The 545,971-nt window shown below is 44.2% G+C and overlaps 6 protein-coding genes, 3 long non-coding RNA genes, 1 other non-coding gene and 3 pseudogenes across 30 annotated transcripts; 6 read left to right on the forward strand and 7 right to left on the reverse strand.

The window, feature by feature from the left end:
- Window positions 1-13,891: 13,891 nt before the first annotated feature.
- On the reverse strand, window positions 13,892-153,105 carry COL4A1 (collagen type IV alpha 1 chain). Its single transcript, XM_036459284.2, has 52 exons — window positions 152,969-153,105; window positions 96,589-96,651; window positions 71,497-71,586; window positions 70,860-70,904; window positions 69,755-69,799; window positions 69,583-69,645; window positions 69,066-69,119; window positions 68,907-68,933; window positions 67,805-67,888; window positions 67,624-67,686; window positions 66,318-66,353; window positions 65,751-65,792; window positions 64,122-64,208; window positions 63,636-63,662; window positions 63,457-63,507; window positions 62,556-62,600; window positions 62,418-62,471; window positions 58,785-58,826; window positions 56,647-56,731; window positions 56,241-56,276; window positions 55,613-55,777; window positions 54,680-54,775; window positions 51,731-51,814; window positions 50,873-50,943; window positions 46,061-46,252; window positions 45,334-45,502; window positions 42,239-42,331; window positions 42,047-42,151; window positions 39,634-39,731; window positions 37,735-37,885; window positions 37,397-37,510; window positions 36,534-36,701; window positions 36,334-36,423; window positions 35,339-35,491; window positions 35,082-35,180; window positions 34,880-34,969; window positions 33,814-33,953; window positions 33,227-33,353; window positions 33,049-33,129; window positions 32,435-32,533; window positions 31,306-31,356; window positions 29,993-30,178; window positions 29,199-29,332; window positions 27,204-27,276; window positions 26,352-26,423; window positions 25,142-25,270; window positions 24,037-24,135; window positions 22,683-22,895; window positions 21,606-21,783; window positions 18,706-18,820; window positions 17,344-17,516; window positions 13,892-15,339 (listed from the first exon to the last, which is right to left on the reverse strand). Exons 1-52 carry the CDS (start codon window positions 153,050-153,052, stop codon window positions 15,258-15,260), a joined length of 5,013 nt encoding a protein of 1,670 aa, XP_036315177.1. The 5' UTR covers window positions 153,053-153,105; the 3' UTR covers window positions 13,892-15,257.
- On the forward strand, window positions 152,534-334,222 carry COL4A2 (collagen type IV alpha 2 chain). 3 transcript variants are annotated; one of them, XM_045588783.1, is made up of 48 exons: window positions 152,534-152,649; window positions 153,782-153,864; window positions 153,965-154,019; window positions 199,976-200,056; window positions 268,308-268,442; window positions 268,528-268,572; window positions 271,895-272,011; window positions 273,622-273,693; window positions 274,476-274,511; window positions 274,619-274,681; window positions 276,426-276,461; window positions 278,676-278,717; window positions 280,454-280,543; window positions 282,255-282,290; window positions 282,904-282,954; window positions 283,894-283,938; window positions 287,493-287,546; window positions 288,378-288,444; window positions 289,551-289,661; window positions 290,168-290,317; window positions 295,300-295,392; window positions 296,670-296,833; window positions 300,300-300,372; window positions 300,468-300,574; window positions 301,120-301,321; window positions 301,702-301,761; window positions 303,178-303,234; window positions 303,560-303,667; window positions 306,268-306,489; window positions 309,093-309,254; window positions 311,064-311,234; window positions 312,042-312,185; window positions 313,735-313,857; window positions 314,249-314,430; window positions 317,002-317,065; window positions 317,237-317,311; window positions 319,850-319,957; window positions 320,742-320,849; window positions 322,276-322,347; window positions 323,250-323,375; window positions 326,065-326,181; window positions 326,869-327,030; window positions 327,130-327,228; window positions 327,937-328,083; window positions 328,221-328,337; window positions 329,675-329,866; window positions 330,965-331,251; window positions 333,826-334,222. In XM_045588783.1, the coding sequence occupies exons 2-48, from the start codon at window positions 153,821-153,823 to the stop codon at window positions 334,081-334,083; spliced, it is 5,130 nt and encodes a 1,709-aa protein (XP_045444739.1). In that variant the 5' UTR covers window positions 152,534-152,649; window positions 153,782-153,820; the 3' UTR covers window positions 334,084-334,222. The 3 variants fall into 3 exon arrangements, with proteins under 3 accessions (XP_045444739.1, XP_045444738.1, XP_036315178.1); XM_045588782.1 differs by lacking the exon at window positions 152,534-152,649 and adding an exon at window positions 153,151-153,285; XM_036459285.2 differs by lacking the exon at window positions 152,534-152,649 and adding an exon at window positions 153,285-153,478.
- On the forward strand, window positions 332,993-333,821 carry LOC123653269. The gene is made up of 2 exons (XR_006742977.1): window positions 332,993-333,553; window positions 333,754-333,821. It is a non-coding gene; the product is annotated as an uncharacterized LOC123653269 (long non-coding RNA).
- Window positions 334,223-340,928: 6,706 nt separating the features above from the next.
- RAB20 (RAB20, member RAS oncogene family) lies at window positions 340,929-371,401 on the reverse strand. Its single transcript, XM_036457550.2, has 2 exons — window positions 370,997-371,401; window positions 340,929-341,936 (listed from the first exon to the last, which is right to left on the reverse strand). Exons 1-2 carry the CDS (start codon window positions 371,166-371,168, stop codon window positions 341,431-341,433), a joined length of 678 nt encoding a protein of 225 aa, XP_036313443.1. The 5' UTR covers window positions 371,169-371,401; the 3' UTR covers window positions 340,929-341,430.
- Window positions 360,856-361,309, reverse strand: LOC118729961 (annotated as a pseudogene).
- Window positions 371,402-408,849: 37,448 nt separating the features above from the next.
- Window positions 408,850-432,353, forward strand: NAXD (NAD(P)HX dehydratase). 11 transcript variants are annotated; one of them, XM_036455868.2, is made up of 11 exons: window positions 408,851-408,998; window positions 413,920-414,070; window positions 418,050-418,095; window positions 418,757-418,845; window positions 421,845-421,898; window positions 422,463-422,571; window positions 428,646-428,696; window positions 428,780-428,884; window positions 429,637-429,757; window positions 431,034-431,154; window positions 432,185-432,353. In XM_036455868.2, the coding sequence occupies exons 1-11, from the start codon at window positions 408,953-408,955 to the stop codon at window positions 432,333-432,335; spliced, it is 1,044 nt and encodes a 347-aa protein (XP_036311761.1). In that variant the 5' UTR covers window positions 408,851-408,952; the 3' UTR covers window positions 432,336-432,353. The 11 variants fall into 11 exon arrangements, with proteins under 11 accessions (XP_045444745.1, XP_045444743.1, XP_036311761.1 ...); XM_036455865.2 differs by having other exon boundaries at window positions 408,976-409,114; XM_036455872.1 differs by lacking the exon at window positions 408,851-408,998 and adding an exon at window positions 412,183-412,202.
- LOC118731113 lies at window positions 417,360-417,493 on the forward strand. The gene has a single exon (XR_004991805.1). It is a non-coding gene; the product is annotated as a small nucleolar RNA U109 (small nucleolar RNA).
- Window positions 431,522-433,822, reverse strand: LOC123653270. The gene is made up of 2 exons (XR_006742978.1): window positions 433,227-433,822; window positions 431,522-432,986 (listed from the first exon to the last, which is right to left on the reverse strand). It is a non-coding gene; the product is annotated as an uncharacterized LOC123653270 (long non-coding RNA).
- Window positions 433,823-435,447: 1,625 nt separating this feature from the next.
- Window positions 435,448-467,185, reverse strand: CARS2 (cysteinyl-tRNA synthetase 2, mitochondrial). Of its 4 annotated transcripts, XM_036455862.2 has the most exons (15): window positions 466,921-467,184; window positions 466,489-466,539; window positions 460,104-460,221; window positions 453,969-454,040; window positions 453,743-453,848; window positions 450,653-450,736; window positions 449,087-449,216; window positions 445,070-445,203; window positions 442,944-443,011; window positions 441,756-441,822; window positions 440,253-440,391; window positions 439,411-439,534; window positions 438,581-438,679; window positions 436,135-436,341; window positions 435,448-435,650 (listed from the first exon to the last, which is right to left on the reverse strand). In XM_036455862.2, exons 1-15 carry the CDS (start codon window positions 467,130-467,132, stop codon window positions 435,582-435,584), a joined length of 1,680 nt encoding a protein of 559 aa, XP_036311755.1. In that variant the 5' UTR covers window positions 467,133-467,184; the 3' UTR covers window positions 435,448-435,581. The 4 variants fall into 4 exon arrangements, with proteins under 4 accessions (XP_036311755.1, XP_045444740.1, XP_045444741.1 ...); XM_045588784.1 differs by lacking the exon at window positions 450,653-450,736 and having other exon boundaries at window positions 466,921-467,185; XM_045588785.1 differs by lacking the exons at window positions 460,104-460,221; window positions 466,921-467,184 and having other exon boundaries at window positions 466,489-466,511.
- A 186-nt stretch (window positions 467,186-467,371) lies between these two features.
- On the forward strand, window positions 467,372-469,699 carry LOC118730500. Its single transcript, XR_006742979.1, has 2 exons — window positions 467,372-467,755; window positions 469,566-469,699. It is a non-coding gene; the product is annotated as an uncharacterized LOC118730500 (long non-coding RNA).
- A 2,805-nt stretch (window positions 469,700-472,504) lies between these two features.
- ING1 (inhibitor of growth family member 1) lies at window positions 472,505-479,345 on the forward strand. Of its 6 annotated transcripts, none has more exons than XM_036456751.2 (3): window positions 472,848-472,981; window positions 475,413-475,625; window positions 478,391-479,345. In XM_036456751.2, exons 2-3 carry the CDS (start codon window positions 475,499-475,501, stop codon window positions 479,092-479,094), a joined length of 831 nt encoding a protein of 276 aa, XP_036312644.1. In that variant the 5' UTR covers window positions 472,848-472,981; window positions 475,413-475,498; the 3' UTR covers window positions 479,095-479,345. The 6 variants fall into 6 exon arrangements, with proteins under 6 accessions (XP_036312639.1, XP_036312644.1, XP_036312642.1 ...); XM_036456749.2 differs by having other exon boundaries at window positions 472,871-472,981; window positions 475,401-475,625; XM_036456747.2 differs by lacking the exon at window positions 472,848-472,981 and adding an exon at window positions 473,513-474,645 and having other exon boundaries at window positions 475,401-475,625.
- An 18,472-nt stretch (window positions 479,346-497,817) lies between these two features.
- LOC118730052 lies at window positions 497,818-498,733 on the reverse strand (annotated as a pseudogene).
- Window positions 498,734-499,708: 975 nt separating this feature from the next.
- Window positions 499,709-501,381, reverse strand: LOC118729696 (annotated as a pseudogene).
- Between the last annotated feature and the right edge of the window lie 44,590 nt (window positions 501,382-545,971).

The raw sequence follows: 545,971 nt of genomic DNA on the forward strand, positions 1-545,971 counted from the left end.
ATCAATTTCTGAAATATTATCTCAACAGACAGTTAAAGTTCTGGTTTGGGAAATAAGAATGATAGCTTTGTTAATGCAGGTAGCTCTTAAGGAAGAGGATTGGGTAACAGACCTCACTCAATAAAATGTTTCTCAAGGGCAAGCTAACTAGTAGGGCCACGGAGCTTCCCCGAGATGGCTGTCCTTCAGAGAATGGACAATTACCACTTGTCCAACCAGTTAGCCAAACTGGCAGTTATTTCCCAGGCAGAGTCCCAGTTTCCTGGACCTCACTCCCACCCTCATCGGGCAGTTAAGGTGGAATCACTTAACTGAAACGTTGGCCCTCCCTGACACCAACTATAAATAGAAGCAGTTTGTTTGAAATATGGGTTCTCTCCTTAGGAACTAAACTATTCCATATCATAGACCCATTTTCTAAAACAATAAAAAATGTAACCCAGGTCTTCATTGAACTATTTTCCTTCTACTGAAATAACGAGATGTTTAGCTTTGACAAACAAGAATAGCCCTGGTATAATGTAGCCACAACATAGAACTTTTATATATTTTCCAATTTATATCTCACATATGTGGACCTGGTACCTTCAATTCAACCCTAGGTTAAGTCAAAGCCTCTTAACCTTTCAATTAAAGACAGATCAAAGCAACTGCTAGGCTGTCAAATTGTGAATAATAAAAGGAACCATTACTGGGAAGGTTTCAGAATCTGATGAGCAGAAAGATTGTTTTTGGAAAATCTATAGCAGAGCATAGTATAATAATAACAAAGACTTGTGTGGTTTTCCATCCAAACTTATCTCCAACCCTAATGTGATTTTCTAACAATAGTACTCCTCCAATAACAGACAGCCCACAAATAAATGCAAGTTTAGATTCGTTTCCTGTCCAGTTAAAAATAAACTTGCCAACATTTGAAAGCAGCATAGAGTCCTTCCTAACAATAAAAACAAACTCACCCATGCTGTTGGGCCAAAGCTTTGACATTTTAAAAATCATTATAGTAAAAAATAAACTCAACCTGTAACATGAGCTATTGTTAGAAATCCTTTGAGAAAGATGCCTCAAACAGAGAGCTCACTTGCTAAAATTAAGTCATTCTACTTGGGCATCACGATGGTTTGAATTGTGTCCTGCAAAAATATGTTGAAGTTCTAACCCCCAGAACAGCAGAAGGAGAACTTATTTGGAAATAGGGTCATTACAGATGTAACTAGTTAAGGTGAGGACATACTGCAGTTGATTAGGGCCCTGATGGGCCCTAATCCCATATGACTGCTGGTTTTATAAGAAAAGGAGAATTTCATGTGATGACGATGAATGCAGAGATTGGAGTCATGCATCTAGGAGCTAAGGAATGCCAATCACTCAGAGCCCCAAAGGGTGTCTCCCCCATCCCACTGCTGAAGTGACCTCATTAACATGGCCGATTTGCCTTTTCCAAACATCCCTTTCCTCAATCAGTTTCTTCATTTAGAAAAAAGGAACCCAGTGTGCAGACTCATCTCTAAGGAGAGTCAGAGAGCCTGGAGGAAAGTGCACAGTGACTTCATGGAGCATGCAGACTTCACAGATCCTGTGGGGTGCATCCCGGACAGGACCACAGGCTCAGCGCACTGCACAGTGTGCTCTTGGCTGGACTGCCAGGGTGGCTCTTGGGGAGAGAGCCTGCCAGGCAGAAGAGAGATGGTGACCTATTTCACACTGGCAAGAACTGAAATGCTGGTTGCTACAATGGCTCCTGACGTCACTCACTTAGAAACACTGGAGCATTTGGCCAATATAACATTAATGTCTAGACTGCGCCATGCGAATGAGCCAATGATGAGCCTCCACCCCAGCCAATGACACTGGCCATTGGGTGACTGCGGATGTGTGACTGAACCCAAACAGCAACACAGAGAGCCATCCTGAGGAGCCCAACCCAAATTGCCCACCCATAGAACTGTCAGCAAATAAATGGTCTTAGTTCATGTTTGGGTGGTTTGTTATTCAGATATCTATCATCATGTTTTCCCTGGTGATGAACTTGAACATAAAAGCCCAAATGATTGACACAAAGGCTAAAAAGAAGAATGAGACACCAAATATAGAATTCAGCCCTTGAGGGTTCAAAGTGCAGGGACAACCTGGGGTATGTCAAAATTGTAATTTAGGAGATCTATAAGGATGGGTCTTGTTTTGAAATTAAGTTTCAATGTGATTAAAAAACAGATTATTTGAAATTGCCTAATTTTCGATCTGTTAGAACCAATAAACTCCTTTGCCTATACAATTGTATTCCATTAAATGGAATTTTCCCATCTGGAAAGGACAGTGGGAAACACAAGAGTGGGATGAGAACATCTATCATTATATAATAAACTAAAAATAATAATAATAATAACAAGACAAATATAAAGCAAGGGTTCTGTATTTGGCTTTTGTAATTACTATGCTCCTGCATGAACACCTTAGAGAGTGTGAACAGAACAGCAAATGAGGGGTCTGTCTTTGTGTTTTAAGAGAAGCTTTCCTTTGTATAATTCATCTAAGACAACTGGGAGAATTGAAAGGCTATGAAGGTTTATTGTCATTTTCCCATAAATCTGAGATTATTAAGTAGGACACCCATGGGATTTAAAATGGATGGTTGCTGTGTTGGTTATGTTTGAATTATATTACGCATAGCTCCCAGAGACAGCCTGATAAGGCATGACTTAATCTACGGAATTTACTAGAGCACTCACAGTGTCCGCTGGCCTACTTAAGAAATAATCTTGTGGTGACGAAGGTTGAGTTTCCTGGGACACTGTGTCATATGAGCCATCAGGGATCACACAGCGTCAAGAGGACGTGGATTGCAATACAGCCTTCTATTTATAACCGGTTTGCTAGCAACGGCTGAATGATGAGAAACGGATCATCAAATGTGCTGGGAAGTTGCAAGGGCCCTTTTGATTCTTCCTTAAACCCACAGATGTGTGGGAAATGAGGTTCATGTGTGCCTTAGGGAACACATGGGGGGAAAACCCAGGTGGTGTCTGCTGGGTCAGACTCCCTTGTCTACCACACATCCATTCTGTTCTAGGCATTTCACACAACCCTACGAGGTTCTACAGATGAGGAAACTGAGGCATGGTTAAATAAGTAGTTGTCTAAGGTCATTCAGAATTCAAACACAGTTCGTCTAGTTTCAAAACCTGTACACTGCTGTTGAACACAATGTTCCATAATAATTTGTACAATGAAATAAAAAGCCAATGTTGGAAAGTGAGCTTAGTAGAGTAGTAGAAGCTTTCCATTTCCTCCAATTGCTCCAAAGTGTGCTTGAGTGAAATCACCTGTCCTATCCCTTAATAGTGACTTGGGCAGATATGGACCTTCCAGGCTCCCACCAGTAAGCCCTGTCCTACACTGATAAATGCTTTCCTCTCTCACAGTAGGATGTCCACCTGACTCCTGATTCCTGCTCCAGCCGTCCTTCAATCTGGCTCTGTGGAATTCAGAATCCCTGAAGTTAGATGAGGAAAAAAGAAAAAGAAAAAAAAAAGCAGTGTTATGTTCACCAACCTCTGCAGCATTTCTTTCAATTATGACTGTAATCCACAACCATCATAGTAGTAGCAATATTTGCAACTTGGTCACCAACAGAAAAAAAACAAAACAAAACACAGATATGATCATGTTATATATTGATAACAAGAATTTCAAATAATATGAAACATTATATATGCTCATTAGTGCTTTTAAGATGTGCTTATTTCTGCTTCTAGAGCATTTATTTAATGAAAAAGTATCCAACATAAATACCTTGTCAAAAATTTTAATAGTTTGATAAATGAATTCATTAAAATAGCTTTCTTTATAATACTCCATATGTATGTTACTATATGCACTTTTTTTTTTTTCTGAGAAGAGTTCCACAGGCTTCACTGGCCCAAAGCTGTCCTTAGCACACAAGACAGGCAAACAAATAAGACGTCCTTGACTGGGAAGACTTTCTCCTTTTTTTTTGGTCCTGGCCCTCCAGGGCTGAGTCCAGGTGAGGGGAAGGAGGGGCCTTCAGCTGAGCTGTGAACGTTAAGGCTCCTCTGAGAAGTCACCTGCCATCTGGTAACCTTCTTCTCACAAAATCACCAGCTTCTGTTAAGACCCTAGGCTGGCTCTCAAGGGCACCGGGGATGAGTTTCTGTAACACCCTCTTGTCAGTCCTCAGCCTGAAGAGCCAACTCTGGCTTGTTCTCTTCCCATTCTAACCTCAGCTCTTGTATAAGGTGACCAGACGTCCCGCTTAATCGGGACTGCCCTGCCAAAAGCGGGACGTCTGGTCACCTTACTCTTGCACCACAAGCATCTCACAGCTTCTTAGGGCTGGGGTCCCCTTCCCCAAAGCCAGCGCACCTTGGAGAAGGATGGCTCAAGCCAACTTCTCTCCTCAGGCTCCTAGACAAAGCTCGCAACTCCAGGCACAAGAAGCTGTGGGCATGCAGATTGTGTCCTCTCACCCCTGTCCCTCTCTGCCTCTTTCCCCAACTACATAGGGTGCTGGGAGCATGAGCCAAATTCTAACCGGGCATCAGATACCGGGCATCAGAGGCATCCACCAAGTCAGAAAGCTGCCCTTGGTCTCCAGGTGTGGGGACGGGGCCTTGGCAAGCACCTTCTCCTCTCCAAGAAGAAAGAAAAGCACCAGGCCCACCTCAGGACTGCTGGCTCATGCTCCTCGTTCTCCCGTCCTCCTCCTGGAAGGGGCGCTGGGGGAAACGGGTGATGGGGGGAGCCATGATCTTTCACCTGGTGGGAACCTGCCCCCCAGTTGTTGGCAGTTGTCTTCAGAACGTGCGACACTGGATGCCTTCGTTTTCCGTTTGGGGTTGTAGTTCCTAATGGGGGCAGCAGGAAATGGCCCACTCACCGGGATTCTTGCTGCAGCACCAGGAGCTAAGGAGGGCTCCTCTGAGAAGCCACCAGCCAGTGGGTAACCTCCTCACCAAATCACCAAACTCTGTTAAGGTTCCAAGACCCTTTCCCCCTGCAGAGCAGGGCTCAGCCCCCATATTCCTATACTTGACAGGAGCATGGAGACAGCCCCCCGCAAGGACAGGATGGAAGGCACAGCCATCAGGGACAGGGTTTCTTTCCGTTCAGAGGCAGTTTTTTGTTTTGTTTTTTGGGTTTGTTTTGTTTTTTTTAGCAGAAAACCTTCCAACAACAGACGCCTATCTTGCCAATGATGGCTATTAGTATTTTTTTAACAATGTGTTCTCACTGTGTTTTTGCCGTTGTAACTCATGTTCACAAGTTCTGGTGAAAGAGTTCACTTGTATATTTGAAATAGTTCGCCATCCACTCTCTCCTCCCTACTCCATCTCATTAAAAAGAAGAAGAAAAAAAATGCCTGGCCCCCACGGCCATGAATCCTAATTAGTACCTAGTGATTTGATTCCGGGTACTCTCCTTCAACCCTGACTGAAAAGGGGCAGAGCGGCTGCCAATCTTAGCCAGCTTTCTGCTGAGGTGGAACCCTGCAATCAGAAGATAGGGGCGCCATCTGCAGTTTGTCCTGGGAATTGCTCCTAGATTCCAAGGGATCTGATGTGCAAATACAGGCTGCCTCGCTGAAAAGGCTAGCCAAGGCTGCTTCAGTGAACAGCCTACAGAATTCGCTCATTTGCATCAGAAAAAAAAAAAAAAAAAAAAAAAGTAAATATCCCTTAAGGCAGAGTGCCTGGGTACCTTCCGTGTGACACTTGCCCCAAAAAGCAGCGAATCAAGAAGCACACAAGGATGGTTCCTGGGGAAAAGGTGGAAAACCATGGAACCGAATTTGCGAAGTCACCTGAGCTCTGCTTAAAACTGGAAGTCTATAAAAGGCACTTCCTGAGCGTGGCTGAACGATCCCGTTTCCCGGTGACTCAGCGGGGCTGGGGATGGCTCAGGCGGTGGGAGAGGGAACACAGCTGCCGCGCTGTGGGGACGCAAAGCCCTGCGAACGCCCGCAGCTATTTCAAGGGATTCAATCAGAACGGGGGAGCGCAGGCCACGCGCGCTCTCAGGAAGTACAAATAGGGCGTTAATGAGAGGAAAACACTCCCCACGCAGAGGCTGTGCGCAATGATTCAGAGCTGCTAGAACCATCCTCTCCTGGCCAGGCGCTCCCACTCGCGGGGGGAAAGGGAGGGAGGGGCGCCCAGCCCGCCTGCGGGTGGGTGCAGGAGAGACTCAAGCTACAAGCAAACTTGAAAAGAGCTTTGCGTCCTGGGGTGACCTCGTTCCCCAGCCCGCAGGCGCTGCTGGGCAGGCTGCACCCCAGACACCTGGTCACCGGGAGGACAAGGCTTGCTCCAATATTTACATAAAGCAAACTCAACTGCAAAACGTCTTCGCTAGGGTGTTGCTTCCTTAATCCAGGGTCTGTGGTCAGGGAAGGGGGCCGGGGTGAGCGAGTCTGAGTGCCAGGAGCATGTGCGGGGAGAAACCCGGATGGCTCTCTTCTCCATCCCACCTCTGCGGGGCCCCATGTCCACTCAGGCAGAGGTGTGAGGACAACCCAGAGAGAGGCACATAGCATAGAGGTGAATCAGTCAACTCACCAGGAAGACATAATAATACTAGATGTATGTTTACCTAATAACGGAGAGCTGAAAGTACATAACTGAAAGAATAAATTGAAATTTCTACTAACAGAAAACTCAGTACTGATCTCTCAGTAATTGACCGGAACTTTAAATGTATATAAACTTACTAAAGAATAGCACCAACCCAATGGGTTCTAAATCACATTTATATAACCATCTATCTAACATCAATTGAATGCCTGTGATACACAGAACATTTGCCAAGAAAGATCATACCTGGTCACAAAAGAAATCTTAACCAATGTAAGATTATTGAAATCATGCATAGTATGTTCTATGATCATATTGAAACTAAACCAGAAATCAAAAACAGAAATATAACAGGAAAATCTGCAAATACTTGGTAATTAAACAACAACTTTCAAATAAACCATGGATCAAATGAAGTATCCAATTATTTTGAAGTGAATGTAAGCAAAACTACAACTTAACAAAATTTGTGAGGTGCAGGTAAATTAGTGCATGGGGGGGGGGGGAGGCAAAAATAAACCCAAAATAAGAAATAAAAGAATATTATAAGGTTATGAGTAAAAAAATCAATGAAACTGAAAGTTGAAAAAAAATCAGTGAAATCAAAGATGATTCTTTGAAAGATCAAGGATACTGATAAATTTCTAACAAGTTTTACAAAGAAAAAGGATGCAAATTATTCAAATCAGGAAAGAAATAAAGGATGTTACTATAGGTTCCATAGACATAAAGATAATAAGGGAATACTATGAAAACTCTACACACAAATTCAATAACTCAGAATAGACTAATTCCTTGAAGGGAAAAGCTATTCAATTTATCCAAGGTAAAATAGAATCTGAACAGTCCTATAACTATCAAACATTGAATGTATAGTTAAAACCTCCCCAAAAAGGAATTTGAAGGCCCATAGAATTTCACTGTCAAATGTTCCTAAATATTTAAAGGAGAAATAATACTAACTCTGCATAATCTCTTCCAGAAAATGGAAGAGGGCATATTCACAAACAGCATGATTGTTATATAGAAAATCTAATGGGGGGGTGGGGAGGGGGAAAGTCCCCCTAGATCCTAGAACTATAAAAGAGAATTTAGGAAAGTCAGAGGATCCAAGGTTAACACAGAACAAAATTAATCATATTGCTTTAGATTAAATATGTATAATTTAAAATAATTTTTAAAAATTTGAACATGTTTGGTAATTTAAAATTTATAATGACTCCAAAAAATTAAACATTTAGGTATAAATCTAACCTAACATGCATACAACCTATATGCTGAAAACAATAAAATAATAATTTTTTAAAAATCAAAGGAGCCTTTAAAAATGGAAAGACATACTATGTTTACAGACTATAAGATTTAGTGTAGTAAAGATGATAATTCTTGTCAAACTAATTGATGGGTTTAAAGTAACCCCAACCCAAATCTCAGGATGTTCTGTAGCTGAATCTCAAATTTATATAGAAAAACAAAAAGAACTAGAATAGCTAAAAACAATTTTGAAAAGGAAGTACAAAATAGGAGGACAGAATCACACTGATTTTAATATTTAATTAAAGCTAAATTAATCGAGAGAATAATGTGGATAAGACAGTCACATAGATCAATGAAGCAGAATAGAGTTCAAAAACAGACCCAGACAAAGTATGGTAAATTGATTTTAACAAAAATGTAAAATCAATTCAATAAAATGATAGCTAACTAAATTTTGACAAATGTCAAGATCATCCAATGGGGCCCAGCCAGTGTTGCTCAGTGGCTGAGCATCGATCTATGAACCAGGAGCTCATGGTTCAATTCCCAGCCTGAAATCCCAGGGTTTCAGGCTTGATCCTGGGTGGGAAGCATGCAGGAGGCAGCCAATCGATGATTCTCTTTCATCGTTGATGTTTCTATCTCTCCCTCTTCCTTCCTCTCTGAAATAAAAAAAAAAAAATAAAAATAAAAAAAAATTAAAAAGATCATCCAATGGGGAAAAGATAGTCTCTTTAATAAATGGAACTGCAACAATTGAATATCTATGTACAAAAGAATGAAGTTAGCCTTCTTTGTCATGCCATATATGAAAAATAACTCAAAATGAATCAATGGCCTAAATATAACAGCCAAAGTTATAAAATTCTTGGCAAAAATCATAGGAGTCGATGTTCATGACCTTGGATTTGGCAATGGATTCTTTTTTTAAAAAGTTTTTTATTTCTTTATTTTTTATTATCTAAAGTTTTTCATATGTCTCCTTTTTCCCTGATTAACCCCCCACCCCCAGCCATTCCCACCCAGGGCAAGCCCCCACTGCCTCAGTGTCTGAGTTCATTGGTTATGCTAATATGCATGCAGATAAATCCTTTGGTTGCTTTCTAACCACCCACCCGACCACCACCTCCCATGCCATTTGTCTCTGGATCTATTCTTTTTCATCAGTTTATGGTGATCATTATATCCCACATATGAGTGAGATCATGTGATATTTATCTTTCTCTGATTGGCTTATTTTGCTTAGCATAATGCTCTCAGTTCCATCATGCTGTTGCAAATGGTAAAAGTTCCTTATTTTTTATAGTGGTGTAGTATTCCATTGGGTAGATGGACACTTAGGCCATTTCCACATTTTAGCTATGGTAAATTGTGCTGCTATGGACCTAGGAGTGTGTATATCCTTTCTGATCTGTGTTTCTGATTTCTTGGGATATAATCCTAGAAGTGGGATCACAGACAGGGTCAAATGGGAGTTCCATTTTTAACTATTTGAGGAAACTCCAGACTGTTCTCCACAGTGGCTGCACCATTCTGCATTCCCTGCAGGGGTGCACGAGGGTTCCTTTTTTCCCACATCCTCACCAGCACTCGTCATTTGTTAATTTGTTGATGTTAGCCATTCTGACAGGTATGAGATGGTATCTATCTCTCAGATGATTAGTGACTTTAAGCATATTTTCATATGTCTCTGGGCCTTCTAGATGTCCTTCTTAAAAAGTGTTTATTTAGGTCTTTTGCCCATTTGTTTTTATTGGATTGTTTATCTTCCTTTTGTTAAGTTTTATAAGTTCTCTGTACATTTTGGAGATTAAAACCTTATCTGAAATAGCACTGGCAAATATGTTCTCCCATGCAGTGGGCTTTCTTATTGTTTTGTTGATGGTTTCTTTTGCTGTGCAGAAGTTTTTTATTTTGATGTAGTCCCATCTGTTTATTTTCTCCCTAGTCTCCAGGCAATGGATTCTTTGATATATCAAAAGTATGAGCAACAACAAAAATAGTGGATAAACTGTACTTAATCAAATTTTTAAAATTTTGTGCATCAAAGAACAATATAAAAAATAAGGACAATACACAGAATTAAAGAATATATTTACAAACCATATATCTGATAAGGGTCTGTATCCTGAATAGATTAAAGAATGCTTACAACTAAACAACAAAAAGACAAGCCACCTAATTTTAAATGGGCAAAGGAGTTAAATAAATACTTCTTCAAAGATACACAAAAGATCAATAAGACCACAAAAAGATGTTCAATGTTAGGGAAATGAACATCATAACCATAATGAGAGACCACTTCACACCCAGTAGGGTGGGTATAATCAAAGAGTGGAAAATAAAAAGTGTTGGTCAGGATGCATTGTTGGTGGGGATGAAAGTGGTTCAGCCTCTGTGGAAAATAATTGGGCAGTTCCTCAAAAAGTTAAACACAGTAACCACAGGATTCAACAATTCCACTCCTGGGCATAACACCCCTTCCCCCACCCCCGCCCCCCAAGAATTGAAAACAAAACTCAAACAAATAAATGTACAAACCTTTGTATAGGAACATCATAAAAAGTAGCCAAAAGCTCAAAACAGTCCAAAAATCCACCAAAAAGATAAATGGATAAAAATCTGTCTCATATATATTCAATGGAAACTGTTCTGCCATAAGAATTAATGAAGTCATGATACATGTTACCACTTGAAAATATTATGCTAGGTGAAAGAAGCCAGACACAAAAGTCACAAGTCCCATTGTATGAAATCCAGAATAGGTAAATCCAGAGTCAAAAAGCAGATTGGTAGTTGCTGGGGGTTAGGGGTGGAGGGAAGGGTCATTGCTGAATGGGCATTGGATTTGGGTGGTGAAAATGTTTTAGAACAAGATGTAGGGGAGGGATGCACAACATTGTGAATGTACAAAATGCTACTGAATTGTTCACTTTAAAATGGTGAACTTTAAGTTATGTAAATTTCATTAATTAAAAAACAATTAATGGATTGCAATATAAATATAGTATGTAAAATAACAAAGCTTTTATTTTTTTATTTTTTTAAATATATTTTATTGATTTTTTTTACAGAGAGGAAGGGAGAGGGATAGAGAGATAGAAACATCAATGAGAGAGAAACATCTATCAGCTGCCTCTTGCACACCCCTTATTGGAGATGTGCCGGCAACCAAGGATCAGAATCGAACCCAAGACCTTTCAATCCGCAAGCCAACACTATATCCACTGAGCCAAACCGGTTTCAGTATAACAAAGCTTTTAAAAGAAAACAGGAGAAAATCTAAGTGACCTAGGACTAATCAGAGAGTCAAACTTGATATCAATAGCATGTCCCATAAAAAAATATTGGTAAATTGGACATCATCAAAATGAAAAACTTTGGTTCTGTGAAAGATACTGTTAAGAGGATGAATTTGCAAACCACAGATCCAACAAATAACTTATAACCAGAATATCCAAAGAGCTTTCAAAACTCAAGAGGATGAAAAGAAACATCTTTTTTTAAATGATCAAAGAGCCTGGCCAGGTAGCTCAATTGGTTGGAATGTTATCCCATACACTAAAAAGATTTCGGGTTTGATTCTCAGTCAGGATGCAAATGGGTGTTAATGGGTTGGTTTATCTCTCACACTTATCTCTCCCTTCCTCTCTCTCTCTCTCTCTCTCTCTCTCTCTCTCTCTCTCTCTCTCTCTCACACACACACACACACACACACACACACACACTCACACAAACTCTAAAATTAATAAACACATCCTGGGTGAGGATTTAAAAATTGAGCAAAGACTTAATAAATATTCAAAAAAGAGGATGGCTAAAAAATGCACGGAAAGATGTTCACATCATTGACCATTAGAGAAATCCAAATTAAAGCCATGGTTAAATGTCACTGCATATTAAATAGAATGACTAAGAAAAAATACTGGGAATGCCAAACCCTGCGGAGCAAGCAGGGTTTCACAATTGCTGGTGGAAACCCAAAATGGTGCAGACACTCTGGAAACCAGTTTGATAACTTATTTTTGTCTTAAATATGTGCTTATATATGATCCAGCCATTATAGTGCCGAGTATTTACCCTAGAGGGGGGGAAAAACACTATGTTCACGCAAAAACCTGCACATGAATGTTTATTCTCTATTCATAATCACCCAGACTGAAAATAGCCCAAATGTGCTTCAAAAGTGATAGGTAAATGAGTGTGGTGCATCTACACAATGTAATCCCACTCAGCAATAAAAAGAATAAACTGTTGATGCACACAGCTCAGATGAATGTCAAATGCATTATGCTGAGTGAGAGAAGAGTGTCTGCAAAGGTTGCACGCTGTTATGTCATTCTTGAAGAGACAAATCTGTAGTGATGGGGAGAAGTTTAGTGGTTGGTTGCCAGGGTTGAAGTAGGCATGTGTGTGTCTACATAGCGAGAACTTGAGGGGGTTTTTTTTGGTGTGATGTAACTCTTCTGTGTACTGATTTTGATTATGGTTAATGAACTTATACATATGTTATGATTCATAGAACTGTACATCAAAACGAGTCCATTGTACTCTAGGATAATTTAGAAATGAAACATATAAACTGCTTTCAGAAACAGAGGTATAAAATACACAGGATCTGAATGTTGAGAGTCAAGGTATGATGTGATCTTTTTACTTTCCTATATCGACCAAACTGTATATAATAAATTATAATTTATAATAAATCGGTTTTACATGTAGAAATAAAATATTCTAAAATGGCTACAATATGGAGGTGATTAATATTTCTCAGTAACTTTAGCAGACACCAAGCCAAATGATTTTAGTTTAGTTTAGGTTTTTTTAATATGTATTTTTAACTGATTTCAGAGAGGAAGGGAGAGGGAGAGATAGAAACATCAACAATGAGAATCATTACTCAACTGCATCCTATATGCTCCCTACAGGGGATTGAGCCCGCAATCCAGGCATGTGCCCTTGACTAAAATTGAACCTGGGACCCTTAATCCCCAGCCCAATGCTCTATCCACTGAGCCAAACCAGCTAGGGCTGATTTTCGTTTTCTTCTTTCCTATCCACTGTATATTAAGGAAACCTAACTGCCCCTTTCCTCCCTTTTATCAATGAATGATGGGAAGGAGGTGACCGAAATGAGACCCTGACTGATATCTCCTGATCAAGCAGTGAGGGGTCATGCTTGTAACTTATCCCATTTCATCCTCAGTCTGTGGGTATGAAAATCAAGAATATAACAATATTTAGAGCTTTTTCTTGAGCACACAGTATTGCACTACATGGATCATATTTAGATCAAGTTGAAACTGAAACTTAGATCACCAGGGAAAAAGAAATTTTCTTTCTTTCCTACTTTAAGGGAGACTTGCAATCCAACCCCCTGCCTCACACTATCCGTTGCATAACTATGACCTCAGGTCTCACCCCTAATGGATCCGCTTTCAATGGTTGGATATTTGTGTTATTCATCTCTAATTATCTTGCAACTATCCACTTGTGTGTTTTTTTTAAATATATTTTATTATTTTATTTTTTTTACAAAGAGGGAGAGAGATAGTTAGAAACATGGATGAGAGAGAAGCATCGATCAGCCGCCTCCTACACACCCCCTCCTGGGGATGTGCCCACAACCAAAGTACATGCCCTTGACTGGAATCAAACCTGGGACCCTTTAGTCCACAAGCTGACGCTCTATCCACTGAGCCAAACGGTTAGGGCATATCCACTACTTTAAAAGTGGCAACCATTGGTATTCCTACAATGAATGGAGAGGTGGATGGGTGGACATTGGCTGCCTGGATGGATAGATGAAAGGGATTGGGTAAGGGGAGGGAGAGAAAGGCAGGGTAGAAGGGGGAGTGGGAGAAGACCATTCTTTTATTCTTTGTAGTCATTCCTGTAAATGATGCCCAGTCTATGACTCTTATTTGGAAGAACTGCAAACTAAATATGATCTAAGATATGCAAAGCTTATAAATTTATTAGTGCAGAAACATTCCTTTTCATGCTTCTGTGGCAATACTGGCGACAAATTAATAACAGCTTAATTTTTATACAAATAGTTTTATTACAAATTTGAATTTTTAAAGAAATACACATTTAAAGAAATTACATCAAAGGCCTTAGTAGTCTTAAAAATGTTTTTGGAGACTTTTAGAGAAATGTCATTTCGGGCATAGTGGCCCGGTTATGCTCTCCTGCAATCCAGCCGCTCCCCTACTGAAGTCTGAACACAGCTTGGAAAATAAACATGGAAGCCGCCTGAACATGCTGACAGGTAAAAACACTGATACTTTGATTTGATGGAGCTGTTTTTCACACTGGGCTGCAGAATGAGGAATACTCATCAAATGAAGGCCTTTTAAGGTTGTTGCTTTTGAAGTCAAGTCATTCAGTTTGTGATTAGTGTTTCAACCCTGAATATATTTAATACAGAATAAAAACAATAAGCTCAAAGTACATATTTCACCATAATAGACACCATATCCATGAACCTGGGTTTGGTTTTGGCAATACACAAATTTTTTTTTTGGTTTGGAGTTGAACAATCAAAATTGGTGTTTCACATTCAATACCCTTGTGTTTAAAAAAAATCTGTTAAAGGACAACACAGTCTTTTAAAGGAAGAATCTATGTCATAAGCTTTATTTTAACAGTGGGAACTGACACTAAAAACTTGATCTGCCTAACTGCTGACATCTATATAAATTACTAAAATATATATATATATATTTCATTTCTGCCTACTCTTGGACCATCTTTATTCCACAGGATACTGGTGATTTCTGCAAAAGCAGCTGCGTAGTACCACACATAGCAGAAAGACCTAAATTTATATTTGGGGATCAAAAGATGTGGCCGCCGAGGCCGTAATTCCACTTGGAGGTTCGAAACATCGTTTTTCACGGGACTCTTCTTTGTACAGACCAAGGGACCTGAATTTTGAAACAGCTAGACAGTGACATCAACAAACACTTCATTCCGGGGGTGGTGAAAAATGACTCTATTATACAACTGGAAACGGGCGTTCACACGGTATGGAAGGCCCCGCACACCTCCTAGCACCCTTTGGTTTTTCTGATGGAGTTCTCATGTCACACATCAGTGCACCGGATTGTAGAACAGACTTATATATTTTTTATTTCGTCAAAAGTGCCATTTGGCGTGTCACTAACGGACAGCTTATCGATGTCTCTGTTTTCTCCTTCAGCAAGTAGAGGCCAATGAAGCAGGGTGTGTTAGTTACGCGGATTCCTATAAGGCACTTTACGGTTTTCATACTGGACAGTGAGGTACACAGGATATATTTCTAGGGTTCGTTGCTGTTAAAAAAAAAAAAAAAAAAAAAAGAGGAAGAAGGGGAAGAGGAGGGAGTAGCACCATGTTGTGACGTTAGCTGAGCGCTGGGCTTCATTATGTTCTTCTCATACAGACTTGGCAGCGGCTGACGTGCGTGCGCAGCTCCCCAGCCTTCAAGGTGGACGGCGTGGGCTTCCTACGATGCAGCAAAAAACAACAACAACAAAAAAAAAAAACGACCAGCTGTCACGTCAAGGCTTATCAAAACCGCAGGCATGTCCGTCAGCCCTCCCACCTGCCCGGAGACCTCCAAGGGGTCAGATGAGGATGGGCTCCGGTCCCATGACCAACAGCCACCGTTACTTAGCTTGACTTTGAGCAGGCACCTTGCTGGGGCATCCATCGCCTGGCCTTCGTAACTCATGAAGGTTATAATCTGCATTCCCCATCCCCTGGCCCTGAGGTTAGTGACGCTCCCAGGAGCACAGAGAGAGTGAAGGGACCCCATGTCTGCTTGGTTCCAAAGTCTCAAACACTCCTCCCCATCCCCCACCCTCCACCTGCACCACTGCCTCCTTGTACTATAGTTTAGCTTTGTCTTCTCAACCCGATTATAAACTCCCCCAGGGGAAGAAGATACTGGTCTTCTCTGCAATACTTCACAAGTTCTCATCAAATGTTGACGGAATGCTACAATGAGCAACAAACCTGGGAAAATTAACTAGCCTTCAAAATACTTTTATACCGTTTGAAGGATTTATTGTATATGCAGGTGGTCTGATGGATAGTCAAAGAGAAAGGAAGACGTAGTGCCCCAAATGCTTCCTTGATCTTAAAAGTCCTACCTTGTTTTGGCTACCAGAAAGGTAGAGACTGAACTAAATTGACAGATAAAATTCTATTAAAGCCAAAGGAATCATATAAGCAGAGTACTTTGCCCTCAAATGAAGGCTGCTTAATGTTAGTAACCTTTGGTGAAAATCCTAGTGCCCTCAAACTATTTCTTAAGGTAATAATATTAGGATAGGTCCTAATTTTGTTAAGAAAGCACTATAGTTCATTGTATCAGGATATGGTTCAAAAATGCCCCCATTTTTACCTATTTACCCTATAACACAAAGTCCAGGAGCTGATGGATACATGCATTGAGTGCCCATTTCGGGAGCTCATGGTTAAATTCTACCTGTAAAGGTGACATCAAGTTTCCAGTTGCCTAAAAAGTCTCATGCAAGCTACCAGTTAGGCTCCTAGTGATGTTCTTCTGATGCTTAAAGAATTACGAGTGGCAAGTGTGTAGCTTCACCTTTTACGATCTAAGCTACAAAGAGACGGGGTCAGAGCAGAGTTCTACAAAAATTCTCTCCCAAAAAGGCAAAGACAGGAGGGCTTATCTCCAGGAGTGAGAAGCAGTTATTCTGGGAATGAACAGTAAGTAACCGCTCAGACTCCATCGGCCTCCTACATTAAGGTGACCAGACGTCCTGTTTTTGGCGGGACAGTACCGATTTTTAAGTCCCGGGACGCGGGACTAATTGTTAAAAATCAGGACTGTCCCGCCAAAAGCGGGACGTCTAGTCACCTTATCTTACATCTACTCCAGCAGGGGCTCCAAACTAACTTCAACAAGGTCAGCAGCCTCCTGGGATAGGCATTTGAAAGGTGAAATTTTGGCAATGGAAAAGAAAGGAAAAGAAGGCCTTCCCTTTCTATTTCAGCTTCATTTGTACTGGAATTTATTTTTTTTGCACGTGTCTAAAAAACCAAGTCATGTGAAGCCACCCAGAACTACGTACGCAGCACATTAAACGCAGCCTTATAAAGGCAACGGAATGACCGCTGCTTACTTTCCTCTCTCACTGAGTGTTCAAGATACGGTATTTTTAAGTGCTCTTTGAAGATTTTAATTACTTTAATTACATTCTAGTGGATTCACCTAGGAAAAATGAAAAATGACCTTTGTTCTTTCACGGTTCTTCAGTCAATGAGAGAATTAAGCCCATCGCCTTTGAAAACTGTCTCGACTCTCTGCCCATGTAGAACAGAATCAGATATTCGCGGCTACACGTGGAGGAGCACTCCTAATTACTGCTTCCTAACGATCTTTGGGACTTTGTGCTGCAAGGTGTATGGATCGGGGATGGTGAAAAATAAAGATCACAACTGGGTGAGGGAGCTACAAGAGAAGGTCATGCCGACTTACTTGAACATCTCATTTCTCTCTATAGTGGCAAGCCAGAAGCTGTAAGCATTTGCATAGTAATTACAAGTCCCACGGCCGTGGCACTCGATGAATGGCGCACTTCTAAACTCTTCCAGACAGGACCCAGGGGATGCGAGGGCTTGGCCGGAACCTTCTGCACCAGCGCTGGTGTGCTGCAGGACAGAGGGGGCATGTGTCAGCAATTCCCACTCACCGACAGCAGAGGGCGGCACTGTCTCCAGGGAGGAGCCAGAGCACTCCCTGCCAGGAAGCCAGCTCTCTGCCTCATGCAATCAACCAGGGAACACACTCATGCCCACTCTGCTCACACACTGGGCACGGCACTACTCCACACAGTGCCAGAAACCAGTCAGCCCCTCCTCCCAAGGGAGGAGACGCCAGTCCAGCTTCATTAGAATTTAAAGAAATGCTTTTCTCACTCTGTCTTATGTTTGAAACAGTGAAACCTCTTCCAACTGGGGAATGCAACCAGAGCCAAGATGTGCCAAGTGATGCTATAACCAACTGAAGTGACATCAGACTTTCTGAATTAAATTACATCCTATATTTGCTAGATTAGATGCTATATATCCTTTTTAAAGGAAAGAAAAATCATCGATTTTTCTTTAAAGAGGGAATTGAACAAGGAAGAGAGAAACGAATAACTACTGTTGTAACTGTTAAATTGCATTTTGGTCTAATGGCTTACAATGGTGATGTGGAAAGTATGTGTGCAGGGTCACTTATTGGGCGTTAGTCTAGTAGAGCCTGATCTTACAAGGTCCAAGCTTTCATAGACTCAAGCAATACTTTACATCGAGGCAATAAAATAAAGTAAGAAACTACAATGGGACCTCAACGAGGCACCATGTTTCCTGTTGTACAATATTTAGTTTTTTTCAGGAGAAGGGCACATCCAGGGGTGTTCGTCAAGGTGACAGGGGGGCAGTCTCACTCCACATGAAGGGCGTGGACACTCACGCTCCCAGATACAGTGCGGTGGAGGCTCACACTGTTAGCCAACACTCTGCTGCTCTCCTCCTGACTCGAGTTTCTGCCTTCGGGCTTGCGTGCTTTAGTAAACGTGTACCTCCCCCCTCTTCCATCTGACTAGGAAATGGTGCCCTGTTCTCCCAGCTACCTAGTCCCAGAGCAGCCCCTCCCAAGGCAAGAGGAGGGCCCTGGCTGGGCACTGGACCCATGTGGTTCCCAGCAGAGCAGGCCAGACCCTGGGGATCCGATGGGAGCTGGGCCTGAGCAGGAGGAGCCACAGAACGGAGAAGGTGGCTGCAGCAGAGAGTATAGGTGGGGGTGTGGGTAGGGGGCTCCCCCAGGGAAACACAGAGTCTCCCAAATACTTACCATCACAAAGGAATAGCCAATCCAGAGTGAGGACCACCCGTTGGGGCACTGCGGGATCTGAATGGTCTGGCTGTGCACAGCCATCACCATGGCTGGCGCCTCACACACCGCACATCTGGAAGGAACCAGAACAGAGATACTCAGCACGGCTGAAGGGATGGCCCAAGGTGAAGCCTTTACTTGTTCATGCCTTTTCCCATTATGTGCAACCAATCTCTTCACTAGATCTGATTCAATTACATGCTTATCAAATGAATAATGTGCCCAATGCTTGCACTCTCCTTGGTGTCATAAGCCTGTCTCAGTATTAAAATATTAAATTAAAAAATGCATCCCACACATGTGATTTAGCTATCGGCTTTGTCGAAGGAGGACGCTGTAACAGGACGGCCATCTCCCAGAGGGGCTGGGGCTACGGTATCTTTCGCTTTCTCTTTTGTGCTTCCAGTTGTTTTTTTTTAACAATGAGCTTGTATTTCAGCAAACACAACTAATGCTTGGTGAAGTCCAAGTGCTTCCAGCCATTGGTTTTAAGCTAGGAATCATCTTAATATGTAAGAAATGCATTTAGTGACTTAGAATCGCCAAGGCACACAATGCACCTTTTTGAGGCTGGGTGTCCACGTGAGCCTCCTTCAGGAGACCTGTTCCAGACCCTGTCCGGGCCAAGGCTGTCACCGGAGTCAGTGAAGCTGGAGTCAGTCCCAAAGAACCCTCCCCAGGCCCGACACCTCCTAACCAGGCTGCCTGGCACACAGCTGTCCAGGAATAAATTAAAACAACCCACACTGCTCTGACTCAGACCCCCTCAATGAAGGGAACCCTTTGATGATGAGATAATGTTTTGTTAAAAAAAAAAAAAAAAGAAAGAAAAGAAAAGAAACACCAGCAGGAAAATAATTATATTCAAGTCACAAAATGAACAGTGTTAGCAACGCTGATAAATGACTGTAGATGGTGTTAATAATTACACCTAGTTATGCTGGAACATTTGCATGAAAATGGATGAGGAGTGGGAAGAGGACCTAAATTAGTCATTCGATTTTTCACGGACTTGGGGGGGAGGGTGTGTGTGTGTGTGTGTGTGGTGTGTGCAATTTTCTATTTTCTTCACACAAATGCAGATGAATTAAAAGGCTCGGTTAAGCGACAGTTACTGAAATTGGCCTTATACATCTGCCACCATCTGCCTGCCAGACACAGAATCCAGAAATACAGCACGAAGGAAAGGCTCACTCTGGGCTAGGGGGACACAAGGGGCTGTGAGGGAGGTGGTCAGATGGCTGATTAGGAAACACAGAACCACAGTTAATGAGCTCTTCAGTCCCTTCAAATTCAGTCTAATTCCCCAGATCATTTGTGAAGAAACTAGGGTCACAGTTAGATATGTCGAAGCCAGAAGCAGAATTCAGTTCTTGCTGCTCTCAAACCAGGGGTCTTACTAATACAACAATGAAACAACCCACAGTTTTATGATGATTCCTGCCTTTAGAAAGCCAGAAAGTTCTTAGAAGCCCTCAGAAGAAATATGTTAAATCCTGAGAGTTATTGGGAACCTAAGTTAAGTAACCATGGAAACTGCTTCTGAAGAGGCCAGGAGGAATGGGCAGCATTATTTTCAAAAGGAAATGTGAAAGAAAAAAAAATACATATATATATATATATATATATATATATATATATATATATATATATGGCTGAAGGAGCAGCAGGCTTAAAGGATGCAAGTTTCCTTCACACTGTGTTTCTATGGGTCAGTTAACAGAAAGATGTAAAAAGCCTGAAATGTACAGTACTGGGCCATTTAAACGACTCATGCTTACAGAACTATGGGTCTCTTACTGAAATTAATGGGACCACAGAGAAAAGCAAACTAAGCCGCAGTCTTCTAAAGCCCTGCTTTTGGAATATTCCACATACATGTCAGAGCCCAGGTGTTCTCCACCAAACCAAGGTCAAATGTCAGTTTTATCAAAAAGGTAAATAGAAAACAAAAATGAAAAGTCATTTTCTACCTGTTGTCCGAGGGAAGCTAAACAGAAACACAAAGGCGGTTAGTTTTCCCTTCTCACACACTCAGCAGGGTTCTGAGCAAGAAAAGTCTTATCCCACCACAGTCCACAGCCCCCCACACGGACACTTAGAAAGTATTGTCTGGGTTTTGAAAAATGCCACTCGGGAAGGGTAATGCATGATTTTCCCCATTTCAGACTCATATGTTTTCTTAAAGCTGACAAGAAACATCAAATGAAGATGTCTGGAGATATTTTAATGTAAGGTAATTAAAAAAAACATATGATTTGCCTATTTATTAGGCATCTCTCAGCCTTTCTGGTTCCAGGGTCCTACATGGAACAGTTCTCTTAATATGACTGTGATCTCACCCAGCCAGATCAGTGGTTGAGCCTCGACCTAGGAACCAGGAGATCACAGTTCAATTCCCAGATTGGGGGCTGGATCCTTAGTAGGGGGCATGCAGGAGGCAGCCAATCGATGATTCCCTCTCATCATTGATGTTTCTATTTCTCTCTCCCTTTCCCTTCCTCTCTGAAATCAATAAAAATACTTTTAAATGGTTATGGTAAATATGTGTGTTTTACTATAGTTAAAAATAATTATTTTGATAATTTCACAAGAGCATGAGCAATTCATAAAAAAGAATGTCTTAAAAGGATCACAATTTAAGGGGTTAAATTAAAAACACTTTTCTAATGCTTGCTGAGGACTCCGGTGACGTTGCTTTGCTCATGGGAGGAAAAACAACCAACTCATGAGTGAGTTACATGAGGTATGAATTCTGTTCCAGAGTTGGGCATTTGGGAAAGAAAAAAAAAAAAACAACCTCCATCTAGACTATATAAGCAATTTTTCTTCTTCAATTTCACATCTGCTCAACTCACCTGCTAATAAACGGTCTAATGTTGTCCCCAGCGATGGGTGCCATGGACATGGGCATGGGCTCGGGGGTGGACAGCCAGTAGGAATAATCATTCCGGGAGGCGAAGTTGCAGACGTTGTTGATGTTGCAGAACAGGAAGGGCATGGTGCTGAACTTTCGCAAGCAGCTTCCAGCCGTGCCTGGAGGCGCAGGGAGAGAAGGCAGGTGAGGGATTTGCTTTCAAATTCACTGTCTATCTCTGTGTCACATAGTTCTGAGCTGGCCAATAATGAAAGACATATATTCAACCTCATCATTAAAATGGGAATAAAATTCTTTAAGAATTATAAACAGAAGGTAGTAAATATACCAAAAACTAGTATGAGTGTAAATGAGCATTACATTAAATGTAATCAAGCAAAGAGAAGTACTAAAAAGCATTATGCGTGACATTTAAATTGAATTCTAAAATATATTTAACACAGAGTCCCTTCTACAATGGATATGAACATAGTGGACACTGCCTTTAATGGCAGTCTTGCCAAAAATGCAGAGATGCTCTTTATATAGCCCCTTGTTGTCTGATGTTAAAACCTAGCCTGGATTTTTGTAGTGGAAGGTATCTGAGGGGAAATGACTACAAATATGAACTTTCTGCTGATCTAAACTAATGTCAGGGACACAGTTTAGAACATGCAGAAAAAGATTTGGATAGAATAACATGGACTTAAAAAAAAAAAAAAAAAAGAGCCACAGTAAAGCTGCTCTATTTTAAACATATCAATGCAAACTTTCAAGTGTGTATTTCAAAAATCTTGGTCCTACTTGATAAGCTGAAGAAGAGATCGAAAGCTTTATTGATTTAAAATTTTTTAAAGATTCATCTTTTACGTTTTCTGGGCTTCCCATTTAGTAATATAGTAGCCAATTGATGGCTCATTTGGCAAGGATGGAGGGAAACAGGGCTAAGCCTACTCTTTTCATTAATGAGGTCTCCATGGCACCCTGAACTACAGGACCAGAGCTGAATACAGCTCTCCACCCCCGAGGCCCTCCACAGATCCATGTTGGAGGAGTCATACATTTGTAGATGTCTCACCTAAGTCCTGTCCGTGGGCCCTTTCATTGCCTTGCACGTAGAGCAAAGAGAACCCATTGTAAAGGATTTTGGTCCCGGGAGGACACTGCGGGTCATCCGTTGTTTGACTGTGCCTGGTCACGAGGAAGCCGTGATCGACGGATGGGGTGCCTGGGGGGCCCATGGATCCTGGCAGCCCGTCAGGGCCGGGTGGTCCTGGAAACCCTCTTGGACCTGGAAGAGAGAAGAGAAAATGGTTTCCCTCGTCACAGACATGTTCCTCTGAAAGGCTCCAAGCAAGACCAGTCAAATACAACTACCCACCTCCTTCTTGCTACCTTAGCTTTTCTTTTTTTTTACATACTACAATCTGATGTCTTATAAGCAAAGCAGATGCTCAAAACAATTTAGTCCAATGAGCAAATAAAATATGTGAAAAGGAATATGTGAATAAATCATGTGATTCCATGCATGGGATGCATATAGCACTTGGAGGCTTCTCTAGGAAAGAATTATTATAGAATTATTAAAACGACCTCCTTTTAAAGTGGCTTCTCTTCCATATCGACCCAAAGCCTGCGCATGGAAACAGGGCAGTAAGAAAGCATCCATGCAATTGGTCCTTCCATCCCCTGGGGCAGTGGTTGGCAAACTCATTAGGCAGCAAAGCCAGAATCAACAGTGCGACAATTGAAATTTCTTTTGAGAGCCACATTTTTTAAACGTAAACATCTTTTAACACCACTTCTTCAAAATAGACTTGCCCAGGCCATGGTATTTTGTGGAAGAGCCACATTCAAGGGGCCAAAGAGCAGCATGTGGCCCAAGAGCCGCAATTTGCCAACCACGGCCCTAGGGTAACTATGCTGCCTGGGAAACTGTTCACACACCTTCTGCTGGGCTGAGCCCTTTGTTCAGTCACCTGATGCCCCGAACCTTCAGCATCTCAGTCATTTATGGGATATTGGAGTTCCTGCTTCCTAGGGAAGCAGGCCAACTTCACCTCAGGCAGACAAGGCCCTCTGGCCAGCACTGGCATTGTCATCTCCTTTCCCTTGTCCTTTGCTGAAACAGAATTTCTGAGGCTGCAGCCCGCTTCCCTCATAGAAAACCGCACGGGGCCATCAAAATTGGCCTCCTTTCAGCAACATCTGGGAAACATTGCGCTTTGATCAGCGTCTGCCTCCCTACACAGAAAAGGCGATGACAACCCTTTAACTCTTCTACAGGATCCAATTTCTTCTAAGAAACAGACTTCTCTGGAAACCTTTCAAATAACATCTTCAACTCCATTTTGCAGTTTTCCGCACACCGGGGCCCACTGCTTCTAACCCAGAGACACAGGAATAAGGCTGGGAGACAGCGGCAAACCTACCGGGAGGTCCAGAGGGCCCCCTCTCTCCTTTCTGGCCAGGGGCACCATCAAAGCCGGGACTGCCTGGTGGTCCAGGTATGCCCGCTGATCCCGTCACACCTAAAGGAAGACAAAGAGAGGTTAGGCTCCAGTCCCAGAGAGCAGAAGGCTGTTATCTTTCACTTCCCCATTGAAATGTGCTCTCCAGCCTTCTGGAAGGCAAGCAGCAGGCCTCTGACTGCAGCTAAACGTCTTCCCAGAGAAGCACGGCTGCTTCCTGCAAAGCCCTGTACCCAGTTCACCCAAGCAGCTGCTAAACGGACATGTGAATGGGTGAACGTTACATCATCCCACTCAGAGCTCTCCCTAGTTCCTTGCTGTTATGATTGCTATTGTTTGGCAGGCCGTTTTTGGAAAAGGCAGGCTGTGTGGGCTGGGAGGAGCTATCTGACACATTTTTACCTTCTCCAGTGTGTCCCCCTTGACCATACTCCAGCATCTCAAACAATTTTTAGGCAACAGATATACTGACAATGGATAATATTTCTTTTCATGTGTGCAGTTTTATCTGAGGTAGTTTAAACTTACATTTTCCTATATGCTAGCTTTCAATTCTAAATGTTTTCATTCTCCTTTATTTTTCACCCACCCCTTTCCAATAGCTCTTAAAATGGGAAGTATTTAGCCCAAATAAGAGAGAGAGTATAGGTTAGGATGTCTGGGAACAACAGAAATTAACATATGTCTTGACAGTTGGGTAGAGCTTTAGAACCAACTTTGGAGAGCTCCAGTTCTTACTGTTTTATGTGGCTGCTCCTACTCACCCCCCCCCCCCCCCCCGTATGTCCTAGCTGGGAACAATTATGTGGTTCCTTTCACCCATGTTTTTCTAAGTGATGTGCTAGGTTGTATGTTCTTCTAGCTATTCCTATATTTCATTCTGGCTGTTTTAGGTCCACTCAGAAACTTTGTTTGGTTTGGATATGCATCAAAGAAAGGTTAAGAGAATCATATTCAAATAGGCGATGATGTAGTCACTACCCAGAGGCACATGTGTGAAGAGGAAAGCCTGTCCTCCTCCCTCCTGACCCTCATTTCCTTCCCCACACAGCCCGGTTAATCTTACCTTGCTGCCCTTTGGGGCCTGGAGGTCCCGGATACCCTTTCATTCCGGCGGGACCCTCAGGACCAGGGATCCCTGGCTCCCCCTTGACAATTTGGTAGGGACCCGGGGGTCCAGGGGGACCGGGAAGACCTGCGGGAAACAGGGATATCAACTGATCAATTTCACAGTCAGCATATGGTGCCCGAAAGAGCTTCCAAAGAAAAGTCCACTATGAAACCCAATCCAAACAGAATGTTTCTCAGATGGAAAATCGTCATCAAAAACACAAGTAATCATATCCTCATAAGTCACACATGTTGCCTGCACACATTTATTATTTCACCTAAAATCCTGAGTCCTGGGGACTAGAACACACATGGGGGTCATCGATGTGAACTGCCGGATGCCCTGACGACCACCATCCGGCCCTCACTTGAACACTGCCAGGAAGTGATGCTCATTCTCTCCAGGCGTCTCTCTTGGGACTTGGATGGCGCCCATATTTGCAATGAGGAAGTTTTTCTCACACTTATCCGAAATCTGCCTCACCATACGTTATAACCACTGGTCTTACTTTTTTAATGGTGAATACACTTAATCCTTCTGCGTGACAGATCTTGAAATACGTGCAATGATAAGAGTTTGCAGAGGAATCTGAGGTCTGCCTCAATCTCCCTTCTTCAACCAAGCGCTCCCTAAGTCTCTCACTCCTCCCACACACATTCCCCCTTTTATTTTCTTTCCTGAAAAGCCACTACTCACTGCATTTCAGTTGCTTATTCTCTCCCTTGGAACGAGGTTTAAAAAACAAAAACAAAAAAACTAAACACAGCTCCACAAATAAGGTCTGCCCTGCAAAGATTACAACGGGATGCACTGTACTTAATTAAACTACTTCTAAAATCATCCTGTGCTTTGCGGAGCCACTACACGCTGTTGACTCCTGGTGCGGGGGAGAGGAAGACCTCTTTCTGTGAAGAACTCCTTGCTGTCCAACCAGAATTCATTCATCCTACTTGTGCGAGATTGATGTTATTCCTATTATGACTTCAAGGTAAGTCACTGGTAAACATGTCTACCAGATTAGTCAAATACAGCAACCAAAGAACTTGGTTGATTAACTGTTTTCTAATGACCTTCAAGCCTTTTCACATTGGTAAAACCAAATATCCTAATGCTGTGAGTTCAATCAAATCCGTAAGGCACCCTCCAATGAAGCGCATCATCCTACCTTTAGATCCAGGGAAGCCTTGGTCTCCTTGGTCTCCTTTAATTCCCTGAAGGCCAGGGAAACCTTTCTGACCTGGAAGAAAGCACAACGTGGTCTTTGTTCAGAATCACAAAAGATACACAAGTATGTATCTGCATAGACATGTGTAAACACACACACATGTGCGAACACATATACATGTGTGGCAACACACATGTACGTGTGTACACACACATGTGCGCATGCATATACATACACACAGTGAAATTTTTCCATTTAGGCTTATGGAAGAAAAGAGTATTACTTCTGGTCCACTCTGTAAAATGTTTGATGAAAGAACCCCAAAACCACATTTTTAAACATGCAACAAACTGCAAAATGGTCACAAACAGTGGAGGGGCACGTGGTACTGTTTTTGGTCACATTCTGATTCACATATGTCCCCAAATAGAGCACAAAATATCTGCAGGCTGAGGACTTGTTTTATGTACCTTTCATTCATATGTATCTGTTTCAGCAGTAAGAATCAGTGTCTGAACGCTGGTAGGCACCCCTACATAGTTGCTCAATATATTAATAAGTTAATGAATGGCCAAAATCCATGATTTCTTAATGATATTCAAATAATTGAGATGCAAATGATCCACTGATTCTTAGTAAAAAAAATAAAAAAAAAATAAAAACGTCTTTATGCGGCCATTCATATAGCATTATACAAATTGGGCTGTCACATAGAAATAGCATATTTAATTTGAAGAGAACAAGACTTGTTCTATAATTATACTGGTTCTATCAATATGAAAGTGCCAGTCGTTAGGAAGTTCTAGGGATAGGTAAATGTGTCTTTAAGCAGCATCACCTTTACTGTCTTACCTTGAAAACCTGGAACTCCTGGAGGTCCCATATCACCCTTAGCACCTGTGATTCCTGGAGTACCACCAATCCCCTAGACACACAAAGAGGACATCAGTTGGGGATCATTCAAGAGACGAACAGCAAGTCTCTCAAGTAACTGGTCATCAGGAAGCTGGGACAACCCCTCCATGTTCTGCAGATACCTTTGTGGATAAATGGTGTCTTGTGGGTCTTGAATGATGTAAAAAGAATGCCAAAAACTCTCTGTATGTCAAAACAAGGTAACTGAATCAGCCTGCTTCATTCCCTGGGTCCCCTCTTCTTGTCCATCTATGTGGTGAGCTCTCAGAGCAGGTGCAAGTCTTACATTCTGCTGTCCCACCCCAGATCACAATGCTATGAACAGAGTCCCTAAACATTTATCATGGCAACAATCAATCTACCAACACCAACTACATTTCTGGAAATTTCTCTTCTAAACACTCAAGCATAGTGATTTTTCTTTAGAATTAGCTTTATATCTTATCTGAAAAGTGATTTTAAATATGTAAATAAGATAAAATAGACTAAAGAAGGATTGTTTTTCTTTATAGCAATACTAGTGGCTTGGTGCACAAAAATTCATGTGCTCAGGGGGCTCCTTCGGCCCAGCCTGAGCCCTCTCACAGTCCAGAACCCCTCGGAAGATGTCCACCTGCTCCCCGGGGGATTGGGCCTAAGTTGGCAGTCAGACATTCCTCTGGCAGTCTGGGAGCCCTCAGGGGATGTCCACCTGCTGGCTTAGGTTCACTCCCCATGGACATCCTTAGTGCTGCTGCAAAGGTGGGAAAGGCTCCCACCACCACCGCCGCTGCACTGGCCTGCCATGAGCTGGCTTCTGGCTGAGGGGGCAACTCCTGCATTGAGCATCTGCCCTCTGGTGGTCAGTGCGCATCACAGCTAATAGTCATTTCCAGGTCAGTCTGCCATTAGGGCCAATTTGCACATTACCTTTTTATTATATAGGATTCATGTATTTTAAAAATATTATCTCATGTTCTAGCTGATAACTCAATAGAGTTGTTTTTTTTCTTCTAGTTCCTTTCTCAATACATAAAAAAATGTATTGTTTCCTACATATATTTGTTTCTTTGCTTTACTTTATTTTAAAAGGTGCCATAACGAAAATAAGATGCACAAATATATACAGGGATTAGGGAGTGCCAACTTCCTGAGCAGTGAAACATTTTAATATAACTTTTGACTCCCCCCAAACTTAACTACAGTTGTCCTCAGTATCCATGGGGAATTGGTTCCACAACCTTCTCCGGATACCAAAATCGGAGGATACTCCAGTTCCTTATATTAAATGGCATAGTGGAACAAGGCACATTATCAGCTCTCCACATCTATGAATCCCTAACTATAGAATAAAAATATTGTTTTCAATCTATAATTGGTTAAATCTGAGGATGCAAAACCTGGGGACACAGGAGTTGACTGTATATTTATTTTTTTACATCCACATATAAGTCATTCAAATCCATGTTGTTTAGGGTTAACTATATATAGGCGCGCGTGTGTGTGTGTGTGTATGTGTGTGTGTGTGTGTTTATTTCAAGATATATATGTCATATGAGTGCATACACACACACACACACACACACACACACACACACACCTATATATATATATGTACATAGACTAGAAATGAGGAGTATATTTTTATGTTACTGAGGCTTGCTTTTTGTAAGTAGATTTTTAAACCCATGCATTGAACTGTGTTTTCAAGTGATATAACATTTCCCTTTAATGGTCACTATAACACTAGACTGTAAAAAAATGTTTAATAGTTGCCTACTGTGGTGCCAATAAAGATGGCTGATGACTGGCAAGAGAGAAGGAACTGATTCAGAGAGGATTTCAGAGTGTGATACATATATGCGTGCATGCACCCCCACACACAGAGGCATATTATATTGATATTATTTTATGATTCTTTTCAAAAACCACACCTATAAATGGACAACTTACAGGCATGCCTTGGAATCCTGGGTCTCCCTTGGGTCCCGGAGCACCAGGAGTCCCTGGCCAGCCTGGGTTTCCTCTTTCACCTTTCAGTCCATCAATCCCAGGGAGCCCTGGAGGCCCCATTGGTCCCGGAGGCCCTAATGGGAGGCACAAAAGTTACACGTGTCAGGCGAGGGGGGTTTTATGTATGGGTGTCATTGTCTCATGGTTGTCATCACTGCCACCCAACTGTCGCCAATTGCATATGCAACCACACTATACCTATGGTCACTCAACTGTCCCCAACTATATGTAGCAACACAGCATCAATCTGAGTGAGCCCCAAAGAAACTAAGGTGCCCCAGAAGGAAGAATCTGATCTGTTCAATGGGCAGAAAAGGTGGATATACACACTGCCCTCTCAGTGTCCACAGGCCCTGTGTTGCTGGGGTCAAGGGCAGCGGTGCTGCAGCAGTCCCCGTGGCCGTGAGGGGCAGGCCTGCCAGATGTCATCTGGCCGAAACAACCAGCTCAGGTGCCATTTGTGCTCCAGCCCTTTCCCACAATCCTCTCTCCCCTCTCCCTTAATCACGTGTCATATATACTGAATCCCTCGACAGAAAGGACACAGAAAAGCACTGGCCCAGACCAGAATACAAAGGCCTGATGCCTGAAGCAGTTTCAAGTTGAAATAAATGCTATCAACTTCTAAATAAAACCTCAATCGAGACCGTACATATTTAAATCTCTTTTACACTTGTGTGTATATTTGTACATTCTGACTCAGCCCCAGTTCTGCCCCTGGTCGGACACCTTACCTGGCAGGCCCGGCTGTCCCTGTGGGCCGCGGTCTCCCTTAGGCCCCTCCATGGGGCGGCCCGGAGCTCCCGGCAATCCTGGCTGTCCTTGCGGTCCCGGAGGACCCGAGAATCCTTTCTCTCCTTTGGATCCAGGAATTCCTGGGCTCCCAGCTAATCCTGGGAAGCCCACTTCACCCTTTGAGCCTAAAGAATAAAAACAGGTTGAGATCATGAGAAAGGCAGGAAGAAGAGAAACCCCAGAATATAGGAGAGAGGGGCTTCCAGAGGCTCCAGGAGGAAAACTGGAGCTGGGTGCCCTTTCCTCTCCTTGTGATTAATTACCACCCCTCCCACAGCCAACCTAACGAGGAGTCAGCTTAGGATACCAGAGCCTGGCCTTCATTCTTAGCTATCATTGTATATTGTACTTTTTAAAGGAAGTGCTCTATGCCAAAGGCATGTGAGTATTTGCTCAGATAAGCCTATGGTCATAGCACTGCTAACGTTAAAGGCTTGTTCCACCAATAGGTGAATGGGTAAACAAAATACATTATGTCCGCACCACAGAACATCACTCAGCAAGGGAAAAAAATGATCTATTGACAACAACACAGGTGAATCTCAAACGATTATTCCTTATGAAAAAAGACAGACTAAAAGTAAAATATTGCAAGATTCCACTTTTATAAAATTCTAGAAAATGCAAGCTAATCTATAGTGCCGAAAAACAGGTCAATGTTTGGGGGCAGGAAGAGGCAGGATGGCAAAGCAGCACAGAAACCTTTTGGGGTGATGGGTTTGTTAACTATCTTGAATGTGGTGATATTTTCATGGGTACATACATTTATCAAGACATTAAATCACACACTTTAAGTAAGTGCAATTTATTGTATGTCCATAGTAATGAAACTTTTAAAAGTTGTGTGTGTGTGTGTGTGTGTGTTTCAAGAGCTTTTAGAGGGGGGGGGAAGAACTACATGTATAGTTTAAAACATATTATCCCAAACCTTCCAATAAAATACAAAAATTCTAGTATTATTTCAAGGTGATTAGGAAAAACTAAAAAGGGAATGAGAGAGGGCCATCACCTGACATGATTACAGAGCCCCCCTCCTGCCTCTCCCTCTGCTGACTCACAAGACCATGAATCCAAAACACAGCGCCCTATGTCATGTTTTGTCACGGGCCAGAAAACATGTCAATTAGACTATACCAAGCCCAGTATCAACTGTCTATGTCCAACTGCCTCACTGAAATGTTCACCCTGTTCTGCAGGCACCGTGTGCATCCTTGGTGAGTGGAAAAGGAAGAACACATTCAGCGTACGTTACCTTTCTCTCCTTTGGACCCTGGGAACCCTGGGGAGCCTCTTCCGGGTATACCTGTGAGAGGGGGGGAGAAGCAGTGTTCATCTTTCCTAAAAGAGCTAATCTGCAGGTACCACACAAAACAGTGCCAATACCCTGTACCGTTTGCAGTCCACAGAAATTAGTTAATCTCACCATGGGAGGGAAATTATGTTCCTAGAGTCGTCCTAGGATACCCTTCATCAGATAGATATCATTTAGTACGTCTTCCTAAGTACCTTTCAGCTCAGAACCATTATGACACTTAGCAGAAATAATCGGTACAAATGAGTACTCATTTCCTATGACTGTCTGGAGACTCACAAATGGGCTTTTCTCAGACAACCATCCAACTGACAGCTAATTCTCCAGAGAGGAGGGGAGAGCTGGAGGCACTTGGGGAAGCAGCCACCGGGGATCCCACAAGTGTGAGAAAGTGCTTCGGGGAAGATTAAAATTGGGGGAAGAAGGTGTGGACGCATTTTTTAAGAATTTTTTTTTATAGGAAAATGAGTGTAGATAATATACACGTGAGGTGCACAGAATGAAAAAAAAAAAAAAAAGAACTTAAAAAAGAGGCTGACACTAATAGCACTAAAAGCCCCTGGATGCTTCTTCCCAGTGGCATTTTCCTCCTCCCATGTCCCTGACCCGGGGTAACCTCCAGCTACCTACAAGCATGCATGCAACTGTCACCCTCCAAAGGAGCAGCCAGCACAACTACCCAAGTTGCACCCCTCACCCAATCAGAGACAGAGCAGGTTTGGGAAACAGTAAATATCCCTGGGACCATTTCTCTAAAGAGGGAGATGCCAAGCAAAGAAGGTAATGGTCTGGGCTTTTGATGTCTGCTCGTTCACTCACCACCTAGAGCTGGAGCAGTTTCAAGAACAGATCTCCATAAGTATTCGAGAGAGAAAGAAATAAACAACCCCTGCCTGCCTTCTCTATTTCCCATCCAGACCTGCTGCCCTGCTCCACGCTGCAGTTTTCAGGGCTATAAGAAGGAATGGCCTCGGTGCCACTTTGTACCCAGCCCCGGTCTGTAAGTTTTGGGGAGATGTTTACTGCAGAGAATCATCCCATTCTGAACGGGAACAGCAGCTGGACGTACCTGGTTCGCCCTTCTCTCCCGCGGACCCTGGAAATCCGTCATTGCCGGGTTCCCCTTTCGGTCCGGGTGGGCCCGTAGCGCCAGGCTGTCCAGGAAGACCTTGAAGAGAAAGGTCATGTCAGTCAGGCATGGAACCTCTCACCGCTCGCTGTGCCTGTGAAAAATGGTGCATTCCCAGGCATATCCCAAGTTCACTCCTCACACCCCTCCACACTGCCAGCAACCCCACTGCTCCCGATGCCGAAATGATGGCGAGAGTGGACAGAACGTACATCAACCTCTCTTGCCAATCCAGGGAAAACTCCTTCTAGAACCAATTGGAGTGGAAATAGCTATAAAACCCAGTTCAGAGACTTTGGTTCTAATTCCCAACGGGCGGCCAGACCTTGAAAAAGGCCCTGTCCGGCCCCTGAGGCTCAGTTTGCTCATCTGAAAAGTGAAGTGATGGTTTTGACTTGACTCTGATCATCCATAGGTTACGCAGGGATAACCTGGGCCCACACTTGCTGTCTGGGAGGATAAATCCCTGGGAGCTTGATGCCCCACCTCCCTGGCCATCCCCTTGGCCTCTCTTCCAGGAGCCCCAGTCCGTGTTCTAAGAAGCAGGTCTCTACCTGGTTCTCCTTTGACGCCAGGGATGCCATCCAATCCCGGGAAGCCTTTGTCACCTTTTTCCCCAGGCAGCCCAGGGCTTCCTAAAAGAAAAGACAAAGTACCAGCATGCCCATGACTTTGAGTTTTTCTTCGTCATCTCAGAAGCCCAAGCTCAGGAGAAGGCTCCAGCCCACCTACCTGGATAGCCAACACTTCCTGGTGATCCTTTGGGGCCTGGAGGCCCGGGCATGCCGGGGAGCCCGAGGCTTCCTTTTTCTCCCTTCTCTCCAGGACTGCCCGGAAAACCTGATATCCCTTGATCTCCCTGTGAGTAAAAATCGGGGCCATTAAAATCCTACCTACCCCTGAACATGTGTCTGTAGATGCTTTCTGGATAATCCTATACATTTTGGTGCAATAAAGATTGCAATGTGGGGTTCATTTCCAGCTTTCTACCCAAAGAGACCAAGTCCACACCTGGAAACAGGAAAAACCAACAACCCAGAGCAAAGGAGCCAACTCTCGGCCTATTTCTCACATTACTTCACGCTCCCCCGCTCTCTTTCCCTCTCCGGTGACAGCTTGCTGCCACCCTTGCTTCTCAACAAGTTTCCAGATTTTTCCTTGGGACAGGGTCACGAATGAAAGTAGAGAAGAGAGGCAACTGATAATAAGCTGAGGGACATGGTTCTGTTATGGTTCATTTAATGTACCAAGATGCTTCCTGAAAATTCCTAAGGAAGGATTTCCACTTGGATGGTGGTTTCCGTGCAGGCTGCGGTTACCTTTTCCCCAGGCAGTCCGGGAATTCCAATGCCAGGCAGACCGGCCTGCCCCTTCTCCCCTTTTGCTCCTTTCTCTCCAGGTAAGCCAGGGACCCCCTGTGAGCCGGGGATTCCAGGCACACCTTTCTCTCCAGGTGATCCTACAAACACAAACAATGGGAACTTAAATATGTGAGGAGCAGGTGCTAATAGTTAAAAATTTAATAGCACCTTGACAACCAACCCTGACTAGAATAAAGGGAGATGTGTCCCTTCATTTATTCATCTGTAAGTCATCCTGGCAGAAGCCAGTCCCCCAACCCAGGAAAAGCCACACAAGAAAACATTTCTCCTATGTTTTAGAGACAATAGTTTCATAAAAAGACAAGAAATACATGAACTGCTTAGCATATTTACTTCTACAACAATGTGAGAAATGGTTTTTATGTTCCACATTCTACAATCAACTCTCATCAGCTGAACGAATCAGAGAGGTGTGAGACAGGCCTTGAAGAGTTACACGTGTACTTGGTTTCGTAATGTATGTGAGTAGCCAAACCTACTTATAAGTAAGTGCAACCAGAAACCTAGATGTTTCCCGCCTGGTCGGTAGCAAATTGTCTGCATTAGCACCCCAACCTGAGTCCTGAGCTCTCTGCCTTCTCTCACATGCCTCCTCTCTGGCTGCTGTCACCAGAACAAATGCTGGCAGCAAAGTGCTGAAGCCAGTTCAGAACTGGGGCAGAGGGGCCCAGAGAATTCTGCTGAGCTAACGTCAAAGGGCTTTAGCAGCATGAGATCATCAAAAGTTGATGGTGTACAGCCCACGTTTTGTTATTAAATTGTGACTTTTGTTTTTTAGCCATGGTCATAGTCTCAGCCAAATCCCATTCACCTCCAGGTAGGAGACCATAAAAAAAATAAAGATGTGTGTTTGTGTAAAAGACACATCTGCCTAGATCAGTGGTCGGCAAACTATGGCTCTGTTAACTGAGTTTGCTGACCACAGGCCTAGATTATGTCCTCAGCCTGCAGCAATGCTTGTGCATTGACCAGAAAGAAGACTCCTCTTCCAAACCCAACATACCTGGCAGGCCCATTCCACCAACTGATCCTTTGGGTCCAGGAAGTCCTGGAGAACCTGGGGTTCCGCTAATGCCTGGATCACCTTTAGGTCCTAAAATAATGAAGAGGAAAACCAAACAGGTTAATACCCGCGAAATGTGCCCATCAGCATTTTCTCAGCATGAGGGCCTGTCTTGCTGGTGAAGTTGAACTCCACTTCATACCTGGCTGCCCAGGATGCCCTGCTTGGCCATCCTTTCCAGGCACTCCTGGGGTCCCAGGGTCTCCTCGAGATCCTTTGTCACCAATTGGGCCAATTTGTCCTACAGAACACACATGAGAGAATAGTGAGGAGCCATGCCTACTTGAAATAGGGCAGTGCTGCAGAAACATGGGTTGGTTTGATATTACAGGTGGAGAACCAAACCACTGGTTAGGCAAGTTGTTCTATCACCATTGTTAAAAGCTCCTGCCAGGTTACCTTTTTCTCCTGGATCGCCCTTGTCACCCTTCATCATTTCCGTGTCAAGTTTATCCATGGTCCCAGGTTTGCCAGGGAGACCGACAGCTCCTTTTTCACCCTTGACACCCGGGTCTCCCCTGGGTCCTACAGAGCCCGGAAAGCCATGGTCCCCTATAGAGGGAAGAGAAGGCAACCAGTGAGATGTGACCAAGTATCTCAGAGGCAGTGACGAAGTGTGGCATTCTTTCTGGCTAGTGGAAACAACTGAGAAAGAAAGTGTAAAGAACTAATGGACTACCCAGAAATGGCATTAAATGGTAAGTGTTATCTTTGGTTTCGAGTTATCTAGAAGAATCTGACCCAGGTCAATGAACAATAAAGCCATTTTCTAGAATTCATTCTTTGCTAACAATTCTAATATTTGCAACTTTACTTATTAGTTTAAATAATGTCGACTTCCTCTGCTCTCTAAATATCTTTATCACTCCTGTTCATGGTGCCACTCAATTCTATACAAACTAATAAAAGAGGAATTTTCCTATTCTACTAAACAAATCAACCAAATCACCATTTTTATGTCTCACATGCAAAGTCATTTTTTAAATGTTATTTGGGACCAAATTAAAATAGCAAGATAAGAAATAAAAATTAAGACATAAATTTGCCCAGTTTGTTCATCTGAGTCTAAGAATTCAGCTTCTGTGACCTTACATGACTGAAGATTCCACCATTTCTCAAAAAAAAAAAAAGAGAGAGAGAGAGAGAGAGAGAGAAAGAAAATGAATTAACTGTGCCAATAAGAAACACCCGAAACTTGTCTCCTCTCTGATTTGTTGGCAGAGCACACAACCTGTGCAGCATGAATTCCTACTGTAAAAGGAATCTTTCAGATCCCTTGCTTGATCTTCTTAACTTCTTTCTTTTGCCTCTTGAAATGAAGCATCATCTATAACCATTGCAGAATTTCCCAAGAAGCATTGAGACAGGCTTTTCTGAAGTTATCAGATCCCCACCTTTTTCACCCGGAAATCCTGGCGTGCCCGCTGGTCCTGGAGAGCCAGGCTGTCCCGGGGTCCCCATGACGCCCATCTCTCCCTTGAGACCTGTAGCCAGAAGGAAGGACTGTGAATGCTGAGGACATGTGGTAAGGGTCACGATGAGGTAAGGTGCTGCCTCAGCATCACTTTGGGGCAGGAGTTCACAGATCATTTACCTTGAAACCCAGGCAGTCCTGGTGTCCCCTGCTGTCCAGGAGGACCAGGAAGTCCCGAATGTCCAGTCAGGCCAGGGAGGCCCTGAGTGCCTTTATCTCCTTTGGGTCCTGGCATGTCCAGGCCTGGAAATCCGGGGAAACCCTTCTCTCCTTTCACTCCAGGAGGGCCTGAAGGTAGGTGAAGAGCAAATAACCTTTAGCAGAACTTACAGTGTGGTCAGGCAATGCACATGACTGAGCTTAGTGGCTACTTTCTGCAGAAAGTAAGTGAACCTGCCCATGCTGGAGGTTGGGCTGGTTGTCACCTTCCCAGAGAGAGGTGTTTGGGGTTACTGAGGTAGCCAATGGATAAACAAATGTCCCAAGAAAAAGTCCCTCCTTTCTGCCATCAGTAGTCAGTAATTAGCACTCAAAACACCATCCCATCTCTCCGCAGTGTTTAGACCTAATATTAGCTTCTCTTCAACCGCTTGTCACTGATTGTCTTGCCATTGTCCACCATCACTGGCTTAGCTCTACAATTATTATCAAAGGCAAAGGAAGCTTCTAGACGTAGACTCAGATTATATACAACTTACTAACCCTTCCATGGACAGAGAAGATATACATCTCCTCATTTTGAATTTGAAAAAGTTACTGACTGCACAATAAAGGGGAAGTCTTGTAAACTAAGCCCAGCAGGAGAAGAGAGACACCTGTGACTACATTGAAGCAAACAACCAAACTCATTTCCACAAACAGAATTCACTTTTCACCTCTTTATTCACAGATTCTGCTAACTTTGTGGAAACTCCAGCATCAGCTCCTATCCCGTTATGAATATGATTTAGGGAAGAAATCGTTCTGGAAGAATGTCACGTCACCTGAGGATCCTGGCGGTCCCGGTCTCCCGGGGGGGCCCATCAATCCAGGGGGACCAACTCCAGGAACTCCGGGAGCTCCTTTGGGACCTTGTGATCCAGGAGGTCCCGGGTCACCTGGATGGGGAAGAAACTGTGAGTAAACTGCATGGGGACCACAGCATGTTTCATAGCACACACTACCTACCTGTACAATGAGCCACAACAACAGAAAGCCATATGCTCTAGGCCTTTCATCATTCATTCACCAAATACACACTAAGAGCCTAATAGGTGCTCTGAGGACACAAAATAAGTAGACCCAGTCTATGCACAGCCCAGATTTACTTGTAAGAAGTTACCTCTCATCCCCTGAAGGCCGGGGGGCCCGATGGCTCCATGCTCTCCAGGAATGCCTGGTCCCCCGATGTTCCCCTTCTCCCCAGGTGTGCCAGGAGTGCCTGGAAGACCTGGAGCTCCTTTGAGTCCTGGCAGGCCAATCCCGGGCTCTCCCTGGAAAGCCCCAAAGCACAGAGAAGCAAGTTCACCAGCAGCAAAGCCCATGATTTTATCAGCCAAGAGCAAAAGTGCAGACTGCTAACTGATTCCATGGTGCTCTCAATAACACCTGCCCAATCCGCTTCTGTTTGCAAAGCTTCCTCACATCTACTATTTCCTTTCGATCTCACTACGGCCCAAAAAGGTAGACAATTTTTGTCGTTTTCATTTTACAAAGAAAGAGAGGAAACCCCTCACCCCCACCCCCAATGACTTGTCTGAGTGTGATTGGTGACCCAGCTAATAGATATTTTCGTAAAAGAGGAAAAGTTCCAGCACAGGAACAGGACACCCTTTGTGTAGTTTTTGCTTTAACGAAGGCTTTCACATCAAATAAACATTTAAATCTATTTCATGAGTCAAAGGGCTTTAACAAATAAAAATAAAGGAAGTATCTTGAGAGCCCGAGAGTGCTTTCCAAACAGTCCCAATGTAGGCGCTGTGTGAAGCAGTCGGTGGCCATTGTGTCCGTCACAGTGCCCTCTGGTGTCCACTGTTGGTGACAACTTTCAGATGAGGACTGGACAAGAGGGGGCATTGGTGACTTCTCTACACATCCCAGCAGGAAATTTGCAAAGTGCCAGGAACTCAATCCAAGGGATATTTGAAAAAGCACAGTGTTTTAAGTCATGAACCAAATCCCTAATTCCATGTGCATTTGGCCTTTACTAACCACAGAGTTAAGATGATCCACCTGCCACCATCGCTGACTAATGTTCAAATCAAGTGCAGGTTAGGAGTGTTCTATAAAGATAAGAATTCCGGAGTCCCCTCTTGTGCTTAGCCACATGGAGCAGGGACACCAGGAAGTTAGATGTTTCTCAGGAAAGAGGTACCAGGAGTCACTGAGGCGCAGCTGCCTCCCTGCACCTCTGCCCGATCCCCGCAGCTTTCCCTGAACTCCTCAGAGCAAAGGAAACAGCCAGCCGAGTTCTACATTGACAAGGGACTGTTCTTGGCCCTTTCTCCCTTTTAGGACTGTTGCCTTCGGGGAATTTCACTTCCCTTCCTCATCATCAGAACAGAAATGGATCTAACCGAGAGTCAGTTACACCTACTGAGCAGAATTTCAACAGTCAGCAAGTGGGCAGAGGGGATGTTTGAGGGCAAGGAAAGACCTAAAGTCACACTAGCCCAGGGGTTCCCAACCAGGGCCATTTTGCCCTCGGATGACATTTGGCAATATCCGGAGATATTTTTGGTGGTCACAACTAGGGTGGGTATGGCATGCTCCTTAAGTATCACGGAGGAGGCTACTAAAGATCCCAAATGTTTAGGGCAGCCCTCACCACACACTAAACAAACAAACAAACAAACAAATAAATAAATAATCACTGGACCAAAAAGTCAATAATGCAGAGGCTGAGGAACATTAGACCTTCCTGAGGGGCTAGTACAGCTTGTAGGACAGTGGCTTTCAAACAGCTTTCTTCTGCCACCCACAATAAGACAGACATTGTATGTTGAGATGCAGTACACACACACAAGCAAGAGCATACTCATAAAGTGGAAACAGATGGTTTTCCCCAAAACATTTACTACTATGTGCTGTGTACTTTGGTATTTTCTACTCTATGCTATTTTATTAAAAAACCAACACATGCTGATCCCACAAAGCCCGTGAGATTACTAGCCACATTGTATGTGCCCACCTAATCACAACGCTGGAGGACACAGCCATCCAGAGAACACTCAGTACCCACCTTCTGGCCGGGCGGACCTGGGTTGCCAGGGAAACCATTAATTCCTGGGCGACCTGGATTCCCAGGAAGTCCCAGATCTCCAGGCAAGCCATCAACACCTATTTTAAAGAAACAAAATAATATTGAACACAATATTTCCCACTTTCTTCACTTCTTTTACACTTGCTCAGGGGCAACTGATTGGAGGTGGCCAACAAAAAGGAAGACCCATCAAGGTGGTTCTAAGAAGAAGATGAGACCATCTGGTCATGGCAATGCCACCGGTGCCACCTCAGGGGCCATAACCCACTCAGAGCAATCCTCCCCTTTCTTCTACTCACTGACATTTTCTTGCTCCTGTCTGACTCCCCCAAACAAACAACAAACAACAAACACCTTGGTGTTTGCAGACTGAGAAAGGCACTTTAAACTCTTACTACCCAAGTGTGGCCATGCTTGAAGAACAGTGCTGTTGCCCTGCTAGAGAGGTATGGAAGCTGGTCCACATTTTCACCAGACCTCTTGTGATCCCTGGATGTGTTCAAGTTTGAGAAGCACTGGTTCGCAAATGAGGCTGCAGCACACTGAAGGCACGTGGTGACATTTAGAGGCTGGGTCCCACCCAACCCGAAGGTTCTCATAGACTTTCGCACAGCTGGCCACATGGCTCCTGTGTGCAGTGAAGTCTAAGACACAATGGTTTACACCCCTCCTGTGGGATGCGGCGGTCCATGACCTGCAGCCATTTATAAGTTTGCAAAAGCACACACCTCAATGGCACCTGCTATGGGGCTGTTGTGTTGAGGGGCCCCAACAGAGAGTGGACCTAACCGCCCACCAGCATCTGCATCCAAGCAGCTTCTCGAGATGTGGGCAAAGGGCTTCTAATAAAGACCTTTACCAGTTAAACTTTACCTGTCATGATGGCAATGGTATGGCTCTCATATGAAATATAGTGGGGTCCATGAACATAGAGAAGGCCTATGCCTTCCTCCATGAACTTGGAGGGTCATCAAGGGCCTTCTGCTCTTTACACCTGACAGACGTAGCCACGCACATAGATGGTTATTATGTGGCTCCAGGAGGAAGCAGGCTGCTATATCTGGTCTGCCAAATGTCTAGGCTGTTACCATGACAGCAGGTGTGATGCATGCCTCTAGACACAAAGCCAGAAGGCTGACAAGTCTTTTTTTTTTTTTTTTTTTTGTGAGCTATTTTTATTTATTTTTATTTTTATTTTTTTACTTTTTATTTTTATTGATTATGGTCTCACATAATTGTCCTTATTCCCCCATTCCCATCCCAAACCCCTTCCTAGATATGCCCTACCCCACTGCCCCGTTGTCCATGGCCACTGGCTAGGCCCATATGTATGCACACAAGTCCTTTGGTTGATCTCTTCCCCTTACCCCCATCCTCCCTTACTTTTCCTCTGAGGTTTGAGAGTCTGATCACTGGTTCTCTTTCTCTGGGTCTGTTTGTGTTGTTCATTATTTCCTCTAGATGTGTGAGATCATGTGATCCAAGAAATACCCTTGTAAGAACCTAAACTGCAACAAGCCATAATGGTTATGCTGAGAGGCAATGAATCAGTCTGTAGTGAGTTCCTTTCTGGGCCAACAGTTCTTTTGCGGGAAGATATCAGCAGACAGCAGCTGCGGGTTGCTGAAGGATGCCCAGGCTGACAAGTCTTTAAACTCAGTTTGGGCCAAATGGCCAGTGAAACTGGGGCCATGATGCCCATCCAAATGGGAAAGACACACTCCCTATTGCTCATAACACCTTTGCAGCTCTGACCATGTTGGTTATGGCATATCTATATGCCAGGGTCTACCCGAAGGACTAGTTGAGTAAGAAAGCAACCAAAACGGCGAAACTGTCCTCTTTACTTCCTTACAACTTTCAGAAAGAAGTACTGGTTCTAAAATGACAGCACCCTGTGGGGATACTAGCCCCATGTGCAGAGGCCTTGCCCCCCAAGACTGAAGCCTCCTCATACCCCCCACCTGCCCCATTACCTTCCTTCTGACTTCCTACCCCAGTCAGGTGGAGTTCCCACTGGCTGTGCATTTCCTTCACTGATGACAGAGAATTCCCTCTGGGTGAGTTTAAATGCATGTATCATCTGCCAGCTTCCTGGGCAACTTCCAGTCCCCTAATGTTCCAAATCCACCAACCAAGCAACTCTGTTGCAGGCACCATTTCACTCATGGCTTTAGTGACTGACATCCATGTACTGTGAGGTCATTGGCAAGCCTTCCCCTATCTGCACAGTCACTACGCGCATAGTGTCTTCATGACCATGGCCTGGTACTATCGTAAGTTCAAGTGAAGGTGACCAGAGAGAGCACAGCCCTGGGTGCTGACCAGCCAGGGGATGAACACTATGGGAGCTATGGTCCCACTCATGGTTGGGCTCGTCCTGCAGGCTCACCTTTGGGGCCTGGAGGCCCTGGAAATCCAATTCCCGCCTGGCCAACAGCACCCTTCTCTCCTGGAAGGCCAGGCCTCCCTGGGGTTCCAGGGAAACCTCGGTCACCTGTTGTGGGCAAGACCAATGATCAGCATGAGGAAAACCTGAGAATGTTCCAATTCCACCTCCAGGGGAAGTAGAACTTAAAAGTACCTTGGGGCCCTTGGAAACCTGGGGAACCTGGAAGTCCATCTGCCCCAGGGGGGCCAGGTAGAGGCATGACTCGTCCTGCTTCACCCCTGAGACCTGAGGAGAAAAAAGAGCAAGGACATCGTGTTAGCCCAGCATTGCGTCCTCTGAGTGTCCTTTGTGTGCCTGGACAGACGCCTCCATCTGCACACCTCCATTTCTTCCCTCTATTTTTCTAGAATCTTTCACAGAGTGTTGTTCCTCCTCACCCTAAAATGTATGTCCAGAGTGACCTAGATTTGTCTGACTAAAGAATACCTTCATGATCCAAAGTAAGAATCAAGAAAATCTGAAAGGCCTGCCATGACAAAAGGTGAGACGGGCCTGGAGAATTTCTTCTTTAGTCTGTCTCAAGAAGTCAAAACACTTCTACTGTTTTCTGTCAAATTCTCAAGTAATTCTGAGTTGCATTGAGAACAACCTAACCTATGTTCATCTGGTAGTAAGTTATCTTCACAGTGTCCTGCATGGATGGTTATGCATTACTGGTAACAGTGCAGCTGGACAGATGTGTGCTGTTGAGACCAACACAAGTTAGGAGGTACCAGCCCAGCCCCCAGGGCATTCGTGCCTAGTAGATCCGAGGGGCGTCAGGATTTAGCTATTAAGAAAGGACCAGCCAAAACCGGTTTGGCTCAGTGGTAGAGCGTCGGTCTTCAGACTGAGGGGTCCCAGGTTCAATTCCGGTCAGGGGCATGTACTTTAGTTGCGGGCACATCCCTGGTAGGGGGTGTGCAGGAGGCAGCTGGTCGATGTTTCTCTCTCATCGACATTTCTAGCTCTCTATCTCTCTCCCTTCCTCTCTATAAAAAAATCAATAAAATATATATATATATAAAAAAGGACCAAAGGGATCATCTCCAGGAATCTGTGCAGCAACTCTTCACAGGCCTTACGACAATTCAAGATATGTAGGATCTCCCAGTGACAGCCAACACATTCTTGAGCTATAGAGTATGGGAAATGCCTCCCAACTGATTCCAACATGTATTTGCTATCAGCTCTACCTCTGAGATGGAGACTTTTATGGTCACAGAGTAAACAGTTCTGGCAGATCAAAGAAGGTCAGATTTCTAATCCAAAAGCTGACTGGGTCTGGGTGGCTAAGAAACGCTACAGAATACGGGGAAAGACCAACAGCACTGTCAACAATGCCTTTTTTCCCATCCTACCAGAATATATCTAGATGTACCCCAGTTTTGGTTTTTCTGATAGTAGTTTCTGGCCTTCAGAAAAAGGTCTGATTCAATTTTGTAGCTCTATAAGTTTTCAAATCCCAGAAGTACAAAGAACACTTAATATGTAGATTTTGGGATAAGGAGCTGAAGGGAAGTGATCAAAGGTGTCTTTTCTAAGACTGGGGATTTTTCTAAGTCAAACTCAGTGACTGCCCTAAAGGAGTCACAAAGAGATATATTTTATTAAACAGAAAACAATTATCAGTGAGTCATAATTTGGTGCTAAGCAATCAATGTTCTTACAAACAATGACAATGATAATAATAACAGATATATTAGGATGCTAAACTTGGACTTCCATCAAAGACTGGCTAATACTTTCTGGGTCAGAATGCTTATAAACTTTATACTATGTTTTAATAAGGAAACAGTTCCCCATGGGCACAGGAATTGATAAAACTTGGGCTAGATGTATGACTGACGACAGAATTGGCAAATCTATAAGCAAGAAGGCCATAATGTAATCACTGCTACAGAGTTCTTGTTGGATAGTTTGGTTATCCAGCTACTTAGTTATTATATTTTTCAATGTTTACTATCTAGTCACACAGTTTTAACCACCCAAAGTCCTTTCATTCATTGTTTACAGCTTTGAAAACATGTCTTAGTGAAGCACACTTCACTAAGCCTATTCCCAGCCTCTCTATACCCAAGCCATTCCCAGCCTCTCCTCTTCTCATTCCAGATGATTTTCTAGGGAAAGATGTGAGTGTTCATTTCTACCCTGAATCATATTCTACTGATAACTTATTAGGAGCCTATTGTGTGCAAGACCCGGGGCTTCCCCTTGTGCACCTGTCCCTGATAATAAAGCTGAAATACAGCATGCCTGTGTGAAGCCCGCACTTAGTCCTTTCTCCACGTGCTCTGCCAAACCCTGGACAGTGAGCTCCAGGGGGGCAGGGCCATGTCTGTCTCCCTTATCACTCTGATCACCACTAAGCACAGTGCCTCGCACAAACAGTCACAGAAAAAAACAGTCAGCAAGTGACTAAAACCAACATGAAATTAAATATCAATAATGAAGTTGACACTGCTATAGAATTAATCAACAGTCAGAGTACACTGCATGGGATATCCAGAAGCCAAAATGGACTGACTGTGCATGGGAAACACTGAAAACAGATGAGAAAAAAAAAAAAAAAAAAAAAAAAAAAAAAAAAAAAAAAAAAAAAAGGCTTATGTTGAAATCACTCCCACATAAAAAAAGGTTGACTTTAGCTGGTATAGGCTATATATTTATTATAAGGAAAATCATCTATATATTCAAATGCTTTTCAGCCCTATCCTACATACTATCTGGCCCATCCTATATCATAAAAGCCTAATATGCTAAGTGTCTGGTCATTCAGTCAGCCATTCAACCAATCAAAGCATAATATGCTAATTAAATACTAAGGCCACTCAACTGCTCACTATGAAGTGCACTGACCACCAGGGGGCAGACAGTCTGACCAGTAGGTTAGTTTGCTGCTGAGTCTGACTGATCGGGACTGAACAAGATAGGCTGAATATGCCCACAGGTCCACCCCAGCAGGCCAACCTCCCATGTCCCTCCCTGGCCCCAATCCTGCACCAGTGGGGGTCCATTGGGCTGGCCTGCACCCTCTCGCAATCCAGGCTGAGTGATTCTCCACCCCAAGTGCACGCATTTCATGCCTTGGGCCTCTAATCTTATATACAAATGAATGTACAAAAAGGCCAAAGAAGGACTTGCCAGGGCCGCTTCTGGAAGAACTGAAACCAAACCCACATGCCCACATCACTAAGCCCAGGACCCCTGTGCATCTTTGTGCTGCACCTGAGGTCCTCAGGCCTCACCTGGCTGGCCGGGGGGTCCGGGATTTCCCGGAAAGCCCGCTTGTCCTTTGTCACCAGCGGGGCCACTTGGGCCAAACCCTGGAGGCCCAGGAGGGCCGATGTCACCACGACTGCCGGGAAATCCAACTCCTCCAGGGGGGCCACGGTCTCCTTTTAATCCCGCTGAGCCCTGAGATGAAACAAGAAAAAGAAATCTTGTTATTAGACATTCCAACACTTCTGCCCATGTCACATTTTTACACACACAGTGGTAAATAAGTACCAGGGTTTAACTGGCTTATGCTACTTATTTACTGTAACCCTTCTACAAAGATCAACTTGTGGTTAATAAGTGAAACCAGCATTCTTTTCTCGAAGTTGAGCAATCATCCTTTCTCCCTTATCCTACATAAGGAGACACTTCAAAGAGTGAGGCATTTATATCTGGAATCTTCTTATAAAAGATGACTTGAACACCATTCACTTGAAACTTCACCACCCTTCTGACATGAGAAAATCTTTTCAGTTCCCCCCCCAATACATCAGAAAACAATGATCCGTTATTATTTAATTATCAAGTCACACCATCAGCGTAGGTTTACAGACAAGTTTTTCCATGAACCATGAAACAAGTTCATTTATGAGAATTAGCATTTAAGTGAGAATATATAAATACGATACCAGTTATTCTTCATTATTTGCATAGCCATTTGTACAATGAATGTTAAGAGTCTGGAAATAAACATACCGGGGAGCCTTTGGGGCCGGGCAGACCTGGATGGCCATCTCTTCCAGGAGTCCCTGATCGGCCTGGCATGCCGGGCTGTCCTGGGAAACCTGGGTCTCCTTTGTCGCCTTTGAGTCGCATGTCGAAGTAAATCTCACCGGGCTCTCCCTTGGCTCCTGGCTGGCCCATCAGCCCTGGCGAACCTTGAGGGCCCTACAAGGACAAAGCTTTATGACACCCCTGGAGACATTCATCCATACAAGAGACCAGCATGGCTGGTGACACAGTCAACACAAAATCAACAAGCCACCTCCATGTAATTTGACTTTTTGTTTACAGCGGGAAGGTTAAGGAGAGGTGGGGGAGATAAGAGATCAACCGAAAGACTTGTATGCATGCATATAAGCATAACCAATGGACACAAAACTCTGGTGGGTGAGGGCATGTATGGGAGTGGGGTGGAGGGGACAATGGTAAGATATGTACACATATAATACCGTAATAAAAAATGGGGGGGGGGGGGATTTTTAAAGCCACCTCCTTGAAAATGGTGATGTGTTTAGATGTCCTCATTCATTTACTAGAAGCCATCCAATAGCTGTGACAAAGCCTTGATCTGACCTCACTTCTTGTAAACACACTTGAAAAATATTCCTTTTAGGGATCTGAAACAGAGACTGGAATACAAGTGGGAGCATAATGGTGTGGCACTGGGTACCCAGCTCGTGGAATGGTCCTTAGGTAGCTTTCTTGCCCCTTATAACGGTTCAACATTCACCAGAACATTTTAGCAACTGTTGGAAGGCAGTGAATGTGTAAGATTCTGGGCCCAGGAACTGCAGAAATGGCTCCTAGGTGTAGATGGTGGTTAAGAATCAATGAGGGCTAGCAAGACCCTTGTTTCTTTAAGTCTAGTCACTGTTGAAATTGTCCAGGTTTAAGCCTACACTCCAAATTCCGGAAGAGAGGTTTTCGGGGCACCAGAGAGACAGGAAACTCGGGGAAAGGAGTGCAACAGAATCGACTTTCCCAGGAGACAAACAGAACACTTTTCAGTTCCTGGAAAGTTAAATCTGCCAGGGATGCCCACACTCCTGGAGGTTTTTCCACCAGCAACTCTGAGAGTTGGGGTTCACAAGGAAAATAGCCAAGGTTTCAAATAATTGTCTCCCTAGCTTGTTCTCTTAGGCCTGTGAGAGCTATCTCTTTAGCCTCCCTGCTGACTTGGCAGAATTTAAAACTTCACAATTCATTTAATTTGAATTCCTTTTCATAAATTCCTTCTCAAGTGGTTTTTGGCTATCTGTGAATCACACATATGTGTGTCTATGTGTAATATATATGTCTCAAAGGAAGGAACTGGAAAACAAAAGACTTACCAAAATGCATACAATCTTTAGATTTAAGAAGTGGCTACCATTTATTAAGTGCCTACCATGTGTCCCAATCATTGGGGTGTGTGTGTGTGTATGTGTGTGTGTGTGTGTGTGTGTGTGTGTGATCTCTGATCATCTCTGATTCTTATCCCAACTCTGCAGGAAAAATATTCAAAGCACCTTTTAGCAGATGAGGGAGCTAATACTCAAGATAATAGTCAGGAAGTCATATTTCTGATTGTACTTTATCCCCACACCACATAAGCACTGAAGAGTCAGGTATTATCTCATGAAAGCTGCCTCTACACAAATGTGGAGATGAGGCTGGCAGAGGTCCTGAGGCCTGCTCAGGTCACACAAGTTGTAAATTTGGGACTAACCTAAGTAGGGCTGAATCATTTTCCTGCTCATATTGCTTCCTCTGAGCTGAAACAATGCCAGCTAAGGAATGAGCAGCTGCCCTTTCTCTACCAAACATGGCACAGCTCTACCTTCTTAGGTGCACAACCAGCACCATCCATTGTGCTTCCTGAAGCCTGGAGAGTCTGCAACAAGTCTGCACCGTCCAATACCAGTTAAATATTTAAATTAAATAACATTCAAACTTCAGCTCCTTAGTCACACTAGCCACATTTCATGGACTCAATAGCAACCACGGACCAGTGGCTACCAAACTGGACAGCCCAGGCATAGACATCTCTGTCATGGCAGAAAGTTCTCCTGGACAGAAAGAGCTGATTGAAACTGGTAGATGTGCCCTTTACAACAGAGGAAACTTCATTCAGATGTAACTGGGGAAGGTAGAAAATGCCCAACCTATTTGCTCTTGTCCCAAGAATGGCAACTCTTTAGCTCTACCAGCCACCTGCTAGAAAGGTTAGCAGAGGGTCAAGGAAATTTCATTATTGAGTTGAAAGGTATAGTGGTGTTTTGTAGCTTTTTCGCTTGGGTTAATATTAGCTCCTATGCATCCTTAAATCTCAGCTTAAGCTAGAGTCCTCTGTGAAACCTTTCCTGATAGGTAGAGCTGCTTTCTCCTGTATCACCATGGTGTAACGCATGGTTCTCGTTATAAAATTTGCTTTGCTTATTAGGACCTTTTGCTTGCACATCTGTCTTTATACTAGTTTTTCGAGACTTTGAAGGCAGGACCAAGGCTTTCTATCTTTGTATCCTTACTGTCTGCAACTAAGGAGATATTGGGGGAAGTATATGTTGAACTGGCAATATTCACCTATAGAAAATAAATACCAATGTAAGAAATTATTATACTATACATGTTTCTCAACCCAGAAGAATCATTATGTTATTTTATAGTTATTATACAGAAATATAGTTTTCTAATATTGTGAGCCTAGGGTGAGAAAATATAATTTTTTAAAAATAAGAATGACCTTATTCACTATCATTCAAGGGAGAAATCTAGATTTTTTTTTTTTTTAAAGAAACATCTATGACCCTATGCAATCTCATGGGGTTACTTTGCCACAGAACTTGTTAATCTAAGCAATTCAAAGGTCTTTTGATCTAATCCCTTTAGATAAATATGGAGGAAATCAAGTAGCACCTTGAAAATTTAGCACTGGCTGCACAAATCAGAGAAGGTCCCCTTGTCTATGTGGTCTGCTTCTAAAAAGTGGTGCCACTGTGGGGGAAACCAGGAGGAGTTCATTTCAATTATCCACTCCCAGCAATCAGAGCCTGCTCTGCAGCATGGGCTTCCACATCTGTCAGGAGCCAGACTCTTGTGATCTGTCCTTCTTTTCCAAAATCAAACACTTGGATTTCAAAAGAACATGTCACCAAAGTGCCATCCGCACCAAATGAAAACTGTGAGCACTTCATCACTTTCTCATTTTAATTCACATCTCAGTATACTCCATGGGTTCCTGAGTACCTCTTTTAGCCTCCAGCTAAATTTGACATAAGAACCACACTTTTGAGCTAGTTAAACCATATAGCCTCAAATAAAAGGAAAATTACTCTCTTCTCAATTAAATTATTTATCCATAAGACAATTTTTAGGCATTTTTTCTCCCCATCTGAAGAAAGCAGCTCTTGATAAGGAAGGTACAGGATTAAAATTTTTGTGGCACGTTTTCTTTACTTTCTTCTTTATCATAACTTCTACTCAACCATCCTTCTCTCTCATCTCCTTCCCCTTTATCCCTTTTTATTAGATTTGAGGCTGGAGAAAAGGATGTCTGGACTTGGTTTTGGGCACAGTGGAGGCAGAAATAATTCCAGAAAGGCCAAGTAGATAAAGACTATGTCCAGAGGTTAAAAGCATCCTTTACTGCTGCCTTCAAAGTTTTTCCGCCTTTGATCGCCACCACAGCCAGGGCTTCCCAGCAATGAAAACTTCTAATGGATTTAGAAATATTTTAAACAATTGCAACTTCTAACTTATCTCCCCAGACTCTGGGAAGCAGCATTTCAGGACCTAACTTCAAAAGGAGAAAACTATTGCTGAATCCCAGCTGTTCCGTTTCCATTTCAACTCCTTTTCACCCTGACCCGCCATTATAGAAGCATCCAGCAATGTTTTTTTTAAATCTGAGTGTTAAAGTGCTACAACAAAAAAGAATAATGCTAACGACTTGAGATTCAATCTATGACAAAAGGAAAGGGAAAATGGAAATGAATTTGTAGGAAGTAGTTAATGTTTACAGAACTTATAAGAACCAAGAAAACATGAAGAGAACAATGTCTTAAGGTTTAAAAGCTTTAGATATAAAGCTGATTACATGAAATAAAATAATGTCCTTCAATGTTAAGGTTACTGCTATTTTTTTTCCCAATGGCTTCTTTTAAAACAAACTAAAAGAGCTAAGAAGATGTTGTTTTGATTAACTGAAAGGGTTCACATCCATATGACTGATGTATTTCATTTATAGATATTAAAAAGCATCTTTAAAATAGAGTACGGTGTTAGAAATTTTCAAAAAGATGTATCTGTTAGAAGAAGAAACAATATTTCAAATTCCTAGAAGGACACAGGTCAGTTTTCCTCCCTCTCTCCTTAGAAACTATTGGTGCTAAACCTATCCATGAATATAAGTTTGTAGGTGATTTGGTATGATAAGCAGTAATTGTGCAGAAGGACAATTCAGCTCAACAGTGTCGCTGCTAAGAGGTAATCCTTGGTGGCATCGTTTGTTTCAAGAACACTAGAGACCCTGTGGGACAGGGGCACACCAGCACTCGGCTGCACCTGGACACAAAGTAAGTGGCAACTGAATTCAGACCGGGGAGAAGGTCAGCTGAGATGCTGGTTCTGGATTCCCAGAGTCCTGCTCATTCTCAGGGGAATGAGCAAAGAGGGACACAGGAAGTAATTCCAGACTGCTGGATCAGGAGATACTTTCACAGGCTCCCAAATACGGCAGACACTGTATTGCAAATGCAAAAATGTGCACCTTCTAATACGGACATGAACTCAGACAGGCTTACTCACAGGCATTCCTTCCAAACCGTCCCTGCCAGGTAGACCTTTCTCGCCCTTGGCCCCTGGCTGCCCTGGGTAACCTTTCATAAGAGAGAGAGAAAAAAATTACAGCATGTTATTGATGAGATACTTTCTAATAACTTAAAAGCTTTTAAAAATTTTTTGAGACTCAAAAGTACAAAAAAAAAAAAAAGATTCAAAGTACAAAGGTCTTTACACAAAATGAATAATGTTTTAAGAATATCGAAAAGTAATAATGAGCCAGGCCACGGTGGCTCAGTGGTCAACCTATGAACCAGGAGGTTCATAGTTCGATTCCTGGTCAGGCCACATGCCTGGGTTATGAGCTCAATCCTAAGGAGGCAGTTGATCAATGATTCTCTTTCATCATTGATTTTCCTATCTTTTTCTCCCTCTACCTTTCTCTCTGAAATCAATAAAAATATTTTTTAAAAGAAAATAAGAATGAAAATGCTCCAGGTGAGCTCAGAAAGGGAAAAGTGACTCAAATGCATAAAGATAATATTGAAGTGGGATGGCTCCAAATCGCCTCACCCCACCCCAGACCACTTCCCATAAAGACATTCAGTTAACTTCTTTCAAGATAATTACATTTGCAGAGCTGAGTAAGCCATATGTTGCTATCCTTTTATCTGGACATTTTAATGACAATGAATTTATAGGCCATCTTGATAATTTTCAACAAAGTGGACACATCCTGGAAGTTGAGTATAACAGTCTCATTATTATGCTTTAGTCTGAATTCAGAAAATCAGGTCTCTCGTGGAGTAAGATATGTTCCACTGTGAAGGTTCCAGCGCATTGAAGCAAATTCTGACCTAGTCCCTTTCACATTTGGGGTCTTACCTGCATCTCCAGGGGGTCCCTGTGGCCCAGGAGGTCCACGAAGTCCTTCTATGTCACAGACAAGGCAACCCTCTCCTTTTTGGCCTAAAAAGGGAAGCACAGGGTACTTTTATGTAACACGTGAACAGAAGTCTCTGCAGTGTGGTGACAGAATAAAAGGGCAAAGAAAGCCGTCATTTTAAAAGTAACGCATTCACTCTTAAAAGTGTGCTTTTAAAAAAGTGTGCTTTCTCAGTGATCTAACCCCTGCTCCAGACGCCTTTGCTAACCTGCCGCGTGTCCCTGTCACTGGGCACACTTCACGGGTAACCATTTTCAACAAATCACTGAAAAGTGATCCAGAACTCAATTTTGCCTATCATCCTGAAGTTCTGACTGCTACAATTTTGTCTCCCACTCTATAATGTCCCATTATTTTTTTTAGTATTTGTTAGCAAACTGTACATATTGCTCCTGTTCTTAAAGCCAGGTAACATGCTGACAGATGATCACTGAGAAGAAGAAGCCCCCCCAAGCAAGAACAAATATCTGACCTGTCATTGAGGTGGAAAAGTAGAGAGATGGCAGCACAAAAAAAAAGAAGAAAAAAAAAAAAAAAAAAAAAAAAGGAATGCCTTTCTTTGGAAATTTTAACACCTTTGGTCCTGACTTTCAAACTAAGCTAAAAGGCCTTAGGGTATCCTAAATCTTAAAATGTCTGGTTTCTTTCAAACAGACCAACATCAGAATTACGGGGGTCCCAGAAGAAGAAAGAGAGCAAGATAGCAAAAGCATATTGGAAAAAATAGTGACAGAAAACTTCCCCCACCTGGTGAAAGAAATAGACTTACAAGTCCAGGAAGCACACAGAACCCCAAACAAAAGGAATCCAAAGAGGACCACACCAAGACACATCATAATTAAAATTCCAAGAGCAAAAGACAAAGAGAGAATATTAAAAGCAAAATGAGAAAAGCAGGTAGTTACCTATAAAGGAGCACCGATACAATTGTCAGCTGATTTCTCAACAGAAACCATGCAGGCCAGATGGGAATGGCAAGAAATATTCAAGGTGATGAATAGCAAGAACCTACAGCCAAAAATACTCTACCCAGCAAAGCCATCACTCAGAATCAAAGGCCAGATAAAGAGCTTCACAAATAAAAAAAAGCTAAAGGAGTTCATCACCACCAAACCAGAATTATATGAATTGCTGAAGGACATTCTTTAGAAAGAGGAAGAAGATAAAGATAAAAATTATGATCAACAAATACGTAACTATCAAGTGAAACTGAAAACCAAGGGAATTAAAAAACCTGATGAACAATATTAACTGGTGAATATAATAGAACCAGAGGTATGGAAGGGGAGTGAACTGATGATTCTCGGGGAAAAGGGGAATGGGGGTGCGGGAAGAGATTGAACAAAAACTGTGCACCTATGGATGAGGACAATGGGGGTATGGGGAAAAAGCAGAGGGTGGGTTGGGAACCTGGTGGAGGGGAGCTATTGGCGGGGGGAGGAACTTTTGTAATAATCTGAACAATAAAGATTTTTTTTTTTTTAAATGTCTGGTTTCTAGGTGCAAATCAGGTTTAATGTAGAGCAGAGTGCATGTGGAGATGCCCATGTTTGGAAGTCAGAGAGGCTGGTCTGCATCACTCCCAGCCCCTGGCACGGCTACTGCCCACTCCTCTCCAATAGGCCCCCTATGGTCTGGGACAGAAAAAGATCAGTGCAGACAGCCTTGTGTCCCTGAGCTCTGGGCACAGTGCACTGCTTCATTCTGTGTTCTTCCCAGAGGCAAAACAGCAGCCCAGCCCTGGGACAGACACAAAATGCTAGTCTGCTAACAACCCAGCTATGTTCTGGGGTTCTGTGGATGAGTGCTATGAGTGCAGGAGTGGGCGGAGAGAGGCACCAGTCTGGGTGGGCTGACGGTTCTCCAGCAGGAGCGTGAAGACACGGAAAAAAGACTCTTCTCTTAGGATTCAGGAGACGGATAAACAAAACCACAGTACAGAGAACCTTCTGAACACTGGCTCTGTTGTAAAATGTAGCAGCCCATCTCAGAAAGGACTCTCTACCTGGTAACTAGAGCCATTCCTTGAAAGACAATGACAGTGCCTGGGGAACTCCCACCCCAGCTCCAATGGCTTCTGAGATCACTTCCATCTAAGGTTCTGCAACTTGCCAAAATTCTAAGATTTAGCTGAAACTGTTCTCCATGAAGCATTTGTGTTTTAGACTTTGGAAGAGTCAAAATTCTTAGCAATCTAAAGCCAGAAAAGGTACACAATGGGGTAGGCTCAGGGAGCAGCCTCCTATTTGTTCCACCCTTGGGTACTGAGAGGCGTCTTGGAATATCCTTTGTTTATTACACTCTAAAATAGGACTGTCGGTGCGGTGATTATCCACTCTGTTTCCAATGGAAAAATGGAAAATCCCATGGTAAAAGGATTATGCTGTATCCTGGGTTGCTGTTATAGCAAAAAATTGGGAAGAATAAGATAAAACTGAGAGCACTGGGTAGAGTCAGCTGGTCCGTGAGCAGATTTGCTCACACTGATTATGGCTTAGAAGGGTGGTGAGCATCCCAGGTGTACATTTGTGGTTTGGCTTAGAAGACATGCCTCCTTTGAGAAGGGAACTCTCACTCAAACTTCGAACTGAAAGGTCACAGTAAGACATCAGTGGGCATTCACCTGCCGGCCGTGGAGAAGGTAAAGGGCAGCAACTCTGACATCAACGCCCTGACTCCTCATTGTCTCCCAGGTGAGAGCTGCCTCTCAAAATCCAACAGGAAAAATTCCAGCACAGACACATCCTAGAATGGACTTTGCAGGGAGTTCCAATAAAGGGAGACTACATCCATATCAATTCCAAGACAGTGAGTTTGCAGACATATTAGTATATTATAGGCCCTAGCATGAGCATCATTAAAAAAAAAAAAAAAAAGTAATCTCTTACCTTTCTCTCCAACTTCACCCAACAATCCTGGTTGCCCTGGAATTCCAGGAGGACCCGGATCACCAACTGGTCCAGGCCGGCATTCCACTTGTCCATCTGAAATGGATTTTTAAAGTTATAGGATCATTCCTACCTAACTGAAGCTAGGTATTTGCACACTCTGTAACTCAATCTCTCATAAAACCAAACTGTTTGGGGGATATTTGGTAAGTATTAGAAATCCAGTTTTAGTTTGCTCACAAATAGGACCAGCACACATAGCATCCATCCTCCTACTCAGCATCACACGCCATCTCTTCTGAAATGTCTACTAGTATTTCAGAATTCTAAAACATGTCACATACTTTATTTCATTTTTATCTTGCCAAGTACACACCATCATCCTTATCATACAGATTAAGAAACGGGGGCTTAAAAAAGTTAAGTGGTTTCTTCACCATCATACATCTGTGGCATCACAAAGAAGACTTGAGCCACTTTATTCCTTACTTTTCCTAAGCAAACTTTCAGCAAAGCAAAAATTATGCAGAGTTGCAGACTGGAGAAGTGTCTCTAACTGACAGTTCCTAGTCAATTCTGAGCATCATTTATGTGACTCCAGATGAGCTAAAATACATTTTATTTTCAGTACAAACTGCACAACTCAACTGGTTCACTTTTCAGCTTTAGAAGCCAAGAGACTCAGAGCTGGTTAACGTATTTCTTATTCCTTTAAACCAGTTTTATGGTTTTATTTTTTACTATTCCTTTCTGTAGCAAGGCTAATTTTGCAAAGCACCTAAGGGGGACGTAAAGAATTCATCCGTCACGGGACACACCAGCCCTCTGCGCTGCATGTGAACTTGGGAGCCCCCTCAAAGACCTGGGCCAGCTCTGCCCCTGCAGCCTGTCCTCCAGGGAACTCCACGTGAAATGGTCCCTGAGGAAGCTTACCTGCGTAGCCTGGAGGTCCAGGAGGTCCAGGGAACCCAGGAGGGCCCGGGAGTCCATCTCTTCCACTTGGTCCTGGCAAAGATGACCCTGGATGTCCTTTGTCACCTTTTTCTCCTCTTTCACCGGGGAAGCCTGGAGCACCTGGCTGCCCAGGTATGGGGAGGCCTGAAAGCAGAACAAAACCTCCCCTCAATGACCACAAGTTGAATGTCAACCATACAGACTCATTTTTTTAACTGTTGAAGGAAGAATGAGCAGTGACCATTGCTAAAAGGGGGACTGCTGAAACACACTGACAGGCCTTCCTCACCATGTCCATGTAAATGCTGACAGTCAGATGCTTCCTACACATGAACTTGAAGGAAAAGGTCAGAGCCAGGCAGAGTAGGCGTGCCTCCACAAGAGACGTGAACAGTCCCACTGGCTAAATACATGAGTCTAGCTAGCCTTTGTCCCTTACAAAATGAACACCTTCCCCATGAACACGTCTCGTTTTCATTACTAGAAAAAGGTGCTACAGAACTGTGAAACATTTTATGCAAATATCTGATGTACATGATACAATGTTCATAATGCAACCACAGAGGAGATGGACAGTATCCTTTAAAAATCAGTCCGAGATGCTCACCTGGGGGGCCTGGCAGGCCTTGTTGTCCTGGGAAACCTACAAAGAGAAAGAGTTGGACAGGCTGAGGCTGGTGCACTCGTGATAGACAGTTTGTATCTCTGAGCCCAGGGGTACCCATGGCCAAGGGGAACAGGAGGTCTGAACATGTGGACATGCAGTTGGCCCAGAAGCTACAGAGCTGCCAGGAGAGGGGCCCTGGGATGGACAGTGTGACAATGAAACATGAGCTCGAGGGAGACTCGGTCACCACGTGGTCCTGCGAGGCATGCAGATGTTTTCAAGGTGCAAATGAGTGCAGGTCAAAAATGGAAGAAAGAGAAGAAAGGGTGAGAGAGAGAGACAAGGGGAGGAGAGGAGGGAAGAGAAAGAGAAGGAAAAACAAAAACAAAGGAAAGGAACAACTTACCTTTGGGGCCTGGCTCTCCTTTCAACCCAGGAGCCCCGGGGGAGCCCCGCTCGCCTTTTTCTCCCAAGGGTCCTGTGCCAATCACCTGGATTACAGAACATGAGGTCACGGCGGAGCAGGGAGGGGCTGGTGCCATAAGTGAAGAAGCTAGCGCCTTTTCTGTCATTGCATGACATGTGAGTAGTCATACGGCAAGGGGAGGTCAACACATACAAAATAAATATTCCATCATGTCCTCCTTGCAGAGAAGTCCACCAGGCAGCTCCGCCTCCTTCTGTAATAAGTTGCCTGGCAGGAGCTTTACCCACGAGGTAAAGTTAGAAAAACATGAATTCCAAGGTTTAGGTTTGGAATTTCTAAATGTCCATACGAGCCATACCATGGATGGTCTCCTGTAAAGGGCGCTAGCAAAAGAACACCCTCACATTTCCTCTCACTGTTTGCAACAGAACACTCCAACGTTTTTACTGGAAGAGTTTCCTCCTTTCTTTTTTATTAAATGGTCCAAAATACGGACCTCCTTAAGGCCCTAGGCAAAAAGAAGGCACTTTTGCCTCCTTAAAAAGGAGTGAACTTGCCCACTCCATTCTAAATTACTAAAATTCAAAGAAAATGGCCAGATTACCACATTATTACCCTTAAAATGTAATTCCTCTGTTGAAATCAAGTTACTGCACATTATTAAAATCTGCTGATGAGGTAAAGCTAAAAACAGGTTACGAATGCTGCTGCAGGATCACAAAAATGGAAAATGAATCATAAGTATATATGGAGAATTAAAAGCATTAAGAAGGCTTGATAAGTTGATCCTATTTCTAGAAATGTAGCTTGAGGAAAAATGACTCACCACCACCGCCTACTCCCCCCTCCCCCACCACCACCACACACACACATCCCTGCCCAACACACACACTCTCACACACAATGGTTTGTACACCCATTCATCAACACAGTGCAATGGCAGCAAACAAGAGAATGGCAACATTTTCAACATTTTAAAAAAGCTTTGGGGATGCCTAGTTTGTGTGGCTCAGTGACTGAGAATCAACTGATGAACCAGAAGGTCATGATTCGATTCCTGGTCAGGGCACATGCCCAGGTTGCAGGCTCAATCCCCAGTGGAGGGGGCTTATAGGAAGCAACTGATCAATGATTCTCTCTCATTCATTGATGTTTCTCTCTCCCTTTCCTTCTTCTCTGAAATCATTAAAAATATATTTTTTTAAATAAAAAAGCTTTTGGGCAAAATGGTTAAAATAATTACAGCACAACACTGAGAAGATACTGAAAATGATTACTTGAAGATAACTTGAAAACATGAAGAATGTACTTTTTTTAAAAAGAACTGGTGGCCCAGAAAGAAGCTCACTACAGACTGATTCATATGCCTTTTAGCATAACGATTATTGCTTGTCTCATTTTTTATTCTGATAAGTATATTTCCAGTAGGACATGATCTCACTCATCTAGGGGAAATGGTGAACATAGACTGATGGACAAGAACAGATCCAGAGATAAGAAGCCATGGGTCAGACTGTTGGACCTCAAAGGGAGGGTGGGGATAAAAGGGAGAGATCAACCAAAGGACTTATGTGCACTAATGAGTTTAATCAGTGTTCAAGAACAATATGGGGGGCGGGGACATGAGTGGGGGGGGATGGGAATGGGGGGTTGAGGACAAATATGTGATATCTTAATTAATAAAGAAATTAATTTTTAAAAAGTTACATACAGTGATTATAAGTATGTATAACTATGCCTATGACAAGGAGTAAAATGTTATTTGCAAAAATGAAAACTGTTTTGCTTAGGTGCAGTCAAATTGTGGACTTGTGGACGATCCATCCCCTTTGGTAACGCTTTCCTCAATGGACCATTTAAAACAAAAAAGTCTCAGCGTGTGGCATCTCTTCTTACCCACATACGGAAATGATCAAAATTTAATAAAAAGTAAGACCCAAACTCCACACCATCAAATATATAAAATTATTAGTTCAGATTATTCACAGCCCCTTTACTTAACAATGTCAGTCTATGAATGCCACGGAGCCTGAGGCCTAAGCAACTGCATGGTCTCAACTCTTTCCTTCCTTCATTTCAAAGGCTCTCCCAGCCCAGCAAGCGTTAGTCTTACTCACAGTTCCAGGTGGGCCTGGACGACCTGCTTCACCTTTGTCTCCCTACAAAAGAAAAAATATATAACTTCAGCATTTTTTAACTCTAAAGAGTAATGCTCTTTCAGAAAGCAATTAAACTTAGCAAGAAATATTTCCCTCTCAATACCTCCCATCCTGATTAGCTTAAAGCGCTCTGTAACAACTATAACAAAAGCAAACACATTTCATTTTGCTTTGCATAAGGGTGATACATGAGGATGAAAGTGTCTAAAAGATACAAATGGGAAGCCAATTAGTCACATGACAAACAAGCTCGCCATTTTTTGTTCTGTTGACTGTACGCTCCCTCAGAGAACTTTACTTGAAGATAACTTGAAAACATGAAGAATGTACTTAAAAAAAAAAAAAGTTACATACAGTGATTATAAGTATGTATAACTACACATATGGACAAGGAGTAAAATATTATTTGCAAAAATGAAAACTGTTTTGCTTAGAGGAGTGAAATTGTGTACTCATTTATAAGCTGAATTCATACACAGTGGTTTAAAATAAAATGATATGAAAGATTCTGATTTCTTAGTATAGTTTTCTTAAAGAAATCATTTAAGGGTCTAGTAATAATTAATGTCGTTTTTAAACATTCGTTTAAAATCTTGCTTGGCGTTGACTTATATTGACATAACCTTCAAACACGTGGTATCTACAGAATGTGTGAAGTGCAATTAACAAGTTTTGCTTGAAAAAGTTTGTGTTTGGTTTGGTTTTTGTTGCAAAACTAGGGCTAAGAAGATGGCGGATGAAGAGCATATTCGGCACTGCATGCTTTACGAGTTCCAATTAGGAAGAAAAGCAAGTGAGGCTGCAAAAAACATCTGTAGTGCTCTTGGTCAAGATGCAGTTAGCGCCAGAAAATGCCAGCGTTGGTTTGAGAAATTTCGCGAGGGAAATTTTTCGTTAGATGACAAGAGTGGTCGAGGCCGTGTGTCCAATTTTGATCAAGAAGCTCTTCAAGCTCTTTTGGTGCAAAATCCTCAAATTACCCAACAAGAGCTTGCGACAACTTTAAATTGTTCACAAAAAACAATTTCCAATCAATTGCGTGCACTTGGCAAAGTCCAAAAGTTTGGAAAATGGGTTCCTCATGAGTTGACCGACAACAACCGTAATCAAAGAGTCACAATTTGCAGTTCGCTCCTCTCTCGTCAAAACCGTTTGCCGTTTTTAGAGCAAATTGTTACTGGAGATGAAAAATGGGTGCTATATGTTAATTTGAAAAGGCAGCCTCAATGGTTGGACAAAAATGAGACTCCGCAGCCCATGCCAAAACCTGACTTGCATGCGAAAAAAGTGATGTTGTGTGTTTGGTAGAATTTTAAAGGAATTGTTCATTATGAACTTTTACCATCTAACCAAACCATTACAAGTGCAGTGTATAGTGCCCAATTGGAAAGGTTAGCCCAAGCTTTAAGAGAAAAAGAACCCGCGCTGATTAATCGGAAGGGCGTAATTCTTCACCACGATAACGCACGACCGCATACTGCAAGAATCACTGCTGAAAAACTGCGCCAGTTGGAATGGGAAGTTCTCCCTCAACCTGCATATTCTCCTGATATTGCCCCTTCCAATTACCATTTGTTTCGTTCTTTGCAAAACTTTCTTCTTGGAAAAAAATTTAATAATGAAGAATGCCTCAAAAATGCATTGACCGAATTTTTTGCATCAAAATCACAAGAATTTTACAACAGAGGGATTAAAATGCTTCCTGAGCATTGGGCACAAGTAGTAGAAAACAACGGCAACTATATTGTTGATTAAATTTTGTTGTATTGTTTAAATAAATTTGATTTTAAAAAGTATTAGAAAACGACATTAATTATTACTAGACCTAATAGCAACTATATTGTTGATTAAATTTTGTTGTATTGTTTAAATAGATTTGATTTTAAAAAGTATTAGAAAACGACATTAATTATTACTAGACCTAATATTTGAGGTTTTTAGGTGTAAGAATGTCCAAATTTGCATTGGAAATCATAATAAAGGATACTTATGTTTTTTTTTCTTTCCCCTTAAAATCCAACATTATTTATAAACATTAAGTGAATAAGTTCTAGTCACTTTGAGGCTTAATTTAATCCATATTAGATGAAAAAAATTGTAATCATGTTATATATACTGTTTTTATATAAACATCAAAATACTTTAAAAGTCTTAAGATAGGCCATTATTTCATGAATGTATCTCCCCCCCCCCCCTTTTTTAAACAATGAATTAAACTTAGGCATTAAATCAAAATTGGCTGTTTTGGTTTTTCATAAATATGAGAAGAATTTTAGAAATATTTGTGAAACTTAAAAAATACCTTAGCTAATATATTCCAAACATATTTACCTTTAAATTCTATAAGATTGTACTTTCTTAAAAAATTATAGCCTTTGTACAGGATTTCTCCTTTTGTCCCTGGCTTTGATAAGCAAACTTTGAAGTCCTTTCACTAGTTTATCACTCATTGTTAGAGATAAACATTCCCAAATTATAGCTGACCTTTGACCAATGCAGGGGCTAAGGGCACTGACCCCCCACACCCCCATGTGTAAAAACCCATGTCTAACTTTTCACTCCCTGAAAACTTCCCTACTACTAGCCTACTGTTGAACCTAAATCTTACTAATGACATGAACAGGGGGTTTATCACATATTTTGTATGTTACATGTATTATATGCTTTATTCTTACAATAAAATAAGTTAGAGAGAAGAAAGTGTTATTAAGAAAATCATAAGGGACACAGAATACATTTACTGTTCTGTATGCACTTATTGGGGGGGTAAAATCTACTTGTAAGTACAGCTATGCTTTTCAAATCCATGTTGTTGAAGTTTCAATTGTATTTCTATTTTAGTAGACATGTCTATTATTTAGTCTCATGATTAAAAGAAAACAATAAAGCAAAGAGTTTTTTCTGTTAATCAGAATAACAAATATTTTTTGAAGTTTGATAACCAGCAGTGAGGTGCCTTTCTGGGGACAATTTGGGGGTACATGGCAAAAGCTTCCAAAGGAGTCTAAATGTTGACCCTAAACATTACATTTTTAGGAACTTATAACAGGGAAATGATAAGACCAGTGGACAAAAATAATCATAAAAATGCGGAAGGGGCTTAAATACAGTAAAAAAGTGTGGACATTAACAGTATAAATGAATAACTACATTTATGGACATAGAAATATGTCCACTTCATATTATTATGCAACAATGCAGGACATATGATGCAATATCATCTTTTCAAAGCACATGTACATATGTGCACATAGAACAATTACTAACTCTGACTATTTCTTGGTGGGTAATGGAAAGATCCCATGAGCTTTTTATCGTCACAATATTTTTCTGCATTTTCTGGTGGTGGTTTACAATCAGGAAAAATTAATCTAGTACAAAAAAATAAAAAAAACCTTAAAAATGTGAATGCAACATCTCATACTTTTAAAATTTTGGGCATACAAATAAAACCATTGCGTTGAGTTTTTGCTCACATGGAGCATAAATGACTTTAACTCTTTGTGAGTCCATAGGCCACTATTCTAGTAAAAGATTCTGAATTGACCTACAAAATGAAGGTTAAAAACTCAAAATAGCGCCCCCATTTACCTTAAAACCCGGTTGTCCTGGTTGTCCTGGGAACCCTCGGTCGCCGGGAAAACCCTAAAGGAAACAGGACAGGCAACAACAATTGTCAGCTAGTGAAGGCCAACAGCTTCCTTTTGAAAATGATAGAGAAATACTTACTGGAGTCCCCTTTTCTCCCTTTTCACCATCTTTTCCAGGCTTTCCCTGTGTGATAAAAATTTAAATATTAGTATTTTCATCAACAACATAGCAAGTACACTGGAACAACAAGGCTCTGATTCAAATGCAAAAGATATGTCATCTTTCCTAGGAAGCCTCTGCGTAAGCTGATGCCACCACAACAACAAGGAATAGCGTAACACTGAATACCTATGAAAGTGTTACATCAGAAGAGGACTTTTCCATTAAAAAAAAAAAAAAAAAAATGGAGCCTGATTAGTTCCAAATCTTCGAAAGGTACCTTTACATTTGGCAGCATAGCTACTACCCCCGGAGAAGGTTTCCTATTGGCCAGTGAGCCTTGCGTAGCTGCTATGCAGAGCATTGATTTTAGTGGAGGTTTTCCTGCCTTATTTCAGGGGAGAAAATGAAAACTCTCAGGCTACTGGAAACGGGGAGGGTGTCCTTCCACCAGGACTCTGGGGGTTGAGAAGCATGTCAGCATCTCCACTCCGGGGTGTGCATCCCGGATCTGGGTGGAGGTCCGAGCTGGCCTGGGAAGGCGGCAGCAAAGGGCACCACAGGCTCTGAGCAAGCAGATAGGCAATCAGTGGGGAGCCAGCAGGTGGGCAGCTCTTCAGAGAGGCCCCCACCCAATGCCAGGCTGTCTTGAGATATGAATAACAAAGAACCTCAACCTTCTGGGACTCCTTTCAAGTGATGACAGCTCTCCTTATGTCTACTCCCAAGAGCTTCAGAAAAGCCCTTCAGGAGAGGAAAGAGAGAAACCAGAAAACCCCTCCCAGCCTCTTCCATTCTTCGGTGTGCCTGACCCTGTGATTCTAGGAATGCAAGGAAAACTATTTACAATGGGAATAAAAAGACTCTTGAAAGAACTTACTCGAGGTCCTGGTTTTCCAGGTTCCCCTTTCTCTCCAAACCCTGGCATTCCCTTGGAGGGGGGGGGGAAGAGAGTTAGATTCATTCATACATTTAAGTATAATATTAAATTAAGTAAATATTACACTTAAAGTAAAATAAGCTTCACAAAATAATAATGATCAAGAATTTAGTACTTACATAAGGTCCAGGGTCACCTTTTTCACCCTAAAAGAATTTTAAAGAGAGAGAGAGATAGATTAGTACTATCTAATGACTGTGTCATTTTTATATGCGACATTGAACATGTGAAAGGAAAAAAGGAACCTTTTCCTGATATTAGTAACAAAGAAATTTACATTGGTCTCCAGCATGTACGTCCTCGCATTGACTGGATTACAGATTTAAGAAGGGCACTTAAGTATGCTTGATCCATAGCTGGTACCCCGTCCTCCGCTGGGGTGCACTGAAAAAGCCCTCACTGGGGCGAGCCAGCTTCAAACCAGGCTTGCGCCTACCTAGGACCAACTGCCTCTGCTCTCCATCTTTTATATGATGGATAATCTATACATCTGTCCTCCAGGTCAGGGGTGAACAAAGCTGAAGAAACTGAATTTTTGACACAGTTTCTCTTGACCCCTTGGAATTTGCGCAAAATTTGCAAGGTGGCATTCCGTCGTTTCATACCTTATCTCCTTTAGTGGCATATTCTACTTTTTGTTGAACTTGAGCCTTTCCTGGCATTCCTGGAGGGCCAGTGACCCCTGGTTCACCCTGTTGATGCAAACATTGGGAACTAGTTAGGAAAAAATGATGATATATTGGGGAAAAAATGCAGAGGGGGCCTAAAATAAAACATCTATCTTAAAAGTGTTCTTGTACTTTGTTTTTTAATATCTTTTATTGATTTTTTACAGAGAGGAAGAGAGAGAGATAGAGAGTTAGAAACATTGATAAGAGAGAATCATCGATCAGCTGCCTCTTGCACCATCCCTACTGGGGATGTGCCCGCAACCAAGGTACATGCCCTTGACTGGGATCAAACCCAGGACCTTTCAGTCCACAGGCCGATGCTCTATCCACTGAGCCAAACCTGTTTCAACTCTTGTACTCTTTTCTGATCTATCCTTGCCTTAGCAGAAATGAAGTTTCAGTAGGAAGAGGGCATGACTAGTATCTAAAGTCAGGAGGAGACTTTCATCTCTCTGGGGTCAGGAAAGCCACTGTCTTGAGTAATAGCAATGGTCATCTATAGGACACATGTATGAATGCATGTACGTATAGACCATGCATACATATACTAACAGTATATATGTATATATATTTATACACATACATACTTGGACACATATATACAAGCATATGCATATACACTGTCCAATTGCATTTTGATGTCCTGAAAAAGACACAAATTGCCAAGAAGAGCCTGGAAAGAAGAGAGGTATCTTTAGGCAAAGTACAAGAACCATCAAGAATTGTCTTTCTCAGACATCCTAATTGCTGGGTACAACTGGAAGTACAATGAGTCCCCAAATGAGTGAGGTCCAAAAATATTCAACTGTATAAATTCCAGGGTTACTTTGTTGTGTGTGAGGTTTATGAAAAAACTGGGCAAAATTTGTGGTAGAAAGCAGAGGCCACCTGCCCAGGACACATTTGCCCATGCCTCGGTTGACCTGGGGCCCCCTGGTGGCCATTGTCTACAATAGCTTGACCATTCACAGAAAAGAACCTTGGTCGGGCGGGTGCTGCTGCCATAATTCCAATAATCCCCACTTGGTCAGTACCCACTTCATTGGTGTGATCCATCGGAACTGATGGAGAGATCACCAGAGAATCAGGGACCCACTGATGTTCTTCCTTCTTCCCACGATGAGGTTGCCTGCTCCGGTCCATGGCTCCCTGCTTCCCTGGCTCGTTTCCTCCCAAATTTGGTATGATGACTTTTGCTTTTGCATGGTTCAATATAGTTACACTATTAACAGTCAAGTCTTAATTGGAGTCGATTATAATAAAGTCTAGGTCTGGTCTTATCAATGCCTGAGAACATTTTGATTGAACTGTATATTGAACATTTTGATTGAAATGTTCAATTGAGAGATTAATGGCCTCATATTCTTTGTGGGTGAGATCACACTTGAGTTCAGTGACATTTAGCTGTGTATTTTAAGGAAGACACTAACAAACTCATGAATGTGCAGAGAAGAATATCTATGGGATAAGAGCCCAAGAGTAGGTTCAGAGGCAGAAGCTCTATCATGCTTGGAACCATAATTTTAAACATGAAAACTCATGTTAAAAGCAATATGTACTCACTTTATCACCTTTTGGTCCTTGAAAACTTAAGCCCATTTGTCCCTGTTGATTGAAAATTAGGCTTCCATTAGTAGAGTGGTCTACTTTGCTCAAAAGAGTCTAACAAATATCATATAACATACAGTATGATAGCAGATTTAAGGCAATAGCTTCATCCCTCAACCATCCTAAGATTTTCAGTGAAGTTGTGATCATGCTGTATTCAATGTTTATAAAAAGTTTCTAAACATATTATTGAAAAATAAGTCTATAACAGCCTTTTTTTCTTAACTTAAGGTTTTTAAACTCTGGCTTTATTAAAACAATCAATGATTCCAAAATAATGACTGAGGGGTTGGTAGATGGAAAAAGATCAATGGATATAGAGATCAATCAAATAACCAATTGATAGGTTAGCTAGATGGATGAATAGATGGATAGGTAGCTAGACAGATGTTAACTATAGAGAAAGGTAAAGAAGTTAGATTTTTCCAAAAATTTTTAACAGAGACTTAAAGAATGAGCTATGATAATTTCATGACAGTCATATACTAATGCCAACAAAAAACAAATGACACAAATCTTTACCTTTTCACCTGGAGGGCCAGGAGGGCCTGGGGGACCCTAAAAGATAAAGCATTTTAGTTAAATACAGTTCACAACCCTGGTAAGCTCTGTACAGAAATTATGTTATGATCCTACCGTTAACATAATTTATTTGTTATTTTTTTCTGGTGTTCTAGAACTGTAAAACTTTGAAAGTAACCAGAAACTAGTTTTGTATGATTATTAACAGGAATGTAAATACTTAAAAAATCTTTGGCACTGTCCTGTGGAACCCATTGATCTAAGAACAGGCCAGGCTCACAGACAATGAATGAAATCACCAGCCAAACTCTCTATGATTCTACACTTTCCAGTTTGGAAATGATGTTTGTCTAATTTGGATATAATTTTTTATCTCAAAAAAACTGAATTATTTCTTCCAGCAAGTAGACGATAGTGAAGTAAAAAAAACCTTGTGTTTGTAACAAAATTTCAGAATGCTTTAAAAAGTAAAAACTGGTCATTCTTTGTGTACATAAAGAATGCCATCACCACAGTAAGTCTAGTAACCATATATTACTAGTCATTCTTTACTTATAAATATGCTGTCATACATTACAAGAACATATAAGAGGTTTCATGTGCAGAAATGAATATAAGAAGAGTTGTTAAATTTTATTCACCCTCAAAAAAGAATAAATTAAAAGCTAAGCCTGGAAATCTTAGGACTCTCAGGCAGGCCAGTGTGAGGATAATAAAATAAGTGCATTATTCATTCCTAGTAAACATAAGTCTTATTCATATTAACTCTCTAGTATTCCCAAATATGTATGTGTGAGCAGATGACATTCTCCTTCTATTGAGAATTATCAGCTGTGAGGGAGGCCAATGACAGTGCAGAGCATCCTTGGATGTTATCTCTGGATGCTCAGTTGGCACAGTCTTTGAAATACTGTGTTAGCTTCTAGCCGCCACCTGGTCTGTGCCCTTAGCCCCCAACAGAGCAGACCCTCAAGTCTACCTCCAGGGGCTGAACCTCCTTGTCCACCTTGAACTCAGCCTCTTCAGGCCATGGATCACTGGCATCCACTCTGCCCCTCACATAATGAAGGTGTTTTCTATTTGAGGGCTGTCTTGGCATGCAGTGCTATTATTATCCTGTTCCCACAGCTCTGGGAATGCATGCACCATAGATGCAGCCAAATATTTTCATGAGAAATTCATTCGCCCAACCCAAGTCAAGGAGATCGCCACTGTGTAAAGTTTTCGTTCAATTGTATTTGTTTTCACACTTCAACATAGTTGTTCTTTGAATGACTGCCTCAGGGAAACATCCCCCCAAACTTACCGGTGGTCCGGTATATCCTGGAGGGCCTATGGGACCTTGCATCCCTGGGAATCCTGGTGAACCCTACAATGTATTGAGAAAGAAAAGAATCAAAATGCAAACCAGGAGGAAAGAAAAGAATCAAAATGCAAACCAGGAGGAAAACTCAGCATGGGATTATAGTTACTCAGCAAATGCTTACTGGTATTCCTGGGGGTCCGGGAAATCCTCTTTCACCTTTCAGCAGCGTCCCGGGCACGTGGCCAAGTATTTCACCAGGATCCCCCTAAGTGATGAAAAATAAGACAAAATCTCCAATACTGATACTTGTGTAAAGAAACTTAAAACTTATCAAACAGTAGGCTAGCATTACTGGTGTGGAACTAGCCCATGTCTGGGGTTTAGACTCTCTTTAAGCTTGAAATATATTCAGTAGATTGGCCATCTCTCCATTGATGCTACTCTCTTAATAATCAGCATTCAGTGCTGCACAGTCAGCTCAGCTGCAACCAGGACTGAATGTCGAGACAACAAAGTGAAAAGATCGATGACACTTCCATGGGAGCACACAGACACGAGAAATACTAGACCAGGACCCAGTCTCTGGTTGAGAGACTGTGTGACCACAGGTTGTTCTGATAAAACAAGAACTGGACTTCTAGGAAAGTATTTCAAGATGAGCATTTTTATCAAAGCAGGGTATGATGTCATGTGCTCAGTTAGGCCACAATACAGAGGGGCCTATGCCCCACCAGGACATATAGGAAAATCAAGCTGAGAGGGACCATGGATTGGCTCTGAATAAAGAGGTCATGACACCAGGATCGAACCTAAGTCAGCCGGGGGTCTTCCTGCCACAATTATGGAATGTATAGTAGTGACTCCAGAGTACAGGCAACATGAAAAAGGGTGTATATAAGTCAAACTAGATAGACTAAATATGATACCAACTTGAGTTCTTTTTGGTGGTCCTGTACTTATGTCCTATTGTTCTGGAAAAGGAGCATCCAAATTAAGATGTCTATGCAGGTAATTAATCTGAACTAGACTCACATCTGTTAATATTTACACAGTCTGCCTATTCCTGCTTATTTCCTATTAAGACAGTGTACCTATGTCTAAACTTTAGTTTCTAAAATTTAAGTGTGTGTAAATGACTTATATACCCTTTTAATGTAACAGAGTTCAGACAAATGTGTCCATAGGCAATTGGCCCACCAACGTGATTTAAAGCAAATTTACTTTCATACCGCCTGTTTTAAAAAGACTGCTGTAATGAATCAAAAAAAAAAAAAATAATGTACCTTCATTCCGGGTGACCCTGGTGGTCCCTGAAAATAAAAAGGTTGGTATTAGTTTCATTTTTCTCAAAACATCACTAGGATTAAGATATAAAAGGGAAAAAGGCGGGGGAAGGAAAGGAAATGAAAAGAGAGAAATTCTGAGTTGAACTTCATACTCACAGGATTTCCAGTGAATCCAGGCAAACCAGGAGGTCCCAGGGGCCCTCGTTCACCCTGAGGGGACATCAGATAGTCACTCACAAGTACCGACAAGGCAGGTGGGACCTCAGTCCAGACACCCTCATCAGTTTCTATGTCCTACCTCATGGGTTAATTAAAATGATTTCTTAAAAATTATGACTGAGTGGTACTTCACAACAGCAGAGATATACTTGAAAATATAATTAATAGGGACAGAATTAAGAGCAGCATTTTTTTGTTTTATTTAGTCATAGATGATAGGTAAGAAGTACAGCATTTAAAGCAATTTTAGAGTAAAATTGTCCAAAAGAGAAAGTGATAGTTACATCATTCTTAAACATTCAACATGGGGAAACTGCATTTCTTAATCACATAAAGAAAGCGTTTAGACAAGCAGCTTTGCAGTGATGGCAACTGAACAACTTGGTCTGACTTCTCAAGATGCAAAGTCAGGTGAACAGGCAGCAAGGAAGAAAGGGCTTGGTTCTGAATTTACCTTTGTCCCATTGCATCCTGGGATACCACGGGGACCTGGGGGACCGTCTTGCCCAGGAATACCCTGCAATTAATCAAGTGAAGAAGCAGCCAAAATTAAAAAACCACCTCATGATGCCCATCACTCACATCAAATGTCTCATAAAGGAAGGAGGTGCATTTTATATACATACAGGAAGTCCTGGGTTTCCAGGGTAACCGGATACTCCTGGGGATCCCTGTAAGGATAGAAGTGAAAAGGTTTCCATGAGCATTGGAGAGCCTCTTTTCCTCCCACTGCATCCACCGGAGGGTGTCTCCCCTAACTGATGGCATTCAGAACATTACACTGAGCAGACAGGGGCATCCTCCAGGGGAGGCAGCTGAGGGCCCAGCCCAGGCAGGCAGGTCCCCCAGGCTCTCAGAAGCAGTTCTACATGGAAAGCTGACTATGACTTCCTTCTAAAATCAAGGCTGCCCATGACCAATATAACTCTGCCCCCATTTCCTTCTTTGTAATTTCTAGGTGAATAAATAAATATACATCTACAAAATTCAAATTAAAAGCTCAAACAAAACTCTGGGGAGGGAGGGCATGTATGCGAGGGAGAGGAGTTGGTAAGGTATGTACACATATAATACCTTATTAAAAAATTAGAGAAAAAAAACAGTTGGGAAGAAGGATGCATGGGATAAATCAGCTCTTTAGGGGGAAGAGACAAGTTCCTTCTAGTTAAAATTGGATCTTCTCCATCCCAGAGAGGTCCAAGGACAAAATGCATCACCTGGTCACTTTCACACTCCCCTTCCAGCAAGTATCAATAGCAGAATGAAAACTTTCCATTTTACAGTGCAATTCTGTTTTTCTAATTTTGGGATTCCTGTCGGAGATCTTCATTTTTGCATCTCTCAGGTATGGGAGTAGCAAAGAAAGTAAAAGAGTGTGAAGAAGGAAGAGGACTTTTAACTCTGGAAATAGTATCACTTTTCACATTAAATGAAGACATCTTTCTTCCATGACTCCTCCAAATTCAAATGTGTCTACAAGAATCCTTGAGGAAGGAAACAAGTGTGAAAAAGAATGAACAGCAGTTCCGCTTATGCACAGCAGGAGTAGCAAGGACTGGAGGTAAAAAAATGATAAACTATGGGCTTATTTTAACTTCTGACACCCACCACACATGCTATCTGAGCCCTTAGGAGGACAGGCAGAGGGAAAGGGAGAGGAACAAAGAGAACAGGGAGGAAAAGAAGGAAGTCTCCACAGTCATTACCAACCTAAGTGACAATTATACTCACTCTTGTCCCTTTTGTTCCTGGCAGTCCTGGCTCTCCAGCATCACCCTAGAGCAAAACAGACAGAGAAGCAGCAATCAGACTGTCAATCCTGAGAGGGAAGGTAGGAGTGGACTGGGGTAAAGGGGAGGATCAACCAAAGGACTTGTGTGCATGCATATCAGCCTAACCAGTGGTCATGGACAGCAGGGGGTGAGCATACGTGGGAAGGGTTTGGGATGAGGACAATTATGTGATACCATAATCTATAAAGAAATTTTAAAAAAAGAAAAAAAAGACACAGAATGACAAAACAATAGAAGAAAAAACATAAAAGAAGTTTTTAAAATCCCTTTAAGGAATGTGGAGAATTACAAGTGGTTAAGTGCATATTTGTATTTATGTTTATTAAATTCAATAAAAATTTTACTTCTGAAAAAAAAAGAAAGAAAGAAAAAGAAAAGAAAAGAAGAGAAAAAAAAAACATTATGATCACTTGTTATAAGAAGAATACAGATCAGCGAGAGAGGTCAATGGGGGGAGAGGGGAGGGAGAGGAAGGAGAAATATGTAATACTTTCAACAATAAAAAATAAAAAATAAAAAAGACTGGATTTTTTCAATTCTACACATCACAGTCCCCATCACCCAGGCAAGTCTACCTTCTGTCCAGGTGGTCCCTGTGGCCCTTCAGGTCCTTGCATTCCTGGAAATCCAATGACACCTTGTAATCCTGGGAGGCCTCTTTCGCCCTGCGGAGGAGGAAGGAGTGAATATTGGCGGTTATTATTATGAGACCCAATGCAGGTAAGATTTTGTTACAATAGGCAGGTGAAAAGAAATTGAAGAAACAAATTAGTAATCAGCTTCTGAGCATCATCCAACAGAGCACAAGTTTACAGGTGGCTCTTCTCTCCTCTTTTTTAAAGGCTGTTTGAGGACAGGAATGCGATACTGGGCACGATGCTTTCTATATACTATATTCTAAGTGCTAAATAAATTGTTGGATAAATAGAAAGCTGAGGATTACTTTTCACTGAAGTGATTATAATCTCATTCAGTTAGTGCCATGGTAGGCAAACTGCGGCTCGCGAGCCACATTGGCTCTTTGGCCCCTTGAGTATGGCTCTTCCACAAAAATACCACGGCCTGGGCGAGTCTATTTTGAAGAAGTGGCGTTAGAAGTTTAAGTTTAAAAAACTTGGCTCTCAAAAGAAATTTCAATTGTTGTACTGATGATATTTGGCTCTGTTGACTAATGAGTTTGCCAACCGCTGGGTTAGTGGAATCTTTTTGGGACAAGTAGACCTAGCACTGAGATTTTGTGACTAGACCATCAGTCAATTTTTCCCATAGGTGCCTGCAGGAGCTGGGCAGGCAGAGCTCATTGTGTGAGTTCCAGCATGATGCTGAGCTTTCCCTGTGCAATCAATGGTCTGAAGATGGGCTTCCCTCAGTGTCTTTAAAATGTGGGTTTGGGTTTCCTGTTCCCCCCCCCACCCCAAAGATTGGATCAAAGTTCAATTATGGTCTCTGTTCTTGTGGAGCGAAAATAATAGGAAACATTATTTTAAAAATAATAATGAATTCGGACTTTAATGCAACCTTACAATACAAAGTAGGCAGATTAAGTATCAATGGTTAGCTGAGTTTTAAAAGCAGAGATTCCAAGGCAGGATTTCAAACTGACAAGCTATGCATTGCATAACACAAATATTTACCAGGAGTTACTTAAAACTTTTTCATGGTTACAAAAGGAGACAGAGCAAGAACTTTCAAAATCATCCTTCTTTCCAAACCACTCGGCCAGTCCTGGCACTTGCTGATGAATTAAAGGCCTGTTGCACTTTTAGAAGTGCGGAAATGTGGATGTGAACTTAGGACTGCAGTCACTGGGCGTCCATGGGTTGTAGGTTTAATGAGAAGGTAGTTCGGGAGTCCAGGAACAGCGAGTAGAGATAATAGATGATATAATAGTAGATGGATTCAAGAAAACCAAGCCCTACACTTTGGCACACCCCTTTGCACCATCAGCATCCAGAGAATCTACCAGAAAAAAAAAAAAAAAGAGGCTGATATCATCAGAACTCTCAACATAGGATTTGACCAGAATGCTGGCTCCTTCTCCCCAGGCCTGTGACAGCTAAGAAAGAAAAACATTCTCAGGCCAAGACTTGATCAAAGGTGAAACTACTTAAATAAATTCCTTATTCACCTAAAAGAAAAACAAGATACAGCTGCAGAAAATACGGATGGCAGCAATATATGGCACCTCTTATCATATCAACCTCTTCCCTTTTATTCAGATGTGGGAAAACTCCACCCAGAATAGAATTGAACTGAACTGCAAAGAGCTGGCTTAAAAAAATAATAATAAATAAAATAAAATAAAATAAAATAATAAAATAATGAACCTTGGATTGCATACCCGAAATAACCTAACATGAGATAGGAAGGAAATGTCAGAGCCAGGTCAACATAAAAGCATTCTAACGCATCTGGTGGAGTATTTTTAGGAGTTGGTTAATATTGGCAGTATCATTATGAGACCCAGTGCAGATAAGGTTTTATAGTTCCTATTTTAATCATGGAATACATGGAGGCCCAGAGTCAGACTGGCTGATTTCTACAAGTTTCTCATTGAGTCAGCTCTAGAGCCAAAAATAGAAATGAGGTCAGCCTAAACCAGAGTCTATGTTTTTTTCTAGGTCACTGGAGCAAGCTGGTTCCCAGCAAAATATGAAACAATTCACCAACATTAAGTTAGTCCCTTTTCTGTCCATTCCACAGATAGGGATATTAGCATCCGGTGCTGAGCTGACCTGTCACATGTCACTGGGTGACCCCTGCAATGCTCCTGGGAACTGAATACAGAAGTTTCAATTCCCAGTCCTTGCTTTCACCACAAGAGAACATTCTTTCCCAAGTGTCACCAGAATGCTTAAGCAACCCGTTTATCCCAAGAGTTTTGAAATTAAGTCGCTAAAAAGGAAGTGACGCCTTCATGGACATGGTTCTTGCCATTTCCCACATGGGTTTGTTGGCGTGTGTTTAATTTTTTTTTTTTTTTTTTGGTGTTTTTTAACTTTCCTAATCTTTCATTTGGACATAAGTGCACATGAATAATCTAAGGTCCCATTCCCTGTCAAGGTTACTGTGGGCACCAGAGCAGGGCACACAGACAGGAAAAGCATTCAAACAGCTATACAATTAGCTGCCAAATATCACACGCTGTCTGCGGGCCAACTTATTCCTCCGAGCTTTTAGCAAATCTCCGCTGGGGTTAGAGGAAGAGCAAAAAGCTGGACCAGTGTGCAAAGGTTACTAGTGCCAGTAGTTTCTAAGCCAGACTTTGCGGCTGCAACAAGCAATACTGCGCCTGCCAACCCCCTTATGTTGAAGTTCAAGGCAAAAATGTGCACAGTTAGAAAAAGTGGAGAAGTAGGACCCCTTAGTCATCTGTTTCCCCTGATGCCCTAAAGGCAAGGTCCCAAGGACATGGCGGGCACATAATTCATGCCAGACAGAAATGAAACCCACAAGCATTGTTATCACAGCAATGAAAACTTAAAATGGAGAAGGGGAGGGGAGCGAAGCTTGTAAAATATTGCACAGCTTTGATGCAGTGGCATTTCATGGTTTTATTCTTGAATGTCAGTGTCATGTATTGCACTGATAAAAAAAAAAAAAGAAATTTTATAGACCAACAGAGGTGATTACTGCTATAATTTCAAATGGTGCAATGCAGATTTGAGGAGGAAGGACAAAATGCCACCATCTATAAAGATGAAAGAATACAGCCACAGAGAATAATCTTAGTATCAAATTAGCTATTCTAAATTAGGCATGAAATAGTTTCACGCATGGAACAACTTAAAAAAAATTTGCCTGATATATTATCCAAAGCAAGGACATACTTTCTAAAAAGTCCATAAAATAGGGGAAAGACTGGTTCTGTTATAATATCTGATTACTTGCCTCCTCGTAAAATGCTTAGGAAAACAACTTCATGATGGAAATCAAATGCTAGAACATAACCTCACCCCTATTTAAATCAGAAATAGAAATACAAAATAAGCTCCAAGGATGGCGGAAGTTGAAATATTGTGAAACTCCTAACTTTGGAGGACAATATAAATACCAATACAAACACTGAAGTTAAAAATATAACTGGAAATAAGCAGTTAATAAACATCTCATAATCAGTGATCACCATGGGATCACAATCTTGTATTTAAATATTTTAATTTTTCATATTTAAAATATCATGATCATGGATGTTTACAATGGACAGAAGCAGAAACAGAAATGCCTCCAGACACTGGACTTCCTCCCCAAGGCGGAATGGCTACATGGGTAGAGCCTTGTATTGTACCTATGCTTGAAAGCAGAACAAATTCAACAAATTAGACAGATTTTTTCTGTTGGGTTTCCTCTTTTAGATGTAAATACTTTAAAGGCAGGGTATTGTTTTATTCATTCACAGCATAAGGCACAAACTTTAAATTCAGTAAAAGTTGGTGAATGAGCCTAGCAGGAATGGCTCAGTGGTTGAGCATCATCCTATGAACCAGGAGGTCATGGCTCAATTCTTGGTCAGGGCATATGCCTAAGTTACAGGCTCCAGCTCCAGTTTGGGGCATGTAGGAGGCAGCTGATCAATGATTTTTCTCTCATTGTTGATGAACATAGATCTCTCCCCGTCTCCCTTCCTATCTGAAATCAATAATATATATATATAATATATATTATATATATATCAATAATTATATATATATATATATATAATTCATTCACTAACTTAAATATATATATATCGATATATATATTATTGATGAAGTTGGTTCATCATTCACTAACTTAAAAAAAAAATATATATATATATATATTTAAGTTAGTGAATGAATGATGAACCAACCAATAATATAACATGATTCTACCTACGTGTCCTAAAGACTTTAAAACATACTAAAATATGGTTACTGGGCAGGATGGGATCCCCGAGCTCTCTTCCCCAGTCTCCAGGCAAAGCCCTGTGTGCACCACTTGAGACAGACTAATGTATGCCAAAGAAGTGGCAGGAGAGAAAACCATGGTTGGGACATGACACCGGATCAGCTGTTTCTTTCTGTCATCTGGTGCCTTGAGATTTCTTTCTCCAAACAAGGCTGCAAATAATGGAGGGAATGGAAGTGTTTACATTTGGAGCCAGAGCTCACCAAGCATCCAGCGATGAGGAAACGATTTCAAATGACGGGTCACAGTCAATGGGTGACTGCAGAACTCGGCCAAAAATTCCACAAGTCCAATTCCTTGAGCCCAACACTAATCAGACATCTGCACAACCATTTCCTGAATACCAATACTGCTGGGAAAGTGGTGGGAAGGCTACGGTCAGTGTCAGGAGGTCATGGAAAATCTCTGTGACGAGTCCCCGTGGGGAGCTCCATCCAAGCCAGGAAGCTTGACATTATGGCAGAAATATCGCCATGGATGCAGAGGAGAAGCAGCGAGAGGAAATACGCAGCTAGGACCCCAAAAGGTCCACGTTTCCTCAGGGGAAAACATGAATCCCAATTCTTCTTTGTGCTGTGAACTGAATAACCGGATTCTTAAAAGGATGTGTGTACGTTCACATACACTACATTTCTTTAATGAGTGAGATATAATACTGAAGACTGTTTCATGTAACCACTCTATCATTACTAATGTTTCCTGCATTTAACATTTTAATAATAGAGCAGGACAGAGTAATATAGTCATGCACAAAAAGCATGGCTACAAATCTTTATCTTATTCCCAAACTCTTCATTTTCTCTCTCAAGCCCTGGTGATGTTTAGCTTGAGATAGTCCGTGTTAGGGATCTTTATGCACTGGCTCTCCACCAAATATGTGGGAATATGTTCGGAGTTTTGGCCATTGTATACAAGGGGAGGAGCATTTAAGAGATTGTTCCTAGAAATGAGGGCATTCCTCATCTTTACAAATGTAAAAGGTGAGAAGAATCAGAAAATGTTGAAAATGAAGGGGAGGAAGAGCAACTAATTTTCACATTCTATGAGACCCATTCTCTCTCTAGGAGCCTTCTGGATCCACTCTGCCTCTTCTGAACCGCAGTCCCTGCCTGGCCTCTTACCACATGCACCTCATTTTCCTCCCTCTGACCATCCTCAGGATTGCTGTACTGCTGAAGCTATAGATGGCCAGCTTTGTATGAAGAACGGGACAGATGTAAGAGCTGAGATTTGGGAACAGGAGCTGAGCTGGGTATGTAGGAAGGAAAGCCTTTATGTGACCAAGCCTGGACTTCCGTTTTTGTGCTGGACTTCCTGCCTCAGGGTTGAGTGGAAAAATCCCAACCCCTGTGGGTAAGATCCATCTCCTGGGTAAGTCCACCTATGCCCAATGGATGGGTCACCAGCTTCAGACTGCCCAGGGACACAGCACAGTTCTGCATCTCTAAGCGCCCAAGTTCAAGGATAGATTTCTATTGGATAAATGCTGATATCAGAACATTATTTGAGCCCTGGATAAATTCTGACACAATTCTAGGAATGTCAACATTGCTATGAAGTTGGTTGGTAAACCTAAGTGCTCAAATCCTACATAATACAAAACTAGCAGAGTAATGGGTACAAAATAAACATTCTTTGATTAACAACACTGACAAAAAAATAAAATTCTGGTCTACAAAAATTCGCTTTGCACACCAGCTGGAAGAAAAAATGAATTGTAAAGAGTTCCTCACAAAACAGTTTCTGAAGAACTATCATTCAACATCAGAATAACTCGAAAGAGCCCTAAGTGCTGTCTTAATATAAACAATTTAAAACTCTTCCCCTAAAGTCATCTAAAAGCAAACAAACTGCCTAACTTCATTAATCCAGTAAAAAGTTTCTAAAATGATAAGCAAACAAGTGCTGACAAATTGTTGGCAGCAACAAAATTAAAGATTTTCTAAAAGTCCCTCGGAACGATGAAAGTTCCAGACATTTCTCACTCATTAACGCTGAGTATCACTGATGGAGGACACACTTTAAAGCTATACGCAGTAGCAAGGATCTGTAACAGCAAATATTTTCTTTAATAATTCGCCTTAATGCTCTTTCTGGAAAAAAAAAATAATTTAAAGTACTTTCATTCTTACGCCAAAACAGTAATCTGTTTAAAATATTTAAAGTATAAATATTGTAAGTCACGCCCCTGAAGTGGTCAGCTTCCCAAATTAGAAAGAAGAAAAGTATTAGGATACTGTTTTTCCAAAGGCTTGTGGGTGTATTCCATCAAATCCTGTGTGTACAACTAATATTTAATAATCATTTTCCCAACAAACTGCAACCCAATGCACTGTGTTCTCTGGGAAACGTGTGTATTCTTTGGCCTCATTCTCCATTAACACATTCAAATGTCAATGTGAAGGTTCAAATTTGGTTTTCCTGTTGACAACCCCCCACCCCCGGGTCCTTTCATCCCCATTCATTTTCTTCTCTGCTTCAGCCTAAGTGCTGGCTTTCAACCATCTCCCCAGCCCAAGCAGTGTCTCCAACCTCCAGCTTCCAGCCCACCTAGAGATGGCAGCTTCTACCCAGAAAACGGGGATTCATACCCCACCCCTTCCATCTCCTAGCACTTTGAGCACATCCATAGGAACTATCGGACAAACATGCCTTCCTTGCGAAGGAACTCCTACACCCGAAATGACTTGAAGAAAATTATTACCCCTAATTGAGCCTATTAAATTAAAAGGCAATAAAGGTTAAATGAGCTTTGAGAGTAGCTTCTGTAGGGAAAGCCCCCATGGGGCTCTGGCTCCCTGTCACTAGAGGGCGCTATAGGACTACACATTTTTTTTCAAATTAAAACTCCCAGTGGAATGGGAAGTACTATTGTCTTTTTCCTAAATATTCATTGTGTTATTAATATTAAATATTCAGTGCCATTGAAGATATTGGCGTGGGCACAGTTGAGAGAAGTCAGTTTGATAATGCGTAAAAGACAAAAAAGGAAAAGGGAAATTTTTAATTAGAAATTAAAATGTAATTAAAGTGAAAATAGTAACCTGAATGTTAAGGCTATTAAGGGACAGGTAAATGTTGTCGCCCTAGAAATAATGTGAATTGTAGATATTTTTCATATTGTTTTTCCATCCATTTTATAAAATGAGAATACTTAAATCTAACAATATGGGAGCGGGAGTGGGTAGTAAATTCAGTGTTCTAAATAACTGCGTGGAAATAGTATAAGCTGAAAAAGTAAACCTTATAAAACAGATACAAATACGATAGCAGGGAGGTCTCTAAGAAACTATTACTAAACGTCCAACTGCCAGTAAATTTTATTTAAGAGCTTTTCTTTGGTCCCTCTATTGCAAATTTATAAGAAACATATACTTAAGGTAATTTAATCCAGTTTCCTGGTTTTTCCATTTGTAAAGTGAAAAAAATCTGTTCAATCCAAAAAAAGGTGATAACAACCTTTCTTGCTAAAAACTCCATTTATTGACATGGAAATCAAAATCATAAATGCTTCTGCCTAAACCTATTACCTTACATCCTGCTTCACATATATATAGACTTAAAATCGTCTTTTAAAGCAGAAAAATAATCCAGATATAAAAGGTGCTTCACTGCAACTGGGAATCTTACTGTGGCTCTGGAAGGTGGTCCCTAGTAGGGGGCAAAAGTCAGCTGCAGCTCCACGTTGGCCCAGCAGGGGGAGCCTTATCTAACATGCACAGAGCTAAACAAAACTCAGTGGTAGCAAAACCACTCAGCTAGAAATAGACCCTACAAGGACTGAATGCTTACAAAGTCTCAGTCCAGCACTGAACGCGATGGTGCCTGCCTCAGAGTTTCTGGGAACCTGCCTGTAAAACTGTACTTTTCCTCACTAGCTCATGTGCCTTCTCTCTTTTCCATGAAAGTTTTCAAAATTCTATGTCACGACTTAAAGATTTGGGGAAAGGAGAGGAATTGCAATGAAATAAATGCTGGACAACAAAATAACAAGAAGTTTACTGCTTTAAGGGTTGGACAAGAAAAAAATATATATTTTTTAAAAATACAAACAAAACAAAAAAAAACACCCTCCTTTGTTTTATTTTCACTATCTCCACAATAACCCCGAGGTTTTAAAGAGACGTGTTCTATCTTATCAGAAAAATTGAGAAACACTAATGAGTGCACAATACCTAAATAAGACTTGGAGGGTTTTCATGTTGCCATAGTTGAGGATGTTATTAACTTGAACTTGGAAACGTATCTGGGCTTATGACAGGGTTCTGGATGTGTGCGCATCCTGAACAAAATTGGGACACAAAGTCAGGAAGTGGTCTCGATGTTTTGGGGTCTGTGCTCACAGTAAAAATAAAAAGTGCAGAAAGCATATCCTGACCACAATAATTATAATAATACAAAAAAGTATGCAAGATATTTTTCAGGTTTAAACTTAAGAGAAATTATCAATTGACAATAAATAATTTTTTTTCTTAAAAAAAAATGTGTTAAACACAATTATCTACCAGAATTGAGTTTTATGGGTGCCCTGCCAGAGGGCATTCCTCGGTGCCCAGCACCTGGCACAGATGGCATACAGTAGGTGATCACTAAATATTTTAATGAGTGAATCAGAAAACACAAAATATCAAAGATTCCAAGGAAATAATATAAATCTACCAAGTGGGTGCAGGTTTAGAAATCCTACTTTCAAACTTGACTGCAAAAATAGATATCTGTGCTCAGGGTTTGTGTAGAGCTTTTGGGAATTTTACTTTCTATGTTCTCACCATAGTGGCTGCATTGATAATGCCAAGTGGTGGGGAAGGAACCTTGTCCTACGAACCCAAATATTTTGGTCCTAGCCCCAGCATTCAGCACTTACATTCTCTGAAAATCAGGTCTGCCATCTGTAAGACAGGAAGCTGCACCTGCCTCCCGTCCTGGCAGGAGTCCCTGAATGGCCAAATTTGACCCAGTTCTCAGTTACTTTGCATTGCACGAAACAAAGCAAATATGATGAACTAAACTGTTCTAACTCTAGTTTATTTAAACATAGAGGGCCGGTGCACGAAATTCATGCACGGGGGAGGGGGGAGGGATGCGGGATCCCTCAATCCATCAGCCCCGCCTGCACCCTCTCCAATCCGGGACATCCCTCTCACAATCCGGGACAGCTGGCTCCTAACCATTCACCTGCCAGCCTGATCACCCCTAACCACTCTGCCTGCCTGCCTGATTGCCCCAACCACTCTGCCTCCCTATCTGATCACCCTTAACCACCTCTGTCTGCCTGCCTAATTGCCCCTAACCGCCTCTGCCTTGGCCCCCTGCCATCATGACTTTGTCCAGAAGGAGGACTGGACAACTAGAAGATGTCCAGTCTACCAGGTCTAATTAGCATATTGCCCTTTTATTAGTATAGATAGATAGTATGCATTTATTTTCAAGACTTCTATGTCCATCAACTCAACTGCATTTCCTATAAAGTGACAGAATATTTTTAAAGAGAATGAGAATGCAGTGTTGTGGGGTTTTTCCCCCCTTCTCTTTGGTCATGATCCATGAGTTATTTCCTTCTGGTTTTTGTGCTACATTTGACATTTGAAAATAAGAATTCTTGGGTATTTAAAAAAACCTGACAGTTTTATGAAATTCCTCCTTTATCTTATGCACAAAATTTTCTCAGTGTGTTTTTCCTTAATGAGTACTTCCGATATTAATTCTTTTCAAGAACAGGATGTTCTGTGCATTCTCCCGTAAGTCTACCACATCACCAACGTGCACGAGGCTCCGGGACCTTCTCTTCTTTTTAGACTATAAGTGTCTGATAACATACACATGTTCTTGTATCTCCAATTACTTCCTCACCCTCCAACCAAGTTACTTGGCCCTCGCCCACTACTAATAACATTTCCCCCAGCATGCTGCAATAATTTCAAGAGTTCATTTATCAGGCTCAGAATCTCAAAGATAAGAACAGGGTCAAGGAGTGAAAACATGAGCAACCAAAGTGGCACATATAATACAATGCAGCACTAGTGGAGCTTGAGGCTTTTCAAAACCCACTATTAGCTTAGCCTCATTGATTTGAGAAGATCATGGCCAGACCATTCTGTATTAATAACGGAATTTAGCTATTTCCAGGAAATGCCATTAATTCTTTTAAAACCTATACAGACATACAAGGAAAGAAATTCTGCAAAATGCTGAAGGTTGTTTTTTGTTTGTTTGCTTTTTGCCAAGATTTTTGTTTTAAAACTGAATAGATAAGAAAGCATATAATTGCAAAATCAATACAAAATGATGGCAAATAATATAATAAATAGCTACTTCTTTAATACTTATAAGTAGTTTTCATTTATCAGGTATATTCCTTGCACCTCAATGTTACTAACAAAATTCGCAGGCCGGTTTTCAAAGGATACTGTGAAGAATATCTCCTGGTTATGGCCAAATTATAAAAAAACAAAAAAACAAACGAACAAAAAAAAAACACACACACAACTTAATTAGTAGGATCTTATTTAATGCCACATTTACTATATGTATTTTATAGAGGTTTCACAGTTCAATTACAATGTAGTTTCTTGATTTTTATTCTTACTTACTTAATGCCAGTTAACTAAAATATTATGCTCTTTGACAAGAAGCCAAGATGAAGACACAGACAAATGGCATTACAGTGTGTAAATTCAGGATATAATAACATTCCCATTAAAAAATAGCTTAGATTTATAGAGTTTTAAAATGTGTGACATTTTCCCACATATCCTGTATTTAAACTTTTAAAATCAGTTAGAGGAGAGATGGCCCAGTGTGTCGATGTCATTTACAAAGAGAGAGACAAAGAGAGGGGGGGGGGGGCAAGATACCTTGAGAGAAAGGTCAGGCCACACCTGTTGTCAATGCCCTTCCTCTCCCCACTCTGGGGCCCGTGGCATCTGACACAATGACCACAATGACGGAGGCAAATTCACTTTGGCAAGAAAAGGCTCATCAGTCAAATGTCCTAAAAAGTGACCTTCCCTGCCTCTCCTCCCCCTTCACCACCCCCCAGATACAAAATCCCTAATTTTGTTAAGTTCCTGAGCTCCCACAAGAATTCCAAATCAACCGGAGCCCACTTGGCACGCTTAAAAGAATAAACAAGTTCCCAGGTCAGTGCCTCTCTACAGGAAGCAGCAGCCCCTTCTGTGAAGACATAGATGGAGAGCAACCACACCCCGGCAGGTTGACACTCTGCGTAAAAATGCTGCCATTGATTGTTTGGGTCCAGAATTTTGGAATAACAATATTGGAGTGAGAGGGAGTCGGCTCTCTATGTCAGGGCTCGAGAGAGCAGAGTCCTGCTCCGTGCATGGTTGGAGCCAGAGCTCCCTCTGTCCTCCCAGGTTCCCTAAATACACCCCAAGGGCAAAGCCTGGCCACCGTGCCCTTCTGGGACACAGCCACCCACTGTGTACGGGGCATCCGATGCCAGGAAAACGTGACGTGCCATCAATAAGGAAATGGGCGCTGCTCCTTATAGCAAAGGACTCACAACGTAATAGCTGCTGAGCGAATGACAAATGATTTGCTTCTGAGCTATGGTTACCTACACTCGCCTAAAACCCACACTTAATTACATGATGGGACACAGGAAACACCTCAGGAGAGAGGTGCCTGTGTGAGGAACGAAATACTTGACAGCACAGAAAATGACGTGTGTATTCTTATCTGTCACTGGGTGAAGCAAATCACTTTTTAAAATATAAAATTTTAAACTAGACTCATTGAGTAGATTACTTTTTTTGAAGCCTGACTGACATGCAGAATATGTTATATTCATCCCGTGTGGACACTTGCTTTACTCCTCTCAGCCCTTCGTGTCTTCCCACCATGAGGCATAAAGAGCCTTGAAGGGAATGCGTCCCCTGAGTATGAACAGTCCTCAGATTGGGGGATTTAATTTTAAATATTGGAAAGGTAGACACTTTGGGCTAAGAATATAACCTCACAGAGGCAAGTAAGTGAAACATGAAAGGAAATGAATGGTGACTCCCGTGAATATTTTCATAATTAAAATCTATTTCTGCCTCCTGTTCCATTCTTGGTACTAACCCAAAAGTGGGATGAAAGAAATGACACCTAACCAATTGTCACCAGGCCAGGGGCAACCATCAGGGCAATTGTTTCAGAAAGTCGGGCACCATTCCAGTGAAGTTATTTAATACCAGCTCTGCCCTCCCAGTCCCACAGAAAATTTCAGAAATAAAACATGAAGATCTGAATAGATTTGTAGATGGGGCGGGGGAGTGGGGGGGGAGACAGTGAGGCAAGAATCACAAAAAGTTCTCAGCCGTAATTGTCTTAACTCCAGGGAGAGAGACCAGATGGCAATTGGGACTCAAGAAACTTAAATTTTCACATCCGCAGGCTTGGAAAACGAGTGATAAAGGAACCTGGGAGAATGCTGCTGACTCACAGTTCCTCTTTTTCTCAGCATACATCATTGAGAAAGTATTCAAGACTGAGGAAATGTCTACTTGTAAAGCAATAGCACATTATGGGCCTGACCTTCCTCCACTCCAGATTAATGGAGCGCTCTGGCATTTACTGCATACCACAGCTCCTCTTGGAAAAATAACATTTTACTCTAGAAAGGTCGGCGAAGCACAGCACTGAAGTCCCCCTTGCATTTACAGGAAGACCCGAAATTAGCAGGCATTTAGTTCGGAAGTCCAAGTCATTCCTGATTCGGGCCTTCAAGTTGAAATTGGAATGTCTAGATTCTTTTCCAGATGGAGAAACAGACACCCAATCACGAGGACACGAATTATCGCAACTGTCATGCATCTTCATCTTTACAAGACAAGTCGTTTAAGGCGTGTCCTATGCACAGAGCAGTACAAAATAAATTCCATCTTCACGTCAGCTCCCAAGCTCTCTGTTCCCTCCCCCACCCAGACCGCTGCCTCTGTGAAAGTCACGAGAGTTCCTCACCTTCAAGTGGCTGCTGGCTCTGATTCTACCCTCTCCACTCGGTCTTCCCATTCTCCCTGCCCACGCCCCACAGCAGCTACCTCCGAAACTGCTGATCCAGAAAATAAATAAATAAAAAAGCTTGAAGCCAGAGGGCAGGGAGTGATCCCACCAAACAGCAGGGTAAGGGATGTGGGAGGGCCCAGGAAAAGAAGTGTGTATGCACGTGTGTGCATGTGGGTGCATGCCTATGTGCATGAGTCTGCAGGCATGCAAGTGAGAGACAAAGAATGTGTGTCACAAGAGATGTGCCAGGAGGCATTGGAAAGTAAAATAGGTTTACCCGTGCAGGTGAGCAGAGAGGAAGGCAAGCCAGATAACTAATGGGAAAGGATGAGGAATCTGCAGTGGGAGGAGGATAAAGAGCCGAATTTTTTAAAAGAAAAAGGGGTGCAGCATGAATAGTGCAGCCAAGAGTGCTGTCCCCCCAGCTCGGTCAACACTTAGGGTGCTGGCTGTCAGATCTTCAGAATACCCTGCGGAAGCCAGACTGAGGCAGTGGGGCATCCGCCCTGAAATCTGGCTTCAGCTCACGTCCTCCTGGCCCTGGACCCACAAGGGATTAAGGACCGAGTTCTCAGCAGAGACCAGCAATCGAATGTCCACAAAAAAAGAAAAACATTGCCCTACTTTATGACTCCCCAGTCATATTTCAGAATGCTATTATTAGCCTTTGCTGGACGTTTGCCCCAGCCATAGATTACTTCTGCCCTGGCAGGCTAGGCATGCAATGAGCTGTCAGGTCACCATCTCATGCAAAGAACTGTGTGTCTCACATCCAGACAGAATGCAGCAGCACCCGGGAAATTAGGATGCCCCCACTGGGCCCTTCTGAGATGGCAGGGTCACCGCCTGTGTGGTCTAGAGTTTAATAAGGTGATACTTGCTCTTCACCAAGCGCCTCTGTGTAGCCGAGACACCAAAGCTCTGGTCCTCCAGCTCCTTATGGGGAGAGGTGGAACCGGACACTCACCGCCCACCTCAGCCAGGGCAGGAGGGTAGCCTCAGCAATGTTAACAAAATCCCATGGACCAGGAGAAAAGGTGCCACTTCTGATGCAGAATACATAATTCCCTGGCTACCAGGGCCAGCAGTCTAAGAACAAGACTTTTCGAGGCCTCGACCATAAAATTCTGGTAAGATGGGCGAGAAGAGGCCCTTCCTGGGGGCTCAGAAAGACACACCTCCTGCTTTTTGCCAACCAACTTCATTTTCATGAAAATATGCCCTTTAATGATTTGGGGGGTCTCTGGTGTAGAAGTGAGAAGATAAGTTTGGGGCAAAGGGACAGAATTGTCCGTGGCATTTTCCCATCCCCAATCAGGTTAACGGTGATGAAAATCAGAGAAACAGAATTGGGGGGCCTAACTCGCGTGCCCTTAGTGCGCTGAATTTTAGCTCTCCGATCCACAACCCCAGCTCAACTCTGATCCCTACGGGGCTCACTCTCATGACACTGCCTTTTCATCCCTCGGGGCTCAGTGATCAAATGGGGGTTTAATTATGCTGTTCCTGGTTTAATGTTGCGCTCTGCCATGGGGTTGTCTACTTGTCTAGCTAACCACTGCCTGAATCCAAAAGGAAGAATGGGATGGAGTGAGATGGTGGACATAATCAGCTCACTGGATCTATTACAAATACATTTAATTCTTTTGCCAGTCTTCTAGGGTAAACCATTTTAAAAACCAAGCATTGAGCCAGATGCTGAGACCTCAGAACCCACATCAACTGAAAGCCTGGGATTTCATACCTAGGTTCTGTTGACTAACATATGGCCCTTGCATGTTACCATGAGGCATCCATAAAAGCTTACTTAGACAAATCCTGGGATCTAACCAGACAGGGATAAGAGATTCATCTCTCATTCATTACCAAATGCATCTTTCACTTCTGTAGGTTGGCCTGGAAGCATTCTGGATGGCACAACCTCACACTGATAAAGGAAAACTCCCATTGAAGGACTTTACACCAGGAATCATTTCATGACAGCATTGTAGAGATTAGCCAAGAACCGTTATTAGCTCCTCATGTTGGATTTCACGTGAAGAGATCCAGAGTCAACTAATTTGGGGCCAGATGAGCATTAGACCTTCATGAAACTCTGTGGTTCAGCAATGGAGGCAGGCTAAACCTCATGGACGAGGGTGTTGGGTATACCTTTAACACATCTAATGGGTTTGCCAAAGGGGAAAGAAAACAAAGGGGCACCACTTCCCCAGGCATCTGGTTTGCTCCTTACCTCTGACTAATTCTTCCTTTGTTTAATTGCACATTGTGCTGAACCACTTCACAAGCATGCGGGTTCTGGCAATACCATTTTTACGGGTGCAGCTCTCCACGCCCACACTACATCATTATCACCATCATTACGTGCCGTCTGGAAACCAAATCTGAAAGCGTCATGATGTGGCACCAACACACAGGAGGGAGAGCCAACGGCCCAGGTTTCATTTGTTAGCGTTGATTTTAAGTCTTCCATCTTGAATTAAAACATATAGGCTCGCAGAGACCAGTTTGGCTCAATGGATAGAGTGTCGGCTTGGGGACTGAAGGGTCCCGGGTTCGATTCCGGTCAAGGGCATGTACCTTGGTTGCCGGCATATCCCCAGTAAGGGGTGTGCAAGAGGTAGCTGATCGATGACTCTCTCTCATCCATGTTTTTAACTCTCTATCTCTCTCCCTTCTCTCTGTACAAAATCAATAAAATATATTAAATAATAACTTAAAAAAAACATATAGTCTCGTTTGGCTCCTTCTATTCCTGCCAGCCAATGTTTTAAAATCAGATTTTAAAAAAATGATTTTTTTTCCTGGGAATAGTCAAGATGAGGACTGTCTGGGCCCAGCATCACTGATGACAGCATGCACTCATGTGAGGTGTTCTGGGCTTGAAAAGTCACAGGACACAATATTCCATCCAAGACATTTAATTTTTCTACTCCTCCTTCTAAACATGGGGGGAAAAACCAACTCACTATTTTTAAAGCTGCTCTTGAGGAGGTATGTTCCAAATATAGTTGCAAATAAAAAAATGTAGATTTTTATCATTGTAATCTATCTATGTTTTACGGGTCTCAGAAGCACAGGGTAGAGGAGCAGGTTTTGTGTGGTGGAGAGAAATAAGAAGATGAGATGGAAACTGGGAGAACTACAGCTCACTGTTGCCCTGTGGTGTGAGAGAGTGTATATTTCGGTGACATCCAATGGTGACCCTTATGTGCATAGCAAGATAAACCCACTTTGCATAAATACATGTCTAGTGGCTGCCCACTGATGTTGATATTTTGTCCTTGAATTCAGGCATAGATTTTTAAATTCTTTGTTTTCAGAGAACTACCAAGAAGACAAAAGTAGGTGAATGTGGAAACCCATATTAATTCTCATGACGAGACTCTGCCAGATGGTGATTCATGCCCAATATGTGGAAATAGGAAATAGGAGACATCTGGAAAGTATCTTGGCACTACAAGACACCACACACACAAAAAAAAAAACATGGATTAACCCAAATAACCAGCTCCCATGCCCCTGGGTCCTGGGGCCCCCAAAGCGGTTTAAGGCAGAAAGGTAGTGATGAAAAGGTTTTCTTTTAAATAATATCTGGAACAAGAAAAGTTGGCTGGGGGAGGAGATGCGTTTGGACAACACTTATAACTATATGTATGTCAGGTAAAGCCGATAACAAGAGAAGCCTGCAGAGGTATTTGGGATGTTAGGGAAGTGAATAAAAGGAGAGGTGGTTTCCCTTATAGGTTATGGGACAATGATTCTGGAAATGGAAGATAAAAATCACGTTGACTAGAAATTGGATGATCTTTTCAAACAGACCTCCCAAGTGAGTACATTGCATTTTCCCTCCACCAAAAGCTTCCAAAAGCTACAAACACACTTCATAATAGTGGTGCTGTGAGTCTCAAAACATCCTAACATCTCTTTAACTCAGGTCCCAGGAGAGCCTCTGTCCCAGGTGGACCAAGCTCATTTCCCTGGTCTTCTAGTCTTCCTTTGTGCATCGAGAGTCAGCCCATCCGTGCCTATGTCTTTACATCTAGGCATCCGTCCAGGACTGGACCAGCAAGCAAACTCTTTCCTCCTATTTATCACAGCTTTTCAATTCAACTACTGCTAAAATGACAGGTACGCACAGGTGATAATTAAAATGTACTAAGTTCTTTTATGTTTAATACCTTTCAGTTGATCCTATGGGCAACACTAGAAATTTTGAAGATCAGAGGTCATTTCCCTTTTTATATAGGTTAAGTTGATCAGAATGATTTTATGTAACCCCTTTCAGCTACCAGATACTGGGACTCACACTGGAATCAAGGTTTTTACTCAACAAAACATTTTTTTTTTCCTGAAAGCTGTTCCTGGTTTAAGAAATAGGTGATATCTGTGATCAACTAAGTTGGGGGAACTGTACCCCAGAAGGTTCAGAAGCTTCTCAAAGGTCCTAGAGTGGAAGCAACAAACACCCACTTAACCATCACTCAGTGTTGCCCAAACTTATTTGTCCTTGGAACGCTCTTCCATATTCCGTCCCAAAAGAAACATCGACTAACAACCCCAAAGTGTCTGAGGATCACAGCGTGGGAAGGGCTGATCTAGACCCATCTGACTTTTGTGAATGCTCAAAATACATAAAAATAAAGATATCCAACCAGTCTCACAAATATTAAAAGTAATTTCAAATATACTTGATGCACTAACTAAACAAATCTTAATTTTATTAAATAAGCTTCCTAGTATTTTATACTAAGTAGCCACTTTTATTACATTTTTACTTTATATATTTTATTCCTTGGAAGTAAGGAAATGGGATTTCTTTTGAAATAGACTAGGTTTTGACATTTTCACTAATTTAAATGTACTATGGTGCCTCTCACAGAGTAAGTGCTTTTTACATAAATGATTGTTCATAGTAGGAATTCATTATTAGTCCAAATCAGCTCATTGAGCCAAAGTGTCAAAGTCTACACAAAAATATTTACTTTCAGGGGAAAAAATTAAATAACCAGGAACAAATATGACATTTAGAACAATTGTTAATATAATTTAATATATGGGGAAATTTTTTCAGTATCCTGATAAAAGATAATAGAAAAATACTCTTGTTCTTTAATAACCATTGAGGACCCTAATCTATAATACACAGATACTAAGAATAATTTGAAATGAAAAAAGAATAACTACTTGATAAATAAAGTATAACATATAAAGTACTATTCCTGTTAATGATATAGTCTTTGACTATGTCCAGAATGGATCAACTGTGTAGCTATACTCACCCCTTGGGAAATCAAGGAAACATGCCCCTGAAGTAACAAAGATTACCTCCTTGTAACCAGAGTGAGAAATTCCCTACAGGATAGAGTATATGCCAGGATTTCCTGAAGGAAGGGAGTGGAGGGGCCGATCCTCACTATGTACGTGCTCTTGCATCTCTTGAAGCAAGCCTAAGAAATCTTCACTTCCGCATGCCCTCCACTCAGGGTTTTGTTCTGAATGTTGTACAGAATAAACATGCACTGAATGGCACGAAATAAAAGCTGGTTGCTCTGGGCTGGGCTTCCCCTGACCTCCCTCAGCTGGAGATGGGGCTCAGACTTAGTAGATGACCTCTGACCTGCTTCATATTAAAGACAAGGTGGCTCCCTATGACTATTTGTTTCACGGGGTGGAGGACCTAGTGGATACTCCCATAGAACAGGAACTGGGAGTTCTTCCCATGGTCCCAAAGGAACAGGGTCATTTCTTTGTGGTCCTCCAGCAACCCTCCATCCCTACCCATTCAGAGAAAGGCCTTCAGAAGGTCTGTGAGCCTTGGCAGGTGGGCAGGGGATCAGCATATACACCATAGATTCCGTATTGTTTTAGAGCAGCAGGAGCTTGCTCAAGACTTGAGGATACTCTGAACAACATGTTCATCGTGTTGATTCTCTCAGATCTGGATCTTCTCATCTTGAAGAATGGAGATTGATTAGAGCTATGATAGGACTTAAATCCCATTACTCACATCTCATTTGCTATAAGAGATTGGGCTAGTGCAGTGGCTTTTGATCCAGGCTGACTTCATTCCCTCCTCTCCCTAGGTCCCAGGAGGCATTGGCCACATCTAGAGATACTTGTGATGGCGGAGGGAGAGTGCTCCTGGCATCCAGTGAGTAGAGGCCAGGGATGCTGCTAAAAATCCTGCAATGCACGGGGCACTGCCCACAACAAAAACATTTTTTCTATCCAAAGTGTAACATTTTTTCTATCCAAAGCTGAGAAACCCTGGACTAGTAAAATGGATATAAACTTAATAAGCATAAAAAGCATTCAGTACCATGCCTGACCTTAGGTAGAAGTCCAAAGTACATCAGTCCCCTAGTCTTTCTTGCTCTGACACTCCAAAGCCAGGATTTTTCTCTTCTGGCTAAAATCTGTTGTTTATAAGCAGGGGCTATAGTTTAATGTTAACACACAGACAGACAGGTGTATATAGGAATGATGTCGAATATCTGTTGACTGTGTCAATATATAGGAGCTAAATAGCTGGTAAAGCTACAAATCAATTACCATAATAAGAGAGAAGAGTATCAAACTTTGTGCTAAAGCAACATTAACTTTTTTCTACATCTCCAGGGCCAGAAACAGAATTACTTCCAGATTGACCAGATTTCTCCAGCCCTTTCAGATCAGATAAGGTACACATTTTAGGCAGAAAGACAGAAATTCCATTTCTGAAGTTCTCTGCCTTGAATACAATATTGGACTATACTCTCTGATGACTATATCACTGCTGTGAAGACCCAGCATGTAGAGAGGGACTGCAATTTATAAACCGTCTAATTAGTAATAACAGAATAATGTGCTTCTTTCCCACGTTGTTGGCAAGGATCTGGATATCAGCTGGTTAAAATATTCTGAGAAGATATCACATACCCACACAGTTCCCACTATTCATTAGAATCACTATAATTTTGGTTAATTAAGACTCTGTGCTTCCAAGACTATGTGGCTTGGGAATGTCCCTTTCAAGAGTCAGGAACTATCAAACTTTTTCTATGATAGCATCTATCAACTTGCCAGAGGTGCTTTCTCTGATTAGTGTAGTTCAGTTCAGCATGTGTCTTTAGGCATATGTGTGAGAGGTGACTCTATTCTATATCCAAGCAAGTCGGGTGAATTAGTGAACACAGAATTTGCCTGGATCCTACTTGTCTAAGAACCTGTCCCTTTATTTATGGTTCTACGACCTAGAACCTAGGTGACAGGGATCACTCCCTCCTCAGAACAACTTTAGTATTTGTTTGATAATTATCAGAACTTGATAATTCACTCTTGTTATTGATTTAATGTGCATATGTCCTGCCTCTCTAGTTTAACCTGAAGTGCCTTTTTTTTTTTTTTTTTTGGACACTCCAGGGTCATAGAATATAATGACAGCTTAACACAAACATGGACTCCCATGGTTAAAATACTTGAAAGACTTCTTATGCAAGTTCTATTTTAGCAAAATATAAATAGTTCATTTCCAAATATTTAGCAGTAACTTCTGGGAAAGTGTAGCCTTTCCAATCATCTCAAACAATTGAGAAAATCAGGTTATCAAGCAAAAGAGGAGCTTAAACTTTTGGCTATTTCTGAGTAGACAAGCATTCAAAACCCTAATCAGTTTAAGTAGATAACATTCCTACATTGCTGAGGCCTCAGGAAGAACTCAAAGCCATTGTGTACAAACCCAAATTAATTACCTAAGAGAAAACATCTGAAGAGATGAGCGGCCAGCCAGGGAAGTAGGAAAATAAACAGTTCAGCAAAGACACTAAAATCCAGTGAAAGACTCATGAATCTAACTGTTGAACTCAGAATAAGATACCTGATATTATACTGATGACTGTGAGATTATAAATTGACCAAGGATCTGCCACATTAATGTTTACTTACCTCTCTAGAGGATATAAGTCATTCTGTCAATTAATCACATCTCCATGGAAAGCAGGGCTTAGCCAAAAGAGATTTGGCAATTTGTACTGGAGATATTCCAATTTCCACTGGTGGATTCTAAACAGCCAATGTATCAAAGTGTTTTTCAAGGAGATGTGGAAAAGACATGTCTCAGAAACAATGATTTCCAAATTTTTAAGGCAGTAACACTCTGTCCCACTTAAGTAACTTTACTTCTCTTGGGGTTATATGACTCTTATTATCCTATGTTTTAATACAAGTCAAAATTATTTAATTTGTGGATATTTGAGAACACAAGAAAACTTCCATGAGAATTAAAGACATTTGTTAGTAGCTCAAAAGTACATCTGCAACTTGAACCACTAGATTTAAATTGTGATTCTAAACCCTTTATTCCTTTTGCATTTATACCCAATTAGCATGTCTAGGACTTGCTTTGAGAATGGGTTGGAGTTGGTGGCAGTTGCAAAAAACCAATTTCTCTCACTGACCTGCCAGCCAAGAACAAATTTCTTTGTTGTCTGACCTTGGGAAGAGAGAAATGGAAGCAGATCTGAAAGTTCAGTCAAGCTCTAGGTGTATCACATCATTAAACTAATTATTTTAACATCACTTCCAAGACAATTAGTGGAAGTTTAAAATTTCCTCTTTCCGTGGGAGGAAGGGCTGCTTCCTTGCTCATGTTATGTGAACCACAGGACCTGAAATCTTTATGCTCAAGAAGACAAAAGATAGGTCTCTGATTTTGTTTAAAGGATATAATTCTAGATTTCAAGAGGCCTTCTGAATCCATTCAATAACTAGCTTTTGAAATGGATTAATTTATAGCTTCCCCTGAAGTTAAATATTCTTTATTTAGTAATAATGGGGGGGTTTTGAAAATGTGCAATGAAGGAGACTGTTGAGGGAACAAGGTCAGGCCAGGAAAGATCCAGTCGGCCCAAGATACTGGATGTCTGATTGATTTTCTAGGAAGCACAGAAGTCTACATTTTTTCTTTTTTAATATATATTTTATTGATTTTTTTCAGAGAGGAAGGGAGAGGGATAGAAAGTTAGAAACCACAATGAGAGAAACATGGATCAGCTGTCTTCCTGCACACTCCTTACTGGGTATGTGCTCGCAACCAAGCTACATGCCCTTGACCAAATCAAACCTGGAATCCTTGAGTCCACAGGCCGACACTCTATATCCACTGAACCAAACATGTTAGGGACAGAGGTCTACATCTTCTATCCAGTCCCAACAAGAGCTCTATGGTTCCCCAATTTAAAGGCTTAGGCAGTTGCAGCAGCAGGTTGATCTGAGCCCTCCTCAGGAGAAAGTATCACCATTGAAGGGCACGTCTTCTCCCTCAACACTCTCCTGCCCTTGAACTTTGCAAGCACACATGGAAGCAGGGCCTGCTGTATGTCTCCATGTCCCAATCCACATGGACCTGGGCCGGAGGAAAGGAAAGGCCACAGCAAGGGTTTCATCAAGGCTTAGTTTTCGGGGGGGAAATGTTTCAAGACTCTTTTCTTGTGAGGTTGGGTGCTGGGTGCTGTCTATGATTCAGATGTGACCCTGTCTTCTCTAAAAATGTTGGGATAACTCTGCACTGAATTGGGCCAAGTCCCCAACTAGCTGTCATCAAGTTATGAAAAAGTCAGCTAAAAATATGTGGAAAGCTATTCATGGATAAATCTACTCTGTTATATATCAATGGGTGTTTTTTTGGTAAAAATTAAAATAAAACTGGCTAGAAAAGGTATGGACAGAATAGGAAGTCTGAAAATCACCAGAGCCATGCGGGCCTGCAGCTGCTAGACTGGAGTGGAAACCCAGGTCGGTGGAATGGGACCCTGTGCCTTTCAAGAGAGAAATGTTAGCTCTGCGGGCTCTCTCCAAACCCTGATGCTGTACCTTGCAAGAAAAACGTAGTGCTGATCTGGGCTTTCATTTCCTATTGTTGACATCTGAAAGTTCTACTTTTCATACTTTGAAGGATTTTTTGTTAGTTCTGTGTGCTTGTGTAATTGAAGGTAGACCATTTTTTAAAAAGAGCGGGGGAAGTCATTATGGTATGAGCATACTTGCCTCTACTTTAAAATAACTCCTGAGAATGCACGCTGGACTCAGCTAGAAAAACTCCCCAAGAAGAGAATGGAGAGCCCCTGAAGATGAATTAGAGGTGATAAAGTTGATAATAAAAGACATAAAAATGTTTCCATATCCTCCATTTATTCAAAAACTATCCGGTAGTGCTAGTGTCAACAACTGTCAGTATATTTTTTAAAAGAATAATGTTGGGCTGGGACCGATTTGGCTCAGTGGATAGAGCGTTGGCCTGCGGACTGAAAGGTCCCGGGTTTGATTCCGGACAAGGGCATGTACCTTGGTTGTGTGGGGTGTGCAAGAGGCAGTTGATCGATGTTTCTAATTCTATCCCTCTCTCTTCCTCTCTGTGAAAAATCAATAAAATATATTTTTTTAAAAAAGAATAATGTTGGCAATTCAGCGAGTAGTTAAAAAAAGAAATAACACCATTTTCTGTAAAACAGAATTTGTTCAATTTCAAAAGTGTGAGTCTGGGACCCCATGCACCTTCAGCAGGCCATGAATGAGAGAAAAACACTCGTGTGGCCTGGCTGACACCTTCAATTCCCCGAAAGCAGGCAGTGGTCGACTGGGGCTCACTCCCTTCCACACGACCCCAACCGTTGAGTGCTCCCACATGGGAGGCGGACTGGTTTATTGGCCATATTTTCCCACTGCCAGGCCTGGTTTCCATGGTGTCTCCCAGACAGGTTTAGGATGCTGCAATATCCCTGGATAAAAACCAGATAGGCAACTTCTCTCATGTCTGAAAAGCACAGATATGATTTGCCTTACAAAGAAAATGATCCTTGATGCTTAAATGAGGGAGAAAAAAATGCTTGTTTAGAAAAAAAATATTTTCATTTTACATTTGGGAAACAATAAATATTTACTGTTTTGTAAATGAATCTAGACAAGTATGTTATAAACTAAAATCTAGAAGTCAAAATAAACAAACAAGCAGAACAGAAACAGACTCATAGATATAGAGAACATTTGGATGGTTACAAGATGGGAGGAGAACAGGGGAGATTGGTGAAAAAGGTAAGGGATTTAGAGGTAGAAATTGATAGTTATAGTGTAGTCATGGGGTTATAAGCACAGCATAGGGAATATAGTCAGTAATATTTTAACAACTATGGTGTCAGATGGGTAGGAGATTTCCGAGATGATCACTTAGTAAGTTTTATAATGTCTAATCACTGGGATGTACACCTGAAACTAACATAATATTGTATTTCAACTGTAATTGAAAAATAAAAATGATCTTTAAAAATGTTTAAAAATACTAATTTGAATAGAAATCCCACATGTTCAATAAAATTTTCTTCTTTTTGTATAAGAAGAATGTATAAGGCTAAGTTCTTATACATTCATTCCAAAGAATACTGTTGACTCAACCGACTTTCTTGCAATGTACTTGTTCCCTCTAGAATCAAAAGAGGAAAATGAACCAAATCCCTTTTCCTATATTAATTGCCACTAATTACTACAATCTTTGGAGAATAACTGTTAAGATTCACAGCAATAATATTAAACCTGATTTTGTTTCATTTGTATTGCTCTGGGGAAATTATTAAAATAGTAATAAGGCTTTACCATGAAACGATGATTATTTGGTGGCTGAAAAGTAATTGCTAGCTACATTCCACACTAATGGCAATTCAAAAGGAATTGTAGTTACTTAAGTTTTGGCTACTTACCTTCTGTCCCTTCACTCCCTGGCAGTCACATTTCCCACAGCCAGAGCCAGCACATCCACCACCCTGGAAGGAAGAGAAAAAAAGTCTTTCAATAGAAGAACTCTTGCACATTGAGGTCCACCCCTGAAATGAAATGATTTTGGCATCTTCACCTATTAACGGGGAAAGCCCTATCCTGTTATTATGAGCACAGTCTTAAAGTATGTGACACCTAGATTTGCCCTAATGGGGCTGTCACATATTTGTCCTATGGTTCATCTCTCTTGACCTAATACAGTGGTTGGCAAACCACGGCTCACAAGCCGAGCAGCGGTTTGCCACTCTGTTGACCAATGAGTTTGCCGACCACTGACCTAATAGACAGAAGAACAATCCTGGGGAGAGTAGGACACCTCAAAGCATAACTTAGTCCAAAAAGTGAAGACTGTCACTTACACTTTTGAAGTGGACCTTCTAAGAGATCATGTTAATAGGACACAAGGCAATGAAAATGTCACACTTCTGATTTAGGAGTTTTAAGAGGTGAGTCCAGGGATGGTGGCTTAGGTGGGCACAGCCCACGCTTCGAACCTCCCATTCCCAGGGAAACACAGGCATGCAAAACGGCATTTGGGCAAAGAGGAAATAAATGAAGGGGCTCATTTTTAATCCCAAACCCTAAAGAACTGATTTTGAATCCAATTAAAGCTTGAATATTCAACTAAAGAACACTCAACAACAAAATGTCCCTTGTAGTTCATTTCTAGCACGTAAATCAATGTTAAAACTGCACAGAAAAGAATTCAAGCATGTAATAAAAACTAGATAAGAAGGTAACTAATGTGCTCAAGTGTTAGTCAGCTATCATCCCCATTTTACAGATGTGAAAACTGAATTAGGAGGCTTAATATAACATGCAAGAATGAGGCTGAAATTAGAACCCAACTTCCATTATGTAAAACTTCCAACACAATAAAAGGTAAACATATGATAGTACCTACATAAAGTTGCAATTTCCATAGAAGAACCCAAATTTTAAACCAAAACAGGCCGAGGTTTGTGGACAGAATATAAGAGGGTATGACAGAAATAATTTTAAGGAGCCTATAAGTCTGAGATAAAATGTGTAGCTGAATTTTGTTTCAGGTGATAAGTGTCTTGAAAAGAAAACCATACTGTTAACCATATTGTGATCAGGTGAAGTCTATTTTTTAAAACAATATACTCATCTTGGTTCCATTGCCATGAAGAGCTGCATAGAACAACTGCATCTGAAGTTATTTACTTTATTCATGAAACCTAAACAAGCTGCTCTTAATTTTATATTTGGAAATGGGGACAATTGACAGCAATCCAGACTCCTGAAATTATGGTTCTGTTTCTTTCCCTGGCTCACATTTTGGGCAATGTTTCAATCAATCCATGTTCGTTTGCAGTTTGCTTCACATTCTGGGTTTTGGTGACCAAACACATGAGGCTGAAATCTTATACCTGTGCTCCGGAAGGTTCCTCCAAAATACACGAACGCAAGTACTGAGAGACTCAAGAAGTGTGCCTCCCTCACATCACCATCTCTTGAGCACTGGCTATTCGCTAGGTGGGTTCCCATAAAAGATTGACTACATGCCTCTACTGCGACATGTATCATGTTCCTTATAGCCCTTTACGTGTATGTTTCCCCAGAATCCCATGGAGGCTGGACCAGACGCTCTCTCTGAGACTACACGGGTTGTAAAACTGACATTAGGAAGTGAAGAACACCACTAACTGAACAATGGCACATCAATTATTAGATCTACCCAATTTTAGAATTGTTAAAACACCAATGATTGGGCATCTTAGAATTGATTAAATAGAGTAGTAGGTACCCGACTACTGTTGTTTTGGTGGTGGTGGTGATGGTGTGGTGTCCATGTAATCAACCTTAAATAACAACCAATAATAGACAATAATCCACTGGCATGTCAACCCACAGTGCATTACTGCATAGCATCACTGGGGGAAAACTACAAAAAGGGAACTCAGCAATGACTGTGAAACCATTCCAGATTCCCAGGCTAGACAGAGAAGAGTGGATGTCCCAGTGGATGTCTGGGTCCCGGAGCTGCCCAGAGCGGCTAGGCGAGTCCTCAAACCAAGAAAGCCCACAGGTGAGGCAGCTCCAAGTCACAGGCTCCAGGTTGGCCTCCCCTCTCTTACTACCTCACCCCCCACAACCTTCCTGCTTCTGAGCCAGGTTCAGAAACACCTCTGCACTTTAAACTCAGCTAAACTCCATTCCACTCCCACAGGTACAGGAAGGAAATAGCAACTAGGTGAAGGCTCATTTATTTGCACAGTCCGCAGAGGAACTGTCTACCTACCACGCACACTCAGCTGGCAGAAACCCATCAACAGCCTGAAGCAATGCGGCTTTTCTGCTGAATTCAATAACAGTTCTTCAAAACTTCCAATTAGGGAATCCAATGGCTTAAACTGAAAAGGACTTTCTGGTAATTTGGGTTTTTCTCTAGTAATTCTGGGTTTTTCTCTAGTAATGCTGAGTTTTTCCTCTACTAATTCTGGGTTTTTCTCTGTTGATAAAATCTCAGAGGCTTATCTTAATTTAATTTGAGGGAAGTTATAAAAATGAATTTCCTGGAACTGTTCCCTTAAGCTATCAGTAATGCCTTAATGACAGGGGACCCCAGATAAGAGGTTACTGGGGCACAATTGTGGATGTTGGAGTCAAGTTGCTTCATGAGCCTTTGCTACAGAAACGTACCCAGTCTTGGAGTAACAAATAATCAGTTTTACTTTCGACAGCACTTCAGGCCATGACAAACATTGGGGAAAATCTAAAGCGAAAAATAAAGGACTGCCCTGGTAGGATGGCTCAGCTGGTTAGAGCGTTGTTCAGATACGTCAAGGTTGCAGATTTGATCTCCAATCAGGGCACATACAAGAAACAACCAGTGAATGTATACATACGTGGAATAACAAATCGATGTTTCTCTCTCTCCCCCCCTCACCCCTTGCCCTTCTCTCTCTCTTTCTCTCTCAAGTCAATCGATAAATAAAAATTTAAAAATAAAGGACTACAGCCTTTTTTATAGACTCTAATATAGAAATAAATGACCCTCATCCTGCCCCCACCAGTTTATATCAAGCAAGATTTTCTCAATTCTCAGACCAAAGACATTCATGGCTTCTTATCTGCTTTATTCACTTGGGAAATTTTAGTACCAATTCAGGCCCTAGAAGGCAATTCCAAAGACTCAATAATTCTAAAAACATTTAGATAACAGTCAGCTTTTCAGAACAAAGGGCAATTTTTTTAGACAAGGATGTTCGCTTTACGTTCTGGGTGGCCTAGTATGTAAATACCTATGTAAAAAACAAAACCCAATTTTTAGAGTAGAAAAATTTTTAGAAAGCAAACAAAAATCTTAAGCTGCACATTTACTTCGCTATATAAAGCCTATCTTGAAATATCCCTGTTCTGGTCCTTTGTAATCGCTGTCACATCATGGCTCATGCTGGCTATCATCTTAGCACAGATAGGTATTTTGTGATTCAAGAACACACTGCTAAAAAGAACACAAACGACACTCTAAACTTCCCCTTTTAATCGGGTGTCATGCACAATTTTGAAATAGTTAATTAAAATAAAAGCCTTGAGTAATGCAAACTTTAATCTTCCGAGTGAATTACTAGAATGATTATATTGAAAGGGCAAATAAACTATATGTGTTACTCAGATTCACAATTCCTTTGGTGACCTACATGTTAAAGGCTATGTCATAAATTTCTTAACTTCCTGAGGAATTACATTTTGCACCTGGACCTCTCCGTAGTAGTAAAAGATATACGCAGTCCCACAGACTCAACAGCTCCCTACTGGCTGCACATCTGAGGGAATTACAAGGCTGCTCATTTTTCCCAACATCTGAAATATATTGGGCCCCATCAACTCGTTCCCATCTCATCTGTTTCAGATTCTAGAATGGGAAGAACTTGTACAATTTGTGAAGTACACACACTCTTTCTTTCTGCCTTTCCCCTCATTGGAGTGCTAGCATCAAGTAAATTAAGCTCCAAGTCCCTACAGCAATGCCAGTGCTTTCTTCCCATAAGGCCATTGCTTAACCCAAATTGTCATGGCAGATGAAATCAGTCATGAGGAATGTGGCTGAAGATCCCAAAGGTCAAAGCGTTGTTAAGTCTGAGTCTCTCTTATAGAAGTAGACCAACCATGTCAAACTCAAAGGCTGACATGGGCCAAACAAACAAGGCATGCTTGCAGTAGACCACTGATGGCCATAAGCTACAAGGGTCACCCAGACCAAATGGGAAAAGAGAACCCTAGAAAGCGCTTGGGAAAACATTGTCATTCATACCCTTAAAACTGTAGAAAAACGTAAAGAAAACCAGCCAATAATTCACCATGGGAGAAGAATAAATGACCTCCAGATGGAAGCTGAACTCAATTAGTTGTACTTGAAACAGAAAAAACGCATCATTCTCAGTGACCTCTGTCAGATATACATGCAACACACACCTCTTCAATAGCAGGGACCAAGTTGAAACACAAACAAATAATACAATCCAAAAGGACTGTGAAAGGCGCAACAAAATAACGCTTAAAGTAAATAAATTTTAAAATATATGTGAGTTTCTTTATATTTTTCAGTGAGTACTTTTATATATGATAAGGCAATTCGTATTATTCAAACTTTCTTTCATGCCCCGATTAAAGATTTTCAAAGAGTCAAACCATCAGCATTAATCTAATAAGTATGTAAAGTTCTAAAAATTCCGAAAGATTTACGATATAGAACATTCATGCCAAAGAAGGAAGGGAAATGATGGAGGTCAATGACTTTAATTTGAAATGATGCCTATTTCCGGTCTTTCTCTGATCCACAGACCAACAGGGAGTTCTTCTCAACATTAAAGTGAGCTCCACGTGGTGCAGATGCAGGAAGGAGAAGGTTGGCCAATTCTGTTTGGAGAGTACCTTTTTACTTAACAAAGGGACACCAACTGGGGTGTGTGTGTGTGTGTGTGTGTGTGTGTGTGTGAGAGAGAGAGAGAGAGAGAGAGAGAGAGAGAGAGAGAGAGAGAGAGCACTGCCATGCCAATTTGTATCTGTGAGACATCTACTGTAGAAATGAATGAAGCAGAGTGAAATCCTGAGTTTTCTGGTATTTTTTCCTGCTTCTGATGGGAGATAGGTCTTTAAATCACAGCGTTTAACAATTTTTATGTGTTTCATATCCCACCAAATAGGGACATGTGGAGATCTGCCAAGTTTAAACAGCTTATCTTTCAAATTCCTTTTCACATTCCAGATGCTGTACAAAATGTCAAAATAGTTTTGTGGTGATATTACTGCCCCAATTTTCTCTCTGGTGGTAGCACTTCTTCAGGGAATCTTTTTGAATAAGTATCTATCCAACTAAAGAACTATATACTAGGGCTACTTGAGCAGAAATTAAAAGCATGCAGAAACCAAAGTGAAACTTTCAAACCCCCCTGGGGGGATTTTTCAAGAGGGCTGACCACTCTGGAACACTGTTTGGCAGCTCACCACGCACACACGGCTTTCCTAGCAATTCCACTCCTGGTGGATGCCCCACAGTGACGCCTGCTGGCGTGCATCAGAAGACATACTTATTTTTATTACTTAAACTATCTTAATTAAACTATATTTGTCCTTATCACATACTGCTGGAGTTTGAGCTTTTCAATTCTATCATTTTAAATTATATTTCAATACAAAAACACGTTGGTGTGGTATATAAAAGATGACCGTCAAAAACAAACAAACAAATAAAAACAGGCAACACTCTTTTTTGGATAAGAAAACATCATAAAAATATAAAGTACATGTAGAGGATTCAAGTATTTATTTCCTAACTTCCACCTTGATTGTGATTTTAACTAGCATATGTTGTTTTTGGTCATTCTTGTTTTAAAATTTTGTTTACTACCATGAGGTTCAGGAAAATGACTCGCTACACCTCCATGCATACCACCCCAAGAGGATTGCCCTGAAAAAAAAAATCTTAAAACTTTTTCAGCAGGCCGAAACCTCTTTGGCTCAGTGGATAGAGCGTCGGCCTGTGGACTGAAAGGTTCCAGGTTCGATTCCGGTCAAGGGCATGTACCTTGGTAGCGAGCACATCCCCAGTAGGAGGTGTACAGGAGGCAGATGATCCATATTTCTCTCTCATGGATGTTTCTAACTCTCTATCCCTCTCCCTTCCTCTCTCTGTAAAAAATCAATGAAATAAATTTAAAAAAAAACTTTTTCAGCAGAAGAGCACACCACATGGTGCCACTATAGTCAGTCCAAGGACAACTGAAACTATCTTTGGTGAAAGAAGTCAGAAGAGTGGTGACTTTGGTGAAGCTGACTAAAGGGGTACGAGGGACGTTTCTGGAAACATTCTGTGCTTCATCAGGGTGGTCATTACATGGGTGAATGGTTTCCACTGTAAAACCATGGAGCTGTGAACTTACAATCCTGTTCTTTTTGTTGTACTTCAATTATTTAAAAAGGCATACTCGAGAGTGTTCATAGCAGCACTCTACACAGCAGCCCCAATTTGAAACAGTTGAATGGATTCATGCACAGTGGTATGCATTCACTCACTGGAGCCGTCCACACACTGTGCATACCCTGGCGACAACATGGACGGATCTCACCGATGTAATACCGAGCAAACAGCAGCCAGGCACAAAAGAGCACACTGGGTGAGTCCATTTATGGTGACATAAATTTCAAAACTAAAAAAAAAAAATAAAACGAAGTTGGATGGTGGCGACTCTTGGGGGCTATTAGTGATGGGAGGAGACCCAAGGGGTTTCTTGGCTTCTGGAAACATTCTGGCTCACGATCTGGCTTCTGTTTCATGGGTGGAGCTCCCTTTGCGCTAGATGCATTGAGCTGTGTATTTCTTTAATAAGGCGAGTCTCCCAAAAAGTGTGCGTAGAATGTTAAAATTATTTTAAAAAATAGAAAGCAAAATAATGGCCAAGTGTTAAAGAGCTTACATTTGCACATTTTTAAACTTCCCAAAATAGACTTGGCATTGCAGATTTAAGGGTGCTTGCGAGTCCATGTGCTAGTTCATTATTACATTATCTTCATCTTGTTGTGGGAAATGTAAAATAGATGTGATTCAAAGGATGTGAAAATAACTCTTCATCATTAATTCAACAGAAAGGAGGATTTAATTAGATTAAATAACCTTTCTGTTTCATCCAATCATTAAAAACATGAAAACAGAACATCCTTACTACTTTTTAAACTTATTTCTGCCCTAATTTGAAAATAACTATGAGTGTTGATACATTCTTGGCAAAAAAAAAAAAAAAAAAAAAAAAACAACCAAACACACTAACAAGTTCACATGAAACATTGGAGAAACAAACTGAGCCTCTGATGAGCGCGCGCGCGCGCTCGCTCTCTCTCTCTCTCTCTCTCTCTCTCTCTCTCTCTCTCTCTCTCTCTCTCTCATACTGTGACTAAGGGTTGTGCATGTGAAATGCATGCTGGGCTGTTTCTCATTAGAGACTGACTCTGCAGGGCCAGTGTGGGGCTCCCAGCAAACAACTTGGGTTGATGAAATGAGGGTGTTTGCTTGGCTCCTCTGACCATCAACATGTGATCTCAGTTCTGTTCTTGCTTTCCCCCATCGGACCTTTTTTGTTGGCTCGCTTTCATTTCTTTTCTTCCCTTTCCTTCATTCAGTGGGGGTGGACATTAAATGTCCCTGCCTAGGAATAGGCTGGGCTGTAGGAAATGACAAGGAGGCCCAGCATTTCACCTCCTGGTCGCTGGTCTAGTCCAGCTGCAAATAGATGTGACTAGAAGTAGTTGCCATGTGACCACAATTTCGTTGGCTGTGTGTGAAACGAGTTGGTGGGCTGAGTGTGTCCACTGGGACCCACGGGTGGAAACGCTGCCTGGAGGTTTGAACTGGGGGAGTCACGGGGTCTCTCCTGGTGGTTGCTGACTCACCGACCTGATGTACAAATGCAGAGGAGTTGATCTGGGCAAGTTTCCAGTCCAGGGGTCCTCCTACGCTCCCTGGAAAAGTTCTCCCAGAGCAAGTGACTGTCCAGGGCAAAGGAGTGGATGTGGAGATTTTTTGGCCCTAGGTGAAACTCAACTTTGCTAGTTTCAGAGGGGAAATATTTCATCAGTAAATTTCTCACCTTAGCTATTCTCTCCAGGTTCCCTGACCTCTTTTCTCACCAGCTCCCCCTTCCTCCCCATACAGTCTTCACCTTTCCTTTCTTCCCTCCAGTGTCCCCACCTTCCACACTGACTCATCCCATCAAAGATGCTTTAACGAGAACCACAAATAAACATTTTCCAGCCTCTCTGAAGAACAGAAAATTTTACCCAGGCAGGCATGAAAAAAAAAAAAAAAGTTGGACTATTTCCTCCAACTCTGGAAAAATGTGCAACTCCTCTTTTGGGTTAGAGTACATGGAGCTCTACTAGCTATTTTTACTTCTCATCTTTCCCTTCTCTGTGGCTTCAAAATACAAACCAGTCTTTGCTCCTTCCCCACTCGAGTTTGGCCACTGCCATTCAGATATCCACCTTTATTTTAATCCCAAGTCCAGCTCTCACAGGGTACATCAGCAGGAATAGAAGCTATTCCAGGTCAGACTGGGCCATCCATCTGACCTTACACTTAGTCTCAGTGCTCAGTTTGACCATGAGAATGATGGGATTTTAATATCTACATCTGGCATAGGCTCCCTTATTGCAGAGAATGCAGAGATGAACATGGTACAGAGTAAGATGAGGAAGTGAGAAATTACAATAACCATGTGCTCACAGAGAGGTGAGCTGTCCCACAGACACACCAAGGAGGGAGTCTTGGGCCCTGTTTAAGGGACATAGATCCTATTGGAATAGTGAGAGAAGGTAAGCATGGGGAGGAGGCATTACTATAAGAGGCAAAGGTGAGATAAAGCTAAGACCAAGCCCACAACACCTGGCATGTGGAACAGATGGTGGGCACAAAAGGGACACTGCCAGTAGTCAGGACAGAGCCAAAAACATTTTTCAAAGGGAAGTAACAGGGGAGGTTAGTGAAGTTGCTAATCTTGGAAGAAAGTACTGATTTAAAATATTGTTTCAGCCTTACCCAGTTTGGCTCAGTGGATAGAGCATTGGCCTGCGGACTGAAGGGTCCCAGGTCCGATTCCGGTCAAGGGCACATGCCCGGGTTGTGGGCTTAATCCCCAGTGGGGTCGTGCAGGAGGCAGCCAATCAATGACGCTCTCTCATCACTGATGTTTCTATCTCTCTCTCCTTCTTCCTTCTTCTCTAAAATCAATAAAAATATATTTTTTAAATAATTAAAATATTGTTTCAGGGGAAAAAAGTGGTAATCTTGTTACCACTGGTTTAATTAAACTGTTTTTGGGTTATGTGAAAATTTTTATTCCAATGTCTCGCTGTGTTTCATATTCTTCAAACTTTACTTAACTCATGATTACATTCATGGATGCAAGAAAAAATGTAAATCCTTATGCAAGAAATATTGTTGATCCAGCAGACAATCCCCAAACTTCATTTCAGCCAATCATTTCAACCTCCTCCCTCAGGAAATGTCCAACTCGAGCTATTGACCTGAACATAAACTTGGTTGATGTTCGTGTACTGTCCTAAGTGATGGGAGGGGCCATGAATAAGACATGGTATCTTCCTGCAGGCACATTCTAGTCTAGGAGAAGAAAAATAGCTATAAAACTGAATAACTTGGGAGGATGATTATTACTGCTGCTATAAAAATACAAGGTGCTGAAGAGGGGGAAAAAATATTTTGGTCTGGGATAATACACTGAGAGAAAGGGATAAAGATGGAAGAAGAGAATGAACATTTGTTTAGTAACCACACCATGTGAGAGACGGGCCAGACACTTCATAGACTTCATAGAGATGGCAGGTGCACGGAACGCTGAACTCTGGGCGAGATGTCAGAGCCTGGGATGGCAAACATAAGCATCTCAGAGTTAGGAAGCAGAGTGAACTAATATGGAGATGGGAGGTACAGAGGATTGAGAAATACTAAGAAATCTCCAGAGGACTGAACCACAGGAGCATATACTGGTGCAGAGGAAAATGCAGATTTCAGCCATATGACGGAGGGTTTGCATGCCATTCTAACACAGCTAGACACCATGCTCCAAGATGGGGAAGACATACAATATTTTCAGTACCAAGGAGAGTAAAATGGATATTCTTTCTTGTTGGATAGAATCTAATCATGCACTATGCATCAAACAAGTACACTATAATATTGGTTAATTTGCTGCTACTTGCTTTGCAAAGAGACTATACACTATCCTGTTATGATAGCAATCACAGCTGTTCACCTTTCTTGTTAGATATGGGGCATGTTTCAGAAAAAAAATATGCATGTTTAGGCCAATCCTAGCCAGTCAAAATGAAGCTAAAGTGTAATTTTCATACCTGCACTGCGTCTCAAATACCAGACTCATTTGTAAAGACATTTTTCAAAAATAAGTGGCAGGATCTGCCCTCTTTATAAATGACAGATTCTAAAATGCTGCAGTACAGCTCCTCAAACTCAGCGGAATCACTTTTGGTAAACATCAGACACCCACTACCCTTCCCCACCAAGGATAACATTACTTGCTTTAATCTTTAAAACCAAGTTTGAAAATTCAATCAAAAAATGTAAACACATTTCGTGGAATGAAACTTCACGTAGTAAACTCTGTGGAGTAACGAATACTCCGAAAGGCAGTGTGGCAATGCCGCTCTGCATTCAACAGGAGGTCAAAGACCCTGTGGGATATGTCTATGTGACCTCCTCCAGCAAGGCCACAGCTAAAACCTTCAACAAGTCCATCGGGCCTTTATGGAAGATAACGATGGTGGACCCAAAATGCTACTTTGCAAGCCATAAGTGGTGCTTTCAAATAACCTACCTAAAAACACAAGTACTACACTTATGGTTAAAGGAGAAAAAAAGTGGGGTAAACCACAGAGGGAAGTTGAACTTTTGCTGGTCAAAGCCGTGGTTTCCCAATGACATGCTGTGGTATTCACACTGTGGGTGTGAGACGGGGCCACGAGATACCTCTGAGGTTCTTGTGAAAGTCATCATTTTCAAACCACACTTCCCCACTATATTCCCGAGCAGAGAGAGCCCAACTCTTAAAACTTAAAAAAAAAAAAAAAAAATCAAGCCTTAAATTGTTGAAACCAAATGGTCTAATCCAGTGATTTTTAATAAGTATGCTACAAGAAATTTTAAAACATGCAATACCTGACTAGGGGCACTGTCCTCTTTTCCCTTAGATTATCAAATTTAAAAATGACAACTATCAGCATAACAACAGTTGCATGGTGTGAATGAATCAAAATTATACTTTTTTTTGTCAGATCAGCAAAAATATATTTTTTTGGTGTGCCACAAAATTTTAGTAATTAGTTTATGTGTGCCATGAGATGAAAAAGGTTGAAAATTGCTGGTCTAATCCCTTGACCAATGTATATCAACATGTCTTACAGCTTTTGGGAAACATCAGACACACACTATCCTTCCCCGAAATAAGAAGGTAAAAACCTTCTTATGTTTTCCAAGATAATTAAAAAATATATATTTAGCAAACTTAAGCCATTCATAATGTACTGTATTAGAAAAATAAATATAAAGTAAATAAAATATGGACAATATAACCCATTCCATTTCCCTGATCCTTTGATTTGAATGGCATATTAACAGCCCTACTTTATTTTCTCACTTACATTCATTAGATACTTATTTCCCCATTACATAGTGCATATACAACAGTTTTACGAGATTTGTGGAAATAAAATTTTGTTTCCAATGACAAAGCACTTATATTAAGCATGTGAACATCTAAAAAGCTTTAGAAAGCCTTTTGCTACCACTTATGGTGAATTTTTAATTAAACACAATCCATGTGATTTCATTTTAGATTTAACTAGAGCTTTTGATAATCTTACCATGCCAAAAAATAATAATAATAGATACTATTTTTAATATGTATATTATATATGTTCTTTAAAAATGTAAAAATTGGGTTATTTTCAGTATAGTTTTAGCGGTAGATGCATTTCATAGCGTTAAAAATGAAAAATACACGTAGGGAATATGCAGCCTTGATCTACTGGTTCACACGTGAACTAACAGTTCACTTTAACTGGCAATACTGAGCAGCCCAGAGCACACTGCACTGTGTCTAAGTCCTCAGCATGACATCTGGGTGCCAGGGCCCACTGCGGGTTCTGTCATTTCCCTTCTGGCCCTGGGGTGGTTTCTGCTGTGTGCCCTTTACTGAGCTTTCAGAACTACACATAATTGGGGGTTTTCCATATCGTTAGTTTGTGTATTTTACCTTTTTAAGGCAATACTCTCTCCAGCCTTTATTTTTCTTTGACAAACCACATTTCCTCCTCCTCCATCCACCCAATCTTAATTAATTTTTATTGTTTTTTAGCTCATTGGCCCTAATTAGGTGGTTCCATTGGTGACTAACCCCATGATTCACTCTGTAGTCTGGCACATGAGTGAGTTATGTTTATTCTAAACTTTGTGCAAATCTAAAACAAGTTGTTTGACAGTATTCCATCAACAATAATGCTCTTCTAAAAGGGCTTGTCCACAAAATCTAGGTGGAGCAAAACACATGAAGGGAAATCTTATTTTAGCCTAAGGAGTTGAAGGAATCAAGCGGTCCATCTCTCCTCTTTTGTTTTACTCTGTTGACTAGACAGGAAACTGACATAACACAGGCCGTCCTCCTTTGAAAGCCAGAGCAAATCTATACTGAAACAGTTCATTGCACTAAAAAGAGGAAAAGCTCACTGTCCAGTCATCTGTGAATGGTTTTCAAATGCTTTGGTCCATAAAAAAAAATTAAAAAAAGTAGAAGTAAAAGTTTCTTGTTAAGAATGTGTTAAGAATGTGAGAAAATGTTATAATTTTACATTAAAGAGAGTCAAGCATTCTTCTTGAATTCTTTTTATGTCATGACCACAGAAATTACAGGTCGACTACTGTCAACTGACACATTGCCCAGGTAGGACCATTGACCACAATATCACACTCCCAGGCAGCTCCTTTTTCTCTGAGTGTGCAATGTGCAGCTGTTGCCATTTCCTCTGAGTGTTGCTGCCCTTGAGTCTATGTCATCATAGAACCCAATCTTAAATCTCTATCCTGATCTCTGAAGCTGGGCACTACCCTTCTGTTTCATGCCACCCCCAGCTCTGCACCCCTTCCTTCTTGTTACCACTACAAGTATCCTCTCCACAAAGGATGGGTCCATCACTTACCAAGCTCCTACATCCTTAGTGTTAACATTTAACAAAGACCAGGTATCACCACAAAGACTACAAGACTATATACTCTTTCCTAGTCCCCTAGAGCTAAGTGTGGAGTTCATTGGTCTCATACTGCCGTTTAGTGTTATCATTATTCTGTTTAATAAGCACAGTTTCAGTGGGAGAAAATGAAGAGTTCTGGAGATGGATGGTGGTGATGGCTATGAACGTGCTTCAAAGTGCTGAACTACGCATTTAAAAACTATGGCAAGTTGTAAATTATGTATATTTTACCACAATAAGAAAGACGTTAAAAACAAAGTTTTCTCCCAAAATTCTGCTAACTCTCTTTAAAGCCTCAATGTTCTCCAAATAGCATTCTTGCTGGAGACTCATGCCAATCAAAAGAGGCAGCCTGTCATCCTTGGGAGGGAAAAAGGAACCCACCACAGATATCTCTGCTCACATAAGCTTTCCTCACATTCCTACAGAAGGGCTGCCTTCTCTAGAACTGGCAACCAAGTGCTTTGCTGTTTAGTTCTAATTTTGGATTCTCTGAAAAAATTGTTGATGGTTGCTCCCTTTTCACCTAGCAGATTTGGGACCCTCCTTACTTACTGTGGGCTACATTCCCCTGGAGCCCTACCATTTGTGTGTGTGTGTGTGTGTGTGTGTGTGTGTGTGTGACGAAGAGAGCGAGAGCGAGAGCGAGAGCGAGAGCGAGAGAGAGAGAGAGAGAGAGAGAGAGAGAGAGAGAGATAATTGACATAAATCAATCACTGCATAAAGTTAAGGTGTACAGCATGACTTCTTATATTTAGGAAAAGAAAGCCTAAGCAATTCTTTGACTCTCCAGCAGCCCAAGAATGCCCTAGCCTTTGAATCAAGTATCTCCTCAAATTCCTCAAAATGTATTTTAAGGCTCAATTTTCATAAACCACCAAGGAAGACACAACATGTGGAGAGATGGCTCTATTTAAATCACTCCTAGAAAGCACTGATATCCACTGTCCCCAAGGGAGTCCACCCAAAGGGGATACTTAGACATTTAGGCACACATCAGGGATTTGCGTCAGCGGGACCTGACCCTGGCATCTGGCTGGAGTGTCATCACTGTGAGAAAGTTTGTTTGGAAACTGCGTTACCACTCCCTGTGAGATCCGCCACACAAAGACGGCGGCGTGAGGGAAATCAGTGCAGAGACATTGGGCCCTTGGCCAGACATTGTCTCCTAACAATACACACATTTCTTCCTATGTTCATGCCTAGTGCCCTGTCCAGTGCCTGTCACGTAGCAGGAACTTCAGCACGCATCTGAACAAGACATCTAAGGAAGCCAGAGCCACACGTGGACATACTGACTATCTCAAGGGTAACAGTGAGATGACTCATTCAAGACCACCACACAGTGAGTCCACAGGGCAGAACAGGCTCCAGATTCCAGCTGTGAACAAGTGAGAAGCCAGAACACACGGAATCCTGGTGAAGAATTTCAAAAACACACAAGGATCCCATGGCTTCCCCCGCCATTCCGCCTGCATGTGGTCCTACCACAAATTTCAATGACATGGAGTGTGTTGTTTTTGAAGCCATATGGGAGGAGGAAGGGAAAGGAGGCAATGTTTTTTTGAGCACCTAACAGTCTCCACCAAACCATGAAAAGTGCTCCAGGTGCACAGATCTGGAGAGCTCAGTAGCACCAGCCACGAAGTGTACGAGATGAGAACTGCACAACTGCACAGCTGCACGGTGGCCTGATCCCAAAGCCCTGGCTCTTTCCCCAATAAGCTGCCTCTACGAAGGTCTTGAACCATCAACCCTCCCAATGGATGATAGCATGAAGCTGACTTCAAAACATGCTTGCCCCCCTTCAGGTTAGTGATAGCTAAACTATCCAATGTACAAGCCGATGTATATTTATAGTACATCCAAAAATGTGTGCATAACTTGGGTATGGGATTTTAAAATCTTCTTATTCATCTCTCCTCCTCGCTCTGAATTCTAGCCTTTATTTGGGCAAAATTACACAGAGATCAACAACCTCTGAGGCGCTTTCCATCTCACAATCATGCCACTGTACTAAGAGGAAATATGGTGCACAAGGGTTTGGAGTCCAGACAATGGGAAGGAAGTATAAACAAAATATTTTCAGGGGAAACACATGTCTCCTGATTCAGCTGCACTGATGAATAGCACCTACCTGGAATTTCCAGGTTAAGGGTCTATATTTCCAAGCTGTCTTGATCTTCTGCCTTACTAAATTTTCCACTCAATCCTAATGATTTTCCCTTCTCAAGGAATAGGATATAAAATCTTTACTTCATTTCAAGTGTTGCAAAGAACCAATCAACATGTTCTGCTCCACAGACTTCATGAGCACCAGGAGCTCCTCAGAGTGGAGAGTGGCGGGCCAGAGTTCTGCACTCAAAATTATGAACCTGAATTTCAATTAAATGACTCAAACTTCTTCCCAGCAGGTATTTCTAGCTGGCCGACCCCTACCAGCTCTTCAACCTTTTAGGAGAAAGATATATCCTTTATGGATATAAAATGGGAAGGATTCAATGAAAATTGACTCAAAAAATACATGATATATCCTTCTCTACTCCAAACCAGAGAGAAAACCATCTGGACACTTTATGAAATGATATTGTACTTCATCTAGCACTTTGCAATTGGGAACTTAAGTTCCAATGAGAAACTAGAGAGTACTATGTAACCAGTAAGGACTGGGAAGTCACCCAATCATTCCCAATAACAAGTACAAAGCAGATCATTAAGGGAAATTGTACATCACCCCCTTACAAACCTTTGAAACCTGCATTAAAAATGAGCAAGTTTTGTATTATCATCAAAATGGAGTTTGTTATTTTTTTAATGAATGAAAAGCTAATTTTACCTCATGTGTGGGATAATAAAAACTTCACCAATTGCATAATTAATGAAAATGTAAACAGTTGAAATGATATTACTTTGAAGGTCATTTCTTCAAACATTTATTAGGGTTATTTTGTGAATTGTAAAAAAATGTAAGCTTGGGCTAGGTACATTAGAGCCAAGTGAAAATAAATGTCTAACTATGAATCTAAAAAAAAAAATCCAAAATTAAATTTAAATGTTTACTATTCTCCAACAAAGAAATAAGTAGGCCAGATTTTTTTTTTTCCAGAGCCCAAACATCTGTAAAAGTTGTATCAAAAGACAAAGTTCAGAACATCCTCATCCCGAGAGCTGTTTGGCAGTAATGCAGTGCAGCAGCTGTATTCCCAGCATGCACTTTAAATAAGACAACTTTCCTAACAGATGCCCCAGGCTGTGTCCCCCACCCTCTTCCAAATCAGGAATTCAGTACAAGGGCTGAGTTGGCATTCAATCCACACTTCTCACGAGTCTGGGTTAATTAGTTTCTGAGGTCGAAGGCCCCCAGACTGTAGTCCTTATTCATGGGAAGAACATAGACTAAACTTTGAAGGAGTTGCAAACCATAAATGTAAGCTCTCAGCTCTCAGGAACATGTTTGCTGTCCCCGGGAGAATCATTAATTCTATCCTCTGGAATTAACTCCGTCAACTGCCCAGGCTGCATAGGCCCCCGCTGAAAACTGAAAACTTAGCAACTATCCCTCTTTATCCCCTGGAAGCCCTGATCCAAATACATGTTTCTGATAATTCCTCAGAGGGACAGAGGGAGGAGAAAGCAGTAAAAGGTTAAAATAATGTATTTTGACAGATGCACTGCCATGCCTCCCTTTTGTGAATAAATCAAGGAATGGCAATTCTAGTCCCATAAATTAATTCTTTAAATCCCAAAATAATTCATTTTTTAGAAAGTAAACTGTCTTCACATATTACTTTGGTCCACTGACTCAAACTTATTAAATAAATCTCTCCCTCCCTTTCCCCTCTTTCCCCCCTGTCCCATTACTCAGGCATTTGGGGGATTGGGGGGGGGAGGGCACGTCATATCCTCTATGAGCTAACAGGGCCACTGGCACCAGACCAGATAAGCTCAGGGAGCAAGGCCTCTTAAGTTCTCGAATGTTCTTTTGACACTTTTTTCTATTGTATCCTACTTTGTTTTAACAGATTTTTCTTCACCTTCTAATCTGACACTAAGAACTAAGGTGTGTTACAATGCGAGGTACTCTGTAGAGGCACTGGGTTTGACAGGATGGTCTCACCCTCAACCTTGAGGATTCAGATAACTTTGCCTGTCCTTCTCAGGTCTCCGCTAAGCTCCAAATGCAAGTTCAAATGTAAGCAATCTGGGAGTCAAGTGAAGCATGACCTCATTTCCTTTCAGTGAGATGAAGGGCGGGATAAAGAAAGAAAGGTAGGAAGGTAGGAAATCAGAAAAAGATGAAAGAGTGAAGAGTCAACTGCAATAAAAATTTGATTTTCCCCCTTGTGCCAATTGCATAATTCTCCTACACTTTGTTGAGTACACCAACAAAGCCAGAAAGGCCTGGGATGTGTTCTAAATAACTAAGAATATCAAAGAAGTCCAAAACAAAAGGATCAAGGAGGTAAGCCACAGTTCCCATAGTAAGAGAGTGCCCCGTCCTTAGCTAACATTGTATTCAGTTACAGCTCATATTGTTAGCTCAGAAATGACCCACATCAATACTTTCACAAAAGATCATAGAAACCAAGAAGTGAGCACCACACACAATCAGATTAGAGAGAGTTTGACATTGAAAGAAAGTGCAAAAATAATATTAGAAAACTATGTGTTGATCTTGCAAACATTACATTTTGGAGCAAATTGCCAAATGCATGTATATGGTGGATGTCCATTGACTCACTAATGCTCCTTTTATGAATTCTAAGAAAGTTACCCATAACAATGACAAGTAATAATGATTTAAAAAAATAAAAAATAAAAAAAGGACTAGAGTCATCCCAAATGTCTCATAAAAATGAAATGGACTTATTGAGAAAAATTTCCAAATCTGATAACACACTCAAGACATATTGTTAGGTGAATAAAGAAGGCTAAAAAGTTGTTTATATGGTTTGATTTCAATTTTATTTTAAAGCGTTTTAGCATAAAAACCACAAGAAAGCAAAAATGAATAAATAAAGTGCAGCCTATTCTGATCAGGGCACAGCTCAGCCAATGGGCCTAACAAAGCTGAGCACAGGCTACAATGGTGACATGGCACCATCGCTAGCTTTCAGAAACGTGGAATCAGGTAGAGACCTCTCAGTAGCCTCTACCTTCCTGCACATTCTGTGAAAAAATATGGTGAACAAGTAGATTTTTCTGAATTACTGTTTGCATTCCTGCAGTCCTGTAGGCAGTCTAGGATTCTGGCAGCCTCGCAAAGACAACACTTGAGGCAGTCATTTTAATTCGATTTCAGTCAGGAACAGATTTAGACTGAACACCAGGCTCAGCAGTCTTTATAGGAATTCCTGAGGATCAACCCAGAAATCCACATGCCCATCAGGGTTACCCCTGAGGTGCAGGAAGAGCGTTATGCACACCCATCTGCTGGTGTTGTCCCTGCGTTAGTCACGGATGCCCAGCACATGACAGTTCCCAGCAGTTACACAGCAAGCACGGACGGAGCTGGCAGCCAGAGTGGGGATGCCTGCATACCCTGAAGAATGAAGTCATGCGCTGGCCTGCACCCGGGAAATCCTACACAGCAAAAGATCGCCACCGAGATAAAGGGCTGAAAGCTGTTCCCCAATTCAGCGATTTTAGCAGCAAAGTCTGGCACCGAGCTGACAGAACGCAGCATCCACACAGCATCAAGCTCCGGGCAACCGCTCAAGCACTTAGAGAGATGACAGTCAACTTCCTCTCCACAGTGAGATGGACATGTCACGACCAGCTTCCTGAGCGGGGCCGTCATTGTCGGCTTGAATCATGCTGCGTGGGAAGCAAGACAAGGCCTCCCACCCCAGGATCCTCTGCCCCAGCCTTGGCGTCATGCTGGTGGAAATGTGGCCCCCAAGCTGGATGTGGATAAGAAAGCATCTGGTGGCCTCCAGGAAGACTGGACAGTGTAGCAAGGAAATGCACGCACCATCCTGGACTGGACACTGGCACTGGCACTGGGAAATACACTATAAAGGATTTTGGCTAATCAACAAAATTTTAAAATAAACAGTATTTCGGATATAGAATCATAACAATGTTACATCTCCTGACTTTCATAAATATATTACATTTAGTGAAAAGATATCCTTATTTTTGGATATAATGCTGACATGGTTAGCGCTTAGGGGGATAACTTCAACAACTTACGCTCAAACTGCTTGGGAAAATGTAATTAATTATAACAATGCTGGAGAGAGAAAATGCATGGGGGGGGGATGTAAGCAAGCAATGAATCTAGTTGGAAAGTATTCACTTTACTTTTACAATTCTTACAACTTTCCTATAAGGTTAACTTAAAAAGCAAATTAAAAGCAAGATAAAGAAACATTAGAAAATTGGGACGGAAAGCAACATTTTTAATTGGGTGTGAGGCAGGAGAGCTGCATTCCCCTGGGGACAGCAGCCTGGACTTTAAACGTACAGCAAGCCATGTGGAGCAGCTAAGGATTAGTCACAAAGAAAACCTCAGTGAGAGCCATGGCTGCTGACGAGGGCATAGATGAAACAGTGTGCTGGTAAGACAAAGGATTTCCAGTCACGCAGCAGGTACGCTGGCTTCCCTGCCATCCCCACTGGCAATGTCAAGGGCAGGCTGCCTCCTCTGCCCTGGCTTGTCGCCCCTAAAGGTGGGTGCAGGGTACAAGGAAGGAGGCAGCCCTGCTTGGTGGCACTTGCTGTGGCCCAGCAAATGGGCCACGCACACTTCAGCACCTCGAAAGAGGACAGAGGAAAGAGTTTGGAAAAAGGGTTACTCGGGGCATTAATCTAAAAGGCGTATCCCGCCTTCAGTGACACCCACAACATAAAGACGGATGTGGTTTTCTTGGACACACCCTGAATCACACAGCTGTAATCTGAGGGCTGCCCTGGGCACAGATGCCATGTGCATGATTGGGAAGCAGAAGTGCCTGAGGAATCTTGCCAAAGCATCTCCGTGCTCCCAGGGCCAGCCACCTGCAGCCAGCTTTCCCTCCAGCAGTCCTTATCACTCTTCAAGCTCTCCCACACATCCGGGCCAAGGGAGGGGGTGGCGGGGGTTGGGCTGTCTCCTTGCTATCCAGGTTTGCAGTGACAGACATTGAAAAAGCACTTAGATAAAGAAAACTACAGGGTTGGAAATAAATGGAACTTCAGCAAGGCGTGAATAATGACAATGATGTCCTTTGCAATATTTTAAGATTCCAAGGGTTCCCCAAGGCATAGCACTGGAATTGCTTCAGAATAAGGAACCTACTAGCCGTTTCATGGGTAAACACATAGTCCTAGAAAACATCTAGGCTGATGCATAGTAGGTCAGAGATCCAAGCTCCTTAGAGATCTTTTATAGAACAATGCAGTCACGCCTTAAACTTGACACTTGATCAGCACCTGGAACACAGATGCCAAAACCAAGAGAATAAAACAACTCACTCCAGTTGTCACAATGTCATGCATCTGCTTCCAGGGGAAAGTTCAATAGGCTATTACTAAATGCCCACTTCATAAGACACGGTGGCCGCCGCTATGAACGTACAGACGTTTGCACGGAGAGCATAAGGCAGATGCCCACTGTGCCCCCATTCCAGGCACAGGCACTGCCACACCTGCACAGGACAGGAAGGATGAACTACAGATGTCTCTCTCCAGTGCTTCTATGAGCCTTTGAGAGCCTCAAGGCCAGGCTTAGGAACTTGGACTTGACACAGGATGCAAAGATGGCAGGAACTGTTTGGATGAGGAGAGGAAGGACAGAGAGATAAGACAGAGAAAGACTTGGCATAACCAGGTCTCTTTAGAAAGGAAAAGGCCATCTCTGCCTAGTCAGGTGAGTGCTTAACAAAAACTTGTTGAGTTAAAGAACGATAGTCATTTGACTTCCACAAAGAATTTTTAGTGTGATATGGCAAGCAAAATAAATAAAAGGTTTTGAATTTCACACTTTGTTAAATATTGGCTGTGCACAACTGGCCGAGTAACTTAACCTCTCTGAACTTCAGCACTCTTGTCTGTGGATGTGGGAATAATCCCAACCTCTTAAGATAACTGTGAAATGACTTACTGAAAATGCAGCTGGCACGCAGTAGGCCCAACAAATCTTCCTTTTTCTTTTCTTTTTTTCTATTTTAATTTTATTGATTTCCACAGAGAGGAAGGGAGAGGGATAGAGAACTAAAAATGTCGATGAGAGAGAAACATCGACCAGCTGCTTCCTGCACAGCCCCTACCGGGGATGTGCCTGCAACCAAGGTACATGCCCTCGACCAGAATCAAACTTGGGACCTTTCAGTCCACAGACCGATGCTCTATCCACTGTGCCAAACCAGTTTCGGCATCTTCCTTTTTCTTTCACTTACCTTCCAACAGGGAGCAGGTTAAAGCAAGGAGGATGGAACTTGTTTGAAGCAGTGTGGAATGGAAAGTGACCTCAAAGGGGGAGAAACAGAGCCAGGGCCTTGGGGGGGGCGGGGGGGGGGGGAGACCAGCAGTGGGAAGTCACTGGGTGTAGAGGCCACACATTCCCACACCTCGATGCCCCTCTGGCCATCACCGAACACCTCCCAGAGCACAGTAATGGCGAGGCTTAGCCAGACGGCCCTGAGTCATTTAGTAAAGGTTCAATTATACAGATGCTGGGCTCCCTTAAGAAAGGGCTGTGCATAACCTATTTTACAAAGTATACTGATGGCTAAAATTTTAAAAATTATTGTAGCACTTTAAGAAAGCATCAGAACATTAGCTCATAGCCAGGGAAAGAACTCATTTCCTGATGCCAGAAAAAAATAGTACTTTTCTATCCTACAGTGCACAAATCACATGCTTTAAAAAACAAACAAACAAACAAAAAAAAAACATGTTTATGGGATAATTTATTAATATAGGAAACTAGGATAACCAAACTAAACACATTTATAAAATCAGAGGTGGTTTTACAGGCATCAAATGAATACAGAAACTAGGAAATGAAGGACACCTGGGATTACGATCAGATCAGTTAGTTACCTTATTTCATATATTTATAACAACTAGTGTCAGAAACAATTAAGAAAGCATAAAGGTAAAGCCAGCTTCCGGACCTCACTAGACATCAGCCATGTCTCCTTGAACTGAACTCACGAGGGTGGGCCACCACTATCATCACGGGTCATCATCGCGACAGCTGGTGGGCCAGGCGTGCAGTGGCCGCCCTGAGCCCTTCAATTCGGGTCCTCGCGCACCACACGCCACAGCGAGTCCCAGTCCACTTCACCAGACGACGCCAACCTGAGGGCCCTTTGTGGGAGTTTCTGGAGTGAGTGATTACACCGTGAAGATCATATTTCAAGGTCCAAACCAAACAGAAAAACTGGATCGCCCTAGGGCTGCTCAGCTGAGGGAATGGGTCTTTACACCTCACAAGAGTGGTAAATAGCTAAAATGGCAGCAGGACAGGACACTGGGCCCTGTGAAGCCAGAAGCATGTAAATGCTCCGACAGCTGCAGTGGTGGTGACCTAATTCCAGGAGATGCCAAAATGAAACCAGACCTGGGAAAGGACAATAGCATTCCTCTTCCCACCCTCCCCACGCAGCTGCTGGCTGGCTCAGGTTTGAAATATTTGACTCAGATCAGTCAGATGTGGCCGCAGTTCACCTGGATGATGAGAGAGACTTTGAAGCTACAACAAAGGCAGGTAAGAGCAGCTTGGGAGCTGAAGTTGGTGCCTCCTCTTTACAGAGAGAGCACAGACAGAGAAGTAATAGGAGCGTTAATGTGCCAGAAACTGATCTGAGATCGTCAGGCCATCCACTCAAAGCACATTAGGAATTCCTCTTTAAAGCTCTTTTTTTTTAATCAATAACTACAATTTTCCTCATCAGTCAACAGGAAAAAAAAAAAAAGTGAAATAACATGGAATAACTAAGAAGAGAAAATCAAAACTGACAAACAGTGATAGAAGAATCAACTTTGCCAGAAATCATCCAAGGCTACCATACAAATAGGTCAGGAAAGGAGAATTGTATGATCTCATACAGCTTTTTTTAAATTTTATTTGATTTGATTGATTGGCTTTTAGAAAGATAGAGGAAGGAAGATAGAAACATCAGTTTATTATTCTACTTATTTATGCATTCATTGGTTGCTTCTTTTATGCACCCTGACCGGGGATAGAACCCACAACCTTGGCATAGCTGGTCGATGTGCTAACCAACTGAGCTACTCAGCCAGCTTTCAATACAACTGAGGTAGGGTCATTTCACGGCTCCGTTCTATACAGGAAGAAACTGAGGCACAGAGTGGGTAAGATGCGAGTCCAGGTTCCTCGGACATCCAAGCTCTGTTGTTTCTACCCCTCCACAGAGCCTGCCTCGGAGCCACGTGACATGGCAGGTGACATTGCTAAAATTTTGCCCTTTTTTGGAGACATCCCTTTCACTAACAGTGACAATGAACTGCACCATTAGAAAGTCTAGAGGCAATGACATCACAGTAGCAACATGCACACCTAGGTCCCGTAACTTGGTTTCTAAACACTGTCCTCCCATGAAAGAGGCCAGAACACCTAGAAGGAAAGCTGATTCGGGGTTGGGGCAGGGGAAAACCAGCATGAGCCTGGAAGAGGTAGCCTGTGTGAAACACACGAGGAAAGTAAAATGCTAACTCTGCCTTTTCTGAAAAGGCAACTCACAAAAACACACTGGACTTCGCATTTTCTTGCAACAAAAACACTCTTCAGACTCAGAATGTCAGTCACGTGCTTCTTTCTAAGACATGCCTCGACTTCCAGGAAGATCCCTGGACATGCTGAGCACGTGTGTGGCTGCTCATCCCAGCTGTGGGAGGGGCAGGTGCTGCACCTGTCTCCCCCTGTTCTCACCTCTTCCAACCTCCCCTGCATGCTCCCTCTCACCCATGCCAACGGCCCTCAGCACCGTGCACACAGATGTTCGACCGTGGTGAAACTTCCCTACAAACAAAGGAGGAAGAATCCAGGGGAGGCTGGTACCTGGCACCAAGCATTACTGACCTAAGCCCCCTTTATTGCCAATACAAACATGACCGGCAACATTGGGACAAGGTGGAAGTTGACTTTACACCCTGCACAGTTTAAAGGGAAACCACATAATAATGTAGCCCTTGCTGTGCAAATGTGTCATAGGTGATGTCAGAATTGTGTGCCCTTGCCTCCCTCCGTCCATAGGCCAGCCCACAAGAACTGATGGGGGGTACAGGACTATGTACTGGTACATTATTTCTCTGTGCTGACAATGCATAACCCTAAAGCAAACTGAAGCTTCTCTTTTACATTTCTCTTTTCTGCGGGGGGGGATATTATGAGTGCAAAATTTGAAATAAGCATAGTTAAAATTCTCAAAATCTTACATAAAATATTATAAAGTAACTGAATGGCTGAATTTGTCCCAGAGAATAAGCATTTTGAGATCCAGACTACCTTTTAGGTCTCTTTGGCACAATTGGTTTGGTTAATCACTCATTTATGAACACAGCAAATATGTACTTAACCCCTATTATTGCCAATCACTATTCTAACTCCTAGAAGCTGACAAGGTCTCAGCTATCTGGAAATGAATATTTAGAAGAACCTGAAGGTCTATTATGGGTTTGCCCTGATAATCAATGAAATAATACATGTTTCTAAAAATGTGTCATTAATTGCTAAGAACCGCTTAGAGCGCCATCCACAGCACTTTGCAGACATCAACCTTTTTCACCTCCATGAAATCCCTGACGCATGCTCAATAAACTGCAGTTGAATAAACTCATAGAACCAGCAAGCAAAATATGTTTTAAGGCCACCTCCCTTCCCTTACATCAAGGGCTCAGTTTAAAGACTAGATCTTAAACTCTGAAAGCTCCAAAGAATACTTTTTATAGACGTCCACACCTTCTCCAAAACATGTAGCCCCAACTTAAATCATGGAAACTTGCAGGTTAGGTGGGGAAATACGCATAAGGACGTATGCAATGGTTCCACCTTAAGAAGCCTTTCCTCTGTCCCGTTAGTTATTAGAAGTTCTGCTCTGAAGAACATACAATTCCCCGAGAGAGCAGCGTGATCAGGGGAAAGAAAGCAGGAGGCCTCCAGGGGAGACAGATCTGGATCTGGATCCCGCTGCATTCCTTCCCTGCTGAGTGGCTTTGAGCAAGACACTGACCCCCTCCCCCACCCCCACCCCCAGGACTCTGAGTTTCCTCCCAATAAAGTGGGAACACTAACCTGTTGAATTAAAAAGATATATGTATCCATGTGAGAGAATGTGATGGGCACTCTAGATGCCAGAGCTACCTCCAACATCATCACGGCTGTCAAACTGAAACGCAGTGAGCGGAACCAAGAACCATCTGGCTGTGGCACTGATAACCACAGCATCTGCTCATTAAATCATGACATGTTAGAGGAGGAGGAAGCCGTGGGGATCCGCTGGTTCACTGCCCTAGGACTGACATCCAACATGTGCCTGGGCCCAAGTCATGAGCATGCGAAGAAGTAGGGACAGGGCTGTAAACCACGGTGGCAAATGGTGAAACGGTCCAGCAGAGCTCAGTAAAACATCTGCATGATGGCTCTATGGTTGACCCAAATATTTTGTCATTTTGTTTCCAGAGCCCTAATTCAATAAATTACGACAGATGTGCAATGAGCCTCCCGTTGGGCCCCTGAGGAACCCCGCCTGACCTTTAGGACAGAGCCTCAGTGTTCAGCCAAACGCCTCCCCTCTGCCAAAGCACACCGCACCCTGGACGCTGCATCCGGGTCATTTGGGAATTTTGTGTATGATACAGGATAACGCTAAATGTCATAAGCAGTAATTATTTAATATATGAAACATAACTCTAATACAGGGTGTCCCAAAAAAAATGTATACACACACTCTGAATAAGTATAAAGGCAGTGCTCATTAAAATACATTTTATTTTCCAAACTGAGCTATCAGCTGTTAAAGTGTTAAGTGGAGCATCCTGTATATTAATAATCAACGGCTCCATTTTAATTAGTATGCATCCTATTAGACATATCAATGTGCTAATTATATGGAAAATAATATTTAAAAATATCAGACTGCTGCTACGGTATTCCATACCGACCAATCGGAACAGACATTGGCCCTAAAGATCGAGTTCTGCATGGTGTGCTAGCTCACATTGTAAGTACTTACATGTGATCAATGCGACACAGCATAAAACCCTATGAGATGAAGGTCCCCAGTGCTTTCAGCTTGGAACGAAGATGCCAAACTGGTGGTGGGACTCAGATTGTAGATGTCTCTTTTCACTTGTACCACATTCTAGAACCTTTTAAATGAACACTTTAAATGTGAGACTCTGTGATTAGGGATGTCCTTCTGGAGTCCATTCCAGGGCAAAAAATAATCTCTGAGGTATTTCCATACTGATCTCCCTGTCTTATCAACACTAACGTGTTTCATTTTCAACTAATTAGTCATCTCTGAAATATCACATAACAATCACATCATTAAAAAAACTAGCTGCTGACATCAAATTTGCTAATCTACATAATTCTTTATTTCTCTCTGAAAGCTCAGATATAATGACTCATCTTTTCTGAACATCTTTTTATTCAGGATTGCGGAGCACTTTATACAATAATCCCTCCTTAGAGTTACCATGACAACTTGGTGGCCAGGGTACCAGCAACACATGTACAATCTTCTTTCTTCCTCAACTATGTAGGGACCACACCGGCTTCCTAGGGTCTGTGATCTCTTCTCAGATTTCTTGGAAATGGAGCCTTTCAGCTCCGTGTTAGCTCTTCATGATGACTCATTCCATCCTTTACACAGTTGGCTCTTGCCAGATTTTATCCTTTCCTCCCTCATATCTTCCTTGACCTAAGTCTTACATGTTGACTAAGTTAAAGTTCACCAGCATTTTTAGTTTCTTGAAATTTCCACAAATATTCATTAGGTTTCATTTTCCTTTAATTCCCAATCACCTTTTAAAATTGTTAGAACTTTCTCTCTCTAATATTTTTCAAACTTTAAACATTATTACCTTTTTATCAAAATGGTAACACATCCTAACATGATTGCATTTGATGGAAATTATTTAAGATTATTTCATGCTTACCTAACCCTGCCTAGTTTTTAAAACTATCACAAATAGAATTCTAGTTTTCTCATTTCCAGCTCCCTTCACTAAGAAGTACGTGTATCAGCAAATTTTAAACAATGTTTTTCTCCTTAAAATTCAGAAGATCTCAAAAGTAAGTTTCAAGAGTCATTTACAGTTGTGGTAGATGGGTATAAATTATGGTGCAATAAAGACTTATAGATAGAGACAACTTTTTGTTGATTGCCAGATGGCAGAGAGGTTGGGGAAGTGAGCAAGAAAGAGAGATTAAGAAGTGCAAATTGGCTGTTACAGAATAGTCACAGGAAAGTAAAGTACAGCATAGGGAATATAGTCAATATTCTAATAACTAGGTGTGCTGCTATAAGGGTGTGGGATTTATTGGAATGATCATGGATTAAGTTATATAATGTTTGGTCACTGGGGAGTAAAAAAATAATAAAATATTTTTTAAAGTTAAAATATTTTCCAATAAAACAGTGCCTACATTGTCATGATTTTACCTTCTCCTCATCTTCTTCCAAGCCTATTTTCCACTAACTTAGCTTTTTCCAGAATTTATTCACAGAATATGTATGAGTCCACCTGAAATTTTCATTCCCTTTTCAGTCTCTCCTTCCTTTCCCTATTATTTTATTAACTCTTTTTCTGAATTCTGAAAAGATTTGTTTATTTGAAAGAATTATAATTCATATTTTGCCCTGGATTCATTGAACTACTTTATGAAACCACTTTGAAGATTTTATTTTCCCCTTTGTGTATGTTCTCACTTAATTCATTCATTATTTTATTCACCCGATGTAAACCTACAGAGTACAGTCCTGACTGCAAAGTTGTTGTTTTTAAGTTTTCCTCCTAAAGCTTATCTGTTTTCTAAACGTCGTAAATGTTCAATAAGTATGCTTCTGATTTGTTTCAAGGCCAAGTCCTCTTCTTTATTTTCCCTATGTTTTTCTGCATTCTCCAGAACTTACATAGGCTGGAATGGGGTTGCAGTTCAGGGAAACTTTTCCCAGACAGAAGTTTTGATGCTATCACTTAATCTGCCTATCTACCATCAGAATGTTGCTTACACATTTGCTGCGTCACGTTTCAGCAACTCAAAGGCATCCTGCTACTTTTTCCTTTCCTTTTATAACTAAAAATCATGTCTTGTCCTGCAAGACATGATTTTTAGGACTACACTGAAACCCATGTCCCCCACCCCCTTCACCCACAATTATTGTCCCACAGTCTTCAACTCTCTTTTTAAGCCAAAAGCTTTGAGCTCACATATTCCTCTATCACTTTCTGCAATCATGTTGTCAGAAATATATTATCTGGCTTCAATGATGACAATTTCCCAATAAAATTTATTTTCAATTTCTGGTTTGTTTGTTTTGTGCTTAGGTGAACAGGTGTTTTTAATGAACAAAAAGAATCTATATTAGTTTCCTGGCCACTGGAACTTCTATGCTTCTATGTCTCTGGATTTATTTTGTTCATCAGTTTATTTTGTTCATTAGATTCCACATATGAGTGAAATCATGTGATACTTTTCTTTCTCTGACTGGCTTATTTCTCTTAGCATGATACCCTCCAGGTTCCTCCAGGCTGTTTCAAAGGGTAATGTTTTCAAGTCTTAAAACCATAAATTACTTAATAAAATTGCCATAGACTGAGTGCTCATGCCCCGCCAAAAAAAAAATGTACATGCTGCAACCCTAGCCCCCATCTATAAACTAGGAAGCGGGTCTCACCAGACACAAAGCACAAGGGCACTTTGATCTTTGATGTCCCAGCTTCCAAGACCATGAGAAATAAATTTCAGTTGTTTACAAGTTACCCTGTCTATTGTTGTGTTGTTGTTGTTGTTTTTCATACAGTCCAAACTGAGACAAAAAAACAAACAAACACTAGCCAATGCTTTTTGTACCAAGATGAGAAATTTTTCTTCTTTCACTAAGATATATATTACACTTTCTACCTCTCCTATGGATATTCTGGTTTCTAAATTCAATTTCTTTTTATTTCTTTTACGCACTGTATAGGAAGTTCATTCCCTCCATTTTTACTTGCTTCCCTTTCCTTTTCCCACTCCTTTACAGGTCTCCCTTCTGCGAGCGTGGTCAGTCTGTACTCATCACACCTTGTGCCTGATTTCCTGCTCCTTTCGCATTAGTCTGAACTGACTAGCACTTTGGTTTTTGCCATCCCTGTCAGTGAGATGACCAACATGCAGCTTTTCCTCCTTCCATGGTTTCCCCAAATAGTAGTTTCTCCATGAGATGTGAAACGAAGTGCTTTTCATTACCCGTGTGGTTCTGATTCTTTGTGAAGTGTTTCAAGTAAGGCCATAGCTTACTTGAATCACCCAACTGTTTTTAATGTTTCTAAATATTTTGTTTTGTATGTACTTTTTCGCATTTTCCCAACCAGTATTTTCTCATATATACTGGACACCCTCTCTCTCCCCTTTCTTATAAAACCATGCCTCCCTGAAGGATTTATGTATTATTTCTTTTTATGATAACACATGTCAATAATGACTGTTCTATATCCGAGGTCTTCTAGAGTTTACTTCCACACCTTTCACCCTTCACCACAGTGATGCATCCCAGTGTTGCTCCTCTCCACAAGATGGGCACTTTTTCTGAACTCACAGAACCCTCAGGTTAGTGTTCTGTGACATCATTTCAATAACTCAGCTTTCCAGGCAGTTCCTTGAGTGCACAAGCCATGCAAATATTACTTAATTTACTTCCTCATCTCCTGAACTTGTGCTAAACACAGTCAACCAGTTCTTTCTAGGACCACATACACACCTCTAGGTTACAGGAGAAAACCAAATATTCTAATATAAATTGTAGGTGAATTTCCTTTCTTTTTAAAGGAAATTCCTTTTATATTCTTTGTTTTAATAAACATACTTTATAAAATCCAAATATCACTATGTGTGTCTTTTCTTGCAGGGGAAAACTTCCTAGCATCAGAAACTTGACCCTTAGAAGGATTTAACAGGGTTTTCTTGATAGCTTTTTATTCTCCCCAAGACTTGATGTATTTAATTTTGCTACTGCTGTTCAGTTTCTAGCTAGTGCCCATCTCATACTACCCTTTCATCCTCAACGCCTAACTTCCTTTGCATTATTTCTCAATGAATCTCCCTTTAGTATCTTTTGCTTGACTTCCATTGGCTGTCATCAAGAAGGCTGACCTCCCTCCCTCACTGGTTGTGCCCACTGTCTTTGCCTGAGCCTTGCCATCATCAGCCGGGTACCCCAGAAAGCTCCCACCTTATACTTGCTTTAACAAATGCTAGTATCTGCACATTACTTATTTCTCTGTGGCTCTCCCTTCTTGAGACCCCCTTTCCTGACTTCCTCTTCTATATTAATAGTTTGTTTCTATTGGCAATGTCTCTTTTAATTCGGAGCTCATTTTTATTTATAAATACATTTTTTAAATGATTACATTTGCCAGTTATAAACAGTTCAGTGTTTGTAGGGCTAGATTTTAAAAGAACCAAAATACTACATGTTCATCTGTCCAATGAACAAGAGAAGGCAACTGACTGTTCTCAGTCTGCTACGTGTTTACGGCATGCCTCGCTGTGCAGCACATCCAAATTTTCATACACAGCAAAAATGCATCCTTGGTGCTCCTTACCCAGCAATGGCCAAGCACAAATTTCATATAAAGGTCAAAAATGTATCTCGAAATCTTAAAATAAAAGTCACATTCCAAACTTTAGAATTCTCATGAAAGCACCACAAAGTCACCATTATGCTATTGAAAATGAAAACAATTATGTGCTTGTATTACAAGGGAAATATTCTAAAAATGAATTATATAGTAAAACCAAGAATCTTCAAGTTCTCGCTCACAAATCATTAGTTTGCTTTGGCTTAATTATTTTACATGGCATGATTTTTACACATCACACCTCTGTAGCCAGAGACCTATGCCACCCCTATATTGCAGAACCAAATTTGGTGTGTTGGCTTTAAAAGTTGCCTCTAAAAATGCCATTTCCAATTATCCTGGTAAGCCTCTCTCAGACCTATTCCATTAGGGAAACTTGTAATCTTTTGATAATATTCTAATATAAATTGTAGGTGAATTTCCTTTCTTTTTAAAGGAATTTTTTTATATTCTTTGTTTTAATAAGTATACTTTATAAAATCTAAAATATCTGGCTGATGGTTTCTCTCTTATTCTCTCTCCTCTTCTCTCTCTCTCTCTCTCTCTCTCTCTCCCTCTCTCTCTCTCTCTCTCTCTCTCCCATTGTGTGTGTGTGTGTGTGTGTATGTGTGCCTAATACATTTAGTTATCTATTTAGATTGACAGATTGACATATTGAACTTTCTTTGCTTCAGGAGTAAGCAAATTCTTCTTCTTTTTTTGTGTCCAGTGCTTTTAAATCAGTTAAAAAGAGTGCTTTTTCTCCCACTCCAACCATGTGGCACATTTTTTTAGCCAGTTGGACCTATAATAAAATCAACACTACAGTGCTAAACTTTCTCAGTAAACAGAATATTATTTGGCTGGGGACCTCAACATCTTTGAAACCATCATTTGGTTTGTGTAGTTACCAAACATGGAAGATGCTCTCTCCAATTTTCTCCTCTTGGGATAACAGCTGTAAGAAGCAACATTGCTATGTGATGACAAGACTTAGGAAGGGTTACCCTCAACAGCTGGAATTACTATTTTTTTAAACAAAACGTGAGAAAAAGAAATATTGGACATTTTTCAACATTCCAGAACGTACTCTACAGTCCTTAAAGCATATTTTATGACATTATTTAAAAATATTTTATTAATATTAGTTAATCCTAGAATTAACTAATAAGAATGACCAAAGGAAAAACCAGGTTTGCAGTAGGCTGAAATTACCAGATTGTTTAGTAATTACAAATAAAGATAAAGAGAAAAGTATTTACCTGCTATAATAGTGACAGAGCAAAGTAAAAAAATAAATAAATAAATTAAAAAATAAATAAATAAATAAAGGAGGGAGCTTAGATTTCTAGCATATGGGTTCATACAGAAATTCAATTTTATCTAAAATCTATAAATTAAGTAGTGAAGAAGACTAAGAAATCAAAATCCAAATCATGGCATTCTCCATCAGAAAGTGAAATGTTGCCCAGCTGGCATGGATCAGTGGTTGAGCATTGACCTATGAACCAGGAGATCATGGTTTGATTCCTAGTCAGGGTACGTGAATGGGTTGTGGGCTCAATCCCCAATGGGAGGCATGAAGGAGGCAGCTGGTCAATGATTCTCTTTCATCATTGATGTTTTGATCTCTCTCTTTCTCTCCCTCTCCCTTCCTTTATAAACTCAATAAAATATATTTTTTAAAAAGTAAGTGAAGTAATGCATACAAAACCTCTATTTTATGGAACATGTAGTTACTTTCAAGCAAAAAAAAATTTACAAAATATGAACTTTTCTTCTTTCATGCTAAGTTTACCAGTCTGTCAAGATGTCATTTCCCACGCTCACATGCTAGCAGACATCTTCAACCCATCCGTTTCCTTCACTCATCACACAGTCAACCAATGAATCCTGTGGATGCTTTCTTTACTCTTTATTATCACTTTCTAATTATGTCATGTATTCTAAGCTGATCACCTGGGCTCTTAATATCATCTTCATTCCTGCTTTTGGGCCATCCCTACAGTGGCTGCTCCTGTCCACATCACCCTGTCTTCTTTTCTAACGTAAATCCATTAGATTAGCAATAGCAAGTAGCTTCTTCTCAAGTGTCGGTTCCTACCAGTCAAGTGTGGCTAATTGGGACGATTTTGAGGCCTTGTCCAAGGTCATCAAGAAAGAATGCTGTACATAACTGCAGGTCCCACCTACAGGGCAAGGCTCACCAAGCAGCCCAGACTCCCCTTAGGGTATGCACCATGACATCATGAGTCATGCATGATATGCCTGACAAAACCAAGACCCGTTATGTCTGCAGACTAGAGGGCATCTCTGTGCTAGCTTCCAGCAACCATGAGCTCTTTGTCTAAGGACTCTCAAACTTTCTGCTGAAAAATCCATCTGGGAATGTAATCCTCTGTGTGAAGTTCACTGGTCTGTGATTTGGAATTCAAGATTGTTCTTTTTTTTTTTTTTTTTTTAAATCAGGGCATTGTCCATCTCCAGTCCCCCAGCATCTCTCCACATTTCAAATACCAAAAAGAGAGACAGTGATTCTGATCTCTTCTGGGAGCCCTCCAGGATCTTGGACCATCACTCACCTCAGGACATAAAGATATGAATCAACTTAAAGTAGTTAAGTGGCATATTTCTCTCTCCTTGTTTGTGAGTCAAATGGCTTTAATCTATTGTTCTCAGTTTGAAGGATATTTTTCTTCATAAGAAAAACAGAGGCTTACATGACTCTGTGTGTCATCAAGTAATAGAATCTGTTCAGAAAAGATGAGTCATCAAATCAGATTTCAAGGCAAAAGAGATTGGAGAAAATAAAGAATGATATAGACTAGCAAATTTTATGTCAGCAGCCAGTTGTGTGTGTGTGTGTGTGTGTGTGTGTGTATGTTAATATATTTCTATTTATTTCAGAGAGGAAAGGAGAGGTAGAGAGAGATAGAAACATCAATGATGAGAGAGAATCATTGATCGGCTGCCTCCTGCACATGCCCCGCTGGGGATCGAGCCCACAACCAGGGCATGTGCCCTTGTCCGGGAATTAAACCTGGGACCCTTCAGTCCAAAGCCCAATGCTCTATCCACTGAGCAAAACCAGCTAGGAGCAGCCGCAAGCTTTTAAATCATACATATGTTTCTGCTATTTAATAGAAATAACTAATTGCCAAAAGTGAATTATATTTATGTTGACAATATAAGGATATGGGACTGTGGTCTGTGTCCAAGGCATGGTACAGAACCAGCAAGGAGGATGCAAAGGGAAGGGCCAGGTGTCTGGGCCCTCCACATGTGCACACACATACACACACACAAAGTACACGTAGATGCGTACATGCAACACACATAGAAGCTCCCCTCAAAGATATCCTACCATCTGGGAGCTTACGGGGTGATACCAGGCACATGTCCCAGGGTGAAACACTGAGCAGTGATCCAGGAGGGACTGGGAGAGCAGCCTGGGACAGCAGCACTAGGCACCAGAGAACAGCACCCTTGAGGAATAGATGGTTGCAGTCAGCAGCCAGGAGCAGGGGAATCACCACTTCAGAGCAGGGTCCACCACCTGGGGGCAGCCTCCACAGGACACAGTCCATCTGGGGCCCAGGGTGGAAGGGCCTGCAATTCACCTGCTGGGCTGCATCTGCCCAGGAAGGGGGACTGGCAATTTCCTCATTCTTCAAAGCATCTTTTTTTAGGATTCGGTTGTCCTGCCAGGGTAGAAAGAAGAGTTCTGGAAACCTCTTCTAGACTACCCAATCCCACCCTCCTGTGATGAGCAAAAACCATTCCTGTCCAAGGGGCCAGGATGAGGCATGACCCAAGCCTGTCCCAGTGCCTGGGGGTGGGGAGGAGATAGCTTCAGATTTAACTCAGACACACTATGTTCACTGCCTGGAAGAATGTTACCTGTCATCTCTTAGAGTCTCTTTCTTAGTGTCTCTCTGCTTTAAACATCTGCCACGTGTAAATTCAACATGGGAAAAAGCCAATGTCCTGGAATTCAGGAGCCCAAAGCCACTACTCTGCCTCTAACATCTGAGGAATGTGATGATCCAAATCTGCGTGACCTACATAAACTATGCCCTTGCCCCAAATCAACAAGTATGACCTGAAAGCTGCTGGGACCTCCTGGTTTAACCTTTGGGAAAGTCTGCATGATAGCCTCGTCTTAGCCTCCAAGCTCTTAAAGAGCAGAAAAATCTAATTCTCTCTCCTCGAGAATGTGGAGGTTGAAGCCCAGCTTTCAAACCAATTTTTGTATAAAAAAATAATTTAAAAAAAAACACATTATCAAATACAGATTCCTAACACAGAGCCTGACTGATCTAATTCCATAAGACGAGCTTCAAAGACACAAAACATGCCCTGTAGCGCTTTTCTCTCTATAAAAGGCTTTTTAAATGAACAGAACTATAGTTCAGACCTCCTCCTGTTGGTATGAAAAAGAGTGCCTTGCGTGATTCTCTGGGGGCTTCTCAATGTATTCACTTAAGCAGGGCAATGGGGCCAATGCTGATTGAGGATGACCATGACCTGACAGCTGATGAGAAAATACAACCCTAGGCTGGAATTACCATGTTCTGCCTATTTCTTCTTGTCCAAGTGAACTGAGCAGCTTCAATCGCCAGGCAGTGAGCTGTGGCTAGGAGACAAACCTAGAGATGGCACAGCCTATGCCCCAGAGAAAGGCCATGTCAGCATAATCCCATTAGCCCAGAGACAGCCATTTCACATAGGACAGCCACTTGCTGAGGCACAGCTATGGGGAAGGGCATTCCCGAGTGTGTTTGGATCTTTGTGTTTAACATGTATGAGAAAACAGATCAACTTTCTGAAATGAGTTATTTTTAAAATTAAAGACTAAGGCCCTGGCTATAATTGTTTTCCTTAAAATGTTAAAGCCAATAGGCATAGATTTTGAATAAAATGTGTATTCTGAAAACATAAATAGGATGAGTTCTTCCATGTGCCCACAAAACCCTATCCAGAGAGTACAGTCACCAAGACTGTCAGCTAGAAGGTAGAGCTTGGGCCTTACTGCCTTCCCAGTGCCCTGAACACATTTACAACACAGAGACACTCAGTGAGCACTGCTGGGTGATGCTGGGTAAAGATGATGGGCCTGTGAAGTGCACCCAGTGAGAAGGGATAAGGGAACAAAGGAGGCCATCTATGAAAATACGACTGCTAATGATAATAATACATCTCTACTAATACCAATGCTGCTTCAGTTGTTACTACCACTACAACCGTTAACACTGCTGCTGCTAATACTTCTACTAATACATCTGCTAATACTAGTACTGCTACTAATGATAACACATCTGCTAATCCTTCGAGTAGTAATGCATCTACTAATACTCCTGCTAAGACAACTGTTAATACTGCTGCTACTACTACTGCTAATAAAAGAGCACTTGAGCTAAGCTACCATTTAATAGTCATGTCCTCTGCCCCAGGCCTTGTGCTAGACTAGGGTTGTCGAACTCAATCAGAGAAGGGGCCAAAATCTAAAATCCAGCCTAAATCGCGGGCCGAATGGTTTACTGAACAGTCATAAACTGTCATTGTGATGGAAACGCAGCGGAGTGCAGTGATGACAGCGCGGTGCAGGCCACATTGCAAGGCCTGGCGGGACGGATTTGGCCCGCGGGCCTTGTGTTTGACACATGTGTGCTAGACCCTCTGTGAATTGGGACCGTAAACTCTCACAGCATAGAAGGCAAAGGTGCCAACATCAACCCAGTATGTGTGAGAGATGAGTCTAGAGAGGCTTTAAAAGGAGGGAAAGACCTGGATATAGGAATGATCCAATGAGAAATACTCATAGCAAAAGAAGGTTAACAAAGCAAGAATGACATTGACTCAAAAGCCCTGCATGCACACTCAGGGTAAGGTCACTTAACGCTGCAGGCAAGATTGGGTCATGGCCCCCAAGACCTGGCAGACAACTGTCTGATTTAATCACAGGAGAGTGTTTAATACTCAACAGCTCCTGGGTGGAGTCGGAGGGCTATAAAGCTGACTAGGGCTTCTGGGAGGACAAAGAAGAAATGACTGCACATAGAAGGGTTGACCATCTGTGGTCGGGCCAGACAAGGGACATAGTAAGTCCAGGGCCTCTGCAGCAGGGGTCCTGCACTGGGGATGAAGATGGTAAGACACAGGAAGTTCAAGGTTGAGGTGGTAGGATGGAGAGGAGTCATTCCAAACATCTATCCTCAGGTGGGTAGGCAGGGGTAGTCCCCAGAAAAATGGGCTGTGGCAGTAAGACAAAAAAGTAGGTCACGGCCAGCTAGCTGGAGTACATAGCAGATACCTACAGGGAAAGGAATGTCTCAGGTACCCAAGAGGCCCAGATTAGCAGCCTAACGACCTTCCTGGGCACTGAGGTTGGCTGAATCGCTACTCCCAAACCCCGAAGATGAATGGGCCACAGCTGCAGCTCTTTGGACCTGCTGGCCTCCCTATGTTGCCGGGCAAGAACAGAGCAGGCCACAGGAAACTAATCTTGCATGGGCGCAGCTGGAGTCCAGCCTGGCCTGAAGCCAGGCCAACAGTAATATCTTGAATGTTCGCTCTTTCCAAGTCCACATGGTAAAGAGTGAGTGTGTACTTCCTACAGGGCACCTGACCTCCATTCCATCACAAAGGAGTTCAGCAGAGTTTGTTTTCGGGAAGAATTCCACTTTGCATTCTACATCAGCTCAAAGCTCTCCTTCGCAACAAGTTTGGAAACAACACAAAACTCCAGAAAATTCAGGAGTGGCATTTGGAAAAATTAAGGCTGAGGGTGGGGAAAGGCTTGCTAAAGTGCTGTTTATCTGGCATTTCTCTTCACTGCAGAGGCCACCCACCAAGAGAGGGGCAAGCGGGGCATCTGGCACCCCCGGATGCAACCGTAAGGATTGTGAGGCAATGGGGCAATGGACATAAAGAGTTGTTCTTTTTCCTACTGCATATCTAGAGGGAAAGAATACCCTCATTTGTTTTTATTCCAACAATGGTAACAGAATTCCTTTAGGCTCCTGCAACACCTCCGTGGAGAGCCAGACACCACGTGGTCACCACCCCAGAGCCCAAGGCTAGCCAGGTTGGGTATCTCGTCTAAATTGTTACATGCAACTGCAAATCTAAATATTCCCCAACTTCACATCTACAAAGGATCCAGCCCTGCAAAAACCTTATCTGCATGAAGTTTCCAGCTTTCTGTCCAAAAGAGAAAATGCCACTGCAGACAAGGGCTGGGATTCTCTGTTTGAACATGGAACAAATGGAGTGAATATACACTTGGGCTCTTGCTGTACTTTTCTCTGGAGGCCAGAGGCTAGAAACCCTGAACTGTCACTTGTGCAGAAAGCTTGCCTTGCTTCCATATCCAGAATGAAGTCAGCGTGTCCTTGGGTGCCTTACACCAAGATGGCCTTGCACAGGAGCGGCTGGCTGGAGCTCAAGGGCGTGATGCTGAAAATCAAACACACTTCCGCAACAGGGGGCTTCCGTGCTATTTACAAGTAGGAAATGCACATAGAACTCCACACAGCTGCTCTCCACAGAAGTTTCCTTTGAGGGACTAAAGAGCTGCTAAGGGCTAAGGAAGGCTACTTGTAGCCTTGAATACTTACAAGACCTTAATCTCATGCTTGATTATGTGGTGAAACAGGAAAACGTGCCTAAGAGAGTGGCCTGTTACCATTTTTGGAAAGAAATAATGGTTTGAGAGATAAGCAAAATTTGATCTCTTGCAACCAAATCTTTTTAAGGATTATCTAACCACTGGGTGAAGCAAGTGACAGAATTGGTCCCACTTCTCTATGTCTATCTGCACTCTGTAGTGTGTATATTTCCTTTACATAAATTTTAAAATCACAACCATATGAGTTAGCTTGATGTAGTTTGAAAACAAGAATGATCGATCTAAAATCCATAATTTCACAGAGAATATGCACTGCTATTTTTCAGGGGATAAATATGAATGTCTCAGACTTCTTCTGTGTGGAAAACTCAAAAAGTAAAGGAGCATGACAGATGGCAACGACTACATGTAGCCACATGTCTGAAGTCACCCTAAATAGTCTCTAAGCAACATGATGATGGTGTGGAAAGCCTTCCAGGTCTTAAATTAATTGAGCTTATTCATCTGTAAAACAATACGAGGGAGAAAATTGACTACTGGATCCAATTATATGATTTTATTATTTTACAAAGAACTAAAAGCAAAACTAAAGCAAAATTCCAGTTAATGTTTATGAGTTCTTCCATATTGAGGAGATCCACACTTGGTCTATTAAATTTGTGTCAAATCCTTTAAAAAAAAAAAAAAAAAAAAAAAAAGGAGGAGGAGGAGGAGGAGAAGAAGAAGGAGGAGGAGGAGAAGAAGTAGTAGTAGTCAAGGAATATCACGGGCAACCTCTTCTTTACAAATCTTCCACAGACCATTTGTTATGCAGATATCAGGGTAGTGACTATTAATACTCTGTTTCCACATCCTCATGAAAGATGAGCAGTTTGGTTTTAAGGCCTCTGGGAAGTAATGAGTCTAATTTTGAACAAAGATGTGCAGAACGAAGGGGTTAAAGGGGCTGGCTTGACAGAAGCCACGGCTGGGTACAAACACGTGTGCAGCAATCTGGCTCCTTTCGAAGGTGATTTGATGTATTTCTAAATGAAAGAGTCCATTTCCATTCATAATGTTTACCTGCTACTCTGCAGATTCTACAATTTCCCCTTTTAATTTAATTTAAATTCTTTATTCTTTAAAGTATTACATGTTTCCTTTTTCTCCCATTGACCTCTCTCTTACCGCTCCCCCCCGCCCCCCCCCACCACCAGCACATACCCTTACCCTCCTACTGTCTGTGTCCATTGGTTTTGCTTATATGCATGCACACAAGTCCTTTGGTTGATCTCTTAACCCCCCTGTTTTCCCTCTGAGGTTTAACGGTCTGTTTGATGTTTCTATGTCTCTTGATCTATTTTTGTTCATCAGTTTATGATGTTCATGCAATTTTTCCCTCTTAAAGTCTAGTAAAAGTTTATTTTTACCATGCAATATATGCAAATACACTTCTCCACACATGCACCATATGAGCATATGGCAAGCTCGAATAGCTTTAGAGTTTGAATGTCCAGGTTCCCTAGAGGAAACCCAATCTGCATAGCTTTCGTTTTATTATGAAAATGTCATTGGACTACTTAAATTTTATGTCCCAAACATAATGCCTTTTTTTTAAAATATATATATTTTTTTATTTCAAAGAGGACGGGAGAGGGAGAGAGATATAGAAACATCAATGATGAGAGAGAATCATTGATTGGCTACCTCCTGCACACCCCACACTGGGGATCAAGCCAGCAACCCAGGTGTGTGCCCTTGACCAGAAATTGAACCTGGGACCATTCAGTCCACAGGCCAACGCTCTATCCACTGAGCCAAGCCAGGTAGGGCCAAACATAATGTCTTTTATAATTTACTCACTTAATCAGTACATCTAATGACCCACGACATGTTTATATTACACTCAAGTTTTCCTTACAGGGAAACATAACCCCTAACTTTCCTTTCCATGCTCCTCAGTCTTACTTGCTCCTTTTTTCTCTTTGGACTCTAGCTTCACTCCCTAACTGCTCCCCACAAGGACTCTGTGGTCACTTCCCTGAGAGCAGCTGGAGTTGCTGGCCCTGCTGTGGTTTCCCTTCTGGAGTGTTTTGCCCTCCCACGATGCCCCCTCCTGGAGTTACCTCCAGCCCAGTAATCCCACCCACCTCTCCAAACCCTTATCGCCCCGGCTGCATTCCACCCGTTCCCCCCTCCCCACTCTACTTGTTTTTGGCATCCCTTCAACTTCATTCTGCCCATGACCTTGGACACTTTGCTTGTCTCCATCAGGACTGTTAGTGAGCAAAGGAAGCAGGGGCACTGTGCAGAGGGAGAAGCTAACGGTAACAGCTTTCCCCAGAATAGGGTCTTTATGGTCTTGAACAAACACAGAGGTGGGTAAACGGTTGGAAAGGGAGACCCATCTCTGCCTGCAGCAAGTACACAGAGACGTAAATGGCCCTGCTTGTCTTTCTCCCAGGACAATGAGCAACCCAGACCTGGCCAAGAATAGTAGTGGCATCCCTCTCCTCCATCTCCTCCTGACCTTGAAATAGTGTATCTAAACCCCTGCCTTCATGCTCTTCCTCTAGAAAAAGCTTCCTGGACTCCAAAGACCTCCAACAATTAAAATCCACTTGTGACTTTGACCATCTTTACATTTTATATCAAATTCTTCCAAGCTTTTGATTTTATCTTTAAATTCCTTCAGCACCTCTCAGCACCAAAGTACCTGCTTTATTCTCAAAACTAACTGGAAAGCTTTAGCCATGTAACCTCATAATCAGGCAGCCCACATGGTTTATCTTCCAGATCTGGACGTTGCTGGGAGAGAATGGGAGCATTATAAATCATTAACGATTATACCAAAGGCACAGGCATGGACCGGGCTGGCCCAGGCAAGCCAGACCCTGGGGCTGGCCTTTCTCTGCCTCTGTGGCTGATGGGAGGGAAGAGCCTTTAAAAATCTCTGTATTCCCCCACCCCTGAAGCAGGTGCATAGAGTATAATGACCTTCCATAAATGTGCACTCCCTCATGGTGTCATGCAGTCCATTGCACCGCTTCTTAGAAACATTTCCCTGTGGCTTAGACAACTTCTTCAATGGTCCTTTCTTTTCTCCCACTTCACAAGCTCAGCGCTGACTTCTTTATATTTACTGCAGCTGCTGTCATCTGCATATGAAGGGATTCTAGATTCCTCTCCAAATTTCAGTTTCTCTAGCATGGTCCTGGCAAGCAGTTAACCAATCAACAGACACTGGTCAGACATCTCTCCTATATAGGGATGCTCGTGTACACTGCTAGATGCTGAAGGAGCACAAAGAAATAGAGAAAAAAAAAAAAAAAACTGAGAAGACAGGGCTTGCACACTGTTCCAGGAAATAAGAGATAAACACCAAACATCTGACAGAGACAATAAGATTAATGCTTGCCAAAATTGTCTTCCTTGGCCAACTTTCCCATCACCCTTAGAAGTGCCTGCATCCTGCCTGCCTCTAAGAGCCAATTCTTTGGAGGCAATGTCAAATTTAGCTCTATTCTTATCCACTGCCAAATTCAAAGGCTTTTTCCTTGATACATCTTTTTCAACATACCTTACTATAAAAATCTGTTACACAGCCCCTCTAGACCAACAGTCTGCTTCATATATCTCTTTGATCAATGCTCTAGGCTAGGGGTGTCGAACTCAATCAGAGAAGGGGCCAAAATCTAAAATCCAGCCTAAATCGCGGGCCAAAAGGTTTACTGAACAGTCATAAACTGTCATTGTGATGGAAACGCAGCGGAGTGCAGTGATGACAGTGCGGTGCGGGCCACATTGCAAGGCCTGGCAGGACGGATTTGGCCCGCGGGCCTTGTGTTTGACACATGTGCTCTAGGCACTACCTCCTTAAAAATGTGGCACGCACAGACTCATTAAATATACATATGAGTTCAAGGGCTTCACAGAACCCTCCCAACTAAATTGGTCATGTTATGATCTAGACTAGGCTTTTTTTTTCCTCTTATAAGTTAAATTTTTTTAAAGTTTGATTACAATTTTCTGGCTTTATTGAGATATAATAATTGATATACAACATTGTGTAAGTTTAAAGTATATGATGGGTTGCCCTAGCCCTTTGGTTGGCAAACTGCATCTCATGAGCCACATATGGCTCTTTGGCCCCTTGAGTGTGGCTCTTCCATGAAATACCATGGCCTGAGTGAGTCTATTTTGAAGAAGTGGCATTAGAAGAAGTTTAAGTTTTTAAAAATTGGCTCTCAAAAGAAATTTCAATCACTGGTACTGTTGATATTTGGCTCTGTTGACTAACGAGTTTGCCGACCACTGCCCTAACCAGTTTGGCTCAATGGACTGAACATCGGCCTGTGGACTGAAGTGTCCCAGGTTCAATTCTGGTCGCTCTCAGTGGGGTGCATGCAGGAGGCAGCCAATCAATGATTCTCTCTCATCATTGATGTTTCTATCTCTCTCTCCCTCTCCCTTCCTCTCTGAAATCAATAAAAACATATTAAAAATAAATAAAGTGTACGATGTGTTTATTTGATACATATATGTAATGCTAAATGATTGCTAAAACTGTTATTTTTCATGTAATCTCTCCCATCACTCTAAATTGGGGGTGGGTACCCCAAACTACCTTTTATCCTTAATTTATTTTAACTAGAAAGAAAAACAGAGACCAAATGTTAAGTTGACCTCTCTTGGAAGACCTCTGTGCAGCTTTCTCACCTAAGATTCCTACCCCCACCCACCTACATAGCCCAAAGTATGGGAGAGGGACAGGAACTCAGTGGTAATTTCTAATAGGTGGGCAATTAGAATGAGCAGGCCATCAAGGAGAGTTATCTCCATGGGGAGGGATCAGGGAAACACAACTGTCCCAGGCATCACCAGCACACAGAGGTAACAGCCTCTCACTCAGTAGCTGACGATGACATACCTCATACTCGCAGGTAGACCCTGCAATTGTGAGAAAAGAAATTAGTAGTTGTTACACAAGTCTCAACTCCCACCTACACCTCTTCTCCAGTCACTCTCCTCTCACTGGTGATAAATGCTGGATTCCATCTGAAGTCTCCCTGTGTGAATACTTCATTCAGCACAGGACACACACAGGAGCACCAACCAGACAGGTGGGCACAGAGTCCAAGCCTGCTCCTCGGCTACATTCGCCACCCGTGCCACAGTGGGGGCTTGGCTCAGCCACGAAAATTCGAAAAGTTTATACAAATAAAACCAAAGATGTGCAAAATTGTTACATATACAATAAAGTAATGTCTGCTTTGTATGTCTTTAGGCCACCAAAGGGGATGGTTCTCACGTGTCATGGCCCTCACTCTGGGAAGAACAGATAAAACACTATACACAATCTAGTGGTTGTCACTTCCACCTGCAAGGCTATAAATAATTAGAAACTCAACCTAATTATTTTGCCTTGCTGCACACAGCTTTCAAGTTAATACTACATTCTCTCAAATTACACAGCTGCATACCATCCAGGACTAGAATAAGTTACATTAAAGTTTGGAGTTGTCTCTTAGTACTTATTATCCGTCATCTGTCATTCTGATGAGGTCACAAGCAATTCCACTCCAATATGGTAGGCAATGGCTCCGATACCACCACCCAAACACAGGGCTGCATTTTTAATATGATGTTTAGACATATTGGAAGCATCAACTGATCTTATTTCCTCTTGGTCCTCTGACACTATTTAAGAAAAGAATTGCTAATTAAGGAATTAAGTTTATTAAGGATCATTTCTATAATTATTCCCCATCAAAAAGGCTCTGTCGCTCCATACATTTCATCAGAGATTTTTCCATTATCTTTTGCCACCCCTCTTTTTGTAGCTTTCACTGTTGCAAGATAATATGGGGCGTGTACTGTCAATTGTCTAGGACAGATGGCCAGCGCATTCTGCCAAGAACTTTGACCTATATTGTCTTATTAAGCCACTCAATTTTTTCACAGAAACAGTCTTTATGCTTTTGATTAATTTATTCCTACTCACAATTAGGTTGGTCCAGGAAAACCTGGTAAACCTTCGTCCTTAGAACAAGACTTTAATTTTGCCCGATAGCATTACTCACAGAAAAAGGGCTCCAGTATTAATGGTGACCAGAACTTCTCCAGGTTCAAGTCAGTGTGGAGTCGGTGGATGCCAGCTCTGCATTCCTTGGTGCTATTACACACTGCCGCCACGTGTCCCACAGGAATTGCAGATACAGTGGGAACGGCGTGACCACATGTGCCCTTTGGAACTAAAGGTCCTCGGGGTGTATCCCTGCTGATTACAAAAGCATCCCTCCTTCTGACTGTTTGCCTCAAGCCTCTTCACAGGGGGCCTTGCTGACTTGACTAGACAGCAATGCAATTTTAAGGCAAAGGACAATATTCTTGCACCATGACTGTTGTGACATATGCCATTCTGGTCAAGATGCCTGAGAGTCGTGAACACTGTGGGAACGAATTTGCTTTTGAAGTCTCCATCCTTCCATCTGGTATTTCCACATTGATGCTTTCATCCACCCTAAATTTAACTCGTTTTCCCATAGCTAGCTTTTTTTTTTTTTTTTTATCATTCACAGGGCAGGAGAATCAAGCTAGCTCATTTCCTAGAGATATTTCAAAATTTTTAATTTCTAAATAAATAAAATGACCCTGAATGTCTGTTAGTCTCATGAACTTACTTTAGAGATAAAAAAGTAGATAATATTTCCTGTAGAGGAAAATTCAGTGTTTTTCCTTATATTTAGAACTCTTTTGATAGAGTTGAATTTCTGAGACTGGGCCATTCCTAATACAGCAAAGAAGGACATTTTAAAAAATAATTTCTAGCTCAGCATGAAGGAAAACCAAACAGTTTATGTTAATTTCATAAACTATTTTTGAAGGAGGCAAGTCTTGTCTGTTTTGCTCCACAGCCTAGTGACTTGCACATAATGGGTGCTCAATAAATATTTGTCATACAAATAAATGAATGAATGGATACCATTATCTATATCAATATATAATATATTCATGGTATACACATACTAATATATATGTATATATACATGCATGTACATACACATATATATCAACTGAATGGACTTAATATACAAAAACCCTAACATTCTATGAATGCTCATGTTAATGTAAAAATGTACAAATAAGACTCATTTCCCTAAAACATGTAGAGATTGTAGAAAGACTCTTTATCAAGATATATGGGGCTATCCCATTTTAAAGCTTTTTGATTGATAAGCACCTTCAATGTGTCAGCATGCTTGGATTGTCCTCTTACCTTCTCCCATTCTATGGGTTTCTGACCATGACCTAAGGTGAATTCTATTTCCATAGGCAGCATCTATCACAGAGAATGGCCCAAGGCAGACAGAGGCACAGGACCTCCCAAGTAGGATCAAACTGGGCAGCAGGCGAGGTTTTTTAGCGCTGGAGTGAGCCACCACTTGGATCTGTCCCCACTTCGGCCCTCTCACCAAAGCAGCTCATAATCTCTGTGACTGGCCAATTTACGAGGGATTAATTGGGAGCGATAAATCAATCACTAAAGATGAAGGAGTTGTTGTCTTCAGTCAAACCCACCAATTCTGAACTTAGTTGATGCGTTGGTGAGAAGTTACTAGAGTCAGTGATCAGACTCCCAGAAACCACATGCATTTGGGAAGCTGAGGAAACAGCCCTGGAGGGTCCTCCAACTCTCATGCTAAGGAAGAGATGCCCTTTTCCATTCTACCAAACTTCTCCAACAGGATTCACTCTGTATAACTTCCCATTAAGCCATGTTCTTTTCACACATTAGTCACTCTCACAAAGAAATCCATGGAAGACTTCTTCTGAGTGGTTATAAAGTACCAGCTGCCAGAGTATCTCACAAAACTTTGAAACTGAGGAAATGCTGCCACTTCCTATACAAATCCTTACAATATTTCACTTCAACTTGATTCTGTTCCTTTTATTTTTGTCATGCTTCAAAGCCCAGTCTTCCATCTTGGAATACTTTGGGGGTAGAATTATACCCTTAAAAATATGCAATAAAAACATATTTGGTTAATTTTGGTGCCTGTATCTCATTATAATTCTAACATTTTACTAGTATAAATTGTCCAAGAAGTTTATTTAATTTAAAGGAATGAAATAGAGGTAGAAGAAAGATATTTTTAGTAAGTGTACTTTTAGTTACAGATGAATATCAATAATGGAACAGTGAAATCAACAATAAGAGCTCACATTTTTTGGACTCATGATATGGCAGTCACTCATGTATGTGCTTTATTCGTATCAGCACATGTACTATCTTCGCAACAATCTTCTAAAGGAATATTATCATTATTTCTATTTTACAAATGAGAAAACTAAGTCATAGAGAGGTTGAATAGGTTGCCAAAGGTCCAATAGCTAGTCACTGGTAACTTAAGAATTCAAACACATGTGATGTGGCTCCAGAGTCTGTGATTGTGTGATGTTCTTTCTGAAAAAGCAGAACTTCAGTGAAAATTTGAGGGCAAAAAGAGAACAGTGACAGTTCTAATGTTTCCGTGTAAAAGTTATTATGCCATTATTAGAATTATCCTTCTCTTAACTTGGGCATATATTAGAATACAAAGTATAAAAACAATTTTAATCACTTGCATATTTTCTGACCCTGCATGAGTGCTCAACATACATTCGTTGAACAGATTTTGAATGCCAGAATCAAAACACTGACTTTTCAGCCTATTAATTTGTGCTATGTGCTTAAGTGAATTCTTAACCTTACTTGGTTTATTTTCACTACATAAAAAAAAACATTGGGAGTTTGGTTATAAATGTGGCTTATAACCTAAAACAATGCCCAAACTTATGTATGTTTTAAATGAATTATTTAGTCAAGAGGAAAAAAACACACATATGTATATCTATTAACATACTGATGAATGATGACTCCAAAGAAGGGAAAATATCTGAGGTCAAGAAGAAATAAAAATATGATTAATTATAGAATTAAAAAGTTTAAAAAAAAAAACTAATTCCAGAATAAAGAAATACAATCTTATTATTTGAAGTATTTGGGAAAACAAAATCTAATTATTACTAAGGCGTCCAAAAGCTATTTATTAAGAGTTGCTTTAATAAACTGATAAAAAGCATTTGTTGTTAGTGTGTTTCCATGCAAAAGTGCCTACTAAAGATAAGGTATGAATGAGGGATGGACCAAGCAGACTGCCTGCTGCACATCCTATGTAATAAAGAGTGTGCCCTTCCCAGTGTATCAGTGAATGGCATTGATTCTGGACCAAGGCTATGTACTTATCCAAAATACATCTGACCCAGAGGTCAAACTACCCACACAGCAGTATTTTTTTTTCCCATCACTGACCCATTTTTCTGTTTTGGCAAGACCATCTTAATTTTATAGGTCATTTCCTGACCAAAATTTAGGAGTTATTTTAAACCAATAACCCCAAAGGGTCTTTAATCTTCAGGAAATGGGTTTGGCCATACTAAGATATAAAACAGAAATTCCTCATTTGGGGGGCCAAGTAGCCAAGGCACAGAAGAAGTGGATGGGGGCAGACTCTGCAGGAAGTTGAAGTCACATGATGGGCTTCTGGCCTCACAAAGTTCTGACTGAATTCTGCCCTGGGCCAGCCTCTAAGCGTACAGTCCAAGCCCATTCTCAGCAAGTGCCTGGGAATGAATGTAGTCACTAAAGTTGGCCAAACTCTGACAAAGTACAAAATCATGAGAAACCTCATGTGCCATGTTCCGAGGAGGACCACAGTGGACCAGAATCTTCTCTAGATATCAGCTACTCTAAGCTTCTGCCATCAAAGCCCTCTCCAAATTAATTCTTTTAAAAAATATTTTTATTGATTTTTTTTTTTTTTAACAGAGAGGAAGGGAAAGGGATAGAGAGCTAGAAACATCGATGAGAGAGAAACATTGATCAGCTGCCTCCTGCACACCCTCTACTGGGGATGTGCTCGCAACCAAGGTACATGCCCTTGACCAGGATGGAACTTGGGACCCTTCAGTCTGCAGATCGACACTCTATCCACTGAGCAAAACTGGTAAGGGAACCAATATGGACGTACTATCCTCAGAAATGCCCATACTCTAAAAGACCAGTGTGAGGTAAGATTTTTCTTTGTGAAATGAAGACATGAGCTGCCATGTATCACTATCCCCAAACCTTCCTCATCAGCAGGTGTATCAGTGGCTGCTGGGAGCAATTTGTGCAAAACATTTGAGGAACACTGAATTACAATGAGAAAACACTGGGTTTTGTTCTTCATAAAGGAATATATTTATCTTCTAACAGAAACTCAATAATTTTTTTAAACAATTTTCATTACATGTCAAATACAGGAATACTCTCTCTCCAAATATTCCACTGAGTTGGACGGAATTTATTTAATCAGCTAAACTCTCTGAGTGGATATACAAATGGCTTCTTCAATTGTTGGTATATTTGATGAAATGAGACTAGGAACTAACATCAACTTGGCTTCTTCCAATTCACATCCAGTATTATTTCTCTTGTTGTCATCTGAATAAGAAAGAAATGCCACCAGTACACTCATTTATTTGGTAATAAACAAAGTACGATTGCTTCCAAGAGCGATAAAAGATGAGGAGACTAGATAATTAATTCTCCTTTGTCAGGAAGAGATCAACAAAAACCCACATGGTAGTAATATATTGCTTTAATGTCTGATTCAGACACTTTATATTTGTCTTTTACTTTACCACAAATCAAGCAAGCTTTAAAACTCATACGACATAAAATGTTCTTATAACATTCAGATTAGAAACCCCAAGTAGCAAAGCCAGGAATATTACTAAACCACGGAATAAACTATTTACATAAAGAGTTCAGCATCGTATATGTTTCCAAGTTGTGTTTAGTCTGTGGTGGAATATCTACTCTAAATTTCAAATTGAGAGGAAACACCTTCCTTTGGCATTCCTTATCTTGTGTTCCTTCAAACTGCCACAGGGGTCAGCAATGTAATAGAATAGACTTGAGCCAGCACATAGCTCCACAGGGCTCTGCCCGGGTCCTGGCTGAATGGCAGCCAGAAACATTAGAACCAATGACAAGTAATTACTGATTCCCCTCCATTGTCAGGCACTCCCCCAGACAGTGAGGGCCTTTAAAAAAGAAGCTATGCCCTCCAGCATCTCATAGTTGTCAGAGGTGTCAAACCAGCAGGCATGTGATCCCAGCCATGTCCCCAACATTTCTTGAATGTTTAACTTGCTTCTTGTGCACTGAGCAACTGGAAGGTATCCACAGACCCTATATTATCTTCATGTAATAGGTTAGAGACTGAGACTCAGGAAGATTATTGGAACACAGAGATAAGTCCTTCTTGACAATTACCCGGGTTGCATGTTGGGGAGAAGCGAAGAATAAGGCCAGGTAAATTCCATGAGTCTGTATTGGGAAATGGATGCACCAAGCCAAATTAAAACAATGAGAGATACCACTACACACCTATTAGAATGGTCAAAATCCAACACATAGACAACATTAAATGCTGGGTAGGAATTGGAGCAACAGGCACTCTCACTCATTGCTGGTGGGAATGCAAATAGTACAGCCACTTTGAAAGACAGTTTGGCCGTTTCTTGCAAAACTAAATAAACTCTTTACCCTACAAGCCAACCATTATATGCTTTGGTATTTACCCAAAAGAGTTGAAAACTTATATCCACACAAAAACCTACACAGGGATGTTTATAGCAGCCTTATTCAAAATCGCCAAAACTAGTAAGCAATTAAGATGCCCTACAGTAGGTGAATGGATAGATAAAATGTGGAACACCAGATAATGATGTTACTCGGGGCTGAAAAGAAAGGAGCTATCAAGCCATAGAAAGACATGGGGGAACCTTAAATGCATATTACTGTGTGAAAGAAGTCAATCTAAAAAGACTACATACTGAATGATTCCAACTATAGGACATACTCTGGAAAAGGCAAATCTACGGAGATAGTAAAAAGATCAGTAGTTGTGAGAAGTTCAGGGTGGAGAAGAATGAACAGGCAGAGCACAGAGAGAGGAGTTTGAGAGTAGTGAAAACACTCTGTGATTCTGTAATGATGGGTACAGGTCATTATACACTTGTCCATGCCCATAAAATATTGGACATCGAGTGAACTCTAACGTAAACTTTGGACTTTGGGCGATGATGATGTGTCAATATAAGTTCATCAATTGTGACAAATGTACCACTCTGGTGGGGGATGTTGATAATGGGAGAGGCTATGCTTGTGCAGACATAGCTTTCTCTCAATTTTGCTTTCAACCTAAAACTGCTCTAAAAAATAGATTTTATTAAAAAAAAAAAAAAAAAAAAAAAAAAAAAAAAACACCCATCCAAAGGGATGGAAACCTATGGTCAGATAGTAGGCAGCCACTGTCGGATCCTGAGCAGTGGAATCATGTGATCATCAACAGGAATGGGCTGGAGCAAACTCAAGGCTGAAAGAAGGGGCAGGAGTCAGGAGTGTTGTGGCAATCCTAGCACAAGGTGAGTAGACAACCATGGGTCAAACAGGGTCACAGCATGGAAAGAGAAAGGGGTTGGGAGGACTCTAAGAAGCATGTCCTAAGAAGGGTTGACCTGGTAATTGAGTGACATGGAGGATAAAAAAGAAGGAAGGATGAGGTCTCCAGATTTATTCATGATCTGGAGGCCAAGCACCAGGAAATGTCAGTGGTGCCAATGACCAAAATGAAAGAGTCAGGAAGCACAGTTGATCTATGTATAAGGTAAGTTCAGTTCTGGACATATCTGCTAAGTCTGCGATCAAATCAGGACAGCTCAGGTGAGATGTTCCATGGGAATGGGAATATACTAGACTGGAATTTTTTTTTAAAGGTTTGGAGTCAACCTCACAGAAGGTACCGAATTAAGCAAGTAGATTTCCCCCAGGTAGTGAGTGTAGAGAAAAGAGAGAAGCCAGCTAGGCCTACCTTCATAATATACCTACACTGAAGGTTTGGGAAGAAGAATGAGAGAAAAGAACAGAGAAATAGAAAGGAAACTAGAATAGACTTGTGCTACAGAAGTAAGACCAGGAGAACAATGGAGAAGGAACACAGGATGGACCTAGCTCACTGTGTATCAGACTATAAAAATATTAACCCAGAGTGATTCTTACAGTGTAAAACTCCTCAGAAGAAACTGACAATTGAAACATGTTTTGGTTTACATCCCCTTTCATTGTATGAGTAAGAATGGTAGGAATATGTCTTTTGCATTGTTCTATAGCTGATATTTTTTTTACTGGTTGTTCAATAATAGCAGGAAAAACAATGCTCTAGTGATATTATTTTAGGCATTCTATTGTTGCTCTTGCTTACTCTAGCCCAAGAACTCCAAATACCAAATCTGCTTGAGAGACATTTTAATGAGGTTAATTATTTTTCAATTTCTGGAGCAATTGTTGTAGCAAACATTGTGTATACTTCATCAAAACAAGAATTTTCATTTATGCCTTTCTTGAGGCCCTCCTTATGTCTAGAAGAATTTGTTTTAGAAAGTCACTTGTGGGTTCAATTTGTCTGGAAAATCTTTACCAGCTCTTAACTAGATAACCGAACTTGTCAAGTTATGGCCATCTTTACCAGTCCCAAGGAATTTGCCAACAGTCTTGTTAATGAATAATATAGGGCTTTGTAAATTCCCTCATGTCCTTGCTCAAGTGAGGGTAGGTTTTCTGGGTCAGTTCCTAAAGGCGCTCCCACCTAGAATCAGTCACCCAGCCTGCACCTCTGCAAACATCCCAGAGGGCCTGCAGCCTCCAGAAAGGAAACACCACCAGTGCCAGGGCCCTCGCTGGCTGGGAGGTAGGAGCTTCTTATCACTGTTCTCCCTCCTGACCTAGACCAAGCCCTCATCGCCTCTCTACCCCACTGAGACAAAAGTTCAGCTATTGGGGTTGCTGATAACAGAAACAATAACATCTTGGTATCTCAAAGGAGGGAACTTGAGGGTCATCTTTAAAGGCAAGGACCCTTAGACTGGTGAAAGGACAAAGCAGAATTGCCACACCCATGTAGGAAGCCCTGTAATAGTGCATATGAAAGAAAATATGACAAGAACAGACCCAGAGATAAGGAGCCATGGGTCAGACTGCTGGATCTCAAAGGGAGGATGGGGATAAAAGGGAGAGATCAACCAAAGGACTTATGTGCACACATATGAGCCTAACCAGCGGTCAAGGACAATAGGGGGGTGAGGGCATGAGTGGGGAGTGTAGGGGATTGGAATGGGGGGTTGATGACAAATATGTGATACCTTAATCAATAAAGAAATTAATTAAAAAATATATATGCTGGGTTTATTGTTACTGGTTCTTTCTGACTTAGAAATGGAATGTCCTTCAGAAGTTTCCCGGAAGTCCCCTACGCTGGGTTAGGTGCTTCTGCAGCCCTTGGAACAGCTTGATTGTGGCAATTACCAGCATGGGTTGTACTTGCCCGTTTCTTTCTCAGTATTTCTCTCTAGACTGAGACCCTTCTGGAGGCAGACAGGGGGTCCTAGTCACTGTTGTATGCACAGCTCCTGGTAGAGAGCATGGCATGAAGAATTGCTCAGGGAGCATGTACAGAATGAAGGAAGGGATGCATCCCTGGAAGCAGAGACAGGTCAGCTAGGGAAACTGAGGCACGGGGAGCCCTCCAAAATCATTTGCTTAATCAAAGCAGACCCAAAAGGTGGGATCCTTCTGTTCCTAAACCACACTCTTTTGTGTGATGTGACTAACATACACCATTAATAATTGTGGAAGAGTACCACTCTTACGCACTCATAATTTATGCACATTATTTCTTCTGGTTCGAATTGAGATGCTTCTCTTTACCCTGATCCAATTCTCTATGGAAAGAGCATGATGGTTTGGATTATATCTTCACCAATCTTACTCCCAAGATATTGGGTTCATGTCATTGGGACTAAGTCAGAAATCAGTGTTCTCAGTTAGATTACATTTCCCTGCAGAATTAAACCTCACCTCCTTTGAGCTCTAAGTCATTCGGTCACAGGTGTGGTGACTCATGGTCCGGAGATGCCAATACTGATAAGCAGGGCAGACATCACCAACTTTGGGCAAAGTTCACATTTCTGACCGCAAGAAATAATTTGTTAAGGAACATCACACAGACCCATTGGAGGGGGTACTTTGGAGGCTGTGGATGGAACAATCCATTCAGTTTGGTCTGTGCATGGCTGCAAACACATGGCATTTGCCATCAAAATACTATAAGCACATTTTCATCTCAGGCTTGTACCCTGTTGCTCCTTTCTTGCCTAAGAAAGAAAAGTTGGGGAAGGGATCTAGGATAGGTATGACATAAAATACCAGCCTAGAAAATCCATCCACTAGTAAATGGACACAATATAATCACAGCAGATATGGTCAAATGTACAATCAAATAGACTTTCATGTGAAAAATAAATAAGTACAATTTGTGCCCTGCACATAGTAGGTGGTGTTTTGACATACAAATGCAGGTAAAGTGTGATTCAGATTCTCCAAGAAGTGGAGAATCAAAGAATAATTTGTGTTAGCTTTTAAATTAGGGTTTGATTGACTTGTAACATCTTATCACTCAAAAATATATTTTTAAGTGATACTTTGCTTGGATTAATACTGAGCTTATTTCAACTTTTTTAATACCTAACAGCTGATTTTGTTAGGAGTTAAGAAAAAAAAAAGTTATTGCTGGCATGAAAAGTGAGACAATTTTCAAATTAACCAGTTATTATTTTTAAATGGATTTTCTTATATACCCATAAGTCATATGCATCTCTCTGTAATGAAGCCAGGAAAAAAATATAGTGTAATGATAATATCTGTTAAGTCAATTAATGATCAGAGGTTGTCCACATGCTAGATCTCTTAAAACACTATGTGATACCTTGAGGGATAGAGCAAACTAGTGGACAGGGATGTACTTGGGCTTTAGAGAATAAATGGAAGTGAAAAAAAAATCCCCAACTCCACAGTAATGAGTTTTATTCCCCAGGTAGGAACAGGAGTTTCTATGAGTGAGTGGCTCATTCCTTAAAGTCCTGGCTATTTGAACAGCTGGCTCTTACAATTAGCTTCACTTTGTTAATATTATAAGTCAGAAACTCTAAAATCTGAGTCCAAACATGGGTTCATATTTCTAAATAGAGAACTTTCTCTCATTGCCATCAGGTTTAGCAAACTCTCCTTGGGAGTGTTACATCTTTTGGTCAATATTTCTACACCCAAATAGAGTGTTCTGGAGCCTCCTCTTTGGAAAGTAGTTTGTCATCATCACCGGAGAGTGTTTAACTAACTGACTTCAGTGCGAGAGACTGGACACTAGGCTAGGAGCAGCAATCTGAAGTTAACTGCCAGCAAGAAGTCAGACTCTCGATGATGATGAGGCATGTGTGCATATTCCCAGTTTATTCTGGCATGTAACAGTTAATAATTTATATACAGTGAAGCGGAGTTAGTGAGTATTCTTCCAGAAGAAAAGTAAAAAAAAAAAAAAAAAAAAAAAAAAAAAAAGGCAAACAAAAAAATATCTAAGAGCAAGAGCAGGATTTGAAACAGTAAAAGGATCAGTGGGCAATGTAGCAAGTAGCAAAATCCTTTTAAATATTTAGCGGGGGATGCTGCAAACTGTGTCCAGAAACACCACCTTCCCGCGGCGGTTTTGTCTACATGGCTTTGCAGCGCGGAAAAGCTGAGATCTCTATTCTGTCCGAAGGAAAGGAAAAAAAAAAAGGAAAGAACAACAGAACATCAAGGACAGTCCAGAGCTGGAAGCCTTTTCCCCAGCAAACTGAACTCCCAGCTCCTTTCCGGGCAAGCACATAGCCAGAGGAAATGAAAAGTAGGAAAACAATTTGTACACAGAACAATGAGATGGAGTTTCATTTTGCTTTCACACTCAAATAGAAATGTGGTTATACTTTTTTAAAGTAAATATGAATAAAAGGCAACGAGTTGAGTGTAAAAACTTTCTAAAGCGGCATTGCAGAAGAGCCCCACTTAACTTCTGTTCTTGAGCGTTGTTGCTTCAGCAACATAAAAGTCGTGGGAAAGCAAAGATACAGCTGTTTCCAGGCAAACAGCCCAGACTGGTCAACATCAACTCTCCTAGAGTCTCCCAAAAACCGAGAGAAACAAGCCCAAAGAGACGCCTGGGCACATGCGAGGGGGCTCGGAGCGGCGTGGGGAGCGCGTGTCCGCCCCTCCCGCCTCCGACTCACCCGGAGCACCCACTGCAGGTGAAGGCGGCGAGCCGCTGAGCGCCCGGAGGTACGAGTTCAAATCCCGCTCACTCCCGGGCACCCTCACCCCATCCAGGGCGCACCAAGTTTTCTACTCGCTTGCCCCCTTGGCCCTGAGTCAGTCCCCTCACTCTCCCCCTACCCAGGCCACAACAAAGGAGGCTCCCTAATGGAAGTGCGATCGCAGCCCGCAGGGATCCCCGGCGGAGACAGGGGAGAGTGCACCTGGCCGTGCCACGAACGGCCCCCCGAGGAGCGGGCGGGCGGGAGGCTCGCGCCGGGGACAAAGGGGTAGCGCGGGGCGCAGGGCGGGGCGCACGGGGGAGTCGGGTCGGCCGGGGACTCACCTTCGCAGCGGCTCGGCTGCGCTCCTCGTGGAGCAGGAGGGCTGCGGGCAGCAGCAGCAGCCAGACGCCGAGCCGGGGCCCCATGGTGGCGCGCCCGGGGCGGCGGCGGCTCCCGGCGGCGGGCGGCGGGCGGCGGAGGGCGGCTGCTCGCTCTCGGAGGCCGGCGGCGCGCGAGCGCGGAGCACCACCGTCCGGGGCGCGGCGGCGGGCGGCGGAGACCTGAGCGGGGCCGGGCGAGCTCCTCAATTTGTTGGCGCTGCCCCCTCCCCTCGGCGGCGCGCGGGCGGCGTCTCAAAGGGGAGGACCCTGCGGCGCGGGTAAGAGGCGGCGGGAGCGCGCGGCCCCGGGAGTGTGGCTGCCGGCGCCCCGGGACGCCAGGGCTCTGCGCTCCGGCTCCGCGGCGCGACCCCGCGTCCCCGAGTCCCCAAACCCGTCTGCGCGGAGGGCCGAGGCCGGCGGCCGGGGAGCCCGAGAAGCTGACGCTTCTGAGGGGCGGAAGCCGAGCCGGAGGTGAGAGCAACCCCCGGGACGGGGAGGGAGCCCCAGGCCGAAAAGCCACACGGACTTGGGGCGCCCTGTGCGGGCTGTTAGCAATGGAAGGGGAGGAGGATGGCGATCGGGAGGCCGCCGCGGCTTAGCAGCACCATCCAGGGCCTAAGTGGGACGGCCCCTCTTTCTTCCATCTCCGTCACCCCAGCCCAGAGGTGGGGGGCGCACCCCACTCTCGGACGGAGGAGGAGGCGGCGGCGGCGGCTTAGGATGCTCCCCTCCCCGGCCCCTGCTCAGCCCGCTTTGTCTCTCCTTGCACGCTAGGACGGACCGACCCGCGCCCAGTGCGGCTGGACCGGGAGCATGGACAGAGACCGGTGCAAGGCGGCGGGCCCTGCCCTGCGGCGGTAAGAGACTTTATTTCTGCCTCCTCCCTGGGTAACTTTCAGGGCTTGCCAAGTCGGGGCGCACGCTCACGGCGCTGTTTTTCCTCCCTCTCCCTTCCAGGTGGCTGCTGCTGGGGGCCGTGACAGCTGGGCTCCTGGCCCAGAGCGTCCTGGCGGTAAGTCCTGGCTCCCGGGTACACGGGCTTGGATTCGCGCGCCGAGCGGGAGTGTGTGGTTGGGAAGCCCACTGCGTGCTCACCTGGGCGTGTGTGTGTGTGTGTGTGTGTGTGTGTATGTGTGTATGTGTGTGTGTGTCCGGGTGTCTCCGACAGCCCCTGCCCACCCCAGCTTATGAGAAAGCTCGCTATCCCTAAGGAACTTCTCCGCTTTGCCTTCCCACCATCCATTTGTGCTTTCTTTTCAAGTGTTGGCCCTGCCACGGGAACCAGTCATTTAAAACGTGCAGCCTTGGCATCCTTTTCCTACGTTTAGGCAAAGCCTTAGAAGCCAGGGGAGGCTGTCAGGCACGTGGCAATGGGGCGCCAGGGTACCGGGAGAAGCGTGTTTGTGGATCTCAGAAGCTGGTGTCTAAGTGCTGTCCTGTCCTAGGCAGAGTTTGCTTCTTCCTCTAATGTACGCCTTTTGGGGGCGGGGGCGGGGAGGGGGAGGAATGGGCGGGGCGAGGAGGACCATTAGCAACTTTGTGTTTCGCTTTAACCTTGGTGATGGAGGAAACGCTGGCTGGACATTTGGTCTGGCCCTGGCAGAGGCACCCCCGGTGCAGCTCAGGTCCCTCCAGGTGACCCGTTTATTGTGTGCCCCCACCCCAGCAGCCCTGCCCTTCCGAGCAGCTCGATCCATGTTGTCATAGCACTGGTGAGGGTCCTGCGGGATTTTATAATTGTGGTTAAGTAATGGGCACCACTTCTACTGAGCCTGATGGAGCTTGGCCATACTCCCACAGGTGTGGTGGGTCTCTTCAGCTGAGGACATGAATGTTTAAACTGGAGGGGACTTCCTAGATGTTCATCCTCTCTGTACGCTGTTGGAGCATGACTTCTGTCACGCCTGACTTTCTCAGAGGACTCCGGCCGGGAATGCCTCCCCCCTTCCAGGGTCCCTACTCTGGGTCCAGTGCCCATAAAGGACAGTGGGAAGCTGTATTTGCAGTTTGATTTAAAATCTGTTATTTTCACCTTGATCTGTCCTTACATAAAACAGGAATATTAAAGGCTGTGAGAGAGGAAGAACTACCCTAACTGGGAAAGAACCTTTAGCCTTACTTTCCTGCAGCCTTCTGCTCCAGTTCAGGGATTGGGAAGTCAGAAAGGAAGTCGGAGACTTTGACTGGAACATTCCAGGCCAAAGTTTTCTTAGACCTCAGGTCTGTTTCTTCCTTTCTACATGTCCTTATGTAAGAAGATCAAATATCCTGGACATTTGACCCTTAGGGGTCCTTATGCACATATGACCTCATGGGACTCGGTTCCTTCTCATAAGGCAGAGCAAAACGCATGCATTGAAAAGAAGTACGGGACTTCTAGAAAGGAAAGCACTGAGTCCTGTTGACTCCCACACCCTCTGGTCCCCTAGAATCACTGCTGGTGATATCAGTGTTTTCCTTCCTGAGGATGATGAGAGTCCCGGGAATCTTATGTAGGACTGATCCTAAAATTGGTGGACGCAGCTTCATGTCAGAATAGATTTATGAGCTCTGCGTAGTCTCATAAATCTAGAGCCCTGTTTCCACACTTTGAGCAGGAAGAGAATATTCCTAGCTTCTTACAAAGGCCAGTGAGTGCCCTGCCACATGTAGTACACCTCTCTGCCTTCCTCTGACAACTTAGATGCTGCACACTCACCTGAGTCTCTTTGCTCTCTGATCCCTGGATGGGACCAAGCGCATTTATTGCCTAGCAGTGCTTCTCAGAGTGCAATCCGTGGACCCCTGCGCTCACCTGAGAAGGCTGGTTAAAAATGCAGACTTCTGTTCCACAGACATTCTGATCAGACTTGCCAGGGTGGAGCCTCAGAGCCTGGAATCTGACTTGATGACAGAGTTTTGGAACCACTGAGCTAGAGTATTGTGTTGGGAGACAATGGGACTCACTTGTCAATTTGTTTCATGTCCCTGGGCTGTAGATTCTAAATCTAAACAGACAAAATGCTTCTGAGTTGTTTTATTAGAAAGCTATTAATAGTGTTATCCAACAGGCATGCAATTGGCGATGTTGAACAATAGATCTTCTACTTATTAACTTCTTACTGCCCACTGGCTTTAATAGCTATTCCTTGTAAAATAATTCCTTGGTCCTTAACTGTATGCATTCAAGTGTCTTTCTTAACTGTGGCAAGTTCAGCTCCTCCCCTATTGGTGCGCCATACTCAAGAATCCTGTCTCGTTGCCCATGTGTATCCATTCTTCCCAGGGAGAGGTCAGTTCAGTAAAAGGGGCGGCTCATTGTCGCAGTGTGCAGGTGCTCCTAAGTGTCAGTATTTGACTTCTGGTTGTGATTTCTCCTTGCTCTTAATGGTGACTCACAGTGTTGTATTGGGAGCCTGGTTCCTAGAAAGGAGAACCACCTCTCACCCCTCATCCCTCACACTGCTGCTTTGCTCTGAATAGCGGGAGCCCAGTGCAAGGGAGAAGCAATATGATCCGTTGTCCAAAGGAGAAAAGGAAGCACAAATCCCACTGGGCAGCCTGGGCTCAGGACCCAACGTAAATACGTGTGCTTGGCCTGTGCCACCATGGGCAGCGCTCGCTGTTTGTTGTTCAGGTTGCCTTTCCTAAAGGTGCCCTCCCTTGGATGCAGAGCCAAGGTGCTGAGTGTGTATGCAGAGGCCCCTTCCCAACAGCAAGGCTGCATAATGGTTACCGCCCACACTCCGGAGGCAGGCTGCCTGGGCAGAGGCCCATTCCCAACTTCACAGCTGATGAGCTGCTGCCTCCCCAGGCACTCACCAAACCCCTATTGTCCTGCAATATGGTACCCACCTCTAGGGTTGGGGATGTCAGAGGATTGGATGGATATGTGTGACGTGCGCTGGAGGGTGGCCTCGGAGCAAGTCAGGGAAGGTTTCCACAGCAGCATGTTCTAAGGTTCAGGAGACTTAAAAGCAAAAGCACGCACTGCAGCCTGTGCTGAGCGTGGTTAGTTATCTTCAGAGATGGGGCAGCAGCCTTGGAGATCTAAGGGACCAGTTCTTAGATCTTGATTCTGGAAGGAAGAGAATTCCAGAGAACAAAGGCCTTCTTCCCCTTAGGTTAAACATGCAGGGGGCCTGAGCTGACCTCATGACCAGCTGGAGAAACAGGCCCCAGACTCTAGATTCTCAGAGGTATCAGGGTGTAGCCCTGTGCACCCCAGGATGTGCTGGCTCCAGGCTGCCTTCAGCACTAGCTTCAGGCTCCAGGGTGCTTTCTAGGAATCCAGTCCCTGGAAAATTCACTTGAAAAATTACCCTCCTGCATGCTGCCATACTTTTCCCTTCCCCGAACCAAAAAAGCAAGAAAAGAAAAAGCAGCAGCAGCAGCCATATGTCCTAAAGATTTTCTCGTCTCCTTTCAATCAGTTTATTGAAAAGTTATTTTTAAAAATGTATAGTGTCCAGAGAACATCCATCCTGATTTAAAGGGATTGTAGAGTATGTGAAAAACTCTCTAGATGTCTGTTTCCATGTGCTCTTAGAACTGATATGTGTTTATGAAAATTTCAAAGAGTCTTCAGAATATGACGGCAGCATCTTATGGGTTAATAAATTGATCTGTTTCGTTGTTTTACTGGAAAAAGAAGGGGGGAAATGTATAGTGCTAAGATGCTCCCCAGGCTCTATTTAAGAATCATGGAGAACAGTTCTTTCCCAGAATTCCCCAGCATAGTCCTATTGTTTTAAAACCTGGACCCCTAAGAAAAAGGGAAATATCACAAGGCTCCTTCTTAATGGAAAAACAAACATGTCTCAGGAGGAAATTAAAGCAATCCTCCCTGGCGGCTTGTCGGGCTTGGCCACAGTACCCAATGCCAGCGGCTCATCCCAGCACCTCAGAACTAGACGCGGGTATGGAGGAAGGACAGGGAACATGGCTCTAGCACTGTAGGTGGGTGTATTTGGAACCAGAGAGAGAGGGGTGAAAAGAAATTCAAATAAGAAGTTCTAGACTAGAAAGCAAAACTTGACTAAAATAAAAATCAAAGGATTGTCTGTTTTTCTAAAGAGAGGGCAAAAAAAAAAAAAAAAAAAAAAAAAAAAAAAAGGATGACATGCTCCAATTAAATAACAGAGAAAATTCTAAGGAAAATGAAAGGGCAGTGAACGTATAACTTTTCAACATTATGTCTGATAATAATTGTGTCACTCTGTAAAAGATGGTTTTGAATGTCATGTTCTTTTAATCTGGGAAAGAATATTTATCTTTGACTAGAGGACTTCAGAGAAAGCTCTGAAATTGGCCCCTGCTGTATCCGCTGGTATCTGCTGGTATCCGCTGGTAGGTGGAGTCTGGAACCCCAGATTTAGGGGAGTCAGTTTGTAAATGGCGATCTGTGCAGTAGCCGGTGGCCTCTGGAGCCAAGGACTGCACAGTAGTCTTGGGGAGCAACAAAGCCTCATACCCACCTGGCCACTCACTGGCTGTTTGACCCGGAGCAAGTCACGCAATGCTTTGGTTCTGCTGTTGGTGTCAGTGCTGGGGGCTCCAGGTTATGGTGTCAGTGATGGGGGGTCTCCAGCTTTTGGTGTCAGTGCTGGGGGGGTTCCAGGTTATGGTGTCAGTGTTGGGGGCTCCAGGTTATGGTGTCAGTGCTGGGGGGGGGGGGAGGCTCCAGGTTATGGTGTCAGTGCTGGGGCTCCAGGTGTCAGTGCTGGGGGGGGGGGGGGCTCCAGGTTATGGTGTCAGTGCTGGGGGGGCTCCAGGTTATGGTGTCAGTGCTGGGGGCTCCAGGTGAGCTGGGGAGCCAGAAGTGAGCACACACAGCGCCCACACCTGCTGCAGGCCCTTCCCTGAGCTGCAACCACGGAGATGAGCTGGTTCTCGCCCCTCCACCCCCACCCCGGAGATGAGCTGGCTTCCCACTCCCGCGCGCCCCCCCACCCCCCCTGGGCTGGAATAGGAATATAACATTGGGAATACGAAGGCTTTTCCAGGAAAGCATTTGGGCTGCTCCAGGATATGACTTAAAAGTAAATATGCTGCATCAGGCTTTTTATCTTTTTGTCTTTGTGAGGAGCTTCTGGAATTCAGTGAATGGAACTTAATCATCTAAGATGAGAGAATGGGCAGGGCATTTGGTGTCTACCTACTGCCTCCCCTCTCATATCTGCTTGCTCCGTTAATGAGCCTGTCCTGGGACAGATGAAGGTCTGAATGACTCACTAACTTTGATTTCATGGGCTTCCCTGTGGTGTGACTTTTCCTTTGATTATTCATGAAAGGAAAAGGGGATATCTAATCTTAGGGAGAAACAAGGCACGTAGTCCAATTCCAGCCATGTGGTCAGGGAGTGAATTTCAAAGGAAGTACAAGACTCCAGCAGCTACCCCTGCAAGCTCTGCCCCACCCACCAGACACTAAGCCCCTGAGTGCCTGGATCTGGTCTCCTCATGTTGGTACCTCCCTATCTCCCGCTGCTTGAGGCAGACTGCTGATGTGCACTGGGCGTTCTGTTCGCTTGTGGTCTGCTGCCTTGACTGAAGCTGCCTTTTGAAGCAACAAGTTATTTTGTTTTAAAAAATAATAATAATAAAGGAAGGAAGGAAGGAAGGAAGGAAGGAAGAAAGGAAGGAAGGACGGAAGGAAGGAAGGAAGGAAGGAAGGAAGGAAGGAAGGAAGGAAGGAAGGAAAAAAAGAAAGAAGGAAGGAAGACAGGAAGGAAGGAAGAAAAGGGGGGGGGGAGTATAGTACAGCATTCTGGAAGAAAGAAAATAACATTAGTGGAAAAGCTGGCAAAATTCTTTGCAATTAATGTACTCATGTGAATGTCTAGTTCTGATGAAATGTGCCAAGACAATGTAAGATGTTGGCACAGCATCATCTTGTCTGGCCAAAGGGTACAGGGGACTCCTTACACTGTCTTTGCAACTGTTCTGCAAACCTACTCTTGGAAGCCAGAGACAGTCACATATGATGCACATAAGCCAGACAGACAAGTGCAAAGGAAAAAGCTGAGAAGCAGCAAGTCTGGGGCCAGTGGGCAGCAGATGTGGCAGGCAAGAGGAAAATATGGCTCCCATTCTCTTCTCTAGTAGGCGAAGTAAACAAAAAGCACTCCTGTGTGCTAGGAAATATGGCAGAAGTGGCCCCATCGTGGGGAGAGGACTTTTGTCCCCCTCACTTGGGGGGAGTGCTGTGTGAAGAGAGAGGAGGAAGGGCACCCCAAGGGAGTTTCCACAGCTCAGCATCCAATAGGAGGTCTGCAGGGAGCTGCAGCAGCCTCCCTCTTATTGACCGACTGACCAGGCAGGGAAAATGGCTGCACAGTTGTTTCCTGAGTTTGCCATGGCACAGCGGGATTGCATGATGGTGTCCCTTCCAAGGAGACAGTAAATGTGAATGCTCACACCTCTAGCCCTTGCTAATTTGTCAGGCCAGAGTTGGTAGGTGCTGTATGGAAAGAGGGAGACCTCCCCCACTTTCTTGCATGCCTGGAATACCGGGTGGGGAGCATGAAAGTGGCTCGGCTGGGATGTCCAGTGTCCCTGTGCCCTACTTCCGCAAGTACTCCCTACAAGCCATTGTGTTGGAATTTGGAGTTAGCAATCTCCATGTTGCCACAGCTTCTTTTTCAGTTATGGGCTGGGGGGAAAGGGCCAGAACCAGGATGGCCAATGGCCAGTGGCTGTTGCCTCACACGTTTGCCTCTGTCACCACCCTGCAGGAACAGAGCAGCCTCTGTCCCCTGGCCTTTCCAGTTCTGTTTTGTAGCTGGCTCCATACACACCCTATCTCCTCTGTGGAGCCTGTGGCCCCTGTGACATGAAGGACACCCTGCCCTCTCACCTATTAGAGTGCCCATGTGGCAGATGGCAGAATGCCTGTCCCTGGCTGGGCCCTCTGCCCTTAGAATTGAGACCCACTTAAGAATCTAATTAGAGTGTGCCCTCTCAAACTCCTAGGACTTTTTAATTATCATCAGAGATCAATGACTTCAAGTCATCATTCATAACTTACATAGACATTAAACATCTGTCTCGCTCTTCCTCAAGGGCAATTACTGCTCCCACAATCCAAAGATGAGGACGTGTCACATTGTTCCCCCAGGATTTGTTCGGTACATTGCATGCTCCGGGGCCTGAAACACAGGGAGCATTCAGTGAAGTGTCTGTCCCATAAATGAGTGAAGATGTCAGTTGAAAATGAGATAGTTGAAAGTGTTCAAACAAATCTTCTGGATGAGGAATGCAGTCATGGAACAACTAATAAAAGATGAGATAAAAATGTAATTTTTCTCACTGCAGGGTGGGTTTTTTTTGTTGTTTTTGGGGGGGTTTTTTCCAAATTAAGTGCTTCCCCCTCTGGGTAAAGCTAGTTGTATATGATGATAAAAGGAGCATTGATCGTCTGTGAAAGATTTGCATTTTTTCCTAGGGATTGTTTCAACCCCACCCATAAAATTCCTCCGTTGCTGCTTTGCCCAGGTCCATGATCTCCATGAGGGAATTAAAGAAGAATTTGGGTTATTGAGTTACATGCACTGATTTTCTGGTACCTGGTAGAAATTACGTAACTTTTTCTGCATGTGGAGCGCTTTGGGCTCTGTGACTCTGTGGAGTGATGTGGGCCCGTGAGAACAGAGCAAAGGGCTTCTGCTGGCGAGTGGGATCAAAGACACATGCTCCCTGGGAGGCCTCAAGGCTCTGGTTTGTCCATTAAAGAAAAGAGAGGCTGATTAGCAAGGACTGTACAATAATTGCAAACTGGTGTCAGGAAGGAGGTACGCAGGAAACAGACCAGGCCATGGGACCTGCTCCCTCCTGTGCCCTTACCTCCCTGACTCTGGCTCCAGATTGGAGACAAGGAAGGGGACCTCCAAGAGGGTCTTTGTGAGCTCCCTGGGGATCGACATAAGAAATACTAACACTTGAAGGTGTATTCTAGAGCTCCAGGTCCCCCAGGGACAGCTAAAATATCCCACAGGAGCAACAGCAACTCTCTTTAGTGAGCACACTGGTACCAGGAACTAACCTCAGCTACTGATACACATTACCTGCTAAAGGCCCACAACTCCGCAGTGATCCCACTTTAGAGATGTGCGGAGTGAGGCACACACAGGTTAGGGCACGTGTTATGAGGTCAATAAGGAATAAAGTTGGGAATGAAGCCCAAGACTCGCTGACTCCAAAGCCTCTGCTCTTAACCACTGTGCAGGCTGACAAATCCCTAGCTGTCGAATACGTATGCCTGTGTGCATATTTAAAACCCACAAGGTGTTGAGCATACAAAATGTATCTACTTACATCTAAATCTAATGTATACTACATGTAAAATATGTGTGTGTTATGTAGCTACATGGAATTTATAGAGTTAGATATTAGATATATGTAAATGATAGAGGGCAGGTAGATGTAGATAATAGACAATGATAGTTGGAAGAAAGAGAGAAACAGAGAACACAGAGCACACATATGCACCCACATGCACTCAGGGCCTTTGGGTGCTCCTGGCTCCTTTTTCTACAAGGCTGCCCAGGCAGAGGACAGAAGAATGACTGTCTCTAGGGAGCATGAGAGTCCCATTAGGGTCTGTAAAGAGGCTGCCCTGTGCATGTAGGTGGCTAAGGAGCTTGAGAAACAAAGACTAGCGAGGCTGCACTCAGGAGAAGCCCACACGGATGACCACGGAAGGCATGAGAGTGGGCAAGGGGGACTCCGAGAGGCAGAACTGGGTTCCTATGGAGCTCTCCTTCTCTGGTCCTTTTCGAAATGCCAGGCCTTGAAGGTGTATGTACTAACTACAGCTTCGAAAAGGGGAGAGGGACCCGTGAGCACAGCATGATTATCGCAGAGCGCATGGAGAGGCTCTTGGAAGATTGTCAGTCCAAACTTGGAGAAAAATGTACTGAAACCCCCTGGGGAAAAAGGGACCTTCCCACAATTATCTAGCTCGGCAGGAGACCTCCATGGTCAGCAGTGGAATGATGTCAGAATCCATTTTTTTTCCTGGGACAGAGCCAATTTCTTTATATTGGGGCTGCTCTGACTGTTGTGTGTTTATTTTAATGGTTTTCATTGGCATTTCCCACGTGCCAGCAGGTAGACGGGTGTGGCCTGTTAAAGAGTTGGAGCATCTACAATAGGTTTGAGTCCAAAGTCTGGGGAAAGCCACTTCCTGTCTGAGCCTCCTTTCCTTCATGTGTAAAACAGGGATGCTGATAATCATGTCACAGGTTCATGGTGAGATCATTCATGTGAAATTCGATGGCCAAATGAATGTGCCCAGTTCTACTAGGAATAATACTCACAAGTTATGTACATCAATTCTATCATGTGCTCAGGTCTGGGTCCCAGAGCGAGGACAGGCCATGAGCAGCAGGGTTAGAGTGTGTGAGGGGTGGGAAGTAGGAGTTGTCCAATTGTGTGACCAACATTTTTAAGTTAAATACGTCATCTAGGATTGTCCATGTGTAGAAGTAAAGAGCAACCAGCAGGGGCTCACTGTCAGAGACCTAGTGTCTCTCTCCTTTGACTAGATCAGACTTGGAGTACCTCGGATTTCACATGTGATTGTACTCATCAGTAACTCATCAAGAGTTAGACCCTGCTGTTCAGAGGAGAGGAGCAGGACCATGGCATGGGGTTCACGAGGAATAAGGCCAGCTTAGGTCTTGAGTTGGAAATTGTTTTTGCTACTTCAGCTGTGTAACTTTGGACAAGTTACTTGGCTTTTAAGCTTTCATTGCATTTCTAAAACTGGACTAAAAATAATTCTACCTCCTAAATGTGCTCTGAGGAGAAAAGAAGAAATTGCATGTAAAGATCTTAGTGATCTCAGCATTGTAGTGCTTGCTAAATGTTAGCTAGTGCCTACGTGGTTTTAGGTTTTGTGTGTGTGTGTGTGTGTGTGTGTGTGTGTGTGTTAATTAAATATGGATCTTCTTGCTCAAATTTTAAAAAGCAAAAATCCTTGAAGCTACAGAGAGAAAAGTTCAAGTGTTACTAGAGTTTGGGGAAAAATTATTCGGGCCTCACTGCCATGACCGGGTGTTCTCTGTGTGTGGCCTTCAGGCAGAGCAAGGCACAGCAGGGCAGAGGAGGATGTGGCATGGGTGCACCAGCCAGCAAGCCTGAAGGGATGCAGGAGGAAGTTGGGATAAGATCCTGCCATCTTCACAGTGCAGGTGGTGCCCCAACGCTGAGCTGTGGACAAGCTCACCAGTGCACACACAGTTCACATGGCGAGATGGGTGCAGGGGCATCTTCCCACTGCCTTTGGACAGTTGTTTTCTTTTTCATGCATTTGAGAAATGCCAGCAAAACCTTTTAGTTTTAATCAAAGTTAGGTTAAGGTGCGACTAAATTATTTCCAGAACAAGTGGAAAGACTTAACAACAAAGAACATCTTGTTCAAATAATTCTGAGACCCAAGGATGATTTAACAAAGCAAGATAATTCAAAGAGGTTTTGGTCTGGCAACATGGCATAGAAAACACCCAGTTGAATCTTAGGAGAGAACTTCTTTCTTGAAAGAGCAGAAGGACATCTTCCTTTCCCCCTCCCCTGCCCTTCCCATTTCCTGGCAGGGCATTAGCAATACACAGTGTCTGCTGTGGTTCCAGAAGTCAGGATAAGCTGGACACACACACACATACCTGTTTCCTTCTGAGCACCCAGGAGAGCAAGGCCAGTGGGTGGATTCTAACAGGAAGATCCCAGGCCAGAAATTCCAAGGAGGAAAACCACCTCCTTCCCTTTCTTCCTTACTTAGTCATTGTCCTCATTGTAACAGCTGTCCAAGTACAATCAAGGGCCAAGTAGGGGCCTGAAATAGTTTCTTTTCCTATCTCAACACCACCTTCTTTCTCTGCCAGCTCTCACCAGGGTTCCTTGCCCACCACCCCCAACTCTCAAGGCAATGTTAGCTCAGACAGGATTTCCTTCATCACAGCCATCCGCTTTTCTGGTCCAGTCTCCCCCTCTTCTTGCAAAACAAGGATAGTAACAGCAAGTCGTCCAAAAGGATTTGTAAACCTTATGCCAAAACATGTAGACACCAGTTTCTGTGTGTGCTTACCAACATCAAGATGCCCAAGTTTGGAAAAATAAAATGTGTCTCTTGCTAGATCACCTGATAACAGTGTGTTGTCAGCTATCTACCTTGGCTTTTGTGAAATTGCAGAAGTTGCAAGCACATTCATTTTAATCGCGTATCTAAAAAGCTGCAAAGTTAAAACAAAAATGTCGATTTTAGCAAAAGTCATTCATTTAGGTGAAGGATGGTTGAAGGATGGGTCAGATTAGTCACATTTCCTGCTGTTACCGGGTCTGGTTCCCAACCTCACATGAGAACAGACCTTCAAGGCATGACATGAAACATTCTTTCAAAGCCTTAACAGATTTCCTGGGCTCTGGAAGGAGAATGCAGCCTTTAAATTCTCCCAAATGATTCTAGGGGAAACCAGAGCAACCCAATTATAGAAACGATGCAGATAATCAGTTCTGTTCTTGATTAAAATGGAAACTCAAATCACTCAGGGAGGGAAGTGTGCCCAGGACCAGTTAGGTGAGCGCAATTCATCCCTTCACTCCTGTTCGTATTCTCTCTCTCTCTCTCTCTCTCTCTCTCTCTCTCTCTCTCTCTCTCTCTCTCTCTCTCTCTCTCTCTCTCTCTCTCTCTCTCTCTCTCTCTCTCTCCTCTTGCCAGGAGATACAGAAGACAAAGATTATTTTCTGCCTATTCATGTCAATAGAGTCACAGCAAAGAAGTTGGGCGGGCGGGGGGGGGGAGTAGTCAAATATCTCTTTACAGATCCTAATTTCCTCTTTTCATCCCTGTGCCAGAATTTCTTTGCCGAGACCCTGTGCTCTTCTAGATCTAAAACTTTGTTCAAACATTGATCTGAAATTATTTACGCACAGAATTTGCCTCTGGTTTTCTATGAAACCAGTGGACCTTGGACCGGCAGGATTTTCGGATCACCTGGGAAGCTTTGTAGGAGGGTGATGCCCCCGATAGGAGTGGTTTGTTATCTGCTTCTCACCTGATTGGAATTTAATGTTCTAGAAATAAATGACTTATGACTTACTCTAGAAGGGGAAGAAAGTAAGATTAGTCATGCTCATTCTTCATTGTTCGTTTGTTTTTAATCCAAACATTCTTAAAAAGTAAAAGCAGGTAAGAGTAGTGTTGACTTATGTCTAGAGATTCTAGAACAAGTAATGATTGGGCAGCACTGATACTTCAAATAACTGAGAAGGTCGGTTCCCCTAGAACCGTAGTCGGCAAACTGAGGCTTACAAGCCACATGAGGCTCTCTGGCCCCTTGAGTGTGGCTCTTCCACAAAATACCACGGCCTGGGCAAATCTATTTCGAAGAAGTGGCATTAGAAGAAGTGTAAGTTTAAAAATCTTGGCTCTCAAAAGAAATTTCAATCGTTGTACTGTTGATCTTTGGCTCTGTTGACTAATGAGTTTGCCGACCACTGCCCTAGAACAAAATCTAACCCCAGCACCATCGGCTTCTATTTGGTATAAAAACAAGAAAGCAAAGCCACATCAGTGTCTCATAGAAAAATAAATGTCTTTTTCTAATGTACCATTTACAGAATCTTTATTCTTCTTATTCTTGAGTTAAGGAAAGAAGACAAAGGCTACTGAGTCAGTGAACAATTTTGCCTTCTTGTTGGCTTGTCCTCTTCATTGGGTTAATTAGCCAGAGCCTAAGAATCAACAGAAAGAAAGACAGACTTCATGAGGTTTTTCTTAGTTCCTTACATTAAAAAAAAAATTATTTCAGACCTTCTTTCTAAGCATTTTATGTGTTAAAAAATAGATAAATTTCCTGAAGTAAAAAATAAAATCTTGATACATGATTCACACACCACATATACAACAAATACAGTGCTTGTAAACTAATCATTTGGAAACAATCTTATTAATGTCACTTCAGGTTGTTGATTCTTTTATACTTGTTTTTTTAACTGTGGTTAAATACACGTAACACAAAATTTACTATCTTCATCCGTTTTAAGTGTAGAGTTCATAGCATTAAGAACATTTTCATTGTTATGCAACCAGCCTTCCCATTCATCTCCAGAACTTCAGAACTTTTTTTGTATCATCCCAAACTGAAACTCTGTCCCCATTAAAAACAGACTCCCCGTTTCCCTTTCCCAAGCCCCTGACAATGTCTATCCTACTTTCTGTTTCTTGGACTGAACCTATTTTAGGGACTTCATGTAAGTGGAATCACACAATATTAAGTAACCGGCTTATTTTACTTAGCGTTATGTCTTCAAGCTTCATCTGTGTGATAGCATGTGTGGTAGTTTCCTTCCAATTTGAGGCTGAGTAATATCCGTCCTTTTTAAGTTATTATTTTAAAGCTCAGTTTTATTTTCTTGATTGGTGGGTTTTAATGGCTAATGTCAGGTTTAGAAGTGAGTCACAGTTCAAACCAGAGGGACACCTGGGCCAGGTGCCCATGGGCCCTCCTGTACTTCTCTCCCTCAGACTCAGTCTCCCTACTTCTGCATGTCTCCTCTTGATGCTTTCTGGCAAATGTTGACCACTCCCTGATAGAGTGGACTCTGCGTGTACTGGTGTGAGTATCCTCTGGGTCAAGCACCAACATGCAGAGTGAAGCTTAGGAGCAAGGCCTGGGTTGGAGCTACAGATGAGGTCAGTGCCTCTCCTGAGGCCATGGGACTACACAAGGTTTCTGGAGAAGAAAATAGGGAATGGAAGCCTCAAGAAGCAGAAGGGGTAGGAGAAGCTGTAACTTGGAAGCCTAGCTGGGGAGACTGTCTCCAGGAAGGTCCTGAGATCAAGCCCTCAGATGCCACCAAGGCTAAGTGTTGCCCACGAGCTTATCAAATTAGAGATCCCTAAGCCCCTCTCTTCTCATAGTGCTGGGGTCACAGATTGAGTGAGTTGGGGAGACTCCAGGGCATGGAGAAGTGGAGACGGGGATTCTAAACTACTCTGATGAGGGTCCATCTCCAGCCACTGCTCTTCCTCCGACTCCTGGAAGGTTCAGAACATGTCTCGTGCATCATTGTGTCCTCCCCTGGCACAGTGGCCTGCCTAGCGGTGCTTAAAGAATTTTATTAAATCATGTGCTGTGTAACCATTCCATGGAAAGGCTAAGCATATTTCAGGTTTCTAAACCAACGAGAATGGTGGCATGATCAGAAGGCTGCCAGGGCCGCCTGGGCAAGGTCAGCTGCTCAGGAGGGAGGACACCCAGAGGCAGGCTCAAAGAAAGGGACCCCTTTATAATATTTCAGTCTGACACGTTGAGCCCAAGCTCTCATTTTGCACCAGCCCTCTTCCTGTACCCCCTCCAGCTGCTGAACTATCTCTCAGTCTTAGAAAAGCAAATAGACAAAGATACTAATTCTGGGGAAACCTAGAATTCTATGATGGGCGTGGAGGTGACATTTCTCAAAGAGGTTGAGAGCCTGTAGCCACATCACTGGTTTAGATCCCAAAGATAGGATGGGTTGAGGCCAGCTAGTTATTCTGCCTTTTCTCTTCTGCAAACTCAGTTTGGGGAACTGTCAGCAGGCTGTTGAATCAAAGCCCAGGAGGAGGAGAACATCTGTGTGAGAGGAGGCTGCCTGACTGGAGATGTTGGGATGCTGTGTGGATAGCTGGCACCGGTCTTGCTGTGGGCTTTTCCTTTGCTAAGTCAGTTGTGTTGAATGGGTCTCTTTAATAAATACTCGTCCCCCTGCAGTTGTGAAACCCAGGGTTTAAATGAGTGATTTGTCATAGGAGCTGTGGGCCAATTGGAGGGTCTTTTTCCCAAGCAGAGAAACCCAGCTGACAATGGCTCAGAGGTGTCCTCTCTTCCCACCCTTCTGTGCTCATCATGGGAGGACTCGCAGGGATACAGTAAGAAACTCCCAAAGGAAAAAGGGCTTCTTCTTCCCCAAACCTGAGCATGGCCCCCTGAGTCCTGTGAGGGCAGGGACCAGGGGATGGGCATGCTGACTCTCCAGTACCCAGTGCAAGGTTGAACTGGGATCTAACTCATAGGACAGAAAGATACCAGCAGAGGGAAGAAAGAACAAAGTCAGAAGTCCTGGTCAGAACCAACACTAAGTGTTTGGGGCCTCCCCCCCCCCCGCCCCCCCCAGAATCACAGCACAAATCATTATGCTCAGTGCCATCCCTCAGAAATATGCACCTGAGGTCAACCGATGAGTTCTTTCATTGTTTTCACTCAGTTTAAATTGCTAGATTAAAAACTACTGGGGTAGACAGACGTTGGCTTATCTACAAAATCAAACTAAGGCAAAATATGCTTCCACTGCAAGACAGAGTGCCAAACTATTTCATAGCCTGCGTTTTCTTTTTCTCTTGAGCTTCAGCCCCAAAGGGAAGTCAGGCATTTGGCCAATGAGCAGTCTATGGACTGAGTTGAACTTTTTCTGGAGGGCAGGAGCAGTCGGTCAGTGACCTCCTTTGTGCTTCCGGAAACTTAGCCTGGTCTGACAAGAGTAAGAATATGGAAAGCGAACCAGTGACCAAAATCACACAATCTGTGGGAATGGGCGGTGGCCATCCATCAAAACCCCCCAGTTAGCAAGCAAAGTGATAACTGGACTTATTCTTTCAAGAGTCTCGCCCTACTGGGCCCGTGATAGTAAGATTTTAGGGAAAGGGTGCTGGCCTGAGAAGTTACAGTTTCCTGTGAACTCTGATCCCTGACAAGTAGTGAGACCTATACGTAGGTGATAACTTCTCACCTGGATGCCTGAGAAACCAAATCAGGCAAAACTCCCCATTCCTGGCTGAATCTGCAGAGCCGGGCCAGAGCAGTGCTGTGCAGACACCAGATCTGATTCAGCAGATGCAGGTTCAGCAGATCTGGGCAGGATCTGACACTCTGCATTTCCAATCCACTCTCCAGGGATGGGATGCCACTGGTTCAGGGCCCACAATTTGGGGAGAAGCCCTAGACACCGTTTCTAGAGCCTTTGGATTCTGTTTTTCCTTAGAATAGTCGCTTCCTAGAAATTGATAGAATGTGTAACCAGGGCTCGCTTGACCCTGGAATGACTTGCCGATCTCTAAAATGCTGCAGGAATCACACCACACTTGCTTGTACAGGCAAGTTTTGAAAAGCCCTAGGAGGGAAAGAGCATTTTCATCTGCTGGTCTCTAGACGTGTTAGGAATTTCTCCTTTACAAAGCAGTTTATCTTTTGACAAGTGGGGCCAAGACTTTGGGGACATATCCTACCTGAGAGCAAGTTTGCCCCTTGCAAAAACAGCCTGTTACAGGAGCAAGGAGAAGGAATAGAAGAAGGGGCATCATGGTCTATTTCACAAAAACCCACTTACTCCCATAAAAATGGGTCTCTTCACACCATCAACCGTAGCTCTTCATCTGAACAAAGTTTAAAACAAAAGTGTATCTAGTGATCAGAAGTCAACACATTTCTGAATAACTGTTTAGAACCAATTATTAGAAACTGACAAAATAGAACAGGTGAGGAAAAAAAATCCTGCTTCATGGACAGTCTCCTTGAAGCCTGATTCCTTTTGAAATGAGGTTGAAAGCACAGCTACCTCACCCCCACACCCAGTTATCTTTCTCCGTTGTTAGAGGCAGTTCTGTATCTCATGGAGTGATACTGGTTTTCCCTAGTGATGGTCAATTATGTATTTGGTAGTCGCCAGTGAAAGCATTTATGAAACAGAATCCTCTGGAAAATTCTATATCAGACAATCAAGTAGTAGAAAGAAAGCCAAGATTAAGAAGACGGGCGTATTACCTAAATGTCTACAAGGGAAATCATCTTGGAAGATTAGTGGCGGTAGAGAATTCTTGAGTGGAACAATGACTGTGGGGGTGTGGTAACGGGAGAGTCCTCTGTGGACTTTAATCCATTTGTCCCTTTGTTGTCTCTGCACTTCTTCAGGCTCCTTCTTCCCGTAAGTTCTCCCCTTTCCTTCAAGGGACAGACTTTGTACTTTGCACGTGGTAGAGCAGCAAGACCCGGTGTCTCCCACATTATAGCTGTGTCCTGTCCCAGGACTTTCAGTCCTTAGCTTCTAACTCAGGTTGTTACCTGCCCATTGCCCAAGATGAGGAGCTATGACCTCAGAGTCCAGCTCACGTGGCTTCAAATCGGGCTCCATCAGTCACAAACTATATAACCTTGGGCTAGATCTCTCATTTTGGGTGGCCCTTGTTTTCCTCTTCTATAAAGTGAGGTTATAGTCTTTCCTCAGCTAGTTGCTAAGAGGAATACATTTCATAACGTATGGAAGGCACTGAACACAGTGCCTATTAGGAATAAACATCCCAGCAGGTTCTGTGATTACTGCTTTTTCCTCTGAACTCAGTGACCACTTGAATTTGAGCATGTCCTCTCCTTGCCACTCTCTCCAGTGACAGCACACTCCTCCAACCTCTCTGCATCCCTCAGTCATGAAGCCTTGGCAGGTAATTCTACATTTTCCAATGTAGAGACAGCTCCTTCAGTCTCTTTTCTCATCAGCATATTTTGGGCTACAGGAAGTGTCTTAAATAGGCTGTTTCTGGATATCAGTCATCTGAGTTTTCATTTTCCCCAATTTGCATGGGCCTCCTTCTCCGGAGACTGCAGCCTCAACAACATAGATTCCACAAAAAGGGGCTGCATGCCTGACTCTTCCTCAATCCCCACACCATGTCCAGCTGCCTCCTTAATGACTCTCACTCTGCTGAGTCATGCCCACTGGGATCCATTCACATCTAGCACCTTGATTCCTAATCTGTTCCTGATTGTCAGCCTGTTCATCTGCATGGCACCGTGAGAATAATACTGTATTAACATGAGAAACCAATGAAACTCCATCTCAGATGGCAGCTCATAAAGCCAACTGAAAAAAACACGACCAATTTATAACCAAAAAGTCTTAACCATGGATAGATAATAAGTTTGAATTCAAGCCAAAACCTGGTAATATTTGCCACCCTACCCCCCCCCCCCCCCCAGAAATTTGAAGCTGAACTCGTAGTCACAAGTAGTCTCAGCTTCAGACACCTCTGCCCTGTTCCCTTGTATGACATCTGCTGGTCTGCTAACTTCAGCTACCCTGTTCCCAGGACCCCCATTTCAGCTGCTTCTGTGGCTTGCGATCAGGAGGGCTCCTGACCATCCACATCTTGGCTTCACCAGCTACTCTGCTTAAGTTAGTTCACTTCCCTCCATTGGCTTCCTTCCATTTGCTCAGTGCCTCACCCACCCCACGGCTCAGCACATTCAGTCACCCACACTAAACACTGAAGACAAGTGTCTCCCCACATCATTGATCACAGTGGGTTCATCACCACTGCCACCCAGCCATCCTTCCTGGCTCATCCATCTCAGGGTCAAAATGACCCTACCTCTAACAATTCTTGTCATTAGAAGGCAAGAGATTGAAGAGTGCTGTCAGAGTGATCTTCTTAAATAGTCCCAGATGATTTGTAATTGTATGTCTTTTTATAGTGAAGAGCCAGACATAGGAAATTAAGAGGAAAAACGAATAAATGCCACTTGAAGTAGTTGGTTCATGTTTATTCAAGAGTGGAATTTATTCTGTGGGTGTCACTGAAGCATTAAAATTCCCCCCGAACAGTTCTGGAGAAATAGACCCACACCCCACTAATTTTGTTTTCATAATTCGTTAAGGCACTTGTTCCAAGTGAAGTTTTAGTACTTAGCCATCACTTCTTAAAAGTCACCCTTTAAAACAAAATTGTGAACATAAAAACAGCTTTCATTGGTCACATACACAGGATGATTAAATTCCTCTCAACTTAGTTAAGTCTCAATAGATTTTTATATTTTCCTGAAATGTTGTTATGAAACAGAGTCAATATTTTTTATTTTATTTTTTAATCTTTACCCAAGAAAAGATTTTTATTGATTTCATTTTATTTAATTGTTGACAGTGTTACAGATGTCTCCCATTTTCTCCCCTTTGTCCCCCTCTGCCCAGCTCCTACCCACGCCCACCCCCAGGTCTTCACCACCCTATTTTCCATGTCCATGGGCTATGCATATAAGTATATAATTTCTTTGGTTTATCTTTCCTTGTCTCCCTACCCCCACATCAAGGTATGTCAGTCTGTTCCATGCCTCCATGCTTCGGGCCTTATTGATTTTTAGAGAAAGAGGAAAGGGGAGATAGGGAGAAATAGTGACGTGAGGAACACCAACTGGTTGCCTTGAACCCCAACCTTTTGGTATATGGAAAGATGTTCCAACCAACTGAGCTATTCAGCCAGGGCAACAAGGGGTCGATATTTTAAATGATCATTAGGTGGTGGTAGAACTATAAATTGTGTGCCATAAGCCTCATTAATCTATACTAATAATTATGACTTTGTCTTCAGTAAACAACAGCGAGAACTCTTCAGTTAATACTGAAAAAGTTAATTAGATGTAAAAGCTCAAAGGCAGGACTTCAGGGATAAACTTGTCCAAATTTCTTCTAAACATGAGGGGGCTGGGGTCCAGAGAGGTACAGAGACCTGCTGGTAAATGAACAGCTAGTTCCTCTTAGAATTAACACCCGAGCCCTAGCCCAGAGTCAGCCTTGATAAACGAATGTTGTCATCTAACCTCACTAAATTAAGTAATTTTATAGATTAGATCATTTTTTAGTAAATTACATGATTCGCTGTTTTTAAAAGTTTGTTTTGGAAATGGTGAACAGAGCATTCTATCAAGAAGCCAGAACCCTTTGATCTTCATAGAACTGCATCAGAGACAAAGCTCAGACTTCTTTGAGGACCCATAGTATAGCAAAAAATAAATGTTTCATCTATTTTAGCACAATGTGTTTTAAGTTCCTAACCAGGTAAAGAGGGCTGCATGCAGGAATAAATCAAATGGAGAGTTTAGACCTTTAAACAAGTTACTTATTACTTCAACCCCTGCGGTACCACATTTTTTTAATGTTAGTGTTTTAAAAGATATACTAAATTTAAAACAATGTGAGGCACCACCGCATTTATTCTTCCATTGTCCTGTGCATGTCTAAGGACAATTCCGTTCCCGCCTCCCTCATATCACCTTGAGTCAACCTGAGTTTTGATTTTTTTGAAGTTGAAAAGCCCAAATTCCTGAATACCTAACTTAGAGATCCCAGAAAGCTGAGATGTGACTCAAAGGCTTTCTTAAAAGACTTAGACAATAGTGAGGAAGGGGCAAGGTTGGGAGTGGGGTGGTTCTGAAGAGAGAATGAAAGAAGATAGGGTCAGCCACACAGAGTTATAAAATGTGGTATTCAGAGGGTTAAGCTATCTCAGTGCCTCTAGATAGGATAGAAAACTGCTGCCTCTCCTCCTTGTTACTGATACTTTATATTTGTCCTAGTTCTTTGTACTTTTCAAAGAAAAGTTGCTTAGCCTTTCTCTCATGTAATCCTCATAGCTGCCTTGTCAATATAAAGGCGGGCAGGTACAGTCATCCCTGTTTACGGCTGAAGAAAAGGAAAGTCGGAGGAATTCAATAACATGATAACGGCGCTAGATTGTGACAGAGCTGGTGCCGGGCCCTTCTTTATCTTGAAATGTTTGTTCCAAGCAAATTATTTCAGACTCACATAGTTCCACAGACATGAACATTTAGTATTATCAAGCACCCCAAGAAAGAATTATAACTGCCATGACATTGGTAAGAAAAGAGAAACTCCTGCCCAGCCAGTGTGCCTCTGTGATTGAGCATAAACCTATGAATCAGGAGGTCAAGGTTCAATTCCTGGTTAGGGCACATGTCTGGGTTGTGGGCTCGATCCCCAGTGTCGGGTGGGCAGAAGGCAGCCAATCAATGATTCTCTCTCCTCATTGATTTTTTTTTTCTGTCTCTCTACCTCTCCCTTCCTCTCTGAAATCAATAAAAATATATATATTTTTTTAAAAGAGAAGCTCTCATTGATTCCCCCAAGTAAAATCAGCAAAGTGTATACTTCCATGGTGAGTAGAGGAGGAGTTTAAAAATAAGTGAAGCAGTCTACAGTATGATGAAGCCAGCTTTGCATCACTGTTAATGGCAAAACTAAATATGACAGATTCAGCAAGTGTATTATTACTTCAGCTGCCAGACCAACACTGTGTGTTTTGTTTTTCTGTAAATATGAATTGCTTTTTTATAATCTGAGAGCACTATCACAGTTTTCCAATGAAATGTGATGGATCAGAAGCTCTCCCATGAAAGATGTGAAGACTTTCCACGTCCCCTTTAACTGAGAATGGAACTTGATTTTGTTTTGCAAGTCACTCTTATAGCTGCATGACTTCATCGCAAGCAAGCTAAATAAAGGAATTTTCAGTATTATAACGGTCACTAAGCAGGCAACTGACACGTCAGCATTTGGAAGGGGGGTAAGGTTTCAGGGCCATCGTGGAAAGATACTGCTCTAACACCGTGTTTTACTTGAGTGCCTCATTGTGTAGGTGGGTGGTGAGTTGGAATGAAGCTGGGAGATGGTGGGCAGTGCGGGAGGAGTAATAACATGCCAGAGTCCTTCCCAGCCAGGATGTCAGCTTGTTTGGGGCAAGTCCCTTGAAATCTATTGTGACTCCCCATCTGCTTGTTCACAAGTCATCCGAGCAACTCTGAAAATGGGCTAACACCTCCTCAGGCCAATGATTTTGGGATTCTCTTTGTTTTTCCGGGTTTCCAGTATTGGCCATCCCCCCTGAAATGCTTCTCGGGGGCATGGGGCACTATTTGCCTTATTTAGAGTGCCTCCCAAGGCGGTGCCATATAGGTCCCATGCATGGCTTACATGTCGCAAGATAATTCACCCTGCTCCTTTGAATCAAAGAGCTCCTGTTAGATGCTTTTCCTGAGAGCAATTAGTTTCCAAAACAGCAATTAAGAAGCATATTCTACCAGCAGCTGGGAGTAGGGTTCCCTTTCTTGGCAACTGACCTATTTTGGCTGACTGATTCCTCCCGACATAGTTTGGTAATCAGGCTATTAGACCGTCTTGGAATCTTCATTGCCTACATTCCTCTATGGTGTGTCTTACATCCTAAATTCTACATAAAATAGCCACTTTTCAAATGCTATTTAAATAATCCCTGGGTGTTCAGATTCTTTTGGAGTCCATAAGATTGTTTTCTTCTCATAGATGTTTTCACAAAAGGAAATGTGGTGATGCCCCTTTTTTGTTTTTCTAGAAAGATCCCAACGCTCTTAACATATCTTCCAAAGATCAGCTTGAACATTTTATACTGGGCTTAAAATATACCAGTAAAACTGCATGATAATGCCAGGCCATAACAAAGTACAAGTTGCTGGCCCAGGGCAATTGGTACTATATAGCTCCAATTCTATAGACTCATCCTCGAAGTTGTAGAACAAGATTACTTGAGAGATAGAAAACCTGCCTCAAACCTCCATAATATTTTTGCTGCAGCCTATTTTTCATTTTAGTCTTCTCAGAGGTTTTACTGCAGCAATTTTCCATTTTAGCCTTCCCAGAGGTTTTCATGTTGTTGAAAAGAAGAGGAAGTCATAATTTTCTCTGCCTGTCAATAGCGGTCAAGTCCACCACAGAACTGACGCCATTAGGCAATCTGCCTGGGCTCAGCTGCCTTGACCCACGAAAACTCATGCCTGACCCTCATTCCCCAGACCCTGGCTGCTATGATAATGAGAGAGAGGGCAGGAAAATGGGCCAACAAACCCCAACAGCTCCATGAGAGGGAAGGCAGGGAGGTGTGCTAACACACCCTAACAGGCCTCAGATTTCAATCATTTAGAGTCACAGAGCCAAGTTTCTGAGACCAAGGGCAGTAGGAGGGATGTAGCAATATTCCAAAAACTAACTCAAAACAACCAACAGAAAATTTTGGTATCTTATATTTACTCTCACAATATTTGTATATCCCTGATTACTAATGAGGTCTGTATATACTTATTTGGCCATTTGGATATCCTCTCCTTTGATAAGCTGGTTTGAGTCTTGTGTCCATTTTTCTTGTTAGTGACTGTGTTTGTACTGACTTAAAGTTCTTTTTTTCTATATACAAGCCCTTGTTTGGTTTCGTGTTAAAAATATTTTTTTCTACTCTGTGGCTTACTTTTTCTTGCTCTTAATGATGTCCTGTGATTTTTAATGTAGTCCAATTTAATCAGTCTTTTTTAGGGTTAGTGCTTTCCCAAACTCACTCATTAATTTTAGAAGTTTACTATAGATTTGTTCATATTTTCTACATATGCAATGTTACCTGCAAGTGGGAGCTTTACATCTCCCTTTTTAGTCCTTATACCTTTTTTTTCTTGCTTTACATAAGCAATATTAAACCAGGAAATGCTTATTCACCCCATACTTAGTATGTACACTTCACCTATAGACTGTGAAATGGATTTTAGAACTTGCACAAGCTATTTTCAAAACCCAACCTCACTTTTCAACTTATGTGACCCCCAACATAGTTTCCCGGACTGTCCTCTGATGGAAAGTCCCATGGGAAACAGTTTTCCAAGCCCTCCTCATCTTTACTTAGGTTTACATCAGAGATTCAAATACAGAGAGAAGTAAACAAGGGATAAATTGATAGTGCCAGCAACACAACCTAATGTTTTTACTGTTGTAGAAAAATCAGTGTAACAACTCCCATTACAGGGCACTTTCTCATACAGCACATTTCCCCCTCTCCTTCTGTCATCCTGCAGTTGAATATTGATTGTGGAAATGTGGATGACATTCCTAAGAAGGCAAGCACACAATGAGGTTCCTAAGAAGGGAGATAGAAGGCGAGATAGGGATCTTTCAAAATGGTCACTTTTAATAGATGATCTAGGTTCTGAGTTTGTACCATATTTTGCCGTCCTTGAAAGTTATGTTTTGAAAGGTGAGCAGTGACTCCATCCAGCATTCCCTTGTGTTCTGTGTAACTGGCCTGTAACATGTGTCTAATGTTAGCAGTATTCTCAAATGTATGCTTCCAACAACCATGAAGTTTGTTACTGAGCTCAGTTGAAGTTCTTCACAGTGTAAGCACTGTGTCATTTCCAGAAGCCCAAATTCCAGGGGTAGCTATGTAAGTCTTATCTCTGAGCCAGCAAAAAGGTGGGTGTGAGAGATGTCACAGCCTGCCAGGAGCTAACCAGGCTCACTTCTGGAAAGGATGCGTTCCATCAGCAGAAAGAGGGGGAGAGAATACAGCTATGCCAGTGGCCTAAGAACTATTCTTGAGAGTCAAAGAAAATCCCTGCTCCGGACCAGCTGAGCCCCACGTTCCACTTATGATTCATGAGCACTCCAGGAGTGTGGCTGCCATTTGATGCATTTGATGCATCTCTATGATGACCTTTGATGTCATTCTGCCTCAGGCCCTTCTCCAGGCAAAAACGTACTCCACGTCATCACTTTTTGTTCATAAAGTCCTCTTTGTACTTGGAAAACATTCCAGTTCCTCACTTGCCTTTATAACCCTGATGACCTGGGACCTAAGGTGCATCACACATCCAGTCTGCTTAACTGAGCCCGGGGCCTCCTGATCTCATGTGGTGAGATTGGGAGCAGCTAAGCCTAGTTTCCTAGTACAGGCTATGGGTTCTTGTACCTGCACAATTGTTGGGTACGCTCTCTCCTCACCTATCTCCTCTCAACAGAGGGAACAGTGTTAGGAAATACTTAGTTCTTCTCCAGACATTTTCTAACTTTGCAAGGGGGAGGGGAGGCTATCACCGAGGTGTCCCAGGCAAAAAATGTCCCCTCTAGTCACAGCACAATGAGCCAGGGCAGAGGGAGGATGGCCCGCATCCTCTCACATTCCTGCAATGCCCTGCCTTTGCCCTGTACACCTTGTCACCTGCTCCCCAGTGACCGCCAACACGTCACTTCTCATTTTTTCAGTCTTTCTCCTTAGAGGTGCAACTCATCATCATATTTGCGAATCTAGATCACTCAACCCATGGAATAAAACTCTTGGCTTGTTAGTCTCAACAAGTCCCAGCTCCCGAGCACCCCTGCTCCCTGGTAGCCTTGCACACTCCAGCAAACTGGGATGAGCTGCTCCCCGGTTCTTGGTGCTTTCTCAGTTCCTGCCAACTGTTGATGACGCCTTCTGTGTCTGATCGTCGCCTGCCTGTAGGATTCCTCCCTGCCAGGGAAGCCTTACTCATGTGGCACCATCCTCGATGCCTTGCTGTTTTTCCCACTGGGACAATGTCTGAATTCCCTTGTCAGTTTTCTTTCCTTTCACCAAGGCCCTTAAGCAGTCACATCTGCTCTGCTGTATAGTTATAGTTACAAAGAGTTGATAAGACATAATGCCATGGAGGTCTTATGAGAGCTAGACCCTCTGCTAAGTACCTTACACACATTACTTCAAGTTATCTCCATGGTGAGTCTTTGAGGTAAGAACTAATGTTACCCTCATTTTACAAATGAGGAAACTAAGGTCGAAGAGTTAAGTGAGCGGGTGGGGCCAGACACAGCCTGAGCAGCCTGACACCCACGCTTACTCCACCTCTCCGCTCTCTTGCGTCTGAACTTGAAATTACAGGCTAGCTTTCAGAGTGTGGCCATGTGGCTTATTGAGTATGTACCCCCAATGTGCCTAGTCCACCGCCTGAAATAGAGGAGGACCAGGTTAATCAGTGCTTCGGACATAAATGCATGGTTACTGTCTCTTTTGGGAGCTGAGTAATATATGCAATTAGGTTGGCCTGTAAATCAAGCCTTCTTGGGAGTCAGTCAAGAACCATACTCCTGAGTTGGATATTCAGCAAGAGTGACCTAGCTTTCGAAGCAAGTCTTTGTCAGGCACATCAAGCATGGTATACACTGAACCCTTTGAGTATCATTGCCTTGTGCATGACTGAACATGCTTGCATTGTGTCCTTTCTGTAGACCACAAATAACCACCTGTGTAGGTAAGTAGGTTCATGGCTGCATCCTGTAGAGTGTGTTCATACACCTTTTCAGTTTGGGTGAAATCCAGGTTTCCTACTTGGGAGCAGGCTTCCATTCTCAAGCTAGGGAGCATTTCATTTCCATACCCATCACAGTCACAGCACACTCTCTTGAGATGTTTATTAGCTAAACAGATTTATTCCTTGCAGTGTAGATTTGTAATCTGGGAAACTTTGAGGAGGGCAGGGGCGGGGGGGGGGGGGGGGGGTGACGTCCATGGAGAATATTGTGACAATGAAGATTACAGTGCATCTCTTTAGAAGTATTATTCAGTCAGCTCTGTGATATATGTTTTGTTTATGAAGAGGTTTTATTAGTATGGGGAAATGTTTCATGTTAAGAAAAATGAGGATGCAGAATGTAACATCAAATGTAATATCAATGATGTAGAAAGAAGCACAAGAGAGAAGACCAGAGGAAAGATGCTAAAGTGCCCTCTGCCCAGAGCTGGGCCTCTTCACCTTCCTCAGGCAGGTTCAACCTATTCATCAGACCAGTCCTCCCTGAGGGGGGAGGAGGCTAATGAGCCCAGGACCAATGAGACTATCCATCTGTCTGTCCCTTTCCTTGTGCCCACTTACATTGTGCCTTGAAAAAAGTTAACTGTTCACAATGCATTTCATCCCAATCTGACACTCAGATGCTGTCTGGATGCTTCTTAACTACCCTTCTACTTAGAGTGGATATATGTGAAAATAAAAATTGGAAAAGTCTGCATCTTTGTGTATTCCAAGAGTTCAAAAACAAAACATAAAAAAAAATTTTTTGGTCTCCAGTTATCAAATTATTTTCTCCACTACTCTGGCACGTTGATATAAGAGAATTGAAAGTTGGCTGTTTCCTCTTTTCCTGGAAAATATTCTAATGACTCTCTTTGATAATATGTCTGATTGTATGTCTCAGGCATAACCAATCTTTTATGAACACGCAGGGAATTATAATGGCACTTCACTTGCAAAGTTGAATATAATGCTACTATTCATGAACAGATGGATTCAGAAAAAAATGGGGAGTGAACACTAGGTTTTTATAGGATCCTTAAGACAAAATGCATGTTGTAGGACCGCGGGGGAAGCTGGGCTGACAGTAGCCGCCACTGGTTGAAGGCCTTCTGAGTTCAGCCCAGGGCTGTGCCTGGGCTTGATTTCTGAGCCCTACAACTAACTGGCTGATTGGCCCTCATTTTGTCTACAAAACACTGTGGTGGAGAAAAGGATTAACCAGATCCTTGGTCCTTTTACTGGCGAAATGAGTCCCTTTTTATCTGTCAGGTTTTGCTGGGGGAATATGCGAGGCAGGGTCTGGATGTCACTGGGAGCACTGCATCTGCAAGCAGCTTGTCTGGGAGCTTCCTTCCAGAGGATGTTTGAATATTTTATACACAGAGCCTCGACCCCGAGCACTGCCTTCCTGAAACTTCTGAGTGTCTCGGCACGCAAAGCTATTTGGAAGCCTCACTCGAGGGCAGTCCGTCTTATACTCCCTGGGAGCAGTTACGGGCAAGTGGCTGCCCCGGGCCACGGGCTGGCATATCGCAGAAGCGTTCACTCCCTGGGGGCACAGTTATGTGCCTGTGTGTGTTCATGAGGCATACACACTGGTTCCCCTGCGGGTTACAACACAGGTCCCAGATGCTGCTCTGAGGACTGGCCCTGGTCAGCAGTGACATTTCAATGGGCCAAGGAGAAATGAGAGGAAAAAATGAGAAAGCAGACCCTATTTACACTGAGTGGCCAGATTATTATGACCTCTGAACACATAATAATCTGGCCATTCAGTGTATACCCTATATAATAAAAGGCTAATATGCAAATTGCCCCCTCAATCAGAAGTTCAACCAGCAGGGAGGCCTGCCAACTGCCCATGTCCCCTCCCCCTGGCTAGCTGGCCAGACCCCACCCATGCACAAATTCATGCATCAGGCCTCTAATACACACACACACACACACACACACACACACACACACACACATACACACACTCTCAAACTGAGTAGCCAGATTATTACGCATTCAGAGATCAGGCCACTCAGTGTATGTGTATGACGTACATTCAATGCTTATAATATTTTGTATACATAGGACATATAATATACACTCTCGCCATGCACATACTTAGGTTTCTAGTGTGAATGTAGCCCTGTAGTCCTGGGGTGAAGCATGGGAACTGGTATTTTCAGAAGCGCCTAAGATGATGCTAATAATCAAAAGCCACTGATCTGATGGAAAGAGTGTGCTCTGCTATTTGGAATCATAAACATAAGATTTAAAACAGGTTGTCCCAGACAAAAAGAGCCAGTGAGGGCCCACAGCTGGTGGGCAGTAAGCCCAGAGTGCCAGACAGGCCCAAATCCCAGTCCAGCTGCATCTGCCCAGGGCCAGGAGCTGATTACCAGCTCCAAGCCAAGAGAACAGCTGGTTGGAGGGCCAGGACCAGAAGCAGAAGAGGAATTGGGAGCTCAGAAGGGAAACCCATGTACAGCAGGTCCGGGAGGGTTGCCTTAGAATTCTCTCAGCATGGCCCCGAGTCAAGTTCCTGTGTTTTTGAAGGCTTGGGCATCCACATTCCCCATTAGCCTCACCCTAGTGGTCTTAAAGCTCCTACTTTGTGTGGCTGACCACAGAGCCCCTCCAGCACCAATGCTGGTGTTTATGAGAACCGGAAATGGTTGTGTTCCAGAAAGCTTTTTGCTGGGTGCTTTGTTGTGTGTGCCTGTGTCCCCAAGACATTTTTCAGGACAGCCAACACTTTAACTGTTAAAAATACAGCATTGGTCCTTGTGAAGGTTAAACGTAGCCCACTCAGTGAAAATGCTGTGATTGTAAGCAGCATGATACCAACAGCTTGGAATTAGCATTCTGGTTAATGAGGCTGGCAGCATGATTTTATAGTGCTCTAGAACCACCAGCAGACACTTCCTCAACAGGCCCTCTGCTACTCCAGGGGCTGTTTACTACTAGATTATATCCCAAGATGGTTTTTAAGTTAGACCTTTTCATGAATGCTTACTGAGTCAACTTTATGTGCATTTTATAGTCTATAAACATTTCACTAGTTGATTCTAATAATTAGAGAAAAAGTATCTTCTGTCATGTATGGGAGGAAAGACTATTCAGACGTGAAGGCAAGAAGGTTACATAGTCCTTTGGAAGAGCTGAAGCTGAGAGTCAGAGGAAGGGGCAATGGGGACCTGTTACCAAGAGCTGGTAAAAGGGGCAAACTCCAGAAATGGAAAACAAATGTTAGCAGGAGGGAGGGAGGAAGGGACAGAAAATGGGTTACTAAGGGCACAGTTACTGAGACATGAGGCCGATATTCTTGCATTCCGGGGGTGGATACGGAAAAGGTGGCCTGATTTGGTGACACGCTTCCCCTGAAGAGGACCCATGGAGCCTTCCAGAAGCAGGAGGAAACACAAGGGCAGCAGATCCCTGCGAAGAAGCTGAATCTGGGCCCAGGGGCTGGGATGGGGGGAATGCAGAGTAGCCAAGGAAAGCCATGCACTTTTCTAGCTCGGAGAGGAGTGATTTGTTTTTTTCTGAATCTCCAGCCTGACTTTTGCACGGGGAAGAAAGCCGTGTGTTTGCTGTCCCCTGAAGACAACAGCTAATAAGCGCCTGGTGGCCCTCCCTGGCCCGGCCCCGTGTTTGGGCCGGCTGGCGCAGTGCTCCTGGCCGCCGCGCTCTAGCTGGGAGGTCATGGCATGTGTTTAATAAGAAGCTGAGGTTTTTTTTGTTTTGTTCTCTTAAATGTCTTCAGGATAATTTGGGGGAGAGTGTGTGCCCCATAAAAGGAAGAAAATGGTGCTTTTGGAGGCTCATCAGTGGCCTGTGGTTGGCAGCGTCGGGACTCTGCCAGTTTCACCGCAGGCCAGGGGCGGCCGCTCTGCTCCAGCATCACTTGGAGAGGCCATGGGGCTAATTGTTTTACACCTGTTTTCATGTTGCTATCGTGTCAGAGCAGAGATGGAGCTCACTGGATGTTCAGTTACTTGTTTTGCAGTGGGTCAGAGGATTGGTAATTTTTTTTTCCTACTGTGATGGAGAAGATCGCTGTTTATGGAAAAGAGGACCCAATTCAGTCCTGACAGAGGGTGTGGGCATGGCAGCCTGTTCTCACCACCATGTGTGGAATGAACTCCCAGAGAGACTAGGGAATCAAAATGTATTCCAGTGCTCTGGGTCTTGGCATATCAGTATTTAATTTGGGGGGAGTTATCTGGAGTCTCCAAAGCACCCAATGTTCTCATGAGAAATGGGGATAGAGATGGGATTCTCATGCATCTGAAGCCTGGCTAGGTCTGTCTTAACAACTTCCAGACCTTACTTAGGTTTGCTTGTCAACCTTCAGCCTTAACCAATACCACATGCTCTTCATCTATAATATAAGACTTAATAAATAAATAAATAAATAAATAAATAAATAAATAAATAAATAAAATCAAAAGTAAATCCTCATTAAGAAAAAGCAGAGTCTTGTGCATAAATCTCATGTTTTAGCTTGGCATGTGCAGTGCATTGGTGCTACAACAGATAGTCAACAGGCTTGAAGGAAACAACGTGGACTTCAATTTTAGCTTCTCAGCATTGTTTAGCTGGACTAGCCCCTGGAGTGATAATCTGTAGCATTTCTAAAGCACCCCATATATTGAACATGATGAAGCTGTAGAAGCTAAGAGAACATCAGATCTCTTTGCTTTTGTGGGAAATCTACAGAGTCGGTGTACAACCCTAATGCTATTTATTGCTGAATGGGAGAAGGTTCATCTGGCTGTTTATGATGCCATAGCATGGCTTGCATCCTTGAGGCTAGGTGAAAAGGGGGAGCAGAGAATAAATGGGCTCTGAGGTTTAAGGTCTGAGAGCCTCTGGTCCAGTGGTAACCCAATGCCGTGAGTAGCCCAGCCTAAAGATATAATTATGTACAGCCACACATCAATCAGCAAGCCTCATATAAGTTGACTTCTAAATCCAGCAAGTCAACCCTTTCCAAACACTTTTTATTCTAAAGTTGTAAAAGAAAAGGATAAAGGGGAGAGGACTAGAATACTTAGAGATAGCAGCATGCAAAAAAGAAAATATTGGATGCTATGACTCTATTCGCAAAAGCTCAGGTTTGGCTCCTCCCACTGACCCTAATGTCTGAGTTCCTTGGGCAGCATCTTCTGAAGGGTGGTCCACCTAGTCCAGAAGCCCCAAAGTCCAGCCTGACAAGCCAATTCTAGGAGAAAGCAAAGCATATAATTCATGGAAACATTTTGAAGTGCAAAGAATTGTAAATGGACAGAGAATATTTCAAAGGTCCTCCAAGTGATGGTGAAGTGGTCTTAAAGCAAACTCCAGCTTCTGGGTTGCTCCAGCGTGGCAGGTATCTGCACAACCCTTTATTGTCTGCAGGCTCTCTTCCTGCTGTTTTCTGCCGAGTGACCTTAAGGGCACCCCTGGCTGGGACTACAAAGGACTGCATCCCTTTCTGACTCTGTTGGGGAATTCATGGGTTGCTACCAAGGAGAGGAGTATTGTCTATTAAAGGCAAATACTTCAGTGGACTGGTAGGAAGCAATGCTGACCTCCGCGTCAGGGCTTGACTATTTACGGTATAGCTGTAGTTCCTGACAGGAGTTTCCTCCCAAGGGTGGTGCTCTGGGAAGCTCTGAATCATGAGGACTTCAGGAAAGGAGTATGACTGCTCTACTTTCCACGTGTCTGTCAAGAGGGAAACAATGGCAAGCATTGCCTTAGACACAGACTCCTATTTAAGGACATTTCTAAGCCACCAAATCATGGAGGGCTCTTGTTCACAGGCTGCTCAACCTTAGACCGTCAAACCAGCACCTCTCCACGCCCCTGCTTTCTCCTCGCTCACTCCCCAAAGAGCTGCATTTGTTTCTTCCTCCTCCTTTTCCATCGTAGTCGGGAAAGCTGTCCGCTCAAGTTCCTAGCTACATGAGGGTGAGCATGACACTAACCCCAAAGAACATCAGATTAGATGCACAGTCCAAAGTGGCATACAGAAAGGACTGGAAGTATGTTTTAAATCAGCAAGGCAAGTTCACTTAACCAATGCAGATAAGCTATCAAAACTCAAGTCAAAACATAGCAATTCATGTAAGAATTACTTTCCGATTTGTGCCCACATACTCCTTTGCACATAATCTTATGCATTGTGTTGTTAAGTATTTATTGTAAGGACTGATGAACTTATAACCTCCCAAGGGCAAGGAGCTGGACTATGTGCCTCTAGATCCTGGTTCTTGGCATTTGTGACTCAAAGTATGTTTTCTAGAAGACATTTAGGGGAGGAGTGTCTATCTGTTGATGCAAATAGCGTAATTCACTTGCCAAGGAACAAAGCAAGAGTTTTTCATTTGGGTGATGGATTACAGGTTTAACCACACCAGACCAGATTGCAATGTCAGTCCAGATTTCTTCCTCCTCCATCTGGAAAGATTTGTGCATTATCAGTCTTCTCATTTCCAGGTCCGTCTTATTGCCATAGCACCGACATTTCCTGGCTTTTGTTGTTCTGTGGCACAAGCTCTGTTTTGAAAGGACAGGAGCATAATAAAAAACGGATATGAAAGAAGGGCCAGATGACATCACTGAAAATATTTAAGGAAGTCCACTCTTTTGCGTGTTTATAATCTCAGCATGTTAGTTGTTTGTAATATGATAAGAGCACTTTTGATACATAAGGGGAGTTACAAGCCTTGTTGCTCAGACAGCATTCAGGAATTTTTATCTTAGGCCCAGAGTGACGGAAAGAGAATAGGAGGTCTTTGGTTTGTGACCCAAGTGACCTTAACTTATTGGTTGACTGTGGGTACAACATTCAGTGTCGATGAACTGCTTAAATTGTGCCAACGCCAGCTATTCTCTGACTTAAAAGGAAAGAAACAATTCTTTCCTTTTAAGTCAGAGAGGTGAATTAGCAGACTAAATTTTCCCTCTCAAAATCTTAAGTCTGAGAAATTGATAATACATGGAACTTAAAAGTGCCAAGGTTAATTCCATAAGCTATAGATTCAGCCTTATATATCTGCTCCATGATCAAATGTTAAAACATTCAGATGTGTCCATAAGCAACGATCTTGCTAAAGAGAGAAAATGTTGACACTTGCTGTGTCACTGAATCGGAACTCTGAGTGTGGAAATAGATGGGCATCTGCCCTTAGTGGGTGAAACAAAGCAAAAGTTAAGAACATGAACAGCAAACCCATTCGGCCATGGGCCAAGCTCATCCCATGAGTGTATTTCACTTCCTCCTAACAACCACCCCACAAGGTAAGAGTGGCAGATTCTACCCAATGTGCAGATAAGGATGATTTGCAAGGCCACGGCACTGGAACTCATGCACCCTTCTCCAAATATGGCACCATGGAGAGCAAACCATGCCCGTCACAGTGGAGAAGTGCACACCTGCCTAAAGCCCTGGGCAAAGCATTATGACAACCTGGAGGCTGATCCTCCTGCAAACTCCCCAGATCCAGCATAAAAACTGAATGTATATGAGAATATGACAGCTTTGGCTCCTAATCCAAAAAAAAATAAAAAAAATAAAAAAAATGCATATGCTAATTTTGAATTAGCCTTATCAATGGAAGTCAGCTCCAACACTTGATCTGAACCTTGTCCAGAAAGAAATGTAGAATTTGGTATGTTAATATTGCAGTTACTGCTGCCTGTAGTTCCTGGGTGTGCAGCACAAAACCATGAGAATTAAAAGCCAACAGCCTGCTGGGGGGCAAAGAGATGCTTGGAATTGAAAATTCACTTGTGGAATATCCAAGTGGATAATCTAGACATAAGTCATTGAGAGCTGCCCACACTGATCAGGACTCTGAGATGGAGCCCCTGGCCCCAGAAATATGCTTCTGCTGTGACTTAGAGTAGATTTTATTCAGACACCTTTCTTTCTATACAAAGAGAAAACTGGTCCACTGCCAGCAGAGGAATCCTCAGTCACCGCTTATATGCAAAGGCATGCATAGATACCGTCTAAAAGCTGCCAGGTATGACAAACTTGGCTAGGTATGTATCAGAGAAGGAGCGAGGCAGAAATTCAGAAATTCTACCCCAGAAGCCAGGCCAACAGCTATGTAAAGTGGCTGTGGTTTTAGTGTGGACTCCCTCTGGCCTCAGAGCCCCACTTTGATTCAGGTTACCATCAAATTTGCAGAGATGAAGCTATTTGTATCTAGACCTGAGCCTGCCCAGGCAACTGCTGGTATCCTTGCATGCCAACACAAACCAATACCTGCCTTGCCTGGACCAGTCCCTACCAAACCAGAACAGAAACCTTATTGTATTATGAAAAAGTATTGCTAAGTCTCTTTCATTTCATTCTTTTGGGATTTCCCCCTCTCCCCCCAAAAAAATTAGCATAGGGGAAGGGTTTGGGACAAAGCTCTTAAACTGGATGTGCATCTCTGGAATAAATAGCTTCAAGGGAACATACTCCTACTTTGTTTCTTACAATGAACAATGTTAAATATTCACTCAGGCTCACATGCCAACACTAACAACATGCACATTTTTATTCATTGCCAGAGAATCCCAAAAAACTGACATGCTGCATAAATAAATAAAATTCAGTGTAGGTAATGTGTGAGGTAATGCCTATACTAACGGATGTCTTGGTAGACTGTATCTCACTGGCTGAACAGGGCATAAACAGAATGGCTCATAAGTATTTAAGGGCATTTATTCTAAATATAACATGGAGCTCTTTGCCGTCTGTGCACTGTAAGACAGAATGTTATAATTATAGGGGTGGCCTCTTGAACAAAAGTTGAAGGCTCCTGATGGATTGTTTTTCACGACACTGAGACGGAACAAGGTCCCTCAGGCTATAAAAATGACTGAGTGACAATAACCTCCACCAAAAATAATGTGGCCAATCTTATTATTTATTTGGTGAAACATTGACACGACTGTATAGCGGGTAAGAGAGTAATGAAGTGGAGTTTGCTTTGCCAAGGTGCATTTTCTCTAACTCAGGTATGCTGATAAATCGTTACTGATCAACAGAAGGATGATGTCAGTATGCAGTGGAAGTCATGTTAGCTCATGCATGATATTTTCCCCAGTGTGTTGTTTGCACACCAGGTAACAGGGCAGCTGAAAGCTAATAGATTAGCACAGTGAACACAGCACACTGTTGAAGAATTTAACTCTGATCCAGATACCCAAGTCCTCAACCTCTTTCTCTTGACTCAGTTGGTCCACATGTCTCCCTAGAAGTGCTGATTGCACGACTGTTCCCAATGTTTGGCCATATGTCCCTTGTTCTCTGCAACTTAGCAGTCTTAATACTTCTCTAAATACCTTTCTATTTAATTGCTTCCTTCACTGTTTTTTAAAAGAAAACACTATATTTACTGTAGTGTTTTTTACTTATTGGAAATTTTACGTATCTATTCAACTGTGCCATGATTTTTACTGGTGCTTTGACTAATTTTATTAGTACCTTGATTACCAAGTTGCTAGGCATTGAGTGGTCTGCCTATAACACGGTTTTCCCCATAAACCTTGTTGGTTTCTACCAGTTTCTACCAGATTCCTGGTTGGACCTACCAGTATCTCGATCCTGGACTTCCAAGCATCCAGAACTGTGAGAAATAAAACTGTGCTGTAAGCCACTGTGTAAGCCACCCAATCTATGCCAGTTTGATATAACAGCCTGAACAGACTAAAGTACCAGGCATCAGTAATTAATAAAAATATGATCAATGGCAGTCTATATTGAGGATGGAGAAGGATGATTCAGAAAGTTGATCTGTTGACAAACCCACTAAAGAAGTGCAAGACAGTATTAAAATGATTTCAAATAGAAGCATCCAGTATCTAACCTCATCCTCTGTGTGTGTGCACGTGTGAGTGCATGTGTGAATGCACATGCACATTTGGTTACACCAATTCCTACAGGGTAGCTGATGGGCATATTGGCTTCAAATTGTGCATGCTTTGTGGCAACTGCATCATGACATCAAGAAGAGAGGCTTTACACCAAGACCAGTTTAGCTCAATGGATAGAGCGTCAGCTTGGGGACTGAAAGGTTCCGGGTTTGATTCCGGTCAAGGGTATGTACCTTGGTTGCGGGCACATCCCCAGTAGGGGGTGTGCAAGAGGCAGCTGGTTGATGTCTATCTCTCATTGATGTTTCTAACTCTCTATCTCTCTCCCTTCCTCTCTGTACAAAATCAATAAAATATATTTTTTTTAAAAAAAAGAAGAAGAAGAAGAGAGGCTTTAGCAATCATAGCACCTCCCCTGGGAGGACCCTGACACGTCAGGGAACCCCAGCCAGGATCTTGCATCAGGACATTGGTCAAACAGGCAGAACACAGGCCAACATGAGCTATATCATCCGTGACCAAGAAGCCATGACAGGAAAAGGGGAGTCAGATTGGTAACGGGGGTCTTTCGTGGAGAGCTGAACAAGCTGTTTCAAAATGTTTGAAAAGGAAAGGAACTCATTCTCACTTAAGACTGGTGGCTGTGTTTCATTTGTAATTCAAGACTTTGGAAATCCCAGGGAGGAAGTGGTTTAAGATCAACCTTTGGAATCAAGTGGGTAATACCCAATTCTAAATAAAACTCAGCCTTAGATGCATAAGCATATCTAAATTGCAAGGGAAATAAATCTTCAGATGTCTGAGGAGCTGACACTGTGGCTGCCATGAATGTTATCAGAGGCAATGGACGTGTGGGGGTAATGAATATATTTCTGGAGTTAAACAGGAATTAGAAATAGGAGGATATCAGAACTCAAATGAGCTAGCCATTTGATGACAAAGAAGAAATACCTTAAAATGGAGGCAGTTCAGATAGGATATTTCATACTCCCACACAAAATTATCTGCATTTCAAGGCATGCTCACTTGGCTGTATGCCTACTCTGTCGATTTACTATCTAGTTGTCCCCCACCCAGTCTATACAATCACTGATTTGTGCCTTGCCTGATTCCTGCCTACAGCTATACGCTCCTATGTATCTGGGTCTTCACTGTATAGATTCCAAATTTCTAGACTAGATGACTCAAGATGAGGCAATTTTAAATCTCCACCCAGCACCTAATGAAGGAATGGAACAATGAGACCTCAACCTATCTCAGGTGAAAGATCACTACACTGAACAGGCACTGTGGAAGGAGGGAGGGATGCTCAGGGTAGAGCCCATATCACCTGTACTATGTCACCTGTCACACAGAGATGTGACAGAAAATGCCAAGCCCCCTTTTCCTAACCCGATGGACCACGTGTCTTCACCTGGAGGACCAGACCCACCCACACTCTGAGATCAGTTCTAGCCCTGGGCAAGGAATTTCTCAGGAAGCATTGGCTCATACATCCTTGGCTGGGTTTCAGCCCTCATTGCTGTGACTGGGGGTCCATGCCAGAGAGTGAAGCCTGCACCTGATACTAATGACCATTAAGATGTGGATGGTGCAGGAGACTTGATGAAGCACATCGTTGAGTCTTCTCATCAGACCTAGGAGAGGGCTACTATCCTCATTTTGTGCAGAGGGCACTGCTGTTCAGAAAAAAAATGAGGTCATTTCTCTGTCAAGACTGCCCTTTGCCCTATCAGGACACCTGATCTACCTCATTCCTACCTTCCAGCCTCACAGACTAAACAGTCCCTGCTAGGGGCCTTCCTTATCCTGGAGTTTAGCAACTTGAATGTAGTCTGTCATTTAGCCTACTTTATATGTCATAAGCATAAATGATGTAATTTGAGAAAGTGTTCTGGCTCGGCCTTTAGCCTACTGGCACTCTCTGTGCCTGCCAACAGCCTTCCCCATCTGTTTAGATTCCTGAACTGGGGGGGGGGGGGGGGGGGGGCGGTTAATCAGTCCTACCTGTCAATGCCCAAGCCCTGGCAGTAAAGGATGGCTGTCATAGGTACTCTTGTCAATAGCAAAATCCATTCAGAAAACACAAGACTTAGAGCCGCCTGAGAAGAGAGGGTGGAGAACTGTTGGCTAGTCATTGCTCGTAAAAACGTGTAAGCCTTCGAGTATAAAAACCATGTAGCTTATTTCATTTGATGACTCAAATGAAAGCACCCAATGCCATGCCTTCTGGTTATGTCTGCTGCAAAGGTGAGCCAGAAGGAAGAGTGATATTATCCCTCAGGTATTCACCTGGGCAAAAGCAAAAGAACTCCTGGAGGACGTGAAGACCGTCATCCTAGAAAGACCTGCTGTAGGTCATTATATCTCTTGTGAACCACTGTCATCCTTTCTAACACAACATCCCCCTTTCCCCCTGCCTTCTCCTAGCCCCATGATAACAGGCAGCAACTCAAGATGTAACTGCACTAGAACGAGTTGGTACTCGGTAACAGTCCATTGGAGTAGGTCATTTTAAATGGGTGAGCACTCCTGTCCATCTGTTATTTCACTGCCTACAATGTGGCAATTTCAGGACCATCTAGAGTGAGCACATTTACTTTGGATGTCCTTGAAATGCTATTACACAAAGGAAACTGAGTTGGCTGGATTTCCCACCCCGTGTATTGGGAAGAAGGGTTTTGTTCTGTGTGGAGTGGCTGTGATCTGCATTTCCTCTGCCATATACCCTGTCTTGCTAATACTATGTTGGAATTATTTCCTTAATTTCTAAAGCTGCATGTGCGGAAATGGCTTATATTTCCTGTTTTGATAAACTAATAGAATTTTACTGGGAAACTTGTTCTCAAGCTGGCTTTCTTCTTTGTTGAACCCTTTTTGGACTAAAAGGATAATTCTAAAAAGTCTTGCTTGACTGGACTTGTGACAAAGACAAAGACTTGTACAGATACTTTTTTTTTTTTACCTTAAATATGAAAGATTACTTTTTTGCAATAAGAAATGTTTGTCTTTTATGTCCGTTAGAATGGATTATTCAATATCCTTCTGTGCAGGAAGCTGGGGTTGGATGCTGGGGGCAATCCAATGGTAAAATATCTGTAAATTCCCTACAGAGACTTGCTCTTTTTGGCTGGAGGTATATTGGCTTGAAAAGACTTTTTTGGACAAGAAGTTTCTTGGAACATGTGGAGGACAAAATATTCTTTGTTATAGGACAAATGAGTTTTGTTCTTGCATGTTCATATAAATTTGATTAATACTCATTTCTTATGTGCAAGTTGAAAACAATGGCAAGCATTTTTTCATATATATATATATATATATATATACATACATATATATATATATATATATGCATATATATATAGTATCAACTTTAAATGATATTTATATCTGCAGAAAGCTAGGTACATGTCCATGGATTTGTTCTTTTAATATACATGGATGGTTCACACTGGTAGTTATAGAAATAGCAAGTCTTAGAGTCTAAATGTTTTATGGATTTTGTTTTCTGGCATTCCACTTGCTATTTAAACTTATTTTTAAATGTCCTAAATATGAGGACAAATCTGCCATTGGGAGAAGTGACAATGAGCTGTTTTCTCGGTGTTTGTAAATAGGGCCACTCCCCAGAGGCCTGCAGAGGAGTACCCCTTTTCACCAGGCAGCAGAGAAAATGATCCCTAACGAAAGCAGCATGACACTCACTTCTCCTGGTGCCAATGGATTGCACAAATAGGAGACAGGGCCAGCAGCATGTGGGACCGGATGCTCCCTTAATCTCGCAGCTGTTACTATTGATCTCTCTACTCTTAAATCCTCACTGAATTCCATTTATAGATGGCAGAGCAAAGTCTCATCTGGCAGTCAGAAAGCCAGCGGCTCAAGGCAAGAAATTCTCTACATGACTCGGATAGGTTCCTGATTCAGGAAGCTAGAACTCAACTTTCCTTAAAAGATTCCATCACTTCTGTTCTACCAGAGACAAAAGACTGACCGAGGAATCTAGATCATGCATCTAGGACAGTGGTCGACAAACTCATTAGTCAACAGAGCGGCAAACTGCAGCTCACAGATTGTCAACCACTGATTTAGGATGATTAGGATGCCTCTAGGACAAACTGAATGCACATGCTAACAGATGTCTTTTTAAATCTTTCTAAATGTAATGATGCCAAGATTCAGATAAGGCTCCAAAGCAAAGAATTTCCTTATAAAACACTAACCAAGAAATCTCTTGTTCAGAGCTCTCTGCGTTGCCCCTGGAAACCATGTGCATTCCATTTGAGTAGAATATGATCCAAGGTTTCTAGAAAATGTATCTTATGCCTTAACATTGCCAAATGGCTCTTTAGGGATCTAAGTCATTTCCAATTCCTAGACTTTCTAATAGCATAGCAGTGCTGGCTACCAGCTCGGGGCAGGGAGAGTCTTCAAAGGCTGTTTTGAATAAGGACAAGAGGATAAAAATGTTTTGGCACTCTGGTTGATTAGAAGCTCAGCAACTGAGTCCTGAGTGCTCAGAGCTTCTCTAAACATGCCACAGGTGCCAGGGGTCAAGGAGAGCCTGAGGGCTGACATTTGTCTAGGACAGACATGTCTGAGTCCGTTTTAGGCATGGAACACACTGAATTCTTACAAACTACTGCTTTCTATTCCACTAAAGGGAATGGCTCAGTGATTGGCTGCTCTCCCATTGTCTCTGAACAACTTCTCTTCACAATGCCAGTCTATTAATCTAGTGCAGTGCTCTACACACTTCAAGGGGCTTACCTGGACATTCTGTTAGAAAGCTGGTTCTTATTCAATCAATCTGAGGTGGGGTCTGCAATTCTAACGAGTGCCAAGGTAATACTGATGTTGCATCCACACACCACACTGGGAGTAGAAATGGTCTAGATGCAGAACAGCAGCCTTTTAAGCATGGATTGATTGGTTACCTCTTTGCTGTTGTATCTGGTCAATCAACCTTCCTTCTCTCCTTCTCCCTTCTCCCATTTCAGTGGTGACACTATTTTCAGGCAAATATTCCTCAGACTCTTTATTCATTGTCTTCACCATGCACTCTCACTCCTTCTCATTTCTTTAGTGTCCACGGCTCTCTCCACTCCACTCTCCCTTGCCAATATTAATTGTTTCAGGGACTACCCATTCTTCATCTTTACAGGTATAGCCCAGAGATATTCCCAGTCTACTATGCTGCGTATGTCTAAGCTGCTCTCTATCTTATTTTCCAAACCTTATGATTCACACTTATTTTTCAAAACTACTAGCAGTCCCATAGTACTTTCTGAGATGCTTACAATGATATCAAAATGAACATCCCTTTCACTAAGGCTGCAAGTTTCTTAATTCCTCTACTTTTTCTGGAAGGAGCAGGTGATTCCAGTGGGGCCTAGTCTCTAGGTTGGTGGGTGACCAGACAGCTGCCCAGATGGGAGCACTTACAGGTCCTCAGTGAATGTTCATTCATTTGCTGAAGAAATTAATGATTAATCCCCCCAGTCAAACTCCTTCCATAGTTTGGGAATTAGAGCCACAGTTTGAAATGGTCAAGTATCTTGGCTTCCATTGAGCAAGAAGAACTGAGGATGTCCCATACCTATAGATTGTCTTTTTCCTGGATTATGAAGTGGCAGTGGATTGAAGTTGAGTCCTGAAACAGGAGTTGAGGGATAGGGCTATGTAAGGCCATCCTGAGGATTATAAGAAGAATGGGTTCAAATTCACTCCAGTCCAAGAGGTTCCTGGTTTCCTAATGATAATAGTCCAGAGGTCTTGCTTTCCTGAGCCTAGAGGGGAGTGGTTCTCTGTCTCTCCCCTTGGTAGCAGTAGCGAGGGCCTCAGGTCAGGCAGCAGGGAGGTTCTTCCTTGTGAATAGGCCCATAAGAAGGGAGTACAGTGGAGCCCAAGTGAAAGAATCCTGGCTAAGGTAGTCCTGTCGGTCGGTTATTTGGTATGATTTTAATGGCACTCACCACAATTTAAATTATGTAGGTTTCATTGTTCATTTACATAATTTTCTTGTCAGTTTGTTTACATGATCTATTCCCTACTTAATATCCATGGCCCAACACAGCATATCACCCTGAGTGAAAATTCAGTGAAGAATGAATGAATAAATGAATGAATGAATTTGCAAAGTGGAAGAGTGGATGAGTTATTCTCAAGACCCTTCCAGCTGTCGTATTAGTTTGGAATTGGGTGAGTCAAGTGATCTCTCCCTGATGGAGCTGAAGGAAAGTGTGCCCCTAAATACTCAGAGCTGGGGAGCATGTGGCATAGGCTCCTTTGTGGTCCCAGAGGCCGCATGGGAGCAGTTTCTGTGTGAATATGAGGCCATAGGACTTGTGCATGTTAGAGTCCAGCGTACTCCAGGGAGTTGGAGCCTTTACCAGTTTTCACAGATCTTCAGCATAATTGGTCTCATTGGGCCATGGCCCCTTTTCTGCCCCATGATGAAGAACCTCAAAACAAGGGGGAGAGTTTGGGCCAGCTCAGTTGAAAGGCTGGGGCATGGTCCATGACAGTGGACACTCTTCACACCTTAAGCAGCGTCCATGGGAGCCTCCTGCCCTGGGAACTGTACCTCCTTAGATGCCTAGACGGTGACCTCACTGATCTATAGGAGGCCTTGGGAAAGCATGGTTTTGGAATGTTGCTCTACACCGTGCTCCAATGGGAATCCAGATTTGAAGTGAGAAACTAGGGGTGTCGAACTCAATCAGAGAAGGGGCCAAAATCTAAAATCTAACCTAAATCGCGGGCCAAATGGTTTACTGAACAGTCATAAACTGTCATTGTGATGGAAATGAAGCGGAGTGCAGTGATGACAGCGCGGTGCGGGCCACATTGCAAGGCCTGGCGGGACGGATTTGGCCCGCGGGCCTTGTGTTTGACACATGTGCTCTACACCGTGCTCCAATGGGAATCCAGATTTGAAGTGAGAAACTATGGGAGGATTTAATTGATGTTTCTGAGAGAGCCTAACCATACAGGTGAGAGCATGCCTTCCTGGAGTTAAAGATCTGGACCAGGGCCAGCTTGTCACCTTTGAGGGTAGTAGGCAGACCCTTGAGGTGGATGTAGGATAGGAGGAAACCAGTCATCTTTATTAAGGAATTGACAAGAAGGATCACGCTTTGTCTGTGAGTTGTGCTGAGTAATAAAAGCAAGGGTAGATGAAAGGGCCTAGAACGTGAGCAGTGGTTGCTGTGAGCTTTTAATATTCTTCTGTTGGGAGTGGGGTGGGGGCTGGGACACAGACATAGGATGCCAAAGAGCAATTCACACACTCCTCATCCAAGGTCCTCAGAAGATAATTCATATCCTGAGACTGTTCCAGAGCCCAGGTCCCAACAGGGGAATGCAGAGGCTCAGGTCTGAAACTTGTTCAGTCTTTAAGAGACGTCTGGAACACATGCCCTGCCCTAGTAAAGTAAATAATTCTGTTCATCCGGAGATCTGGCATTCCAATACTTAGGGCTCTTGTACATTTGGAATTCATAAGAGTCCCTCAGTAGTATATGTAAGATGCTGATGAGAAAACACACACACCCCACATTACATCACACAGAGACACGTACACATACACACAAACAACACACACACATGGGGCTAGAATTTTATGATAGGAATTGTCTGTGGCTTGTAAGGTGGAGGGCTATCTCTTGACAATTTATTCCTTACCTCCTGAGACAGGGTATCTGAGCCATGGACACACAGTTGGAAAAGTGTTGAGACTAAGAGTTAGCCACCCTTCAAGTCTTAGTTCCAAAAGCAAAGAAGCACTATTAAATTTCAAGCAGGTTATGAAGAACTCATTTCTATAACTAAATCCAGCACATAGCCTAAGCCTAGAATAGAAAGTCTGTTGGATCAATTTGAAACCATTAAAATTATTTTAACCATTGATTTATACACAAGAACTTGGCAAGTGGCTTTAAAATCAAAACTAAAAATAGCAGATGGAGAATATGAGTTTATGCTTCACCCATTGGAGTGAGGAGTCCCTCTACCCTTTCTAAAATCTGCTAAGTGAATTATTGCATGAACCAGGGATACCTGCCAACATACCTATTCATGTCACAATCATATGTAATACAAAGTGTAAATAGGGCAGTCCATATAGACTTCTCTCTTTGGTGCTAAGGGTAGTTCATAAAACCAGGGCTTATCATGGAGCTTGACTTACCTAATATAAAAGCCAAATATTCAAAATCATGGAATTTCAAAATGAACCCCCCAATAGATAAACATTGAAGTCATAAAAATTGGAAAATACCTAGAACCCTATTTTGAGGGTGTGAAAGGATTCTCTGTGTGTTTACTCTTACGCTGTGGAACTCATGCTGTTTCATTGCCTCACTCAGGCCAGATAACCAAAAGGATATTCAGAAGGCTTTCCAGGTATTGGTTTCTTTTCAGGATCTGATATTTTCAGATTATTTTTAAATTCTTTAAAGTAATGACTGATATTAGATTAGGTTAGGAATTACAATTAAAACACACAAAAAATGAAACTTTCAATGAGACCTCTCTACAAAAAGAACATTGAGTAGTTATTGAGGTGTAAGGTAAACTCTGGCCAGATGGCTTTGAGTCTGAGTTTGCTTGTGTACCCATCTGAGGTTGAACATTCAGGAGGGCCGTGCTAGCAGGAGTCACAGAGGCAGCCAGGTAAAAGATCAGCATTTCCATGTGAACATTCAGTACCATGCCAGGAACGAGGAAGATGCTAGCATGAAAAACAGAAAAACTTACAGAGGGCGTTCCTACGTGACCATCCTGTTTAGTCATTGAGACTTAATTCAAAAGAGAATGGAAGATCTGGGGTAAAATGCAGTTCTGTTTAAAGTTGGAGTGGGTTCTGTTGTCTGGGGAGTGTTACTTGCATAGTAGCATTTGGCTCATGCACACCAGAAGCTAACGGTGCCCAGGGTCCCTTGAGTATAAATGCCTGCTGATAGGCAGTCTAGATGAAGGATGAGAAGCCAGACAGCAGATTCTCCTGTGAACAGCTGCACTAACTCACCTTGGGGAATGGGGAGAAAGGGAGAGGTATAGGAGGAGGAGGGCAGGGATTGGCTGATCAGAGAGGAGAGAGAGAAAAGCCAACCCAATTGTCATTTCCTGCTCAAAATATGTAGTACTGTGAACACAGTCTGAAATAGCTCAGATATAGTCCAGTCTCCAAGTCCATATTTTACCTGAAAAACCTAGATCAAGGGCAAGAAACAGTTCTTTCCCCTAATTCTGGTTGGCATTGTCTAGCCAGAGAACTCTCTAAAATTATCCACTCAGCTCATTAAAAACTTATAGCTCAGTATATGATTTAAAAGTTCCATTATGCCACCCAACCTGACTAAATAAATACTTTCCCAACCCCCCTGCTCTCTTACTGCCCTTGGGTCTTGCTCACAGAGTGAAGGGAAGAAAATGGCCTTTTCCTCTGCAGAGGGATCACCATGGATGTCAGGGTACCTATGTGATCGAAGTGAGGGTTTGTCATCCTATCAGGTGTATTTCCAAGTCCTGCCTCCACATCAGAACCCCCCTGCCTTTAGTCCACCAGGCTCTGTGTTGTGGGATGGGGGCCCAGGGTTGCCCTGCCATATTTAACTTTAACCTTGAACATCTCCGGGATGAATCCCCCACATTTCCAGGCAAAACGAAGGGCGCTTTCTATAGGCCTGGAGTTTCTCCGTCACACTGAAGCTCTTAACACAAAGCGTCCTTTTGGGTTTACTTCATGTCAAATCCCTGGATTCAGGGGATGTTCTACTTGACTTTCCAGCCCCGGGATCAAGCTTGACATCTGGCACTTAGTAGGCACTGAAAAAAAAGCTTATTGATCATGGAGTGGGCATTACTAAGAGTGCCCTTAATGTAAACTGTGACTTTGGATGATAATGACAAGCCATTGTAGGTTCATAGATTTTAACAAATGTCTCACTCTGGTGGGAGGAATGTTGATAATGGTTGGAAAACTGTGCATGTGAGGGCAGGGGTTATATGGGAAATCTCTGTATACCTTTTGCTGTGGACCTGAAACTGCTCTGAAAACTAAAGTCTGTTTGTTGTGAATGAATAGATAGTTGTTCAAATCAGAAGTACTCTCAACAGGTAGCATTAGGATGTGTATCATCGTTGAGTATTTTACGTAACGTTCCCTTTGTGTTTTCTGTCTGCAGGGGGTGAAGAAGTTTGATGAGCCCTGCGGAGGGAGAGACTGCAGTGGGGGCTGCCAGTGCTACCCTGAGAAAGGAGGGCGGGTAAGTCGTTGCAAGAAACGTTATTATCTTCCTTACACTCCCATTGTCAATCAGAGTGCCTTACGTTGCCTGGTGAAGTCCACTGCATACTTTCCTAAGAAATTATTATATTCTTCTCCACTGGAACAAACAATATAATGCAAATTGGGATCAACTTGTACTACTCTCTCAATAAATCGAGAATAATGCTAACTTTCTTAAGCATCTTTTCCTCTTACTCATTGCTATGAACACATATGTCTGTGTATGTATATGTATAATGCGACTATTTTTATTCTTACTATGTGGTACACAAATATATGTTTTATAACAATACATAGAGAAAACAGGGTTGCATTCATACTGCAGAACAGATATTCCAACTTGAGAGCACCAGCCTCATACCAATTCTGTTTAAATTATTCTACTCATTTTCTGAATGTTCTTTATGTAGCTATGTCATAGGTAGTAAGAGGGGGGAAAAAGTCACCCCAAATTATTATCATAACACCTGGTAGAGTTCAAACTAATATGGTCAAGCAAAGTGATTGGTCTCTCGTTCCGTTTCCATTAAAGCTGGTGTTTGGGTCTTCGCATCGCTGATTTTAAAAAGACACTGTTTATATTTATATGAGTAAGCCCAGGTTGGTGTGTGGTGGAGTGGGCAGCAGCATTTTGTTTTAGGACACAGAGCCTTTGAGTCTTTATGCCTTGGGATCTGCATTTTCCTCTCGAACCCACGCTTGTCCAATGCCAGGTTGTGAGAGACGATTAGGAATTCTTGCCAGCATTGCCCTGTCATTGGAAACAGAAATGATTGCAGCCCTTAGGTGTCCCCAGTGAGTTTCACCAACGAGAATCTTGCAGTCAGTTTCCAAAGTAGCCTTCCCCATCCCCATCCCCCAGACCTCGGGCTCTGTGGCTGGGTGTTCTCATACATCCTATCCTACCTGAATCCTCTCCAAAAATCAAATAAGTAAGACTTGTAATAGGGAACCCCTTTATAAATGTGGTGGTTGTATTGAATACCATGTGACTCATCACTTTTGAATGGCAAAGGTCACCATTGAGGAGCGTCTTGCCGCTGCATCCAAGCTTGCATTTCCATGCACTGTGTTCCCATGAGCTGCAGTCCTCAAAACAGCTCGTCGTTGTTGTTGTTGTTTTCCTCCTGGGTTCCTATGTATGGAGCGGGGGACTTCACACTGTAGGAATTTCTAGTTGAAGATCCTTTGTCAGCATTTCACAGGAATAGGTTTGTTTGTTTTTTAAATATGAAAGCCATTTCATGAGATTTTAAATGCCCCTGGGGTCCCTTGCTATAGATTTTCCCAGCGATGCTCTGGAGCAGTGATGGAAATGTCTAACTGCAGATTCTCCCCTCCCTCAGCTCTTGGCTGGCCCAGCCTTATATGGGCACAGGGAAAATTAATGAGTGGTATACAAATATCTGTGAGACTCGCCTGTGTGGGAGTTCGCTCCACTCTAGAGGGACTGCGCATTCTTCTCCATGTGATCAGCCAAACAGAACCCAGACAAACGGAGGAGAAAGTCATACTGGCTCTATTATTTTCACTTTGTGCAATTATTTACTGCAGAACCAATACATTAACCTTTCCCTTGATGCTTTTACAAGAACTTTGTTCTTCAGTAAAGCTAGCTTTTTCTGATTATTTCCATAGATAATGCCATCTGCGCAGCAATATACTTTCATAAAATGCCAAAGTTCTTTTCAAAAGAGTTATTAAAAGGAAGATTTCTAAGAGCCCCTGTGTCTTTCTAATGTAGTGAGTGCCCAGTACAGGCATTGAAACCTTTTTCACTTCCCATCATCCCTAATCAAGAAAATGCCTTGAGTCTGTTCCTATATATTGTTGCCAAGTAATGTAGAAACTTGAAACCTTCTGGTTTAATTTGATTAACGAGAGTATCCCAGAACCCACTGTGGACCTGACTCTCCTATATTCAGACAGGTTGTTAATACTGACCGAATTCAGTGGAGATTTGGCAGTTGTCTGAGTAGTTTGTTCAAGAGACAGAGCCAATGGTACCCCACTTTGGGGCCTGCCCTGCAGGACCCACTGTCCACAGTGTTCAGATGGCTCTTCTCTTCACACTGCGTAATGGTTCACACTGTCACTGGTGTTGGACCTAGACTCACCCTGTGATTGGACCATACAGATCCAAGTTGGGTTGTGTTATCAGCCAGTACCCAAGGCTGCCCAGCTGATTGAGGTGTGCCATTGAGTATTAACCAATAAGATGATGGAAATTACTCATGGTAAAAGGTTAAGAAAGAAACCTTCCGAGGCAAGGTAAATGATGTCATTTATAATTTTCTATGGGGCAAACCACGTATATTACTGAAGATATTTATTGTTAGGACAGTTGCATATGCTTCATTAAATCATTTATTAAGATGCAGTGTCTATTGCAGTTCTACAGACCTGGCATCGTATGTGTATTAAATATTTGTGGATTAACAAATTTACCTAAATGCATTCCTATAGAAAGCAGGGCTATTTCTGCCCTACATGTGGCTTGATGGTAATTTTTTTAAGTAATGTAATGCATAAAAATAGCAGTTGGACGGATTTTGCTGTTCGGGGAGCTATGTGCAGAGTTTGTTCTTTCCCACAGCTTCCCCTGGGGTCCCTCGCTATATATTTTCCCCACGGTGCTACTGTAGCAGCGATGACAATGCCTGGCTGCAGAGCTCTCCACTCCCCACGCACTTGGCCAGCTCTGCCTTATTTGGGCATGGGGTAGAGTTCATTTGTTCCTCGCCATGGTGACAGCCAACATCAGAAACTGTATGTTACTGGATAACTTTTGGACTCTAAGCAAAAATCACAAATGTGCTATGGATTCCCATTCCAAATGAAGTCTCACATTACTGAATGAATAAGCTCTGTGTAAAATGCATCGAGCCTGATTCTCCACCCCTGCGTAAGCTGATGGGGTATTGTCCTAGGGAGAGAATTGTTTCTCACAGGCAGAGCTGCACATGGATAATCCCAGGAAGCCAGAAGCTGGAGTAGGAAGAGGCAGGCACTACGGCCCAGCTGTCTGTGCAGTCTTCACTCCCTGCTCAGAACTGGGTGATCTAACCTGAATCCTCTAATGCACACAGGATGGTAGGAGGACATGAACATTGGTGGGAGGAAGTGATTTGTCCTAATCTGGATTCACAACAAAACTCTCGGGGTTTTTTGGACTTGTTGATGAGTTCTTTTTCCAATACAGTAATCTTTTGTGTCTATATATCCTCTTGCCAGATGTTAACCTATAGGAAGGGGATTCTCAGGGTGGTGGGAGGGATACAGGCAGAGATGAAAAGAGCTTTGTCTCTGTTCTCAGGAGTTATGAATCCCTAGCCAATTCTCTAATCACCCATTCAGTTGCTTAGTGAATTAAAAAAAAGAAAAAACTTCAAAAAATGATTTCAGGCTTTATTGTTGTTGGAGGGTCAGTATCTCAAATCATTTCTATTACCACCTACAGGAGGTAATGGATTGATGTTTTTCACATTGGTTTCTCTCTCCCCTCACCTTCCTCTCTCTCTAAAAATCAATAACCATATCCTTGAATGAGTTAATTGGCATGTTTCCCATCCCTCAGTAGTCATGCAACCCACATTCACCCTCCATGGGCTTGACAACATGATCCATAAAACTTGAGACTGACTCCCAGAAGGTTGCAATTGATAAACTCAGTCTCTTAAGCAATGACTGAGTGCTTGGTACAAGTTATCTTTAGCTGTTGCTTGAGTTTCCCACAGTCTGTGGGTCCCTGGACTCTGTACAAAGTGTGAGGGAATAATTCTTAACCTCACAAGAGTTCTTAAATTCAACAATATAAAGTGAAAGAAATAGAGAAACTGAGTGAAAGGGGAAACAAAGGGAAGAGTGAGCAGAAAGCTCTTGGAGGTGGGTGGAGATGAGTGAATGGGGACCCAAGAAAATTGCCTTTGGCCCTCCCTGTCAGCTCAGATGGGTAACAACCAAGAGATGACAGAAGCAGCCCCTGGCCTCAGGGAAAGGACTAGGGGGGACTAGAGCAGCTATGGACAGCAAGTGATTGGCAAGCTCTTCTCTCTAATGTGAGATCTAGTCTTGCTAATAATCGTATCTTCTCTTGTGTATTACTAACCATAACCAAGATTTTAAAATAAAATCGAATTTTTATTTGAAAAGGTTCAATATAAATCTGAAAACTGATAGACCATTGTGAGGCCATGGAGAGATATTCAGTTCAGAATGTAGGTACTGTGTGCCGTCTGGAATTCCCATAGGTTTCCATACGCAGTGTGGCCCTCTATCTTCGTTATTTGAAGATACTTGCAAGCGTCAAATAAAAACTTCAGTGCTACTGGGGCAGGCCTTTTTTCAAACCAGCAGCTTTGTTCCAGCCACACCCTTTTTTCATGCTCAGCATACTTAAGGGAAGTCCTCTCCAATATTTTATGCACTATCACAGCCCTGAAAAGGCAAAGAATTATTCAGAAATAGTAGAAAGTCCGCCTGGTTTTCGGGCTATTATAACCCTTGTCTACACATAGTTCCCAATCACTTTCAAAATTGTGTGGTTATTTTTAGTGTGCCTTGGGAACCACAATGGATCTGGTTGGTCCAATGCCACAGTAGCTGCAGCAACTCGGTGACTTGGTTATTTTCTACAGGGAAAATAGTATGTCAGCAGATTTGGACAGTGCCCACCTAATTTGTGCATCACATCTGATATGTTTTTAAAGTGATATTTTTCTTTTATGTCTGCCATTGTAGGAAGAACCTAGCTTCCTGCTAGCAATGGAATTCCACATTTCTTCAACATTCACATATGTATTTTTTTTTATCATCGGGTGCATGGCACTTGTCTGAGGACTCTCTGAACAGCAGAGGCCCTGAGATAAGGGTGTGCCTGGAGTGTTTAAGGGACAGTGAAGAAGTAAGTGTGGCTTTAATAGAGCAAGGAAGGAGACACTCAGGGAAGGTGAGGTTCTGCTAGAGAGAAGGTCAGAACAGCAAGAATATTGGGTAAGAGCCTTAGAGACCGTCTGACTGAGTGAGATCAGAAGCCACTCAGGAGACTTCTTTAGAAAAGTTATGTGATTTATAATATCCTTATGCCATGAGCTCTCCAGGCAGGGAAGGCCCCTTGTAAAGGCTAAGTAGTTGGCTATTAAGATTTAAAAACAAATGTATTCATTCAGCAGATATTGATTGCAAGTGGCTCATAAGGTAGACCCCCCATCTAAGCACCAGGAATCCATAATAAGAAAATCAGTCACTATCCCTAATTTTTTTTTAACTAGTGACCCAGTGCATGACATTCGTGCACATTAAAAGGGAGTTAATTAAAGGAAATATTTTAATATTGCTATTTCCCCTATCTCCATAATAGAAGTGTCAGAGATTAAAGAAAATTGATAAAATGTATATGAAAATCTTCCTCCTGTCAGAGTTTGGGGTGCACCACAGGAACCAGAGTCAAGTCCTCGCCCACCCATATGCCCCTCAAAATCGCATGAGACCCAGACCCAGCCGGCCCCACCCCCATCAAGCCCTGCAAGGCGGGGAGAAGGAGGCCACAGCCTCAGGTCGCCTGGCACAGGGTGGAAGGCACACCTTGAGCTCCCCTGGTCTGGCCAGGGGGCATGGCCTGAGGTCCCCCATCAAGCCCTGCCAGGTGGGGGGTGCAGTCTCAGGTTCCCCAGCTCGGCACCAGGGTGAAGTGCAAGGCCAGAGGTCTCCACACCCAGGCCAGGGTAGAAGGGAATACCATGAGGTCCCCATCAAGCCCGTTGGCTGTGGGGAGAGTGCAGCCTCAGGTCTCCCAGCCTGGCACTGGGGCAGGGGGTGTGGCTTCAGGTCCCCCCTCAAGCCCAGCCAAGCGGGGAGCACAGCCTCAGGTCCCCTGCCCTGGCCCAGCACCAGCCTCAGGTCCCTGCTGATTGCTTGCTACGGTACTTGGCCTCTGCTATGAGCACAGCCATCTTATTACATTTTGATGATATATTTGCATATTTCCTCTTTATTAGATAGGATTTTCTTTAATAAAAAGGGAGGAAGGGAGAGGGAGAGATAGAAACATTGATCTGATGCCTCCTGTATGCCCTCTATTGGGTACTGAGCTTGTAATCCAGGCATGTGTCCTGACCTGGAATCGAACCTTGACCTCTTGGTCCAACCATGGAGCCACACTGGGCCAGGCTAATCTTTTTGAACTGGTATTCCAGCACTGTGCTCTGCAATGGAATTTTCTGTAAAGATGGAAATGTTCTCTATCTAGACTCTTCACCAAGGCTAGTTGAGCCTTTGAAGTATGGCTAGAGAAATGGACGACTGAATTCTTAAATATTATTTACTCTTAGTTAATTCAAATTCAAATTAAATACCCCACATGGCCAGTGGCTCCCATATGAAGATTCCAGTTCTACTGAGTGTAGAGTGGGAGAAAGAGACAAAAACTTATAGTGAATAGGTAAGAATGTTCTGGATCTCACATCCTAGACAAAAGTAAAATACAATAAAAAGTAAAGATTTCATGAAAATAAACCAAGATTTGGTACCTACTGGGCTTATGTCTTTACAAAAAGGATGTTATTTAAGATATTATATATATATATATATATATATATATATATATATATAGAGAGAGAGAGAGAGAGAGAGAGAGAGAGAGAGAGAGAGAGAGAGAGAGAATGAATACTGGAAGTGGTGTATATGCAGATGTGTCAATCAGCCAGACAGGAAATTTTTCTTAACTGGTTTGTCACCTCATCCTCCACTCATTGCATAGCCTCTTGGGGAAGTTGTGTTTTTTTGCTTTTCCAACTTGAGCCCTGATCAGAGCACTTCCCTTCTGAAAACTTCTTGTCTGGTTTCTCCAGGCCTTTGGTAATCCACTCCAAAGCTTCAGAATGTAACGTCTCTCTTGCTTTCTTTTCTGCTAGATTAAGTAATCATTTTCTTAAAGTTGTTTTTTTTAATAAACTGTTGTAGAAATGAGTTCATTATGCAGCTGGGGAAATAGAGGCAATTACAAATGTTTAATTTCAAAAGGACCATTATGACATTCCCCAGATTTGATGGAAAATGGGCCAGTTTGGCGCTCATACAAAAGGATGGAATTTCATTACTGCCTCAGTGAATGAATTTAAAGGGCATCATTAAAGACAAAGTCAGTGGTTAGGGGGAAACTGATTCCCATGACTATTGAAATCATCATTTCCTTCATCTGAAGCATGACAGACTTCACCCTGGATTCTGTCGTTTCCTACCAGCAAAATACATTGTTAAATAACAGGAATCCTGAAAGTCATTGGTGAAGATCAGTCACCATGGCTGTGGCCTAGTGTTTGTCAACCTGAACAGAAATTGCCCTGGCACAGCAGTGAAGCAGATATTTGATAGGTAAGGTATGATCAATAAGGAAGCATCGGCATATTGATGTCTTAGCTCCTGGGTGCAGAGGATGAATTTTCAGTGTTTTCACATTTTATTTATTCATTTCTCCCTCTTCTGATGGACACTAGACACACACATACACACACACACACATACACACACACACACACACACAAATTTCGTGGCATATTTCTTCATAATGAAAAATTGTACCACATTCTTTACTCCAGATGTTGTTCATGGAAGATAATTACCTCAATGTCTCAAACACAACAAGACTTTAGTGAGGTGTCTATTACCCCGGAAATGCACCTATGAACCAGGAGGTCATGGTTTGATTCCTGGTCAGAGCACATGGCTAGATTCCCAGTGTGGTAGGAGGCAGCCTATCGATGAGTCTCTCTCATCATTGCTGTTTCTTTTCCTTCATCTCTGAAATACAAAATTCTGGGGAAAGGGCCTTGTGTGGCTTCAAGGAAAACATAACCAGGATAATGATTATTATTTCTGAATAGTGTCTTAACTGGAAAACCTCACACAGACACCAACCAACAGACAGTTGATAAACTCAGGTAGAGAAATGAACATTTCTATTGTTCTTCTAAACCAAACTAAAGCTCTGCTTTTAAAAATCCTTCATTTTCCCTCTGCATTTAGGAAACCTCTTGATGGAATGTTTTGACAAGTAGAGCATTAAAGCATTTCCCCCTTTCGGGTAGACAAGGAACACCAGTCTTCAAAGACCTTTGTTTCGTTTCATTCACTTCCAATTCATTCTTAGTAAACAATTGCAGGATTTCTAAAGAGACCAGTGCAAAATTCTCACCAACCATGTTACACTTTCTAAAAGCTACGCTGAAAATAGAAAATTTCTTTTTCTGAATTTGTCTTCCCTCTCCCAATAGGAAAAGAGTGTCTAAGATGGTTGAGTCTTCATGTGGAAAAATGTACGACCTTCCCTGTCCAGTATAAGTCCAGTGACCTTTAGAGTTGGACAGTCTGTACTGGAGGCTAAATGCTCTTGCGTCTAAGTACTCTTACATCAGCTTGCTACTCTAATACAGAAAAAACTAATAGATCATTTTGCAAAGTTTTGAATTACTTTTTGTTTTCTTCCAGAAATAGTAAAATAATAACCAGAGGGGAAATGGCAGAAATAACCAAACCAAATAACATAGGCACATTTTCTTCAATGAGGGGCCTCTTGAACTTGGCACCTAAATGCACACATTCTGGGGTACCTTCAGAAGAAGGAAACTGGGGTCATCTCATTTCTGCCCTCTTTTTACTTTCTTTAGTCAGAGGGAACCACTCATGTCCTTCATAGCCAATAGCAAAGATGCTGTAAGCATCACTGGCAATAGGGTGAACATAAATTTATTTTTAACTGCTTTAGGCATTCCAAAATTTTCTTAAGAAACTGCACAGCCTGAGACCCTGAACAGCCTGCAATTCTGAAACCTTTGGCAACCCACCCAACCTCATTGTTGTGGTGTAGACAACCAAATCATTCAAATTGTCAGATGTCTGACTCATACGGGAAGTACAAAGAGGCCATCAAAAGGACCTGTGTCCCCACTGATTAGAAAAGTCAAAATACGCCTCTGTGTGCAGCCCAGAAGTTCGGATTCTCAAAGAACTGAATCAGGAATTGACTCCAATAACCCAATACAAGCCCTATATTGATTGTTTCCTTCTAGCCACCAGAGGACATTAAGTATCCTGCCATAGGAACAAAAGTTTTTACATCCAAAAACACTGTTAGGGTAGACAAGTCTTAAGGCTTTGGAACCAGAAAGAAAAAGAAAAAATGAAACGGAAATAATTAATGCTGGGTAAATAATATCTTTGGCCTCATACGTTTTTGGCTGCATTGTCAGCATCAATGTTTTTTATTAAATTGTTGTCTTTATAAGGCACTGCAACTGGTTTAAGTCTGTTTTAAATAAAGCAATAGAAGGATGAATGAACTCTACGGTAAGGTTGGTGTCTCTGTAATAAAAATTAAAGGGCTGGTATGTGTAAGCTCTGGATGGTAGTAATTATTTTTAAGAAAATACACTAAGTAATGAGAATGGCATCTTTAAAGCCTTGGGAAGATACCTAGTATGTTTTAAGAGAATCCTAATACCAAGATTACTTTTATGTGTTGCACACATTTAACCTCTGTCAAAACTAGCCTTTCTTAGATTTGGTAGAAGACATATTGCCATGGCCTTTCAGAGTGAATAAATTTGCAAAGATTTGGAACAACAACAACAAAACAAAAACAAAAAAACATAATCCTGTGATTCTGTAGGAAGCGGTTTTCTTTTGTTTATGTTGCTTATTGCATCCTACTCTTTTCAACCCCGTTTAGAGAAGTGGCAGATTTTATACCCAAGCAACTAGGATGCACACTGCACTGAGGGTGAGACTCACAAATCTTTTGACTTATTTATTTTTATTGACTTAAAGAGGAAGGGAGAGAGGAAGAGAGAAACATCAATAATGAGAAAGAATCACTGATTGGCTGCCTCCTGCATTCCCCCTCCTGGGGATTCAAGCCCGAAACCTGGGCATGTGCCCTGACCAGGAATCAAACCCAGACCTCCTGATTCATAGATAGAAGCTCAACCACTGAACCACACCAGCCAGGTGAGACTCACCAATCTTTAACAAGAATGTACTTTATGTGCCAACCGCCCCAAGCAACACCATTGCAGCCTAAAAGAGAAGGATTGAATATGCAACCCTAGGTAATTCAAGTACTACTCTGAGACAGGAAAGCAGGCTTCGTCATGCAAAGGCCTCAGGGTGTATTCAACACCTGATATTTTACAAAGTATTTGCATCCCTCTTCATAGAATGGTACATTACAAATCTCCTCCCCAACATCATACCCAGGAAGGATGGAAGAATCCACCTGAGAGCGATGACTATTCCTTCCATTCTTAGAGGGCTCTAGGGAAGGAAGTTGGACAGACTTTCCTGGTAATTTAATGGGAGGGGGGGGGGGGGAACAGCATGGAAATATATATGTCTAGAGTAAAATTTATTTTTTTTAATCAATTAATGAAAATTATAGTATAAGATTGCAAACGAAAATAATCTAACTCCTAAAAGTAGAACTATAAATTTTCAACTCTTCAAAAACAGAATTTTAGTTTGAGGCTTTCATATAACGTTGCATCCCGCTTAAAATTTCAAGATAATAAGATTCATTGCACAACTGCACTTACAAGAAACTCAGTGGTAGACACGCCATTGACAAGAAATAAAAGCAAGCATATTTGAGCTACTAGAATATTTCTTACCATTCCTTATCAGCTTTCTTAGAAGTTATTTGTCCTCTACCCAGTACTTTTTATGAACTAGTTTTTCCTTTAAAGGGTTTATTTTGAAAGCACGAGATGCCAGGGGAGTGACATTAGCGGGCTTCTTCTCCAGCTGTGTAGAAGATGAACTAAAGAGCACCCCGAAAACATGGGGTTAACCTCTCCAGGGTGTTTAATAAAGTTATATTAGTGCCATAATTGTATTCTATTTAAAGACACTTTTTGAACTCTCAGTCCACTAGAGGCAAGGAAAAGGGGGTTGAACTAAATAGTAGCATTAGGATGCTTAATTTGAAATCCAAGAAGGCTACAATGCATTTAGCTACAATATAGCTACCGTGTAATATGCATACCTTCAGGTGATACTGTTGACAAATGGTTCATCAGACCACTATACCCTGCAGGAGGTGGCACCCACCATGGCATTTCCTGTGGCTGTTGCCACCAATGCTCTGGAGAAAGTTGCAGCGTAGAACAAGTTAGCTTTGACCCACACATACCTCCTCACCGGGATCCCCACCCTCTCCATTGTACCCCACAAATACAGACTTAGGTGCCTGGCCTCCAGCATTTCACTCCAACCTGAGCCCCTCACACCCCTATGAGCTTTCTCTCCCATCATTTCTTTACCAGCCCCCAAGCAAAACCACATTTCCTCCAAATGTACTGGCCTCAGCCAAACTTAGGAAAGAACGTGATCTCCTAACCTTTTTCATAGTAAAGTGTAGATTGTTGCTTTCATTGCACCCCCGACTCCCTGACCAACGGCTCATGTGAAAACCGCCCCTTCTTCTAATCATTTTTCTCTGCGTTTCTCACTTCCCTTCTTTGGTCTGCCCTTCAGAATTGAACTCCAACTTCTAGCAGCTGCAGAACAATGAGGAGTAAAGTGGAACTATTTCCTCCCCGGATCTAGATGCTACGCTTCTAAAACACTGTCTTTAAAATCATGTCACCCTTTTGTAGCTAACATGTGACTGCATCGGCTCACCATCATGTTTCTATCAAACATCTTCCCCCCCTCCCCACCTCCCAATAAGTTTTTTGTGGTAGTCCTCTTTGTTTTTGCTTCTTGACTGTTGGTCTGTCATTTGTGCAGTTAATTTTTGAAACTCGATCCAGGAGTTTACTGTGGTTCCTGTGAAATTATTGAAAGGTGCAGCTCAAGTTTCTGATGTGGAGATGGGAGGAATGAGGCCTTGATATTTTATCTCTCTGTTTTACTTGTCTAAGACGGATCTAATTCAAACACAGACTCTCCATGAGGATGGCTAGTAACCAAAAATGAGATTTCTAAATGTTAATTGCCACTGGTATTTTTAGGACTTTATTTTGAGGATAGCATTGATGCAAAGGGATATGTAGCCATCTGCATACCCTCGAGTAGAATAATCAGACTAAGGAAGTAAACAAAAAGAACTTTGTGGATGAAAACGAACTCTTAATTCCAGAAGATTAAAAAGACTTCTTTAGTAGAAGGAAATAAACTTTAACAAAAAGGGTTCCCTTCAAAAATGTCAGTTATCTTGGAAGGAAAGATGAGTAATGGAAATCCCATGTTGATCAGAAGGATGAATAGCTTAGTCCTTTGACACTGGCATTTTCAGAGGCTGAGGGGCTCTGCTCTGCCCCCTGCAGCTTTTCCCAGCAGTCACTGAAGGAGCAAGAGAAAGCTCCTAGAATAAGACGATTCTCCTTAGAATTAAGATATTTATAATACAGTAAGAAGCTTGAGATTTTGAAATGTTCTTACTATATATGTGTGTATACATATACATGTGTATATTTATGTATTTTAATTTTTATATATTTTGTACTTACTAAATATTTCTATCGTGTGTGTGTGTGTGTGTATGTGTGTGTGTGTGTGTGTTTCCAGAAGAATAGCAATTAACTATCATAAAAAACACTTTATCATGTGTTCAACATGAGGTTTTATTTATTTTTAGTATTTAATGTTTTTTTAGAATTTAAAATAAAGACCAGTGTGTATTTTTTTTTAATCATAGTTGACATTCAGTATTATTTTATACTAGAGGCCTAGTGCATGGAAATTCATGCACTGGAGGGGGTGTTTCCCTAGCCCAGCCTGCTCCCTCTCACAGTCCAGGAGCTCTCAGGGGCAGGAGGCAACCCAGAGATCAGGGGAAGGCGATGCCCCATCACACCTCTGCTGCTGTCACTGCCGACAGCATCAGCCTTGGCCAGCCCTAGCTACCTGAGTCTAAGTCATGGGCAGCTGGGCAGTTGCCATCCAAGGCTTGCCTTTGTCTCAGGCTGACCCTGGGAGACTGAGGGAACTAAGGGACTCTGGAGGCAGGCCTGTCCGCCAGGCTGAGAGGACTGGGTGCTGCCATTTTGTGGCTGTGGGCACCGCCATCTTTTGGGGGTGGGGGGTAGTCAATTAGCATATTCCTTCTTTATTGAGTGTTGGCGATGCCATCTTTGTGATGGTATGAGGGTCAATTAGCATATTCCCTCTTTATAGATAGGATTTGTTTCAGTCGTACAACATGGTGGTTAGACAATTATGTACCCACCTAGCATCATACATAGTTAGTACAAAGTTATTTATTGACTGTCTGTACATCCCTGTGACTTCGTAATCCCTTCACCTTTTCCACCCAGCCTCACCTGCCCAGCTTCCCATCTAGCAACAGTCTGTTCTCCACAGCTCAGATATCCCTCCAGATTTTCAATTGTCACACATGGTTTGGGGATGACTCATTTGGGGACTCTGCCTCTCCTACCAGCCTCAATGTGGCCTCTTCTTTATATAGAACTTCTGTTCAGCTAGTCTTATATGGTTATCCAGGATGCTTGTTCTGTAATTTAATTATAATTTTTGGTGAAGTGGAGGGAAGAGGTGAGTACATCATCCAGGTACTTTGTCATCTTGACCAGAACGACTCCAGTGTGTTATTGTTTTTTAATATCAACTTATTCAAGTTTATTATGGAGAATACATTAAGTTTTACTTTTCAAAAATAGCATCTTTTCCTTTTTACAAGCCAATGCCAGCCTACCTTTACAACTTCATTCTCCCCATCCTGTGCTGGTCTCCAACACAACTTCCTGGCCCCTGTGTCTTCAGCGAAGCTGCTCCCTCCACTTGCTTTGTCTTCCATCTTTGCCCTGGAATCCCCTCTGTCCTTTGCTGGCCACTTTCCTGAAGTGCTTCTGGATCTCTTTTGTCAAATATTGTCAGGGGAGAGGTGAGCATATGTTGTTTTGGATTGCCAGCTCATCATGATAGCAAAATAGACACACAGACGGTGTCTATTTTTAATGTCCTGAAACTTTTCTAGAGTACACTATTGTCCTTTTACATTTACCAAGTTTTTACTTGGTCCAGATGTTCCTAAGCACTTTGAACCAGGATTGATAAATATTTTCAAAAGCATAAATGTACTTCTACTTTGGGCATAAATATTCCCCATTCTTTGGAAATATTTTGGGAGGTGGCATCGTATATAATAAAAGCCCAGCAACTGAAATGGCAAAAACAATCAGAGACCAGAACAACCACAGCCCCTCACCCCAGGTGGCAGCCCCCCTACAGGCAGTTAGGGGCAATCAGGCAGGCAGGCAGAGTGGCTAGGGGTGATAAGGCAGGCAAAGGTAGTTAAGGGTGATCAGACAGGCAGAGACAGTTAAGAGCAATTAGACAGGCAGAGGTGGTTAGGGGCGATCAGGCAGGCAGAGGCAGTTAGGGGCAATCAAGCAGGCAGAGGGTGTTAGGAGTAATCAGGCAGGGCAAGTGATTAGGGGCCAGTGGTCCCGGATTGTGAGAAGGATGTCCATCTGCAGATTTAGGCCCAAACTGCAGGAATCCCTGCAGGATTGGGCCTAAACTGGCAGTCAGACAATCCTCAAGGGGTCCAGGATTTCGAGAGAGTGCAGGCCTCCATGCACAAATGTCGTGCACTGGGCCTCTAGTTATCCTATAAGATAACTCTAGAATTAAACTTTTCTGCCTCTGGTCTCACAATGGCTATTCCAGGAATTTGCTGTCATTCCCATTTCCACCATGTATTGCCCCATTGATCTCTATGTTCGGTTGGCTTTGTGTCAACAGGAACTCCCAGAATAAACCGACAGGGAGTTGGCTCACATATGGGAAAGGAGGCAGAGCCTGTGGGCATGACCAGGACCACATTCCCACTCTGAGCAGCTGGGGGATTCTCTCACTTTTTGTTGTTGTTTTTTTAAATAAGGATGCTGTAGCTCACCCGGAGCTTTTCCAGGTATTCTTACTATTTTTCACAGAAACTTTAAATATAAAAGTAGCATGTACAATTGGATACTTCAAGAAGTTATTGACAACAGTGCCATTGATTTCCCTAAGCCAGACATCCCGGGGCCCTGGGGACCACCATTGAGGTGGATCCTTTCAAAGGCCAGGCCCAGTCCCTTGCACAAGGGTGGAGTCAAGCACAAGGAGAAATACTTTTTCAAAACAACATACTTTTTTGTTTAAAAACAAAACAAAACACACACACACACAATGTTTCTGTCTCTAAAGACCAAACCAGATTGACCCATTTTTCCTTCATGTTATTTGTGAGCTATTTCAGAATGTCATATATCTTCTTTTGACATGTCAGGAATGTGGAAATGAAAAGTGTCATCCTGTGTAGTTTTACTTCTCTGCAAATAATCAGTGTTGTGCTATTGTTTCACAGTTAGAGACACTTCACAGTTTGTATATAATAATGATCCTTTTTAACATGTTATTTCTGGAAGACAAGTAAGCTTTTTTTTTTTTTTTCTATAAAGATATTTTCTTCTATTTCCACTAGACATAACCCTGAAAATTTTCCCACTTAAGCTATAGATATTGCACTGATATTTTTCTACAGTGCTTTAAATCTTGATTTGTGGTCACTACAGTGAAGCATATATTATTTTAAAACCTTCATATGAAATAATCATTAGTATCTTTTTCCATTTTTTAAAAAAATAGCAGGTGTTTCCTATGACTTTTGGCAGGTTTTGTTGTTTGTCTTTTGTTTGTGTGTCTAAATTTCCCATTGTCTGGAGCATGCACAATGCCTGTTATTGAAGGTCATTGTTCTGGTTCACATGGTTTTATTTCCAAAATTCGGTATGGATTCTGGTGTATGTTAGCCACTATGGAACAATCCATCCCATTTTTTGATAACCATATGGTTTAGTGACTAAACTATTTATTTTTGTACACATAGTATTTCTAAGAGGTGGGATGTCCGTTGTTTTTGTAATTAATAAAGAATCATGATTTTGTTGTAAGTTTTTCCTGCCACTGCTCTTTCTCATTTGGGGTATCTGCTTCACTTTATTGGCACTCTTGGATTGCAGAACACCCCTATTAGAATCTCAAACTTCAGAGTTTCCTTTACACTTGATTTCCAACCACTACCAATTGTGTCGCAAAAATATCTTGTAGGTAGAAAGATGTTCTAAAAATGTTAGCCTTCTTCACCTTGTTGATATGTGATTGGACTTTTAGTAGATAATACATTTTCAAGAACAATTTTTTAAAAATATATCTTATTGATTTTGTTACAGAAGGGAAGGGAGAGAGATAGTTAGAAACATCGATGAGAGAGAAACATCGATCAGCTGCCTCCTGCACACTCCTACTGGGGATGTGCCTGCAACTAAGGTACATGCCCTTGACCAGAATCGAACCTGGGACCCTTCAGTCTGCAGGCTGATGCTCTATCCACTGAGCCAAACCAGTTTCAGAAAGAACATATTTCTTGCTTTCCTTCATAGAGTGTCCATTGTAAAGGGGTTTTAGTAGTGAAATACTGAACTCTGCTTCAAAAAGTAAAAATCAAAATATCTCATAAAATAGTCCTTCCAATGGGGTCGGTTAATAACAAATTTGAATCAGCCATTATACTCAAAGCATTTGCTGAGAAATTCAATAACACTTAGGATTTAAACAAGAGGCTGCCCTCTCTCCTGTGCTTACATGTGGCATGGTTCCACCACAGAGGGAACTTCCTGTGTTGAGTAACACGGCCTTCAGGTCTGGCCATTGCTCACAGTTGTGCACAATGTGATAGAAAGAGCCAAGTAACAGAGCTTGAGGACTCGGAATCCAAGGTACCCCTGAAATTATGTCTTTTTAACACGCTGCCAAACTTTGAGAAATATCACATCCTCATACCTCCTTCTTCCAACATCTGTTAAATTGACTACCTCTTATCTCTGTGTTTTTCTTAGCCTTCTGAGCCGTAGATTAATAGGGTATGTGCCAAGGAGAAGTATCAGTTTCATTTTTACCCTGTTTTTTTTATTCTATGGTTCTCCAAGGAGATACCACAGTACTCTATAGCCATGGTCAGTGTTTTCATGTCTGAAGCATAGACTAAGAACCCTGGATTCCACAAATTATCCATCTCAAGAATTTTCAGCTGAACTGGACTTTTAATAAGACAATGGTAATTGTATACTGTTCAATTTTAGCATTTTATATGAATTTATAGGGGGAGAAACACAGAAATTGCTGTCCAGTTGGGTCACTATTAATTGTAATGATATTCAGTTCTATTGAGTGAGGTACTAGGTAAAGGTTTTGCATTCATGAACTCTCAACCTTATGAGTTCTGTAATGTGGCCCCCATTTTATGTTGAGGAAATCAAATCAAGAACAACTTGACTTTGCTTGAAGGTCACCCTTCAAAATCTGGGTATGATAGTGCACATTTGAAACTCAATTGTTTCTAATTAATTTATTCATCCTCAACCTATCATTTCTGCTTCAATTATTTCTTTTCCTGAGCAAAACCACTAAGCCAGAGCAGAAACAATGATATATAAAGCCACAATGCTGTAAATTAAAAATCCATTTTTTCTTTCATCTACTTGTATTTATCCTACTCTTCCCTCTTCCAGAGGCATCTCTGTTCCAAGAATTGGCCCATGAGCTTGGCTCTTCTCATTTTCCCCTTTTTCCAATCAACACCCATTCCTCTCCTCCCACTCAGCACCAGCTTCCCACTCTTCCCTGACCACGCTCCCCACCTTGTAACCTTATCCTGATGGTACTACCAGAGTTCATTAAATAAGTGGTTTTCCCTCCTCAGAAGCATTCCTGAGGTGAAAGAACACCCTGAGTGGGCTGGAAGTTTTTCAAGTCTTCTCCTCACCATATTAAGGGGTGATGTGGTATAGCCCTGCCAGTTAACCTCTGTAGGGGGTGTTCAATCCTGAGATTAATTTTTATAAACCCTGGTTTTGAGCCCTCTTCTTTCTGGAGCCCTTTTACTTTAGCACTTACCTACTCAAATGGGGCATATGGAGGATATCTTATGATATCGATACAAGGAAATGTGATTTAAATATGTTGTAAAATTGGACTTTTAAGATGCAACATGATCTTGGTGTTCAGACATGAGAACATTGAGTAAAAATCTTGACTTTAGAGTCAAATTTCAATTTGTCTCTAGACTGTGGGTGACTTACATATAACCCTTTTTATCTTCAACTCTTTCCTCCTTAAAATGGGATAGCTCCAATGAGGTAATGAATTTGAACGACACTGGTTAGGGCAATTTACCTAGCATATTCTAAATGCTCAACGAATAGTGGATATTACCGTGAGTGTTTTACCTTTCCCTGGAATTTCCACAGCTGACATCCTCATAATAAGGTGTAAGCTAGTGAACATTTTAAAGGTGGGTGTGTTTACAGGTGAGCATCCCTACAATTAAGATCACATTTGAGAGTGCATATGTGAGACTATTTTGGACTTTGAGGTCTTTTCTAAAAATTGAACAGAGAAAAACAGATTGTGTTATGCCTGAATATGTAAATAGCATTTGCAATTTTTATTAAGTCATTTTCTGTGTTTCTGCTCCGCAGAAGCACATCTTTTTCCTCACAGTGCCCTGCATAAGTATAGACTTTGTCAGCTTCTATCCTAGTTTTGATAATTTTCATATTGTTACCCTGAGCAAGTGCCTCTAGTATCACATTGTTCATTCTGGTTAAATAATGTTTTATAAAGAAAAATATTTTACGTCTACTGGCTTAGGGATTCTTTAGCATAGAAGGGAGCTCGCCCTCAGAGCAGCTCCTGCTTGTTCGTGGCAGTGAGAGACGTGTTGCTGAATTGCCTGCCCGCCACCTCTGTTCATTTTAAAACCAAGTGAAGGATAAATAAATAAGTAGCAGATCTGAGACTCTGGCGCACCTGTGTCAGGAGTAGAGCCCTCTTTTCTCTGTTCTGCCTGTTCAGATGGTTATGCCTTTCTACTTACTACTAGATACTATATTAGCCTCCACCCTCCTTAAGTATATTTTAATCAAGTTGATTTGATTCATATGTTTGGTATCTGGATTCCAATTCATTACACAACATAGGTAGTCACTTGCCCAAAAAAATAATGTCTGTGTTTCTTCAACTAACAATATCACTGTTTTTCTGATAGTTTTTCAGAGAGTTTTACCAAAAATTCAAATTAATCTTGGAAATTGTACTTAAAAAAAAAATCGCTTTTTTTGCACTACTGATTTATCCCGCCCTGCAAATTGCACAAACCCGTGTAATTCAAAAGTTAACATTTGTACAAGCAGCCCGGGATCTTGTTAAAATGCAGATGCTAACTAAATAGGTCCAGGATGGGGCCTGAGCACCTGCATTGCTACTGGCTCCCAGGTGCTGCCAGTGCTGCCGGCCCAGGGACCCCTGGAGGCCTTCCTGAGGAGGCTGCTCCCAGGTGCTCTCCCAGCACCCACATCCACCAGATTATCAGCAGATGCTCATCGTACACCTAGAAAACACGCCCTCCCGGTGACTTTCCTTACTGTGATATAGAGTAAGACCTGCCTTCCATCCGTGGTCATTGATCTTCAGAATGACCAGTGTGGCTTCTCCTGTGACAGGAAATGTTTGTTTTACTTATTAAATTCGGAGTTCATCAATGGCGACCCTCTGACCGGCCGAGGTCTGAGCAGGGTCTTTCTTCCCCACCTGAAAGAGCTCCTCGGGCGCAGCACCTCTCTCTCCCACCCCTGGCATCCTCGGCCGCTCTGATTATGTTCATCACCAAAGTCGAGGATGGAGTGGGCAGGACATTTCTGTTCTCCATGCAGTGAACACCATCTACATCCTTGCTTGGCGACACTCTGCTTTTATTCAGATAGAGCATTTGTGACATCTGTTTTTTGGCTCCTCCCGGGCAGGAGCTTCTGCCTCCTCATGGATTAGATGGGATTTTGCTCCTGTGAGTGTTTTCTGGCTAATTTACTCTCCATTCCTCCAGCTTGTATACGTCCCTGGAGATGCACTGGGCCAGTGGTCAGCAAACTCATTAGTCAACAGAGCTAAACATCAACAGTACAACGATTGAAATTGCTTTTGAGAGCCAAATTTTTTAAACTTAAACTTCTTCTAACATCACCTCTTCAAAATAGACTCGCCCAGGCGGTGGTATTTTGTGGAAGAGCAACACTCAAGGGGCCGAAGAGCCACATGTGGCTCGCGAGCCGCAGTTTGCTGACCACATCACTGGGCCAGCACGCACTTCAGTATGCGAAAAAATCGCCTGGCGCTAATCATCCTCCTCCAGCTCTTCCTGGATGTGCTACCCCTAATGTGAGACCCTGAACTGACTGTGCAGCCAGGAGGAGTGGGGACGGTAGTGCCACTGAGACTGACTGGCCATTAGGAAACGCTTTCCAAAATAGCCCCAAGAGCCATCTCTTTAAAAGATCACTTCCCTCACCCAACTTTCTTTCTTTCTTTTTTTTCTTTTTTTTTTTTGCTTTTGCCTTGATTATGGAGAGATTCATGAAATTGAGCTAAACATGGTGAAATAATACTTAAAATCGAAGTAGTAGAAACACATGCTAAAAAAGTAAAAATGATTTGTTAGCAATCAGAACCCAGTTTGGAAGAGAGTAGTTTGCTCTTAAAAAAAACAACAACAAATGGACCTAGTGAGAACTCAGCAGAGGTGTAAAGCACATCTTGTAAGAATGTTAAAACCACGATAACATTTTACATGACTTTGGCAAAGAATAGACCCCAGGTGTCTTGAATCAAACTATAATGTGAAACAAAAGAATTTCAACAGGCTTCATTGGGCCTTTGTTCTTTTTGAGGAATGTTTTCAGTTTTCTCTGCGAAAAATGAGATGTATACATCTTTAATTCTATCCCTGTTTATACAGGGTCTTTTCCCTCATAAGGTTAAGTATCCAGGATTTGCTCATCACACGGTTTGTAAGTAAAACACAGATGCAAGGAAGCATAGACAAGGAGAAAAGTTTTGTTCAAAAAAAAAGTAGGTGGAACAAATTCAGAGAATTTTGGGGCTAGGCAGGGCCTGATACCACCAGGAAATCTCATTTTGCAAATGAGGAAACGGAGGCCCATCATAATCAAAGGATTTGTCCACAGGCACACGTGACAGATGAGCCCCCTTCTCTGGGGTCTCCCACACCCCAGGAGGTTCCCTAGGAAAGAACGAGATACAGAATGACAGCAAAGCAGGCAGCCTTTTAACGTTGATTTAAAGAGCTGAGTGAAAATAACAATAACTGAAGTGAATTGATTCAGAGAAACAAAAATAATCAGTAAAATCTGTTTTACAAGGAAATCATTGAAGCAAATTCCATCTGTGTGGAAATTCATGTTAAACTCGGCCCCACTGGGCACTTCCTGAGTGCAGCATTCTCTACAGACTGCGCCCCGCATGATACGTAGGAGGGGAAATTCTTTGAAAGACTTAGAAAAATATTTCCAATCTGATCTAGACTGTCCTTAGGCGAGTAATTTAATTCCTCGGTGCATTTTCTTATCCATACCCTGATAATAAGACTACCTGTCTGACGGAATCGTAGTAGGGAGCCCTGCGTGGGTATCAGCCCACAAAATCATGAATGAAAGCTGCCGCTGAGGGACTGAACCGCCAGTGTGCCAGCGAGGACGTCCTCCTCCGCTCTCCGGAGCGCGCGAATGGGAGATAATGGCCTTGGCAGCTCCCCATTAGTAATTACACTTGGCAGTGGCTCAGCAGAGCGTACCTGCTCCATAGGTACGGCCGGCCGAGCTTCCGCTCTGGTCTTATGTGGCTACAGCAGGGCTCTCAGCAGGGGCGGTTTTGCCTCGCAGAGACCGTGGACGATGTCAGGAGACATGTTTGCGTGTCACTCCCGGTGGAAGAGGGTTCCTGGCATTGGGTCAGTAGATGCCAGGGATGATGATAACGATCCTGCAAAACACGGGGCGCCCCCGCCACCGAGAAGTACCTGGCCCCCCTGCAGCAGTGCTGAGGCTGAGAGCCCTGTGCATATGAGAGCAGCGGAGGAGTGGCTGTCATTTTCGTGACATAGCAAAATCCCTGGCCTTCCTCCATCTTGCTGCCCATCTCTTTTATGTATTTGGCAAATGGTTTGAGTTTCTACTATGTGCCAGGCTCTGGGCCACAGGGGCAGCCGCCTGACTCCTCCTCCTTCCTGATGCATCCTCACATTTGGTTGGGCACACAGACTCTGGAGCCAGGAGCCATGGGGTCAAAGCTGACTCCTCCCATCCATGCATGCATGACACTGGACACGTGGTTTCTTCTCTTTGCATGAGTCTTGTCATCTCCAGAATGCTGGTGCCGGTGCCACCTGTGAGGTGACAAGGATGCTGTGTGTAAGAAACAGCTAACACGTGCGGGGGCTGTGAGTGTGGTGCCCAGCGTGCAGGGAGCTCCAATCACTATGTTAGAGGTGTAGAATGAAGGGGCTACATGTTAACCTCATCCTGCCTGCGGGCATCTCACGTCCACCTGTTCCCCTCCTCCTCCTCTGCTCCTTTGTTCCTTTGTCACCACAGCTTTCCTCGGTGCCACCAACTAACCCTTAGCGTGCCAGCCTTCCCTAGCCCAGGCCCGTTCTGATCCTATTAGTCTCCCCAGCCCCTCCAGCTCAGGATGGCCTGGCTCCATGTCACACCCTCTGTGTTTAAGGAAAGTGTCTGTGGGTCACTGAGGAAGCTAAATCTCACTAAAGAACAAGTTATTGATGGCCTTAACCCTGTATTAAATAAGAGTTTGTCAACTCAAACAGGCTTCTTAAAAGATGGATTCAGAAAAAAATCTTTAGGGAGTGCTTTTGTGTTAAGGGTTGGGTGGAACAGGTAATTTTTAATATTTAGGTCTTTTGGCCTTAGCCAGTTTGGCTCAGTGGATAGAGCATCAGCTGGTGGACTGATGGGTCCTGGTTTCAATCCCAGTCAAGGGCACATACCTGGGCCCTAGCCTGGGCATGTGTGGGAAGCAACCAATCGTATTTCTCTGTCTCTGCCTCTCCCTTCCACTCTCTCTAAATATCCATAGGAAAATATCCTCAGGTGAGGATTAACAAAAAGTTAAAAATATTTAGGTTTTTTGTTTCTCCAACAGCTTGGGCATCATATACTAGTATTGTTTCTTATTTTATAGAGATCTTTTTTAAAGGAAAATTTTCCTGTGACATTGCCTAATTCACAGTAATGATAGTCATTTTCTATACAGTTTTAATATTTGTGATTAAAGATTTAAATTTTACATATAATAGTTTAAGTATATTTCTATTTGTACATGGTGCCAACTCATGGATATTCACATTATATTGTAGGTAATATAGTTACCTACACACATGTGTGTGTTCTTAAGTAAAGAATGTAGTCGGGATTTTTACCACCAATTCTAAATAATAAAAGACTAATATCGCCAGGACCGGTTTGGCTCAGTGGATAGAGCGTCGGCCTGCGGACTGAAAGGTCCCGGGTTTGATTCCCCTCAAGGGCATGTACCTTGGTTGCAGGCACATCCCCAGTAGGGGGTGTGCAAGAGGCAGCTGGTCAGTGTTTCTCTCTCATCGACGTTTCTAACTCTCTGTCCCTCTCAATTCCTCTCTGTGTAAAATCAATAAAATATATTTTAATAAATAAATAAATAAATAAATAAATAAATAAATAAATAAAATAAAGGGCTAATATGCAAATCGAACAGTGGAATGACCGGTCACTATGACAGGCACTGACCACCAGGGGGCAGACACTCAAGGCATGAGCTGTGCTTTCATGGGAGAGCACCGCTTAGCCAGAAGCCAGGCTCACGGCTGGCAAGCCCAGTAGCAGTGGCAGGAGCCTCTCCCACCTCTGAGGCAGCACTAAGGACCCGGCTGACGGACCTCCCCCCTCCAGTGCAGGAATGTTGTGCACCAGGCCTCTAGTACTCAGATAAAAGAGAGGCTCAAAGACTTGCTAAAGAGCTCAGAGCTTCATTGTAAGTGAACCCCAGCTTTACTGGTGTAAACATCTGAATAACCATAGATTTTTTTTTAATTGAATACTTTTTAAAATTAAAATACTGTAATTCCTGTAGGGAAATAAACAATTGTTAGGCCAATTCATCAAGAAACAGGAGCTATCAACTTGTGCTTTCCCACATGTCTTACTACCAAGTGAGTCTTTGGCATTAGATATTCCTACCCAAAAAGGAACACTGGAGCTCAATGAATACTTGATAGATTCGGCTTCAAGGACAGCTCAGAAAATGAGACTCAGATCATCAACTTCTTAATCTGCTTGCAATTTGCATCCAAAAATCTTACTCGTCTAAAGGTCAGCCTGGGTTGGAATCTGCCTCACCCCTCATCAGCTGTGTGATGTAGGCAAGTGCAAACCTCTCAGGACCTCAGTGTGCCCATTTGTAAAACAGAGAGAATAGTAAACACCTGGAAGAGATGTGTGGGATAAATGAGATGTCTGTAATGCCCATAGCCAAGGGCGACACATATCATCCTCTTATTATTATTATTATTATTATTATCCCCATACTAAGATTTTATAATATCACTGCTCCTGTTAAATTATTTGGGGGTTTTTTTTCTTATAGGAGTTTGATGTCATGCTTATTAATTATTTCAGTGGGACAAATTTGCACTAGAATTGCAGTGTTTATTATTCCTAAATTCTTCATGGCTGCTTTGTACAATACCGGCCTCATTAGTGTTCTGCTGTTGGAGAACTATGTTAAACTCAGACCATAAAAGCAGTTTATCTGGTGTAAAAGGGTTTGCATACATCAAGTCCTATATAGAGGGGAGGAACCCTTTCATCCATCACTAAATCTTCTCTTCATTCCAAATGCTTTCAAACAAAGCAGTAATGGTGTTATTTGAGGACATTTGTCCTCAAAAACAGCTGCATAGTGCTATAGCATCCTTGCTGAGTAGCCAAATTGAATAACTTCTTTCCACAGCATATTTCAAAAGACTTAAGGGGGAAAAGAAGGAAACTTGGAGGTTTTGTAGAACAATGTGCACCAACCCATCTTCCACCCACTTCCCCTGAGAGAAAATATATGAATCACAACACTGCAAATGAATCAGCATCCAAACAGGTGCTGTAAACTAAAGAGCATGAGTCATCTTTTTCCTTAGATACTTCACAAATAAAGCAGCATTTATTTGTGGTAACTCTGTACATAAGCGTTGTTTACAAAGACGTACAAAGTATAAATTTATTGTTACACAAAGTAAGTAAAATTGAAGCATCTACTAAATATCACTTCAGTGAGTTAATATTGTAACATTAAATTTTAACAATTTAACATTTAAGGAGCCCTTTAACAAATAAATGATTTTCTAAAAATGATCCAATTGTAAGAGAAGGCATATTAATAGAAGAAATCGAAAAACATTCCCCTCCATTCTGCCTTGCCTATTGTAATGGGTAAATATTTTATTATTATATTTCCCAAGCAATTTTTTCAAGGTCGAAAATAGTTTCACATTTTTCCTGTTTAAAATGTACACCTTAAATAACAGAAAAAATGACCTACAGATATTTCTTAAAGATTCGTGGTATTAAGGGGTAATAGATTCCTGCTTATGTTATTAACCTCTATAAACAGGATTGGCTCAGAATGAAGGTTGAATGGCTATTTCATTGTGAGTTATGAATATTCTTGTTTAAAATATGTACAAAAAATTCCACCAATGATTTTTATCTAATTTCAACCATAAGATTCTGGCATGAAATAGTAGAATCAATTCAACTAAGGTCTTGTAAACATCACTCTTGGTGCTTCACATTAAAAAAGAAAGGGGGAAAAAAGACTTGTTTATTTTTTAAAAATATTTACTCAAACATGGAGGAATAATGCTGTGTTCTCAGCGCCCATGCTAGCAGGCTGGCCTTTTCCAGCTATGGAAGATAGTGTCAGAACATGATCCAGAATAAACAAATATGAAACTCATTATTTTCTTATTGCTTGATTTTATTAGCCATACATACTATTTATAATACTCATGGGGGACAACAAGAAAAGAGTGGGAAAATAGCCATTGTCTCTAAATTCTGGAAGTTAATATTTTATAAAATTTACCCATTAAGAGTGTATGGGTTCAGAAATTAGTTATATTTTTGAATTCATCATATCTATATATATAAAAGCCAAGCAGCCAGAATGACAGAATGACTGGAACAACCAGTCGCTATGACGTGCACTGTGAAGGCCAACTGGCCGATCAGAGCCCCAATCAGCTCCACCCACCTGCCTGTAGCCCCTGCCCCCAGCCGGCCTGGCACTGATTAGCCCCAATGGGGGCAGGCTGACTGGACCCCACCTGTGCACAAATTCGTGCACCTGGCCTCTAGTATATTAATAAATGCTAGTATGCTGTATTCTGAGGACTACATTTATAGGTCTATATAGGTCAAGAATAGATGGGTTGGTGTGTGGAGTTTTTTGTTGTTGTTTTTTTGGGGGGTAGCTTTTTATATTGTGCAAGATTTTATAAAGATAATAAACCAAGACGTTAGAGAGTAAAGCAATCTGTGATTTTTTTACTTTAGCACTTTTCAAATTACACCACCATTTAAACTGATACACACAGTCACCAAGAAAGGTGAGCCCATTTAGCCTGATGGGGAAAGGACTGCTGGGAAAGCCAGGAATTGCATCTGCTCCAGACTCCAAAAATGAAGAATTCCCTTTTTTTATTCCTGCACACAGTTATTACGATCCCGAGGCAATCCTGTGGCCCACTGTGTGAGAAGCAAACAAAAAAATCACAGGATCCTGTACAAAAGGGCTGAAGGGCCCTGCAAGCATACAAACCACGCATTAATTTTATAGATTACAGAGGAGTGCATAGAAGACAGGCCAGAGAGAAGATTCCGGGATGGCTACACCTTGACAGTTCGTTCATTTTTAATCTCCTCAGGGAATGTTTGGCATCATATTAAAACAAGGAAAAGGCCGAAGTGAACTCTAAAATACATTCTCAGGAATGCCACTCCCAGCCATTTCTCCTCCCATGTCCCCTCGGTGCCCCCAGCAGCCTTTGCAGTCTGTGACTGACTTCTCCATCCCTCCTCGGTTCTCAGCTCCTGGGGGGAGCCCTTCCCCACCACACAGGAGATGTTTAGCAATAGTCTGTGAGGAAGGCAAGAAGCCAGAATGGCCAAGGCAGGAGTGGCTATTCATTTTCCCAGGAAAGGAGATTAGAAGAAATTAAGGGAAAAAAGGAGATAAGAATACTGCTGGAGGGAAGCAGGAAGTGGGCCTACAACTTGACAACAAAGGACAAAAAAAGATAAATATGTTTAAAAACAAAGAACTAGAAGGGCTTTGAAATCTGGGGCCATCTCCAAAGGGAGCTTCATGCTGTCAACCTCCTCAGAATTCTCTGAGTAAATGCACAGCAATGCTAGTCATCGATGGTCCGGATAAGGGGAGTGTTGAGAAAATGCTGAGTCACAATCAGCATTATGGAATTCCTCAAGTGAGACCTATTGAGCCTGAAACCTATTGAGCCTGAAACTCTACAATCCATAGAGGATAAGCACCCCACCACCACCACCATCCTAAATCAGATGTGTGCTTAAGTAAGAAAAAAATGACTTCAGTATTCTTGTATTAAGGGGATGGGGGGGGGGGGGGGCAGAATGAGTATGTTTTCTTGTATGCAGCATGACACAGCAAATTCTAGAAACAAACAGCACTCAAATCTCAACTCAGTCATTTCTGTGTGGTTAAGGCATGTTCCTTAATATCTTTGAGCTCTGCTTCTTTATCTGTAAAAATGGAAATTTCGATACTTACCTCTAAGCTTAGAAATTATGTTTATAGGGCAACTCACACAGCATATGGAAAGGCTAAGTGTTACTACAGTATTCTCCCACTTACTAACCAATGTCACAAACCTAAACGGAGCATCTTCTATGTAAAGAGGACTCCAGTAAAAACAATGAGTAAGGTTCTTACGTTCAAGGTCACAATCTGGGGCAGAGATGGAGGAGAGAGAGCATCAAGCAAACACACCTAAATACTAATCACAAAAGAGTGTGATTGTGTTATAAAATTTACCCATTAAGAGTATATGGGTTCAGGAATTAATTATATTTCTGAATTTATCATGTATAAATGCCACTCATGTTGGCCTTCTGAATCAAGGGCCTTTAGAAAAGTGTCCATTAACAGTGGCCCAAGGTTGGATGTTAGTTAGGTAAATACACCATGCCAGTACCCAAAAATACAGGAGCAGTCCCATAACCAATACTTTTTTTAATTACTTTATTGATTAAGGTATCACATATTTGTCCTTATTCCCCTCCCCCATTCCCATTCCAAACACCTCCCCACGCATGCCCCCACGTCCCTGTTGTCTGTGACCACTGGTTAGGCTCCTATGCATGCACACAAGTCCTTTAGTTGATCTCTCTCCCTTATCCCCACCCTCCCCTACCTTCCCTCTGAGGTCCAGAAATCAGCCTTCTTGGTGGCGAGAAGTTGAACTGCTTTAGGCCTTGAGAATTGCACCCCAGTCGATCTGCTAAGACAGATTGCCAAGCGGTGGCAATTTCTTTGGTACTGTCCGTAGGGCTGTTCCTCGATTTCAAGAGAGCTTCTGAAATGGGTGGGGTGGGGTGGGGGGTGAGGGGGGTTGTACCCTTCTAGGGAAGCCAATTATTGGCCAAACCAACTCACCACCTGTCCACAGCAGTCCCACACTGAACTCCCAGGGAGTGGCCTGGCTCTGGGTGGCACGGAGCTGGGAAGGAACTCAGGCCAACTGCAGCCCAGACAGATTCCTGTGCCTGTTTCTAAGTATAGATGGCTTCCGGGATTTCGATTTTGTTTTTTCTAAACACACGGCAACCCATGAGACTCAGAAGCAAGTAATGGAGCCAAATAAGTAGCCTCATGGCAGTGACTTCACCCTCTCCTTTAAGGCCTGGTTCTGAGTCTCGGGCCCCACCTTTGAAGGGAGGACCAGGTGCCATGTGCAGCTGTGCCCTGAGCCACCATGCCCCTCCCTGAGCCAGCTCCCTGCTTTGCTCTGGACTCAGTTCAGGATAATTTGACATTAATTTAAGAAGCAGTGCTTGCCCTGATGGGTTTGGCTCAGTGGATAGAGCATATGCCCGTGGACTAAAGGGTCCCAGGTTCAATTCAGGTCAAGGGCGCATACCTCAGTTGCAGGTTCCATCTCCACCCCAGTCTGGGAGTGTGCCAGAGGCAACCAATTGATCTTACATCAATGTTTCTCCCTCTCTTTCTCTCTCCCTTTCACTCTCTCAAAAAACCAATGGAAAAATGTCCTCAACTGAGGATTAAAATAACAATATTTTTTTAAAAAAAGAAACAATGCTTATAACAACAGTTTTCAACCTATGTGCCCCAAGAAATTTTAAAACATGCAATCCTTTACTGTTTTAATCAGGAGCACTGGCCTCTTTTCCCTGGATTGCCAAATAAAAAATGTCAACAGCCACCACAACAGTAGCCATCTGGTGTGAATGAATCAAAATTATATATATATATATTTTTTTTTTTATTTTTTTTTTTTCGGATCAGCAAAGATACATTTTTGGTGTGCTGAAGAATTTTAGTAATCCATTTATGTGCCACGAGTTGAAAAATCTCTGCTTTATAGTGTTGAGAGTCTATTTTCCCTTTTGCTGGCCCTCACCTGCAGTTATATTTATGTTTGCCTCGGGGATGTTTTTAAGACTTCCATGTTGGTTGCCTGGCCAAAAATAGACTTTTTTGGTAGCCCTAAATGATTATTATGTGAAGAAAACCAGGGAGTACAACCATTTTTAGAACAAAACACCAAAAATGGTCAAGGAGACGCTCGGGGGCTGGACCTGTCGAAGCTCGATTCGAAGAGAGTTCCCTGGGCCGTGCCCCGGTGGCCACACCTAAGCTCAGGAAAGATTTATTGGCAACCTGAAGCCTCAGGACAGGACTTAATAATAGATGGGTCACCAGCGCCAGCCTCCACCGAAGCCGGAGCCTCCACCGCCTGCGCCTCCTGTGGACGTTCTGGCCTTGGCCTCTGCGCCTGCAGGAGGAGGCAGGGGTGACGCCGTGGAACTTTTCCTGGCATCTGGAGTGCCAGGCGTGTCTCAGTGCTCCAGACACTACTTGAAAAGGGAAGGTTTCTGGAACTCCTGGCACCGTGGCCTTTTCTCTGCCCCAAACTCAGAGTTTATTTTTACTCGTTGAATGAGAAAGAGAATGAGCCCTGTGCTCTGTCAGGCTCTGCACGGCTGCCACCACTTCAGACCACGGAGCAAGATGAATGCCGTCGGAAGGAATGTGTTTATGGAAGGGGCAGTTTTTATCCATTCGAGAGCAATGGTTTTTTACTTTAAACATGGCATAAAGCTTCTATGTGGTGAGTCAGCAAAAAGAAAGAAATTGTTGTCCATCCCATAAATGAGGGTTTGATTGGCTCACGTAGTGTATGTTTGCTCGTCTCAGGCACAGGCTCGGCTCTCCCTTCAGCATTTGTGCATTACAAACTGTGTTGCTCCAACTTCAAAGGTCTGGTCTCCATGGTTCCGGGACCTCCCCTGCGGGTCCGTCAGGCCAGCTGCTTGAAGCTTCCGCCTCCTCGGTCCCTGCATTCTGCTTGCTCTCTCCTCCTCACATGCTCACGTGCTCCCCTCGCCCCTCCTGATGGATGAGGTTATAGCCTTCTAACCAGGAAGCTCTCTCCCAGTCTCCTGTCCAGAGTTTCTCATCTCACCCAGTGTTTGAACAGTGGAATAGCAGGTCCATCCTCCTGTGTCTGACACCTCTAGTTGAGTTTACATAGGCAAGACACCTCCCAGTTCAGTCACGCCATCCCTGCCGATCAGCTTCTTCAAGGAGACCTAGCCCTGGAGTGAGAGGAGATGCCAGTGGCCAGGATGAGAGGCGGAATTGAAACCTGAGTGCAGAAGAGGGCAAAGGAACTGACCACCATCACCTCTTAGCATTCAAGTTGGAAGATCGTCTCACTCTGTTTCCTATAAACCAGTGCATCCTTTGGGGGACATTTCACATCTTTAAAACACTAACCATCTTTTAGCAGGCCTTGTGCCACAGCATTTGCACACATGTGCAAGCACACGCACACAGATGAGCACCTACGCCATTTACGGTGCATCCACCCCTTATTTGAACCCACACAGCAACGAGCAAGAGCAGCAAAGATGAAACATCAGAGTCACATAGCAGGCCATTGATGTGGTCAGCATCACCTCCGGCAGGACTCAGGGAAACAGACCTTCTCGGTCCTCACTGTTGTCCTCTGCTCTCCTTGCTCAAGGGCAGGTGACGAGAGCAGTATGCCCCACAGATTCCTCTTTGTGTGCCAACATCTTGCAGGGCATGATAAGAGATTCTCCGAGATTTGAGTTCCAGGAGCAAAGTCTGACCAAGGAAACAGGCTCTTGCCTTGGGGTTCTCCTTTGGGGTACAGTACTTTTCATTCAGCTTATGGAGATAAGGATTAGCTGCATTTGGCTTATGCAGCCACCCTTATTTTTTGTGGTAAACACTGTTTACCCTAAACATCTCTAAAGCAAAAAAAAAACAAATAAATATAAAACTCACTTCCTATTGACTCTTTAATCCCCTTCCCCAAAAAAATCAATGTTTAATAAGTGCTTGGTAGTTAATTGTACAATGTACTTGGTTGAACCAACTCAATTTCATTAAATGCCTATTTTACCTAATTTTGAAAGAAAAAAAAAGTTTCGAAGACTTTGTCAGTGTGACAGTCTCCATTTATTCACAAAGTACACACTGAGCCTGTCCTAGGTGCCAGGTTGTACTAGGAGCCAGGATGCCAGTATTCATTAGACACACTGCTCACCTCAGGATTTGTACACTGTGCTTGAGCTTTGTGGGAATCCCAGGAAGACTCATGGAAAGTGGGTGGCATCCCTATCTCCACAGATACCCCTACGACTGGGGGTAATAATCTCCAAATCTTTGACATTAGAGTCAGAAGGGACCCAGACACCTTCTAGTCCTACACTCGGATTCCATGAGCGAGAATGGAGGTGACACATTGAATTTAACCTTATGCCGTAGACGAGGGACAGAACTTGGTCCAGGCTCCAGTCCACCAGTTGATACCCCACTAACTCACATTTCAAAACCTCTGTGTTAGGATTTCCAGTTTTGCTCTTTCTAAGTTCATATTTAAGCTCAACAGTAGTTATTCCATAGGGCAGTTGAAAGCCATTCTTTAGGGATCGGAGAGTCCATTCTCATGCCCTTTGACTTCACTGATGTGAATTCCAAATGACACATTCCCAGGACGCTTTCACCAGAGGAATCCTATAGGGCAGGGCTTTGTGGTGTGTGGGCCTGAGAAACAACAGAGCAGCCTGTTATTAAACTTGAGTGAGTGACCCCATTGCCGAAGTACTCCCTTCCCATGTTATCCTGAACATGTTACCAAATTCTAATTAAACTCTCGTTTTTTTAATACTGAGATATATTTTCTAAACAGCTATCTATCAAGTGGTAGATACTTCATTTTTATCTAACAGTATCTTTTCAAATTGTTTATTCAATATTTGGAGTCACAAATAAATTATAAATTCACCAATTTGGAAAAGAAATTGTGAGGTCAAGACCTTCTATGATCCTGCCTCACTCATAAAAAAGTAATTGTTTTATTAGTGCTATGGGGGGTTTCTTTAGTTTAGTTTTCATTTTGAAGAGTCTTGCTGGAGACTGTGCTTTCAGAATACTGGCTTGGCTACACGGAGCTCATAGTCCACTGTACACATTAAACTCATACATTAAGTTTGAGCTAGGGTTCATCATTGCAGTCCTAGCCAGTTTGGCTTAGTGGACTGAATGGTCCCAGGTTCAATTCCAGTCAAGGGCATGTACCTCAGTTGCAGACTTCTCTCCTGCCTATGTCTGGTCAGGGAGCGTGCAAGAGGTAGTCAATCAATGTGTTTCTCTCACATCAATATTTCTCTCTATCTTTCCCTCTCTCTTCACTCTCTCTAAAAAAATCAATGAGAAAATGTCCTTGAGTGAGGATTAAAAAAGGAAGGAAGGAAGGAAGGAAGGAAGGGAGGAAGGGAGGGAGGGAGGAAGGAAGGAAGAAAGAAAGAAAATCATTACAATATCTATAGGGTCTCTGAGCTCTGCCACTCAGCAGGGGTGTGACTTTGAGTAGCAAAAGAACTGGAAGCATCTATTTCCAAATTAGCAAAATGGGGATAATCAGAAAACCTTACCAGATAGGAGTTGCCAGGTACCTGCAGCTGGTACCTGTTGCTGCCCAGCTGTTAACAGTGCAAAATGTTTAATACTGCTAATATGCTAATGACCACGAGGTTAAAAGAATTTCCAGAGAACTGACCGTGTAGTGTATCTCTTGTCCGAGTCACTCAGAATGTTTACTAGGTGTTCCGGTAAATAATGGTGGATTTTGTAATAAAAAAAATAAATAAATAAAATAAAAAAATAATAATTTCAAGAGAAACATTAAAAGTGCTTTATTCAAAGTAATGTCTATCGCTAGCTACACATTTCTCCCATCTTTCAGATAATTTGTGGATACGGGTCCAATAGAACTTTTCTTGTTTTGAGGCAAACCATTCAGAAACCCAATTTTTCACTTCTTCGTATGTTTTGAAGTGCTGCTCAGAAAATGTGTGTGCCATCTATCAGAACAAGTGGTAATCTGAAGGAGCAAGGTCTGGTGAATATGGCGGGTGGATTAATAATTCCCAGGCAAGATCTTTTAATGTGTCTTTAACTGGTTTTGAAGTGTGTGATGGTGAGTCAGCATGAAGCAAAATTACTTTGCCTTTGTCTTCTGAAACATTCTGGTCTTTTCACGATCAAAGCATGGTTCAAATTTATTACTTGTTGTTACTAGGGATCAGTATTAATGGTTTTACCTGGTTTTAGAAGCTCATGATACACGGCACCTTTCTGATCCCACCAAACACGGAGCATTGTCTTCTTTCCAAAATGATTTGGCCTTGCATTCGAAGTTGATGGTTGACCTGGATCGACCCGTGATTTTGTGCATCTGGGATTCTCAAAATAAATCTACTTTTCATCGCCAGTCACAATTTGATGCAAAAAAGACTTTCTTTTGTGCTATTGAAGCAACATTTTACTGATAAGTTTTCAGTTTTCCATGTCTTTTGTTCAGTTGATGTGGCACCCATTTTCTTTCCTTTAAAATATTTCCTATTGCTTGTAAACAATGGGAAATTGTTTGCTGAGCAATGTTTAATTTTTCTGCATTTTGTTTTTGAGACGCATCTTCATCCAATAATGCTTGTAATTATTGGTCCTCAAACTTTTTCAGTTGACCTAGACATTCTTTGTCTTCCATCGAAATTATCACTTTTAAAGCATTTAAACCAGCGTTCACAAGTATTTTCAGATGGAGCATGTTCACCATAAGCTTCCTAAAGTACACAATACAATCACTTTCAGCAGCACTTTTCTTCAAAATAATGAGTTAAAACTTCCCGCAAATGCTCTTTTTTTTGGGGGGGGGGGGGCACAAAATTCAACATTTTTTAGGTGTAAAAATATCTATGATGTTAACACCTTCAGCAAATTTGACATATGAAGTTTTGACTTTTGCTCTCAATACAACAAAATAGCATACATGTCATATCGAAAATATATCAACATATGTGTAACTCCATCTATTGAAAAAATCCACAATCTTAACTGGTACACCTAGTATAAAGGAATTGGCTTTACTACTTACTAGCTCATGACCTTGAGGAAATCCCTCACCTCTTGTAATGCTTAGGTTTTAATTCTACAAACGTAATGGTAATAGTGTAATTTATCAAGGAAGATAAAGTAATCTCCAATATCTAGTAAGTAATGGTTGTGACCAGGCTCCTGTAGGTATTCAATAAAGTGTGGCTTCAACATCCTGAGAGTGGCCCATTTCACTCTCAGTAGGCTGTGTTTGCAAGCATGGTTTGGTGGTTCTCTTCAGCTTGCTAGGGAAAGTCTCATTTTGCTGTACTTCAGTATTTACCTTGAATTTCTTAGTCCTCCTTATACTTCCTTGTGTATTGACCATCTTTGTATGCATTTCTTCTGGAAACTTTTCTCTTCTTGCCTTCATAAATATTGTGGAAACAAACATCTGAGTTTTCAACAATAAATGGCAGGAGGTGAAGTACTTCAGATTTGAGATTCTATACAAAAGAAGGGTGGAGTTGAACGTTGTGAGAATTGAAGAGTAAATAATAATCAGTGAGCCCTGGCTGGTGTGGTTCAGTTGGTTGAGCATTGTCCCATACACCAAGAGGTCACTGGTTCAATTCCCACTCTCATATTAGTATTTCTCTATTTCTCCCTTTGACTTCCTTTCACTCTCCTAAAAAATCTATAAAATTATGCCTTTAAAAAATCAGCAAGAAAGTAAATCAGTCAACAAATCATGAAAAAAAAAAAAAGAGCATCTAAAGAAACCAATTTGAATTTATGTTCAGTCTCTTCCCACACTGTGCACCTATGGATGAGGACAATGGGGGGTGGAGAAAGGGTAGAGGGTGGGGTAGGAACCTGGTGGAGGAGAGCAATGGGGGGGGGGGGAGAAGAACATTTGTAATAATATGAACAATAAAGATTTATTTTAAAAAAATAAAGAAACCAATTTGAGGAACCCAACCCATATGCCAAAGGAATCTGAGTCAATTCAAAGAATGATTCTGTGGTTGAAAGATCACTATGTTCAGGCCATTTATTTATCTCTCAGGAGTAGGGGAAAGCTTGGTTCAGTATGGAGTGAACCAGGACAAATGAGTCCAATTCTGAAGGAACAAGAGAAGATGGGATTAATAAGAACAAACAGGAAAGGAGAAGGTCAAAGGCAAAGTCATAGTCCAGAGGGCTTTTGAGACCTTCTGCATATTCATGTACCTAGTATGCAAAAAATGCTTGTGCTCTAGCCTAGCCAGTTTGTCTCGATGGTTAGAGCATTGACCCACAGACTGAAGGGTCACAGGTTCAGTTTTGATCAAAGGCATGTATCTCAGTTGTAGGCTTGATCCCTGATTCCAGATGGAGTTTGGGAGGCAACCAATCAATGTGTCTCTCTCTGATTCTCCCGTCCTTTCCACTCTCTCTAAAAAAATTAAAAAATAAATCAATGGAAAAATACCCTCGAGTGAGGATAAACAAAACAAAAAAAATGCTTGTGAATTTTCCACCCAAACATGTATTATGCAGCAGATGGCCCCCACCCCATGCAGTAAAAAGACCATATTAGCACAACGCCGTCTCATTCCTATTTCCTCATGGGATGACTGAAAATCCCCCATTAGAGTTTCTTCTCTTCTTCCTGCCTCTATTCTAATTGCGGTCAAGAATAATTATTGAATTATTTCCTGCCCTAGAAGCCGTCTGGTCTTCTGTGGTCTTCTCCACACTCCCTCTTTCTTTAACTATAAATGAAGTCCTGGAATAAAAAGGAGAGGAACTGAGACAGTTTAGTAACCAAGAGAAAGAGAGTAACACTAAAGAACAGTTGCGTAAGTCAGTAAGTGCGGGAGGACTGATAAACAAGGAATCCGAAGGTGATTTCCATCCCAAACATGTAGAGAATTTCCAGGAAAGACTTACAGCCAAGAGAATTCCCAGTCATGAATCACAGAGGTGACCCCCACCCTGATGGTACCTACCTGGGAAGTTTCACCATGGCTGTTGCTACCAACAGCTTCAAAATCCCTTCTAACCTTATAAATTCATGAACAATAATGAATCAAGTTAACCTCATGTGATTCTTTTTTGTACTGTAAAATTAAGCCTTCTTATTCTTCTAAAGAGCTCATTTTGAAGACTCTTCAAGCAAAAAATAAAATTAAAATATCAAACTAAATCTTTCACTGGCTTAGTTTTTTAATGTAATTTATTCTCCCACCCAAGAATATTTTCAAACACATAGAGTTTTTAAATGGTAATATTTGGATGTGGAAATTATGTTAGGATTACTATTTTATGACCACAATCTAGAATGATGTAAACCTTATGTAAAAATGAAATGACATTTGTTTTGAAATACATTTCAGTTCTCTAGGTAATAAGGATTTCAATATTGGATTTTAATTACTCAATTGTCAGCTATACTTTCTGCTATAATTCTAGACAATTTCAGGAGGATCTCACAGTAAAAAATCTTAAATAAGCCTTTATTGCATGATTAGGGATATTCAAAATATCTTTTCCCAAAACATGAGTGTGGGACCCCCTAGGTCAGTGGTCGGCAAACTGCGGCTCATGAGCCACATACGGCTCTTTGGCCCCTTGAGTGTGGCTCTTCCACAAAATACCACAGCCTGGGAGAGTCTATTTTGAAGAAGTGGTGTTAGAAGAAGTTTAAGTTTAAAAAAATTTGGCTCTCAAAAGAAATTTCAATCGTTGTACTGTTGATATTTGACTCAGTTGACTAATGAGTTTGCCAACCACTGCCCTAAGTGGTAAAAACCTTCATGTAAAATGGAGTATTGATGCCTTCACACTCACCATATCTAGGGCTGCCTTTACTTCTTCACGCCGAAAATTTAGGTAACAAAAAACAAAATAAGAATTGATATTGGAATTACCTGTGACATTTATTTTTTGGTCTTTTTGGCTTGGTTTTCTTGTAGACCTCTAGGTTAGGAATCTTATTACCCCCTTGACATCTTGGTAAATAGCCATTATTGAACAACAGCAAATACACTTTACATGCATTAACTCTTACAACAAGCCAGTGAAGCGGGTTGCTATTTTCCCCTTAAGATGAGGAAACTGAAGCAAGAGAGGTCTTTCAGTAATTTGCCCAATGTCAACTGGTTCTAACCCAACCATTCCAACTTAAAAGAGTCCATGCTCTGAACCACTGCCTTTTGCTGCCACTAAGTTAATTTAATATTAAGTATTTACCCACTGTTTTCTCACCACTCCATCCCCAGCAGTATTAGGCCCCATAGAGAAATACAAATGTGAGAAATTGGTTCCTGCTCCTCAAGAAATTAAACACAGAATTACCATATCATCAGCAAAGAATTACCATATCATCAGCAATTCTACTCCTAGGAATGTACTCCAAAGAACTGAAAAAAGGAACTCAAACAGATATTTGTAAAATCTTATTCCTAACAGCATTTTTCACAATCAACAAAAGGTGGAAACAATGCAAGTGTCCATCAGTGAATGAATAAATAAGCAAAACATGGTATATCCACATAGTGGAATATTATTCAACCGTAAAAGGGAATAAAGTGCTGATACATGCTTGCACGCATTATACTAAGTGAAGTAAATCAGACAGAAAAGAATACGATTATACTGATATGAAATATCTAGAACAGGCAAAATCTAAATTAGAGGTTACCGGAGCTCTAAGAAGGGAGAATTGGGGATTGTTGCTTAATGGATATAGAGGTTCAGTGTAGTTTGAAAATAGCTATGGTGATGGTTGGACAAAATGAATGTGCTTGATGCCACCAAATTGTACACGTTAAAACGGTTAGAAAGGTAAATTTTGTTATATATATTTTACTATAATAAAAATAAAGTTTAAAAAGACTTGAGAAATACGATTTCTGTCCTAAGGAGCTTACAGTCTGCTCAGAGACATAAAATTAGCACATAGGAAATGACCTAGAGCCCAGTTAACTGTGAAGCTGAGTAACATACACCAGAATAGCAGAAATTGTTTTTAAAAGCAAACATCTGGGCTAATCAGTGCAGAACACTGGGCCTGAGACCCTAGATGACACCAGAGTACATTCCAGGTGAGGATGTGCCATGAGTGAAGGAGTAGTGGCAAGAATGAGATGAGCTGACTTTGAATCGAGGGGCTTTAAATGCTAAAGAGTGAGCTCCGTGCTGGGCATAGTCAAGGGCCATTGCAGGTCCTTGAGCAGTGGCCTGACGTGGTAGAAACGGTGTTTTAAAAGAAGCTCATATAATGATACCTGGTTCGGAGTTCATTAGAGGATGGTGATAAAGGGCAAAATCGGACAAAGAAGAGTAAAAATTGGGCAAAATCCAGGCGTGGTGAGCTCAGACCTGCACAACATAGGGCCCTTGGGTAAAGAGGAAAAGGGAGGGAGGAGAAATACTTAAGAAGGAATAAAGAAAGCTTAATGGCAGATTAGCTGGAGAAATTGGGGTGGAGCATCAGAGAAATAAGAAGAATGTTCTATGAGCTGCAGAAATCGAAAGAGAAACAAAATGTCTGAATGAGGGAGGTGGTAACTGATGACCTGGTTAGGAACGGGTTGGAGCAGGCTGAAGAGGGACAGGGTCCTATGCTGCAGCCTTGAGGATGGATACGAAAGGGTGGGTGAGGGAGAGGCCAGCCTCAGCCAGCTGGATGCAGCCCTCTGTCTTCATTTGCAGGTGTTTATTAAGAGCTTGCTGCTGTGTGCTAGGCGGGCAAATAGACATGGCCACTGGCCTCTGGGCACGTGTTCCACTGTGCAGCGAGGAATTAGGCGAATGCGCTATGAATTGCTAAACTGACATTCTGGGAGGGTGCTAAATGATGCTGAGTTTGAGAGATCTGCCTGGGACAGGAAGATTAAATTGAGAATGAAAGGTAGAGGAGTGCTTACCGGAGCCAATGGAAGAGAGTACTGTCTGACAGCATGCACCTCTACAGAATGGAAGGCAGATGGGCATAGCTGGAGGGCAGAGCCTGATCCAGAGGAGCTGATGTGGATCATGCCAGGGTCAAAGGCTGGGTCTTTCTCCAAAGAGTGCAGGGAAGCCATTACGTATTTTAGGCACAGAGTTTACATGAACAGACTTGTTAAAAGGATCACTTTAACAGTGTAGAGAGACTGAATGGACTGGTCGGTGCTTTGATAGATTGCCACATGCTCATGCTCACAAAAGACAGAGAAAAACATTTCACTTCCCGGTCAGAGGTCTTTCCCTGATCCCTGCCATTGTGTCCTGGATTGTGGATGTTTTCTGATACTCATCACAGACTAAGTGACCCACATCCGAGTCAAGCTGACACATATCCACTTCTTCACATGCTCAGTAACACAAGAACATCCTTTGATGCATAACTCAGTTCTCTGGCCAACATTCAGTTCCTTGTCCTCTCCGTGCTGCTTGCCACATTTCTCTTAGCCTTTTTCTAGCACTGCTGCTGATGAGGCATTCTCTCTCTTCGATCAGATGGTGAATTACTTGACATAGGCTTTGCTAGCATAAGATGCAGCCCAGCCTGGCTAGTATGACTCAGCAGTTGAGCATCGACCCAGGAACCAACCAGTCACCTGTTCGATTCCGGTCAGGGCACATGCCAGGGTCGCAGGCTCAATCCCCAGTAGGCATGCAGAAGGCAACCAATTGATGATGTTTCCCTCTCATTGATGTTTCTATCTTTCTATCCCTCTCCCTTCCTTTTCTCTAAAAATCAATAAAAACATACTATTTAAAAAAAAAAAAAAAGCAGCCCATCACCTAATAGAAACATCCACATTAAGAGTTCTGGCTCATCTGATACTCTCTACTTGGACCAGCTGGCAACACCTATCCTCTCTCAACTGCCACAACTTACAAAGGTTTGGTTTTCAATTCATAACTGATTCCAAGTAAGAGAGGACTCGGGGAAATGGAGGACATGTGTTGAGTTATCCACAGCTTATTCTGGAAACAAGCTGCTCAGTGTTGGCAAAGGAGCCAGGAGCTGGAGAGCTCCTTGTGGTAAAAAAAAATCTCTACAAGCTGCTAGTTCTCCACAGGCTCAGTTCTGGTCCTGGGGAAGTGGACAGTGGAGACATGTCCCTTCGGGGGGGGGGGGGGGGGGGGATCTCAAGTCAATGAGTAAGATGACAGTTAGGTATAGTCAACCTTCCCCTTGAAAATCCACCAGGAGCCTAGTGATTATCTGAGTAAGTGAAGCCAAACCAGCCCTTCCTTCAGTGTTGGGACAGCTCATTTTTCCTTCGGTTGAGCACTTTCTATAAGTAACTGCAACTGTCATGTAGGAAAGAGAAGTTTTAAAGAAGATAGTTTCATACATTGTAGAGAGATGCTCACTGTATGAAAAGCATGCAGGATATTTGTGGCTTGGGCAGAATGATAGGAAAAAGTATCCACACAATTTCAATAGATGATATCTTATCTCTATATCTCTTTCTCTCTTTTTTTCTCTCTCTCTCTCTCTCTCTCTCTCTCTCTCTCTCTCTCTCTCTCTCTCTCTCTCTCTCTCTCTCCCTCTCTCTCTCTCACACACACACACACACACACACACACACACACCCCTCATCCTCCTGCCCTTTACTTTACAAAGTTAAATAAGACTGTAACACAGTTTTTCCTGTAATGTTTATTTCACCTTTTTGAATGTAGTTATTATATCAACTGAATATAATGCTTAGTTTATAATACTAAGAATTTCCCCCCAACAAAATATGTCACTATTGATGCTTTTGATCCAAATCTTTAATTCCACATGAGGGATATGGAATCAAATAGATAATAAGAACCCAAAGGAAGTAAAAATCCTAGTGGAAATTATGCTCAAATAAATGGAATGTACTCTTATTTCCCTTCTATTATTTTTAACTAAAGGCCTGGTGCACAAAATTTGTGCATGGAGGAGGAGGGATCCCTCAGCTCGGCCTGCACCCTCTCTAATCCAGGACCTCTTGGGGGATGTCCAACTGCCAGTTTAGTCCCAATCCCACGAGATCAGGCCTAAAGTGGCAGTCAGACATCACTCACAATGCAGGACCGCTTGGCTCCTAATCGCTCCCCTGTCAGCCTGATCGCCCCTAACCACTCTCCCCTGCTTGCCTGATTTCCCCTAACTGTCTGTGCCTCAGCCCCTACCACTGTGGCTTTGTCCAGAAGGATTTCTGGGAGATGTCTGGTCTATCTGGTCTAATTAGCATATTACCCTTTTATTAGTATAGATAGGCTTTAGTTTTTAGAGCAGTTTTATAGTTATTGAAACATTGTGCAGAAATTAAGAGTTCCCACATACCCTCTTCCTACCTCCCACCCCCCAGTTTCTCCTATTGTTAACATCTTTCATTAGGGTGGTCCATGTGTTACAACTGATGAACCAGTATTGACCTTCATTGGGTTTTTAAATGGGAATCTGTCTTTAGGGTTGTTTGTGATTGAATAGTGCAGATTGAATGGGGTTTTTAACAGCCAACCTCGTGCTGGTTCAAACAGCGGACATTTCCCTCACTCTGTAGCTAGAGGGTCGTGGTGGCCCCCAAACAAGCACATTTGCTCCCAGAGTAGCTCTCACTGTGGAATTGCCCGGACTTCAGTGAGGGGCTCTGTGTGTGCTTGGACAAGCTCCAATAGCAATGGGATTGGCCAGCAGGAAGTCTATGAAATAGAATTGTTTTCTTTTCTGGAGAACATGTGCTCATGACTCTGGTTTGAATTAGTAAAGCATCAGACATACTAACCCACCCTTCTTCTTTTTAAATTACTAGTGATCTCCTAAAAATAAGGACTGAACATCTTGTCCTTAAGTACCATGAGTATCTAAAATTAAGCCATTTAAAGTTTTTTTAAATGTATTTTTATTGATTTCAGAGGTGAAGAGAGAGATAGATAAAAACATCAATGATGAGAGAGAATCATTGATTGGCAGCCTTCTACATGGCCCACACTGGGAATCGAGCCTGTAACCCAGGCTTGAGCCCTGACTGGGAATCAAGCTGGGTGACCTCCTGATTCATAGGTCAATGCCAACCACTGAGCAACACCTGCCATTTAAATGGCAAGCCATTTAAAGTTTTAATAGAAATAACTAGGCTGACCCTTTTCTCTTAGGAGGTTTCCAATTTCTAATGATAAGATACATACAATGTTGATATTTCAACAGTTGCTATTTCTTTATGATGAAGAGCAAATATTTGTCTTCCACCGTATTTTTAAACTGTTAAACATGTCAAATTGCGTGCTCAGAGAGATTTTAGGAAAAGGTCTAGGAAGTATGCAAATATTCTGGGACTTGATTTTGTTTCAAGCCCAAGCATAGAATTCCACAAGTCCCGAGACTGCGATCCTTCGGAGAGCCTGGGTTTCACGAACATGACTAATACGGGGTTCTTCACAGCCTTACCATCCTTGGTCATAAGGCTGCTCAGGGCCCGGGCAGGGCTGCCAAGACGCCAGCGTAGCCCTGTTAATATTGCATGACAGTCAGAGATGTTTTTTTGGAAAACCCTCCTCTTCCCACTGTTTATACACCCCCTTTGATATTTGTCTGAAGATAATTTTGCAGTCAGTGTACTTACAAATGCATCAGAAGAGTCTCGGGCATCTTCTTACATAGTTTCTGCCAGATGCAACTTTGACAGGGAATTGGCTCCTGCCGACCCGGAACTAAAGAACCCCTCGTGGTGTTAGAAGCCACCGCTTTGTCTCCCTGGCTCCGTGTCCCTGTCATGTAAATGGAGTTTCAGATCATTAATATTTATGGACTTGATTCAGGGAGGAAACATAAAAGAAAACTTTATAAAATGAATTTCTGAGTTCTCATTTTTCCCTTTGTGGGCGCCCCACACGCAGGTTCCGATTGTGATGCGAGAAGGAGGCCGGGGCCTGGCTTCGGGCGGGTGGCAGGCGGGCATCCCAATCCCCAGGTAAATGCTGGGAAACCCCACTTCCTGGGGACCAGCGAGGTCAGAGCACAGCCAGCCGGCACTGAGGACACTGCCCGTCTGGGCCGCCCGTTCACCAATGGACCGTGCTGGGGTGACTTCTGGAGGAGGATGCTGTGGAGGGAGGAAGGGACCCCAAAGGAAATAGAGCCGCCTGTTTTAGGGTGAAGGGCTTGCAAGAGGCATACACATTCTTTGAGACTTAGATGAATATTTTTTTCCTTAGTCAATAGTTGAGCTTCCCCCCCCCCCCCCCACTTTTTAAGAACATTGTAGGAGGCATATTTCACAGCCATGGGAAAGCAGGAATTTTTTGGAGTAAATGAAAACTGGAAGCCGGAAGTTTCGGCTCAAAACGGAACTGTCACTTGCAAAATAATGTTGCGGAAGGAATGATGGGTCACGTGAACTGTGGTGGAAAGTGATCTACAATAGTTATACCAGCTCCAAGTGGATAAATAGTCCTTTGTGGGCATAAAGGAGAGTGAGTGGGTTGGTATGGGGTAGGAGAAAGAGTCAACGGAGAGAGAGCATTTAGAAATAAGGCTTTCACACCATGTTTTATATTCTCTCGTTTATTTCTTGTTTTGACTCCCATAAAAAGATTCTCTCATGTTAAATTTTAACAGCCCTCTAATTTGAAAAAATAGGCCAATATTTGCTGGAAGCAGCTGTGTCAAACCTAAGAAAGAAGCTATCCAGCCTGGGAAAATACACAAACTGCAGCCTCCAACAGAAGATAACCTCCCCATTAAGTATTTTAAAGGCTTTGATGTTATTTTTAGAAAAGCACAAAAATCTGAATAAAATATTGGATTTTCTTTCTTTTTTTTTTTTTCTTTTTTTGCTTCTGCTTTCCTTTCCTTTTCTTGTCCCTTCTCCTTCTTGGTTGTTCCATTGCTATTTTTATACAGAGTACTTTGAGAGCAGGGGAACACAGTATGAGGTATGTTTATTTAAGTGCAACTCAAAATAATTAAAATGCATATCTGTTATGAGGAAAGCTCAACCAGGCTATTGAAATGGTAGTAAATATAAATCAGCTAAAGACCAGAGATAACAGTTCAGAGTCATCACTGGCTTAAGGAATAGAAAACAAAAATCACAGTCGACGAGATATATACCAGCTATATCCAGCCCAGAGGCAAGTCAGAGTAAGTCACCTAGTGAGTAGTTGCGAGACCACCAGCCAAATTAATTTAGGTTAACCATGCTAAAATAAAATTTTTCCTTAATTGTCTAACTGGCTTGCTTGAGCATTTTATAAAAAAGATCAACCACAAATTCCTGCCTGTTTTTAGCTGTAGGAACTTTCTTCCTTGACAGTAAGATAGAATATATTCTGGTAGCTATTGTTAAGGACATTTAAGAGGTAGTCGAAGGAAAAATTAAAAAGACAGATAATCAAAGGAAGGAAAGAGCAGGAGAAGAGAAAGGCAAGAATACTTATTGTACTCCCTGTCTTAGCCCCTCAACTCCTGGACTCCTCACATAAACACTCACTTTATAGATAGCGAGCCTGCAGTTAAAGCACTTGACCAAAGTAACACAGGGAGGAAACATCTGAATAAGATAAAAAGTGTCCTTCCCGTAACACCCTTAAAGCATGAGTTTGAAAATATAATTGTGAGCTTATGCTCATAAAACAACCAGAGAGCCCTACCAGGTGTTAAATAATAATGACAAGTTAATGCTGGCACTGGGGGCAAAAGGGAACCATCCCATCTTGACTTGGTCAGGAAATAAAGAAAAAGCCTAGCTTTACCCATAATGAGTTTTTAGATGACTATTTGAGTTTGGTTGGCCCTAGGCCTAAGTCCTGCCTATCTGACCCATTCTACCTATTTTCGTTCCCACGCGTGACAAATAACTAGTGTGTAGGGTCCAGGCTAGGCCTTGTGAAACCTTTCCTTCCTCAGATTCATTTCATTCCCTGGGTGATGCAATTCACTTTTGTGAAACTTTAAAATATTAGAACTTTTCAAAAATATTTTAAATTTGGGAGGATTTGCCAAGAAAATGTTTTGAAATGTAAATTCCCACACAACTATTCTAATTCATTTTCATCAGACTATGGGTATCCATCCTCCCAAAAAATATATATACACACTTTACTAGCTGATAATTCAATTTTGAAAATTAAATGTATTTTTTTATATATTTAATTGATTTTTTTACAGAGAGGAAGGGAGAGGGATAGAGAGTTAGAAACATCGATAAGAGACAAACATCAGCTGAGATTGGTTTGGCTCAATGGATAGAGCATCCGCTTGGGAACTGAAGGGACCCGGGTTCGATTCTGGTCAAGGGCATGTACCTTGGTTGCGGGCATACACCCAGTAGGGGGTGTGCAGGAGGCAGCTGATCAATGACTCTCTCTCATCGATGTTTCTAGCTCTCTATCTCTCTCCCTTCCTCTCTGTAGAAAATCAATAAAATATATTTTTTAAAAAAAAAGAGAGAGAGAGAGAGAGAGACAAACATCAATCAGCTGCCTCCTGCACACTCCTACTGGGGATGTGCCTGCAACCAAGGTACATGCCCTTGACCGGAATCGAACCTGGGACCCTTCAGTCCTCAGACTGATGCTCTACCCACTGAGCCACACTGAGCCAAACTGGTTAGGGCGAAAATGAAATTTATTTTAATAAACATTGTCTTTGTAACTATTCAAAGTTGCGTGTATGCATTTGGGGGGGAGGGTGAAACACCCTATATTTGCAACCTGCGGTTTTCCTGGCAGGAATGTGAGACACTACCTGCTTCTTTCAGAAGGATAAAGCATTTTGTTTGAAGGCGGGGGGGGGGGGGGGGGGGGGGGGGGGTTGGGGGGGGCGCGCCAGGGGGGGATGTGAGTGAGGTTTGCTTTGGTCACAGCTTTTGTAGCTCAATAATTGCACAAGTTCCCTCTGTGAGATGCTCGATTAAAATTCTTGATGTCTTTAGTCATCACCATGAGGCTAAGAGAATCTAATGTTCTTGAATTTGTTCCATACTCATAATATATTCAGTAACCATGTGTAATAATCAGACAAATCCTCCAAAACATGCCGCCAGCTGTGTTTCTAAACTTTAATAAGGTTTGTGTGTTGGCTATTCCTGCAGCCTCATTAAACAGCCAGCCAGCTAGGATAGTAACTTCCATTTTAATTCATTCAGATAATATTGTGTTTTGTTCTGTAAACCTAATCTTTTTTAGGCCTTTTGGGGAACAGTTTGTCTAAGTTACAAAAGTGGGAGAGTTCCTGAGGAGATGAGAAATTTAAATAAGACTTTAGACATTTACTCAACATTAATTCCACTTTATGACTTTTGAAACTTTAGTCCCTCTCCCCCCTAATATCATAACAAAATGGAGCTAAGAGAAGAATTGCAGATCAACTTTCATGGCTCTAAAGTTGACTAACAAAACAATGACAGTAAGGAAAGTACGGTTCCATAGGTATTTCAACATAACAAATTCGAAATTATAATTACAGAGCAGAAAATCCCAATATTTTAAATATTATTCACTGACTTGTTCTCTGGGTTCTTGCATGTAACCTTTATTCATCAATGTTTGTATCAAACACACACACATTAAAAAAAAAAAAAAAAAAAACAGGATTATTATCATTATGACTATGACATCATTTTCCAAAGGAGGACAATCTAGTTACTGAAACCTGGATTATACTGTTTATAATCAATTAAATTAAAGAAAAAGTTCTAATTCTGCTTCAGTAAATAGGAAAAAAGAGTAATTCATAAAACGAACTGTTTGCAATGATTGACCCAGATTTCCACTTCTATATGGGTTTTCCTGTTCAGATGCACGGATTCTGAGTTACGCATGGAGTTCTTGGGAGTTCAAAACTTTCGTTTTGGGAGTTTCAGCAGAGAACTATTTAAGAGGAGGAAAATAATCTCACAAATAAACATATTTATTAAAAAAAAAAAAAAACAGATGTAGCTCTTGGGGCTTCCAACGCCTCTTAACAGAAAACATCTGCTGGACTTCCTGAATTTTTCTAAGACCTTGAGAACACACCCACACATTTCCAGTCCTCTTCCTAACTTTTGCAACTGCTCACTTTTGTAGCTGACCGTTGTTCCATCCAAATGGTTGTTCACTTTTGATTTTATTAAAAGTTCATTATTCATTTGTTTATTCCACAGATACGCACTCATTACCTACTGGTTAGTTGGGGAGCAAGGGAGAAAATGAGCATTGTCAACACTAAAACCTCACTTGTCCATTGAGTGGTTTTGCTGTTTTTTAGTGTTCGCCTTGGCTTTGCTCAAGAAAATAAAACCAATTCATTTTAGTGTGATCAGAGTCCTTTGAAATGAAGAATACAGTACTTACAGTAAAATGAAATCCAGCATATGTCATACTCATTTCAATGAACTGTTCGTCATGTCAGATAAACTCAAGGGAACCTAGTTTTATGTGTTTGAAGAAACAATAGAGTTTTGTCTTTGTGTTTGCCTGCACACAGAAACTAAAATAAACAAAACTTATTTTTTAAAAAGCGTCTGCAAAGTTTGAATTTTGGTTTAAGAAAACGTTCAGCTCTGTGACTTCCTAAGGAACTCAGTTTCATTACAAACTGAACTTATGCTAATCTCAGTCTACTCAAGGTAGTTCACTCAGTTGATATTACTTATTTTTTAAGGAGTTCTTTTGGTCTAAAAGACCTTAAATTATAACTGCTATTCGAAGCAAAAAGTATAAAGTATCAAAACATATAATGATGTCTTTTTATTTCTCTTATTTAAGCTAGTTGTCTTTTTGTTATATATATTTTAGTTATAATGTTGGCATACAATACTATATTAGTTTCAGGTATAAGCATAGTGATTGGACATTTACATACCATACAAAGTGATCATCCAGTAAGTCTAGTAACCATCTTTAGTGTGTGGTTTTGGGGTTTTTTTTGTTTTGTTTTTTAATATATTTTATTGATTTTTTTTTTACAGAGAGAAAGGGAGAGGGATAGAGAGTTAGAAACATCCATGAGAGAGAAACATCGATCAGCTGCCTCCTGCACACTCCCTACTGGGTATGTGCCTGCAACCAAGGTACATGCCCTTGACTGAATCAAACCTGGGACCCTTGAGTTTGAAGGCTGACGCCCTATCCACTGAGCCAAACCGGCCAGGGCTAGTAACCATCTTTCACCATACAAACTTGTTACACTATTATTAGCTGTAAGCTAATTTCTTTTTTAAGGTAAACTTTGAGTCAATGGAGCTCTTTATATCTAAACACCTATTTGAAGGTTCTGCTCTTCCTGCAGAATGCAAGGCTTATGAAAACTAATATATTTTAATTTTTTATTTAATCAATACATGCAGCAACCCACTGTGTACAAGATTGTGGTATGGGTGAGAGATGCTCATTTGAATAAGGCCTGTCGGCCACACCCTCAGTAGACACCGCCTAGCGGAGGACAGAGCCAGAGCTCTCCTAGCAAAGACAGAAGGGGTGTGGCAGGGTGTGAGTGTCCCGGTTGTGGGGACAGAGAGAAGCAGCTGGTCACCAGGGAGGGCCCTTGGATGGGCTCACCATTGGGAAGTGTGTGCTATGGGAAGAGCAGGGGTGTGGAGCCGAAAAAGAAACCCCTGAAAAGAACCTGGAGAACGAGCAGTGGAGAGGCAGGGGACAGCAATAGCAGTTACTCCCACAAAAGAAAGGTCTGCAGCATCAGATGCCTCGGGGACACTTGTGGAGTCAAGACCCTTTTAAATAAAGGGTTGATAAGAGAAAGCAGGAAGAGGTGGGAGCTGGGGGAGATGTGGGTTGCAGAAACTATAAAATTCACATCAAATCCAAATGCAGCAGATTTCATCAGAGATCAAAAAGATTAATTGTGATAGGAAAAATGGTCCTTGTTCAGAGGACCAGCGGGGAGTAAACAAATGGTGGAAGATGCTCTAAGATGCTGGGGAAGGATGGGACTCATGATGTGGAATCTCTGCAAGACCCGCCAGTGCAGATGCCTGGGGTTTCATGTATGTGTCCCGGGAACATCCACTGGATGGTGCCAGGTGGGAATCCCAGCAGAAAGTTTTAGGTTAAGACTGCCACCTTCACACCCCTTCCTACTTCCTCACCACCCAACGTTTTCCTCAAAAGGCAAAGAACTTAGACGAGGGAAGAGGAGGGGCTAGAGGACTTGATGACTTCTTAAAACAACAGGTATGAGCCAACCTAGGACCTCTTCCTGTAGTCCAGGCTCATCACCTGCCTCTCTGCCCTCTGCAAGTGAACATGGGACACACTTTCTGTTCAGAAAGATAGCACCTGTGGCTGTGGAAATGAACAAGTTCTAGTTGAATAATTTATAGACCATTTGAAATCACCTCATTTTCCACTCCCTGGGTTTCTGGGGTTTTCTAAGGGGAGGGAGACTGATGGCTCTTCCCACCAGTTAGTGGCCTTTAGGCTTTCTACCAATCAGTGTGCTCCTAATGCTAGCTCAGTACTTTCATGTGGTTTCGGGGTAAGAGCTAGGGAGGGTGAGCTAACAGCAGCTAAGGAAATCAAAGTCCATGCATAGTTGGAGGTCATTTTCTGATGAATCACTCTGAGAAGGAAAAACCATGTCAGCCTTTTAGTGGTCACATCCCTGCCTCCTGAATTGATTCCTGGCTTCTAAGAACGTGCTACTGTTTTACAAGACAAAAAGGAATATTTGGCTCAAAGAAAACCAACAGCTAATAAATCTATGACAGCATTAACCATAAATCCCAGATGGAAATCAGATAGCAAATAGTCATGTATAACCAGCAGTGTGTCTGAAATCAGAGAGCTGTGCAAGCGGCTGCAAGAGCAGATATCACTCCTATAGACATTCATGCCTCCTTCGATCTCCCTAGAAGTAGGAAGAAAGGGGGTGCATTCACCAAGCATTCCCTGGATGCAAGACACCCCAAAATCCTGGAGATATGCCTCCAAGATTTGCATGCTGTGTGAGCTCAAAGAAGTTACAGTGGAACCAGCAACATGCCAGTACATTAGCAGGGATATACTGCACACAGTGCCATTTGCATGACCTACTCTAATGTGAATAAAGCCTGGGCTTGGGGTATCCAGGTAGGGTTAAATTACTGTCCATGAGCATGTTAGGTTATTGTAATCTAGTTCGAAATTTAGAAGTGAATGCTTTGTTGTTTTAATTTATCAATAAGTCAGGATGCTTTTCCTACCGTTTTGCTAGATGTTAACTTCTAGTGGAGTCTTCAGTTTTTAGTCTCTCTCATATATCTTTCCACTCTCCATATTCTTCACACTTTCTCAGTGTATGAAGAAATATGTGGATGTTTTTCCTACTCAGCAGTAGTTCTAATTCCATTTATAATCAGTAAACACTTGAGGATCAGTGAACTGCTTAACTAGGTCTTATCTGCTGAAAGGTGAAGAAGGACTAAAGTCAGCAGTTGCTTCTGTTGATCAGAAGCTCATAGAGGCCCCTGGTGCTGGCACTTGGTGGAGACGAGAGGGCCGATCTCCTAAAGTTACTGCTGTCCAGACAGGCTTCCAGATAGCCTCCCTCTTCCCAATCAGGTGAAGTCGGGAAGAGGGCAGAGCGTCTCCATGGAGATGGATAGGGACAAGATTGATTTAAAATTATTAGTGTCTAGTTTCACATCCCAGCCATCCAGGAACACCCTCTCTGTTCCAGGTATAGCAATGAGGTTCGTGGATAGTCTAGACACGCATGGAAGTGACAACATGCTAGAGAAGGGCTTGGAGAGGGCCCTGTCTTGGAGACTGAATCAAAGTGGAGTGGCATTTATTTTCCCATAATCAGGAGACTGGAGCAAAGGCAGCTGTAGAGAGAGGGATGGCATTCGCAAGTGAATGAGGAAGGGGGCAATCCTGTAACCCAAGTGGAGGGTGGGAAGAAGGTGAAACTGGAAGGCAGCCTGAGCCCCACATTAGTTGTGGGTGGAGGGTTGCAGTATGAGGAGCCAACAGTGTACCTCCCATTGTAGGTTTGGCATCTAGATAGATGCTTTGCTATGAACTGAGGGGCTGAGAAGGGCTGATCGATATTCTTTGGTTTTTGCTGGGAGCGAAGCTGGAGGAAATGAGATAAGTTCACTGTCAGGTGTGCTGAGTCTAAAGCGTCTGAGGAACATCTAGGTAGAGATTTCAGGCAGGGAGATAAGAATCACCTTCCTCAAAGTGCTCCCTGATGCATTTACCATGAACTAGAGGGTGCATCTGAAGAGTGCCTGGGGAAAGAAGAGCTAATAGCTAAACCCCCAAGGAAAACCAGCCTTTTACAGAATGGGAGTCAAGGAAGGAGGCCAAGCAGGATAGGTCAGAGGTGTACAAAGAAACTCCAAAGAGAACCAAAGTCCAAGAGAGGAGACTATTTGAAGAAGCGAGGAGAGATCACCATGGTGGGTGCTGTTTAAGGATCTGGAAGCTGAGAAAGGCCCTCATGGTGGAAATTACATCATTGCTGATGGTTGAGGGGAGAGTTTGTCCAAGTGCCCAGGCTTAAATTTGGAGGGATTTTAAACCTTGCTCTGGTTTGAGTATGAATGGGAGATAGGGAGTAGCTTTGGAATATGTTCAAGTTCTGTCAGAATACAGGGGGAAAATGCTCCCAGTCGAGATACTTCCCCAAAACCACACTCAGAGGTGATGCCAGGATGGCTGGAAGCTTCCCCGGGTGCTGCCATTTCTCCCCTCCCTGTCAGGGAGGGCGGGGGGCTGTCATTAATACTGGTTCATAAAGCACCACCAGCCCCACAAAGTACTCTGTTTGGACCATCATTAGGTCAGGGATCTTTTGGAGTGAGAAATAGGAATGTTTTAATGTGAAAAGCCTTTGGTGTGTTGCTCCTGCCTGACTGCCCACCACGTTCAAAGAAGGATCACCCAGAAGGCCATGATGATGATGGAGAACAAGACACACACACACACACACACACACACACGGGAGCATCTTACAAAGGCTTCATGGGTGAGGCCTTCTGGAGGTAATCCCATGAGGAAGCTGAACTCCTGATTTGTAATGGATAAACGACAAGGTAGTTAATCTAGTCCCCAAGGAAAGCAAGAATTTGCCATGCTTATCACAACCCTACTCGAGGTCAATCCTTCAACTCTCTCCATGATTGCTCCCCCCTTGATGAAATGCACCGTGTGCATCTTCGCTTGTCATATGCGCTGTCCCCATAAGATCTTTGTGGAACCTCAAATGCACAAGAAGCCTATCAGGAATAAATGCATGCCTTGGAAGGGCAGCTGTACACAGTTGTTGCTGCTCATTGGGTGGATGAAAACTGCTATTTATTTTCCCTACAACCAATTTGTTGAGAAGAACTAATGTTCTGGAGGTTGTTTTCGCCCCATGTCATGAGAACAGTGCGCCAGCTGAGTCACTCCTCTGGAATGAATGTTAATGTCATTTGGTTTCCTCTCGCCCAAGACCTTGGGTTTCTTGTCTGGACAAATGAGCCATCCATTATCTTTCCACCAGACTGAAAAAAGATCAATTTCTCGTGGTTTGTTGTTCCTTTTTTTAATTGCGGATGTGTGTTCAATGTCTGTCCAAATACTCCTCCTGCAGCGGGGACTCTTAGGAGGGCGTCCAGGATGTCCAGATAGCCATCTGCGGCACCAAGCCCAATGGTGAATGCCAGTCCTTTGTGAACTAGATTTAGCCCTGACAGTGAGCTAAAGACTAGCTCACATCCACGCTGTGGCTCACAAGCATTGCCATCATGTGGCTCTGGCTTATCAGTAGCTCCAGAACTTTCAACAATGCGCTAAGTACTATTATTGATAATATCTTCGCAAAAATATATTGATAATATCTTTACCAAAAAAAAAAAAATAAATAGGAGCAAGTTCCAAAATGTTAGATACTTTTAAACATGTAAATCAGGAAGACTGGGTTTTGATCTGGTGTTACTGTCTATCATTTTACCTTTCCCACTATCAATCCTTCAGGGCAATATGGAGTATGAAAAATTAGTGAACTGGAATGCCATGCTGCTAACCACTAGCTTTCCATGTTACCTAGTCCAGGCCACTTAGGGCTCGTCATCCTCATATCCAAAGTTAGACTAGGTCTTTCTCTAGGATTTGCCCCCAAGCTTATCATTTCATGCATCCATATCAAATATATATACCTTCTGGTAGTTCTGACATTATGAGGGTGTCTTCCAGCTCTGTGCAAGTATATTCTGGTCATTGGTAGACCACCAGCATCTCTATATTCTTGTACAGCCCCCTATGATTAAGTAACATGGAAGTCCCTTCACCACCTGATGTTTCAAGACTCCTGCCACTGATGCTAACATCTCAGTTACTCCTCCAACACCCTTCCCTCCAGGAGTTCCCACCTACCATCTTCTCATCCATGTCCTTCAGCATCTCTTTCAATTATTCTTTTTCTCTAACACTCTAGGAACTGACTACCATTCTATCTCATACTGTCTCTCCCAACATCAAATTAGAAGTCACTTTTATACCTTTTTAATTTGTTCTCCACCAATAGCTACCCATTCAGACCGTTCCTCTTCTCCAGGAAAGTTCTACCCCCATCAGAAACGGCCAGTGGTGTGTACTGCCTTCCTTTTCATATCTCCGCCCACCTAGTCTTCTTAACCAGGATGATCTTCTCCCTGAATGAATTTGTTCTCCCAGTAGGTGCACACTTGATTTTCTATAAACTTCCCTGTACCGGAAAACGTATTCTCTCCAAAATCCTGCTAAACCCTTTGTTCAAGAACTGATTGACAACTCAATCTTTTAATGTAAGAAAAGGTCCACAACCTTCAGAAATCTTTCTAATACAATCTTTCTTCAACAAGAACTCTATTAATGGAAGCCAGAGAAAGCATAGCTTATGAGATCTATCTAACTATTCCATCAGTATTTTGATAGTTCAGTGTTTTAGCCTACAGCTCCATCCCCAGCCCCCACCCGCACCTCAGGCCTCCCTTGCATACCTTTTAACCAGAGTTGCTAAAAAAGTAACAGAACTGACTTGTTTGGGTTTCACCTTCTCTCTCTGCCCCCGTCACTTTCTAGCAGAAGGAGGATTAATAAACCGTGAAATGGACACCATTGAGCAACTATTGGGTTACAGCAAAGAAGCAGGTTCTTAGATAATCACTGCAGGATGGTGACTAGGTCTGTTTTCCCTGAATCCCAAGCATACGTGTTTATTTTTGTCAATTTGTCCGTACGCTTTGTCTCGATGATAGCTTCATGAAGATTAGTCAAAGGGATATTTTCAGGGTCTTAAGTCATATTCATTACACAAGGGATGCTCATATGCACAGTGACAGTGCCTTCTGGAACTGCTTTAAAAAGCTGGGTGTGACAGAAACCGGTTTGGCTCAGTGGGTAGAGCATTGACTTGCGGATTGAAAGGTCCCGGGTTCGATTCTGGTCAAGGGCATGTACCTTGGTTGCGGGCACATCCCCAGTAGGGGGTGTGCAAGAGGCAGCTGATCAATGATTCTCTCTCATTGATGTTTCTCTCTATCCCTCTCTCTTCCTCTCTGTAAAAAATCCCTCTCTCTTCCTCTCTGTAAAAAATCAATAAAATATATATTTAATAAATAAATAAATAAATAAATAAATAAATAAATAAATAAAAAGCTGGGTGTGCATCCCTCCTCTCCAAGCCAACTGAGCCGCCCACGCCACTGTAGGCCTCAGTTCCTTCACCCATAAAATGAACATAAGAACAGCACCTACCTGGTAGAGGCGTTGCAGGGGTTAAATCAGTCTACTTTTGGAAAGTGCTCCAAACAGTAAATGCTCTAGTCTAGAAATGATAGTTGCTCTTATAAGTGAGTCCCCACACAGGTCAACTCCAATAACTTGATCACTATCCCTGAGAACTCTGCACTGGGTCTGGATCTAACAAGTGCTCACATATCTGTATCTATTTAGAACATATTTCTTTGAGCAAGTCAAAAGGAAATGAAATTATAAAACAATTAATTATTGAGTGAACTCAGCCAGCCTTTTTAAAAAAAATGGAATTTGATATGCTCTTTAGACACCATTGGAATTCTGCAGTCAAAATTTTCATCAGAATTTTCCCCATGGGAAGTTTGCTCCCCATGAAAACTGAGGGATCTGCCCTCTGTTCCATTGAGGGGTGACATCATAACCCAAAACAATCACAAAATATTTGACATTGCAAATCTGAAGTCAAGTGGGGTGGGTTCTCTGCTCCCAAAGAATGCAACTGACTGCCATCTAGTGTTGATCAGGAGAACTGCAAGGTATTCCTTCTAGTCTGCTTTCTTCAGACTGAGAATATAAAAGGTAATAAGAAGGTGTCTTTTTGTTGATAGAAAGTTAAAATTTTATTTTCAAGCAGAGCCATTTAGTAAGCCTTGAGAAATCTTCCTTTTATAGCTTTTTCACAGACCCGGGTTGGCCAACTCCCACATTTTCTCTGTAACCTTTAACCCTCCTGAGTCACGGTAGTTTCGTTAAATGGCTTAAGCATGTTTGGCGTATCACCGACGTTTGTCCTCAAAATATCTCGGTTCAAATATTACCAGAACTAAATCTCCCGGAGGAGGGAGTCCTGGCATTCCAAAGCCGTTGCCTCATTTCTTCGCGCTTGATTTCAGCAGATCCTGTCTTGTTTATCTACCAGATCCTAAGCCCGGTTTTGATAGGGCCGGCACTCCCTGCCATATATGTCTGGGTGGTCCTGTTTTATGATTGCATTTTAGAGGCCTGGAAAGCATCCTCTCTGACAATACAGACGGGAAGAACCAAGTCATCACGTAGACCCAAGAGTCAGAAATCCCATGGGGACTGGAAAAGAGCTGAGGTTGTGAGTGACATATTTTCACATAGTAAGGTGACTTAAGGATTGAGGGGACAGAATAAGAGGGTGGCAGCCCTCCAGAGTGTTATCCACTGAAGCTGTGTTCAGAAGAACTTTAAAAATCATGAACAGCCCCGCCAGCATGGCTCAGTGGTTGAGCGGCCACCTATGAACCAGGAGATCACAGTTAAATTCCCGGTCAGGGCACATGCCCAGGTTTCGGACTCAATCCTCATTGTGGGGCGTGCAAGGGGGCAGCCAATCAGTGATTCTCTCTCATCATTGATGTTTCTCTCTCTCTCTCCCTCTTCTTCTCTGAAATCAGTAAACATGTATTTTTTTAAAAAGAAATCATAAACATAATACAATGGATATTTTAAAATGCCTTAAAAATAGGACACTCTGGCTTTTTACTTCCATGTGTGAAGAACCTGAATTTGAAGTCAGGCAGAACTGAGTAATTGTAGCACCCATAATTCATTTGCTTAACAAACAGTTAAGTGAATTTACTTAACCTAACAGTGGATCATGTTACTATGTATGTCAACTGCTATAAAATGCTGGAGACTGAAGCTCAAATGAGGCATGTCCCCAATGTACAATACAGTGAGTGCTGTGATAAAAGCAAGTTGAAGGAGCATCTAATCTATTTCCTGGGTCAGGAAAATGTCCTCTAGTGCCTTCCTCCCTTTCCCCCCCTACCCCCGGGAGTCATCAGGCAATGATGACAGGCATGTGCAAAGGCCCTGAGGTATAAGAGAAACTGACCCAATTGTCAGGAACTTAGTTAGCCTGGAGCAGAGTATAGGCATGTGGGAAGCCACAAGTGGGCAGGTCATGCTAAATCCTGGGATGGTAGCTCCCAATACATATGACTCAAGTAATGTATAGGAGGGAACTACTGCCCCCTGAACTGGATCTAGGATTAGCAAACATGTAATCAAAAGGAATGAGTAGAAGAAATGAGCCCTGCAGACCTAGAGAATGGCTAAGAGAACAAAACCGATGACACCAAGTGCTGACAAGCACCTGGAGCTCTCCTGCATTGCTGGTGGGAATACAAAATGGAGCAGCCAGGCTGTAAAACAGTTCTGCATCTGTTTGTTCTTGTTGTTGTTGTTTTATTTCTAGAGAGGAAGGAAAGGAGAGAGAGGGGAGAGGTGAAACATGGATGTGAGATACATTGATTGGTTGCCTCCTACATAAACCCACAACCTAGGTAGGTACCCTTCTGGGAATAGAACCTATGACCTTCCAGTGCACAGGACAGTGCTCCAACCAGCAGAGCCACACTGGCCAGGACTGCAATTGTTTTTCATAAAGTTAAACATACCCTTTCTATATGATCCCGTAATCCTATTCATGCCTATTTATAAGAACATACATTCACACCAAAATGCCACACAGAAATGTTTAAAGAACCCAGTTCACATTCACCAAAAACTGGAAGCAATTCAGACATCCTTCCACAAGTGACTAGGGGAACAAATTGTGCTAATGGAATACAACGAACATACCTCAAGGACACCAGAAAAGGGACAGAAACAGGGCAGGTGAATCTCAAATGCATGATGCTGAGTGAAAGAAGCCAGGCTCAAAAGATGACACACTAAAAGATTCCATTTGTATGATGGTCTAGAAGAGACAACGCAACGAGGCTGTAGTGAGATCAGCGATTAGCAAAGGAGCAGCTCAAGGGATTAGGGCTAATGCAACTCTGAGCACGTCTCAAAACTCACAGAACTATACACACACAAAAAGTTGTTTTTGTTGCATGTAAATGTAAGTCTTTAAAAAGAAATGAAAACACACAAAGTAACTTTAGTGAATATAAATAACAGGTAAATGAGTTAAAGCCAAGGAAGGAGGAATAAAAGGGAGAAGAGGAAGAAGAGAAGAATGATAGTCACACCTTTTCTAATAACAGAAAATTTGGAGCTTGATTTACAACGTGTCCTATTCAGGAACATTTCAAATAAGAATCTGTGTCCCACAGCCAGGTCAGAGTCTGCTCTTATTCTTAACCTTTCCTTTCTGTTGGCCAATTATTTTTCACAACAGACCAACTCCATACAATGCCAACTTCAAGAATATTTTCTCTTATGTGACTACGTTTAGTCTAAATGCAAAACAAATATAACTGTTGGTTCTGACCCTGCTCTGTGCCAAAGATGCTAAAATGTCACTCTCAAAGACTCCCAGTCTCTTGGACAGTCACAGCGGGACGGCCAATCTTTTGAAGGCCAGGCTCACCATATTTCCTCTCGCTTCTTCCATTTGTAGGCAGCATTCCCCGGGGTGTTGACCAATCCCTAAGTACAGAGCTCCCCACTGGGCTGTGACAGAAACACAGTCATTAGAACACGCAATCTCTACTGTGAGTCACACCACTCTTGAGTATAACCTAAGAACATGACCTAAGAAGACCAGTAAGATATTGGTACATGCCATTGGCCATGAAAATTAATAGTCTGTCATCGAGACCGTAAATATGGACAACTAACTATTTGACTTAACGGTAGCTTTTTCGTCTGGATAACTCAGGAGTTGCCACCTGTTGTAGTTGTCACTTTCTAACCATGTAAGTATAGTCTGAAGCCACCCTGTGTTCTTAACTCATAATGACGGGAAGGTTGTTTGATGATGATGATGATAGTGGATCTTGTTCTATCCCATGTTGACAGCTCCTAGTCAGAGAGTTTCATATTTAATGGGAGGCCTGATGACCAGAGTTCCCTGTGTGCTTCCTGAGGCCCCGCCATCTGCTGCTTCCAGCCCATTCCTCCCCTGCCAGCTCTGCTCAGAGAGGCCCTGGCTCATCCTCACTCAACTCCATGTCTTGTTGGAGGGCAGGAGGCTTAGGAAATCAAGTCCGTCTGTTAGGCAAGGGTTCACCTTTAAGCAAACGAAATGTGTTTATTGCTGCAAGCACAGAGGCAAGGAAAGGCTTTCCCAGAAAATCAACTTTTCCTGCAGATGCCAAGCAAATCACATCCAGGCTATAAAAAGCTTGGCCTCGCGTTCGTCTCAGAGCCATGGAGTGGGACTGCCCTGGGGCGGCCTGTTTTTAGAATAAGCAGAGGTTGTCAACTTATGGATCCTGTGGGTGAAGGACCTGAGGTGATATATTTTTCTCTGCTTTAAAATGTGACTCTGCCAAGTCAAATCATTTCTAATATAACCATAACCAGAGCGTCTGAGAGTCACGGATGACACCTGCTAATCTTTGTGTTTTTTTTCTGAAAATCATGCATAATGGAAACTGGTGATGTCTTGGGCTTATTTTTTACTCGTGCATCTAATTTGGTCCTGGCTCCCTTCTGTGGGGCTGTGTGCTGGCCGGGTCTCATTTCCATTAGGATCACACCCACATGGACCAGATTCCAAACAAGGAAAGCTAGGTCTCGATTTCTTCAGATTTGTTCATTTCCCTGGCAGACATTTTTAAAAAGCATTTGGCTAAATGCTGTCTGTGGGTTTTGTTTTATTTTAATGTTTAGTATCCACTCTTCTTCCTTTTCTGTCGTAAAATCACTGGAAAAAATGTGTGAAAGCGATCTGGTCATATCCAATGTGACTATGAACTTCAGGCCTTCTCTTCTTAATCTTTGCCTTCACCAGACTCCTTTTTGTGGTTGTTAGTTTTTATGTTGAGTTTATTGAGGCATCATTTACATGTACACAGCCTTGTAACAACCACCCAAATCATGACATAAGACAAGCCCATGACTCTTCTTCTCCCCACTCCCTCCCAAAGTTTCCCAGTGCCCTTTTCAGTCAGTCCCCTCCCTCTGCCCCACCCCTGGCAACCACTGACCTGCTTTCTGTTCCTAGTGTTGCCTTCTTTAGAATGTCATATAAATAGGGCGATCACATCACATCACTTAAATAGGAGCCGGAGCCTTTGAGTCTGCCTGCGTAATTTGTCCTTGTTGCACATGTCATACGGTGTCTACCTTTTTACTGCTGAGTAATGTTCCACTTTATGGACATACCAGACTGTTGCTTCACTTGTCAGCTGACGGACATTCAAGTTGTTTCCAGGTTTTCACTAAAATAAATCAAACCGCTGTGGACCTTGACCTGCGTGCCCTTCGGTAGGTATATGTTTTACTGTATGAGAAACTGCCTCCACTTATCCTTCCTTGCAGCAGCGAGCGAGGGTGCTCCCTGTGCCTCCTCTCCATTACTTGGCATCACCAGTGCTTTCTCTGTGTGTCAGCCATTCTAGTGGTTGCAGTTATATCTTATTGTGGACTTAATTTACTCTCTCGATGCCTAGCATCTTTTCAAAAGTTTATTTTCAACTCGTGCATCCTTCTTGGTGAAGGCTTTTGCCCACTTTTTTCTTTGGGTTGTTCATCACCTTACTGATTTCTGGGAGTTCCTTCAATATTCTGGATAAAAGTCGTTTTATCAGGTATGTGTTTGTAAATATTCCTCCCAGTATGTAGCCTGCTTTTTAGGTGTCACCGCATCTTAAAGTTTACACTTATTAGTAGTCTTATGTTTTCTTTGATGGCTTGTTACTTTTGTGTCTTAGCCAAGAAATCATTGCCAATCCAGACTCACGAAGATTCTTCCCTATATTTTCCTCTAGAAGTGTTATAGCCTTAGCTCTTACAGTTAGGTCTATGATCCATTTTGACTAAATGTTTGTAATGTAGAGAGGTAGGGTCATGGGTTTTTTTCTGTACATATGATGGATGTTATTTCCTTTATGTGGACACTAGGCCTACAATCTGTGTTAGATAATTTTAGAAAGCAAGAATTCAAAAAGCCCATATAATTTTGCCTCATAGAAGTAGAGTCCTTCATTTGGAATAGTACCCAGAGCAGGGCTAATGTTTTGTTATGTGCTAAATAAGAAGCTTTAGGTAAAACATAGCACAATTAACATCAGCTTTGTCTGTTCTTCATGGGACAGGCCGTCATCCATTATTAACTGACATTTATTATATGTCTAATACACTGTTCCAATACAGCCTTCACATATTAGCTTGGACTGTGGTATTAACTTATTCTACCAAGGCCATCAAAAATACTGTTCACAAATGCCAATGATCATCCCTATGAACAATGACCAGTTCTAAATGTTAGATGAAGGAATTGTCTTCCTGGATCTTAAAATGCAGCCCTTCCTGCCTTTGGAGCCATTGTACATATTTTCGAATGTGTGTGAACAGCTCACAGGATAAGCTGGGAATTAGGCTGGAATCCCCCGAGAGCCACCAAGAATTGCAGCATCAGAAGGCCAGGAAGGTCTGGAATACATCGTCAACAGCCAAGGAAGGGAGGGGCCCCCAGGAGACGACAGAGGATACGGGGTGTCTGGTGGGGCGCCCAGTGCCCATAAAAGGGGAGGCAGGAAGAGTAAACTTAGGAAGGAGAAGGGATTTCCTAGTATTCAGATGTTGGCCAGTAACTCATGAAAAGCTTATTCTTATTCTACCAGGAAAATACTGTACTGTAGATTAGAAATCCTGATGTGCAGCGAAGCAGGTTTTATCCTTGGAAACATCTCGCTTTATCCTTTCCTGACACGTGAAGCTCCTCTCACTTCCCCACCCAAGGCGAGTGGTAAGGTTACTAAACTATGAGTGCAAACAGGCACCACCTTGGGGTTGTATCAGTGTGAAATTTTTGGGGGCCCTGATGAATCACATCTTCTGCCTTTGCCTTCGCGCCTGAAGTAAGTTAGCGTTATTCCGCACGTACACATATCCAATTATATTTTGCCCCTTTTACGGAAGTGAAAATTTTAAATTCATGAAAGCTTAGTAAGTGTCTCGGGACTTGAAATGGGTTCACTCCGCAGCTGTGGTATTTAAGCAATGCATAGTCAAGTCTGGACTCATTCTATGCACTTTTTCAGACTTCAACTTCCAAAACTGACCCCGAGCATCCCACACATACTCCAGTAGTGATTTCAAAAGGGAGCAGGCATTATGCAAGCTTCCACCCTAACAGGAATCAAAGTTCATTCTGTCTTGCTGCAGATATCGCTGAAGCATAAGACTAAGAAAATTGTAATTAGAAATAGCATTTGACGGACATAAATATTAGATTTTTCTCTGCCTGACTCGGTAAGCCTGACCTTCCTTCTAAGATCCAACTTCATACATAAGGTATTTTTCTTGTTAAAAAATACCTGTCAGACGCAGGGAGGTGGAGGAGGATGTAGGGGAGATAAATGGTGATGGACGGAGTCTTGACCGGAGTTGCTAAATAGTGTCCAGATGATGTATTATAGAACTGTGTGCCCAAAACTTGTATAATTTTCTTAACCAGTGTCACCCCAATAAATTCAACAAAAAGGAAAAAAAATAAAATAATAATAATAATAAAAGATACCTGACTCCTCCCATGAGAACATCAGGAAGGGAAGAAGGATGGGCCAATGCCATGATTCTCAAACATCGCTGCACTAAGAAACCTGCTGAGGGTCACATCCAGTGCAGGCCAGGAGGTCTGGGCCAGGCCTGAGACTGCATTTCTCACAGGTTCCCAGGCGGCTGATGCACCTCGTGGACCTCATTTGAGTAAGGTCTAATGGAAGATGGGGGGCTTCAGAGGTAGCCTCACTCCCCATACCTCATATTTATTATGATGGCAAAAAAGTCAGTTCTTCCTCCCAAACCTTCCCAAGCTCCCATTGTCCCTCCTCTCACAAGCAAGGGAGATACCTACTTTATGCATTTGTCATGGGGATGACGTGAAATGAACCACTTAAAAAAAAAAGAGCATGTTTTATTAGAACAACCTCAGAAGGCCATTAGAAGATGAACCATTTTTAAGGCCTGTAACCATGCTTCATTCCAGAGGACACACAAGTAAATGCTACTCTTCATTATCCTGTTTCCTAGGAAGCAGCACATTCACACAGATCAAATTCGCTGGTGAGACGGGGCATAGTATATGGTCCATTGGCTTTTAAGAAATTCTTTTGTACAAATTCTTTTACTGAGGATAGAGCAGGCATTTTAGGAGCGTTAGTTACCCAGGAGCTTTTGAAATTTATGCAAAAACATTTAACCTAGAGTCCTCTCCTTTCTGGGCTAATTTTTATTTTTACATCACTTCATGTTACAACAGGAAAGGAAGAGATGGAAATAACTTTTCCAATTGGGACTTTTCAGCTGAGGGTGGAAGTTGCTAATGAGGATGATTAATTAGCACAGAGGGAAATCCTTTTTATTTACCTGACCATTGCAACTGCTCTTGACAAAGACACACAATGCCAGCGGGGCCAGGATATCCTCGGGAAAGATCTCTGTCCCTGATGGCTGAAACACGCATTAGGAGGTCATTGGATCGTGACAAAGATGTTCCTTTAGTCCCAGCAGCATAGGGCTTGAACTGTGGCAAGACTGAGTTCAGTCCCAGAGGACGAGGCTCTACTTTGGATTCTCTCCAGAATCTTCCTGGCCCTTCCCCAGGCCGGAAGCTGGATGGAATTTTGTGAAATGTTCTATCTGTCAGAAGCTCAAGATGTCTCTTTAGAATTACACCAACTTCACACCCATTAGGATGGCTATAAATTTTTTTTAATGGAAAATAACTATCATCAACAGGGATGTGGAGAAATCTGGCACCCTTACACACTATTGGTGGGAATGTAAAATGGTGTAGCCACTGTGAAAAACAGGATGGCAGTTTCTTCAAAAGATAGACATAGAATTGCCATAGGATTAAGCAAATCCCACTTCTAGGGATGTACCCAAAAGAATTGAAAACAAAAACTCAGATACTTGTGCATGCATGTTCATAGCGCTGTTTACAACAGATAAATAAATTGTAGCCTATCCATGCCATGGAATATAATTCAACCAAGGGGATGAGGGCATGAGTGGAGGGGGACAATTCTGTCTAATAAAAAGAAAATATGCTAGTTGACCATCACGCTCTTACAAAGATGGCAGCACTCACAGCCAATAACGAGGGAATATGCTAGTTGACTGCCACACCCTCAAAGATGGTGGTGCCCACAGCCACAAGATGGTGGTACCCAGTCCCCTCAGCCCTGCTGGAGTGGCAGGCACACAGCACGGCCAGACACGCCCCTCAGGAAGGTCTGGCCACTCCTTGCGCCTGCCTCCAGAGTCCCCCATTTCCCTGAGCTCTCCAGCCACCCAGGACTGGCCCAAGGCACAGGCAAGCCTTGGATATCACCTGCCCAGGGCTAGCCGAAGCCTGAGGTAACCAGGGCCAGCCGAGGCTTGCTCTGCCAGCAGTAGCAGCAACAGAGATGTGATGGAGGGCATTGCCTTCCCCTGATCACCGGGTTGCCTCCCACCCTTGAGAGCTCCTGGACTGTGAGAGGGGGCAGGCCAGGCTGAGGGGCCTCTAGTGGAGGGATAAGAACACATATGTTATACCTTAATCAATAAAGAAAAAAATGGAAAAAATTAATAAAGTACTGATACATGATCATGCATGGATGAACCTCAAAAAAAGTATAAGTGAGAGAAACCAGACAAAAATGGTCATATATCATACATATGATTTCCTTATATGAAACTAGAGGCCTGGTGCGTGGATTTGTGCACCAGTAAGGTCCCTCTGCATGCCTGTGGGGATTGGGCCACAGCAGGCAGCTGGAGAGGAGCCTGAGCCAGGCCAGCGCTACTCCACTCCGGCTCAACCTGTCCCACTACGCCTGCTGCAGACTCGTGTCCAGTCAGTCCCCATCAGGAGAGTCTCACACCGCTGCAGCAGCACTCGCCAGCCATGAGCCCAGCATCTGGCACCCATTGGTCAGCTGAGCTGCACTCCCATTGTTGGAGCACACTGACCAGCAGGGGGCATCTCCTACTGAGCGTCTGCCCCATGGTGGTCTGTGTATGTCATAGCGGCCAGTTAACCAGTCGCTTGGGCTTTTATATAGAGAGATATCAAGAATGATAAATCCATAGAAACCAAAAGCAGATTTGAGGTTACCAGAAACGGGGGTGAGGAGGAACGGGGAGTGACTGCTCAGTGGGCATGAGGCTTCCTTCCAGGATGATGAAAATGTTTTAGAACTAGATAGAGGACATTGTGAGTGCACTAGAAACTGCTGTAAAATGACTAGTTTTACATTATGGGAATTTCGCCTCAATAAAAAAGAAATATTTGACAACTTGCTCCGGAAAAGGGAAGACTTAGAGTTTTATTCCAAAAGTCAGACTTCCCATCCAAGACTTTATGGGTAAAAAGAAGTTTACTGACAATGGAAGGAAAATGAGTGCGTGATGTCGTTAGTCACTTTCCCCATCAAAGAAAACTGAGGCAAGGTTAATGAGAGCAAGACAAGAATGTGGCTTTTCATCGTTAAGACACACATTCCACGTTGATGAGCAGTGTGTGTTCCCTTTAGTTGGCTCCATACAGTAATCCCTTGGATAGAGATAAAGTTTATGGACAGAAAAAAGGACAGTGCTAATGAAGAACATTTTATCCCCCAAAGGACACTCCCTGTAAACACCGACAAGCCTCGTGATGATTAGGGAACATAAGGCTTAGGGGCATGGTATATGATCACAGGAAGACTATATGGCAACAGAGCCACAAACAAAACAAAAATGAGCACAGCTGGGAAAGCGTCATAAAAGTCAGAATCAAAGCATATAGTTTGTCTCCAAGCTCACAACAGATGTAGCATATGAAGACCCTTGACTGGAATTCGACTAGCATGAGCCTGAGGTACCTCATGTCTGAGGTCAGAGCTGTCTTAGACCACAATCTCCCTCAGTTAGGAAGCCTTATGTTTATCACATCCTTCAAAGATATTAAATATATTGGCTTTGCCACAACGCAAGATACTACCCTCCGTGGCTATCCGCTGCTTTCTGTGCCGAATGGACTCTTCTGAAACATGGCAGGCGTCCTCAAACTTTTTAAAGTGGGGGCCAGATCACGGTCCCTCAGAGAGCTGGAGGGCCGGACTATATGAACTACTAATTTCTACTGTAACACCTAGGCTGCGCTCACTGCCCAAAAAACCTGGCGGGCCGGATCAGACTCCTCTGCGGGCCGCATGTGGCCCTCGGGCCGGCTGTAGTTTGAAGACGCCTGATAGAGGGTGGGGCAGGAGAATTCACTATCTGAAACTCTGATCTTGCCCAGGGAGATTCCTACAAGTCCCCTTTGTCTGAGGAGTCAGGGGTCCCGAGCTTGAGGAGGGGTCTCATTCACCAGCTGAAACCTTAATTTCTATCTGTTGTTCCACCCCAAAGAAATGTCTTAACTGCTTCTCCCGCTGGGGAAGTGAAGACATCTAAAGGAATGAGCAGACAGGAAAGATAACAGAAGGCAGAGCTGAGATGTCCCCGGACCCTCTATGCCGGTCTGTCTGTGACAGTAATACTGCAGCTTGGCCTGTATTTTGAAGTTGTTTGCTTCACCTCAGCTGTGTGGAATGTTGCGGACAGACTGTAAACATTGCGTAATGACTAACAAACTCTTTAGCTGCACCGTTTATAGAGGAAGAGTTTCTTGCAGGCAATGAGAGAAAAGACTAGAAGTAATGGCTCAATCCCCACTCCATCCAAAGGCAGATGGGAGCCCTAACCGGTTTGGCTCAGTGGATAGAGCATTGGTCTGCGGACTGAAGGGTCTCAGGTTCGATTCCAGTCAAGGGCATGTATCTTGGTTGCAGAGACATCCCCAGGAGGGGGTGTGCAGGAGGCAGCTGATCGATGTTTCTCATCGATGTTTCTAACTCAATCCCTTTCCCTTCCTCTCTGTAAAAAAATCAATAAAATATATTTTTTAAAATAAAAATAAATAAATAAAGGCAGATAGGTATTTGAAATGTGAAACCAAATTGGGCTTAGCAGGTAAAGGTTCTTTATGGTGAGTAAACAGCTGAATCGTTATTTGAAAGAGGAATCAAGACATAGAACTTTATTTTTTATTTAAGTGAACCAGGTAAATAAGTTCCATTAATCAGAGAGATAGAACGCTCTTCTTAATTTTTTTATTTTTCTTGTGGTAAAACATCCAAAACATAAAATTTACTATCGTAACCATTTTCACATAGTTCAGTTGCATTAAGTACCTTCACAGTGTTGTGCAAACATTACTATTTTCCATCTCCAGATCTTTCTCATCTTCCCCACGGAAACTCTGCGCCCATTAAACAATGACTCCCCTTCTCTCCCCGATCCCTTTCTGTCTCCGTGGATTTACTGCTCTAGGAACCTCATAGAAGTGGAATCACACAGTATTTGTCCTCTTGGAACTGGCTGATTTCTCTTAGCATAATGTTCTCAGGGTTCATCCATGTTGTAACATGTGTCAGAATTTCCTTCTTTATGAGGTGAATAGTATTCCATTGTTTGGATGGACCACATTTTGTTTATCCAACTTTCGGCCATTGTGAAAAATGCTCTAGAAATATCTGTTTAATTCTCTGCTTTTCAATTCTTTTTAATATCATCCCCTATCTATTGTATGCATTATATTGAGATAGAGACTAAAATCTTAGAACTTTTTTTATATGCTGAAAGGACTTAAATAAAAATTTAAAAAAATAAAAAGTAAGTTGACTCTCTCCAGCACAATAGTATCACTTCACAATAGCATCGCTTTAGCAATTTAGGATTATTTTCTCTTACCATGTAATGCTTTTTTTCCTTTAAACTCCGTGAATTCTTTTTTGCCAGAAATCACTTTGGGGCTACGGTGGCAGCAGATGGTAGCTGACATGTAATGTTCTCTGAAGGTCATCGCTCTTTGAGAATGAAAAGTGTAGTTTCCAAAGCAACGTGACTGAAAGTGCTCATGCATGGCTATAACTGTGGAAACTGATCGTGTGTTCTCTCCTCAGGGTCAGCCCGGGCACGTGGGCTCCCAGGGATTCACGGGGCCCCCGGGGTTACAAGGATTCCCAGGACTGCAGGGCCGCAAAGGTGACAAGGGTGAAAGAGGCTCTCCCGGGACCCTCGGGCCGAAAGGAGAAGTGGTATGGAAAGCTTGGTATTTCCTCTCATTTCATGGGGGGCAGCGGGTGTGTTGACCTTCATTCAATTTGTTTACCTTCTTTATAGGGACCAAGAGGCGTTTCTGGATTCCCTGGTGCTGACGGAATTCCTGTAAGTTTTTTGTGAGATTAGAGTTTTAAGACATTGTATGCACGGGAACAAACACGTTTATGACTTACCGAAACGTCTTAAGCTCAACCTGCTTTCTTGTTTATCACGTAACATTTGTGGGGCTATCTATGTGGGGGCGGGGGGGGGTTCCCCCTGGAATCCAGTCAAATGTTGGACAGACTTTTTCCCTTGTAAACGTTATTCTGGGCTTGGCTTCAGAATGGAGGAGACTTCGCTAGAACCGGGCAGTGTTTTGTAAGGAAAAGCTAGAGAGCATCGCTCAGATATGCTCAGTAAGGAGCCGGTCTCGAAATTGTGTTTGAACCGGACAACAACCTGAATATAAAGCAGCACAGCCAAGACGGTGGATGGAAGAAAGCCCTGCTGGACATCTGTGCAGCTTCTCAAATTCTAGTAACCACACACAAACGAGAAGAGGAGGCATGGATTATCCATGAGAAAATCTCCGAATGCCATAAAATGTGTTTTTCTAACCTAGTTTACTTTACTTCTTGTGGCATAAAAAAATAAACAGAGCAGCCTGACTCACAGCCTTCTTCACAGGGACCCGAGAGCAGAGTTCCCAGGGCCGGCTTCCTGCAGACCTCCTCGGGAATAAATGTGTTTATCACACATTTAGACCCACCCCATCTGTCTGCTGTTGAGGTTTAAGGATCCTCACCCATATACATAGATGCCTGTCCCCTCCCCCTGCATACACATGTTCTCTATCACCGTGCTCACACAAGCATATGCATGCATATGTACATGTGTGCACATATGCACACGTGTGTGTGCACACACAGGGAGAGAGAATCTTCAAGCTGCACCAGGAGGGCTGTCCCCTTCCAGAAATAGAGGAAGAGCCTGAGTGGAGAGTCGTTGCAGAGAATTCATACCTTTTCTTCAGATTCTGGCTCTGCATTCAAGAACACCTTTGCCACAGTAGAAGGAAGCAGTCAGAGCTAACGAAGGGAAGTGTGATCACCAAGACATGAGACCTCCATGGCCAGTGATCCTTAGCGTCACCTGAGTGAGGCACTCAAACGATACGTCAGTGGCAAAACACGCAGCTATGAACAAATAAGGAAATAGCATTCACATTGGTCAGAATCTTGAGACACTGGCACAGTTGAAGAATTTGCAGATTTTAAGGATTAAACAAATAATAGAAGTATTTTTCTACCAACAGCCTCAAACTAAATCGCCCATCTTTTTTCTTTTTTTTTCTTTTTTCCCCACCCGTTTCTAAACTACTTTCTTGAACTACTTAAACTGTTCATCAATTTTTGCTCCTGGAATTTGAAATCTGATTTAAACCTGAGTGAGATTATGGGAAAATATTGTAATTAATCCGTATCATATTTTAATTCATTTCTCCACTTCATACTCATTTAATATCAGATGCAAATGTTTCACAAATAAGGAAGTAATCATCATAAGGGAGAGTGATCATGATGAGCAGATAACTGATCATTTTCTACAAAATCTTGGTGCTGTTAAATATAGTCTCTTAAACCACAGAACCCTGCTACTGCATATTAACTTAAATGTCACCTGCCATCCCTAAGCAGTTAACGAGCATAGCGTTTGCAAGACCCGAGTAATTTTAGCTGTTTAGACATTGTGTATAAAAAGTGATGTGCAATGAAATCGTAGAGTTGTACACACAGAAATGTATCTAATCAGATGAATATAAAGAGATGGACATTTAGCTCAACATAACTGAGATTTCTCCTTGAAGCACAATTTCAAAAGAAGATCAGATTGACATGCAATTTCAAATCAGTTCTAAGGAAATCAGAAAGACCCAACAGCAGAAAGATAATTCAGGAGAAGACTAAGGAACTCAGCTGTTCGTTTTAAGCAAAAACGTCCTAGGATATCACGGGTCTTGAGCAGAACACCTGCAGAGCGTGTTTTCTCCGGCTGGATTTGAAGGCTCAGCTTTCAGAAACCCCAAAAAAGGGTCCTTTCCTTCCAAGGCATCAGACAGCTGGCTCCGTAACAGCTGGAGAGATTGTTCACCGTGGTTTCCAGAAGCGGTCAGGATTCCCCTGACCCCCCGAGGGTTAGCTGAAAGGGCTATCAGATCTCTTTTCTGATGGCACAAGTTAAAGCAATGGTTTCGAACATCACAAGCAAAAAGATATGCAGACCAAAGAAAAATTCTACTTTTCTTGCTGTATTTCTTAGTATTATTCAGAGTACAAGCACTGGTTCATTTGTCTTGAAATTTTCCAAATGTCTCAAAGTAAATCTAAAAGATATCTTAACACCCTCAAAAATCACTCTGGAGTATATGTTAGGCCTGCTCTTAAAAATAAAAATTTTAAATTACATGAATGCCCTAGCTGGCTTGGCTCAGTGGATGGATCATCAGCCTCTGGACTGGAGGGTTGCAAGTTTGATTCCGGTCAGGGGCATATGCCTGGGTTATGGGCTCAATCCCCCAGAGGGGGCATGCAGGAGGCAGCTGATCAATGATTCTCTCTCATCATTGATGTTTCTATCTCTCCCTCTCCCCAGTAAAAATATATATTTTTTAAAAGAAATTACATAATAAAAAAGCATATAGCTAAATATCTTTTGTGCAAAGAATAGCAAAAAGGGCTGAAGTCTTGTAGGACATAAATTATTAGTTAACCCAGCTCCCGGATGTCTCCAGGAACCAGGTGGGTGCTATTGAGATGCCCACAGACTTCACCTGGCCCTCTCTAGTCCTTCGAAAGACATTTGGTCATGTTGCCTCCCTGCTCCCACCAGACATCTTTGGAACACCTGACTTGCTTTAAAATCTAAAAAGGAGTGTTTCCAAAGATTATAAAAAGAGGAAATCAGTTCGTCTACCTATAACTAAGCCACTGATGAAATTCCACTGAGGTGTGACTCTCTCACCTATTTAGGATGTAAACTCACCATCAAGAGTCAGTTGGCCATAACAGATGAAGACAGCTCTGTTGTCCCTAAGAAGGAGATCACTGCTTCTAGAACTTTTTTCTAGAATTTTAAAAAAATTTTCCCCAACAAAACAGTGCTCCCAGGCACCCAGTGAAGCAAGGCAGGAGAAATGCCAAGACGGTTCACTGCTCACCAAAGCCTTTGGGAAACAGAACTTGGTCTTGGCAGCCTTTCCCCTGCTTAGAACTCTACCCGTGTGCCTTTGTCTTATTCATTCATTCATTCATTCATTCTGGCTGTCGTTCCTTGGATTCATGCCAGGGGCATGGGAGAGAAGATTTCAAATTGTTTTTATCACACACAGTTATGAAGACTTAAACACCTCTGGGCTGAACAACTGACTTCCTTTCCACTTTTCCAGGGACATCCTGGGCAAGGTGGACCCCGAGGGCCGCCTGGCTATGATGGCTGCAATGGGACCAGGGGAGACGTAGGCCCCCAGGGGCCCTCTGGCGTTGATGGTGTCCCCGGATCGCCTGTGAGTATCGTCAGCACAGCACATCCTGTTCATACGGTTAGCTCGGGAACCTGGGTGGCTGGCACCAGTTGGCAGAAATGTATGCAAGTACCCTATTCTCTTTCATAGGGTCCAGAAGGCCTAGCACCAGACCCTTAAAAAATGGTCTCAGAACCCAGAGAAAGAGAAGCAGCGATTAGACTCTCAAACCTCATAGGGAAAGTAGGGGAGGGTGGGGGTAAGGGGAGTGATCAACCAAAGGACTTGTATGCATGCATATGGGCCTAGCCAGTGGCCATGGACAACAGGGGGGTGGAGGCATATGTGGGGAGGGGTTTGGGATGGGAATGGGGGGGATGAGGACAATTATGTGATACCATAATCAATAAAAAAAAATTTTTTTTTAATGGTCTTTGAGAAACTTTCTAAGGTTGGTGTGTTGCCTTCTGCCCACTCACCAGTAGGGGCCGCAGGCACATGCTAACCCTGCCTTTTACACCCTGAGGAAACATTGCTCTCTTCTTAGAGGTTTTCTTATAGGTATCTAGGCATGTTCCTCCTAGATTCAAATAATTTTATTTTCCATATTCACGCTCCATTATACTAAATAATAATAGAGCAAATACTAAAACTAAAATTTTTAAAAAGCTAAAAGTTTGACAAAATTATTAGTCACAAGATTATTAGAAATCTTGATTCGATGCTAAAATCCTTTGTGACGTGAAAGGACACGGATATTCTTCAGCATATCCAATATGGAAGGGTGTTTTGTTTTGTTTTTTGTAATGGAAAAATTTTTGTATGTTAATCTGTTTTGTGGCCTTTGCCACAAAAGGTCTTTGCAAAGAATATTGAAATATTTTTCGGTAGTGTATTGCTTACCCTCTTACCACCAAAATACTGCAAATTCAAGGTTACGCTGATGTTTTATCTGGTAAACATTTTTTTAAGGTGAGGAAGAACAGTCATAAATACCCTTCACCTGTTTCCCCCTGAGCTAATCATCATTAACACCTCTGCTTTCCAATTCTCGCTTCTTTGACTCTTCCTTTACGTGGTTCAACTTTTCAATAAGCTACATCATTTTCTAGCCTACTATTCCAATAAAATAACTTTTATCATCAACAAACATATTCATTACTTTAAAATATTGATTTCATATGTTGGTGTTAATACATGCATGTATACTTGACACAGTTTCTGTTTTAAAGAATGACTCAGTATCTCTCCCACAAATGGTGCTTCAGAGTACCTGTTAATACCTTCAGTACACTAACGCCAAAGAAAACACAAAATAATAGTATCCAAAAAATAGCATGGTTTACTAAAGGATTCGTTTACTGAGTGCTCATTTGGGTTTTTTAAAAACTCAAATTCTATAAAGTCTTTCCAATTTAACTTTGAAGAAAGTTAAATATGAAAGTTTAATATTGGATAAATAGGAAAGTAAAAGTCTCACCTTTGTGGTTGGATGTAGTGATTAGTGTTCAGAATAATCTAAATAAGCTGTAAGAGCAATTAGACATTGCCCATAAAAGCCAGTATTTAACCATCCAAATTACTATAGCTGCTCTGAATATTAATGGACATTTTTGCCTTTTCCTCTTTTCCCCACATATGTGCTCCTGTAGGGGCCCCTAGGACCCAAAGGCCAGAAAGGTGAACCTTATGCACTGTCTAAAGAGGACCGTGACAAATACAGGGTAAGTTTAATAGAGGTAGGAGGCCTGATTAAGCAATCTAGTGTAAATTCTGATTAATAAAATTAATTTCTAAGTGAACTCTGAGTTGTAAGGATGAATGGAGTAGCAGAATGCATAGAATAAAATAATCCAAAATCATGATTAATTTAAAAATTATTTCATTTCCTTTCATGATGTGTTTCAATCGTATACTTAATTGTGGGTGTATCTCTTTCCCATACTCACTGTACTCCAGATATTAGGTTAATTAACATTACCAAGTCCTATTAAAGCTGACATAACTTATATACTTGTTTGCAATCTATCTAATAATAAAGCAATATGCAAATTGTCTGGGATGCCATCCTAGGAACAGTAATGATCAGCAGGCTGCCTGGGGCAACAGGCCAGCAGGGGGGTTAGTGAGGGATGACCAAATGACTGAACAGCAGACTGTGCGGGGCGACCAGGCTGGAAGGGGGGGCAGTTGGGGGCGACCAGGCCAGTGGGGCAGCGACAGCTGAGGGTGACCAGGTCACCAGAGGGGTGGGGGGGAAGGCGCCAAAGGCCTGCAGACAGAGATGGTTAGGGGTGATCAAGCTGGTGGGGGGGGGGGGGAGCAATCAGGTAAGCAGGCAGGTGAGCAAGTGGGCCCAGATTGGAGAGGGTGCAGGCTGGGCTGAGGGGACCACCCCCTCATGCATGAATTTCATGCACTGGGCCTCTGTGTTATAATAAAATGTAACTAAATCTAAAGATTATCTTAAAAACTAGCACTCTTAAAATTATTTCTTCTCATTTAGGGTGAACCTGGAGATCCTGGATTGGTCGGTTCCCAGGTAAGTTTTATTTTTATTAGAAAATATTCCAAGAAAACTTTAAGAATCAGGACTCCAAGATGCCAGTCAACTTCTCTTAATACCCTTCTCTTGTTGCTTGTCCTTAGGGGCCGCCCGGCCGCCCTGGGCCTATGGGACCGATAGGTCCACTTGGATTTCCAGGAAGACCAGTAAGTACCACGTGCATGTGCTCACTCCTGGACCACTGCCCAGGCATCCTCTAGAGAGGCCCCTTCTTCAGCGTTGATACAGGCGGAAGCTTCACGATACAACTAGGATGCTTGTGATCGCTATAAAAAGTGTCAAGATGAAACAGATCATCCCTTGTATACATTTTGCTTCTATTAAGATTGAAGAATGAGACTCAACATTTGTGGACACCAGATCACTGCCAACTCTGTCCAACTTAAACTTGCTGCTGGCTGGGTGCTATTCCAGTCATGTGCAAGCTCTTTCGGCCCCACAAAGCCAGCTGAAAGGGGGCCTGTTATCCCTAGGCAAAGCAGACTAAAGTGCAACAGGGTGATAAGAAGGAAATGGGTTTTGCCTAGGCATGGCCGCCATAGCAGGTGTGTCACACCCGGGCATGGCCGCCATAGCAGGTGTGTCACACCCGGGCATGGCCGCCATAGCAGGTGTGTCACACCCAGACATGGACACCATTGCAGGTGTGTCACACCTGAGCGTGGACACCATAGCAGGTGTGTCACTCCTGGGCATGGCCGCCATAGCAGGTGTGTCACACCTGGGCATGGCCGCCATAGCACGTGTGTCACACCCGGATATGGACACCATAGCAGGTGTGTAACACCCGAACATGGACACCATAGCAGGTGTGTAACACCCGGACATGGACACCATAGCAGGTGTGTAACACCCAGACATGGACACCATAGCAGGTGTGTAACACCCGGACATGGACACCATAGCAGGTGTGTCACACGTGAGCATGGCCATTATAGCAGGTGAAATATTGGACAACAATTAGTAAAATGGTCCTAGTACACCACCCGAATGGCAGTCTACAGGTGTTCACTTTTACTGCAACTCAAATGACACAGTTGAGGTGCAACAAGACAAATGCTTGGATGGAGGAGGGCATTTTTGCAAGTAGCCTCTCTCTGCTATGAAAGATTCGGCCAAATGGAATGACATGAGGATTATATGATGAGAGGTCTTTGCTCTCCTATGTCATATGGTTGTTGACTCAAAGCACACAGGAGGGGGAGGGAGGTGAGAATGGAGGTTGTTCTTTAAACAAACAGTTCAAGGAAATATGAAATAGCAGATTGTACCTGCTGGGTCCTTAGCTGACCTGACAACTTTAAATTCTTGGTATAGCCATTAAAACCCCCCACAACCCCCCACCTGTGCACTTCGACACAAATTATTCTTTTCATGCACTTTTAAAACTTCAGTGTAAGTGTAGTGTCGACACTGAATGCTTTGCAGATAGACCCATGGTGATATTTGTGGATGGACTTTCAACCCTGTAGAGTAAGTCTGCCTGTGAACATTTGCTGACCTACCAGCAAAAAGCATTAGACAGTGGCCTATGGGGGATCCCAAGGGGAGTCAGGAGAAACGGTCTTTGTGGTGACAGGGCCTGGGGACCTGGCATGGGAGCAGAGCAAACATGAATATGACATGGATGAAGTCAAAAGTCTAAACTCAGAAAAACAAACCCGAAACAGCTGTGTGTGGACAGCCGGCAAATTCTGGGAACCGGGCCTGACCCCAGCCCTCTCCCCTCCAGCCCTTCCTGCCTGCTGAGACAGATGTATCGGAAACCTCTATACATACGACATAGTGCTCTAAATATACAGTGCATGGCTTTCCCAGGGCTTTCCAACAGATGTTATCTGGGTCTTGGGATAAAGAAAACAGTTTACAAATATCTTTGTATTTGTGCAGGGACCACCTGGGCCTCCCGGACCCCCCGGAGAGCCGGTAAGTCACTGTTGGGGGTGAGGGAGAGGGGAGTGGGGGCTTTTGTATCCGTGTATATCTTTCTGGACTATATAGAACTACTTCATGGACAACTCTATATTGCTTATTTCATGATAACTGTTTTATAGGTTTTTAAGACTCACTGTTATAAACTCCAAAGATGCTTCCAGTGGTACCTCTGGCATAGCTGGCACATTAAATAAGTGTGTGTGGTTGAATGATTTGTTGTTTGCAAGTCACATACCATTTCCTGTTGTATGAAAATCAAACTGATTAGGAATGTAGATTTAGGGACACCTCATGTTTACCCATGTGTGTCAATTTACAAGAACGGACAAAATGTAGCTATGTTTGTATGGGCGAACTGGTGGCATGCCTACCTAGATATAATTAGGTTCTACAAGATTGTGATGTCAGCCTCTAGGGATATATATATATATATATATATATATATATATATAGTCAGTGATTTTCAATTCAGCTAGAGCCCAAAGGTGGATTGCTTCTATCAGAGAAAGATTCTTAAGTTGGTTGGCGCACAACAAAGTAGGTGGCGTGTTAGAACTTGGAGACAGAACTATAATTCGGTACAATCTGTGAAAGTTGGACAAATGTCCAAGACAAACAGTAGGAAGTAGGTAAGGGAAGTATTTGCTCAAAATTTGACATGAGTCTGTGCTGTACACCTAGTTCAAAACAATATTGAATGTAAACTATAATTTAAACATTTTTAAGTCAACTTCCAGGCTATCATTACCAACATTGAAGGACCGTTCCCCAGCCTGCACGTAGCTAAGGAAATCTCCCAGCCTGCGCATTCCCATGCCTGTCCCACAGAAATCCCATCTCTGTGACCTTCTGGGGACCTCAGCTACCACCACCCCCGGGCCCCCAGCTCCCATCACCTCTGACACGGCTTCTGGCTGGGGCTGGAGCTCGTTAAGGCTGCGGCCCACACCGCTGGGCTCCCCACTGTCTGGCAGCCTGAAGCAGGCTGGGAACGGCCCACGGCCAAGAGAAGCAGATGTAAGATGGGGCGGCCAGCCCCAGGGTCATCTCAGATCACTGCTTGGCTGCCGCACTAAGGTCCCTCACCCCCACCAGGTCACTTCCTGATGACTTGGATAACCAGCTCATGAGGCAGAGGGGCCACGGGGACCCAAGCAAATCACATTCTAATCTAGCCTGGCTGCCTTTCTGTGCTTTGATTTCAGCTCCCAGCCAGGTGGGAAAGACGCAAAAATGCAAAAACTAGTTAAATGCTTTGTTTTTATTTTCAGAAAATCCCTGCGCATTGAGGGGGCAGGAGGTATACTGCAGAGAGAAAGATCAGATAGAGTCCTGCATTGAGATGGGAACGTAGAGACCCCAGGAAAGAAGCAGTTGTTTGGAGATTTTTTTTTTTTTAATATATTTTTATTGATTTTGTACAGAGAGGAAGGGAGAGAGATAAAGAGTTAGAAACATCGATGAGAGAGAATCATATCCTGCTGGGGATATGCCCGCAACCACAGTACATGCCCTTGACCGGAATCGAACCTGGGACCCTTCAGTCCCCAAGCCGACGCTCTATCCATTGAGCCAAACCGGTCTCGGCTGGAGATTTTTTTTTTTAAAGAGAGAGAGAGAGAATTATTTCTATAATGTAGTACAGGCACACCTCATTTTATTGCACTTCCACTTTATGGCACTTCGACAACACTGTGTGTTTTACAAATTGAAGGCTTGTGGCTTTGGTCTATTTGCATATTAGGGTTTTATTATAGAGGATTATTGACTATATTCCCTATGCTATACTTTACATCCTTGTGACTCTTTTGTAACTACCAATTTGTCCTCTTAATCCCTTCACCTTCTTCATGCGTCTCTCTCAACCCCCCTGTCCTCTGGAGCCATTACTCCGATCTCTGAATCTATGAATCTGTTTGTTTTGTTTGAGTAACTTTCTCTTTGTTTCAATTGGTTTCTGGGACGTGAAGCCAGAATGTTATACAAGGATAGTTGTCCAGTGATGTTACAAATATATTTTACGTTTCCTTTTCTAGAAAAAAAAAATTATTTCACTGTGACTATTGACTTTTTTAAAGTTTATCTTTATTGTTGAAAATATATCCCCTTTCTCCCCCTCCCCCACCCAACCCCCCCACCCATTGACCCCTTCTAGCCTGCTGATTATTGACTTTTAAAACTTACAGAAACTCATTTTTCTTTCAGGGCAACAGAGGACTGGGTTTTTATGGAGAAAAGGGTGACAAGGTAAAGGAAACAACAGATTAAAGCAGCTGCATGTAACGTGTAATAGTGAGGAAAGAAATTTTAATGACTATGTCCTATGCTATTCTCTTGAAGTGATGTGCAAATAGACCGTTTGCACAGGAAGTAATTATTATAAAGTGCCATGTTATCAAACACACTTTGGTGATAGTTGTGGAGCAATAAGACAGTAGACGTGAACCATGTAGGGTGGCCCTGGACCTGTGGCACAGACATGACCTCAGCCATCTTCTAACCTGGGGAGTCCAGGACTGACAGGGGACTGGAGTCGGAGCCACAGACTAACAAGCCAGCTCGGCGCCCAGGTGACATGGCAGGAAATAGGGCCACGTGGACTTTTATCATTGCCCACGTTGCTGAGATCCAAAGACTGCGTGGCTTTTGAGAGGATCACGTGAGATCACTTATAGGAAAAGCTCAACATGGTGCCCACATCCAGTGAGCTAACCCTCACACAACCGCATCCGCATTCCCCCCAAAAACCTACAAAACAGATGTTTCCATTTGGTGTCCTTCGAGCATTTTCATTTTGTTTTACATTTTACTTTTTGATTGAAGGGGACATTAAACTTTCACTACATGGGTGAGAAAAGTACTTTGTTCCTTGTGTTAATACCATACAAGAAACCACAAAAGAAAAACATTGGATGATCCAAATACATAAAAGTTTAAATTCCTGTCCAATAAAGTATAATAAAATTGCAAAATAACATAAAAAGAGGAAAAATCTAGGGAGAAATAAATTGGGAAGAATAATCACATTAGAGAGAATGGAAATGAAGTTAATGTCTGTAATGTATCATACAAAAAGCTTTTTTCAAGTTAATTTAAAAAAAACCTCAAGGCCCCCATAGGTAAAGAGTAAATGAACAAATAGTTTAGGTGCTTTTTAGGTATAATATTAGCAGACACTCAGAATACAGTATGGTGTACCACTTTCTGCCACTAATACATCATCTCAATTTGTTCCTGTTCATATTATGTGATGTCTGGACTCAAACTGATATTATATAGTTTATACTATAATATAAATATAAGGGAATAGCAAAAGAAAAAAAAACACACAATAACTTTATTTCTGTGTCAATTAGTTCCCAGGAGATCAAGCGAGTATATAATGTCAGGGTAGTTGTCCAGTGATGTTGCAGATCTATAAGGTTCATCCTCTGTGTACCACATAGAAAACTGATTCTCTAATGATAAAAATGCAAATTAAAGATGCTGCTTTTTATTATATAAAAACACTCTTACGTGGTGAAGTAGTGATGAAACTGGAGTAATCGCTCATTTCCTAAGCATTTCTTATATCTTTTGTACCAATCTAGGCAAACAATAGAGTGATACCTATCAGGAGCCACAAAGACATTTAGCCCTCAGACCTAATAATTTCCTTGTATAGAAATTTATCGTAAGGAAGTAATTAAGCAAACACAGCCTCAAATTGTGAACAGCCCAACCAGCTTTCAGGCAGACAGTCTAAATGATTATTGACACAAGTGGGATACAGGTAATTTTACGTTATGATCCTTTCATTTTAAACTCTGGTTTTTATTTGGATTTATAAAATTATAGAACACTACAAAATTGGTGTGCATGTGGAAAGAATATGCAAAGAGGCAAAAAAAAAAAAAAACAGTTTGTGGTAGGCGTGTGCTTTTACTCAAGTTTGGTAGCGTCTTCTCAAATCTAAAGACTGTGCTTTGCTAAACAATTCACAGGGTGAAGACGGCGCCCCAGGGCCCAATGGGATTCCATTTGACTACAGCACCGGACCCACAAAGGCTACTATCATCCCGGAGATGTACAAGGTAAAGGGGCTCCGCCCAATAGGCTGTCTTCTCAGTGGGACTAGAAGAGAGAAAGAGAAACAAGGGGGAGAAGGTAACTGTCTCCCATCTTATTCAAACAATCGCCAAGAGGGAAAGACCTCGCCATGAAATGGTGCCTGAAAGCATAACTCTTCCTTCAGTCAAAAACCATGTCAGTCCATCATCTTAAACAACCGTGATGAATCTGAAGCAACACGAGATTTGGGATTTAAAAAAAAAAAATCTCAAATCTACCTTTAAGTATGCGAGTCTCGTTGTAGACGTAGGTTATGGTCGGAGCATAATTCAAACCCTGTGTGTGGAACTCTCAGACAAAACACTAGTCTACAAGACAAACCTGCTTTTACTCTTCCCTGACAGAGTCATGGTAGGGTTGTTGTTTGTTCATCTAGATTTATTTCCTGGCCCTTAGAACATCTGTTACTGTTTCATTTAATTAAAAACATACTCTTGGAATCCAATAAAATGCACCATCCTGCTCTCCCACTGACACGTTCGGATGGCCCACTTCACCTTCCTAAGCCTTCGTGTTCCCTGGTAACCCTGTAGATAGTAATGCAGACACAGACCTTGGAGAGCTGTGGAGTAGACACAGGTGAAACGCCCAGTCTGAAGTCAGGCATAATCAATGGGAGCCAAAATAAAAACCCCAAACCTAGACTATCATTCCCAACTATCAGGTATCTGTCAAGATGGGGTTTGGGTTCTTGGTCATGATTGAGAGAGATAGGCGAATGAGAGAGATAAGCGTGACCCCTGCCTTAGGGGGGAATGAATCTGGGCAGGTGTAGTTCAGTGGTAAGTGACTTGACTGTAGACAGAAGTGGCCTGGAAGGTGGCTGGTGCTAGCAGACATGCCCGAGGAAAGCGAGTCAGAAGCAGGTGATTGTGTACAGCTGAAAAAGAAAGATAGATGTCCCTGGACAGCCATGGATAGATTCTCGGCAGACCTGTGGCTCCTAGTGGCTGTGGCTGACCACCAGCCACGTAGGGCCTCTGTTCAGCAGCTGAGGATAGAGTGAGACCAAAGCAGCTTTGATCCTCACTGAAGTTCTCAAGCATCCAAATCATGTTTCCTTCCTTTCCTACCACCAAGAAAAGTGGTCCAGGGCTGGGGCCTGACTGGGGGCAGTCTGGTCAGCAGGGATCCAGGAGCTGTCCTAGCAGTGATGGAGAGCTAGGAGCTGGCCAGTCACATTTCTTTCGCCATTTTAAACCAAGAGAAGAATAAGAAAATACAAGATCAGTTATAGTTGACATTGCCTTGCAAAGCCACTTTTGCTTGGAGTTTCAATACATCCCAAATATGTCTTTTCCTCAGAGAACCCTCAATAGTATTTTATTTAAATGAGTATTGTCACTCGGAGCTTTTCTCTGGCATATTCTCCCACCACAGGATGGTATTATACACCTGCAACCATGGGGTAACAAAGGAAACCATGTAGGGACAGCCTTGCCATCGCGTCAAAAATAACACAATTTCATGCCTATCATGAAAATCCAGAGGAAATAACACATTTCTTCCTTGAATTTTGAAGCTGCAAAATTTTAGATGTTTGCTACAATTCATGTATAATGGTTGTTTAAGTTTTATTCGATACTTTTCTCTTGGGATCACAAAGCCTGATTAATTTTAAGTCTCCCTATTTTCAACTGACCGAGTGTTTCTTCTTTTCCATTTTCTTCACAGGGCATTAAAGGAAGTCCTGGGGAAAAAGGGAGAAGAGTAAGTCAAACAATAAAGATGTTTCCTCTCACCGGTGGTTCCCCGATTCTTGGCCATCCTGTTGCCATGAGAATGTGTAGGGGTCACCGGGACCCAGGGCCTCTTGGTTTCCAATCCATGTGTCTGCAGCAAGAAAGTTACAACTTATTTGTATGAGGTGTTTTTGTGTTTGTTTGTTGTTGTTGTTGTTGTTGTTTTGTGTATTTTTCGGAAAATAGTCTTCGAATATCTTCCCTTTTTTTTGCATAGTTAACAACGGTTCATCAACATTTCGTGAAGCTCATAAAAAGAACCCAAATGCTTTTTAAAAGAAGATGTGTGGGTGGATGGGCCTGGACAGGTGTGATAGTCTGGCTTCTGCTCTGGGGTGTCTCAGCCAGGGGAGTCTCAGCCAGGGTCCTCTCTTCAGTCTTTGTCATGCCTGCCCTGGCATTCCCTGCCCTCCCACATGGCCTGTGGCGGGGAGAGGTGCTCTCCGGGCAGACTCAGATTCCACTGAGCTGGAACAGAGAACCACAGAGGCAGGCTGGCCTCAGCGTGTGAGAAATGGAATTCCTGCGCAGGTAAAGTGAGACACGCTGGCTGTGGCTCAGGTCTCTGTGTTCTCTCCTAGGGCATTTCCATGAAGGGAGAAGAAGGAATCCTGGGATTCCCGGGAGACCGGGTAAAGCATGCATTCTATCACTGTGGCTTACTTTCTTTTGTTTTTATTTTTTAAATGGGCATTATTGGGGGTGGGGGGGGGTGGGGGTGGGGGGAGCGGGGAGAGCAGGTTTTAGTTCACAGCAAAAGTGCAGAGATATTTGCCTCATACCCCCTCGCAGCATCCCCCACGGTCTGCATCCCAAACCAGAATGTCCATTGGCAACAGTGGACAAGAGGAGCCTACGTGGGTGGACACCCTATTATCGCTCATTAACTGTGGTTCTTAAAACTGTGCCCCTCCGTGTGGGGAAGGGTGGGAACGGAACAGAACACAAACACATTTCTGCTTGTATTAGTTGGGCCAGGTGATGAAAATGTAGACTGATTGCAACAAGATGTTGATTTCTTGCTGTACCAAGAATCCAACAAAAATGTCCCTGGCGGGGTGGGGAGGAGGGAGGGGAGAGTCTCCTGGAGGAGATTCAGCCCCCTGTGGCTCCCCTGCCCTAAGGCAGACCTCCCTCCGGCAGCCAGAACGCAGTCACCTGGCCAAACCTGGCCGCCCTGAGCTGGGAAATGTGGCCAAACCACGGGTCGGGAAGAAGAGAAAGTGGCCTTGTGGTGGCAGCCACTACCACTAAAAAGACAAGTTCCAATCTCCAAAAATAAGAACAGAGACTCCTGAGAACTTTGGCACACGGGCCTTTTGTATCGGTACCATTTTTACCATCCCGTCTTTATGGGTTTCCCCATAGTTCCTGAAGTGGTAGATGCGATGCATTATGTGAAAGTGTCGCCAAAATGGCCATCCCCTTTAGAAAGAAAAGGGGTTGCCGGTGGTTTCCATACTTTAATGGTAAAGCGCTTTGTTGGAGTTCATGTCCACTCATGGTGATGCCATGGGAAACGTTGCTGCCCATTCTAAGCTGTTCCTGCTTCTGTTTCCTGTCCTCCCCAGGGCCCCCCAGGCATCTTCGGTGACAGAGGTTCCGAAGGAGAGAAGGTAAGTGTGATACATGAAATGCAGTCAGCTCCAGGCCTGAAACATCTCACAGAAATCAAATATGAAGACTGTGGAATTCCTGGGGGCGGGAATTGGCCCAGAAAAAAAGCATTTAACATTTTACCTGCATTTACCATAGCATCATCCCAGATCATTCAGAATACTCAAGTCAGATTGTTTACCTTTTCCTCCTTTTTTGCAAAGCAGCCCTTTGGTTCCTTCCTGTAGTTCTGTCTCCAGGCTCCCCTCACCCAGTGCTTGCAGCCACGGCTCCTGTACCTTCCGTGTCACCCCCGCCAGTGTCCCTGTGGATGGTATCAGGAAGGTTGTCAGCATGGTGACCAAGGGTTCACCTACCTTTTTCACATGTTGATCTCACACATGTGGACACTTTGTTTATCTTTAATGATGACCCAGTTAGTTATTTTTACCGTGTGTTCTGTGGACAGATGTTTGGCACTTTTTTTTTTTTTTTTTTTTTTGGAAGAAAACGTTAGAAATGCATTGTGAATCTGGATCAGGCTTAGAATTGTCTGAACTCTGGGTCATAGGAGAGAGTACGCATAAAAAATAGATTTTTTAAATTAATTATCTATTACCTTCCCTAATTTGGTCATGGAATATGTAGCAGACCGTCTTTCTTTCACAGGCCCACAGCACTCTCTCTGAGGTAATAACTCTGTGGGTTTCAGACAAGGACATGTATTTTTACATGCATATAGTTTAATGACAGAGTCACGTGAGCCGTGTCATCCTGCCACTTGTTTTTTTCACCCAACGTGCCCTGGAGATTATTCCGCATGAGCACGTTCACATCTACCAGTACATGGTTCTCCTAACGAGCTGCGCAAAATTGCAGTGAGAGGTTCCGCCACGTTTGCTTTAAAGAGCCTGTGCGGTGGTTTCCAGCTGCTTGCTGTTTTCAACAGTCATGCAGTCGACATGATGGCCCACACATCTTGGTGCCCATGGGCTAGTATTTCCACACAGAAACAGACTGTTTTAAGAAATCGATTCAGCCTCCATATCATGGCTGCCCTGATTATGCTCACGACTTCGTTGCAGAATTGAAGAAGCATAGGGATCCTGATAGCAGTGGGTCTAATCAATCCCCTGGGACTACCGAGGGGGATTGCCCCTTCCCCTCCCCCCACCCCCAGATTTGGCTTCTGACCTCCCCAGCTCTAAACTCAGGCGTCTCCACCCCGAGTTCTGGTTCTGATCACTCGCAACGAGCCCCAAATTTGATTCTTTCCTGCAACCTCAGTTGACTTTATTTTTCCTGTTCCTCTGCTTTTACCCTAAACTCGGGCTAGGGATGACACCAGGGTTTGCCCTAATTACACCCACCTTCTCATGGCATTAGTGACGGATAGGAGTATCCCCCAAAGGTCACGTGCCTAGAACCAGCTGCTGTCCATGCCATACCCCAACTAAAGGCCAAAGGCCAAATTCTAGTTTAAGGATTACTGTAAGCAAGTGCTATAAAGAGACAGGGGACTAAGGCGAACATCAGCATTTAAAAGTAATCCATTTCAACCCACCCCACCTACCTAAGTGTTGCTGTTAATCCTTTGAGTTTCTGCCATATGCTAGTGAAATCATAATAGGATTTGTTTTTCTACACCCAACACTAAGGAGTTATAGTGTTTTTAAAACACAGTTCAACATCGCCACCCCCTAGAACGCAAAACTTAATGACGGGCAAGATGTTCACCAGGCATGGACCACCTGGGGCACCTACCAGTGAGTGCTGTGGTCCAGATGTTAGGATCCAAGGCTCACAGTTTCCAGCTTGCTTCCTGCACTTGCAACAACTGGGGGTGATGCAGATGCTTTCAATTAAGGGGGGCATCTCAGCTGCTGGGAAATAGTTTCTTCAACGATGAAGATAAGAAATGCCAGGAGATACACACATGAATGGGTCATCCTGCATTTTAGTGCCACCCTGCACCTCCCTGTGTGCCAGTTGTTCTCTTATTGCCAAGTTGCCATGGCTACCCAACTTACATCTCAGTCATGCTCACAGACTTTGGTGTTAGGATGTAAAATGGAACCAGTAACCAAAGGCAACTCCAAGGAGCAACTGTGAACACCAGCATTAACAATGCATTGAAATAGGAAAAGCCAAAAAAGAGAAGATTCTGGAAAAGATTTTGCTTGTTCTAGAGGAGCAATCAGCTACCCCTCCCTCATCCTACCAGAGATTGATAGAACTTTAATTAGTTCTGGTGATGCTCGTTATTGCTTGTTGATGGTGTCTCAGCATGGCTGAGCAGTGCATGGGTGGCATGGAATGGTGTGTAGGTTTGGCCAAGTCCAGCAATGTTGTTTGAGCTGGATTGTTATGTCAGCCTTGGACCCACTCAGACTAAATGCCTCTTTGTCAACTCCCCAGTCCTTGGCAAGGTCTTCAGTGATTCCTAGCCTATCTCATGAGATGGCCTCTAAATAGGAGATCATTTTTAATATCAGAAAAATGGGCCTTCACTTTGAATCTTCATCTCCACCTAGTGTGAAAGTCAGTCTAAATTTTAACACACACACACCACACTTCCCCATAAAAACCCGGAAGAAGTAAGCCCACCTCTGTTCATTCTAGACAACGTGATCTTTGGCACACATGCTCCTCAATTTCAAAATACCTGGTAAAATAATCAGATAATGTCCATTTTTTATACCATTGGCATTCTGAATATAGGGGGAGTGGGTACTCGCTGTACATATTCTTTAGCAAGGCGGAATAAATTTCTAGATTATTTTTTTAAAACTACATATCTACCCAGATATGATGTAACTTTTGTTGAAATATATTTGAGGGGATTAGAAAGCAACAGTTAGCCCTAGAGTTTTGTTTTGTTGTGTTTTGTTTTGTTTTGTTTACGTGAAACTAAATGGGACTGCTTTATGCTCCTGTTTCCTGTTAACTGAAATTTACAAAGCCCGTCTGAGAGGGAGGTTTCAATAGATGGATCAGATTGTTCACACCTGACCCCATTGATCAATTATAAAATCACTTAAACTCGGCATCTGTGCCTTTTATACTGAAGCCTTGGGAAGTATCCATACCCTCCAAAAACAGTTCTTGCTCCAAATGTGGACCTGAACCTAAGGAAGCTTCTACCAGTAGATCCAGCGGCTAATTTAGAGAAAGTCAAGGAGAGAGGATCATGTTACACAACGCCACAGGGTCATGTGCTGCAGGTCCCCCACGCTAGGGATTGGCAGCCCTAATGACCCAGTTTCTTCAGTAGCAACAACAACAACAACAAAATGTTGGGGAAAAAAAGTAGAAAGGAAGAAGAAACTATTATAAGAAAATTGAGACGTGTCAGCCAAATGTCATGTTTGGACTTTGGATCCTGATGCACAAACAGAGCAACTTTTTGAGAACAAAGACGTTTTTGAGGCCAAAGTCAGGAAAATTTGAACGGAGGCCGGGTAGGAGGTGACCCTAATGAATTCTTCTTCTTATCATTAGACATAATAATGGTATTTTGGTCAGTTTTGTAAATTACAGAGATAAAAATAAGCACCAAGTCTCTCTCCTGCAGGGAAGCAGAGGACCAGATGGCTATCCAGGCTCTGGAGGACTCAAGGGACCCAAGGTGAGTGTGGTTTTCATTTGGATGGTTTTCTTTGGATGGTGTTCTGACCACCTCTTATTCACCATGTGGGTATTCCCTAACCAACCAGTGGTCCATGGACCAGTGGTGGTCGGTGAGGTCCGAAAGGTTGGCGACCACTGCTCTGACCCACATAAGAATAGATAACCGGGCACACAGCATTTATTAGTCACATTATCCCAGCCTTAGGATGCTACATGTCCTGCAGGACCCCACCCAGCAGGGCTGGGGGAGGAGTTTTATAGTAACAGAGGGTGGGACACCCCTGGTCCCTGAGGCAGGATGTGACTGACGTGATTGGATAATTCATGAAACCCAGTAGGATGAGGACCAGGTGGGCTGCATCTGCACCACCTGATGGGGAATCTAGCCAGGTAGGGAGCCCTCTCAGGCCCTTAGCTCTTACAGTGCAGAGGGCATTGTATCAGGGTGTTGTTGCATCCCTTACCCCCTAAACCCCCCCTTCCCCCCACAGCTTACCCTACAGGGTGACTCAGATACTATTGTCAACAGTGGAACAGCCTACCTTCCAGAAAGCAGCCCCCTGACTGGCTCCAGTGTTTAATGAGGATTTCAAAGTGACGTTGGCAGCTGCGCACTTAGTTGTCGCTTGGTGTGTCTGTGATGCTGGGCTTGCTGCCTCAGCATAATGGACAGGGCACCCCAGGCAGAACCTGTGATTCTGTTACTCAGAAAGAACGCTAAGCTTCAGGTCCACTGAAGCTCTGTCCTTTGGAACCAGGCAGTGTCCAAAACTCCAAAAGGCCGCCAGTCTCACATTCTTGTTTTCCTCTTCTGTTTTTTTTTCTCCAGGGAGAACTGGGTGACCCAGGCCCCCCAGGCCCCCCTGCCTACTCCCCCCATCCTGCTCTAGCTAAAGGTTTGTATGCAGTTTCTCTTGCATGAGAATAATACATTCTCTTACGTTATGAACACACAGCCATGGACTTTCAAGAAAGATGTGTCCATGTAAAACAAAGCAAGACCCATCTGGCTCACCCCTATCACATGTGCCCAGGGGTCAGGGACTCGCCGTCCCACTTAGATGTGACCCACGTGTCAGTTTATTAGCTATTTTCGCCTGTCTTTATCCAACACGCCAAAGAACAGAGTGATGCCACTTTGTGTTTATTTTTGGATGAGGCTTGTTTAAGCATTCATGTGTAACTCATCCAGCAAATAGTTATGAGAAGCTGACCCTGGCAGGAGCTGAGGCTCGGGGAAAGAGGGACTCAGAGAGAGGCAGCGCCCTGCCTCCTTGCCCACTGGCACGATGCCTAGTGCCTGGGAGGAGTCCTAATGCTATCATTTCCCTCTTTATTCTCAGCTCTTTGTCCAGCCTGATTTTCCACCACCTGTGCCCATCTGCACCCGGACACCCCAGTCCTGCTGAGCACCCGCTGCTCTGCTGTCAGTTTGGGCTGATCTCTGGATGCCCCTCCCTTCCCATCCTCTGCCCTCTCCCTCTCCTGCCTCCTCAAACTCCACCCCTGTCCAAAACTCAACTGCCAGGTTACCTGCTCCAGGGAACCTGAATGCCTGCTTCACCTCTCTGTAAAAGTGGGACTATGATACTACCTATGATGGTTTTATGGGAATCAAATGTTTGTAAAGTATGTAACGCGAAGCCTAGTGCACACAGCAATAGCCCCAAAATCTACTTCTATTGTCTTTATTCTTCTTGGTCCCTCAGTATCAGATTCCCCAAAAAAAAACAGTCTCCCCCTCCTTTGAAACCTCTCTATATCTTTCTGGCCTTAGTGGCTCTCTGTGGTGTTAGGGTATGTATAGGGGTCCTGCCTCACCCCTGTTGACTGGGAATGGGCTCCTCGAGAACAGGGCCACCAAATATTAAACATTTGGACCCCACCGCACTTCACACGTGTGGAGGGTATTGGTAAACATGTGTTCACTGAAACAGTTGACCATCGGTCGGGGACCTAGACAACCATCCTGCTCTTATCGTGAGGCCTGTCTCGGTTTCAGGTGGCAGAGGTGACCCAGGATATCCAGGGGACTATGGAGACTCAGGAGCTCGGGGCCCACCAGGAGACCCCGGCCTACCCGGCCGCCCTGGCACGTCCATCATAGATGAAGGTAATGTGGCTCCACCCATATCTAAACTACAACCCAAAGTAAGTCCCCTCACATCCTCACAGAAACCGCTGCCCCCTCACTGGCTGGTGCTGCCCTTGTTCTCACTGAGTGGCTTTAGCAGCCGGGAAGGGCCTCCCAGCCACTTTTGGATGTCTTCACAGAACAACCGGCCCCGTGATAGAAGCTCTCCCGCTAGGTTAGACCTTGGCCGCTGATGAGTAACTGGCATGATTCTATCCATTGCCTGGGCAGAGCATGATCAGTCAACAAATGCTGTTGCCAAGTGTTTATAACAACTCTCTGGCCATTGTTTCGGGGCAGGAAGAGGGGCTTTTTTAAAGGAAGTTGGAAATGGTGAGGAAATATACCCCTGGCATCGCTCGTCATGTTGCTGAATGGACTGTGAATTGACTAGTCCTGCTGGTGGGTTCCTGTGGGTGGGAAGGCCAATGCAGCTGCTCAATATCCCAAATTTCACACCGCTGGCGATGCTGTTGGATTTTCAGATAGGACCAGAGGCTTCCCTGGCGAAATGGGACCCAAAGGCTTCCCAGGAGAACCGGGCATCCCTGCACTATACCCCGGCCCGCCAGGAGCTCCCGGAAAGCCAGGGCCCCAAGGACTCCCAGGGCCTGCCGGACCACCTGGACCAGACGGTAAGTGGACAGACTCATGGAAGGTGTACATTTCAGTGTCCAGACAAAGAAGTCGGGCCCCAGCCATAGATTCACTTGGGCTTTCTGCTCAATAATGCGTAAGCCAGTAGGCCGTTCAGTGGGGTGTAGCAAGTGCTCTGCCAATGATGGAAAAGGAGCAAAACCTTGCAAGCCTGTTGAGTAGCAGCAGTGCCTTGGATATTGCGTAGTCAGGGTTGTCTGTCCTTCAGTGAAGCATGGGAGAGCTGAAAGCTGTCGGGTGATAAGTTCTAGACATCTTCTTCCAGTGTGGAGGCCTCACACCTTGACCTGCAGCCTCTCTCCACTGTTTCACCAACAATTTTAAGCAGACGTGATCATGCCTTCCCAGCCAATGCAGAGCCAAAGCTACAACTGAACAGGTGGCAATAGTTGATGACAAGACGGGATGGCTGCACCACCTATAATAAGAAGTGGCAGCCACTAGCCAAGGCCAAGATGAAAGGCTGTGAAAAATTAAGAAAGTAGACAAGCGTGAGAGTCTGTCCCCATGGGCTACCTAGGGGGCATCATCAATTCATAGCACAAGGTGGTGTTTCCCATGGTGTGTCCTTTAGTTAAGAATGCTCTCAGGAAGCAGGGGAGTGTGCCATCAAATATGGTTACTCGTGTCAGCCTCTGAGTTTAAGAGTTGTGCTCTGAACATTGTAGAATCTCTTCATGGGAACATGTGATCTCCTCAAGAGATTAGATAGTTGAGGCATTAGAAGAAAACCTGAGGTTACAATAATTTTCTGTGTTACATGGATCACAATTGAGCAGCTTCCTCTCTTCAAAAATATTTAACTTTAAATCCTCTGACATCACCCCTGGTATGGCCTCCTCTCTGCAGAGAGGAAGAGCATCACAGTTGCTGACAGGTGGTATTTGATGCCAAGTAAAGGCAATTCAGAGACCAAACCTTTAACTGCTTTGGGAAGACCTTCTCAAGAAGGAAAACTCGTGGAGCCTTAGGAGCCTACCGGGGCATACTTCTTCCACTAAAAGTTCAGCAATCACTTCTCTGACTCTTTAGAATTCCACACTAAATTTTTAAGACAATATGGCTCTATGCTTCCAATTTTCCTCTCACTGGAGAAACCATATTCTCACATTCATTTAAACATTTTTAGGCTCAAGTATTTCCCTGGAAATTGCCAAATAGTTTGAGCAGTGATATCTTTATTTTATTTATTTTATCCTGGAAGTAATACTTATTACTGTGACATTTTTTATAATGGCTACATTGCTATGAGTGTTATATTTCCTGAGTAAATGGTATCAGTTGAGTTTTCCTTTTTTGGCAACAGAACATGCTGTGTTAAAAATAAAAGCATAACCCAGCCAGTGTGGCTTGACCTGTGAACCAGGAGGTCACCGTTTGATTCCTGGTCAGGGAACATGCCCCAGTTGCAGGCTTGATCCCCAGTAGGGGGCATGCAGGAGGCAGCCATAATTCTCATCATTGATATTTCTATTTCTCTCTCACTCTTCCTTGCTCTCAGAAATCAATAAAAATATTTTTAAAGTACTTTGGGAAAAGTAAAGGAAATACAAACATACATACATACATACCTCTTTAAAGGACTTTGACTAAAGGCCAACCTTGACATTCCTGTGACTAAATTCCGTTTTTATAAAGATACAAACACATACCATCTTGCTTATAAATCTTGCTTAGTAAATTTATGAATTACTAACATAAGTCACCTGTAAACACATTAACTTATTTCTGATTTACATTGTAGACTGTAAACACATTAACTTATTTCTGATTTACATTGTAGAGTGAAGAGAGAATTTACAAAATAGGTAGAATGGTATTTGATAGAATTTATCAACTAAAAAATTTAAAAACTTACAACTTAAGTTCTCTTTGAATATTTATCTTACCATACGACACACAATTTCTAATTAACTCTTTTTTTTTTTAAACAACCTCTTATACAAAATGTAGCCACCCATAATGGCCTTTTTTAAAACATTATCGTGTATTATAAGAATTTAATATCAATGACCATGATTCCTCAGAGTTTGTTCCCCTGGAATGAATTGTTGGATTTTTTTTCTTATTAATTGCATTTCATCCTGTTTTTTGTGTGTGTGTTGTTGTTGTTGTTGCTGATAGAAATCAGAATTTTCAGTGATTTGCAGTTCCAGCAAAATCAAACCGTGAAGTCAGGTTTTTTTTTTTCCTGAGCTAAATATTTTGCTTACTCCTAGTTCCAGCTCAATTAACTTAATCAAGTGTGGAGCAGTTCCGTTGTGTCTGTTCTAGAGTAAGTCAAAATACTTACTGTTCAGGGAAAGCATCTTGACAACATCTGAGAGGCATACTGCTACTCTGTACAACTTATTTGCAATTATTAATTTATTAGACTTAAAAAAGAAATAGAAAGAAGGAAAGCTGGTGTCACATAGCCACACTTGCCTTTTACTAGATTTACAAACACTCTAAGGAACACACACAACCTCTGTCTCACATCTAAAATGCTGATCTCCCTGACGTATCTAGGATTAAACAGCTACCTGTGGTATTGTACTTCTCATAACATATTGGAAGAACCTGTAGACATAAAATAAAGCCACAGTCTCAGCCACTGAACTGGACTGCTCTTGACCCAGTCACCAAGGCCCCATGGAGCCACCTCCTGGAGGTGCCATTCTGCTCCATCAGCAGCCTCTTGGGCACAGGATACAGCCGACACCCCCTCCCTTACATGCTCTCTTCCGACCTCCCATGATGCCTCACATTATCTCAATGACCTTTTTTTTTCTTCTTTTTTTTAGGATCAGTTTCTGACTCTTCTATGTCCCCCTCTATCCATCCGCTAGATGATGGACTTCCTTGAAGTTCATTCTTGGACCCCCTTTTCTCTCTGTACTCTCTATTCTAAGGGAACCCGTCCATTCAGATGAATTTAAGTACAAGTTCTATGCCAGCAGTCTTTCTATAGCCCAGGTCCGTGTTCTGAGCTCCAAATACAAACTGCTAACTCGCCATGTAGTTACCACTGTAACTACACAGACATCTCCAACTCTGTGTGTCCAAAACCAAACTCTGGCTCTCCTGCTTCCCAGCTCCTCCACCCACCTGCCCCTCTCCTGGGCTCACCCATCTCTACAGACCCAGGAACTTGGGCCAACACCCTGGGAGTCACTTTGGTGCCTCCCCCACCCACAGGAATCCATCCCCAAGTCCTAGAGATTCTGCCTCGTGAATCTTAAGTCAGTCCATCATTTCACTACCTTTGTCCTGACCAAAACCACCACAGTTTCTCATGCTTAGTCTGCTGAACTAGCCCACCCACTCAGCACCAGCTTCCATTCTTTCCTAGTAATTGGCCATCCAGCCAGTGTGTCCTTTTTACCTATAAGGTAGATTGGATAACTTCACTGAAAACCCTTTCATGACCTCCTGTTGCCCTTGAGATAAAAATCAAAACCCCTTTCCTTAGACCACTAGGCTGGCATGATCTTCCTCAACTCCCTTTCTGCAATTCTGCTTCTCACTCAGCACCCTTCCTACCTTGAGTACATTTTGATAAACTGATCCTCTCTTGGGAACTTCCTTCCTGCCCCTCTTGGCTGGCTGGCTTTTATTCTTTAGGTCTTAAACTGAGTTTCAAGTTCTCAAAAATGACTGTCCTGATGCCCTCTCTCCCTGATACTTTCTCCCAGTCCCCTTCTCACAGCACTGGCCATGATTGACTGTGGTGTGTCTGATGTGTGCCTCCACATCTAACCAGTAAGCTCCATGTGGTTCTGTTGGTTCTGTTTCCAGCTGTATACACAGCTCCTAGCACAATGCCAGGCACAGCGTGGGTGCTGCAAATGTTTAATGAATAAATGGATAGATGGATGCATAAGAGAGATTATATTAAATGTGTAGTGAGATCAAACTACATAGGACAATAGTCACTGCCACCTTTCCATAAAGATTTAGTTACCTAGGCGCGTTCTGACATTGAGATTTGATATCATTTTCCCAACTAGAGAGCAAATGTTTTTAAAATTGGTGTTTTCCTCTCCTTCCTATCTCCTTGGTGGCCTCATTCTCTCCTCCTCTCAGATACCAGGAGGTGGGTATGGCCGCATGCATTTTAATTTGTTGGGGGAGTTTTATTGGATCTTGGGAGGTCTGAGCATGATAGGGTTTAACAGTGAGGAAAATAAGAATGTCAGGGAGACTCAGATTCCATGCCCAGCAGTGGTTTCCTGCACATGTGCAACCCCAGTCCCACCACAAGATGGCGCTCCTCTCAAATGTGACTTGGAGAGTTCTGTTGGCTTTTAGAGTATATTTCTTACACCTTTGCCCAGATCCCGGCTTGGAATCATTGGAGCCCTGCAGACAGTGGCAGGACTTGGAAAGTATCCTGATCCTAGTAAAAAGGCTGAGACTTGGGAGAGTGGGGATGGCCACACTGAATCCAGATGGGTCATAAGTTATCTACATTCATTATGCAAACTCCAGGTGTGCATGTGTATGTGGTGTTATGTATGGGAAGAAGTATGTTGGTGTGTGCACCCATTCCTGGGGAGAGGGAAGAATAAGGAACCAACTTAATTTTGACATCTACTTTTACTTTGTTGTCTTGTCTTTGGGAGACCAGATGTCTGTTGATAATCTTAGAATCCAAGTTGTTAGCAAAATAACATGGTTGAAAAATCAAAGTTTTGTTTTTGACTCAACGTTTCTCAAAGGGAAAAGTTTTTATCTTTAGACTTTAATAGAAATGCTAAATTCACAGGCTCTTGACATTTCTTTCCATCCCCGAAAGCAATGACCACCAAACAGTCTCCCTTTCTCTCTGATGATGAGTTCTGGAGTGGAATTGAAGTGTGGGGGGCATTTGCACCCTGTTAGGAGATTTAGCTGCAAACCTTCCAGCACTGGGTTCGGTGACATGTGGGACCCCCTGGGCTGTGCTAATGTGCTGTCCTGTGGGTTTCCTCTTTAGGTTTCCTCACTAGCATTAAAGGAAGACCAGGAAAGGAGGGCACTCCTGGGTCCCCCGGTTTTCCTGGGGCTCGTGGACCGAAAGGATGGAAAGGTAAGGGGTGTCAGGTACAATGGAGAAGAGGTGGGGGGAAGACTTGGCCCTACTGAGTCCACTTCACTTTTTTCCTTTGTTCTAAAATGGGCACAGTCCTTTAATTCTACACTGGCCCCTCTGTCTTCCACGGAAATGTCACTAAAATCAAGGTGGGTGATGTGCGTTAAGTTTTGTGCGCAGCCACCCAGCACTCATTTGCTCACCCTTATCTGTTCTTCTTCTGCCAACCTCCTCACTGAATTTCCAAGGAGCGCAGAGCCCAACACTGGGCAAAAAAAGATGAGCAGTGATTTCTCCGGCTGGCCTCATATCCGAGGGCCCAGCTCAAGGCAATGTAACACGGATTTGTAAGGCACCTGCCCGCTGCAGAATGCTTGCGGATGAATCCTCTGGTTTGTTCCTGCGGCTGACCCCCTGGGTTAGGGATTAGTTCCTGGCAAGGAGGTCGAGGTTCAGAGGAGTAGCACAGCCTGCCCATATCCCACTCCCACTTGGTGGTAGAAGTGCCACACCTCGGGGACACTGCCCCTAGCGTCATGCCCTTTCCATGGAAGGATTGCTAGGTGGCCCCTCCGCTGTGAGTCTGTCAGGTACCCCGGTGAAGCCTGCTTAGCTCTCCCATTCCTGGGCGTGGGTAGCATGTTCAGGCTTTAAGCACATCTGACCCTTGTGAGTCTGTGTGGCTGTGTGGCCCACGATGGACAGCCGAACTGCAGGAACAGACATCTACACATGAGCTGTGCAGCCCGGCCCCACTGAGCCATTGCCAGTCATCCTTTCCCCACGAGCCCCCTGGCTCCTGGGAAGCTGGCCCTGCCACCAGCACAGGCTCCTCAAGTCTGGCCACAGCGAGACAAAGGAAGAGAGATGGCATATGTTTTCTCTCCCCACCTGACCTGGGCCTCTAAGCCACGGTCCTTGCCATGGCTTTCATTCACCCAGACCCTGGAACCCTGGCTCCTCTCCTCAACCCTGAGACCTCCATGGTGACTTCCTGAAGCCCCTCCTCGGAAGCGGGTACTCCGCACACACCTCTGTCAATGGTCCCATTGTTTAAACATTTCCAGGAAACACTGCTGTAGAATTCTGCGTGTGGGGGTGTGAAGACCAGAGTAGATGATGGCGGTGGAATGTGGAGTTGCCTCCTCTCCTCCCTCCACCCCCAGCCCATTCCCCCCACCCAGCGTACGCTCCTGTCCCTGCAGAGCCAAGAAGACTGTTTAACCTGTGCTTGTGGGTGAATAACAAGTCCCTCCCTCTCCCTCACATTGCAGGTGACTTCGGGGACTGTAAAGTATGCGCAGGCGATCAGTTCATCCCGGCTCTCCCGGGGCTGCCCGGACAGAAAGGCTTACCAGGCTTCAGCGGGGAGCCGGGGAAGAAAGGGTTTCAAGGAGACCCTGGCCATCACGGCACCCCTGGGTTCCCAGGGTTCAAGGTGAGAGTCAGATTCCATCACAGAGCTGACAAGACATCCTTGGCGCCTCTCCCTATTCTCCTAGCTTTTCTCTATTGAATTAACACAGCTTTGGACAGCAACACTTAGGCACCCAACACTTCACCCAAAGAGGCTACGTACTCTGAGGGGAACTTTAAGACTTTTGCTTGGTAGAGATATGAAACAGTGCAGCCAGTGTGGAACACAGCGTGACAGTTCTTCAAAAAGTCAGTCACAGAATTGCCCTCTGGCCCAGAGAGGCCACTCCTAGGTGTAGACCCGAGAGACTGAAAACACGCATCCATGTAAAAACGAGAGTGCAAATATTCATAGCAGTATCAATAATAAGAGCCCAAATTGGCAACAACCCAATGCCCAGCCACTGATGAATGGATAAACAAAACATACTATCCCCATACAATGGGATTTTACTCAGCCATCAAAAGGAATGACGTACTGACACATGTTACAGTATGGACGAAACTTGAAAGCGAGATGCTTAATGAAATAAAATAGGCACATAAAAAACACCAGATGTTATTCTTCTATTTATATGAAGTGTTCAGAACAAGCAAATCTGGGAACAAGAAGTACTAGGGGGTGGAGGGTCGAAAGGGGGCCAACTGGTTAATGGGCACAGGGATTCTTTCAGGGGTGATGAAAATGTCCTGCAATTAGATGATGGTTGCACAACCTTATAAAAATACTAAAAATCACTGGATTGTGTGCTGTAACATGGTAAATTTTATGGTATAAGAATTATACCCACCCCACCCCCTCAAAAAAAATAATAACTTCTAGAATTTTGAATGTAAAGCATCTTACTTTGGGAGCATTCACCTCTTCAGATTTAGTACAGAACTTGTTTAGTATTTTATGAACACTCTCTGAACCCAAGAAAACCCAGATCTCCACATGAATCATGGAAGGTTTACTTTGTATGAATGTATGAAACTCCCTCCCACAGACTGCCTGTGAACATCAGCTAAGTGGCCTTTATTTCACACCTTATGAAAAGATCATCTGGAGTAGACCTTTATTCCATGACAGATTTTAACTAACCATTTCAAAGCAAATTTCAGATGAAGGCAAAGGAATTATGCTTTTATTATTATTATTATTATTATTATTATTATTTAAAAAGATAACCGAAGCCCCGTCAGCATGGCTCAGTGGTTGAGCGTTGACCTATGAACCAGGAGGTCACAGTTCGATTACCAGTCAAGACACCTGCCCAGGTTTCAGGCTCAATCCCCAGTGTGGGATTTCCAGGAGGCAGCCGATCAGTGATTCTCTGTCATCATTGATGTTTGCTTCTCTCTCTCTCCTCTCCCTTCCTCTCTGAAATCAATAAAAATATATATTTAAAAAAAAAAAAAAAAGAAAAGAAAAGAAAGAAAGAAAGCCGAGAAAGGTTTAGAGTGGTCGGACCCCACAACATGGTGCAGGACATTGGCAGCCCCTCCGAGATTCTGGTGCGGAAGGTTGTAACAGGTGAAGATGAGACCCAAAGCACCGCTCTGCTCCAGACTCCAGATTTCTCAAGAAACAAGTAGCCATTTCCAACTAAAATTAGTAGATGGTACATTTTATCCTTTCAAAGTAGTCGTGGCTGTCTATTCCTTTAAAAGGGTATGTAGTAACAATTGCAAACTTAATGGCAAAACTGGTAGAATCTCCTATTCTTTGTAAAATGATTGAATATTCTCTGGAAGTCCTATGGATTCCCTTTTGTGCCCCTGAAAAGTCTGAAATCTTCCCAAAGCACAGGCTTTTCCCAACTGTATCAGGTACACATCCACAGCATGTATGTTCAAACATCTCTGGTGAGTTTGTGGTCTTGTATGTAATTCTGTGTTTATATGTCAGCCAACCCCACAGCAGCAGGAAGGACTAAATTGTTTTTTTGTTTTTAAATATTTGCACTGATGGAGTCTGTCAGAATGATGGAAGTGTGGGAATAATCAGTCAATAAGTGAATGCATCCATCATTAATATGCCTAACACCTATTTTTTTTTATTTATCTTTATTGTTGAAAGTATTACAGATGTCTCCCATTTTCCCCTATTGATCCCTGTTCCACCTGCTTCCACCCCCCTCCCTCGGCCTTCACCACACTCTTGTCTGTGTCCATGGATTATGGGTATATGCATATACTCTGAGTGGCCAGATTATTATCTATGAACGCATAATAATCTGGCCACTAGTGTATATACTACATAATAAAAAGCTAATATGCAAATTGTCCCCTCAACTAGCAGGCAGGCCGGCTAACCGCCCATGTCCTCTCCCCCTGACCAGGCTGGCCAGACTCCACCCATGCAAGAATTTATGCACTGGGCCTCTAGTATATATACACACACACACTGAGTGGCCAGATTATTATGTGTTCAGAGATCATAATGATCTGGCCACTCAGTGTAAATTATTTACTTAACCTCTTCTCCCCTCCCCCCTTTCCTCTGATACTTGTCAGTCTGTTCCATTTTTCCCTGTCTCTGGACCTGTTTTGTTCGTCAGTTTATTTTGTTCATTAGATTCCCCATATGAGGGAGACCATGCAACACCTGCTTATTAAGCAGCGTCTGTGTGTGTGTGTGACACTGTCTGGACACAGAGGTACTCATCATCCTTTTCTGCAAAGAACTAAACCAATAAACCAAGTATCTGTGGACTAATTTTAGGAGAAAGGAACTCATAGTCACACTTAATTAAACCAACACTAAAAGCTCCCATAACCTTGCAAGTAAAAACTACGCCATCACATATATTAAAATGCATTCTGCACCATTAAGCTGTTCATTGGAAAACTCCAACAAAATGTGAGTGATCCTGCAATAAGCTTGTCTTTAAAGTGGGTTTTCTTCCAAACCTTACTTCCTGGTACTCTTTATTGATCTCAAGATGAATAATCACACATTTCCATCCTTTCTACATGGAGGCTGATGATCTGCTCAGATTCTAAATAATGGTCACGAAGAGTGAGCACACCTTATGTTTTAGATCATTGCTGCTCAGTAGCTCGTAAGTATATGAATCCTGGGACTCAGCTGAATACAGATTCTGGTTCCATTGCCCCAGGTAGGGCTTGAGGTTCTGCATTTCTTACAAGCTCCCAGGAGAGGCTCAGCTGCTAACCCATGAACCAAAGTTTGAGTAGCAAGGTCCCGATCTCCACGGTCCAGCCACTTGGCTTCTTGCATTCATTATAATTATTTAAAATTAAAATTCAGTTCTTCGGTCCCATGAGCCACTTCCAAATGTTCGCTATCCCTTTGTGGTTGGAGGCCACTGCACTGGACAGCCCGGAAGAGAGCGCCTCCTACACGGCAGAGAGTTCCTTTGGAAAACACAGGCCTGGATGGCAGGTCGTGGCCCTCCGGTTGTAGGAACCGGAAATCATCATCTTCCCAGACTCGCATAATCAGTATGAAGGAGGAAGAAACGTTGTGTTTGTTTCCACAGGGAATCCCTGGTGAAATTGGACTTCCTGGACCCAAAGGAATAAAGGGAGATTCTAGGACAATTACCACCAAAGGTCAGTGCTCTGTGGCCAAGCAGTTCTTGCCCCGTTGACTCCTCTGTGGCAGCACTGTATGTATGAGTCGAGTCACACTGCACATTCTTCCCCAGGCGAGAAGGGACAGCCAGGTGTCCCAGGTATGCCTGGTCTGAAAGGTGAGGACGGCACCCAGGGGCGTGACGGGCTCGATGGATTCCCCGGCCTTCCAGGCCCTCCCGTGAGTAGCCCCGAGTGTGGGACTGGCTCAGCCCCCATCGTCATCAGCCATGTTCTTAAACACCTCAGAAATGAATGGTGCTGGTGCTACCCTAAGTCGTCGTCGTTCCCCCCCCCACCCCCCCACCCCCCGTCCCACAGTGCAGCCCATTATGTTTTAACGAGCAGAAATACTATGTTTAAGACACAGTGAGTTAGGTGGGAAGCCTATAGTGAGCATTCAAAAGCCAGAGAGAACCTGGCCAGCGTGGCTCAGTAGTTAGAGCATCGGCCTGTGAACCAAAGGGTCGTGGGTTCAATTCCAGTCAAAGGCACTTACCTGGGTTGCAGGTTATCCACCCCATTTGGGGCATGTTGGGAGGCTACCAGTCAGTGTGTTTCTCTCATGTTGGGGTCTCTCTCTCCCTCCCTCTCTCCTTCTCACTCTCCCACGCTCTCTAAAAAAGTCCATAGCCTGGAACTCAGGGGAATGGGGAAAGGGAACTGGGAACATGGTCTCTTTGAGGTTTACGTATCTTTTAATATACGTACTGAATATTCTTACAGGGTGATGGCATCAAAGGCCCCCCAGGGGACGCAGGCTACCCAGGAATCCCCGGAACCAAGGGCATTCCAGGAGAAAGGGGTCCCCCAGGACTGGGCCTACCAGGCCCCAAAGGCGAGCGTGGCTTTCCCGGAGATGCCGGATTACCTGGACCACCAGGCTTCCCCGGACCGCCCGGCCCCCCAGGTCTCCCAGGACAAATAGGTATAAGGATCCTTTCTGTCATCATTCAAAGTTACAAAACACTGTTTAGTGTGTTTAGTGCTTCAGCATGTATCTGTTGTTCTTTCTGGCAATGTGTAAGCTCCCCAGTGGGTCAGATCAGAGTGCTGTATTGCGTCGTCGGTTCTCAGCTCACACAAATGATACCTAACTACAGGCTTCTCACACCCACCCACAGCCTCCTTTTCTCAGCTGGATTACAGGGCATCTCCCTCCAGAGCTAAAGTCATGGGCCTTGGCAGTCCCTGCCCATCCCCAGCCTTCCCACCACCACCACCCCCACCAACACACATTCAGAGATAAGTTAGTCACTTTCTGTTGTTCCCCATTTGCCTAACTCTGTCCTTGTGTCTTGCTCCCAGACTGTGATTCAGGTGTGAAAAGGCCCATCGGAGAGGACGGACAGAAGGTCATCCAGCCAGGTACTGTCATGGAGATTAGACGGTTTTAGAACTCTTTAAAACCTTTAGTTTATAAGGCATGTGACTCGTCAACCACTGCTGTGAGCTCCTGCCGTGAGCACGGAGCTGGCACTCCACCCAGTTCCGCTTAGAATCAAAGAAAAGGCAAGTATAATGGTACGCAGTGTTACCGAGTCTCCCCACCAATATAAAGCATCAGTTTGTGACATTGGTAAGAATGCAACAGATACAGTTTTACACCTAAAATGTATGCATATATTCAGCTCTCTGGAGAGGATATGGAGACAACCCCGAGCCACGGCTCTGTGGTGGGAGGGGAGAGAGGGAGAATCCAGAGGTTGAACTGGCCTTGGAGAGGCAAAGCATCCATAAAGGTCAGGCTTAGAGAAGTAGTATCAGGATGGGGGGGTCCCCTGCATGAGGCTGAGGTTGAGGATTAGGTGTGGGAATGGATCTGGCACTGAGAGCAAAGGTGCGGAGCCGGAATGGCAATACCCAGAGCTTCCAGACACCTAGCCAGTGACACTGACCCGGGAAGGCCCCTGGGTGTGAGGCTCTGCAAGGCCAGGCCCTCCAAAGACAGTGGGTTCCTTTCTTTTTATGACCTGGCTGGCCAGGTGGCACCCCTGAGTCCCTGGTGGGTCAGAAGAGGCCAAAGCCTCTCTCAAGATAGGAGCCCGGCCAAATCCCAGGCACGCAGATGAAGGACATCTCGCAGAATTGCTGTACTGCATGGGGCTGTCTCTGGCAGAGGCCGCACAACAAAATACCCCTGCCTGGCATCACGGCCTTACCTAGTGTCACGGCCCTGCCCGGCGTCACGGCCTTCCCACACCACCCAGAAGCAGTTGCCACTCAGGTTTCATGTCGTGTGGCTCCACGTTATTGCTGTGGCCGATTCTGAAGGTATTCAAAGTCACAAAGGAGAAATCAAAGAATTCCTTTTGAAATCTCAAGTGTATGCATATATTCAGCTCTCTGGAGAGGATATGGAGACAACCCCAAGCCACGGCTCTGTGGTGGGAGGGGAGAGAGGGAGAATCCAGAGGTTGAACTGGTGGACATTTCCAGACAAAGAAGGCATTCGTGTGGACTCGAGGGCGGAACTAGCCGTGCCGAGGTGCTGCCCTGAATGAGGGGTGGATGGCTGCCAGCTCAGCGCCAGCTGTTATTTGACTGGCCTTGCCTTATTTGCATTTTATGTTAATATTATAATATTCTGATGCTCATTTCATTACACAATAAAATTATACTTCTATTTATGTTAGATCAAAATTAATCAACTCATTGACTTTATCTGATCATAAAACAGTAGCCAGTTTCCATGGCTGGTGTTCTTGACCTCGCCACCGTCCCAAGGCTGTGAGATTCGCGTTGAAGATTGCATCGGCTCATCTCTCTTCTCTTCCTTCCCAGGCTGTGTCGGAGGACCCAAGGGATTGCCAGGCCAGCCGGGACCCCCGGGACCCCCAGGTAACACGCTCTGGGAAGCCAGAGGTCACTTCCAGCTTCCCATTCACATCGTCATTTTTCTTTCTCCCTTTTGGACACCTTTCCTCTGCCCCCTCCATTCCTCTCTGCCCTGGAAGTCACCGTGTTCTGCCATCTTGGCACTCACCACAGACAGGTAGCTAGTAAAGGAGGCATCAGGGCAGAAATTGTGTGGTGATTGACACCTAGTCGAACCCCAGTCGAAAGGAGAAGACTCCTGCTGCTCAGGACTCAGCCTCGGCTGTGGAAGAGGTGGGCACATAAAGAGTGGCTCTGATATGTGTTGTGATTTTTTGGGGTTGTTTAGGTTTCAAAGGCCTCAGAGGGTTACCAGGATTCTCAGGAGAAGATGGACCGCAAGGACTCAAGGGTCCCCCAGGAGATCCAGGTCGGGAAGGGTTCCCAGGACCCCCAGGTAAGTCAGGGTGGGCCCCCCTCTCCGGTCTTCGGTTAGGACTTGACGGTGAACGTATGATTGAGGTGCCCCGCTCTGCTGTCTTGCAACATTTAGAAACTGGGTAGACACATACTTGATGACAACTTTTGTCTTTGTCCGTAGAAGATTAACATTCTTGAATATTTTTTTTTGTCACTAATATACTAGAGTTTTGCAGAAACACATTTCAGACTGGTTCCAGAAACTGGGAAAGGTTCTGCATGCATGGACTATCACACCCAGCAGTGGGTCTGTGAGTCCTTAGGCTCAGGTCCTTAGTAAATATTTTCAGCAAAGATTAAGTAAATTTTGCCTCGGCCCCTGATACAAGTGGTTTCATCCCCAATGTAGAGCTTTGCTTTGGTCCCTGATCGATATTCTTCCTGGGTTCAGTGTCCCAGCCTTAAAGATTGTTGCAAACTGTTATCCTGTTGCCTTTCATACTGTGCATCTCAGCTGTGTTTTTGCAAAATTGGGAGGCACACTCCCTGGTCTTCTGTCAGGGCACTGGTGCAAACGCTGCCTTGGAGAGAAACAAAGTTTTTCTGCCCCCTGCACCTGAGGATCAGACTGTGTCGTTCTGGTGCCCTGCTGGAGGCACCTGCATGTTTAAGAGTTACAGCATTGCCTCTCCCCTCGCCCCCCATAGATACCACAGATACAAAAGTTAGGTGGGACTGTTTTTGAAAGAAAGGAAATAATTCATGAAGACCTTCTTGCGTTGAATATGAAGGGTATCTAGTAGTCACAATTTACGTGCCCAGACAAGTGGGCATGAACCACATAGCGCTCTCCTGGCCTGAAGAATGGGCCGGATGTCCCCGTTATCGGGGGTTTGGGAAGCGGACAGCATGAGGAGAAAGCCTGTTCTATGGTGAAATAGAAACCCTTACGTGGACAAGGGCATTGGGTAGAGCAGTGGGAAGGGGTAAAGGAGGAACTGATCTGTTCAGTTTATAAAATGCATGTCCCTCTTCCTGGTGATGGGACATACTGTGCTTCTGTCACCACCTGCAGAAGAAAATAAAATGCTCAGCCTCAAAGACTGCAAAACACAAAGAGTCTAATCCAGAGATAAGAGCTGCATACGCACTCACACCCACAAATTTAAGTAGTACACGCTTATAGTTCTGTTGTTGTTTTTAAATTCTTTATTGTTTAAAGTATTACATCAGTCTCCTTTCCCCCATTGACCTCTTCCCAGCCACTCCCACCCCCCAGCACATGCCCTCACCTACCTACTGTCTGTGTCCATTGGTTATGCTTATGCGCTTGTATATAAGGCCTTGGGTGCTCTTACCCCCTCCCCCCACCACCACCACCACTCCCCTGCCTTCCCTCTGAAGTTGGACGGTCTGTTCCATGCTTTTATGTCTCTGGATCTATTTTCATTCATCTGTTTATGTTGTTCATTACATTCCACAAATGGGTGAGACCATGTGAAAGCCATATCTCTTTTATGGGTAAATCACGTCGTTAAAACTCTGAAATAGAGTCTAGCTCGTTGGTCCTAGATCCTTTGTTCTGTCTCCCAAACACAGCCCTACCGTTCCACCCATCTCCCTGCTCCCAGGGCAAGCTTCACGCCCTAGGAAAGGCCCGGGGCCCCGTGCACACCGTCCTTCTGTCACGTACACCACACAGAGGCGGCAGCCAGTGCCTTCTTTCCCACACTCTGCACACCAGCGCCTGGGCAGGCATGACCTCAGAAAGCTTTCCTTCTGAGCAGACACATGACTGTCCCTGCGGTTCAATCTGAGGCCGCATCAGGGGTGAGGATGCTGACAGGGGAAGTCGTGGTGAGACCATTTGACCCAACAGCTCCGGGAAAGACACATGACAGTCACTCCCTCCATCCAAATATGGGCGGTTGACAGTCACAGTGCCAAAGGGCTATCGATTCTCCTTCAACACGTTTCCAAATTGACTGATGACCAGGGAGAGAGTCACAGGGGCAGAGTTTGGGCTCTGAGGGGTTTTCCATCAACACCACTCTGTCCCTCACTTACACACTCAATCCTGAAGGTCCCACAAACACTGTTTTGGGGTTATTTGCACAACACGGACACCGTGAATCCTGATGATTTACGTCCAAGGGAGGCCTTGGTCCTGAAGGCCTTGTCCATTGTAGCTGCCCTGTAGGGCTGGGCCCAGCGGCAGGGGGAGGCAGGAGGGCCCATGAGCACCGTGGGCTCCCAAGTGGGTGACAGGGCCTGGGCAACAAGCTGAGGGCCCAGCCGCAATCCTCCGGCTCTCAGATCAGATCTTGTTTAGCTGAAGGCAGCTGGTTTTTCTGTCGTCTTTCCCTTTTTAACAGTTGCCCTATAAATGGAAATTGACTTAAAATACCGATCTCCACTGAGAGCTGAAAGAACATAATGCCTCACCCTGACGTGCTTTAACGGAGCCACTTTGGGTCATTGAACCATTTATTCGTGGCCTGGCCTGTCCACTTCTGTGAGGGAGGCAACCCAGAAACTTGTCCTCATACCAGCCTCGGCCCAGCCTCTTTCTGATCCCTCTCCTAGGACGTCGCAGTGCTGACTGCGGTTACAGGGACTACTTATGTTTCCTTTTAGGGTTCGTGGGGCCCCGAGGATCCAAAGGACAGATGGGCCTCCCTGGCCCAGATGGACTCCCAGGTCCCAGCGGCCTCCCTGGACCAGTCGGGCCCCCAGGAGACAAAGGCATCCCTGGCGAAGTCCTGGGAGCCCAGCCTGGGCCCAGGGGGGATGCTGGACTGCCCGGACACCCTGGACTGAAAGGCCTTCCTGGAGACATGGGTCCGCCCGGATTCAGAGGTAAGTGGCTGCGGCAGGAGGGGAGCAGGGGCCTGACCCCGCTGCCTGTGGCTCGCAGGGGCGGCTCCGAAATCCCTCCTCGGGGATTTGGTGAGAGGCGGCAGCACCACACGGCAGGAGTCTTGCTTTTTCTTTTCCCCACGGAGTTCCAGCGTTCCTCTAGAACAGCGGTCGCCAACCTTTCGGACCTCACGACCACCGGTTGGCGACCGCCGCTCCAGAATGTGTTTAGGACAAGAATCCTCATCCTGGGTTCGCCTTCTGTGGAAGGAGCCACAGGCAGGTGGCCCCACAGCTGCTGCTTGGCCGGTCCGGGCAGTTATGAAGGCGCTTGATGAACCCCACGTTTCTGAGCAGAACTTGAGAGTAACATCATCACACACATCCACGGGTCAGATCTCGTTTAGCTGAGGGCAGCTGATTGTTCTGTCATTGTTCCTTTTTTAACAGATGTTCTATAAATGGAAACTGACTTAAAATAGTCAGCTCCACAGACAACCAAAAGAACAAAGGGCCTCCCCCTGGTGTGTTCAAGGCAGCTACTTAAGTAGCAGAGGTCATTTCACCGGTTATTCGTGGCCTGGCCTGCCCACTTCTGTGGGGGAAGCACTCCAGAAATGTGCGCTCAGACCAGCCTCGACCCTGTTGGCCGCAGCTCCCATGACCTCACCTGCTCAGCGCTCTCAGTTCATGCTGCATACATAGGGCACTGGCAGGTGAAGTCCCCTGTCTGTCCCAAGTATCATGCTAGGAGCCAGGCCTCCTGGTAAAACCTCACCCCGGGCAGCACTGCCTGCCTTCTCTCCTGAGATCTGCCTCAGCCACCAGCAATCACACTTTCCCCAGAGCTGTGAACTCTAAAACTAGAACCCAAAATAAGTGTCCTCATTTCCCACCGCAAAACAAGTGCGGGAGAATGGAGGCAGCCGCTTCCTGCCCACCTTTCCCCCCCCTATATGGTTTAAGATATCAGACATATGCCGAGACCGGTTTGGCTCAATGGATAGAGCATCAGCTTGGGGACTGAAGGGTCCCGGGTTCGATTCCAGTCAGGGGCATGTGCCTTGATTGCAGGCATATCCCCAGTAGGGGGTGTGCAAGAAGCAGCTGATCGATGACTCTCTCTCATAGATGTTTCTAACTCTCTGTCTCTCTCACTTTCTCTCTGTACAAAATCAATAAAATATATTTTTTTAAAGATATCAGACATATGTGGGCTTGAGAGTCTGGGCTGGTCCATGATCCCTTTTGTTACTGATCCTCCCTCCTCTCACCTCATTCCCACTGGCACCCCACCATACACACACACACACACACACACACACACACACACACTGTCTGCCTCCTCTCCCCAGGTCAGCCCTGCGCACTTGGTAGGAAGATCAGGGGCAAATGAACACGAGACCCTGAGAGTTATTGGAGAAACTTATGCAAATGGCAGTCCTCAGTATCAATTGGATGAATGTAACAGACTTTCAGTTCCAAGAAGAAAGGACAAAATGCCCAAATATGAGGAGATCCTGGCTGTTAGTGTTTAAAAAAAAAAAAATAGAAAAAAAATATATGCTCATAGTTATCTGACTTCTGGCTAGTTAAGGATATTCTAGATAAAATCAAGAAAAAGAAAACACACCCACATTTTATTTGTGTATAAAATCTGTACACAAATCTTAACATTCTACATGTCAAAACAAAATGAACATTTGGGCAGTAGGGTAAATTTTAAAACAGATATGAAGGAAAATAAGTTAATGTACATGAGGAATACTAAAATCTATAAGAAAAATACCAAAATCCCCAAAGGAAAATATCAGCGAAGAACAAAAGTTTCACCAAATAGCTAAAACTAGGAAAAAGAACTGTAACTCATAATCAAAAACATGCAGACTCTCACACTTTTTCCTCGATGTTTTCCTCGGTTTCTGACTGTGCTTTAATGCCAGCCCTCAAGCCGGGAAAGCAGTGGGAGGAAAATGCAGCAGGCGGGCGTTCTGAGAGCTGCATGATCATGTGGAGAGAAAAGCCTCAAGTTCATGTTTACTTTGATCCACTAAGTTGATTTCTAGGACTTCCTCCTAAAGAAATGACATGGGCACAGATGTGTGTGTGTGTGTGTGTGTGTGTGTGTGTGTGTGTGTGTGTGTGTTAAAAACCTCTTTATCAAAACACTGTTCATAAAAACAAAAAAAGATGGAGGGAGCTAAATGTGTCCATGTGCTGAGATATTACTCATGTAGCCATTTAAGAGGCTTGTAAAGAGGATTTTTAAGGTGTCAAAATGCGCAAAATATGTCAAGTAAAAAAAAAGCTAAATGTTACTTGTAGTGTTAAGTCAGTTTCATAAAACATCTATTTCTGGGTATATGTATGTGAATAGAAAAAAGGCCAGAAGGAAATATACCAAGATATTAGTAAGTACCTCCGGGTGATGGCATGAGTTCCTTTGATCTTACCTTTTGTATTTCTTCATGTTTCCCAGAGTTCCTACAATCCAGAAAAAAATTAAGTCCTATTTTTCGAGAACAATTCTAAGGCTGTAGATGCGGTTTGCCATGGACCGTACATACGAGTTGGCCTCACGATTCTTGTCTCAATTGTTGCAGGAAGCCAAGGGATGCCAGGAATGCTGGGCCTGAAGGGCCAGCGAGGCTACCCAGGGGCTCTGGGAAGACCAGGCCTGCCCGGGCCACCAGGACAGCATGGCTATCCCGGGAATCCTGGCCAGGAGGGGCCCTTGGGGCTGCCGGGCTCCCTCGGCCATGAAGGTAAGAATCCCACCCTCCCATCAAGGGGTCAGAGCCTCACTTGCACTGACACCTGAATAAATGCCCACCTTCTCAAACTGCTCCCACACCTCTCCAAGAGCTGCAGGGGTCCTGAAAGCAGCTACACTGCATCGCCTAAAGGACAGAAATGGATCCTCTCACAGTTCTGGAAGCTGGAGGTCCAACATTACAGTGTCAGCAGGGCTGATTCCTCCCGCGGCCTCTGTCCTTGGCTGGTGGATGACTGCCTCCTCCCTGGGTCCCCAGGGAGGTTGGGAGGTGGCCTTGGCAGTGCCAACGGAGGTCAGGCCCATGTGTCGATCAGGCACCATCCAGAGTGACCCTAGTTCTCTCATTTGTCGTAGTCAGGTGACAGCTCTGTCCAGGACCATAACTGGTCAACACTAGGGAACCAGGTGTAAGCCAGACACTTCCCTTCACACAGGTCCATGAATCCCCGTGAGTAGCCTGGGCTGGTCCAAAACTCCCTGTGTCCCAAAACTGAGGCTCCAGTCAGGTGGGGCAGATGCTCAGGGCACCGTGCTACCCCCCGGTTTTATGGTATCAGAAACCCTGGGCAGGAGGTTTCGGGCCTTCACATTTACGGGCCTCAGCAGTTCTCAAACATGGAACGCCAGCTAAATGCAGAGCATTTTATATATATATATATATGTTGATTTTTTTACAAAGAGGAAGAGAGAGGGATAGAGAGTTAGAAACATCGATGAGAAAGAGTCATCGATTAGCTGCCTCTTGCACACCCCTTACTGGGGATGTGCCCACAACCAAGGTACATGCCCTTGACCGGAATTGAACCAAGGACCTTTCAGACCACAGGTGGACGCTCTATCCACTGAGCCAAACCGGTTTTGGCGAATTGAGTGGCTCGTAAAAGCCCTGCCCTAAAGGAGCCTACAGTTTAATGGGGAGAGAATTATACTCATAAAATGGGGTGGCCAGACCCTGAGGCAACCAGTTTCCCAGGGGCAGGGAGCTAGGCAGGCTGGACCCATCCTGGGAGGAGGAGAGGCGGAGCCTGGCATGGAAGATGGGCAGGCAGAGGAGGGGATGCCCGAGGAAAGCTTTGATGCTGTGATCCCCTAAACTTGCCTAGAGAGAGCTTAATCTGAGGACAGGACTGGTGGTCTGGGGAGGGAGGTTGGGCCCAGTGTAGAAAGAAGGCCTTGAATGCCGAGCTAAGGAGTCAGATGCCCTAGGCCAGGGGGCTGTTGGAGGGTTAACGGAGGCTGCATTCAGAAAGCGGGCAACTGTGTGCCAGGAGACAGGGAGGGGCTGAGCTGGGCAGCAGTGGGCACGCCAATGAGATAATGAAGTGGGAGTGAGGGTGGGGGGGAAGGGGATGGGAAGGTGGGAGCCAAGTGGGACGGGGCAAGTCCCCCCCTAGAACTTAATCCCCAGGCTTAAGGTCCCATCCCTCTCCACCCACATCCTGATGTAGAATTGGCAGAGCCCCCTGTCCCCGCCTGGCATTTCACCGCCCTAACTCCCCACTCCTTTGGGTTCCAAAGGCAAGAGGCTCGAGTGGTGAAAGCCAGAATCGGGGAGAGGCCACGTTCGCCTCCAGCTTTCAGAGAAAGACCTCTGTAGAAAGGCCAGCACTGCAGGTTTTCTACAGACTCTGGCCACGCCTCTAAAACTCACCTTTATAGTTACAGTGTCACATTCTCCTTCCAAAAAGTGTCTCTTGTCCAATGAGTTGTTGTAATGTAAGCGTATGGTGAAAGGCATTCTCTCGGTATGGGGTGTGTCCATCGTGTGTGCTGTTTTTCCCTCCCCTCTCTTGGACAGGTCTGCCTGGGGAAAGAGGGGAACCAGGGGATGCAGGTGTCCCCGGCCCTTTGGGCATGAAAGGTGTTCCCGGTGACAGAGGCGACCCTGGTGTCTTGGGTGAGACCGGTCCTCCAGGAAACCCTGGCTTTAAAGGAATGGACGGCATGCCTGGTACCCCTGGGCAAAAAGGTAATTGTACTCCATGACGAGGAATCACCTCACGGGGGGTTGGGCAGGTTACACATGATGTGGGACAGCTCTGCCCGGGGAAGACATCCATGTGCCTGCAGGCTGGAGCCTGGAGACTCCCGTTCCTGGAGGCCTCAGACCCCTGGAAAACCGGCTGATACTGCTTAGGTGGGCGTGGCCAGTGTACCCAAAATGCTGATTTCTTAACTTACCGGAGAGTGACTGCCTGAGGCACAGGACTTGTTATCCACAGGAATCTGTGGAGACTGGATTCAGACCCAGTCAGTACCTGGCTGGCAAACAGAACCAAAACAAAGGGCCATGCTTGGTTGCCAGCATCGGTTTATTTGCATGTAACTGAGGAGGGCTTATCTAGAAGTGGAGCCCTCTGGCCATGGATTGTTGCCAGAGACACGGTGATCTGACCTTCCCGTGGCTCTCAGCCAGACCCCTGTGCTGGGGGAGAGGGGTGACACGTGTTAATTCCGGTGCCCCTTCGCACCTCTTCTCCATGGGCCCTCAGACCTAGGACTCCGCACACTGACCCTCATGTCTTTGTGCCTGACCCCTGTCCATTTGCCTTCGCCTTCTCCCCAGTGGCCAGAGGTCAGATGGGCTGCTTCTATATCCCTCAGTCTGGAGTAGATAGGCAGGCAAGCCTCTTGGGAAATGGTATCCTGCAAATCCCTGTTTTAGGTCAAGAATCTTAGCATAGTCTCACATGAGTCACATGGGAATGCCACAGACGAGTGAGACTGAAATAGCTGTGCCTTTATCCATTCCTAACTATGCTTGTTCCCTCTGCAGGTCTCAGAGGTTCACCCGGGATGGATGGTTTCCAGGGCATGCTTGGGGTGCCAGGAAGACCCGGGAATCCGGGAATCAAAGGAGAACCTGGAAGATTCGGCGTTCCAGGGCCAAAGGGCCCGACTGGGATGCCAGGTGGCAAAGGTACGCCTACTTCTTGGAAGGTCTTTCCCACGGGGTTGACACTCACTTCGATGGAGGCATAACACTGCCCAGAACCAACCTTTTAGAAACCCCAAAAGCCAGACCCAAACTAATAAAAGCTAGGGAACAGTTGGGGTATGGCTGTCAATGGGCATGGGATTGCTTTTAGGGGTGATGATAATGGTCTAAAGTTAGATGGTGGTAATGGTTGCACAACTGTGAGTACATTAAACACCATTGAACTGTTCTCTTGAGTGAATTGCATGGTATGTAAATTATATCTCAATCAAACTGTTTTTCAGAAATTACATTTAATTCCTCCAAGAGCTAAAACGTTTACAAATTCTTAGAAACATAGAAATGACAGTCTAGGTAGGGTACTACGTTTTCCAGGCTTCCTACTCACGCTTAAATTTTCAAGTCATCTTCATGTTAACGGGGGGTTTACAGGCCACTGAGCAGAAACTGATTTTTTTAAAAATATATTTTATTGATTTTGTACAGAGAGGAAGGGAGAGAGATAGAGAGCTAGAAACATCAATGAGAGAGAGTCATCGATCAGCTGCCTCCTGCACATCCCCCACTGGGGATATGCCTGCAACCAAGGTACATGCCCTTGACCGGAATCGAACCCGGGTCCCTTTAGTCCCCAAGCCGACACTCTATCCATTGAGCCAAACCGGTTTCGGCTGAAACTGATATTTTTAAATGAAGTTACCCTTGGGTTCTGTTGCCATTTTCCTTCCGGCTCCGCTACACTGCCCCTTCCAGCCTCCTTGGAATGAAGCAGACCGTGGGGGCTCCTTCCCTCTTCTGGGCAGCAGCTCTCGGAGAACTGGAACTGTTCATAGCATCTTTGTTCCCCTCCACGCCTCGCCCTGTGCCACAGACGCAGTAAATGTTCAGCGAGTACAACTGCGCTCTTTTTGCTCAGCTGCATCTCCCTGACCTGCTGCCCTCCACTCAGTGAACTCAGATTCTGGGACATTCTCAGCCTGAACCTTGTGGCGCCATCCTCTGATGTGTCCACAGCCTTCCAGACCCCCTGGCCAGTGTAGGAAGCCCGCCCAAGTTCCCTTGCAAACACCCTACCTGCATCATCCTGAGACCTCCCAGCTCCGGCTGGCCCGCCGTGGGTTCTGAGGACCAGCCGGTGCCCACAAGAAAGGATTGAGCTGGTGTCCTTCCCCGTGTGGTGCTTCTCCTCGTGATCATGTTTGATCGCTGTCTCACCAGAGTGTGAATACATAACCTTCCCTCGTGTTCTGTGTGACTGTCACACTCCTCCCTGCATTGCCTGGCAGCGGGTCCCTCCGTCCCGATGTGCTCTGTGCCCACACCTGCACTATGGAGAGGCGTGAGGGCAGGGAGAAGACAGGGGTGTGTCTGTCCGAGCCCCTCACCCCCGTGCACAGGCTCCACACCAGGGACGCACACCACCCCTCCGCGCAGAGCCTCTCGGGGCTCAGGTTCTGAAGGACAGCTCCACCTGTGTGTGTACGCCTGGTCCAGAGGTCAGGTGTAATGACTGCATTCTCTTTCCTTCCAGGAAGCCGGGGGGAACAGGGTCCCCCAGGACCGCCTCCCACCATCGATAAAGAAATGAAAGACTTTAAAGGAGACAAAGGGGATATAGGACCTATGGGATTGAAGGGCTACCTGGGATTAAAAGGTAAGATGGCATCGAAAGATCCAGTCTGAACCTCTGAGCTGTCAGGCCTGGGGTCCCATCCCTCTCCACCCAGGCCTCCCTCTCTCTCCCCTCCCCCGTCCCAACCACACCCCTCTACTTCCACCCCCACCCCCGCTGCTCCCCTGTGCCTGCCCCTGCCTCTCCCAGACTGAAAGGGCAGCAGTTCTGCACACCAACACCCTTGGGCCCACACCAGCCTTTGCTGTGTTCCGGCCTTTCTCACACCCTGACATCTCCCCGCCTGGGCTCTCGGGTGGTCCTAGGAGGCCTGATCTGCTTTGCCTCCAATTGTAAGACTTGCAGCACTTGGAATGGCAAAGTTTAAAGGCTGGGGAGCAGCAGAGCCTCACACTCGGGGGTCTCCCTGCAGGTGTTCCGGGAATGCCGGGGGTCCCCGGCCTGTCAGGCATCCCAGGGTTGCCTGGGAAGCCCGGCTACATCAAAGGAGTCAAAGGAGACATCGGCGTTCCCGGCCTGCCCGGTATGCCGGGATTCCCCGGCGTGCCAGGCTCCCCTGGAATTACTGGGTTTCCCGGCTTCGTGGGAAGCAGGGTGAGTGCCTTTTCCTCCACATCTTCTTGTCAACGTCCCTCCCCTTGCTTGTTGGCCAGAGTGCCCTGGGCCAGCGTTTCGGAGTGGCCAAGGCCCAGGTCCAGGCTGTTTGAGTCAGTGTAAGGAGATGCCGTGCTCATCTGACTCCGTGGGTTCCTATTGGATGAAGCACGGTGTCTGCGTTTCTTCATGGGAACCTAGAGAACAAAACTTGAATTTCTAGAAATTTGAGCTCTAAACTCGAGCATCCGTGTGGCATCAGGACCAAAATCCCATTGCTGACGCATGGCCTGGAGGGCACTGTCCCACCGTTGACTCCTCTCCCCACCTGTGTGCCAGGCACCTGGCTTTCATGGCAGCAGTGGTGAACCCTGACCTGGGAAGGGCTCCCACCTCTCCCCACCTGTGTCCTCATTTATAAAATGCAGGGAGTAGCTCCCTTGCAGTTTTACTGAGTACATGTTCTATCGGTGGTACATGTCACAGGGCACAGAGAGGCTCTCCATAGGCTGTATGTCATGGAATTCTCTTTTTATCTTCTTTCACTTAAAAAGAATCGTGCACTCACAACCCTCAGCACACGCTGATTCATTTCTGGTATCCACAGTGAGACCGGCACACTTGGGGTCGATCAGAAGGTCGAGCCACCCTGTCGTGAACCTTTAGCAGCAGGCCCTAGCATGGCCTTCTGTCCAGCCCACCCTGGTGTACACGGAGTCCTCAGACTACTTCAAGTGTCTTCCTCCCAAAATCTGTGCCTGAGAGGATCTTAGTCCAGTCTGTGTGCAGCTAGTCGAGTCAGTGTAACAAGGAAAGAGACCATGTTCCCAGCAGCTTAATCTATGGTGGTCAAGAACTAGGAAACAGAATAAATAATCATGGTACCTTCAGACAGTGGGCTAGTGCATAGGAGTGTAATGAGAATGATTGATAAATGCAAAAGCACAAATCTCAGATTTTATGTTGACCGAAATAAACCAGAAACAGGAAATACATCCGATACAATTCCATTTTTATGACAAGACTATCTGATAGAGGCAAATCAGAAGAGAGGCAGGATGGTGGAGTAGGAAAGGGCACCAGGCAACTTTCTAGAGTGCTGAATGTTCTCTGTGTTTATCTGGGTATCACATAAGTAAGAATTCATTGAGCATCTAAGATGAGTGCATGGCGCTATATGTAAGTCATGCTTTAAAAAGCAAGCTGTAAGAAAGGAAACTAAAGCGTTGTCTCAGCAAGCGTATAGCCTCTGGCACATCCTCCCTCTCCTCCCACTGAATGGGGCTTTGTTAATAATTTAAAGATGCTGCCAAAACCGGTTTGGCTCAGTGGATAGAGCTTCGACCTGCGCACTGAAAGGTTCCAGGTTTGATTCCAGTCAAGGGCATGTACATCAGTTGCAGGCACATCCCCGGTAGGGGGTGTGCAGGAGGCAGCTAGTTGATGTTTCTAGCTCTCTATCCCTCTCCCTTCCTCTCTATAAAAAATCAATAAATAAATAAATAAATAAATAAAAATATATATATATATATTTTTTTTTCTTTATTTTTTTTTTAATAATAATAAGTTAGAGGTGCAAGTTAAGCCTTGCTAGGAAAGGGCAGTTCTGAAGTCTCAGGTTGATGCTAAAATAGAAACCAGAGGGAGCAAGGTAGACCAGAACACCCACCCTCCCTGTGAGGTGGAGGCACTTCAGGGAAGAAAATCATATTTTCTTTGGAGTCACAGAGTAATTCAGACATCATCCCAATCTCAGTAGCAACAACAAACATTGCTTAGAAGAAATCTCACTCTCTCCACAGATGGATATGCACAGCCATGTAATAGAGAGCAGGTTGGAGAATCAGGCAGCCCAAATCAGTATCCCAATTCTGCCCCTTAGTAGCTGAGTGACCTTGAGCATAATATTAACCTATCTGTGCCTCAATTTCCTCATCTGTCAATAGCACCTGCTTCATAGGGTTGTTGTGAGGCATAAAAAGCTCTTGGTGCCCTCACCAGGTGGCTTCGCTGGTTGGAGCATCATCCTGTGAACCAAAGTTTGTGGGTTCGATTGATTCCCATTGAGGGTATATACCAAGGTATCAGGCCAGCGATCCCCTGTTGGCTGTGTTCAGGAGGCAGGCAACAGATGGATGTTTCTCTCTCCCATCGATGTCTGTCTCTCCCTTTCTCTCTCTTAAAAAAAAATAAAATAAATAAAATAAATAAAATTTTAAAAAATCAATAAAAGCACATTCTCCAGTGAGGATTTAAAAAAAAAAAAATCGGGCTCACAGGATGAGGTTGCAATCAGCATGGTTATTCTCGCCGCCGTCATGACTATGATGTGCACCAGTGATGTTACTAATTTCAATAAAGCTGTCAATCCTGTTTCAATTTACTATATTTAATAAGAAGGGGTAAGCAAACCACCTTCTTTAAAAACTTTAGGAGTTTTCTGCAAAATGATGGTATCCCCAAACTTTGAGTGTTGTTTTTGACATACCAAAGCGTTGGGTGCGCTAACCTTCAAAATTACAAACTTATTTCATAAACAGCCTTTTAAGATGATTTTATGTTTGATTCTAGGGTGACAAGGGTGCTCCAGGGACAGCAGGTCTTTATGGCGAGAGCGGCCGCACGGGTGATTTTGGTGAGTGTCACCTGGGTGGGAAAAGGAGACATCCACACCCAGAGCTCAGTGATGTCAGATCTGCAGATGCCGTTAGTTATTGTAAAGCACATTATTCTTATTAAGGATGTAGCACGACAGAAGTCACCAAACTAACTATCTGTTCCCATCCATCTTTTTTGCACCTAACAGGTGATGTTGGAGACACTATAAATTTACCAGGAAGCCCAGGCCTGAAGGGGGAACAGGGTGCCATTGGAACACCAGGTATCTAAGTCATTCTCCATCTCTTCCTCTCACCAGCAGCCCTGACCCCTTGTCTGTGCTGTCACGTATGAGCTGGCTTGCCAAATCCATCACTATTTGGTAAGCACTATAGATCATGCTGGAGGGAATGGTTTGAGGTCTTCCATCCCAGTGTGCAAGGGAGACTCTGAATTCTTCATTAAACTAAAGCTGAAGACAAAGTCAAGGAACCTCTCTCTGGCTCTTCCTGAAAGGGAAAGTAGCCAGAATCAACACTCATAAATCAACATTTTATGTGGCTCGTAAAATGAGACTCATGAAGAAGCAGAGCCTGGCTCCCAGGACACATTATAGGGCGTGAGCAGATGGTAGGGTGACTGGAGCTTCTTGTAAACAGTGAAAGGTCTAGAAGAAGGGTCAATGGGAGTCGTGTCCATCTCTTGAGTAAGACAAGAAGGGGTTGCCTCTGGTCCTGTGTGTACGGGGGTGGGGTGGGGGGCTCTTGTGAGGTTACGCCTCTCTGAGCATTCCTGAAGTTAAAGGTCAAAATTCTTGCATATAATCAGATCCCAAGGGACTTTTGATAATGATGTCTTCTTCTGGAAATTTTATCTTGGGGGACCTCACACTGCTTAAGCTGCCAGGAGCCCCAAATCTTTCTAGAGATAATCCTGGTTGAGGGAACATCTGTCTATGTGATTGGCCAATGGGAGGATGCTGAGCTGGTTCTTTATCTAGAAAGAACTGCAGATTGGAAAGAAGTATTCAGCCCAGCATGGGATCAGAGGACCACCACTCGGGAATAGGCAGCCTCATCGATGAGCCTCTCTGGACTCATATGGATCTGTAATTTGGTCTCCCGATGGCTTTCTTTTCAGGCACAGGGTACCCCGGGCTGCTGAGCCTTCTGGCTCTTGCTTGGCTAAATCTCCTGTCCTAAATAAGTATACTTTGGCAGTATAACAGCAGAAATGTGAGACCACCTTTGCCACATGTCACTAGTGATCTCATGGGTGCAACTGAAAATGTGTCAGGGAAGAGAAGTTGCTTTCCTCTAAGAATAATGGTTGTTACCCTTAAGTGTTTAGGTTTTAGTTAAACTGTAGGTCCAGGAAATAGGACCTCACACCCTGTCCATCACCAGGGACAGGGGGCAGTGACCGTTGTATCAGCCATCCTTGGGGGTGTTCCATTCACCCTAAGACAAGTGAGGTATATGCCTAAGTGGGGTCAGCTACAGAGCCTGCCCTATGTGACAGAGGGAGTGGGTGTGGAGTTCTGGGTCACATCAGCTTCCATACGTGACAGGCACTGGAAAGCCTGGGACCAGACCTGGTCTCTCAGAGGATGAAACAGCAAGCTACATTGGGGCCCTCAGTTTGGGTGGAGATGATGGCCAAGGTGAATGAAAGAAGATGAACAGGGTATATAGCGGTTTGAGCAGATTTTCAAAATAGTAAAAGAATTAATAGAAAATAAGCAGAACATCTTAGGTGGATTTTCTTTAAGACTACAAAAAACAACAGTATTTTGTCTAAGCAATAGCCTTATAGATTTAAGAAGACACTGGACAAAAGTGATTGTATGGAATTCAGGTTGGTCTGAAATTTTCAAAATCCCAGCATACCAGAAATCACCACAGCATTTGACAGAACATTGTCACTAGCATGAAGGTCACACTTCTTTATGTCTGTCCAAGACTACCTCCAAATTACTGAGGTGCTTGTTAAAAGGCAGATTCTAGCCCTTCCCCCAGACCTGCCAAGCCACGTTTGGGAGAAACTCAAACATCTGCATGTTTAACAAATCCCCCAGGTTTCTATTGCACATCACGCATTATAAGCCACTCTGATAAGGGCTCTGCTTAGTTGTCTATTGATGCTTAACAAGGTATTCAAAATGCAGTGGTTTAGAACATCAACAGCAAGTATTATCTCATATATTTTCTGAGAGTCAGGAATTGGGGAACAAGGTGATTCTGATCCACAGTCTCCCATGAGATTCAAGTCTGACATCAGCAGGGCTACATCATCCGAAGGCTGGATTGGGGCTGGAGAATCTTCCTCCAAGATGGTGCTCTCACACGGCTCTTGGTGGGAAGCCTCCGTTCCCCATCATGAGGGCCTCTCTCAGAGCTGCTTGAGTCTCCTCACAACATGGCAGCTGGATTCCTCCCCAGCAAGCAAAGTGACAAAGTGAAAGCAAGGAAGAATTTTATGTCCTAAACTTGAAGTGGCACACTGTGATATCCACAGTATTCTGGTGGTGACACAATTCAGCCCATTTAGTATGGGAGGGAACTACATGAGGGTGTGAACACCAGAGCATGAGGACCCCTGGGTGCCAACTTGGAGGCTGCTAATCACAGGCTCAGAGGGAAGAATTAGGTAAAAAGTGCATTGATGAAGGAACATGTAAGATACCCCCGTTCACAACAGAAGTACAAAGTGTGGGATGGCAGCATCCTTTAACTTGCATATCCTTGAACCCTACAAGCATGAAGTCCCAGTTTGATGCAATGTCGATGGTTTGTCCCAACCAGCAAATCTGTGGTTACAGGTCCAAAGGGATACTTTGGAGAGAAAGGAACAGCAGGTGACATTGGCTTCCCTGGGATAACAGGCATAGCAGGAGCCCATGGCACTCCCGGACTTACTGGGCAAACAGGTAAAGTCTCTTGCAGTCACACCGTCTTCCTCCAGCACACGCACTTCCCTGGGCATGGCTTGACGATTCAGCAGCCGGTGGGGCAGAGTGCAGCTAAGCCCCCCAATCTCCAAAACCCCAGAGCAAAGGCAGCCTTCCTCACCAAGGAAGGAGTTGTCTGATAGGATCGCACTTCACCCTAGAAAGCTTGCTCTTACATGTTGCCCATTCACCTCGCTCTGCCTGAGGATCAAACACGCAGAAACAACCAACCTGGCTGTGGGAGACGCACAGGGGAGCAGTGGAGGGGGTGGTGTGGCCCAGTGTCTGTCTCTCCGTAAACACAGCCTAAGTTCTTGTTCCAGGGAACTCGTCCATTAATTTGAATATGCAGAAATTCCTTTGGGGATCCCAAGTTAACAACCGAAAGCAAACAGTGAACTAGTTTCATGCTTTTTGGCCTTAGTACTGCTTTTGCGTTGTTTGCTTTTGCCCAGGCCCCGGGATTCTAACAGGCTAATCCTCCAGGGTTTGGTTTCGTGGGTTGTCTCCAAACTTCTGTTTGGAAGATAGGATGAGAATAAAAAAACACAAGCTGTTCTTGCTTTGGCAAGGCTGAGCTAACCCCCCTGAACCTCAGTGTAGGGTCTAAGCCACATCCGCTTTCTGCTTGAAAGGAAGTCGGTCCTTTCCCAAGCACCTCCTGGTATCCCCTGCAGGCAGGACCTGAGGCTGGGCAGGTAGGCCTCTCCCAGGGTCCTCAGGGTTCATGTGTCTGACTTATGGGTGTGTCCCCCTCCCCCAGGCTTCCCAGGACTGACAGGCCAGCAGGGACCGCAAGGAGACCCTGGCCGGGCCGGAGTACCCGGCGCCAAAGGAGATTTCGGCTGGCCAGGTGTTCAGGGCTTACCAGGTAAGACAGTCCCTCCCTTCACAGACACAAGCACACGACGGTTCAAGAACAGATGCACCAGCGGAGGAGAGGCACCGTTAGCCAGGCTACCCTCCCTCCTGCTGTTTTCTCCAAGACCATGTGAGATAAAAGCCAGGCGTGTGTGGTTTACTGCCCACACAAAACATATCGGGGACAGGACTTGCAGTTGTCCAAGCCCATTGGTAAAAAAGACTGATATGCCAGTGTGTGGAGAAGTGCTTTGTTCCCCAGAATGATGAATGAAAACTGCCCAGAAGCCTCAAGGCCCACTCCCCAGTCAGCTCACGGGTATTGCAGAAGGAACAGGGTGGGGACAGACACCATGATGTTCCTCCACAGGCTTCCCAACTTCCCACTAATCGAGGACTGGTAGAACCTGTGGCGGTTTTTATTTTATTTTTTTTTAAATACCTTTTATTGGTTTTTTACAGAGAGGAAAGGAGAGGAATAGAAAGCTAGAAACATTGATGAGAGAGAAACATCTACCAGCTGCCTCCTGCACACCCCTTACCAGGGATGTGCCCACAACCAATGTACATGCCCTTGACCGGAATTGAACCTGGGACCCTTCAGTCCGCAAGCCAATGCTCTATCCACTGAGCCAAACTGGTTTCGGCCTGTGGCGGTTTTTTAAAGTTATGCAGCCTGACCTGGACAGGCTACTGTTCCAAGGACAAGCCCTCCATGGTCAGGGACAAGCCCCCAGCTGCTTTTTTGCTCAAAATTTAAGGTGACCCACCCACCTTCACATTCACTGTCCACACCACAGGAAGAATTGCTACCTGTGTCCTGTGTCCTACTTTAAATATGTTTTTATTGATCTCAGAGAGGAAGGGAGAGGGAGAGAAAGATGGAAACATCAATGATGAGAGAGAATCATTGCTTGGCTGCCTCCTGCACGCCCCCTACTGGGGACCGAGCCTGCAATCCAGGCCTATGCCCTGACCAGGAATTGAACCCTGACCTCCTGGTTCACAAGTTGATGATCAACCACTGAGCCACGCTGGCCGGGATCCTGCATCCTACTTCAGAAATGTTTGTCCTCGAGAATCCAGAGGGATTGGAACTAATGCCAGGCTACTGGTTCCAAGCAATTTTCACAAAGCAAATATGTCTAATGACTCAGGCTCTAAGGAGAGGAACAGAATGCACCACTTCCCGGTTCCCTCCCGGCTCTAACAAGTCTGTAAGGATTTTAGGAAATCCATCTTTACGTTAGATGGTTCTCTCAGGTGACATAAAAGTACATGTCAGATGGTACGCTGAACTGCTTCCTGTTTGTGGGGCTTTTGAATAAATTGGATGGTTGACCGTATGATAGCAAATGAACACATGTTGAGTCATTTTAAGGGTTTCTTTCTTTGCTTTCCCATGCATGAAATAACCATGAGTGAAATCCACACAGGTTCAGCGGGCAGCCGAGGCATCGGGGGATTAGACGGCTTGCCAGGCACCAAAGGCTTTCCCGGATCTCCAGGTACCCATGGCCCTTGCAGCCACTCGGTGACAAGGCCAGGCCCAGCAGGGTGGGGAGGGGACAGGGGCAGGGAGAGGGCTGGGAAGGCCATCTAGGATTCCAGGTTGAGGGGGGAGGGTTCAGAGAGTAAGACTCCTCTGTGAGGACTGTTTGATCATCCCTTAGGCCCTGTGGACTCAGGGTCCCTTTGGTTTTAAAGACACAGAGATGTGACCCCTAAGAATCCATCCCCTTAAGTCAGACATGTTGAACAAGACCATCAGGCTTTTAGACGGAAAGAGAAACAAATGGTATGCTTTTCCAGGAGCAGCTGTAATCTTTCCTTTCATTGGCTCAGGGAAGACAGCTGGGGCCCAGTCTGTGGTGGTGCTCTCCTTGTGCTTTGAAAGGGATCCTGCTGTCTTAGCTAGAGCTGCTATAACAAAACACCACAGACTGGGGGGCTTGAGTGACAGACAGTTATTCCTCACAGTTCTGGGGGCTGGAGGTCTGAGATCCGGGCATTGGTACAGTCGGGTCCTGGTGAGGGTCCTCTTCCTGGCTTGTACATGGCCACCTTCTCCCTACCTGGTGGGGAGAGGGAACACACTCTCGGGAATCTCTAATAAGAACACATCCCATCCTGGGACCCATTCTCTTGACCTCATCTACATTAAGTCATCTCATGTAGTCATGAGTCAACAACCATCACATTGGAAATGAGGCCTCCAATATATGTTCAGTTCAGAGCAATGATTTGCCAGCCTCAGATTTGAGACACTGAGGCCACATGACAAATTGATGCCGCTGACTTCCGGTTTTCCACTTTTGAGTCTCACAGAAGGGCATTACTGTTCCTTTACTTGTGGAAGTTCACTGGGCGTGGCTGAAGAGACTGACGTCCCACTGTTTACCCTCTACAGGAGCAGACATCCACGGAGAACCAGGTTTCCCAGGTCCTGCTGGGGAGAGGGGTGAGCCGGGAGAGGCCAACACCCTGCCAGGTCCTAGTGGAGCCCCAGGACAAAAAGGGGAGCGAGGAATTCCAGGTGAGGCCAGACACTTCCAACATCATCATCTGCATAACCAGAACCTGAAATGCTGTTGGGTGGCCAGAGTGGGAGAGATACGAAGTGATGCTTGTCAGGTCGCCCATCTGCCCTCTGAATGGGGTTAGAAAAAAGTCCCTTTAAGGATGGAGATGAGACCCAGCCTGGGAGGACATGAGAGACCTCAGCTCCACATGGTATACACATTCCTGGCTATAGCCAGCGCTCACACAACATCACAGTATCACAAAGTATGTATTAACATCCGATTCACACCACATGCTGTTCAGACTCTGCAGCTGACCAGAGAGAGAGGACACAAGAGCAGGAACTAGCTTGCTTTCATTCCTGTGTGCATGTGTGGGCTAAATGCCTGGCTCAAAATTGGCTCACGGTTAATAGTGTGAAACTGTAGGGAAATTCACTTTGATCTCTGTTGAACAAGTTATTGATATCTTGTTATATTGATATCCCAAAAGTTCCTGCAAGGGTCCTGTGACATGTTCACCTGGGCAGAGTCAGTTTCTCAGAACCCTTTGGATGTATTGTGTAGCTTCCTGCACTCTGTCAAGGGGACCTTGAGCATACCTCGGGCTCTCAAACAGCCCTGAAGCATAGTGTCTCTTTTCTAAAGCTGTTGTTCCCTCATGAAGTCCTCATCCTGCATGAAGGTCACGGTATCCCAGTGACCTGGTGGCTCCGGAGTGGTCCTGGTGGCTGAAGCAGACCCTTCACTCTGCCCCCCGAGCCACTGGGGAGCAGGAATGGTGACTTTAGTGGTGACATTCACAGATGGCTGGTCAGGACCCGCACCCTTCTCTAAGCACCGGGAAATAATGTCATTCTGCAACATGACCTGCGGGAGTTTCCGAAGCTCCAGTGTGCAGCCTCAGTTATTTCTGCAGCTGATTTTCAGACTTTAGGGCATGATTTGCCTATGAGTTTTACAAAATGGCCTTTCGGTGATCTTGCATTAATTAGGCAGGGCTTTCATTTCAATACTGAGGAAGATTCATGGGGGCCACAGAGAAAACAGTTATTTTGGCCCTGATTGCAGCAAACTAACACGTGCTCATACCCCGTCCTCAGTAAGGTCACTGGACACTGTGATGTGCTGATTTTTTGCAGTATTCTAGTGCTAACTTCTAAGTCCCCAGACCATAAGGGAAAACAAATACTCGTAGGGAAATTGGGGGAGAAACTATTGTAGTTTCCATCCCTGCTGGTCATTTGTCTTGCCACTGCCTGGGCAGCACCCATGCCCACCTGGGCACCCATGAAATGTGGTGTTGGCAAAAGCACAGGGAGGAATAGGATGCCCACAGGCACCCTCTGGTGAGGATTGCCCTCCAGGGTCTGTCCTCGATTGGTGCCAAAGGGCTCCAGCTTTGACTCAAATGCAGTCGATTCTTGCTTCCTCTTAGGAGTCATGCTCTATAAAATGGCTGCAAACACTGAATTAAGGAATTCCGAACCATAGCTTCTAGTGGGAGTACAGGCTTTGGCTCCTGGAAGCCCCGTTCACATACTCATCCACTGATCAACACGGACCCTTGTTTTATGTATGTTTATGTTTAAAGGAACCTTATTCAATATAAATTGTTGATTGATTAACATTGACCTCATGCCATCAGCACTATAACTCATGCTTGAAGGAAACTCATCTAACATACGTTTCCTTTTTTGTTTGTTGTTTTAAAGATATATTTTTTTTTTATCCTCACTGGAGGGATATGTTTTTATTGAATTTATTTTATTTATTTATTTATTTATTTTTAGAGAGAGGAAGGGAGAGGAAAAAGACAAAGAGAGACAGATGGATGTGAGAGAGAAACATTGATTGCTTGCCCTCCACACACACCCCACCAGGAATCAAACCCACGACCTTTCAGTACTTTCAGTGCACGGGACAATGCTCTAGCCAACTGAGCCACCCGGCCAGGGCCTAACACACGTTTTCCTTGTGAGGCACCTCAGAGCCTGCCTAAGCTTAGGCACACCAGGCAGCACTTCGGCCCTGTGCTTGGGGACCAGTGTAAACGGTAAAATCACCAACAAGAAGCACAAGCGTGCAAAAATCATGGCACTAACTAGACATAAAAGGATCCTTGTTTACACTCTGAGTTGCACGCGGATCTCAGCAGGGACTGAATTTCCTGTCTCTCCTGCTTGTCCAGGAGTCCCACGAGGATTGATTTAGTCACCATAAACCTTGTGCACAGACCAAGTGCAAATACAGAATCTGTGAGCAGTAAGGATGGGCTCTGTCCATAGTGGGACCCAAGATACTGAAAAATTAAAAATATCAAGGTGGTCCAGAGGCCTCATCTTGCCAACTCTGAAAAGATCCATCTCATCACAAGTGCTGGCAGAGCCAGCAGACCTCACTGCTCAGATGATGCCGCCAGGGCGGGCCACCTGGGGCTGGGGAACGGTCTCTGGGCAAGTAGCCTCCCGTGAGAATGAGATCTAAGCAGAGGTGAGTCCAAGGGACCCTCGCTACAGCAGACGGGGCTGGTGGAAGTGGGGGCCCCAAGGCCACTGCCCCCATCTACCCACCCCAAGAACTGTGACATTCTTTTCTTCCATCGCTGCCTTGCTCCTGGACAGGTGATAGCGGGCGGGGAAATGAGCAGATGAAGAAGTCGATGCCGAAACTAACAGCAGCTCCTTCTGTTTCCCTCCTCAGGGGAACGAGGCCCAGCTGGGAACCCAGGACAGCAAGGGTTTCCAGGATTCACACCCCCTTCCAACATCTCTGGGTCACCTGGTGACCAGGGGGCCGCGGGGATATTCGGCCTGAAAGGTAAGCAGGGAAGCAGGGCTCTCACCTTGCTCTTTGGTCGCGGCACCCAAGGACCCCACGGGGCTTCTGCTCGTGTGAAGGCCTAGCTTACAGAGACAGGAAGGAGCATGGGGGTCGCCGGGGCTGGAGAGGGGGAAAGGGGAGTTAGTCTATAATGGGGATGATGGAAAAGTTCTGAGAGATATGGCGGAGATAAGAGATCAACCAAAGGACTTGTATGCATGCATATAAGCAAAACCAATGGATGAAAAACTCTGGGGAGGGAGGGAATGTATGGGAGTATGGGGAGGAGGGGGCAATGGTAAGATATATATATATATACACATATAATACCTTAATAAAAAAATAAATAAATAAAAGATTTTTTATCAAAAGCAAAAAAAAAAAAAATTCTGAGAGAGGTGGTGGCGATGGTTATATTATAAACATGAATGTACTTAATGCCAGGAAACATGGTTAAAATGATAAATGTGTGCTACCTGTATTTTACCACAAAGAAAAGAAAAAGGTGCCCAGGGTGGCACACTTGCTGAAGACCATCCCCTACACGGATGGCTTTCTGTCTGTCCTCCTGGGGCCCTCCACCCCTACCCCCACCCCCCACCCCGCTGTGAGTCCCACTCCCAATGGCCATGACAGTGCCTTCCTCTTGCTTACACTCCCCTTTCTTGTGACTCATGTCGACAGGTTATCCAGGCCCCCCGGGGCCACCAGGGCCTCCTGCTTTTCCCGGAAGCAAAGGCGAAGAGGGGAGCCCTGGCGCTCCAGGAAACCCAGGGACCAAAGGATGGGTTGGGGACCCCGGGCCCCAGGGCCGGCCTGGCGTGCTCGGTCTCCCGGGAGAAAAAGGTAACTGCACACGAAGAGACTGGCAGCAGTGGGCAGAGGTGCTGGACCCCCCCTTCCCCCGCCCAAGCAGGTGTCCTTAATGTCCTCCTTGTCTCAAAGGGCCCAGAGGTGAGCAAGGATTCATGGGCAACATAGGAATCACCGGAAGTGTGGGTGACCGAGGCCCAAAGGGACCCAAAGGAGACCGAGGACTCCCAGGTAAGTGGCCGGCATGGCTGCAGAGCGCCCTCTCAGATTGGCTGCTGCCAGGAGGGGCCACCAGAACTATTCCTGCCCCTCAGGGCATGGGGGCTCCAAAGGCAGTCTTTGTCAAGTGCAAAGAGGAAAGCAAGATAGGGTCTGAAGGCACTCGCATGGTGAAGGAAAGTAATTCTTGGGACCCAGCCAGTATGGCTTGCTGGTTAGGGTGTTGGGCCAAGCACTGAAGGGTCACAGGTTTGATTCCCGGTCAAAGCCAGATAACCTTGTATGTCTTGCAAGTCGATTCTCTCTCTCTCTCTCTCCCTCTCTCCCTCTCTCTCTCTCTCTCTCTCTCTCTCTCTCTCTCTCTCTCTCTCTCCCTCCCTCCCTCCCTCCCTCCCTCCCTCCCTCTCTCCTTCTCTCCCCACCCCTTCCTTCCTCCCTCTACTATCTCTCAAAATCAATGGAAAAAAATTATCCTTGGGTGAGGATTAACAAAACAAAACAAAAAAGAAAAAAGGAAAAGAAAAGAAAGTAAGTAATTCTTGGAAGGGCAGGCACTGAGCAGCCTTTCAGATGAGTTATTACTACCCATCTTCGTCTCTAGGAAGCAAGAGTGTTCTAGAAAGCTCAGTTGGTTTCAACAAGTAAAACAATGGGATAGAAATCAGAGCAAGAAAGCAAGCGGTCCCCCTGTGTCAACGGGCCTTCCTTTTCCCTTTCCAGGCATCCCAGGTCCATCGGGATCCCCAGGGATTGTAGGAATCCCCCCGCAGATGACTGTCCAGCCAGGACCAGTGGGTCTGCCAGGAAGAAGAGGCCTCCCGGGGATGCAGGGAGAAATGGGACCCCAGGGTCCCCCAGGAGAACCAGGTAGGAGCCCTGCTGTAGGGCCGCCAGGGAAAGGCTCCTTGTCCTACTTGCTTTGTTGTTTTCTCACTGAAAAGCATTTGTTAAGCCCCAATGCCTCTCTCTCCACGGCACTCACACCTGTTTCGGTGACTCCACAGGCTTCCGCGGGGCTCCAGGGAAGGCAGGGCCCCAGGGAAGAGGCGGTGTGTCAGCCAACCCCGGATTCCGAGGAGACGTGGGGCCCATGGGGCACCAGGGGCCACTTGGCCAGGAAGGTGAGTGATGGACCATGAAAGGGGCCAGTGGGCATGGGCTTCTTCCAGGCCCGCTGTGATCTGACAGAGGGGCTGTGGTGTGCAAGGAGGGAGTAGAGGAGCACTGAGAGGGATGCGCCCCTTCTGCTCTGAAACCCCAGCTCAGCTCCCAGGACCCTCGGTGCAGCCTTGGTCTCGGACGCACGCCCTCACACCTGCGCCCAGCAGAGCACCTGGCACAGAATCTCCAGGACAGGCTAGCTTCTCTCCTTCCTCTGAGGCCTGGGCAGGTGCCTCTGAGAAGGAAGCACCTGACATACCTGAGAGATAAGATTTGAAAAGATCTGAAGGCCTGAGACAATGAGATGAAAGAAAGCAATTACATTCACCAAAGCCTTGTGGACTAATTTTTTTTTTTAATTATTTGTATATGTGCAGGATGGGCCAGAAATAATAGCCAGTCATGTGCAAAAAAAATTAAATTCTTGCGATGTCACCCACCTGTGCTCATTACAGTATGAGGCTGCATTATCAGCACCCACATCTCAGAAGCAGCAATCTGCTGCCCTCCGGAGGGACTCACCCACGGCCAGATTGTGTAACCTGGGGGATGCACATCTGGAAACACACGTGGACAGACAGGAGCCATCCAGGAGAGGAGACCTGAGACGGCGCAGGGCGGAGGGGATGTCCTAATGACAAAGGGAAAGTGGCGAGAGTGAAAAATGTCCTTGCAGGGGAGGGGTCATGTGGGAGCACAATCAGGACAGCTGATGTCAAACACGTGAAGAATTGTCCTGTGGAAGGCAGTGTAGACATCCTGTCCTCTGATGGGAGAATCCGGCCTCCTGAGTGGGCATTTCCAGCCCCACGATGGCCCAGGTGTGCCTTGAGCCGCCTTTCCCCAAGCATCTAGGAAAGGGAGACCTGGCCGCTGGGGGTAGAGAAGTCCATTGGTTTGGCCTGCGCACTAAGGTTTATGTATACTCCACCATTGCAGGGAGGCTGGACTTGGATACATCTGGGGCCCCTTCCAGGGGTTCTCATTCTTGCTCAGCACTAATGCACCCTGAGGGGAAAGCGCATGAGACAGCCAAGTCCCTGCCCTTGTTCGGTGCCCTCCCTGTCATCATCGCGTGCTTACTGAGCGTGGAATGTAGGTCAAGTCCTCCTCAGGAGGCTCTGGTCTGCAAGGGCAGAGCCACGTGCACCTGGGCCTCCAGAGAACGCCCAGCGACAGCTATAAATGTGACCATGTGCTGTCGGCCGTGGGCTGTGGGCTGTGGGCTGTGGGCTGTGGGCTGTGGGCTGAGGTTTACACGGCAGCTGAAAGGTGGCTCCTTCCTTTCGGACCCTAGGAGAGCCAGGCCGCCCCGGGTCCCCTGGCCTGCCCGGCATGCCCGGCCGCAGTGTCGGCATCGGCTACCTCCTGGTGAAACACAGCCAGACGGACCAGGAGCCCATGTGCCCACAGGGCATGAACAAGCTCTGGAGTGGATACAGCCTGCTGTACTTCGAAGGCCAGGAGAAAGCCCACAACCAGGACCTGGGTAGGTACCGCCCACCAGTCCCCAGGCCAGCTCAGGTGCAGGAGGTCAAGTTCGAACAGCCACAGTGAGGCTCATGAGTCCTCCACAGCCAATGAGCTTCTCCTGATGGAGGGCGCTGGGCCATTCACATCCCTGGGTTTTTCAGAAAGGGTTAAAATGCCCTCTGATGCCCTCATGTGAGGACCATGGGGACCTGGCTTTAGCTCTGAGAAGCCTCCCACAGGCTCCCATGATCCCTGCCTTGTGCTGGCTCCTCTCTGCCCGGAGGCCACCAGCTGCTTCCCCGCCTTGCTTTTTGCCCCGAGTTCTGTAAACAGCTGGGGTGGGCTCATGAGGGCCTGGGGGCCACATCGAACCCCCTGGAAAATAGATATGCGGGTGGGTGTGCTCGGATTTATCCAAGTAAACCTGGTTGCCAGAAGGAATTAAAATAGCATGAAAGCACACGGTCCTTAAGTGCTGGGGCCCAGTGGTGTGTGCACATTCCCGTGTATGTGATCTACTTCCGTTGTAAGTTTATTTAAGCGGGGCAAAGGGAAAGGGCCTAAAAGAAAGGTGGGGACCAGGGCCAAGGAGGCCGCCTGGGTGCTCAGCAGCTGCTGCAGGTGGAGCACACCGTGGCCCTGAGCACGTGCGGAAAGGGAAGCTGCTGGACTAAGTAGCTCGCTCTGGCCCGAGGAGAGTTGGTTTTTACCAGAAGCAATGGTTCTTTGCAGGTGGGAGTGGCCAGCGTCCTTCTGGGAGGGTGCTGTGGGGTATGATGAGCTGGGCCCTCATCTTGGATGCCGTTGGGGGTTTTTCCGGGCTGGTGCTTTAAGACCCCGCCTGGGCCTCCCCCGGGGCGCTATTTGTAAGAATGCCACTACCTGCTGAACCCGCTTAGTGTAGAGGTGTGTGTGTGTGTGTGTGAGGACTTCTAGCAGTGCAGGACTAACATGCCGGTGTAACCTGTTCCCCCCAAATGGGAATTGGCTGGGTCCCCCTGTGCACAACTGAGCCCCTCCAAAGGGCCCCGGGGCAGGTCCCTGATGTGGGGGAGCCCATGCACGCCTGGGGGAGCATCATCCGGCTGCACTCAGCTGGGATTTCCTTCTGCAGGGCTGGCCGGCTCCTGCCTGGCTCGCTTCAGCACCATGCCCTTCCTGTACTGCAACCCCGGGGACGTCTGCTACTACGCCAGCCGCAACGACAAGTCCTACTGGCTGTCCACCACCGCCCCGCTGCCCATGATGCCCGTGGCCGAGGATGAAATCAAGCCCTACATCAGCCGCTGCTCCGTGTGTGAGGCCCCGGCCGTCGCCATCGCCGTCCACAGCCAGGACGTCTCCATCCCCCACTGCCCGGCCGGGTGGCGGAGCCTGTGGATTGGATACTCCTTCCTCATGGTAGGTGGTGCTTGCCGGCGCTCTGTCAGAACATGGAGCCAGGTAGCCATGGAATTCCTCTCCCCAGCCAAAACCCTGGCTGGGGAAGCAGCAAGAACAGCTGCCAGAAACACTCAGACGGGCAGCTGTTCATCGCACAGAGGCACCTGGCCCCGGGGATGAGCGAGATCCGGAACACAGCCTGCATGTTTACCTGCACTTGGTTGCCTACCCCACCCAGAGGGGACCTGGGCATTTGCCACCAAGCCTTTGTCCTTTGGACACATTTGGCTCATTACCCATCTTCCTAAGCAGAACACGGAAGGTAAAGCTCTTCTGGCTCATCCTTTGGCTAAACATAGGGAAGGATTTTACCCAGAATCCTAAGAATCTTATGTAGAAGATACTATCTAGAACCCAAAGATACATTCGTGAACAAGTCCGCTTAAAGCGGTTATGTGTATGCTGATGAGGAAAGCCCTGGAATCCCACCGCCAGGGTTTAAATAGAGAACTCGGTTTGCCCAGCTTATGTTTAGCTTAGCATTATGGGAAGTGACTGCACCAGAGAGCGTCCCTTACAGTTTCCCTGCTAACTCCACCACTGTAGGGGGAAAGAAAGGTCCAGTGGGGACAGCGGGTCTTCTGTTTAATTTCTATTGATTGGGAATGTCATAACCCCATCATCACTCCAGCCACGGTGACGTGTTAAATATTTCACAAATTACATTAATAACATAATATATAACTGGATGCACAGAAACTCAGAGCCCTTCCTCGGCCCGGCTGGTCCCAGCTCTGAGGCTTCCAGTCTGGTGCTTCCCCCGACCCCGTCCTGGCTACCCCCGGGCTCTCCCCTGGGGACCCCTTTCCAGGGCCTGGCAGCCCCCCCGGCACGGCCTCAGCTTGCTCAGACCAAAGTGGGGCCTGAGACGCCTGCTTCTCCCGCCTGTTTACAATAAACAGGAGCGCGATAGCTCTGGCCTGGAAAGGCTTCTGCGTTTTGTGAGCAGGACACTTTTCAGATGTTTTTGTTTTTTGCTGGTGCCTGCCCAAATAACAGGCGCCTCTTTCATTCCCTGCAAACTGAGGCCGAGATATTCCTATTCTACATGAACAGGCTCTGACAACCCACTCACCATGGACAGCTAATCCGCCAAGCCAGAGGGCAGTCTTTGATAGAGTAGCTTTGAGATCCAGGGGCCTAGCATTCACCTTCCTAGGAGCTAAAAATGTTTGTGAAGCAAAAAGAAAGCAGAACTTGAAAGGGGCAAAGAAAATATCCCCGAACACTTGGCCTCGTCTCCCAGCCGGCAGCTGCTGGGTCACCTCCAGGGACTAATTGCTTAATTAACAACCCTCTAATTAGAAAAAAAAAATTAATTACACAAGTAGTACCTGTTCGTTGTTGAAAAATCTGCACATAGAGATCTAAGAAGAAAACGAATGAAAACCACTCATATATACTCCCTCCCTCTTCACAAAGGGTAACAGAGAGGGACGGGGAGGGGTCACTTTCGGGAGAGGTGCTTATTTTTATTTTTTTAATATTTTATTGATTTTTTACAGAGAGAAAGAGAGAGGGATAGAGAGTTAGAAACATCAATGAGAGAGAATCATTGATCAGCTGCCCTTGCACACCCCCTACTGGGGATGTGCCCGCAACCAAGGTACATGCCCTTTACCGCAATCGAACCCAGGACTTTTGAGTCCACAGGCTGACGCTCTATCCACTGAGCCAAATCGGTTTCTGCAAGAGATCGGTTACTTATTTTTAACTTAACCTCAGAAGCTGACCCACATCTTCGTTTTATTTTTTTTCTTTAAAACAGAAGTCAACATTTTGGTATCCCTTCTGCCGGGCAAATGCTTCATTCTTTTGAGTGGGTGATTGGGGAGATGATATTTTTGCCCCCAAATGTGGAAATGTAGTCAACTATATCTACTGAATATATATTATTTCAGAGAGGAAGGGAGAGGGAGGGAGGGAGGGAGGGATAGAAACAGTGATGATGAGAAAGAATTCTTTATTGGCTTCCTCCTGCACGCCCCCTTCTGGAGATTGAGCCCGCAGCCCACGCATGTGCCCTGACCAGGAGCCACATCCAACGGTGCTGCTTTTGCTTTTGTTCTCATCACTTACAAACGCATCGGGACTGTCCATTTATGTCCACAAACCCTACCCTGCAGCATGCCTGCTACCCAGTTCTGCTTCCTACATGTCTACCCGGACTTACTTAGCCAAGCCCCTAGCAGTGAGGGGCATGTTGCAGGTGGTCTGTGTTGACCCAGATAGATGCTCACGTGGTGGTTCCGTTAGAGCAGTGGTCGGCAAACTGCGGCTCTTTGGCCCCTTGAGTGTGGCTCTTCCACCAAATACCACGGCCTGGGCGAGTCTATGTTGAAGAAGTGGCGTTAGAAGAAGTTTACGTTTAAAAAATTTGGCTCTCCAAAGAAATTTCAGTCGTCCTGTTGATACTTGGCTCTGTGGACCCATGCGTTTGCCGACCACTGGTAGGGGAAGATGCATCACTTACAGTCTGCCCCGGTCTGTCCCAGGTGAGTGTGCTCACAGCCCCCCTCTCCTTTCCCGCAGCACACGGCCGCAGGCGACGAAGGCGGCGGCCAGTCGCTGGTGTCGCCGGGCAGCTGTCTGGAGGACTTCCGGGCCACGCCTTTCATCGAGTGCAACGGAGGCCGCGGGACCTGCCACTACTTCGCCAACAAGTACAGCTTCTGGCTCACCACCATCCCCGAGCAGAACTTCCAGGGCTCGCCCTCCGCCGACACGCTCAAGGCGGGGCTCATCCGCACGCACATCAGCCGCTGCCAGGTGTGCATGAAGAACCTGTGAGGGCCCCGCCGGGCTCACAGGCGCCGCCCCTCCCCGACCCGCTTCTCTGCGGGTTGACATTCAGCGGGGGCCACGTTGGTGCTTATTCTTAATTTATTACCTCAGGTGCTGACCCAAAAGTTGATTTCCGTTTTTTCTGTAAAAAAAAAACAACAAACAAAGGTCACCAAAGGAATTCGGCACCAGGACTTACATCAGATAGCCACTTGTCGTCCACTCATAGGTGCTAGCCACTGTCTCCACTCTGCGGAGTGAAGCCTTCCCCCCACACGGTGACTCTCCCAGATGGAAAACTAACAGTCCAGCACTCCCTGTCAGGTCGCACTAGCTTATTATGCGCTACGTGTAACTAACTTCTTAATATGTACCTGTGTAGTCACCACACTTTCAAACTCCTCAGACAGCCCACTCATCTAACTCACTTCACAGGGCGGTATAGACAAATGAAGCCATATGGCGCGAGGGCTCCTGAACTCATGGCCGCTGTTCCCACATGAGGGTCTCCCAGGGATGGGTCTGACCCTGCCCACTAAGCCAACGGGATGACTCAGTGACAGCACAATCTTCTCCCTAATGCTGTTGGTATGAATGATCCTAACCCCCTCAAGGCCAAGAAGACACTGATAGTCACACACCAGCCGTCGTTCTTTCCACCACAGCCTTACGGGTCACGGGGTCTGGCAAGTCTCATGTAGAAACAAAGACCTTCTCGCTGTCTGTTGTCAACCAGGCTACTGGACGGCAAACTCAGAACAGTCAGAAGTGATGTTTCCATTGCCCCCCTGACCGCCCTGGGGAGGGACCCTCCCATTTTTTTGTACAATGCCCTCTATCATGAATGTAAAATAAAAGTCAGTTTTGAACATTTTTATACCCCCAGTTGTTGGCTGCCTTCATTGTCTCAGTTCTGTAGAGCACAGAATTTGCTGTGACCCGGAGACACTGTATCCGTCACAGGTGGTCTGGGTCTGTGCTGAGTTAGGTACCAAGCCACACAGGGCCCCGGAGCTGTTTCCTTGAGTTTTGTGACACTTGAACTCAAGTCTGTGGTATTGTCATTCCGTTCTCGGGGACCAGTCTTTGTGTTTATAATGCATTCATGCTTGCAGAAAGCACCCTAACCATCACACGAGGAATTAGGGGTTTCCAAAGCCATTCACTTCGTTTTGATATGACGCCCCAAGTCAAATCTTAGTATTTCCAAGAAATAGTCTCCAAGACCCATTTCTGCCTTTGGGTTTTTTCCTTGGACCTGACTGACTCTAGGGAACTCAACTCACCGAATTGAATATTACCGTTTGAAAGTCAGTCTTCTATCAAACGTTTTCAGAATAATGTCCTCCTAACAAAATAAGTATTCCGCCTGATAATGTTAGTTGAAAGAGGTCAGCAGCCATGTAGCTTGCATGTCCCCAGAAGCTGACCGAGACAAGGACTCTGCAGAGAAGGGTTATTCGGGAACATGGTCCGGGAATGGAGTGGGCCCTGGGCAGAGTGAACCCAGAAAAGTGGGCACCTTACTAAGGGGGCTATGCCCTTAGCAATTTAGGGTTTTATCCTGCAAGGGCCCTGCTAAGGAAGGCCACAGAAGAAGCCTCAGATTGTCCCGCCCAGGCATAGGAGAGGGACATTTGCAGCCTCCAGTTCTTGCCCCCAGTGTTCATGGTTGCCTAAGACTGTCAGCACTTACATGCCTGAGTGGGCTCCAGCAGCAGCATCTCACGTGAAGGTAGTAAAGCTGATGTAAGGTAGCTAGCTGCACCTGTACACAGCTGGTTTCCATAGCAACAGCTGTCGTCGTGAGATGGGTTAAGAGGCTGAGGCCCGGACTGGAAAGATGCCCAGCACAGCGCCTCTCCACAGAGCTTATGGAGGCAGTTGTTTATTCTATTTTTTTAAATATATTTTATTGATTTTTTACAGAGGGATAGAGAGAAACATCAATGAGAGAGAATCATCTTAGCTTCCTCTTGCACACCCCCTACATGCCCAAGGTACATGCCCTTGACCGGAATCGAACCTGGCACCTTTCAGCCCGCAGGCCAACACTCTATCCACTGAGCCAAACCGATTTTGGCATTGTTTATTCTAGGCTCCAGTCCCCACAACCAAAGGAGCAGACACCACATTTGTCACGGTCCTGACAAACTTGGTTTAGATCTGATGCCTCCGTGGTTCACACTTCAGAGTTAAGTGCTGAGCCACAAAGGGCAGGGGACCAGCATCCTCCCTAGCTAGACCCATGCCCAGGAGCTCCTGACACCCTCCCCACTGCAGACTGACCCTTAGGGGGACATGCAGGACGCAGGGCAGACTCCCAGAGCCCTGCCTCCAGTCCACGGCCAAGTTCAAGAACAAAGGGCAGCTGGGGTGGAAGCAGGCTCGAAAGCTGTGGGTCATGCAATGGCATAAACTGGCTGTAAAACCGCAGCCATTCCCAAAGAGGCCAATTCATCATGTGGGGTCAGGGTCCAGCTTCTCTGCCACACAGGGGAGTGAAGGGGTGAATGAGGCCACCAGAGGGCGAGGCCAAGGAGGATGCTGGGAATTGCTCCTAGAGACACACACACTGTGCATCCTGGAGGTGATGGTGGCCCTCCCCAGGCCGACCAGTCCTGAATGGGGGGTTGGGAGTGCAGGACCTGCCTTGTTCACCTCACGGAGAAGCCAGCAGCCATGGGCCTGTCAGACTAGCCCCAGGAGATGGCTTCTAAGCCTGCATGACTTTCTCCAATGGAAACAACTGGATGAGGGATGGCTCCTCTTGTCTTGAGATCTGAACAACCAAGAACAACCTTGGCAAAACACAAACAGCAGCCAATGGAATGGGGCATTTGAAGCCCAGTCCCAGCTGCCCTAACCTGGAAGGGCATGGACTTGGGTGAGACCTGGATACGCAGCTTTTTCCAGCCACTGGGGGGCTCTGGACCTAGACACTCCTTTCCTTGCTCTGGGCTTCGGGCCTCACACCCTCAAACCCCAAGCCTTCCAGACCCTCCTCCTGGGGGAGGTGCCTGTGAGTTCAAGGCCAACCCAAGGGAGGGGAGGAGAGGGAGCAACACAGATGCTTGCAGACTAGGCGGCCACTTGCTCAAAAGTTACTACAAAGGAGCATCCTCAGCCCCACAGGTTTCAGAACAAACTTCAGGCCCCACAGCTACACCCGATTCTGACAGTGCAGGACCAAAGGGTCCAGCTTTGAGACATGGGGAGGATCAGAGACCACTTCAGGCCACAGAGAGAACGTGCTCAGGGATGGGCAGGTAGGAGGTCCAGGGAGGCATGAGGGCCACTGGGCCAAATTACATTTAACAAGTGCCTCCCAGAGCTCCCCCAGCCACAGATTTGCCTCCAAAACATTCCAAACACCTGGAGGGACCAGACTCCGGTCCTCAGACACAGGCTGCTGGGGTCCAAGGCCTTGCTTTCCTCAGAGTAATCACAGCTGGCCCTTGAGTGGTACAGGTTTGACCTGCACAGGTCCACTTACTTACGGGCTCTTTTCAATAAATTGTAGTTCTGTAAACATATTTTCTCTTCCTTATGATTTTCTTAACACTTTCTTTTCTCTAGCTTACTTTATTGTAAGGGTAGAGTATATAATACATTTAACATACAGAATGTGTGTTCATCTGCTGCTTATGCTACTGGGATGACTTATGGTCAACAGAAGGCCATTAGTGGTTACATTAGGGGGGAGTCAGAAGTCATATGCAGGTTTTTGACTCAGCACTCCAGCCCCCACTCTGATTAAGGGTCAAACTGGGGTTGTCACCCCATACTCAGCACTCTACATAACCAGGGTCACCCAGAGCATGGAAGAGGCAGAAGTCACTTTCACTTCCCCCTCTCTCTGGAGGACAAACACCATCTCTCTGATTCATGTCGCTGGCTTCGAGCACCGGGCTTATCTGTTATAAAGAAACTTTATGCTGGAGGTGCATGGCTGCCAGACATGTGTGTGAGAGGATTTTCCTGGCACAGCAGGGAGCTCTGGTAAAACCAGGATGTCAGATTCAGAAAGAACAAAGTTGAACTTTTTGGGGTTTTTTAATCCTCACCTGAAGATTCTGTTTCCATTGATTTCCAGAGAGCATGGAAGGGAGGGAGAAGGGGGGGGGGGGAAGAGAGATAGAGAGATACAGAGAAACAGAGATAGAGATAGATAGATCGATAGATAGATAGATAGGTAGGTAGATAGATAGATAGATAGATAGATAGATACAGTAGATAGAGAGAGAGAGAGAGAGAGAGAAACATCAACATGAGAGACACATCATCTGGTTGCCTCCTGCACTGCCGGGAAACCTGAAACCAAGGTACGTGTCCTTGACCAGGAATCAAACCCGTGACCCTTCTGCCCGAAGGCTGGCCTCTAACCACTGAGTCAATCCAGCCAGGGTGACAAAGCTGTGCTTTAAGTAACCAGCCTAGCAGCCTGGGAAAGGGGAAACCATGACTTACAGCATCCAGATTACAACATACCCAACCCAGAACTTCCCAGACCCCTCGAAGCCTCCAGGGCACCCGGAGGGTCCAACTCGAGATACTGTTGAGAAGGTTTTTATCTGTGTGAGGACACGTCAGTGCCCTAGGTGAAAAGCTGCAGCCTCCCAGCCCCAGGGCAGCTGCGTTTGTACAAAGGGGTGGAAGGAATGTTTGAGGACACCAGCAAACACACGTCCAGCAAAGAAATCCCCTCCCACTCCACCGGCTGACTCACGAGGCTGACCGGCCTGAAGCTTCCTCAGAACCAGTTCCCTGATAGGGACTTAGACCCACACGAGGTCCTGACCAGAGCCCTGTGAGCAGACTGGGACCTGAGGACCAAACCCCCTAATGAGAGAGAGCCCGGGCTGTGCCCTTGGAACAGAGCCCAGAGTGAGGCCTCTTTTTAGGGCAGCAATAACAGGTGAAATGCTTAAGTGTCGTAAATGAGGAATGTTGCATCCCTGGGCAATCCCCTGTTCTAAGACACTGGCCAGGGGTGCTCAGAGCAGATGGGCAAGGAAATTAAAGATGAGCAAGGGCCAAAACCGGTTTGGCTCAGTGGATAGAGCGTGGGCCTGCGGACTCAAGGGTCCCTGATTCTATTCCGATCAAGGGAATGTACCTTGGTTGCAGGCACATCCCCAGTAGGGGGTGTGCAAGAGGCAGCTGATCGATGATTCTCTTTTATTGGTGTTTCTCACTCACTATCCCTCTCTCTTCCAATCTGTAAATAATCAATAAAATATATATTTTTTTTTTAATAAAAGATGAGCAAGGGCCTTGAGACATGAAATAATTTCATAGGATGCTTTTTTCCCTCCGCAGCATTCAAAGACTAGCTCCTGGGTCTCTCCGGGTAGCATGCTTCCCAGCTGTGTCACCAAAAAGATAAACTTGACAGAAAAATTAATACAACTTCTGCCCATACAATGGCGTATTAAACCCAATCAATGAAAAGCAACCAGCCAAATGGATCCATTTTTATTTTTAACAGGCTACGTCGTGAAATTGAAATTTGAGGCCTTGAGATCATGAGCTGTAACGGGGCACCGTAACTGAGGCGTCCCTGTCACACACTGAGGCTGTGCCCGCCTTCCATCCTCAGGGCAGGCACACTCACCTGGACCAGGTGTGCACAGGACAGAGGAGGCAGCCAGAGGAGCCCAGAGGCAGAGATCCTGGGCACTCAGAAAATTTCCCGAACACCCCCCAAAGAAACCACTCGCAAAAGATTGTGTTCTCACTAGCTTTCTGCCTCATTTTCCTTTCCTTTCTTTTTTTTAAATATACATTTTTATTGATTTCAAAGAGGGCGAGGGAGAGATAGAAACATCAATGATGACCAGCTTCCTCCTGCACGCCCCCTACTGGGGATTGAGCCTGCAACCCAGGCTTGTGCGCTGACTGGGAATCAAACTGTGACCTCCTGGTTCATAGGTTGATGCTCAATCACTGAGCCACACCAGCCAGGCTCACTTTGCTTTCTGTTAAGAGCTGATGCTTGCGTTCTCCCAGAATCCATATGCTGAGGCCCTCACCCCCAGTGTGATGGTATTTGGAGGCGGGCCTTCAGGAGATCATGAGGGTAGGGCCCTGTGATAGCAAGAGTGCCTTTATAAGAAAGACCAGAGCTTGCCCTCTGTGCCATGTGAGGACACCTTGAGGAGGAGGCCACGCCTGGCAGAAAGCTTTCCCCTGGAGCAGAAAGAGCTGGCACTTTTTTTTTTTTTTTAATAGGTCAGTATTTACTTTATTCTGGCATGAGGAAGGATATTCCCAGTATATCACTGAAGGCAGAATCCGTGAAAAAGAAGGGCTGGCACCTTGATGTTGGACTCCCAGCCTCCAGAACTGTGAGAAATAACAGTTTGCTGTTTGATCCACCCGGTCTGTATCTTGTTACAACAGCCTGAGCTGGCTGAGACATTTCTTTCCCAACCAGAGGTCCCCATGTCTGGCCTACAAGTTCTCGGTAACATTTCTAAGAAAACAAAACCTACTGTCTCACAGCTGCCCCACCTTAGCATCTTCTAATAACGCAACAGTGCACCCACCAACCAGCAGAAATGGGGTTTTTAGTTTTACTAAATCAGAAGATTTAGTAACTGCCCGGTGACCCAAGCAGACCTCAGCAGAAAGAGAGCTTTCCGTTTTGCTTTTGTTTTACTGGAATCCATGTCATCAAGACGGGCATATGGGCTATCTATTGTAAATATGTTGGACCTTGTAAGGATTCAGTGCAGCTTTTCCAGAGAGAAGTGCTTTAAGCTCACAGCCTCTCCCCAGAGCCCCCAGCAGGGAGTCCACCGTGGGCACAAAACAGAGCCTAAAGCAGTGCAGTCCCCACACCAACATTCTTCTCACAATTCTTTTTAATAATATGTGTCGCTTCCCGCTGCTACAACCAATATAAAAACAGTGATTCCTGGTTTTGTATAAATTAACATGTAGAGAATCTTGGTGATGCATCAGGGACAAGTTCCAGATGACAGGACCAAAGATACGTCACAGTGAAGAGAGACGTCTGAGGACAACAAGCATGACAGTTGTACAGGTGCTCAGACAGGTGACCACCCACCCAAGCCACCCTCCATCCAGGCCAAGGTGTCAGGAAAGGATCAGCCCGGGGACAACGGTCTCCAGGAACGCTGATCCTGCAGCTAGCTCCCCACCGCCCCACCAACACGGGAGGCAGAGACGACGATTCCCATCGACCTTCTCTTCATAACGAGCTGTCATTTCCACTCGGGTCTGCTCCTCCAGATGCAAAAGGAATGCCTTGAGTTTCTATGCTCCTGACCACAGCTCGCTGGGTCCCGCTCCTTGCCAATGATGTAAACTGGGGGCCTCTGAGAGTCAGGCGCAGCACCCGGATTTGGTCCGCTCAGGTGGCTTATAACTGGAGATGTCCACAGTCTGCGGCGGCCCCTGCGCCCTCTGCCGCACGATCACGGGCACCACCATGTCGAACAGGGTCTCAAACAGCAGGTCCACGTTGTGCCCGGTCTTGGCGCTGGTCTCGAAGCACATCTGCTCGGCGGCCGGCATGTCCTTCTCATCCAGCATCTTGTACTTCAGGATCTTCTTATAAAGAGCCACTGCCTCCTCCTGCCGCACCTGCTTGGGCCCCCTGGACGATGATACACCGCCGCCTCCTTCCGTCTGGCCGCCCCCCTCCTCGCTGAGGTCCACCTTGTTCCCCACGATGGCAAAGAGGCAGTCGGCACTGGCGGTCTCCGTCAGGCCCAGGAACCGCTCCTCCAGCTCCACCAGGCTCTGCGGGTGGTTCACGTCGTAGGTGAGGATGATGGCGGCCGCCCCCCGGCAGTACATGGAGCCGAGGCCGTGGAACTGCTCCCGCCCTGCCGGTGGGGGAACAGAAAGATGTGGTTATTTCTCCTCTCAAACATACCAACCACCGACCGCAACACACAGGAACCTTCAGGAGGGACTGTGGAATGGTCACCCCACGTGTAGGTGTGGCTGGAGCTGAGCGGGGCGGAGACACTGGTGTGCAGAGAGCAGTGACCAGCCCGGGCCACGGGATCTAAGTGCGGGGCCCTGTCCCTCTGGGGGCTGCGGACCCATCCCCACCGCAAGCAATGCCTGCACAGCCTCGGCACGCACTGTGCTTAACCTCCGGGACCAGGAAGATACCCGTGCCCTATTTTCTTTTCTTTTTTTAATTTTTGTGAGTTTATTTGAGCCAAACTGTCGACATACGCCAGGAAGCAGAACCTCAACGAATTGAGTTAATGCTTCCCTTATTTTCTTTTTAATTACAAATTGCAGGGCTTGCTCCTGGTTTTGCTCTGGCACGGCACGGGGCCAGCTGCCTTCACACAGGTGCGCACAGCCACCCGGCCCCGAGTCCTGCTCTGCCTCCCGGTCCTTCGCTCCTGTCCCGCTGCCTGGATGCAGCCACTCGTCAATCCTCTTGACCACTCGTCACTTCCTAGGGGGTTTCTGACCCCCTTCCAGGTTACCTTTACATTTCTTGTCAGTCCCATCACCTCCCCCACCACACACACACACACACTTCCGGCCCCTCACACTCCCTCTGAGCTCTGGCTCCTCCACTCAGCACAATCGCAGGCCCACACCTTGTTCTGCAGTTAATATTTATCTCTCTACCAGGAGGGAGGACTGGATCATGAGGCTTTACTTGCCCCTATGTATTTGGTGCTAATAAATGTGCTGAGTTAGTGAAGCCACAAATTTACCACCCCAGTGGTCTGATTTTCAAAATGGTAGAAGCCTCATTCATGCCAGAAGCTCCATTTACACCCTGCACTCAGCATTTTGGCATCTTGACTCCCTACCTTTACTCCGAACCGCAGACCGAGGAGAAGAGCGGGGTGGGGTGTGTTAAACCCACAAAGAACTGGCATTTCATCATATCGGAATACTTTTATTTCCCCGTGTCTAATCATCAGAAAGCCTACATCAAAGTTACAACTAAACTACAGAACAGCCATCATTCAGATGCATCGATAATCCAACTAATGACAGCCCTGCAGCTAAGGATGTAAAGAAGGAGCCACATGGAGACGGGTTGTTTTCAGATGCAGGGACAGAACAGCGGAGAGCAGGCCTGGGGGCAGTGCCAAGGACAAGCTACTCAACCACCTGTGAGTCAGTCTTCTCTTCTGTGAAATGGGACAGATGACAGCACCTTGCAGAGTTGTGGCGATTATTAAATACACATATAATATATGTTAAACGACAACAACAAAAAACATTAGAAGACCTGTGAAAGGTGCAGATCTCAAGTGAGCGGCAAGCCCAGTGACCCCTTTTTTGGAGTTGGTCTCCGGGGGCCAAGTCTCCTCAGTGTCGGTGTCCCCAGTTTTCACAGCCAGCCCCTTCTTTTCCCCTTCTCGCGTTCACTGTGTGGGAGGTGGTACACTGACTCCAGGAAGCACGATTCCTACATTTGAAACAAGGCCTCCTCCCAAAGCCGGCCCAGGCCCTGGGATTAATCAGCCCCCCTTCTGCCGCTGGATGCCACACCCTGGATGGGGGGACGAAACCCCACACTGGACCCACGCTCTCCGGGCACCCACGCTCCCCGGAGGAGCTTAGCAGAGGCCTCCTGAATCCACAGGGTCCCTTGGAGAGCTAACTATATTTATTTCTTTTTAAGAGAGAAAGAGAGAGGGATAGAGAGTTAGAAACACCGATGAGAGAGAAACATCTACCGTATCAGCTGCCTCCTGCACACCCCCTACTGGAGATGTGCCCACAACCAAGGCACATGCCCTTGACCGGAATCGAACCCGGGGCCTTTCAGTCTGCAGGCCGAAGCTCTATCCACTGAGCCAAACCGGTTTTGGCTAACTATACTTCTAGAGGGTCTCTAACAGCTTCTCTCCCCGGCTGGAATCGGAACCCGTTTCTGAGGAAGTTCTGAACTCCGCCGGCAGTTTTTCCGTTTGGGCTACCGAGCCCGGCTGCTGACTCCTGGGGGAACAGAACCAGAGGTCCACGGCCCTGACAGGGGACAGAGTGCCATCTTCGTCCTCAACATCCGCTGAGATGGAGCATTTCCTTCTCTTACACACGCCGGCAACAAACCAGAAATGATATGGAGGAACCATCCCTGTGGTGTTGCCACCTGTATAATCACAGAGGCTTTCGGTTTCGCATCACAGCTGCCACTGTGCCGTCAAGTGTTTATGCAGATCGCCACTTACTTGAACATCGTGACAGCTAGCGGACCTGCCCTTTGTCAAGGAAGCCTGCTTTCCCGATAAAACTTTGTGTTCCAGGGCACGCACTTAAAGAGAGCGTTCAGAGGAAGATCGTGAGCTCATGCAACTCGGGCACAAAAGGATCCTTGACACACAAAAAATGAAGACCCCTTGGTTTCTGGGTCTTTGGAACACGGATTAAAGGCATGATGCTTACACACATGTATTTGTATGAGCTTAATGTCCTTTTCCAATTAACAACTGTTTTCTGCCAAATGGACAAGGTCCAGCCCCAGTCATTCTGACCCAGGCCGGAAGACACTGCCATGTTAGGGGGCAGGCTGGTGGTTCTGCCTGTGGGCTGCTGACTTCTGTCTTCCTGTGCCTGCGCCGGAGAGAACCACCTGCTCAGGAAGACACCCACGTCCTGGGAGAAGGGCCCAGCATGGACCTACACCTGCCAGCTGTCCTCTCCTTCGCCCGGAGCCAGGGCTCCCTGCCTCTCCCAAAAAGCCCGAGTGCATCCTCCAACCACCTGATGGCGGAGGCGGGAGGGAGGGACCAGGCCGGGGCAGGTTGTTTTGCAGGAGCTGGAGGTGGCGTTCTGCCCTGCAGGATCCTGAAGGTGAAAGTGAATGGCCAGTTTACAGCCACCAGGCCCTCCATCCCGGCTGCTGGGAGGGGCCCACCTGCTGACAAGCAGCACGTCCTCTGGAATCCGTCACCCGCACATCAAAATCCCTTCCTTTGGTGCAGCCGTCGCAGGCCAGCCCTAAGCCTGGTCATCTCATTATACGTTCCGTGTCAAATTTCACTGCAGGCCAGCAGACAGAAACCGAACGGTCTTCACCCATCTCTTCATGGACCCCCTCAGGGAGAGGATGATCAAGTGCTAGTGACAGAGAAATGAAAGAAATGCCGCCCCCGTCATCACCACAGAGCCGGGATTTCCTCTCAGGCCCTGATCTGAGGCAGAGCAACCCAGGCACCCTGAGGTTTCCGACCGCTCACAGTGTTATCGGCGCCCACCCACTGGATCTCACCAGAGAGATCAAGGGAGGGAACGTGGCATTCCCCGGGAGGAATTTTCCAAGTCGGTGACATAGCTCCCTGAGGACAAAAAGGCCACTGTGCTCACGCCTATGCCTAAAATAGCTTTCCTTTCCAGATAAACATGTCTGATTTGCCTTGAGAAATACTAAAGGAGTAAGTAATGATAAAACCCCAAGAGAAACCACAATAACTACTGGCAAAGGAAGCAGGAACCGGAGTCCCATAAGCTGGCCCGAAAAGAGAGTAAGTAAAAGTTGCTGTTGAAATCGCATCACCTGTCGCCCACCCACTCACCGCGACAGGAGAAACGGAGGCACCGAAAGGGCCCACAGATGATGCCGGTGATGCCCGGAGCCAGGACGGTCCCAGGTACCAGGGAGTCTGTGGCCGAACTACCCACTAACGAGCCCAACTCTAGAGATGGGCGACCTGCCTTCCAATCCCCACTGTGTCACCTTAGGCAAGTCACGAAATCTCTGTCCCTCCGTTTCTCCTCGCCAGAGGGTGGTTGTGAAACAGATCTCATGTAGACAGGTCAACTGCCTAGAACTGTGCCCAGCAGGGGTTATGCCCTACACACGTTTGTTTAAATTGTGTGTCAGATTTCGTGCAAACCTACGGAGAAACTCTGCCATCCCAGGACCACCGTGGCGACGTGTGTCCTCATCGGCACATTTACAAACTATCTCCTAGGACCTGTTGGTCACTTTACAGCTGACCGAACTCCTGCCGCTTCCTTATTTTTACAAGGCTTACTTCCCAAGGATGCCCTTCTCCCCGATTTCGGGGGCACTTGATCGCGTGGCCGCCGTACACGGTGCCAGGAGAACGGGGAAACGGGCCAGGCCAGCGCAGGCCCAGGAAGACAGAAGTCGGCAGCCACAATAACCCCAATCGGCTGCTGGACAAGTGAGCACAAAGTATCCATCCGCTCGTCTTCTCTGCTATTCTGTCCCCGCCCTCTGGACAAAGGACAACCAGCTTTTCACCCTGAGCATCGTAGCATTTTTGTTGAAAGGATTTTAAATAACTGAATGGGTGGTACAGCCATCAGAAAGCATGTTACAACACCGGCTGCATGTTCTAAACATGGAGGGAGTCCTTTTTAAAAATACTGGTGCCTGGTCTCCCCCACCCCCACCCCAGAGCACATGAATCAGGATCTGACAAGAGCGTGGGTACCAGAATCATTTTAAAAAAATGTATATTTTATTTACTTTTTACAGAGAGGAAGGGAGAGGGATAGAGAGATAGAAACATCGATCAGCTGCCTCCTGCACACACACACACACACACACCCACTGGGGAGGTGCCTGTAACCAAGGTACATGCCCTTGACCAGAATCGAACCTGGGACCTTTCAGTCCACAGGCCAACGCTCTATCCACTGAGCCAAACCGGTTCCGGAATCATTTTTAAATCTCCCCGGTGACTAGTGTGTGCGCAGCCAGAGGTGACGACCACCACCTTGTGCAGTGAAAGTGGGAGATAAAAAGGCAGCTTTGCGATGGGAGCATCGGAATGCTTATTTAGATCCAATAGAAAAGTAAGGTTTCCCAGGAAAGGTAACTGCAACCTCTGCCAGGAGGAACACCCTGCCCGCTAGGAATGCCCGCTGGACCCTGTGCCCACAGGAGGGAAGAAGAAAACTCAGAGCCGGGAACAAACAGAAACGCCAGGGCACACACAGCAGCGGGACCACCAGCATGTAGGGAATTTTTAATTCCCTTCAGGGAGTTTTTAAAAATAACCCAAGATCCTTTCCCCAATGCTCTCAACTGCCAACCACAACATTATAAATACTACCTTCAAGATTGCTTCAGTTTTATTTTGTACAGTTTGATGACCATTGCCTAAAGTTCATGGGCAAGGTCTAGAACATTCCATCCGCCTGGATGTATGCTAGTGAACCTGGTTAGAAAAAGGCGCAGGGAAACCACTACCTCCAGAAGTGTTCACAAGGAACAGATGTTTAAAGCTTTTCTGAGCAATAAGAAAAAAAAGTGAGTCTTCAGGATGACAAAAGGAGTTGCTGCCTGGGGCTGGGGCCGGTCCCGAGCAGGTGCAAACTCTGCCAGAACATGAAAACGGAGGAGGCAGTGGGGCCAGGGCACTTCATCTGAGAACCTACTGTTCACCAGAGGAGCAGGTAAACCAGCGGTGAGTCTGCCACCACCCTGATACCTGTGTGTGACGGTTAATTTACGAGTAGACTCGACCAGGCCATGGCGCCCAATTGTGTGGTCCAACTGGTCCAGACGTTGCCATGGAGATATTTTCTAGACGGATTAACGTCTGCAATCAACTGACTTTAAGGAGAGCAGATTACCCTCTGTGATGTGGGTGGGTCCCATCCAAACTGATGAAGACTTTAAGAAGAGAGAGAAGATTTCCTGGAGAAAAAGGAATTCTGCCCGCAGGCCACAACCTGAGCCATAAAAGATCACACTTAAATTCCAGCCTGCTGCCTCCAGATCTCAGACTTGCCAGCGCCCACAATCATGTGAGCCAACCTCACCTCCACCCCCCTTTCCCGACAAACACACTTGGAGCTGCTCACTGGTTTCTCTGGGAAATGTCCCTTTGGGAGCATGGCTGCTGTGCAAGCCAGACCCTCCAGAGGGTGGGACTGTCTCGGCAGCCCGTCTTCCCTCTGGCTTCTCCACCTCCAGACCTCCGGTTCCCTCCAGAAAGAGAAAATGCCCTGCAGCCCCTCCCCACAGCCGCCTGGGGCATGGTCGCCCACCACATACCCTGTGGGCATTCCGCGGTGCCCCACAGCTGGGCCCCTCCCCGGACCCCATGCCTCTCAGCCAAACTGGCCGCCAGCTCCCTGGGAACGAGGGGAAGTGACCAGGAAGGGGCTTTTCAGCAACCGCAAGTACCACTTTGACCCCAACTGGTTACTTCTTCATAAAGGACCCCTTGTCTGCCCTCACTAGCCTGCCAGTTCTCTTTCAAAGTGAAGAGCCAATAATTAAAATTTTATACCACGTAATTCTGGGCACCTCCTAGCTGGCTTCAAAATAAAGTGTGAACTTCACAAAAGTACACAGGTCCTCTCCTGCTGGGTTCTCGGCAGCTAAACGGGAACCACAGGAATGATGATTTCTGAAACACGTATCTAGGGACATCTTTTGGTGGGGTGCGGTGGGGTGGGTACCGTACAGGGAGATGGGGAATGGGACAAGGTATACATTTGGATTTTTTTCTTGGGTTTCAAGTTACCTCCTTTTTTCTCTATCTTTTATTCTTTTTTGTTCTATAAAAAATAAATTTAATTTAAAGAGGAAAAAGAGCCAAAACCGGTTTGGCTGAATGGATGGAGCGTCGGCCTGTGGAGAGTCCCAGGTTCGATTCTGGTCAAAAGCATGTGCCTTGGTTGCGGGCACATCCCCAGTAGGGAGTGTGCAAGAGACAGCTAATCGATGATTCTCTCTCATCGATGTTTCTAACTCTCTATTCTTCTCTCTTCCTCTCTGTAAAAAAATCAATAAAATATATTTTTTAAATATAAAGAAATAAAATAAAGAGGAAAAAGAGTCTTTCACTGCAGATTTAAATTATGTAACAGGAAAAAAAAGGGAGGGGAGGGGGAGGAGTTCTAAAGTCTCCTACCATCTGCAGTGGGTTGAGCGGTGTGGCCCCAAAGATGCATCCTGGCCCCCATCCCCAGAAACTGAATGGGGCCTTATTTGGAAATAGGGCTGTTGCAGGAGTAATCAAGTTAAGATGAGGTCGCTGGAGTACAACCTAGTCCAATGTAACTGGTGTCCTTATGGTAAGAAGAGGGACACAGAGGCAGACACACACAAGGGATGACGATATGAGGACAGAGGCAGAGACAGGAGTGATGTCTCGACACATCGGGAACAGGAGTAACCAGCAGATGCTCGGAGAAGAGCCTGGAACAGATTTCCTTCAAGAGCTTCAGAGAGAGGAGCCTGGCCCGTTGACACCGTGACTTCAGACTCCTTCCTCCAGAGCAATGTCTACTGTGTGAGCCCCCAGTGTAGGGACTGCCTTATGACAGCCCCAGGAGACTCGGACTCCACGAAGGCATGAAGTGGGCTGCAAGCTGATGGCCTCCTCACTCACCGACACCAACAGTCGTGAATCGAACAAAAACAATGCCCATGCGCAGGGGCCATCCTGCCCGGCGAAACTTCTGCTTCTTTCCCCTCGCCACCTCCTCTTCCCGCTTCCAGCGGAAGAAAAAGCTAGGTACTTATGAACCTCCGTGACCCACCCTGGAGAAGGTGATAAGGATGGCTCAGATGACAGTGAACTTCAATGAAGATGAAGTGTCACATGCCATCTCCTGAGCCACAGTCAGCAAATCTGCTGACTCTCCGAAAGCAAGTCATAAATTACAACGCTCAGTTCACATGGACAGAAATGCCTAAGCCTGCTTCACTGGCTCTAGTTCAACCTGGTGCCTATAAACAAAGACCTTCAGCCCTGGCCGGTGTGGCCCAGTTGGTTAGAGCATCATCCCATTCACTGAAGGGGACTCCTGGTCAGGGCAAATACCCAGGTTGCAGGTTTGATAACTCAGTCAGATGCACGCAAGTGACAACCGACCACTTTCTTTCTTTTCTCCCTCTCTCTCTCTCCCTCCTTCCCTCCCTCCCTTCTTTCCTTCCTCTATCTTTCACTCTCTCTCTCTCTAGTCAATAAAAACATATTCTCCAGTGACCTTCACCCTCTAATTTACACAAGAAGAAACAAATCGTCCAAGTCCAGTTCCTTCTCTTTCTTGAGAAACACCAGATGGAAGAGGTAGTAACCACTGAAAAGATATCAGAGAGAAACTAATGGAGTATCCAGCCAAAGAACGCAGTAGACTGGCTGCATCCCGAGAGGGGGAGCTGTCACAGAGCTCCTGTGGAAAGCACAGGGGTCCGTGACGGAGGTAACCTCAGCGTGGCCAGCCAAGTTCCCTCGGGGGAAGGGGCTCCATCCTCATCAAGAGACCAGGCGCTGATTTGAGATGTAGGCCGTTCTGGCTCTTAAAGTGACAGTAATTATTCTAATAGCTAAGACCTTTACAGCTCTTGCTACTTCCAGGCATTGCACAAGCCTTTACACAGTCAATCACTTAATTCCCACCCACCTGTGGCATTTTCACCCCAGGCCTGATGAAAACGCTGACAGAGGGACACGGCCAGGGACACACAGGCATCGAGGGCCGAGGCAGCACCTGAACCCGGAGCCCAGGGTCCAGAGTCCCTGCTCCTACTGGGAAGCTTCGAGTCCTACCCTAAGACAGGCTGGGATGGGAGGGGCCGGGCTCCAAAAGGGTCTGGGGAAAAACAACAACAATGGGATGATGTCTGTTATGCCTCTGTTATCAGAAAGTAAGCGAACCCGCCGAAACCGGTTTGGCTCAGTGGTAGAGCGTCAGTCTGTGGACTGAAGGGTCCCGGGTTCGATTCCAGTCAAGGGCATGTACATTGGTTGCGGGCACATCCCCGATGGGGGGTGTGCAGGAGGCAGCTGGTCGATGTTTCTCTCCCATTGACGTTTCTAGCTCTCTATCTCTCTCCCTTCTTCTGTAAAAAATCAATAAAATATATTTTTAAGAAAAGAAAAAGAAATAAAGAAAGAGAACCCAAAAAGGCAAGATACACCAAAGACAAAAAGCACGTGTCCTCCGGATAGAACCTGCTCTCACCAGGACAGCTGTCTCCGCCCAGCAAGGCAGGTGGTGTGGGCAGAGCTGCATGAATTGCTCATTGTCCTCACATCCACAGCCTTATCTTGGCCTCACCAGCCTGGGGTGGGAATCACCCATCTCCCAGCAGAAGACCCTGAGACCAGCCTCCTCCCACTGCCCTGGCTAGGGAGCACCCCAATGGGGCACGTGTCACCGCCGCACAGGAAAAACCTCACACAACTCGGAGCCGACAGCCGTCAGCCAGCTGGATAGTAAAGAGTAGGCGTTTAAAAGGAAAAGCATCCCGGTCTACAATATGAATGAATGTTTTGGGTTTTCTTTCTCTGCCAGAGGAAGGCTTGAAATCTCAACACCTATTAGTGAATTACAGCCACAAAGGAGGGGATTAGATAACATTTTAAAGATAAGCTAATAATTAAAATCCAATAATCCGACTTAGTTGCTTACCTGTATAGTTCCTTTGATTTTGCTCTCCATAGTCTGTGACCATGAAAGGGAGTTAAAAAACACAGCTGTACTTCTTGACATCGAGGAGGATGACTCTTAGTTTAGGAAGCCCATAGCTCACACGAGTAATAAAGTGAAAAACAGCATTGAGGGACGTAACTGCAGGGTTAGGAGGCAACTATTTCACTGCAGGCATCCAAACCCAAACCCGTAAAATGAGCCATTTTTCCTTTTACAAATAAGAGAATCCACTCCCAAAACAATTGCTAACTAATAGAATAGCAACATCTAAAGGAGAGAACAATTGTGTCAGAAAAAACAGATTTCTTTTCACATTTTAGGACATATACAATGATTTTTTTATTTTATTTTTTTTACCTAGAGCAGCCTGTGTCATTTCTATTATTTGATCATCTGAAAATTAAACTAAAACCATGCATGTCACAGGAATCACTCAAAAAAAAATTAACTGCATATAAATTAATCCCTTACCTGCGACTCACTGATTGGGCTTTCTGAAATTATTATTACAAAGGTTATAGAATGGTAACTGGAGTTTAATCCTTAAATCTCTTCACTCTTTTCAGTCATGAATTTACTAAGAATAATTCAATAACAAGTAACTGAAAGACATGTTCTTTAACACTCTATAATTAAGAAAAAGAGGCAAATCCAAAGAAAGTACAGTTATATAACAGATTTACCTTTAAAAACAAAAACTCTCACATATCAGAATATTTAATCCAGTCTCCGTGACCTTCAACAGATACACTGCTGTCCTCTGATAATTAATGTTTAGAATGAGACTACCAAAGAAAAATTCAATTAATTGCTAAATTCTCTATTTATTAAAACAGGAAACTAAAACCATTTCAGATTTTTCAAAGCAAGCTTGAACTTGTTTTAAGCTCAAGACTGAACTGCAAATACCATATTTAAAAAAAAAAAAAAACACACGCTTTAAATCTATTAAGGGTTTCTCGAAATATTACATTACCTAGAATAGCCTCTTACCTGAAGTACTCCACTCAATAAGTACACCAGTTATTTCTAACAGCTTTGCTATACAGAATAGTTCTTTTCTTCTCCATAATATAGTCTTCCAAGAAACACACATCAGAAAATAAATGTTTTCTGATGATATTAATTATATCACAAGGGCAGCATATTAAACCCTTTCTGAACAATCCTAAGGAAACAAATGATTTTACATATGTTTACTATGTAAACATATGCCTAGTCCTCTCTTGCTTAACAGATTGGATGAGTCCTAATAAAACTCTGTGAAAAGTACATTATCCTTTGACAGCCCTTATAAAAGCAGGAATGCCTTCTGGGATGACAGGGGACACCTGGTATGAATGTCAAAGGGACTACAGAGCAGGCCTGACAAGCTCAGTGGCCAACAGTAACCCCACAGAAGGGCCTGATCATAAATTCCTAAGGCAGGTAATGATGGGTAGTCAAACCCCAGGCCTGTAGCTTCCTTAGCAAAGGTCAATCTCCATCATAATCCACCCTATCCATTATCTTTATGCATCTAGGATAATATACCTTTGGAATGTCAGGAGTGATTTTCTTTTCCACACCCCTCAGAGGCACCACCACTGACACCAGAGCACAAGACCACAACGCTCTTTGCTGTTGTGTTTCCAAGATCCCATGTCTATTTACAGCAAATGCTAACTATCCTGTACCCACCAAAGGAAAAGAATATGCGTCCCACCACTTTGTTTACCCAACACTAGGTATTTCCCCGCTTTTTCTCCCGCCTACTTAAGCTACCACCATGAGTTTCATTTCTCCTTGGAATGCAAATGCGTAAAGAGAACTGCAAAACTGTCATTCCCCAGAGCATTTTCTTAACCCAGTGGTCGGCAAACTGTGTCACTCGAGCCACATGTGGCTCGCAAGCTGCGGTTTGCCGCTCTGTTGACTAATTAGTTTGCCGACCACTGTCTTAAGCCACTGAGACCTTGCTATTGGTTGTTCAACTAGCTTACTAGCATGCAGTACTTGCCTTCCTGTTCTCCCGCCACGTTCCCTAGCTTGTCGTGCATTCTTCCAATCTGAAAATCAAGTCTTCAGATTTGGCTCAAATAAACTTTTATAACATTTTCCTATAGGACTGGACTTTGATCAACACTGGGACTATTAGATATAATTTTATTAATTTAACAGTTCAAAAACCCTTTTAAATCAATCATATTGAAGTATTTTGTTAGAGCTTAGTTGGTCATCCTATATAATAAAGAGGTAAAATGCAAATTGATCATCACTCCAACACATAAGATGACCACCCCATGTGATCAAAGATGGCTGCCACAAGATGGACAGCAGGGGAGGGCAGTTGGGTGCAACCAGGCCAGCAGGGGAGGGCAGTTGGGGGCAACCAGACCTGCAGGGGCAGGCATTTGGGGGCAACCAGGCCTGCAGGGGAGGGCAGTTAGAGGTGACCAAGCCTGCAGGGAGGGCAGTTAGGGTAAGGTGACCAGACATCCCCCTTTTGGCATGACAGTCCCGATTTTTAACAATTTGTGCCATGTCCCGCAGCATTTTAAAAAAGTCCCAATTTTTTGAAAGAATGCATGACAAGCTAGGGAACTCGGTGGGAGAACAGGAAGGCAAGTACTGTGTGCTAGTAAGCTAGTTAAACAAGTGATGTCATTACAAATCAGCTATTCAGATAATTTAGGTAAGTTATTTATTTATCTCATAAATACATAAATTTTCTTGAATTTAGCAGACAGTACTCATTATTTATATTTTATAATGGCGGCAAAAAGTCTAGCACCGGCCTTGAAAGTGACACTTACAACTTACGTTACAATTAAGTGTTGAGACTTTGAAAGCCATTTTATGTGTGAAATATAATTTAACAAATTCTTATAAAAAATTTCATGACTTTTTAAACAATGACAGCAATCTACTAAAAAAAATCACTCAAATGAGAAATATACCAAAGAATAAAATAATACTATACATAATTTTTATTTATTACATTTGTAAATTGTACTTATGTGAAATTTTTAAAAAATATATTGCAATACTATTTTTGCATTCTATGAAAATTTTTGTTGCTCCATATAGTCCAAATTTTTAATCAAGAACACCCCCAATCCCCCAGTCAATGGTGTCCTGCTTTACCAAAGTTAAAATCTGGTCACCTTAAGTTAGGGGCAACCAGGCCAGCAGGGAAGCAATTAGGTGTCGATCAGGCTGGCAGGGGAGTGGTTAGGGGGTGATCAGGCTGGCAGGCAGAAGCGGTTAGGGGCAATCAGGAAGGCAGGCAGGCGAGAGGTTGGGAGCCAGCAGTCCTGGATTGTGAGAGGGATATCCCAGATTGGAGAGGGTGCAGGCTGGGCTGAGGGACACACACACCATCACTTCCCCATGCACGAATTTCGTGCACTGGGCTTCTAATATTTAAATATATGGTGTACATGAAAGTAGAAATTTTAAATAATTATGAATAGTCAAATTCATAGAGATAGAAAACAGAATGGCACTTACTAGGGGCTAGAGGAAGGGGGAAATGGGGTTAGTGGTTAATGGGTACTGAACTTCAGTTGGAAAGAAGAAAAATTTTGGAGATGATCATGGTGATGTTTGCACAAATGTGCATATACTTAATGCCACCAACTTGCGAGACAGGCGGACCTGCATTACCGCCATTTGTCCACCAACCAGATCTGAAATATCATGGCTGGCATGTACACATAAGGAACCATCTGGCATTGAAATTGGGACGCAAAAGAACTGTTGGCCCAGAAAGGAACTCACTACAGACTGATTCATTTGCCTCTCAGCATAACCATTATGGCTTGTTGCAGTTTAGGTTCTTACAAGGGTATTTCTTGGATCACATGATCTCACACTTCTAGAGGAAATAATGAACAACACCAACAGACCCAAAGAAAGAGAACCAGCGATCAGACTCTCAAACCTCAGAGGGAAAGTAAGGGAGGATGGGGGTAAGGGGAAGAGATCAACCAAAGGACTTGTGTGCATACATATGGGCCTAGCCAGTGGCCATGGACAAGCGGGGAGGGGGGGGGGGGCAGGGGGGAATGGGAGGGGCATATCTAGGGAGGGGTTTGGGATGGGAATGGGGGAATAAGGACAATTATGTGAGACCATAATCAATAAAAAAAAAAAAATGAATGAAATTGTAAAATGTACTTTCTGTGTATTTCACCACAATTTTTAAAATTCCATATGTGTGAGAAAGAGAGAGAACTGCATGTAAAAATAGTACCTACTAAGAACAGCAGAAAACTCAGGCCTGATCACTACCCTGCTCCTCTACCCCACGTTGCAGTAAGCTCAAAGCTACCTCTCACCTATCTAACTCTGTGCATGAATCACCTGGTGATCTGGTTGAAATGCACCTTCTGATTCAGAGGTCTGGGTGGGGTGGGTTCTGTTGCTGCTGCCCGCAGACTTCACTTTTGGACCAAAGGCTGAAAGCCTGGAGCAGTCGGGGACAGCTCTCACCAATTCAAGATGAATACAGCATTAGCACACCTGACTCTGCACCTCACACCTGAGTTTGCCATTTTGGCACTTCACCCCTCTACCGCCTCCTTCCTGGTATTCTGTCTGGTAATAGCCATCAAGTAGCTGCAGGCTGCTCAACCAAGGGAAGCGGAAAGGCTTTGGAAACCTCCACTCTTGAGCTGCTGGGACCTGTGGCCACACAGTAACTAACTGGAGTTAATCAGATTGGAAATTAATTAGGTTTGGAATGTGGCCTTGGCCGCTGCTAAAGAAAAGATGTGCAGTGAAAGGGAACAAGGTCAACCAGCTTTGAAGAGCAGGAACAAAGTCCTCAAACAGTACAGAAAATGTTTATAAAAAGCCCAGGCACAACACAGATGCACACTGCTACCACACAAAGCGCTGGCACAGGAGGGTCACACACCATTCTTACCTACGCACAACGCAAGATCCGCACGGAAGAGCGCCAGTTCTGACATAAACTTAGAAAATATTAAAAACATCCTCCACTCGCCCTAGCTGGTTTGGCTCATCGGATAGAGTGTCAGCCTGTGGACTGAAGGGTCCCAGGTTCGATTCCGGTCAAGGGCACGTGCCCGAGTTGTGGGCTTGATCCCCAGTTGGGGACATGCAGGAGGAAGCTGATCAGTGATTCTCTCTCATCATTGATGTTTCTTCCTCTTCCTTCCTCTCTGATCAATAAAAATATATTAGAAAAAAGAAAAAAAAAAGAAAGAAAGAAAACATTCTCCACTCATTCTGACTTCGTTTCTTAGGACAAACTACCAAGTTAGAAAGGAAACACGGCTTCCTCGGGTCTTGGTTATGGATGTGGGTGTCCCTGAGCCTCCCTAGGCCTCCGTGTCTTCACCACTTTTATTGGGTCAACTAAACCTGCTTCCTGTAACCAAGTCTGCTACAGACCCTTCTAGGAACTCCATCGGAGCTAATACTGAGATTTCACTTCATTCTGCTGGGCAGAATGGCAAGCTACATGTGCACACACACAAGCACACACGTATACTCATAAGCATGAGCGCATGTGCGCGTGCGCACACACACACACACTTTCATTCTCCCCACTGTTAGTGTGCACATTTTACAGATCTTTAGAGAGGCCCAGTATACTCATGCAGCTGCTCAAGGACACACACACACACACACACACACACACACCGCCCTATACTAAGCAGCTCATGTCACTCTCAGTCGTATGAGCAGCCTAGATTTGGAACTGCTGAACAATAAGGGTTTAATGACACTGCAGGGCCTCTAAATTCTACTAGCACAAGGACGAAACTTAGTCAAATACTTTTAAAAGCAATTCCGCCTGACACATGTTAAAAGGCAATTTTTAAGAAAAGGCAAAATCACAACACTCAAATAGATATGAAAATAAATACACTTTAAAGACATTATTTAGTCCAGCTGGAGGGGCTCAGTGGTTGAGCATCAGCCCAGAAACCAAGAGGTCATGTTCGATTCCTGGCGTAGACCACATGCTGGGGTTTTGGGGTTGATCCCCAGTAGGGGGCATGCAGGAGGCAGCCAATTGATGATTCTCATCACTGATGTTTCTCTCTCTCTCTCTCTCTCCCTATCCCTCTCGAGTCACATAACAAACTGGATTAGCTGCTCTGTATACATGAGAATGCACATCTCAGACATGAAAACGGGTATCCAGTGCACATAATTCTACGTGGTAAAGCGCTGTCGGAACAGACATCTTAATACATTAATCTTGTTAGTTATGAGACAGCTCCAAAGTTGGAACTATTTTTAACTTGCCATTTTGGGGCACAGCAATGTTTTTTTCAGGCCACAGGCACACTGTGCACTAAACAGACTGTACCGTCACATCCTGCACACACACACACACACACACACACACACAGATTACGTATCTGAGCACTCTGTCCCGGTTGACTCTCACGTTAGAGTAGATGTCACTGCTGTGAAGGACACAGCGTGGCTTGGTGACTAAGCGCAAACACACAGGGCAGTTTGCCCAGCTCAGCCCCTTCAGGCTTCATGTGAACTTAGCTGAGACCTAGCCTGGCTACGTGCTTGAGTCCTAGACAGGATTAATGAGTCGCAATGGAGAGTTAAACTGTCCTGGCACACAGTAAGGCAGCAGCTACTACTCATGGGCCAGAATCTGTGATAGAGCCTCCTCTTGGGGAGGCTTTGGAGAGGGGAGGGGGGGGGAGGGTTCTGAAGGACTTTGTAAGGCCACAGGCTGCGTGACAGCCAGTCAGCCTATACAAACAGCAGGATAAACATGCCATTAGTGTTATTCTCCATATCTGAGCACTTGCTTTCAGGGAAAGGTAACATTTCAGGTACAACCAGAACAAAATAACTTTTTTTTTTAAATATATTTTTATTGATTTTTTACAGAGAGAGATAGAGAGCTAGAAACATCAATGAGAGAGAAACATCGACCAGCTGCCTCTTGCACACCCCCTACCGGGGATGTGCCCGCAACCAACATACATGCCCCTGACCGGAATCGAACCCGGGACCTTTCAGTCCACAGACCGACGCTCTACCATTGAGCCAAACAGGTTTCAGCCAAAACAACTTCTTAACCGAGGTGTAAATGTTTACCTACCACAAGATAACTCTAGACACCTATGAAGGCTATTATTAATAAAACTTTAAAAAAATAAATAGGGAAATAGTCTAGCAGAATACAAAAATAAACATGAGAGCATTAGCTAACGCAACCTTAGCTAGAACATGGCACAATGCATTCTTTTGATGCAACAAATGTGTTATTTTAAATCCTTCAAGGCCAAATAATCGATTAGATAATGCCATAATTCTAACCTTTTGGCACTATTCGGTGTATTAGCACTAGCATAACACAGAACAGCCTTGAATTGCTATAATGCATTACTTATTTAATTCCACTTAAGTCATGAGTCCTTCAAGAAAATACCTGAGTTGGAAATTTTCCATGGCTTAGAATTTTTACTAAAATTGTAACATTGAGCATTTGGCTCAAGTGCACCTCTAGGTTTTCAGAAGATAAAAACAAAAAAAATAATAATATTAACTGGTAGCAATTTTCCCATGCTTTCCATGTTTCCCAGAAGTATATACATTTTGTTTGTTTGAGGAGAGAGAAAGGTCATAACAAGACTAAAATAAGACGAAGAGCAGACCTCAAATACAGGCTCCTGAGCATCCAGTGCAACCTGACTGAGCTAACTGCGTGACCTCTCTGGGCCTTAGCTTCCTGGTCTGCAAAAATGCCAGCCACACAAAGTAGTTACAAGTTATAAGTGAGGCTAGCCCTGGCCGGGTGGCTCAGTTGGTTGGAGCATTATCCTGTACCCCAGAAAGGTTGTGGGTTCCATTCCCGGTGAGGACACATACCTAAGTTTCAGGTTCAATCCCTGGTCAGGGAACGTATGGGAGGTAAATGATCTCTCTCTCTCTCTCTCTCTCTCTCTCTCTCTCTCTCTCTCTCTCTCTCTCTCTCTCTCTCTCTCTCTCTCTCAAAAATAAAGGCCTAGGCCCAGAAGTATGATATTTGGTCCCCAGGAAGCCTATAGAAATCCCTGTTACTAATACAAGCAGTAGTCTCCAGGAAGGGCTGTCCATTAGCAACCTGGAAACCTTTTATTAGAAAACACTTCCCAAGCAAGTTTTCCATAGGAACTCTGCCCTCCCTGGTTTCTAGCAGACTGTAGTAAGGGAGAATTTCAAAGCACAGATGCCCCTAAATTAAATCAGTGTACATGACAGCAACAGAAAGAAAGGCAGCAGGGAAGGGTGGCTGAGTCACCAGGCCTGGCTTGGCCCCTGTTCTGTCACCAACTAGCCATCCACTAGCCACTGGGTGTTGGACAAATAACTTCTTATATCTGTCCCCTCATCTGAGAGAGGAAGAGGCTGAGAAAAGTGTCCTTTAAATCCTGTTCTAGTTGTAAAGGTTATGCCAGACTCTACAGTTTCCATTCCTGCCCTGTGACATGGTGACCTACAGTGGACATGCCAAATTCAACGACTACTGCTGGGTTGGGAAATTAAGAATCTTCGATAACTCCAAAGCTGAACAATGGCTTTTACGATGGTCAGAATGGTCTCCTCTTAGCTGCAAACAACACCAACCAGAGTTTGATTGACTTTTACAGAAAGATGAAGGAAGAAGGAGGAAGAGAAACGTCGATGTGAGAACAAGACACTGATTGGCTGCCTTCTGCATGCCCTGTACAGGAGTTTGAGCCTGCAACCTGGGCATGTGCCCTGATGGGGAATCAAATCAGCCAATGTTCAATGTACAGGATGATGCTTCACCAACTGAGCCACACTGGCCAGGGCCTGATTGCCTCTTTTAAAATCCAGATTGAGATCTTCCTGATTTTTACATACTAAATGAGTTTTTATGGAAACCTGGACATTTTCATACTATGTTCTGAGACTCTGGGTCGTACATAAGCCTTACATTTTAGCTGTCTCCCTCTGGTACAACCTCATTGGGGGTACGGGGGTTGTGGCAGGCATAGTTGGAGGCACAAGTCCAAGCTCCCCACATGGCTTCCACCAGCACCTCTAAGTGGGAGGGCTCATTACCACCTGGTGGGGATGGAGCTCGAGTCCCTAACTCAGCCTCCTCTGACGCCACCTGAATGTCTGGGGTGAATGAAGCAGAAGGAAAAATGCAAGGAGCTCGCCTCACTGCGCCATTCCTTGGATCTCAAGGCCCCTGGCCAGTCTGCCTTCTTCTCTCCACTTTCCAGAGTCTTCTTATGTTTGTTTTGTATATAACTTTTCAAAAAACTTTAGCTTCAATTAGTGGAAAGAGTAGGGAAAAGTACATCGGATCCATCTTCCCAGAAGTAGATGTCCTGATGTGTGATTCTTCATGTCTACATAGATTCCCCCCTCCGCCCCCCACAGGAAAACAAATCCATTCTATGTATTTTCAGTAAGTGTAAATCCTCAGTAAGTGTACACCATTACCCGGATCCTGTGTCCAGTAGCCTTAGCAGGAAATTTAGCACGAATTTAGCTTCGGAATTTAGCACAAATCATGCCACTGTTTCCATGAACACGAGTTACCTTTCTCCAGATGGCTCTGGTTTTGTTTGGTTTTCCACCAGGAGCCACTGTGTTGTTCTTTGCTTTGTACACATAAGCACATCTCTTGCCTAGACAGAATTCTGTCTCATCTCGAGCATAAACACCTTCAATTTTAAGAAGAGCTGTGTGCTCCTTCTGGTTCCGGAGACCCTGGTTCTGGTCAGCAACAATGGCCTTGGCCCACAGCCTTCCAGACATATTTGTCCTTACAGCAGTCCTGTTCCCAGCAGGCCCCTCAAGTTCAGCAGCAGCGCTTCCACTCACCTTCTAGATCACATGTGTCAAACACAAGGCCCGCGGGCCAAATCCGTCCCGCCAGGCCTTGCAATGTGGCCCGCACCGCGCTGTCATCACTGCACTCCGCTGTGTTTCCATCACAATGACAGTTTATGACTGTTCAGTAAACCATTCGGCCCGCGATTTAGGCTGGATTTTAGATTTTGGCCCCTTCTCTGATTGAGTTCGACACCCCTATTCTAGATAGATGTTTAATGATATCAAAGTAAAAAACGATGAGTTCCTCGAGAGTTTTGTGAAGACAAGACACATTATAATTAACACCACAGACCAGTATTTCCTTACCATGTACACAATGGCCTCATTTTAGCTGTTACAGAGCTCACGACAATATTTTTTTTTAAATATATATTTTATTGATTTTTTTACAGAGAGGAAGGGAGAGAGACAGAGAGCTAGAAACATCATCGACCAGCTGCCTCTTGCACACCCCCTACCGGGGATGTGCCCACAACCAATGTACATGCCCTTGACCGGAATCGAACCTGGGACCTTTCAGTCCACAGACCGACGCTCTACCACTGAGCCAAACCGGCTTCGGCGCTCACGACAATATTTTTAAGCTGGTGCCGAGACCGGTTTGGCTCACTGGATAGAGCGTCGGCTTGGGGACTGAAGGGTCCCGAGTTCGATTCCAGTCAGGGGCATGTACCTTGGTTGCGGGCATATCCCCAGTGGGGGGTGTGCAAGAGGCAGCTGATCGATGACTCTCTCTCATCGATGTTTCTGACTCTCTGTCTCTCTCCCTTCCTCTCTGTACAAAATCAATAAAAATATATATTTAAAAAAAAATATATATATATATATATATATTTTTTTTAAGCTGGTTTTATCATTCCGAGTCAATACATTACGAAAAGAAAGCCATGCATTTCAGCTTCCCCCAATGTTTCCTATTGCTTTCAACAATTTCACTCAGCAAAAGCTTAGCTTTAAAAAGATACTGTAGCGTAAAGTGGTAGATTCTACAGAGAGCATAAAAATGAATAAAACCCAATCTTCTCTCTGGGAGTTTGTAAGTCAGAGATAAAACAAACAGGAAACAAAAAGAGATAACGGGCAGAACACCATGAAGAACACCAGCTCACATTGTAGCACAGTCTGGAGGAAGGAGGAATTCTCCCTCCGCTACAGTGACCGAGGGAGCATTCCTCCTTCACAAAGCAAGACCTTGAAAGATGAGATAAGAGTCAAACTGGAGATTGCCAGGGGAGGGGATATTCCCAGGGAGAGAGACCGTTAGGTGAAGTGAGATCAGAAGGAAGACCGGCTATATGATGAATTACAAATGCAGGCATACCTCAGAGATGTTGCAGATTTGGTATCAGACTATCGCAATAAAGTGAATGCTGCAATAAAGTGAGTCACGCTCACTTTTTTGGTTTTTCCCATGAATAAAAATTATGTGTACACTATACAGCAGTCTGTTCAGTGAACAGTAACACTATGTCTAAAGAAAAATCACAATGGGCCCTAGCCAGTTTGGCTCAGTGGATAGAGCATGTGGTTCAATTCCAGTCAAGGGCACATGCCCATGTTGCGAGCTTGATCCCCAGTAGGGGGCATGCAGGAGGCAGCCAATCAATGATTCTCTCTCATCATTGATGTTTCAATCTCTCTCCCCCTCTCCCTTCCTCTCTTAAATCCATAAAAATATTAAACGGGGGGAAAACAAACAAACAAAAAAACCTCTCTTTAAAAAAATAAAATAAAACAAAACCACAATAGACATAGCTTAATTAAACTATACTTTACTGGTAAAAAACAAAAAAAAACAACAACAACAACAACAACAAACGCTAACAATCATCTGAGCCTTCAGTGAAGTGTAATCTTTTTTCTGGTACAGGGTCTTGCCTCAATGGTGATGAAAATACAATGTTTGCAAAGTACTATAAAGTGAAATGGGATAAAAGGAGGAACGCCTCTAGTGCCCTTGGGTAAGTCCTAAGGCACCTGTCTCGGCTATGGGAGTAGAGGAGGAAAGATAATCCAGGCTGGGAGGGGCTTTGAGGGGAACATTCGCTGGATCCAGAGGCCCAACAGAAACACCCCTCAGCAGTGTACAGCAGAGCCAGGAGTCTGGGTCAGTCGGGGTAAAAAGAATACCAGAACCTGCCTAGGCCAATGGCACAGGATGGTGGGACCATGAAAACCTGTCATCACAGTGATGGAGCCATTATTCTAAGAACAAGCAGTTGTTTAAATGTGTGTGAGAGTGTGTGTGTGCGTGTGTGTGTGTGTGTGTGTGTGCATGTGTGTGTGTGTGTGCATGTGTGTAAAATGTCTTTCTTGCTGAAGGGAAGTTATATGAAGTCTCAATGAAGCAAGAGGGGGACAAGTTCAACTTGGAATCAGAGAGTTTCTATTTCCCCTGCAAACTTCAAAGTAACAAAGCATGCCATTATCTTCCAGAGACATTAAATGTGATCTGGGTATTATTAGTTACTGAAGATGACTGACCTTAATTTGTTAAATTCTCCTGAATCAACACCTCACTGGTGAGCCTAACATACCTCTTCCCACCCGCAGAATTCCTGGCGCCCCCTCCAGGAGGACTCCTGGGGACCTCCCAGCGAGTGCAGTAGCTCACAGGCGTCCTTTGTCCTCAGCAATCTCTCAGTATAATGGCACTTTGTCTGCCTTGCTGAACCCAGCAGTCGAATCTCTTCCACCTATCTTAATATCCACATTCATATTCAGGCCACTGCTTTTGATAAAAAATTAAAAATTAAAAAAAAAACACACACAGAGAGAAGAATTCTGCAAAGAAGGACTTGTACTAAAAGACACCCTTCAGTAAAAATGTGGGGCCACCTTTAAGGACATGGACCCACCTACAAAGACACGGACTCCCCTACACAGTTATGGACACTCCTACAACACAGGCTTTGCATGTTTAGCTTCCAGATCCCAAACCTCAACTAAGACTTATTTCCAAGAATTTTTGTCAGAAGCTCATGCTGATCTTAAATTCAGGTCCTCACCCTCACCCCAGTCTTGCTCATATCAGACACACACAGGAGAAACTTGAATGCTACTTGAGTTTACCTGAATCATGAGTCCCTCAATCACTGAACATTGAATGCTTGAGAGCTTCTGTAACTATAGAAGACTTTTAGAGAAGTGTTTCCGCTTTGGATGACCTAAACCAGGGGTCAGCAAACTGGTTTGGCAAAGGGCAGATAGTTTTGTCTTTCTGTGCTACATAGTCTCTGTTAAAACAAGACAGCTCCACTTCTGCAATGGGAAAGCAGCCACAGACAGTATGTAAATGCTGGGCACAGCTGTGTGTTGATAAAACTTTATTTATAATGACTGGTGAGGGGCCAGGTCATTCCTCTGATCTGAAAAAGGGAATGTAACCCATCAGATGTTCTCCTGTCACACAAATACTGATTGTCAGGCTGAGAATTGCCTTATCAGGACCTCATAAACCACTCAGCAGCTGCACTAATCTAATAAGGGATAAGTCCTCCACCCTGGCTCCACGTTTGCTTTAGGCTGTCTACCCAAAGCTTTTTAAAATATGCAATCCTCGCAGGCCATTCCCAAGGATCAATGGTCAGTAACGCTGGGGTCCCCGTCATAGAGAGCTTGGCTCTGGGCTCATTCACAACACTGCCACCTTTCCAACCTGAACTAGCATCCCTTTAGAAATGGCATCTCTGCCATCCCCTGGACCAGCGGTTGGAAAACTCATTAGTCAACAGAGCCAAATATCAACAGCATGACAATTGACATTTTTTTTGAGAGCCAAATTTTTTAAACTTCAACTTCTTCTAATGCCATTTCTTCCAAATAGACTTGCCCAGGCCATGGTATTTTGTGGAAGAGGCACACTCAAGGGGCCAAAGAGCCGCATGTGGCTCTCGAGCCGCAGTTTGCCGACCATTGCCCTAGATCTAGAACAGCTGGCTATGGGGCTAGGCTTGTGGCTTCTGGGCAGGTTGGAAGAATGATGATGAGCTTGTGGTCCTCACATGCATGGCCCGTCTCACCTGGCATGTTCACTGGTGCGCCACCCCATCCTTCGCAGGTGTGGCTCCCTCCTAGCGAACGTCACAGGTATGGGCACTTACAGTCATCCTTTCCCAGGCACCATGATTGCCTAACCCGGAATGCCAGCATCCTCTCCTGGGCTGCACTAAAGTTGTTCAAGAGGAAGATCTTAAACCAGCTATTCTGAGTTTTCCCTCTCTTTGATCTCTCTACACACTGCAGAATTACTTTTCCCGCTCTTTTCCCTCTGTGACGTGTTTGCTGGTGGCCCTCATTGTCCTGGTCACCCAGGGCCAGGAGACAATTGTTTATTTAGCAAACACTAACACAAAGCTTCCTCATTCCTCCTTTCAAGCACTCAGTCAATATTAACTCATTGACTCCTAACAGCACTCTAGGTGGCTGCTACCGTTGTTTTCTTACCTACAGGTAGGGAAAGTGAGGTGACACAGCCACAAAGTCACACAAGTGGTCAATGGCTCTGCCCCGCAGAACAACGACCTCCCCCACCACCACCACCAAAGAAGCTATAATCCCTGGAGCCTACGAATATACTATGTGACATGGAAAGGAGGAAATAAGGTTGCAGATACATTAAAATTGCTAACCAGCTGACTTTAAAACAAGATTACACTGGGTTATCAGGATGAGCCTGGTGTAATCACAAGTCTTTTAAAAGTGGGATAGGGAGGGTTCGAGTACAAATGGCTGAATATTTAGCTTCAATGTTTGAGACTGAGAAGGATAAGGTTAACTGTTTGTGGGGTTTTTTAAGATCAGGGCCACCCGGCACAAGAACCGGTGCTCAGGCTTCAAAATAAACCGGTTTTCAGCCAGACTGTAGCACTGCTCAACCTGTACTGGAATCCACAGAACACCCCCTAGACCACAGAGGATCACACAGCCATGTGAGCAGCACGGAGGTGCAAGAACACTATAACTTCTTTGAGATGTTCACAGAAACCCCTAATGTACTATTCCAGTAAGGGCTAACAAGGAAGTAGGGAGCAGCCCAGCTGCTGTGGCTCAGTGGTTGAGCATCGACCTATGAACCAGGAGGGCAAGGTTCAATTCCTGGTCAGGGCCTGTGCTTGAGTTGCAGGCTGGATCCCCAGTGTGCAGGAGGCAGCCAATCAATGGTTCTCTCTCATCATTGATGTTTCCATCTCTCTTTCCCTCTCCCTCTCTGAAATCGATAAAAATATGTTTAACAAAACAAAGTAGGGAGCATGGAGTTCATCTTAGAGACTAGCTCGATTGGCATGACTACAGGTGAAAGCACGGAGAAGGGAAAAGAGGAATATTTTACTGGAAAATGAAGGAAGGGAGATATGTTGTAAACACTAGAGGCTCAGTGCACGAAATTTGTGCACTGAAGTGGGGCGGGGGATCCTCAGCCTGGCCTGCATCCTCTCACACTCCAGGACCCATCAGTGGGACATCCTTAGTGCTGCCACAGAGGCAGGAGAGACTCCCACCACGGCCACTGTACTTGCCAGTCAAGAGCCTGGCTTCTAGCTGAGTGGTGCTCCCCTTGGGGAGCGCACTGACCACCAGGGGGCAGCTTCTGTGTTGAACATCTTCCCCCTGGTGGTCAGTGCAAATCATAGAAACCCGTCATTCTGCTGCTCAGTCAATTTGCATATTAGCCTTTTATTATATAGAATGAGACATGTCTCCCACCCTCCAGGGGCCACAGCCTTGAAAAATGAGGGACAAATAAGGAGGGTGTCAATCCTTCCAGGTCTGGTGATGGGATCTATTAAGGCACATCGTCACATTCGCATAGCCCAGCTGTGTTTTCTTCAAAACAATGATCAGGTGTGAAGTGATGCCACCTATTTCCTCTGTTGGCCTCTCCTCTGGAGATTAAAGCCCATGGAACCGAGGCCCTGGCCAGCTTGTCATTGCTGCAGAACAGAGATTTTCAACCAGTGTACTACAAGAATTTTCAAAATATGCAATACCTAACTATTTAGTCTGGGGCACTGACTCCTTTTCCCTTAGATTGGTCAAATTTTAAAATATGACAACAGCCAACACAATAGCCATCGGTGTGAATGAATCAAAATTATACCTTTTTTTTTTACAGACGGGCAAAAAATATATTTTTAGGTGTGCCCCAGAATTTTAGTAATTAATTTATGTGTGCCATGAGATGAAAAAGGTTGAAAATCGCTGCTGTAGAGCAGAGCCTGAAAGAGTGCCCACATACACAGAAGGGGCTCAGTTTGCTGAACAGTGGGCAACATCTCTTTAGGCTGCCCAGGGAGTAGTACGTTCTGCTGGGGCTCTGTCTCATCTCCGGGCAACCTCCTTTTGCTTCTGGGATTTAGCAAACCGTATCTGGTGACCACGTCCGGCTGCCCAAGTAGGTAAGAGCAGAGCCACGAAGGCATAATGGAAGGAAGTCCCTGCACCTGGACAAATCTCCCTGACCTGTGTGCTTCAGACTGCCAGGTACATTGTTGTTGTTGTTGTTATTGTTGTTTAAATAAATCTTTATTGTTGAAAGTATTACACATGTCCCCTTTTCCCCCATTGTCTTCTCCAACTCCCCTTCCCCCATAAGCCCTCACCATTTTACTATCGGTGTCCGTGAGTTATGCACATATGCACATGAGTTCATTGATCTCTCCACCTTCCCCTGCATTCCCTCTGAGGCTTGACAGTCTGATTAATGTCTCCATGTCTCTGGGTCTACTTTTGTTCATTAGTTCATGTTGTTCATTAGATTCCACATATGAGTGATATCCATGCCAAGTGTAAAACAGAAACTCTCGCTCCTTACTATCACTTTACTATTAAAAAAAAAACAAAAAACAAAAAAAAACACCTAATTCCCTCCAAAACTACACACTCCCATCCCACCCACCCCATGCAACCAAGAGCAGCATTAAAAAACTATCCATCCTCTAGCTCGATAGTCGCCAATCTTTCAGACCTCACTGACCACCAGTGTTCCGTTGGTCACTGCTGCTCTAGCTGGTTCTCATCTTTCTGCTTCGGTTTTGGAAATTTAAATGAACACAGCTTTTAAAAATGATATGGAGTGGGAAGAAAATATACCGTATTTTTCGGACCATAAGACGCTCTGGACCATAAGACGCACCAGTTTTTAGAGAAGGGAAATGAAGAAAAAAAGATTCTGAAACAAATAGTGTCCTAAAATATTTTATGTGCATGAAAACCCAACATCACAGTCATAAACACATGTAATCAACCCTGTAAAGTAAACAGCAGCATTTAGAACCATTTTAGAGCCGGGCAAGCACACAGAGACCACACAGAGCCGGGCAAGTAAAAAAACTTTTTTTTTAAAGTATATGTGTAGGCTATATTTGGACCATAAGACGCAGGGACTTTTTCCCCCCACTTCTGGGGGGAAAAAAGTGTGTCTTATGGTCCGAAAAATACGGTAAGTGCAAGAGAAAAGAAGGATCCCTTGAAAGTTAAACTTCTGAATTCCCAACCGGATGACTGCAAAGGTATCTATCTATGTGCACAGCCCTTCTTCCCCTCCAGTGGCCCGTAACCCCACAGTCCTGGGGAGCCAGGCACAGAAGTAGCTTGTGTGACTGCTGACTCTGAGCCTAAGCATGTGTACACAGGAGGCTGACAATGGGGAGAAGGGGCCTGGCCGCCCACGCCCCAGAGCCCGACTGAGCTCACACTGGGGATTCCAGGAACAAGGAGGCGGCACCTTAGGCCAGACAGGAAATGAATGGCTCCCCAAGGAGCCCAACAAAATATCCGGGACACCTCATTAGCTGTATTACTAATCCTCTGGATCAAGATTCTGGCTGCATCGAGTCCTTATCAGTAAAGAAGATAGTGGCCAGCCAAAATGAGTCACCATAGAGGACGGAGGTGCGGGATGCGACACCTCTCAGGTCAGTTCTTGTTCCCGAAACACCAGAACCTGGGGGTGAAAAGCAGGTTCTCAGGGTGGCCACTGCAGGGGTCTCCGTTTGGGACCCCAATGCCATCTCTGCATAATCCTCTTGTAAACCAAGGACAGCAGAGAGGTCCAGCCAGCCAACAAAAGGAACAAAAGGGCCGGCCTTGTCCAATTCTAGAGCCTCCGATCCATGGCTACCAAGTGCTTAGTGCGAGAGTCAGCTTAAGCATAAAGGATCTTAGAGAAACCTCACTCTGTGGCTTGGAGCTGGAGCAAAGAGCAGGGAAGATGCTATTTTTACAGCGCGATTGTAATAAATTAGTCAAGACATTAACTGCCGTTGATAACAAAAAGACAACAATAAAAAAAAGGAGGAAGGAAGGAAAAGAAGTAAATGTACCTCAGTGGGCATCATTAATTCCGTTTTAAAGAGAGAATTAGTTAAAATTGTGTTTATTTGGCAGAAGGGCCCTCCCAAGCTGGCAGTTTTTAAAGTCTAGACAGGACCTTTGGGTATTTATGTCAAGTTTAAGATGTGCTGCCATTGAAAAAGTCAGACCTTCAAGTTTCAGGCTTCTAAAAAGAATGTCCACCAAAAGCATGCCTTACTATTTAGTTTCTTATTTACTTATTCTTTTTCAGGGAATATATTCTATTGCAACACCACATTGCCACTGTAAACCGAACCCTTGAATTGAGAACTCCTAAGTTGTACTTTTGGGAAATCACAAACACTACACACACCAAAAATAATTCATTACCTATCCTACAAATGCTGCTGCAGAAAACCGTTCCACGTTCCATAATACGTAAGAGCCGAGATCAAGCAGATGATAAAGAAACTGGAAGATGCAGATATGCTTGGAACTAAGAGAGGAGACCCTTGAGTTCTGTGTCCTGCTTTTTCTGGCTGAACTTTGAAGGCTCCGTGCCTCAGTTTCCTCTTTTGCAAAAAAAAAAAAAAAAGGGGGGGGGGGTGTGGTAACTATACTAGCCTTGCTCACCCCCCAAGTCTGTTGTGGATATGAAATGAGCACCCTGTGTGACAGCACTTTATGAGTCAGGTCAGCACCTGCAGGCTCCGTGCAGGCCCAGGACACTCTGCAGCCAGACACTGCCACAGGGCACTCAAGTGGCACCGCTCCTCGCTGGAGCCAGGGGTACTTTTTTTTTTTTCTTTGTGGTTACCTTTATTCTTTTTTGATTATTATTATTCAGGTATTATATGTGTACATATGTTACTATTGCCCCCCCACTCCCATACATGCCCTCCCTCCCCAGAGTTTTTCGTCCCTTGGTTTTGCTTATATGCATGCATACAAGTCCTTCCGTTGATCTCTTATCTCCCCCAGATCTCCCTTCCCTCCCCGCTGTAATTTGACAATAAAGAACATTATAAACTGATGAACAAAAAGATAGATACAGAGACAGTAAAGCAACAAACAGACTGTCAAAAATTACAGCCAGGGGTACTTTTTAAGCTCGACTGCACCGACGCTAAATACATACACCACGTGGCTGAACAACGAAGAGTTTCCCAACCAGCAAAAGACAACGAGTGGGAACGTGCACTGGGACTGGGGGCCTGATCCCTGAAATGGGGCCACCTGCCCTGGGACGAGGGGACTCTGTAAGGTAACCGGGGAGGCCTGCCCTGGGGAACCGGCCCCGGGGGGAACCTGCCCGGAGGACTCCCGCCCTGGAGGACCCCTGCCCTGGAGGACCCGGCCCCGGGGACGCCTCCCGGACACCCACCTGCGGTGTCCCAGATGGAGATGTGGTAGGAGCGCCACTGCTTCAGGTAGAAGGCGCCGCCCACCGTGCTGACCGTGTCCGCGAAGCGCCGCTCCATGTACCGCTGCAGCAGCGACGTCTTCCCCACGTTCATGTCCCCCAGAAGCACGATCTTGCCGTCGGGCTTCCTCATGGCCGCGCAGGGAGCCCCCCGCGCCCCCCGGACCCCGCGCCGTCCGGCCCGTGCGCCCGGGCGCAGCGAGAGCAGCTGGACGCCGGCCCGGGACGGCGCGCACCGAGATGGCTCGAACCCGGAACTCGCGGGGACCTGGAACTCCGGGGAACCCCAAACGTGCGGGGGGCCCCGGAGACTTTCTGGCCCCGACGTCCGGAAGCAGAAGCGCGCGTGTCGGCGCGGGGGCCACCCCAGAGGACTCGGCCGGAGCCCCGCCCCGCGCCCTGCCCCGCCTCTCCCCTGGCCCTGCCTCCCGGCCCGCCTCCCGCTTCCCGCTACTGCACCCCCTGCCCCCTCCCCAGGCCACACCCCCACTTCAGTCTGGGCACCCTGCCCCACCGCGCCCCAGGCCCTGCCCGCCCCCCCCCCCCCCCCTCCCCGGACAGCTCAGGCCTCCCACCCACCGCCCTCCATTCCCCCCAAGCCCATCCCTACACCCCACTTCCCTCCGGGCCGCCTGGCACCGCCCTTTCCCTTCCCGCTGCCCCTTTCCCACCTGGCTTCCCAGCACCGGTGACCTCTGAGCCCTGAGGTCACGGGCTCGTGAAGGGGGCCCCTTGCCGCCCAGTCCACCCAGGGCTTTCCGCGTCGATTTCCTAATCTGTGTGTGTGTGCAAACGTAGCCACTAGTCAGGGTGATTTATAAAAGTTTACATTCAATGAGCATCTTGGAAAACCCATTCTGATAGTGTAGGCAGTTAGACACCAGCTATGGAGGAACACCAGGGTGGAAAGCTCCAGAGGTGTGGACCCCGGACCTTTCCTCTTAGAGATAACATCTCTACCTCAGTGGTGTTTCAGCTCCCCCAGAGAAGCAGCAAAACCCAGGTCCCCCTCAGGACCAGCTGCATTGAATAACGAGGCCCTGCCCCACTGGGTCCAATCAGTCAGTGGAGACCACAGCCCTGAGAGGCCACACCTGGAAAACTGCTGAAGATTCTATTAAGATCTCCTGGGACCTCCACTCATATCTCCACCGCAAGCTTCTTGCCACTAGTGTCCTCAATCCCAAGCTCCAAGGGCCCTTCCTTTACCACTATAGCTTGTAAAAAGTAACTCCAAATAAATATTTTCTTACAGTTGAGGTCTTGGCTCTGAATTCTTTCCTAGCCAGGACCCCCAAGCACCAAGGTTGCTGAGCCCAGGTTTGGTCTGACCCCACCTGTGCCGTTCTGTCGCCTATAACACTAAGATTCTGGCTGTTAATGGTTAGAAAGCTGGGGAAGAGGGGAGACTGTAAAGGAGGGGTTTCTAGTGCCGTTTTTGTAGTTGTTGTTTGTTTTTATCTCTTTTACAAGAAACCATTTTATTTTAGGTTATATCTGAAAAATGGACAGCCATCGCCATTTAAAACTTGAGAGTGAAAAACTTGACTTTGGCGGTTACAATGACAATTAGCAAAATCTTTCCTCCTTCCTTTTTTTAATAGAGTAAACCTTGAAATGCTTCTAAAATATTCAGCGTGTGGGATTTGGTATTTCTTTTAGAGAATGCTGATGCAGAACTCGGAGCTCTAGTTTGAACACCGGTAGACAGTGTTGTTACAGAAAAGTGAGAAGCGAGGAAAATTCCAGGACAAAGTGACTAGGCAAACTAAGACAGTTTGCAGACACCTAGTAAATCCTATCTTCCCTAAACCAAGGGCACTTAAGAGTAAACGGTTTGTGCCTGGCCTGTGTAGCTCAGAGGTTGAGTATCAACCCAGGAACCAAGAGGTTGCTGGTTCAATTCCTGGTCAGGGCACATGCCCAGGTTGTGGGCTCAGTCCCCAGTAGGGGGTGTGCAGGAAGTCTCTGATTTCCCAGTGAGCCAAAGCAGCCCAGCCGAGACTCTCCTGTTGCTTCTTCTATGTCCTTCCTTGTTTGGCCCTAAGTATGTATTGGCTGCAGTCAGTACATTCTTGTTTGCTTTTCTACACCTGGTGTCTTGATTAAAATCTTTTCTTCAAAAAGATAAGAACACGAAGGTGTCCTCCTCTCCCCGGTGACAGTGTGCACGGAGGCCACTGTGTGTTTTCTGTGAGAGGGAATGGGTCCCGGGGCCTCCTCAGTAAGTGCTCTGAAACTCAGATGGGGCAGAGGTGTGAGGGCATCTCACCCGTTGCTCATCTCACGCGTGGAAGATTACTATTAGACTTACCTTCCGTAACTACCACTTTGTGCAGAGACCTGCCATGCTATGTCCTAATCCACAAGCTGGAACTCTGCCCACCATTATCTGCTCCCCTAACACACACATACACACTGGTCACCCTTTTTTTAATTTATTTTATTTATTTTTTAAATAAATAAATATTTTATTGATTTTGTACAGAGAGGAAAGGAGAGAGATAGAGAGTTAGAAACATCGATGAGGGAGAGTCATCAACCAGCTGCCTCTTGCACACCCACTACTGGGGATATGCCCGCAACCAAGGTACATGCCCTTGACCGGAATCGAACCCGGGACCCTTCAGTCCCCAAGCCGACGCTCTATCCACTGAGCCAAACCGGTTTCGGCTGGTCACCCTTTTTTTTAATGATAGCTTTCCCATCCCCTTTCCTTTTATGGCCCTATCCTGCCTTACTAGTATTTTATCTAAAATTGTATTGCTTATTCACATGTTTAACTATGCAGCTTCCTCTCCAGAATGTAACCTCCATGAGGAAGAGACTTTTTTCGTTTTGCTCACCGCTAGGCCTGGCGAAGAGTATCTAGCACATAATAGCTGCTCAACAAAGCTTTGAGTCAGGAAAGAATGGATAAATCCATCATCCTGGTGAGGCCAGAAGTGATGCCTTGCAAGCACATCACAATCAGCCATGCTCCACACCCTCTCCCTCTGAGCTTGCCTTACTGAAAAATCCCCTCAGTCCTGTATCTGTGTGAGTGACCCATAAGCCCAGGTGCCCTTCATCAAATCACCTTCCTGAGCGAGGCCCCCCACCTCCTTGAGCCCTTTTGGCTTCTTTTCTCTGCCTTCCCACCACCCTCTCGGCCTCTTCCATGCAGTTCATTATCTTATCATTCCTTCCTGTAGTCATTTAACAATTCCCTAGAGACAGGGTGCATGTTTTAAGCTAATTCTGTGCCCCAGCTCACTACACCTTTCTCAGCACAATCCATCATTCACTAAATATGAGAACATTGGCCCATGGGAATGGGGTCTTTTGTGTTTTGTTCTCTGGTGTCTCCCAAGTGCCTAGAACTGGAACATAGTCCATCAAAGCCTATTTGAATACATTTGTTGATGAACCGAATGTTTTCTCCACTTGAAAAGCTGCTGCCTTCAGAGCAGAGTCTGCAGCACGTAGCCCAGTGCACGGTATGTGAAGTCACTCAACAAGTTTATATGGTGGGGTTTTTTTTTTTAATTTTTTTTAATTGTACAGCACTTTGAAAAAAACAAAAAACTAAATTTAACCAGGAGAATGTCTCCAACTTTCCACCACTCATAAAAATTTTCTAAAAGGTGGTCAATGGCCTTATTCATACTCAGGAAGCAGAGCTGAGGTAGGAGGTAAGCTCAGAGTTAAGGGTCTGTTTAAACGAGCTACTGACATGCCAAGTGCAGTGTTTATTTTGCCTGGATTTAAATCACTGGCCTGATGGGGTTATCCTTTTTCCAATTGCTAGATGAAATGTACCTGAGGCCAAGAAAAGTATGCAGTTTCTTTTTCAAAGGGATTCAAACTGAGCAATTTGGGGACCGTCTACAGTTCAAATAAAAGAAATAAGGAAATGTGGTTTCTTCTCACGGATTTTGCAAAGTAGCTTGAGAGCATTCCTAGGTACTTCATTGTAGAACAATTCTACCTTTTAAAGTGCTTTCCTTGAAAACACACAAGGTCCTTGCCTGGTAGCTCAGTTAGTTAGAAAATGGCCCTGATATGCCAAGGTTGTGGGTTCGATCCCCAGTCAGGACACATACAAGAAACAATCAATGGCCCGGCCAGCTTGGCTCAGTGGTTGAGCATGGACTTATGAACCAGGAAGTCACGGTTCCATTCCCGGTCAGGCTCTTCCCACATGCTCAGGTTGCAGGCTCTTTCCCCAGGGTGATGCATGGAGGAGGCAGCCGATTAATGATTCTCTCTCAACACTGATGTCTCTCTCTCTCCTCCCCTCCCTCGATTCCACTCTGAATTCAATAAAAATATATTGGGAAAAGAAAGAAACAACTAATGAACCCATAAATAAGTGGAACAATGAATTGACATTTCTCTCTCTCTCTCTCTTTCTCTCTCTCTCTCTCTCTCTCTCTCTCTCTCTCAATCTATAATAATAAAACCATAATATGCTAATTAGACCAAAGCCGAGGCTGTGAGTGCCCAGCCCTTTGCATGAATTTTATGCATCAGGCCTCTAGTTAATGCATTAAAAAACAAACAAAAAACCTGCCTATCTATTATGTATTCATTCAGCAGGTAGGAATTGAAGAACTTAGCCCTGACATAGGGATAGAGCAGTGAGAAAGACAACCAACAAAATAAACAAGCAAAATACACAGTGTCCTAAATGATTAAGAGTTAAATGGACACAAATAGAACAGGGAGGTAGACAGAAAATGGGTCTGAGAATGGACACAGGGGGTTCAACAAAATGCTCAGGACTCCTTCCAGCTGACAGCTCGCTCTGCCAGCCGAGAGGTGACTGTCATCCTCCTGGTCCTGGTTGGAGCTTCAGCCATCACAACCATATTCCAAGCAGCAGGAGTAAGAAAGGGTGGACAGAGGCACATGAACCTGTTGGCGCATGACACTTTTGCTTACATGCCATTGGCCAGAAGTTAGTCAAATGGCCTTACCTAACTGTAAGGAAGACTGGGAAATGTAGTCTTTAATCTGAGTCATTCTATACCCAGATAAAAAATCTCTAATTATGAAAAGAGGAGGAAGGATACATGTAACAAATTCAATTGGTACTGTTCAAAATACATTAATACCAAAAATATTATTTTCTCCCAGCATTAAGTTTGAATTGTGTGCCATATCTAACTAATAATCTCACTCAGTTCAGTAGACACATTTGTTGGTGGTAATAACATCTACAGATAAGAATAGCAGTGTGTGTGTGTGTGTGTGTGTGTGTGTGTGTGTGTGTTGATTATTTATCCTGCTTGCCCAACACCCTGTCAACAGTGGGTGAGAAAGTTTGATCTTTACTCAGGTATTGGGTGAAAATATATCTCATTTTCATTGGCATTTCTTTAATCATCAGTAAGGTCAAAAGCTTTTTTTTTTTTTTTTAATCTATTGGTCATTAGTGGTTTGCCTATTTATAACCTATACACATTTTAAAATTAGGGTCTATTATAGATTTGACATTCCTTAAAATAAGAAATTAGAAATCATATGTGTACTCTATATAAATACATTTCAAACATATATAAATACAAAAGATGTAAAATTATAAACACTTGTAAATAAATTCCTTTGCTATATAATATGTAAAAGTTTACATGTATATACTAGAGCCCAGTGCACAATATTTATGCACGGGTACGGTCCCTAGGCCTGGCTGGCGATTAGGGCCTATGGCCAGCCTGGTGCCGCCTGCTTGCCAGCCCTGTCCCCCCACTGCTGCTGTCTGCTGGGTGATCAGCGGGGCAGTCAGGAGGGGACCCTCACTGGCACCACCTTGGCTGGCCTGGGGCTTGTGAGCTGTGGGCAGCTTCTGTGTTGAGCATCTTCCCCCTGGTGGTCAGTGTGTGTCATAGTTACCAGTCGGTTGTTACCCCGGTCATTCCACTGATGGTAACACCATTTGGTCGATTTGCATATTAGGCTTTTATTATATAGAATTTGTTCATGTAAGTATGTCAACCTTGTTTATGGTGATTTTTATATTTTTTGCCATATAAAGATTTTGCGTTGGCATGTACCAACTTTTCTTACATAGTTTTTTAGCCATTTTAATATCCATCTTGGTCCTCTCCCTCAGTTTCCTGCTAAAGTCCCGGGGTCATCAGAGTGAAAGGAAAGAGCATGAGAAGATCTGGATTTCCAATCAAGACTGGCCACTTTTTAATAAGCAACTCTGGGCAAGTGCCCCTAATGGTCCTGCACTTCAGTTTCTTCCTCTTTCAATGTAGCCGAGTGATTCTGCTCCATCACTGTTGTGAGTGTGCGACCCTTTACACAGGGAGTGCACAATACATGTCAGCTCCCTTATTTCCTCCTCTGTGGGAAGCCCCCATACCCACCCTCCCCTTCTGTCCCAATTCTACTATGCATCCCCTCTGCCAGCAGGGTCCACACTCAGTATAGGATGAATCAGGCCCTTGGGAATGATAAAGTGCACCATTCTGAGCAGGAAACACTAGGTACTTACTGAGTCTGTTTTACTTCAATTTCAGATACTCCAACCCCCCTCTCAAGTTTCTGCTCTTTCTTTTAGACCTTCCTTCATCCTCTTCCTTCCCACCATGGAGCTAATGAACAGGATCTGGATTCTATACAACAATCCAGAACTGGGACATCAGTGCCCCTGGGTGCTTTGCAGGATTGCTGAGTGATCAGAAAGGCTATTGGGCACAGACATCCCACATACAGACTGGGGATTGGGAGGAGGATCTAGTTGTTTGGAAACTCCTTTCCCTGCTTCAAAAAAGGCATAACAAAACATCGAAAGCTATAATGAGGTAACAACTGCAGTACCAGCTGCTATTTTATATCAACAATCTGCCAAGACCATTGCCTCATAGAGATTTGTATTTCATGCCTTCCACCAGCTCATTCTCTGTTTATAATAAAAACTAGAGGCTTGGTGCACAAAATTCATGCACAGGAGGGTGTCCCTCAGCCCAGCCTGCACCCTCTCCAATCTGGGACCCCTCTCTAATCTGGGCTCAACCCCCTAAACAGGCAGTCAGATACCCCTCTCACAATCTAGCACTATAGGCTCCCAACTGGTCACCTGCCTGCCTGCCTGATTGCCCCTAACCACTTCTGCCTGCCAGCCTGATCACGCCTAACCACTCCCCTGCCATCCTGGTTCATGCCTAACTGCTCCCATATTCCAAGCAGCAGGCCCCATTGCCCCTAACTGCCCTCCCCTGCCAAACTGGTCACTTTAACTGCCCTCCCCTGCTGGCCTGGTCACCCCTAACTGTTCTCCCCTGCAGGCTTGGTCACCACAAACTGCCCTTCCCTGCAGGCCTGGTCCCTCCCAACTGCCCTCTCCTGCTGGCCTGATTGCCCACAACTTCCCTCCTCTGCTGCCATCTTCTGGTGGCCATCTTGTCTCCACATGGAGGCAGCCATCTGTGACTACATGGGGACAGCCATTTTTGTGTTGGAGTGATGGTCAATTTGCATATTACCTCTTTATTATATGGGATTATTTTAACACTTCAAAACACATTTAATGGAGTTTTAAAGATATGGAAACAAAATCAATACAAACTTCAAAATGGTAAATTTCTGATGAAAGGAATCATCTAAAACAAAATAAAAATATGTGGTGCCATTCATACAGGAGGGGAACTTTCAGATCCTGTCTTGTTCACCATCAGCTCATCTACCCTCTGCACCATCTGCTATCACTAACCCTCAACCATACACACTTCAGGCAAAGTTTAGGACTATTCCTGCCCATGAGTTACATGACTGGTCCAGGATAAGTAATATACCGTGTTGTTATCTTCCGGGTCATCACATTCTTTTTTTTTTTTTTTCATCCCATTCTTTCTATCCCTAGTTGAGCTCTATCCATGTCTGATTCCATAGGTAAAGCTCAAACTGTGGGTCATCTATTCTGTCCTAACAGCAGTTTAAGCATTGCTAATCACCCTCCTTTGTCAGAAGATGGATGCTGGTCTTTATATTTCTTTCCCCAAGTTCCTTGGGGACAAGGGCACGGACCACTTTTTCCCTGGTGTTATAACAAGTACCACAGCCTGGGCAGCTGAACCAACAGAAATTTATTTATTCGCAGTTCTGAAGGCTAGCAGTCCAAGATCAAGGCAGACCTGCCTCCTTAAGGTGCTGCTGGTGCTGCCGTTTGGTAGGGGACCCCACAGCCAGCTGCCCTATCTCCAGATCTCCAGCCAACAGCATTCCTCTTTTGGGTAGAAATCTAGATGCAGAGACATGACAGCTTCCTTCCCCTTTTGTGTAACAGATCTATGGAATAGGTCTATGCCTTGGCTCTGACTGATCTTCAAGTCTGAAACCTTGTCATGGAGGACATGTACTGAAAGGGCAGGGCGGGGCGAGGATGAGCTCCCAACTCCGCCCCATAGGGCGGAGTTATCCCTAGCCCTCAAAACCCCTGGACCGGAAGAAATTCGCTCTCTTCCGCCATGCTGCCGGCATGAGTCGGGGAGCACATGCTAGCATGGTGAAGGCTCTCTTGCTTATTGCATCGGACTTGGCTCCCTGGTGGTCCTTGGGGATCATGAAGTCTGGGCATAACAGATGGGGGCTCGTCCGGGATCCCCGGGACCATTAGGGAAAACCCGATCCGGAGAGTCTGACTGGCCGCGGTAGGTGTGTGCGCGCTCTGGAGGGACATAAAACCCCTCATGGAATTGGTGCCCGAAGACGCCTGGTGGACGCACCGTGAAGGCTACGGGCAGGAGGATCAAAAGACGTTCTGACCTCCCGGGAGGGCCCGAGAGGGACCCTCATATGGGGAGAGGAATGGCGTGAGCCGTTGCCTCACCTGCGGAAAGTGAACCTTTCCCAGGTCTGAGTTTGGTATCTGTGGGCGACATGGTGCCCCAGTGCTGGAAACCAAATCAGTTTCACTGAAAAAGAGATGTTGACAGGAAGCCAGGAAGGCTGGTCAACAACCTTAATTGCTCTAACCTTTAGTTGAGATTATGTTAGCTGAAGCAGAATCTACCTTATTTGTCCTGTGTAAGTTTCTGTTATTTCCTGCCCAGGGCTACATGTAAATTTCTGTTTATGTTGCTAAAGATGTTTTTCCCAAAGCCTCAATAAAAAGGGATGGCAGGGCCAGAGCAGGAGCAGTTCTCCCACTAGAGTTGGACTACCGCCTGGCCCCCCAAATCGCCAAATTGAATTTCTTCAAGTCTCTTCATTTGTGTGCGGCCCTTCTCCAGAAGCTGAACCCTGAATTGGAACTCTTTCTACGCGGGCCGTGAAAGAGAGTCCTATATCTGGCGCCCAACGTGGGGCTTCTGGAGGAGAAGGTATTTTTCGCCTAGAGCGAAGGAGGAAAAATACACCGAGAAAAGGTGTGGAAGATTCACCAGAAAAAAGGTGTGGAAGATTCACCAGAAAAAAGGTGAGGGGAATTCACCGCACTCAAAGCCCACGGCCAGCTGCAGAGTCGCGAACTGTAAGTAGGGTGGGAACGTCTTTTTTCAGCCAGGCTAATGGGGAAGAATTAGGTTATAAATATAAAGTAAACTTTATTATAGATTTTTGTTTTGTAAACTTAAAGAATGTGGTTTCTTGTTCAAATTAAAATCTTAGTTTGTATTTGGAATTTAAAATCTGTAATAAGAAATGAGACTCCACTGCTGAAACCGCCTCTGGTGCGGAGAAATTCAAAGGTGACAGGAGAGGGCAGAGCCATCTGCTCTCCGAAAATGAGATTACTTAATGCTTTGTTTAAAAGTTATAAAAGAACCTGCAAACTAGGTGTTATCTTGGCCAAATTGGGTGATAGTTATTACTTCAGAAAGCAAAAGAGAAAGAAAAAAATTTTTGAGATCTGTCTTTATCTTTTAAGCATGAAAAAACGTGTGGCCAGATCTGTTGAAACTTCTCCCAAAGTAAGCTTGATGTGGGGGAAGGAAAGAGACACAAGGCAATCCTATAAGGAAGACCACTCTCTCAATAAGCTAAGGAATGTGGTAACTTGCATTTGAATGGCTACAAATTTCCTCCAAATTCCTGTGGCAAAATTTTTGTGGAAGTTTGCTTAATTATAAAAATAAAAAAGTTTAAATTTGCCTCATAAAAAATCTAGAGGACAGAATTGAAGCTCTTAATTGTCTTGTATTTTTCTCAGAAATATAAAGCAAAATATATTTGACTTGCCAGCTTTAAAAGTTCAAAGTGCAAATTAAATTGGGAGAAATTATATAATTGTGGTAATTAAAATGTCTAAAGTATAACTTGTTTTTGAGAAAATAAAAAGTGTGTTTTCTCTAATAGGAATTAAAAATAAGTTGCTTATTATTGGTCTAATTAAAAAAAAAAGGATTAATTCTGTGATCTCAACCAAATATTTTCTATGCAAAAACTAGTCTAAATTTAATTGATATCTTAAAAGATAATAATAAAAAGTATTATAATATTTAAATCATATATGGATATAGATATTTGTTTGATGGTTTTTTCCATGTTAAAATTTCAAGGCCTTAACAGAGATGATTCTTGGAAAGCTCCAAGGGCCCGGAGAAATACAAGAAATTTATTCTCTTCTTAAATGATTTAAAACAGATTTAATAAACTTGAAATTGCATGGAAAGCCTTATCAAATAAAAATTAATAAATATAAATATTTTAGAAGGTTTATAGGCATGTATTGTTACTGGCAAAGGAAAGCAGTTAACTTTCCTGGCGCATGGTGAAGAAGACGGTACAGACGCCTGACACCTGAGAATGTCTGTCTTGCCATGTTAGCGGTAATCATCTGTACGGTAATATTACCTGGGACAAATGTGGAAGTGTTTAGGACTTATGTTCCTGACCGTTCATGGGTAAAAGTCCTTATGTGGGCTGATCCCTTGCCTAATGTAGTCACCAATAATACTAAACACCTTGGTCATCCAGGAGGAAAATGGGTGGGGCAAGGAAGTATAATTACACAGGTGTTGCCACCCAGCTTCCCTTTTTGTATGACACAAAATCAAACCAATGCTCCTTTGTGTATAAAATTAAAGAGAGGTTTCTGGCTTGCACCAAAGTAGAGGAATATCACTACTTGCTCCTGGGAGAGTTGCAGAGAATGTAACTAAGACCTTGTCTATACAAAAAGAAATTGACAGCCAGTTTAAATTTGAATTGCCATTGGCTTAGAACAAAGAATATCCTTGCATGGTATTATTCTACAATGTCATTATAATTTTTGATATTTTACAACAGCATATTGTACAATTATTCCAAACAAAATTAAAAATCTAATTTTTGAATGTTTGGCAGCAATTTAAAAGGACATGAAAGGATTTAATCCCTTCCACTGTGTGGAAAGCCTCACTGGGAAGGCACTTGAGCATTCTATATTGGCCTTTCTTGCCTTATTTGCAAAGAGGGACCCTCTTGTCACAATCCAGTTGCCCACAGCTGTTGCTTGAGTTTTCAATTCATACTGAGGTTAAAGCCTCGTGGTGGCCGGTACCATGAATCTGTCTCTCGCACAATGGCGTGAGCTGGGACCTCCCTGGAGAAGAAACCTGGGTTCCCCAAGATATGTGATCAATGCCGGGGCCCTGCCAGCAGGCGAGAGGATCCCAAGGCAGGTACTGGGCATGGAGGCCATAGGGGCATAGGCTTCAAGGAGACAGAACTGAACCTCACATCGCCCTGCTTGGCCCCGGAGGATGGCTGGTTAGCCAATGACGGGTAAGATTCCTCAAGGGAGGGACAACCTAAGACAGGCACAGCCGCAGAGGGCCATCAGGAGAGGACTTGGGGGCCAACAGAGGTGGGGCACAGATCCTCACCCCCCCAACGCTGGAGGGGCTTGAACACTTGCCCTTTTGAGGGATGTCTCCTGCCCCATGGCTGCTTCACGCTTCCCATACCCAGCTCAGATTGGGACCCAGGCAACAAACACATTTGGTCCAGCTCAGATTGAGACCCAGCTACAAACAAGAGACTTGGCACAGCTCTTATTGAGACCCAAGCAACAGAAAAGTGGCTGATGGCGACTGTCCTACATCTAAATCCAGCCTAAATCTACGAGTGCTCAGGGTTTTCTCAAGGATGCATATAATCTTTTCCATTAATATTTACAGAGTAAACTAAAATTGTTGTTAAAGTATTAAATTTGACAGTAAAATAGTCAAGTTTTCAAATTAATTTAAATTGGCTAAATGAAATGAGTTAATATTCAAGAAAATTTAATTGTACAACAGGCTGTTCCTAAAGTATTAACCAAAATTTCTATTGGTAGTCCACTTCATGGTAAATTTGTTTAAAATACAATAAACCCTAAAGCAGTCATAGTTTTAGTACAAAAAATTAAAATTTAAAAGTTATCAAAACAGCATTATAATTTTTTTTTTCAAAAGCCTCCTAATAATTAAATAGAAAAAAGGGGGATAGTGGAAAATACCATGTAAGAAAAAATGTCCTGTAAGTAAGTTACATCTAGAAAAATTTTTCTTCTTTTGAAAACCAATTTTCATTTGTAATGATAACAGTAAGATAGCCATGAAAAACACACATAGTATCAAAATAAGTCAAAGAAAAATTATTTGGGCAAAGAATTAAAAGTATCCCAAGTAAAATTTATAGAAAAGATTTCTTTATTAATTTTGGTCGAGATATGTTTGTATATTTTCAGAAAACAACTCCAAGACCATGTGGATTCCTGCAACAAAGAAGAATTGACAGGAATACTCCAGCCATAAAGACAGGACGAAAAACAGACCAGAGATGGAAGATGCTGATGACGCCTTGCCATACTAGCAGTCAGCAGATGTGCATCGCTGCAGGTTGTCCAGGACCAAACCAGAGGTCGGACCTGCATTGCCACTATTTTTCTACCATTGCTGACATGGACTCAGAACTGTTGGACATTAAAATTTGGACTCAAAAAACTGTTTGACATTGAATCTGGGATTCAAAAACTGTTGGCCCAGAAAGAAACTTACTGCAGACTAATTTCATTTGACTCTCAGCATTGCTTGTTTCATTTTTTGTTTATTTCTGGTCTGCATATGCAAAATTTTTTAGGGAAAGAAAACGGGGGAGATGCTGGAAACCAAATCAGTTTCACTGAAAAAGAGATGTTGACAGGAAGCCAGGAAGGCTGGTCAACAACCTTAATTGCTCTAACCTTTAGTTGAGATTATGTTAGCTGAAGCAGAATCTACCTTATTTGTCCTGTGTAAGTTTCTGTTATTTCCTGCCCAGGGCTACATGTAAATTTCTGTTTATGTTGCTAAAGATGTTTTTCCCAAAGCCTCAATAAAAAGGGATGGCAGGGCCAGAGCAGGAGCAGTTCTCCCACTAGAGTTGGACTACCGCCTGGCCCCCCAAATCGCCAAATTGAATTTCTTCAAGTCTCTTCATTTGTGTGCGGCCCTTCTCCAGAAGCTGAACCCTGAATTGGAACTCTTTCTACGCGGGCCGTGAAAGAGAGTCCTATACCCCAGGATGGAGCCGGCGAAGTGTGGCCGGCATGGTGGTTCGGGGCCCCCTGGCGGCGTTGGGTCGGAGGGGGGGCTCCCGCGGGGCTCAGTCTGCGCGTTGGAGCGCGGCTGGGCAGTGGTGGCCTCGCTCGGGGAGCAGGCACCTGGGTTAATTTGCTGGCTGCCTGGGAAGTGGAGCCGGGAAGCCGCTGGGGCGACCCGCGCTTTCCTCGGGGGCTGCCTGAGTAGTGTGGCTGGGGTGGCCAAAGCAGCCTCGCCCCAGGGGCCTGGGCCATAGGGGCCTGGGCCAGCGTAGAGACATTGGTCCCTGGAGACATCAGGTGCCGGAGAAGAGCTCAAGGGCAAATCTCTGTACTCAGTAAAGAGAAAAGGCCAGTTCAAAACGAGTGCGCATAGTTTTGGGCTGTGCTTAAAAACACTTTTCTGGGTACAGAATAAGTTTTAAAAGTGGTGGAGATAAATTAAAACTGGTTTCCCAAGTCATTGTAAGCAGCTCTTGAAATTCCCCGCCATGAGGCGGAAACTAGATGGTAATGGTAACAAGTTTATGTGAATGGTGGTGAATGGCCGTTAATGGCTGAGAGTCTTCAGGTAAAGAATGTGTTCATTTGCATTTGTATGCTGCTCCAGATTCAGGAGTGGCAGGTAATTGGTGGTGAAGCAGCCCACAATGGTCAGTCTTCCTTGTCATTGGTATCAGCTAAGCAGAGTCATATAGCTACTTAAGTATGAATTGTGATTGACCTATGATTTTCTGACATTGTCTTAAATCCTAGTAAACTGCCTCTGGTGTGGAGAGGTCTAGGGGAGGCCGGAGAGCGCAAGACTATTAGCTCTCCTACAAAGAGATTATTCAGTGCTTTGTTTGAACTTCAGGGAAAAAAATTTTGAGATCTGAAAAAACTGTATGATTAGATCTGTTGCTGAAACTTTACCCTAAGTAGGATATATTAAAAATGTAATGTTATTAATCTAAGAAATGCCAAATTTATTTGACTTGCCAGCTTTAAAAGTTCAAAGTATAAGTTGAATTAGGAAAAGTTAATTGCAGTAACTAGATGCCTAGAATATGGCAGGCTAAACTGTATTATATATGTTAAGAATAAGCAGTAATGATCAAAGATCTCAAGGATTGATTTATTCTCATTTGTCAGATGAAAAAGTATGTAATGCTTTTTTTTAAAGTCAGTTTTTCTAAAGTAATGTTTAATGTAACATATGAAACTTTTATATTTGATTTGTTTTGTTTTGCTTTTCTCATATGCCATTGTTGTTGAATTTGGGCTTGTACCTGCATCTTGTATTTTGTTTAAACTTTGGGAATAATTTTTGGTTTCAGTCATGTGTATCTACTTTATAGATTTAAGTAGACTTCATCACAAAGGTTTATAATTTATTTAGAATTGTGTTAAAACAATGTGAAAACAATTATTTGTATGATTAACCCCCCGAGACTGCTTGGACAATTTTCACCGATGTTCTGCAGTGGGGAGTAGAGGGGCTTAGAAATGTAGATAAATCTATATCTGTAGGGAAAATGTGGCATTTTACATTTCAGGTGGCTGTTAGAGGCCTGGGAACAGGTACTGGACCTGCTCCCTCCTCCCTTGCCTTTTAAAATTTGAGGCATGGTTATGTATTTTTGGAAGATAAGATTTTTATAGAAATTATAAAGAGTATGTCCTGACAGGTTAGCTAGGAGAGGCAAGCCTGTTAGTTTCCTGATGGGCATGGGGGCACCCTATTTAGTCTTGAGAGAGCCAATAGGACCCGTACATCAGCCCAGGAAGCCACCGGACAAACTGCCTGTTTTCCTTGGACATCAAGAAGGACTGTGGTCCTCGGAAGGAACACGTACTGGGGGAATGCAGCTGTTGAACTGGTCCAAAGTGGAACAACGGATCTTTGAGGAGCTAAAGAAGGCTCTCATCTCAGCAGCTGCCCTAGCCTTGCCGGACGACGCGGAGCCCTTCCACCCCTACGTGAGTGAGGTAAGAGACATTGCCAAAGGGGTCCTCACTCAGACTCTAGGTACCTGGAAGAGACCTGTTGCCTATCTGTCTAAGAGACTGGACCCTGTGGCAGCCACAGCATTGTTGGTGAAGGAGGCAGATAAGTGGACTCTGGACCAGGAGCTAACCTGGATGGGCCAGGCTTTTCTCCTGGACCAGCCCTGTGTCCAGATTCAGAAAACTCTGGCCATCAACCCTGCCAGCCTGCTTCCAGATGATGATGATGGAACCCATTCATGACTGCACAGAGGTAACAGACGACAAGGTACTGTTCACGGATGGGAGCAGTTATGTTCAGGATGGGACCTGATATGCAGGGGCAGTGGTAGTCACCCTGGACCACACCATTTGGGCACAGCTCCAGAACTTTTGGCCTTAATCCAGGCCCTTTGATGGAGACACTGTGCCATCCACAAAGAAAAGAGGGGTACCAACTGCAGCCAGAAGGAATTGGCTGACCAGAAGCAAGCCACTGAAGGACCAGGTGGTTGATGGACCTCCAGATGACAAGACTGTTGGTCCCAGAGGCTCTAGGTCAGAGTTGCCCGGTGACACCAGGTTAAGTGTCACCAAGACTTCTGAACTTCTGTGAGGCAGAGTTGCTAGAAGTACTGTCTGTGCACAGGTAAATGCTAAGCAAGGTAAGGGGATCCCCCCTGGGAATTCAGGTCCCAGGGAACCTCCCCAGGAGAGCATTGGTAGGTGGATTTCAGAGATTAAACCACCAGCATTAAGGTCTAGTTTTTATAGACACTTCAGACTAGGTTGAGGTATACCCCACTATCAGATAACAGCCCTCCCCTTGGTAGCTAAGGTATCTCATAGCTCTAGCCTTAGGACAGGCGAGACTCTTGAAAAGGGGGTTTAACTAAATGTGTCTTAGATTCGGTGAAAATTGGACCAACCCCCTGTCCTTTGCCCTCTTGAGGGCCAGGTGTACCCCTTATTGGGACAAGTTTCCCCTTTTTGGGAGGGGATCATGTATGGTAACCATTTCCTTGCTCAAGTCCTTACAGGCTCTGCAGTTTGCTTGTTCCAGATGCACTGCCAGTGCCCACCGCAGACCCTGTAGCCCTGGAACTCAATGTGGGTAAAGAAATTTGCTGCCCAAGGACTCAAAGGGATGCTGCACTGTTATCCTGAGCACGCCCACTGCTGTTGAAGTAGATGGCACCCAGACCTGACTACATGACTCCCAGCTCCTGCATGGCCTGGATCCTGGCAACTACAGGCCAGGAGGAGAACTGATGCCTGCAGGAGGGGAACTGGACTTCAGTGAGGACAATACTGATGGGAACTGTGGTACTAAGGGTCTTGATAACTGTATTTGTTGTTTATGCTGAAAGGAAGTAGGCTGCTGAGTCAATGATTTGACTAGGCACATTAGACAAGGGGGGAATGAAAGGGCAGGGCGGGGCGAGGATGAGCTCCCAACTCCGCCCCATAGGGCGGAGTTATCCCTAGCCCTCAAAACCCCTGGACCGGAAGAAATTCGCTCTCTTCCGCCATGCTGCCGGCATGAGTCGGGGAGCACATGCTAGCATGGTGAAGGCTCTCTTGCTTATTGCATCGGACTTGGCTCCCTGGTGGTCCTTGGGGATCATGAAGTCTGGGCATAACAGTACCTCCAGGAAGAACTTTGAAATGGCTTCCAGGGACAGAGAAAGAAGGGGTACAGGTCAGCACTGCTGCAGGGCAGGGTCTCTGTCTGGCAGGACTCAGCCTCGGCTGGATAGGGGTGTGGTTATGGGTGCTCCGGAGCTTAGCAGCCACCCTGGCTTTCCACCACTCTTTGGTCTCCAGCCCATTGTGGAAAAGCCCCTTTTCTTTCGGAGCCCGTGGTTTCATCTGGGCACTCTTAAACAAAGAACCCCTCTCCTGCTTTCCTTTAAGACTTGAGGTCCTTAGCATCATTCCCTGCAGTTCTTTTTAGTTTTTAGGATGTAGCCATAGGAATGGTTTTCCTTGGGGTAGGCCAGCTGTTCTCAAAGCACTGAGAGCTTTCATCCTTCCCTTCTAGTATTTAGGTTTAGGTTTTTCTTTTAACAGCTCAACTTACTCTTGCAAAAAATGTGAACTTCCCCATGCAGATAGAAAAAGGAACTTGAATTGCTTTCAATTTTCCAGTAATGGATTAAGCAGATTTTGAATGTTTTTAGAACACTGTACATGAAATTGTGTTCTAAATTGTGTTAATATGTCCATTGTTAACCTCTTCCATCTCACTGGCTGTCAGCTATGCACACAATGGATGGAGAATCTGACCACATCTGATTGAGTAAAGGAGCAGAGGGGTTTTGTTTTGTTTTGTTTTGTTCTTGTTAATTCTCACCTGAGGATATTTTTCCTATTGTTTTTTTAGAAAAAGGGAGGAAGGGAGGAAACCCAGAGTTAAATAGCAAACCAGACACAAACCCTTGATCAGGAATTGAACTCTTGATCTTTCAACCCTTCAATGCACAGGTCTACACTCCAACCACTGAGCCATGGCAGTCCCGGGCACTGAAAGGTCTCCGGCTCCATTCCCGGGTTGGGCACATGTCCAGGTTGTGGCTGGATACCAAGTCAGGGTGCCTTGGTGTCTCTCCCTCTCCTTTTCCCTCTCCTTTTCCTTCTCCCTTTCCCTTCCTCTCTCTCTCTCTCAAAAAAATAAATAAATTTTAAAAAATTGAGAATTTTTAAAAGGGAAAAAAATTACTCTCTGAAAATATTACTGGTCCTGATTTTTTAATAGATATGCCCACTTAAAAATATTCCTCTTCTCACTGAAACCAGTTTGGCTCAGTGGATAGAGCGTCGACCTGCGGACTGAAGGGTCCCAGGTTTGATTCTGGTCAGGGACACATATGTTGGTTGTGGGCACATTCCCAATGGGGGGCGTGAAGGAGGCAGCTGATGGATGTTTCTCTCTCATTGATGTTTCTAACTATCTCTCTCCCTTCTTCTCTGTAAAAAAATCAATAAAATATGTTTTAAAAAATATTCCTCTTCTCATACTGTACCTTTCTCATTTTCTTATTCCTCACTAATTCTTAGCTCTAATTTTCAGGGATGATGTGTAGAGTTAGGAACAGAGGCAACGTTCCTCCTCTGTCATTTCTCCATCTCTCTCCCCACAGTGCTCATTAGCACCCATTGTACCACTTCCTTCAGGAACCTGCTCCCCCACACACCCACTCGGAAACTGCTCTTGCCCATGTCACTCGTGACCAATCTAAGTCATTCCAGTTTTTCTACCCATTTGTGGCCTTTGACCCTGTTTCCCACTTCCTTCTTGAAAATCTGTAACCCTGGCCTTTCCCACCTCCTGATATCCCATGTCCCTTTGCTTCCCTAAGTATCTACCCTCCATCACATGTGTTTGCTTTTTAAATAAACTCATCACACATGTGCAAAGTATCCTATAAATCTTTATATGTGCATTGAAACTTCCATTACTTATTGTGATGACTAGATTTCCTTGGAATAGAATTTTGGCCCCACTGGAATCAAACCTAGATCTTGCCAAGTGCAGACTTGTAAAAACAGACCTTCTTATAGACTCTAGAATTTCTGAAAAATAAACAACAACAAAATAATGAATGTTGTGCTGCTACAAAGAGATCGTGACACTCATCTCGGGATTTTATGTCAGTGCTATAACTCAGGAGCTTAAGCAACTGTTCCATCTCAAGATTTCATAGTTCTGGTAAATTTCTCCAAATTGCATCATTATGAGATGAGGACCGTAAAGGGAAGAGACTATCAGAACACCCCACATATGGGCAGAAATGGGGAAGCAGACAACTGTTGCCCACCCCATAATGGCCTCCTCCCCATTTAAAATTTGGACTGTTGGGAAGAAAAACGCCCTCTATCAACTTAGATTTCAGGTTGGGGGCCTGAAAGTTAACAAAAGACAGATTAAGGGGAGAAAATAAAACATGTTTTATTCCCAGGAATATGAGTGCACTTGGGTAAAGAGCAGTATATATAGGGGTATTTATAGCAACTTAACAGGGTTGGGGGGGGCAACAAGGGCTCCTATGGGGAGACAAATGAACTTTTAGGGGAGCAAATGGGAGGTGTGACAGTATGGAAATGTTTGCTTATGCAATTTTTCATCCTGTGTGAGTGGGAGAGGGGATTTATGACTGTATCACTCTTGGAAGTCTGCTTTCAGGCAGATAATGGAAGCTCCTTTTGTGTCAGCTGCTTCTCAAATGTCTTCAGTTCAAAATAATCTTTTTAAAAATATATTTTTATTAATTTCAGAGATGAAGGAAGAGAGAAAGAGACCTCAATGATGAGAGAATCATTGATCAGCTGCCTCCTGCAAGCCCCACACTGGGGATTGAGCCCACAACCATGACCTCCTGGTTCATAGGTTGATGCTCAACCACTGAGCCACACTGATTGGACTAAAATAATCTTCATAACAGGTCAGTGAGTCTGAGTAGGTTCCTATGGGACCAATAGAAACCTTGTTTAGTGTTTGACCAGAAGGATCATTCTTCAGGGCTGAATGGTGCACAGAGTGAAGCTCATTAAAGGCATTTGTTCAAGGCTCATTAGGTTGTGCCAAGGCCAGCGTCTCAGCGTTTCCCTAGAGGGAGACAGGCAAAGATCCCAGCACTTTATTGTGTAGTCTAGTTTCCACTTCCAAGATGTAAAAATACAACCCTGTCATGGTCTGAATATTTGTGTCATCCCAAAATTCATAATGTTGAAATCTTAACCTCAAGGAGGTGGAGCATTTGGGAGATTGGGTCATAAGGGCAGAACCCCCACAAATGGGATGAGTGCCCTTATGACTAAGACCCAGGAGATCCTTGCCCCTTTCTTCCTATAAGGACAGGGAGAGGAAGGCCACCTATGAACTAGGAAGCAGGCTCTTAACAGACACTGATGATTCTGACCCACAACTTAGTAAACTCAACTATTTTCCTTGGTGATATCCATTGGGTTGGTTTAAATACAATATTTTCCCTCAGCCACCAAAAGTAAAAACCAATGCTTAGACTTGGCCTATCTTTCATACTCAAACATCTTACCCAAAATTACAAGGTCAGTGATATACCTGACTGCACTTTAGGGGCAGATTCTTAAAAATATCAACTCTATTGTCCTTCTCAGCTCCGATAAGTCAAAATCTCTGGGGACTGGAACTTAGGTAAGTTTTTTTGTTTTTCCCGCCAAAATCCTCACCAAGGCTATGTTTTTACTGATGAGAGAGAGAGAGAGAAAGAGAGAGAGAGAGAGAGAGAGAGAGAGAGAGAGAGAGAGAAAGAGAGAGAGAAAGAGACATGGATGTGAGAAAGAAACGTCAGTTGGTTGCCCCCTGTATACCCTGATAGGGGATTGAACCCAAAACCTGGGTATGTGCCCTGAATGGAAATCAAATCCTCAACCCTTTGGTACATGGGACAATACTCTAACCAACTGAGCCATACTAGCCAGGACAGCAGTTTTTTTTTAAACAACTTTATTGAGGTCTAATTGATAAACAACAAACTATACATATTTAAGTGACCAATTAGAGAAGTATGACAAATGTGTTTACTTGTGTAATCTTTGCCACAGTGAAGAGAATGAACATGTCCATCACCTCAAAAAGCCTCCCTGTGCCCCTTTGTCATCTGTGCCCTGCTCCACCCATCCTCCCTATACCCAAGGAACTACTGAACTTGCATCACTGTAGATTAGTCTGTATTTTCCAGAATTTTATTTGCATGGAATGATACAGTTTTTATACACTTTTGTCTGGCTTCTTTGTCTGGATAACTACCTAGACATTTAATGGCTGGATCATATAGCAGGAATATGTTTAACTTTTTAAGAAACAGTCAAAAAATAAAAAATAAAAGAAACTGTCAAGCTCTCTCTCAAGTGCTTGTTCCTTGTCTAACCACTGTGCTGCATACCTGAAACCAAGGCAAAATAATGTTGAAAGTCAAAGAAAAACCTAGAGCTGCAAAGAACCTTAGAAAGACTCCCTCAGTGTGACTTCCTTCTTAATAAATTAGTAATAAAATGTTACGAACACACACACTCAACTAAACAAACAAAAAACCAAAGTGCTTGTTCTATTTTATGCTCCCACCAGCCAGCCACGTGTAAGAGTTCTGATTTTTCCACAGCCTTGCCAATATTTGGTATTTCAGTTTTTTTTAATTTTAGTCATTCCAGTAGGTATACAGTGGTTTCTCTCTCTGGTTTTTATTTGCATTTCCCTAAAGACTCATGATGTTGAACATCTTTTCATGTGTTCATTTGCATTTATAAATATTTTTTAAAGAAATGACTTCATTATCTTTGTATAAGTGGTGTTTTTAAGAAGCCCCCGCCCCATGATTCTAATATGCAGAGACAGTTGAGATTCACAAGACTAGCCAAAACTTCAGGAAAGCTGTACCTCTCATGTCAGCTTCTTGTGCCCCCTACTGGTAGGAGACAGTACCCTCCTCCATCCAGATTTATGGAAAGTGTGAAGCCTCATTCCAGAGTCCTGAGGGCCCTTTGGGGGCCAACCTCAGCAAGAATTCTTTGAGGGATTTAAATTAAGAGAAGAAATGACCATCTCCTCTTCTTCCTGCAAGCCCTACTATAACAACGATTCTGAAGTTCACAGAGGTGACTACATAAAGTTTCATTTAGGCAACCTGAAACTCCTTTCCCCAGATGGGTATTTGGGAGGGTGGGGGTGTACTCAGGGTCACCTCTGGGCTTGAATTAGTGAGGGCCTCAGCCTGCTGTCAGAGACTTGCCACAATAACAGACACTGAAGTTTGGAGCACATTGAAGCAGGGCCAGTGGGTGGAAGGAAGGAAAGGGACTATGGGTCAGCTTCTCATCCCTGTCTCCCTGGAAACAAGGAACTGGACATGGAGCTAATCAGCCTGTTGTGGGTTGAACTGTTCCCTCCAAAGATATATGGAAGTCCTAGCCCCCGGTACCTCAGAATGTGATCATATTTGGAAACAAGATCGTTGCAGATATAATTATTTAAGACAAGGTCTTACTGGAGTAGGGTGGGCCCCTGATCCAATACTGATGTCTTTATAAAAGGGGAAAATTTGGACATCAAGACAAAAAATTGAGAGATCATGTGACCATGGAGGCAGAGATTAGAGTGAAATAATCACAAGCCTAGAGTGCCATGGAGGGCTGTCAACACCAGAGGCCAGAAGAGGCAAGGAGAGATTCTCTTTTGTAAGTTTCAGAGGGAGCACAGCTCTGTCCACACCTTGATTTGAGGCTTCCTTCAGATCTCTGAAAAAATGAGTTTCTGTTGTTTCAAATCACTTGTTTGTGGTACTTGGTCACAGTAGCCAGAGGCAACCAGCTCACTGCCCAAGGCCATGTGGCCGGCATCCCTAGTGACCCCTCTCAGGGACTCATCTCCTTCAGTTCTGGGTGCAGGTCTCCAGTTAGTGAGATGCCCAAGTCCACGCAGGCAAGGCTTAGACCCAGGAGAGTCTGGGTAAAGTGGCTCCGTTCAGGTGCAGCTCCTTCATTTCCCTTCTATTTATAATAGCCTCATTGTTTTTAAAACCAGTTAAAATACATGGTTATGGTCACTTTTTAGGTCACAGCTAATTTTTAATAAAAATCTGGTCAAAGAGACAACAATACATACATACTTGATTATGTTGAAAAGATCAACTATTATTTTAAACACTACAAAGCAAAACACCAATCGGTGTGGTTCTGCATTTGGTTAAATGGCAAGTGCTGTCTCCTTACTGAAAAATAGATTGTGGCTTCTAAATATTACTAAAAGTAAGATTTACAATAGGATGAGCTCAGTATTGGGGGAGAGGGAAATTATATTTTTCAAAAGAGTTCCAATTTGCCCAGCCAGCGTGGCTCAGTGGTTGAACATCGACCTATAAACCAGGAGGTCACGGTTTGATTCCCAGTCGGGGCATATGCCCAGGTTGCGGGCTAGATCCCTAATGTGTGGGTCATGCAGGAGGAGCCCATCAGTAATTCTCTCTCATCATTGATGTTTCTATCTATCTCCCTCTCCCCTCCTCTCTGAAATATATATATATACATATATACATATATATATACATATACATATATATATATATATATATATATATATATATATATTTCAAAAAAGAGTTCCAACTTAGCCCATGATTAATAGAGCTTTTTACTGCAGGGAGATGCATCACACACTGCAAAAAGCAATGCTTTGTAGAAGATCCAGAGAGAAGTAGGCCGGGGCAGGAAAGACAGATCAGACTGCAGCAAGAACACAAACAACCAACAACATGTTTCTGGGCCTGAACAGAGTCTTCTTGGAGATTTAGACAATAACGGAAAGACCGGAAAAGGAAAATTTCAATACATAGTCAATTAAGTTCTGGAAGTCTAAAGGTGAACACTGAGCTAAAATTAGAGGACTGTGAGCCTGAGCTAGGGCCTGAAGTCTGGAAGGGAAGTATCAGACCCACGCTGTCTTTTTGTGGACACATCAGATCTGTTCCTCTCTTCGTTACCAAGGAAAGAAGCCCCTATTGGTCTAAGTTCCTGTTGTGTTTTTTCACTTACACAAGTGTTAGTAATAGGGCAGTATTCACCACACTTTCCTTAAGACCAGCCAGCCCTGTACCCCACATCTCTGTCTGACTGATTTTTAGGTCTATTCTCAGAATCCCTCAAATATTGTAGAAAGCAGCTAATTAGTAAATGAAAAACTCACCCTAGTCAATTCCGTGGACTAACGCTTTGAAAGCAGTCGCAGAGCAAGTTGAGACACTGAGTACAAAAGTCAAGACAGGTTCCCAGAGGGAAAGGGTGGTGAAGAGGAGGTAGAGGACAGTCAAGGAAGTCGATTATAAGGTGACAGAAGGAGACAACTCTGTGAACACACAATGCAATATACAGATGATGTATTACAGAACTGTATACTTAAAACCTACATAATCTTATTAAGCATGGTTACCCCAATAAATTTAATTAAAAATTTTTGCCCTACATGGTTTTGCTCAGTGGATAGAGCATCACCCTGCAGACTGAAGGGTCCCAGGTTTGATTCCAGTCAAGGGCACATGCCCAGGTTGCAGGCTCAACCCCATAGGGAACATGGAGAAGGCAGCTGGTCAATGATTTTCTCTTATCACTGATGTTTCTATCTCTCTCTCCCTCTCCCTTCCTCTCTGAAATAAAAAATATATATATTTTTAAAGTGTCTTTTTAACTTTTTAAAGAGAATGTAAATGTCACTTACTAGATCCTCCACCCTCCCTCTTCCTCTTTCTCTGGGATCAGTGATTAGAAAGCGTTAGGGGATGAATTGTTTCCTCACAAAACGCATATGTGGCTGTGCTAACACCAGAATTTCAGAATGTGGCCTTACTTGGAAATAGTTAAGATGAGGTCACACTGGAGTAGGATGTGCCCCTAACTGAATATGACTAGTGTTCTTACAAGAGGAGGAAATCTGGACACACAAGTACTTACAGGAAAAACCATATGAAGATAAGGACAGAGATTGGGGTGATCCAATAAGTTAAGGAAATGCCAAAGATTGCCAGCAAACCACCAGAAACAGGGGGAAGGCATGGAACAGATGCTCCCTCACAACCCTTATCAGCCCTGCTGACACCTTTATCTCAGATTTCTGGCCTTCAGAATTGAGAAACAATACATTTCTGTTTTTAAACAACAAAAAGGGGAAGTCAACCAAGGAAAGACAAATCGACCTATAATATTTATCCATTGGCATAGCTTCTAAGACTTCCTTTTTTTTAATGAATGAATATTTTTTAAACTTTGTCTGAGATAGGTAAGCCCCATGGAGGTTAAGGGGTATAAAGTAACCAGAGTGAGATAGGCAGATTATACTCAGATCTCAGCTCTGCCACTCTTTAGTGTCTGGGTCTCCTTTTCTACAGCAGTAACATGGTGTTATAGTCTCCTCTGCTCTCCTGTCTCCCCCCCAAAAAATGACAGGTTAAAGTCCTAACCCTCAGTACCTCATATGTGAACTTGTTTGGAAATAGGGCCATTGCGACACCGTGAGGTTGAGATGAGGCCACATGGAGTGGGATGTTCTCCTAACTGAGTAAGCTGTTGCCCTTATAAGAACAGGCCGTCTGAAGACAGACACACAGGGAGAATGCTACGTGACTATGAGGCAGAGGTGGGAGTGATGCAGTCACAAGCTGAGGAACGCCCAAGACTGCCAGCAACCAGGAGAAGCTAGGAAGGAAGGATCTCTATCTCTGAGGGGTGTGTGTGTGTGTGTGTGTGTGTGTGTGTGTGAGAGAGAGAGAGAGAGAGAGAGAGAGAGAGAGAGAGAGAGGGAGAGAGAGAGGGAGAGAGAGAGAATAGACCTGCTGACACCTTGATTTCAGACTTCCAGCCTCCAGAGGTAAGAACTGGGAGACAATGACCTCTGTTGCTTTAAGAAACACACACTTTGTGGTACTTTGTTACGGCAGTCCTGGGAAAGGGATGTACATGGGGATACTGTATCTCAAAAGATAACAGTGGCAGAAGATGGAGGGGTACTACTAGGCACAGATAAACCACTTAGGTATTACATTTAAAAAAAAAATAAGAAAACTGAAAGATAAGAGAAGGCAAACTGGGTAGTATAGACACTTTGGAAAACAGTTCGGCAGTTTCATTAAAACAAACAAACAAACAAGCCCAACTGACGTGGCTCAGTGGTTGGGCATCAAACTATGAACCAGGATGTCCTGGTTTGATTCCTGGTCAGGGCACATGCCCAGGTTGTGAGCTCCATCCCCATTGTGGAGCGTGTAGGAGGCAGATGCTCAATGATTCTCTCTCATCAATGATGTTTCTATCTCTCTCTCTCTCCTTCTCCTTTCTGCTCTGAAATCAATTTAAAAAATATTAAAAAGAAACAAACCAAAAATCCACCTAAATGTGCAACTATCATATGACCTAGCAATTGCACTCTTGGTCATTTATCCCAGAGGAGTGGAAACTAATGTTCACATGATAGCCTGCACATGAATGTTCATATCAGTTTTAGTCCTAATAGTCAAAAAGTAGAAACGACCCAGGTGTCTTTCAATGATGGAATGGTTAAGCAAATGCTGGTGCATCCATATCATGGAATACTACCCAGTATAATTCCTTGGAAGAATCTCCAGAAAATTATACTGAGTAAAACAAAGTTAATCCCAAAGATAACATTCTGTAGGTTCCATTTATATAACATTCTCGAAGTGACAATATCATAGCAATTGAGAACAGCTCACTGGTTGCCAAGGGTTAAGAATGAGGTGTGGCCCTGACTGGTTTGGCTCAGTGGATAGCGCATCCGTCTGTGGACTGAAGGGTCCCAGGTTCGATTCCGGTCAGGGGCATACCTTAGTTGTGGGCACATCCCCAGTAGGGGGTGTCCAGGAGGCAGCTGATTGATGTTTCTCATTGATATTTCTAACTCTCTATCCCTCTCCTTCCCTCTCTGTAAAAAATCAATAAAAAAATATATTTTTTTAAAAAAAGAATGAAGTGTGGGTAATAAGGAGATGGGTATATCTATAAAAGTGCAACATGGGGATCCTTGTGATGATGGAATGTTCTATATTTGACTGTGTTGCTGTCAATATACAGGCTGTGATATTGTGCTGTAGTCTTGTAAAATGTTACCATTGGGAAAAACTGGGTAAAGAGTTTATGGAATCTGTATTTTTTCTCACAACTACCTGTTAATCTACAATTATCTCAAAATAAACAGTTTAAGAAAAAAAAAAAACATTGTGAGGAGGAGAGAAAAGAATATATGTAAAATCCTCAGCATAATGCCCCATGTATAGTAGGGAATTTTAGTGCTATAACTGGGGAAACCAGACATTGATCATCTCACCAGGTGGTCCAGCATTGGCTAACTCTGCCTCATGGAAAACTCGGATGCCTTCAGGGTCTCAAGACTGTTTCCCCAGGCCTAGGTATCATGTACAGACTGGACTGTATCTACTTATGTCTCTCTAAGAGCTGAGAACCCATTCCTGGAAGCCTCCCTCATAATTTAGTGATGAGAATGCATCACTGATGCATAAATCACCAAGAGAAATGGGAGCACAGCGCTTAAGCTGGATCAGCCTGCATTCACCTTGGGACCTGGGGAGAAAGCCAGTCTTCCTGAGACAAGTATGTAATCACGTATGTGCCAATCAGAAAAGAGGAAGAAGCTGCTCTGGGGCATTTTGCCAATCGTCTGTTCTCCCTCCTTTCCCAGCACTCTCACAGCCTACTGCCCACAGCCCTGGGAACTCTGCGTGTTTTGTGGGCCCATAAGACCTACCACAGTCAAGGCCAGAAACTTTGTGCCTCATGCATATAAAGAATTAATATAGCCTGGCTGGCATGGTTCAGTGATTGAGCGTCAACCTAGGAACCAGAAGGTCGAAGTTCAATTCCTGGTCAGGGCACATGCCCGGATTGTGGGCTCGATCCCCAGTGGGGTATGCAGGAGGCAGCCGATCAATGATTCTCTCTCATCATTGATTTTCTATCTCTCTCCCTCTTCCTTCCTCTCTGAAATCAATAAAAACATATCTTAAAAAAGAATTAATACATATTTGTTGAAGTGAATAAAGCAGCTTCTGACAGCTATTCTGCCAACAAAACATCTAATTAAATCTGCACTCATAACCATATCATAATGGCCCAAGTTAGAAACTTAAATAGGCACCAAGCCTACAACCTAGATTGTCTCAGTCTCCACAGAAGCAAAGCTACAAATGCTTCTTGCTCTACTGAATACTCCTACTCTAGACCCGTTCCTTTAGCCTTTTGAGTTTAAGGCAAACTATGTTTCTGAAGTGTTCATTCATGAACTAAGCCCACATGCCACATCTTTATTATTCATGTTTTCTAAGTGTTCTTCTCCACATCTGGGGGAGGGGGGAGAGGTCACAAAACTGACGCTCAGATCTTTAGTGATTCATGTTGCCTGCCCAGTAAGCAAATGACTTTCCTCCACAAACTCTGCTGCATCATTTTTCTCCCAAAGTAAGTTTGTTAGCTATGCCAAATACTGTTTTGAATGTAATTGCATCATATCCACTAAACAAAAATTAGCCTAGCTCTCTCCTCCTCCCCCCCTCCTCCTTCTCCTCCTCCTCCTTCTCCTCCTCCTCCTCCTCTACAATGATGAGAAATAATTCAGACCTGTAAAATTCTTATGTTCACAAACCAGAGGTTCTAATCCTCTCAAGATTCTTCGTTAGGTTTCCTCATTTCCTGGGGTGGACTTCAGTTCATTGCTCTCATTTGCCACAGGCCTGCCACAAATCTAGTCCTGGCTCCCCTGGCTATTTTCACTGTAACACAGAATATAAACGTGAATGTTAGACATCAGCTCTCAGCAATGCCTAATGATAGTACTTCCGCAACGAAGAAGAGATTTAGCAGAAACACTGGTGAGTCAAGAATCCAGAGAGGTTCCTGTTCCTCTTATTCCCAAACTATAATTCCATAATTGTCTTCTAGGTTAATTTCTCACTTAGCTTCAGCAGAAGTTTTGCTTAAATAAAATTTTAAGGACTAGACCTAACTACAGACCTATCTGGATAACAATGATTAGTCCTGGGCTAATTTACAGGGTTTATAGAACCAACTGTCATCCAAAGTTGCTCACATTGAGGACATTTCAAAACATAGTCATCTTAGAGACAGCAGAGGGCACTCCAGGAAAATATTAAACTAAAAGGCAACATCCTAGACAGAATGGTGGCCTGGAATATTGGGTGCAGTACATGATACAGCACATTGTAAAATTTCTCTTGCTCAAAGATAACTTAATATTTGCCATTTGTTTATAGATTCCTGATATTCTAGAGCACTACTGTCTAGTACGGTAGACACTAGTCACATGTGCCTATTTAAATTTAAGTTAAATAAAATTTAAAATGGAGCCCCTCAGTGGCACTAGCCATATTTCATGTACTCAACAGACACCTGAGGGTAGGGGCCACATATTACACATCACAGACAGAGAACTTTTCCGTAATCACAGACACTTCTAATAGAATGCACTATTGCAGATTCAGTTTCCACAGATAATACACAGTTGAAGGGGATCAGAATAGGCCATCCCAAAAGTGTCATTTGGCATAAAAACTATTTTGTGCTGTAGGCGATTAACAAACAGGAGACACAGAAATAGCTCTCTGCCCTTCCCCTGTCTAAAAACAGGAACTAGGTTTCCCTTCTGCAGGCGTCCCCCTCTCATACCAGGAAGGGAAGTCAGTCTTTATCACCAGAGATGGAGATGGTGCCAAGACACATCTGCACAAAGGAAACCTTAGTGAATAACCCTTCGCTTCCATTCGTTTCCCCATATATTTACCTTCTCACCATGTACCACAGCTAGAATCCACAATGTTTTGCCTTTTGTTGGAATACTATATGAGCCCCCAACACCCCAACTGAGTTATTTCTTGGGTTTTCATTTATTTTTCTATGAAGGCTTCCATTTTTGGAGAGTTGGGGGAATAAAATATTAACAAATATGATTTGTATATCTTTTCTCTGTTAATCTATCTTTTGTCAGTCTCATTTACAGACCCCTACTCGAAGAGGGCAGAAGAAAGATTTTTTTCTCTCTTATACAATCCACCAAGAATAATTGAGAAATAGGGACTAATCTAGCCAAGAGGCTGAACGGAGGTTAATAGAGCCTGTGTGTTGTAGGTAGAAGAGGGTATTTCATGGAATGAAGTCACCAAGGCTTCTAATCAGGTGACTTCACCTAGCCATCTTTGGGGAGGGCGGGGGGGGGGGGGAGACACATTCTCTACTTTTATTTTGGAGAAAACTTTTCATTTAAAAATATGTGAGAGGTATTTGTCTATTTGTCTTAATATTATTTGGAACCTGCTCTACATAAATATTAGATTTTTTACTATCCCCCAAACACATTATTGTCCCTCTGAGAAGACATTAAAATATGAGTCACAAACTAAATAAAAGATAAAATATAAGCAAATGTGCTTACTAGATCAAAACCACATTTCTGGAGCTGACAGAAACAGGAAAGTTTATCTAATTCAAATATCTCATTTTTGGTGATGAAAAGCCTACAACTAAAACTGTTTAGGTGCCTCTTCCAAATTCTCAGAGCTATTGCTAGGGAATTGAAATTCAACCTAGTGTTTATTCCTTCATGTTATGATTATATAACAGGTGTGTTTTTATTGAAAATGTGGGCCTTCTAAAATCTTTGAGATTGGAGCTAACAAGAAGAGCCTATTACTTCATTTATTGGTGGTTGATATATGATATAGAAGTGCATGTGAACACACATGTAATCACACACGCACATGCACACGCGTGTGCGAGCGCACACACACTCACATACACAGAGTTAGATGTCTTACTTTCTCTCAGCCTAACTTCCTAAATAGGGACCAAAAGGTGAATTCCATGATATTAGATTCAGTTGTGTGTGGCTTCTCTTTGGCAACTGCAGGGAGGACGGATGGAGAACCATGCTGCTGAGTTTCACGTAGGAGAAAGTGAATACGAATACTCTACACAGCACCCTCTGCAAATGTGACAAATAATGAGAAGTGCTTTAATCATTAGAGCTCTTGATAAAGATTTCGTCCCCTGGCCCATCAAACTAACATATGAAAAGAAGTTGTGGTGAAATTACAGGGTGAAGTTCAACATCCATCAGTGGCCTTTTCCTGGAGCCACCACTGGACCCCTGCTGCTGAGGCTGCAACGGCTGATCAAAAAGACAAGGGTGCTACTCACAGCCAGGCAGATTAATAACAGCATCGGCATTTTCATTGATTATTTGATGTGTGTGTTTTTAAGGAAGATGCTGAATTATACCAATCACTTCGAGAATAAATGCATTTTATGCGTTATAGGTACCTTTGTGCTGCTACGTTTCAAATAAGCTCCCAGAGAAACTAAATCTATCTGAGCCTGGAAATGGTTTTTCCTGAAGGCTGAAAATAAAAATGTGCTTATCCTGGAAATAAATTTTATGTTCCCTCTGGCTGTTTCCTTTAATCATATTCCTCTCCAATGCAAAGCTAAAAATAACAGGTGATATGTTACAAGGAACAGTTCTCAAAATGAAGAACCCAGTTACCAAAGAGCATGATAAGCAGCTGCTCCCGCTGAGGTAATTAAGTGAGTAGGAATACAGATTAGTTGCCAGTGTTATGCTACTTCTAGTCCCTTCAAGCTTAATTGAAAAATTATAGCTTATTCCAGCTTTAACTATTTTTCAGATTTTTGTGGGTAAATACTAACAAATATATATATAATATATTTTATTGATTTTTTACAGAGAGGAGGAGAGAGGGATAGAGAGCCAGAAACGTCAATGAAAGAGAAACACCGACCAGCCGCCTCCTGCACACCCCCCACCGGGGATGCGCCTGCAACCAACGTACATGCCCTTGACCAGAATCGAACCCGGGACCCCCCAGTCCGTAGACCGACGCTCTACCACTGAGCCAAACCGGCATCGGCAATACTAACAAATATTTTTATAGGTCTTTCTTCAGTAATATTATCCAGCATGCTATTTCACCTTCCAGTGAAAGATCTGGGTTCCAATAGATTTTTCTTGGTTCTATTTCTTAGACTAGTTTGAGAAGGACAGCAGCCTAGACCAACAGCACCAGGAGGACAGTGTGGAAAGGTGGTGAGGTCATCTATATATATAAAAATCTAAGTGATCATCTCAACCAGAACAGAATGGATGACCAGCCCAACAGGGGGATTAGTGAGGGACGACCAAACTACAGAGCAGTGGGCTGTGGGGGTGATCAGGCCAGCAGGGGAGGGCAGTTATGGGTGATCAGGTTGCCAGTGAGGGGCAACCAGGCCATCAGGGTGGGAAGTTAGGGGTGATCAGGCAGGCAGGCAGGTGAGCAGTTAGGAGCCAGTGGTTCCCAGATTGTGGGAGGAATGTCCGAGTGCTGCTTTAGGACATCCCTTGAGGGGGCCCAGATTGGAGAGGGTGCAGGCTGGGCTGAGGGAAGCCAACCTCCCCCCACCAGTGCACGGATTTCGTGCATTAGGCCTCTAGTGTTGACATAAGAAAGCTTCAAATCTGTAGACAGTTTTATTAATTTATTTGAGCCAAACTCACAATTGCCAGGAAGCAAAATCTCAATGGGTTGTGAACATGCTTTGGTGAAAGGCAGTTTTGTAGCTTATTTTATACATTACAATCAAAGCAGGAGACAGAAAGAGAGGGTGTTATAGGGAAATGGGAGAAAGCAAAGCAGATCAATCTGAGATTGGATAAAGAGTAAAATGGAGAGAGATATACTTCTTTTACATTGGTGGGCATAGGCTAGTTAACAATTAACATTTACAGTACATAGAGATGGCATTTGGGCAACAAGATAATAATAGGGGTTCTGTGGTCTCATGTTCTGGTGGGAGATTGCGCTCTTGAGAGGTCTGGGAAAAAGGGGATTACTCTGACATTCCAAAGGTATGTTATCTTGGATGCAAAAAGACAATAGACAGGCTCAGCTTCCCTCATCAAGAAAGATACCTAGGACATGACTACCTGTCATGACTTGCTTTTAGTTAAGAAGTTTTAATTTTAGATATCCTATGTGGCTACTTTAGGTCTAAGTTTGTAAGGCCCACCATACAGGCCTCCCCTGAGCCAGTTAGGTTTAGTATGTGGCCTCTTTCTCGTCCACATTCACCTTTCAACCTGGCCAGAGAGATGGATCAACGTGTCTTATTTCAGAGGTGATGTAAAAGAAATTAAATGAGTGTATACATTTTGAACTGGTAATCTTTTCCTTCGTCGTTTTGGCATTGGAAGGCAAATCATACTAATACCATGAAGTAGATCAGTGTCCAATGAGCTGCACATATTTTCTCTTACATCTTTCCACCACAATGCTACCATTGGGCAGTGCCAACTCTCATGCTTAACAGTTTCACAGCTGAGTAAGAAAGATCCAGAGATACATTTTTTCTTAATTTATACATAGCTCCCCTCCTCCCCAAAATCTGAGGGAAGGGGCACACAAGAAAAAAATCATGTTGAGCATTCTGAAGAAAGGTAGACTCACAATATCCAAGAATCAGAGATGACTCTAAAGCTGGGGGCCCCAGATGACCCATTAAAATGTAAATATTTCAGGGGGTGGGTAGGGAGGATGGTGGTGAAAGGGGGAAAGGGGAAATATTGTAATACTATCCTATATAGAAAAGAGAAACATGTAAATTGACTGTACCTCTGCTACACTCACCAGCCAATCAGGAGCGAGTATACAAATTAACCCAACAAAGATGGCACCAGGTGGAGAGCAGAACAAACAGCCAGTCGAGAGTGGAGCGGCTTGGAAAACTTGGCCCCTCAAGCCACCAGACGGAGAGCAGAGAGGGAGAGCTGGTGGTTTGGAGGACTTGGCAGAGTGGGAGGCCATGGAATGTAGACAGAGCAGGAAGGGAAGACCCAGAGTGTGGGGAGCACCAGGAATGCTAGGAATTGTAGTTCTGGTGGCAGAAGGATCTCCTAGACTAGGGGTGTCGAACTCAATCAGAGAAGGGGCCAAAATCTAAAATCCAGCCTAAATCGCGGGCCAAATGGTTTACTGAACAGTCATAAACTGTCATTGTGATGGAAACGCAGCGGAGTGCAGTGATGACAGCGCGGTGCGGGCCACATTGCAAGGCCTGGCGGACGGATTTGGCCCGCGGGCCTTGTGTTTGACACATGTGTCCTAGACACTAGGCAGGCGTCTTCAAACTACAGCCCGCGGGCCACATGCGGCCCGCAGAGGAGTCTGATCCGGCCCGCCAGGTTTTTTGGGCAGTGAGCGCAGCCGAGGTGTTACAGTAGGAATTAGTAGTTCATATAGTCCGGCCCTCCAGCTCTCTGAGGGACCGTGATCTGGCCCCCACTTTAAAAAGTTTGAAGACGCCTGCCTAGAGCAAAGTGAGCCTGGTGCAAGTTACTGTTGTGATAAGGGATGGAGAGAAAGCAAAGGTGAGAGACATAAGTAAAATCAGAGTGTCTAGGAAAAATTAAAGGGAAGATAGCCTAAAACTTTCAGGAAATCTCCACCAATGAAGCAAAGGGAAAAAAATGCCTCTATTTTTCTGTGAGCAACAAACCACACTGGGTTGGGGTCTCAGACAATTCACTCATATGATTGAAAAGAGAGAAAGAAACTCGCAGATTGGAGAGGGCTCCCAGATTGGAGAAAGTGCAGGTCGGGCTGAGGAACCCACCCCCTGTGCACTGCACTGGGCCCCTGGTCAATAATACAAAGTATATTTAAAAAGAAATATAAATATTTCAACACGTTTCATCTAAAATATTAAAAAAGGGTAATGTAATATATAAATTAATTAAGACAAATGCATACAACAAAATTAAAATGAATTCATACTAGCAGTAAGTAACCTAGTGGATAATAAATAAATAATTCTGAATAAATAAAAATACATGAATTTGTACCAAATAAAACAAAAATTCAGGAGTTCATACTGGAAATGAACAACCTGGTGGATACCACCTTACCAAATGATTGAAGTTGAAGTTATTGCCACAAAAAAAAAAAAAAAAAAAAAAAAAAAAAAAAAAAAAAATGGAGCAAACTGACTGCTTATATAGAAGATCCCAAGTAATTTCAAAAATGTCTGCTACAACTAATAAATGAATTTAGGAAGGTCAAAGTATATAAACTATTATCTTCAAAAATATCTGCTAGAACTAATAAAGGAATTTAGCAAGGTCAATATATAAAAATCAATCGTGTTTCCACGTATATGCAATTAACAATTAAAAATTTAAGCTGAAACAAGTTTGGCTCAGTGGATAGTGTTAGCCTTTGAACTGAAAGGTCCCAAGTTCTATTCTAGTCAAGGGCATGTATCTTGATTTTAGGCACATCCCCAGGAGTGTGCAAGAGACAGCTGATCGATGTTTCCCTCTCATCGATGTTTCTAACTCTATCCCTCTCTCTTCCTCTCTTATCAAACAACTTCCCACACACTGTTATGAACAGAAGTAGCTCGGGAACATTGTCTCTCAACTATGTTATAGAGTGTCGTACTACATTAAATATATATATATTTAAAATTTAAAAATAAAACAGAGACTAAAAAGGCAATCCCATTTACCATTGCACCAAAATAATTAAGATACCTAGGAATAAACTTAACTAAGGAAGTAAAGGACATATATGGGGAAAACTACACGACACTGAAAAAAGAGATAGAGGAAGATGTAAACAGATGGAAGTACATACCATGTTCATGGATTGATAGAATCAACATCATCAAAATGTCCATACTTCCCAAAGCAATCTATAGGTTCAATGCACTCCCCATTAAAATACCAATGGCATATTTCACTGACCTAGAAAGAACTCTCCAAAAGTTCATTTGGAACAATAAAAGACCCTGAATAGCCACAGCAATCCTGAGAAAGACGAGTAAAGTAGGAGGGATCTCAATACCAGATTTCAAGCTGTTCTCAAAACAGCCTGGTACTGGCACAGAACAGACATATAGATCAATGGAATAGAATCGAGAACCCAGATATCAATCCAAATCACTATGCTCAATTAATATTTGACAAAGGAGGCAGGAATATACAATGGAGTCAAGACAGTCTCTTCAATAAATGGTGTTGGAAAAATTGGAAGATACATGCAAAAGAATGAAACTAGATCACCAACTTACACCATACACAAAAATAAACTCAAAATGGATACAGGACTTAAACATAAGACGGGAAACCATAAAAATACTAGAGGCATCCACAGGAAGCAAAATCTCAGACATATGTCAAAAGAACTTCTTCACTGATACTGCCCCTAGGGCAATGGAGGCCAAAGAGAAAATAAAGAAATAGGACTGCATCAAAATAAAAAGCTTTTTTACAGCAAAAGAAATCATCAACAAAACATCAAGAAAGCCCACTGTATGGGAGAACATATTTGCAAATGTTATCACTGATAAAGGTTTAATCTCCAACATCTACAGACAGCTTATACAACTAAATAAAAGAAAAATGAATGATCCAATTAAAAAATGGGCAATGGACCTAAATAGAATATTTTCAAAAGAAGACAGAAAGAAGGCCAAGAGGCACATGAAAACATGCTAAAAGTCACTAATTATCCGAGAGATGCAAATCAAAACAACAATGCGGTACCATCTCACACCTGTCAGAATGGCCAACATCAACAAATCAACAAACGACAAGTGTTGGCGAGGTTGTGGAGAAAAAGGAACACTTGTGCACTGCTGGTGGGAATGCAGACTGGTGCAACCACTGTGGAGAACAGTATGGAGTTTCCTCAAAAAACTGAAAATAGAACTCCCATTTGATCCAGTAATCCCACTCCTAAGATTGTATTCCAAGAAACTAGAAACAGAAAGGATATATGCACCCCTATGTTCATAGCAGCACAATCTACAATAGCTAGGATTTGGAAACAGCCTAGGTGCCTGTCAGCAGATGATTGGATCAAAAAAGATGGTACATCTAGACAATGGAATACTATGCTGCCATAAAAAAGAAGGAATTCTCATCATTTGCAGCAACCTGGATAGAATTAGAGAACATCATGCTGAGTGAAATAAGCCAGTCAATGAAAGAGAAATACCGCATGACCTCACTCATTTATGGATATTAAACAACATTATAAACTGATGAACCAAAATAGAGACAGTAAAGCAACAAGCAGACTGTCAAATTATAGCGGAGAGGGGAGGGAGATCTGGGGGAGATAAGAGATCAACCGAAGGACTTGTATACATGCATATAAGTACAACCAATGGACACAAAACTCTGGGGAGGGTGGGTATGTATGGAGGAGGGGGGCAATGGTAAAATATGTACACAGATAATAATTTAATAAAAAAAATTAAATTTTTTTTTTAAAATAGCATAATAGTATCAAAACAAAAGCATGATTTGGGTGTATGGACAGAAAAGTTCTAAATCAAGATTGTGGTGGTGATTACATGATTGTACACATTTGCTAAAACTCATAGACTTGTACGGTTAAAATTAGTAACATTTATTGTTATGTAAATTACACCTCAAGAAAGACAGAGTGAACACCTAACCTACCATGTATCATGTTCAGAATACAACAGAGAAAAAGATAAAGCTTTTCCATTGGAGCTAACTTTCTACACACCTGGAAGCATGTGGCTGAAGCGGTAAAATGAGCGGCTTTCTGCCTCCGTTACTTTCTAGAATGCCCCTTGCATTACAGAAAAGAAACGATAAAAACAACTCAAGATGCATTAAGAGGCATCTCGACACCTCAATCCACCTTCCAGGGAAACTGCAGCGGACCCAGGGAGCGTGCAAGAAGCCAAACCCCGGCCACAGCGAAAGGGAACTAACGTCCGGTGGCAGCGCAGAGGCAGCCCGGACCCCAGAAGTTCCCCCGGCGACTTTGGTTCCGGCGGCGGCGCGGGGCGGGCGGGAGCCCGGAAGTTCGCCCATGGCTGTGGCTCCCGGCTGGCTTGCAGCCCAGGCCTGCCAGCGAGGTAAGATCCATACGGCATGGCCCGGCCGGCGGGTTTGGGGGCTGCAGTCGCCGGCGCAGCCGTTGTCGTGCTGCTCTCGGCCGCGCTCGCGCTCTACGGGCCGCCGCTGGACGCAGGTACCCGGCCGCGGCCGCTGGTCCAGGCGGGGACGGTGCGCCGGTGGGGCCGGTCCTTGGGAGCAGAGTGGTGCGCGGCCTGTGCGCGGCGCGTGGGTCGAGGCCCCGAGCTTTCAGGCAGGATGCGGCGAGAGTCACTGTTAGGGAGTTTGGCCCTGTATTGTTAGGCGGGTCCGAAGGCTTTGAGGAGAATGGAGGGGTTCCTTAGCGCCTCACTCATACCGGCAGTAGAGGGGCTTTCTAGGCACCAACTTATTGAGACTTTTTTTAAAATATATATTTTATTGATTTTTCACAGAGGAAGGGAGAGGGATAGAGAGTTAGAATCATTGATGAGAGAGAATCATCGATCAGCTGCCTCCTGCACACCTCCCACTGGGGATGTGCCTGTAACCAAGGTACATGCCCTTGCCGGGAATCGAACCTGGGACCTTTCAATCCGCAGACCTTCGCTCTATCCACTGAGCCAAACCAGTTTCGGCCTTATTGAGACTTTTTATTGGTAGCTGTTTGTCTTTAACTGCACATACTATGATTTAGTTAGTATGATTTCCTTTGAATGTGAGGTTTCATTATTAGACTGACTTGCTGAACTTTACTAAAAGCAGGTGGTGGTGCCCTTTCTATCCATCCTCGCTTTAAGGCCCATCTCCGTTAACTTGAGCACTGCTGTCATGTGCTCGAGTTATGGTCTTCGCACACAGACATCGGTCTCAAGAAAGCTGTGAGTGGCAAGTTGCAAGTGGCAAAGCTGTGTTTGTTAGGAATTCCTTATTCACTTTTGAGTGGACCTGAGTTTCCTCACTGTGTAAATAAAATAAGGTTGTTTATTTTCTTCCCTGCCCTACCTCCTGTGTTTGAAGGCTGTCTGTAGCATAGTGTCTCCTTCTACCTCTCCAGGTGCAATTCCAGAAAACAGCCCAGGCTTAAGAAATCTGTGTGATTCTCCAGACTTCCTCAGCCACACTTCTCCAAAACAAATAAAACGCAGGCCGGTTTTACCTGTTCTCCCAGACTCAGAATTGTTATGAAAACAAAGTTACATAATAGGATAAATTTTAAGTCACCTCTTGTCCAGGCCTTTTTGTCCTTCAAGACTATCGGCCCACTGCATGAAAATTCATGCAAGAGTAGGCCTTCCTTACCCCGGCTGTCGGCAACAGCTTCCCTCTGGCACCCAGGACCCGGGCTTCCCTCCTCGGGCTGCCCGCAGGCACCTGGGACCCAGGCTGGCTTCCCTCCAGCCCCCTTCATCAGGCAGGACATCTGGAAGACTTCTGGCCTAATTAGCATATTACCCTTTTATTATTATAGACTAGAGGCCTGGTGTGTGGATTCATGCACCAGGTGGGTCTCTAGGCTTATCCCGCTGGATAGGGCCGAAACTGGCTTTCTGACGTTCTCTGCGGAGATTGCAAGAGGGCTGTTCTCGGGTGATGCACCTGGGCTTCCTCCTCTCTGGTTCTGGGTGCATCACCGGAGAACCGTAGCTGCCAAGTTACCAAAGCTCGGCAGCTCCTGCTTTGAGTGCATGCCCCTGGTGGTCAGTGTCCGTCATAGCTACTGGTCAGAGCATCTGCCCCCTGGTGGTCATTGCATGTCATAGCTACCAGTTGTATGGTCAGGTAGGCTTTTATATATATATATATATATATATATATATATATATATATATATATATATATATATATATAGATATATATATAGACAGACAGACTAGAGGCCTATAGAATTTTCATGCACTCAGGGGGTCCTTGCCTGGCCTGTGCCCTCTCGTACCTGGGACTTCTTGGGGGATATCAAGGGGATCAGGCCTAAACTGTCAGTCAGACATCCTTAGCACTGCTGAGGAAGTGGGAGAGGCTCCCGTCACTTTCACTGCTGCTGCACTCGCAGCCTTCAGCCCTGCTTGTGGCTAAGTGGTGCTCCCTCTGTGGGAACGCACTGATCACCAAGGGGCAGCTCTGCATTGAGCGTCTGCCCCCTGGTGATCAGTGCATGTCATAGTGACTGGCTGTTCCACCGTTAGGGTCAGTTTGCATATTACCCTTTTATTATATAGGATATTTCTGGATAATTCCAAATGGAGAATGTCAATAAGCCAGCTGAAACAGATTCACTGTGAAGTTTAGGGGAAATTTAACTGGCCTTTTCTTTGCTCCTTTCACTAACAGGAGTTCATCTCAGGTGAGTGGGACAGAACGCTGGAGCAGAGTGTGGATTTTACATTTATACAGTTTCAGTTAAAAATTGAAAATACTACACTTATCAACAGTGATTTTTTTCCCCTCTCTCGCAAATGGTTTCAGAAGCCATTTGAGGAGCAACTGATTCGTCTTTTGATTGATGGGGTGAATATTTGGTTAAAGGAAAATTATTTATTTTGCCTTAAAATGGCAACATTTTGGTAAAATGGTGTCTTCTGCCCCAGCTTATCCATTACTAACAGAGGCATCTTCACAGGACTGTCTCTTTGGGCCTCAGTTTCATTTGTAAAAGATGGATAAACTTACTGCTAATGAGGAGAGAGAATCAAGATGTCTTTACTTCCTCAGACATTTATTGAATTTCTTATTCTATGCCAGACTCTCTGAGGCAATTGAGGGTTGGGGTCCAACATGGAAATATGTAGACTTTCCCTTTAAGCCACAGGTGGGAGGGATGCCTTACCACATTCTGTGCAAGCAAAAGGTGTTGGGGTGGTTTTAGGGGTATTTTGTGGGGGTTAAGTGTTTAGTATAAAGTGATGGTATCTAAAAACCCAAAACATAGGGACCCAGAACAACCCTTGAGTGACTGGTAACTTTAGATTCTGTCTTTAAAATTTCTAGCCTTTGTTGCTATCTTTAAGCAGTTGTGCTTATTGTTCTGGGGAATTTGAGGGAGAGACATTATCTAGTATTCTTGTATTAACCAGTCATATTTGTTATTTTTTAAATATATTTTATTGATTTTTTTTTTTTTTTTTTTTTTTTTTTTTTTACAGAGAGGAAGGGAAAGGGATAGAGAGTTAGAAGCATCAGTAAGAGAGAAACATCGATCAGCTGCGTCCCGCACACTCCCCACTGGGGATGTGCCTGCAACCAAGGTACATGCCCTTGACCAGAATCGAACCTGGGACCCTTCAGTCCACAGGCCAACGCTCTATCCACTGAGCCAAACCGGTCAGGGCCAGTCATATTTATTATTAAGCTACATATGTTCAAGTTTGAAACCTGCATGGCAAACATTTTCCTGACCGCATAATCTGCTCATCTGCAGTCAGAGATGCCGTCATTAAATCTGATTATAACAGCTCTGGGTCCTTTCATGCAGCTCATCAGGGAACGCCAGGAAAGAGCATTTCACAGTAACTGCAGAAAGCTGATGATGGTGGTGGGGGTGGAGTGAGAGTGGACTTACTCTCTTAGCTCAGCATCTCTGCCAACAGGCTCTGAGTCAGGATGGGAAGAACTACTATGGACACTGCATCGGAGCAGAATGTAGCATATGAGGAAAACCAGTGGGAGCAAGGATCAGCCAGTTGTATTGATCCTTGCCTGAGCCTAGTTTACAGTGATTGTTTTGAGTTTTAATCCTGTGTTGGTTCAAAGGTGTTTGGGCTGAAGTTAATGTTCTCTTTGCAACTTGGGGTCTAAACAGCTGATATATCAGCTAAAGAGGCATTTACATCTACTCATTAAAGGAAGTTACTTGAATAATTTTGTTGAATAAAAAGTAAAACTCTAATAAGAGTGTTACTAAAGGTGAAGCTATGCCGAAGCCGGTTTGGCTCAGTGGTAGAGCGTCGGTCTGCGGACTGAAAGGTCCCAGGTTCGATTCCGGTCAAGGGCATGTACATTGGTTGCGGGCACATCCCCTGTAGGGGGTGTGCAAGAGGCAGCTGGTCGATGTTTCTCTCTCATCGACGTTTCTAGCTCTCTATCTCTCTCCCTTTCTCTCTGTTAAAAATCAATAAAATATATTTAAAAAAAATAAAGGTGAAGCTGTTTGACCACGTGGAACTGAGCCTGCTTCTGATCTTCACTTGAACTTGTGATGTGTCTAGTTTTTCTCAGCTGCTGAAATAATTGAAAGGATAAAAATATTGAATGCCTTGTTTTTAAGAAAGGCCAATTAAAATGAGCTATTTAGAGACAATTCAAAATGCCTGTGAACCCAGTGTAAGATTTGTTCTACCCTGTTTCCCCGAAAATAAGACAGTGTCTTATATTAATTTTTTCTCCCAAAGTTGCGTTAGGTCTTATTTTCAGGGGATGTCTTATCTTTCCATGTGCTAGGTCTTATTTTCGGAGGATGTATTATTTTCGGGGAAACACGGGTATATTTAGAATGCCATTTCTAGGTTATTTAATTGATATCTAATTCAGTGTTGGAAAGATGACTGGGAAATTAAATGGGGAAATAATATGAGTCTCAGTGGAAGGTAACATGGAAGATTGCTTTTCCAATTTGAGAGAAGAGATGAATTAACTTAAGCTACAGTTGAAATGTAATATGTGTAGTTTATTAGTTAATAATGTATTTTTAAAAAACTTCCTGAGATTAAGTAGACTTCCAAAATGTCTGATCCATTTAAAAAATAAATGACATATACAACATGTGTTAGTGTTGTAATTTCTGAACATCATTTGCTTACAGAAATAAAATAATGGAATCAGTGGGTAAAAATCTGTAACATTCATGTTGAGTCAACTTGCGGAAGTATTTTGGTTACTGGATGATTTTTTTTTTAAACTCTCTGTTCTTTATATATACCAATAGATATTTACCATTCTAAGGAATTTTATTTTCCTGTTTTTCAGTTTTAAAAAGAGCATTCTCGCTGCATAAAGCACATTCGATAAAGGATATGGAAAATACTTTTCAATTGGTGAAAAATATTATCCCTCCTCTAACTTCCAAGAAGCACAAAGGGCAAGCTGGAAGAATAGGCATAGTTGGAGGCTGCCAAGAGTAAGTGACTTGGAAAATGTTAGTGTTTAAACAGTTAATCTTTATTATCTGGCTGTCTACCTGCCTATCAGCTGTCCAGTCAACTGTCTATCTGTCTAGTTGAACCCCCAGTAGTCTGATATGATATTTGGTATTTTTCAGTGATGAACTTTAAGGTTGGATAGGAGAAAACGATAAGGGGCCCTGATTGAGCTGTTCATTGGTGTGTGTTAGTGTAAAGATTTTGCCTGTGGTTGGGAGATTGGGACTATTTTTTCTTATACTTTTCTCTATTGATCAGACTTATACCATAAGCATGTATTACTTTTGTAATGAGGATAAAAACACTCAGCATGCTTGGTTTACTTTGTTAATTTAAAGATATTCCTGGAAGTTATTTATTAAATTAGACAGATCCTAGCTTTTTTTAAGGCCTTATTCTCTCTTCTAGTTTTCTATATTCTGCTGCTAGGTTGTTTGACACATAAAGATTTATAATTTGTCCATGCTTGCAAATGATACCTACTGCCTTGTTTAGTATTTCTGTTTCTGCTTACATTCTGTGTGCTCTTTACCTAACCCTGTATTTTTAATGGTTTAGGTAGTTGGCTATACTTATTTTAAATAATATATAACTAGATTTTGTTTTCTTACCTAATATGATTGACTGACAGTGACTACTCTCTTGTTTTTAATCCTCACCTGAGGAAATGTTTTCCATTGATTTTTGTTTGTTTGTTTGTTTATTGGTTTCAGAGAGGAAGGGAGAGGGAAAAGAAGTCTACTTAGTCTCCTGCACACCCCTTAGAGGGGATCAAGCCCACAACCTAGGCATGTGCCCTTGACTGTAATAGAACTTGGGACCTTTCAGTTCACAGGCTTACACTCTATCTATTGAGCCAAACCAGCTAAGGCTCCATTGATTTTTAGAGAGAGTGGAATGGAGGGGGAGAAACAGAGAGAAACATTAATGTAAGAAAGACACATCGATTGGTTGCCTCCTGCGTACACCCCAACCAGGGTGAGGATTGAGCCTGCAACCCAGGTACATATCTTTGACCGGTGCCCTTGACTGGAACAAAAAACATGACCCTTCAGTCTGAGGATCAGCTCTCTATCCATTGAACCAAACTGGCTAGGGCTAGACTGATTATGAGTGGGTAAGTGAATATATGGTATTCATTGTACAGATGTGCCATAATTTATTTCACCAAGTCCCTGTTGATAGGCAGTTGGTTAATATCCTTTTTTTTAGTTAACAATCTGTCTGTAGACATCCCTTTATATATTTCCTTGTGTGCCCATCCTATATAATAAAAGCCTGGGTGAAGTCACGTGTGATGTCATCACAAGATGGCCACCAAAAGTTGGCCTGCACAAGATGGCAGGCAGGGGAGGCCGATGGGAGAGCAATTGAGGGTAATCAGGCCAACAGGGGAGGGCAGTTTGGGGCCATCAGGTCAGAAGGGGAGGGCAGTTGGAGGTAAGATCAGGCCAGCAGGGGAGGGCAGTTGGGGGCAACCAGGCCAGCAAGGGAGAGCAGTTGAGGGTGATCGGGCTGGCAGGGGAGGGCAGTTGGGGGCCATCAGGTCAGCAGGGGAGGGCAGTTGGGGGTGAGATCAAGCCAGCAGGGCAGAGCGGTTGGGGGCGATTGGGCCAGCAGAGGAGGGCATTTGGGGGTGATCAGGATGGCAGGGGAGCAGTTAGGTGTCAATCAGGTTGGCAGGCAGAAGCGGTTATAGGCAGGCAGGCAGGCAGGTGAGTGGTTAAGAGCCAGCAGTCCCAGATTGTGAGAGGGATATCTGACATCCCCCAAGGGGGGGTCCCAGATTGGAGAGGGTGCAGGCCGGGCTGAGGGACACCACACACCCCCCACACACACACACATGAATTTCGTGCACCGGGCCTCTAGTCTGGTTAAATCAAGAGAACAATTCCTAGAAGAATTTTTACTGGAGCAGAGTACATAGACATTTTAATGTCGATATATATTGAAAATTGTTCTCCCAAAATGGCACTAGAGTGTGCTGCCATCAACAAGCACTGTTTACCCTAACCAGTTTGGCTCAGTGGGATAGAGCATTGGCTGGTAGATGAAGGGTCCCGGGTTCTATTCTGGTCAAGGGCACATTCCTGGGTTGCAGGCTCAATCCCCAGTAGGAGTCTCTCATCATTGATGTTTCTATCTCTCCCTCTCCTTTCCTCTCCAAAACAATAAAAATATATTTTACAAAATAAAAACAAAAAAACAAGCACCTGTTCCCCTCACACCCTATGGGTATAGGCAGCCTTTGCTCTCAAGTAGGAAAGCTATATTGTTGGTTCAGTGTATTGCTTTTGGTAGTGAGGATTGCATTCGTGTTTTGGTGTGAGCGAGTGTATGTTTGTGTGTGTGTGGCATGCCCTGTCCTTTGGTGTTTCTGGTACATCGGCCCTGCTCTGCAGGGGAGTGTCATGGATATAGAGTGCACTCTGCATTTCCCCAAGGTGTTTTTCCTGGGATAGCAAAACTTTTCACTGCTTGGAATTGACATAAAAGTTACAGTCACCATCTGATGCTAAGTTCAAGGGTTTTTCTTTCTGTGCTTGAAGTGACCTTAAAAGTAGAGTTACAAGCATTCCAGAGCAGTAAGGATGGGAGCCAGAGGAAGGTGTGAGAGTCTCTTCTTGTTTGGGCTGGGTGCCCCGTGTGGCCCTCCATCAAGATGACCATTGCCTGTGCTTACTGTTGCTCCCAGAAACTGGTCCTGCTCCCTGGGTACTGTCCAGTGTGGGGTGCTCTGGCCTATAACCACCTCAGGCACACTCTCTCCTGGCAGATGCCTTCAGTAAACTCTCACTGTCTTAAGTCTTTAGTTTTGGGGATGCTTTTTCCCTCCTAATTAATATTCCTACCCATCTTCCTTGCTAACAAAGCTCCAGTTTTGTTCAAATGCTGTTACAATTTCGTCTACTTGCAGCTGTGTGCATTTCTGATAAATCAAGTACTTTTTATATCTATGTTTTTTTGTTTTTTAAAATATATTTTATTGATTTTTTTACTGAGAGGAAGTGAGAGGGATAGGAGCTAGAAACATCGACCAGCTGCCTCCTGCATACCCCCTACTAGGGATGTGCCTGCAACCTTGATTGGAATCAAACCTGGGACCTTTCAGTCCGCAGACTGACGCTCTATCCACTGAGCCAAACCGGTTTTGGCTATATATCTATGTTTATATTAATCTAGAAAGAAGTGTCATAATAATATTAAGTCATCTCAGCCAGTGTACATCTAATGTATTCTTTAATAGATTTTTAAAATTTCCCCACATTGCATGTGGAAATATGTCTGCTCCTCCTTCCTTTGGGAGCAGGAATGCCTCCATAACATGCTACATGAGAGGAGTTCTCAGGGCTGCCAACCTTGCAGGAGAGGTTGAGTAGTAGTATATTTCTCCTACATAAAAAAAAAAAAAAAAATTTCCCCACAGTTGTTATTTGTTATATAAAGTTAATTCCTAGATGCTTTATGGTTTTTGCTGACATTATAGATGCTATTGTATTTCCTAATCTATTACTCCTAGTATAGAAAAATGCTATTTTTATACCCCTCCCCTCCCCTTATTTTTAGGTTGATAGAAATCTGGCAACCTTGCTGAACTATTTTATATTACAAGACTTATTCTTTAACTACTTTATTGAGTTCTACTTGATATATAATTGCATAAGTTTGACATTTGTATGAACCCCTAAAACCATCACCTCAAGCCTTCAGTTTGCACACATATTACAGGGAGATGGTAGTCACAGGAAGCCAGAATCTGCTCCTCCTGACATAGTACAAAGGTCTCAGGTGAAAGCTGACTTTTCTGGTTCTGATCCATGTTTATTGAACATTTACTGAGCACCTGCTAGGGGTTCTGCCCTGTGCTAGGTGCTTGACTTCTGTATGGTTTTTGTTGATAAACCTGGTGTGCCTGCCTCATTCTCAAGTTTTAGACTGTAAATATCTTCTTTTTAGGTACACTGGAGCCCCTTATTTTGCAGCAATCTCAGCTCTCAAAGTGGTATGTTTACTTATATCTTCTTTATTAGGAAGAGTTGGATTACTTAAATATGATTAAAGCAAATGTTTTCCAATAAAAATCTAGATAACATCTTCAGGTAATTACGGGTAAGAGAAACATCTTTAAATGTACTCTGATCTCTTGTGCAATGATAAAATAACTTCAAACTCATTTTTTTAATAAAGTTTTATTAGAATTGTACTTCTCCAGAATAATCTTGGGCTGCCTTTCAATTCTAGCATAAGACATTTTGGACTTTGGCGGCTGCTCATGCCTTTGATCAAGTCCTAACCACCCAGTCAGCACAGTTACTGTGAGTGGTGCTCAGCTCCATGGCTGCATTGCTTCCTGTGGGCTTCATAGTTCAGTGAGGCAGCTTGAGCTGGTCTGGGTTGACCTGTCTCTTGGGCAGCAGTAAAAGTCTGCCTTTATTTCCGGCCTTTTCTTAGGTTACGCCGTCTCAGCCTCCTCCCTGTAGTTTAACTGCTACAGTGTGTGTGTGTGTGTGTGTGTGTGTGTGTGTGTGTGTGTGTGGTTTTTTTTACGGATAGTGCTATGTAATTTTCGATGATGAAAATGTTGAATGGCTGTTGCTGAAGTCACTTTGGGTATGTTTTGAGTTATTCCCACACTAAGTTATCCTCTTGTGCTCATTTCTCAGGGAGCAGATTTATCCCACGTGTTCTGTACCCGGGAGGCCGCACCTGTGATCAAGTCGTACAGCCCGGAGCTGATTGTTCATCCGGTCCTGTGAGTGGGGCTGCACATGGGTGCTTTACTTGCAACTCTCCTTGGTCATGTGGTGTCCTTACAGACTCTCTAAGAGTCTCGGTTAAATGGCTTCCGTAATGAGAGTTGGTGGGGTAAAGCGTTTTAGAAGAAAGGAGGAAACTATAATGAGCTCATTGTCTGTGGTCAGAAGAAGACAGTCATGTGGGACCGCATGGGATAAGATCTGATGTGCTCAGAGCTGGCCTGTCAGAAATGGCTGGAGGTTCCTTAGGCCCAGGAGAGTCTGTGGGCCTGTCTGTGGACAGTGGCCATATGACAGGAATGAGGGGCCCATCAGTTGGTAACAAAACTGTTCATCATTCAGCAGATCTGTCGTGCAGGCCCTGTCCTGGGTTCCACAGGGACAGCATTGCACCTAGAGACAAAACGCCTACTCCCATGCCCCAGAACGCCCTTTGATGATGAAAATGTTCTCCCTTGGTGCTGTCCAGCACTGTGGCTGCTGACCACATGGCTTCTGAGCACTTAAAATGTAGCCAGTAGCACTTAGGCACTGAGTTTTTACTTTAATTTTAATTAAATTCAAAAGCCATGTGTGGTTAGTATCTACTATATTGGACAACACAGCTCTGGAGACGGACAAACAAGATCAGAGTGTGTCAGGGTGATAAGCACCCTGGGGAGATGGGAGCAGGGAAGGGGACGCTATGCGGCTGTGCGTGTGGGGCCTGTGCTCTGTGTGCAGTGTTTAACAGGGTGGTCATGGGTACAGGAAGGGGCATTCAAGTAAAGGCTTGGAGATAATAAGGGAGCAAGTTCTACAGACATGGGGAAAGGGGGAGGCCCTTCCATACACAGGAAGAGCTGCTGCAAGAGCTCAAGCTGCAGCTGTGTTGGGGAGCACTCGGGTACTCGGTGGCCAGAGGTTCAGAACCAAGCTTAGCAGATTATGGGGGTCATTGGAAGGTTTTTGGCTTTTGTATAAATGAGAAGGAGGCTGCTGGAGCGTTTGAGCAGGGGAGGGACGGGATGGTTTATGTTTTAAAAGGCTTATCTGGCTGCTGTATTGAGTATAAGCTTTAGGAGCCCAGGGTGGAAGCAGGATTCCCACTAGGAATCTCTTGTGAGGTTCCTGGTGATGGGTACATGACAGGGTAAAAACTGGACAATGGGTCAGGTTCTGGGTACATTTGGAAAGTACGGCACCAGGATCTGCTAAGAGGTGGGACATGGGATACAAGGGAAAGAAGACAGTCATGAATGTCACCCAGGGTTTGGGCTGAGCAAGCTCTCATTTAATGTGGTTGGGAATCGGGGGGAGCAGGTTTGGGTGGGGGTGGTGGTCAGGAGTTGGGTTTTGGACATGTTTTTAGTTGCCTGTTAGATAGCCAAACAGGTATAGCTGGTAAGCACAGGATAGGGGTGGGGCAGTCAGGGAAGGTGTAAATCTGGGAGTTGTTGATGTGTGGATGATGTTTAAAGCCCAAAGATAAAGGTGAGCCACACAAGAGTGCATGTAGGTAGGGAGGACCCATTTGGGAACACCTGTTTGGGAGCAGATGGGTGGGGAGCGGGAAGAGGCCAGCTTGTGAAAAAACCAACAACAAAATTCTGTGCAGCTGTCAGGTCTTGTTCTAAAGGAGGGCCCTCTTAATGTTGTAAAGGAATCAGTCACACAAGCCTTTTAGATAACTTCCCCAGTGTCTGATGTAGGGGATAGTCTGTAAGTGTAAAGTCTACACTGTTAACTGTACTCCTGTGTGATGGAAACACACTGTCAAGATAATTTTGAAATTAGCCATAATGTCTTATTGTGGTGTGTGTAAATTTTTATTTCATGAGACTTTAAAAAAAAAAAAAAAAACAAGGAGAAAAAAGGTGTTATATTTATAGCTATACTGGAGGCCCTGTGTATGAAAATTCATGCACTGGAGGGTGGGTCTCTCAGCTTGGCCTGCCCCCTCTCCCAGTCTAGGAGCCCTCAAGGTTGGGAGGCAACCCAGTAATCTGGGAAAAGCGATGCCCCCATCACACCTCTGCTGCCACTGCCGGCAGTGCAAGCCTCGGCCAGCCCTGGTTACCTGAGCCTTGGGTGGCCCTGGGTGACTGGGGGGTTGAGAGTACTGGGGGACTCTGGAGGCAGGCATGCAGAGTGGCCGTGCTGCACACCTATCTGAGGCGACTGGGCACCACCATCCTATGGCTGTGGGTGCCACCATCTTTGAGGGCGTAGCAGTCAATTAGCATATTCCCTCTTTATTAGATAGGATACCCTGTATTATTTACTCTTATTTCTTATGGGAAGGAAGTTCTGTTTTGGCTGAGTTTTGATGAGACCCAAATCCTGTGCTTACCTTTGCAGATTTTATAAAACCATATGGACCACTTGAATAAATTGCTAAGGACACTCCCTGAGCCTTGGAAGGGGCTCAGAAAGTGAGAGGTTCTGAATGCTTGAATTTCATTACAGTGTATGCCTCTACTTCTCTCATGTCATTCACTTGCTGGTACTCTGTTCAGCCAGACTGGTCTTTGTTATTTACCATAATGAGTACTTACCTTATTCCCTGCTAATGCCACTCCCTCCTTTACCTTGTCTGCTTGTCCCCAGAGAGTATGGCTTTCCCTTCAAGCCTTTCAAGTGGAGGTGGCTTTTCCTTTGACCCCTCATGTACCACTGGATCTGGAAGTGAGATGTGCATCCTCCTTGTTCCTCATTGCTCCTCGCAGACCATTGCCCTGCTCTCATTCCTGAAACCTTCAGCTCCTTTGAACTCACATCATCAGACTCTGCTACCCACTACTCATGGCAGCTATGTCAAACCCCTGGATCATTGCTTGAATATTTAATGTCTGGCCCAGTGTCTCCACTATTGCTCTCATAAATTAACTATTTCTAATGTGTGTAACTTTTATTGTGCCATTGCTTACTACAATATAAAACTCACTCATTTTAGTTGTATAATGATCTTCGATGTATTTACCAAAGTGTTACTGTCATCACAATCTAATTTTAGAACACTTCCATTACCAGCAAGAAAACCGCTATCCATTTCCACCCCTAGCTTGAGGCAACCTTATCTCTCTGTCCCTATGTATTTGCCTTTTCTGAACAATTCATATGAATGGAATCATGCAATATGTGGTCTTTTGTGTCTGCCTTTTGTCACTTGGCGTAATGTTTTTGAGCTTCATCATAGCATATATCCATACTTCATTTCTTTTTTGTTTGTTTTTTAAATAAACTCATACCTCCTCTACCCATTGCACCCATCCTCACCCTCCACTTTCCCCTTTTCTAGTAACCACAGATCTGTTCTCTGTATGAGCTTGTTGTGTGTTTTTTAAATTTTAACTTACATATAAATATAAGAACCATTGTGTGTGATATCTGTCTTTCTCTGTCTGACTTATTTCACTTAGCATAATGCCCTGGATGGCATTTAAATATTGGAAGCTAGACGTCTATGTAGGGGTGTTAAAAGATGAACCAGTCTCTGGGAGAAGACAAGGAGACCTAAGTGCAGGGTGGGGTCCTGGAACAGGAAAAGGACATTGGGGTGGGGACTGGGAAAAATCTGTGGTTTCAGATGAAATCTTAAGTAAACTGTTCTGCCCTTCTTTTCCTTATTTAGTGATAGCCCTGATGCGGTTCATGAAGTGGAAAAGTGGTTGCCTCGACTGCATGCCCTGGTTGTAGGACCTGGCTTAGGCAGAGAAGATGCTCTTCTCAAAAACGTCGAGGTAAAATATAGAATTACTAAACAAACTTCTGATAGAATGGATGCTAAGATCCTAGGAAGTCAGGACAGAAACATTTTTCTTAAATTTCTGTTGTTTAGTGGTCTGTGTGCCTTGTGATAGATTAATTAAGAAGGATAAAATTTGGTTTGAAAGATAGAGGAGGGCCGAAACTGGTTTAGCTCAGTGGTAGAGCATCGGTCTGCGGACTGAAAGGTCCTAGGTTCGATTCCAGTCAAGGGCATGTACCTTGGTTGCGGGCACATCCCCAGTAGGGGGTGTGCAAGAGGCAGCTGATCGATGTTTCTAGTTCTCTCTCTCCCTTCCTCTCTGTAAAAAAAATCAATAAAATATATTAAAAAAAAAAAAAAAAGAAAGATAGAGGAGGAACTAGGCATAAAGATGGTAATGAACTTAAAAATAAAAACCAGACTAAAGGAAACTTTTTTATTCTTGGGGAACTGGCTTTTTCCTACTGTAGCAGGTGGAAATCAGTGGAATCGTTCAGATGTTCTGCTTCATGGGCGTCACCCTGATGTTTATGTGGTTTACACTTGAGGTGTTGGGAAGTCCCAGCATCCAGACTGAGCCATGTTAGCAGTGGCAGGGTGTGGGGTCAGGCTCGGGTTCATCTTCCACTACGATTCCTGTCGGGTTGGGGACCCTGGCAGCTTGCTCAGTCAGCCTCCTAGGCCTCGTGCTTCCCTCTCAAGGGGTGATGTGCCCCAGGAGTTACTGAGAGCCACATTTTATAAAGCGCTCCCGGCGCCCAGTGTTGCAGAGAGGGCACAAGACCTTAGTTACACACACATAGATGCATATATGTTCATTTACTTGTTCATTTATGCTGTTCTTTATTACAGAGAATTTTACTTTGTGTCTGTCTTACTCTAAAAAGATGAAAATTTCTTATCCTAATAAAGTTAAATACCAGCCAGAACCGGGGAATGGGTAACGAGCATGCCAGTCCCCTGTTCTGTATGTTCTCGCTGCTAGGCAGCCTTTGACACTTCCAGGGCGTTGCTCTCGGGTGGTCACATCTTGGGGACTGCCCAGCATCAACTCCAGAGAAGCCTGTCAGTGCACCCTATGTGAGGCGGTGCTGTAGCCTCAGGAGTCGGGAGTGAGCTCCAAATCAGAGAATGTGCCTGGTGCCCTCAGATGGTGCTTGGCCTTGTGCCCACTGAAGGATTCGAAGTCATACGAAACATGATTTAGCATCCTCATCGTCATTAACTGAGAGGGCTCTTTTCAGCTCAGCTTTTGCCTATTAAAATTCAACAACAGAGCGAAAGGAAGGTGTAGGTAGCTGTGTGTTGTACTTTCTTAGCTGTCTGGTTGGTAAAGAACAGTTTTAGGGCATGTGTTTGCTTTGCTAGAATTTAGAGAGAACATGGTATCTTCCACGACAGATCTTCCAGTTCTAGCCTTTGAGGTAAAATTTGGGGTTCCTCAAACCTGTGAAAATCACTTAGAAGAAATGGAGCTATGACAAGTGACAGGTGACTGGATTTGAGCAATACATTTGTTTTTTACTTTAAAATTGAAAGTAAATACACTTATTATTGCCTCTTTCAAAGGGGTTGATTAAAATGTGTATCCTCTAGAGTACATTATGCTGAGTGAAAGAAGCCAGCTGCAGAAAGACATACTGCATGATCTCACTTCTGTGTGGAGTCAAAATAGTCGAACTCATAGAGGCAGAGAGAAGGGTGGCAGCCAGGGACTGGGAGGTGTTGGTCAGGGTGTCCACATTTTCGGTTAGGCAGGATGAACAAGTTCTGATGTGGAGTGTAGTGACCAGAGTCACCAGTGCTGTATTGTATATTGAAATTTGCCAAGAGGCAGGAAGATCTTAAGTGTTAGCTTAATTGTGGTGATTATGTCATAATATATGTATCAAAACATCAAGCGTACACCTTGAATTTATACAAATTTTTATCAGCTACACAAGTAAAGCTGGGGAAAAAACCAACGTATCCTGAGTTATGCCTGAGAATGGGACTTGGAGGTGTACCTGCTTATATTTCTCTTCTGTCTCATACTAATTTGCATTTAAAAATTGTTCATTTAATGAAAATCCTCCAAAGAAAAGGACCCAGCTGCCTAGAACTGGAAGTCTGTGGGGTGCCGGGCTATTGAGTAGTTCTGAACAGAATGCCCTGTGCTTCACCGGGCTCTGAAATGAGCAGCTGTGATAACAGACACCTGGGGGTGGGAGGGGCAGCTATTCACTCTGTCACAAAGAGCTTGCCTGGAGAGGTTGTACATTCAGGGTAAATAATCTGAGAGGCTGTCAAATAAAATTTAAACGTAGCTCTAGATGACACATTGTGCAAAGTAGAGGATTTGATTTAGGATTCTCCTGGCTTTAAGCCTCCTGGATTAGCATGGGGTGTGCAAGTTTGTCAGGCAGTGTTGTTCAGATATTTGAAAGTCTTCACCTCATGATTGAGAAGTGCTAGATCCTTCAGTTTCTCCCAGGGGAGCCTCTCCTGTAAACATCTGCCATGCACTTGGTGTCCTGAGTCAGTGGTGCTCTGACAGGTCCCAGGAGGTGTGCAGCGCCTCTTCGCTGGGTGGCTGTCTGCAGAGGGGCAAATGGGGGTTCCGCAGGTCCTTTGTCATAGGTAGAATTGACAAATATTTTCTCTCGTTCTGTGGGTTGTTTTCATTTCCTTGATGGTATTGTTTGCAGCACAAATTTTAATTTTGATAAAGTCCAGTTTATCTGTCTTTTGTTACTTATGGTTTTGGTGTCTTATCTAAGAAATTTTTTACCTGATCCAAGATTTACTTTCATATTTTCTTGTAAGAGCTTTATTGCTTTAGCTCTTATAGTTAGGTCTGTGGTCCATTCTGAGTTAATTTTTGGTTATGCTCGAAGGAAGGGGACCAGTTTCTTTCTTTTGCAAGGGGATATCCAATTGTTGCCGCACCATTTGTTGAAAAGACTACTCTTTCCTCCAGTGACTTACATGGGCATCCTTGTTGGAAATCAGTTGACAAATGGAAGGGTTTATTTCTGGGCTCTTGTTTCTGTTTCATCGGCCTGTATGGCTGCGCTTGGGCCAGCACCACAATCTTCATTACTACAGCTGTGCTGTGAGTTTTGAAGTGGGAAAAGTGTGGAGCACTTGAACATTTTTCTTTTTAAGCTTGTTTTGGCTATTCTGGGTCCTGTGCATTTCCATGTGAGTTATTTAATTTTTATATTATGTATTTTATATTTGTTAAATTCCTTTATATTTATTATGTCATACCATATATTTATCATAATATTTAATATTTTATTTTAAATAATTTAATAGCTACATCACAATATACAATATGCATTTAGTCCATTTAGGCTATTTATAGCTTTTCCTATTCATAATGTCTTGAAAATATACATATATATTTTGAAAATATTCAAAAAATGTGTATATATATATGTGTATGTATATGTGTGCATATGTATATGTATATGTACACTTGTCTATTTCTATTAGGTATTTTCTTTAGGGTAAATTCTGCAATTTTTGTTGCTGAATAAAGTGCTGTTAGCAATCCTCTGTTCCACTATCAGGTTGTCCTTGCCGGGACACTGCTCTGGGGTGCTGTCATTCTTTCTCACTTCCACCTGGTCTTTTTTTTTTACATGAGAATGCTTGTTGTTGTTTTATTGTTGTTGTTGTTTAAAGGCAGTTGAGGTTGAGACCTTTGAATTTTCTTAACTGCTTTATTTTATTTTTTTTGTTGTTGTTATTAATCCTCTCCCAAGGGTATTTTTTTTCCATTGCTTTTTAGAGAGAGTAGAAGGGAGAGATGGGGGAGAGGCAGACAGATATCTATATGAGAGGGACATCGATTGGCTGCCTCCAGAGCCAGGATTGAACCTACAATCTAGGTATGTGCCCTTGACCAGGAATTGAACTCGTGATCCCTTGGTGCACTCTAACCACGGAGAAACACCGGCCAGGGCACTCCTTGTTTTATTTTAACTGTGTCCTATTGGAGATGTTGCATTGCTTCTCAACCTTTCGCCAGTCTTTTCTGATCTGTTCATTCCTGTGCCATTCTTCTCTTAGATTAGATTATTAACGAGATGGTGGGTGAAGCTGCGGTTTTGGAGAGTGGTAGTAATGTCATCAGTCAGTCTCACTTGGAACTGTGGCCTTGTATAAGTGTGTACTTGTGGCTTTGACTGATGATGCTAACTGTCGTCAGCCATTGTTGCAAATGCAGTAAATGCTGACAGGTTTAAATGCACAGTGCACTTCATACAAATTCTCTGAGTGATGGAAGCAAGTCAGTACTTAAATAGGTGGCTTTGATGCATGATTCTGTATGGTGCTCTTAAACCATGCCAGGAGACCAGAGTGTTTCATGATGTTACATTTTTCCTATATATTTCCCAATGTTTGAATATTCACTTTAGACTACTGTGGCTTTTGGTTTTGTTTTTTGAGAACTTTAATAAGAAAAATACAAATAGGTGAACATGTTAGTGTTGTGGCCAAACACTGAACAGAGATTCAAACATGACACCAGAGATTCAGAAATCTGAATCAGCAAAAGCCAAATCAGATTTAACAGTCAAGCCAAACTAAATACAAGCAGAGTCTTTTCATTGTTAAAGAAGGAAATGGGCTTCCATGAGGGTCCCAGACCCGGATACCTCCTTGAAGGGGCTTTTGAAAATGCTCCCAATTCTAACCAGTCTTAGCAAAGTCCGATGAGACTGTTGGGCAGGGCAGCTCATGCTTTGTGGGCTTTCACGTTTCATTTTCAGGACTATCACTTTTAATTATTAAACATATAGAGATTTATCTTTCAATGTTTTAAGTTATTTCTGCTTACCATATATTTTGTTTTATTCTCTCATGGTTTTCTATCACGTGTATAAGGTAGAGGTTTTTACATGCTAATGCAATATGTAATCCTCTACTGATTAATAATAATAAGCAACCACATGCTGATCATATATACAGGGTGGAACAAATGTAGGTTTACAGTTGTTCATATAGAAGATAATACAGTCCTATATAATAAAGGGTTAATATGTAAATGGTCATCATGCTATCATAAGTTAACAGCTCAGACACTCAACACTGGAGGGAGAGGGATCCAGCTAGGCTGCAGCCCAGGAGAGGAACAAGCCACCTGCCCTGCATCCCAGGAGCCAGTGGCTGGGGCTCCAACCCAGGAGAGGGACAAGCCGCCTGCCCCATGGTCCTGGGTGCCTGTGGCTGCCCAGAGGGAGGGAAACCCGGGTCCTGGTGCCTGTGACCTGCCAGAAGAGAGAATCCTGGGTCCCGGGTGTAGGGGCAAGGCAGAGGTGGTTAGGGGCAATCAGACAGGCAGGCAGGTGAGTGGTTAGGAGCCAGTGGTCCCGGATTGTGAGAGGCAGTTGGACATTCCCAGGATTGGAGAGGATGCAGGCTGGGTTGAAGGACACACCTACCCCCCCCCCGCCCCCGCACAAATTTTGTGCACTGGGCCTCTAGTTAATAAATAATACAAGAATAAACTGCTTTGCCTACTCACAACTGTAAACCTACTTTTGCCACACCCTATATATTTTTTAAATTTTTAATTTTTTTAGCAAAAAACCTCTGGAAATTTGAGTATAACCTTTTCAGAGAGAAATGATTTTCTTTTTATTATTATGACCACATTATTGTAAAACACATGTAGTGAAAAAATACGTAAAAGCTGTGTGAAAAATACATAAAGCTCATGAATATGAAAAGCTGATAATTTGGGGAATTCCCAGGACTTCCGATTTCTCATTTCTGAACCCTGAGGATTAGTATCTATTAGAAATCTGAGGACACTAGCTTGGAGTTGGCCTTCGTGGGCTAGCCTGGGACCCAGCACTGTGTGTAATGTTGCCCGTGGGCTTATGTTTTGAGAGTTACCTGTGCCCTATTGGTTCATTTTAACCTTTTCTGTTTATTTAGGCAATTACTTTATTATTTGCTTTCTATTTATTGATAAGCTAATGTTGAAATTCATCAAGGAACTGCTTGGTTTTCTCTTGATTCCTCGGAGATGATGGCCTTGTTGCTCAGCATAGCTCTCTTTTCTCACAGGGCATTTTAGAAGCATCCAAGGCCAGAGCCATCCCTGTTGTCATTGATGCAGTGAGTGTGGCCTCTCCTCTCCTGTCCCCTCGTAGCCGGGTGCCCACGGCCGTGCAGTAAAGGGGAGTCCTTATTCTGTGCAGGACGGGCTGTGGCTGATAGCTCAGCAGCCGACCCTCATCCAAGGCTACAGGAAGGCCGTTCTCACTCCCAACCACGTGGAGTTCCTCAGGCTCTTGGAAGCCGTGGTGAGTTTGCTGACCCCTGGAAACACAGAGCGCAAGCCCTTCTCATCCTGAGGAGGGGCAAGCGACACGCTCTGTGGCTCTGCACCTATGGGCCCCTCGGGAGGGTCTGCAGGGACAGACTTGCAGGTGTGGAGCGGATGCGTACGTTTTCTACGATGCATTTTTCATGTGCTAACAGTTGTGGTTTTCTCCTGGTGGTGTGTGTAATTATGGGACCTCTTCCAACCAGTGCATCTTTGATTGGAGGAAAGGCAGGGTGGTGTGCTCGGCTCAGTCGCCCCTCCTACTGTGTACTTTGGGCAGATAACTCCATCCCTGTCCTTCATTACCTCACCTGTGGAAGGTGGGTAATGAGAGCATCTGCCTCATAGTGTATGTGAGGATGAGATGAAATAATTCATGTAAATTCACGAGTCCTTACATATCAAGTGCTCCATAAATATTAGTGCATTACATTTGAAGTTGAATCCCTTCTGCAGACCTTTAAAATCCCAGCCAGGGCCGTGCTCTTTACCTATGATCTGACAAGGTAGGGGGGCACCAGAGCAATATTTCTAAAGCCCCTGTGCTGGCATCCTCCTAGGCCTTCGGATGGTGGATGGAACGTGTCTTTGTATGGAGGGTTGTCTTGTGCTGGGAGATTCCCTCAGATATGAGAGTCTGAGGATCAGGATGATGTTCATTGTATCCACACTTGTGGGCTCCTGTCAAGTGTCTAACGACAGCTTTGCCTGCGGTGTCCTGCATTGTAGCTGACAGACCCTGTGGATAGCAGTGATCGCCGCGGAGCTGGGCTGAGACTCAGTCAGGCCCTGGGGAATGTGACTGTGGTCCAGAAGGGGGAGCAGGACGTGATCTCCGATGGCGAACAGGGTGAGTGGCCTTGGGCTTCACCAAGTGCGGCCCTGTGGGTACAGCCCTAGGAAAACCTTGTTCACATGTTCGCACGTCACATGTGATCCCTTATATCTTACATGCTCACACACCATACGCATCACATGTTCCACAAACAGAGGTACGTTCTGATGAGCTTGTTAGCCACGCCTTCTTCAAAGTCCATTTTCATTTTTCACTGTTTTGCAAAGGGAAGTGATACCAGGCTCAGTGTTGATCCCAGTTGATACCGGGTGCAGTGGGTAAAGTTCTGTTAACGATTGATAAGCAGCAGCCCAGTGGGAAGGTGGCTCTAATAGCAGGTGGTGCTTCAGAGTTCACTCCCTGCCACCTCTGTGTTGCCTGCAACATACATGAAGTTACCTGAATATTTTACTGCATTTTGTCCTATTTTATTTTTAAAAAAGTGAAGAAACCCCAGGAGTGACACTGGTGGTGGGAATCACTATGTGATGAATGTGACAAATCTTCTGGTCACATTCTTTTCACAGGAGTCTGTAGACCCATTAGTGAGAGCAAAATGGACTCTCATACTTGCTCATATCTACACAACCAGAGATTGTGTAACATCTCTAGCTCCCTGAAAACAGAAAAATCTGATCCACAGACAAAAAATACGCCAGAGGATTTAATATGAAGAACAGTCGTCTAGGTATAGAATTGCTGACTAGATCATTGAAGTCAGGGCCAACAGAGAACAGAAGGCATCCTTAGTCACCTATGTCTCACTTTGTCTCTCTCGCATGCTGGGCAGGAGACGGAGTAGTGTTCTCTGAGGGATCTTGAAACCTTTGTGTTCTTTTATTGCTGGATGGTGCTCTCACACACTCAGAACATATAACATGTTTCCAAGACATTTTCCAAAGAAATAGAAATTTCTCATTACACAACAGAAATGAAGTCATGAGGATTATCCCATTCAGGAGGCGCTAGCGTTGTGTGCATGTCCATGAAGGTGGATTCTCTGGGGGGTGAGGTGTCCTGCAGGACTGAGGGCCCGCAGGTGCTGTGCCTGTTCTTCTCTGATCTCCATCAGCAGATCCCTCAGTGGCTGAGTCATGTGTCTACTGACCAAGATACTAACCAGGTGGTTCTGGGGCAGCCAGACCTCTGCCTACCTCAGTTTCCTCTCCTGGAAAACACAGGCTTGTTTGTTAAGAACAATTGGGGTTAGGGTTAGGGTAGGTGATCTGGAACACACCTTGAGCAGAGAAAAGCCACTCGCTCTAACACCCATCTCACTTTTGCTCTGCAGTTCTCGAATGCAACCTCCAGGGCAGTAACCGCAGATGTGGTGGGCAAGGTGACCTCCTGTCGGGATTCCTGGGTGTTATGGTGCAGTGGGCACTCCATGCCGGACCTGAGAAAATGAACGGGTATAGCCACATCTTCATCTATCCCACTTTGAAATGTTTGAACTATGTAAGCTATTTTAGTAGCTCATACATTTCATAAATAGCTCCTTGGAACGTTCCAAATGAAGTATTGGTGTTACTGTCACGTGGAAGATATTTCAGGGCAGGAGTTGATCCCTAAATGTTCGCCTGGGGAGCTTCCACTCCTTAAATCTGGGCCCCTTTCCATCATTCAATACCGGTAGGGTCTGGGGCATCCCTAGCCTTTGAAACTATCTTGGTAATTCTAATGTGCAGCCACGTTTTAGGACACTGTTGTAGAAGGTTCGTTGCATACCTATTATAAAAGAATAAAAAGTACGCAGGTGGAGGTAGAGCTTTGAGAGAGTTTTGTTTTGTTTTTGAGGAACAGAATTCTAGGGTCTGGGCTTTGGCCCACTTCGGCTCTTAGCTTTTTGTAAGTGAACTCTGGTCGCTCCCATCCCTCTGTGAGCCTCAGTTTCTCTTCCTACAACCTTCATGATGACAGAAGGCCAGCACGCCGGGTGGGATGTCCTGGATCTGGAGGGCCCTGCCTGACACCTGGTAAAGCAGTGTTGGGCCTGTGAGGGTGTAGCACACCTGGCAGGCAGAGAGCATCGCCACGTGTGCGCATGGGCAGGAGCTACAGCGGAAGTCTAGTGATGTTAGGAAGAACCTGCATTCTCAGGTTTGGAATATTCCCTACTTCTAAATGCTAATCCGCAAGCCCTGGTCTGGTTTTCACCAGGGGAAAACTGCTGTGTTCTCCCCTTTCTCCAGGTGGACAGGTATTTTTGATATGCCTTTTGTCAGGGAATATCAGTATCAGAGGACTAATGGTTATTTTAACTCTAGTAAAGCTGCTTATGCCTCAGTGGCATACCAGACGAGAAATTGCCAAATTGGGGTCTCCGTGGAAACAGGAAGGAAATCAGCGCCTCGGTGGCTTCAGGTCCCTGATGTCTGAGGAAGCCGTGGAGGGAGGACTTCCCACCTCCCACAGCCCCTTGCTAATGTCTCTGCCCTGCAGTTTCAGCCCTCCCCTCGTGGCTGCCTTTGGTGCGTGCTCCCTCACAAGGCAGTGCAGCCACCAAGCCTTCCAGAAGTACGGCCGCTCCACCACTACCTCCGACATGATCCCAGAAATTGGACCTGCATTCAGCAGACTCTTCGAAACCTGAGCCGATGCAAACGAGAAGGAAGTGAGCACCATGGTGGGAGAAACCGCATTTGCAGTGGGAAAGGCCACGCCCAGTGTGTCTGGATCCTCTGGGCACCAGAGCGCACAGGCTGCTCAGGAGGCTGGAGTCCAGGCTGCATGGGTTGATGCAGAGAATGTAAGAGTTGGGAATGAGCAATTTTTGGCTAAATTAATACACAGTTTGAGACATTATGACACTAAACAATAATAAAATATGGATAATCACTTGAAAATGAGAAAGTCTTTAACCAGTTCACAGTTCAACTGAACTTGTAGGCATTTGTGCAAGAAGTTCCCCTCATTAGATATTTCTCTCAAAGGCATCCAGTCGTTCGTTTCCAAATAGCTTTGAGAATAATGAGATTTGCTTTTTTTAAATTGAGATCCACCAAAGGATGTGGCATTTATTATTTAGCTCATTTTTATTTTTTAAACTGTGATTATGTTGAAAAGGTCTGGGCAGAAATACTAAGTATTGGTTGTTTTGGTTAATTGGTTAAAGTATTAGAATAATCTGTAATCAGTTTGACCTTGGAAATCTTTTTGGAGGCACCATGGGAAAATCTGAGAAGGAAACTTAATGGGACATTGATACCTGAATGCCCTGGTGGGGCTCTGGAATACTTCGTATCTTTTTTTTTTTTGTTTTTTTAATATATTTTATTGATTGTTTTACAGAGAGGAAGAGAGGGGAATAGAGAGTTAGAAACATCGATGAGAGAGAATCATCGATCAGCTGCCTCTTGCACACCCCCTGCTGGGGATGTGCCCGCAACTAAGGTACATGCCCTTGACCAGAATCGAACCTGGGACCCTTCAGTCCACAGGCTAACGCTCTACCCACTGAGCCAAACCGGTTTTGGCGGAATACTTCATATCTTACACTTGCACTTTCTCGTGCTGGCGAGGCCCAGCAGAGTGCCCATGAGTGGGAGGGGTGCCGAGTTCCTCATGTGGCCATTGGTGTTTCCTCTGGGGAGGAGGCATCGGATGATGGGGCTCTGGGGGGGGGACGGAACAGAGCAGAACCGTAGGCTTTCTGGTTTGGAAATGGGGGAAATGGGTTGGTATGTCCTCAGGAAGATTTAAATTCCATTAAAGAAGTTGATATATCTGAAATTGTTGTAAATGAGACGTTTTGTTTTGTTAGCCTCTGGTTCTCTTTTTTTTTGTTTGGTTGTGTTGTTTTCTTTGTGGCCTGAGAGAGACTTGTTTTTCTGTCTTCTCTGTGGGGTTTGGTTTCTGACATGCGCTTGAGAGTACTCTTACTATTTAATAATGCTGGTTCCTTTAAAAGTTTGTCTACCCCTGATGATTGGTGAAGCTCTGTTGTTCAGATATGTCACCCCAAACCAATGATACTTTCTTTAAACCAGCCATGAGTTTTTAATTATTAAAAGGCATACCTGGTTTATTTCAATATAGAGATTTATTTTATTTTTTAATATATTTTATTGATTTTTTTACAGAGAGAAAAGGAGAAAGACAGAGAGCTAGAAACATCGACCAGCTGCCTTCTGCACACACATCCCCTACCAGGGATGTACCCACAACCAAGATACATTCATTCCCTTGACCAGAATCGAACCTGGGACCTTTCAGTTCGCAGACCGACACTCTATCCATTGAGCCAAACTGGTTTCGGCATCTTTCAGCTTCCTAAGTTGAGGACATTGTTAGGTATTAGGGACATAAAACATATATAAGCTTATCTATCTAATGTGTTTTTCACCAGTGCTTAACCAATGTACTAAAATAAATAATTTGAGGCATAAGCCTGAAATGTCACCGTTTCTTTATATATAAAATTTAGCAATCATAGGAACTGTTCCTATGTATTTGTTACTTAAGTTTTTGCTCTAAGTACAAAATCTCTGCTTAAAAGGGAGATAGGATATTCCCAAGTAACCATGAACTGCTACTTTTAAATGAAGTTAGCAATTGCTTCCTTATTCTCTAAACCACGTGTCAAACAAGGCCCGCGGGCCAAATCCGTCCCGCCAGGCCTTGCAATGTGGCCCGCACCGCGCTGTCATCACTGCACTCCGCTGCGTTTCCATCACAATGACAGTTTATGACTGTTCAGTAAACCATTCAGCCCGCGATTTAGGCTGGATTTTAGATTTTGGCCCCTTCTCTGATTGAGTTTGACACCCCTACAAACCCAAGCATCCTCACAAGTCCAGCTAAGGACACTTTTACTGGCAGCTTCCCTGAGACCAGGAAAGCAGCACCGAACTGCTGGTGGGCAAGTTAGGCGTCTGGCCAACAGGGGACAGTCTGCTTCCCCAGTACTGATTCGACCGGTTTGGCTGGCTGTCTCTAAGGGGCTGCCTGCCACCTGGGTCTGCACTCTACCACGCACGATGCACTAATTGAGTCACTTTTAGCATGTCAGCTTCTGAACAGGTTTCCTTATCTATGGAAGAGAAATGCCTCTGAGGGACATGAACGTCAATGACAAACACGCTGCAGAGCCACACCAGGCTATCTACAATGTGCCTGGCATGGGGCTTACCTGCTGCCTGAGGCTGCACCCAGCCAGGACTGAGAGTTGGGAGAATCGGCAATAGGGTCACCTTTTCCTTCTGGTTCACCAAACAGCTATAGCTTCCCACTGTGCAGAAAGGTGAGGGGACCGAGATCAAGGCCAGCAAGCTCGGTCCCAGGCAGTCTGGTGTGTGCTCGCCCCCCTGGCCTTGGCCTCCTCTGTCACACCTCTGTGTGCTGCTCGTACCCCTGCCGTCCCACTCCTCCAGAGTGACCACCCCCCAGTTCGTCTCTGCCCAGCACTCGAGGCATAGGCTGTTTCCTCCTGCTTTGGAGCAGGCAGCATGGCAGTCCTCCCCACCCCCCAAGATCCTCTTGGGATAAGGGCTGTCCTGGAAGCTGCTGCCCTGTTGGCCCCACTCGCAGGTCCCACCTACCTTCCTATGGCGGCTTCTGGGACCCCCATTTGACTTACATCCTGGGCTCTGGCTGGTTGGGTTATCACAGATGATAATGATGACTGATTTAACTGAACTATACTTGAGTCTGTGGCTGTTGGTACTATAAAGAAATCCATTTTTAAGCATAGTTACTAACACACCAATGGAAAATCAGTTTGATTTATTTTAATGTTGACTAAATAGTCACAATGTAGAACTTTAATGTAAAGCTTCTATAGGGACTTCAGTAAACACAGAGCCGCATTGTGAGCCTGTGGTTCCCGCTTCACGCATCCTCAGCTCCCAGGTTTGTGGTCTTCTGACCTCTGACCCAGCAGTTCCCATGTGGATGTGCTGCTCCTGTCCTGGGGTGGGGGGGAAAAAGGTCCGGCTGAGCAGGCTCTCTCCGCTCAAGGAGTAAACGGGTGAGATAGTCGGGGCTCAGAGTGACAGGAGGCACTGCCTGCTGGGCCGCACTACAGGAAGCAGCTGGATGCTTAGGGACGGTCAGCTGCTGCCTTCCGTTGTCAGGCTGGGGCAGGAAGGACCGGGCAAGAGCACAGGTCTGCTCCGTTTCCAGCAGGTGCTGGAGTACACATGTCCTGGGGCCACAGTCTCCCTCCAGGTTCTGACTCTGACCCTCTCCCAGGTCCCTCCATCTCAGTGTCCCTCCTGGCTCTGACCCCATGCCTTCCTTTTCGTCACAGGATGAGTATCTGCTCACAAGCAGCATTATCACAGGGGATCTGAGCTTGGCCCCTCCCCCATGTTTGTGTGAGCCAGCTGGTTTGCACAGCATCTCAGGGTGGTCATTCCCATTGACACCGGGCCTCGGTGGCAGTGGCTCACCTTAATACCGATGCCGTGGGCGGCAAGGTCCTGGCGCAGTGTGTCACACGCCTCCAGCAGGGGCTGCCTCTCCAGGAGCCGCTGCCGCCGGGCTTCCTTGGTAGCCTCTCCCGTGGCCAGGGCGAACTGCCGGACCTTGAGCCGGAATCGGACCAATTCCTCCACCACGCTGTGCAGCGTGGCTGAGCTGCTGTCCCCTGAAACAAACTGCACCAGGCAGAGAAGTGTAACCAGTGAGATCCTGCTAGCAGCCCAGACAGCTGCCGGGCTGATGGGACCAGTGAGTTCTGTGCTAAGCCCATCCAGCATCTCCCCCCCACCCCCACCCCGGCACTTCTGGGAAGAGAGACTGTGAGGTTGCGGGCTACTGGGACGTGTCCCCTTTCCTGAATGTCTCTCACCCAGGCAGAGTCCCTAATGCCACCCAGAGCACCGCCTCAGCGTAATCTCAGGGGCCAGGCCTGTTGGAGAATTTTCAACAAGTCAAATGGGATTTACGCCACTCCAAGTTGCCAGAAGTTCTCCCCCTTCTACAAAATTCCTTCCTCCATAACGGAGAAGGGATCGAGTGGCTATTGTGTTCACATGTGTAAAAGAAGGAACAGAACCCACATCCCTTTACTTTTGGGTCAAACTTCTTAAACCTCACAGGTCCTCAAATACTGCTCTGCACCAAGCCAGCAATAGGCCATTTCTCTGAGGAGCCTGGTAAAGATAATTCTTGTTATAAAACCATGACCCCCCTCCTCCCCGAAAAACAGCCCAAAGTGGGCTCCAGTGTCAGCCGTTGAGGTGGGAGGTGAAGGAGCTATTTCTGACAAAGGCCAGGCACAACTTGGCCAAGTCTGCCTTTTCCTACTCAATAACTGATTCTGGGGCATCTCATGTGAAAATTAATACAGACCGTGCAAAACTTGTCACCACAGACCAGTCACTTTTGTCTGAGCTGGCTGATGGTCCCTGGACTGCTCAGGAAAGGACATTGTCTACCTGACATCTATTACTAAAGCAAGCCTGGGAATTATCACAAAGACACTGCAATTTGTGTTAAGGTCAGAAATTCACTGTATTTAAAGTTTGTGAGAGATGTGCCCCAGCTCACAGGGGAGGACCCCAGATCACAGCAGGTAGGCAGCTAGGAGCCAGACCTCCATGACTCTCACCTCCAACTGAACCTCCCCAAGTGGTGGGCTCCCCCTCGTGCCAGGCAACTGAGCTAACAGGGCAGCCCCACCCCTTCAAAGCCGTGAGCAGCTGTCCCATGCCCCAGCCCAGTGGCAGCAGCAGAACCTGGCGGAGTGTAAAAGAACTTGGGAGGAAGGGTGATTCCAGGGCCTGTGATGGTCACTGCCATATGCAATCCGACCTTTCCCGTTAACCTGTTCACATGCAGTGTTGTCTAAAATGGCTCTCCTAGCCTTTTACTTTCCCCGTCTTTAACAGTCCTGAAGCCATTATGTGAGGCAGAGCAAGGTGGGCCCGTGGAGAGGTGGAGGGCCGCAGAGCCCTGTGGAGTGTCCATGCAGAGGCAGCCTGCTGAGGGGACAGCATTGGGTGCAAAGGGTGTCCAGGCAGGGACGGGAGTCAGCTCCAGTGAGGGAGGGGGCGTCCCACAGTGGGAGAGTATGTACTGGGAGAAGAACACCTAAGGAACTTCGTTTAGGGTACTGGAAAGCAGGCTTCTCACTGTCACTTTTGTATGGGAAGTGAGGAAGCAGAATGAACCCTTTGCTGGGGACCAGAATTGAAGTGTTGGTGGTAACCCCTGAGTTTTAGTCAATGTAGAGTGAAACAGAACTGAACTTGGATGCCGTGCGCACAGTATGCCCACACTCTTCTCCCTCTCTGCCACCATGGGCCCGGAGCAGCTATGGCCCAAGCACAATGAGCACACCTGGCACTTAGGTCCTGCCTTCTGACCACCTTTCTCCAAAAGCAACCAGGCCCCTCGAAGACATGGCCGATGGGAAAGTACCAGGCTAGGCCGACAGCTGAAAACCTCGAGTCCTGACTGGGCTCTACCACAAAGGGCTCCTGGGGAGACTGGGGAGCCCGGGGAGCCCAAAGGGCGGGGGCTGGACAGCTCCTGTGTGTTAGAGACACAGTGAGGGGGCTGGGCTCTCAGCTGACTCAGGTGGCTTAGGAAAAACATCCTTACAGTACAGCTGTCTGTACATTTTTAGATTCTTTCTAAACAAACATAATAAAAATAAAAATGAGTGTGTACAGAACTGATGACACACCGCTCTGTAGCTAAAATGCACTGCTGCTTCTCAGAATTGTTTCAGTTAAGATATTAGCTCTGAGTGTTGACTTTTTAAGGAATGTAATGTATTTTGAGTGTATAAATCGGCATTTATAAGTATCCATTAAAGGGGAAAAACAGTTCTTATTGGATTGGCCTGTAAATATCCCACCACTGAGGACTGAAAAGAGAAGGGTGTACCTGTCGTTCTGCCAGAGAAATTCCAACCGTCTCAAAAAATTGCTCAATGTAGGATATGATGGAGCCGAACACGGCAGGGCTCCTGGGACCGCCAGGCTCCTGGGACAGATCACCAGAGAAGGCTCGTTAAGGCTCAGGTTGACAGGTCACTCTGCCTGCTGTGCCTCCATGCAGACAAGCTGGCAGGAGGCCCTAGACTAACTGCTGGAGCTGCCACTCTGCAAGCCAGAACCCGGGGCAATAACTTAATCCTGCACCTGAGCCCGCCCACCTAGAATATGGGGGAGTTATGGTCTGAACGCTTGTCCCCCCCCCCCAAATTCATACATGGAAACCTAGCCCCAGCATGATGACGGTCTCAGGGGACAGGGCCTTTGGGAGGTCATGAGGGCAGAGACTCAGGAGTGGGATGACACCAAGGCCCAGAGAAGGGACAGGTTGGGTGGCAGAGTGGGTCAGGTCCCAGCACAGGGCTTCCTCCCTCATTTCACGTTTTAGCAGTGAACTCGGCTTCCTCCGCGCCAACAGGAGGCTGTATGCACCTGCATAAGCCAACACGCAGTGCCGGCTCTCGGTGTGCTGGCACCTCCGTGCCCACATACGCCGCATCTACTGCCTGGGGCTCTGGAGGCGGAGCCTCCTGCAGGGCGGGCAGGGCAGGGCAGGCCACAATCGGCTGACGCAGCTTCAGGAACTTAGGGAAGGTCAGGAGAGGCCTGGAAGCCACCGGCCGTGGAGGATGGTTACCCGAGAGAGTTGGGAAGTGGCACCTGTTCTTTATGAGGAAAAACGAAACAAACAAAAACCCTACTTGGTGGCCACTGAGTTACCTTGGTGACCACCTTCAGCTGTCTGTTCGCCTGGTGAATGAGATCCAAGACGGCATCCACGGCCCCAGGCGTGTCAAAGTCGTCCGCCAGGGCGGCCTTCACAGCAGCCTTGGTGTGGCTGAGCCTTGGATGAGAAACACACGTGTCACTTCGGCCGACAGCGGGTGGCCTCCCTCAGGCGGAGCAGGCTTGTGTCCCTCTCCATCCCCAGCAGCCTTTCTTCTTTCTGCCCATCAACCCCTCCAGGAGTCTCCATGGTGGTCTTCCCCCCCTTCACCCCCCAGCCCACAAGGACACTCGGGCCTCCTGGGCCCTCTCATCTGTGTGGTCTCACCTACACACCTGCTACCTGTCACAGGCCTTACCTCCACATCCAACTCCCTGCTGCCCCTCTTTCCTGGCTTGGCCCCACTTGCTTTGGATTCCCCCCTCTCCGGGCATGGGGATGGACTGGTCTGGGCCACCCTGCAGCTGGGCAGGCCCCGGGACCAGTTCTGGCCATTGTGACGAGCAGCGTCCACATCTGGACCAGAGCGTTGAATTGTGGAGACAAATCCCTGGAGCCCCCTCTTCCCTCCGGCCTGGCACCCGCCCTCACCCTCATAGTGACAAGGGCCTCTGTTCCGTTCACACTAATAAACCAGCGGGAAAACCCATCCAGGCACATTATTTACAACCTTCACAGCCACCCACAGGCGGGCCACAGACTTGCCCGAGGCCACAGAGCCTGAGGGACCTTCCCACCCGCACTCAAACAGTCTCAGTCTCCAGAAGCCTTGCTCCCCTCCAGGCAGCCCCCCGCTGGCGCCCAGGGGTCTCTGGGCCGATCGGGGAGCACCCACCTCTCCCACAGCACGTCGTCCCTGATGGGGCCGCACACCAGCTGCCCCTTCATGTAGGCCCGGGCATCCTGGGTGAACGCGGCCAGGGCCCGGAGGAGGTGCTGAGCTTCCTGCATGGAGCCGTCGCTGTAGTCCACGGCTGAGGGAGGGGGAGGGTTAGCTGGGGTGCCCGTCGAGCGTGCCCACACCTGCAGACCCAGAGTTCCTTCGCCAGGCCGTCCTCACGCCACTCCAGAGACCCAGCAGAGGAGGGCAGCTGCCCCCTATCCCAGGCCTCCCTGAGGCCTGAGCCACGCAGACCAGCCTGTCCTGCCTCGGGTATCTCATCACCTCAGAAGAAACGTGGAAAACCTCTCCCTGTGCGTTTTGGCCGAGGGGGCTCCTTCTCACTGACAGGTGGACGGACCGCTGACTCTGGAAGCTGGGAGACATCCACATGGGTACCTGGCGCAGCTCAGACTACCTGGTGCCATGAGGGCTTCGGGCTCAGTATTTCAGGAGGAGAGGATCAGACCTCGAACTCAGCGTGATAGAGGACGTGAGGACAGATTTAAGAACTCCCACCGGGGCCAGCCCTCCTGAGCCACTGGACACCACGTCCAGGCCCCCCAAAAGGCACGGCCAGAGGGGTAAATGTGTGTCAGCTACTCCCCAGGTGGTGGGGTGAGTGTCCTGGGTATGGTGCCTCAGTGCCACAGATCCAGGGACAAAAGACAGCAGTTTGCTCTGTTGCAGATCTGGGGGCAAACAGTGAAATCAAGGGGTCAGCCGGCGTGCGCTTTCCAGAGGCTCCAGGGGAGGGCCCTGCCTTGCCTCTGGCAGCTTCTGGTGGCCCGGATGTTCTTGGATTTGGCGGCATCACCCATTCTCCGCCTCCCTGGTCACATGGTCGTGCCCAGTGCACAGGCTGAGGAGCCCACCAATTCCCAAAGGGCACCTGCTCCTTCGGGGCCACAGACACTGGTGGCATCTTACCGTCACAGAGATCAGGTTAGGCAGTGCTGGGCGTCCCCAGACCTGGCCTTCCAGGGAGAAGAGGCCTCTGGCCCTGGGCACAGGGTGCTAGAAATCCCCCTCCCCCACTCTCACCCCGGAGCAGCACCCAGTGCAGCACAGCAGGGCCTGCCTACCCTGGGCGGAACCCATTTGAGGGCTCCTGGTTCTGTCCCTGTGTGAGGACAGCCAGTCCAATTGTCCTGTTCATGGAGCAGGAAGTAGAGGGCACTCTGGGGTCCAGACCCCACAGCGGGGGAGAGTGGACAGGGAGGACTGACTGGAAACCCATGGCCTCCATTAGCTTCTGGAACCTTCCGGCTAAGTGCCGGTATTATGCAATAATGTATCCTCGGGCTGACTTTCTGAACCCAAGCCTGCGGGGATGAACCACTCTAACAAGACAGTGCTTATTACTCAGCCGGCATCTCGGTATCCCCCACACTGTCAGAGTACCTCTCCCCAGCCGCACACGCTGTGACCATCCCCCCAAAGGCCCTGTCGGCTCACCTGACCGGTAGCTGCTCCGCAGGCAGAAGAGCCGGAAGACGTCGGGGGAAGATGTCTTCAGAAAGTCCTGAGAGAGAAAGAGAGGTGGGGGAGCTGGGCAGTGCTTTTCTTTCCCGTTTGTATCACTCGGAGGTGAGTTCTCACACGTCAAAGCAATCAGGAATGTTTATGAAAAGCTTTGTTTTGCAGAAACTGGTTTGGCTCAATGGATAGAGCGTTGGCCTGCAGACTGAAGGGTCCCAGGTTCGATTCTGGTCAAGGGTATGTACCTTGGTTGCGGGCACATCCCCAGTGGGGGGTGTGCAGGAGGCAGCTGGTCGATGTATCTCTCTCATCAATGTCTCTAGCTCTCTATCTCTCTCCCTTCCTCTCTGTAAAAAATCAATAAAATATATTTAAAATATATACATAAACCGTATTTTCCGGCGTATAAGACGACTTTTGAAAGGAAAAAAAAAGTCAACCGAAAATCGGGGGTCATCTTATACGCCGAGTATATCCCGAAAAACGTCTCGATATGCCGCTAAACGAATTTTCCAACTTGATCCCGAAAATCGTCTGGATATGCCGCTAAACGAATTTTCCAACTCGATCCCGCACCAATCATTGGAAGGCTGCTCGGACCGCCTTTCTAACTCAGCCAATCCAAGCAGGCTTTTTATGCATGCAAATTATACATGTTCTGTAGCCGAAGCTACACTGTGTTCTAGTAAAAAGCCTGCTCAGATTGGCCAGAGTCAGAGAGGTGGTCTATTATAACCTTTGAATCTTTGCTTGTTGTGACTGGCTCACCGTGGTACATACAGTTGCAGCACAGGAACGTTCTGGTGTTGCCTTGGAAGTGGGGGGTAGTCTTATACAGCGAATATAGGCCTAAACCTATGTTTTAACTGTAAAATTAGGGGGTCGTCTTATACGCTGGAAAATACGGTATATTTTAAAAAGGCAACAGAAAATAGTGGAAAGCCACATAGGAAGAGAGAACAGGAAATATAAAAATACCACTGTGCACTTTTCAGACAAAAAAAAAAAAAAAAGAGTATTTAGACCCGGAGGGAGGAGAAGCCCCTTAAGGACTTGGGGAAAGGGCGGCCAGGGAAACGGGGAGTCAGAGATGCGGGATCTCATCTACGCATCAGCCTCTAACAAGGTGCAGCAAGCTGGCAGCAACGCAGGAGAGCACGTTACCTTAACAGTGACGGAGTTTTTCAGTGATTTGGACATTTTTTCTTCTTTGCCTTTTACATGCAAATGTCCTGAGAAGAAAAAAAAACCCACACAGTCATTCACTCTGCACTGGGGGGAAGAGAGGGACTGCGACTCATCTGTCAGGGGAAGGAGTGAAGGGGGCGCTTCTCCCACAGGGGCCCGAGCACAGGGCTCCGACTGCAGCTGCCCGGGAACAGGAAAGAAACAGTAAGTGCTACTCTCTCCAATATGCAAACACCCATGTGCATGTGGACAGAAGATTTCCCCAAATCACCCCCAGTCGACCCTCCAAGAAGACGGAGCCCACAGCGGTGCCAGTTCAAGGGCGTCAGTACACCCAGCCCACAGCGGGCGATGGACAGGAACCACTGCTGACTCAGAACTCAGACAGGAACAGGTGAGCTGTGACCCTCAGAAACGGTGCACACGCTACCCAGTTCCTGTAACTTAGAAATTAACTGACAACACCTGAAGAAATGACAGATCTCTCGTTTTGCAAACCAGGCACCCACCCGGCAACAAAGGCTGCTCACGGATGTTCAGGATTGCAGCGTGGGGCTTGCAGGTCTCTGAGAGCAATTAGATTCTCTGCTGGAACCGAATCATCAAGACCCTGGCATTACTTCAGGCCCCGTACGTGAAAGGCCAGATTCATTCTCCCGGGTGAGAGAGACGCTGCTGTTTCTTTCTCCAGGGCAGGTGTGAATGTGACAGAGAAGCCTCGAGCGCCTTAGCAGATGGTAAGTCACAACAAAACCGCTTTCCCATTCCCACACTTAAAGGTGAACAAGGCCACCAAACACCTTCATTCGCTGAGAGCCTGGGAAGTGTTCCTACTGACCCCTGGGCCCACAGTTCACCGAAGGGCACCTGCACTTCACAGTGTCCAGAGCACACCGAACTCCTCCTGAGCATCAGTGGGCGCAGTGTCTGTGGAGGGATCAAGCTCTGACTTCCCAGACAGTTAACACAGTGGAGGGAAAACATGGAACCAGGATCATCAGGCTTTTGCCCTTCTACTTAGGGAATCTGCCCAGCAAGGCCCATCGCTGGCAGAAATAAAGTAGATTTGGCTGCTGGTGATGTGAAGTGGGATACTAGAGGACAAACAGCTCATATGCCGTCTCCAGCTGTCCGGCCAGCTCCATTTCTTTTCGGACTACTGTGACGCGGTCAGAAACCAGCTGGTCACTGCAGAGAATGGAGATGCTGGCTCTCAGGCACCCGGGGGACACAGCGAGGGTGGGAATGAGGCCCAGGACTGCTTGAAAGTAAAGGAGACGCTGTGGTACGTGCACTTTGGGGCAGCAGCCGCCTCCGTTTACTGCCATGAAGAAAACCCAAGTGAACACGGACTCCAGACTTTAAGCAGCCAACTGCACATTTAAAATGGGCATCTCCACACAATTTCCCTGGAATAACCTAGATTCCTTAGTCAAGGACTTAAAGACATGGTATTTGTTAATGCACCGTGTTTCAGATGCTGATTATCTGCAGCTCCCAACCCTATCACTACCAAACACCAAATACCTAAGCTGTCCATTCCAAAAAGCAATGGACCAATTTGACAGTGCCCCACGACCTTTGTCAAAATTTGGACGTAGGGATCTTCCCAGGCATCAAAGGGAATTCCAAAGCTGCTATGCTCAAGGATGCTGCTTGTTTCACAATCTGCTCCTGAGAACAGATGGCTGGTGTTAGCCAACGTGTTTTTTGAACAGTGAAATGAGAGGCAGTGGTATTAGAGGATGGCAGGTCTATATGGCGGCAATATTAAGCTCAAAGTTGGCGTATTCCTAATAATGATAACATCATACTATTTAAGACTCCTCAATCATTTTATTAAAAGGAAACTTATATAGAACAGCACTGTAAAGCCTTTTCCATATTCTAGTTGTTCGAATTTCAGTTCCCAAAAGGCAGACTCATTCCCATCCAAGGAAGTTCATGTCCAAATGATTGAAATTCAAAAACAACTGAGGAGACAGCTCCACTTGTTGACCTATTTTAGCTCGTCTATGTATTTCCAAATGTAACTGTTTCGCCAATGAAAGATAGAACTGGCAGAACTGAAGTAGAACCACTACTCTGAAGTCATTACTTACCAGAATGGAGGAAGTAATTTCCCCACTGCTGGCACTGATGGAAGACCTCACACTGTGCAATTTCGTTCTCATGGTGCGGAAAAGCTAGGTCTATGCCACCCGAGTGGATGTCCAATTGACTTCCAAACACCAAACTGCAAGACACAGCACAGAGCTGTGAATTAATTCAATCAGACAACATATTTCTCCAGTCCTTATCTTATATCTAACCCTTCCAGCCTTTGTGCAAGGAATAAATGGATCTCAATTTTACATCAATATGTGTGAAAGTGTAACTGATGCAAATGGAAACTATCATTTTGTTTTTACTTCATAAAATTTCTCATCCATAGCTTTTCCTCCCTCAAAAGACAATTCATAAAAATCCCTAACAGCTTTTCCTCCTAGTGAAAAAATTTAATTCTTTTTGCTCCAGAGGTATGGTTTTTAAAGAAAAACTTACAAAATTACCTTTTCTTACTTTCAATAGGTAAAATTTAGTGATTTTTTAGCTTTAACAAGAGAGACAGAACTATAAAATCAAGAGAATTTTTAATTTGGCTTTTGAACATTTAACTACTTAGTGGTTATATTTGACAAACAAGATTCTAGAATTCAAATCAATGCATGTCAGCTATTAGCATTTCCGCTTGAACGCTGTACTAATACCTCCTAGAAAACCTCATGTCCCACAAACTGCACACCAAAGTTGTGCGGCTGATGGGACAGTGCAGCTGGCCAGACCACTCCGCCTGAGCAACTCTCACCAGACCACCTGCGGAAACCTGTACCCGTGTGAACAGCCCAGGTTCACTAGCGTTGCTTCGGAACACATTGAAAATGCAAAAATGGATTAAAAACTCAACAGTCAGCAGAGTGGAGTGGGGGCTGGGGTGGTGAGGCCACCTTCCCCAACACAAATCGAGGCTGGAATACAGACTGTCATGAATTTTCCTAAAAATGATTCAAAATAGACATTTTCAAAGATGCCACAGCCTCTCTGAGTCCGTTCCTGCTGAAGGCTGATCCACTGGCTCCTGGGCTCCAGAAGAACCAGCAATGTATTCTCACATTTTAGCTAAGTGGCGTTGGCTGCGAAACAGGGTTGTCTGTTTCTGTGCATTCTCAATGATGGATTTTGGAGAATCTCTTACAGTCCTTGAAATTAAAATGCTCTGAAGAAGAGTGTGAGGTGGGAGGGCTCAGATTGGGTAGGAGAGCATAAAGGGCCTCATTTGTAATGAGTGATTCAGTTTAAGATCTGAAGCAAATATGACGATGTTAAGATTTAATAAAGCTAAACCGTGGATCCAAGGTGCTCATTATATTAGTCTCTAATCTTTTTTTTCTTTTTTTTTTAAAAATATATTTTTATTGATTTTTTACATAGAGGAAGAGAGAGGGATAGAGAGCTAGAAACATCGATGAGAGAGAGACATCATCGATCAGCTGCCTCCTGCACATCCCCCACTGGGGATGTGCCCGCAACCAAGGTTCATGCCCTTGACCAGAATCGAACCCAGGACCTTCCAGTCCCAGTCCGACGCTCTATCCACTGAGTCAAACCAGTCTCGGCTAGTCTCTATTCTTGTCTGAACATTAGACCTATTTTAAAATAAGAGACAGCTGAAAAGAATAAAATGTCTATTTTCATTATTTAGATTTCAACAAAATAAAATATTTAATGGTAACATTAGATTTGAAAGTTATTAAATGCTTTCTACCTGCTTTACAGTAACTAATTGAATCTAAAACTAAATACTCCTTTACAATCCAATGTATACCCCACATTGCTATTAAACCAACAAGTATTTATAAATACATATAAGTGGTTCTGCATTAATGTAGGACCGTGAGATGGACATAGTTGTTTTTAGTGAAAAGTTGGGCCCATGCTTCATAGTAATGTGAGAGTTTGATGTCTCAGGAATGCCTGGATGTGTTTCTGGATGGGCCATGTAGAAGTCACCACAGGTCAGGGCTGCGGGTGGAAAGGGAGACTGCCTGCTGGGTCTTAATAGAATGAACAAAATGTGGACAGATGGGTCGTGGAGGACAAGGCTCTTCCATCTGGTAGGATGAGATAAACCTACGTGGGGCTCAAAAGGAAACCAGTGTGGGGTCAGTGCATGGGGCACAGTGCTCTATTACAGGAGACTAGAAGCCTGGTGCATGGATTCATTCACGGATAGGGTCCCTCAGCCTGGTCTGCGGGGATTGGGGTGAAACTGGCTCTCCGACATCCCCTGAGGGGTCCTGGATTGCAAGAGGGCAGTTCTCAGGTGACACACTCCAGAATCGAGCTCCCTCCTCTCTGGTTCCAGGTGCATCACCCAAGAACCGTAGCTGCCAAGTCACCGCAGCTCGGTAGCTCCTGCATTGAGCATCTGCCCCCAGCGGTCAGTGCACATCATAGCTATGGGTCAGGTGGTCAAACAGTCAGATGGTCGCCTAGGTATATATATAAAATAGTTATTACTGCTATACCCAGCCAGAAAACAGCACCACATACAACAACCAATTGAGGGTGATTGGGTTGGTTGATCTGAAAATTTTTGGTGTAGCTAGTAGTTTGAAATGCTCACCTTAAGCATACTTTATGTTTCTAATTTTAAAAACTTATAACTCCACTGAAAAAATTATTATAATAAATACAATGAACTGAAACACATCAAATGTAATAAAATCAGAGTTAATGTGATACTTGAAAACCCCTCACCTTCACAAATATAACAGGAAATACATACACAAGGTTATTCACTGCAGGTATTTGTAAGAGCAAAGTATTGGAACACCTAAATGCTCCTCCATAGGGTACTAGCTAGTCACATGTGTCAAACACAAGGCCCGCGGGCCAAATCCGTCCCGCCAGGCCTTGCAATGTGTCATCACTGCACTCCGCTGCGTTTCCATCACAATGACAGTTTATGACTGTTCAGTAAACCATTCGGCCCGCGATTTAGGCTGGATTTTAGATTTTGGCCCCTTCTCTGATTGAGTTCGACACCCCTAAGCTAGATGAACAATGGGTAAGCCACACAATACAGCAGCACTCCAGAGCTGAGAGACAAATGACAAAGAGCTCAGCAAAGTGACACAGGGGAATTCCCAGGACAGACTGCTAAGTGAAAAGAGACAGAACAGGACAGCACATGTGGTATGCCACCTTCTCTCTCACACACACACAAAAAGAGCCATGTGGCTATGGGCAGAAGCATGGCGAGTGCCAAAGGAACAATCTGCAGAGGAGATCAAACAGAAGGTGGAGGAGGCCCTGGGAGAGATGCCAAAACCAGAAGAGAGTTGTTTCCCAAAAGCCAAGGGAAAAGCAGGACATCAGGCTGCCCGTCAGTGACCAGGTCACTGGTGACCTCAGGAGACCAGAGTCAGTGGGACGCTGGGATGAAAGCCAGGCAGAAGCAGGTCACATGTAGATGGTGACAAGTAAAGCAAACAAAAAGCAGGGCTGCTGGAGGGGATCAGGGTCACGGGAGGACCTGTGTTTACGGAGATCCCAGGACAGAAGCGTCCTGAGAGAGAGGCCTGATGGCAGACTGAGGAGTCAGACACACAGAACCTGCGGATAATGCTCCATGGGATCTGATCCAGCTTTGGGGGTGAGGGTCTGCAGACTGAGAGAACGGTCGGAGAAAGGTGGTTTGGACCCCTGCCCCTGACGGGCTCTGCCCTCACCCAGGCCCTCAGTAGAGGGCTGGTGTTCCCTAAACCCACCTAGGCAGAGAGATGAAGGCAACCTGGAGCTGGCTTGTAGGAGATGGGAAATCAAAACCTGAACCGTAAAGCAGGCTTTCCTACTGAAAAGAACAAGTGCTGATGGAAGATGAATAGGCCACGTGTTTGTTTTGTTTTTCTTCTTACTGCCAGTCCACTCTGAGCGTTAAACTTTCCTCCCAAACTACTAGCATTGTCTGCAGTGGTGCAGAGACCAAACTTGCCAGGTATGCGCCCTCTACTGGCCAACTCAGGCATTGCTAGAGCTTTCACAACACAAACGGGAAGAATCCAGAAAAACCTTACCTTGAAATGGTAGAACATTCGATATGCCAGCCAGGTCTTCCGTTTCCCCAAGGAGAGGGCCAGAATATCTCCTGGGGTTTGGCTGCCTTCCACAGAGCAAAGTCGCTGGCATGCCGCTTGTCCGAATCACCTGCCAGTTACAAGTGTATGATCAACAGGGTTGAGAACTTAGAATGAACAAACCAACCAACCCAAAGTCACAAAACTAAAGCACTTCCCAAAGAATCTGTTCCTTCTTATAAGTAACCTCACCTTCCTCACTCATATGTTTTTCTCTTCCTCCCACCTGATGGCTAGACAGACCACTAAATACTTTCACCTAAAATATGCCACTAGCATGAGGCCAGTTTCAGTAAGTTCAATAATGAATGAGTTGAGATTTTATAATAAACACACAGTGATGCTGCTTTCTGAGGGGTGTACTGAACTGAGTGTGCTCATTCTTCTCCAGTATGTCTCCTAAGAAAGCTGTGCTTATCAATAACTGAGTTTGAGTAACTTTCCCCCAAAAAAATCATGTAGAGTGAAAAGGACAATTACCAGAATGCCAACCACACTCATAAAAAGAGACTCAAAAGAGAAAGGTTAGGTTATTGTTAAAGTCTGTACAATGAGCCAGTTTGGGGCTCTCTTTACATTCCAAAACTTGAAAGCAACCAAGATCTCCTTCAGCAGGTGAGTGGATAAGTAAACTGTGGTACATTAGATAATGGGGTATTACTCACTGCTAGAAAGAAATGATCTATCAAGCCAGGAAAAGACACAAAGAAGCTTACATGCATGTTTCACATGCAGGGACCATCTCTGAAAGGAGCCATGAGAATGGGCGGAGATGCCTTCTCCAGGGAGATCTGAGGGCCCAGGCAGGAGGCCCAGGCAGGAGAGGGGAGGGACATGGCACATGCTGTGTGACTTTTATACTCTACAAGTTCTCTCTGTTTGAAAAAAACAAATCAAATTTACTTATTTATGTTTAAAATATATTTTTATTGATTTCAGAGAAGAAGGGAGAGGGAGAGATAGAAACTTTAATAATCAGAATCACTGATTGGCTGCCTCCTGCATAACCCCCACTGGGGATGGAGCCCACAACCGGAGCATGTGCCCTTGACTGAAATCGAACCCAGGACCTTTCAGTCCGCAGGCCAACGCTCTATCCACTGAGCCAAACCAGCTAGGACCAGAATCAAATTTAAAACACAGCTGTGATGCCCGGCCAGCATGGCTCAGTGATTAAGCATTGACCTATGAACAAGAAGGTCATGGTTCGATTCCTGGTCAGGGTACATGCCCGGTGTGCGAGCTCAATCCCCAGTGTGGGGCATGCAGGAGGCAGCCGATTGATGATTCTCTCTCATCACTGGTATTTCTCTCTCTCTCTCTCTTCCTTTCCCTTCCTCTCTGAAATCAATAAAAATGTTTAAAAAAATAAAAATAAAACACAGCTGTGATCAGCTGTCTGGCACCACCTCTGAGAGAGTGGGGGTGTCAACCAAGCACTGGGAAAGAGAAGCGGAGTCTGTGCTTCAGCCCCTGGAACCCGGGACAGGACGCGGGTCCACCCACCTGGCTCTGAAACCGGACCAGGAGCCACACGGATGAGCTTGCCATACTTTTTGCCCCGCAACTGCAGATCGAAGTAGACATTGCCTGTTTTATAAAGGTAATAAATTTAACTCCTCAGTCTTAAGTGTCAGCATCTATATGAGCTCAACAGCTAGCAAGTGATTAGAACTTAAACACAGAATATGCCATCTGGCCCTCATTTGGCTCCCTTTACTATACTTTAAAATCAAAATTAACACCACCAGCACTGTTTTTTAAAAAACATGCACTTGGTCACATCATGAATGTCGGGATGTAAAAGTGAAAACAAAGGAGTAAGTTCTGTGTCAAATGTTACCATGAGCCTGCGTTCAGCTCTGGGCTTCATGTTACACACCAATCAGCAAAGAAACCCTTTCCTAACCAGATACCCACCACGGCTGTCTTTTTCCTTAGGTTACAAACATCGCTGCACTCGAGCCTCCCGTAGCTGTCCTTCCACAGAAGTGCATCCGGTCCACGGTTTTAGGCTGAGGGTGCAAGGTGACCTTCGCTGCGAGGTCACTGCAGAGCCAGGGCCGGCCCCTGCCGTGCAGCAGCGCAGGGGAGGTGGCATGGGAGCTGGAGCTCTCACAGGGAGTCGGTCCTAACTGAGCACGCGGGGGCCGCCAGGAAACAGAGACCCCAGGCGACTCCCAGTCCCTGATCTTCACCCAGACCTTGTTCCTGAGCTCTCACTACGAGCTGGGATAAACTGGTGAAAATGGGAGGAGTGCTGTGGGGTAAGTAAACAGCCCTTGAAAATGCTTTAAAACAGAAAGAAACTGTTCCCTTTAATGGAAGAAACATTTTTCTTGTACCTCTATTTATGGCATCACTCTGCTGAACAAATTCTTTCTTCACAAATAGTGCAAAGATCAAACTACAACCGAGCTTTGGGAAACTGTCACAAAGTCCAAATTAATGAAGTTTCAGTAAGTAACTGATTTATTTTAAATTAATTATGTTTACCATAATTAAAAATTACAATAAAGCATAGTAACAAAACAAACAGCATTTGTTCCTGAAGCATGCTTGGATGAGAATCTCTGAGCAGCTCACGAACATTAATCAGTTTCCCTGGCTTATGTGTCTTTATTTCACGTTACACGGCAGCAGGAAAACAATCACTGTATTTCTGGAAACAATTCCAGTTCAGTCACCTAAGCCCTTTAAAACAAGTTTTTCTTGGAAACAAAATCTAAACATAGCAAACAAGATAAAGTAAAAGACTACAAGCCTGTATGCAAAGGCTACTGAGAAAGGGAGCACCCGCTTCCAGGGACCAGGGGCCCCTGCCATGTAGCTTAGGCCCTCAGGTAGGAACACGAAAGAAAGGTGCTCAGAGTCCAATAATCCCTGTGCATTGTGTCCATGATCATGCTTTCCACTTTGCTACTGGCTTGCAACAAGTATTGCAGCACCTGAATACTCCCAACCCTGGGCTAGGTTCTCCAGTGGGTTATTCGCTAAAAGCAAAAGGTTTTCTTGGACTTGTATGCATGCATATAAGCATAACCAATGGACGAAAAACTCTGGGGAGGGAGGGCATGTATGGGAGTGGGGGGGTGGGGGTTGGTAAGGTATGTACACATATAATACCTTAATTTAAAAAAATGAGAAAAAAAATAATAAAAAACTGGTATGAAAAAGAAAAAAAAGGTTTTCCTGGTCCAAGAACTGGCAAAATGTGAATACGTTAACAGCAAGCGGAGGCAGCCTATGATTGGCTACCAAGTGGTACAGTACAGATATCAAAGCTGAGAAGCGAGTTTCAGCTACGGGTAGTACAGAAAACTTCCAGGGACAGAGAGAGGAGGATTTAGACTTGGGAAGAATGACTGGAAAAGAAGAGATAGGGCTGAAAACAATGCTGAATTGTAGAAGCAGCAAAATGCCAGGATGCCAGTCTTTCCCTGAAACCACCAACCAAAAAGCAGCAGCTCCTAAACCAACTAAGCTCTACCACAGGAAGAGGTCACACAAACCCTGAAGACAGGGTGTTCCGAAGGCAACTGGCCTGGTCAGTCCCTCCAACAAGTCTGTAAGGAGGGGAACAAAGAGGGGACTGTCTTAAAGAGACAGGACACAACCACGTGCACAGGCTACTGAGAAAGGTAACACACGTTTCCAGGGGTCAGGGGCCCCTATCATGCAGCTTATGTACTCAGGTAGAACCATGAAAGAACCTGATGAATTGGATGAGGATGTGGGGAGGTGGGAGACAACAGGGAAAGGGTGACTATGCAGAGAACAGGGCATGCTATTAGGGAGCTGTCCAGCATTTCAGCTCTGATAATGACACTGGGGTTACATAGGGTGACGTCTTTTATTCAGAGATGTGTGTTGAAGTGTCCAGGGCCTAAAGTGTCAGGATGTTCACTGGTCCATCAAAAGACAACATGCCCATCCAAGGAGATGACAGTCTGAGGGCCAGTCTTTCACAAGGGAGTGGACCTTTTGAGGTGCTGCCATTGTCCTCAACTATTTGTTATGAAAAATGTGAACAGAGTTGAAAGGAGATTCGAAGAACACCTGCACACCTACACTAGCACAACAATTGTTAGCATCATGTCATATTTGCCTTATCTAGAATAGCTCTCCCAGATGGTCACCTCTTCTTATAACTGTGGAAATATTTTTTTAAAAGAATTGATGCATCCTAGCTGGTATGGCTCAGGGAGAAGAGTGACTGAAGGGTCCCTAGTTCGATTCTGATCAAGGGCACATACCTTGGTTGCAGGCTCGGTTGCATGCGGAGGCAATCAATCAGTGTGTGTGTGTGTGTGTGTGTGTGTGTGTGTGTGTATGTGTTTTCTCTGTCTCTCCCTTCCCCCTCTGTCTAAAAAAATCAATGGAAAAAATATCCTCAGGTGAGGATTAACAACAACAACAACAACAAAAAGAACTGATGCAGCCATTATGCAAAAACAATAACCATTAAAAAAACACCTCACAACCTTTTCACTGTCGGAACCATATTGAGAGAGACAGTAAAACATTTGGCACGTTCCAACAACTCATAAGAATGTGTCCAAAGTCCCATCAGTATTACCAACAAATAGCCCCCACCTTTTGCTGTTGAATAAGCATGACCATTGGCAATTATTCCTTCAATGAAAGAAATGATCTGAGGAATATTTTCAGTTACTCGCAAGTATACTGTGGGTGGGAGAACCTGAAAGAAAGCAAAGGGGAGATAAGAGTTTCCACAGTTCAAAAGCAAGTCAGCCAAAACCGGCTCTCATTGTTCAAGCTTCTTATCTTCCCGGCACAAATAAGCAACACCCTACTTTACCTTCAAGGCTGCCATATCCTGTTTAAAATCTTCTTCATACAGGTTGGCAAGAGAAGCAGGTGATATCTTCATCTGCAGAAAGATTAAGTGAGTCTATTAGGCAATGGGAGCATTCACCACAGAGCCACACAGGGCACCACCGGCTCCCACGGCCAGGAGGGCTGGGCCCCGTGGCCCCGTGGCCCCGTGGCTCCGAGGTGGCTTGGCCTCAGTGTGACATGCCTGCTCACAAAAAAGGGCATTTAATTTTAGGTATCAAACTTTTTCTAGTAGCTTGGCTAATCAAAAAGGTTTGTTGTAATCGGGTTAGAGAGAAAAAGAAATAAACAATGTGATGATTTTTGTTTTATAATTTTTAAAACAAAAACTAAGCCTGTTTTAAAATATATATTTTTTATTGATCTTTAGAGAGGGAGGAAGGCCGAGAGAAAGAAAAACATCAATCAGCCACCCACGGGAGCCCCGTAACCCAGGCAAGTGCTCTGACTGGGAAGTGAATCAGTGACCTGTTGGTGCATAGGACAACGCCCAACCAATGGAGCCACACCAGCCAGGGTGCCTCTGCTTTTCTAGAATAAGGACAAGCCAGAGCAACCTACTGTATGTAACAACCAGAAACTTGAGTTCCTATCTTATACCTTATCCCTCAGGAGGCAAAAGTAAACAGGTTAAAGATATATCACAGAGGAAATCTCTAAGAAATATTGGAAAGCAATATAGCATCTGAAAACAGGGGCTGTGACGGGTGTTCAATCTCACAGGCCATAGCTGGGCTCATGGGCAATCCCCCCCTAGACACACACAAATGGACATGGAATTCTGAATGTAGAACATATGGGGGCAGGTACCTGCAGCCCCAGATCTAGAGGGGGCAGGCACACAAAACTAGGTTTATATAAATATTCCTTACTTTTCAGCAAAAAAACATTCCCAGGACAGAAGCAGGACACGCTGAGAAGTTATGAAACTAAACGCAGCTGCATAACTGTTGAGCCTGTGACATGACCCTTGAGCTGCTGGGACTCACCCAGCATCTGTGGCATCTGCTGCGGGCTGGGTCCTCCTCTCCCCTGCTCCCCCCCACCCCTGAGGAATAGGGCTCCCATCTTATGGGGGAGACGTTTCAGCTCTGGAATATTAAGGAACTTTCTCAAGTGAAACAACACCCTGAACCCACCTTCTTAGCAGCCAAAGACCCTCAAATAGCAATCACCCTAGAAACTGCAACCAGTGAACATTTACTGAAAGGAATCTGGTGGACAAAGTGTAGCTCCTGCCCAGTGTCTTTTTGACTGTGTTGTCTTGAGCAAGACAATAAACCTCTTGCTCAAAACAACATAGTGCCTTTGGCTATCTTTGCAACACGAAGAAAATCCCAGCTAATAAGTCTTCGGATTGCAATGAGGATTCAATGAGAAAGTCACCACTGTGAATGGAAAAGACCACATAAATATCACTATTAAAGAGACAAAACACCTAGCACCCAGACACGGCTAGTGATCAGCACATATCCGTCCTTTTCCTATGGTGCAGGTTTGTGGCAAAGCTGACCTCCTGAGATAGAAAGTTAACTTACTTATATCCAGAGGACAAAAGGCCAAACAAACAAAAAAGCTAAAACTTCAGTGTTAGCTTTCACTTCAGAAGCTCTTAATACTATCCAATTTTGGACCTACTGGTCAGCAAATTGCTTGTATTTATTCATTTGTAATTTTTTAAATTTTTTTTATTGATTTATGGAAACAGAGGAATGGAGAAGGAGAGAAAGAAACAATGACGTGAGAATGCAAAATCAATCGGCTGCGTCCTGCACGCCCCCTACCAGAGATTGAGCTCCCAACCCCAGGCATATGTGCCCTGACAGGGAATTGAACCAGCAACCTTCTCGTGTACATGATGACACACAACCACACCGGCCAGGGTATCCATCTGTAATTTCTGTTTTCTGCATAGGAAACTCTTTCCCAGGAAACTCGAATGACGAAAGGGTGCCCAGGACCAGCCTCCCTTCCAAACAGCCAACACCGTCACCAGTTGTCTCAGGAGCATGGCCATGGTCACGCATGCATTTACATCCTCTTCTTGAAATGTAGCTCCTTCCACACTTGGCCTGCACCTGGCTTCCTTCTCTAACAACAAAGTTCCAGAACTGTCCACGCAGAGCACGATGAGCCACCACCTTCCTTTCGGAGGCCGTCTGCGTCCCATCCCAGACATTTTATGAACTATTCACCAGTCCTCTCCAATTACTTCCCCGTCTTTTTACTGAGACACACATGACAACACACGTCATTTCTCACAGGGGCAAATACATTTCTGAGCTTTAGACCTAGATGTAAAGCCACAGGTCAGAAGATGTTTGCTAGCTCCTACCAACTGCCTTCTGAGGAAGGTATACCAACTGGAACCTGACCTGCAATGCATGCAGGTGCCTACTCCCCACTCCTGCGCTTCACAGTGCCAGCAAACGCCCAGACGGTCACCATGACAACTAAAGGAAATGTTTCCTCACTGAAGTTTTAATTCATACTTCTCTTATTTTGAGTGAGCTTGAACATCTTACATGTTTACAAATGATTCGTATTAAATGATTTATAATTATCCATACCCACCCATGTTTCTATTGAGTTGTAGGTCTTTTCTTACTGATTTGTAGAAAGTACTTTTATATAAAAGAAATTAACATTTTATCTCTGATATGAATTTCAATTTTTTTTTCCTTCAGTTTTTAAACTTTATGGTAGGCCTGGCTAGATAGCTATTGGTTACAGCATTGTCCTGATACATCAAGTTTGTGGGTTTGATCCCCAGTTAGAGCACATAGAAGAGTTAACCAATGAATGCGTAAATAAGTGGAACAACAAATTGATGTCTCTGTTTCTCTTTGCTCTTCCCTTTCCTCTTCCTCTCTAAATCCAATCAATCAAATAAATAAATAAAAAACATTATGGCCATGTAGAAAATTTTATTTTAATACTTAGCAATTTTTCTATTTCTCAATCTTTTCCTATAAATAGCTTCTGGCTTTGAAAACAAACTCTGAAAAGCTTTCTCCAACATGAGGCTATAAAAAGTGGCCCCAAGGTTCTGTCAGTAATTTGTGGTTTCATTTCTTTTATATTAAATCTCTGATCTGCCTGGAATTTGGTTGTGAGGCATATATCCAACTTTGATTTATTTTCCCCCCCAGATGGTTACCCAACTGTCAACACTTTTTACTGAATAATGCATCTGTTCCCCATTGATCCTCTCAACTGTATCAGAGAGCACTAATTTCGTTCTGTCATTTCCATCCCAAATCCACCCAGGGAGGGCAACTTCGCTCTCAAACCCTGCCTCCTCCCATGTGGAGGTGCTAATGTGCCACAGCTGGCAGGATGCTGCAGGGTCAGCTGTCACAGACACAGAGCAGCCTCTCTTGCTTCCCACCACCATCTCCCCGCCCAGATCTGCCCTTGGCTCACCCCCCCGCCCCGGCCATTTTGGTATGTCACAGCCTCCAGGGACTAAGTGGCTGGACCAAAGTGGACACAGGACCCCAGAGACACCTAACACAGGCGGGGAATTTGGACATGGGGCAGAGGCACAACTGAATGTTGACGGAAGGAGTAAACCAGTCATAGCGAACCAGGGATGGGGTGATGAACCCTAATCTTCATTTCTGGCCCTGCAATGTTTTCTTTCCAACACCAACCTCTTCTCCAATTCTCCCAATCTAACAGGGTACCCTCTAACTTCTGGAGTTAGCACAGACCCCACAAGTTGGGGGATCAGTAGCAGAAGACCATCCCCACTTCAGACACCAGCTGCAAATGACGGTTCCCAGGCCACTTGTAATTTCTACCCTCTGACTACAATTCAAGGGCTTGACAGAATGAGTCACGTAACTCAGAAAAGCCATCTACTTACTACCAGTTTATTTAAAAGGACACAGCTCAGGGTACCAGATGGACGAGATACATAGGGCCAAGTATGGAAAAGGGGCGGAGCTCCCATGCCCTCTGAGTTCTCACCTCTTGCCTGCCCCCTTTTCCCCCCCAGCACCTCCCTGAGTCCACCAGCCCTGCAGCTGCTGAGCCCTGTCTTTTGAGGTTACACAGGACTTCATTACTTAGGAAGGCTGATTAAATAATTGGCTCCTGATTATCAGCTGCACCTCAGGCCACCCTTGCCTCCCAGGAGGTAGGGTAGAGGAATAAAGATGGGAGCGAAAGTCCCCCCCTCTATTACTGGCTTGGACTTTCTGGGTCCAGCCCCATCCAGCAGCCACCCAAGGCCCCAGGCACCAGTCATGTTATTGGCATACAGAAGACACTCCATTACTCCAGAGATTCCATGGCATTAGGCGCTCAGTGCCAGAAACCACAACAAAGACCAAATACAGACTTTTCTTATACCACAGCCCTGAGCTCACTGAACTTCTGATTTCTACATCAGGTTGGTCTGGATTTCTTTGGGGACCTCACGAAGTCTGCTCTCTGAGACATGCACTCTCTCTGTGCATGGCACCCAAGGACCCCTCTTGGCAGCCCCATCTCTAGTGGGGTCCTCCTCACCCTCAGAGGGAGCCCTTTTCACTGGACCAAGCAGATCCTGTGCTGAAATATCCCGAGAGCCTCCAGAACACCCAAGTCCTCAACACACCACCCAAGCCTAGGGCATCCCACTAGTTCCCCAGTGTCACCTGCAGGCCCTCCCAAAGGTCCCCAACACACTGGACTGATTGGTTCCCAGGCAGAAGACATGCCTTCATGACCCTTTTCTGCCTCTCTTCACACCCTCCCTCTGCCTAGAATGTCCTTACCATTCTTGCTCTTCACGTGTCGATCCCTTCCTAATGCTTAAGATCCTGTGCGCTAACCTCCTCCAGTAAGTCATTTGTTTTAATTTCCGGAATTCCAGGGAAGCCTGGGAATCTTTGCATCCCTATTATCAGGGCTTATAAAATGAACTACGTCACACGCTGAGCATCTGTCTGTAGGTCCATATACATCAATGGACACAAGCTCCTATCTGGAATTGCCTTCCTTACTTCTCTGCACAAAGTCACACACAGGTCTGACCCTGAATGTTCAGTGCACCATTTTTAACAGCTAGAAACAACACAATAGTCAATGATGAAGGAGGCAGGGGAACTGCCAAATAGCCACCTATGGTGGGATGCTATCTAGTTACTGAAAAGGCATATCAGTAGAAAATAAGAAGATGTGGTTTTACAAAATAAATCTGCCAGGAAATAGCAGAATATGGAAGTAACCTAAGGGTCCACAAACAAAGATGGTTAATATGATGTGCCCATATGATGAATTGTCATAGGCTATTTTTTAAATGTTCAAGAATTTTTAAAAACATGCACAAACAGCCGAAACCGGTTTGGCTCAGTGGTAGAGCGTCGGTCTGCGGACTGAGGGGTCCCAGGTTCGATTCCGGTCAAGGGCATGTACATTGGTTGTGGGCACATTCCCGGTAGGGTGTGCAAGAGGCAGCTGGTTGATGTTTCTCTCTCATCGATGTTTCTAGCTCTCTATCTCTCTCTCCCTTCCTCTCTGTAAAAAATCAATTAAAAATATATTAAAAAAAAAAAATGCACAAACAACCAAAATTTATTAAGTATAAAAAACATATTGCAGCCCTGGCCAGTGTGGCTGAGTTGGTTGAGCATTGTTTCGCGCACCAAAAGGTTGCTAGTTTGATTCCCGGCCCAGGTTGTAGGCTCTATACCCAGTAGGGGCCATTCAGGAGGCAGCTGATCTATACTCTATTCTCATATTGATGTTTCTCTCTCCCTTTCCCTTTTCTCTCTAAAAAAATTGATAGCCCTAACTAGTTTGGCTCAGTGGATAGAGCGTTCGCTTGCAGACTCAAGGGTCCCAGGTTCGATTCCAGTCAAGGGCATGTACCTTGGTTGCGGGCACATACCTGGTGGGGAGTGTGCCAGAGGCAGCTGGTCAATGTTTCTCTCTCATTGGTGTTTCTAGCTCTCTATCCCTCTCCCTTCCTCTCTGTAAAGAATTAATAAAATATATTTAAAAAAAAAACCTCACACACACACACACACAAAAAAAACAACCCTGCTACATAGAGATAAAACACTCATCAATCAAGTTATCAATCCATATAGTCTTCAATACTTACTTCATTGGCCCTTTTAATTATCTTATCATCCACATCTGTAATTCCCATCACCATGATGATGTTGCATCCAAAAACCTTGGTTAGAATCCTTCGAATTATATCAAATCTAACATATGAGCTGAAAGAAAAGAAATGTTAGGGTGTCTTTAATACATTGAGTCATCATTGTGGCCTTTAAAAAAGAGTGCATTATATGTTAACACACTGCTACCCAGCCTCATGGCCCACAGTTCCTTTCAAGATGCACAAATTCGTGCACTGGGCCCCTAGTATAATCAATAGTTCAAGTACAAGTAAAAAAAAGATTTTTACTGTCTGGATCACACTGGTCCTCACAAGAAATCAACACAGATACTGCCTCAATTTCAGGATACATGCTAGCATTTTTAATTTTAGAGCTGTTCAAGTGAATTACATCTACTTAATTGTACAAAACTTTACCCATAATACAAGCTCACTAGGTAGTTAAAACAATGAAAGCATGTACCATTCTTCATTTTCTACAGCAACTATGTTTGACTACGACAAACTAGAAGCAAATAACTACAAATAAAAGCAAACACAATCCTATTAAAGCTATAAAATATTGCTCCTAAGAAATGTGCACACCATTACAGATCACCAGCTTATTGGTAGACTACATTGGGGAAACTCAGACTTATAAAACTGAACTGTTTTAAATTCCATTAAGGTCATTCAAAATCTCAAGAATCTGGTTTCCCATAAAAGCAACATTATAATCTAAGGTCAGCTAATCTCATGCTCATCTCTGTTGTCCATGTGGCCTCTCTAAAATTGAGTTCACAAAACCATTTTCCCTTGAAAACAAGCTGTGTAATTGCATCCCTTGAACCTACCTTCCTCACTCACCCCAAATACAGCTAAGGCCAAAGTCCTCCATTCTAGCACAAAACTATCTCCGAAACCCTTGCCAACATATTTAGCCTTTTGAAGCCTCAGGCTGCTTATTTATAAATTGGGCAAAATTCCACTAACCCAGAAAATTGTTATACATAATTTTAATGCAGCATGGATTCCAACTATTATTACCATTGTCATCACTATGCCTTTCATTCATCTATATATACAATAGGCTAAGTGACTGACCGACCAACCATCTGTCCGACCAACCACATCTGACATGCACTGGCAATTTAAAAATGAACGATATTTGTCCCCATTTGACACTAACCTCTCATGTAAATGAATTCAAAGACAGTTTCCCGTGATGTCAGCATTTGCGATGACTATTAATAAATCACCAGGACAAACTCTAGACAGAGTAGGAATTTTCCTACCTGAATCCGTTTTCAGACATGGCCGGTTAATGTTGCTTTCTCTCAAGTTCGAAGGGCATGTGATATTAAAATTAAAGTTGTAAATACTTCATCACAAGGGAAATTAGTCAAGCCCTTATACTCTAATGTGGTATACAGGGAAATATCAGAATAAGTTTAATCAATTTATCAGTCATTGCTTGTATCCATGTTGTTTTTATATCATGTTTTTGTTGTTTTTATACATGCTTTTGTTGTTTTTATATCATGTCTTTGTTGTTGTTATATCATGTTGTTATTGTTTATTAATCAATTTATACATTATTTTCATATACATTTTACTAATTTTCTTTCATCTCTGACATTTCTATTATAGAGAAAGGGCAAATAGCAATATTATAGTGTTTATTCTAATTAATTTCCTCTCAATATGCATGAATCCATGCACCAGTCCACTAGTCTTGAATAAGAAAAGACTTTACAAGACATGAGATTTAAGAGGAAAAGTTAACACACATCTAAAACAGTGAAAACAAAAAATTAAGTCACATGCTTGTGCCAGAGGAGCTCAAGGGCTGTAATGTCCTGAGATGCTGCAGGCGGGCTGCTCCCCCAGGGCCGCTCCCCATGAGTCACAGGAGGCTGCACGGTGGAGGGGGCAGAGAATGTGAGCTCAGCCCACCTGCCTGGCTCCCCACTTTCCTGCTGTGAGACCTGATAACCCTCTGCATTGCAGTATCCCCATTTGTAATCTGGGAATAACAACAGCACTGCCATGAAGAACTTAGACCAACAGAACAGAATTGAAAGCCCAGAAATAAACTCACATATATAAAAGCAAATGAATTTTCACAAAGAAACCAAAAACATACAATGGAGAAAAGAAAGCCTCTTCAATAAATGGTCCTGGGGAAATTGGAAAGCCACATGCAAAGAATTGAAACTTGACTTCCACTTGTCACCATACACAAAAATTAACTAGAAAAGAATTAAAGACCGAAATATAAGACCTGAAACAATAAAATACATAGAAGAAAACATTGGTACCCAACTTATGGACCTTGGAGCTCAGAGAGGATTTTATAAATTTAATCTCCAAGGCAAGGGAAGTAAAAGCAAAATTAAATGAATGGAACTATATCAAACTAAAAAGCTTCTGCACAGCAAAAGAAACCATCATCAAAACAAAAAGGCAGCCAAGACCGGTTTGGCTCGGTGGATAGAGCGTTGACCTGCGGACTGAAGGGTTCCAGGTTCGATTCCGGTCAAGGGCATGTACCTTGGTTGTGGGCACATCCCCAGTGTGGGGTATGCAGGAGGCAGCTGATCGATGATTCTCGCTCATCGATGTTTCTGGCTCTCTATCCCTCTCTCCTCCTCTCTGTAAAAAATCAATAAAATATATTTTTTTTTTTAAAAAAGGCAACTAACTGAATGGGGAAAGATATTTGCAAACACCTCTGATAAGAGGTTAATATCCAAAATATATGAAGAATTCATACAACAACAACAACAGATCCAATTAAAGAATGGACAGAGGACCTGAACAAACACATCTCCCAACAAGACATATACAGGGCCAGCAGATATTTATTTATAAAAATACATGTTCATTGTAGCGTTATTCATGGTGACCAAGACATGGAAATAACCAAAAACTGAAGTGTCTTTCGATAGGTAATTAGATAAAGATGTGGTACATATGTATATACAATGAAATACTACTCAACCATCAGAAAAGATAAAATACTGCCATTTGCAACAACATGGATGGATCCTGAAAATATGCTCAGTGAAATAAGTCAGAAAGTCAGAAACTTGATTTCATCTCTATGTGGGATATAAGACTGAAAGAAACAAATGAACAAATAAGACAAACAAAAACTCATAGACACAGACAACAGTAGGGTTGTTGCAGAAGGAAGTGGGATGGGGGAAGGCAGAAAAGAGTAAAGGGGGTGACAGAAGACGACTTGATCTTGAGTGAACGAACACACAATGCAATATACAGATGGTGGATTATAGAACTGTGTACCTGAAACTGATATCATTTTATTAACCAATGTCACCCTAATAAATTTAATAACAGCACTGCCACCTGGTGTCATTAGGAGAATTACATCGATTAGCATTTCTAAAGCATTAGAACAGTGGTGGCACATAATAAGTGCTATCTGTGCCTGTTAAGTATATGTTTGTTTGGTTTGGTTTGTTGTTTTATTAATCTCTTTAAAAAATATTTTTATTGATTTCAGAGAGGAAGGAAGAGGGAGAGAGAGATAGAAACATCAATGATGAAATAATCATTGATTGGCTGCCTCCTGCTTGCCCCCTACTGGGGATTGAGTCCACAACCCCGGGCATGTATCCTTTATTGGAATCGAACCCAGGATCTTTTGATCCGCAGGCCGATGCTCTATCCACTGAGCCAAACCAGCTAGGGCTGTTTGTGTGCTTTTTTAAAAATAGAGAGTGGTGTAGCTACCTGGGGACCTCTAGAAGCACAGACATGTCCTTAGGATTCTGAATTTTGCCTCGTAAGCAGTGGAGCCATGCCTACCATCTCTGCCCCCAAGATCTCCCAACTTTTGCAGAAATAACATAGTACTAAGATTTTCTGCCTCAAAACGGGCATCTTGAGTGGAATAACTTTTCTTGAGGAATGGGCTTTATATTAATAGCAAAACTTCCATAGTGGTTATCCTTGAGTGGGGGCAGGGGAAAGGAGAGATGGAGGAGGTCATAAAGGATGCTTGGGTGTTGGTACTGATGTGTTTCTCCATCTAAGAGCCATGAACATTCATTCAGCTGTACCCTTAAGATTTGTACTCTTTTCTGCATTTGTAAGGGCAAATACAAATTTTAAGTTAGAGGCTTGATTCTCTAGTTGAAAATAAGAGACTCTCCCCCTCCTTCTGCCTTTCAGAATTTCCTCAGATCTTTTAAAATGTATGTAAATTTTTCTAATCCTATATAATAAAAGCCTAATATGCAAATTTTCCCCTCGGGCAGTTGTTCAACCAAGAGTTCGACCGTTCCCTATGACATGTGCTGACCACCAGGGAACAGCATGGGGCATGGCAGGTGTCAGTGATGTGGTGCTGGCAGTGGGCAGCAGTGAAGGCACTGCCAGCCCCGATGGGCCCGACAAGATGTAGCAGGATGGTGGAGCAGGTGAGCGGGCAGCGGCAGGCCAAGGCAGGTATGAGTGGAGGCCCAATCACCCTGCTGACTGCCCCACTGACGGTGACCAGCAGCCACTCTCAGGCGCTTAGGGAGCCACGCGGGGGGGAGGGGGGGTGGTGTGTATGTGTGCCCTGATCAATCACCTGCAGGCAGGATGGTGGAGTAGGTGAGGGGGTGGTGCCAGGCCACGATGGGGTACCAGGCAGGGCTGAGGGGCTGGGAGGCTGGGGGCGTGAGCTGGAGCCCAATCCCCACAGGCCACCCCAAGGACCCCACCTGTGCACGAATTTGTACACTGGGCCTCTAGTAACTAAATAAGCCACTGTCAGTGTGGCAATTCAGGAAAGTTTCAAGGACCTGGAAGCCATCCCTTAAAATTGAAGCCAATGAAAATAATGTTCTATCACCCAAGTCTACACTGCAAGCCCTGCCTAACTAGTGAATGTTGTCCACTTAGCTGTACAGAAGAGTACAATTTCTTTCTACCATTGCAATCATTTTAATGGGCTGCCTATAATGTGTATCTCATTCCGGTTTAATGCTTATTCAATAACAAAACTGTTTTCTTTCTCTTCTCCCTTTATGGAGGTGTTTTTCAAGTTGGGAGATGATTCATTTTCATAGTTCCCCAATATATTTCATGCTTCAATAAAGAGGTCAAAATATGCTTTTTTATAATTAAGTCAGCCCCAAGTGAAGGAGGGAAAAGAATGATTCCTAGACCATTTATTTTGTTATAACAAAACACAAAGAAGTTCAGATTTTGCTGGCTGATACATACTTTTTTTAAATGTATACTAAACAAAGGTAACTTTTTACTTTTACTAGTAGTTTCAGTCTGAAGAATAACAAGTTTAAGTACAAGAGAACATACAGCCGAAACTGGTTTGGCTCAGTGGTAGAGCGTCAGTCTGCGGACTGAAAGGTCCCGGTTCGATTGGTTGCGGGCACATCCCTGGTGGGGAGTGTGCAAGAGGCAGCTGGTCGATGTTTCTCTCTCATCGACGTTTCTAGCTCTCTCTCTCTCTCCCTTCCGCTCTGTAAAAAATCAATAAAATATACTTTAAAAAAAGAGAGAACATACAAAATATTAGGGAACGTGGCAATTTTGACAAATGAGAGAGCCAAGCACAGGGATCAGATATACACCAGTTCCACCCCAGCTCCAACACATCCTATGTGTGTGACCACTGGTAGGTTACTTATCCTCAATAATTGTTGAACCCTCACCACACATCACAAGATTAAAAAAGATGAATAATATTGCCCTGGCAAGGTGGCTCGGTTGGTTGGAGCACTGTCTCCTATACCAAAAGGTTGCAGGTTCGATTCCGGGTCAGGCCATATACCTAGGTTGTGAGTTTGATCACAGGAAGGAAGGCAGCCAATGGATGTTCTCACCTTTCTCTCTCTCTCTCTCTCCCCCTTCCTCTCCCTACCTTCTCCTTTCTCTCTCTAAAGAGCAATGAATATATCCTTGAGTGAAGATTAAAAAATAAACAAATAGGTGTATTATTATCACCCTCCCATTTCAAGATGAAAAAAACAGAACTCAAAGTATTAAAGTGGCTTGTCCAAAGTTGGAAAGTAAATACATAGTGGGAGCAAGACATAAGAACTGACCCGCTGATTCCAGGGCCACTGAAAAGGCCGCACCTCACCAAGCCCATCAAGAAACACCTAACTCCAAAATGGGTCCTTTCTCTGCTCCTCATTGTCTCCGGGATTGCCTCACCTGTGAAATCCATGTAAGTGTTTAGAACTGTTACAAGAGCCAGATGAGAGTGTAACATGTGTGCTTCCCACACTCCCTGGAATAGAGTAATTATTCCGAATTCTTACGTAGACAGTGAGAGATGAAAAACCTCTGCAAAAGGCTTTTCTCTCCCAAATAAATGAAAATTCCAATAGAGGACACTCACCAAGCATGGCCAAGGTGTGCATGATCATAAACAGTTGGCCCACAGCTATACCTAGAAACAAAGTTAAAACACATCGTGTGAGACATACTTGCCAGAAAAGATGTCACCTTCTCAACTAGGATTATCATATAACCATGTCCTTTATTCATTTTTTTTAAGGAACTTCTTTTGTAGAATGTAGTACAGCTGGGAATATATTATTACTTGACTGGCTTAATTCATACCACCAAAGTCCTGTCATTTCACTGTGTCTATCCCATGTCTTCCATGGTGCCCCCATCATGTATTTTATTATTTACCAAATGATTTCCAACTGAGAACCCAGCCCCCGCTTCCCACAGGGACCGCTCCTTCCACAGTCCTTCCCGCCCCACCTTCCCCCACTCCCTTTCCGCCCCCCCCCAACCTCACTCCCACAATCCCGGCGGCTACCAGGAGGCGGCGTCCGCGCTGCCCACGATTAAAGGGTCCTTCCTCAGGGTGAGGCTGTTGTACACCTTGACGCCCGTGTCGTGGCCTTCAGGCTGCAGCCAGCCCTGCCCGCGCGTCCCGGACACCGCCCGCCCCGGCCCCGGCCCCGGCCCCAGGCCCAGCGAGGCCGGGAGCCGCGGGGCGCCCACACCGGCCCCGAGCGCCCGCAGCATGACGGGCCCGCGAGCCACCCGGAACCAGAGGACTCGGGGCAGCTTGGGAGCTCGCCACGCCCACTCAAGGGCCCGCCCATCACGAGAGGGACCACCCACTCCAGGCCCCGCCTACCTCTAGAGGGACCGCCCACTCACCCAAAGCCCCGTCCATCCAAGCCCCGCCCACTCCCGAAGACGACCGGCACGGCCCCGCCCAGCCCGAAAGGTCCGAGGTCGGGCCCCGCCCAGCCCGAAAGGGGAAGGACGCGGCCACCTCCACCCCGGAATGGGACCCGCCCAGCTCCCGCCCACCCCGGAAGAGGGCCGGGCACAGCCGCGCCCATCCCGGAAAGGACTTGGTCCGGCTCCCCCCCGCTCCAGGTTAGCTGACGGGTCAGCGTCCGCTGGAGCGCTGGGGAGGGAAAGGGGTGCCGGCGGGGGACGGGGTCGGGGCCCCGGACCGCGGGGAGAGGCATCCTCCCCCGCCCCGGGGAGGGACCCCTCTCCGTCTGCGCGCAGATCGCTGATGCCGTGTGAGCCCGGCGCGGGAAGCCTCTAGGAGCCGGAGGTCACGGTCCGGGCACCGGCCGCCGGCTCCTCGCGAGTTCGCGAAGCACGTTTGCACTCCAGCATGTGCGCAGGTCTGCACCTCGGTAGGCGCACACTCCCAGGGCATGTTTGCATCCCAAAGCACGCCCTTTCTCCGCCTCCGGGTGAAAGACCGGAGCTGGGAAAGCACCCATTCATCTAGGACTGGTGCACGTGGTAGGAAATGTCTGCTTGGGATTCACGTTCAAGTTAAAAGATCATCTAGTCTCTCAAGAACAAAAACATTCTAAATTGCGGTTTCAGTGGAGCTTTTTAAAGGGGGGTTCACTTGAAGTTATTTTCAAGTTATCTCGACAGACATGCCCCTATTAATATGTTGCAAAAAAAGTGTTACAAAAATAAACACACAAATTTTTGCACTTGTCCTTAAAAAGCACCGAGAATTCTATTATTTGGTGTGTGTGTGTGTGTTTGGGGGGGGAGGGGTGGTGTCTTGATTTGTTAATTCTATTGAAAGGCCAATAATTAAGTAGAGACAAATCAGTGTGTTCCTAAAGCATTAAAAAAAAATTTTTGTTTTGAGATCCCTGGAGTCTGTTTCAAGCTGAACTGTAGCCTAATGTAAATTATGTTTGATGCATAACACTAAAATGTTAGGAGACCACAACATCAAAGCAGTGCTCCGGGACTACTCAAAGTTCTACTGGAGGATTATGGTTTCTTCACTGCCTGCTACTTACCTTGGTGCTATTTTGTAATTGACTCTTGTTTATAGTACAGTGGGCATATTTCTTTCCCTGAGTACGTGGGCATATTTCTCTCCCTGAGTACGTTTTAGATTGTAAATTCTTTTGAATCTCGACCTTCATCAGCACTAAATTCAGAAAAGGGCTGCTGAGTTAATGTGATGAAATCCACCAGCTGTGCATCTGGGGAAAAATTTGGGTGGTAAAATACCTGAGAGCCCGGCCTGCAAGGCTCAGTGGTTGAGCATTGACCTATGAACCAGAAGGTCACAGTTGGATTCTTGGTCAGGGCCCAGATTTCGGACTTGTTTCCCAGTGTGGGGCGTGCTGGAAGCAATGGGTCAATAGTTTTCTGTCATCATTAATGTTTCTCTCTCTTCCTCCCTGAAATCAATAATTTTATTTTTAAAAAGTATAAAATATGCCAGATGCATTAAAAAAATACCTAATAGAGGAAGCTCTAATCCAATTATTAGGTGTGCCAGTAAAATAAGAAAATGAACAAAAGGCTTGATTGCAATCTGTGAGAACACAAAATTCAAGGAAAAAACTGGAAGTTTTGAAAACAGATTTAATAACGTTGCCGACCAAACCCTGCACACAATCTGGATAACTACAGTGTTTGAATTGGTCATTGGAATCAGGACTTTTAAATTAAAAATATATTTTGTCTTAAGAAAATTGGTCATGTAATTGGTGCAGTCCTTGACTTGAAGCAACTCTACCTTTTCTTAATTTTTTGAGGAATCAGCAAAACAGTTATAAACATAATTCATTATTTAACTATTGTTAAAAATAAGACCTCTTTTGCAGGTTGAACATTAAGGTAAAGTAAAAGTGACTGGGAAGATTATATATCAAAAAAGAGAATCTTGTTCATTTGAAGAGACCCCCTCCCAAATCTAGGTCAGAACAAGAAAGTATATTTTAAAAAATCATTCCAAAATATCATGAATGCCATTTCTTAGTCCTTAAATGACAACAAAAAACATAGTTCTCAGTATTACATTTTCTTTCAAGGCAAAATCTTATAAATCCAAAGTAGAAAAGATAAAGATATTGTTTAGGGCATTTCAAGTTTGAAATGAATGTGTTGATTTATTTTTTAAGAAGCTCAAAATAAAGAATTATATATTTATCTCTTTTACTCCCTTAGGTTTGAGTATCTTCAGTTAAACTAGAAATACCATTTTAGAAAAAAAATATTTACACTCCAAAGAGTAACTGAAACAACCAAGATTCTTCAATGTATCTTCAAAATTAAGCACTTTTTCATTAGTGGTATATGTATTTCAAATGCATGATCACACTTCATTATTTTAGCTATTGGTCTTCTAACCTTGTTCAGAAAACAGTTAAGTTATTCACTGTTTTTCTAAAGGTATATCTTTTAATAACTTTGTAAAGCTAATAAAATATTTTCTGACTTCTTACTCAAAGGGTAAATTAAATGTCTTTTGGAATGTAAGCTCCTTATTTGCTACTGTATCCACAGGGCATAGAACAATAGCTAGAACATGGTAGGCACTCATTAAATACTTCTTGTTGAATGAATAAGATGACTTTCTGTTTTAAATGTCTGTAAAGTCCATGAAATACGAGAGGAATCATTATTCAGATAGTATCTTGACTTATAAAAGTTAACCATGTCCAAATTCCAGCTTGATTGTCGTTGGAAGGAAGAAATTATTTCTAACCTTTATTCTTAAGTTCATATAAACACTACTCAGTCAAGAGCCAATGAACGCAAGCATTAAAAGGACCTCTCTCTCTCTTGCTGTTGTACTTTAAAACTGCTTGCATGGCCCTGGCTGGTTTGGCTCAGTGGATAAAGCCTCGGCCTGAGGACTAAAGGGTCCGGGGTTGGATTCTGTTCAAGGGCACCGGTACCTTGTTTGCAGGTTCCCAGGCAACCAATCGATGTGTTTCTCTCACATCAATCTTTCCTTCTTTCTTCCACTCTCTCTAAAAAAAAGAAAAAATAAATGGGAAAATATCCTCGGTGAGGATTAACAAAACAAAAATAAAACAATAAAACTTGCATGCACTTAGAGGAAAATTTATAGTTGTTCTTATTCAACTTTGTACTCTCTTCATTCCATGTAAAATGCCCGTTTCCACATAATGTCATAGTATCACTCCTTGTGCAGACCCGTAAAATTTTGTTGTAGGAAATGAAACTTTTCTTGTGATGTGTTTTTAACTGGGCCAAGACTGGAAAACGTGTGAATCTGTTAAGTAAAATAACAGTCATTTCCCCAAATATCAAAGTGAACGTCCTCCAGATGTGGCCGTTGGATGAGGGAATGTAAATAAGAGTGAAGAACCAGCCCATTTACTTCCAAGTGTAAATATTATTCGTCGTTTGTCTCCGTAGCAACAAACGTTCCAATGTAAACAATCCATTTCGAGAAGGACAGAACAGCTCAATTTGGTCCCATTTGTTGTACTGATACCCTATCACAAGATGCCCTCCCGATCGCTGGAAAGAGCACCACCACTGCGGAGAATACGTAATCCACTTCTTAAAAATTGGAAACATTACTGGATTGCATATAGGAATTTAAAAAAATTCTCCAAGGTCTTGATCGTCACATTGTTGGATCACGAACACCCCGAATCTCCATACTACAAACGCGTCCGATAGAACTGTAATGTAATTAATTATTTTATGTCTACACGGTGTGCCCTACACACCCGGCACAAGGGCAGACCCGGAGTAAAGGGAGAAACCTCCTGAATTACTCAAAGGGGAGGAGAAGCGGAGCACTGCCCTGGCCCGGCGAGACGTCACGAGGCTGGGGGGTCAGGCTAATCGTCAGCGCTAGAGACTACGAGCAGACCCCCCCGCGCACCTTGGGGAAGACGGGACGGACCGGCAGACTGCGGAGAACGGGTGCGACGCGCGGGCCGCCGCCACCGGGCCCGCGGACAAAGGCGGGGTGGCCACGCCCACGAGGCGGAATCTCTGACGTAAGGGGCGGGCCTGTGCGCCGGCCCGTCGTCCAGGCAACGGGATAGCCTGTACCTCAGCTTTAAAAAAAAAAAAAGCTCCAAATCTGGGAGTTTGGGCTGCGGAGAGGAGCCACTGGGGAGGGGAAGGGGCCGAGACGGCACAGGGAGAGAGACCCTAGGATCCCGGCGACGCCTGGAGGCGCCTGTCCGGCTTAGGTCTAGGTGTCTTTCCCGAAGGGAAGGAGCTGAGTTGGAGAGCAGTTTGCAGAGCACAGGCTGCAAGGGGTCGAGGTCACCCGCCCTCGGCGAGGAAAGGGCCCGGGCCGGAAGCAGTTCCCCTCGCGGGCCCCTTTGTCTCCAGGCCGCTCGCTCGGTGCTGGGCTCTGACCGGTGACACAAAGGGAGCGCGGTAAGGACGGCGCAGGCGCGCCAGCCGCCGAGCTTGCTGGGAGTGGTGGTCCGGCCACTACAGGGTAGGTATCCCGCGCGGGCCAGCGGCCACCCCGGCCGTCCAAGTGCGCATGAGCCACCACTTCCGCCCCGCTCGGGCCGCCCAGTCTCCACCCCTCCGCAGGACGCGGGTTTCTAGTACTGTGTAGTAGTTAGGAGCCCTGGAGGAGTGAGCCGGGGAGTCCCGCCTCCTCTTCATGCTGATTGGGCCGCTGACATGAAGGAGGCCGTGCACTGGCTCTCGGAGCTGTCCGTCTGCTCCGAGACGTACATATATACCCCTGCTGCGCGGTGGGCACTAGAGCTTGAGGGGCTGAGTGGGAGGGCCGGGGAGGCTCCCTTGGGCGTGCGATGGTCTCGAGGCGGCGGTCCCGCGGCAAGGCCGGTTCCGCCTGGGTCTTGGGTGGGTCCGGCGGCCACCCCGCGTCACCCGGCAGGCACGCAGTGGTGCCGAGCACGCAGCTCTGCCTCCCAAGTACGAAACTCGTAGTAAAGTTTGCGCCTCCTCCGCCGCCTCTTGCCCCCGCGACCCCCGCCGCCCCGGCAAAGGTGACAGACAAAGCCACACCCCCACGCGGCAGGGCCGGTGAGGGGCGTGAATGCGGCGGGGGCGGGGCCCGTGGGGAGGGGGCCGAGGGGGGGTGACGGAGCGCATGCGCCGTGCGGGGGGCCGAATGTTTCCCAAGTGTTTGAAACTGGTATTTGGGTTTTCCACGTTGGACAAGTGCGGCGCGGCGGGCAGCGCGCTCCCCTTCCCGCGCTCGCTCGGCCCGGCCCCGGCCCCTGCGCCGGGGTGCGCGCCCGCACGCCCGCCCCGCGCCCGAGGCCGCGGAGCGCCGGCCCGGCCCGCCGCGCCGGGTCCCCGGGCCCAGGCGGCGCGGCTCGCAGATGTAGCGGCGCGGGGCCGGCAGGAGGGGGGGACGCCGGCGGCGGCGGGCGGGAGGTTTGCATTTTGCAGGGCTGGGCTCCGAGGGGGCGGGGGCTGGAGGAAGCGGAAAGCCGCGCCGAGCCGCCGGGGATCTCGGTGAACCATGTTGAGCCCTGCCAACGGGGAGCAGATCCACCTGGTGAACTATGTGGAGGACTACCTGGACTCCATCGAGTCCCTGCCTTTCGACCTGCAGAGGAACGTCTCGCTGATGCGGGAGATCGACGCGAAATACCAAGGTACGGCGGGATGGATGGGCGGGGGCGGCCGCTCCGCTCCGCTCCATCCCCGCGGGTCGGTCGCGGCTCGCCGAGGGGCCGCGCGGGTCGTCCTGCTCCCTTCCCGGGGAGCCCTGGGCCCTTTGGCGGCGGCTCTGCCCCGGCAGGAACAAAAGGTCTTGGAGCGCCTTTGATTCTCCAAGGTCCTTGTGCGCAAAGCCGGGACACAGAGGAGGAAGGAGAAACGAGAGGTCTCAATGCCAGGCTGCGCGAGCAAAGCGCTCTTTGTAGTGAAGTGACGAGGCGGGGTGCTGCGGGGGAGGGGGCTCCGGGGCGCAGGCTCCGGCGCAGGAGGAGGGATGTGCCGCGTTCGCCGGGGCGGAGGGGCGCGGGGATGGGGCTCCGCGCAGGGCTGCCGGGAGGGCGCTGCGGACGACGGGTCCCCGGCCCTGCTCGCCATCTCCGGGGCTACCTCCACCCAGTCCCGAATCTGTTATATAAAGTCTAGGGTCGGTACCCTGCGCGGTTGTAGCCCCGGTCGCCCCCACCCAGTCCCCCTTCCCCCCCTCCCGACCCTCCCGCGGCGCTGGACACCGAGCGGGGGACGACATGGCCGGGTGTAGTTTGCGGAGGGCCAGGGCTTTATTCCGGGCGTACGGCGGGGAAGGGAGGGGAGGATGAGGCAAGTCGACCATCTGTGCTGTGCCCGGGGGGCCGTGCGCGAAGACCAGGGGGTTCGGAGCGGACCCTGGCAGGGGGAGAGGACCTGTGGGTCTTCGTCGTCCGCAGCCCCGGCCACCCAGAGTGCCGGAGAGAGAAGCGGAGGGTTCATGTCCGCTGGGAATTGTCGGCTGTTGGGGAAACTTTCCTGCCAGGTCAGGCATGGCATGGTGGGGCTCTGTTTGGAACGTAGGTCGTCACTCGGGAGTTTACTCATGTTTACAAGGCTGCGCAGCAGGGAAACGGAAAAGTGGGGGGGAGGTGGAAAGCCCTCAGCTACCGCAAAAGACACAGAAACCCCTTCCCAGCGAGGCGCCCCTGCGCGCTCTACCAGAAACTCGGTTTCGCAGCGACATTTATAAGGGGCTCATTAGCATATTGTGGACGTCCCGCTTCGACCTTCTTTTGATTGGCTGTGGCGTCCCCGTGGAATGTCCTTATCAGTCCGCTCCCGAGCCATTGGCCTCAGGGCCGGATGAGGGCGGGCCTTGCGCTGTGACTGGCACCGATCTGTGTTTCCGCGGCCTTCTTTTTTTCTCTATCGTGGAGGGGCCGGGAGGAGGGAGGAGGTTGAATTGATTTGAATGTCTTCGGGTCGCCCGGCTTCCGGCCTTGGATTGGCTATCGGTGCTGCGGGGTGGGCTGTGTTGCCCAGTTCCGTCCTCTGATTGGCTCCCTGTCCGGCCTCCGCCTTTGGCCCGATGACCCCCCATAGGCGGTGGTTCCCGGGGCGTGGTGTGTCGCGCCGCTGGACACCTCCCCATTGGCCTGGAGGTGGCCCCGCCCTGGTCCTGGGGGGACCCGAGCCAGGCCACTTCCGGCCGCGGAGCAATGGCGGCGCCCGGGTGCCGGGGGCAAGGCTTGTTAGCTGCGTTCCTGGCTCCACCGAGGACGAAGCTGATGTGTCCCACCCAGACCCCGGGGACCCGCGGGACAGGCCAGCGGCCGCGAGGAGCGGGGGAAACGTGAGTGGCCTGGCCCGGGAGGGAGATCTCGGTGGTTGGTTGGCGCCCGGGATGGCTCGGGTGGCGCAAGATTGAAGAGCCCGGGGTATTTGCGTTTGGCGACCTTTGCAGAATTTGTGGTCAGTGGCATGTTAATTAGCACTTTACCAGATGACGGGGGAAAAGTGTCTCCTAAAAATTTCCGATCGTCCACATCGTACCCCTTAAAGACCCTTTCTTCATTACTATGAAGAAACCTGTTCAGTTAATACATGCTGTGGTCCTTATTTGGCTACTGCAGAGAAAATGAATCCCACCCCCACCCCGGCACATCTGAAGCCAGTGCTGTTGAGTGAGCTGTAAAGCCTACCCGTCAGGATAGTAGTCATAACACATTTGTCTGTCTCTTAACTATAAATGCAGCATAGTTCTAAAAAAAAAAAAAATTAAGCTTTTTATTATTATTTTTTATTAAAGACCTGTGTTGTAAGTCAAAGTTGCTCAAGTCTTTTGCTTATGCATCAGTTGTAGATTCATTCATAAGGATGGATTCTAATGATAATTTCCCAATTTTAAATGGTATTTGAGGTTATTCTTGAATTATTGGATTCAAATTAGTTTTGAATTTATTTTTCAGGTGTTATTTTTTAAATCCCATCCACCATAGAAGTCAGCTTCATAAAGAACTTAAGTGCAAACCTTAAAAGTTAAAATACGTTTCTGATCATTGGAACGGTCGGATTAAATTTTGCTGCATTCTTATTTACACCTTAAAGTGTCTTTCATGGTACCATTGCTTTCCTACAGTAATGTTGCTGTGCAGCATTTCTAGATGAGAGGGCCAACAGCAGTTTGAGCTGATGGGGCTGAAGAAATGAGTATCCTGGCCAGATGCCTGCCTGTTAGCCCTGGTGTTCCTCTTTACAGACATTTGTATTTACACGGCTTTGTTAACAGAGTACTTTGCTTGAGGCATCCAAGAAATACATGCCATTGTGAAGGTAACAATTACTTATAGCTAATTTTGTGATGTTCCATTTCTTTTCCCACAAGCGAGGCTTCACATGACTGTGAGCTTGCTTGTGATATAAAATAAGCTGTATTTATTAAAATTTTTAATTAGCCATATGGTAGAATTATTCTCTTTTCTATGAAATCTTAAAACTGTCTCTAGAAATTTGGCTACTTATTAAGCCAAGTGATAGTTCTGTAATGTGCAGTTTGATTAAAAATAAATGGTAGAGCCGAAACTGGTTTGACTCAGTGGATAGAGCACATGTGTCAAACACAAGGCCCGCGGGCCAAATCCGTCCCGCCAGGCCTTGCAATGTGGCCCGCACTGCGCTGGCACTCCGCTGCGTTTCCATCACAATGACAGTTTATGACTGTTCAGTAAACCATTCGGCCCGCGATTTAGGCTGGATTTTAGATTTTGGTCCCTTCTCTGATTGAGTTCGACACCCCTAGGATAGAGCATCAGCTTGCGGACTGAAAGGTCCCAGGTTTGATTCCAGTCAAGGGCATGTACCTTGGTGGCGGGCACATCCCCATTAGGGGATGTGCAGGAGGCAGCTGATCGATATGTCTCTCTCTCATCGATGTTTCTAACTCCCTTTCTGTAAAAAATCAATAAAATATATATTTTTTAAAAAAGTAGTACAGCCGAAACCGGTTTGGCTCAGTGGTAGAGCGTCGGTCTGCGGATTGAAAGGTCCCAGGTTTGATTCCGGTCAAGGGCATGTATATACATTGGTTGCGGGCACATCCCCGGTAGGGGGTGTGCAAGAGGCAGCTGGTCGATGTTTCTCTCTCATCGATGTTTCTAGCTCTCTCTCTCCATTCCTCTCTGTAAAAAATCAAAATATATTTATAAAAAAAAAAAAGTAGTACAGCTCATAGACTACGGGTGAGTTAGTTTTTTTAAAAAAAATAAATGGTAGAAACTCATTTTAAGTTGGAATAGAACTTGGATTAGGTTGGGCATAGCTATTTATTTTTAGAATTATTTACTATAAGAGACTGTAAGGCTGTGGCACTCATCCTTTCTGGTGGGAGACTGTCTACATTGTTTCTCTAGGAAATACCTTCAAAGTTATTTTAGTTTAAGAATATAGCCTGGAAAATAATACTTACAGCTTAGTTAAGCTTCAGTGTTTGCCTAAGTTCATATGTTTACCCTAGTTTTAAATTTATCTCTTAAAACTATTTGGAGATAAAAATCTAGGTGATAGCCACATTTTATACATTTCTCCCACATTTCCTAATGGAGACTAGGATTCTCTGGTTTTGAGAGCCTGCAAAAGGTTTTCAGGAGAAAAGTCTAAGACTATGTAACTGTACTATTTGGGAAAATAACTGGAGATTTCTACCTTTGTATTTAGGCTTTTGGCAAGAATGTTTATTTTCCTTATTTCGGTCAGATTTTTTAACAGCTTTTATTTCTTGAGAAATTGCCTAATTACAATACATTTTAAATTCATGTATACTGTCTTCCTCACTGTCTGAGAAAGTTTAAATTTATTCTTAATTTATTTTTAGTAATATTTTACAATCTATAGCTACAAACGTATTATTGTTTTAAGAAGTAAATGCAAAAAAAAAAAAAAAAAAAAAAAAGTAAATACAAAAACAAAATCAGCAAAGCCAGGTTGTCAAACCTTTCTTGTTTTCGGTAAGACAGAGAAATAACATGCTAGGGTGAAAATTATGTGACTGATAAATTGAAGCTCTGGGGGTATAAGTAACATTTATTTTTATTATTTTATAAATCCTCACCTGAGGTGTTTTTCTTTTGCTTTTTAGAGAGAGTGGAAGGGAGGGAGGGAAAGATAGAGAAATATTGATATAAGAGAGACACGTTGATTGGTTGCCTCAGGCTTGAGCCTCAGACTGGGCTAGGGATGGAACCTGCAGCCCAGGTACGTGCCCTTGACCAGAAATTGAGGACCTTTCAGTGTTTTAGCCAACACTGACTACTGAACAACACCAGCCAGGGCCATAAGTAATATTATGTATATGCTGTAATCGCATAGGCCCTTTAAGGGGTCGGCAACCTTTAAGACATAAAGAGCCACTTGGACCTGTTTTTGAGAGAGAGATGGACCTGTTTTTGAAGAAGAAAAAAAAACCTGGGAGCCGCAAAACCATTGCGACATTTAAAACAAATATAACACTGCATATATTGTTTCTTACCTTAATGCTATATACCGGATCGTGCAGTTAGCTGTCAATCTGAAGAAAAAAAGGATTTTTTCACTTAACAAAAAGAGCCGCATGTGGCTCCGGAGCCGCAGGTTGCCGACACCTGGCATAGGGTATTATAAACAGTACATAAAATAAAAGGAATAAAGGCCTGTAATTTAAACAATGGAAATGTAGAACATAATCACTAATTTTATTGAAAATAAAAATTTGGACCCTCGCGCTTCATCTAAATGTGAACTTTTCCCCTAATTGCCCATCCCAGGAGTATTTGTTCCTTATGCTTCTGAACACACACACAGAATCCCTTGGAGAACTTTGACTGGCACTTTGCTAAATGAGAGAACTGTGTTGACATTTGTATTTAGTTCCAGGGAATTTTTTTCAACAGGAAAAAGAAAAGGTCTGCTGAGAAAGGATATACAAGTTATAAGATTTCTCACACTAAGAAGCCTTGCATTGATTATTTCTGTCCTTTGCAATTACATTTTCACAGACTAGAAATTAAATAAAAGCCTTGATGGTGTTTATAGTGTGGGTGTAATGCTTATTTTTTCCTTTGCAGAAATCCTGAAGGAATTAGATGAGTACTATGAGAGGTTTAAACGGGAGACGGACAGCAACCAGAAGAGGAGATTGTTGCACTGCATTCAGAGAGCCCTGATCCGGAGCCAGGAGCTGGGCGACGAGAAGATCCAGATTGTGAGTCAGATGGTGGAGCTGGTGGAGAACAGGACCAGGCAGGTGGACAGTCACGTGGAACTCTTTGAGGCACACCAAGAGGTCAATGACACCACTGGCCACAGTGGCAAAGCTGGCCAGGATAAGTCCAAGAACGAGACAATCACGCAGGCAGAAAAGCCCAATAACAAGAGGTCTCGGAGACAGCGCAACAATGAAAATCGGGAGAATGCAGCCAATAATCACGACCACGACGACATCACCTCAGGAACACCTAAGGAGAAGAAAGCAAAGGCCTCCAAGAAGAAGAAACGTTCCAAGGCCAAAGCAGAGAGGGAAGCATCCCCTGCAGACCTTCCCATCGACCCAAACGAGCCCACGTACTGTCTGTGCAATCAGGTCTCCTATGGAGAAATGATCGGTTGTGACAATGACGAGTGCCCCATCGAGTGGTTCCACTTCTCCTGTGTAGGACTGAATCATAAACCAAAGGGCAAGTGGTACTGTCCCAAATGTCGAGGGGAGAACGAGAAAACAATGGATAAAGCCCTGGAGAAATCCAAAAAAGAGAGGGCTTATAACAGGTAGTTGGTGGACCTTGCTGAACAGGGAAGAGAACTAAGCCAGTGTATTTATTACATTGCCACCTTTGGTGAGGCGCAAAGACTGTACAATGTATATTTTTAAAGAATGTTAGAAAAGGAGCCATTCCTTTTGTAGGGATGGCAGTGATTCTCTGCCTTTTGTTTTCGTTGGTACACATGTGTAACAAGAAAGTGGTCTGTGGATCAACATTTTAGAAACTACAAATATAGGTTTGAATTAAACACTCAAGTGAGTCTCAGACTGTTGTTTCTTTTTCTTTTTTTGGCTGGGAAGTTGACTTGGAAGCAACCTAACACATTAAATGTAGAAGAAAAGATTCATTCAGCTATTGTTTTATTTTAACAAAATTTTTTAAAACATTAGCCAAGTTGCTAAATCTTCTTGCTATCATAATATATATCCATATAACAATTCAATAAAAAGGTTTCAAGTTTGAAGATTATTTTATGAAAAGGTAATTTGTTAAATTTTACATGACAAACATTTTATATCCTGTCATGTTACCCGAAATGTCCAGATTTAAATGATTGGGCACATTTTTTATTAAGCCAAGCAGAAGTGGTCTAGTCATAGGATTTCAAAATCGTGCTTTTGCTATTACACATCCTAGTGTAGCATATTTATATTTATATAGGGTATATAAATGTACATTTCCAAGTAAACTTGCACTTGCTGTATTATAATCAGAAGTGCAGCCAGATGCCATTGTGAAATGAAGGTGTGTTCCCTGCTATGTGCATGAGCGCTGTATAGAAGTGACATCAAGAAATAAATGAAACTTAGCTAGTTCCTCTAACTATATTTAATTTTGACATGTGATTTTTAAATTTTTATATTAAAAATTGGTACACCAGCAAGTTTAGACCAAGCCTTAAGCAAAATTTTGTATTACTCTCAATAATGAAGTAGAAGCTACATAATTGCCAGCAAATAAATGTCAAAAGAGTGTATGTTAAGACCAGGGGTTGGAAAAGTATTGCCCACAGGCCAAATCCAGCCCTCCACCTGTTTTTTGTATTGTCTGTGAGCCAAGAATGACCTTTACATTGTTAAATGGTTAAAAAAAATAATCAAAAGAATTCTATTTTGTGACACATGAAAATTATATGAAATTCAAATTTTAGTGTCCATAAATAAAGTTTTATTGGCACACAGCTATGCTCATTCACTTACACATTGTCTGTGGCTGTTTTTGTACAATGGCATAGTTGAGTGGCTGTGACAAACCATCTGACCACAAAGCTGAAATTATTTTTATTTTTTGGCCCTCAGTTTGCTAACCTGGTTTAGACTAACTTTTTGCATGATAATCTCTGTCCTTAATTGCCTGTATGTTGAAGGGTCAATGGAATTTCTATTTCTAAGCGAGACATGGGTCACTTTAACCATATATTGCAGAGAATTAGTTTCTCTCCAGAGTTGTTTTACATCTATGAAGCTACCACAAGGAAGCTTTGAGTAACTACTGCAGCATCTAAGAATCTATGTGGCATTTATTGTAAGTAAAACAAGTTGTATTTTGATTGTTTATTTGATAAACTATTGAGAACTTTGTGTCAAATTTAAATTGTTCTTACAGTGAATTTCCATGATAAGGGGCTGTTTGTTAGAGAAATGCATATTATACATGATCATACATGAAAATGAACTTTTTGCATACCAATGCCTACAAATAGGCATTTACTTTCCAGGTAACTCCAGAACATTTAAGAATCTTGATGTTGAAATTTGATAAGATTTACTTAGATAAACAATAAACAAAAAATATACTATATGAAATAATTTTAAAATACTTGGTAATTCAGTGACAATAAAAGTAGTTTAAAAGAATCCTTGCTTATATAAAACAACTAGTTTTTCACTTCTTTTTTAATTAAAGCTAATAGTGAAAATTAAGTTATGGGAGTGAAGATGGAATAGAGTACAGTTGCTAATACCAGATTTCTTTATATTTATTTACTTATAGTGTAGACAGTTATATTGGAGAGAGAGAAGCACAGAGGCCAAACCTTGCTGTATTTGAATGCATCTTTGTCCCTTAGGTGTTTGATCTTCAGTATTGCCTAACTCTTGACCATGGTTTTTCACTTTTAAAAGACCTATTTCACATAGCATGGGTCTGAGAAATAAATGAGGTTAAGTGGATGACACTTGGATGATGTTAATCAAATGCTGGATTCCCCCCCCACCCACCACCTTTAATGATGTTCCCAGTAAGACAAATGGTGAGACATTTTTTTCTTTGGAAAAATATGGAACATTATAGAGGCAGGTTTTGTTGGATTTGGCAGTCTTAAATCACTTTTAATTTCCTTGAAAGAAAAAAATAAAAATCCCAGAAATAGGGGCAGAAAGGGGACATATATAGATAATACTAACAATAAAGAATTATTATTTTTTTAATCATAGGTAAGTACTTAGTACATCAAGATTTAGGCTTTGAAATTTTTTAAAAATATATTTTATTCATTTATTTTACAGAGAGGAAGGGAAAGGGATAGTTTAGAAACATCAATGAGAGAAACGTTGATCAGCTGCCTCCCGCACACTTCCAACTGCGGATGTGCCTGCAACCCAGGTACATGCCCTTGACCAGAATCAAACCTGGGACCTTTCAGTCCATAAGCCGACGCCCTATCCACTGAGCCAAACCGGGCAAGGCTTTAATTTTTTAATTTATTGATTTTCATTTAAAATATATATTTTATTGATTTTTCACAGAGAGGAAGAGAAAGGGATAGAGAGAAACATCGATGAGAGAGAATCATCGATCAGCTGCCTCTTGCACACCCCCCACTGGGTATGTGCCTGCAACCAAGGTACATGCCCTTGCCCGGAATTGAACCTGGGACCTTTCAGTCCGCAGGCCGTCGCCCTATCCACTGAGCCAAACTGGGCAAGGCTTTAATTTTTTAATTTATTGATTTTTAGAAAGAGAGAGAGGAAGAGAAACATTGATTTGTTGCTCCATTTATGCATTCACTGGTTGATTTGTGTGTGTGCCCAGACAGGATCAAACCCCACAATCTTGGATTATTAGGACTATGCTCTAACCAATTGAGCTACCTAGCCAGGGCAAGATTCAGGCTTTAGATCATGATTAAATACAATAAATAGAAAGATACAGGTAACCCTGGGGCAGTGCTAAAAATGGGGTTGAATTCTTTTTGAAAATAGATTAATAAAAAGCTATTGTAGAACACTTGCTTATTTTTTATTAAAAATTTTTAATTGAAGTATAATTGACAGCATTATTTCTAGGTATACAACAAGATTTGATATTGTATGTGTTTTGAAATGATCACAAGTCCAGTTAACATTTGTCATTATATATAGTTAACAATTTTTTTTTTAAATACATTTTTATTGATTTCAGAGAGAAAGACAGAATTATCAATCAGCTGCCCCCTGCATACCCCCTACTCGGAATTAAACCATGACCTCCAGGTTGGTGTTCAATCATTGAGCCACACTGGCTGAACAACAAATTTTTTTTTTAAATCTTACTATGAGGACTTAAAAAACTTGCACTCAGCCAAAACTGGTTTGGCTCAGTGGATAGAACATCGGCCTGCAGACTGAAGGGTCCCAGGTTTGATTCTGGTCAATAGCATGTACCTTGGTTGCAGGCACATCCCCAGTAGTGGGTATGCAGGAGGCAGCTAATAGATGTTTCTCTCTCATCAGTGTTTCTAGCTTTCTATTCCTCTCCCTTCCTCTCTGTAAAAAATCAATAAAATATATTAAAAAAAACAAACAAAAAAAACGTGCTCTCATACGCTTTCAAATATGCAATACAGCATTAACTATAGCCAGAATGCTGTACATTACATCCCATGACTTATTTTATAACTGGAAGTATGTACTTACCTTGTAACCTTCACTCATTTTGCCCACCCCGACCTCTGCCTTTGGCAACTACCAGTTTCTTCTATTTAACTAGAGGCCCAGTGCATGGATTTGTGCACCGGTGGGGTCTCTTGGCCTGGCCTGTGCCCTCTCACAATCTGGGACCCCTCAGGGGATCTTGGAGAGTGATTTTGGCCCAATCTCTGCAAGCCATACGAATCTGCACCGGGCCTCTAGAATGCATATAAGCTTTGGTTAATCTCTCTCCGCCCTCCCCACTCTCAACTTCCCTCAGAGATTCATTCATCTGTTCCATGTTTCCATGCCTGTGGTTTCTGCTCCTGCATTGAGTGTCTGTCCCCCTGGTGGTCAGTGTGTGTCATAGCTGTCGGCTGCATGGCCGGTCGCTTCGGCTTTTTATATACAGTAGGCCCTTGGGTTACATCGGAGATCCATTCCTACGGTGCAACATAATGCCGTAATTTGGAACCCACCTACATAAACACCTATGTCACTCACATGGAGCACATACACAGCGGTAATGAAGTGAAACAGTAAAAACAATCTAAAAGAAAGATAACAGTTCCTGACCTTTACCTGTGGTAAATAAGTAATAAAAACCATAAAGCACATATGTACATATGTTGAAATGATGAAACTTTTTTTTATATAAATAAATGGGAGATGGCATCGAGTCTATTGTAACCCGAGGACTGTCTGAATATAGATAACCAAATTATTACAGTTCAGGTAGGTTCTAAAACATTTCCATTGGAATGGAATACTTTATTTAAAACCTAATTAAGGAAACCTGGTTCATTCAGCTAACTGGTGTGCATTGAGTGGCCACGGCTGCCATTCCTGGGAAGGGGGGCACAGAGAGGGCTGTACTCCAGGTCTTGAGAAACTGCCTACAATGACAGGACCCCTGGGGGCCACCCACAGAGATAACATCTTTCAGTGAGTCGGGCTTTGTGGTGTGGTTGTGTTGGTGCCCTCCACTAGAAGTGATTACTGAAGTAATAAAGCATTTACCAAAGTAAAAGCCACTTCATTATTACATTATAGTTATTTATTTTACTTTTTTATTGATTATGGTATCACATAATTGTCCTTATCCCCCATTCCCATACCAAATCCCTCCCTACATATGCCCCCACCCCTCCTGTTGTCCATGGCCACTGGCCAGGCCCATATGCATGCACACAAGTCCTTTGGTTGATCTCTCTCCCTTACTCCCACACTCCTACTTTCCCTCTGAGGTTTGAGTCTGATCGTTGCTTCTCTTTCTCTGGGTCTGTTTTTGTTCATCAGTTTATGTTGTTCATTATTTCCTCTAGATGTGTGAGATCATGTGATCCAAGAAATACCCTTGTAAGAACCTAAACTGCAACAAGCCATAATGGTTATGCTGGAAGTCAAATGAATCAGTCTGTAGTGAGTTCCTTTTTGGGCCAACAGTTCTTTTGAGTCCCAATTTCAATGCCAGATAGTTCTTTATGTGTACATGTCAGCCATGATATTTCAGATCTAGTTGGTGGACAAATGGTGGTAATGCAGGTCCGCCCGACTCTGATTTGGTCCTGGGCATCCTTCAGCAACACGCAGCTGCTGTCTGCTGGTATGCTGAGGCGTTATCAACATCTTCCATCTCTGAATTGTGTGTCTTCTGTCTTCATGGCTGGAGCACTTCTGTCTATTCCTCTCTGTTACAGGATTCCAGATGGTCTCAGAGTTGTTTTCTGAAAATATACAAACATATTCTCGACCAAAAGTTAATAAAGGGATATTTTCTTTAAATTTGATTTGGGATTCTTTTTCATTTTTTCCCCCCCAAATAATTTTTCCCCTGGCTTGTTTTGTCACCAAGTGTGTATTTTCATGGGTATCTTGCTATTAGCGTTCTGAATGAAGGTTAATTTTCTAAAGTACAAATATTTTAGATGTAAATTATTCTCAGGATATTTTTCCTTACATGATATTCTTCCACTGTCACCCCTTTTTTACTTTAAATAATAGGAGACTTTTGGAAATTTTATAATGTAGTCTTGATAGCTTTTACATTTTAAATTATTTGCGCTACACTATGACTACTTTAGGTTCATAACATGTGCAATTTTACCATGGAGCGCTCTGCCAATAAGAATTTTTGTTAACACTTTAGGAACAGCTTTTTGAACAGTACAATCAGTTTTTCTAGAATATTCATTTATTTCCATTAGCCACATTAATTTCCTCTGAGAAATTGGCTATTATTCATCTGTCAAACTCAACACTCTAGCAACAGTCTATTTACCATGTGTGTATTAGTGGAATTGATTATTTGCCTTCTTGAGAAGGGCCTGAGCATTCCTGCTGCTAGGCTGGACTTGGATATTAAAAACCCACTTGCCCACACCATGGGTATGAGACCTCTCAAACAAGTCTTGTTGCAGTGAGAGGGCAGCTGCTGTCAGCCAAGTCTCTGTCTGTTACCTGGGTCCCAATCTGAGCTGTGCATGGGAAGCAAAGCAGCCAGGGGGGCAGGAGACCTCCCTCAGAATGGGAGAAGGTTCAGGCGCCTGCCATGTTGCAGGGAATATAGTTATTTTAGAAAGACTGAGTATTCACTTGAAATAACCTTTTGTGTCATGCATACAGTGTTCTGGGTAAAATGTATCAAGACATTACACCCTTTCATTAGGCAAAATCATTAACTTTTTGTCTCTGCACTTTTAAAGACTGCTTTTGCAGGAGATCTAGCTTTTCTCCATTGTTCCGGCTGAAGTAATTCATGAGTGGTTGGAATCACTGGCATGTATGGAACAAGATTTTAGGATATATTGTCTGTCTCCCTCTGGGTTTTAGCTTGTAATCCAGTCCTCTTTAATTTTGTTGTTATTTGTTAATCCTGACAGGATTACTTTTCCCCATTGATTTTTAGAGAGAGTGGGAGGTTAGGGAGGGAAGATGGGGAGAAAGAGAGAAACATTGATGTGAAAGAAACATATCAATTGGTTACTTCCTGCACCTATCCTGACAGGCGCCAGGATCTGAAATTGTGACCCTTTGGTGCATGGGCTGGTGCTCTAACCACTCTGCATCCCAGCCAGGGCCATTCCTCTTTCATTTTGGGGTCCAGGTAGTTTGAGGCAGTTTGGGAGGTAGACTTTTATGTTTGTTTAATCTGGAGATATTGCTAATTAATTACTGCTTGAGGCACTAGAGTTCTCATCACCCTTTCAGGCTACATGTATGGAGGGCTCAGAAATATAACTGGGAAAGAGGACTGTCGGGAATCAAGACAGTCTCTTGAGGTTTTTATGAGGGTCTTTGTTTTAGAATATTTATTTTAACTATAAGGTTGCTTTCCTCAAACCAAACTGTGCTTTCCCCCCCCCCCCCCCCAAACATATGACAACAAATACATGGTTTTAACTGGAGTAAAGAAAAAGATTAGGTCACTTCTCTTGCTTCAGAACTTTTTTTTTTTTAATATGTTTGCTTGGTGTTTTGTTTTTTTGTTTTGCTCCCTGACCCCACCCGCCTTCCTTAAAATATGTTTTTATTGATTTCAAAGAGAGGATGGGAGATGGAGAACTAGAAACATCAATGGACCCTGACCGGTAATCTAACTGTGACATCCTTTCTCCCCTCCTGGTTCATGGGTTGATGCTCAATCATTAAGCCACACCAGCCAGGAAGAACTTTGTATTACCTGATTTTATTTATAAAGATGGGGTTGATACTTTCTTGTTTAAAATCCCTACTTTAAAAATAAGTCACTGCAAACAGGAACAGCTTAAACCTTGATTTGAACCACTCAATGCTTTGTTAAACCAGAGTTTTTCTATTAAAATGCTTTTGTTTAGGCAACTCATCTTGAAGTCTTTCAGCATCGCTGACATATAGAAATAACAGCCACCATTAATTGCCTGACAGGAGCTAGCGCTGTGCTAAGTTCTTCGTAGACTTTATGTAAACTTTTTAAAACAACCTCGCCATGAAGATGTTAGTGTTTCTGGTGAGGATGCTAAGACCCAGGTGAGGGGGCCTGATTCACACCAGGTCACCCATCCCATACTTGGCTGCAATCTCTGTCTTCTCTTACCACCATCATACACCTAAAGATCGGCCTAGTGGTCAGAACCTGGCATTGATGCCAGGAGCAAGCTAAATGTTCACAGCAATCTTGTCTTTGCGCACACTGCCCTGTGTGGTAGGGAATTACTCTCAATTTATGACAAAAACTGAAGATAAACTTGTAGAGTAATGCTGGAATAGGAGCCCAGGGCAGTCAGCCTCAAGTCTTCGGCATTGCTGGACTTGTTACCTGAACGAAAGGCCTGTGCTTCCCAGCACAGCATATGCATCTGCCTTTCCTCCAGGGAACCAGTGCCCTGTCCTAGCACGCTTCTTGTCTTGCCCTGTAGCAAATTCTAGGATTGTATTTATACCCAAAAGGTTTTAAGCAACCTGCCAGGAGCAGAGTGCTGTCCTAGAATTATCATGAGATTTGAAGTCAGAAAGCTTGAATCGGGACTAGTTTTGTGTTTTTGTTTTTTTTAAAATATATTTTATTGATTTTTTTACAGAGAGGAAGGGAGAGAGATAGAGAGCCAGAAACATCGATGAGAGAGAAACATCGACCAGCTGCCTCTTGCACACCCCCTACCAGGGATATGCCCGCAACCAATGTACATGCCCTTGACTGGAATCGAACCCGGGACCTTTCAGTCCGCAGACCGACACTCTACCACTGAGCCAAACCGGCTTCAGCTTGAATCGGGACTAGTTTTCCCCAGTCTAACTTTGGGGAAGTCACGCCTCTGCCTATATCCTCAGGCAAAATAAGGCCAGTGATAATGAATATTTCGTGGGAGAACCGACCTAGCTAATGTGTGACAGTGGTATATTAATGTTAAACACCATACACATAATGATTTGAGTAATATTTTTGGTCAGTTGATTATTCTAGTTAGCAGGTATATTCTGCAAAATGAAATTGAGGTTCCTTACAGCTAAAGTCAAGTCTGGCCTTTGAAGAGAAGAAAGTAGTCACTTCCTCTTTCATCCTGCCTGAGGAGTATGCCTGCAGCTGCTTTTCTGTAAATGATTCTATTTCTCTTTGTAGAACACAGAAGTAAAGAAGTAGAGCTTTTGCCCTGGCCGGTTTGGCTCAGTGGATAGAGCATCGGCCTGCGGACTGAAAGGTCCCAGGTTCGATTCCAGTCAAGGGCATGTACCTTGGTTGCGGGCACATCCCCAGTGGGGAGTGTGCAAGAGGCAGGTGAATTGATGTTTCTCTCTCGTCGATGTTTGTAACTCTCTATCCCTCTCCTTTCCTCTCTGTAAAAAAACCAATAAAATATATTTGTTTTTAAAAAGGAAGTAGAGCTTTTATTTGCAGCAGCAAAGTATTACACTTCTTTCCCCCCCCCTAGAAATGCAATATTTTATTAAAATGGTTAATATTTGAGAATTTGGTTAGATTTTGATCATCTAATAATTCAATATATTGTTATAAAGTTCTATAAAAACAGTTGTAAATAATTACTCATAGGGTTTATTAACCATTTATCCATTTACAACAATGTTAGGAATTGTATGCTTTTTCTCAAATTTATTTTGCATGAGAAATTGCTTGATAAATATTTATGTTTCCTCTATCATTATATCTAAGCATCCATTTTTTGTTGTTAGTCCTCACCCGAGGACATATTTTCCCTTGAAGGGAGAGAGAGAGAGAGAGGAAGAGAGAAACTTCAATGAGACAAAAACATCCATTGGTTGCCTCCTGCCTGGCCAGGGATTGAACCTGCAACCTAAGTATATGCTGTGGGCTGGAATTGAACCTGCAACCCTCCAGGGCACAGGCTGACATCTAAGCATCAATTCTGGTTGCAAGTAACAGTAATTAACTGACTATGCCTTAAGTGCAGATGGAAAAGATAAAGGGAAGTCCAGAACCAGAGCAGCCATGAGGACAAGTGGCATGGCTTTCTCTCTGCAGCACAGATGTGACTTAAGAAATAGTTTGGCCCAGGGGGAAACAGACCCACTGGGCATCAACTGTGGCCGGCGGGCAGATAGCATGCTAGACGCTGAGTTCCTGCAAGTCTGGTTTGGACAGTCAGGTACTATGTTTAGAGTAAGTCTTTCTGCTTTTAAAATCCTTGCCCTGATAGATGGCATATTTAAAATGGATGGTTATACTGCCACCATGGCAACCAGATTAGATCTGGCCTCATTCTTTTCCCACCAGTTGGGATGTAAAGTGAGTAAAAAGTAGGTGGTGGTGAAGATTTTAATTATTCCATGGTCAGTATACATGATTTTAAAAATATTTTTTTATTCTTGTCATCATTGATCTCCATAAACATGCAAAATTGAAAGTTGACTAATAGTGAAATACATAAAGATCTACCCACAAAATATCAGTTAATTGAAGGTACTAATACTAGTACCGAAGGATGAAAAGGGGGGTTTCACTTTGCAAATTTTGAAAACCTTATTTCTGGACTGAAGCAGGTTAACAAAAATGAAACCTGGGTTGAGCTGCCAGAGGAAAGGCGGAGAATAGAATGTACGAGGACAATCATGAAGCTTCTGTGGGGCCTGTTCACAGTACTCTATTCCAAAAACGATCCGCAAGTCCCATGCAAAGTAAGTACAGTATTAACACTTATTAACTTCTGGCAGGACATACCCGGGTGGTACAAATCTTAAAGTAATAATCCTATCACGGAGCTTGCCGAGCAAACAAATTTTTGAAAAATATATTCTAGCTAAATATACCATAGGAGAGCAAATTTGATCATACCAGAAAAAAATCAAAGTGGCAGGTTCACTATAACTACATGGATGAAGTTACTTATTATACTTCCTGTGGACCCTATAACGTTACTTTGCAGTATGACTTAATGACAATTTTATTAATACATAGTTTTAGTATTTGACATAGGAAAGAAGCTAATGAATGACTTTTCTAGCCTCCCAATAAAGTCATAACACTGGAGCATGCATGGGATAAAAGACTATTCCATCTCCAAGATCATGCGTCCCCTCATCTGTGATGGGGCAACTTGGCCTCTTGGTAGTTGGCAGGGCCAGGCAAACATTCCTTGAGTGCAAAAAAATCAGACTGTCTATCCTAGAAATAAAGATGTGGACAATAAAATAAAAAAAGGATGTCACTGAAAGAGTATACCACTCTGTGGAAGCTGAGAAGAATTTCTGATCGATATGGTAGACTGAGAAAGCCCCCAAACACTTAAAATGCTGGGTGAAATGTGAGGGAGGGGAAAAGTTTTAAATACATAGAAGCAAACACAAGAAAGGAAATCAGAGTAAGAATAGTAAGCAGCTCTGAAGAGATCTGCAGGTGATAGGTTGCTGTTGCCAATCAAAACTCGCCCCCCTGCTGGCCACAGTGTTGAGTGTAAGAATAGGCAGGTGCCCCAAGACCATCACTGTGTATCTTGCCTGGAACTTTGTTTTGGAGCTACCAGCATGATTACTTTCTCTCTTTCCATTGGAGGTGCCAACCAGGAGTGACTTTGAGAGGGGTTTTATGCGTGTTGCCTTACCCACCAGGTGGAGAAAGTCCTTCCTGGGAAATGGAGAGAAACAGAGCTGCCTGATGGCCTCTTTGGGATATCTGAAGCAACACGAACCCCTGGAACCATCCAATGATGTGAGTCGATCAATGATTTTGTTCTTAAGCTAGTTCACCTTGGGTGTATGTATATACTGAACAAATCACCCACCACTTCCCAATCCCACTAACTTCCCCCAAGATAGCAGATAGCAACAGTTGGTGAGTATAAGTAGCGTCAGATCTTTTTTTTTTTTTTTTTTTTTTTTTTAATTATGTACACTCCTCTCTGGTGGTTTTAAAACCACAAGTTTCATCCTCCTCTCACCACAGGCAGGGCCTGGTTTCCCCTCCCCTAGCCTCAGTGAGCCTTCCTACCTATCCTCACCAGGAGTGTGCCGCAGACAGCACACCTTGACTGACCGGTCCTTCCTCTTCACAGATGCTTGCCCTTGGGACACAGCCCCTGGTGGAGGCGGACCGGTATTCCTGCTACGTCTTCAGCTGCTTTGCAGCTTGGAGCCGGTGCCAGCCACCAGACAGGAGAGTGATGAGCCTGGAGATTATTCCAGCCCCAGGTGCTTGCCAAGTGAGTAGAGACAGCCGCACCATCCACCTGCGCACATCACAGATTCCTAGCAAGTCAGTTCTGGGGTGGTTTGCTGGAGAGCAACAGGTAAACCAGAATGATACCTATGCAAAGACACACGTTTGCTCTGCTTTTCACAGAAATGGGATTGTACCCTATATATCGATCTTTAACTAGCTAAAATGTGTCTTTCCCCTGGAGATCTTTCCATGTCACTACATTAAGATGAATTAACATCTAATTAACAACTGCAAATAATTTTTTCCTAAACACTTTTTCCCTAAGTGTTTATTTAAACACTCCTCTAATTGAAGTATATCTTTATACTTGCTATTTGAATCTTCTCTTGCAGGTATATGGTGTATGTATTTCCATTTACTCTGGTATTGATTATATCTTTTAGTGAAATTTTATAGATTTCTTCATATTTCTTAGTGACATTATATATTTTAGTTGCCACCATACAAGGACCAATTTTTTCATGATTTTGCTTTATTGGCTATCATTGGCATGTAAAAAAACAACTAATTGTTGTATGTCAATTCTTTTTTATATTAAGTTTTTATTTTTTGTAATATATTTTTATTGATTTCAGAAAAAAAGGGAGGGGAGGGAAGGAAAAAGGAAGGGGGAGAGAGAGAGAGAGAGAGAGAGAGAGAGAGAGAGAGAGAGAGAGAGAGAGAGACAGAGAGAGAGAGAAACACTGATCACTGAAGATGGAGCCCGCAACCAGGAATCGAACCTTGTGACCTTCTGGTTCATAGGTCAATGCTCAGCCACTGAGCCATCCCAGCCAGACTATCAATTCTTGATCTGGCCATCTTGCTTGCTGAAATTTCTCATTAATATTAGAAGTTTGTCAGTTGACTTAGCAATTTACTAGGTATAGGATCATCACTACAAAAGAACCAGTGCCTAGTGTGTTTCCAGGGCTGATGGTGGGTATTCTCACCTAGAACCCATCTCTCTCTACCTTTCTTCATCAGAGTCTTTTTATTTTATACTTTAATGATTTCTTACAGAGAGGAAGCGAGAGAGATAGAGAGTTAGAAACATCCATTAGCTGCCTCCTGCACACACACACACACACACACACACACACACACACCACTGGAGATGTGCCTGCAACCAAGGCACATGCCCTTGACTGGAATCAAACCTGGGACCCTTCAGTCCGCAGGCTGATGCTCTATCCACTGAGCCAAACCGGTTTTGGCTTCATCAGAGTCTTGTTCTGATTCTAATGGAAATGCTTTGAATAGTTAACATTATTCTAATGTTGACAGAGATTTCTAGTAAATCCTGTTTGTCAGGTACAGAAAGTTCTTCCTGTGGTTTCTGGTATTTCCAGAAATTGTTGAATTTCGTCAGTTACCTGTTTTTGAATGAGGGTGAGGGTGGGGGTGAGAGCAGTGACAGACATGTGCATCTTTTTTTTTTTCTTTTTTCTTTTTTTAATATTTAGTAAATCTAATTTTGAAAAATCTTGGTATTGCTGGAATAAGCTCTTCATAGACATGCTATTCTTTTAATGCACTTCTGAATTTGATTTGATGACATTTTAGTATTTTTATGTCTGAGATAAGGCTTTTTATTTAAACATTGTTATTCTAGAATGTTTGTGTGATTGTTTTAATATCTGAAGCCTTTGAGGATTTTATTTTGCTCAGCTGTAGCACCTTGTTTGTTTTGGTTGGTTGGTTGTTTACTTCTTTTTATTGTGAAACAACTCACCTCTTTGGAATTTTATCTATAGACATTCTTGCGGCCTCAATTAAAGGTGAGTTATTCTATTGGAGATTTTCTTTTTCTTTTGCAACTTACTAGAATCTGGAAACCAAGTTAAATAAAAATCCCAGCCGGGAGGCTAGGGGGGTGGGGACGGGGGAGGATAAGGGGAGGGGAGTTCTTTTCTTTCTTTCATGAAAATTGGGTTATTGTGGGTTTGTTTGTTTTTAATCCTCACCTGAGGATATTTTTCCATTTATTTTTAGAGTGAGTGGAAGAGAGAGGGAAGGACTAAGAGAAACATCAGTGTGAGAGAAACACATTAATTGGTTGCCTCCTGCATGAGCCCCAAGCAGGGGCCTGGGCCTGGAAGGAGCCTGCAACAGAGGTACGTGTCCTTGACCAGAATTGAGCCCAGGACCCTTTGGTCCACAGGCCAACGCTCTATCCACTTGAGCCAAACCAGAGAGGGGAAAAAATGTGTTTTTTATACATAATATTGAGTTGGAAACAAGAGTCCTGTTTTGCTTATTTATTTATTTATTTGTTTGTTTGTTTATTTGTTAATCCTCACCCAAGGATATTTTCCCATTGATTTTGAGAGAGAGAGTGGAAGGAAGGGGGACAGATGTAGAGAGAAAAACACGGATCTGCAGGCCAATGCTGAGCCGAACCGACTAGGGCCCAGGTAGGAGTTTTCAAACTACCCAACAACTGTCACTCCACAAACACAGACACTGGCTTGTGTTTTCAAATTCCCCTCTTCAGACACCAAGGGCCAGAAAGCTAACTTTCTTTGCTGTGTTGTTCTGCATGGCAACATTTTTCATTCTAGCTTTATGGGAATGGACTATGCTGGATTTTCCCTCCTGGGTGGGCTCTGGGCCAGAACCTCCACGTCAAGGTCCTTGGTCTTTGTGTGGCCAGAGAAAAGTCAGGAAGCTCTGCCCGGATGATGTCTCCGCCCACCCACTCTGCACCTTGGGCCCCACACATCCCTAGAGGAAGGCATCCAAGACCCCAGGTATGGCCTCAGGGGAGAAAGACTTTGTTGGCACCAACAAGGATTTCTGCTTTCAATAAGGTTTTGGCTTCTGTGGGTCTTTTTTTTAAAATGTATTTTATTGATTTTTTTACAGAGAGAAAGAGAGCGGGATAGAAAGTTAGAATCATCGATGAGAGAGAATCATTAATCAGCTACCTCTTGCACACCCCTCACTGGGGATGTGCCCGCAACCAAGGTTCCAACATGCCCTTGACTGGATTCGAACGTGGGACCTTCCAGTCTGCAGACCGACACTCTATTCACTGAGCCAAACGGATTAGGGCCTATGGGCTTTTTAAAAAAAAAATCTCATGCCATCTCAGCAATGCATTCAAAGAATATTTAAAACATATTAATTATTTTAATTTGAGGGTGGTTCAGAATACCTAGCCTGCAATATTGCTGGAAATAGAAGTCTTTCATCATCAACCCCATTCTGCCCTAGACATCAGGAACCACACTTGATCTATTTTTACATTCTGGGACCTGGCACACATTAGTGTATGCACAGGAAGTATTATTTGAATGAATGCCAAAAACAAACATTTCAAATTCAAGTAATTGGTTTGAAATTCTAAGCACAATCCAAGTGATTTCCTTTCTGAAAACTCTGAGGGCTGTAACTAAGCATCACAATGTGGATTAGAGAGTTCCTTGGGAAGCTGGTTATCCACATGAACTTTGTGCTTTAGTCCAATTAATTGGGAAGTTGCTTGTGCTGTGTGTGTGTGTGTGTGTGTGTGTGTGTGTTATCCTCACCAAGGAGATTTTTCCCATTGTTTTTTAGAGAGAGTGGAAGGGAAGGATAAAGAGAAAGGGGGGAAGAAACATCGATGTGAGAGAGACACATCAGTTGGTTGCCTCCCACATGTACCCTGACCAGGGTCAGGTTTTGAAACTACAGCCCAGGTTCGTGCCCTTGACCAGGAATCAAACCCATGCTAACCACTGAGAAACACTGGCCAGGGTGATGGATTGCACTTTAATTTGAATCACATGGATTCAGTCCTATAGGACACTGGTCAGCAAACTGTAGCTCGCCAGCCACATGTGGCTCACAAGCTGCGGTTTGCTGCTCTCTTGACTAATGACAAACTCATTAGTCAACAGAGCCAAATATGAACAGTACAACGGTTGAAATTTCTTTTGAGAGCCAACTTTTTTGAACTTAAACTTCTTCTAACACCACTTCAAAATAGACTTCCCCAGGCCGTGGTATTTTGTGGAAGAGCCACACTCAAGGGGCCGAAGAGCCACATGTGGCTCTCGAGCCACAGTTTGCTGATCACTGACCTAGACTCTCGATTCCAATAATTGCAGGCTGTTGATGTTCCTAGTGATTAAGCTCCTATCCCGGTGGTCGGCAAACTCATTAGTTAACAGAGCGTCAAACCACGGCTCGAGAGCCACAATTTGCCGACCACTGCCATAGGACAACAGTTTATGTTGTAGGTGCACTGCACAATCTAGGACTCAGATTGCAAAGATGTAGGAAAAGAGTCTCAGCACAAAAATTTTGCAACTTCTGCACTTCCCAATGATATTTTACGTTCCCTCATTGGTATTGGCATTTGCCATGATTATTAGATTCTCTCATCTTTCCAATTCTTCCTAATTCAGCATTTATCTCTTCAATCAGCTTTTAGGGAGTATTATGTGCACTGTGATAAGTACAGGTTCCAAAGAACATATATTCCTGCGTTCTGTATTCTCCCAGAGACCAATGTTGATCATTGTACACAGTAAAAAAAATAACAATAGAAGCATGCACTGTAGCACCGAGGAGAACATGAACCACTGAGCTTTAGAGCAGCCTGGAAGGTTTCGCTGGAGAAGAGACTGCTGAGCTGAGGCCAGAATGGAGTGGCTTTTACCAGATAAAGGGTATGAGGCCATGGAGGTGAGTGTGGGTCCAGGGCCCAGGAAGCAATGTCTGGCCCAGGCTCTCCATCAGTGTCATAGGCTGCCTTCCGGTCATGGATAAGGCTTCTTATTGCTCGTGTGTGCTCAGATTTGAATGCCCCCAACAAGGACTCTCCGTTCTTCCTGAACATTCTCCAGGACTAAGTTCACTAAGCCTCCCAAGGTAACACTTCACCAGATGACCGTGCCTCCTGTCCACAGTCTTCCTCATTCAGTTGGGCATGTTTAAGTGCCATTGGCCTCCATGTCCTTCCCTCCGTTTCTTTTCAAATATTCCATAGGATTTTAATTTGTTCCTTGCTATATATAGTTCTTGTCTTATGAGAACTAAGTTGACATTTAACACTTTAAATAAATGCAAACTCAGAGTGCCATGGTTCCTATTTAGAAATGTGAGTGATAAAATGTAATACAAACCAAGAGACAACACAACCAAAATATCCAGGACACATTCCCTTTCCCTCATGGGCATGTGTCTCCCCCTCTCCTCCTCCTCTTCCTCCTCCTCCTCCTCCTCCTCCTCCTCCTCCTCCTCCTCCTCCTCTTCCTCCTCCTCCTCCTCCTCCTCCTGTTCCTTCTTCTCTTTCTTCTTCTTTAATAGTTAAGAGATTTAAAAAAAATAGTTAAGAGATTTTATTCTAATAGCTATAATTATAGTGCTTGTTGTCAAAATGAAAAATGAAAACAAGTATACAAATCAGTTGATTACTGATCGTGTATTGAGAGCAGTAAGAGGTTCCACGACATCAGATAAACCAGTTCTGAGGTTTTCTCCAACATAAATTTTAACAGCTCTAGTTTCTTCAGTGTTTTCTCAAATACAAAAGAAAAAAGTAGAGGTGGTTGTTTCTGATGTCAATCTGACCCTCGCTGGCTGAGGGAGTGAAGGCACATCTGGACGGGGGCTCCGAGGAGCTAGGCTCTGAGATGACCGGTCACCTGTCTGCGTTCCTACTGGTGAGGCCCAGACAACCTGGAGCAAGTGAGTATGATGTATAGGGACCATGGGGGTCTCCTGTTCTGGCCAGAGTGGTCCCACCAAAGCACCTGTGCTGACCCACACTGACCGGAGGGAAGGCTGGGGTCCTTCCAAGGGATCTGAGTGGTGGCCGCAGGCCCCAGCCCACCCCATAGGCAGTAGTGTAAGCACAGGTACAAGCATGAATGTTATGGGATGCAGATGACCCAGGGAGACAAAGCCAATCAGGGATCGTAAGTGACCATGCAGAACGTATTGTGGCTGGTTCTGCCCACTGCACGCTCCAGATGGGAGACAGACCGCAGGCAGACTTGACTCAAGCCGTTACTGCAGAACGAGGCACATTTCTCCCTTCTCTGTGTTCAAGTGTCTCCTTACCTTATATCACATGTGTCAAACACAAGGCCCGCGGGCCAAATCCGTCCCGCCAGGCCTTGCAATGTGGCCCGCACCGCGCTGTCATCACTGCACTCCGCTGCGTTTCCATCACAATGACAGTTTATGACTGTTCAGTAAACCATTCGGCCCGCGATTTAGGCTGGATTTTAGATTTTGGCCCCTTCTCTGATTGAGTTCGACACCCCTACCTTATATTATAAAAAATGTACTGAGTTTGGGTTAAAAACCAACCGTCAAAATGGATCTCAACACAGATTTAAAGCCCAGAGGCGGAGCGTTGAGGGGATCTCACAGCAGCTCCTAGAGGCCCCGCCCTGGGTGCCTAAAATCCCTTCTCAGTACTAAACAGTGGGTTGATTCTTTTTTTTTTTTTACAATAAAAAAAGCTGAGTAATATTGCATAGGAGTACCCGAAACTGCCTCATGGGAAACAAGAACTATTTGCATCAAATAAAAACCAGGTTGCAGGCTGCGTCTGCACATGTACAGCATGACGAAGCACACTGAGACCGACCATGGAGACAGCTTCAGGCACTCACACCACAGGGGCACATCTGCCGCCTGAGAGGAAAGCAAGGGGGAAGGAGGGAGGGAGGGGGAAGAGAGAGGAGTTCGGCTCACTTCTGGTTCCAGAGCTGATTGGACCGCCCGTCCAGTCCCTCACAGAGCCCGTCCCCACAGGTGCCACAGGCGGCCTGAATGTACCAGCTCCTGTGGTGCAGAGAGTGGAGGCCCAGCTTGTCTGTGATCTCATCTGCGTTTATGGATGATATTGGGGAGGTCCTACTTGTTTGCGAGCACGAGCAGGACAGCATCCCTGAGCTCATCCTCCGCCAGCATCCGCATAAGCTCCCCTCGAGCCCCATTCGCACGCTCTCGGTCATTGCTGTCCACCACAAAGGTGAGACCTTGTGTGTTCTGGAAGAGGTGGCGCTGCAGAGGCCGGGTCTTGTCCTGGCCACCCCACATAGTGGAGCTGATTTTTGTTGTTGTTTGTTTTTTACATATATATATATAAATTGACTTTTTACAGAGAGGAAGAGAGAGGGATAGAGAGCTAGAAACATCGATGAGAGAGAAACATAGATCAGCTGCCTCTTGCCCACCCCCTACTGGGGATGTGCCCGTAACCAGGGTACATGCCCTTGATCGGAATCGAACCCCGGACTCTTGAGTCCGCAGGCCAGTGCTCTATCCACTGAGCCAAACTGGATTTGGCAGAAGCTGATGTTCTTACATTCCACGGTCTCCAAGCTGAAACCTGTGGTGGGGATGGTGGTCACGAGCTCACCCAGCTCTGGTTTGTACAGGACGGTGGTCTTCCCCGCAGCATCCAGGCCCACCATGAGAATGCGCATTTCTTTTTTGCCAAAAAGGCCCTTGAAGAGGTTTGCAAAGATATTCCTCATGCTGTAGACTGGAGGGAGGAGAGACACTGGCCAGAGAAACCCTCGCAGCCGCGGTGCTGCTGCTACTCCGAGCCAGGCGCTGGTTTTGCTCCCACAAGATGCGGGCTCTGAGCCTGTGTCTTCTGTCTTTATGTGTCCATCTTCTTCCTGCAACTTGCATTTTTTATTCTGCATTGAAATCCAGGCTGCATATATTTTTTCATGGACTCCTTTAGTATTTTAGTAGACTCCGAAGTGCAGTGTGATCCTCATAGGCTGGCCCAAGTTATACACGAGGTTGCAGAAAGAAAATATTAGGCTACTTATCATTTTAAAATATATATATATTTTATTGATTTCAGAGAGAAGGAGACGGGGAAAGAGATGGAAACATCAATGATGAGAGAGAATTATTGATTAGCTGCCTCCTGAATGCCACACTCTGGGGATTAAGCCCAGAACCCAGGCACGTGCCCTGACTGGAATTTGAACCACGGACTCCTGGTTCATAGGTTAATGCTCAACCACTGAGCCACGCAAGCTGGGCACTACTTATTTATTTGTAATTAGTTTTAAGGTGACTATTTATTTATTTAATATATTTTATTGATTTTGTACAGAGAGGAAGGGAGAGAGAAAGCTAGAAACATCGATGAGAGAGAGTCATCAATCAGCTGCCTCTTGCACACCCCCTACTGGGGATATGCCCGCAACCAAGGTACATGCCCTTGACCGGAATTGAACCCGGGTTCCTTCAGTCCCCAAGCCTACGCTCTATCCATTGAGCCAAACCGGTCTCGGCAAGGTGACTACTTTTTAATATTTTAAAATATACATCCATTTTATGCATGTGATTTATAACTATGCACTGGCTAGGGGTGCATGCTCAAACATTATTTGCTTATGGGGTGAAGACAGTTCGGAGAACACTGATTTATGTACTTCTTTTCTCAGGCAAAAATGTTTCTGGTTTTAAAGAGTATTCTACCAGGCAGCTCTCCTGTTTCCTAATCCGCTGTTAGTTCTGCTAACTTAAGATTTAAAGGGAAGAAACTCTGAATGATAAGCACAGTCTTATCTTGCTAATGTTTTGTTCAGTGATAAGAGCCTTGCCAAGAATTCAGAGCAGCTTTGTAAAGATGGAAGTTCCTGGCAGGTGGTGAGGGAGAAATTTTGAGAAAAAGCTTGAAGTAGCAGCTCCTCCCTCAAATCACATAAATAGAAGCACAGACAGGTGGACAGTCTTCCCTGACTGCCAGACTTTAGGGGCAAGGCCTTTCTCTGTTTCACCTAACCACGTGCTCATTTGAGAACCTCATAAATGCCTACACTGTTGTTTCTTACATCCAGAGATTTTAAAAAAAATTAAGATATCTGGAGAAGGGGGGAAAATAAATAAAACACCACTTATACTAAAAAAATAATAAGAATTTAAAAACCCACTTCTATTCTTTGCCAATGCAGTGAGAGATGTACTATAGCATTTTTAGGATAAATTTTTAAATTTGATTTCTTTCTTTTTCTTTTCTTTTTTCTGCAAAAAGCTTTATTGTTTTATTTGGTGTGTGGGAGAGGGCTCCAGGTGGTTAAAAGAATGGCTAATACCCCGTTTCCCCGAAAATAAGACAGTGTCTGATATTAATTTTTGCTCCCAAAGATGTGCTAGGTCTTATTTTTAGGGGATGTCTTATTTTTCCATGAAGAAGAATACGATACACATTTATTGTTAAGTGAAAATAAAGGAAATTTATTACCTGTATACGGTACGGTAGTACGGTAGTTGTCAACACAAACCAGACAAATTGTGAATCCTACAGTATCAAGAATTTACTCATTTATTCAATGACAATAATGTCATCATCTTCTGGAACATCATCATAAAAATCCAATTCCTGAATTTCCTGGTGAATTTCTTGTGACTCCATTTCTTTCAGAATCAGTGGACCAAATCTCTCATGTTTAGCCTGGGGGGGGGGGGGGGCTTATTTTCGGGGGAATGCCTTATATTTCACTCAGAAGGAAATCTGTAAGTAGGTCTTATTTTCGGAGGATGTCTTATTTTCGGGGAAACACGGTAGTTTCGGGGAGAGGCTCCGGTAAAAGCCAGAGACACCAGGGGGGAGCACAGGGGCCTCTGGAAGGCCTCTGGGCCCCAAAGGCTCCTGGTCGTGCTTGAGGGTGAGCCTTTCGAAGAGATGCTCGCCCAGCCCGGGGGCCAGCAGCCTGGGATGTGAGTCAGGTGTCGCCCATCTTCTTGATCAGTTTCACCTCCTCAGCCAGGAAGTGGTTCTCCAGGAAGTCACAGAGCTGAGGGTCTGCCCGGGTAGAACCCAAGGCACGCAGCTCCAAAATGGCCTGGTCAGGTCCCTCTCCACGGCCAGGGCGGCCTCCATGGCATCCTGAGTTTTGCCCCCTCATCTTGGGAAAGCTTCAGCACTTCCTGGAAGAGAATGCAGCTGCCACACTTGTTTTGCTACTTTAAGAGATGCTCTTCTTCTCCGCCAACTCAGGGAAGAAGTGGTCCACACCCTCAGAGCCACATCGTCAAGGTCAAAATAGAAGCCCAGAGAGAGGAGGGGTAAGAGGCCCGCAGATGCAGGTTGGCCAGGCGGTTGACCGCAGCCTCCTCTTGGTGGAATAATTCTGACGAATTTGGGAGCTCATGGTTGTTCAGCAATAAGGAGTTAAGGAAAACAAAACAAACAAACACCCAAAACTGGTGTGTTGGCTGGTCCCGGAGGTGGTTCTGAGGGTGGTGACTGGATAAGGCACAGGAGAGTGTTTGGAGGCTGGAGAAGGGTCTGTTCTGTCCAGACACCGTTGAAGCAAGAAACAGATCTGGGACTGGCTTAAGTTTGATTTCTTTATTATGTATACTTACTTCATGATCCAAAATTAATAATATATACATTATCCTAGTATATATGCTAGTGTAACCTAAGTTTCTCACTTTATTTGAAGAGTAGTGTGATTGTGGGTGTGATCAAGTCTTTTGAAGTTCTGAAAAGGATTAATGAAACTCAATTTAAGAAAAAAAAATTCTTTATTGATTTTAGAGAGGGAGGAGAAAAGAGAGAGATCAATTTGTTTTCCACTTATTTTTCATTCATTAGTTGATACTTATATGTGTCCTGACCAGAGAATGAACCCATAACCTTGGCGTATCAGGACAATGGTCTAACCAACGGAGCTACCTGGCCAAAGACGTTATTTTTTAAATGTTCTTAAAACTGAGCCGTCCGCTTAAGGTCTTCACCTTGCTGTTTCTTGGAAAAAGGCATCTTGGAATCTTGGCCCTTTGATAATTTATGGTTTGAAATTTGTTTCAAATTAAGAAAATTTAGCTCCTCGTCAGCCTGCGGACTGAAAGGTCCCGGGTTCAATTCCTGTCAAGAGCATGTGCCTTGGTTGCGGGCGCATCCCTAGTGGGGAGTGTGCAGGAGGCAGCTGGTCGATGTTTCTCTCTCATCGATGTTTCTAGCTCTCTATCCCTCTCTCTTTCTCTCTGTGAAAAATCAATAAAATATATTTTAAAAAAGAAAAAGAAAATTTAGCTCTTTAGTCCAGGTATCTTTCTAACTCAAGTTATTCCTAAACATGCTTTTTGGGTCCTTACAACATTGTTTGTTTGTTTTAATCCTCACTCAAGGATATTTTTCCCATTGATTTTCAGAGAGAGTGGAAGGGAGAGGGAGAAATGGAGAGAAACACCGATGTGAGAGTGAGACACATTGATTGGCTGCCTCTGCATTCCCCTCAACCCCTCAACCAGGGCCGAGAGCCTGTAATCGAAGTACATGCCCTTGACCAGAATCGAACAAGGGACCCTTCAGTCCATAGGCCCTTCTATCCAGAGTCAAACTGGCTAGGGCCCAACATAGTTTGAATGTTGCCAAGTTTTATTTGAGAAGAAAGTGCAGCCACCCAAGGCACTGCACATGGACCTGGCAAACTCTTAGGTATATAAGACCCCTAGGAATCCTAGCTCCCCTGCCTCTTCCTCTGGTCTCCACCCCTACCCTTTACAGACATCTACCAACATGTACCAACATGCCTTTGGGGATCTCTGTTCTCCTCTTACCATTTGGCTAGGTCCTTCTTTAGTGAAGTCGGTGCAGTTTTCAGTCAACTACAGTGTTTCCCTGAAAATAAGACATCCTCCAAAAATAAGACCTAGTGCATGGAAAGATAAGACATCCCCTGAAAATAAGACCTAGCTCAACTTTGGGAGAAAAAATTAATATAAGACACTGTCTTATTTTCGGGGAAACAGGGTAGTAGGACCCAACCAAAGGGCATTCTGACAGGGTTCAGTTCTAGGGAGAGCTGGCTCAGCAGATACTGTGACTAGTCAGGCTGTGAGTCCTCCATCAGATCCGCTCTCATCAGGTCTGCTTAGGCGGTAGTTTTTCCCGCAGTCCCCTTTCTGCAAAGAATTGCAACGTAGTGTCCAAAATCACCTACTGGGCTGAATCCCCCTCACTTCCCAGCTGAATTCCTTACCAAAGACTTGGTGTTTTAATCTAAATGTGGGAAAAATGAATACCCACTCATGTCATGCTTAATCTAATGAGTTATTGTGAAAATCAAATGGAAAAAAAAATGTGAACAAAGGCACTTTGTACGTTATAAAACTTATCATCTCAAGTTGTCACACATCAAAGTAGACTCCTCGAGCCACTTTGTCAAATTCTAACGCTGGGCTGCTTGGGTGGCCTCTGGTCTTGGGCAGCTTTTTGAAAAACTCCCACTTCCTTACTCTCACCTACATCAGTGGTCGATGCGGCTCTTTGGCCCCTTGAGTGTTCTTCCAAATAGACTCGCCCAGGCTGAACACCAACTTCTGCGCATGGGCCACAAAGTTTCAATCACACTGTACGTCCCAGCCCACACGTGGTATTTTGTGGAAGAGCCATACTCAAGGGGCCAAAGAACCGTATGTGGCTCTCGAGCCTCCGTTTGCCGACCACTGACCTATATCTTCCAGGCTCCCAGGGTTGTGAGTGGAGGGAATAAAACCAGGTGTCTGACCAGTGGGGGTCAGGCCAAACCTGAGTTCAGTAACCTTGGTACTTGAGTTCTGGCGAAGAAAAGAATTCAGAGCCAAGACCCAAACTGTAAGAGAATATTTATTCGGTAAATCCCAGCGATAGAAGCAATTCCTAGAAGAAATGGGCTTACAAACAAGTTATAGAGAGAGGTAAAGGAAGGGCCCTTGGAGCTTGGGAGTGAGGGAACTAGTGGTAATGTGCCTGGGGCAGGGAGGGGAAGTGGAGAGGGGGAAATGAAAAAGCTTGGGCATGCTCCCAGGAGGGAGAGATAGCTGGGTCCTCTGTCCTAAGGGTTTTAAGGGTGGTGATTTTAGGGGAGGTCCCAGGAGCTGATCTTAGAAGAATATTCAGCAGTTTTTCAGGTGTGTCCTTTCTGGGTTGTGGTCTCCACTGATTGATTGGCCCGCACCAGGGCCGGAGGTCATTATTCAATGCCGCTGGTCCTGAGGTCAGCTGTGGCTGGTTTTATGGCTTATCTGGGCCTGGAGCTGAAATACAACTGAGGAATTTATGTTATCTCTAGGGAGGAAAGGTCAGGGGTCCACACCAAATGACTATTGATACTTTAGGGGAGGAAAAGTCACCTGGGTTAGAGGTCCCATCCTACAAGTGATTGTCCCTTGCTGGGCACTTGGGGCTTTCCACCCTGGTGACCTTCTGTACCTGGCCCACCCTCCTTCCTCTGCTCATGTCTGTCTACCTGCCAGCCACACCAGAACAGGGAATTATAGGGTCATGGTTACCATGGTGGCATCCACTCAAATCCTCCCTCTCTGAGGGGCATTCCACCACTGCTCCTTTTCCACCCAACAAGCATTCCACTATCCCTCCTTTTCCTCCCAACAAGTCCCTCCTTCAGAAAAATGTATCATTCTCAATCTTTTCCTTATGGTCTTCCTCTCAGACTTTTTACCCAAAGCGCTTGTTTAAATGCAATGAATTTCTAGATCAGGGAAGAGGTATCTTTGCATATGGAGGGAGGATATGACCTTTCATTGGCTTTCAAATGTCACTGCATCTGCTTCTTCAGCCCTTGGGTTTCGAGCAGCTCAGGGCCTACTGGGTCCATAGCTAGCTAAGCTCTATTCAGCGAGGATCCTATTCAGGATTTCATCAGCTAAATCCTAGTTAGCCAAACCTTTTGCTAGAATTCTATTTTAACAAGCTCAGAGAAACTTCCGTCACTTCCCAGAAGGCACCCTCCTCTGGCGGGAAGGGTAAGTGAATGGGAAAGTGGTAAGAGAGAGCCACCTGCCATTGCCTTGCAAACCTTGAAGAGGTGCTTATTGATTGTCCCATAACCTCACTTTCAAAAAGTTTTCTGAAGGAAATAATCAGCTATCTGGAAAGATTTTTATATAAAGATACACATTTCAGGTTCAGTTATAATTTATGTTACTATTTACGTTTATTTTAAACAGAATTTAGAAATAAGCTAAATGTTTAATAATAGGAAAACAATGTAACAACACCAGCCATGGCTGACCTCAGGACCAGTTGCAATGAATAATGACCCCCCTGCCCTGGTGCCAATCAATCAGTGGAGACCACAACCCTAAAGGGACAACCTGGAAAACTGCTGACTATTCTATTACTTCAATTTATGCTTAACTGGAGAATGGGAATACTGTGCAGCCATTGAGAATTTCTCTTTGGAGAACAATGAAATGAACAATGAATTTTTTTTTGAAATGACAAAACAATATGTAAAAATTTTTATTTCAAGGTGAAATGTCTAGTTTGTATGTCTGTCTTTTCTCCTGAAGACCAGTTTAAATGACCAAAGAAACATGAAAATAAAAACTTGACCTTTCCTATGTAAAGGTTGCCCTACAATGAAAAACAACTAGATGTGTGAGATGAATCATTAGGGTTCATGACCCCTGGGAAAAGAATGAATATGGCAGAGATTATTATTTTCCTCAGGGAAATTTGAGAAGATCGTTTTCATGCTAAAATGGGACCAACGAGCTATGAAAACTAGCCACCACAAATTTTCAAATGAAATATGACCCAGCAAGTCTACCTCCAAGAATTTATCCTATATTATGTACACATTGCAATAGCTTTGCAATGGCTATTTGAATTTGAATTGCATTTTGAATGGCAAATTGAATGGATTTTGAATGGCTATGCCAATAGCAAATTTGCAATAACAAAAGATTTAATGCAGCAAGCCTAAGTATTCATACATTGAAATAATACACAGTCACAATAACAAAAAGAATGTGGAAGATATTTACTTACTGACAAGGCAAGACCTCTAAGATATATTGCTAAATAAAAAAAAGGAAAGCACGTGTAAAACATAGTGTACTTTTCCAGATGTGCTAAAATGAATCTGTGGTGGTTGCATGTGTGTGTCACAATCGGTAATACGTGTGTGCATAGAAAAGACTGCAAGTCTCAATATCAATGTGTAATTATTATTTTTAAAAAATATATATTTGATTTTAGAGAGAGAAGGAGGGACAAAGAGAAACATTGATGTGTGAGAAACATTTATCTGCTATCCCTCATATGTGTCCCTACTAGGGATCGAACCCACAACCTAGGTATGTGCCCTGGCTGAGAATTGAACCTACAATATTTACAGTGGAGGAACCTGGCAGATACCATCTTAACAAAGTGATAGAAGTTAACTCCACTAGCAATGAGACAGTTGGCATTGTGTACCTCCTGACAGGATGCTCTGAGAACACAGGGCCACCCTTTTGGTGTTCTTTCCAAAAATGTATAAGCTAAATGTAATGAGAAAAACATCAGAAACTCAAATTTAGGAGCATTCTGCAAGGAACTGTGCTGTATTCTCTAAGATTACCAAGGACTAAAAGACAAGTAAAAATTAATATGAAAATTGTCCCCTCAGGCAGTTGTTTAATTGGGAGTTTGACTGCTTGTTATGGAGTGCACTGACCACCAGGAGGTGGCTCAGAACATGGCGGGCGTGGGTGACGCGGTGCTGGCAGCTGGCAGCAGTAGAGTTACTGCCGGCCTCAATAGGCCCCAACAAGAGTGAACTGTGGCAGGATGGTGGAGCAGGTGAGTGGGTGGCACCAGGCCAAGGCAAGTGTGAGGGGGCCCAATCGCCCCGCAGACAGCAGCCAGTGGCCCTGATTGATTTCCCCACAGGCGGGATGGTGGAGCAGGTGAGGGAGCGGTGCCAACCCAAGGTGGGGTGCCAGGCAGGGCTGCAGGGAGCAAGCTGGGGCCTTATCTCCACAGACCATCCCAAGGGACCCCACCAGTGCATGAATTCATGCACCAGGCCTCTAGTAACAAATAAATGCAGTGTGTGGTCCAGGTGGATTCTGCCCCTACAAAGGACATTGTTGAAATAACTGGGAAATTTTGCCGAAACCGGTTTGGCTCAGTGGTAGAGTGTCGGTCTGCGGACTGAAAGGTCCCAGGTTTGATTCTGGTCAAGGGCATGTACATTGGTTGCGGGCACATCCCGGATGTTTCTCTCTCATCGACGTTTCTTTTTTTCTTCTTCTTTTTTTAAAAAAATATATTTTTAAAAATATATTTTATTAATTTTTTACAGAGAGGAGGAGAGAGGGATAGAGAGCTAGAAACGTCGATGAGAGAGAAACATCGACCAGCTGCCTCTTGCACACCCCCTACCGGTGATGTGCCCGCAACTAAGGTACATGCCCTTGACCGGAATTGAACCCGGGACCTTTCAGTCCGCAGACCGACGCTCTTCCACTGAGCCAAACCGGTTTTGGCTCATCGACATTTCTAGCTCTCTATTCCTCTCCCTTCCTCTCTGTAAAAAATCAATAAAATATATTTTAAAAAAAAAAGAAAGAAAGAAAGAGAGAAAAAAAGAAAGAACTGGGAAATTTTAATGGAGTCTGAGGATTGGGTGATACTATTGCTTCAATACTAATTTCCAGATTTTGCTGGTTATACTGTGGCTATGTAGAAGAGTGACTCTATTTTTAGGAAATAGTTCTTACGAATTTAGGCTGGCATGGCTCAGTGGTTGAGCATTGACCTATGAACCAGGACACATGCCCAGGTTTTGGGCTCCATCTCCAGAGTGGGGTATGCAGGAGGCAGCCAATCAATGATTCTCTCATCATTAATGTTTCTGCCTCTCCCTCTTCCTTCCTCACTGAAATATATATATTACTTTCTGAACCACTAGCAGATATGACAGGACATCATATCTGCAAGTGGTTCAGAAAATAATAAAAATACAGATAAATAGAATGAAAGGCAAATATGATAAAATATTGATAATTGGGAAATTGAGATGCAGGGTTATGGGGATTTTTTTTTGTTTTTTTCTTACAACTTTACTATTTTATAATTGATCAAAAAGAAAAAGTTAAAATGGATGAAAAGTTAAATAATGAAATATGACCCAGTAATTCTACCTCCAGGAATTTATCAAACTATTTATTAAAATAGTTAAAGAATAAACAATTGAGGGGAATAAAAATCAAAGGCAACATCTGTAATATTTTCAATAATAAAGATAAAAATTTTAAAAAAGAATTAAAAAATTGAAAAATAAAATAATTACATAAAAATAGTCAAAAATAAGTTAAAGATTATAGATAAAACTTTGAAGTTTTTAAGAAACATCAAATTTCTATTGTAAATTTAAGAGATACAGGAGAAACTGAAATACAGGAGTCTTAAACACACCTGTTATCTGTGTTAGATCAAATGGACAGCAAAGTAAAAATTAAGATGTGGCAATCCTGATTAGCATAATTAATGAAGAAACTTTGGTCCTTATATGTCAAACTTTATACCTTGAAACAATATATCCCTTCTCTTCTAGTGTATGTTGACGACTCACAAAATTTGATTGTATTACTTATTAGTCCACAAGAAATATTAATAGAGTAAATCTAGTTGAAGGTTATTTCAGTGAGTAGATGTAGTTTTGAATACACAGCCTTTAGGATCAGCTCTATGAATCAACTCGGGTTGCTTTTGCTTTTAGAGTGTTTTGTCTCTGAAATAATGCAAATATAGATAGCCATATTTTTATCCAAAAGTAAATTTTATTTCAAGCTGCTGTTACAATTTTCACCAGTACAGCATGTTGGGTTGCTTTCAGAGCGAATTCCACATTAAGTTCTATGCCACTGTACTGGCAATTGGAATTGTTATTAGTCTTTATTTTCATCTGGGTGTTGGTGTTTCTATTGTGGATGCCAGGAGTATTTTAAAATGTATGTTTGCTGGTTCTTTCCTCTTAAAAATGTAAAAATACAATGAGGTATACTATATAAAAAGTAAAAATCTGCTTTGCTATTTTCTATTCTTAGTTGCTTATCAAATAAATGCTAAATGCATGTTGCTTTTATAATGGGAAAGAAGCAGTGTTATATATTTTAAGTTATTTTCTGAACCTTTTGTAAGTCCATCAGTTACAAGGTGGGTCTGTACGAACCTCCAGGGACAGAGAGGTGAAATGATTTGAGCAAGTTTCTTTAGTAAGTGTTGTGAGAAGATTTTTCTCTTTTTTAAAAAAATATGTTTTATTGATTTTTTACAGAGAGGAAGGGAGAGGGATAGTTAGAAACATCAATCAGCTGCCTCCTGCACACTCCTGATTGGGTATATGCCCATAACCAAGGTTCATGCCCTTGACCAGAATTGAACCTGGGACCCTTGAGTCTGTAGACCAACTGAACCAAACCAGTTGGACAAGAAGATTTTTCTGATACGTGGTAGAGATCAGATCTTTTTGACTTTGAGAGGCCAGAACCTTGCCACTCTGTCACAGTCCCGTCTTGGCTGTTTCTGAAGGACGTGCTTGCTGATGCTCTCCAGCCGGGGAGGCCGCTAACATGAGCAAGTCCTGGGATGGAATATTGATTGTTTCAACCTTTCAAAATGGGCTACGAATCCATTTAGAGTTACTCTTATGGGAAAAGGTTAATAGAAATTTTAATGAAACATTTGACTTTGACAGGATTGGAAACTCAATCGCTTTGAATTTTGAAACAAAGCCTTTTCCTCTAAGACCATCCAGTTGCAGGTTAGCAGCTGTCCAAACTCACAGATGGAAAAGCAGTCATGGGCGGCACTCCGCCTTGTCCCTGGTGCCAGCACGAGGGAGGAAAAACGAATGGTCACGGACCCTGGAAGCCAGAGGCAGGCATTTCATATGTACCGTGTTTCCCCGAAAATAAGACATCCTCCGAAAATAAGACCTAGCGCCTGGAAAGATAAGACATCCCCTGAAAATAAGACCTAGCGCAACTTTGGGAGAAAAAATTAATATAAGACACTGTCTTATTTTCGGGGAAACAGGGTAGTAATAGCTTGAGACTTTCCAAAGGTCAGTTCTGCGGGCAAAGTTCATGAATGCTGGACTTAGCATAGCGGCCCAGTCGTGTTTGATGCTTATGTGTTAATAACTCTCTCTTCAGGAAACCGGAGGTACACAGTTGGCCTCTTGGCTGCTCGAATATCCCTGTATGTGAGCCAAGACCTCAGGGAGAAAGCCCTGCACTGGAACAGCACAGCTTATTCCGGCCACAACGCCCACAACACTGCAGCCATGCCAGTGAGTGGCAGGGAACCAGGCTCATCTTACCAACAGCTGGTTGGGCTCCTATTGTTGGAGGAAAAAAGATGCTAAAAATTAGTGCCCCCCCCCCTTTTTTTTTCTTTCTTTCTTTCTTTCTTTCTTTTTTCTTTTTCTTTCATAATCTCAATTATCAGCCTTCCCCGGCCACTCTGAAATTGCCTCCTTAAGGACATACTGGGAGGAGGGAGGGCTCTTTCACCAACCACAACTGAGTTGGCATTTATCTACACCTGACTCGGCTCTGTCGTCCACACTGACTTGACTCTCTCAGCTCTATGCCCACTCCTGAATGGCTCTTTCACTCACACCCTAGACGATTCCCTCATACACATCCAAGTCAGCTCTCCTCTGCACACTTCCGCTGGCTCTCTGGCCCTCACCTGAGTTGGCTCTCTCTCCCATACCTCTCACCCACATTTTGTGGAGGAATCCTTGGATTATAGGATGTAGTCGCTGGGGAGTTTCTAGCTTTAGAGAATGTTGCAGAAATCTTGGCAGTGGCATAGAAGGGTCAATTTCTACTCTGAGCAGGTCAGCCCCTCAGAGCCGGCTTCGATCAGGGGAGCAAGCCACCAAGGGAGCCAGGAGCCTTAGTGAACCTAGTTTGCACTCCGGTGGATAAAGGAGTCAGGGGCTTTGAATAGGAGCCAGAAAAGGTGGATAGTTAATGACAGGCAATACAGGTCAAAGGTGTGAGGAATAGAGTTAGGGACTTCAATGGTGGGGCCCTTTAGAGAATATGTTGATATTCTGGTTGGAAATAAATCTCTTCAAAGGCTTTATTGGCTGTAGTGGAGCTAAGCAGAAAGCTGGTGGTGAGACATCCTTGTGAGAAAGAGAGGGGTTTAGAGAAGGCCAGCCTTGTGGGAGATTTCCAAGCGTGCTTTGCATACTCCAAGGTGGTAGGAAATGAAGAGGTGCTGATGGTGGATATGTTGCCCTTGAATCCACTAGGAAGGTGGATAGGGATGATTATTTCCTCTTGTGCTCTGAGTTAGTTGTGGACACACAGGGGAGGATGTGTGGGGACATGGATTTGTTGACCCCTGTGCCCTTTTGCATTTTAAGGCCAGGCGATTCTGAGTCCAATGTCCCCTTTCTTTACAATATCTGCCAACATCCCTACCTATCGGGGGTTTTTGAGAGAACCGATTGCCTGGCTTGTTTCCTTCAAATGATCAGGTGTCCAGCCATGAGTTGCACTGTGTTGACTTGGCCTTCACACAATGGTCATCTTGGTGTTGACGTAGCATATGTACTTCAGAGAGAGGAAAGTTTACCTTGTGTTTTTAGATAACATCTCTAATTACCGGTGTGAAATTTATATTAACTTGTGAAGCTAGTGATGGAGGCGGACACTCTTTGGGTGTCCAGAATGAGACCAAAGTAGTCCTTCCAAGCATTCTGATCTATGTCCGTAGTTAGAGGCCTGCAATCCTGTATATTTGACCAATTGACTGTTGAGAGAAAGCAGTGGGAATGGATTCGAAGTTTCTCTCCTATGGGGGTATCCTGATTTCCTGAAGGTCCTCTCAAAGAGTGGCCCATTGGGCATTTTCAAACCACTCAGTGGCATCTCCACAGCCCTCCAGACAAGAACACGTTGATCTAAATCACAGGGCCCAGGAGAACAAGCCTTGAAGACTGGTCTGAATAGATTTCTAAATTCTCTCCTAATACTGAAACCAGTTTGGCTCAGTGGATAGAGTGTCGGCCTGCAGACTGAAAGGTTCCAGGTTCGATTCCTGTCAAGGGCATATACCTTGGTTGCTGCACATTCCCAGTAGGGAGTGTGTAAGAGGCAGCTGATCGATGTTTCTCTCTCATCAATGTTTCTAGCTTTCTATCCTCTCTCTTCCTCTCTGTAAAAACTCAATAAAATATATTAATTTTTTTTAAAAAAAACCCCTGCCATTCTTTAAAATAAATAAACAAACAAATAAATAAATTCTCCCCTATTGTCATGAGGGTCCAGAAACAATAGCATGGAAATCTGAATGAGAACAAGGCAGAAAGAGTAGACACTTAGGTTATTGATCGGCTCCCACAGGTGAAGAAAGGCCAGTAATAAGCACTAGGCTGGAGAGCTGGGGAGGGGCCAGGAGAGTGAAGAGGAGTGGGAAGGGGGTGGGTTTTGGAGTTCTGCTCTGCTCCCACAGCATATGAGCCGCCTGGGGTGGACACAAGGGCTAAAAGGGCAGTGGGGTGGGTGTGGTGAAATACTGGTATCTGAGTGGAAATTGGGGTTGTGTCTCAGGGAAAAGAGGAAGGCTACTATGCTGCATCCCCAGGGTCCGCCACACCAAGACGACCCTGCAGCCACAAAGAGGGGTCGCTCCAAGCATAGACCAGAACAGTCAGTTCAGAAATGGGGTTTGGAGTTCTGGTACAAAATGCTTCAGCACCGTACTTCAATCGAGTCACAACGTGGTAGAAAACCAAATTACATCTCGGGGTGGACAGGGTACGGTAGAAGTCTAAAAATCAAATCGGTTGTTTGGCTGGTGTGGTGTGGCTCAGTGGTTGAGCTTCAATGGATTAACCAGGAGGTCACGGTTCGATTGTGGGTCGAGGGCACATGATCCTCCATGTGGGACATGCAGAAGGCAGCTGATCAATGATTCTCTCTCGTTATTGATGTTTCCATTTCTCTCTTCTTCTCTGAAATCAATAAAAATACATTTTGTGGACAAAAGGGGCCACATGTGAAGTATGGCAGCAATCATCTCAGGTAGTAACTGCTGTTTGAGTTCTGTACTTATTTGTTTGCTAAAACAATAGAGAGTTATTTTGATTTTCTGAATTTATGTATGCTATCCCAATACTCCATTGATGATGGTTTGAATATCCCATTGATTGTGATCTCACTGGTCATCAAAGCACATTCTTCTGGGAACCAGGGCAGTTCAATTATCCTAAATTGTCGCAGTAGCTACAGATAACTGAGTTTCGGTTGACTCTGTGGTCCCGGAATAAGAGCACAAATTATCCTAAATTGCCTCGGTAGCTACAGATAGTGCATTCCTATTGACTCAGTGATCCCAGAATCTGGACAGCACAATTATTCTAAATTGCCCAGGTGGTCCCTGATAATGTGTTTCTGTTGATTCAGTGATTCTTAGATACTTTAGGTAACTAATTTGCCCAGTTTCACTTCTGTAAAAGCTTTGCACGAAATAGGTTCCTCATTCCAGACCCAAAGATGTAATCGTGATATTCTGCCAATATAAGCCAAATGTGGCAAGCTTGTTCGGGGCTGCGAGATTTGGAGCTTTAGCCCCTTGTATGTCGCCAGCCTTTAATAAATGACATTCCATAATTCGACTTGTAGAGGCGTCCTGGCGAGGAGGTAACACTATAACACATGCTGACCTGACAAGCTCAGGGAAGGCCTGTGTGGCGGTTTTGCAAACTCAGAGACCTAAAGTAACCACAAAGGATGGTCTGAAATTAAACTTTAACTAAACGCAGTTATGGTGGGCAGTTACATCCTAGGCCAGTATCTTCCCAGACAAGGTCAACCTTTACCTTAACTGAGCCTCTCTGTCTATTTGCATCTATGATAAGATACCCTTGAAGTGTCTGGGTAACTTGTAACTTCTCTTTTTCTGGAACCCCTAGGGCATAACCTAATGTGGTGGGCACCAGGACAGATACCACAAATTCCTTCATTATCATGTCCATTTTACTTTTTATCCAATCCCTGCTTGGCTTTATCTCATATCCTTAATCTATCACCCACCTGTGTTCTTCCTTTGATTGCAATGCATAAATAGTAATGTAAGCCGCCTTTCTCCAGAGCATTATCTCAATTCCCTGAGGTTCTGCTTCCCACAATTCGGCTCAAATAAACTCACAAAAATTCTTTACAGGTTTCAATGTTTTGTTTTGTTTTTATGTTAACAATGTAAAATAATGATCAAAAAATCAAATTGGCAATTTTTCAAAAATTAGAATATCCAGTGTTGATGATATTAACTTAGGTAAATAGGCCTCCAAAAAAATATAAAAGAAAGTTGATTTAAAATTTTCTCTAGGAAAATTGGAATATACATTTCAAAAGCCTAAAATGTACTATCGTCATTTGATTCAGCAATTCCAAAATGGATACTTAACCTAATAATAATAGCCAACATTGACGAAGGGCCACAAGTGCTCTTGTGAATTCTTTGTGTATTTGTGAGTATAATTTTACAGCAATATTATGAGATAGGAATTGTTATTTTCCAGTGAGGGAATGGAAGCACAGTGCAGCCAGAGAATTGGAAAGAAGCAACCAGTCAGGGTGCCCAAATGCTGATGGCTCAAGTCCCTCAAATTCTAGTAGAAGTTGGAATCTAGAAAGTAGCAAAATTCTGAGGCTCAACTATTGAGTTGCTGGCAGGGTGGGGCAGAGGGATGTGGGAGCAGGAGGCTGGGGGTTGGATATCAGCAACCCACACTTTTATCTGGCTCTGCAGGAACACTTGGAGGGCAGGTGACCAGGAGCTTGGTTGATTCCCTTGATGTGTGTCCTTGAACTGCAATGAAATACAGACCACCACCGTCAGGCGTGATTCATGAGGTGCTTCCTGGTCCCTGTGGTTTAATCAGAGACAGCATTGACACATCGGAGACTTTCTCCCGAGGTTTCATTAATGGAGTTGTCATTCATTGTGGGGTTTTTTGTGTGTTTGCTTTTTCATTTATAACCTTGCTTATAAGTGTTCATATTTTGTTGCCTCTGACTTCTCAGAGAGCTCTAATTTTATTAGGGGGGGAAAAAAAATGTATCGGGTCTGTAGCAAATAGGATTTTCAGCTAACTGCTTAAGGCTGCCAGTCAGTTAATAGATGGCTGGGGAACAGAAATCTTGAATCTGATTCAATGTAATATGCTTTATTCATTGGAGGAATAATATCTATTTAAAAGAGATGATTTTTCTTTGCCCTAGCTGGTTTGGCTCAGTAGATAGAGTGTCGACCTGCAGACCAAAGAGTCCTGGGTTTGATTCTGGTCAAGGGCATGTACTTCGGTTGCAGGCTCCTTCCCGGCCCGGGACCTTGTCAGGGCTCATGCAGGAGGCAACCAATCAATGTGTTTCTCTCACATATTCTGTCGTTCCTCTCTCTTTTACTCTCTCTAAAAATCAATGGAAAAATATCTTTGGGTAAGGATAAATAAATAAATAAATAAATAAAATATTTTTTATTTAATAACGTTTTAAAATGTATGTTTGGGATCATAGAGAGCTAAAGCTGAATGAACCTTTCATCCTGGACAAACTAATAGGTAGAATTAAAAAAATATATGAACAAGTCATTTTGCACTCCCTGGGTTTGTTTTCACCCACTTCATTGATTTGAGGACAATCCCAGTCTGCTCCAGAGCAGCGGTTGCCAACCTTTCTGACCTCACGGATCCTCGGGCCACCCATCAACATAAACACCTGGCCATCCTGCTTGTTTAGTAGCAGCATCTAAACAACTTACTGAGTCTTTGTATCCTCACAACTGGGTAGCCGTGTGAAAAACTAATACACATAAACTGGAATAAAAATGTAATATTTCATGTCACCATTCTTCCTTGCTAATGGGCCAGCAGGCCTAGTGGTCACTGCCCAGTTTCTCAGTCCACAGAATCACTGGACACAACGCCCTCATTTTCTGTTCCATATTGACTTTTGCCTGGTTCTTGCTTTTTTAATTTTTAATTTAATTTTTAATTTTTTCCTAGTTACAGTTGATATACAATACCATGTAGTTTCAGGGGTACCACATCATGATGAGGCATTTGTATAACAAAGTCATCATCCTGATGAGTCTAGAACCTAGGTGACTGGTTCTGCTTTTTATTGCAGCAGCTGAAAAAAAAAAGCCTGAGCTCCACAAAGATAAGATGTCATCTAAAAAGGCACATACCTGCCATCTAACGTTGACGTTGTGAACTCTTAGCTCCTGGGAACAGAGTGTCCCAAAGCATACTGGGGGTTTGTGGTTCCTCCAGGGTTCCTTAGTGCACAGTTTGGGAACCACTGGAGCAAGCGCAGTTTCAGATTTGCAGCTACCACCTTAGCAGATGTACAGGCATGAAATTAAACAAAGGAAAGCTCCTCGTCCATTATTCTGTGACTCTAAAAGACTTGCCAGTTTGTAAAATACTTCAGTGGCAGTAAAGGTCAATCAAAATTCTCCACTTCTTCATGCGACTGAATGCACACAGCACGAATTAACTGAGGTCTTCTTTCTAGAGGGAACGCCATTAAGTAACAATGAAGAGAATATTCTGACCTTCACTGCCTTTCCCCATGTTCAGCCCCACACCGAAAGGCATGACCCAGGCTTCTCATCCTGAAGGCAGCGGGGAAGGCTGCTCGTTCAGTGACTAGATTTAACAACTGAGGACCGAGGGTGAGCACTGGCCAAGCAGAAGGCTTTCTTCCTTTCTATCTTAAAAAATAATTTTAAATGTTTTATTTATTTATTTATTTATTTATTTATTTATTTATTTATTTTACTTTTGTTGCTCCTGTTAATTCTCACCTGATGATATTTTTCCATTGATTTTTAGGGAGCGTGGAAGAGAGAGGGAAAGACAGAAACATCGATGTGAGAGAAACACATTGATTGGTTGTCTCCTGAACAAGCCCTGTCAGAGCTCGGGCTGGGGAGGAGCCTGCAACCAAAGTATGTGCCCTTGACTAGAATTGAACCCGGGACCCTTTGATTTGAACCCGGGACTGAATTGGAATTGAACCCAGGACTCTATCCACTGAGCCAAACTGGCTAGGGCCAGAAGGCTTTCTGACACCCAAGAGAGGACGGTCTGATAAATACCATCTGTCTGATAAATACCATCGGGAATTATCAGGCAGTAAGGGTAACTGGACCCTATATAAAGCCTTACTCCTATTTTTCCCAAATGGTCCCTGAGGATTTAAATATTGGGAGCTGCAACGATTTGAGCATCTGTATAGGATGGTTTTTTTTTTTTTTTTTTTTTTTTTTTAAATAAGTACCCAAATTCCTTGCCTGGGTTTCATAAAAGGAGATTCTGGCAGGTGGAATCTCTCATATTCACACATTTGGGGGAAAATAATATTTAAATTATTTAAGCCTTCAATTGGTTATAATGCTCTCTTAATCCATGCTCTTTTAATTTGATTTTTTTTTCCTTTCTTATTGACCAGACTTTTGAGTCCTTTTCAATTTTGGAACCCTTTTTTCTGTTATCAAATGCTCCATGACCTCAGTGTATATGGGTCTGTTCCCCTCCTCCTAGTTATAAAGTAAGAGTTCCCCACTGTGAGAAGAAAAGAGGTGGCATTGGTACATGAACATGTGGAAATCCCTTACACTTCATACATTTATGATGATTCTTAAATGGGAGATGATGGATATATTTGCATGAAATTCCATTTAATACATGATTCAAAACATTGGGGAAAATGGAGAGAGAAAAGAAAATATCTCCTTAATTTAAACCCAAAGAGAACAGCCAATTATATACATTTCAATTCTCATTAACCTGTTTTTAAAAAATTGTAAGCTTTTTAGCTCTGGGTGAGTGAAACAGTTGAGCATTGTCTGTCTATACACCCCGGTTGGAGGTTTGATCCCCAGTCAGGGCACAAGAAACAAGCAACAAATGCATAAATAAGTGGAACAACAAATCAATATTTCTAAAAAATAAGTCTTTTATTTTTTAAATAGCTTTAGATTTATAATAGTTCTCTCTTGGAAGAGAGACCTCCCAAACCCATCATGTACTCTGTTTTTTCCTATACATACATACCTATTATAAAGCTTACTGGTAATATATAAATTAGGCATGAAGATGAAAAACAATAAATAAAATGAAATAGGACAGCTAATCGTATAACAATAAACAGTACTCAAAGCTATGTGAATGTGGTCTCGCTCTCAAAGTATTGTACTGGACTCACCTTTCTTATTGGGATGATGTGTGATGATACAATGCCTATATGATGAGATGAAGTGAGGGGAATGAGGTAGGCATTGTGACACAGCCTTAGGCTACTATTGATCTGACAAAATGTCAGTAGGAGGATGCACCAGGCCACTAGTATACTTTTAAAGTGAAGTTGCTGGATCACATGGTAATTTTACAGTTAATTTTTTTCAGGAACCACCATACTGTTTTCCAGAGGGGCTATGCCAATTTACATTAGCACCATCAGTACACAAGTAGTTCAGTTTCTCACCAAGATTTATTTTCTGTGTGTATGTTTTTAATGACTGTGAGGTGATAAATCATTATAGTTTTAATTTGCATTTCTATAATGAATAGTGACATTGATCATCTTTTTATTTGCTTATTGAACATTTGTATATCTTCTTTGAGAAATAGTTATTCAAGTCCTTTGTTCAATTTTTAGTCAGTTTGTTTTTTCTCTCCTTGAGTTCTCTCTAAACATTCTGGATATTAATCTCTTATCAGATATATGATTGGCAAATATTGTCCCCCATTCTGTTGGTTACATTTTTGCTCTGTTAATCACATATTTTTAGCATTTATTCATGTTTTTAGTAGAACATGTTCATGCAGGTAGAACATGAGATCTATTCATATTTTAAATAGATACATGAAGATAATACTGTCTTGATGGCTGTAATAACATTCCATCTAAGGAATATGTGACAGTTTATTCATTCTCTCCTCTATCACAACTTTGCTTTTGCATACACTTTTTTGTGTCAACTGTGTTGGTTAGAGTGTATCTCAGTGGACTCATTGCTAGATTTTATGACAAATCCATTTATATTTCATGACAGATTGCTAACTCACTTCCCAAATGGCTCTTTAAATTTATACTCCCAGCAGCAACTCATGAAAGCACTGTGACTTTTACATTGTGTGGAGAGGCAGGAGAGTCTGATGTTTAAGAGCAAAGTTCTGGCACTACTGTGCTTGGGTTCAAATCTTGGCTCTGCCACTTACCAGACGTGTCACTATTACCTTTCTGCTTCATTGATGAGTGGCATTTCATTGTATTCACCTATTCTCCACGGAGAGGGCCTTTAGGTAACGTCCCATTTTTATCTATTACAAATAAAGTTGTTGTCAAAATCCTGGCACATGTCTTGGTGATCACATGGGTACCTATTTGTTAGGTATAAACCTAGAAACACGTGCTCGCCCTACGGTAGGCATTTGTTTGGTTTTGTAGATACTGCAATGCACTTTCTCAAAGACATTTTATCAACTTACACGCCACCAGAGAGTTTTAGTCGCCCCACATCCAGTTGCCAGCTCTTGGTATGGTTAGTGTTGGGTTTATTATCGCTTTCAAGAGTTGTTGCTATGGAAGACTGCAGCAGCGAGAACCATTGCAGCAAATGTTGCCAGTGCTCACCAGCCATTGCCCAGGGGAAATGAGAGCCAGGAAGTTGACTGTGAGGATGTCTCAGGCTTCTGGCCAGAGAGAGGCTTACCCAGCTGGGAATGAGTGCCTGGGAAAACTGCAAGTCCAACTGAAAATTAGCAAATTGCATCCCTGTCCCATACATCTGACGTATGAATTTGGTTAACAGGAGTCCCTCCCGAGAAAAGAAGTGAGTTATCACAGTGAATATCTGGGTCATGGGGAGAATCAATGTTTATAGAAGTCAGAATAGCAGTTGCCCCAGGGTAGGGCGGTGAATGGACTGGGAGGGTGTGTGAGAGAGAAAATTCCTGGCCCTGAGAATGTTCTAGATCAAGCATGTGAAACTCAGGCTAACGCGGGCCAAATAAACAAGGTTTAAGTTTATGTGGACCACAAGAAAACAAAAGCTTCAATTTTCATAGAAATGTAGGTTTATTTAGATAGAGACATGCCGAATACAAAGGGCTGAAATGAATGAGTAATCGTTAACATAAAATAATAGAACATTTTGCCCTAGCTGGTTTGGCTCAATGGATAGAGCGTCTGCCTGAGGACTGAAAGGTCCGATTCCAGTCAGGGCTCCATCCCCAGTAAGGGGCGTGCAGGAGGCAGCCGGTCAATGTCTCTCATCACTCATGTTTCTATCTCTCTCTCCCCCTCATTCTTCCTCTCTGAAATAAATAAAAATATTTTTAAAAATAGAACATTTTAGCCGAGACTGGTTTGGCTCAGTGGATAGAGCATTGGACTGGGGACTGAAAGGTCCCGGGTTCGATTCCGGTCAAGGGCACATTCCTTAGTTGTGGGCATATTCCCAGTGGGGAGTGTGCAAGAGGCAGCTGATCGATGTTTCTCTCTCATCAATGTTTCTAACTCTCTATCCCTCTCTTTTCCTCTCTGTAAAAAATCAATAAAATATATATATAAAAAATAGAACATTTTAATAATTTTTTTGTACATTAACTTACTAGACACTGAATAACTGCACACATTAATAAGCGTAATGCAAATAAATCTATTTTTCTTGTTCTCCGAAAGCAAAGTATTTCCTGTTGCACACACCAAACAAGCCAGTCTAAGACTAATGACATGGCAATCAGCTGTTAAAATATTCGCTATTAGTATTAGTGGAGAGAAATGGTGCACTTGTATGTAAGGCGTGTCAGGGAAATGAGTTTAACACGATTATAGTAATCAGTCACTAGCGAACATTGTAGTTCATTATTAATAATTATGTATAACAGGATATTGTAAAAGTTAAGTTACAAAATTTTTATTAAAATGATTTTTACATACTGTTATATTGGCTGGACTGCAAAAATATTCATTGTGGGCCACATGCGGCCGAGGGCCATGAGTTTGACATGCCTGTTGTAGGTCTAGTAACATGGGAAAATCACCAAGTTGTATACTTAAGATTAGTGCACTTTTTATACTGTGGTCTGTGTGTGCAGACCTCCATTTAAAAATAATTTTTTTTTTTTATGGATTTCAGAGAAGAAGGGAAAGGGAGAGAAAGCTAGAAACATCAATGAGATGAGAGCAAATCATTGATGCCATGGCAGCCTCCTGCAATCCCCTCATTTGGGATTGAGCCTTCAACCCTGGTTCATAGGTAGATTCTCAACCACCGAGTCACACCCCGCTGGGCCAGGCCTCCATTAAAAAAAAATATATATATATATATATATATATATATATATATATGTATATATATATATATTATTGATTTTTTACAGAGAGGAAGAGAGAGGGATAGAGAGTTAGAAACACCGATGAGAGAGAGTCATTGATCAGCTGCCTCTTGCACACTCCCTACTGGGAATATGCCTGCAACCAAGGTACGTGCCCTTGATGGGAATCGAACCTGGGACCCTTGGGTCCACAGACCAACACTCTATCCACTAAGCCAAACCGGTTTCAGCCAGACCTCTATTTTTTAAAAGTAACTTACTGTTGGACAGAGACCACTTTCCACTTGGCACCATGGTTCAACTAAGGAAGGGGACTGCAGCATCAGGAAGAGAGATTGTCAGCCCAGGGGTATAGAGAGGGGGGATGGGCGAAAGGTTGGAGGGACTAGGGGACAGGCTGCGGACAGCATCAGGTCCCCTCCCCAAGTTGGTGGAAATGCCATCTAGTGCTAAGGGAGCTATAGGACCATGCATGGAGGGAAGCATATAAACCTTTTTGTTTTCCGACGTGTCAGCAGAAGGAACACGTTAAGAGAAAGGTGTTAGTTTCAGATTTATAAGGCACCAGGCTGGGTTTGCCAGTAAAAAAAAAAGAAGTACCCAATTGCTCAGCCAGACTTTGAACAATATTATTTGGTTTCTGAGTAAAAACAGATGTTGTTTCCTGTAACAGAAATCAGCTATACGTCTTCCAACACCCACCAGCAGCAAGGCACTCAAACCTCCCATAACTCACTCTCCTGCAGGATCAGATCCACCAGGCAGACGCAAATGAAAAGAATTCCCACTTCATCACCTCCTCTGTCACGGCCTTGTGCAAAGCGGGCAGGAAAGCTATTTTTCCTACCGAGCTGTTAATGGTTCCCTCTCCGTGCCCTTGCAGCTGGACACACAATGACTCCTCTCCTCGGAGGGCGGCTCCCGAGGGAGACATTCTTCAGAGAAGAGCTCTCTCCATCCAGGTGAGGGGTGGGCTGCTGGGTGATTGTTTGATTGCTTCCTCGGCTCCCACTGGTCTAATTTTCCCACCTTTGCAAAGTGGTGTTTGTCTCCTCGCCCAGGCCAACGATCACTGATGCTGGAAATACAGGTCGGCATATGCCAATTTCGTACTTTCAGTCATCTGAAAAACCTGGGGGGTCAGTTCTTGGCTAAACTGTAAAGTGCCCCATCCTGGTTTGGCTCAGTGGATAGAGCATCGGCCTGTGGACTGAGGGGTCCCAGGTTGATTCTGGTCAAGGGCCCATGCTTGGATTGCGGGCTCAATCCCCAGTAGGGGGCGTGCAGATGAAAGTCAATCAATGATTCCCTCTCATCACTGATGTTTCTATTGCTCTCTCCCTTCCTCTCTGAAATCAATAAAAATATATTAAAAAATAAAAATAAATTGACAGTTTCTATGGTTATGCTTCACCTAGTCTGTCTCCTCTTGGTTTTATTTAAAGCAAGCATGTTGCCCTAATTGGTTTGGCTCAGTGGGTGGAGTATCAGGCTGTGGACTCATGGGTCCCAGGTTCAATTCCTGGGACCTTTGTAAGAAACGTTTTAATAAAAATGTTGTAGCTTACTTACTTATTAATAATTATTAATAACAAACTACAATGTTTGCTTATGACTGATTACCATATCGTGTTGCATTCATTTCCTTTATGCACCTTATGCACAGGCGCACCATTTCTCTCCACTACCTAGCAGCGAATATTTCGCAGCTAATTGCCACATCATTAGTCTTGGACTGAATTGTTTGGTGTGTGCAACAGGAAATATTTTGCTTTCGGAGAATAAGAAAAATAGGTTTATTTGTGTTACGCTTATGAATTTGTGCAGTTACTCAGTGTCTGGTTAGTTAATGTTCAAGAAAAAATATTAATTTTTAAGATGTCCTATTATTTTATGTTAACGATTACTCATTTATTTCAGCCCTTTGTATGCAGCATCTCTCTATTGAAATAAACCTACGTTTCTATGAAAACTGCAGCTTTTGTGGGGTTTTTTTTGCAGCCCTCATAAACTTAAACCTTGTTTATTTGGCCCGTGTTAGCCTTTGAGTTTGACATGTTTGATTTAAAGACCCTTGTGTGGCCCTGCCCAGACGGTTAAGTTGATTGGAGTGTCATTCCATACACCAAAAGGTTGTGGGTTTGATTCCTGGCCAGGGCACAAACCTAGGTTGCAGGTTTGATTTATGGTTAGGGTATGTACAAGAGACAACCTATGGATGTTTCTCTCTCACATAGATGTTCCTCTCTCTCTCTTAAAAAAAAATTAAATCAATAAACATATCCTCGGATGAGGATTAAAGATAATAAGAATAATAAGAGTCATGTGTGACTAAGGGTACCTTATTATAATAGACAATGAATGTGGTCTTGGAGAGTAAGGAGAAAATCATTTGGACTTCTAGTGGTATTTATTTTATCTTTAAAAAAAATGAACTAACTTTAACCAGCATTTAACATTCAGAGTCTCCAGGGCCCTTGCTGAGTTAGTCTCTCAGATGGTCACCGTCAAGTTCCCAGTTCATAGGGTTGAAGTGACACCTCAGTGGCTTTTGTTCAGAATCTTATAAATCGCCTAGGTGTGTCTGTTTTACTAGATGGTCAAATTATCTGGTTTTTAAGGAAAATTCATTTTTTGCCAAGGAGAACATTGACTTTAAACGAATCCTGCACAGAATCACAGCATGACAATTACATTGATAAAGCAAACCCAAGCAAACAGCAAGATGACAAAGGTCCCTTTCACTCACAATGCAGGTTTCTGTGGACCAGGCTACAGGGAAAACAATGTTGACCTGCTCAAGTCTGACAGGGCCATATATTCCAACTGATCAAGATGGTTTGAACAGCCTGGTCAGAGTGGCTCAATGGTTAAGTGTCGTCCTATGAACCAGGAGGTTATGGTACAATTCCAGGCCTAGGTTGCGGGCTCCATACCCAGTGGGGGGTATGCAGGAGGCAGCCAATCAATGAATCTCTCTCATCATTGATGTTTCTCTGTCTCCCCTACTCTCTAAAACCAATAAAAATATTTTTTAAGAAAGTATCAAAATCAACCACTAAAAATCAGACAGCTAAAGGCTGTCTCAAAAAAATGTTAAAGAATCAAAAATAGTGAAGTGTGTTCAATCATGTCATTCTCCACCAAAAAGATATTTAAAGACAATAGTACTATTTTTAAAAAATATATTTTGTTGATTTTTTACAGAGAGGAAGAGAGAGGGTTAGAGAGTTAGAAACATCAATGAGAGAGAATCATCCATCAGCTGCCCCCTGCACACCCCACACTGGGGATGTGCCCACAACCAAGGTACATGCCCTTGACCGGAATCGAACCCGGGACCCTTCAGTCCGCAGGCCGCCGCTCTATCTACTGAGCCAAACCGGTATCGGCAATAGTACTATTTTTGAGTTCTTAAAGATTTCTTTACCATAAATAAAATAACACATTACTAGAGCATTATTTGTTTAATCTTTATCTTATATTTCCTTAAGCATTTGTATTGTTGTGTAACATAAGTTATATGTTAGCATGGTAGTACTTTACATATAGTTTTTAAGTACACACAGGGTATACACACTTTGAATAATTATAAAGGCAGTGTTTATTAAAATCTATTTCATTTTCAAAATGCAATAGAATCTACATACATTTTGGGGAGGCTGTATATTTGTGCACTGGGAGGGATTGCTCAAATGTTTGCACTTATGGTGATGTGAGGTCAGAGTTGTGTGCAGACCACTGCTATGCGTTCACAATCCGATTGTGCCTAAGAGTGAGTCTTTTAATGCCTTACTTCAGTTAATTCCCACAGCCTCTAATAAGAGGAGAGTCTTCTTAGTGAAGTGAACGTTATCCCTCGCTTTTAGTTCAGGAAACCTGACACCGAGAGAAGGTGGTTTCAAAGCAATCAGGGGTGTATTTGCCAGAACAGAAAGCAGGACCTGGGCCTCTTGCACTCCGGTAGTCTGATCCCGAATGGCAGTCGCCCTCAGCGCTATTTTGGCGAGTGTTCTAAAATGGGCTTTCCCCTCAATACAGAGGGACGCTGACATAGTAAAATCATCATTCATCCTCAAAGGGACATTCGTGAATGCTGTCACGCGCTGGGTGTCCAATAGTCAGAAGTGGGACTTGGGATTTGCATAAGCAGAACCTGTAAATATACACCAACAAATAATCCACGTGCAAAGGATGGGACAGTCTGCCTTTCCCTCGAGAAACAAAACTATCCTAACTTGTAAATGCAGTAGTTTGGTCCCCATGGAAGGTAACATTGGTATTTTAAATTAGTGTGTGTGTGTGTGTGTGTGTGTGTGTGAATGTGGGTGGAGGACCTTCACATATATTGGCTCATCCCGTTATCACAGGGGCCCTTAGACTGGGCGTTACTTACCCTACTGTATAGAGGAGGAAACCCAGGCATGGCAAGGCCACTTGGCTGAAAACAGCCGGAGTGGGAGCCACTGAGCCACCATTCGCCCCGTTCCAGCCTCTGCACCAGCACTCTGCCCACGGAGCCTGCGCATCTCCCAGTCCTGGCGCGGCAGAACCCAGCGGGTCTCCTCCGAGCCTGCAGGGCCGCAGAAGAAAGGCTCCTTCTGGTGCCGGGAAGTTCCTCTGGGAATCTCGGGTCCCTTGTCACCCATTTGTGCCTCAGCATCATTTAACCCAAATGGTCGGCAAACTCGTTAGTCAACAGAGCCAAATATCAACAGTACAACGATTGAAATTTCTTTTCTTTCTTTAAAAAAATATATTTTATTGATTTGCTACAGACAGGAAGGAAGAGGGACAGAGAGTGAGAAACATCAATCAGCTACCTCCTGAACACCCCCCACTGGGGATGTGCCTGCAACCCAGGTACATGCCCTTGACCGGAATCAAACCTGGGACCCTTCAGTCCGCAGGCTGACTCTCTATCCAAACTGGTTAGGGCTGAAATTTCTCTTGAGAGCCAAAATTTTTTTAACTTAAACTTCTTCTAACGCCACTTCTTCAAAATAGACTCGCCCAGGCCATGGTATTTTGCGGAAGAGCCACACTCAAGGGGCCAAAGAGCTGCATGTGACTCGCGAGCCACAGTTTGCCGACCACGGATTTAACCAATTAGATTGCTTCCCACGTGGCCAAAGGAAGGACATTTTGTGCCAGAGAAAGTGGGCTGTGAGCCATGCCTGCTCGCTGTGCATGGGCATGTGGACAGGGTGGGGAGTGGGGCAGGGACGCCCGCCGAGCACTGCATTGTGGCTTGTTGGGTTGTGGGGCTCAGTGGAGTTTGAGGTTCAAACGTCATCTCCTGAGCATGATCACACTTGGCATTTGCACCAAGTGGCCGAGGAAAAGAAGGGATTCTGAACCCCCACCTAACAGAAAAATAAATTGAGGCAAGAAGGAGAAGTTATGTGACCTTCTCAATGTCACTCAACTGGTAAGTGATTTCTCTAAAACCCACTTTGAATCTACCCTTTCTTTTTATCTCTGCTACTAACACTGCATTTCCCAGGTGCTTTCCAGGGGGGTTCTGCCCTCCAGGGTCTGGTTTGGGTATCTGTGGGGACAGCTTTTGTTGTCTCCCTGATGCCTGGCACTGCTGGTACTGAGTGGGCAAGGGCCAGGGCTGGTAAAGGCTCCATGAAGCCGGTGCCCCCACACAATACCTGTCTATGGCTGCCCAGCTTGGCAGCGGCTTGTTGGACATTTGCAAAGACAGGTTTTACTGTGTGTTTGTCCTGACCGGAGCCCAGGATGAAGCACCGCATTAAAAGTGCAGACGATGCCGAAACCAGTTTGGCTCAGTGGTAGAGCATTGGTCTGCGGACTGAAAGGTCCCAGGTTCGATTCCGGTCAAGGGCATGTACATTGGTTGCGGGCACATCCCCGGTAGGGGGTGTGCAAGAGGCAGCTGGTTGATGTTTCTCTCTCATCGACGTTTCTAGCTCTCTAGCTCTCTCCCTTCCTCTCTGTAAAAAAAAAAAAATCAATAAAATATATATTTTTTAAAAAAAGTGCAGACGAGCCGAAACCGGTTTGGCTCAGTGGACAGAGCATCAGCCTGCGGACTGAGAGGTCCCGGGTTCGATTCTGGTCAAGGGCATGCACTTTGGTTGCAGGCACATCCCCAGTAGGCAGCTGATCGATGTGTCTCTCTCATTGATGTTTCTAGCTTTCTCTCTCTTCCTCTCTGTAAAAAATTTAATTAAAAAAAAACAAAAGTGGTGCAGACAAGCACAGAAGGTGCCAGTCCTTCTCTGTGGTTCATCGTCGGGAACCAGACCTCCCTGGGAAATGGTGCTGGGGCCCAAACTGCCGGGGAAGTGGGTGGAGAGTTCTGTGTACATTTCCCCTTTTCCCATGCTCTGCGGCTCCTTTGCTTTGAAAGTGTTTGCTGTTTACCTCTCCATCTACATGCAAAAGCACGTTTTAAAAAACCATGATATTGCCGTAGCCAGTTTGGCTTAATGGATAGAGCGTCGGCCTTCGGTTTTATTCCGATCAAGGGCACATGCCCGGATTGTAGGCTCGATTCCCGGGGAGGCGGGGGGAGAGGGGGGGTATGCAGGAGGCAGCCAATCAATGATTCTCTCTCATCATTGATGTTTCTCTCTCTCTTTCCCTCTGCCTTTCTCTCTGAAATCAACACACACACACACACACAAACATATATATATATATATATATATATATATATATATATATATATATATATATATATTTTTTTTTTTTTAAGTTTTGATGCTGTCATGGGAAGTCTTGTCACTGGATGTCCCTCAGCTCTAATCCTGGTTCTCATACTTCCTTGGGCAAGTTTCCAACCCTCCCTGGCCCTGGTTTCTCTATGTGTAGGGTGGAGTAGAATCCCTGCCTTCTGGGTTGTCCAGAAAGTCAGATGAGATGGTGCCTGTGTCTGAAGCACATAGACCCCTCTGTGCCTTCCTCCTTCCCCTGCCCCCTTCTTTCAGCAGAGAGAGGTGCCCGTTTCCTTCCTGTGGCTTCACCTTCGTGTACACAGGAGCAGTGCGTTTAGCATTGAGAATACCTTTCTCTCTGCAGCTGTGCCTGTTTAAAACAAACAAAGGAAAACACACGCACGCTTGCCTTTTTGAGCATTCTGGGGGTGTGGATGGCTTTGAGGTTCTAATGCAGGTGTCCACCCAGGCGCACTGACAGACCTGCCCACGCACTTCCACACCCCAGCCGATCTCCACCCAGGAAGGGAGCGGGCTGTGGGCCCAGAAGGCACGTGAAGCCCCAGGGAGCCCGGGGAGGGCTGGCCCCTGTGGTACAGGAGGACCTGGCGTGGAATCTGGGAACCTGGGCCCAGGGCACAGGCAGGATGGGGACTGGGCTGACTGCCTGTGAGCATGGGCACAGGCAGGTGGCTGCTCTCACACAGGCAGCCCAAAGAGTCCATCTCACTCGCAAGCACACGTGCTCCCAGGGCGCATGCCCATCGTCCTCCCTCCTGGGGCTGACGTCTCCCCTGAGGATGCTGCTGTGGCCAGGGAGTGTGAGTAGCTGTCACCTCCGCTGGCAGCTTCACCACTGAAAGACCACAGTAACTCAAGCGTTTCAGGGTGACCAAATAGAGGTATTAACTTTGGGGGATTTCCGGTTAGGTCTGCCTTGGACCGTGACCAAAGAAATTCATGTCGGCGACAAGCTGCACGCTTCAGTTGTCCCACTTCAAAAGTCACCTTTTTAGGCAGAAGCCATGGTTCTCCTTCCAAGGAACGGCTGTGCTGTCCCAACAGCAGGAATCTCACGCATGCATGTTGGATGCAGTGGGCTGGGACGGCTCAGATAGAGAAACAGAGGAAAATGTGCCACAAAAATAAAGCACTGGCGGAGCCCAGAAAAAGTACCTGATTTTCCAACTGGAAGTAACCCAAAAGTATGATTTGGAATCTGTATTGATTTTTTTTTAAAAGGTCTTTCCAGGAAAAGACATTGAGGGTTCAGGTAAGCTCTTTCCAAAAGGAGGCCCGTTGCTCTTCTGTCTGAAGCCTTGCTGTGATCACGGCAGGTCTTTCCTGGGGGTTCGCAGCGCCAGCTGCCTGGCACCTCTGGACGCCGAGCTGAAGGGCTCTGTGGGCAGGACCCACGCACGGACGGCTGCGACCGTGCCCTGGTCACACAAAAAGAGCGCAGCGAGTCTGATAAAACAGCTGGGAAAGAGGAATGTGCTCTGGTCACGTGCTCCCTTGGGAGGGTGGGTGAGGTCCTCTGGTGAGGAGATGTTTACCTTCAAGGCCAGGATGAAAGACCCTGACTTTTAGTCACGGTGTTTGCATCGTTTGTAGAGGCAAAACGATGGAAATAGTTTAACGCCTGTCAGTGGGCTGGTTAAATAAAAGTGGGTACAACCATACAATAAAATACATGAAACTATCCCAAAGAATGAGAATGCTCTATATATGTACTGAAACGAAACAATTTCCAGTCCTATATAATAAAAGGGTAATATGCAAATAGACTGAACAGCAGAATGACTGGTTGCTATGACATGCACTGACCACCAGGGGGCAGAGGCTCAACACAGGAACTTCCCCCAGCCTGCAGGCCCCAATCATAGGTGGCCTGCCAGCCAACCTCTCAGTTTCTCCCTCTGGGCTGGCAGGCTTTGATAGCCTGATGGCGAAGGGGGGGACGGGGTTGGAGGTGGCAGGGGGCGGGGCCAGCTGCTGGCAGGGGAAGTTGGCCCTGAACACAGGTCAGGCCTAGCAACCATACCTGTGCATAAATTTCATGCACTGGGTGTCTAGTATATAAATTAAAACAATAAAAGCAGCATGAGACCTAGCCAGCATAGCACAGTGGTTGAACTTTAACCTATGAATCAAGAGATCTCAGTTCAATTCTCAGTCAGGTTGTGGGTTCAATCCCCAGTAGGAGTCATGCAGGAGGCAGCCAATCAATGATTCTCACTCATCATTGGTGTTTCTATCTCTTTTCCCCTCTTCCTTCCTCTCTGAAACCAATCAATCAATAAAAAATAAATAAAAACAACAGGAGGAAATATGTGTAGTGTGCTCTCATTTGTATAAAACATGTTGTGTCTGTGTGTGTATATTTGAGCTATCTATAACTACATTTTACATAGATAAGGAAGGCACCACGCAGACAATTGCATTGCCAGAAAGCCTGGTAACCGTGCTTATCTCTGGAGAGAAAAAGCAAGAGCTGAGGAACAGAGGTGGTGCTGGTGCACAGAGTACGCATTCAGCGAATGACAACAACAAAGAGTAAAAGAAAATAATTTAAAATGTGTATTCTTTCAACAATGTTTTCTAAGCACCCCATTTACTCATTCTCCCCCCCCCATTTTATTTATTGTTTGAAGGATTATAAATAGTAGTACATATGTCTCTTTTTTTCCCCTTGACCTCCCCCAACCTCCCCTATCCCCCCGCATATGCCTTCAACCCCCCCCCCCCCCCACTCCATTTACTTACTCTTACATGAGAGGATAGGCAGAGAGCAAGTCAGACCAAGTTTATAGCAAAAATACTAGGAGAGCAAAAATTGAGTCCTGGATGGAAAAGTACTACTACGTGCCAGGCCTCGAGCCCAGTCCAGCGCAGCACCATAGTTCTGGGGTGTGTGCAGGGGAGGGGAGACCCCCGGGCGCTGCTCCTCGTTGGGGGAAAGCTGTCTGACAGGCGTGGGGGGCGGGCAGGCTGTGGTACCTGCGCTGCCTGTTGGGAAGCACTGGGCGGCTGGGGGTCTCTGCAGCCCTGAGAGTCACACCGGAATGTGTCAGGGCGGCTGGTCTCGGGGTTGGTTTGACACCACGCGGATGGCTGGCAGCGTGTGTCAGGAGAACGAATAGAATATTCTAGCGAAGAGAAAGGCTTTCGTTGCCTGCATCGCTTGCCAATCTGCAAAGAAAGCAACGAAGCACCTTCACCACATAAAAGCTCATCTTGCTTTGATGATTCAGAAGACACCCGGGGGCCTCGGGGTCACGGTTAGAAATCACCCATGGCTTTACGAGGAACCAAAAGCTTGGTTGTTAAACACTTGCCTGGAAATGGGGTGCCTGCCTCAGCATCCCCGATTACTCACCTCCGGGAGTGGCCCCGTGCCCGGGCCTCGCTCGCCTCACCGTGGCCTGGGCAGCTCTCCTGGAATCAAAGTGGGAGCACTGCCGGGTGACACACATCCCCCAGGGGAAGCTGGCGGCAGCTCATTCATTTGAAAAGCTTTGGATCTTGGATCCCCAGGGCGGACTGGTGTGGGTGGGTGGTGGTTTCCAAGCCCTGCGCCGGCGTGAAGGGAAGCGGGGCTCCATCCCGCCCTGAGCTGCCTGCCGGTGGCTCTGCGATTCCCTCGCGTAGCTGGAGGGCAGCCACCTGGCAGCCTCGCGTGGTTAACAGTCTTAACTGTCGGCTTCCCCAGGAGCTCGTAACTCCTTTGAATCTGCACTCTGGAATATTATTCACCACAGCTGCCTCACAGATATTAGTTAATTAAGTGCTTTAATTGCCAAGCGCCCTGAGCACCGAGGGTAACGTCAGTACTCCTCAGCATCAGGCAGGCCTTCCTCTCTGCGTGGCCGGGGCGTGACTCACTTCAGGAGTGCCAAGTGCATTTACCTGGTGTTTCGCAAATGCCTGTAATCCCCACAACAATCCTTAGAAGTGGGTGTTATCATTTCCTTCCTGGAGCAGGTGTGAGAAGTAACTCAGGAAGGAAGGGGCACATCTCGGTCAGAGGCCACACAGCTGAGAAGCCTGGAGCTCAGATTCCACCAGAGCCCTCGAGAGCTCCACTCCCGGCCTCGCCGAGCCGCCTACAGACAAACCGGGCCACTGCACACTCTGGGTGTTTAAGGAAACGCACTTTCACACTTTTCATGGGACAGGCTGTCACAACCTTCCCCTCTGCAGCCCATGACGTCGGTGTAAAGGGCGGGGCCTCCAGCCAAACACAGCAAAGCCCAGCTCTACACCTTGGTTCGTGGAGAAATGTGAGGGTCTCCTCTGAGCAGAGACCCCTGCATCCGGGGCCTCCTGCCAAGCAGGGGCTGCAGAGGTCCTTGCTGCCTCAGCCGAGAGCCAGCTCAGAGTTCCCCAGGCCCCACACGGGGACCGGGGGCAGCAGGCCACCAGCATCTGGTTGGCATCCTTATCCTTCACGGAAGGGCCTGACCCTGAGAGTTGAGGCCCAGCTGGCTTGTTGAAATCTTCACTGTTATGTATTTCTTGCATCTGTCCATTTCTCCCCTATTGCATCCCCATGCCCTCCACACCATTGCTATGCTATTCTCATTCCGTTTTGGTAAAGACCTCTGGATGGCCTGTCCCTGTGGTTCTCTCCCTCTGCCGGGAGGGAGTTCGCCCACTCTCACTTGGTGTTCTGCTCTCTCAGCTCCTCCTCCTGGAGTTTGCTGGGTCTTTAGTGGAGGCAGCTGGCTTCCTGCAGACAGAGCTGCTCTCAGCAGCACGCATTTGCTGTCTGTCCATCCTGCAGGAGCCAAGGCAGTTTAAGGCCATTTACAAAGGGAGCAGATCACGGGGAACCTCCAGAATCAGAGGCAAAATGGGGTGGGGCAGAGGGGAAGCGCAGTCACAGGTGTCGATTGGGCGGCCGGTGGGTCAACCTGGGGAGGACATGCAGACAGGCCGGGAGCGGGAGGGGCAGCGAGGCACCAGCTCAGAGCAGGGGGCTGGGAAGTATGGAGTCCCAGAGAGAAAGAGGAGCTCACCTTACACGGTGCCCCCTCAGGTCAGACTAACCTTACAGCTCTCCTGTGCTTCTTCTTGACTATTGATTTCAAATGTTCTCACCTCTGGAATAAGAGAGTCACAGAACCTAAAAGGACCTTAATGATCAACTGCCTTACAGATGAGAAAACTGAGGCTCAGAGATATCAAGTGATTGACCCAAGGTCACACAGCTTGGCAAATCAGCGACTCGAAAGCGGGTCCCCAGACCCTGAGACCCCCAAGCTTGTTCACAATGCCCTGTGGTCCCCCCACACAGAGCAAGAGCAAGGAACTCTGGGAATTTTAACCAGGAGCTTCTTCAAACCAGCCAATTAACTTGCCAAGATTTCCACGTGTTCTGACGGGGCCCACCTCCTAGGCTAGGCTACTGACAGGCAAACCCCTCCCCAACGTCTACTGCGCGCGTGTTCATTTCTCTTCTGTCCCCCCACAATCCGGGGCCTGGTGGGGGAAGGGAGGGTTAATCCCCTCGGAGGAGCCAAGCTGTGTGAAGCTGTCGCTGCCTCTCGAAGCTTCCTAGGTGACCGTGCTTACCGGGCCTGACCTCCCTCCGCTTTCTTTATTCATATTAGCTAGCCAACGACAACGATACACAGCTTGCTTGGTCCTTCTTTATTTAGAGGGTGTCAGTTACATTTAGTCCTTCATCTCCAGGTAAGTTTGAGAATCAGCTTTTTAAGAAAAACAAAACCTCATTGTGTTCATTTTATTTATTTTTTTAAATAAATTTTTAAAAAATATATATTTTATTGATTTTTTACAGAGAGGAAGAGAGAGGGATAGAAAGCTAGAAACATCGATGAGAGAGAAGTATCAATCAGCTGCCTCCTGCCCGTAACCAAGGTACATGTTCTTGACCGGAATCGAACCCGGGACCTTTCTCTCTGCAGGCTGATGCTCTAGCCACTGAGCCAAACCAGTTTTGGCAAAACCTCATTGTGTTTAAACAAAATTCTATTGAATCTACTAGTGTTTTTGCTGTTATTTTCTTAACATAACATTTTTACTCAAAAACAATATTCAAGCTTCATGTAGAAAACTGAGAAACAGTAAAGCAGAAAGAGAGAAAAAAAAATCACTAAACGGACTCAAATTCCACCACCAGAGATAAGCACTTCTAACATTTTAATATGCCATTTTATCATCTTTTCATATGCACTCTATTGTATATAAAATACCCATTGAGTAGATATATACATATGTAGAGTGTGTGTACATATGCATACTATTCCTTTATATGTGCTACATATCGTATGGTATCGATTCTAAAAGGCTCATCTTTTCACATTTTACGTCTCTGGATGCAGGACACTTGGTGCAGTCACTCTGGGCCAGGCACAAGCCGTGGTTCGCTGCGTGTCCTCTCCTCTGCGTAGACCCTCAGGCGGAGCCTCCGTGGAGCGGGGAGGGGAGCGCCCTTCATCTCCTGTGTGCTCCCTTCGCAGTGCTCCTGGCACCGGTGTGGTGGGAGGAACCTGGCAGGCGTGTCCCTGGGTGGGATTCGATTCAGAGACAGACTCTGAACCTGAGGAAACACACAGGTATTTAGGCAATTGCTTCTCCTTGTTTTCCTACTTATATATCCAAAGAACCTATATATAATATATATATATATATATATATATATATATATATATATATATATACATACATACACACACACACACATATACATATATATACTAATATATTTTTATATTGATATAGTTTATTGATTTTTTACAGAGAGGAAGAGAGAGGGATAGAGAGCTAGAAACATCGATCAGCTGCCTCCTGCACACCCCCTACTGGGAATATGTCTGCAACCAAGGTACATGCCCTTGACCAGAATCGAACCTGGGACCCTTGAGTCCACAGGCTGATGCTCTATCCACTGAGCCAAACCAGTCTCTGCAAAGAAACGATATTTGATAAAAACCTATTTCTACACAAAAGTCAAAAACTGCTCTTTTGACAAATATGAAAGAAAAATTCTCAATATTGACAAAACAATATTGCTTCTTTTTATGTTTTTTAAAAATATTTTTTATTGATTTCAGAGAGAAAGGAAGAGGGAGAGAGAGAAAGAAACATCAATGATGAGAGAGAATCATTGATTGGTTGCCTCCTGAACGTCCCCTACTGGGGATTGAGCCCACAACCCAGTCATGTGCTCTTGACTGGAATCGTACCCTTCAGTCTGCAGGCTGACGCTCTATCCACTGAGCCAAATCAGCTAGGGCAAACAATATTGTTTTTTCGTTTAATTGTGAATAGTTTCTTTTCCTCTTAACCGGGTATAGAACAACAGGATGGCTCTGATTTTCTGAGGTATCATATAGATTGTCTGTGGGTGAGTTGGGACCATTAACACAGTTTAGCATTGACTAACCCTGGGGCCAGCCCTTACTGGGCGAGGGGGTTTGGGGGAGTGAGGGGAGATGATCCCTTCTGCTGAACTGCCTGGTGCACAGCAGGTGGAGGGCCTGGAAACCCCTGACTCTCCCCAAGTAATTGAGAACTGACTGTGGTTTTGTTTTATGGAATTATTAGTGACTTTCCCTAACAATGATGCCCGGATTAATTGAGGTTTGAAATTGTGTCTTTAGTACCATATGTATTATTTTCTCAAAAATATACCCTACACTTCCTTTGCTTCCAATTCCCTTCTTTTGGTACAGAAGTTCAGCGGGGGTTAACAGATGGCCAGGAAGGTGATATGGGTAGTGCTGCTGCCCCCTACTGGTGGAGGTGGTCATTGTAAAACATCAGCGCAGAGTCTGTGGCTACCTTTCTCCCACAGGCCACAGAGCTAATGAGAAGCAGAATCTGGGAATTTCCTTCATCTAACATTTGAAGCGAATGCTGTCTGGGTACAAAACTCCCAAGCAATGGTGGCATTGCTTCTAGGTCCAGGCTAGTTTTAAGCAGAACACTCTCTTTTCCCCACCGTTCACCAGGTACTAAATTTAGTGAAAATTTTCCCTGACGATGTAATTATTTCAAATGATATTTTGTTCTATAGTGTGTATTCACTTTTATTAGAGAATGTTCTTGTTTACATGTACTGTGGATACCTTTTCTGAGAATCATTCCAGTTTATTTTATTTTGCTTTATATTTTGTGCCATTTTTTAGTAATATATTTGCTTTGTGAAGTGAATTTCACATTAAGTTATTTTATATTGTGGCTTACTTTTTATTTACTGGTTAGTTCCTGAAATACAATTTCCGTATTGGCTCTTATATGGTATGTGAAATATTTGTAAACTTACTAGTAAATATGCTGTGTTTAGATGTATTCTATATAACAGTATTTATAAATACAATATATTTCTTTTTAGCATGTGGCCTTCTATTTTCTTTTTCAGAGGTAGTAAAAAATTACCACACATCTGAAATATTTCATCTCAATTGGATTCCAGTGTACAGTATAACTTTATGTATGTGTACAGCTATAATAGCATTTGAAAACAGCTTTCAACACATAAATGATAAAAAATGCTTAAGGTTGTATTTTTTAAATATATTTTATTGATTTTTGCAGAGAGGAAGGGAGAGGAAGAGAGAGTTAGAAACATCAATGAAAGAGAAACATTGATCAGCTGCCTCCTGCACACTCCCTACTGGGGATGTGCCTGCAACCAGGGTACATGTCCTTGACCGGAATCGAACCTGGGACCCTTCAGTCTGCAGGCCGATGCTCTATCCACTGAGCCAAACTGGTTAGGGCAAGGTTGTATTTTTAAAAAAAAAACATCCATGTAGGGTTAGGAGCATATCTGAGACACCAAAACAAGTACTTTAGATAATGGTAGGCTGGCTGAGAAGTCCAGCTGCTGGCCCCGCTGTAGCTATTATGGGGAGATGACTTCTGACTGAATGATGGGGTTGTAAAAGAACTTGGTGACTCAGTGACTTTTAAGGACTGGCTCCCCCTGTAGACATTAGCTCTATGTTTAAAACTTTACCCTGAGTCGCCCCCACCTCTCCATCCCACCATCCACTAACAGATCTTGGGAAATAAGGGATTACTGTTGCCGAGGGTTTAACTGTTTGGTAGGAGAAACACACAGAATGAACAACGGGCACGGTGCTTCTCCAGGGAAGGCTGCCTAGGAATGCAGGCCCGTTTTTTCTGTGGGGAGTGGTTTCTTTGCTCAGAGTTTCCTTTGTTGCAGGAAAGCTCTGTCCCTGACAGCCCTTGGTGCTCTGCAGGGACACTTCCCTCACCTAGGGGAGTGGACCCGTGTAGATGCTCCTGGGAATTTGGGGATTTGGAATAGGGCTTCACCTTTTGTCCGTTGATCTGTACATGTGGTTGGAACTGGTCCATATAAATCAGAGATGAGTGCAAGCCAATGGCGCGGAGTGAGTGGAGAGGGAGGAGAGAGAGAGAGAGAGAGAGAGAGAGAGAGAGAGAGAGAGAGAGAGAGAGAGAGAGAGGGAGGGAGGGAGAGGGAGGGAGGGAGGGAGGGAGAGGGAGGGAGGGAGGGAGGAGGGAGGGAGGAGGAGAGAGAGAGAGAGAGAGAGAGAGAGAGAGAGAGGGAGGGAGGGAGAGGGAGAGAGAGAGATGAATCAAGCAATTGGACAGAGAAAGGCGGAGATGAACACAGAGAAGCAGAACTCTGTGGTTTCTGCAGCTTCTGGTTTGCGGTGCTTCCTGAGGCTTTGGGGCATTCCAGCCTTTGTGTTCATGAAACAGCCCTTGTACTTAATGCCATTGTTTCCTTTTCTTGCCTCAGCCAGCCGGTGCTTGTTTGCATTTCTTACAACCCAAGATCATGAATGAATACAGTGGTCGGTGCATATCTACTTGCTATTAATAGAAACCAGAGTCCAATGCACAAAATTTGTGCAAAGCATTTGGCCCTTGCAGCCTCAGCTTTGTAGAAGGACGTCCAGAAGGTTGTTCGGCTGTTCGGTCAAATTAGCATTTTAGGTCTTTATTATATAGGATGTGCCTTGAGTAGACGAATATCACCTGGTCTCACGTATATGTGGAATCTAACCAACACAATAAACTGACAAACAAAATAGGTCCAGAGATATGGATAAATGAAACAGAATGACAGATCGGGGTGTGGAGGGTGGGGCAGAGCGGGGAGGAAGAGACTAACCAAAGAACATATATGCTTAGATACATAACCCATGGACACAGATGAGTTCCATGGAACTCTGAAATCCTGAGGTCCACTGAGGGCATAGAGGGGGTGGGAACTAAACAAAGGTGGCCAGGCTGATATGTCTTCCCCTCACTTGCATCTTAAACCACCCTCTCTCCCTAGGAAGTTCCCATGAAAGTCTCTCCTATGTCCAGGGGCCCCGAACCTGGCATTCACCCCTTGCAGTTCCATGGTGTTAACATGCCTCTTAGACAATGCAGCATCCCCTGGGAATGACCCAGTGGCTCAGGCCTGAAGGGCAGACGCTCATCACTCTCCGCCAGGCAGCTGGCCTGGGGGCAGCGGCCCTCACCTCATCCAGGACACGCTTGAGGGACGCAGGCCCAGCTCTCTCCTCCAGATTTCTGTTCCTCTCCCTGTAGAACAGTTCCCAGCTGGAAGAAGATTTCCCAACAGCGATCAAAGCCAGTCTCTACCGCCTCAGCCCTGCCTCCAGGTGCCTCCAGGAAGGGGACTTGAACTGATGGTCCCTCCCCTCTGCTGGAGGACTTCCCCATCACTCCTCTCCTGGCACAAAGGGAAGCCCAGCCTCAGGGAAGAGACATTGTGGCTGCTGCTGTAAAAACTTCGGGGCGCTGGTTAGAAGATACTCCCAAGCATGTCAAACTCGCAGTTGGCAGGCCACATGCTCCGTTTCATGTGGTCCACACAGATCACGAGTTTGATATGCTTGGCATGGGGCATTTTGCAAGGTCCTCCTGGACTGTGAGCTCCATAGGGGCCTTCTATCTCCTGCATTCTGGTGCCCCCAATTCTCAGGCAGTGGAGATGCCAACGTGCTGGATAAATATCTGAAGCTCCAGCCATAACTGGTTTGGCTCAGTGGATAGAGCATCGGACTACAGACCAGAGGGTCCCGGGTTCAATTCTCGTCAAGGGCAGGTACCTAGGTTGCAGGCTCCTCTCCAGCCTGGGCCCTGGTCGGGGTCTGTGCAGGAGGCAATCAGTTGAAGTCACATGGATATTTCTGTCTTTCCCTCTCCCATTCTCTCTAAAACTCGATGGAAAAACAGCCTCAAGTGAAGGGGGGAAAAATGTGTTTTGAAGATCCATGCCAAGTCTGGGGAATCATGGAGGTATGGGTATGCCCCGGGCTCCCTTCTCATCTGCCGTAACCTTGAAGGTTCATGCCAAGCTCACCCTCTGGTCAGCATCACGAAGGCTCCATAGGAGGGAGCCCCAGAGAACGTCAGAGTCGCCCAGCCTTTGGATTTTGTTTTCTGGTAGTTTCCTGAAAGGAAATTTCCAGGTTGAGAGGGAGAAGGATCAGGTTTGATAGCTTCTGACGAATTGCATAAATGTATTTGCACTTCAAGCCAATTCACTGATCAAACATAAATCTCACTCAACACCTCATGAAAACATTAAACTTGGTAGAAAACGCCCCGTCTGAGGATGAAAGCTTCAGACAGCGACAGCTCCTCACGGGGTCCTTTCTTGCCGCTGTCATCACCCACAGCGCCATCGCCATCCCTGCGGGGAGCGAGGGAGCCCAGCGAGGCGCAGCTCTGGCTCTTCCCCTGCCCTCTCCTCCCTGTGCGTCCCGAGGCCGGTCAGCTGCTTACATACAAAGGAACCCGTTCCCTGGGCACCGAGAGGACGGGCATTGTGTCCAGTGCCCAGTGATGGTGGACGGGCACAATGCCTACTACAGGCATCGTGTCCAGTGTCCAGTGTGCAGTGTGCAGGCCTCCCGATGGACAGGAGCTGTAGCGAGCTATTGCGGGGAGGGGGACATCTGACCAGGGTCAAAGCTGCGGAACCCCAGCTGTGATGGAATGAGTTTCACCTTCGTGGTATCCTCTCATTCTTCTTTCCAGGCTGTGCCCATCCTCCAAGCGGAGGGATTTCTTCCCACCATACTGCGCCTGTTCCAGGTCTGCCTTTTAACCTCCCTGATAAGTCGTAGGCTCCCTAGGTGCCGGGCTCATTGAATGCCAGAGTGCCAATCTCTGGGATCCCTGCACGGTGCCTTAAATAGAGTCGGTCCTCAGCAGTTTTAATGGTTGCATGGATGAATGAATGAATGAATGAATGATGCAACTTTTCTTCATATATTTATTATGGGTGAGATGGGAGGATTATCTTCCCCAAATCCAAATTTCTTACCACGCTGTCCCGCAAGTTTTTATAAGAATCAAACACAACTGGCAAGAAAGAGCTGAAAGAAAGGGAAGGAAATAGACACCCTCTTATTCTCCAGGCCCTGAGCTGGGACCTCCACCCTTGTCATCTTTTTTTCTTTAAATAAAGTATTTTTTAAATTTTAATTGCTTTCAGAGAGGAAGGGAGAGGGGGAGAGAGAGAGAGATAGAAACAATAATGATGAAACAGAGTCATTGATCAGGTGCCTCCTGCACGCCTCGCACTGGGGATTGAGCTGCAACCCGGGGATGTGCCCTGACTGGGAATCCAATCATGACCTCCTAGTTCCTAGGTCGATGCTCAACCACTGAGCCACACCAGCTGGGCGCGCCATCTTCTTTAAGTCTCACCGCACGCCTGGGACGGTCTCGCCAGATGTTCAGTGTGCACAGCAGCAGGGCCTTCTGAAGGATGCCATCCGCAACACCCCTGGACCTTGAGCCTCCAGGGCTTGCTGCAGGCCGTGCTGCCCAGGATCCTCCTCCTATTTCTGCCTGCTCCTCAGGCTGTGGTGGGGCTGGGTTAGGGAGCACGGAGGCCCTTCGCTTACCAACATCCCCTCTTCCGTGGGACCGCATGGCGGGGCACCACGGCAGCTCTGCCATTTATCAAACCCTGCGATGCCAGACAGTTTTATTTCTTTTCAAAGAAAGGTTAAGCAAATCAAGTTTTCACGGCCCACAGCTGAACTCCTGACAGGCACAGATTGCTTAAGGAGAATTCATCTCGCAGCGGGTAACATCAATCAGGCCGGGGTTAGTTCCGCAGCGGCTCCTGCCCGGAGCGCGGCCGGCAGGGAAAGCAGAGAGGACGCAGAGGGCTGAGAGCCCCCAGGCCTTCCACCTGCAGGGCCCAGGCTGCAGGAACTGCTCGAGGACAGACTTGTTTCCTGTTGGTGTTGGGACCCCAGCCCCTCTCTCCATGTGCCCAGCATAAGCCTCAAATGCAATAAAGCCTCCAGGAGCTATCTGCGGAGCTGGATGAAGGTTGAGGCAACTCCTGAATTGTCTATGGCACACACGTGAGACTGCTGTCCCTGCTTTCCTCCCTTCTGGGGGCCCCCCTGCCATGCTCCTTGCCTGGCACCTCCCTGCTATGAGCCCCTGGGTCCTCCTCACCCTACAGCCCAGCCCTTCTTCACACATCCTGGCTTTGCCCGCACCCTGCTCCCTGCTGCTCACTCCTGCCTCTATTGGAGGCCACAACTCCTCTGCCTGGGCAGCCAGTGCTCCCTCACACCTCCCCTTCCCCAGGTCCTCCTGTGCTACCAGCCCCTATGAGGTGCCTCCCTGGCCTTGGCTCTCCTCCGCTGGTGACTGGACCTGTAGCTGATCGCCCCCAAGCCGATTCCAGCTTCTCCCAAGGCTCACAGGATCCATAGAACAGCCTGGTGTCAGGGCCATGCTGGCCAGGAGGGGACCAGCTGGGCACTCTGAGCCCAGAAATAGGAAGCAGGAGGCGGGATGACAGAGCTGAGCCATTGTTTGGACAGAGCAAGAGGCGGGCGGTCATTCCTTAGTTGAGGAGTGACTGGTGTCGGCTTCTCCAGGGGGCTCCCCTCAGGGTACATGTCTCCATTCCCCTTCTTCTTCTTCTTCTTCCTCTCCTCCTCCTCCGTCTTCTCCTTCTCTTCTCTTCTTCTCTCTTCTCCCCTACTTCTCTTCCTTCTTCTCCTCCTTCTCTTCCTTTCTCCTCCCCCACCTCCTCCTCCTCCTCCCCTACTTTCCTCCCGTCTTCACTCTCCACCTCCCTCCTCCCCTCCCTCCTCCTCCTCCTCCTCCTCCTCCTCCGGTCCGACCTCCTCCTCCTCCTCCTCCAGCTTCTCCCCTCCTCCTTTCCTCCTCCTCCTCCTCCTCCTCCTCCTCCTCCCCTGCCTCCTCCTCCTCCTCCTCCTCCTTCTCCTTCACCTCTCCGCCATCCTCCTCCTCCTCCTCCTATCCTCCTCTCCTCCTCTCCGCCTCCCCTTCTCCCTCCTCCTGCCTCCTCCTTCATTACCTCCTCCCTCCTCCTCCTCCTCCTGCCGCCTCCTCCGTTCTCCCCTCCCCGTCTCCTCCGTCCGTTCCTCCTCCTGCTCCTCCTCCATCCTCCTCCCTCCTCTTCTAATCTCTTCTAAATCTTTATTGTTCATATTATTACAAATGTTCCTCATTCCCCCCCCCTCCATTGCTCCCCTCCACCAGATTCCCACCCACCTTCTGCCCTTTCCCCACCCCCATTTCCTCATCCATAGGTGCACAGTTTATGTTCAGTCTCTTCCCGCACCCCCCACGCCCCTTTTCCCCAAGAATCGTCAGTTCGCTCCCCTTTCATACCTCTGATTCTATTATATTACACTGAATAAACGAGCTGGGCTCTGTGGCTTGAGTGACGGATGAAAACAAGTGCTCGAGTAAGCACAGCCACCTGCTTCTCATGATCCCCTGCCCACGCCCAGCAGGTGGAATCTCCTTTCCGCCACCTCAGGGCCAAGGGAGAGTGGGAGGTCCAGGGCAAGGCCAGGCGGGAGAGTTGAAAGAGAAGCAGATTTACATTAACACGGCAGGTGAGGGTCTGAGGCAGGAGGACAAGGCGGTTCAGGAGGAGAAAAAATGAGGCAGACGTGGCAAAGGTGCTGGGTTTGGGGAGGAAGAGAGAGGCTTTCTGTCCAAGGATGTGTCTGCATGCAGGGCAGGCTGGTTGTGATGAGAAACAACCCCCCTCTGTCGTTCTCTGCAGAGACCCTCATGGAGGCGCCCGTCACCTTGGGGCGCTGGACTGCCGTGGCCAGGAGCACAGCCCCGTGTGGAACTGCAGCAGACGTCTGCGGGGTTTCATGCGTCTCACTCACAACCTGGGAAAGCCCGGAGTTGGTACTTATTATGGGCAGCCCTGTGTCCTCAACCCCTGCACACGTGGATGTGACTTATTTTGGGGATAGGGTCTTGGCAGATGTCATCAAGTTAAGATGCCACCAACAGTTTGGGTTCTTAGTCCAATACTGGAGGCCAGGTGCATGAAAATCGTGCACTGGTTGGGGGTAGGGCAGTTCCTCAGTACGGCCTGTGCCCTCTCACAGAACAGGAGTCCTCGGGAGGCCATCAGTTAGACATCCTTAGTGCTGCTGCAGAGGCGGGAGAGGCTCCTGCCACCTCCACTGCATTCGCCAGCTGTGAGCCCCCCTTCTGTCACTCTCCCTGTAGGAGCACACTGACCACCAGGGGCAGCTCCTACCTTGAGTGTCTGCCCCCTGGTGGTCAGTGTATGTCACAGCGACTGGTCGTTCTGCTGTTCGGTCAATTTGCATATTAGCCTTTTATTATATAGTACGACTAATGTCCTTATAGGGAGAGAAACATGCCCATGTGAAGACAGAGACATGGAGAGAATGCCCGAGGCAGAAGGAGGAAGATACTGCAGTGATTCATCTACAAGCCAGGGAACTCTGAAGGTTGCCAGCCACCAGCAGAAGCTGGAAGGATTCTGCCCAAATTTGTGTGGAGGATCTCAGAAGCAGGTATCAATTGATGTAGCTCTCTCCCCAACTCTTTGCCTTTTTTCTCCACGGCTAAATCACAATAAAGGAAAACTCCAGTGCCACCAGGCATTTTGTCACGCCTAAATTAGAGAGGAAAAGTGTCAGAATCCTGGCTTTTGAGCTCCATTGGAAGAATCTAGAACTTCTTGCCTGCCTTACCCCAACCCACAACGAGGTTGTGGCCCAGCCCCACAGATCACACCAGACGGCATTTGATTGGCACAGATTTCCAAATCGTTCAGTAATTTTCCACATGGTAATGTCACAGGCACACAAAATAATTTTACATGGTGTCTGGGGAGGCAGTCTAGCATGAAGTGGTTCATTTGGCTAAGATAAGATATAATAGACACAAAGATACTGCTATTTATCAAACTACATCTTTGTCTCCTTTTAGGTGAGGTTCTTGAATTGTTTGATGAGGGATTCAAGAACTGAAATGATGGGGAAAAGGAAAGAACATCTACTTAAAAACTACATATTTTCCGGCATATAAGACGACTTTTGAAATGAAAAAAAGTCAACCAAAAATTGGGGGCAAAAGACCAAAATTGCACAAAAATTACCTGCAGATCTTGACGGCAAAGTAAGTCTTTTCTTTGAAGTGGGGGGTAGTCTTATACAATGAATATAGGCCTAAACATATGTTTTAACTGTAAAATTAGGGGGTCATCTTATATGCCGGAAAATACGGTAATTTTCATCTCAGGTCCATGTGCAAAACTATAGCTCCAGCAACATTAGGTTTCAGGCCCAAGCACCGCACAGTAAGTGAGCCTCAGATTCCTCTTCTATTTCATAGCGCATTTGAAGCATTTTGCCAGAAACATCTATTACCTCAGTTGGAACGATGACAGCTCAATTATGTTGTAAGCCTCACAATGAAGAACGGAAATAATGATTCGTAGAAAAAGACAGATAAATTTACTTGTTCCAAATTACAGATTCTTCATGGTGGATCAAGAGCTCATTAGGACATTTTCTTTGGAAGACAAGGTAATTCAAGATAATGGTGGTGCCATTTCAACTAATTATTGTCATGACTGCGTGCTCTCAGAAGCATGCCGGCTCTCAGTAGTGCCAAACAGAGACAACGGCTTCTTTAGTGTGTGTGCCTTGTGTGTTATGTGCCTGTTTGTGTCTCTCTGTGTTGTGCATATACTTGTGTGCTATGTTTGCCTTATGTGTTGCCTGTGCATTGTGTGTCTGTGAGTGTGGTGTCTTGTGTGGTGTGTGTCTGTGTTGTGTGTCTGTGTGTTGAGTGTGTGTAGTATGTCAGAGTGTGTGCTGTGTGTTGTGTGTGTCTGGTAGTGCACGGTGTGTGTACATGTGTGCACATGGTATCTTTCAAGTCGGGTTGCCCGGGCACAAAGGCTGCCTGGGTGGAGGGTGCCTTTAGACAGCTCCATCAAAACTCATTTCCAGCTGAAACCGGTTTGGCTCAGTGGATAGAGCGTCGGCCTGTGGACTGAAAGGTCCCAGGTTCGATTCCGGTGAAGGGCATGTACCTTGGTTGTGGGCACATCCCCAGTTGGGGGTGTGCAAGAGGCAACTGATTGATAATTCTCTCTCATCAATGTTTCTAACTCTCTATCCACCTCCCTTCCTCTCTGTGAAAAATCAATAAAATATATATATTTTTAAAGACTCATTTCCACAACCATGTCAACTATCCATTGACCACCCGCCGGTCTGCCTTATGGAGATGCTGTTTCATTTGGCCATTGTTGGGCAAAAGGCAGAAAGATTTTTAATCATCATAAACGCAGCATTTGTAGTGGCAAATGCGGCAGTGAATGTATCCTCACAGCAGTGTGGATGGGAGCAGCCACGTCAATAGGATCGCGCACTCACTCCTTGTGGAGCTACGTCTGGAGTTTAAATGATTGCTTATTTTTGGCAGAAGAAACGGGGTGAGCAAACCCAAAACTAATGAAATCACATGTAGAGTTGGGTGAGAATGGGGTAAATTGGATAGGGGAATAGATCTTCTTACATAGTTTTAAAATTTAGATTACGGTTATATATTTTGGATTATGATTTATATGCTCAAGAAAAGAAAATGAAATAATCAAGGATGGGGTAAAACACTAAACTGGATATAAGCATAAGCAGTAAGCCTTACTGTATTTCAGATGAATACACCATGAA

Source organism: Pipistrellus kuhlii, unplaced genomic scaffold (assembly GCF_014108245.1).
Source record: "Pipistrellus kuhlii isolate mPipKuh1 unplaced genomic scaffold, mPipKuh1.p scaffold_m20_p_3, whole genome shotgun sequence".
NCBI classification, from domain to species: domain Eukaryota; kingdom Metazoa; phylum Chordata; class Mammalia; order Chiroptera; family Vespertilionidae; genus Pipistrellus; species Pipistrellus kuhlii.

What these genes read in the sequence shown, in the direction of transcription:
- COL4A1 (XM_036459284.2), bottom strand. Translation starts at nt 153,052, where the DNA reads ATGGGGCCCCGGCTCGGCGTCTGGCTGCTGCTGCTGCCCGCAGCCCTC. An exon ending in AGGCCTGCCAGGCCCCCCAG is followed by an intron (nt 55,778 to 56,240) that starts GTGAGCATCTCG and finishes TTCTGCTTTCAG; the next exon opens with GCCTCCCCATACCTGGGCAG. An exon ending in AGGTTTCCAAGGGCCCCAAG is followed by an intron (nt 42,152 to 42,238) that starts GTACTTTTAAGT and finishes TGCCCACAACAG; the next exon opens with GTGACCGAGGTTTCCCTGGA.
- COL4A2 (XM_045588783.1), top strand. Translation starts at nt 153,821, where the DNA reads ATGGACAGAGACCGGTGCAAGGCGGCGGGCCCTGCCCTGCGGCG. An exon ending in GCGGGCCCTGCCCTGCGGCG is followed by an intron (nt 153,865 to 153,964) that starts GTAAGAGACTTT and finishes TCTCCCTTCCAG; the next exon opens with GTGGCTGCTGCTGGGGGCCG. An exon ending in CCATCCTGCTCTAGCTAAAG is followed by an intron (nt 288,445 to 289,550) that starts GTTTGTATGCAG and finishes TCTCGGTTTCAG; the next exon opens with GTGGCAGAGGTGACCCAGGA.
- RAB20 (XM_036457550.2), bottom strand. Translation starts at nt 371,168, where the DNA reads ATGAGGAAGCCCGACGGCAAGATCGTGCTTCTGGGGGACATGAACGTG. An exon ending in CTCCATCTGGGACACCGCAG is followed by an intron (nt 341,937 to 370,996) that starts GTGGGTGTCCGG and finishes CCCCACCGGCAG; the next exon opens with GGCGGGAGCAGTTCCACGGC.
- NAXD (XM_036455865.2), top strand. Translation starts at nt 409,015, where the DNA reads ATGGCCCGGCCGGCGGGTTTGGGGGCTGCAGTCGCCGGCGCAGCCGTT. An exon ending in CGGGCCGCCGCTGGACGCAG is followed by an intron (nt 409,115 to 413,919) that starts GTACCCGGCCGC and finishes CCTGTTTTTCAG; the next exon opens with TTTTAAAAAGAGCATTCTCG. An exon ending in TCAGGCTCTTGGAAGCCGTG is followed by an intron (nt 428,885 to 429,636) that starts GTGAGTTTGCTG and finishes CCTGCATTGTAG; the next exon opens with CTGACAGACCCTGTGGATAG.
- CARS2 (XM_036455862.2), bottom strand. Translation starts at nt 467,132, where the DNA reads ATGCTGCGGGCGCTCGGGGCCGGTGTGGGCGCCCCGCGGCTCCCGGCC. An exon ending in AAATTACTTCCTCCATTCTG is followed by an intron (nt 443,012 to 445,069) that starts GTAAGTAATGAC and finishes TTTTCTTCTCAG; the next exon opens with GACATTTGCATGTAAAAGGC. An exon ending in CCCACGGCATCGGTATTAAG is followed by an intron (nt 435,651 to 436,134) that starts GTGAGCCACTGC and finishes CCCCCACCCCAG; the next exon opens with GACAGGAGCAGCACATCCAC.
- ING1 (XM_036456752.2), top strand. Translation starts at nt 473,843, where the DNA reads ATGGCATGGTGGGGCTCTGTTTGGAACGTAGGTCGTCACTCGGGAGTT. An exon ending in CGGGCCTTGCGCTGTGACTG is followed by an intron (nt 474,183 to 478,390) that starts GCACCGATCTGT and finishes TTTCCTTTGCAG; the next exon opens with AAATCCTGAAGGAATTAGAT.